Raw genomic sequence first — 417,350 nt, 5'->3', positions numbered from 1 at the left:
AACAAAGATGCTGCACAACTGGCTCTGAAGATGGAAGAACAGGCCACAAACCAAGGAACGCAGGTGGGCTCTTGAAGCTGGAAAAGACAAGAAAACAAAATTCTCCTGGAGAGCCCCTAGAAAAATCAGCCTTTCCCACACCTTGTCTCTAGCCCAGTGACAGCCATCGCAGACTTCCAACCTCCAGAATGATGTCATAATAAACTTGTGTTGTAGTTTGTGGTGATTTGTTACTGCAGCAACAGGGAACTGATACACATATTAAGGAGCCAGAATCTTTGCTACCGGAGTGTTCCCGAAGATGGTTCAGAGTTTCCTAAATGTCACTGAACACTAATAATAAACTAGACACTGTGTTGAACACTAAAGGCTGGATGGTGAACCTAACAGCTCCCACCCACAAGGAGCTCACCACGGATCGCGCAGGGCCTACCACCCAGTGGGTAGAGTATTCATGGGTGGGTGGGTGGGTGGATATTTAGATGAATGGATTGCCTATAGGGCCCTGCAGGCTTTACTCTTTTTGCTGGCCCATTCTTCTGTCTCCTCATTCTTTTGTTTTAAAGATTTTATTTGAGAGAGAGAGAGCAAGAGAGCGGGCATGAAATGGCAGAAGGGCAGAGGGAGGAGAAGCAGACACCCCTCTGAGCAGGGAGTTTCAGCACAGGGCTCGATCCCAGGACCCTGGAATCATGACCTGAGCCAAGGCAGACGCTTAACCCACTGAGCCACCCAGACACCCCTCCTTCTCATTTTTTTTTGAAGATTTATTCATGAGTGACCCAGAAAGAGAGGCAGAGCCATAAGCAGAGGGAGAAACAGGCTCCCCTGATGTGGAACTCGATCTCAGGCCCCCAAGATCATGCCCTGAGCAGAAGCCAGATGCTTAACCACTGAGCCACCCAGGTGCCCCCTCTTTCTCATTCTTGCCCTTTTGCTCTTCCTTGAATCCACCAAACTTGCTCCTGTCTCAGGGCCTTTGTACTTGCTGTTATCTTAGAATGCTCTTCAACTTGACGTTTGTTTGATGGCTCCTTTATTTCTTCTGCTCAATGACCTTGTCAGAGAGGCCCTCCTCAACCACACTATATAAACTTACATACCCTACATGTCCACATCACTTTCTAGATCCTTTATCTGGCTGTACATTTCTCCCATATAATTTGTCACTTCCATGTAAGGTGGTTCACCCAGCTGAGGGAGGAAAAGAGTCCTAAAATCCAGTCCAACCTCTGTTCCCAAAGCTTTACTGCTTAGGAGGGGCCTGAGTCTGGCTGGAGGAAGAAGCTTCTTTTTTTTTTTCCTTTTCTAATTCACACAAAGTTGTTGCCTATTTCCCTGGCCCTGTGACTTTTTCTAACTTGCAGAGACATCAGACTATTTACTAATAGCCCTGTTTTTCTTATTCTAGTAGAATAGAAGCTCCAGAAGAGCAAAATCGTTGTCTATTTTTTCACTACTGCTTCCTTAATGCTTAAAACAGTATTGGGCACATAGCAGGTATTTCTCAATATGTTTTTTCTTCTGGTTGGATGGACAAAACCATGGGGAGTGAGAGAAACTCACAGAGTACCAATGTGATTGTGAGTGTCAAGATGTAACTAAGGTTTATATTTGGGGACAGGGTGAAGATGGCAAAGAAAGAAAAAAACAGCACACAGTTTTGGAACTCTGAGAGTTTAACATTTAAAAAAAATTTTTTTTTAAGATTTTATGAGAGAGAGAGAGAGAGAGAGAGAGAGAGGGGCAGAGACACAGGCCGAAGGAGAAGCAGGCTCCATGCAGGGAGCCCGACGTGGGACTCGATCCCGAGTCTCCAGGATCACGCCCTGGGCTGAAGGCGGCGCTAAACTGCTGAGCCACCCCGGCTGCTAAACTGCTGAGCCACCTGGGCTGCCCCATTTTTTGTTTTTAATTTGACTTCTGATTTTACAGGTGCATGGCTTTTGGTCAAAGCTAATTAAATAGAAGTAGAACCAGACTATCATTTTTAGAATGGGAATTCAGGGCCTGTTCTGGTACCTCACTTCACAATGATGGGCAGGAAACCGAGTTCAAGAAAGAGAAGTTACATTTCATCTACTTAAGAGTCAACTCCTAGAACAAAAACGTTATAAAACTTTTCAACTTGATGAAGACCAACTTAAGGGTAAGGGAAATCAGTGTTAGAGAACAGAAAACTAGTTCTTTCTTATCCCCCCTTTGTGTTAAATATTGTTCAAAGAGTCACAAAACTCTGCAGCTTGCCATCAAAGAATCCTGGGGACTGGGGGTGGGTGGGTTAGAAAGCCAGTGGTCACAAATATGCTCATTGTAAGGGTAAGAAAACTCAGACTCAGGGGCTGTGATTTGCCCCAGGCCACACAAGAGTCCAAACTAGAGCCCTGAAACCTTGAAGCGGAGTTCATTGTTCTGCTAGGAAAGAGTATAAAGGGGGTGGGATCTTTCTAAAATTTTGGCTCACGACTTTACAGGTATGGATTTAAACCCTAAAAGGGTGTCCAGGTTTTACCTCAGAGATATTTAAGCAAATTCATTTATATAGCTCCTCCAGCCTAACTGCAGAAAGGCTATCTTGGCAGTCTTGGGTCAACAGCAATTAAACTTCAACCTGGAACTGGAAAGAACAAACACCAAATGCAAATACCACCTTTCAAGTTCTTGGTAAATATTTTCCTTCTCTCTCTACCAAGTCTGTTTTGGTGGTGGTGGTGGTGCGTGTGCGTCTGTGTGTTGAAAACAAGGACAGCGGGGATCCCTGGGTGGCCCAGCGGTTTAGCGCCTGCCTTCATCCCAGGGCCTGACCCTGGAGACCCGGGATCGAATCCCACGTCGGGCTCCCGGTGCATGGAGCCTGCTTCTCCCTCTGCCTGTGTCTCTGCCTCTCTCTCTCTGTGTCTATCATGAATAAATAAAATCTTAAAAAAAAAAGAAAAGAAAACAAGGACATAGCATCAGCTTGACTTGTCCTAGGCCCCTGGCTCACTGTCGGGCTCGTGTTGACACCCTTACCCCTAGCTGGCCCCAGCTGCCCCTGCACCTGTCGGGTCTGCATTACCCTTACCCCCGTGTGTTCCGGGCCCCTGAAGAGTCGTGGCATCAGAACACCTGCTGCGTAAGTGGGGGCGACGCGGGGTTTGCCAAACGCGCCCCACCTCTCGAAGACAGCGTCCGGAGCAGCACTACCGGCCCATTCCTTAAGCTACTCCCTCCCTGCGCTCGGCTTTCGTGATCAAGCGCAGCTCAAACCTTACCGGGACGGGCGTCACGGTCACACCTGAGCCCTTCCTCGGGGGCCGGGAGAGCGCCCCGACAGCCGGGAACGGCGGCTGCTCCCTCCCAGCCCGCGACGGGGCTTCCCGTCAACCCGGGAGCTCGAGTCCCTTTCAGGGAAACTACGGGGGACGAAGGGCAGCCCGGCTGGCTCAGCGGTTTAGCGTCGCCTTCGGCCCAGGATGTGACCCTGGAGACTCCGGATCGAGTCCCATGTCAGGCTCCTTGTAGGGAGCCTGCTTCTCCCTCTGCCTGTGCCTCTGCTCTTTCTGTATCTCTCATGAATAAATAAATAAAATCTTTAAACAAACAAAAAAGAAACAGGTGACGAAGCGCCCGCAGCACCGGTGGAGACGGGAAAGCCCAGGGTCCGGGAGGAGCTCCCGCGCTGCGGCCGCGGGCTTTCCGGCGCCGGAAGTGCCCCGCGTCGCCATGGCGACCGACGCCGACGCCGCTCGCGGCGCGGTCGGCGGCGTTCCGTTCCCGTGGCAACCCCGGCGTCCCCGCGCCGGAACCCGGGCTTCGCGCGCGCCGCGCCGACCGAGCCGAGGGCCTCGCTTCCGCCGGGCATCCGTGAGGCGCCCTGAGGCGGGTGCGCCGACGCCGACGCGGTCGGAGGGAGCGGAGCGCGCGGGCTGAGGGAGCGGCCAGGCTCGTTCCCGGGCGTGGCTTCCCCGCCCCCCAGGTGCGCGGCCCCGCCCCCGCCCCGCCCCCGCCGCCGCCTCCAGGTGGGGGCCGCCGTGGCTGCAGCACCCGCGGGGAAGCGGCCTCCGAGGCTCGGGTGGGGCCTGGTGGAGCCTCCTGGAGCGCAGTTTCGGAGTCTGAGAACTCAGAGCTCCTCCCCCCCGCCCTCGGGGCTATGGTTTTGGAAGCAGAGATTAGAAAGCGAAATTAAGCTCTTTCTGGTGTTTGGACTGTGGATGTTCAGGCTCCTCAGGTGGGAATGAGTGACATTCTGCAGGGTGAGATGAGCGGCTTTCGATTCCGATTTTCTTTTCTTTTTTTTTTTTTAAGATTTTATTTATTTATTGAGAGACACAGAAGCAGAGACACAGGCGGAGGGAGAAGCAGGCCCCTGCAGGGAGCCCGACGTGGGACTCGATCCCGATCCCGGGTCTCCAGGGTCACGCCCTGGGCTGCAGGCGGCGCTAACCGCTGAGCCACCGGGGCTGCCCTCGATTCCCATTTGATCTAGGCAACAGGGAGAGCCATGAGAATTGAATTTCACAGATAATTATAAATCAGATTTTTGTCATGAGGTTTCAGCCGTTTCCCCCATCAACTAAGGACAATACCCAAACGGACGCGTGTGGGTCCTTGACTGGGCCTCCCTATTAAATTAGCGGGCTAGCCCTAGGGGCAAGGAGAGTTAACCAGTGCATTGGCCATACTCATTTAATGCTTAAAACTGGTTGCTTTGCTTGGCTCCATCTGGCAAAAACAGTATCTGACTTGAGTAGGAGAACCTAGTTTTGATGATTCAGGAGCTGTAAATATACTGGCTTTAGGGAGGTAAAAAAAAAAAAAAATCAGGGATTTTGGAGGTACTATGGAGTGGGAATTAGGGGAAAGATTTAATTCAGAGGTTTAATTTGGCAAATGCCATTAATTTCTGCTTTACAGGTATCTCTATACATTAGTGTGTATATTGGATTTGTGGATTTCAGATGCGTTATGTATCTGGGCAGTTTCAGTATAGCATCCAACAGGGAAAATAGAGTAGACTTCTGAGTCTTTTTTTTTTTTTTTTTTTTTTTTTTTACCCCCAAAGCCAACCTGACTTGTGATTCTTGGTAGGAAGAAGATGCAGGCTAGCCCCATCCATATTCCAACTGTCAGCAATGACACGGACTGGGACTTCTGCTTCCACCTGTAAGTACTACAGAACCTTGACGTCACACTCACTGGCCTGGAACACTGGGACCTCCCACTTAAGGCAAACCTGGGGTGCTGAGCTTTGCGTGCATATTATATAGAAGAGAAGATTGAGCTTCTGTGATGTGGTTTTTTTTTTTTAAGATTTTATTTATTTATTCATGAAAGACACAGAAAGAGAGGTAGAGACACAGGCAGAGGGAGAAGCAGGCTCCGTGCAGGGAGCCCGATGTGGGTGGGACTCGATCCTGGGACTCCAGGATCACGCCCTGAGCTGAAGGCAGACACTCAACCGTTGAGCCACACAGGCGTCCCTGTGGTGTGTTTTATTTTTTTATTTTATTTATTTATTTTTATTATTATTTATTTGTGGTGTGTTTTAATAACAATTCTGCTATATGATCCATTTGTACTTGTGCAACCTATGTAAGAAGGAAAATAATTGGTTTTTCCTAACTGAAGGGAAATTTCATTTTTTATAGATAGGCTAGTTATCACAAGATAAAGTCAAAGAGAATTAAATATAACAGTGAGCAAATTAAAATTGTCTTATGAAATAGACGATAAGTAAATGAAAACTTTTACATCATAATAGCTCATACTTAGTGAGCAAATATTATGTGCTAGGCACTGTTCTAAGTACTTATTTACATGTATTAAGTCATCTCATTGCCCCAAGGTCTCTGTACCGGGTATACTATTAAACTGTTATAATTTTATAGCTAAGGAGTGTGAGTCCAAAAAAGGTTAGGTAATTGGCCCCAAATTATACAGCTGTGATTGAGATTTGGCAGCTGGATTGCAGAGTCAGTTCTCTAGCCATTTTTCTATACTAGGGGTTCCCAACTTTGGCACTATTGACATTTTAGGTTGGATAACTCTTTGTTGTGGAAGCCTGACCTATGCTTTGTGGGTTGTTTAGAAGCATTCCTGGTCTCTACCCAGTAGATGCCAGTAGCACTGTCCCTGTAATGACAAACCACAGTGTCTCCAGACATTGCCAAATATCCCCTTGGGGCAATGTCACCCTTGGTTGAGAACCGTTGCTTTATACCAGTGCTGCCAAATAGAAATATAACACAAGTCACAAATGCCAGCCACATGTGTAATTCAAAGTTTTTCAGTAGTCATGTTAAAAAATAAAAAGGAAATAAGTAAACTGAATTTTAATACTGTATCTTTATGTAGAAGTGTTTCATAAAGTAACTCATGAAATATTTATATTTTTTCTTCATACTAAGTCTTTGAAATTCAGTGTGTATTTTATACTTACAGTACATCTCAATTCAGATTAGCCACGTTTCATGTGCTTAATAGCCACTATGTGACTAGTGTTTATTAACATCTTAGTAATTTTGTACCACTTCATAAAATATCCTGAGGTTAAGGACTATATAAGTATAAAAATTGAAGTTAAGATGTAGAGTTTACAGTAAAGTATCCTGGAAGTAATCAGATAATTCATATTTATTATTACTAGTCTGAATTCATATCTATGATGGCAACATATAGAATAAGTCATAAACCTGGCAAGACAGACCTTTCATTCAACCTGCATATTCTTTTTATTCTGTTATTTTATCTTTCAAGATATCTGACTGGTCAGTATTCTCCAGTCCTCTTTCTTATTGAAGATGTTAGATGCAAAGCTAGGTTAGGGCTTTGCATTCTCAAGTCATTTGTCAAAGCCTCAACATTTCTCCTTCCTTTAAGGTGCTTTCTGTTGAAGCTTGCTACCTTGGTGTCAGCTTAATTTTATTGAAGACTGAACTTAAAATATTTAGGACTTCTAATTTTTAAGATCCATAATTGGCAATCTCTTTGGCAATCTCGATAGATTGAACTTAAGCTCCAGGTCTGTGCAATGTGCAGCCTAAGCAAAATCTTCTATTGAGGGACTAAATTTTCTGTTCGTTTATTGACTTATGATCTTTTGCCACAGATTCCCTCCATCTTCAGTATTTTTCAGGTATACTAAAGGCCATGTTTTCTTGTTTCATTCATTTGTGCATCATTTAACAAGCCATTATTTGTCTTTACTGTAAGCCAAGTATCAGGGTTTCAGAAACAAATGAGATTCAGCCCTGTGCCTGGTGTATATTTGCTAGAAGGCAAAGACAACTCGGAAACAAAACAGACAAATTTTGAAAATGAGACTATAGTGTGTTTCACACCACAGTAGAAGTTTGGAGGAAATTTTTGCAAGCCGTTTAAAGGCTGTCTCTACTTGCTACTCTAGTGCGAGACTCCAGCAGAGGTGACATCTGAATTGGGTTTTGAAGGAGGAGCATGGAATTCACCCAAGCAGAGAGGAGGCAAGCTTAGCACCTACCTTCTGATCACCTTGCATCAGCCATGTTCTCTGGCTTTTCCACTGGGTTGGCAATGTGGAAACAAAAGCTCACTTTTTTTTGTTTGTGGGCAGAAAGTGATTTTGCCAGGGCCTGGGCCAGAAGAAATGTTGCTCTCCTGTCCATGTGGCCTGGTTCATTCGTGTGCCTCTGGGTGGATTATTTAGAACAGGAAATCTGGATGGATATTAACACGGTGTTTTTCAAACCTAGTGTAAAAGATTATACTTGACATCTTTCTTTTCTTTTCTTTTCTTTTCTTTTCTTTTCTTTTCTTTTCTTTTCTTTTCTTTCTTTTCTTTTCTTTTCTTTTCTTTCTTTTCTTTTTTCTTTTCTTTTCTTTTCTTTTTTCTTTTTTTCTTTTCTTTCTCTCTCTCTCTACAGTAAACATTACTTATCTAATCAGTGGAAAAAGAAGATAAATTTTATTCTTAAAACTATGTAGTCGTTGAACTTTTAAAAGCTATTGTATATAAATAAAAATAAAAGCTATTGTATATACAAAGGTGACTCCTTTGGGGGACTTGTTTATAATTAAACATTCTATTGTTGCTATTAAGATTTCAGAATTCTGTTTTTTCTGGATCACTTTGATTTTTCTAGTGATGTTAAGATGTGGTTATTCTTTTTTGTGTAAGATTAACTCCTTTGACTTTTATCTTTACCATTTCCAATTACTCATTCATAATTATGTTCAGCATTGATGACAGATTACATTTTGCATGTGAGAGAGGAGCAGGCAGGAGGGAAAAAGGGAGGGTGGGAAGGAGAGAAGTGAGGAGAGAGAGGGCAGATTTTCAACCCATTCAGCTCTTTTCAACACATTTATTTGTAATACAACTGAGAAGGTCATTTTGCTTCTGCATCTGCTCTTGACTGTGTAGGGTTCCCTCCCTTCTCCTTGGTGGGGCCGCATCCTCTTTAGTTAGTTGGCCACTATCTTTAAGAAATATGAATGAGGGGGATGCCTGGGTGGCTCAGTGGTTGAGCATCTGCCTTTGGCTCAGGGCATGATCCTGGGGTTCTGGGCTCGAATCCCACATAGGGCTCCCTGCAGGAAGCCTGCTTCTCCCTCTGCCTGCTTCTCTGCCTCTCTCTCTGTTGCTCTCATGAATAAATAACTAAATAATCTTTTTTTTAATAACTAAATAATCTTTAAAAACATTTTAAAAAAAGAAACATGAAAGAGAAACAGTGAAGTCTAGATTCAAACTGTTATTCCCTTCCCATTATTTCATTATATCTTTCCTGGTTTGAATCAGAATTTTAGAATATAAAAGATCTTTGAAATCTTCCAATTCAACACCTTCATTTTGTTGTTGAAGAAACCAAGTCATGGAGCTAATAAAATAATAATATCTTATATTAAAATAGTACTTACTAAATAGCAGGTAATGGTAATCACCATGCTAAGATTGATAAGTATTATCTGATTTAATCTAGTCAACTCATCTGATTGACCTCATTTTATAAAGAAGCGAATTAATAACTTGCTTAGGATCACATGGTTAGTAAGTAGCAGAGCTAGGACTCTGGTACAGGTGGGTAGTTTACCAAATCTCTTTCATTTGAATCACCACATTGCTGTCTTGATTCTGGGCTTCAAGGGTGACATGAGCTTATCCCCCAGACTTTATTCCTTCAAGTTTATATTAAAGTGCATATTCCTACCCCCCATTAGAAGCACTCTGTCCTTCAATTTTAGCTGGTTTGAGATATGCATAGGTCACATCTGAATCCATGCCCCTCTCTGGTATTTACAGGTCACAGCAAGCTAAGATCCCAGCATACCAGAAAAGGGATGAGTTGTATTACTCTAGTGGGTCTGGAGAGAGTGAAGAAGACATCAAAGCCAAGGAGGAAAAGGCCGTAGGCTACATGGCTCTTCCTAAAGAGAAATTGGCCCATTCCCAGAAGAAGATAACTCAGCTTATTAAGAAAAAAATGGTAAAACAAAAAGCTCACTAGGTTTTAGTTTCCCTGTAAAAATATGTCCTTGATTACAGAAGCTCTGCCTTCATGGGATACTGAAGCACTGGAGGCAGAGGAAGTTCTATTTTTTTTACAAGTGGAAGAAAACAAAGCAGACCATGGTCGGGTAGCAACCTTGCCTTGAGGTTCCAAACCTGGGTCACTGTGCATTCTTCCATGGAGTATTTGCACTCCTAGCTTTAAATGGAAAGTGAACATTTCATTCTTTGTGTTGATGTTTGATTACCTTTAATTAAAAACCTGTTTGTTTGTTTTTTTTATTTCTCCTGAAAGGTTTCAGAATGATATCTCTTGGGTAACAAGAGGCCAGGATAAGAGGCAGGAGACTGAGAACAAAGGTAGCCAGGCTGAGGTCCTGGCTCAGATGCCAGTTCAGTGGACTCATGAGCAGACTAAAGCACCAGAAACGGGAGGTAGCAGCAGAGGTCAGAGTCTAGGTGTGCATTTTTCAGAGTGAGGCAAATACTTGATAACTAGTCAGAGCAAGTGTTATTAATAGAATATGCAAAATCCAGGAACCCGAGACAAGATGATAGTGACCTCTGTTATTAGAATGCAGGCACCGGCATGCTCACAGAGCATGATTTATCAACTAAGGAATTCATCCACTGACTTCCTGGCCACCCCTGGCCACGGGAAACATGGGCTTAAAATCATGTGTGGAGAAAAGGTCTGTAGATGGCTTTAGGAAAGGCCGAGAGATACCTCACAGGCAGGTGATAGAAGCTGATACGCCTAGTTGAATATATCTACAAATTTACCTCTGTAAATCATCCAGAGGACTTGCAAAACAGGACAGTCATCTCGGCCTGTACCCATTAGCATTTTACAGACCCAGGCTAGAACCTTCGCTTTTAGAAACAGACAAGTACCATCTGTTATAGAGTACAAGTGTGAGTTTTTAAGGCATGACAACTCCTTGGCCAGTTTGGATAATGACAAAGATTTAGACTTAGGAGTTAAATCTAGCCTAGCCTAGTGCTCACAGACCTGAAGGGCAGGAGGATTGGAAATAGCAGGAGACTTCTAGAGTCCATATTGGTTTCCTCAGTTTCACCAGAGCAGGAAGCTTGAGGATGGGTAAATACAGGATGCCTAGAGCCAGGACAGAACTTAAGCCTTTGTACTCCCATTCCAGGGATTTTTCATGGTAGTATGTTTCTTCTTCAAGTGAAACTTCGTAAATTCGGTGGTTAGCCCATGGAGAACACTCAACACTTCTGACAGAATGGGCATTTGCAAAGCATTGAGGGAATGCCCTGTAACACTCTGCATGTGTGCCTATGAGCTGGGAGCAGGTGAGGTGGCAGGTTAGGAAGGAGACAGGGGAGCAGTCTTCCAACGCTGTATCTGTTTACGACCCCGTAGGGTCACACTTAGATAGCACTTAACACATTTGGACCCCTTTGATGATGACTCATTTTCCTACCAATCACTCCCTGAGGTGAATGGTATGGGTTTCCAAAGAGAAAAGGAAGCCAGATCTCAGGGTGATCTTACCCAAAGCACTGCAGTCCATAAACATTAGAACCAGAGCCCAAACTCCAAGCTTTTGAGGCTTTGAAGTGCTAGTTTAACCTTACTAGAAAGTCAGTGCTTGATTTTTATCAATTTGTGCAGCCAATTGATATGTCTTGTCAAGTCAATGAAATCTATAACTTGAAGACACAATTCTGTGATCTCTTAGAGAACTCTGCCTATGAGCCCTAGGGCAGCAGGGAGCTCTTCCCCACCCCGTCCTTATCCTAGCCAATAGAGAGATGATTCATTCAGCACGTATGGAATGAGTACATCCTCTGTGCACTGGGAAAACAGTAGTGAACATGAGGAATGAACTTCTGTTCTCAAGGAACTTCTATGTGGGGAGACATAATAGACAAACAAAATATAACAGTGCAGTATCAGAGAGAGGTAAGTGCCAGGAAGAAAAAAATAAAATAGGGAATGGGATAGTAAGTAATGGGGTGCAAGACTATTTTCGATAAGATGCCAAGAAAGACCTCGCTGAAGTGAACAAAATGATGAAACAAGAGAGTGAATGACGTGTTCGAGTGTCCCAAGATGGGACATAGTAGGTACAAAGGCCGAGTCGAATTAGTTTGCACTGTTCAGGAATATCTGGTCTGTTTTAAAACCCATGTTTATATTAATAATAAAAACAAGCTATTTGGTCACCATTGGAGGATGCAAGTGACTGCACTCATTATTTTGAAAGCTAGCAAATAGAAAGAAAATAAGTCGTGTATCTTGTCCTCCTGTTACAAACTGTACTACTGGGTAACCAAAAAGTAGATGAGGGGAGAGTTTTCTTTATGCCAGAATTATGCCAGCTAACACACGAAGGAACAATGATAGAAGAGGCTATCAGCATTTTATAAACTTTTATGAATGAATCTATGTAGTTATGTCAATAATCAGAAAAAGAGACAGACATTAGGTGTGTTCTGGTGGAAGAGCATATGCAAACCCATGAAGCAGTTTGGCTTAAAAAAAAAAAAAAAAAAAGGGATCCCTGGGTGGTGCAGCGGTTTGGCACCTGCCTTTGGCCCAGGGTGCGATCCTGGAGACCCGGGATCGAATCCCACATTGGGTTCCCGGTGCATGGAGCCTGCTTCTCCCTCTGCCTATGTCTCTGCCTCTCTCTCTCTGTGTGTGTGTGACTATCATAAATAAATAAAAGTTTAAAAAAAAAAAAGAACAGAACTAAAGTTAGCCCAATTTCTAAATCCAGCTCCCAATGTAAAAGCAGAACAGAGAATGGAGGGACATGTTGAATGACACCATAAGAATGCAATAAACAAAATGTACATGTTTGGGAAACACTGGAATCCAAAAGACCCAATTTCTTCAACAAATAATTTGCAATAAAAGGAACTAGATAGACATGGGAACAGAACCTATAAGTGAAAAGAGACTCAGGAGACTGATCTCAGTGTATGGACAGGAAGACTGTAAAGAAAAAATTAGATTTATGGGGCACCTGGGTGGCCCAGTCGGTTAAGCAGCTTCCTTTGGCTCAGGTCATGATCCCCAAGCCCTGAATCAGTCTCCCTGCTCAATGGGGAGTCTGCCTCTCCTGCTCCTCCTTGCTTGTGCTCTCTCTCCATCTCTGTCAAATAAATAAATAAAATCTTTAAAAATATTAGATTTATGAGGTAATTATTAGATTTATGAGACTAGATGTTTAACATTACAGAATTATTGTTAATGTTTTGGTGAGAGTGTTTTTCTGATTATATATCTAATTCCAGATCTTTAGGAGATACTTATGAAATATGAAATGATTTAATACCTGATTTTCTTCAAAATAATAGGTTGGGTGGATGAGGAGGATAGATAGAAAACAAGATTGACCATGAGCAGATACCTCATGAAAAGAAGTGAGCCCTTCTCAGTGCTATTTTTGTATATTGCTAAAGTTTTTCACGATACAAGGTTAAAAGAAGTCACTCTGGTTATGATGTTGAGAGTAGACTGGGGGAAGGGAGGCAACAGTGGAAGCAGTTAGGAGTGGCTGTTGTGGTCAGCCAGGTGAAAGATGAGGGTGGTTTGAACCAGGTACTCAGGGCAGAAGTGAGAAGAGCTTAGTTCAAGGACTTACGAAGAAAGGACAGCCAACAGATCTTGCTGGGTTGGTAGTGGGACGGGAAGAGAAGGGAAGAAAAGAGAAAAAGACGGCGGGAGAATTCAGTCCTACATTCCCGTGAGAAGAGTATGGGCTGGATGGAGCTTTCCTCCTTTCCAAAAAGCCTAATGCTTCTTTGCTTTCTGCAGAATACCCAAGCAAATAAGGAGCTGATTCGCTGTGTCATCCTTTCTCGGATTATTTTTGGGGAAGAACACTGGAAGTGTGCACAGGCTTTGGCCAGCCTAGCCTATGGCTACCTGACACTGAGAGGTACCTGGTCCCTCACTGGGTCTGTGTGGGCCAGCCCATGCGAGCCAATCTAAGCCAACCCATAAGCATGGCAGTGGTGGGGGTGGGGATGCCTGAGGGCGGGCCCTTCCTGCCCCCAACTCATACCTCACCCTCATCACCAAGAGGTGGGAAACTCCATGGATGAGACAGGCAGTGTGGCAGGCATCTTAGAAATCAAGATAATGATGATGGTTGATTCATTGAGTACTTAGCATGTGCTAAGCTTGTCTCATTTAGTCCCCATAATATCCCTTGGAGAGAGATACTATTGTTATCCATAGTTTACAGATGAGGGCACTAAGGCACAGTGGGCAAATGACAATATCACAAGTTCCAGCTACAGGTCCACAGGGGAAGGACAGGCAGGGTTGTACATTCAGCCTCAGGGTGAGTGTCCCAGTAATAGGACCTGAATTCTGTGGGCAGAATTCAAGTTCCTAGAAGGTCTAGCTGAGGAAACGACAGAGCCCTCATTCTAGAGAAACGCTGCTTCTGGAAGGTACTCTGTACAGAAGAACAAGATAGAGCTGCATTTCCTAAAACTGAAATCCTGGGGCACTTCGGTGGCTCACTGGTGAAGTGTCTGCCTTTGGCTCAGGTCTGATCCCAGGGTCCCGGGGTCGAGTCTCGCATCGGGCTCCCTACTCAGTGAGGAGTCTGCTTCCCCCTCTGCCCCTGCATCCCTGCCCCCAACCCCGATCCTGCTCTCTCTCTCTCTCTCTCTCTCTCTGAAATAAAATAAAATCAGAAAAAAAAACCACCCAAAACTGAAACTCAAAATGTAAGATCCATGAGGGCAGGAACTGTGCAGTAGAGGCTCAGTAAATATTTGTTCAGAATGATTGAGACACATGTCCCTGGAACCAAGGACATGGTCAGCCCAGGGCTTTGTGCCTCGTCACCAGCCGTGTCCTGCACGGACTGCCTGCACTTCTACCAGGGGTCTCTGTACAAACTCACATGTGCTTTGTTCAAATACCTCTGTCTTTGTCAAATACCTCTTCTGAAACAGAAGCTCCCTGAGAGCAGGGACTAGGTCTTCCTAGAACCTAATACAGTCTCTGGTATACAGTCTGGATCAGCAGATGTTATCGCTTCATAGAACTGAGCCAAGTTCCCTGTGGACCTGAGTCTTCAGGTGGGGCTTGGCTTAGGTAACAAGTAAGTGGTTTAAGGGCTTGAGAAGTTAGTTTGAGGGCTACAGGGGAAGGGAACCAAAATACCTGGATCATAAGGAGCCTAGCTATCAGAAATCAGAGCTTTTGAAAAGGTTAACAATTTATTATTAGCCTCCATAATTAATTCTGTTAAGCTCAGAACACGTGTTTCTTCTTAGGGCTTTTTGGGCCCCCTTGAGCTCATGTTTTCAATGAAACTTCAGATCCATTTGGCTGTGGATGCGGCAAGCCCGTGAGTGGTCGACATCGGGGATAAGCAGTGGGTCACAGTGAGGCCACAGTGAGGTCACAGTGAGGCTCTTGCCGGCCTTAAGAACACATCTGTTGTGTTCTGAGAGAAGGCTGCGAGGGCTAAGGAGAGGAGGGGGTCCTCACTTCTGGCAGAACAAGCAACCACTTGTCTGTGAGATTTAAGGGACAGCAGGAAAGCCTTCAGCAAAAGGAAATCTTCTGGTGGACCCACATGATTCTTCATTTGCAATTTCTCTCTTTCATTCAGGCTCATCTCCTCCTAAACTTGGTGCCCTCACGATAAGAATCAAATTCAGCTTTGTGCCATTTTAAGGCTTGAGAGCTCCTGTGAGAAGTCTGGTGGCAGTGTGCTAGGCCCTAGCGACATATGAATGCATACTGCTGGTCCCTGCCCTTGGGAGACAGGAACACAGCTCTGGGGACACAAATGAGGCAGATCAGGGGTTCTGCCACTGGTTGGGGAAGGCTGCAGAGAGAAGGTGACATTTGTCTTGTCTTCGAAGGAGAACAGGTTTACCACGTAGATTTCAAGGGGAGCAGTAGAGAACAGAATTGGCCCTCCATGTGTGTTGATCTGAGGAGTGGGAGGTGAGAGGGGGTTTTATTCTCTTTGAAACTCCTTACACAGAACACTGTGGTTTCTCTCTGGACCCAAGAGGTTAGGGTAGAACAGAAGACACCTGGGGACAGACAGGTCTTGCCTGGTAATGGGACTGGAAGGTTAATTTGGGCCCAGGTATCAGGGAATTTAGGGATTTATTAAAAGATTTTGAGTGAGGTGGTGACATAATCAAGCTTATGTTGTGAAATGAAAGACCCTGGGGGGGTAAATTGGACCAATAGAAAAAGTAGGGTGCAGAGCAGTTAGGCCATGATGCAGCCCAGACAAGAGTCACTGTAGGTAGTGGCCATGGCAGTTGGAATGTAGAAGAAACAACATGCAGAAATGGTGACATTTAGTGGGCAGTTACTTACATATGGGATGGGGAGTTGAGGGAAGAGCTGAGTTGAATAGTGCATGACCTGGTTTTCAGGGGCACTGAAATAGGGAGCTAAAGAGGAAGACCCGGCTGATGGGGGAAGGGAGGAGAAGCTCCTGAGTTTGGTTTCAAACAGGCTGGATCATACCCAGTGTCAGGTAGCCATGGAACGTCATGGTGAAATGTTGAGTAGACAACTGAAGAGTAGAGCCAGCGCTCGGGAAGGATGTCAGTTTGGGAGGGATTAACACACAGGGGTAGGATGAGGCCCTAAGAGTGGATGAGCTTAATCAGAAAAAGCATAAAGAGAGGGAAAGAGGGCAGAGGAGAGAAGACGGGAGGAGAGCATCAGGAAGGCTGTGGAAGCAGAGCCAGCAAAGGAAGTAGCAGGATCAGGAGGGGCCAGGTCAGGGAAACCAAGGGGAGAGAAAGGGTTTCAGAAAGAAGTGCAGTGTGATTCCAGCGGTTTCAGGACCCACAGAGATAGGAGGATGTGAAGGCCAAAGAGACCCATGGATTTGGCAGTTGGCTAATCACAGGCCCTGGGTTTGGCAAGGGCCTGTGATTAGTACACCCACATTCAGCGAGGCTATCTATGAGATTTTTGCTGAACTTGAGCCTTGCAGTGATGGCAGCTTGAACTGGAGCGGAGGGCACCACCAGTATTTAGGGGGACATCTGCCTGAACCTGGGCCGGGTCCGAGGCTGCCTCCTGGTGTTGGGAGAGATTATCAGGTGGGTCTGTGGGAAGAAGTTGGTCCTCATCTTCTGAAATCAGCTTGTTCCATGAACAGTCACACATGGACTCTGGGTTTTACTTTTCCAATTAGATTCCAAGTTGAGTCAAGATAGGTGAACAGGTCATAACACAGAAGATGGTGAGAATACCATCCTTTTTTCTCTGATTCTCAGTTCTTCCTGTCACGTGAATGGAGAACCACATTTGGGGTGGCATGGTGGAGGGGAAAACAAGTTTTCCTTTTATAGGAAGATGTGTTTGTTTTTTCTAGATGGGAAAAACAACATCCTGATTAGGTAAGGTGCTACACAATAGAACAGCATCCAGTCTGGAAACCAGACTTTCTGAAACCTAACCTAGAGTTTTTCCAGAATAGACTATGCTGATGACATTTTCTTGAGAATAACCTCTTATTTCAGTTATAGGACTTGCCCAGTCCCTTCACTGTAACTTCTTTTAAAGTCTGTGGTCCATGGAATAAAACAACCAAAGCTTTGAAAAATCACAGACCATCAAGAGGGATGAAGTGCTTGCCAAGCTCCACTTAGTTCTGATGTTATTAATCCTCAATTGCTTCAAAATGGGCAGAATTCATGAGCCAGCCTTCTGTGTAGGCAGAATGTATGCATCTGTGCGTGTTCATGCCTCGCTGCATGTGTGTGTGTTTTCTAGCCATCAAACCTCCTTGCCTCATTTCCCTGTGAGCCTCTTCCAGCACCAGGGGGTGGAGGTCAAGCCAAAAGGCTGATTTCTCTCAATAAACAGTCTTCCAGTGAGTATTTACTGCAGGACTTATATATTTGAAATACCATAAAGAGAACTTTGGGAAACACAAGGTCCAGGAGGCAGAGTCTTAGCCTTCAAAGAAGTCACAACCTCGTGTGAAAGGTGAGCTGCTCGCAGACGTAGTTGTGACAGAAGGCACCATAAGGCGAATGCCATGTAATTGATTTAAATACAGGGCTTAAAAAAAATACAGGGCTTCAGGGGAAGTTGGGTGGGATCATTTCTGGCTGAGATGGTGAGTACTAGACTCAGGGGGGTATGCCATTCGAGAAGGCCCTTAAAGAATGAGCAGGGTTTGGGTAGACAGAAGGGGCGGGCATTTCTGGTGAAGAACAAGACTTGGAAGGAATAAGATCATAACATGTATCTGGAAAGCAGGGGGCAGGCTGTCTATACATGGACAGGACTTTTGGGATGAATCTGGAAAGGAGGGTACGTTGGCAGACCATGGTGTGTTTTATATACAGGCTAAGGAGTTTGTGATTTATGTGGTAGGAGAGGAAAATGGAGATTTTCCAGCAGGTAGATGAATACATCAAAGTGTGCTTTTGGAAAGGCTAAGCTAACAATGATAACCGGAAGGGAAGCTATCGGGTAATCTAGATGTAACGCTGTGCTGGTGACAAGTGGAATGAGTGAGAAGGTAAGGATTTAGGAGTCTCTGAAGGACAGATACATTCATCTTTTACCTTTCTGGGACTTTTTCTAAAGTACACATTTATAAGATAACATGGATAAGATCATTCTTTGCAGCATTATTTATACCCAGTGTCCCCATCAGGCCCTCAGAGGATGAATACTCACAGCAGATTATATGCAGCTTTTAAAAAGGCATGAGGAAGCACCTTCTACTACCAGGGAAAAAGCTCCTGGATGCATCTTCACCCAAAAGAGAATGTACAATACAGTATGGTGTTTAAGATGCCTCATTTGTGTGAGAACAAAGGCGAGAGAGAATCTGTGCTTCTATTTACATAAAGAAACACTGAAGGATACACAAGACAGAGGCAGAAATAGGTTACCTAATGGGGGCTTGCATTGAAAGAGGACAAGAGTGGGAGTGAGACCCCTTAACTGTCATATAATTTAAACTTTTTAAAAAAAGATTTTATTTATTCATGAAAGACACAGAGAGGCAGAGACACAGGCAGAGGGAGAAACAGGCTACCCCTGTGGAGCCTGATGTAGGACTCGATTTCCGAACCCTGGGATCACACCCTGAGCCAAAGGCAGATGCTCAACCACTGAGCCACCCAGGTGCCCCTAATTTTAACTTTCTAACCATGGAACTATATTACCTATTCACCAATAACCTTAAAAAAATGAAAGAAATACTGTGAAGGAAGAATTGGCAGGACCTGATGTCTAATTTGGGATTGAGGAGAAATGAGGTACAATGATGATCATGAAGGTCAGGCCCCTGCAGACTCCACTTACAGAAAGACATCAGTCAGGAAAGGGGAGAGGAATGGCAGATCCAGGTCCCGGTGATTTTGAATTGCAGTAGAGAAATCCACTAGCACATTTTGACTTGGTGCGGGAAATTCGGGACTAGAACTTGGGAGGGCAGGTGGAGAATTGTAAGCTTGGAGGAAAATTTAAGAGCAGAACTCAAGAGGAGAAATGGAAAATTATAAGCATGGAGGCCAAGGTGGAAGGAAGTGCTAGGGATTGTTAAAACTTCTAAGGCAGAAAGAAAGAGAGAGAGAGAGAGAAAGAGAGAAAGAGAAAGAAAGAAAGAAAGAAAGAAAGAAAGAAAGAAAGAAAGAAAGAAAGAAAGAAAGAAAGAAAGAGAAAGAAAGAAAGAAAGAAAGAAAGAAAGAAAGAAAGAAAGAAAGAAAGAAAGAAAGAAAGAGAGAGAAAGAAAGGGAGGGGAGGGGAGGAAGAAGAAAAGGAAGAAAAAAAAGAAGAAGAAAAGGAAGAAACTGGAAGACCTTTGAAGAAGGAAACAAAGGGTCTTTGGAAAGAGTTAGCAAAGAAGCAACGAGAGAAGGTTTATAAAGGAGAACTGAGTTGGTGCAGTGTCGTAGGGGCCAAGAGGAGAAGCCAAGCAACTAAGAGCATCTGACTGAGAAACCGTGACTGGATTTATTTAGGAGGAGGTCTTTGGGAGAAGGGTTTCTGCAGAGTGGTTTGAGCAGAAGCCAGATCCCAGGCACGAAGGAAGGAGGGGAAGGCGCCCGCAGGCCAGACTACCATGTGGTACCTACTACATATTGAAAGGAATGAGGGAAAGCAGGGTAGCTAGAGAAGGCAGAAAAGTCCTGTGAGGATGATTTTAGAAGAGAAGGAGACAGTTTTGGCAGTGGGGAAGGAGCCCTTTAGAGAGAACGTTTGGAGGTTTTAAGAAATAGAGCAATTGATGGAATGGGGTTCAGGAGTCAATAACAGGAGAGAACAGGAAGCCTTTGCAAAGCAGGTGAAAGGGCTGCTGGTTGTCAAACTAGAGGAAGGGACTGCAAATGGGACTAGAGCCAGCAGACCTAGTGGTAGGCCCAACGAACCCAGCGATTCCACGGCTGAGCAAGGGCAGGCCCAGAACTACAGGGTGCTTTGTCACCTAGCGGTGAACTGGTGTCCCAGAGGTCAAGAAGGAGAATATAGTGACATGGACAAGCAGTTTCCTGATATTTTGCTTGCTGTTAATGAAACAGTAAATTTTTAAAGGATTTTATTTATTCCCAAGAGACACAGAAAGAGGCAGAGACATAGGCAGAGGGAGAAGCGGGCTCCATGCAAGGATCCCAAAGTGGGACTCCCCCCCGGAACCCCGGGATCACACCCTGAGCCGAAGGCAGATGCTCAACCGCTGAGCCACCCAGGCGTCCCGATGAAGCATAAATTAATCAGCCTGTTATTACTGGGAACTTTCTACGTATCCTGGTCTCTAAGTGTTGCAAAATACAGAAAAAAGAAGCATAAGTCATGAACCCTACCTTCTCTGTCTAGTTGGTTAAAAGAAAAAAAAACTGGTACAGGGATAACAGAGAATGAGAAAAACCAGGTGATCTGACCTGCAGGAAACCTAATGCCTGCCTGCATGAGGTTGCATTTGAGAACGCAGCCTTTTACAGAGGTTCTGTAAGCAGCTCTATGACAAATGTCGAAAGAAAGGGCAAATATAATAAACTGCTTAAGAGAACAGACTCTGGTGGTAGTAGGAGCAGTAGTGATAATGATGATGGCTAACATTTATTCAAACTTGCTTCTACCCTGTGTGCCAGGTGCTCTTTTTCATGAATTAACTAACTTAATCCTTACAACAGATTCCTACAGGGTGGAACGTATTTTCATTACCATTTTACAGGTGAGTAAACGGCGGCACAGATAGAGGAAGTAACTTGTTCAAGGCCACAGGGATGGTAGGGAGTGGCTGAGGCAAGATGGGTGTCTGGGAAGCCTGGCTCCAGGCCCTGCTCTTAATCACTGTCCACACGAACTTAAGTATAGTTAATGATCAAGGTGACAGCAGCAACTCCAGAGCCCCGGTGTCTCTGAGCTGATCCTCTCTGGCCTGAGTCAGAGTAACAGATGTCAGTGGTGGAATCACATCCCTGACAAAAGCAAAATGATTCGATGTTTGGTGGACAATGCCAGGGCCCATATTTCAGCTCATCAGTAGCTCCCTGTAATTTCTCAATCTCAGGCTCCAGGAGAGGGCCTGATTTTTACGTCTATGATTGCTGCCCTGTCGATGCAAGGGGAAGCATGGTGTCTGTGGCTTGGGAGAAGAGCAAGTAAAGGAAAATGACTGGTTTTCTCAGAATGGCCACTGGAACTGGGGAAGTGGGACTTGGAGTTAGGGAACCAGATCACGGGTCTGTGAGCTGCCTCCAGGGGGAGTTGACTTGAGACTCCTATCTGTACACATCTGAGGTATTATTTTGACACGAAAGAGTGTGCTTGAGATTCACAAAATGCACATCTATTTCAAATGATTACTGATCCTGATTCATAATCGTACTTTCTGACATCCTGAATTTTTGTCAGGAAATGCCATAAAAATATCACAAAGTGAAGGGTTTTTTAAAACATAAAAAGAGCTCTCCCGGCAACGCCTGGGTGGCTCAGCTGTTGAATATCTGCCTTCAGTTCAGGGTATGATTCCGAGGTCCTGGGAGGGCTCCCTGTGAGGAGCCTGCTTCTCCCTCTGTCTATGTCACCACCCCTCTCTCTGTCTTTCATGAATAAATAAATAAAATCTTAAAAAAAAAAAAAAGAACTTTCTCATACTTGAAGAGGTTGGAAAACATTATCTAGAGCAGTGATCTCTAAACACTTGAGAATTAGCACCCTTATCACTTCAAAAAATGTGAGCAAACTCCATATATGTGTATTTATTATAAATTACATATAATGGTATTAACATATTATGTAATATAAATACTCATAAAATAGAAACAAAAATTTTAAAAATAGAGCAATTGTCTTTTTTTGCCCTATGCCATTATGGCATCTTGCATACTGTAGGGCTATAGGCACCCCACTTTGGAGACCAGAGTGGATTCTGGGAACCATAAGGAAATGACTTTTTTCCTTTAGGGCTGATTTTAAAGTTTAATGAACCATTTTCAGTTGAGATCCTAGTTCCGTTTGCTCAGGCCCAATGGTCACCAGCTCAGCTTTTTCACCAGAAGGACCGCAATGTGGGGCATGATAAAGTGGAGATGAAAAACCACATAATTAATTAGCTCTTGAGCTTAGAGGAAGAATATTCCTCTGGGGGTTTCACAATCAGCACTGGGCATTTGGGGGATGAGTGGCAGGGCAGACAGGCAAAGTCTCAGAACAACTTTCTCGTTTGTCCTCCATTCAGGAGCCCAGAAGCAGCGTTGAGCTGATTCTGGGGTGGTTTTAGGTGGCTCAGCCAGTTTCACTGTTCTCCTTCCAACAGACCAAAGGAAGCATCTAGATTGAGTTCCCACACTTATTGACACACTCCCAAGGGCCCACCTGGTTGTAGGAAACAGCCTATTTGATAAAAAGACTTTCTCAGTTCCTGTTTTATTTTCTTGGTCTAGTGTCCTTGGCAGACTTTTCTGTTTCTATTCTCTTCCTCAAAACCTATGAAGACTCCCCAGTACCTAACAGATCAAATCCTCCCTCCTCACCTTCGCATCCAAGACTCCATTTATTTTATTTCATGTTGTTTTAAAATATTTTATTCATAGAGAGAGCGAGCATTGGGGGAGGGGCAGAGGGAGAAGCAGACTCTGCTGAGCCTCACGTGGGGCTCCATCCCAGGACCCCGAGATCACGACCTGAGCTGAAGGCAGATGGTTAACCCACTGAGCCACCCACGCGCCCCCCAAGACTTAATTTAACTTCTCTAATTAGCACCTTTTGTGTCTACATTTAAACCTCCCCTGCAGTCGCGCTGGCATCCTTACTGCCTCGACACTCCTATATACTGCCACTGCATCCCACCACCAGTGTGTGCACACACACATTCACATGCATATACATGCACACACACGTTTATTGCTTATTTTGTCTTTATGGCCTCAGGTTGTTTACCCCAAGTGGAAACCCTTCCTCATTCTTCTCTATCAAACTACCTACTCTTCAAAAATGAGTCCTACCACTTGTATAAAGATTTTGCTAGGGGATCCCTGGGTGGCGCAGCGGTTTGGCGCCTGCCTTTGGCCCAGGGCGCGATCCTGGAGACCTGGGATCGAATACCACGTCGGGCTCCCGGTGCATGGAGCCTGCTTCTCCCTCTGCCTGTGTCTCTGCCTCTCTCTCTCTCTCTCTCTGTGACTATCATAAATAAATAAATTAAAAAAAAAAAAGATTTTGCTAAATGCTTCACCAAGTGTGGTCCTCAGACAGCCTGCATCAAGTCATCACCTAGGATGGTGGTTATAGATGTGAATCCTCTGTTCTTACCTCAGAACCTGTGAACCACAACTCCTGGGAGCAGGGCCCAGGAATCTGCATTTTAATAGGTTGTTTATGATGCACAGTGCAATCTGAGGGCTCTGTTACCTGCTAACTTGAGACACATCCCTCTTTTGCCATAGACTCCTGTTTTTCTCTTGAGTTGAGACCTGTAGGACAGGCATCTCTGAGTATTCCACAAAGACTTCCTGGCTTCTAGGTCACTTGTAGGCCTCTCCCAGAGAAGCTCTGTTCTGCTCTCTCCCTGCTCCCTGCCCTTGTGGCAGCTTGCTAAGGAGGTCCTGCACATCTGGAATGTATGAGGGCTGCAGTCCTCAAGTCTTCAAGTCATCTTTATGGTCATTGACTATACCTGTACTGTGAAACCAGGCTCCAAGGACCAAAGGTGGAACAGACTGAGGACTGGAGGTGTGACAAGAGAATTAGGGGCACGGCTGGCCTACCTGAGGGGTAAATATGTTTACCCACCTGCAGAGGGGAGAGCTGACCAGAACACCAGCCATGACTGTTTCTAGGAGAGTGGAGGAATCCTAGGGTAACGAGCTCTCTGACGACCTTTCTGCTTTCTCCGGGGCTTCTCTTGTCCATCAGGGATCACTAGACATGAACTAGGTTGAAAGATGAAGAATGAGCTCTAGAAATTGAATGTTGCCAAGTCTACCTCTGTTAATTAACTGTACAGATAGCAGTTCAAGTGGGTACCCAGCAACTCCAGACTTTCGTTAGAAAACAAGGGGAAACACCACGAGTTCTGTCTGGCTGGAGTTTGGCATTCCCTTTGTCATCTTAGTGAAGGGGCCTCATGGTATTTAGGAATCAGATTTTGTGTGTATGTGTGTGTGTGTATGTGTGTGTGTGTGAGACCAATTAGTTTAACTAGCCTCATCTTGGATTGAAAAAAATCCCCAGATGGAAGTAATTGTATGCATAAGCCCTTGTATTTTTAGAATGCTTTTCCAGAGAGCTCAAAGAGAGCTCAAAGCATAGCACTCTGTGGCATAGCCTTGTTTGTTCCTGGACAGTCTCCAGGTATTTGGTAAAAGGGCAGCTTCTATGATTATTGTCATTTTACATTTGGAGGATGGAGAAGCTGTGTGGGTTGAAAAGATCACGTGGCATTAGTGCCAGAATTGGGAGCAGGATACTCAGCTTCCCCTCCTGTCTCTGTCAGTGATTTCCAAACAGAGGCCCACGGATTAATGCAGTTACGGCTGCATAAGAAGCGCTTGTGGAATTAATTAAAAATGTAGATTCTTGGACTCCATTTCTCTAGAGATTCCAACTCAGTAGATCCGGGGTGGGACCCAGGCATCTCTATTCTCTACAGGCATTCCAGATCATTCTGATGCACAGCCAGCTCGGGGAAACAAATACTATAGACCATTTGACAACCACACTACCCACCTCTTTCCTTCCAGAGATGTCTTTGACTGAAACATGCCTTTTTTCTAATGTTTTTCGTCCTGCCACCCACCCTCAAATTTCCCCCAGGCCTTCCAGCTCAGGCCAAGAAACATGCTGAGTCCGCCAAGAACACGCTGCTGACCTGGAAGGGAAGCACAGCCTCAAACAAGGAGAAAAAGGAAATCCTGGAAGCTCTGGTCATGCTGTACTACACCCTGGGGGTAGCCTGGCTCCTGCAGAACCAATATCCTTCCTTTCCTAGCTGGGTCTGAAGATTGGGGCCAGGGGCCACAGGTTCCAGAGGGGTTGTCTCACTCGGGAGCCAGGGAGATTGGCCCAGGCTTCCCTCTACAGGCCTCTCATCTCCATCTAGAAAGGTAGGAATGTTCTTCCTGTGTCTATTCATATGATATCTGAGCTGAGCCACGGGAGGGATCTCACTGGTGACACATCTCTTAACCAGTTGAAAACCTCAGCATCTGTCCTGCCCTTCATCGAGCACCAAAGAAGATCCGTGTTAGCAGTGAGGACCCAGGTGACAGCAGTGGGAGTGATGTTAAGAGGACGAATGGGTGGGAATTTGAAGCAATGTTTGTTGAATGAGGCTGCATCATCTCCTGGGGATCTTTTAAGAATTACTGCTATTTGGGTCCCACCCTAGAGATTTTGATTTAGTAAGGGGGGGGCAGGGTCATCTGTTTATTGAGATTTTTTTTAAGTCCCCCAGGTGATTGTAATATGCAGCCAGAAACCTCTGATTTAATGGACTCTTAATCATTATTGTTTTTCTGAAATACTATTGAGAATACTACCCATGAAGCTAGAGGCCAAGCAAAATAGACAAAAGAATTCGTTCTCTCTCTCTCACCAGGAGGAAACTGTTACTCTGCAGGAAGCTTGTGATTTTGACAGGCTTTTGGTACCATCTCTGCTTGAAAACTGTTAAGGGCGTTTCACATTCATGAATGATCATACACTACAGTTGGAACACTACAGAGATTAGCACGGCCCCCGCACAAGGATGACACGCACATTTGTAAAGCATTGCGTATTAAAAAAATTAATCATGAGTCATCTTTGAGACCATGTGCCCCCAGTCTCTCCTCTTTACATATCCCCCTCTACTTTTTTGGTCTTCATACTCAGCTAGCAAAAACTGATCTCCGGCCTTCCACTGTCACCCCTTAGAAGGAGCTATTGAAAATGTGGGAAATAGAAGGATGTTTGGGACTTAAGGGGATTTTCTTTCCTGCTGTTTGCTTCTTGCCAAAAACCTGCTTTGCTTGAACTTTCTAAATGGTCCAGAAAGTCCCTTTCAGCAGACTTAGTTCCTCTCTTTTACCATTCATAGGAACCAACTTGGGAAAACCGCATGGCTGTTGTCATGCAGTGGACGCCTCCACAGGAAATGTAGCCTAGGGTACAGTTTCTATTCACGCCTCCACATCTCACCACCCACCCCAGCCCTGGATTCAGGCTACTGACATGGGAAACCCAGGGCTCTGTTTGTTTCCGAAAGAATTCTTGACAACATACACATGGAAAATAAAGAACGTAGTAAAGTGCCTATTTTCAAATTCTGCTTCGTTTTCCCAAAGGGCCCTTTTATTTGCTTATCAAATGCTGTCCCTGGGCAATGGGGGAGTTTGTGTGCCTGGCCTTGTCCTTGACTGTTTCACTGGCAGAGAGGCTTATTTCAACCTGCAGAAGGCGGAGAGAAACATGAAGGAGCTGAAAGAATTATATAAGGGAGGTGTTCGCAAATTACAAGTCTCAGAGAAAGATCTGACAATTGCTTTGGGCAGGTAAGAAGATCTGGGCTATGGGAAGGTTAGGCTTTTGTGAATAAGGCCTGGAATTGATTGTTCCGTGTGCTCTCCATATAAGGGAAGAAAAATACTGAGGGCAAAAAAACCCCAGAGCCTCAAATGACAGTAAAAGAGGCTTGTGTTTCCCAAATGCACACCTCATGGTCTGACCTTTGTGTGTGGTACCCATTTAATCCTTAACCACCATTGAGGTGGCCGGTGCAGTCATGATCTCATTAGACAGAGGGCAGGGAAAACAAAATGAGATTAAACAAACCGTCCGTGGTGACAAGCTTTTAGTGTTGGATCCGTGGTCTGAACTCACGCACTCCTCACCCTTAGACTACCTCTCAGACTTAATCTCAAATTATGTCCTTTTCTGAATTGCCAACCCACTTTTGTCATTAAGTAGGATATCTTAAAAGACGAGGAAAGAACACTTCATGAAGACCGTTTATTGGAGACCCATTAAAGCTATGTGTAGCGCATGCATTTTTAAGGAAAGTTCTGTTCCATATGGAAACCAAGTACATGGGATTTGTTCAAGCCAGAACAAGACTCAGCTGTTTCACAGTTGAGTTAGATATCCTCCAAGAGAATCATGATAGTTACATACAAAAGTGGGCCCATCAGATTATTAGAAGAAAAAATAAATAAAAGGTTTACTATTACCTAGATTTTTAAAACTATCTTTGCATCCTTGAAGGCAATCTGTTTCCAAAACTGTAAGCACTTGGCATGGTAGGGATGGTGACTGAATGGTAAGTGAAGTACATGAGTCATGTCTGCTCTAACCATGAGTCTAGAAATCAAATGGGAAATGGTGGGATGGTGTTGGAATGCCCAGAGCTAAATTAAACTATGGATATAAGTTCAGAGGGCCATAAATTAGAATCTAGTGAACGTCTGCTGCTGTCACATGGGTCAGTGGCTAAGGTTTTTGTGCCTTATGTGAAAGATAGCCTTCCTCCTTTTTCAGAATAAATTCTAGTGCATATTTCATTCATTCATTTGTTGTGCAATATTTACTTAGTATATATATTGTATGTGCACTGTTCTAAGTGTTAGAACATTTACTAAGTATAGCTATATCCAAGACACTAGTCTAAGTGCTTTACATAACTTACTTTACTCAATCCTCTACTATAAGCCTCTGAGGTAGGAAGATATTTTTATTTTCATTTCACAGATAAGAAAATTAAGACACAGAGTAACTCAAGGTGACAGAATTAATAAGTAGAGGAGCCAGCACTGTAGACGAGTCATCTGAACCCATAGCTCACCTTCTGTACCACATCAAGTTATATTTTATATTGAACAAATATCTAGTAAGCGCAAATCCCTTCTTTTGTTTTAAAGGTGGGAGCAATAAAGTATGATTATTTAGGCCAGACAACTTGGCTAATATCTCCCAACAAGCTCTTGATGAGAGGCATTTTCTTTTTAAAGATTTTATTCCTTTGACAAAGAAAGAGTGCAAAGCAGGAGGGCAGGAGAGGGAGAAGCAGGCTCCCCATTGAGCAGGGAGCCTGATGCAGGACAGAATGTAGACCTTGATGTGGGGCTTGATAAGGGACTCAATCCCAGGACCTTGAGATCATGACCTGAGTTGAAAGCAGACACTTAACCAACTGAGCCACCCAGGTGCCCCATGATGAGAGGCATTTTCATTCTGTAACTTATGATCAAAGGAAATAATGGTCTGATGATCAAATTTTTTTGGTAAAGAGTTATCAGATAACAGGCCAGTACTCTTTTGATTATTAATCCTAACCTTCAGGGAAGGATAAGCCTTTCAGCTTAAAATAAATTATAATTTGCAGAATGCCTTATATAAAATAATTTTATACACACACTTTTTTTTTCAATTTGGGAATACAAAGATGGAAGCAAGGGGTGAGGGGAAGTAATGTTGATTGTGTATCTACCATATATTAAGTGATTTCATGTATAAATTTAATCTAATCTTCACAACAACCAATTTAGGTATTCTTAACCTTGTTTTATTTAGAAGGAAATACCAGCCACTGGATTTTGACTATAAAGCCAGTATCTGTGAAAACCAGCTTTAACTATCATGTTCTCCAGGTGTCTTTCTGTCCCTGGAGGGATAAACTGAATGAAATGTTATTTTATTCTCATTTTTAAAAACTGTATTTTGTTTTGGAAGATTTGAAAATACAGATATGAAGAAGAAAATAAAAGTTTTATTTCACCACCCAAACATAACTGCTATATGGGCATTATAGTTAGATATTAGTGATAGATGATAGATAGATAGATAGATAGATAGATAGATAGATAGATAGATAGAAAGAAAGAAAAAAGAAAAGAAAGGTAGGTCAGGGTCAATTTTAAGTATAGTCATACCACTTTTTTTTTTTTAACTTAGCACACTTTTAATTTTTCCCCGTATTATTTAGCCCAAAAAGGAAGCATGATTTTTAAAGTCTGAAATATTATATGATGTGTTACAATTTATTTAACCACTGCCTTTTGGAGGGGATATTTACATTGTTTTCTCTGTCCTCTCTCATTTTTAACTGAGGAAGAATAAATTAAACTAAAACAAGACAAAGCAATAAATTTGCATTGGTCTGAAAGAGAGGGAGCCAGAAGTAATAAAATTTTATTTTGATTCTAGAAAGTCTGTGTTTATGGGTAAATCATCCCACCTTGTGAATTGCTGGAAGCCATTTTTTTTCCTTTTGCTTTTTTATAAAATTAGACTATAGCATGCAATATTAATGTAAGTGAATGGTAGTCAGTGGAATCTGGTAGGTAAAATGCAGGTTGATAGGAGCTTGTTCATACCAAGAATGGATTGTTAGCTAGCCACTCATGATGGGCCTATGAAGGCCAAAGTGTTTTGTTCTTAGGATCAGTTCCTTTTATGTCTGCACAAGTAAGGGGCCTGACTGCATCTTTATCCCTGTTTTTATAGAGCTTCCTTGGCCATCCACAGATTGAACCTCGCTCTGGCATACTTTGAAAAGGCAATTGACAATGTTATTGCTGCTAAGGGTGATAGGACATTGGATCTGGTTAGTCTATATGAGGAAATCGCTCAGATCGAGCAGCTGAGGAGGAACCATGATCAGGCCATCCAGTATTTGGAGCAGGTTGGTGAGTTGGAGGAAGCCCCAGCCTAGAGGCCTTGTTTGGCCCCAGGTCCTATTCCCAGGGCCAGGGCAGTTTGAGCTTCTCAGAAGAACAAGGTGGGGTGGGATGGATTTCCTGCCAGATCCAGACAAAAGCCCTTCCTCAACCTTAAACAACATGGGCAGAGAACACTGACTCATGGTAAATGTATCTGCTCTTTGACCTGATCTGAAACCAAATTCCCCCTCCTGGGCCTCCCTCATCTCTGTGGGTGTTAGGAAGAGGTCACCAAGTGAGTCTACTCCAGGGGAAAAAAACATAGGGACAACCAAACTTAAGTCTTTAGCGAACACAAAGGGCTTTCTTAAGTGAAAAAAATTGTGACATTTTGGTATAACACTGGTATTTGTCCTCTAGGCTAGTGTAGCTGGTCGTAACAACAAGTCAAAACTTAAACTGACAAGAGAGTGTTTCACTTAGAGGTAACTAATTAGACAAATGCCCAGGGGAAAACAAAACAAAACTGGAAGTCTATTATATTGAGTTGAGTCTATTATAATGAAAACCAGTGTAGGATATTTTTACCTATCATATACCTGAAATTTCCCTTGAAACTGCTTGTTAAATTCACCTTTTCTCTCCTTGAATGAGAACCTTGCTTGTGGCTTCAGGTATCTCCCAAAGCCAAAAGTAGATCAAAATATCTGATTTTCTATATCATAGAAAATGCACAATGCAATTCAACGGTATATGTGAAGATAGTCTGCTACTGTAGTAAAGGCATTGCAGGTAATCTCACAATCCAAAGTTATTAGTATTCATACAATGGAGAAATGTTAGGGAATGCTGCTCTGTAAGCAGGGAGTCTACTGCTTACAGAGAAAGCTGTCTGGTTTTTGTGTACAAGACTTTCTGTAAGCAGTGGTCCGATCAGAATAGATAAAACAATGTATAATCACTGTTTCCCAACAACAGAAATAATAGTTAACATTTATGGAATGTTTTTACTATGTGCCCTTGAGGATGTGTTCATTTAATCCATAAAATAACCCTATGCCGTGGAGGCATTATTATTATTTTATTTTATTTGAGAGTGAGGAAACTGAAGCATAAAGAACATAAAAGCTAATCCAGCTGAAATTGTGCAGCTAACACGTAGGAGAGCAGAGGTTTGAACTTAGAAAATTTGAGCTCCCAGAGCCGTCTTAGCTCTGAACTATGTCTTAGCTCCATAGTGTTATCTTAATAATCTTTGGAGCTCCTTGAAATACCTCATGATGTTTGACCTGTGAACTGTGAAGCGTGGGTGGTTTTTTTTCTTGTTGGTGGGTGTGGACCAGATGTTTTGTCTCTTCTTTCTCCTTCCATTTTAGTACAAGTGATAATAATAATAAAATCTCCACTTCTCTCATGCTTACGACATTCCAGGTGGTATTCTAAACACATATGTTAATTCATTTAATCTTTACAGTAACTGTTTGCAACAGTAGTTTCTGAAATTTCCATTTTATATTTGAAGAAGTTAGTGATTGCCTTGTGTCATAAGTGGCTGAGCTGGATAGGAACCCAGGTGATATGGCTTTATGATCCATGCTCAGCTCCCCTGGACTTCCTTTGATGGCAGATCTTTGAGAGGCTGAGCTAAAGTTGTAACTGTAATTTTGCTATGAAACCAAAGAAAAATAATAATAGCTAATATTTATTGAGGACTTACCATGTGATGGTACTATGCCCAGTGCTTTGCATGTACCATTTCATTAAATCTTTTCCAAACCCTGATTGATGGAAGCTATATATATTCTACATGTGAAGGTGAAGTTACTTGCTCAAGACTCATAGCTAGGGAGTAGCTGGGACTCAAACTCATCTCTCTTTTAACTCCATGATTAGATATATACAGCTCTCAGCTAGCAATTTCATGAGAGCTCTTAGAAAATCCTCAGTGAAACACTATCATTTGGGTACTTATTTGATTATCATTTTCTCTATTCCAGGCCTATTCTATCTGTGTTTCTTTGTTCACTGAAGTCAGCCCCCAAACTGCAGAGGCAAGCGCGTTACTAGCCAAGGCTCATGCCATGTCTGGAGAGGCGCAACACAGGGGTAGGTGGAGGGGGTAGCTTGCAGTTATCATCATTTCCCATGGGAGGGAAGCACACTGGCAATGGTCTATCTATCAATATGGACAGATTATAGTCAGCTATTCATGACTGTGGTGGAAAAATTGGACTGGACACCATTTTGTACAAAATCATTTAAATATTAATTTAGGCACAATAATATCTCCGCAAAGTAGTTGAAACATCAAAACCAATAAAGTCATCTGATTTCTATTTCCTTTATTCCCGTAGAATCTCAGCAGAATTCACCTGCATAAAAAGTAGAGAGATCAAAAAAAAAAAAAAAAAAAGTAGAGAGATCATACACACTATGAAGGTGACCTGTGATTGTATCGGTTGATGAGGATATCCAGTGATAAAAGACAAAACCATTGGCTCCTCCTCACTTCCTCCTCCATTCTCAATCTCTTTGACTATTTTCCTCTGGCTGACAAGAGAGAATGTTTGTAGCAGCTAGAATTTTCATGACCTATATTCAAATGTGAGGTACTGGGGGTTCTGGAGGAAAGCCAAGAAATGAATTCACCCATCAGCAGTAGTCCTTTCTCAAGCGAGGTCACCCTTTGGAAAGTGAGTAGCTTTGAGAGAGACACAAAAGAACTGGTGAGGAAGGACAGCGTGCCCTGTTCAGCTGGCTGGATCAGATTAATGGATGCTAATGGATTCAGTGGCCCATCAAGAGGAAGTGGGGATTTGTAAAGAATATGATTTAAACATTTTAAAATGTTGATTTTTTTCTGCTTATAAAAGGAATCCATTTAGGTGCCCATTATTTTCCAGTCATATATGAAAGAGAGGAAGAGGAAGAGAGAAAGAATTGTAGGGAAAGTATGGCATCCTATTGTTTTCTATTGTTGCATTTCCCCATGTCATTAAACAATTTTGTTCAGTTTTCAGAAGTTATTTTAATATTTTAATTATTGTTTTCTTGAGCATATTCATCAAAGATTTCCTGATTCTGTGTTTTCTAGCTAATCATCTTCTTTAAAAAAAATTTCTTGTGTATACTAACAGGATTTGTATTTGAGTTTTTAAAAATAGTCATCATGGTTAAAACACATTTAGTCTATTTGTGAATATGTAAAAGTTTTGTTCAAGTGAGAAAGTTTTATGCTTCTAGATTTGGGAGATTCTAAGGCCATCTTATTCTTTTCTTATATTCTAATTTTTAACTTTAAAGAAGATTTAGATCTTTACCTTCTATCATTCACTAAATTCCAAATGGATCACATTTTAACATCAAAACTGAAAATATAAACTATTCAGAAGGAAATATAGCACTGGAAACAAAACTCCTAACATTAAAAATTGGAGGAAGAACTTTCTGAGCATGAAGATAAATAGAAAAAGAGGTTGATAGAGTTAATTATAAGAATATCTAAAACTTGTGTCTGTCACAAACTACCACAAATAAAATGAAACATAATCCAGGATGACCAGATAACTCGAATAGGCCCTTATTTATTAAAAAAAAAAAAGAATGTGTAGTTAACTTTTTGAGAAAAATATTGACATCCATATGATTTCAATGGGTAATTCTACTTCACACTTAAAGAATTAACACCCACCCTACATAATCTTTTCCAGAAAATTGAAGAGGAGGGAACATTTCCCAAATCATTTTATAAGCCTAGCATTACCCTGATACCAAAACTGGACAAAGACATTACAAGAAAAAAACAAAACAAAACAAAACACAACTCTAAAATAAGACCTTTCATGCACATAAAGGCAAAAAATCCCCAAGAAAATATATAGTAATGTATACAAAAGAATAGTGTACCAAGATCAAGGGGAGCTTTTTTCTTGAGAATGTCAGGCTGGTTCAGTATTTAAGCCTGAATGAATGTACTCTACCGTATTAACAATCCAAGGATGAAAAGCACATAACCTTAACTGATGCAGAAGAAGCATGTGACAAAATCCAACATCCTTTAATAATGGAAGGGGAACTTCCTCAATCTAATAAAAGGCATGTGCAAAAACAGTATAGCTAACATCATACTTAATGGTGAAAGAGTGTGAGTTTTTGCCCTTAAGATCGGGAACAAGGTAAGGATGTTAATTCTCACTTCTTTTATTCAGCAATACTGGAAGTCCTAGCCAGTGCAATAGGCAAGAAAAAGACACAGAGCCTGATTGATTTTCTTTTCAGGTTATCTTGATGTCCCACATGGAGCTTGAATTCATGACCCCAACATCAAGAGTCACATGCTCTACTGACTGAGCCACACAGGCTCCTACAGGACATTTTAGCTTAAAAGAAATAAAATACTGTATTTGCAACAATACAGCTGTCTCTGTTGAAAATTTTAAGGAACCTAAAAAACTCCTAGAACTAGTCACTGAGTTTAAGCTTTGCAAAATCACAGAATATAAGGTCGACATGCAAACTCCATCATATTTCTATATATTAGCAATGCACAACTGGAAACTGAAATTTATAGAAATACTGCTTTCCTCCACCTCCTCCCAAATGAAACACTTAGGTATAAATCTAACAAAATGTGTACAGTATCTGTGTGCTGAAAACTACAAAACCCCAATCACAGAAAGGAGAGGTGACTCAAATAAATGGAGACATAATATATTCATAGATTGGAAGACATACAGTAAAGTCACTTCTACAGAAATTGATATCTTGATTTAACACAAATTAACAAAGTCTCAGCAATTGTTAATGTAGACAAGCTGACTCTAAAACTTATATATAAATGCAAAGAAATTAGAACAGCTGAAACTATTTTGAAAAATAATACAATTAGAGCAATCATACTACCTGATTTAAGATTCATTATAAAGCAGCAGTAATCAAGAGAGTTTGCTACTGATGCAGGAACAGAGATCAGAGTCTGGAACGCAATAGACCTGTATGAGTAAGGCCAATTAATTTTTGATAAAGATCCTAAGATAGTTCAATGTGGAAAGAACAGTCTTTTCAACAATGGAATTGGAATAGTTGGAACCATGTATTCACATGTCAAAAGGAAAAAGAAAAAAAACTCACTTTCATAAACATACACAAACATTAATTCAAAATGGATCATTGTCCTAAATGTAAGAGCTAAAATTTACATCTACTTTACAATAGAAAAATAAGACTGAGCATTACCTAAAGCAAATAGCCAATAATGACATGGAAAAGTTTCAATCATAGTAATAATGCAGAAATATAAAACAGCAAAGATCAAGTTTCTATCAAATTGTCATCATTTCAAAAAATGATATTTATGATCGACACAAACTCTCCGAAGTATAATTTGGCAGAATATTACACATCTTAAACTATACATACCTTTAAAGTCAAGTTTTCACCCATCCCATGTCCAAATTTTTTAAAAATGAAAATCTCTAGCACTTGCCAGATTGTGAGAAAACAGGTCTGCTCATTCATAGATGGTGGGAGTGATAGTATAAATTGATATGAAATTTTGAAAACAACTTGATACTACCTAGTAAAATCAAAAGGAAACAGGCATAAGGAGGTTCACTGTGGCACTATTTATAATTATAAAAAAATTAGAAAACAACCTACATGTTTATTTTTTATTTTATTTTATTTTTTTAACCTACATGTTTATCAATTAGTGAAAGGAATATTTAGTATATTAGATGGAATTTGTAGTCTTTGAAAGGGTAAGACTTTATAAATAAAGTAGTTAAAAACAACAGTATTAAAAAATAACAGTATTAAAAAAATAAAAAATAACAGTATTAAGGAGAAAATACCTTGAATTTTTAGGACATAATACTATTGTTTATAATTACACACATTTATATATATAAAAACATGAAAAATGAACTGCAGAGTAAGTAAAATTGCATCAAAATGTACATCACAATGTAAACAAAGGTAGAGACTTCCAGCCCTGCCTTTGTTAAGAGGTCTGTGCATCCTCTCAGCACACACACATGCACAAATTGAATAAAATGTCCAAAAACAACCATTTGAAGGCACTGGAAATAAGCAGACAACAAATTGAAAGCATCCCTCGGAGAACTGCTAGAGCTTTGGTAAAAGAGAGTCTTCTTGACCTTTTTGCCTGAGGCAGCTCCTACCCACCTCAGTCCATCTGAGAATAGCAGTTTTATCAGAAGGGGGCTGGCTGAGAGAACCAGCAACTTTGTGACAGAGGCATGGGACTCAATTCGGAGAGCAAGGGGCAAACCCCCCTCCCCCTGCCCCCCCCCCCCCCCCGATTCATCAGGTAAAGGTGGCCAAGTCAGAAGACATGAAAGGAAAGAAAACCTGCATATGTGGTAGCCTGAAGTTGCTGTCCTGGTTTGTATGAGTTTGGGGCCACTGAGAACTGTACAGGAAGAACCTGGAAATGAGAGAGCCAAGAGAAGGGCAGGTAAGCTCTCCCAACACCCCTAGCCCACTGGAAAACCACATACATGTACAGGGAAGATACGGAAAATCATAAGCAAAGGAGGCTTGAAATGCAGCAGAGCTTTGAATGCACGCCTCAGTCTACATACAGATCAATCAAGAGAAGATGGAAGACATACACTGTAAAGGTTTTGAGCACAGTCTCTTTCCAAGTCAGATAGTTGGGTCAACATTAGGTTCTGCAGGCACAGGGAAACCCCACGAATCCAGACCAAAATTAAAAAAAAAAAAACAAAAAAAAAAAAACCTTAAAACACAAGCAAAGACTTTAGGTCTCTAGCATGTAGGAGCTCAGAAGTTACCACTCTATCCTAACAACAAGTAAAAAAGCTGAACAAACTGGAAAATCAATTGCTCTTAGATCTGTCAGAGAAGTGAGATCACAGGGCAAACTGATGCCTCTGAAATTAGGGAGACAGGGAACCACAATTTGCCTGAGCAGATACCTATCTCTACAGGAACCGGTACCGGGGTAGGAATGCCTGACCTGTAGCTGATAAATTTCTAGAAGCTCAGTGTGGACAAAACTGGGAATTAAAAATTAAAAATTCCAAGTACCATGGTTGGGGGGGCGGGGGGGTTCTACACTTTTGTTAGATTTACCTCCAGGAGCTTGGCCAGGTTCTCAAAGTGAATATTGGAGAAAAATGCCCCCTTGCTTCCTGAAGGGAGAGGAGAGAAGTAACCAATTAAAGTACGTCAGAGCTTTTTGCTAAACAAGGCCTATCCTCCAGAGAAACAATTTTACCAGAGCCCAAACTATTATTTTTTTGTTTTGTTTTGTTTTGTTTTGTTTTGTTTTGTTTTGTTTTGTTTTGTTTTCAGAGCCTAACCAGCCTGGGGGAAGGAAATATCCAACTTCAGCCCACTCTAGCCATCCTGTGCCACCTAAGGGAGAAGGGGAGAAGGGGACAGAGAAAGAGAAGCACTCATGAAGTTCATGGTTCAGTGGCACAGGCTCACTGAAAGACTGCTAATCATGGAACTACAGGATGCTTTCTCCACCCAAATTCCACATCTTACCACCAATTACTAGAGGCCTATTTAGAACAGTTAGTTTTACCCAGTACATCATGTCCACCTATCAAGAACAATTAAAAGGCATAGTAAAAGGCAAAGATAAAACAAAAACCCCAAAACAAAACAAAACAAAACTAAAAAACTACACAGTTTAAAGAGTCACAACGAGCATCAGAACCAGACTCAGATATATGAATCATCAGACTGGGAATTTAAAACAACTATGTGATGTCCAAGGGCAAGAGATAGACATCCCAGCTCAAGATGAGCAAGAGCGACTTCACTTTTCCACTACCTTTTTTTTTTTTTTTTTAAATTCTATTTGAGTCTTCAATAGATTGAATGATGCCCACTCACACCGGTGAGGGCAGATCATCTTTACTCCATCTACTGATTTAGATGCTAACTTCTCTTGGAGACACCCTCACAGATGCACTCCAGAAATAATGTTTTATCAGCTGTTTGGGCATCCCTTTGCATGGTCAAGTTGACACAAACATGACAAGTCCACTCCTCGTCAGCTTGATCTTACATGCATCTCCTCAAACCTACTTAATCTCCAAATAAAGACATAATTATGCCTAATATGGTATAACTACCATGAGTACAACTGAAAATGTACTAATCCCTTTCCCAGAAGAGATAAAGTCCTTCAATGATGTTTACTCTTCTGATATTCCATAACTTGAAAACTATGATGTAAAATTAACAATAAATACTGATATAACATCAGTACATCTTCTGTTCCATGAAAAGGGAATAAAAGAAGAAAAATAAGATATTTGCTTAATATGTGCATATGTGCACACAAGCATATTCATAGCACAATGAGGAAATACGCATGACAGTTACAGTTCTCATTTGTGTAACTCATCTCGTGGTTGTAACTGGTATAGCTATCTTTTCCTAGTACCATTCTGTATTCCCTTTGCCTTCAACAAGCACGTCACCTGGTACTGGTTCTTTACCTACTGGGTTGACTGAAACCTTCATTCCTGAGGGTTCTGGGCCATTACTAACCCTGCCTGGATTGGGATGTTAATAGTGTTCCAGTGACCTTAATCACAGAGCATAGTAATACTATGAGATGCTGTCTAAGAACTACTGGATGGAATCTCCTATTCCAGAAAGGTGCTTTCCTCCACTGAGGAGTAGTGGTTCAGTTTCCCTTAGTATTCAGGCTGAGTCACCCTAGGTAGCATAGGAACTCCTTTCCTTGATTTGGGGCATGAGGAGCCCAAAGAGGCCAGATGGCAGTCTTCACTTTCAGATATTACTTATATTTCCACCCCTTGATTTCTAGACCTGGGAATCCTGGCTATTGGAGAAATAGCACCATATGTTGGATGCTGATCTAGAGTACATACAGCCTTCTGGAGAACTCAAGCCTTGGAAAGTATTGCCCGCCAGCTGGCACTTTAACTATCTTCAAAAGACCATTCCACCATTCAATCAAGCCAGCTGCTTCAGTATGGTAGGGAACATGGTAAGACCAGTGAATTCCACCAGTGTGGGCCTATTCCTGCACTTCTTTTGCTATGAAGTGAGTTCCTTGAGCCAAAGCAATGGTGTGTGGAATACCATAATGGTGGATGAGGCATTCTGTAAGTTTATGGATGGTAGTTTTGTCAGAAGCATTGCATGAAGGGAAGGCAGATTTATCCAGAGTAGAAATCTATTCCACTTAAGGACAAAATGCTGCTCTTGGGCAGCCCCGGTGGCTCAGCGGTTTAGCGCCGCCTTCAGCCCAAGGCCTGATCCTGGAGACCCCGGATCAAGTCCCACATCGGGCTCCCTGAATGGAGCCTGCTTCTCCCTCTGCCTGTGTTTCTGCCTCTCTCTCTCTCTGTCTCTCATGAATAAATAAATAAAATCCTTAAAAAAATAAATAAAAATAAAAACAAAATGCTGCTCTTCCCATAAAGTAAATAATTCAATGTGATCAGCTTGCTACCAGGTAGCTGGCTAATCACCCCAGGTAATGGTACCATGTCAGGGGCTCAGTGTTGCTATCGGCTGCTGGCTGACCGGGTACTCAGCCGTGGCTTTGGCAAGTAAAAGTCCTGTTGTGCTCACTCCTGGCATCAAAATCTGTATCAGTCAGGGTTTTCCAGAGAGTTAATAACCAACAGAAGTGAGGGGGCACTGGTATAAGTCTCAGAGTTCAAAGACCCAAGAACCAAGAACTTCAATATTTGAGGGGAGAAGATGGATTTCCAGCTCAAGAAGAGAGAAATTCCATACTTCCTTTCCTTTTTTTTTTTTTTTGTTTTTGTTTTTGTTTTTGTTTTTGGTGAACTTGGTGAAGACATATCTTCTTTACTCAGTATGCTGATTCAATTGTTCATTTCTTCCAGAAACACCTTTGCAGACACACCCAGAAATTGTTTTATCACCTATCTGGGCATCCCTTAGCTCAGTCTAGTTGACCCTTAAAATTAACCATCACAAATGCTTTCTGTAGGCCAGGTTATGTGGGAAATGTCTGTACCTTCCACTGAATTTTTCTGAGTGATTGCTTTAAAAAATAAAGTCTATTTTAAAGAAACCAAACACCTGAGCAAAGACATTAACATTCAAACACCATAGAGGAGACAGATTCTGTAGTTTAAGTCTAGGCAATGCACTAAAACAAAACAAAAACCCACAAAAATATATCAGAATCTATAATTGCTACTATATAATATCTAAAATGTACAGTTTTCTTTTTTAAATGTACAGTTTTCAACAAAAGAGAAACATACAAATAAAATACTCAGAGTAGTTAATAGATATTGCCTCTAAGTGGGCTAGATGTTGGATTCAGCAGACTTCAAAGCAGCTATCATAAATATGTTCAAAGAATTAAAGGAAACTGACCAAAGAGTTAAAAGAAAATACAATTAAAATTGCCTAGCAAATAGGAAGTCTCCATAGAGAAAATAAACTATTTAAGAAAAAAAACAACCAAATGGAATTTGTAGAGTTGTAATATACAGTAACTGAACGAAAATTCATCAAGTGGTCTCAACATCAGATTTGAGATGACAGAGGAGAGAATGAGATAGCTCAAAGGTAGGGCACTAGAAATGATCCAGACCAAAGAACAAAAGAGAAAGGTATTGAAGGAAAATGAACAAAGCGTAAGAGATCTGTGGGACAACAGCTGGTGTACCAACATACCTGCAACAGGAGCTCCAGAAGGGTAGAAGGCAGAATGAAGCAGCAAATTATCTAAAGAAATAATGGCCCCAAACTTCCCATGTTTATTATCTACAGATCCAAAACTCTCAATGCCAAATAAGATAAGCACAAGGAGAACCACAACTAGGCACAAATTACTGAATGACAAAAAGAGAATCTTGAAAGCAGCAATGGAAAAACAATTATGTAGAGGGGAACAATATGATTAATGGCTGGTTTTTTATCAGAACAATGGAGTCTAGAAGTAGTGGAAAAACATATTCAAAATGTTGGAATAAAATTCAACTAAGAATTTTTTTTATTTTTTTAAATTTATCTTATTATTATTTTTTTCAACTAAGAATTTATATTCAGGAAAACTATCCTTTGAAAATGAGGGTGAGGGGCACCTAACTGGCTCAGTCAGAAGAGCATGTTACTCTTGATCTCGGAGTTGTGAGTTTGAGCCCTATGTAAGGTGTAGAGATTGCCTAAATGAGGAATACTTTTTAAAAAAGAAAAGAAAATGAAGGTGAGATAGACATTCCCTGACAGACAAGATTTGTTGGTAGTAGTCCTGACCTAAAATAAATACTAAAGAAAGCCCTTAGGCTGAAAGAAAATGGGAGCACACAGACACTCATCCACAGAAAAGATTGAAGAGAATTGGAACTGAGGATAGGTATAATGGACTATATACACAAATATGCATCAACTTGTAAATGGATCAACAATATGTATCTACTCAGAAGGAAGAATGAAGTACTAATTTCATGCACATAGATGAGCCTCAAAAACAGCATGATGCATGAAAGAATCACAAAAGACTACTATGTTGTATGAATCCAATTATATGAAATTTCTAGAAGAGGCAAAAGACATAGAGATCAAACGAAGGTCAGTTATTACCTGAGACAGGGTGAGAGCAGGCACTGATTGCCACCAGCCATGGAGAAACATTTTGGGGTTGGTGGATATCTTCTAAAACTGGATTTTGATCGTGATTACATAACTGTAAATTTACTAAAACTTCATCAGACTGTGTAATTGCATGGTTGAATGTGTGGTATGCCAATTATACCTAATACAGTGGTAAAAAATGTTAACAGTGCCTGTTTCTGAGTAGTGTGAATGGAGACAATTTTCATTTTCTTTTTGCTTCTATTGCATTTTCTAGACTGATTACCTAAACATCTATTATGGTTGGAATAAAAGACAACATTAAAAGTAAATTTTTAAACAATAACAACTATATTTAAAATACTTTTGAAGCAAAAACTCTCCCTCGACACACATAGACACCCCCCACACACACACACACACCTAGCAGGAATCCCAGTAAACAATACTCTATCAGAGTGTAATTTAGCTAAGTATATACTCTTTTATCGCACTTGGGAATTTAATATGGTAGTTATTTTGGGTCTTAGGATAAGGGTGTTCAGATGTGACTTTCTTTTCCTACAGAAAAATCCATCAACAGAATAACATTACATCAGCTGATGCCATGCCACCAAATTATACTCAGACTTTTTGAGGGTCCTTATGAGACCTGCAATAGAACAGGCAATGAATTTAAGTATGAAATGTCTTAATTGAGCCAAAGCTGATATTAGCTACTTGTAAAGGCTAGCAGCCTGCCTTAAATGTTCCCCTTTTTTTTGCAGATGCTGTTGAGATATATTTTATAAAGAGTATCAGTGCATATCAAGCAACACTGGGCCCAGCAGATTATGAAACACTGACAACTATTGAAGAATTTTGCAAATGGCTTGTCCAAAATGGCGAAAAACAGGTAAATATGAAAAAGTAAATCAACAAGAGGCAGTGTGATCTTTGGCAAGATCCTTAGCCTTCATAGTGTTCATTTATATATGTAAATATATATATATAATTTATATTATGACTGTTCAGACATGGCTTTATTTTCCTACAGAAAAATCCATACCTTTCATCAACTGATGAAACTGATACCATCAAATTATATCTCAGACTTTTTGAGATTCCTTATGAGACCTGCAATGAGAACAGGCAATGAATATATATATATATATATATTCATTATTATACATTAACTATCATTAATTATATATATATGAATAACTATAATTATTGAACTTAAGCTTGGAATTTTACTCTTCACAGAACCACATTACTTAGGTGACACACCACAACTGCCTGACCTGGTGGGTTGCGTCAGTGTGATGTAGAACATCTCCTCCATAGAATAATGGAATAAAACTGACATGCTCCTTCAGAATTGCCAGAATGATTTTAAAACACTTTTCTTTAATTCATTCCCTAGGAGGCTTACAGACTGCTAAAGGCTTCACTGAAGTCTCAAGTCATCAGTTATGGTGACTGCAGTGAAAAAGTGGCCGAAACTTTTTACAACATGGGCAGGATCTGCTTCGCCAAAGGAGAGCTCAGAAAGGCCATTCAGCTGTTACAGAAGGTGAATGCTGGCAGCCTTTTACATGTTCTCCTGGGCCTGTAAGCACAATGTGAAGAGTAATACGTGTGGTGTGGGGGGATTATTTTCCCTTTCTTTCCCTCCTCTCCCCTTCCGCTCCCCTCTCCTCCCGTCCCCTTTCCTCCTGTCCTCTCTCCTCCCCTCCCCTCCCTTTTGCTTCCCTCTCCTTCTTTCCTTCCTTCGCTTTTTCCTTACTTTACTATTCCTTTTGATTTTTTAAGTAAAGCAAAAATTCCATTTCTTAGATGTGCTGAGGGAGAACATGATACAGAGACTTTTGTTGTGTCCATGCTGGGCCAGCCTCTTAAAAGAGTAACAACATCACAATGTTGGAATCTAGGTATGGCAGTGGCAGAGTATGAAAGCACCCAACGTTGGGCGGTCAAGAACACCTTGTGTAAACCATTCTTGCCCAAATACTGATACCTTCCCAGGGGGCTCAGACAACCCTGGACGTTCACATCCTGTAGTAGGATCTGGCAAGAGGTGAGACCAAACCACGGTTCAGCTAGTCAGTATTCTGACAGACCAAGGCTAAAGACAAGGTCAGATCGGTAGGGATGTCTCTACATAAAATCTAAGTTTATTCAATGTCAGAGAAAAAGTTGGTGAAGCTCAACCAATACTCATGTGAGCAGAGGGAGGAGTCGAAAGCAATCCACATGTGTACATCGGCAAACAACAGGTTTGGAGAGATTTTATCTCATTTCAGGTTAACTAAATGTAATCAGGAAATAAGTATGAAGATAGTAAATAATGGGAGAAAGGGGGCCTTATTTTGAAGATTCTGAGAAAAAGAAAACCTTATGAAATAAGTTACAGGGATCAGAAGACTGTCTTCAAGGGAAGCATGAACATAGGGATGGGAGCAGAAAAACCTATAAGGACAGAAAACTTTACAGTGAAAGAATGACTATCTGAGTCCAAAAGATGAGATGAGATTCAAGAGTGAAATAATGGATTTCAGAGAAACAACAAATCCAATAGAATTCAAAGCTACGTGGAAAATAGGGAAGACTGTCTTAATGTGTCACAGTGATGGTGAGCACATCTCCCAAATCTAAAATCGCAACAGAGTCAATAAAAATCAAAACAAAAATGAAACAGACTAACAAAATCAGATTCCTGAGCCTCACCTCAGACCATTACATCACAAGTTCTAAGAGGTGTGTTTAGAATCTGTGCTTTTAATACTTCTAGAGATATAATATCCTGTCAGTTTAAAGAATCAAAGATTGATAATGCAGATTTGAAAAGCTGTCCTGCAATGCAGAGAGAAGGGAAAGAGGGAGGCAAAGTAGAGATTTACCTGAAGAATTGTGTGTATTCCTGAAAAAGAACTAGAATACTTGGAATAGAAACAGTAATCAAAGAAGTCATTGAGAGCAACTTTTCTGAAATGAAAAACAACAACAACAACAAAACCAACCCAGCATACATATTGTACACAAGATGAAAAGCGAGCCCAATCTAGATTTTACCTGGCCATGGATGTCTGATGGCACAGCTACATCTTCCATTTGGAATAGTGATTCAACTTGGGGATTTAGGATTCTGTAAGGTAGGTAGGGGCTGCAGCTTTGCTATCAGCTTTTATCCTTAGGGCTTTAGACACATCAATGTCCCAGCCCAGAAAGGAGGTGGGAACTAGAAGGGCATGCTGACAGTCAGGCTGTCGTTTTGAGGTTGGAACACCTTCCTCATGCTGGGTATCCATCAGTGGGATGCTGGAAGTTTCTGAATTAGCCTAAGTTAATAGATGCTGTTCTGGGGATTGGAAACTACTCCCGGAGCTAAAAAGAAGGCAAGAAATCTCACCAAAAGTTGATGCTGTGAGGAAACTCCTTTGGCAGATAGAATAGAGCATAAAGGGGGTGACACTTTTGGCTAACTTTTTTCTTGGGCAGTTCACGTTTCATGTTAAAAGGAATCAAAGTTAAATGTAGTAGGGTGGAGGTGAGAAAAGACAAACCTTAAAAATTATAATCTTGTGATGGAATAATTTTTATTTGCATACCATAAACTATACATATTTTGAAGTGTACAGTTTGATCAGTTTTGACATCTTGACCCATGAAACTATTACCACAATCAAGATCATGAATATATCAGTCACCCCCAAAAGTTTCCCCATGTCCCTTTGTAATTATTCAGTTCCACCCCTCCCCCAAAGCCACCCCAGGCAATAACTGGTTTGCTTTGTCACTGTAGACACATTAGCATTTTCTACGATTTTATATAAGTAGAATCCTATAGTTAAATCATTCTTTCACCATAATTATTTTGAGACTTATCCATATTATTGTGTGTATCCATGGTTTACTCTTACTGCTGAGTACTACACTATGTGGACAACATGATTTTTTTTTATCCATTCACCTGATGATGAACATTTGACTGTTTCCAGTTTGAATTTATTATGGATAAAACTATGAATATTCATGTACAAATGTTTGTATGGAGATACACTTTCTTCTCTTGGCTCGGTCCTTAGGAGTACAATGGCTAAGTAATATGATGGGTGTATGTTTACCTTTACACAAAACTGCCAAAATTTTGGAAAATAGTTGCATCATGTATTCCTCCCAGCAGGGTCTGAGAATTCAGTTTCTCCACATCTTTGTCAGGAGTTTACGTGGCCAGTGCTTTTAATTGTAGCCACCCTAATAAGTATGGAGTGGTGTCTCATTGTGTTTTCTAAGATATTTTTTAAGGTATTTATTTATTTATTTGAGAGAGAGAGAGCGAGCAAGAGCACAAGTCAGGAGAGAGACAGAGGAAGAGAGAGAATCCCAAGCAGACTCTGTGCTGAGTACAGAGCCCACACAGAACTCAGTCTCATGATCCATGAGATCAAGACCTGAGCCAAAATCACAAGTTGGATATTTAACCTACTGTGCCACTCAGACGCCCCTCATTGTGGTTTTGTGTTTATCTTGTGTATCTTTCCTTGTATTTATTTCTAATTTTATCTTCTTGGGTGAAGTGTTGATCCAAATCTGCTCATTTTTCATTAGTTCTTTGCTTTCTTATGATTGACTTTTAAAAGTTCTTCATATACCCTAACCATGCTGTGTCCAATGCCTGTGGACTTGTATATGACTCTTTTAATATTGTAAAGATGCTGATATACAATTTTTGTGTGTTTATATGAACACATGTTCCTAGTTCAAGTCCTAAATGATGATATAAAGCGAAAAAAAATTAGAGTTCTTCATATATTCTAGGTACAAGTTCTTTATCAGATATGATTTGGAAATATTTTCTCTCAGTCTGCAGTTTGTCTTTTCATTTGCTTAACAAATGTCTTTTGAAGAGCATAAATTTAAAAATTTAATGAAGTTCAGTTTATCATTTTGTTCTTTTATGGGTTATGCTTTTGATGTTTTATGTAGGAAATCTTTGCCTAAAAAAGTCACAAAGATTTTTCTTCTTTGTTTTCTTTTGGATTTTTTTATAGTTTTAGGTTTAATATTTAGGTCTATGATCCACTTGAGTCAGTTTTCCTCTATGGTACTAGGACTGGATCTCAGTGAAATTAATTAATTAATTTTGCATATGGATATCCGGTTCTAGCATTATTTTTATTGAAAAGACATTCTTTTCTCTACTTTATTATCTTTGTACCTTTGTCAAAAATCAGTTTGTGGGGCACCTGGGTGGCTCAGTGGTTGAGCGTCTGCCTTTGGCTCAGGTCATGATCTGGGAGTCGTGGGATAGAGTCCCAGGAGGGAGCCTGCTTTTCCCCTCTGCCTATGTCTCTGATTCTCTATGTCTCTCATGAATAAAAAATAAAATAAAATAATATAAAGTCTTAAAAAAATCTGTGTGTGTGTATGTATATGTGGATTTATTTATGGACTCTTTTCTATCCCACTGATTGTTTTTTCTTTTTAAAGTAGGCTCTACATCCAACATAGGGCTTGAACTCATGACCCTGAGTTCAAGAGATGCATGCTCTACCAAATGAGGAAGCCAGGCACCCCCTGTTTTTCTATCTTGATGCCAATACCTTGCTGTCTTGATTATTGTAGCTTTAAAACAGGTCCTGAAATTAGGTAGTGTTAGTTTTCCAACTTTGTCCTTCTTTTTTAGTGTTATTCTGAGTATTCTAGGTTCTTTGCATTTCCATAGGAATTTTAGAATCGCCATGTCAGTTTCTCCAAAAACACAGGTTGGGATTTGGATTGAATTCCACTGAATGTATAGATCAGCTTGGGAAGAATTAACATCTTAACGGTCTTGAGCTTTTTACTCATAAACACATGGTGTTCTTCTATTTATAGATCATCTAATTTCTCCCAATATTTTTTATAGTTTTCAATGTACAGATCTTCTGCATCTTTTCTTAGTTTTATTCATACTGACTTCATATTTTTGATGCTATTTTAAATGTATCATATACGGATTTCAATTTCTGATTATTGATGCTAGTATAGAAATAAAAGGGATTTATTAATATAATAATTTTGTGTCCATAACTTTGCTAAACTCACTTGTTCTAGTAGCTGTTCATAGATTCATCAGATTTTCTACATAGATGATCTTGTCATCTGCAAATAAAGTTTTACTTCTTTCATTCTGATTTGGATGCCTTTTATTTCTTGTCACATTGGCTAGAACATCTAGTACAATGTTGTATAGAATTAGTGAGAACAGGCAACCTTGTCTAATTCCTGTTTTCAGGGGGAAATAATTTAGTCTTTCATCAATTAAGTTTGATGTTATCTGTAGATTTTTTAAAAAATATTTTATTTATTTATTCATAGAGACACAGGCAGAGGGAGAAGCAGGCTCCATGCAGGGAGCCCAACGTGGGACTCGATCCCGGGTCTCCAGGATCACACCCCGGGCTGCAGGTGGCGCTAAACCTCTGCACCACCGGGGCTGCCAAGCTGTAGATTTTTTAATAGATGCTTTCTTAGGTTGAGGAGATTCCCTTTTACTCCTGGTTTGCTAAGGAGTTATTGTTGCTTTTAAATCAGGAATAGTTGTTGGATTTTATAAAATTGGGTTTTGGTATTATAAAAATTATTTTTCTGTACCTACTGCTATAATCCATGATTTTTAAGATTTTATTTATTTATTCATGAGAGACACAGAGAAAGGCAGAGACATAGGCAGAGGAAGAAGTAGGCTCCCTGCAGGGAGCCCGATGTGGGACTTGATCCTGGGACCCCGGGATCATGACCTGAGTCAAAGGCAGATGCTCAACCACTGAGCCACCCAGACACTTCAATCCATGATTTTTTGGGTCTATAATTCCTATCCCTGTGCTTTCAAGTTCATTGATTTTTTTTTTTTCTCCAATGTCAATCTCTTAACCCCATCTAGTGTATTCTTCCTTCAGATATTTTCATCTCCAGAAATTTGATTTGGGTCTTTAAAAAAAAATGTTTTTCATGTCCTCAATTTTTTAAGCACATGAAATAAAGTTACAGTAATGGTCTTAATATGCTTTTCTGCTAATTCTAGTATCAAACCAGTTTGGGGTTGGTTTTTATTGATTTATCTCATATGGATCATACTTTTCTTATATGGATCATACTTTTCTTCTTTACATGCCTGGCAACCTTTGGATGCTAGACATTGTATATTTTGTGTTATTGGGTGTTGGATATTTTTGTATTCCTATAAGTATTTTGAACTTTGTTCTGGATGTCAGTTATGGTTTGGTCCTTTTAGGTCTTGCCTTTTAAGACTCAGTAGATGAGACTAGAGCAGCATTTAGTCAAGGGCTAATTATCCGTGATTACTGAGGCAAAAAGCCTTCTGAGTACACCACCCAATGGTCCCCCCAAAATGAGGCTTTCTAGATTAGCTGGTTGGAACAGGCACTGTACCTAGCCCTGTGTAAGTGCCCAGTCCTGTTCCTGCCAGCCCCTTCAGTTGATGCTTTCCCCAGCTTTGGGCAGTTTTCTCACACAGATGTGCTAATTAGTACTCTGCTGAATAATTAAAGGAGACCCACTGCAGATATTTCTGGATCTTTTTCTGTGCAGCTGTCTCCTCTCTTTTACTCTGCTCTGAGAATCTCCTGGGACTCTCAGCTCTTTTTCCTCAATTCAGGGAGTCTGCTGAGCTTCAAGTTGTTCCTTTCCCTACATCATGGCCTGGAAATGCTCCTAAAGCAATAATCTGGGGGCAGTCATAGGATTTATATCACTTGTTGCCCTCTCTCAGGGACACTGCTCTTTGTTGGCTGATGTTCAGCGTCTTAAAGATTGTTACATATGTGTTTTCCTTCCTTCCTTCCTTCCTTCCTTCCTTCCTTCCTTCCTTCCTTCCTTCCTTCCTTTCCTCCTCCTCCTCCTCCTCCTCCTCCTCCTCCTCCTCCTCCTCCTCCTCCTCCTTCTTCTTCTTCTTCTTCTTCTTCTTCTTCTTCTTCTTCCTTCTTCTTTCTTTTTCTTCTTCTTTCTTCTTCTTTCTTTCTTTCTTTCTTCTTCTTCTTCTTCTTCTTCTTCTTCTTCTTCTTCTTCTTCTTCTTCTTCTTCTTCTTCTTCTTCTTCTTCTTCTTCTTCACTGTTTCAAGTGCAAGGGTAAATCTGATCCCTATTATTCCACCTTGATTGGAAAGAGAGGTCAGGAATACAATTTTAAATGGAAAACTACCTAAGAGTAAAGTGATACAGCATATTTAGGATCCGTACACCAATTTCATTTATGTCCATCCATTTGGTCATAGCTATTTGGAAAATCCTCATGGCAGCCACTCCTGCAGCTATGTTTTGTCCCTGTTACTTGGGTGATCCATAGCCATATACAGCAGTGGTAGGTGCAATGAAATGGAATGATACACATAGACCCATGGGGGGTGTCCAGAGCCTTCAATTCAAGCTCCTTTGGGCACCTGGGTGGCTCAGTGGTTGAGCATCTGCTTTTGGCTCAGGTCATGATCCTGGGGTCCTGGGATCAAGTCCCACATTGGGCTCCCCACAGGAAGTCTGCTCCTCCCTCTGCCTGTGTCTGCCTCTCTCTGTGTCTCTCATGAATAAATAAAATCCTTAAAAAAAATTCAGGCTCCTTTTCCTTCTTGGTTGGGAACCAGGAGGAGATTCAGAAATTTGAAATGTAAACTCATGATATCTCAATTCCACTAGTGTTCTCCTGAGTTTGGTTTATAATGATGGGGCTTGCTATCTGATTCTCTTTAACTTATGTTTTTCAACTTACCTACAGTGTCTGATGATTCAAATCTTTTTATATGGAAGTGAGCACAGTAAAAGCAGAGACACAAAAGACCTCCTTACCTTGTTGCAGAGGTGAGTTCTGGCTCTGGTCATCAACCAGGTCATCTGTGTGGGTATGTGGATAGCATGGCCTTGCCCAGATTCTTTCAGCTAGGGGTGATCACCTCTGTTATTCTTGCTATTAAGGCAGAATGCCAACCTCTGCTATGGTTTTGGCCAAATCCTGTGGTGGTAACTAATTGATTTCTAGTAGTGTCTCAGAAACCAATGTTCTGAGGGTCTTCTGCAATAATATTTACTATTTATCATATCTCTTTCAATGCTGAACATTGGAACCAAATCCTACAAGAGAGTTTCTCAGCTGACAGCCTGTGACAGATCCAATATGGATTTCTATAAAGTAAATGGATACATTAAACTTGTTTTTTTCTTGCTGCATATATACAATCTTGGTCCTTCAATATAAGGCAAGATTTTGGGGTGGGGGACAGGATTTAATCTCCAACGTTAGTAATAAAAGAGTGTTTTGCACAGACTTGCCCCTTATTTATCTTTGGCATATCGTTGCTTTTTGTTCATCTCAGAATCATGTTGACCTTGAAATATTCTCTTCTAAGAAAGAAGAGAATTAAAATTTGTTGGGTGTATACTAAGCGCCTATGACTGAGCTAGGTCCTAGCTGTGAAGTATTTAATCCTCAAAAATCTCCAATACAATAGCTCTCATTTGATGGAAGGGAGTCCAATGTTCTGCAAAGGAACTTGCCTAAATATACTTCATCTTGGAGTAAGTGGTGGCTCAAGCAAGTATGACTCTAAAGGCCATGTGCTTTTCTCCTTAAAGCCTCTAATAAGCCTCTAATTCTCCTGCTTCATCAGTATCCAGAAGGAGGTTCTCTAGCCTCTCTAGTAATGCCCATGTGAGGATGGTGTATAGGGAACTTTGCCCCCTACCTGCTAATGTGCATGAAAGTATATTTTCCTGGTCAAGAACTATATATAGGGACCCCTGGGTGGCTTAGCAGTTTAGCACCTGCCTTCAATCCAGGGTGTGATCCTGGAGTCCTAGGATCAAATCCCACATCAGGCTTCCTGCATAGAGCCTGCTTCTCCCTCTGTGTCTCTGTCTCTCTCTCTCTCTCTCTCCCTCTGTCTCTCATAATTAATAAATAAAATGTTTTTAAAAAGAGGGGGAAGGGACAGAGGGAGAGGGAGAGAGAGAATCCCAAGTGGGATCCACACCCAGCACAGAGCCTGAGTTGGGGCTTGATCTCACTCCCCTGAGATCATGACCTAAGCTGAAATCAAGGGTCAGGTGCTTAACCTATTGAGCCACCCAGGTGCCCCCATAACAATATTAATAATATTGTGTAATTGTATAATAATACTGTACTGTAAAATACATATACTATTTCTAACCCACAAATAATCCTATTAGGGAGGTGTTTTTATCTCCCATGTGCAAGTGATAAAACAATCAGAAAGCTTGAATATTTTGTTTTAAATCACCTAGCTGGTAAGTATAGTGAGACTTAAACCCACATCTATCATATTTCAAAAATGCACTTCTTTTTTACTATGGAATGGGGATTCTCACTTTGATGAATTTGAGAATACATATGGAGACACCCGCTTAGCAGGGGAGCCTCTGGAGGTGCATTTTACATATGGAGGCACTGAGGGCTGATATTTTTTTTTTTTTTTTTGAGGGCTGATATTTACAGAGGTGGAGCTGGAATTTGAAACTAGGTCTTTCTAACTCCAGATGTGGTCTTTGTAGGCAGTGTAGCCCACACTCTGAAGGCAGACTATCTGAATTTAAAACTCAGGTTCCAATCTCAGTTCCCTGACGTAGGCGAACCTTTCTTGGCCTTTATTTGTTTAAGAAAATAACAGTACCTTGCTCAAAAGGTAGGTTTTCTGAGAATAAGATTATATATAATACAGCATGCCTAGATCAAGTCCTGGCAGGTCTTGAATGCTCGGTGAATGTTGGAATAATCATAATGATGATAATGTTAATCTTTCTGAGATGCTGGAGGTAATAGGTCTGAATGTTTAAATGAGAAGCTTTTGTGTAGCATGCAACTATTATTATTTTATTTTACAAATAATGAGTAAAGAGCATACCTGACTGGATTCATCCCTGTTAGCTTAACCTGCCTTTGTCACTTACTAAGTATGTGGCCTTGGGAAAATCATTTAACCATCTTGAACTTTGGTTTCTCCATCATTAAAATAGATAATAGTATACCACATAAAGTTGTTGTGGGTTTTAAATAAAATAATGTCTAGGACATGCATAGGATCAAGCCTGGAAGACTGTGTGCTCGCTCAGTCAGTGTTTGCAACACAGCCTTCACTCCCCCTTCTCCCTCAAACCTGGAGCTAAAGTTCTACTCAGCTTGTATTTAAAAAGAGAAATTAGGGAGCAGCTGGAGTGAATGTACTTCCTTGGTAGCCTGTGGTTTTCCTTCCCCGTCTTTCACCGTTCCTTGTTTCTTGTCCATGGTTTGAAAAGAATCAGAGGAAGAGCAGAAATTAGGAGGGGCTGGTATAACCTAATTCAGACCCCAGGTAGTATGAATTTCTTTAGGCACGTGGAGACTAATTCTCTCTGTAAATGACAATGAGCCCAGGACCTGCCAAGAAAATCGAGATAAAGAGGAACAGTCTTTTGGAGGACTCTGCTGCAGGAGAAGTTGAGTCAGTAGAGGTTTTTCTTCCACCAAAACAAGCCCATATCTCATTCCTCAAGAAGTGCTGAGCAAAGCCATAGGAGTAGCTGCCAAAGCCCAGATGTAAAAAAAAAAAAAAATTAAAAAACCAGTACAAGAATTGTTCTCTTTGCTTGAGCATCTCACTGGAATGATCAATCCCAGATGTCCTGGAACTCGGCGAGTTTTCCAATGAGCTCTTGTGCTTTTTACCCCACCTCCTATGGAAACCCAGTGACAACATCACTGGACATTCATTGCCAGGAGCCCCAATTCTTGGCTTTTAAAGCCTCTGCAAAGAAGTGAAAGCAGAAATGGCCCCTTGATTTCAAGGAGTTGATTGTAAGGTTAGATGACAGTTGCAATTCTCAAGTCAGATTTTAGTGTATTGAAAAGGCACAGAAAATCTCAGATTTTGGAGTAAACTTGTACCTAAATCACAAATGTACTTCAGTTTTAATTACTTACATATCAGGCTCCTTCTAAGTAATAAATACTAATATTTTTAAGATAGAGTCCTTTCAGAAAAGCAAACACACATGACTAGATGACTAGTGTAGTAAAGCATTAATAGAAATGTGAACAAAGAGGACAAGTAATAAATTGGGAGACTAGAAATATGGGTGGAAACTGTGTATACACTGGGGGCAGGTCGCTGAGTCTTCAAAGAAAAGTAAGATATCAGCAGGAAGCAGAGAAGCCAGAGGAGGGCATTTCAAGTAGCATGAACAAAAAGCACAGTGGCATGGAGAGAGTTGATATTTCTGAGGAAACACAAGGTACATGAGTAAGAACATGCTGGACATGAGTTTGGAAAGATAAATTAGGGTGAGATTATGGGCTATTTTATGTGCCATGCTAAGGAGTTTAGAACTTAGTAGACAGAAGTATTTTAACAAGATACAACATGATAGATTATTGGCTTTACGACATTAACTCTGACAGCAGTGAGAGGATAGATGGGACGTAGGGTGATTTTAGAAGCAGGGAGATCAGTTAGGAGGCAGATACAACAGTCCAAGGTGGACGTGTTGGGAGCCCTAATTATCTAAAGCCATAATAGGAGGAAAGTGGAGAGGATGGATTGAGAAACAATTTGTGATCTATTCTAATAAGACCTTAGAGCCAATTAGATGTGAGATGTAATAGAGGCAGGAGTCATAGGAGACTTTGAAGTTTCTAGCTTGGACATTTGGGTGAATGGTAGTGCTACTAAATGAAATAGTGTTGACAAGTGGAGATCATCCTGGAGGATGTCTAGAGGGTATGAGGAAGATGATGATTTCTATTTTGGATGTATTAAGTTTGAGGTACCCACAATGCATCCACTAGACAATGTCTAGTAGGCTCAATAGTTCAGGAGCTCAAGGACATAGATTCTGAAGTGAGGGGAATGGATCAAAAACCCGTGAAATATGTATATATGAAATGAAAGGCTTAGGAGAAAACATTTGTACTTATTTTAGAGATAATATATGCAATATTATTTGGAATAAAAACAGGGCTCAAATTTAAGCTTTCTCATTTGCTGTGAGACTTCTTATGTCTTCCTTCCTTCATCTAAAAAAGTGTGAAGGGGCACCTGACTGGCTCAGTTAGTAGAGTATATGACTCTTGATTTAGTGGTTGTGAGCTTGAGTTCCATGTTGGATGTGGAAACTTAAAAATTTTTAAAAATAATCTTAAAAATGTGAATAATAAGAATTCTGTTTTCATTGCTTTACTTAGTATATGGCACTCGTAAGCTTCTGTAACTGTTAATTGTTGTAATTACTATTATTGTGTTATTTGGGAGTCATGCAGACATTTGTCTTCCTTGTAGATTTTATTTTTAAAAATTTATTTATTTACTTATAGAGCATGGGCAAGAGGGGGGACAAGCAGAGAGAGGGACCAGCAGACTCCGTGCTGAGCTGGGAGCCCAATGCAGGGCTCCATCTTATGAACCTGAGATCATGACCTGAGCTGAAATCAAGAGTCAGAGGCTTAACTGACTGAGCCACTCAGGCAACCCTTAGACTTTTTTAAATAATATCAAAACAGTAGAAAAAAACTCAAATGTCCACCGGTAGGAGCACCAGTACACGTTTATGGTCAATATAACGAGTCCATGTTTATAATCGTGTATATGGTCATTCGAAAGCATGAAGTAGAGCTTTGGAGAGTTATAGAGATATATTGCAGATATATTATTAGTGGTAAAACATGAAAAGTACATATTAGTGAGTATCATATATAGTATAACCCATAAATATATATAAATATGTAGTTTGTAAAGGTAACAGTAACTATCTCTGGGACATAAGATTGTGGAGGGCTTTCAACTTCTATGTTATATATTTGTGCTGTTGACTTTTTTACATAACAAATATGTATTATATCTGTAATAATAAAAAAGATACATTTTTAAAGAGTATGGCATGTGTGTCAAATATTAAGAGACAGTGTAATGTAGTGTTAAGAGAATGTACTATAGTCAGATACCAGCTCTTATTTATTAGCTATCTGACCTCGAACAAGTCACTTTACTCCTCAGTTTCCTTATCTGTAAAAAATCTATAAAATGTGACTAAATTAATGGAAGTAAAACTGCTCAGAAAGAGGCCTGATAGAGGCCTATGTGCTACTTAGAGGTGGTGCTGATGATGACGCTGATGATGATAGGAGGAAGAGGACTACTAAGAAGCCAATATGCTGGCAAATAGAGAATCGCCACTGACATTCGAGCAAGCTGTATTGGTAGAGCAGATTTTTGAGATTACCCCAATAATCCAGCACCTAATTAAACACCTCCCCAAATCAGGAACTCCCTCATCACCTGTCGAAGTGGCCCTTTCCTATACTGAACAGTTCTAATTGTTAGAAGAGTATAAGAGTCAAGGTCATGGACATTAGAGTCAGACTGACTTGTGCTGGAATCCAGGCTCTGCCATTTTCTGTGTGTCACGAGGCAAGTTATCCTAAGCCTCGATTTCCTCCAGTGAGGACCAGACTAGTATTTATAATATGGAAACATAATGAAGAACAAATGAGCCTTTTACATAATGCCCTTAGCACAGTGTCTGGCTTATGGTCAATAAACACTAGCTCAATAAATAAATATTCAATAAATACTAGCTAGTTTTACAACTCGAACTAGTCATCTAGACATATTGGAAGTATGAGTATGGTGCATCAACTTCATTTTTGTTATTTTTAAACATTTCTAGGACAGCCGCTTGCCAAAGAGCTATTTCGGTTATTTCTTTTGATGGGTCTTCAGATATAGAAGCCAGCAGGAGCAGCAAGGAAAACCATCCTTTTCTCTTCCCAAGAGGGGGGAGAAGGAATGCCCATTGATTAGTGGTCTGCTGTCCCCTCGGTCATGTGAAGACAGAACAGCCTCTTCTGGGCTGAGGGGGTGCTGGGGGGTGGGGGTGGGGCGAAAGCCAAGGGACGTAGGATTGGGAGCAATTCTGGCCAGAGAGGAGTGCGTCAAGGGAGAGGGTAGATGAGGTGCGCGGTCAGCCAGGCCAGGCTTGGGCAGGACCTCAGTGATGAAATTATGCTCTGCTGGCTGGTTTTCCGGATGCGGCCCTCCTGTTCTTTTCCTATCACTTATCAGTGAATATTCCAACGCTGCTTCTACAGAACCAGAGGGGAGAATATTCAGGCAAACCTCGGTGTATGAGTCATGAGAAGCAACTCTGCTCTTGTGTCCTGGTGCCAGGTCAGGGGTTCTACAATCTACAGCCTCTGTCATGTCCACAGAAATGGATTGATAGGAGGATACAGTGTGGAACAGGGCAAGGAGAGCAGACAGTTTTCATCTCGTGGGCCCACTCTATTAGTGGTTTCCTAGAGTGATGCTTGCTTGACATTCCAGGGCATCAAGGGCTTCGTGGAGCTGATTTATTCGTATTGTCGTGGAGTCTGGGTGGGGGGAAGGCTGAGCCACTGCCACAGATCTGCTACTTGGGCATAGCGACACGAGCAGTGTACTTTGAGCGGAGGCACCTCATGTGTGAGGCCCCGCTCTGCCATGAAATAGCTACATGACCCTTGGTCGCCTATACATTGTTTCCTCATCTTCACTCATTTCTTCAACAATTATCTCTGTGAGCACCTACTAAATGCTGGGTGCGGTTCAAGAAGTGGGCGCTAATAAAGTTAAACTCGGTCATGACTCTTAAGACAACAATCAAGTAGGAGAGGCAACTAAGAAGAAATGATGAAAAGATGAATGAGTCCTGTAGTAGAAATCTCAGTGCAGTGCAGGTGGGAAGGAGAGACAGTCTAAGAAAGCTGGAAAAAGACTTCACTGAGAGGGTTACATCTGAGTTGTTTTTTGAAGGGCGAGTAACAGTTCATCCAGGTGGAGAAGAGAAACCATTCCAGGAAGAAGGAACTGTCTATGCAAAGGCCCTGAGGTATGACAGAGGACATCGTATCAAAGCAATGGTAAGTTCTTTATGGCTGCCATACACAGTAGCATTTTCTGGAGGGTATTGTAAGTGTTGCTGATTGCAAGGGATGTTGCACTGCCTACATGGAGGAGGGAGAAAGGCTCTGGGCAGATTGGTTTAGAGAAAAATAAAGTAGGATAAATAAAGTGACACACGTTCATTTCCTGGGCTTCTCAGAACTTTCAATATACTAAACTCCCCCATTGGCATGTTGAAAACAAATTAATTTTTTTAAAAAAGACTATTCCTATACACCTGAATTCTTTTTGAAATGGTCAGTGATTTAAATTTTGGCAAATAAGAGTCTTTAGAACCACAGTAGAAAAACTAAGAAAGATTTGGTTTTATTTTAAAGCAAGGGGTACTGCAGCGCCTGCTTGAACTGAGGGTACGAGAATGCTTTTATAGTTTGGTAAAGAATCTGGGCCCCACTTCAGGACATAATAAAGTCTGTGAACACGACTATCTCACCAATGAACTATTTTATCTGATCACAGAAACATGACTTCAATACATCCCTGTGAACTAATTTTTCTTTATGATTCATGGCGGCCGGGAGCTAGCTCTGGAGACAGACAAATCTGGGTTCAGACTCCATTACCACCACTTTCTAGCTGCATGTTACCCTGTGTCCTCATCGACAGAATGGAGAGGAGAATAGTACCTGTCCCTTAGTGTTGCTGTGAAAATAAAATGTCTGGAAAGTCGTCAGCAGGGTGCCCAGCCCCGTAGCAATCATGTGACAAATAGCAGCTATTTTTATTTTTACTGAAGCGGGGGCTTTGAGTTTCTTACTTTCTAGTTACAACATGGGTGCTTGAAGCAAAAGGAGGTTGGTAACTATTGTTGCTGAAAAGCTACCACCAGGCTGGTGTGGAAAACATTTTGCCGTTAACATCTCAAAAGTGAGCCGGAGCTTATCAGCGCTTGGAAACAGACAGTGTGACACAATGCCTTAAGCCCAAAGAAGATGATGTACAGGCTGTGGCTGGAAATCAGTGTCCTTTCAGTGACCTGGAGATTTCAGGCAAGGGGAATCCTGCCACCTTGTGGCGGGAGGAGAGTAGGCCCCGGGCAGATTTCTACTCCCTAGCAGAGGTCCTTCAGATTTTTGCCCACCTCTGATTTTATGAGACCCTGGGCAATTGACTTAATTTGTGCCTATTTCTTCTTCAGATTTCAAACCACATTATCTCTTGGTTTACTGAGAAGGAGGTTAAAGTGCCAGATAGCTTTCTGTATTTTATGCAGTCAGTAGTAGACAGAGAATGAATTAGTCTTTAGATGGAACTTGCATATAAAAAAAAGTCTTGTAAAATTTTGGGTCTCATGTTTCTGTGGAACAAATACTTTTTTTCAGGCAAATAGGGGCTATGAAAACCACACTTTGCAGGCTTGAGGTCTAAATAGGAGATGACTGAAGAACACTTAATAGAAACCAGGTTTCTGGACCAGATTTCTTTTGGACCAGATTACTTCTAACTCCAGCCCAACTTCTCCAGTATTAGAAAATCAGAGTATGGGAATCTTAATGGCTGGAAATGGGGAAGATAGATCCTCTTTGTAGCACTTAACAGGGCCTCCAGGCTCTAAAATCTGTGTGTTCATGAGATCACCTGAAAACTATGAACAATGTAAGAGACCCTAAATTTTTCAGCTGTGATTAAAAGCAGTTTTTTTCAGCTGTGATTACAGGCAATCCAGGTATCTAAGACATCCTTGGCTGCCACCTGAATCAAAGGAATTGCTCCCTGCTCTTCAGGGAGAAAAACTAAGACTCTAGAATCATTTTAGAGGCCTATTAGAAGAGTCAGCATTTTTGGGGTGTGGGCACATGGTCAAACAGTTGCCCTCAGACTGAGTTCAGCCAGCTAGCTTAACAAACCAGTGATTTGGAGCTGGCCGAGAAGGCAAGAACGAAGACAAATGCACAAATGGTTTTCTGCTTTCCTTTAGGTCTTCCATTACCAGTAAATTGAAAACCTCCACACAAGATAGCCAACAATAAAGCCGACCTGTTGATAACAAAAATTTTGGATCACAAGACATATTTATCAACTTTGATAGCCATGGGAGATCAAAAGCAGAACTAAGGACTGTAGGAGGGGGGAAAAAAGTCTACTTATCAGCATTACAGGTAAAATACTCAAGGCTCCTTAGAAAGTAGGAATCCTGATCTATAACTTAGGGTGAGGAGGGGGGTTAGAAATCTTTAGACAAACGCTTTTAGTTTCTTAGTGGCTGGGACTCCAATACCTTGCTTAATTCCCTTTTATAACTCAAATTTCATTTCTTTTTCAGTTCTGGCTTTTAAAAGACTCTGCAATATCTAAGTAGTTTATTGGTGAATATTTTAATATAATATTTGGAAGTACTTTTAGTCATAACCTGTTTCAGGTCACTAAAACTGCCTTGTGAAGAAACACTTGATCTGAAAACATTTGCCCTGGTCTCATGCCATGTTGAGTCAGAAAGGACTTTTTGATTCTTACTATAAATGAAGGAGCTAGGGACAAGATAGATTGATTTGTTCAAGGTCAGCCTGGTGATTATGAAGCTGATTTTCTGAATCACAGATGATTACTTCCCATCTCACTATGCTGCCCCCAGCCTCAAAGTGGATTAGAGAGACTTGTTATGGCAGGAATGTTCACCAAGGTTGTTTTAAAAAGAAATCCTGAAAAAATAAAAATAAAAATAAAAATAAAATAAATAAATAAAAAATAAAAAGAAATCCTGACCTTCCCCCTCCTGCAACCCCAAACAAATGTGTATCTAGGAAAAAATGTTGGCAATCTCAAATCATGTCCCTTACTGTCTTCATGTACCCAGGGAGAAAAGAGAAATTAGATTCCTGTGAATTTATAATATAAACTTTTCTTTTCCCTCTTCATCGATTCTCAATTACATCAGCAGAATTAATGGAGTTCCAAGACTGTCTTTGGGCATCCAAGTGCCTTCTAACAACAGCTCTACTTTGTGCTTGTAAGAACCACATTTTGGTTCTTCATTCAAAAAAATTATTTCAGTCCTTTGTTCAGTCTGTACAACTTAATGAGCAACCAGTACCCAAGCAAGGTGTAGTGGGGAGTAGTGTGCTGCTGTGGCCTAAGTACCTATATACGGATTAACCCCCGGCTTGTCTGTAGACCAGTAGTCTTCCTCCTGCAGGTGTCTTCCCCCTTAGCTAATTCCCAGAATATGTTCAGTCTGGGACTCAGGGCCAGGGTCCCAGGATGCAGCCCTGGCTGAAAGCAGCTATATCCCACTGACCTTTTCTGCAGGCTTGTGAACTGGTTGCCCAGTCTGTCATTGCTAATTTGCCCTCTCTGGAGATGGGGCTGCTCTTCTTACCCAGAATATTCTGAACTGACTAAACGAGCCTCAGAAGCATTGCTTCCATTTTCACATATCCAGATGAAAATGGATTTTCAACAACGACTGTGATAAATAAAAAAAACAAAAGTACTGGACAGGACACTAAAATGTTTTAAATTTCCTATTTTGGGAGACCCCAAAAGTCCAAAAGTCTTAAAATCTCTAGACTGACAAACGTGTATCAATGAAGAAAAGCATGAGTGTAACATTAAAATAAAATGTTATGGTGTAATTCCGTTTTTGCATTTGAAATAGGTTTTAAATATTTAAATATTTCTTGTGTTTACCATCAATGCAAAGTTGCTAATAGTCCATTTTGTGAGATTTTGATGTTAAAATGTTTAATGAAATGGTTGTGATAATGAATGGTGGCTAGTTTTAATATCTTCATAGCTGACAAAATAACAAGTTGTTACTTTTGTTGGTTCTAAAAGTTTTAAAAGTTTGGTATCTTGTGAAATTCTCAAGTTTTAAGAAACCACCTTGGAAATAGCCAACTCAGTAAAACCGAATATAAAGTTGCATTCTCTCTTGGAAAACTGTGGATGAGAACTAAATTCATTCAATGGAAACCAGCAATCTGGATAATCCACCCCAATCAAACACTTGATGTTTCTAACAGATCGGAGTCAATAAGGTCATTCACAACTTTCAGATTCTTTTTAAAGTAACTAACAGGCACTGAAAGTTTTGAGGTGGATAAGGGTTAGCTATTTTCCTACAATCTCTGTACCAAATTAGAAAAAAAAAAAAAAAAAAAAAACAATCAAGCCCAGATCAAACAGTCCCACAGATTTTATTTTATTTTACTTTATTTTTTTAAAGATTCTATCCATTTGTTCATGAGATACAGAGAGAGAGAGAGGCAGAGACACAGGCAGAGGGAGAAGCAGGCTCCATGCCGGGACGCGGGACTCGATCCCGGGACTCCAGGATCACACCCTGGGCCGAAGGCAGGGGCTAACCCGCTGAGCCACCCAGGGATCCCCCACATAGATTTTAATAAACATTTTTCAGCAAGCATAGTTTATGCAACCTGTTCCTTTAGGTCAGTGAAGTCCTATTTCTCTGTTTTGGTAGCTCACACACCAGTAACCACGAAAGGTCTACTTAAGGCAAATTCCACAATATTCCAGAGGTGAGATTGTCCTAATCCAGTCAGCAACAAGCAACCAGAAGTCCTTGGACAAAATGGCAGGAAGCAAGACCATTTAGGGGTCAAGCCTAGGCACCACGCCTAACTGTACAGGCTACAAGCCTCACTAGATTCTCATGTCCTTCCCATGCAGGCATAGGGAACTACTCTGACGTAATTTAATCATCTCACACAATCTGAATACCTCTAGTTTTGCCCATGAGAGCCACTGTTATTATCTATCATATTGATCAACAAGCTATTAATTTCAAAAGTAAAACCTACTTTAAACATTTAATCTACTAATTATCAGAATCTCCGGTGGTATCTGAGAAGGGATAACACAAATGCCTGGAACAGCTGCCCAAGGCACCTCTGATTAGGGCACCAGCTGTCCACTCCTGGAGCGGGAAATCTATGTTAGAGCTGCCAGCTGCTCTGGGTGCATGTTAACCCGACTTGTGTGTGAAAACAGTACCTATGATAGAATTAGGAAAAGAAAAACTACTATAGAATTTCCTCAATTTCTCAGGACTCAGTAGATTTTGCTTCAGGTGCGGACAAGGGGAAGTCAGTGTGAAGACAGGGAAAGTAAGAAGGGAGTATGTTGTTCTGAAAAATCCCCCAGTCTAAACTGTTAAGAATGCCACATGATGCCCTTTTAGCAATTGTTAACAAATTCGTACCAGGACTACTTGATACACCACAGAAACTCTGTGGCTTCTTATTAAAGTGATTATGGGGCAGCCCTGGTGGCTCAGTGGTTTAGGGCCGCCTTCAGCCCAGGGCGTGACCCTGGAGACCTGGGATCAAGTTCCATGTCGGGCTCCCTGCATGGAGCCTGCTTCTCCCTCTGCCTGTGTCTCTGCCTCTCTCTCTCTCTCTCTCTCTGTGTGTCTCTCATAAATAAATAAAATCTGAAAAAAAAAGTGATTGTGTTACAAGACTTTTTATTACAAAAGTAGAATTTTAAAAATCATCTTATTTTTTATTTTGAATCATTTCATCAATTCCAGGTGGAGGCATACCATCATCAAACACGGAAAAACATTAAAAACAGAGAAATTAACTACCTATTCCTGTAGTGAGCATGATTTAATAAGAAAATGAGATAAACTTCAAAAACAGTAAAACTAAAGGTCTAAAAAATAAGATTCTATTTTTCTGTGTGTGACACGTGAATTTGTAGTCTCCATGCCTCCTGGTCGGCCTGAGAAAGCACTCCCCCTAGCGGACTTTCATAGGAATTTAAGCAAAGTTAAACTAGTAAATTCCTAGGTCAAAGAGAACACACTAAATAGGAAATTCTGTTAAATCAGTACCGTGTAGTGTGATGTAGAAACAATTACACTCGTTAGCTTATGAAGCATAAATAGCTAACGATATGTGCAGCTAAAATGATTGTCTTAAGTGTGCAAAAGTCAGTCTCTCCCTATTAAACCAATATATATTTTAAATTCTTCACAGGTCCAACTTTTAAAAAATACCTTAGATTGAAATCAATTCAGAGCTCAATAATTGAAATTAAATAGTGACTAATAAGATGCTAAAAGATAGCCTGAATGGAGGTTCTCTCATCTAACAAATATTTATTGAACATGTTATATATTAGGCACTGTTCTAGGTATAGGACATTCCAGTGAACAAAAGCCAAAAAGAACTGCCCTATTTTAAAGGAAAATTATAGTCCTTGAAATTCTGATTAAATATTCTCATAATTATGTTTTAGGTTTCTTCTGTTCTTGATGTTTATCTAAAAAAGTATTTGTACAACATTTAGTAGATTCATTCATTTCCTTCTTAAACGTGTCCTACACTTGACCAAACTCCAACTCTTTTTGTGCCAGCTGGCATCCTGAGGTTACCTGGGGGACTTAGTAGTTATCAGGTAGTGACTCTGGGCTAGACACCCAGCCTGCCCATGGACTCGGGAGCAGTGCCCACAGCTGTTCTGGGGGAGCGTTTTCCTGAAGTGCTTTGTTTGAACTACTCTCCAAACTCCTCTAATGCCATGTGGCCTGTTTTAAGGCAGGATTCCAAATACACCCTTCTGATGAATGTTTCTGATGAATATTAATATTACTCAACTGTTCTTTACCACAAATACCAGGGTTTGGGGGGGGGGGGTGGTCACAGGTCACAAAGACAAAGACTAGCATTGGTAGGTAGGGGCCAGGGAGGCCCAATGAATCCTGCAATGGATGAGTTTTTTCCCCCATGAAAAACTGTCTCACCCACAAAGGCCAACAGTGCCTACCCAATGAGCTGTTACCACACAGCTCATTGGAACTTTATTTTAGTTATATATTTTTTCTACTAGAAAACAAGCCAGATAATCTTAGTATTGCATTTTATTAGATATCTACACACCATAAGAATTGACTGAAAATTACCCAAGAAAGTGCAAAACCACTTAATTGCTGCTTTTCTACATCTTGTTTGGATGAGAAACTCTTATGGGTGAATAGCAGGTATCTAATATGTACTTACTACAGTACTTACTGCACTGAACAGTGGCAGAGAACAAGAAGAAATTCTGTAACTCTGGTCTGCTTTATATCTTGTTTATAGCTTTCTTTAAAATACATACTTTAAAAATAAATCATTTTAAAAAATAAAAATAAATCATTTAATTACTCAGACTTGTTGGCAAAGCCTAAACTTCAGAACATTTGGAAAGAAATCACATGTAAAAGCAATAATTTCCGTGCAATTAAATGCATTAAAACAAAAAAAAAGTATCCTTCAAAACAGTGGTTCTCAAACTTTAGCATGCATCAGAATTTCCTGGGGGGAATTTTTCTATGCTACAGACTGTTGGCTCACTTCCAGAGTCTCTAACAAGATTCCAGGTAATGCCAATGCTGTTGGTTTAGGTGCCACACTTTGAAGACCCACTGCGTTAAGATATATTCTTTGCAATTCAAACTAATAAGCAATACTTACACACCGCTGCCTTTTCTAATAGTAAATAAATAAAAGAACATTTCAGGTATGGATTCATCAAATGTAAAGTTTTTAGACTCTTGAAATGTCTGACTTAAATAGATTATTCATCTTGACTCATAATGATTCCCATGAGTTCAAAAGACGGAACCACAGCACAGTCCAGTAGTGGGTAATGTGTGACTCCATGGAAACATTTACTTACAAAATACACAGCAACTATTAGGATACATGGACCTTGTTCCCATCTCCTCCAGCTTCTTCTCTTTAGAAAAATCCAATATCATGGAGATACTAAACCCAGAATGAGAATGTGACCTATTTCAGGTAGAGATCACAGTGAATGCCATACTTAAGACTCTGATTCAGAAACTTCTTCATCAGGGCAGCAGTAATATTCCACAAAACATATCTGTCCATCCTCATTCCTAATCATATACTGTAATGAGAGAAACCCTCGGTTATCTGTTCGGATAGATACCTTACACGACAGGACTAAGGCCTTTGTAGAGGGTTTCAGTAAAGAAATCTTGTATCTGTAGAGGAGTAAATAAAAAGCAGTTGTTATTTGGACATGCTTGAAGCAGTGCTCATAACTCCAAGTAAAGGACAAAAATTAGCCGAGAACTACCAAGTAACAAATATAAAAATAAAATAAAATATTTGTCCAATTTGCTAATATTTTTCATTTTTACAATTTCATCCACTATCACAACTCCAAATCCCCAGGTAAACCCAGCACTCTACTACTTATTTAGATAGTATACCTTTAGCAAGATTCAAAGTTTTACATTTATTTAATAGATATGCGATATTCACCATCATCACCAATATATTAAGAACTGACCTGTTGACCTGGGTTTGGTTACACTGAAATGATTCCATCAAATCAGAATCTTTGGGATAATCAAGATGGGAGCTTCCTGCATTTCCAAAAGTAGATAACCTACAGTAAAAAAAAATGAGCGATTCATTTATCCATTGGTCCAACAATAAGTCCCATTAGGATCTCAGTAAAGAAGACACTTCCTTAAGAAGCTCATTCTGGTGAATGAAACAGATACGTAAACAAATGCTGACAATACACTATACCAATTACAGTAATAAAGATTCCTGCAGGGTGCAGTGGGAGGTCAGAAGATCTAGCACCTAATAAACAGCTTTGGAAAAATGAATCACCTAAGGAATCCAGGGTTGTCTGCCTCAATTTCATTACCTTAATTCTATTCTGATACCTTTCCCCATCCTTAAATCAGAAATAATACAAAAGGAGAGAGCTGAGGAGTGATGGAAGACCCTGAGCTAACTCATCGGCAAGCCTGGAGTCCTATTCCCCATCCTTACCGCCACACCCAGGAATCCTGGCTTTTCTGTATCTTAGACCTCTCTTCAGGCTGTTTCATGGTTTTCCTTGCTTGGCAGTATTAGCAGGTTGTGTGTAGACAATTTCTAAATGTAAAGGTTTAATCTGCAAGAATGTATTGATTATTTGCTGTGGGGTTAACACATTGGTAAGTACTGTGAGCACAGTGGCTGCTGGTCTTCCTCAGGCGCCACCTTTTCTCTCCTCTAATGTAACCTTTCTCTGAGCCATCTCATCCATGCCCAGCCATGACGAGGACTCCCAAATCTAAATTTCCAGTCTAAGGACGCCTGGGTGGCTTAGCGGTTGAGCATCTGCTTTTGGCTCAGGGCGTGATCCCTGGGATCCTGCTTCTCCCTCTGCCTATGTCTGCCTCTCTCTCTCTCTGTGTCTCTTGTGAATAAATAAAATCTTTAAAAAAATAAATAAATTTCCAGTCTAGACCTATCCCCTGAACTCTGTATGTTAAACTACTCCCTAGTGTTACAGACACCTCAAATTTAACAAATCCAGAGAAAAATTTCAACTCCCAGTTCCACATGACCCAATCACTTTTCATACTGGAGATGAAAGATACCATGATCCATCTAGTTACCTGTGTCAGCACAGGCATCACTCAGGTGAGGATCCTCTAAAATATGCTGTTTAAGTGCCCAGAATTTTAATTCATATCACTGTTTAAGTAGGGTTTCACTGATTTACCATTTTGGTTAACAATGTAACCAACCTTGATTCAAATTTGTAACTGCCGAATGTCATAAGGGCCCACAGCTTCTAGAGTAGATGTAAAAAGAACATTTCTTTCATATTTTTTCCTCCTTTACACTTTAATATTCTGATGTATTTCAAAACAGAAGAACTATTTAAATCCTCTCTCCAAATGGATTCTAATCCTGAAAATTTCATAATTTGTTGGTTCAAAATACCAGGAACAGCTTGATAGTTTTTGACATTGTATTTCTGCTGAAAATTGCCCTCCCTTAGGAGCTTACCTTGATCAATACCCCCTAAGTACTCAAGTACTGTTCCCTAGGCGTCTCTGTTAATTATTTTGGTACTTAGTGGCATGCAATTCTGCTCCTTTTATGCTGTGTCATATATATCTTCTCCCCATCATGATTTTAAGCTGTTCCTCTCTTAGGGGCTTTAAAACGTAGACATGCACACAGGAGGTGACTAATAGATACTCAGTGAATGAACCATGTACAGAAAACATCTGCTTCCTTCTGTATCCTGTACTAACTTGAAAGAGATACAAACACCTTTCCCAAATGTTTAAGACCAAATTTTCCTTGTGATGTAACTTGATCTATACCAGTAAGTAGTACAATGAAAAGACCTCTAGTTTATGAAGTAGGAGACTAGGCTACTTACCTACAAACCAAAACTATGAAGCTTTAAATACTGAGTTCATCTTCCTGGACCTTAGGTTTCCTGATTTATAAAACTATGAAGAGTAAAAGCTCTCTAAAGATCTGAAAATTCTATGAGCTGGGATGATAAAAATTCTGCATCCTGAGCAAATGTGTAAGCAGAGAAAGAGCAGACTACAATATTAACTATCATTGCCCTCTGTGTTCAAGTACCTGAAATAAGGCTTGTTGGGAGACATGGTGATCTGTAGGACCTCACTCGTCATATCCAATTCAGAAAATGCTTCACGGAGCCCCTCTGACTGCAGAATAATTTTATTAATGACATTGGTGCTGCAGAAATCAAAATCCAGAGTCTCCTCCGGCTCCTGAGTATTGATTTTGCAGACTGTCACCACTCCTCCTTCTTCTAGAAAGAGCATCAAAGGGTAGCCATAACCTTGGTAACACATCCGAAGTGCAGTTAAAGTCCCTGCAAGGTAATAAATCATATGTTGGGCTTAGCTTTATAATGTATGCTCAGCTTCTTAAGATTATTACAACTCTTGAAGATTATTCTATTCTGCCCAATTTCTAGCATATATCTATATCTATCTCCTTATAAGAAGGGATCATATTTTCCCTGACGACATATGTAGGCAATTCAAATAATAACAGAACTAGGAACCAGAACAAAATTTAACTCTTTGAAATCATTTTCCAGTTTGCCAAAAACACCTCAGAAATAGCTTATTGATTTTATATACCTACAATTTTCAGGATGAAGAATCTACATGGACCAATATTGCAAGTAACAGAATTACTGCAGAATAAACTATGCTCTTTCTCAACGGTACAATGTGCACGACAGTAGACTGCTTTGATAATGTCAGTGTATCTACTGTGTAAGGACCCTTCCAACCTTTTCTATTGGGAGATACTATTTACATTTCCTCAAACTTTAAGATCAAATTGAGAGAAAAAGAGAAGGTGGTTAATGGTAGTGTGGGTTTTAACACTACAAATCACTAGCGGAGGAGGAGGAATAGGATGGGACATTCTAGCTCCTTCCTCTTACTAGATGGAGAGCTACAGTGAAGAAGAATAGGGGAAGGCAGGTGCTTTTATGAAAAACCAGCTAGGGAATGCTGCATTAGAAAAATGTATACTTAACAATAACGGAATTGTCAGTACAAAATTAAAATATATTTTCTAAAGAACCACAACTGAATTTTCCCTAGCTAATCTCCATATTCCTTTCCTGTGAAATAAAATCGTTCTTCTGGGGATTCCTTGTAGTTTTATATCCATAGCAACCGAATTCACTATTCCTAAAAAAAATAAAACATGTAAATATTTTAAAATTAAACATTTCAGGAAATAGACAATTTATAAATAGGACTTAAAGAAATAAAAGCAAACACTTTTTTAACACAGTAAACTAGGTGTGAGAATTAGTTTGTTTTTCTCTGCCACTAAACTGTATAATTCTGAACAAGTTAGGGGAAAACACCATTTAATACATATTTTACAATGTTAAAGATAATACACATTCAAAGTCTTCTCTTGGTCAGTTCAAATTTAAAACCCCTAAAACGGGGGGTCCTGGCTGGTTCAGTGGTTGAGAGTCTGCCTTTGACTCAGGGCGTGATCCCGGGATCCTGGGATAGAATCCCACATCCGGCTCCCTACAGGGAGCCCGCGTTTCCCTTCCCTCTGCCTATGTCTCTGCCTCTCATGAATAAATAAAAAAAATCTAAAAAAAGAAATAAAACCCCTAAAACTTTGTAAATTAAAAAAATTATAAACACTTTTGTAAATATGAAAAAAACATAGCATACTTCCTATTAATGTGAGAAGTTGAAATCCATGATCATGACCAATGATAAATTTGCAATTTCTAAGATATTGTTTATTACTTCTAATAACTTCTCCTGTATTTTTCTGACCATTTGTATAATGCTTTTGTGTCATTATAATGATAATAGAATGGTTCACCTGGCATAGGACTTGATCCAAAAATAGATAAACAGTCTAAAAGGATAGTTAAATTTATTCGAAAAGTAACAGACTCTTCTTGAACTATAAACTCTTGAAATATTCCAGCCTGTGAAAAAACGTAAACATAAAAATGTATACATATTAATGAAAACTCACATAAAAGTTTCTAGATTTCACTTTATATGTTTTAAAAATAACAATGTTACGCTAACCCCATGAAAATAATTTCTGATTACCGATCAAAACATCTTAAGACTTTTTTCAACTATTATTAGTTAGAATACTACTACTCGGTAGTTAAGGTGTAACTGATTTCAGCACCATGCAAAACTTCAGGAAAGGTCCTTCATCTAGGTTCTTGGATCTAAACTATTGTCCCACGTGACTTCCCCTTGTCTCATTTCTGTGGCCATCAGTAGGGCTCAAGTCCTTCGGAAAACAGCCAAACAATCTGATAATGCATCAGTGATACCGATTTTCAATTTCTTTTGAGGACAAGAACCACGTCTTATCTATCCCTCTATATCTGAGGTTACACTATGCACTTAAGTGTTAAAAAAAATGTTGGATTAAATTTGAAATCCTATGTGAACCATACATATATCACTTTGTAAGGAGGGATTATAACCAATAAAAGGGAAAAGGGAAGTAGTTGCCAAAACCATATACTCTGGAAACAAATGTTTGGGTTCTCATCCCAACGCGGCCACCTGCCATCTGTAGGACTGTTGGCAAATCACTTAAAAGACGCCTATTTCGGGGCAGCCTGGGTGGCTCAGCGGTTTAGCGCCGCCTTCAGTCCAGGGTGTTATCCTCGAGACCTGGGATGAGTCTCATGTCAGGCTCCCTGCATGGAGCCTGCTTCTCCCTCTGCCTGTATCTCTGCCTCTCTCTCTCTCTCACCCTGTGTGTCTCATGAATAAATAAAATCTTAAAAAAAAAAAGTTATAAGAAACAGGCAAAAATTAATTAAAAAAAAAAAAAGACGCTTATTTCGGGGATCCCTGGGTGGCTCAGCAGTTTGGCGCCTGCCTTCAGCCCAGGGTGTGATCCTGGAGACCCGGGATCGAGTCCCGCATCGGGCTCCCGGTGCATGGAGCCTGCTTCTCCCTCTACCTCTGTCTCTGCCTCTCTCTCTCTCTCTCTATCATGAATAAGTAAATAAATAAATCTTAAAAAAAAAAAAAAAAAGACGCCTATTTCGGGGATCCCTGGGTGGCTCAGCAGTTTGGCGCCTGCCTTCAGCCCAGGGCGTGACCCTGGAGACCCCGGATCGAGTCCCACGTCCGGCTCCCTGCATGGAGCTTGCCTCTCTCTGTGTCTCTTACGAATAAAAAAAAAAAAAAAAAAGAAGAAGAAATGAGAGAGACGCCTATTTCCATACCTGAATAAAAGCATTTGCTTGCACACACTTTGCATTTTCCACCGTAACCTTGATTCCGTTTTTAGTGGCGAAACACGTCGCATGATCTCGGAAATGAATAGCCTTCAGGATAGTGGAGAGATGCCTGACGTTGTCAAGGCTGGCCACCAGGCTGTAGTCGCCGTCCTCTTGGGTCTGTGGGGTTAGGAGGGGCATCGCCCTCGGCTCCTGCGGCCCCAGGGGATGCTCCCGGTGGCCACACGCGCCGCTGCGGGTCGGCGAAGCCCTGAGGACCGCAAGACTCGGGTCAGGGCAGGGCAGGCAAGGCGGGCGGAGGCGGCCCGGGCACCCAACTCCGCCGGGCAAGGGCTGAACCCCACATCTGCCACTTCGGCTCTCTGTGACTCTGGGGGGGGAACGACTCCTCCAAGCTACGATTTCCCCGCCTCTAGCAAGGGGCCAGCACCACAGGGCAAGTTGTGAGCACCGCAGTTCCCGGGGGACCAGTTTCCGCGCCAAACCGGGCCTCCCCGCCCCCCAACTCTGCCGCTAACGGAACAGGGATGGAGCGCGGGCCCCAGGCAACCCCGTTCCCCAGCCTGCACACACGCGGCATCTCTTTACCAGTCCCGGGATCCCGGGACGCGGAAACCTCACCTTTGTGGCGGGATCCGGGCGCCAGGGAGCCCTCCGCAGCCGGGCCCCCCGGCAGGCCCGCCCCCCGCGCCTCCCGGGCAGCCGGGGAGGAAACGCTCGGCTCCCGCCGCTCTTTTCAGACCCGACGGCCACCTCGGCCACCGTCACCACAGAGCTGGAGGCGGCCTAGAGCGCCGCGCCTGTCCTACCGGAGACCGGAAGAGCCTACCACCGCGCCGGGGGGACTGCGGGGCCCGGCGCAAAGCACCATAGAGATCGGAAAGGGGAGCGAGCGGCCGCGCCGGAAGGAAAGCCGAGACCGAAGGCGACCGGGCAAGATGGCGGCGGCCAAGAGGAAGCGGCGTGGAGGCCTGGCGGTTCAGGCCAAGAGACCGAGAAAGAACCAAGAAGATTCCAAGCAGCCAGCTAAGCTGGGCGACGTGGCAGAAGAGGCGGAGGAAGAGGAGAGAGGCCGTATCCCAGGCCCCGTGTGCAAGGTAGAGAGGGATAACCTCCGGGTTGCACCAGCGCCTGCGGCTCTGGCGCCTTCCCTGGGGCCGCCAACCTCGTGAGAGCTTTGCAGATTTCGGAGTTGCCTGTCTGTTGCCAGAGCTCGGCCTCGGCTCTCTTTCCCGGTCAGACGGACCACGGTGCTTACAGCTGGTTCTCGTGCACGTGGCCGCCCTCGCGGAGGCCAAGGCCAAGGAAGCGGGCGGGCCTCGGAGCTCTTGCGGGGTTCGCAGGGAAGCGGCCTTTGGGGTGTTCCGTCCCGTGGTGTGTCGTCTCCTTCATTTTTTTCTTCTTCTTGGGGGTGTTACTACCTTTCCTTTTAAAGTTATTTCTCGCTATCGGGTATAAATCTTCCAGTATCTAGTCAGCTACTGTCAGTCGGGGATCCTGAAGCTTGTTAAGCGTCCTTTAAAGAGTTGCGGTGTATCTATCCATCTATCTAATCTTTATCTATCTATCTATCTATCTATCTATCTATCTATCTATCTATCTAGTCTAAGCTTGTTTAGCGGTCCTTTAAAGAGTTGCTGTCCATCTATCTATTCACCCACCCATCATCCATCTATCTAATCTATCTATCTTGCTCTTCCGCCATAGTCAGCTACTGTCAGTCGGGGATCCTGAAGCTTGTTAAGCGGTCCTTTGAAGACTTGCTGTCCTAGGGACAATGATTTTGACTGGTCTGATCAGGTTTTTAACTCTTAAGGGATGTTGGAAGCTAGACTAGATAGAATGAACTCTCCTTGTATTCACACTTCTGTCACATGTCAAGCGCTGTACGCAGTCAGGCCTCCTCTGGCTTTGGGATTGCTAAACCAGAATGTGACTTCCGATAGTGTTGGGAGTTTCGAAGGAAACTAAGAATTCATGTAAGTTTATGGTTTGTATTCAGAAGAAGGCGAACACAAGTTGTTGGGCCTTCCTTCCTTTCCTTACCCTAGATTGGATACTGTGGAGGCAGAAATGGTCTTTGATTTATTTCTGTTTTGGTTCTCTTTCAACTTTCCTGGCCCTTAGCCTAGTTAGTACTCTGGCAGGTAGTAGGTGATAAATGACAGTGTATGGTGGAAAGCACTAGGAAAGGAGTTAGCTCTGAGGAATGAAAGGCGAGTTTAAATTCTAGCCCTGACATTAATTAACGTCCATATTTTGAGCTCCTTTGTCATCTGCAAACTGAGAGGAAGAAAATGTGATTTAATTTTTGTGACGAATAAGCTGGACTTCTAGAAGATTTTCAAATTAAAATTGAAAGTGCTGCTACTCTTCCCTTAACCTGGAAGGAAATATGATAGTATATGTGACATGAGTCATAAAATGAGAAATTCTGTGGAAGTACAGAAGATAGAGGTTACTCTCTTACCCTAAGACAAGTCAGGTAAGGGATCATGAGATTTAGCCCTGGCGCTGGATCTCAAAGTAAGCGCACAATTTCAGAATTCAGTTTTCAAAAATGAGAGGGAACAATACAGTGGCAAAGAAGAAAAAATGATCAAAAGCATTGAAGCGGAGGAAAAATGCAGAAAATCTGAAAAAACGAGCCAGTTAGCTCAAAGGTAGGGTTGATTTAGGGCAATTAGTGAGGGAAAAATAGAGATGTATTTTAGGATCTAGTGTTAAAGCTATGTTCTTTGGAGTTTGTTTAGAAGATCCTGGGAGGCTAAGGATATGATTGAAACAGTGCTTTAAAAAAAATTAAGCTGGTGCTAGTTGGCCAAACTTAATTGGAGAAACTCCTGTCTGGGAAGGCTAGCCATTTAGGAGATTTGACATGATAAGGATCTGAATTCAGGCACTGTGAACGGGAATGGAGTAAGAGTTCTTTTGAGAAAGAAATTGACAGCATTTGGTAGTGCTTATGATACAGGAGAATAGAGCAAATAGATGATTCAAAACCTGGGGGATGGAAATGATGGTTGCATCGTTAGAAAAATAAACAGGAAATTTGCTATGTTTAAGGTTTAGTATTCTAGAGTTGAATTTGAGGTAGTATTAAGTCAAATACTTGGGTTATTAAAAGTGGTGAGAGTTCTTTACATTTCTGTACATTTGACAGTTGAAGCTATGGAATGATTATGAGAACTCACTTCTGGAGAGAAGAAGAAACCAAGAGAAGAAGGCTAGGAAATATCTTTATTTTTATTTTTATTTTTTAAAGATTTTTTTATTTATTCAGAGAGAGAGAGAGAGGCAGAGACACAGGCAGAGGGAGAAGTAGGCTCCATGCAGGAAGCCTGACATGGGACTCGATCCCGGGTCTCCAGGATCACACCCCAGGCTGCAGGTGGCACTAATCCGCTGCGCCACAGGGGCTGCCCAGGAAATATCTTTATAGCATCAGGGGAGGTTTTGGAGAGATGGAAGAAGGAAAACCAAAAGTGAAGAAAGACAAGGAAAGCATTTCTGGGAGGCAGTCATGGTCAGTGAATACCACTGAGAGATTGTTAGGATTGTTTGGCCTGCTACCTGGAAGCTTTTTATGATTATTAATTTGTCTCTACTTACCTTATATACAAGGAGTTAACTTTTCCATTGGCTGTGTTATTTTATTAGAACCAAGGGCTATTTTAGCTTGCTTTTTTAGATAGGGGATCTAAATTTCATCTATAAGATAAAATTATAGATATAACTTCATCTATAAGACTTTATTTCAATAAAGTTTGCTTTTTTGCATCATCACATGATGCCATGATGGTTTGCCATGTTGTTATCTGTCATATACAATAGACAAAATGAAAATGGCAAAGCATTGAAATAAGGGTTTCACACTATTCTTGCCTCCTTGTTGTTTTGTTTTGTTGTGTTTTGTTTTATTTATCCATGAAAGACACAGAGGGAGAAGCAGGCTTTGTGAGGGGAGCCTGATGTGGACTCACTGTATCCCAGAACCCCAGGATCATGACCTGAGCTGAAGGCAGGTGCTCAACACTGAGCCACCCAGGCATCCCACTCCATGTCTTTTTTATTGCTTGCTTGTTTTCTGTTTTCCCATATGAGAACAGTGCCTGACTCCTGATAGGAATCTAGTAAATATTAAATTAATATTAAAGTTTTCTTGTGAAAGGAATTTTGACTGAGGAGTTTGTTTGAAATCAGGAGTGGAGGGTAGTCCGGGTGGCTCAGAGGTTTAGCGTCGCCTTCAGCCCAGGGCCTGATCCTGGAGACCTGGGCTCCAGTCCCACGTCGGGCTCCCTGCATGGAGTCTGCTTCTCCCTCTGCCTGTGTCTCTGCCTTTGTCTCTCTCTCTGTTTCTCTCATGAATAAATAAAATCTTAAAAAAAAAAAAAATGGAAAGATTGTATATATAAACATCTCAGTTCCCTGAATTATACACCTGAGAGAGAGGCAGAATTAAGGATATAGTCTTGATACATTAGAGGATGATGGAGTATTTAAAAACTAGATACTTTTAAACTATCTTTAAAAAACCAAGGTAGGTTCAGTATGAGCTTTAAAAATTTTAACATTTTCTTTTTCTTTAGGGCAAGTGGAAAAATAAGGAACGGATTCTCATCTTTTCTTCCAGAGGAATAAATTTCAGAACAAGACATTTAATGCAAGATTTGAGAATGTTGATGCCTCATTCTAAAGCAGGTGCTTTTATATCATACACTTTAAAAGTTCTTATTTATAAACTTGTCTATATATTCTCACTTTAAATTGTTGTTTAACCTTGTCATTTATTCAGCCTTATCAGGTAAAGAACTCTGTTGCCTCAGAACAGTGATAAGGTTTTTCCAATTCACATTTTGTTAGAAATTCTTTGCAAAATTCATTAAACATTCCCTTCACTTTCTCAGGTATCCTATTATTATCAAAACATTTCTTGAAGGTCCAGGAATGCCTTCATTGTAGTGCTCTCAGATGTGATAAGCTGGTTTGTCCTTCCAAGTAATTGGTGACTGCTATGTATTGCTATCTGCTTTTTTTTTTTTTTTTTTTTTTTTTTTTAAGGTTGGCTCCATACTCCGAGTGGAGCCCAAGCCCAGTGCAGGGCTTGAACTCACACACAATGCTGAGATGGACAGTCATACTCTTAATCACTGAACCATCCAGGTCCCCCACTATCTGCATTAAAAAAACAAAAACCTGTTCTTATTTAAAAGTTAATGGACCATAGTGGGATTTGAAGCACCTTTAAGGTGGGGCTCAGCCTACTTCTAAATACCAAAATATTCTTTTTAGTGATGGTGTATCTTTCAGGCAAATGAAGTTTTAAGTTAGAACTGCGGCAGTACCATCATAGAGCTGTTTTTGTGCCTTTGTTGAGGGGAGCTTTTGGCTTTAATTCTAGATAATAATTTTGTTTCTTAGACCACTGTTTCTCAAAGTCTGCTGTTACATCTTCATATCTCTAAGAGATTTAATTTTTTTTTTGTGATCTAAAACCATTTTTTAATCCATTTTCCTGACAACTGTGATTCAAAATTAAAATAAATCTTCTTCAGTTCAAATTTTAGTTTTCTTCAGTAAGTGTTCCTTAAACTGCAATCCTAGAACATAGTGTTCTGTTTGTAAGAGTGTTTCCATATTTGAAAGGGACTTATAGAACATGTAAAGTTGACAGGAGACCACTGCTTAGAACATAGTTTATGATTCTTGAGGACTGTTTTCTTTTTTTTTTAATTAAGATTTTATTTATTCATGAAAGAGAGACAGAGAGGCAGAGACACAGGCAGAGGGAGAAGCAGGCTCCATGCAGGGAGCCCGTTGTGGGACTGTTTTCTATTCAGTCATTTTTATTTAAAAAAAGTAACAAGATTTTTAAAGAGGTCATGTGTTTTTAGGCCTAATAATTTTGAAAATTAATAAAATCTCTTAAACTGAAGATTGTAAAAACAGTACTTTTTTAGAAAGCATGTGTGATTTGTTTGAAGTAGCTTTGAAATCTCTTACTTACTTTCTTTTTTTTCTTTTTAGATACAAAAATGGATCGTAAAGACAAATTGTTTGTCATTAATGAGGTAATTTTAGATAGTAGTTCAAGTAAAATATAGGAACACTGTTTAGGAATAAAAATATTTTGGGACGCTAAAGATGTTCATTATACAATAAGTTATTCAATGACTTTTAAATTGTTTTGTAAAAGATAGCTCAGACATTTTATTAACTCTTCAATGATTTGCTTATAAATTTTTATATACTCACTATCTCTCACAGTTTAGTGATTCAGTATAAATTATTTCTTGGTCATTCTTATATTTGTCTTACCTCACCAAACATTGACATTTCTAAAGGACAAAGTTTCTCTTTTATTTTTTTTTTCTCATCAGGTACAATACAGTGCTAAATTTATAGTGGGTACTTATTTTAAAAACTACCAACACGTACAAAATAAATTAAAAGTCCATTAAATATTTTTAAAACTACACATTTTAGAAATGTTTTTGCCAGTATTGAAAGTGGTGATACACGTGGTATTTGCTCTTAATTTTTAAAGTATTGTTGAGGATACTTAACTTTTATTTCTTACTATTTTTTAAGATTTTATTTATTTGAGATAGAGCACAGCAGGGGAGGGGCAGAGGGAGAGGGAAAAGCAGGCTCCTGCTGAGCAGGGAACCCAATATGTGGGGCTCCACCCCAGGACCTGATCATGACCTGAACCGAAGGCAGACACTCAACCAACTATGCCATCCAGGTGCCCCTAAACTTATATTTTAAAGCCAACTTTTAAAAATTTAGAGGAATTGTATTTTTAGATCATTTTCTTTCACTATTAGAAAGGCTTCTTTTATTCATTTAGCTTGAATTTTTGAGCCCGTGCTATATATGGCCTTACTTCAAGGCTGTGAAAACTGTTTTAACAGAACAATGCCCCTGTCGTCCAGTCAGGCTTATATTCTAATGGGGGATTTAGTCCGCAAACAAGTATGATTTCAAGTGAAGATAAGTGAAAAACACAGGGTCTGAGTTTCCAGCAACTGAGGCTAAACTAGAAAACAACCAATAAGTGTTGGTTGTTCTAAATCCAATAAGAAACAAAAGCAGTGGACCTAAGAGTTTTTTAAAGTTGTTAGGTTTAAAGTCACAAGTAGTTGAGAGTTGATGAATGCTATATTACTTTAGGAATATTACAGTAATATAAACTGTCAAGATGTAGAAGTTTAATTCAACTTAAATAGGTTTTCTAACTTTTGCCTTTCATCCCTTAGTGATTTCACAGAAGTGAAATCAAGAAATGATAGTATAGATTAGGAAGAAAAATCTTAAATTTCTTAAGCTTAAAAATCAGAACACTAAAGAGTTAGAAATAAAAATAACCATTATAATGGATGTAGTTGATTCTTGAAGGACTGTGTGTCCTAAGATTGGTGAGGCTAAATGTAGTGTGCTTTATCCCTAAGGCATCCTTTTTTACTCTTTGTAGGTTGTACATGGGAGTATGGTGGGAGATAGGGTTCCCAGTGAACAGAAGAAAAGCCAGAGTGTCTAGTTTGCCTTAGAATACCTAAGAGGGATTTTAAATGTTTCCTTTTGTGAATTTACCTAGATTTAGGCCTTTGTAGCCTATTAACTTGCTTAAGTATTTTTGGGGGAATCTAGATATTAATGCTTTGGTTCTCATTTTTATTATCTATTTCATGTTTCTATACTTTGTTTAGGTTTGTGAAATGAAAAACTGCAATAAATGTATCTATTTTGAAGCTAAGAAAAAGCAGGATCTCTATATGTGGTAAGAGAATGTATTGAGACTTAGGTAGAACTGTTCTTGTAAATGGACTTATTTGTATCTCTTAGGTTGCAGACTGCTTTCAGTCTTCTATGTTAAAAGATTGGGCCAGGGGATGAAGCAAAGTCATTTGATTTCACAGAAGTTGAAACCTTTAAAGAAAATTTAATATATGGATGTTATAAGCATGGCATAATGTCTTTTAAACTGTGAAGTAGTTTACTATATTCTAAATTCTATTTAGTTGAACAATTTCATGTTTCTCAGGCTTTCAAATTCACCTCATGGACCATCTGCTAAATTCCTTGTTCAAAACAGTAAGTTGACTCAATTTAATTTTTTTTTTTTTTTTTAGTTTAAAAATTTTTTATGACAAAATTGAAAATCATGCTTTTGGGATAATTGTGCCAAAGTTATAGCTACTTTTGTTATATTTTTTTCTAGTTCATACCCTAGCTGAGCTAAAGATGACTGGAAACTGTTTGAAAGGTTCTCGGCCCCTTTTGTCATTTGACCCAGTAAGTTTCTCATTTAGTGTGTGAGGTCTAATTTTCTTACTCTGCATAGTTGTTTAGTGGACATGCTTGTGTAGTTCAGTTAGTTAAAATTTAAAAATACAATTTTAAGACACTGTTGTCAAATAATATGTTCACTTTATTTTTGTAGGCTTTTGATGAATTACCACATTATGCTTTGTTAAAAGAACTCTTAATTCAGGTAAATATCTTTTCTAGAAAGTATTTTTAATAACAGGAGTATCTCTGGACTTTTTGTTAATTAGCTATCTGAAACATACATGATATGTGGTAGAATAAGAAATTAACATATCTTTTTTTTTTTTTAACTAGATCTTTAGTACACCACGGTATCATCCCAAAAGCCAACCATTTGTGGACCATGTGTTTACTTTCACCATTTTGGATAATAGGATATGGTTTCGGAACTTTCAGGTTAGCTTTAATTAATTTTTAATTACACTTTGAAATGAAGTAGATTATATAGAATTTGTAGAAAATGCAAATAATTATTTCCTTTGTTTTGTTTGTTTATTTATTTATTTATTTATTTATTTATTAAAGATTTTATTTATTTATTCATGAGACCCCCAGAGAGAGAGGCAGACACACCGGCAGAGGGAGAAGCAGGCTCCCTGCGAGGAGCCCGATGTGGGACTCAATCCCGGGACTCCAGGATCGTGCTCTGGGCCAAAGGCAGGCGCTAAACCGCTGAGCCACCCAGGGATCCCCCTATTTATTTCCTTTGTTTTAAATAGCTTTTTGCCCTCATAGACTTATAGCAATTAACAACTGTCTCATACTTTAACTACTTCTCTACTTACTTATTTCTAGGCTATGTTGGTATGGAGTAAGGGTTTTCTAAAAAGCAACTATGTTGGGGATCCCTAGGTGGCTCAGTGGTTTAGTGCCTGCCTTTGGCCCAGGGCGCGATCCTGGAGTCCCGGGATCAAGTCCCGCGTCAGGCTTCCGGCATGGAGCCTGCTTCTCCCTCTGCCTGTGTCTCTGCCTCTCTCTCTATGTCTGTCATGAATAAAAAAAAAAAAAAATCTTAAAAAGAAAAAGCAACTATATATGTTTAGCTAAATAAAAGTTTCTCCAAAGAGGTGGGAATCTGGGAGTGGACATTGTTAGGACTTAGAAAAACATGATCCCTATAGAATGCATTTACTGAGAATTCTAAGATGAGTCATACGGTGACTCATTTAGGAGGAGAGGTGATTCTGGAAATTTGAAGCAGGAGTTCGGCAGGATAATAAATCAGAAAGGTAGAGAAGTGGAAAGAACAGCAAGACAGTTTCAGACAACATATGAAGTAATCTGGGCTCATTCCTGCACGTGGTAGTATGTTGGACACCCTGCAACGTGAGTTGAACATATCCCCTTAGCCTCTGAGGGCAGGCATACATGAACCAACATTGCTAGTATTTTGAATTCAGAAATTGCCTTTAATTCACGAATAAATTGGGCCAGGTATCCTTTTATATACCTTTTAACATGATGTGAATTAGATGTATAAACACAATTTAGGGGTTGACTTAAATTTTAAAAAGGTTCTCCACAGGTTACTTTAATACATTTTGTTACTGTGGTCGCAGTTTTAAAAATGAATTTAACCACAGTTTTTCAAGAATATGTGCACTGTAAGAAGCAAGATAAGGACCAAACTGGAATTACTCAATTTGAAAAGAAACACTGAGAAAAACAGTAATTTTCCCGTGACAATTATCTATAACTAGTAATTTATTTCAGAAAATAGTGAGAATTTCGCACTTGGCAGGTTTCACTTTCACCTTAATTTAATTGGTTCTCACTTCTTTGGGGCATAGTTGTGATGAGGTTATAACCAGTGTATCTTTGAGGAACAATATATCCAAACCAAAATGAAATGTTTCCTTTTTATTAAAGATCATAGAAGAAGATGCTGCTCTTGTAGAAATAGGACCTCGTTTTGTCTTAAATCTCATAAAGATTTTCCAGGGAAGTTTTGGAGGACCAACTTTATATGAAAATCCTAACTACCAGTCACCAAACATGGTAAGCTATTTTTGCTGTTTGGTGGTCCCTCAATGCCCAGAACTCTGGCCAGAATGATTCTGTCAAGCGATTTCTGTTAAGTATGAAACTAAATTTGTTGTTGTTGTTGTTGTTGTTTTCTGCACACATTTTTGCAAATTACTACTTTTTTTAATGACAAGAATGAAGGGGGAAAAAATGTGTAAGTGAATGTTCTCACCATATATTTGGAATGCATCTGATATTTTTTTTTGTTTTTAGCATCGGCGTATCATAAGATCCATCACAGCTGCAAAATACAAAGAGAAACAACAAGTGAAAGATGCACAGAAAATGAAAAAGAAAGAACCAAAGACTATTCTTCCACACGATCCCACTGCTGATGTTTTTGTTATACCAGCTGATGAAAAGCCGATAGAAATACAGTGGGTAAAACCAGAGCCAAAAGTGGATTTGAAGGCAAGAAAGAAAAGGATTTACAAAAGGCAAAGAAAAATGAAACAGAAGATGAACAGTGGCAGTGCAAAATGAATCAGTGGATAACTAACTTTTCAGTAATTTTATATTTATTTTGTATTCAGTGTGTAAATACGGTTTTATTATCCAGGACTACCTTACATCTCATTAGTGTGGCATTTAAGACAGAAAAACCAAATTAAACTTCGTGGCTTCAGTGGTGTGTATGTTTTTCTAAATATTACCAGAACTCATCAATTAATTTATTTTTCTTTTCAAAGCTAGTTTGATATTACTTAAAATTCAGCATACTTCAGGTTTAGCCTTGATTTCTTGGATTTAAATTTTGGGTTTAGCAAAGCTGAAATTGAAACAGATTTACTGGGTCATTTGCTACTTGTAAAACAACGAATTTTAGGCACTTTGAGAGCATAATTTCGGACGGTAACCTGCAGATAGACTGGTAGAAAGAAAAAACATCTTACTGAGATCGGAGTCCCTGAGTCACCAATGCAAGAGGCCTTGGAAAAGGTAATCCCTGATCCTTTTTTCTCACCTCAAGAAAGAGCACAATAAAAATTCTTAGGTTTAGAGAATCAAAGGATTTAATATATGTGTTGAAAGTATTTTGTAGATTACAAATTTAATTTAGAAGCAGTGGGTATAAATTGCTTGAGTTAATAATTAAGAGGAAGGAAAATGGAACAGTAGTTAGAGGGTACTGGAACATTTGAGTTTCTCTCCTGATGAAAGAACTGTTTGAGGCAGAAAGCAGGAAGCTTATATCCTGGAGGTTAGTTAGTAAGAGGGAAAGACAAGATTCTGGGTGTTAGCGGCCATGGACAGGTAGCTGCTGAAGAGGCAGACTGATTTACATACACATATCCATAACAGGATTGGATCATGTGTGTATTGTTCTGTGACCCACTTATTTCATATTAATCATTTCCCCATGTCTTTATTATAGAACATGACTAATTGCATAGTATTCCACTCTATGCCGTAACTATACAATCTATCCCCTATTGTGGGATATTTCAGTTATTAACTTATGGGTGCTTATAGCAAACATTTCTTGACGTAAATTATTTTATATCACCCTTGTGGTTTCGTATAAGTGGAACTCAAGTCAAAAGATACGAATGTTAAGACATTTTGTATTTCACCAGAGGTCAGAGTTCATATACTTAAAACAACAGTGAAATAATGACACTTGACAACAGTGAAATAATCATTGTCAGTTTGGTAAGTTAAAAAAGAATACCTTTTTGGGGAAGATAATAGTTTTTCTTTTGTTACTAATCTTGTTTTTGTAGTTCTCTTTTACTAATTTGTAAGAGCTCTTCTATGGCTGAGTTATTCTATACATCTTTCCCGGTTCCTCACTTGTATTTTAATTTTGTTCTTTAAATCTGTAGACAGAACAATTGATTTTCTATTATATTTCATTTTTTCTTAATTTTTTTCAAAGAAAGGCCTTGATTGTACAATGAGGCCACTTTATTTTGAAATAGTCTAAATTAGGCTACTTATCTTGCAATTCATATTAAGCAGGTAGGTCAGTTCAGAGGTTCACTTTTTTTTTTAAGAGGTTCACTTAAAATACTTGTGTCTGGTAATGAAGACCAAATCTGGTTAAGTGCAGGGGGAGAAAAAGCTGATTTATTTCAGCAATTGAATATAGCCCGGGATGAAAAGCTGTAATTCAGGATTTGAATTTAAATACTCACATCTCAAGAAGTTAATTATAGGTTATAAAATAAACTGGCTCAACAAGTTGTGAGTTTGAGTGAAGACCCAAACTTTTAACATATTCTGAGGTGTGTGTTGTAGAGTTTTCATGGATTTTTTTTTTTACAATTTTGATTATCAGTTTCTACATATTTTCCTGTCCCAAATTACTTCCCTTTTACAGTCATTTATAGGAGTACCTCATTTGAATGAGAATTCGTCTTTATAGTCCATGTTCATTTAGAAGCCAACTCGTTTAACAAAGGTAATTCTTTAAACAAATTTATATCCAGTGTAATTGTCTTTACGTTGCTGTACAATGTTACAGGCAAAAAGAGTTCCCTCTTCTCTCAGGAGGAAAAAGGCAGGTGACTCACAAGTCCTAAACAAAACCAGATGTAGTTGGGGGAAAAAAGTTATTTTCTTAGCCACGTTTTATTCCTACCGCAAAGCCATTCTCAAATGGGGAGAGTTTCTATTTTGCCCTGTATTCAAACTCAACTATCCATTGCCGATTTACAAACTAAGGTGGTGTGTGGTATCTTCCTTCTTTGAAAAGGAGGCAGGTGTATGAATTTTGAGTATGAGTTGGTTGAATAGTGGTGTGGAAAAACTTGATGAGGTTTAGGGTTGGTTGGTCTTGATTGATAGGGCAGAGTATTAGGGAAACGAGGGACCACCTTGTACAATAGATGTTAGCAATAGAGCCAAACCTCTTTATGCATGGTTGACGAAACCGACACCTAACAACTGATGTATGTAAACATTCCACATTACAATGAAATACATTGGTGTACATATTTCACCAACATATTTAAATGATAATTAGAATACTATTTTGATACCTTATCAAATTGTTTGGAACAGTTGTAGGGATCTCCCATCCTGTAATACTCTTATCAGTTAGATCAAGGAAAAAATGGTTAAATACTAGGAAATGTAGGATTAGAAACCAGAAAGTTAGGATTAGAGAGGAATGGATGGATGGGGTTAGCACAATTTTACCCATATTGGAGGTAAAACATTTGGTATGTTTTAAAAAATGTGTTGATGCTGTCTCCCACTGTTCCAATTTAGGCCATCATATTTACCGTTATTTCTCTGCATATTGGTCAGATTGAGCAGTATTAGAGATCTCGATGAGTGGCGGCTGGAGAGAACTGAAGAGTTACACCCGGTATTGGGTCCACCTGAATCCTGCCATTGAGCAGTTGGGGAGGCCTGAATGAACCACTCGACTACTTGGAGTCCGAGTTGCCTCCTCTAAAAACGGGGCTCCACTGAGAAATTATCTTCAGAAAACAAGGTGTTTTCCAGAATCTCCCATCAGACTCCCCATCAGCCTCGGGCAGGCTGCCCACTTGGCGCTCCTTACACAGACGGCCCACTGTGCCGCTCACTATGACGCCCGCCGCGGCCCCGCCCCCCGCCCGTCCGGGCCCCGCCCCCCGCCCGTCCGGGCCCCGCCCCCGCCCGTCCGGGCCCCGCCCCCACCTATCCAGGCCCCGCCTCCCGCCCGGCCGGGCCCCGCCTCCCACCTGTCCGGGCCCCGCCTCCGCCTCGCGCAGCCTTCCGGGAGCCGGGCCCGCCCCCAGCCCATGCGGAGCCGCGGCCGCCGGCGCCGCCCCCTCCGCGCGCCCGCCTGCCGCAGCCCGCGCCGCCTGTGGCCGTCGCGCGCCTCCGCCGCCCCGCGCCGCTGCCGCCGCCGCCGCCGCCGCCGCGCTCGCTGGCTGGCCCGGTGCGGGCGCTGGGCTCCCGCTGCCGAGGAGGCCCAGCAGCGCCGCCGCCGCCGCCGCCGCCCCTTCGGCCCGGGCCCGGGCCCCCGCCCCGCCCCGGGCCCCGGCCCCGGCCCCGGCCCCGGCCCCGGCCCCGGCGCCCTGCCCGGCCCGGCGATGAAGTGTCACTACGAAGCGCTGGGGGTGCGGCGCGACGCCAGCGAGGAGGAGCTCAAGAAGGCCTATCGGAAGCTGGCCCTGAAATGGCACCCGGGTAACTACGAGCCGGGCCCCCGCCACCCCTCGCAGCCCTCGCAGCCCTCGCAGCCCGAATAACTGCGGGGCCCTGGGCGGCCCCGACCTCCCGCGGGCTCGGGCTCGGGCTCGGGCCAGGTGCCGCTGCGCAGAGCCCTTGCCGCCGCCCGCCGCCCGCCGCATCCTCGGCCCGGCTGCCCCGGAGCCCCCGCGCCCGCGGCCCCTCCCGGCCCCTCCCGGCCGCCCCGCGCCCGCAGCCCGCAGCGCCTTCTAGCGCCTTCCCCGCTCCTCCCGGGGGCCGGGGCCCCGAGCGCCTGGTCCCGGCCGCCTAGCTGCCCGTAGCTGCCCGTAGCTGCCCGTAGCTGCCCGTAGCTTCATCGCCGAATCCCGGCTGCCCAGGCGTGAAGCCTGGCCGCTTACTGAAATCCAGGCTGTCTGTTAAGTAGCTGTGCCCCCCCCCGCCCCGACTCCTTTCCCGGTAAGCCGTTGAAATTCAGACCCGGACTCCCCTTCGGGTGTCCTGCAGACCGAGACTTTTAAGGCGGTGGCTTCCCTCGCGAAGCTTGCCCGTGTACTTAGAAGTACGCTTCCTTTGGATGTTTTATTTGGTGGTAGGTCAGGCTCCTGGGAGGTTTCGGACTGGGAAACTAAGGGCTGTCGTTGAACCTCAGCTTTTTGAGGCTTCTGAGAGGTTTACGTATTAGCGCTAGAACCTCCAGTATATACAAGGCACCAGAGGAAGATTCTGAAGTGCTTAGAGATCCCAAGAGTCTTGCTGGGAAAACATGCTGTACCTAAGCCGTGAAATCTTAAATACAAGTGCAAACAAAACAGCACAACACACACAATTGGTAGTTGGATTCGTAGAACAACTAACAAATGCCCCAGGCATTCTGGGGACGAAGTTTTTTCACTGTGTCCTGAGAGGCAGTGAGGCTTCCCCTTGGCAGAGGAGCCTAGATTTATGCTGGATCCTAGAGGAATGGAACTGGGAAAGGTAAGCTTAAAAGTAGAGGCAACAGCATCATGGTGGACCAGAGATGGTCCAGGGGCAGTTTGAGGACAGTATTTATTGGAAATCTGAAAATATGTGTTGAGAGAAGAGCTGAAGGAGGGGCTTGGGACCCAAATGGTCAAAGGGTAATGTCTGGGGTTGAACAAGAAATAAAGGTATGGATTTGTTACTTAGAGTAATGATCACCAACGGAGGAACTTAAATATATATTGGAAAGGAAGAAAGTAAGCAAGCTAAACATTCATCACAGCAGGAAGTCAAAATTAATTAAATCCAAAATGAATAATTCTAAAGAGTATTGAACCATATTCTTAGAGTAATAAGGGTGTTCATCAGAAATTGAGTAGGAATTAGAAGGAAGTTAGAAATTCCTTGCCTTTTCTGGCTGGAAAAATGTGATTGATGCTTGTGACCAAATGCATATATAATTTTGATGATAATACTAAGATTTTTTTTTTTTTAGTGTAGTTTTAAGATCAGATTGTAAAGGGTCTTGAATGTTAGGCTAAGGACTGTCGAATTTGTTTTTCTAATAATGGCTGGTTTTATTAAGCTGTCTTGAGGTGGTACTGTGAGGGCCCGTGAGTGGACTGCAGAGGGACAGAGACAGAAGTCAGGTAGGTTCCACTATGGAAGGGTCCACACCAGGCTGGGGGTCAGTGGGAAGGAAGGGCCAGGCCAGGTTGAAAAGATGCTGTAAAGGAAAAATTACCAGATTTGGTGATTAATTGGAAATCAGTGCAAGGAAGGGAGGAAGAAGTATGCAAACATTATTAAAACATCACTAACTGTTTTGAAACCTAACTGGTTAGAAATGAAATGTGCATGTCTTCTCTGAATGCCATCATAAAACATAACATCCTAAATATCTTTTGGTGTGAAGATGCCTGTACACTTAAAGGATACATCCTCTCCAGGCAACACAGGATTATGATGGCTTGTTAATTTGTTACGTCCGTCAGTCAGCGAATGTTTAATTCATGCTGTGTGCAGGGTTCTGTGTTAGATGTTTCTGAGGTTAACATATGGGGTTTGCTCCAAAAAGAATTTGTACTTCAAAACAAAGGCTGCTCATTTTTCATTGTTAAAGGTATTTGTTTTTTTGTTGAGCCACCGAACATAATCTTCAGTAGGGTCAACATTACTTCCAGTGAGATCACTCCTTGTGAAGGGAAGGTTTTTATTTGATGCCACGAGCACTTTGATGTGTGAATGAGACAGGGACAGTCCCTTCCCTGCTGGCACAAAGTCATCAGAGAGTCACAGGAAAACAGGCAGTTGCAGTCTGATGAGATCAGGATGGTATGAAGGCAATAGAAGATGCTTATGAGCACATATGCCTGACCTGGACTGGGTTTGTGTGTAGGTGGGAGAGATGTGCATCCCCAGAGAAGTGACCTCTAAGGCAAGACTAAAGGCAGAAAGCAGTTAATACAGGTGGAGGGAGGCAAGACAAAGCATAGCAGAGTGCAGGAAGGGGAAGTGGTGAGCATGGCCCGAGAAGCAGCAGCCAGGTCATGGAGGTTGGGGTAAACTGGATTAGGTACATTGGATTTTAACCTAAGGGCATTGGGAAGCCACTGAAAAGTCGGAAGCAGGAGACAAAGATATTTATTTTTCAGGTATCTCTGGCTATTGTGGAGAGAGTGGATTGGAGCGACCAAGACTGGGGGTAGGGAGACCAGGAGGTCAGAGTACATTGAGGTCACCCATGGTGATCATAGTATCTGCAGATGGAAACTGAGCCAAGTGCTAGAATTCTCAGTGAGTTAAGGGAGATTGGTTGAGTGATGTGTGGACAGTGAGAAGGGGAAGAAGGTGGCCAGTGGTTTGAATCTGGAAGGAATGTAGTTTGCCCTCGGAGGTGAGTGAAGGGCCAGCAGTCAGGAGGAAGCCAGCTCCAGCACCAGACCTGCCGTATGAGGGCTGTGGCTTAAGGAGCCCCAGGAGGAAGCCCTGCAGGGAAGTGGTATTCTCAGGAAGCCTGGCTTCCCTCAAGACAGAACTTAAAAGGCTCAATCCATGGAATTTTCCAAAAGGCACCTTAAAAAAGTTTGGGAGGGAATAGAAGAGTATGCATAGTGGATCCAGAGAAAAGCACAAAGAATAGTGTGAAAATGCTTTTTAAATTTGGATGACTGGATTTGCAATACCTGTGGCCTTTACATGTGGCTAATAATAAATGTGGGCTTTTTGTTTCTTTATTATTGCTTTTTAACTTATTGCATTTATGCTTTTCAATCTCACTTTAACATTATAGTCAACCAGTTCAGGTATGTTTAAGTGAAATAAAGAGCCATATGACAGGCTGGGAAAAAGTTATTTAAGAAGATGCTTCAGTAAGAAGTTAGGTCTTATTTTCAGCTGATACATTGATGGACTTTCTGCGTTTGAAAGCTTGAGCTTTCTCCAAACTTCTTTGGGGGAGGAAGGAAGGGAGTGGGAAGAAACAGGACAACAGAGTACAGTACTGATTAAAAGGTGAAGAAGAACCACCCACATACCTCCCCCAGTCACCTTTTTTGTTTTATGTGGGAAGATTTATTTGCTGGCATTTTCTGCCATTCTGCTTTAATTGGGACTGTGCTTTTTTATTTATGACAAAAAGTTTATGAATGATTTGGTGAAGATGTAGAAATCATGAGTATTTTTGAATCATGAAAGATGTAGAAATCATGACTTTCACCTTAAAGCATGTCTGGACTGTTGAGCTGCATGTGACAGGACGATGGCTACAGTAACTAAACCAAATAGTTTTGTTTTTCTCACCTTAGCAAGAAATCCAGAGAGGGCCCATCTTGGTAGCTCCAGCTCTTGATGATGAAACGGTCAGAGACATGCTCCATTGTCCTGACTCTAAGGCTTGAGTGTTTGCACCGAGTATAAACAGTTAAGCTTCAAAGCTAGAAGTTTCTTGCTCTCTCATGTCGAGGTGCAGACAGAGACCGGCAGGTGAGCTGCGGTGGAGCAGTTCTCCTCCGCGAGGTCTGTGGACTCTGCTTAGCTCCTTTCAGATGGGCCCTCACTTACTGTCCAGGGTGGTCATTGGCGGTCCCAGGGAGCAGAAGGGAGGAGGAAAGGGTAGAGCAGGGGCAGCGTGTGTGCTGGTTGCCTTTTAAGGAAGTCCCTAAAAGCTGTCGTATAACACTTTTATGGTGGTAGTGATTGGAATGTAGTCACAGTCATGCCACGCTTCAAAGGAGACTGAGAAATGGAGTTTTTTATCATGGGACCCCATACCTGCCACAAAATCAGGGTTCACTGTTACTGGAAGAAGGGAATAAAGGAGCAGTCTTTGCCTCAATCCTCATAATCACCTGTAGGCCTTAGACTGACTTTGGACTGTGTTAAGGGTGTAAGGTGAGTGCTACCAAAGCCCATCCCTTTCATATGGAAAATAAAATCTTTCCTGGAAAGTTTTACTTGGTTGCCATGTGTTTATATTTCATTGGCTAAAACTGGGTCACCTAATCTCCCCATCCTTCAGAACATCTGGGGAGGTGAATTTTTTAACTAGGTACATTACCACTGTGAACAAAACCACGGTTTTGTTAGGAAGGAGAGACTAGGTACTGGATAGGCAGCTCTAGTAGTAGTATCTTTCATAGAGTGGTAATCAAAACTTAAAATAATGACAATAGACCACTGACTGTCCTGCATTACCTAAAACCTGATTGCAGCAGGGCCACAACGAGATAGAATTTAGTGGTATTAGTTGGACAGAACAGAAAACCTAATTATAATCACTTAAATTAAGGTGTTTTTCTCTCTCTCTTATCACAAGAAGGCTTGGAGGTAGCTGCCTCCTTGCATTGTTTCAGTGATTCGTTAATATTTCTGTGAACCTCTTGGCTTTTCCTTCAAGGTCTCAAGATGGCTGCTGAGGCACCAAACATCATGTCCACATGCAAGACAAGAAGAAAGAGGAAGGGAGGAAAATATACTAATAGACTTCTGCTGTCATCCCACTGGTCAGAACTGTGTCATATGGCCAATTCCTAGCAGCAAGGGAGGCTGGAAAGCAAGTCCTTGAGCTTAGTCAGCCTCCACAGTAGAGGCTGCAGTAGAAAAGGGGAGAGGCGTTGGATGGTCTAACCTTTAGTGCCTGCCACAGAATGGATTCAGAGCTATATCTTAGTTTTTTAAAAAAACCCATTATGTAGTTACCAGTTGGCTTGTCAGTATGAAAAACACAAGAAACTTTGTCAGCCGTAAATTCACAATGAGGTCATGTGCTGCTGTTGCTAGAAGTTAACATTATGAGCTATAGTGATTAAAAGTAGAATGTGAAGAGAAGGGAGTGATGAATGGCTCTTTGACCATTGGCGCCTGTCTTTCCTGCGCTTGAAGTAGAGGACTGTGGTTGCGGTGGCAGATGGGAGTGTGTAGTGCGGGAGAAGGGGGACCTGCAGGTGGCCGTCGGCTGGCTTCACGTGCGCTGCGCCGTGGGAGGGGGTTCAGACTTGCGCTGTAGTACTTGCCACTTACACCCGGGCTGCGGGGAGGGAGATTGTTTTTCATTCAAGTTAGAATTACCGTGATTCTAAAAGAACATTGAGAGCTTTTGATGTTAAAGCATCTTAGCAAAGAGAGCTGGCCCTGAGAGGGTATTGTCAGTGACAGTGGTTGAGCAGAAACCACCTGAAGGGCTGGACGCCGGGTACCTAAGACGGGGAGGCAGGATGCCCTTGGGTCTCGTTCTAAGGCTGCAAGATTATTCATGGGGAATAGGTTTCTGTCCTGTTTTACCTCCGGCCTCTTCGGGGCAAGTATTAAGTTGCAGCTTCTACGATTTTGGTATGGTCCAGAGTAGATTCAAAATATTTTAGTTTCTGAGTGTATTACCTATTGCTCCATAACAAATTACCAAAAGCTTTGGGCTTTAAACACCGCAAAACACATGGACTGAGTGTCTGAGGATCAGATCTGGGAGCGGCTTAGCTGGGTGGTTCGGCTCAGGGTTTCCCATGAGTGGTATCCTCATTGGGAAAGTCCACGTCTCAGTCTCCCCCGCGTGGTCCAGGCGGGCCTTATTTGCTTGCTGGCCGCGGGCCAGAGGCCTGTTCTCCCCGCGTCTTCATGCCGAGGCAGCTGGCTCCTCCCAGGGCGATCCGAGACAGCGAGGGCCCACGGTGGAAACTGCCATCTTTTACAAACTAATCTCAGAAGTAACTTACTGTGGCATCCTCATTTCTGCTGCCTGCTGTTGGTCCCACAGAGCAACCCTGGTGACCTGTGAGGGGGCTGCGCAGGGTGTGGCTCTTAGGAGATGGATGTGGGTCCTTGGGGGCCACCTTGGGAGCTGCCTACCTGCCTGAGACAGAGAGACTTTCTGAATTCAGAGTTAAGGAAGCACAGCCAAGGGAAGAATAATCGGTATATATTTTTAAAGCTTTATGAGATTTATTTTGCTCTATGGTGATAAAGAAAAAACAGAAAGACCGTGCAAACAGTAAACATAATTTAGCCCTAATAATAAGTCCTTCCATAACTGATTTGACGTGTGTATATATATATATACTATATATATATAATTTATATACATAAACTATTTATATGTAAAAAAAACTATATATATATAGCTTTTTCTAAAAATAAAATGTATGTTACCTCAGGGTTTCCCCTTTGTGGATATCCAGATTGAGTGCTCAGGTGATGCACCAAGGCTCAGTGGAAAGCCTGCAGTTTCTACTCCAGTAGATAGTTCTCACATACCCTGATTATCAGCTCTCACCCAGATCTCTCTGCTTTTCCCTCATTGTTTTTCTTTGTTTTGTACACTCCTCACCTACTTATGGCATTTGTGATGGGAGAAGTCCCTTTAAAAGATTCTGTCCTGGGGATCCCTGGGTGGCTCAGCAGTTTAGCCTTTGGCCCAGGGCGCGATCCTGGAGTCCCGGGATCGAATCCCACGTCGGGCTCCCTGCATGGAGCCTGCTTCTTCCTCTGCCTGTGTCTCTGCATCTTTCTCTCTCTGTGTGTGTCTATCATGAATAAATAAATAAAAATCTTTAAAACAATAAAATAAAAGATTCTGTCCTTTACTTGTTTGCTGACTGAATATCTGTGACTTTATTTTTAACAGATAAAAATCTGGATAATGCCGCAGAAGCCGCTGAACAATTTAAATTAATCCAAGCAGCATATGACGTGTTGAGTGACCCTCAGGAGAGAGCGTGGTGAGCATCATGCTGTCCCTCCTATCTTAACATGTTCTGTTGGGAGGAATTATCAATAGGAGATTCGAAAAATGTATATTTGTCAAATGTTTTGGTGTGTTCTGAGTCATCTCTCATCTTCATTATATAAAATGCAGTATTAGGGTCAGAAGGAACCTTAGATGTAATTACTCCAATTACTTTATAGGTGGTGGAACAAAGCTTGACAACATTAAATAGATTTAACTTTGATACTTGTGAAGTAACTTCTCCTTAAATGGGATGTCTCTGGTGTATAACCAGTTTACTGGTGTTACACAAGAATGTTGACTTGTTCTTAAAACACATAAGAGTCATAAGAGTGTTTCAGAGCAACAATTGCAGTATTTCCCCCAAGAACTGCTTTATATGAAGAAACAGAGTTAAGCTTCTACATCTGTGGCAGATACTTTTACTTAGGATGACCTGATAAGTTAATACCATTCCAGACAAAAATTTCTCTGTTTAAAGTTTGCATTTTCAGATTTTTTGATGAACTTTTTGCTATGAAAGAATAAGTTTTAAGCCCTTACATAACTTATGTGCAGGAGCCTGCTGTTACAAAGAGCAGGGGGGTATTCAGTGCTGCTCTGTGAGTCTTGTGTGTTAAATAATACAGCTGACTTTAAAATTTGCCTTATACGATAATCAGAGAGAGAATTCTACTTTTTTTTTTTTTTTCCTCCTGAAAACTTCAGAGATCTGGCCTTAGAAATGCTTTTGTCTTTCTTTAGGAACTTCTTTCTTTTCTTTCTTGCTTCTTTGCTGACTTCCTTGGTTCTGTCCTCTTCTCCAGATCTCAGGTGGCCATTCTATGCTAAGGACTCTCTTATCATTTATCTGAAGCCCCTGCTATTAATTAACTCTCCCGTTACCTGCAGGCCAGACTGCACAATTACCAGGAACATGGTCCTTCTAATGTAGGAGACCTGGTCTGGAATTCTAGCTTTGCTGCTTATTGGGTTTGTGATTATGGACAAGGTATTTAGTATTGCTGAGCTTCGATTTCCTGTTACATCTTTGGGGACAGAGTTATTATATGGAGTAATTGTGTATGTGTGAAACTCCTGGGCTGTTTACATAAACCTAAGAAGAGTCTTGTTCTGGTCTGTGTTGGTAAATCTGATCACAAATACATAATCAGTCTGTGGAGCAGATTATGTCCAGTGCCTGACCTATTTAGTAATATTTCTTATCTGTAGAAATGCAGCTACTTTTTGGGGGGAGTCATGGAAATTCTCTGGCTAATTAAATTCCATTGTTTATATTACTGTATGAACAATGTACTTGTTATCGTATTATACAGTACTTGCCTACAGCATATTAGAAGTTGCAGTCAGAATTTTAATCAGTTCTGTGAAAGATTATTAAATCTTTTCATGTTGATATTTAAAAAAAAATTTGAGTGTGGATTGGACACATTAAAATGTATAATAATAATATTTTGGCTGTTTCAGAGTAAAGCAGCCAGTGAATTCTTATTTATTCAGTGTTCACTGATAATACTAATTTGCTTTGTTTAGGTATGATAATCATAGAGAAGCTCTACTTAAAGGTGGGCTTGATGGGGAATATCAAGACGACAGCTTAGATTTGCTTCACTATTTCACTGTGACCTGTTACTCTGGTTATGGAGATGATGAAAAGGTAAGATAAATGAACTCACTCTTAATTTCCTATTAAGCACAAGACTTTCAACACAAAGAGAGTTCTTAAAACTATTTTATAATAGAAAAGTGAAATGGTGTTCATTTTGAAAACTGAAAAAACATTTGCCTTCATACTTAAATTATCAGTATATGGAAACCTCCAGTTGAAACCTAAATGTTCTTGCAGTGACAGAGCTTGAGCCTGTAATTCTTTAACATTAAAATTTTTCATGTTACATTTTAAAATCGTGTTCTGTGATTAGACTACAAAACTATTAAAAATTTGTGTTCCTGCTACTGTTTTTTAGGGCTTTTATACAGTCTATCGTAATGTTTTTGAAATGATTGCGAAGGAAGAACTAGAATCTGTGTTAGAAGAGGAGATGGAAGATTTCCCCACTTTTGGAGACTCCCAGAGCGACTATGATACGGTAAAGGAAAATTGCATTGCCAGTTTATTTTATTTTATCTTATTTTATGTATTTAAAGATTTTATTTATTTATTTATTTATTTATTTATTTATTTATTTTTATTTTTTTACTAGTTGAAGATGACAGATATTTATTGCCTGTGAAAATTTTATTGCATTTCTGGACAATTATGTAGTGAAATTACTTCAAAATGGGCCATTCAAGTTTATTAGCATTTTAAGAACTTCCCTTAAATGGGACAAAACAGTTTAAAGTGATTGCTATTGCTTTGCCCTTATCTTTCCTGCTGAGAGCAGCATATTTTGCTCACATACTTATATCTTTCTCTTGGTTGTACTTGGGTTTCTCAAAGGTTCCAAGCATGCCCCAGGAGGTCTATGTCATGCTTGGTGCTTTGGATGGCTGGATGTGTTCCCCCTTCTTCTCTAGATTCTGGTGTCACTCTGGAGTTACTCTATGTTCTTTTAGAAAGAAGAGTCTTTGCATTATTTTAAATCCAGTTTTTTTTTTTTTTTTTAAGATTTATTTATTTATTTATTCATTCATTCATTCATTCATTCATGAGAGACAGAGAGAGGGAGGCAGAGGGAAAAGCAGGCTCCATGCAGGGAGCCTGCTGCGGGACTCGATCCTGGGTCTCCAGGATCACGCCCCGGTCTGAAGCCAGGTACTAAACCTTTGAGCCACCCAAGAATCTTGTTGAATCCAGTTTTGACACGTGGCAGCGTCTACATTTATAATGGTGGCTTTGTAGCCTCAGTATCTATGTTGTTTAATTTGTTCTCTAGATGTGTGATGAAAGCCTTATCAAGACATTTTTCACGGTCAACTGTAAGTTTTTTTCAGGTTGCACATATGAGCTTATATGAGAATGTGTCATGCTGGGGCAAAATAGAAAGCAAACTCTAACTTGAAATGTTAGGTGTCTACAGTGCAGAAAATAACTCAATGTCCACAGGCAAAGAAGCTTCAGTAACAGGGTGGAACCAGACATTGCCAAAAACGAGAAAATCTGAATTCCTCCACAATAATGCCCCATGATTCAGGAAAGCTATTTTTTTTTTTTAATTTATTTATTCATGATAGTCACACGGAGAGAGAGAGAGGCAGAGACACAGGCAGAGGGAGAAGCAGGCTCCAAGCACCGGGAGCCCAATGTGGGATTCGATCCCGGGTCTCCAGGATCGCGCCCTGGGCCAAAGGCAGGCGCCAAACTGCTGCGCCACCCAGGGATCCCTCAGGAAAGCTATTTAATAGTACCAATCCATTTCTCCACTTATAATAATAAACTAGGTGACATTGCTTGTATGGGCATCATTAAAGCTTTTCCCCCAGACCTCTGATCACTCTCTTGATGAGATTATTTTCTATTATTTTAGCAGAGATTTTATTTATTTATTCATGAGAGGCACACACACACTCACACACAGAGGCAGAGACACAGGCAGAGGGAGAAGCAGGCTCCATGCACCGGGAGCCTGATGTGGGATTCGATCCCGGGTCTCCAGGATCAGGCCCTGGGCTGAAGACGGCGCTAAACCGCTGAGCCACCTGGGCTGCCCGAATTGCCAGTTTATAACTAGCGTTTATCAGTGTGTTTTTTCCCCATTTCTTTATTTAAGAAGAATGGATACTGGTCCTATGCCGTAAGCTTCTTCCTCTGTCTCCCTTCCTGGAGGGGCTTTCAGCTCCCTCACAGTGTTCTCCTTTACTTTTTGCTGTTTATTGAATGTGGTCCCATCCCATTAATCGCCTTATTCAGTTTGTTCTAGAGAGTGCTTTATTCTATAAAGCCCTGAAAGGACTGTTTCCTCCATTGATTAGTAGTGATGTTACGTATATGAAAAAAGATGTTTTGCGTCAGTGATAACTTGCTGCCTCACTGAAGAAAAAAAATTCTTAAACCTCAGCATTTTACTTGTTTTCTTTGTCTCTAGGTAGTCCATCCTTTCTATGCCTATTGGCAGAGTTTCTGCACTCAGAAGAGCTTTGCTTGGAAGGAAGAATATGATACACGACAAGCTTCAAACCGCTGGGAGAAACGAGCCATGGAAAAAGAAAACAAAAAGATTCGCGACAAAGCAAGGAAGGAGAAGAATGAGCTTGTCCGTCAGCTGGTCGCGTTCATCCGGAAAAGAGACAGGAGAGTGCAGGCGCATCGGAAGCTCGTGGAGGAACAGAACGCTGAGAAGGCGAGGAAGGCAGAGGAGATGAGGCGGCAGCAGAAGCTGAAGCAGGCAAAGTATGGGATGCGTGGCCGGGCCCCTTGCTCAGTAGAGGTATGGGGCCAGGCCTGATGGGGCACTTCCATGGGGGGCCATGTCATCATCCTGGCTTCATTAGCCTCCAGGAAAATGTTTTTCTTTTGCACTGCATGTTTTTCTTCAGAGGCCCTTTATACTTGAGACCCGTTACCAGACTCTCGTGAGATGTAATAGTAATGACTGTCAGTTGATCTCTTCCTCTGCACAAGGCCCTGTTCTAAGCGCTTTGTACACAGCAATTCTGCAAAGCAAGGCCTGGCTTTTCTCCTCATCTTTTTGAGGAGGCGAGGCAGACGGGTCCAAGATCACATAGCAAGGCAATCACAGCGGCAGGCACTGAACCTGAGACGTCAGTGCAGTGCCCTCGCTTGGCCCCACCTTGTAGCCCTGCGTCTTTGTACGCTCCAGATTCTTAATTCGTTTCTGTATCTTTAAAGCTCTGTTACTTGGAGATAGTGTAAAAGCATTGTGTCCAGAGCATCGTAGCATTCTTTTAAAGATTATTCACTTCTTATATAAATTCTTCCTGCCCCATCCCTCATTTTTGGAAAATTAGCACTTTACTTGGCACTTCGGATTTAAAACCACCTCAAGGCTTTTAATAACTTGCAAAGAGTTAGAGTTTCCCAAACCCATCGTCTAATAGAGTAGTTAAAACCAACCACACAACAGATGAGTGACTTTGCCTTCATTTGAACGAAGTACAGATTTTAAAACTTTGTAGACACTGACAGTGTAGGGGGAAGGAGCCCTCTCTCTCCAGGAGGGTGGGTTTTAAGCCTGCAGGGTAAGTGGGACAAATGTGGAGACCTGCTTCTCTGAGTAAGCGAGGCTGTGCTGTGCATCTAGGCTGGCAGAGCAGTACAGAGAGCAGAGCTGGATGACCGTGGCCGACCTGGAGAAGGAGCTCAAGGAGATGGAGGCGCGCTATGAGAAGGAGTTTGGAGATGGATCAGATGAAGAGGAGATGGAGGAATCTGAACTCAAAGATGGGCACGAAGGTAACTTCATTCATTAGGAAATGTGGGAAAATAAATGTTTGTGTGTGCAGGGGCTGGTCAAGAGGCCCAGGTGTAAGAAGGGGGGTGGGGGAGTGGCTGCAGACTCAGCTACTGCCAGAACCAGTGTTGCCAAGGTTTTTGTGTTCGTGTGCTTTTTTTTTTTTTTTTTAAGATCTTATTTATTCATGAGAGACAGAGAGAGAGAGTGAGAGAGAGACAGAGACACAGGCAGAGGGAGAAGCAGGCTCCATACAGGGAGCCCGATGTGGGACTCGATCCTGGGTTTCCAGGATCATACCCTGGGCTGAAGGTGGTGCTAAACCGCTGAGCCACCTGGGCTGCCCCTCGTGTGCTTTTTAAGCAGACCCAGAAATCTGGATTTTTATATGACCTCTTCTGATTTTTAAATGTGGCAATTAAAATGGAAAACTGTATTGTATAGGCCACGCAAAGGTAGTCCATTGAAGCTGTCTAATTTCCTAGACTACCAGAGTTTATTTGATTAATAAACTCTTCTGGCCATACAAACAGTTTGTGTGCTTCTGGCTGCATGAATAATTTCGCAGATGGGCATATTGACAGGTGTGACTGCTGATTACTTAGGAAACCGCAATAAAGCTCGGTAGGTCAAGTTTTAATAGCAACTCTTTCCAGAAAAACTGATAACTGTACAGGAGTCTACATGGTGTATACAAATTCTTCCTCTCATTTCTCACTTTGTTTAGGGGCTCCTCTTGGTGTGCTGTAAAGTGTCCTTTCTGCACCTCTTGTTAGAGCACAGGCATGAGACCACCTGAAAAGGCGAGGATTAGGCATTGTTGAGAATACCTGACTTTTCACGGTGTCCCTAGTTATTCCGTGAGGAATAACGTGGAAAGATCTAAGCACAGATCTGGGTCAGTTTGACCGTATCTACAGATGTGTTGTTTTAGACTAGCAGCTAAGTGATAAAACGATGGACTTTTATTTACTCCAAATGATGATGAAATGAAACTTTTTGTTAATGACTTAGACATAGTATGTGTGAAAATCTTTTGAAAATTACAATGCATTCTATAAATGTGAGGTGGCATAATTAAAGTTTTATGTAAAATTTATGAAGTGCTTTCACATGCAAGAGTTTGCTTGATCCTCACACAATACCCCTTAAATGAAAGTTTTGCTCATAGAATGATCTCTGTTTTACTGAAGAGAAAAATAAGATTTTGAGAAGCTGGCCTGTAGGCCTAACATATGACCGTTTTTAGATCCAGATTTTGACTTCAAATACAACATTCTTTATTAACTCTTTGATTAATCATTTATATAGTATATTGAAAGGGTACAGGTAATTGCACAATAACACCATTTATTAAACAATACTAGGTAGGATAAGTTTTAATCACCTATGGATTCAATGAGAACGTCCTTCAGAATCGTATTAATATCCCTTATTTATAAAGAACAAAAGCGTAGACCATAGGAGAGAGACCCTGGGATCTTTATTGATCTCCTTGCATGATCCCATATATTGGTCTCAATGGCAATCAATTTACTTGTTTATTTCTTAGATAGATTATGGGATTTTGTAGAGACTTTTAGTTCAACATTTTAGTTGCTTAGATTTTGCGGACTATATTGATAGTAACTATTTTTTTGTAATAAAGCCCCAAGCTTTTTAAAAAAACAACGGTGTAAAGACATGTTAAAGTTTACATATAAAATGTTGTTTTATGACCAGCCTGTCAAATAAGGATGAGTGTTATAAGCTAAATTTATTTAAGCATTTAAGAGTGGATTACAGTTACAAATGTGTTCACATCAAATCTTGCTTAAGAGGTAAACTGAAAAACCTTTGTTGAAGAAACTGCTTTGTAGTAGAGCTATGAAAGTGGCATTTGATTTTCTGAATTTAGCTCACACTGAGAACTTTGAGAGACTTTGAGTCTTCTCAGTAGACTTAAGAGAAGAATTGGAAAGAAAAGTGGTTGATTTGGAAGCCTCCCCTTATAATCCAGGGCTGCTTTTAAAAGGTCAGTTCAAATCCTAGTAATGTTATTGTTTTTGTGTAAGGAAATACAATTTCTAATTTGTGTGTAATGTTAGATCATTACTAAAGACAGTAATTTGTTAACATGATTAAGATTTGGATTCTATTCAAACAAGATAGTTAGTGTTGGCCTCCCTCTCATAGGTAAAGACAGTGATGAAGCTGAGGATGCTGAGCTGTACGATGACCTTTACTGCCCAGCATGTGACAAATCTTTCAAGACTGAAAAGGCGTAAGTTTAAGATCTTTGAACTCCCCTTTTCTTCTGAGGTGAAATAGAACACTAAAAGCCCTAAAAGGAAAGTTCTCTTAGCAATTGGTCACCAACCCTCCTACCTGTCCTTTTGGGGAATTTCTGTCCAGCAGAGGAGGAAGAAGGATTTGTACTGGTGGTTAAGCATGTTGTTCTGATTGTCATTCATGCCAGTATTCCTATGTGATGGCTACTTTTTAAAACATGGGTGCATCTCTAGAAAGAAATGTTGCTTGTTGCAACAAAGAAGGCACGGTCACACAGACAAGGGGCTAGACCAAAGCTGGTCTCTGTTGGTGGCAAACTCACTTCCAGCCATCACACGCCCGTGCAGGCCAATGCTGCCACCCTACGAGCTTTAAACGTGTCCTGCCTAAATTATACTCACTGAAGCAGAAGGACTTCCCCCTTTGGAAACAATGAAGAATAGAGAAGTATTTAAAAGGATACTATTATAAAGAGAGGGAAAAGATTAGGGCAGAAAATGAAAGTAGAGTCAGCCAGGGACAAAGAAATGAAACACAGTGAAGGAGAAAGGAGATGGAAGGATGACAGTGGGGGTGTGAGAGTCGTAAATGGTATTGACGTAAACCCCCAAAGGGAAAAATTGTGGAGTGGTGAGAGAAGTGACAAGAGCAGAAGAGTTAGAAACAAGCAAGAAAACAAAAGCAACTGTGAAGGAGATGTGAAATTTTATTTTTTATTGGAAATAACGTCAGACCTGCAGAGAAGTTGCAAGGGTAGAAGTTGCAAGTGCCCGATTCACCTGTTGCTAATGTTTTGCCCCAGTTGTGCGCACCCCATTTCTCTCTCCCCCACCTGTCTGCTCCACATACACAGTTTTTCTCTGAATATTTTGAGAGTAGGTTACATACATAATACTCCTCTACCTCTAAGTACTTCAATATATATTCCTTACGAGTAAGAATAAGAATACTCTGTTAGCTGATCACAGTACAGCTGGGAGCTTCAGGAACTTTATAACATTGATGTGGTCCTTTCATCTCCTTACTGCCCGTATTCCACTTCTGTTGGTGTCCTGTACGGTGTCTCTTCCACTCTGATCAGGGTCCAGTCTAAGATCTTACATTGCATTCATTTATTTAGTCTTGTTTAATCTGGACCAGTTCCCTTGTCTATGCTGTTGTCACTTCAGAATATGGGCCCTTTTAACATATTTTTTTTTTACCAGAGTATTTATCATCTTCCGTTTGTCCATCTCCTCCTCATGATTAGATTCAAGTTCTGTATCCAGCTGGAACAGTGCATCAGCATATAGTGCTGCCCTCAGAGCTTTATTTCTGGAATCCTACAATGTGTGTCTGCCCTTCCAGCCAGGGCACTGTCTAACTCTTCTACTGTAGAGTTGATACTTTTTCCCTTGCAACTGATTTTAGCGTGTTTAATCTGTGGAGAGACACTTTAAAGTTAGGCAGATATCTTGCTCCTCATCAAATATCCTAGATTTGGCGTTCATTTATGATTTCAGCTGGTACCACTTGTCATCATAATGGTTCCAAAAGGGAGCTTTTCTGGTCCCAGTGCTCCTTGTACATTATTAATCCTCATCAGGCCTTCTACTGTAATAAAAGAGTCTGCCTTTCCTCCATCTATCCGTCTGTTATCAGTATGAATTTGTGAAGTTTTTCAGCATTTTATAATTTATTACTGTGCTTCTCATGCTCAGACTTTTCCAGATATGATTAGTGTGGGTTCCTGACTCCTACATCCTTTTAACATATCCCAGTCATTTTTTGAGCACTTACTTTCTGGCACAAGACATTCCATTTTCTCTAAGAAACCATGGTACAAAGAATTTTAGTGGAAAGGAAGAGTACCAACTGAAACTAGAAAACCAGAATCTGAACAGTTGAGATAAAGTTAATGTACTGACATAAGTTTCCTACTTTCTTATTCATCTAATAACTCTGATACTTAAGTGTTGTCAACCCTGTTTTGTGGAATGTTACTTCGTGGCCCATAGATGCACTGGAAGAGACATGGCTCATCGATATTTAGGCAGAAGGTGGAGATGTATCTGAACTCACTTTGAGGATAGTGGGAATGAGAAAGGAAAGACAGTTATTAAAGGTGAAAGGCAGTTACTGAAAGAAGCAAAAGGAGGTAAACTACTCTGATACTTGAGGCCCTCACATCATAACCCAAGTGGTCTTCTCTCCAAGCTGGAATGTTGTCTTGTAACTTCTCCGGATCTTTCAAAGCCCCAGTATAACCTGGAACGTGTACACACTTGGCTAATACTCAGTGGTTAAGAGGAAACAGTGGGGAAGATCTGAATTTTAAGAATTGGAAAACAAAAATAATAGAGAATTTGACCCAAAAAATTGGAAGAGGATATGTAGATAAAAGGACAGAAGGTAGGGAGAATGCTGAGAGACAGGGAGGGAAGAGCACAGTCTCGGGCTGGCCCTGACAGGGTTCCTCTGCTGCTCTTTATAAGATCGCCAACATTTTGCTTCCTTACTGGGAAAAATGAATTTTTATGTGGTTGCACTTAATACAGGCCACATATTTGGGCATATATGACTCCTGTTGCAGTTACTAACATCAGATTGTTCTTTCAGTATGAGGAATCATGAAAAATCAAAGAAGCATCGGGAAATGGTTGCTTTGTTAAAACAACAGTTGGAGGAGGAGGAAGAAAATTTTTCAGGACCTCAAACTGATGAAAATCCATTGAATGCCAATTCTGAGGAAGAAATAGAAGATGCACCAAAACAAAAGTACTTCTAAAAATGCTTCTAGAACGTACTTAACACGTTAGAGATGAGATTGCATTTAAATGCTATTTTAGCTGAAAGAAGTTGCTCTGTTATGCTAATATTTTCCACATATTTTTTTTCTACTCAAGGGAACTTACAGTTTTGAAAGGGGTAAAAGTATGATGTCAAATATAATTTTTACAGAATACATTATGACTGTATTAAAAGAACTTGTATACCTAGGTAATTGATATGCTAATTGCCATCAATGGAACCACTGTTCTAATTTTTTAATGATGTGAATATTTTCTTTTTAATACCTTATGTTATTAAATACTTTTAAATTTTTACTTATCAATAGTGTTTTAATTTTTTTTTTCACTTTGTCACAGTTAAATATTTGACATTTTGATTTCTATTTATTCTTAGGCTTTCTAAAAAGCAGAAGAAAAAGAAACAGAAACCAGCACAGGTGTGTTAAAAAAGTTTTATTAACACTAAATATCAAATATAAAGTGGGACTGCTTTTGTCTTTTCAGTATAGCTTGTATTAAGGAGAGGGGTTTTCACTCTATAATTTTATATTGATTATAAAAGAGATTGAAGGGAGTTAAAAACATTTTCTTTTTTCAACACTTTTCCCCTATTAATATGTATGTTGCTGATTTACTTAATTACTGTTGTTGGTATGTCTTAAAATTTTACAAGTGTAATTAGTTCCCTGATACTATGTAGCTGAGTGATAATATTAAAATATCTGGACACATAGGATGACTGGGTATTTAAATCAGGACAACAGTTAAAATCAGAAATATGTGAAAATTTGAGGGTTGATTATTGTATATCTGAGTTTCTTTTGGCAACAACATAAATGAAATTTGCAAAAGGAAAAGTTAATTAGAAATGTGTAGTGATTGTGAAACTTAAAAACAATGTTTCTTAATATTACTCAGAAATGTAAGTAGTATATTTCAAACCTGGTGTCTAAATCCTGTCTCTCTTAAGACTATTTTTAAATAAAAAATTATTATGTTGTTATATATGCATAACAGTCCTGTAGATGTATAAAAACACAATGAGTTTGTTCATTTTTACTAAGGGTATTTGGTGGTTCTTAAAGGAATGGAGTTGATTTCTGTTCTATTTTAACATAATCTACTTATATTAGCTTACATTAGTATTAAATATTATAGTTCTTTTTGAGAAAATTTAGTTAACAATAATTTTTAAGAAAATTTTTTTAAAATTTAGGTAACACATGAATAATTTTTCATAAAACTTTAGATTTGGCTTATCTATTCAAGTGGTTAAATATTTGAAAATTTTTTATCTGTTTCATATTCCAAAAATGATAAATGACACAGGAATTTGTCACTGTTAAAATCTGTGACTCGGAACTTTTGCTTCAATTATAAAACCACATAGCAAGTTATATGTTCCTTTATAAAATGACTCATCCTGTCTTCCACTCGAAGACTCTATAGTCATTAGCTTAGAACATTTCCTCTCTTTTGTGTGTGCCAGGACCGCTAGAATAAAGACAAGATAAGACAGATTTATACCTCACCCAAGCCTGTCTTGTCTTGAGTCGGAAAGGGTAGGTCCTGTAGATTACAGTAATGAACACCTGTATTTGTGTTTTCTTACTAATGAAAATGCTTTGTTTGCTACATCATTTTTCCCCCTCCAAAGCTGTATTCCTTTATATTAATAACTCTTGTTGATAATTTCTGCTTCTATCAGGAAGAAAGCCCCAGTTCAGACCTCGTTTTATGTAGCACTTTTCCTGATGTTTTCTCGGTTCTTTTTGAAGGGAAGGTAGTGTGGAGACATGAACTGGTAGATTGAAGAGCAGGAGGCAGCAAATACAGAGAATCAGGGAACTTCAGACTGGGAGAGGTTCTGTATGGTCAGAAAAAGAAATCTGAATAAGCCACCAGGATGAATGTAATTGAATTATATTCAGTTTCCAGAAAACTGAAATTGAATGTAAACAAATGACCCTGGCTGACAGAAAGGAGGAATCCAAGTAACTTTTGAGCACAGCACTCTGAATATCCTCCATGGGGCACATTCTAAAGACAAAATTACCTGCAAGAAAATAAATCTTGAACTTAGTAGATATTTTGGTGCTAATATTTTTGCTAGAAATGTGTAACAGTCTAGTCATAAAGAAACAATTAGACAAAGCCAAACTGTGGGACAGAACAGCCAGCAGATTATCAATATCATGAAAGGGAAAGTAGGGCTGTGGTTCTAGAATAAAGGAAATTCAAGGGACATGACCACTACATACAATATATGGTCCTTGGTTGTCGCCCCTGTTAGGGCTCGCAGGGAGAGGACATTACTGGATTATGAATATGGATTATGAAACCGATCATATCAGTGTTAAATTCTTGAGTATGAAGAGGGTATTGTAGGTATATAGGAGCATGTTTTTGTTCTTAGGAGACACATGGGAAGTGTCATGATATCCACCTACAGCTTACTTTCATCCTTCAGGGTGTGGGGCAGGGTGTGTGTGCGCGCCTGTACACAGAGGAGGGAGGAAGGGGAGGGAAAGCAAATGTGGCAAACCAACAACACTGTTCATTTAGTGAAGGTATGTTTGCGAAGCTTTGTCTTTTTTATAATGCTTATGTGCTGTTTTTTTTCTCTAACTATAAAAGAAATAGGTGCTCATTGCAGATCATTTGGAAAATACAGAGAACTAGAGATATCACCCCTAATTTGGCCTACAGATACTACTTACTACTGAATTGTAATCAGACATTATACATATAATTTTCTATTTAAGCTAATATGTTGTAAATACTGTTCCACAAAATTGAATCAGTACCTTTGCAGATATGATTTTTAAGAGCTTCATAATTCCTTTCATACAGCCAACCATTCACTTAATGAACATATGGATTGTTTCCAATTTTTCCCTTATATAATCTTTCTGCAATGAACATTCATGTTTTTAAATTTTTATCACTTTTTCTTTTCACTTCTTAAAGATATACTCCTCCAGGGTGTACGGAACATTATAATTGTTTAGGATGATTATTTCGTATCATAAAAACCTGAAATTACTGTATTTATTTTGTAATGCATATGTGTTTTGTTACCTAGAATTATGATGATAATTTTAATGAAAATGGAACTGAAGAAGGAGTAAAGGTTGAATCAGAAGATACCAATTTAAATCAAGACTGTGCCAAAGAACTAGAAGGTAGTCCCCAAGCAAATAGCAGTGTCACAGAGACTGTCCAACTCTGTGATGATCCAAAAAGTGAAGCTAAGAAGTAAGTCAATTTGATGGTGTTTTCTAATTAATGTTGGTAGTAAGACTATCTTTTCATATATTGGGGTGCGTGGGTGGCTCAGTAGGTTAAGTGTCTGCCTTTGGCTCAGGTCATGATCCCAGGATCAGGCCCTGCATCAAGCTCCCTGCTCAGTGGGGAGCCTGCCTTTCCTTCTGCCACTCCCCCTGCTTGTGCGCTCACTCTCTATCTCTCTCACTCTCAAATAGATACATCTTAAAAAAAAAGGATATCTTTTCATATATCAAATAACACCTTTCCCATGATTGATGAAGCCAATCAGGTAGGTATATCAGTGACTTATACATTTATCCAGACAGACATCCCACCCACACACAGATGAAGGATGTTAGAGGACGCTAAAGGAATGTGCTCATGGACATTTCAGCAATGCGGCCCAAATCAGAAAGTCACTTTGATCTAGTTTTTTATCATATTGAGGTCCTTGTTTTATGCTAGATCAGTAATCCTTGATACACACATGAGAACGAGTCTCCCGATGAGGCTGCACCCCACTCGCCTGGAGCATCATGAAGCATGTGTCCATGCTCATGGTGGTCCTCCTGTGTGGGGCCCCGCAGTGCAGGTCATCAGGATCTGTCTGCACAGTCTGAGGCCTTCCTGCTGGCAGGAGCCCCGCAGTGTTGGTGCCGCACCAGGTCACGGTAGCTGGCCAGAGGAAGGTCTTTCTTGGGAGAGAGCATTCCTGGTCCTCCTCTTCCTGCCTTATTGTACTTTCTTGTCTCAAGCCTCCTCTGTTCCTCTGGAGCAGAGAAGAATTTCTTACTCCTTGAGCAGAGACCTGAACAGTAAGTAGCCTCAGGTCCCTGCCTAGGACAATGAGAAAGAGTTCAAATGACAGAGTAAAGTAGGAGCCTGAGTCTTCAGTGCTTACCATTGGGGACCAGCGAAGGGGTGGGGCAGTGCACCTGGGGATGTAGGCATTGAGGTGGTGGCGGCAGTGAGGGGAACAGACCTCAGGGAGGTAGGCCTGCAGCTCCAGGAGAAGGAAGACAAGGAACCACACAATACCCTGAAGTCTTGTAGCTTGTGTTTCAACTGTTTTAAGTAAATTCCTTGGTTTTGGTGTCAAATTTGACATCCACTGTGGTCTTTAAAGTTGCTCTTTAAAGCTGTTCATTTGAGATGGAGAATTTATAAGATTGGCCATTAAAATTAATGAATTAGCCTTTAAAGTGCATGTCACTGTTTCAAGTCTTCTTAGGAGTAAAATAATAATTAAAAGGGACATGTCATTATTGGATTGTAAGACTTGTATAATTTATTTTCCAGTGCTCCTAAACCCAAAGGAAAGAAAGCCAAAGATACGAAAAAATCTGTCAAAGTACCTGCTGAACCACAGACAGTGGTAGGTCAAAATCATATTGACATGTTTTCAGTGGACATTGTTTAAGCAATATAATCTAACTCTTAATTCTAAAGATGTAAGTATGTGAGGAGCCCTTCTGCACCTGCTGTGCAGGTGTGGATCCTTCCAGAGTTATTCTTGACGAGTGTAGGACTTACTATATCTGTGTTACTGTCATTGTTTGTCTTTAAAGTAAAAGGCACATTGGACCACCAGACTGTGACAGGACAGTTATGTTCTGTTTTCCATTACTTTGGGATCTAAAACCTTGGTCTAGTGCATACGGTACACACTGTTGAATGTCTCTGGACTCTTAAAGCTGATGGTGTTGGTTGCTGGGACCTAACTTTTAAGAACAGCTACCTCTTTGGAGCCTGTTTTAGTGGCTGTCATTTTGTTAAAAGGTCTTTATTTTGAATTATTTGATAAGTAATCTGAACATCAAAACATAAATGACTGCCCTCAGGTAATAACATTTACTTTTATTTATGATTTTTTTTCCCTCTTCAGAGTGATGTTCTTATCAGCTGTACAACCTGCCATAGTGAATTTCCATCCCGGAATAAACTTTTCGACCATCTGAAAGCCACAGGTCATGCAAGAGCACCTTCATCATGTTCTTTAGGCAGCATAACAAGTAGTCGAAGCAAGAAAGAGAAACGTAAAAACAGATAGAAATTCTGCCAACACTTTTTCTTTTTGATTGTCTCTAGATTTTGAAACCAAAAACTGAACTGAAATCATCTAAAGAGTTAAAATTTCGGTGATCTGCAATTTATTGCATTGTGGAAGATTATTTTTTATCTTGTAAAAACATTTTTTTTGTTTAATATATATTTTTTAAACATTTCATTAGTGATTGAATTCTACTTTGCCATCTGAATTGACTTGAATGTCTCAAAACAGGTAAATGCTGTAAAAGTACGCATTCTTGATTTCTGTTGGCTCACGTGGACAGAAATGTACAGGGAGAATTAAATTATTTTAACACATACAAATGTTCCTTTCTGTTTTATTTTGTGGATTTCACATAGTATTTTTATACAATTCAGTGCTTTTGTATTTTCTTATGTTTCATGATCTATCAAAGACTCAAATTGTTTTAAAATCATCATAGATTTTTTTTCTCCCCTGATATGATGACTCCAGTTCTAATTTTAAAATTATTTCTAAATAACCTATTGTTGATTACTGTATTTTTTTCCTCAAGGACAGTGATAGGTAGAAACTAATTGAACATACATGATTGTTTCAAGACTAGTATCTTTTCAAGGTATAGCCATATTGATTTAATTTGAGATTTTATAGGTAATTCTCAATAAGATACATCTTTTGGTGTTTTGCTCTGATTTAAATTTTGGAGGTGGAAGCAAATCAATGTATATGGTGCTTCCTTCTTTGGCACAATGTCAGCCGTAAAGCGTGATGGATCAAGGTGGCAGGTGGTTCAGATTTTATAGTGACTCCTTGACAGAGGATTCTTTTCTTCATTATTTTCAGAAGTTTTTAATTTTGTTTTTTTTTTATCATTTAATGGAAAACAACTTTTTTAGTAAAAGTTTTTTCATAGGGCTGATATTTATGCCATCTGTTGTATAACAAAGATGAATATTAACTCAAAAAATGGAGAATGGTTGTGAGTATGGGTCAAGTATATGGATCAGTGATGAGTCAGTTTTTAGGATGAGGATGGATTAAATAGGCAGTTCTTACAATTGGCCTTGAGAGTAACTTTGAAGTTACTAGCTTAAAATACATACTTTGTATTCAGTGAAGCTGCTTATATCCTTGAATCTTCAAGTGTTTTTTTTTTTCTTCATTTAGAAATACAAGATTTTTTTGTAAAGATTTTATTTATTTATTTGAGAGAGCACACGAGTAGGGGGCAAAGGAAGAGAAAGAAGCCGACTCCCCATTGAGCAGGGAGTCCCATGTGGGGCTCCACCCCAGGACCTCAGGATCATGACCTGAGCTGAAGGCAGATGCTTAACCAACTGAGCCACCCATGCACCCCATAATGGATTTTTTTTTTTAAGATTTTACTTATCTGAGAGAGCACAAGTAGGGGGAGGAGCAGAGAGTGATGGACATGCAGACTCCCCACTGAGCAGGGAGCCCAGTGTGGGGTTTGACCCCAGGACCCTGAGATCATGACCTGAGCTAAAGTCCAATGGTAACTAACTGAGCCCCCAGGTAGACTTCCCTTATCTTCTTCTTTTCTCTCTAATACCTATCACTAATTCCTCCTAATTGTCGACCATCCTCCCTTTCTTGTCCCTTTCTTATCCCTTCAGGGGAAATAGCAGCCAGGTCTTTGGGCTCTTTCTCCCAGCCATGATCTGAAAACTTGCCACCCTCCTCTAATTAGAACTAGGTGAGGTGGCTGTAATAAGAATAGGAATATTGATGAACAAGAGGGCATATTGATCACATACTATTATACAGTAGAAATACGAAGTCATCTTGAAAGACAGATTGTCCTGCGAATGGCCATCAGACGTTCCTTGCTTTTCCTTTTACCCACCAAGCAGCTATTTAGGAGGATTGACTGGAGTTACTTGTCACTTTTATTCTGATTGACAAAATTCAACCATGTTTTGAGGGGATCTTCATCAGTTGTGATCGAAAGTTAAATCTCATTTGTAGTCCTGTGTGTGTAATGCAGACAAATCATTTAACTTCTCTGAATTTTATTCTCCTTATCTCTAACACAGTTCTTAGCAGAGTATTGTCTCCATTTATCATACAGGATTATCAAGAAGACCAGATAAAATAGTGTTTTCTATTGTCATTCTTCTTATTTTTTAAATTTTATTTATTTATTTAAATTTTATTTATTTATAATCTCTACACCCAATGTGGGACTCGAACTCACAACCCTGAGATCAAGAGCCGTGTGCTCCTCTCACTGAGCCAGCCAGACACCCCAGTTTAAATAGTATTCTGAAAGTGCTTTTAAAATACAAAAGCTTGGGGATCCCTGGGTGGCTCAGCAGTTTAGTACCTGCCTTTGGCCCAGGGCATGATCCTGGAGTCCTGAGATCAAGTCCTGTGTCGGGCTCCCTGCATGAAGTCTGCTTCTCCCTCTGCCTGTGTGTCTGCTCCTCTCTCTTCTCTTCTCTCTCTGTCTCTGTCTCTCATGAATAAATAAATAAAATCTTTAAAAAGAATACAAAAGCTTTATACAGAATTTTGAATTTAAACGAAGAGTTAAATTTTCAGTTAAGATATTTGCAGACAGGGATGCCTGGGTGGCTCAGCAGTTGAGCGTCTGCCTTTGGCTCCAGGCCTGATCCCAGATTTCCAGAATCGAGTCCCGCATCGGGCTCCCTGCATGGAGTCTGCAGCTTCTCCCTCTGCTTGTGTCTCTGCCTTTCTTTCTGTGTCTCCCATGAATGAATAAATAAATAAAATCTTTAAAAAAAAAAAAGATATTTGCAGACAGGAGTGCACATGTTGAATTAAACGTGTATTAAGTTTTATAGGAATATCCTTCCTAATCTACTTCTGAAGAGGAAAACAGAAACATGTATTATGCTGAAGGTAAAATGTTATTTTTGGTGAATCACAGACATTCAATTTCATTTGTCTGAAGCAAAACAGAATAGTCTAAAATACATGAACACATATTTTACATTGATCTCATTTAAGGGTCAGTGGTGACCACCATCTGAACTGAGTAAGCAGAGGTGTGGGAGATGCATGGAATGCGGGTTCTGTGAGGAGACACTTAGGGGAAATCATGTTTGCTGTTTTCTCCATAATTCATTCAGTGGTGCCAGAGCTGGGGGTTCGCTGGAAAACCTAGTGAGACTTCGGTTTCAAAACAGGAGCAGTTTGCTTAGTGGAAGTACACTATAGGAAAACAGGACTGCATCAAATTATAAGCTTTGGTGGAACAACAGACACTGTAAGTAAACAGCCTCAGACTTAGACAAATTGTTTGCAATATATAGAACAGCCAGGATTAGCATCCAGAACACGTGAAAAAAAATCCCTCCTACATATCAATGAGCACATGACGCCATACATTAATACAATAGAAAACACAAAAGTTCTCAAACTTTTTGGTCTCAAGATGCCTTCACGCACTTAAAAGTGGAGAACTCCGGAGGGTATTAGTGTGTATAGTTTATATCTTGATATTCGCTCTCTTAGAAATTAAACAGATTTTTAAAATATTTATTAAAAATAATACATGTTGAATATGAAAAATAACTTTTGAATGAAAGTTTAATGAGAAGAGAAGCATTGTTTCACATTTTAAAAAGTATTTTATTTATTAGCAAGAGAGCACAAGTTAGGGCAGGGGCAGAGGAAGATGCAGGCTCCCCACTGAGCAGAGAGCCTGATGCAGGACTCAGTCCCAGCACCCTGGGATCATGACCTGAGCCAAAGGCAGACACTTAACCAGCTGAGCCACGCAGGCACCCCCATTGTTTCACATTTTTGAAACTTTCTTTGTCTAGCTTAATGAAATTGAAGATTCTTCTATTGGTTTCTGTAATTAGTCTGTTCCTCTGTGTTTGGTTAAAGTATATGAGGAAAATGGAGCCTTGTGGGCCCCTCTGGCTCTCCCAGACCACACTTAGAATGGCTACATTAGAAAAATGGGTAAATATATGAACAGAAAAAGCTGGAATAGTTAAACAATGTGAAAAGTTAAACAATGTGAATAGTTAAACAATAGTTAACATTGATCATTGTTACCGAGAACCAAGGAAAAACAACTTCATAATTGTTCTATGCTTTCAGATTGGCAGAAGGGAAAAAGTCTCACAAGATCAAGATTGAATGTTGATGAGGATGAACAACAAATGAGAACAAATTCATTTCTTTTGGAGTAAAATTGATTCAATTTGATGATGTCTGTGAAAGTTGAAGATAGGTTTAGCCTATGACCGGAGGCTCAGTGGCCTTAGGTATATAACTAGTCTCTTTTCCTGGTGCCCACGGAGCAGCATCTTGGGCTTCACCTGGCAACTCGCTCCTGAGGTAGAGCTCAGGTCCCACCCCGGACTTGCCCCATGAGTCTGTGGTTGATTTCTTAGGTGATTCATATGTTCTTTAAGGCTTGAAAAGCAGTACTCTCCAGAACCCATGCACTTGTACAATAATAAGTACAAGGCTTATTATTATTACGTGGATGCTCACAGCTGAATTATTTGTATCTAGGAAAAGTGGGAGATAGCCTAAATGTCCATGAACAAGAAAACAGATCAATTATGGCCAATTTTAAGATGACAATTGAATAGTTAAAATGAGTGAGCTTGATCTATAGTACCAGTGGATAGCCACTGGGGAAGAAAATAATGAGTGAAAATACGCTGTTGGCACGAATTTTATTGTTCTTGCTTCCCGAAAGTATACTTTTGTTCTAGTCTGCCAGCTGACCAGTTGGGAGATACTTTCTGAAAGCCTTGGAAGCCACGCTCTTGTGTTGCTGGCGAGACCACCAGGGGACAATTTGTCGTATTTCTGTTCTGGAGTTTAATCTTCTCTCGGAAAGGAGCAACAGTTTTTCAAAAAGTGATTTTGTGTTTGTTTCAAACTTGTTTTAATGAACTATGAAATGCTGTTTGTAAAAGATCCCCTAGGACACTGAAAGGAAGACAAGCATCACCTGGAATCCCACACATACCAACATTTTGACATAGACTCCCACGACCACTTCTAGGCAGATAAAGATACTTAAAAACTGAATTTGTCCTCCAGATACTGTTTTATGACTTCATTTCCACTTATGCATGTGCTCTATGTCTACTACTACATATTATTTATTTATTTAAAGTTTTTATTTATTCATGAGAGACGCAGAGAGAGGCAGAGACACAGGCAGACGGAGAAGCAGGCTCCATGCAGGGAGCCCATTGTGGGACTCGACTCCGTGATGCCCTGAGCCACAGACAGACACTCAACTACTGAGCCTCCCAGGCGCCCCTGATCACAGTTAAAAAAAAAAAAAAAGTGCTACATTCATCTGCGTTCTCCCCAAACATGAATCATGTTTTGAAAAGGTAGCATGGGGGGCACCTGGGTGGTTCTGTCGGTTAAGTGTCTGCCTTCGGCTCAGATTATGATCCTGGGGTCTTGGGATTGAGCCCTACTTTGGAGCGGGTGGGGGGTGACTGGTGGGGGGCGGGTCTCTGCTCAGCAGGGAGCCTGCTTCTGCCTCTCCCTTTCCCTCTGCCACTCCACCTGCTTTCTCTCTCTCTCTCTCTCTCTCTCTCTCTCTCTCTCTCTCTCTCTCTCAGAACAGTGAGTAGATCCTCAGAGATGGTGACGGGTTGAGAATCAAGGCAGGTGTGCAAGGAGCCTTCTGAGGCACCTCAAAACCAAAAGGTAGGGATAGCTATTTCCTCCACTGCAGGTCGGAGCGGAGAGCATAGGTATTCAAGTTAGAGCCACCTGGGCTCAAATCTCGGCTCCAGAGTTTACAAGGTTTGTTAACCATGGCCCATTATGTCAAGACTTTGAGCCTGTTAACTTCGGAGTAAACAGACCTGATAACTGCTATGTCTTAGTCTAGTGGTTGCAATCATGAGCTCTCGTCTACAAACCCCACGTGCATGGCACACAGGTGCCTGCTGCACCCCGCTTCCCCTTCCCGTCCCCTTCCCTCTGCAGTGCAAAGAGCATGGATTGGATTCCAATCGATCTTCACCCAGACCAGGGTGTTTTCCTCTCTGGATCTTGATTTCATTGCTATTTTATGAGGAGTCAGAACCATGACCTTGATTCACGAATTATCTGGTCCTGGGGCCGCTGCAAGAGGCAGTTGCCACCATGCCCAGTCCCAGGACTCCGCGTCCACCTCCTCAGTGCACCCCCGAAGGGGCTGAGCATGACAAAAACAGAAAACTGGGGCCCTCTCCTCCTACTGGAAGCTCTTGCTTTGGAAATGACACCAACTCCCTGGGACCCTCAGTTGAGACTAGACATATGTAAAAGCCAAGAAATGTCTATTTTACTTGAACACGTGTTGCTAGGCTGCCTTGTGTCGTCCTGTAACTCCGTGAACCGGTCTGTATTGGGTGGAGGACCGTGTGCTTCAGAGAGCCTGGGCTTTGCAAATAAAGGAACCTGGGTTCGAATCCCAGCACTGCCTTTCATGAGCTGTGTGACCCTGAGCGTACTCTTTAACCTCACTGCGCTCTAGTTTCCCCATCTGTAAAATGAGGGTAATGTTATGGTATTAATTTCCTCTTCCGCTGTCATAAATGACCACAAACTTGATGACTTCAAATAATACACAATTATCTCACGGTTCTCGAAGCCAGAAGCCTGCAGTGGGTCTCACTGGGTTGGAGCCAAGGTGTCAGCAAGGCTGGCTCCTTCTGGAGGCTGGAGGGATGTGTCTGTCTGCTGGCCTTTTCCAGCTTCTGGAGGCCTCCTGTGCTCTGGCCCCCAGAGCTCTGGCTCTGGCCCTCCGCAGGTGTGGCCCCACCATTGCCCAGTCGCAATGGCTAGTGGTCGCTCCTCCTCTGACTCTGACCTGCTTCCACTTACAAAGACCCTTGTAATTACAGGCCCAGCTGGATCACCCAGCAGAATTTCCCATCTCAAGATCCTCCATCACCCCTGCAAAGTCCCTTTTCCCAAATAAGGAGACGTATTCATGGTTCCGGTTCCGAGGATGAGGAGGTAGGTGTCTTTGGGGCCGCCCCAGGGCCGGGCTGCAGAGCCCCAGGGGGTAAGGACCCCGAAGCAGGAGCACCAGGCGCCCTGTGAGGACCAGTCCTGGGCTGCAACTGGACTGTAGGCCCCTCGAGGGCAGGCAGGGGCTCCGTCCTCCTTTTCCTCTTCTGTCCTCCCTCCTGGCCGAGCGCGGGAGCCACAGGACCCGTTTGGGAAACTTCCCAACCGAATGGCACCTGCCGGGGCTCTCCTCTCCACTCCTCTCCTCCCCTCCCCTCCCCTCCCCTCCCCTCCCCTCTCCCCTCCCCTCTCCCCTCTCCTCTCCTCTCCCCTCTTCTCTACCCTCTCCCCTCTCCCCTCTCCTCTCCCCTCTCCTTTCTCCTCTCCCCTCTCCTTTCTCCTCTCCTCTCTTTCCTCTCCTTTCCTTTCCTTTCCCTTTTCCTTTTTTTTTTTTTCAGAAATCTGAAATTTACCTGCTTCTTAATATTTTTCTCAGACCCTCCTATTCTTTGTAGGAGACAGGCTGGAAGCAGCATGATAGCAGGGCCATTGGGGTGATGCGCTAATCCCCCAGTCCTGCTGAGCAGAGCTGCCCGGCCTTTTTCTGCCCCATCCTTGTCCTAGGAGAATGGATGGTTATTTGATGTTGGTTTGGCAGAGGAACTGGGCGTGGGCGGCTTGGCCCCTTGCTCTTCTTCTCTGGGCTGGGCCCGTGTGGCTGTGGAGTGGAGTGTTCTAGTCTGATCCAGGCCCACAGTGAGGGGGGCAAGGAAGCAAAGCAGCAAAGGCTCTGCTCCCCCGGGGTGGCCAGCAGGGAGGGTGGGTGGGGTGGTGCCGAGCCCCGTGGAGGCCGTGCTGCTGTGATGGGGTGGTCTCTGGCTCACTCTGGGGTTTAGTGGTAGGAAGCCAATGTTGCCACAACCCTTCGAATGTTGGATAATAAACCTGGTGTTTTGATGCTCATTTGCTTTGGTCCATTTCCTCTCAGTTGGAAAAAAAAGAATACTACATAGTGGGTTCCTTCTGAGGCTCAGAAGTCCAAGGATGCCTTTTGCACTTAAATTCAGCACACCCTAGAGTTTTGGGGACCTGGGGGAGGAGAGCAAACGGGGACCCACACACCATATGTCGAAATGTTTCAAAGTTATAAATCAAGCTAACATACTATTAAGTTAAATATGCTTTATCCTCCTACCCTGGTAATTATAACTTTATAATGGCCCAAAAGGTCAGGTTCAAATTTTGAGTTCTCAGATTCCTTGCATTATCTACCAGAGAGCTGGGCCGTGGGGAGACCTGACTCCCCAACTGCTCATCCCGGTCTTCCCACCCTCAGCTCCATCCTGCTTTGTGTAGATAGCCCAGCACTCATTTCCAAGTTCCACCTAAACTCCTGCAACCAGCTCCCCTGGTGGGTTGTGGGGCAGGGGGTTGGGGGGCTGGGAGGGAAGACCCAAGTAGTCCCTGCATGTGGGCTGTTTGGAGCTATCTGGGCAAGGGATTTTGAAGTTCTGGGGAACTAGATTATGGCCTAGATTTCAGAGCCTTGTGGATACCTTGGACTACAAGGTAGAATGGGACCCCTCTAAAGCTGAGAGCCCAGAGCAGGAGCCCCCCTGCCCCTAACAATACTCTGGAGCAGTGTTGTTTCAGTGACTCCTTCTCCACAAAGTTTCCCCAGTATCTCCTCAACCTGAGTGAGTTTTTCTTCCTCTGAACTCCTCTGCCATTTGACACTTACAGTCTTCCTCCAGGACAAAACAATGGAACTTCAGGAAGGGTTCCCTCTATTCACCACTGCAGAGGAGTCTGCTCCTGAAGTCACTCTGCGCTGGAAGCCCAGGGCAAGCAGAAATGCTCAGCGACGGCTGCTGTCGATTCTGATCCCCTAGCTCATTTCCAAATGGAAACTTCAGCCTGTTAGACCAGCTCTTATTTTCCTTAAAATTTAATTAATATTAGGTTTAATTTGTTGTCATTGTCGGTATTAGCACAACCTCACCCCCTGAGAGGATGAAGTAATGCCCTCTCCCTGTTATCACCCTTTGCTGGGGATGGGGGCTGATAATAACATTGGACATTTTAAAAGAGCCTTTTTTGGATTTTTTTTTTCATCATTTTAAGTCCTTTATTTTGTTTGTTTGTTTGTTTTGGCTACAATCAGATTCTTTTTTGTTTGTTTTTGTATTTTTAAAAATCTATTTTGGAATTTTAAGGGTTGATTTGTTACTCCTATGGAAGCCTTAACATCTAAAGTTTCATGGTTATTTTTTTAAATGTATGGTAAACTTACTAAGCAAAGTCTCCCCATCTCTTAATCATTTATCACTCACTTGTGCCTGACACTTTCCTCACATGCCATCAGCGTCATCACACGATGGAAAACAATGTGATCTAAGAGCAGATTGGCTGGTTAGAATGTGGAGAAGCCATAATCAGTATGGATTTATTGAGGCTTGCTCTGAGGCTTGCAAGCGATCAAGAGAAGCCTAAGGCCTTTACTGACCCCTTCAAGGGAAGAAAGTCTTCCATAGTCCATATTCCCAGGTCTTTCCAATTTCCCACATCGTTAGCACCACTCTGGCATCCTGATAGCCACTTAGAAACCTGACTGTTCTCTAGGAGACCTTAGACTGGGCAAGTCTGCAACAACAACGCCCCAAAATTGCAAAGCCCAGACCCTTCAAAAATTGACTTCAGCTCTGTTTCCAGGAAAAACGATACCGCAGCCCTCTTGATGTACCTGCTGCTTCTTTAAAATTCCAGGCAGCAGTGAAATGCTAGAGCAGATATGGATCTTTGAGTTTATCTATCTAGCTCAACCTCCTCATTTTACAGATGAGAGCACTTGGTTTGGGGAAAAGGCCATCCCCTACTTTGGTAACAGTGCTCAGTGGACAGTGACCAGTGCTGGTATTTACATCTACTTATATACATATTGGCGCCTTTCCTTGTTCCAAGAGGCACTGCAGACCAAAGGTGTGGTACTGAGGAACCCACACACAAAGAGAAGACATGAGTTCTCTGTGCTGCAGTGAAGATTCTTTTCTCATCCAGATACAGAGAAGTCAAGCCTGTTTTCTTTAAAGCAACTGAATCCCTGTGTCACTGCACTCCTTTATGTAATCCAAGTCTCTATATTAATCCTGTGCTCTGTGCTTGCTGGAGAAAATGTTCCCTATACATGAGTATCTTCTTTGCAAAATGTTTAAACTCATTAAATTAACCATTTTAATCATTTCCAAGTGTACAAGTCAGTAGTATTAAGCACATTCACAATGTTGAACGACCACCACCATTTATCCATTTTTCACCCCTGCCCCCGAAACTCTGGACCTGCTAACCAGTAATTTCCCATTCCCTCCTCCCCCAGCCCTTAGTAACCTCTATTCTACTTTCTCTCTCTATGAATGTGCCTGGCCTGGGTTCCTCATACAAGCAGAACCGTACAATATTTGTCCTTTTGGGGTTGGTTTATTTCACTTAGCAGAATGTTTTCCGGGTTCATCTGGGTGGTAGCATGTGACGGGATTTCCTTCCTTTTTAAGACTGAATACTATTCCATTGTATGCATAGGCCACATTTTGGTTATCCATTCATCCATAAAACACTTGAGTTGTTTCCACCTTTTGGCTATTCTGAGCTATGCTGCTATAAACACAATTATACAAATATCTGTTTGAATCCTTACTTTCAATTCTTTTGGAGATACACCCAGAAGTAGAATTGCTGGATCCTATGATAATTGTGTTTTGCTTTTGGGGGAGCTACCACACTGCTTCCACAACAGAAAACATTCCCACCAGCAATGTACTAGTTTTCCAATTTCTACTTTTCCTCCCCAATACTCGTTATTGTCTATGTATGTGTATTTTGAATAATAGCCACCCTAACAGGTGTAAGTGGTATCTCACTGTGGTTTTGATTTGCATTTCCCTAATGAGTGGTGATGTTGAATATTTTTTTTACATGCTTGTTGGCCATTTGTATATCATTTTTGGAGAAATCGCCAGACAACTCCTTTGCCCGTTTTTGAGTTGGGATGTTTTGTTGCTGTTAAGTTGTTAGTCTTTATGTATTCTTGATACCTTATCAGGTATATGATTTGCAAACATATTACCCCATGTGAGCTATTTTTTCACTCTCTCAATAGTGCTCTCAATGCACAAAAGCTTTTTTTTTTTTGCACAAAGGCTTTTCATTCAGAATAAGCCCAATTTACCTGTTTTTTCTCTTGTTGCCTTATTCAAGAAACCATTGCCAAATCTAATGTCATAAAGACTTTTGTGTTTTCTCCTAGACTTTTACAGTTTTAGCTCAATATTTAAGTCTTCAATCCATTTTAGTTAATTTTTGTATATGTTTTAAGGAAAGGGCCCAGCTTCATTCTTTTGCATATGGGTATCCAGTTTTCCCAGCACCATTTATTGAAAAAGTATCCTTTTTCCATTGAATGGTCTTGGCACCCTTGTCAAAAATTAATTGACCATTTATGAGAGAGTTTATTTCTGGGCTCTTTATTTTATTCTATTGGTCTAAAAATGTTTCTTCACACCAATACCACACTGTTTTGATTACCGCAGCTTCATAATAAGTTTTGAAAACAGGAAATTTGAATCCTTCAGCTTTGTTCTTCTTTTTCAAATATGTCCTTTTAAAATTGTACATCTCGACAGCATGCATTTCTAAAAGACATTTTCAAGAGTGGAAAAATCTGAATCTTCAAAACTTTAATACATAAACTAAAGCATTTTCTGCCCTTTATCTAATGCACTGAAAGGATTGAGTGAAACACATCTTGCTTCCTTGTACTCAAACCCACCACTTCACCCCGCAATCCTTCTGGATGGGTTAGGCAAGTAAGGGAGGAGTTGATTCTGGGTGTACAAAAAGAGGTGTACATCTAGGGGAAGGCATTGCTCTTGTGAAGGAAAAAGCTCCCGCTAAAAAGTAGATGGATGGTAGAATAGAATATTGCTAAAAAGAAGGAAGGGGGTGTTACTGGAGGGGTCTAGGTTGACCCCAGGGATGTTACCAAGGATAAAGAGGGCCCTCTAGCCCAGGTTGGTGGAGCTGGCTCAGGACCCCTGGGGGAGCATTGATGAAGTCCCTGTGCCAGGTGCTGGTGGGTGGCAGGGCCAAATGGAACTAGCTGGAAGAGTGTTTTTTGATGACACCTCTGCTAAAGTTCACTTACTATATTGATGTACCCCTGGTACCATCACAGGAAGAAAAAAAAATCCTAAAAATATTTTATTTCTGGCATAATTTCATTCTCTCCTCCTACCTTTTGCTTTTTAAAATTTTCCTTCGAGTGGCAATCAATGATGCCTGCAAATTGAGGCTTTTAGCTAGAGCAGAGAAAGAGTTAGATAACAAGAACAAGCAATGGTTTAATTCTTGCACGGATTAGGATGAGGATGACTATCAGGGTGGGCAACATGATGAAGAAGGGAACAGGGCAATTAGCCCAAGAAGGCCCAACTTGTACCAAGGACCATTGATGAAACATTCCCATTCCCATGACAGCCGGGGGGGGGGGGGTGGGTGCAATTAGAGGAGGTGGGAAGGCTGTGAGCAGCGGGGCCAGGGGGGGCAGTACAAAGGGATGGCAGGGAGGCAAGCCAGAGTTGAGAGATGAGTTAGGTCTGGCTGGGGTGAGTGGGGAATTTCTGGCACCAGGAACGTAGAACAAGCAGGCAACTGGATCCAGCAGTTCCCTCTGACACCAGGAGAGCCTGTGCTCCAGGGACGAGGAAGAGAGTGCAGTAGAGACCTAGGGGAAATGTTCAAGAGGTTGCTGATAGCACCAGTCTCTAAGCCATGCGGGGTTGCCCTGGAGGCATCTCTGGGAATCCTCAGCATCTAGATAGTAAAGAGCCTGACATCATGGATCATGGATGAAATCACTCAGATGAAGAACACAGATAGGAGAAAAAAGAGTTTAAGGTAAAAATCCCTGGGGTATAACAGCCTCTGGCAGCAAACTAAACAAAACCCAATGCACAAGAATGCAAAGACTCAAGAGGTGGTAAGCTGATGGCAGAGCATGCAGCCATTAAAAAAAAATAGAAGGAGACAAATCCTAGAAAAAGTAATGTGACCAACAGCTTTAACTGCCACAGAAATGCCAAGAAAGGTGAGGACCAATGGCATTTTGTTGAATTTAGCAGTTAAGAGGTTGTATTAGTCAGGGTTTCCAGAGAAACAGAACCAGTAGGATTGGGGTCCCTTCCTGGCTCCCAACATGTAACTCTTGGTCTTGAGGTTGTGAGTTTGAGCCTTACATTAAGTGTAGAGATTACTTAAAAATAAAATCTTAAAAAAAAAGAACCAATAGGCTCTAGTTAGCTATTTAGCCAAACATCTATCTATATAGATGTATGTATATATTGATATATGCTGATATATATATGTATCTATGTAAATAGACTTTCTATATGTATATATATCTACATAGATAGATATATCACTATATCTAGAAAGATTTTTGGACACCAGGGTGGCTCAATTATTTAAGTGTCTGCCTTCAGCTCAGGTCACTTTTCCAGCATCCTGGGATTGAGCCCTGCATCTGGCTCCCAGCTAAGCGGGGTGTCTGCTTCTCCCTCTTCCTCTGCCTGCTGCTCCCCCTGTTCATACTGTCTTTTTCTGTCTAATCAATTGAGGTTTATTATAAGACATTGGATCATATGATTAGGGAAGTTGGGAAGTTCCGGTCTGTCATCTGCAGGCTGGAGACCCAGAGAAGCCAGCTGTAGTTCGAAGGCCCGAGAACCCAGGAGAGGAGCATAAGGTGCACATTCCTGCCTAGGTCTGAAGGCCTGAGAACCAGGGATGCCGGACAGGAGGAAATTGATGTCTCAGCTCTAATGATCAGACAGACAGAGACGGCACAGCCAGTCTTCCTCCACCTTATGGTTCTATTCAGGCCCTTAGCAAATGGCATGATGCCCATCCAGGCTAGGGAGGTCCATCTGTTTTCCTCAGTCCACCAGTCCAAACACTAATCTCTTTCAGAATCACCCTGACAGCCATACCCAGAAATAAAGTTTAACAAGAGTCTGGAAAATCTCACGGCCAGTCAAGTAGCCACATAAGAATAACATTCCATCACCGCGGTTACTGGTGACTATTTATTTATTTATGAGAAAGTAAGAGAGCAAGCGAGTGGGGGTGGGCAGAGGGAGAAGGAAAATCTCAAGCAGACTCCATGCTGACCATGTGGGGGCTCACCCTCATGACCCTGAGATCATGACCTGAGCTGAAACCAATAGTCATAGGCTTAACCACCTGAGCCACCCAGGCAACCCTAGTTACTAGGGACTTTGAAAAGAACAGGTTTCCTGGAACCAGCTTAGGGGCACTGAGGAAGACGGAGTGAGAAAAGGTTGGAGCAGCACTCCACAGTTTCTTCAGAGCAACATCACTTTGAGGAAGAGGATTTTTTTAAAAGAAATATATATATATATATATATTTTTTTTTAATAGGAAAGAGGAGCACATTTATGGGTTGAGGAGAAGAAAGAAGAAGAATGTAGAAGGGAAAAATCCAGCAGAGAATGAACAATTTGTGCAGTAAGATCCTAGAGAACGTGGAGTGATTGTGGGGGAGGGAATAAGGGTTTCTGTGAAACAACAGCCTGCCCCTGAACGTGGCCAAGGGCTGGCGAAGGATGAGGAAGCAGTAGCTAGGGAGGCCTGCGGGTGTGGAGAGGGTGCACTGAAGGTGGACGGCAAGCAGGTGAGCACAAGCCCTGGGAGGGGGGGATCCATGTGAGCACAGCAGGGGTGTGAACTGGATCCCCAAGGAGGGTGCTAAGAATTGGGACACCTTGGAGAAGACAGGACAGGTATCTGGGAGCCCTTTCAATTCCTCATATGGTCTTCTCACAATTCATCCAAGGGTGGCTTCCTTACTTCCTAAAATAATCCCAGGGGTGCATGGCTGGCTCAGTCCGAAGAGACGGGACTCTTGATTTCAGGATTGTGACTTGGAGCCCCATGTTGGGTGTAGAGATCACTTAAATAAATAACACTTAAAATAAATAAATAGGTAAATAAAGAAATAAATAAAATAATCCAAGGTACTTTGTTACCTGACGTCCTACCCTTACAAAATACATTTCCAAATACAAGTTTTTATATGTTATATATGTTTCCAATGATATATTCCACGTTCAAGAATATATATTACATGTATTTATAAATATATAGGTTTCTGAATACACACACACGCAAGCCTGTATCATTATTTATTTCGGGTGGGCTACTTGCTGCCTTAAACTGCAGGAGACATTGTAGCATCTATAGATAAAAGGCGAGAAACACCAAGCAGCAGCACGAAGAGTTGATTCTTGCACTTTCTGTGAGGTGCAGTGTGTCAGGCAGGCATGTGAGGATGGAGAGGATGAGGTCACCCTGCCAGAAGTTTCTAGTCTGGTTAGGGAAATGAGTTGTACACGTGAGAACATTAGCCCAAGGTGGTGATCACCAAGCATTCAGTGCCAAAAGGAATGAAAGTTCTGTGTCAAAAGGAAAGAGATACCAAGCAAAGAGTCAACATTAACTGAGCAGCTACCAGCGTATTTTATTTTATCCTAGTAAAGGTTCCATGAGGTTATATTGTTCTCTGGACACGGGAAGCTTCAGCAGGAGAAGTGAATTTGCTGGAAATGAATCAGGTGGAGAGAGTGTGCAGGCTCACTCCATTGCATCGTGTTGTTGTTGTTGGGACTTATTCAAAGTTCGTGTTTGCACTAGCAGCTGTCTGCGACGACCCTCCCCACCCAGTTCTTAATTTGATGGTGACCTTGAGAGCTCTTTGAGTGGCTGCTCTTCATCACAGACGCTAGCCCGACACTTGCAGTTCTGCAGACGTTCCCTGCGTCTGGACTGGTATCATGATGGCTTTGTTTCTGTCTGCACTCTTACTAAATTAGGTGGGCTTTTTGCTTTTGTTAAGATCCTTTTGGGGCATTGTCTTCTACTGTGCCCATCTTTAATGGGGCAAAGCTTATGACCCATTTTTACTGCTTGTGACCAGTTGGAAGTGAGCCTTCAGCTTTAATGACCCCAGAGCAATCGGTTGATGCAGCACCCAGCAGCCTTCAACCTTTGCTCCTGATGATGACGAAGATGCTCTGGCATTGGCATTCTGATGACAAAATGGCAAATGTTTTGATGTTTTTCTATTATTCTTCCATTGTTCTTTACAAGAAATGTAAGATTTAAGCGAGATTTAAAAGGTGGAAGAATGAAGTCCTCCATAGTTTAGAGATTACCTTGGAATTAGCGGAAAGTCAAAAACTACAATGATACAGAAAATAGAGTTTCATAACACAAATAAGAGCATAGTTTGTTACTGTTTTTCTCTTTATAAGTGTTATTTTACATCGCTTTATAATCATTATTAATGGCATAACCAAAGCTTGATATGATGGGGTCTTTTTTTTTTAATTACTCCCTCCTGAGTGGATTGGTACTGCAAGAATTTTTAAACAGCTGCCAACATTTTACTGTTATATTCTAATCACATGATTGACTGTCAATATGTTCCTTGTGTGGAAAAAAGTTTACTTGAGCTGAGTGTTCGTTATCTTCACTTTGGACCATTTTAACAAGAAAGGAAATAAAAAAGAGCTTGGCAAGAATGTGGGCTCCTTGCCTTATGTAAGCTGGCTTACCTCCCACCTCCTGTGGGTAGAGCAGAAAATGGAAGGGGGGAAATGGGGGTGCGAAGCTCCTGCCCACGGCTCCAAATGGAAAGCAGTAGGAATCCATCATGTTTATAAACTCGTGAAAGAAATGAATGACCATCCAGGCTCAAAGGCCATAGTTTTTGCCCTTTCTGCTCCATGCTTTTTCTGATGGCTTCTGCACCTTAAATCCCCAAATTCTCTTCAAGAAAGAGGAGCAGTTTCTCCTGATCAATAGGCGCTCAGAGCCATGCAACCATCAGTCAGGAAATGAGGCCCAGGACCTGGCTACCCAGTGGAGTTCCATTGCTGGCTTTTACTCTAGAGTGACCCCTGAAGGTGTGAGGGTAACAGTACGCCGGTAGGCATACACCTCCTGTAGGATTCAGGAAGCCACAGGAATATGCTCTACGAATTTATCTGAACAACGAAATCCCATTAGCCTATTTCTCCTAGGAGAGGGTGTTCTGGCATTGGCAAGAACTTGAGCTGGAGCATGGAAACATTTCGTTTTGCTTTTGTTTTTGTTCAGCTTAAAATTTGTGTTTTATTGTTTCCTCTTCATATTTTGTTAAATTCCTAAATGGTTATCATAAACTTTCTTTTCTTGTTTTTTAAAGAATTTATTTATTTATTTGAGAGAGAGAGAAAGAGCACACAAGCTGGGGAAGAGGTAGAGGAAGAGGGAGAAGGAGACTCCCTGCTGAGCAGTGAGACTGACACAGGATCATGACCAGAGCCAAAGACAGATGCTTAACCAACTGAGCCACTCAGGCACCTCAATAAACTTTATTTTCAACATTCTTTCCTTTTGCTTTATTTTTAAAGAAAAGGAACATTGAAAATGGGAAGACTTTGAAGAAGAACAAAGAAGTAACTCTTGGCTTCTCTGTCCAATCTCCCTGACCCTGTGATTTCCACAAAGAAGAGAGGAAGAATGTTCCAGGTAGAGTGAACTATAGGATCAAAGAACTGACGTGCTTGGCATGAAAAGAACAGCAAGAGTAAAGCTCAAGGGATGCCTGGGTGGCTCAGTGGTTGAGTGTCTGCCTTTAGCTAAGGGTGTGATCCTGTAGTCTCCGGATCAAGTCCCACATTGGGCTCCCTGCATGGAGCCTGCTTTTCCCTCTGCCTATATCTCTGCCTCTCTGTGTGTCTCTCATGAATAAATAAATAAAGTCTTAAAAAAAAGAGTAAAGGTCAAAAAAGTGGTTTGGGGACTAATTGTGAAGGCCCTTGAATGTCATAATAGTTGGAAGTTTGAATTTTGTTCCATGGACAAAGGGAATCCTCAGAGGCGACAGGAGATGAAAGGTGTGACCATATTTACTGTTTAGGTAAGTGACTCTGGTATCAGTGTTGAGAATGGATTGGGAAGGAGCCCAGAATACCAGTTAGGAGGTAGTTTAAATAGTTTAGAAGAGATGCTGATGACCCTATTAAGACAGTTTTGGGGGATGCCTGGCTGGCTCAGTGGTTGAGTGTCTGCCTTTGGCTTAGTGATCCCAGTTCAGGGACTGAGTCTCACATCAGGCTCCCTGAATGGAGCCTGCTTCTTCCGCTGCCTGTCTCTGCCTCTCTTTGTGTCTCTCATGAATAAATAAATAAAATCTTAAAAAAAAATTAAGGCCGTTTTGGTATAAATGGACTTACTGGAAAAACTATGTTGGAGAATGTATTCATGAGACTTAGTCATATGAAGAGCAAAAAGATAACTTAGAGGAAAATGATGCCCTAAATTGTGAGACTGAGATAAAAAAGTATCATTAATCCAGAAGGGGTTCATTGGAGGAGAGATATTCAGTGTGTTTTATGTCAACTATGCTGAATTTTGAGTGTTCTTGTGACATCCAAATGAAGGTGTCCAGACAGCTAGACTTTTGGGGTTGGGGCTCAGAAAGAAGGTTGAGACTAAAGGTGAATATTTGGAAGACATCAGTATAGTCAGGACAGGTGAAATTCCTGAAGCAAATGAAGTTATTTAGAGGAGGGAGTATAGCCTGGAAGAAGAGATGGCCCAAGACAGAGCCTTATAGTTGAGGAGCTGCCGGGAAAGAGCCTGAGAAGGAGCCATCTGAGACAGAAGGACCACATTGCAGAAGCCAAGGAAATCATATTCAAGAGGGAGCAGTTGTTTAGAAAAAACGTCCAGGGGCATGTGGGTGGCTCAGTTAAGCGTCTGCCTTTAGCTCAGGTCATGGTCCCAGGGTTCTGGGATTGAGCCCCAAGTCAGGATCCCTGCTCAGTGAGGAATCTGCTTCTCCCTCTCTCTCTGCCATTCTCCCTGCTTGTGCTCTCCCTCTCTCAAATAAATATATACATTTAAAAGAAAGAGAGAAAGAAAGCACATTCAAAGGAAACATTAAGTGTTGGCCATAAGGAAGTCACTGATAGCCTTTTGAGAAGGCAGTTTCCAAGGAATGAAAGGCAAGAGTGAGATCCTAGTTGTTGAGACATGGACAGGAGCCAAAGAAGTAAAAGCACAAAATCTGCTCTTTGGAGATTCTGTAGTAGAGGGAAGAAGAGAAACGTAGCTTGAAGGGAAGAATTTCTATTTGCATAGTTCAAGTGCTCTTATGATCATTAGCTTACTTGATTCCCAACACAACTCAGGAGGTCGGAAGAGCATGTATCAATCAGTCTGGGACCAAAACGAGTTTTAAAAATCTGTTAGGAGGCTCATCCAAGGTCATCTAGAGCAAATAAGTGGTGGAAAGCTGAGTTTAGAACTCAGATCATTTGGCTCTCAATTCAGTGATCTTTCCACTTATCAAAACAGAGCATTTCTCAAGTGTTTGCTCTGTTTGGAAATTGGATACTGGAAAGCATTGAGCTCTTTGTTAAAAGGGTTTTGATCTTATCCAGGGCACAATGCAGAGCAACTCAAAGGTCTTATGCAAGGGAATGACATGTGTAAGCATGGAAGCATTGAGCTCCTTATTAAAGGGGTTTTGATCTTATCCAGGGTGCCATGTGGAGCAACTGGAAGGTTTTGTGCAAGGGAATGGCATGTGTAAGTCAATGCCCACGGGAGACAAATTTGGCAGTGAGGTGTAGGATGTGTTAGTGGAACAGACACCTCAGGGGGTAGGCCACTAGAACATGGCATCGAACTGGACACAGCTCAAATAAACATCTAACTGCATGCTGAGAAAGTTGTTTTTCCCTTTTAATTCTGTGGCTCCTGTTCTGTTTGTGTTAAGAAGAGGGTATGTTTGCTGGTAGTTTTTGACACCCTTCATATACTCTCTAATCTCCCTTTTGAACAAAGAAGGAACAAGCCTCAGACTGGGAACATGTGCCAGCAATTGTGTCTTGCTAGAACTGAATCACATTGCTCTGTGTTTGTTCTGTTTGAACGATTACTTTCCAGTAGAACAAGAAGTACTGCTTTCCCATTTATTATTATTATAGAAAGGTTACTATCAAATAAATCTAAATAAAACAAGTTAAGGAAAAAAATATTAAGTCAGTTCTAAGACAAGTGGTACACACATATGGGAAAAAACCACTAGGAATGTGCATTTTAATGACTAAAGGTTGGAAAATTCTGATCTTGGAGACTATTGCGATAGGAGTAATGAGGATTTAGTTCAGGGTAGGGTGATGAAAGTAGAATTTGAGAAGTAGGCTCTGATAGACATTTTAAGGGAGTTAAAAAAGTAGAGGACAAGGGGCACCTGGGTGGTTCGGTCAGTTCAGCGCTGCCTTTAGCTCAGATCAGGGTCCCCGGGTCTTGGGATTGAGCCTTGCATAAGTACCCTGCTCAGTGGGGAGTCTGCTTCTCCCTTGGCTCTTTCCCCTGCTTGCACTCTCTCTCACTCTCTTGCTTACTCTCTCTCTGAAATAAATAAATAAAATCTTAAAAAAAAAAAAAAAAAGAAGAGGACAGTTACCTACCTGGGGTATTTTCTGCATCATTTCTTAGGATGCTTATAGCTACAGTAATAGATAATAAGCTTAAATCAAAAAGGCTGTGCAATACACAGAACTTATTATCTTATCAAAAGCTCCAAGATGAGAATCTAGGATTGGTTAAGTCAGAGGCTCATTGACATTACTAAGGACTCAATTTCCTTCTACCTTCCAGCCCCAGCAAAGAAGCTTTGTCTACACGGCCCCAAAATGGCCAGCATGATTTGAGCATGGCCCATGATGATCGGTATAAGAAGACATGTCTTCTGGCGATAAAGAATGAAGGACAAAGAAACCTTCACCTGAAGGCACCTCCATGAAAATATTTTCCTTCAGGATTCGTTGTCCCAAAATATGTCACATGTCATGCACAAACCAATGGCTGACGGGGAATTAAATCACCATAAGTAACCTAGAATAATTAGGATTTATTCTCTGAGCTAGGAATAAAGGTCTTTTTCTGAAGGATGGGTTTCTTAAGATAATGGGGGTCTGGGAACCCATCTGACTGGTGGGCAGTCGACCGTGTCCTCTACAACTCATACCAATTATATAATCGAATTCCTTAAATTAACCCTTGAACATAAGTTGAAGCGTATGGTATGAAGCTTATGTTTTTTTATTTTTAAACAATTTATTTAGCTCTTCTGTCCCTGTGTTGGATTAAGGCAGACCGAAATACTTCCACTGCAAACTTAACATCTGGTTTAGTGATGCACATCGAGGGCGCGATGCGGAACGTCTGAGGAGACAAAGGAAAATACAACAACGGGTCATCGTAGAATCAAATACAACTTTGAGAAAGTGCACTAAGCCAAGAATCTAAAACCTTATTTTTCTGACATGTCTTTCACGTCCCCCCTGGGTTGGTCTCCTCCCTCCCCGATGCTGTACGCAGGCCGCGCACCCCCATCTCCTAACCATTCTGGTAGCACCTGGCTCTGCCCGCCTTCCTTTCCGGGCCCGCGCACCTCCTGGTCCTCCCCCTACCTTCACGGAGGTCTCCCTCCCGCACCCCTCTGGGCGCCCAGGGCAGCCTCCGCGTTCGCCAGGCACCTACCACCCTCTAGCTTCTCAGTTTCCAGAACCCTCCTCTGCCCTCTGCACCCAGTCCCCCCGCGGCCGCGCTGCGACCCTCCTCTGCCAGGAGCAGCCCGAGGCCGATGCCCACCGCGCCTGCCCTTTGCGCCAAATCGTCCGTCTCCTCCACCCCGCATTGGCCTGGGGGCTCGGCCCCACCGGGCCCTCCTCCCTTTCCCGCCCGCCGGCAGCGCCCGGATGATGGTGGCACGACGCGCGCCCCCGGCCCTCCGCCCCGCGCGCGCCCCCGGCCCTCCCCTCCTCCCCGCGCGCGTCCCCGGCCCTCCCCGGCCCTCCCCGCGCGCGTCCCCGACCCTCCCCGCGCGCGCCCCCGACCCTCCCCTCCCCGCGCGCGCCCCCGACCCTCCCCTCCCCGCGCGCGCCCCCGGCCCTCCTCCCCGCGCGCCCCCGACCCTCCCCCGCGCGCCCCCGACCCTCCCCCCCGCGCGCCCCCGGCCCTCCTCCCGCGCTTCCCGCGCCCCCACGTCCGTGCGCGCAGGTCCCGGGCCGGTCCCCGCCGAGGCTGCCCCCCCACCGCGGCCCGCGGGACGAGCTGGGGGCCCCGGGTGGGGGCTCGCCCACGCCCGCGTTTCCGGCTCTCGGTCTTCTGCGGGGCCTCGGCCCGCGTCCGTCCGGGGCGGGGTGGGGGGGCCTCAGCCCGCCGCCGCGGCTCCCAGCCTCTCCCCGGGTCAGGACGGCCTCGCCTCCCGCTGCTCAGGAGCCGTCCGCCAAGATCTTTCGAGAAACTCGTGCGCTCGCGCGCCCGGCCCCACGTGCCCGCCTGGAGGTGAGCGGCGCGCGGAGCCCTGGGCCCTGGAGCCCGCGTGGCGCCCCCTCCGGCTGCTCCGCGCCCCGCCCCTCCAACGCTCTGGGCCCCTTTGCCCCGACGGACTCCGGCGCCGTGGGTGCCCGTCCCGCAGCCGCCCCAGCCGCTCCGCGCCGCGCCCGCGGGCTTATTTCCACGCTCCCCTCGGGGCAGGGGCGCCCTGGGGCGCTTGAGCCCCCCCCCGTCGCCGGTGTCCCCGGGCCTTGCTGACCCTCCCCGCGGCGCCCCCCGGCCCTCGCACCCCCTCCGCCCGGAAACGCCCGGTGCGCGTCGGGCTGTCGCTGCGGTCCCCGCGGAGACCCCCTTCCCGGGAGGCGCCCCCGCGGCCCCCGACGGCGCACGGGACCTGGCCCGGCTCTTCCCTCGGGGCCACCTCGGGCTGCAGCAGCGGGCGTCGACCCGCCTCCGACGGGGCCTGCCGTCGCCCCGGAACCAAGGAGGACGGCGGCCGGGGCCTCCCCTCGGCCCTCCCGCCCCGCCCCGCCCCGCCCCGCGCGCCTGCCGCCCCGGCGTCCGCGCCCCTGCACGCGGCTGGGTTGGGCCCGCGCCGTCCGCACCCCTTCCCGGGCGCCCACGTTCCCTGCCCCCAGGCCCGAGGCCTCAGCTTTATCCTGGCCGCGCGGGGGACGGACCCAGAAACCAGGTCCTGGTGCCTCGGCCGACCAGCTGTGATCGGTGCCTTTTGTCCTTCGTCTGGAAGATTAGCATAATAATAGTCCTCTCCGACGGGGGGCGCCCCTGCCGAGGGTCCCCACCGCGCCCGGCGAGCATTAAGGTCCCGCCAGAACCCTGCCCGCCGCCAGCCTCTGCTTCGGCCGCGAGGGTGCTTGGAGCTCTTTGCACCCCGCCGCGCTCCTGCACGAGCTTTGAGCGTTTATCTCGCTGTGTAAGGCTCAGCCCGGCCAGGAGGCTCTTTCCTCCTCCTGGGATAGTCCTTCTTTACAGCCCTCCGTGAGCTCCTGCATTGCATTGTCATTGCTGTTGATGTGTCTTTCTTGCCTGCCAGCTCGGAGACCAGCTCGGAGACGGGAGGAGGGTCGGGGTCTTATTTATCACTGTGACTTTATTTTTCATACATATATTTAAAGATTTTATTTATTTATTAGAGAGGCCAGGCTCCGTGCAAGGAGCCCCCCCCCGATGCGGGACTCGATCCCGGCACCCCAGGAGCACGCCCAGGGCCGAAGGCAGGCAGTAACCCGCTGAGCCACCCAGGGATCCCCCTCACTGTGACTTTAGCATCCAGCATAGCAACTGTTGCTTAGTGCTGACGGGCTTCCCAGATAACTAAGAAATAACTAAGCAAGTAAACAAGTGTTCGGGTGTTTGTAAGTTAAGGGATTTTTTTTTTTTTTTAAGATTTTGTATATTTACTCATGAGACACGGGGGGGGGGGGGGCAGAGACACAGGCAGAGGGAGAAGCAGGCTCCATGCAGGGAGCCCGACGTGGGACTCGATCCCGGGTCTCCAGGGTCAGGCCCTGGGCTGCAGGCGGCGCTAACCCACGAGCCCCCCGGGGCTGCCCAGTTACAGGATTTTTAGTCATTAATTCATATAGAAAAATAACTGTGACGGGGACTAGAAAGAACTCGCAGCGAATGTCCCAGCAGAAGTGTTCATCTGGTTTTGTTGGAGGCGGTTTGGGTTAGCCTGTCGCTTAACAGGGAAGAGTTACAGATACAAGTGGTGTCCCCTTGAACAGAAGTAGAGAGGGTCGGGGTCAAGAGGACAGGGAGAGGATCTACATCTGAATAGGAGAGACACTTCAGTCCCTGAATCTTCAGAAAAGGAAGAAGTGGAGTGGGGACACCGGAGTTCACACAGAGATCTCACCTGAGAGCTTCCGCGCTCCCTGACAGGTAGGAGGCGAGTGTTGGCGCCACTGGAGTGTGGGGCAGGGATGGAGCAGGGAAAGCGGAAGAATGACATCGGGAAAGAGAGATGACAAAGGGGAGGAGCAGAAGACACCCGAAATCTCAGCTATCCCCGCTTCAGGGTGAGGGTCCTGCTGATGTGAGAGGTTTGGGCGAGGGCTTTAGGAGCAGCGCCCGCCCAACAGGGCAGGGCCACGCCAGGGCCACCCCAGGGCCACCCCAGGGCCACCCCTGCCTGGGGCTTGTCTGTGGCTTTCCCAGGAAGGAGCAGGGGAAGCTGGACTCTGCGTCTCCCAGCCTGAGGGTGAAGGGCACTGGGAGCGGCTGATTCTGAGTTCCCACCGGGGACCCAGCCAGGGTGGGCTCCCGCCTGTCCTGCAGGGTCACCAGGACCCGCCAGCACTCTTGGGTCGCTCCTGGCCGCAGTGGCCTCTATGTCCCAGCAGGTTTAGAGTCCCCAAAGTCAGAGCCTGAGGTTGAGTTAATTCATACGTGCGGCAAACTAGTCATTGCGAGACTGTGATGACTCTGCCGTGACCCGCACCGCGAGTCCCGTGGTTGTGGTTTGTACGTCCCTCCTGGTGCCTTGTTAGACGGTCCCCGAGAGCGGCGGGAACTCAACCACTCGAACACGGCGCCCTCTAGTGGCCCGCGGGCCTCACTGCACCCTCCTCTAGAAACCTGAGCATCAGGCCTGGAGGAAGAGACCAGAAGGGACAACAGGGAGACGCCCACCTAAAGGGATAGGAAAGGGCCGGCCTTTCTCTTACCTGAGCAAAAATGCCACCTTTGCCAATTAGAAGCCCCATGCGTTTGCAGTTGTCGTGGATTTCATTGACTTCTTCCCGGGGAAGAGGCTGGCGGCTCATCTGCAAATACATTTAATACATATTTCCTATTCAGGCTTGACTTGTTAAGGATGTTATTTCCAAGAGAGGGGGGGGGGGGCAACTCAAACAACCAACACTCTTCCCTCTCTCCCTCTCAATCTCTCTCTCCTCACTGTAATTGAGTATAGCTATTAGAAAAATAAAGCTGTGAATTACTGGATGGAATTTTTTGGGGGGAGGTGGTGTTATTAAAAATACTTGTTTTTTATCCCAGTTCATCCCAAATTCCAAAAGAAAAAATGAAGTGGAATGCAGATAGCCGGTGAATCTTGGCTCTGCTAAGGGCAATCCTGGGACTTGGTTCTTCCCTCGCCAAATGTGGAGCTGGCTTTATTGGTGTGGTAATTCTCAACTGTTCACTTTGTTTTGCTCACGTAGAGGGCTCATATCAAAGTCCAGGAAATGGCTCTTAAGTTACACAATGGCTCTTAAGTTACACTGCATGGCCTGGGCAGCTGGGGTGGCGCCGGCTGAACTCATCTCCCTGACTTGTGGAATCTGCTCTTTCTCCCCCAAGACTTAATCCTCCAAGGTTGGGAAAAGTAAGCACTTTGGGGGGCCAGAGGCTGTTTCAATTATCAGGCATCTGAAGTTGGTCTCTCCCTGGGGTCCAGAGGTGTCAGTACCCCTTTGGTGGCCCTGGGCTGGGGGCTGGCGCCTATTCTGTGCGTCTCCTGTCGTCTGAGCCTGAGTACCAACGCCTCCCTCTGACTTAGTCACTTCACGTCTGACTGTGTGTCTGCATGACCTGGAAGCCTTTTCAAACTACAGACATTTGGGGCTCAGGCTCAGTGTATGGAATGAGAAGACTTGGGGCAGGCCAAGGCATCTGGATTTGTGAAATGCCTGGCAGATGCTTGCGTGGGAATTACTGGTGTGAACTTGTCTTGAGTACTCATCGCTGTCACCACCATGAGTTTCTCTTTTGTGGCATGGCTGTGGTGAGCATCAGTGTGGGTCTGGCTCTCTGGTTTCACATGCATAAGGCATGATCCGGGCTCCTGTCATCCTTATGAGGTGCAGGAGGGCTCCCTCCAGGGGGTCCCAGCTTTGTTCTTCTCAGGGCTTCTACCCACCTTCCCTCTAGGCTTCAATATCCATCCCTTGCACCCCCTAGTCTGCACTCCACCTCATGCCCCTTCATTCCTGCTTAGGTCTCAATGTCCCAGCACAGCGTAAGACTGGGCCTCCCAGAGATGTTTGCATTTTTGTCTGTCCTAAAGCCTTGAGATAAAGAAAATAATATTCAGACTTTCAGACTGCCAGGTAATGAGGACCTGGGATAGGGGACAAGACCAGGATCTTCTCACTGATCCTAAGATGTCATCACACATTCCTGCTTGCCTCTGAGGTTCTCATCTAGTAAAAAGGGAAGACTAAAATATGACAAAATAGTGGAGGTAGCTGTGAGAACCATAAAGTGGTCAAATGTAGTGTGGGAATAGTGAGAGGTCAGAGGGCACTCAGCACCCCCTGGAAGGGTTTCTCTAGGGGAGGTTGGGTTGGTGGGGCCTTGCTGGATAGTTAGGGTCTGGACAGGTGGACTTTGGCCTCACTTTGGACTGGGCCAGCACCCTCCCTGCTCCCTTGTCCATTTGATCATCCCCTGTCCTCAACTGCTGTGACTAACTGAACATTTTGTATGCGTTCCACAGAGAAAAGCAGTGCCGGAAACTCTGAGACACAGCCCCAGGACAGCTGCCCAGGCTCTGTGCTCAAGCCTATGTCCCAGCTGCTAGATAATCAAGTAGGCATGTTTGTAACCGAACCTCTTGGTGGGTGTGTAATGTTGCTTCATGTTTACCTTTTTTTTTTTTTTGTAAATCTGCATTTAAATAATTATAAAAGTAACCCACCCATGGTTATTGAGAAAAAAGCCTTAAACTGAAATAGAGGTGCATAAAGGGAAATGGGAAAGTTTCTTCTCCTCCAATCTTAAGCCTAGGATTACCTCCCATTAATAATTTCATGTGAACCAGACACTTTTTCTATGTGTGCAAATACGTCTATATGCATATTTAAAAAATAAATCATACTTTATAATGTTCTCCAATTTGCTTTTAACAATTTACAATATATCATGGACATGTTTCTATGTCATTGTATTTGTACCTCGTCTTCTTCAAGGTTACCCAGCATTTCATTGTTTGTTGATAATTTGTTTAATCATCTATTGCTGGATGTTTATGTTGTTTCTAATTTTTTTATGACTCTAAACAATGTCACAAACATTCCTGCTCATCTATATCTTTCAAACTTCTATGAGTATTTGTTTAGGACATATGTCTAGAAGTGGAATTGCTAGGTCAAAGTGCATACATTTAAAATGTTGAAAGATACAGACAAATTGCTGTCTAAAGGGCTGTACCAATTTATGTCCTCACCAACAGCAAAGGGGAATTTCAATTTTGGGTTATGGTGGACAGTGTTATAGTAAAGTTCTGAGGTGTTGTAATTATTTGAACATGGTCTGAAGGGTTGCAGGGACCTGAACTCAGTCAACAAACACTTTTGAAGTACTTACCATCTGCCTGATTCCTGGCCTCAAAAGTGTATAACTTATTTAGGAAAGTAAGCTATTTGTGCATGAAAACTGAACCAACAAATACAGAGTTTGAAAGATCTTTTCGAAGGAGCTTTTTAGGCAGTGGGTGCTGGAGGGATTCTCTGAGTCCTGGAGCCCTTGTCCAAGGGAAAAACAAAGGTAAGCTTTAGGAAGGAGGCGTGGTGAATAGTTGGATCTGGAAAAAGGCTAGGATTGCCTCAGGTAGATATAGACAGGAGAGTACCGCGGTCCACGGTTGGGGAAAAGTTTGAGTGGCATTGGAGGTAGGGAAGTGAACCACATTGAGTGGACATTAGATGGAACTAAGGAATGGATGAGCTGGGGTGAAAATCTGGGTGGTGTGCCTTCAGAGCCCATGCTTAACACTCCCCAATGGCAGAGCTCAATCAATAGACACTATTTGATAGCCTGTTTTATTTTTCCTATAATACAATTTGCACATCTTTCCCCTCAAACATATAATTATGCCACCGTGGGATGGATGTACCATAATTTAGCTTGTACTGTACCAATGGCCATGTGGGAGGATGCTGGTGTTTTACCATGACAGATGAAGTCCTGATGAACATTCGTGTGTCTCTGAGCACGGAGAAGCTGGACCAGTGGGAAAGAGAGGAACCCCTCCCTTCTCTGTGGAGTCTGGACTTGGGAGTGTAGATATCCTTGGGGGGAGCTCCTGGGCTGGGGACTAGGATGGAATCTTCTGAGCCTTATAACAGCCCTTGCCTTGGCCACAAGCTGAAGAGAAGTATGCTGTGGCCTGTGAGCCAGAGGGCCTAGTCTCATGTTACTCTTATTTTGCTATTGTCTCCCCTTAGCTTTTTTTTCCCCCCCTTAGCTTTAAAATCTTAAACATTCCAGTTTTGTATTGGCTCTGCTGTGTGGCATCAATGGAAGAGTCTTATACCCATGGTCTGGTCTGAGTCCTAAAATTATTGAGCATCAACTTTCCAAAAGTAGGATGCTGTAAGAAGCCACTTAGGAGAAAGCTGGGCAAGAGCTAAGGGGAAGGAGTTAGTTTGACTCTTCGCTCTGGTGCCAAGATTCTCCCCCTATGACTCCCCTCAGCAGGTCTGGGCTTTGCTTTTACAGAGGGGAGGGACATGGGTTGCAGAGGCAAAGAAAGGATCAGCAGGATTTGGCACTAGAAATAAGAGATAGAAGGTTATTTTCTCATCTGGACACTGGGTAACTGGGAGAACAGTGGAGGGTGAGAAACAGAAACAGTGAACTTAAAGGAATAACTGGTTTGGGGGAAAATGCTAAGTCCAATTGTTGTCATATTGAGTGTGAGTCACGGTGGGAAATGTCATCCGAAAGTCACACCCTGCCTAGTTACTTGGGAGACTGAAAAATATTCACAAACAGACAAACACAAAATCCTGTAGATCCTAACGTCCTCATCCCAAACCATGATCACAACTCTCTCCTGGCCTTCTTCCTTACTTCCCCAAGCTCTCTGGGCCACCTGCCGCTCCCCAAATAACTTCCTCCCTTCCCCATATGTCTAATTCTAAATATTTAGTCATCACCAATGTTCTTTGCCTAGAGCGGCAGGAAAAGTATCAGCTCCCTGTTCCAAACGCCCTCCCTCCCTCCTCTAAAACTCTTGATGACCTGCTGGCGTTTTGCACTCCCCGTGTACCTCGGATGGGCTTTGCTGAGCCTCGCTGGCCTTGTGTGCTCTCTCCCTGAGAATGTATGAAGTGACCTTGTGGCTCATGCTTTCCACTTTAACTCTTGCTGTCCCCAGGAAGTCACAGAGAGCACGGCATATCCGAACCTACCTTATCTTTCACCATTTCTATTCCTATCATGAGGCCTTTGCCTCGCACATCTCCGACAATCTCAAATTCATCCCGCAGCTCCGCAAACTTCTGTAGCATGTAGGTGCCAACTTCTTGACTGTTTTCCTGTAGATTTTCTTCTTTAATCACCTGTTTAGAGAAAGTCTCAAATGGCCTTGCATTAAAAAAAAAAAAAAGTTCTAATATTGACTGAGAAACACAGAGGTAAATGTGTATGGCCTTTTTTTACAGAAACTTGACCAGACAAATGGAAACCAAAGTCTGATGTGATTATGCCCTGCACTACAAGAAGATTTGCTGTAAGGAGAAAAAGAGTCTTGGTATAGGGGATACTTTCTCCAGACCCTCCTGATCTTCAGGGATGGTTAAAAATTTAGGAAAGAATGAAAGGCATGTCTCAATGCAGCCTGTAACACAGATGCCATAATCCTGAGGTTCATTATTGCCAAGGCTTTGCTGAAAAGTAGGATACAGCGGTGAAGAAGACAAATGTCCTGAACAAAGACCTGTCGTAGATTATGGCCCTACTGGGACCTTACTGACCTAAGTTTAGCAGCCCCCAGCCAGACACAGACTGTCGTTGGCCGAGTGTCCCACCACAGGGCCTCGACCTAACGAGCTGAGCGAAGCCCTGTGTGGGCCCAGGGCCAGGGCCCTGAGGATACAAAAAAATTTTCACCTACTTCCACTCATGGTAGAGACTTGTGATTCTTGACTGACTACGCACAATATACTACATTTATATTTAGCTGATAATAATTGCATGACTTCATGACTTAAGACCTATTCATTCTCCTAAGTCCTCTCTATGTGGTTGAGGTGACATAATGGCAATGTCAACAAAATGAAGTAAATGACACATTCCTACCTGTGCTTTTCATATTGCTATTTTATCATATTTATCATACTTTTTAAGTAACAAGGGAAGCTTTTACTTATTTTTATTTAAAGATACTTAACATTTTTTGAGTAGGTGAATCACGTGCCTCATCCAAAAATCAGAATATATGAAAGTGTGTACAGTAGAAGGATCCTCGCTGATCCTCGTCCCCCAGCTGCCGAGTTTTCCTCCCCACAGATGACCACAGTGAGTTGTTTCTTGGGCATTCTTCTAGGGATACCCTATATTACTTACTTAAGCAAATGCTATTATGCACATTAGCAAGGACATTTCACAGAGGACACACCAGGAAAATTCAGCAAGTGGGGCTGAGCAACAGCTGAATTCCCTCATTGGTCCCACTGAACTCAGATTCTCTTTATGACTGTGCAACAAAAGGAAGGAAGACTGTCAAGGACAGGGTGAAAATTAACCTGAATTCAAGACAACAGTTGGTGACTATCCATCACATACCACTCAAATAAAAAAGAAATTTCAGTGCTACCAGCTAGCGGCTTCTTCTTATATTTCCCTTGCATATGAACTTTATTATATATTATTCTATTATATAAAATATATATTTATTATACATAATACTTCAAGCACCCAGAGTAGATCTTAAAATGGGTGAAGGGGCACAATAATGACTGGAAATCTGACTTAAATTTGTGGACTGGTATTACCTCTTCACTTTAATAATGTAATTGACAGAGGCTGGATAACATGTGTGTGGTTTTGAAGTAATTTTGTGAAATGAGGGATGTTAACGTGGCTGCCAGAACATACCTCAAGAACCGCTGACCCAATGGCACAGGCTATGGGGTTCCCTCCAAAGGTGTTGAAGTGAAGAACGGATTTAGCCAGAGAGTTGGCAATCTCTAGGGAGAGAAAATAAAAGGTGGATAAAGAGTGAGACATTCCTGTCATCTCCTCTCACACCATTCCAATTATATTTACTTTTGTCTTGTATTAATAATATATTTCATGGCATCATAGCCAATCCATTCTTCATTCACCAGGCAGTGGATTTTTTTTTTAAAGATTTTATTTATTTATTCATGAGAGACACAGAGAAAGAGAGAGGGAGGCAGAGACACAGGCAGAGGGAGAAGCAGGCTCCATGCAGGGAGCCCGACGTGGGATTCAATCCCGAGTCTCTAGGATCAGGCCCTGGGCTGAAGGTGGCACTAAACCGCTGAGCCACCCAGGTTGTCCGATAGTGGATGTTAGGGATGGAATTACATGTGTGTCTCCCCACCCTGTGACCCTCCTTTAGATGTCGAAGCCCTATTCCTGAATGTGAACAGATTTGGAGATGAGACCTTTAGGGGAGTAATTAGGGTTAAATGAAGTCTCAAGGATGGGGCCCTTATAGGACTGGTATCATCCTAAGAAGAAAAAGAGACATCAGAGCTCTCTCTTTCTGTCTGGGGAAAAGGACATAGAAGGACACCAAGAAGTTGGCCATCTGCAAGAGATATCTCACAAGAAACTAATTTTGCTGGCACCTTGACCAGGTTTGAGACTTCGAGGTTCGAGAACTATGAAAAAAATAAATATTTGCTGCTTAAGCCTCCCAGCGTGTGGTGTCTTGTTATGGTAGCCCTAGCTGACTCATCTATTCAGCCAGTGGATATGGAAAAATTACTTACTCAATGAGAAGTATAATAACACAATCTTCCAATTTTGTGAATTGAAAAGTACCTTAACATTTGATTTACGGGAATTTACATGGACCTTCATTAGTTAACCTTTTTTTCTGTATTATACTCTTGGGACTAAGAAGGAGATACTTAAAAAAAGATTGCATGAAGGATTTAGTAACATAATTTCTGGATTTTTTTCAGGGTGAGCATATATTTGGTTCATAATATTTCACTTTCTGCATCCACATTTTAGTACCTGTAACAGGTAGAAGCTTAGCATGTCTGACTCCAAATTGCTTCATTTTCTCTTGTTGCTGTGACCTATAGCTTGGAAACATCTGCTTTGCCCTGTATGTAGGCATGTTAATCTTTGAAGGAATTTTGCTTACAGCAGAGATTTGCAAAGACTTGTTTTTTTTTTTTTAACCCGAAACCTGCATCACTTAAGGAGATAAGGAAGTACAGACAGAAATGCTCATGCTATGTTTAAGATTTATTGGAAGGACATGACCAGATTCCCATAGGCAAAGAGCGACCATGACCAAAGACAAAGAAGCTATGAGACCTTTCTCAGGGGTCCATAGACATTGGTCACCTTTGCAGCCAACTCCCTTGTGCTTCTCCCTTTTGCTAACAAACAAGGAGTTTGGACTTCCTGCCCAGGAGAGATGATTCTTTAGGACAATTGTCCCGCATCTCCTTGGTTTGTTGGCTTTCCTTGCCCCAACATCTCGCCTCTCAAATTATTGACCTGTCATGAGGCAAGCAGAAGGAGCTTGGACTCTGTATTACTTTATTCATTCAATAAAAATACTGAACTATCAGAACACTTAATTATCCTTTAGTACCTCGGAAGTGTGCTTACTATTGGTGGGAAGAGCAAAATAATTTAAAGACTTTTAACGATAAATGGTTCATAAAAATAATTTTCCATAAAACCTCACTAAAATTTAAAATAGGGTTTGGTCTTATGTTCATTTTGTAGAATATTCTGGCTAAGTGAGATATATTTATTCAGTTGTTTTGTTGATGAGATGGAAGCAGAAAACTGTCACTCTGAGCCTTGAGTTTATAACATATTAGAACAGTAAGACCAAATAAGAGTCTCCTTCAGAATAGGATTCCCTGGAAATTTCACACTTAGCTTCAGGTTGGTTAAAAAGGATCTCTTGTGTGGGTTTTGTTTTTGTGGCACGATTTCCTATACCTTGTTGGAGTGTGAGAACCCTGCATTTCATTGTGGGGGTGGGAGAATTAGTCTCCCTACAGCAAGAGCAGAAAGGGCTGGCTTTCTTCCATCTCTTCTACCATATGGCAGACTGTTTCTTTTCATTATTGCTTAGGAAATGCATGTATAGTTCCCAGCACTGTCTTCAACCCACACAAGTTCCCAAACATCTGTTTTCTACCATCACTGATGCGGGAGGCCCAGAAACAAATGCAACCTGCCCGTAGGCCCTACCTGGAGTTGTCACAACTGCTGCCATGGGAAAGCCATTCCCAATCCCTTTAGCCATGGTGACAATGTCTGGGAGGATGCCATGGGTTTGGAAGCCCCAGAAGTGAGAGCCTAGCCTTCCAAATCCTGTCTGCACCTGATGGAACACAAATCCAAAATCATTGGAAACCTTTCAAGAAATGCTGGCTTTTCTGACTCTGATCACTTCTTTTCCTCTTCAATATCATCATTGCCAGCCATCATCATCACCATCTTTATATGACCATGGACATGGCCCTTAATCTGTGTCTGAGCTTTTAGTTACCAGAAAGCATGTGCTACTAACTTTATGGGATTTGGGGTATATTTCTGAAGTCCTCTGAACCTGTTAACTCTGTTAAGTAGAAACAGTACTAGTGGTACATCACAGGACTGCTATGAAAGTCATGTAAATAGTGCATGTGTAAAGGAACATTCTGGTTAGCAATGCTTAATAGGATCTCCAGTGTGTAAGGCAGCAGGGAAGAAACCACCTCTGCCCTGCTGGATGAAGCAGGAGTTATAGTGAGTGGATTGGGGCTGGTATGGTTGCCACGTGGTCCACATAGGCTCGTCATTCTCTTCCCTGTGATCTCCTTTCTTTCCTGAGAATCTTGGACTTTCAGGTTCGAGAACTATGAAGATGACCCAGTTAAACCAGTTAAATTAGGATTGGACCAAGTTAACTTTGGTTTATTTGTGCATGCTTTTTTCCCTCTTTCTAGAAGACCCTCTCCCTGATTCTTTATCTCATTAACTCCTCTTGTCCTTCAAAGCATAGCCTCATCATCACTTGTTCTAAGATTTTCCTGAGCCCTCGTAGAGCTCCCCCTCAAGGCACCTAGGCATGCTGTCATCTGAACTTCTCACCTTGGACTACTGTCACCACTGTATGTATCTGATGACAGGGGCTGTATCTTATTCCTCTCTTTCTCCACAACACCTGGCAGAGTGCCTGATAAAAGTCAGTACTTAGTACGTAGAATGAATACAGAAGTAGCAGAAGTGCCTAACTGAATAAAGCCACATAGACATTCCCTGCAAATTTCTGCCAGAGCCTTTCTGGTAAAGTTCCCTTGAAATAATAACAATGGGACATACCTTATAGAATTGTTATTACATGCACCTTACAGATCTAGCAGTTCTTATCTTCACTTGGTCATTAGGACAATCCTTCTTAAGATCACCCTATGTTAGGTAGTTTCTAATTATGTCCTTGAAAGTGATAAAACCAGGGTACCTGGGTGGCTCAGTCGGTTGGCAAGCTGACTCCTGGTTTTGGCTGGAGTCGTGATCTCAGGGTCCTGGGATTGAGCCCTGAATGGGGCTCTGTGCTCAGCAGGGAGTTGGCTTGAGGATTTTCTCTCCCTATTCCTCTCCTCCTCCCCTTCTGCACTCACTTGCTCTTTCTTTAAAGTAAACAAATAATTCTTAGACCAAAACTGTGAGAAAACCACCTATCTTAGAAAATTCTGAAGGTCAAAAAAAAAAATTCTGAAGGTCATATATTTTTAAAATTTAATCTATTTGCCCTCTCATTAGTCTGTGGCAGCTTCACTGTGTGCTGATTCCAAAGGTTAAAGTTGATTCTTTAACAAATTGTAAACCAACAGAATTTTCTTTTTTCTTTCCTTTTCTTTTTTTTCTTTTCTTTTCTTTTCTCTTCCTTTCTTTTCTTAATAACAGTTAACTTTGATTGGCTTGCAGTCCCTAAACTTGTAGCGACAGGTTGGGGAAGGGAGGCTGGGCTGGCCCTTGCTTACACGTGCAGCACTCTGAGGACTAGCCAGGCCAGCTGGGGATAACAGAGACCTGGCTGCACATGAGGAGATCGCAAAAAACATTTTTGCAGAGGAGACAGCCTAAAGTCCACTATAGGGAATGTTTAGCTGAGGAAAAATATTCAGGCAAAGACAGCAGGACTGAAACAGGTATGAAACATCTTCACAGGCTCCCCACCTCTTCCTGGTGGGTCTAACTCTTGTTAGTAGAATCATGACCGGTCACCCCAAAATGAGCCGGGAGCACGTCTCTGGTCCTGGAAACCATCCTCTGGTCCTTTGACCTCTATTGCTATTCTCAGTAGACAAAAGACTACTGTCTTTGATATGCTCTAATATGAGGTGTGGTTATGATTAAATTGATGCCTTTAAAAAAGACACAGAGCCAATGAATTTCATTCCCTTTAGAGTATCCCTTTGGAGGTACCATATACTTATTCCACCAATGCTGCCTTAGTTCAAGCTTTTTAAAAAAATTTTAAAAAATTTTTATTTATTTATGATAGTCACACACACAGAGAGAGGCAGAGACATAGGCAGAGGGAGAAGCAGGCTCCATGCACCAGGAGCCCGACGTGGGATTCGATCCCGGGTCCCCAGGATCATGCCCTGGGCCAAAGGCAGGTGCCAAACCGCTGAGCCACCCAGGGATCCCAGTTCAAGCTATTTTAGAATTTTTTTGGAACTAGTTTTTAAATATCTGCAATGGTGGCCCTCTTCTTTCTTAGTGTCCACATTTTTTTTCCTTATTTTGTAAGGGAGGAGGGACAAAGGGAAAGGGAGAGAGAATCTTAAGGAGGCTCCACACCCAGTGCAAAGCCTGAGCTGGGACTCGATCTCATGATGCTGAGATGGTGACCTGAGCTGAAATCAAGAGTCAGACGTTTAACCAATGGAGCCATCTAGGCGCCCCATGCATTTTTTTTTCTTTTTAATATCTTTTCCAAACAAGTTTTTTTTATTAAGATAAGATGAATGCTGCCAGCCTCGTTAATACTATTTTGGCAAAATTAGGATGAAAACTTGGTTACGAGATGAAATTTGCTATGTGGTTTTTGAACTGCCTCTGACACGATCTCCATACTTAAAAAGCTATCTTGGGTGATGACAGCATCATCTGTGCCTGCTAGCCATTCATTTGATAGACTCCAACTTGGATGTTTAGGTTCTTTTGGTTATTAAATGGACCAACTAATCCACCAACCAACCAGTCAACTAGCAAAGGCTTCATTAATTCATACCCACATCTTGGAATTTCCACAGATGAGGTTTTTGTCTTGGATTGCAGAGGAGGCTTTGAAGGGGTTTCTCCCTATGCCTTTCTTGTTCTCCCTCTCTACATCACCCTGTTCCACAGCCACTCACCTCATCTGCGATGCACAGGCCTCCTCGTTCTCGCACCAGCTCAAAGGCTTCCTTTAAAAACCCCTTTGGGTACTGAACAACTCCATTCACCCCCTGCAAAAGACCAAACCAGGGAGTCCTATAATAACAGCATAGCCCTTTGAAACTATTAAAAAATGAAAGAAGATAGATCATTATCATCATTAGCATTAGTAATACCAGCAATTTTTTAAATGGTCTTTAGAACTGTTCCAACTATGGGTGAATAGAGGGGCCATTACTCTTGTGCCATGACTTTTGGGAAAAAGACACAAAACTTTTTTCTCTTCTGAGATTAGAAACAAAGTAGATTAAGGGGATTTGGTAACATTAGAGAAAGGCTCCCCCTGATAGTGTGGGTATTAAGCAACTAAAGATTGCTGGGGCTTCCTTTTCTTCAGAATTTTAGGAATTCAATAGTTTCATCTATCTGTTCAGCCCAAGAATACAGGAGATAGTTTTTGAAGGTCAGTAGAAAATTGAGGGCACTCTTTTTTTTTTAAGGAGCCAAGAGAATGAATTGAATTTGGAGAGGGACGCAGCAATGGTCACTTAAATATTTTGGAATTCTCTAGAATATATGAATTAAAATGCTCTGATAATTTGAAAGTCAGCCCAATTAAGGTCTAAGGTCAGTATACCCACTTGAATTGGTTCTGCAAAAAATCCAGCAATTGATTTGGCCACAGAACTGTTCAGAGTATCTTTGAACTGTTCAATATACTGGTCTTTTGCTTGGCAGCAGTCTGCAAAAACAAGAAACACAAACAAACGAAACAGCATTTGAAGATGTGAGAATGGCATTCAGAAGAATGGGAAACCATAGAAAAAAGGAAATAGGATGAGTAGATTGACTAGAATCCTGAGAATACAGTAAACAGAATGTGAGGATATAGAATTCTGAAGAGGGGACATTCTTTCAGAACAACTTGTACTTTGGTTTGAGCAGAAAGACGAGGATAGCCATAAAGACATAAACAAACCACTTCAGTCATTTCCATCTGGGGAAGAAATGCCCCGAAGTATCACTGAGTCTGGAATACAGAGCTGTTTCACCTAAGGTTACTTGTCCTCTCAACTGGGTAGATCTAATTCAAAAATAATTGGAGTGTGGATTTAACCTATTTGGAAATAACTCTATTTACCTTTTATTGCCACTTAATCTGATGTACAGTTTTAAAGCTACAGAGTGTCTCAGTCTTTAGAGTTAATAAATATGTTTATAGAACAATTGGAGTCTGGTCTAAAGAAGAATGTACTAGAGCCAGATAATGTTCATACATGGGAGCAAGAGAGAGGAAGCCTTCTCTGGAATACCAAGAGTCTCAGATCAACTACATCTACACTGGTTGAACCTTCAGAATTTTCATCCACACCCCTGATTCTAAACAGCACCACACAGTTTCTGAACTTAAACCCATATCCATGGATAGCAGAAGGGGTGCTGAGGGACATGTGGATGTGACGGAAGCCCTGGCCCCAGGGACACTGAAAGCCATCTGGGAGGAGAGCCGCCACCTCCCATCCTAGTACTTGCTTAGATGCATGGATGTAGTCTTAGTTCTTGAAGTCTAGAGATAAGGGACAGAAAACTTCTGTCATCGTCATCAAAACTGAAGCATAAATTATATTTTATACTTCAGATCTTCATTTAAAAATGGGAAAAATACTGCCTGGCCTTAAACAGACTTTAACGTACACGTGACATTGGGGAAGTTTGCTTGAGAGGTACTTGATGTCTTTGCTTACTTGGAGTTAGAGGTTGGAAGTGTGAAGAAGTAATGAAAAGGATATCAACCCCAGAAAGCACATTTTTAGTATCGCTTAAGTTGTTTGATGAGCAGGATATACTAGCCAAATAAATTTCTGCCTCTGGAGCCTGGATTTTTAAATTTTTATTAAGAAAAGAAGAGAAACATCCAAAGATGACTCTAAAGGGTGGATCATATGTTCAAAAAATATAATTTGGAAATTTAGCAAGCTTATCTGTAACTAGAGAAATCAAGGGTGGAGCATAATCAACCCTAATGGCTTAAATTTGGACAAAACAGAGAGAGAAGGTTTTGCTTAAGCCTGTGATAGACCTTTCATGATTTGTCTCCCACTGACCACAAATTCAGTGATGAGAGGGGTCACCTGCTGTAATCAGCTTCTTATTTCATTTCACATTTTGCATTTCCTTCCTGAGCTCATTGCTGTAACTCCAGGTCAGGCTGCTTCTGGAGAGAGACAGTGGTGCAGTGGCGTCACCATGACAACACCAAGGGTTTAAAGAATGGATGTTCTCCTGGATACCATGCAAGCAACAGAGTAGAGATGGAAGAGTTTTTATTTTAGCCAGAGGTACAGAAGCAGTTAAATAGAGTCAAAGGCCAAGAAAGAACAATTCTTAAGGAGAAAAGAAACTCATTTCACAAAAGGTGAAGGAAGAAGAATGACATGATTGGTCCATGGCCTGGTACATTGTGGGACAGTGGGCATTAGATGGTGAATGTCATCACAGGTTACATCTAAAATTCAGGGTCTGAAAAGAACACTTGGAAAGACAAAATCCTCACCAAAGGACAGAGGAAGGAAATGAAATCTACCACGGCAATAGCTACATCAGGCTCACAACATGGACCTCTGCTTATGCCCATGGGGACCGTGATGACATAATCTGGAGGTGAAAGAACTTCTACCAAGATTGGCATCTGTATGCGCCCAGCGAACGAACCCTAAGAGGAATTGAGAACTAGAATCTTCTATACTCAAAGTACTTACACGTTGGCTTACACTTGCAAACATATGAATCTGCTTTTTTACGATAAAGACCAGACACTTCTCGGTTCCCAAAAGCCCTGGAGGAGGCCGCCGTCCCTTTTTATATTATATCAGCCTTGTCTCTTGATGATATGAGTTAAGAAAACAGCTGACCTCAGATATGCCAAGGACAACAGTTCAGAGAAGCCAAAATGTGTTTCTGTCACTATCATCTAGCCTCCAGATGCCCCTAGAGAGATGACCATGGGGTTCTAGTATTTTTAACCTGGCCCAGAACCAAGAAGCCCTCAAAGAGGGAAGAGGCAGAGAGGATGGAAAGGGGGGGGGACACAGAGTGGGGATGGAGGGAAATGGCCATCTCTTGAGAGCTTCTGCCTGCTAAGCTCTGTGCTCGTGGTTTTGTGGTCAGATTGAAGTCTATGAGGTGCATGAAACCGATATTAATTCTTGATGCCATCTAGGTAGGACACACAGGTATGGCTCTAGGGGTACACTTAGCATTGCTATTATCTGCTTTCCTGTACAGAAAGCTCTCTTCTCTTGATCTATGATGCCTGGAAATAGGGGACAGGGGGCAGGTACTGCTATCTCTATCTTACAAATGAGAAAACTGAAGCAAAGATGGAGCATTTGCTCATAGCTGAACCAACCGGGGCTGGGAGCAGCATCTAGGTCTCCTCACTTCGAGGGTCTTCTCAATCCTGGCCAGCAGCAGAATGGGGAATTATTTTCACCCTGGGTTCACCTGCTGGGATGTCAGTGTAAACAAGGATGGCCATAGGCCAGGGGCACTGGTTTGGAGTCCGAAGGCTTGGGGTTAAGTCCTAGCTCTCCAGCTTCCCAGGTGTGGACCTTGGTTTCCTCATTTTAAAAATGGAGAGTTGTAGGGGATCCCTGGGTGGCTCAGTGGTTTAGCTCCTGCCTTCGGCCCAGGGCAAGATCCTGGAGTCCCGGGATCAAGTCCCACATGGGGCTCTCTGCATGGAGCCTGCTTCTCCCTCTGCCTGTGTCTCTGCCTCTCTCTCTGTGTCTCTCATGGATAAATAAATAAAATATTAAAAAAAATAAAATGGAGAGTTGTATATATAGCTTTAAATTTCCTTACAGTTTTAAGTTCTGTGACCAAGACATCTTCTTTCAGGGCTCATTCTTTTATCCTCCTACCTCCATTTTGCCATTATCCCATCTGAATTTTAAGGAGCCTGTGAATTTTCTTCCTTTCAAAGCTGATTTTGAAGACTTCCATTTGTATTCTTTTTCTCAGCCCTGTGAGTCAGACTATTCCATCAGATATCTTCGGCAGAAGCATTTAGCTCTTTCTTTCCGCACTACTTAGGAGCAGCTTATTCAGAGGTGCTGAACTGTGCCAAGAAGCATGAGGTGAGACCTGCTGATTAGCAAAGAAGATTCTGCTTCCACGCCTCCTCTCTTGGTAAGAATAGGTAAAGAATGCAAATAAAAATGCAGTAAGTGAGTGGAAGCTTTCCTTTGGAGAATGCCTTTAAAACTTTTGCAAGAGATGTCAGCAGCCTTGGGGGATGGCCTTAAGTTTTGACAGCTCTCATTTTGGCTGGCATTCAGAGTCCCTGGGGGAGCTTCTTGACTGGAGTTTTGAGATTGCTAAAAGTATTCATTTCCTCTCCCTTTCACCACTGGGAATTGGTAAACAACCCCACCAACTTTGTTTTCTTTTAAAATTGATAGCAGAGCTATTGCTAATAGAGCTAACAGAGCTCCTTTAATTAAGTGCCAAGTGCTAATCTGTTTAATTTAGCCCTGTTAGCATGAGATGCTCTTCCTCACGGTCAGGTAACACAGTGGTAGGTAGCAGGCATGAGAAACGTTGATTTGACGGGCGGGGGGCGGGGGGGGGGTAGGGTGTTAGGAGGGGTTGGAGTGGGGAAGTGGCTTTCTGGTTTTGTTTCTTTTGGCTCTTCCCTTTTCCTTTTTTTCCCCAGATCCGTTCACTCAGGAATGGTTCAGCCTTTCTCTAGTTTGCTTACCCCTCCCGACCTTCCACCACACACCTCCCTCCCTGCCCAGTTGAACCTGGTGCACAGCTGCATTTCCTAATTGTTTGCACTGGAGAATCTCGACAGTGGCTTCCTCCCCAAGGGCCACGGAAAACATCTGGGCACATTGTCTGTAAATGACAAAAGAAGGATTTTGGCAAAATGTGAAGACTAGGTAGCCAATTTGAGGAGCATGTGATACTGATCAGCGTAAGAGGGCTTCTTAATTTGGTATTGAGACTCCTCTCCTACCTAGGATAAAACCCTAATATTTTGGTTTGAAAAGATAATTTTTTTTTCTTAGAAATCAGTTATGTGGGCACTTCACAAAGGAAACTGATTTCGTGTCAGCCTGGAAACAACTTGCTCAAGAGTTAGGTACGAGCATCTGAAAGAGTAGGAATAATCATATCCGATTCTTTTGCTGAGATGGGCATAGCAGGTGAGAACAGAAGGTGAGTACAAAGATGGTTCTATAGGAATCTTATGCTTTCAAGGCTCTGAGAACTAATTTCAATGCATTTATTTGTAATTTACTTGATTTTATTTAAAAGCAAAACAGAGTTTAAAAGTCTCTATCATTAAATGTTACTCAGACACTGGAGGCCTTTCTGATAAACATTTCCTCCAAGTGGGCTTTGGTTCAACTAAGTCAAATTCAGCCCCTGATTAATGGTAGGCTTTATATTCATTTCTGATCCTAATACCTGGACAATCTGGTCAATCATACCATATACCCAGCAGCCTTTAGAGAAATAAGACAAAAAATCTCAAAACTCACTGATTGGCAGCCCAACCCACTGGAGAGCTCCGTTTTGAAGGGCCCTACATTTGTCAAGCCAAGTGTGGAAGAACTGCCCCCATGGTAGCCTCCTCTGCAGAGAAGCAACAGTGAGAAGATGGGGTTAGGTTCATTTTTCTTTGGTTTCTGGCCTGTGGAATGCCAAGTAGGACAAAAGAGAAGATCCATGAAGGCTAGGGAGATAAAATAGAACACTATTAAAATGCAACTCTAGTGAGTTCTAAGAAATCTTCTAAGGCCATGCTAGGAGGATTTACTTCTTTGTCTTTTCTTCTGGGGGCATAGACTTGAAACTGGGAAAGGAAGCTTTGGAGGACATCTGGGCAATAACTCTAATCTTCATCACTGCCCTACTCAGTTACTTTTCAATAGCGAGACTCATTTTTAGCAACATGCCAGTAATTATATATTCAGTGAGTATTAGTCTTCAAAACAGTGACCTCGGGAAGCCACATCTTTGTTCCTGTAATGTGGCTGTTGCATAAATGCCACATAAGCCACTTTATTTGGCATATGAGAAACATAGGTTTTGTTTCTCTTTGAACCTGAAACTACCGTATTTAGTATAAATCATCCTAATCACCAGTTTTGGCTTCAACTGGGTTTTGACAATTCCCCAAATCAAAATCACCCTTACATGAGGATTTATGACTATTAAGACTATTCAAAAGGATGGTCATTTATCTTGAAGGAGGAGACACAAACGTGTTGAAACATAGTAACACATGACTGCTTTGAATAGATCAACATTTATCTTTATTTGGGTAAAACATCAATCACATTTTTTATTACCGTATTTCTTTGATAATAAACATTTCCTTATGCCTATAGTTACTACATGTATGTTTTATATGGGATGTGCAGTATCGGATGAGCTGTGGTAATCAAATATTTTGAATTGAGACACAAATTATGGCCAGATAGGTGACAGAATGGGACTCTCTTCATTCTATCTACTTTTACTAAGTCACTCTTTGACATAAACCTTATTATAAGAACCTATTTCTATGTGCTATATAAAATTACCCAAAGGAGGCAACTGCAAGCAAAATGCTTAGTTTTCTATTATTTTTAATCCTAATATAGCTACCAAGTGTTTGTAATTAATCTATTAAATTATCAATTTTCAAAAGTCACCTGAAGAAGCAGAAACATGCATCCTCTGAAGTTAAAGAAAATAAAAGGTAAAAACCTAGTGCAGCTGACACTAGGAAGTAGAGGGCTCTTTAGCATAAGCAGAGATGAAAATGGGCCCTCTGTCATATCATAGAACATCTATGGGTATCAACCAGTCATTCACCACTTGGCATACCTTCAAAGTTAAAAAAACTGTCATATGACCATCTGTTTAATTTTATAGAATGATCTATGACATAACTAGTAGTACTCCAAGCTGTTTGTACCCAAGTCAGGGAACCCTGCCTTGTATCAGGCCAATTTAGATGGAGTTATTCAGTCATAAAATTCATTCGACTGATTCTGCTCTAAAACCTAAAATTAGGACATCTGGGTGGCTCAGGGGTTGAGTGTCTGCCTTTGGCTCAGGTCATGACTACTGGGTCCTGGGATAGAGGCCTGCATCAGGCTCCTCACAGGGAGCCTGCTTTTCCCTCTGCCTGTGTCTCTGCCTCTCTCTGTGTGTCTCTCATGAATAAACAAATACAATCTTTTAAAAACAACAACATAAAATTAGAATGATACTCCTGGGAAAGCCCCCTTCCCCTTTGGGCTATGTTTTAAAAATGCACAGTTAGTGTTGGAGCAAGTCAGTGTTATTAAAATTGGTTATTCCAAGGTGTGATTACCTGAAAGAAATAATGTCTGTACTTTTTGAGTGTGCTCTGGCCATCAGCATGGCTAGGTCATTGGCTTCGGAGCCACTGTTCACCAAGAAAATGACCTGGAGGGAAACAGAAGACACATGGCCTCATAGATGAGTTTATTTCCTTTTGACCTGATTAATTCAAAATTGCTAAAGACTGTATATCCCAACCTCTAATAATCAAGGAGAGTTACCTTCAGACAAGCAGTCCGATCATTGAATTACTACATTAATTCTACTGCTTTTCACTCAACAGCTGCTAACAGCTAAACATAAAAAAAATGGCTAAGAATTATCCCAATTATGAAACATCCCAGGCTTTCACTGGCTCTATTCAATGCTCTGCAAAATGCCAAGATGAGGAGACTCGCTGAAGGGTATGGAGTGATTGGTTAGTGGGTGAGTGGATCTGAAGACTGGTTGCTTAGCTCCTGAACCTCAACCAGTCAACCAGATTCTGAAGGCTTGGACAAGGCCATCTCCAAGATCCTGCAGCCCGAGAGGATGCCCCAGCCTGTCTGTTCAGTGTGTATGAATAGAGGATCTAGATAATACAGTAAAATAATAATAAAAGCTAAAACCAGGTACTGGGCACTGTTCTAGGTACTACATATATTAACTCATTGAATCTGGAAATGCAAATCTTGGCCAGCATTTTAACATCTCTGTTCAGTTTAAAAAAACTTTCAGTCATTTCAGATGCAGAAAACATCTCAATTTAGCAAGACTAAGTGCATCTTAGATTGAATGAACTGAATGGGATATTAATTTTATTAAAAAATGGCTCCATTCCATAAGAGGAAACATGCAGATAACTTTGTAGAGGGGCCCTGCAGTGAAGAGATGAAAACTTCTCGAAGAACATAGAGGAAAGTACATAGAGGAGGGCTGGGGCTTTGGCTAAGTGACTTTTACAGACAGGTGGCAGCGAGGATAACCTCCAAGGAGAGGCAGAGGCTTGGAGATGATGAGTGAACATTGGCTGGCTTCACCAGCAATTCGTAAATTCCTATCTTCTCTTTGATTCCTTTCAGATTTGGCTATCAGCTCACCATTTCAGATGTTCAATGCATGACCCAATTTCCCTGTTCATATTCCTGCTTCCTTGGGCAGCTCTCCTGGGATCATGAGACTCCTGTTCTTTCGAGAACGTCATACCTTTAGAGGCTCAGGAAGAAGTGCTGAAAGCTTCTCTGCAAATTCATGGATTGGAGGGTGGAAGAAAAGGGTACTTGTATGCCATAGGCGCCCAAGCTGCTTTTGTGCCACTGCATTTACCTTCCTGGATAAACAGGAGAGCAGAGTTCCCCATGCTGCCAGTGGGTATGTTCCTCCCAACACACACACACTGGCCATTGAACCCAGACATATAGCTATTTCTCAAATGGTTTCAAGAGACTGATTTCATCCACACATGAGAAAGAACTCTAACCAGTAGAGCTCTCTGGCAATGGGATGGGTGGCCTTTAAAGATAATGGGTTCTTCACCAAGGGAGGTGTTCAAATGGAGACCAAATGATTATCTCTTAGGGAATTTTGGAAGAAAAAAAAATCCTACTTTAGGACATAGAATCTCTTCTACTTAGGTTTTCGTGTCAAATACCCTTTGAGCAGTTTGGAAACTAGAGATGACCACATGTCACCCTGGGTGTCTTTTCATTTATTCTTTAAGGAATCTATTGTGTACATGTATACAGGAGCAACACTTCTTCCTTCAAAGGAGATTCCAGCATCTGACTCCTAATAGTGGTCAGTGTTGGTGAACATTTTGTAGCTATGAAACCATATTCTTTGAAGGATCAGAAGGTTCATGTTGAAGGACAGTAAGAACTAACTGTAGACAGATACGTAGGACCTGACTAAGAATGTCTTAGAAAGATAGGACAGGATGTTTGAACTAGATCTCTAAAGGACAGCAATGGCTAAAGTTAAACACCAGTTCTGTTTGTTATTAATAGCTGTTCAAAAAAAAAAAATCAGTTCAGTGGTTAAATAAATAATAATTAAATAATTTTGAGAAATACCAGATCAAACAGATTTCTTTACTGCAGGACTTAACAGTACTTTTGTTAGTCAAGTAAGCATTGTTTCTCTCCAGGAGGGAGCTATAGTTTAAAGTGCTTTTAAAACTTATTTTTTCATGGGACACTTTACCAACTAACCTCTCCTGCAATCAGGGTTCCATGATTCACTTCAGAAAATTGCAAAATATTAGTAAACTCTTAAGCAGAAGAGATAATTGATAAAAGTATTGTTTAACAAAATAAAACATGTAAGTCACATGAGGGTAGAATGGAGGGGGGCAGACCGGTAATGGTGAGGCCAGCCTGGAGGGCCAGGTGGCCTTCCAGGTGTGGGAAGAGAAGGGCTCCTAGGAGGCCGGGGTTAATGGGATTTCGTGGGGGCCCAGTAGGAGAGGCATTTCAGAGGAGGGAAAACTAGACCTCAGTATCAGGTTGGCAAAGGCAAGTGAGAGGCAGGGATGTGACAGAGATGACTTCACCATTCTTGCCTGTAACATCAGGGAAACTCTAGAATTAGTTGAGAAATGTAGCCAGTGGCTACCCAGCTCCTGGCAGAGGACCTTCACAGAGTGGGAGGCACATGTGTGCTTTGAATAAATGAATATGTAAATAGAAACAGTATAGTGGAGAGTGTGATGGGTTTGGCCTTGGTAATGCTAGATTTCAGCTGATGGTGGAATATCATGGGGTGGGGGTGTCCTGGAGGCTGTGGGAAATGTGGGGCATCCCAATGCCCACTTTGGATTTATTAGAGTTGCAATAGTAGCTTGGCGAGGGGTCAAGGTGGAAGAAACAGAGCCGGGGAAGGCTGCTGTAAGTGTCACTAACTGACCAGGAAGGGGGAAAAGAGGTGGGGCCCGTTCTATGGGGGAAGTAATAAGGCACGAAGGAGCTAGAGAGAAGAGCAGAAGGCTGAGGAACAGGGCTGGGACACCCAGAGGCAGGAGGTCAGAGGGCAAGCTGTAGAGTCAGAGGGAGATCCGGAGAAGCACAAAGGTCTGGAAAGCTAGTGAGCGGCCCACTAACAGGGACAATGTCCAACATCGTTAATAAGAATATTGAAAAAAATTTTCTCTACTTTGTTCTTCCTTTCTTTCATGTGTGCTTACCGTGTGTTTTACACTGCATCGGAAGTTTATTTTACATGCTCGTTAGGACCTCACGTGGGACTAGTACCTCCCGAGGCAGGAAGGAGGAGGCTGTGGGAGGAATAGGTGAGGCTAGACCCTGCAGTCGCTCCTACCACTGGACAGCTGCTGGAGGGGAAGACCCTTTGCTCCGGCTTTAACAGAAGGACCTGAATTTACTCAATTTATTTTGGCTTGCTGCTTTATTTTGGTCTCACTTTATGTGAGTTTTGTTGGCCAAATGATTAAAGGCAAGAAGGAATAGGCATTAAAATGAGAGAATGGCATCAAAAGCAAAAGGACCACAGAAGAAACTGCCCAGGGCATTTATGTGGATGACCAAGGCTCCAGAGAATCTCAGGATTAGTAGATCCAAACATTTCTAATGCAAATTTTTAGCTATGATTACATCTCTCTCTCTCACCATCTTTTCTTTCCTCATCCATTGGTCAGGGGTGAGGAAGATCCTTAGGCTAGAAGTGATTTCTCATTTCATCATCCCACACACCCCCCACAGCCGCCCCCCAAGGTCTCTGAGAACTCCTGCCTTTCCCTTCTTTCTGCCTTTTCCCCTTATTTCTGCCTTTTCCTCAGTGCATTGCTTCTCTCTGGAAAGCTGTTACTAGTAAAGACAAGCACACACATACACAGCAACAGTCCAATCACATGGTATACGCCACACGGCATGAGAATGAATAAAAATCTTGCATTGTCAAGAAAACAGAAAGCACACTGTTAAGATTTTTGTTGTTGTTGTTACCCAGAAACTAGCAGGGAGCTATAGCAGGGAACAGCCATAGACTGGGATTTGCCTCAGGAGAGAGAATTTTTAACCAGAGTTCTGAATCACTAACATCATCGTTTAGCCTGTTTTCCACATATCCTTCTGGAGTGAAAACACTGGAATTTTAAGGATACTCACGGGTGACAGTGACCCACACTGACAGTGACAATCCCAGAAAAGAAATCCAGGTATCTGTTTCCCTCATAATCAAATAGCCATTCCTTGTGACCCTGGTGGAGCAACAAGGGCTTTGGAAAATACGCCGTCAGTATGGGAGAAAGATGTTGCTTGTGGATCTCCAGGACACGTTCATAGGTGAGAGACTGTAGATAAGGAAGATGCAAGGGTTAAGATCTCTCTTTTCCTCACCTCCACATTTCTTACAAGATCAACAGCAGGTTCAAAGGCAGGGTCTTTCCTCTCTACTGACCCAGCAGCGTAAGGCTGCTGTCCTGTGCCCGCAAGTGGGTGTATTTGTCCCGTGTCCTCATTGCCCCAGGTCCTTCCTTCCTCTCACATAGGGGAAATTATTAATGTGGCCCTTCCAACCCTTTCTAGATCAAATATGATGAAGGAAGCTGAAATGGTCTACGTCTCAGTGGAAAGCCTTGTCTTTGAATTTATTTAAGCTGTAGGAAAAATAAAAAGACTTTAGAAATAAATGTCTGCAGTAATGTCTTTTCTTTCTTTTCTTTTTTTTTTTTAGAATGAAAAGAAAATGAAATGCTGGTGGTGTTCATGTCTTTCATTGTCAAAACTTTCTCCTATACTTCTCTTCTTTGTGGGTCCCTCCTGATTATTGACTCTATAATTTCTAACCTCTGAGTATTACATAGGATAAAGGGGTTGTAAAGGAAGGGAGGGATGAAGGGAGGAAGGGAAGAAGAGAGAGAGAGGAGACCAATATTTCTTAGTCTAAGAGCAAAGTTATTATTTTTTATTTTGGAGGGAAGGACTCCTGCAGGTCAGATCACACGTTGCTGTATGAGATAGCCTGAACAACATTTTTTTTATTTATTTATTTATTTATTTATTTATTTATTTATTTATTTATTTTCTAAAGATTTTATTTATTTATGAGAGAGAGAGAGAGAGAGGGAGAGAGAGAGAGGCAGAGACACAGGCGAGGGAGAAGCAGGCTCCATGCGGGGAGCCCGACATGGGACTTGATCCTGGGTCTCCAGCATCAGGCCCTGGACTGAAGGCGGCGCTAAACCGCTGAGCCACCTGGGCTGCCCCTGAACAACATTTTAGAAAGCAGGTGTGTGCCACCACATTTGTGATATGTGTATTTGTGCGTGTATCTATATTTATATCCCTGTGATACAGCGCTAGTCTCTTTCTTGTACTCTTGGTCTGTCTCTGCTCTGTCTCTCACTCACACATGCACAGTTCATGCAACAGCATTGAGTGGGTGGAGTAAGAGGGTTCAGATGCTCCCAGTGACTTAAAGGATAGAGTATCTAGGATGCTATGGTCAGGGGCAGGCAGGGCCATCTGTGGGTCTTTCTTGGGGAAACCATTAATTTAGCCCTTTCAAGAAGAACCACCTTCTTGGGTTTTCCTAAAGTTCTGACTCTTACCTGGTATTTTTCAGGTGTGAAGTCACATGGAGGCATTCTGGGTTTTGTATGAAGACCAAGCTTGGTCACAGATGTCCAGAAAGCACCTACTAGAGGTGAAGTGAGTTAGGGTCCTCAATTATACAGTAAAAAAGCCCATTTATAGAAATCACCTATAGTAATTTGAATCAGGATCCTTAGGCAATTTGGTTGATTTCTTAGTTTAAAAATATGATGTTCAAATCATTTGATCATCATTTGATGTTCAAATCAATCTTTAGTTTGGTTTTAAAAACTGAGGTATCTCAATACAACATTTTCTGGAGGAAAAAAAGAGTTTCTTTCAAATCTAGTCAACAAAAGCATGGGGGATTTTGGGGGGAAGTCTTTGTTTTTCCTCCTGTGGTCCCTCCCGAGCTTCCCTGCACACTGCCTCGTGGGCTACATTTCTCTCTACAGTCCACTAAACTTCTGCCACTGTGGTACATTGTGTTGCTGGAATAGATCTTAGAGGCATTTTCTAAGCTTTGAGCTGCATAGTTCCCAAATCCTGGTGCCAGTCCCATTCCTGATACCTGATACAGGTTGGCTTTCAGTAAACAATGAAGGAATGGCTGTTGACTATCCTTAGAGAGAATGAGGAGAGGTAGGTGCTAGGCAATGTACTACAATAGCAAATACATGCAAATAGACCTGGAAGACAAAACTTTCCTTCAAAACACAGCATAAGGACCATGACAACATAGAACCAGACCAAACCACGGCAAAGCAGAGGAATCATTTATATTTGGAGCTAGAAGGGGGCCTCAGATTTTTTTTGTTGTTAAAATGATCATTTTATAGATAAGGAAATCAGCCCCAAGTGGTGAATTACTTTGCTTAAGCTCACCAAGCTAGTTAGCTGCAGAACCAGAATGAAATTTCAAGTGTCTAGCTCCCAGCCTGCTTCTCTTTCTCTCAATCTCTCTCTCTCTCTCTTTATATTATATTTAAATTCAATTTGCCATCATATAGTATAACACCCAGGGCTCATCTCATCATATGCCCTCTTTAATGCCCATCACCCAGTTACCCCATCCCCCCCCCCCAATCCCCTTCTGCAATCCTTTGTTTGTTTCCAGGATACTTCTCCTTTTCTCATTCACTGGCCACCTTCACCTCTCCTTTCCAGCACAGGCTTTGACCTATCTATAGCAGTGGGATAGGATAATGGATTTATAGAATATCACAGCTGGAAGAGATGTTTAGAGACCTTGTAAGTACTCTTAGAAAAGAATACTGTTGCTTTTGAAGATTCAAGGTCAGTATCAAGATCATTTTACAGGTGGAGAGAGCTGAGAAAATCATGCCTCTTATTCAGCATGAAGGTTTGAATCCATAGATGAAATGTTGGTGTTTTGTGTGGTTATGAAGTCACAGTCCTGAGTAACACAATGAACAATTATGCCTCTAAATGAAGCTGGAAAGTAACAACTCTGAATATGTTTTCTTTCAAAGAGATCTCATTCACTTTTCTGCTCTAAATAATCACTAATGTCATTAATTTGCTTTTACTTTAAAAACAAGTGACTTTAGGCTATCCATGCATAGAAATGAGAAAAAAAAAACAGCTTAAGTTTTCTGAGAATTTCACCTTTTGAAAAGCTTTCCATTGTGTCTCTCTGCATTAGATACTCTTTTGAAATGGAAAAAAAAAATATTCTGAGTGTTTCTAAGAATTCAAATTCCCTTCACTCCTTCAGTCCCTTCTTCCTGCCTACACAATTGAAGCTGCCCATTGAAAAGGTTGTAAATTCTCTTGACTCCAAAGTTATAGGGATTCTGAAAGTAGGCCAGGGGGCGGGCAGAGTTTTGGAGAAGGATTTGATAAAGAAGAGCCCAAATTTCAAACAGTCAAGGTAGGTTTATTCAGTCCTTCGTTCACCAAACTGATAGGAATGTGATGGTGGAGTGAGGGCTCCAAATGAAATACATGAAAGCCTATCTGAAGGAAGGAAGGAAGGAGAGAAGGAAAGAAGGAAGGAGAGAAGGAAGGAAGAGGGAAGGAAGGAAAGAGGGAGGGAAAGAGAGAAGGAGGAAAAGTGGGAAGGGGGAAGGAGGGAAAGAAAGAGGGAAGAAGGGTAGGAAGAAGAGAAGGAAGAAATAGCACAAAGAAAGAGGGAAGGAAGGAAGCAACCAAGGAGGAAAAAGATAAGTCAATAGAGAAGTGAATCTAAATAATACCTCACAAGTTATCGCCTTTCATAGCTCTCCTCTCACCAAACAACCCAAACTCAAAACTAATAGTAATGATAATAACTGATGGACATAAAGAAACAAAAAGCCTTTAGGTTTCATTATCTGCTAGAAAAAAATGTAAAATCTAAATATCTGGATAATTGTCTGCATTCTTTATTCCTAATTAGCCTCTGTTTTGAGGACATCACAAGAGTCGGGGGTTAATAAACTTTTGGGTTCTTGGAGATTGTGGGTGCGTGTGTACATGCATGTCTGCGTGTTCACGCCTGTGGGCTGTACACGTGGGGGGGAAAGACAGCCCCAAGAGAAGTAGGGGAAGGGACGACTGTGATCTGGGTTCATAAAATGAAATGCCAGGTCTATTTCTGTATAGGCATTTTTTAAATTTCTTTTTTGTTGTTTTAACTGATCTGATGTCACCCTTTCAGGCCTGATGCTAAATACAGATGGTAGCTAATGATTTTCATTCAATTCACTAATTTCCTTTCCAGGTCACCTGGACATCCCAAGACATTTAAAGGTGGAATTCTCTTTGGAGAATTGCTGTTGTATAATAAATGCAAATTATAAGTGGGTAGTTGGGTTTAATTTTCCAGCTACCTAATTCTCACAGAGTTCCACAACAGTGTCACCCTAACTTGGTTTTCTCTCTCCAAAAATCATAGTATCAAAAAGTGAAAATCTGTTGTGGCAAGATAAGGGAGGGAAATCAATTTTTGTGGGCATATGAAAATTCCGGGGAGGGGGATATTCTCTCTGTAATGATAAAGAATTTTCTAACATTCCTAGCCTGTTTCCAATAGAGAGAGGGTATTTAACAAGGTATTCCTCACTCTTTCAAATTAAAAAAGGCATACATTATTTAATACACAATGAACATAGTTATAGAACATTAAGATGATTTATCAAAATGCTAACTATGCCTTATTTGCATAGTGTAATCGTAGCTTAAAAAAAGAAAACTTGCCACTTGAGACATCTCATTTACTTAGGGTAGCCAAGGAATTAAAAAAGAAAGATCTTATTCACCTAAGAGCCAAGGGAGGGAGAGATTACATATCGGGCATTTGCAGTTTTGAGAAACTTCAGTAGGGTTGAGGGTTAGAGATGCCGCCTACCATGGAGGTGTGTTGAGACTAAGTTGTAGTCTGGATAATTGAGGGACTGTGGTTGGCTGGGGAGAAATGTTATGTCATCTGCTTCCAGACTCAAGAGGGGATCCTTTTCCCTTCATAAACTCTTCCACCGTTTGCAGGAAGTTTCCACAGATGGTCACAGGTGTCCAGAAAGCACCTACGTCCTACCCAAGAGGACGTTTGGCATTGATCTATAGTGCTTCAGTCCCTCTGAACCGTGTGTGCTCAGTGACAGGATAATCACATCAGGTGCCTGCCTCCCACCAGTGAAGCTAAGGGATGGGCACAAGACCTCTGAAGGGTGAACAAGGTGTCCCCTCTTTAGGATCTGACATCTTTTTTTTTTATTTTAATAAATTTATTTTTTATTGGTGTTCAATTTACCAACATACAGAATAACACCCAGTGCTCATCCCGTCTTGAGCAGATAACCTGCCTGGAAAGAATGACTGCAGGACCCCCTCAGAGCCATGACTTGCTTATGAGGCTGTTCCTGCTAGGAGTTATTTCTATCCCTGCCGGACCTTCCTGATGTCTCTTCATGCCCACCCCTGCCCACCTCCTCACCTGCCTGCTGATTCTTTCAGTTCCCCCTCTCCATATGTTTCCCATCAATGCCTTTTGCTTGTGTGAGGCAGGGCAGTTGCATGTTGCAGGACAGTTATTCACAAGCAAGAGCTCTGCCCTATTCTGAAGCTGATGGGTCCATCCGTCCTCTTGGGCCTTTTGGGAACAGGCCTTCTCTTCCTGGCCCTTTGCAAGGGTTAAGTCAGTTCTGCAGATGGCAGCAAGGACTGCCTAGAGCAGAGCAGGTGGGAGACTCCCTTTAGGGCTCATTTTAATGTTTTTCTTAGAAAAGGCTTCGCAAGAATCTTGGGAGGTTTCTCAGCTGGAAATGGCATCATTTGCCATTCATCTGCCCTCCTGCGCACCCCTCTTGTGATAAAGTAGGCAGACATATGGAAATAGTACTTTTGAGCACATACCCCATCTCCCTAGAAATGAAATACATTTAACAACTATAATTAGCAAGGAAGAGATATTTTCTCTATTCTTTTACACCCAAACAAATTGCTTCTGTAACTCTGTGCACATATTTGCCCAAAGTGATTGTGCATATCAAGCACAGGCAGAGTTGAATACTTTACCTACCCAAATACCATACAGTCTATATGCAGGCACTATACTAGGATGGCAGCATATTTATCTTCACCTACCTGTCAACACTTAATACCTGGTGTCCTCCCCATCTCACGCAGACCCTGCCTCTTTCCTCCCCCATTCTACTTTTCTATCTTCTTATCCCAATTTGGTTTTATTCGTGGCACGTATCTCTACTGGATGTTTTCTTGTATTTATTGGTTTGTCTGTTTGTGCTCTGTCTCCTCCACTAGGATACAACACAAAACCATGGCTTCTTGCTCCCCGTGGCTTGGTCTACATATGGGTGCATAGTAGGCACTCGAGCACTCTTGACTGAATGTATATTTTGCACACAGCAGGTTCTTAAGAAGGCTGTAGTCAGTGAATGTGTGTTTGGATGAACAAACACAAGCAGGAATATGTCAGGTACAATAGGTCAGAAAGCGGAAATCAAGCCCCACAGGTTCTTGAAAGGCCAGGTAGAGCATGGCATTCATGTCTACATGGCCTAAGGTTGCCAGGGTCCTTTTTTCTGTAGTTTCCTTGGGGCAGCTCTTAAGGCATCCCCAGTAATAGTTCAAGACATTTCTAGGCAGTAAGCTTCACCTGCTACCACCAGCCTGTTGTGGCCAAGATTACGTATCCGAGAAACCACCAAGGAGCTGACACCGATGCAAACGCACGAGGATTTATTTACCGGCTCAAGCTTGGGCCCAAGTATACTCCACACAGCAGTGCAGGGGCTTAGACCCCAAGGGGGTTACAGCTGGGTTTTTATGGGCTGGTCTAGGGGATTTTCAAAAAGGGTGGAGGAATTTTTTTCATTCCGATATGGGGGAAAGGGTGGGAGAGTTTCTTAAGATCTGTTTTCCTTCCAACACAGGATTTTCTGTCTCTGTCAAGGGCATTCTGAGCTCTGTTTTCTTTCTGATATGGGATTCTCTGTCAAGGACATTCTGCAGTTTTTCCTGTAAAGTTCAGCTCTTATTCCCAGGGGCCTGAGATGGCTGTACTTGTGCTAATGCTAAACTTGAGGTGGAATGGCTTTAATTTTCTCGGCCTCCACAAGCCCAGCTCCACAATTGTCAGGGGTCAGTCCAGGAAAGGGAAGGGGGGCCAGAAAGGGCATTCTCTCTTGGTTTGCCCGCAGTTGGTACTTGCAGCATAATATCCTCCTTATCGAACCCAAGACTCTGGGTGTGATTCCAGCTCCTTCTCAGAAAATGATGGGGTTAAATGATGTTCTGGCAAAAGACTCATGACTGAGGGAAAAGAGAAACCCAAACAGGGTTGGAAGAAGAGTAGATTAGGAAGGGTCTGGTGGAATCATTCTGACTTGGAGTTAGACAGACCTGGCTTTAGGTCCCAAGTTGTCACTTCTGTGTTTCTGTCTTTGACCAGCTTTCTTAATTATTTTTATTCTTCTGTCTCCCCATCTGTGAAATGGGTTAATAATACTAACAGGTCTGGTTGAAGATGAAAGGAAATAATCATCTAAAGCATGAGGTGTATTAAGTTTCAAAGAATAGCAAACAGGGGGATAAAAAACAAACAGGAGAGGAAGGAAAGGCAGAGAAAAGGGAAAGATGAGAAAATGAAGATCACATTGATCCTAATGGGGGACAGAAGATGATTTCCTGTACCCGATTAGGGCTTGTGAGCATATGGAAACCTGCAGACAGCTGCTTATGCTAGCGTTCGGCAGAGGGGAATTGGGGGTGAGGTGAAGATATTCAGGGAAAATCACAAGCACGGATCATAGAATACATAAAGCCACCAATGGCTGGTGACCCCAGGTCTTCTCACACCTTCTGTTCCCACAGGAGAGACAGTCTGTGTGGAAGAAGAAGGTTCAGAGTCTAGTCCTTGCTCTTGGGTGTCTCTGGGGAAATGGCTGCACTCCTCTGAGTCTGTTTCCTTGTCATTGCTTGAGATGATGGTACTACCTCCTGGGGGCAAGGTGGAAATTCATGAGGGGCTTTATGTCTTCTGAACTCATCATCCTTGAGTATCTATTTATTGCAGCTAGCAATTTTGACTTGCTTTCTTTCTGTTTATTCTTTATATTACAGCTAAGATACCACATTGTTTTCACTTTGAAATTGTGCATACTTGGGTTTTATTATCCATGAATTTCATTCCAGGGCAAGAAGAGGGCACTGCAAAATACTGGGCACTGACAGGGGGCATGGATCTGCTGGGGTGAGGACTACTCTGTCAGATGGCCTGTCTCCAAACCCCCATCCAGGCCTTATCCCAGAATCCCAGGCAACAGACTCTGAGCTCAGCTCTGCCCTGCCCCCCCGGGGACCCCCAGCTGACCCACGTGCTCTTGGTTTCCACTCACGGCTCAAGGAAGGGCACATCTTGGGGGTCCTGGGAGAGGAGGTCTGTTGGTGCAAAGCTCTCAGCAAGTGTCTCCAGGCTGGAGTCATCCCTCTCAGTTCGAGAGCGAGTACCCGTGGAAGCAGGTCGGAGGAAGGGCTCCAACTGCTCACTGGCCAGCTGGACTTTGAGTCTATGGACTCAAAGGATCGAAGGGGAGGAGCTTCTGGGGAGTGGGGGGAGTTATGGAGTGGTTATTGGCTTCACTTTGGACAAGCCCCAGAGCTTCCAGGGCAGTGCCAGTCAGTGCCTCGGGGGATAGGAAAGAAAAGGTGGCAGAGAGAAAAGAGAAAGAAGGCAGGCAAACAAAGTCAAGGCCTTCTGGACCAGTTTTGTTAATTTTCTGGTCCGGTAGGGTTTTCATCAGAATGGGTGTTTCTCTGTGAGGGTGGTGGTGGCTGCTGAGGGGAAGGCTCAAGATATGGTTGAAGTGGTCAGAGATTGAGAAATGAGGCCTATGAATAGGAAAGAGAAAAGGAGGATATGCGTGAAGTGAATGGAGAGACATTGGTGTTGTTGGTATTGAGGGTCTTTAAGGAAGAGAAGAAGAACTATGGGATGGGGGTACTCTGGGGAAGGAGTAGGGACACGAAATAGCTAAGAGGGCTCTGGACAGCTGTGCATCCGAGCAGGGCAAGAAGTTGAGACCTGAGGAGTCAAGGTGCTTTATTTTTATTATATTTTAATTTCTAAAATTCCCATTTGTCACTCCTGCCTACCCCACTCCTAATCTCCATAGGCAACCATTTCATGTATTTAATATGTATCTTTTGGTTGGTATGTATTCTTGTAAAATGTGTGTTGTTTGGAGTGGATGCATTTTTAAGTTATATAAATGTGTCCTTTCTTTTTTGCTCCGAGCCATGGTTTTGAGACCCATTCAGATTGCTGTAAGTACATCTCTTCCAGGCTTCCAGCTGCTGCGGCCTGGGAGTCAGTGTGCCTGAGCATGGCAGTGCCTAAGGGGGTCAGTGACAAGGGCATTTGGAGCTTGGTAGGGAGGAGTTGCTGGGTCTCAAACCCATCCCTATGCGTGGAGGGCACAGAGAGATGGGAGGAAGGCAGGCTGCTCTGGATTGCCAGGTGGCAGCTTTCATAAGCAGAGGAACGTCCAAGGCTTGTCTTGGGCAGCCACAGGACAAGTAGATCTCTACATCTACCCACTAGAATCGCAAAACTTTCAGACGCCTTATCTAGGTATAACTGGATTCTTTCTTAGAGTTTCCATCTCTCAGGTATACTATCCAGATGGTTTCAACAATACTCTCTCAAGGCAGCGTCTTTGGAACAGCTCTCAGTGTGGGAAAGATGAGCAGAACATATATTTCAAGGACAAAGGAGGGGGTGAGGACCTTCTAATAGCCTGGGTCCAGCTCTCAGGGCCACAAGTGGTCTAGTCCTCTCCATGACCCCCTGCAACAGTGGTGGGGGACAAGTGACACCACATAAGTGTGTTGTGCCCAAGATTGTGAATCCGAGAAACCACCAAGGAGCCGACACTGATACAAACACACGAGGGTTTATTTACAAGCTCGAGCTTGGGTCCAAGTATACCCGACACAGCGGAGCAGGGACTTGGACTCCGAGGTGGGTTTCAGCTTAGTTTTAAGAACTGGTCTCGGGGACCTCCAGAAGGGGTGGAGCAATTCCTCTAGTTCTGTTTACATTTTGATATGGGGCCTTCTAGGACGTTAAGCTGCAAGCTGTTTTCTTCCTGTAACTGAAGTAAGGTAAAGTTCAGCTCTTATTCACAGGGGCCTGGGATGGCTGTACTTGTGCTAACGCTGAACTTAAAGTGGAATGGCCTTAATTTTCTCGGCCTCCACAAGTGCACATTTTGCATCACCCTGCAGGGAGGACAACTGGCTTGGTCTTACCCTCCACCAACACCTAGGAAACAACCTTTACCTCAAGTGCCCAGAGGAAGTGAGGGTCCCAGAGAAGCACAGAGAGTGTTTAAAATTCAATGTAAATTGTCCCCTTTTGTGTGGGCTCCCAGCTCCCAGGCCATTCTGCCCTGGGGGCTCTCGGGAGTGACTAGGAGACGGCCAACTGCCACGGAAATGAGCCTGTCCCTGGGGCACCCAATCTGTCATGCCATTGGAACTGAGGTGAGAAAATGTTGAGCTCCTGAAGTTGGGTGTATGTTCTTCAGCTCCACTGGGCTCTGATCAGTTTCGTACTCGTGAACACTGTAGGCTGCAAGCTTAAGATTTAAGACTCAAAGTTTTTTAGGGTTGTAAGCTTAGAGATTGTTATGGTGAGAGGCACCCAACAACATCAGAGGCTGCCTTGGGTGGGAAAGCCAAACACCGCGTTCCCACTAACTTCAAATTGAGAAGTTTACCTTCTTTATTTAAAAGGGAAAATAGGCGCCCCTGGGCGACTCAGCCAGTTAAGCGTCTGACTCTTGGTTTCAGCTCAGGTCATCATTTTAGGGTCTTGAGATCGAGCCCCACCTCTGGCTCCCTGCTCAGTAGGGAGTCTGTGGGAGATTCTCTCTCTTTCTCTCCCTCTTCCTCTGCCCCTCCCCTGACTCATCCATGAATGTGTGTGTGCGCATTCTCTCTCTCAAATAAATAAATCTTTAAAAACATAATTAAAGGGAAAACATTTATTCTGGTTACCTTAATATGGGATACGTTCTTTTGTGGAAACAGACTCAAATTTAGAAAAGCATAAGGATGAAAGTAAAAACTGCAACAGATCAGACAGTTATATATTAGCAGAGATTCTTCCAAAAAATCCTTTATTACATGTGTACACCTGTGTATACATACACCATTTCATAATCTGCATAGTCAATAATACAGCTTTTTAGGCAAAAAATACAGATCTGAGTCACGATTCCCACTTCTTTCACAATATTCCACTAATCTGTTTTATTTAATTGTGGAAAATTCTTTGGCCATTAATGGTCTGGTGTTTCTTTTCCTGCTGTTATTTCAATTACACATATATTACACTTTTCGAAATTGTTGGACAGGTCTCGGAGGTTCTGTGATGTGCCCTTCCTGACTCTTCTTTTCTCGCTGCATTTTAATCCAGCAAGTTTCTATTACTTATCTTTGAGTTCATGAATTCTTTCCTCAGCCAGGTCCAGTCTGCCCATGAGCCCATCAGAGATATTCTTCATTTCTGTTACAATGCTTTTGATTCCGAACATTTCCTTTTGATTCTTTCTTAGAGCTTCCTTCTCTCTGCTTACATGATCCATTTGATATTATGTAATGTCTGCGTTTTCCATAAGAGCCCTTAACATATTAATCATAGTTACTTTAAATTGTCTAATAATTCCAAAATTTGTGCTATATCTGAGTCTGGCTCTAATGTTTTGTCTCTACAGGCTATTTTTTTTTTCCCTATCAGTTTAGCATCATTTGCATCATTTGCATGCTGCACTGGGTAAGAGGACCTCTGGTGAATAAGTCTTTAGTGTGAGGTTTTATGCTAATCTGGTTAGAAGTTGGGATGTGTTTCGTGTTTGCTGTAGCTGTAGGTGCCAGAAGATTCACATACTTGCAGAGTCCTTGATTTTTGTATTCCCTGTTGTCTTGGGCTTCCCTTAAGAGCTCCTTAAATGGAGTTAAGATCTGGCAGTTTTTTGTAATTCATTGTTATGAGCCCTAAAATCTTATGATTAGATCTGTCATTAGTGGGCCTATGTCTCTGGACTGTGTCCTTCATACGCGTTTCTCCAGTAGCATATATATATATCTCCTACTGTCTGCTCTCCTCCCTGGCCTTAGTTTTCCCAATCTATTTCCTTGAAACCTTGACTTTCTTCTTTTTTTCTCTCTCTCTTGGGTGAGGTAGGAAGCAGAGAAGGGGCTGGAGTGGGAGAAATGCCCTTCACATAGCAGACATAGAGCTCTGATCAAGTCATTTCCCCCAGAGAATAGATCCTTGTTAATGTGAAGCCTCTGAACATATTTCACAATGATTATTCTTCCCCTTTCCCAGCCAGAGCAATGAAACTTTGACAGCGTAGTGATATTCCTGCTGTAGGTATGACTCATAACACTTTGGGGTCCTCCTATGACTCTGGCAACCAGGGAGCTTCTCATTCTCATGCTAGTCCACACTCAGTCTCCAGCTATTTGTCCAAATTACTGTTTAAGTGTTTCTACCAGTTATGACCTCGGTGGCTCCTGCTCCAGGTAAAGAAAGTCTAGGCGTGACTTGCAGAATTTGCCCGTGTCCCTAGATTTCACTGTGACAAGTCATTCTGCAACTTCACTTCCCCGATGGGCTCAAGAAAAGTGATTCATTTTCCATTTGTCTAGCTTCCTATAAGGATGGCAGTGACAACTTGTAAGCTCTTTACATGTTGAAGAAGTTGGAAGTTTCCATATATCTCACTTAGGAAGTCCCTATTGACAGACAACTGTATTTACTGCATCATCCTAGGGCATAGAATTTTGTGCTCTAAACCAACTGTATTTTCCCCCTTTTGATAAATGCTTGAAGAGGGGTTTCTAGGTCAGAATTTATGTACATTTAAAATGCACTCCACTAAGAAGCCGTCAACGAATATTGCAAAAGACTGTTTTCTAAGATGGTGGGTCTTTTGACCACTGTGTAAGTACAGTGATATCCACTGAATCTGAAAGCTGGCTGAGGGACAAGCTTAAATTGCCTCAGATAGATCTTCATCCTCCGTCTTAGGAGTCACCTGAATTTGCAATCCAAGATCTGACCCTAGATTTGCAGGCAAAATTACTATTAAACAGATGTTATTTCTGAGTTATTAGGACTTAAAGAGACATCTGCTTTGGGTCTTTTTCTTCTCTTTCTTTCACACAGATTAGGTATAATTTTCTCCATTATATACATGACTGGAAAAGATGAGAAAGGATCCCAGTTCACATGACTGGTAAATAGAAGGGGCAGGATGTCAATTAAGAGGCTTGCCGTCTCTATTTCTCAGATAATGAATTACTTTGAAGCTTGAGAATATATTTTATCAGTTTGGATAATATTGGAGACTCTCCACGAAAAAGATAATTGATAATTATGGAAACAATGGGGAAACCATGGGGAAGTAATGGGGAAAATTATTAACTTGACAAATTCTGTTGTCAAGTTAATAATTATAGGTTTTTTTTTGTGTGTGTGGGTACATAGGTTTGCTAATGACTTATCAGTTAAGTCTGAGTGAACTTTGCTCTTTGATCCTAGTACTTCTGCTAATGACAGAGCAAGGTCCATAAGAATTACTGAGGATAAATAACAACTTTTCCAAAGTGATCCTTTCTCTTTCCTAACTTGCTTAGGAATCCTGGAGTTGAACGAAACGGAAAATTTTGGAAGGATTTCAGATAAAACCCAAGTTACTAAAAAACTCGTATTTCAGGTATCCCACAGTGAATAGATTATGAAGGAGGACAGAGAGGATGTTCAGAATGAAGTAAAGAAATGGCAGATGTGTTAAAGGAAATAACTGCTTGCAGATGTGCTCAGATACCATAACCCTTAGAGTTTCATGCAGCACTGGTTTTCTTGAAAAAAGGTGCAGAGTCAACGTCCTTTACTTTATTTATTAGGATGAACTCTTTGGATTAGGCTCATTTGGAATTATTAGACTTAATATTTTTAAAAAGTCAGTCTGGAGAGCTGGACACACAATGATTATCTCAGGCTCCTGGACTAGAGTGTGATGCCCAGGGAGACAGAGAGCACATCCATAATGCTTCCTGTATCCTGGTACAGTGCCTGGTACACAACACTCATCAAGTGCTGTTTAGTAATGGGTATGGTCCAAAGACTGATAGATAATTGAGGAAGATTTGTGTTGAAAGGAAGGTCTTGGGGCTCCCGGGTGACCCAGTCAGTGAACAACCAACTTTTGATTTATTTTGGCTCAGGTCATGATCTCAGGGTCCTCAGGTGGAACCCAGACTTGGGCTCCATGCTCAGCAGGGAGTTTGTTTCTCTCTGTCTCCTTCTGCTTCTCTCTAAATTAATTCTCTGTAATGACTTATATATTAGCCAAATAAAAGGGGAAAGCCACATTTTCATATCAGTAGATGTAGAAAAAAATTGTTATCAGTAGATGTAGAGCTTTTAACACCAATTCAAAATATGAAATTAGTAGCAAATTAGGGATAGAAAGGAATTTCCTTAATATATGTAAAAGTATCTGTAAAATATACACAGGAAACCCTATAATTAATGGTGAACTTTTGGTAAAATTCTCTTTAAAGTCAGGAAAAAGAATGTTCACTTCCTTCAACATTGTACTGGAAATCCAACTCTAAGAAATAGATCAAGAAGCTATAAGAAGTATAAGGACTGGAAAAGAAGAAACAAGGGATCCCTGGGTGGCTCAGCGGCTTGGCACCTGCCTTTGTCCCAGGTGCAATCCTGGAGTCCCAGGATCGAGTCCCACCTCGGGCTCCTGGTATGGAGCCTGCTTCTCCCTCCTCCTGTGTCTCTGCCTCTCTCTCTATGTCTATCATGAATAAATAAATAAATCTTAAAAAAAAAGGAAAAGAAGAAACAAAGTTGTTACATTCTGATGATATCATTGTAAAAATGAAAAATCCAAGAAAACCTACAAATTACAAGTTCAATGAGGCTTCAGGATTGAGAATCAGTATTTAAAGTTAATGATTTCTATATATAAGCAACAACTTCTCAGAATAAAATAATAAAAAAATACTGCTTAGAATAGCAACAAAAATTTTACGGTGCCTAGGAATGAAACTCCAAAAACACAAGCAGATATTTATGAAGGATAGCATAAAGCTTTACTAAAGATCATAGTGAATAAAGTGGTAAACAATGTTCACGATCAGGACACAGTATTACAACACAGCTCTAACGTCTTCCAGAATTAACGCATAAATTCAATTAACGTAATATAATTCCCAGCATGAGTTTTTTTTTTTTTTTTGAAAGTTGATAGGTCTATCTCAAAATTCACATGATAAATAAGTGGCAAGAATGGCCTGAGTAATTCTGAAGAACAGGTGGAAGTATAGGAATTAATTTACCAGATAACAAGACTGGATAAAGCTGGGGTAATAGAACAGGGACCATCGGGGCAAGGATAGATCAACCAACTGCTGGGCTGGAATAGATGTCCAATGTTGGACTCAGACTTATGTAGAAAGTTGGCAGATGACAAAGATGACATAAAAGATAAGCAGGTAGGGGATCCCTGGGTGGCTCAGCGGTTTAGCACCTGCCTTCGGCTCAGGGCTTGATCCTGGAGACCCGGGATCAAATCCCACATCAGGCTCCCTGAATGGAGCCTGCTTTTCCCTCTGCCTGTGTCTCTGCCTCTCTCTCTGTCTCTGTCTCTCATAAATAAATAAATAAATAAATAAATAAATAAATAAATAAAATCTTTTAAAAAAAGATAAGCAGGTAAAGGATGAGTTATTCAGATGCAGGACAAATTAATTAGGACAATGAAAGTTAAAACAGCCATAATGTATCATTTAATGATCATCAAATTATCACATATCTGACAATCTCAAGTAATGATTAAGGAAGGAATCATCTCCTACACAGCTGACAGGGATATTTATGGGTACAACTGTTTCGGAGAATAGTCATGTTCCATATAACCCAACAGTTACACCCCTAGACATATATCCTAGAGAAAATATGGCAAATTCTTAAAAAGTGAAGATTGCATAAAATGTTTCTTGCAGAGTCATTGGTAATAGTGGAAATGGAAAGTTGATTAACATAGGGATTAACAAATAAATTGTATATATGTATGCAACTATACACAGATACATCCATTAAGGTGAAGCTATTTGGATTTCAAAAACCCAATGCTGAATGAAAAAAAAATGGAGGTACATAATGATATATGTTATTATCTATGTAAAATTCATAGGCACTCAGGATAATGATATATATATTTTTATGGGTACATACATATGAGGTAAATGCATTTTTAACATGGCCAGAAAGGATACACAACTAGTTGCCACTGGAAAGGGAGGTTGAGAATTTGGTTATTGAGAGATGTATACTACTACATCTGTGATGTTTCCCTTTTTTTTTTTAAGGTCAGGAACAGAATAAAATGTTAATATTTGTGAAATTTGGGTGTGGGCAAATGAGTCTTTGTTATATCACCCTCAATAATTTTCAAGTGTGTATGAACTATCTTATATAATAAATACAATACACTATGTAGGAGATCAAATCACAGCTGAAATTTTTTTTTTTAAGATTTTATTTATTTATTCATGAGAGACACAGAAAGAGAAAGGCAGAGACACAGGCAGAGGGAGAAGCAGGCTCCTTGCAGGGAGTCCCATGTGGGACTGGGTGCCTGGACTCCAGGACTCCGGGACCATGCCCTGAGCCAAAGGCAGACGCTCAACTGCTGAGCCACCCAGGTGTCCCACACAACTGAAGTTTTAAGTGAAGAAATAGGATAATTCTAGGCAGGAAGAAGGGAACATAAGAAAATGTGGATTTTTTTGGCTCTGAGATTTGTGGTTTAAGCTTCACGCTTCACTTGGGAAAGTCGGTTGTCTATCAGATTTGGGAACTCTCCTTTTGATTGTTTTTGGTTGATCCCAGAAGGCCCAAGGAACTTCTGGATGCTTCCAAGCATGTTTGCATTTTTTAGCCTGGAGTCTGGCACATGGATAAAGACTGGGGGGCTTGAGGGCTGTGGAAAGGAAGATAGAGTACTGACCTGAGTTTGAAGCAAGATGTCAGTTTTGATTTAGATTCAGCAAAAAATTAATTAATTAATTAATTAAAATAAAATACAGAGAAGGTGTTGAAAGACAATCACAAAAGAGCATGCCTGAAATAAATGCCTTTGAAGAGTATTCTCAAATATTTCAGCATGTGACTATGTATTTTGTTTCCAGAAGGGCTTTGCATGACATTTTCCCCTTCATTTATTCATTCATTTATTTATTTTTGGAGAGAGAGGAGGGGCAGAGGGAAGAGGAATCTCCAGCCGACTCTCTGGAGCCCTAGGCAGCAGGGCTGGATCTGAGGACCCTGAGATCTTGACCTGAGCTGAATTCAGGAGTTGAGACCCTTCACCGACTGAGCCACCCAGGGGCCTCTTCTATTTCTTTAAAAAAAAAAAAAAAAAAAAAGTCCTAATAAAGTATGTGGAAGCAAAGGAAAACTTCCCAAAGTTGTATTTTCATAAAATACATGTTTCACATGTATATAAAAAGACCCTACAAAGCCATTGCTCAGGAAGTAATTTATTGCTTCACTTTAAGCATTGTTACCATTGCAAAAGCAGTTGCTCTGAAGAAAGATAAGAAAAACACCATAAGTTTACATAGTACAGTAACAATAGTAATATCGATCATGTTAAGTAGAACTACTGGCCAGTGTCGTTTAAGCTCACTTTGTAATTTTTAATAATTTATGGAGTGAATGTGTGTCACTTTAAAGTAGCTGTGACATTTACAAATTCTTTCAAGCACATTCATAAATACAGTAATAAAAATTCCTGAGCCCCCTTCTCTTATTTCAGTGTTCACCAACCTACATCTATGTGGTGTTTTATTTGATGTCTTTAGCCTTTAAAAAAATTTTTTTTATCACGTTCATAAAAATATCTGTGTTTCAAGTCTGGTTGTCAGCCTAAGTTTTCATGTGAACCTGATCATAATAAAAGAAAAATGCTTGACACTTGTTTGCGGGCAGCAGAAGTTGAGGGGTGAGGTGGGGAAGGTGGGGGAGGTTGTAGATAAAAGAATTCCATTTTAGGTGTTGAGATCTCCAAAGTAGAATATGCTTTTCCAACACCGAGAATGGGTTCAGTCTCCCCTGTGTGGTCTGGAGGGACTCTTAGAGGTAAATGTAGCAGGAATCTGCTTCCCTGGCCAGTGGGGTCCCTTTTGGGGCCTCATCAATACCCCTATTTCCTATACTCCTGCCCAGTCCCACCCTGCCCCCAACCTGCAACATTTCAAGATTCCTATTAAATGGAAACTATATCAGTCCCTAAAAAAGAGGGAAGATTTCGAATGTATCAAACCTGATTAGTAAGTTGTAGGAAGTCTGGTGAGGTTAAGGTTTCAGATGTGATTCTGGCAAGAAGTGGCAAAAATAATTTTTCTTTCAGGAACGTGCATACGATAATTCTGGAAAGTTGGCTCCGTTGTTCTCCAGCTTGTCACTAATTATATGAATGCTGTGTCTGGTGACTGGCACTCCAAATTTTTTAGTTTACAAGTAAGAGTGTGCCCAAGAGTTTAAGGCAAGTGGCACCCACATAAGCATGGGAGAGTCGGTGGTTCTTTGATGGAAGCCATTTGGAGTGTGACACTCAGATAAGAAATTCCTTATTGCTCCTGTGAGACCTGATAGGAAAGAATTAGGGGGCAGAGAAGAATCTGTAAAGCAGACCCCCCAACTATTTCCTAATTCTTTTTTTTTTTTTATTTCCTAATTCTTAACACAAGCATGGACAGTTGGTGAAGGTTTCTAGATCTAGATCCATTAAAAAGCAAAGGTGATCATTTTACACATAATCCAAAGGATTCTGTTAGAAACAATGTTAGCAATGTGGATGAATCATGCCATTCAAAAGAACTGCATTTTCAAAAATGGTTTGGTCTTTCCTTTATTTTACAATAGTTAAGCAAGCTCCTCTGGTTTGGTCTCCATGTTGCTCCTTCCATCTTTATTTTTAGCAGCTTCTCATGTGAAAGTGACAGGCGGGGGTGGGGGGGTGGGGGGGCTGGAGGGGAAGAAAGGAAAGTATGTTTCGCAATCATATGGAAGGAGGAAGATAAAGGAGGATAATTGTTTTGGTCCAATTTACCCCAACGATTTCCAGATTATAGATCCCTTAGCAGCAAAAATGCCTCAAGAAAATTGTTTCAGACACGCACATGTTATTCTGCTTATTTACATGTCAAATAAAAGTAAAGGAAGGGTAGGCAAGGGAAATAAACATTTATTGAGCCAGGCACCGAACTGGGTATTGTCAATAACATGAACAGAAATATAATGACCATATTATACTGGAATGTCCAAGATTTTGTTTGGCAAGCATTGTTTTTGGCGTGCAGTAAAAATGAGGACGTTATAACAATAGCAGTTAGCAGATTTCCCATACTACTGACGAAAATATAACGGTCCGTGTTGTCCCCTCAAAATAAAAGGAGGCCAATGAATAAATCCATGGAAAAATGGAATACAATGTGCAATAACCAAAGATTTACAGAATTAGAAATGCAAGATAAATCAGACAACTACAGTCCTCTAAAATTCTTTAAGGCTAAAAAGAAAAAAAGTACAATAAGTACATGTAGAAATGTGTTTTTAAATTGAAACAAGACTATTTCTGATATATGGCTGGCTTTTCCCATACTGTAATATATTTGATGGCTAAAATCAAATAAGGAAAATATCTATTTCTAGGGGTGTTGGAGAAATCAAATAGTGAGAAATATTATCATGGCTTTGAGTGAACAACTTGAGGTGACTCATCATTAGGAAAAAAATCTACACTCTATGGTTTTGTTGGTTTTTTCATCTGGTGATTTACTAAGTATTCTTTCTGGCTTTTATTCTTCAGCCAGTTTTTATAAAATATAAAACTGGTTATTGAGAAAACCTAGCATAAACCTACAAAGTGGTGAATTAGAAGGTGTATTTTCATGTAAAAACAAAACAAAACAAAACAAAACCAATCCCCAGCAACTTATTATCTAATTTCCCACTTCATGTTGAAGAATTTTGCTTGTTATTTTCTAGGGAAAGAGAAAAAGCAGAGGTAGTGAAAGCTCTGAAAATGTGGAACCTTTTGCTACTACATAGTCTTTGCTTCAATATGGCTTTACAGAAGACACAGATCACACAACAGGCTGGTTCTAGATTGCTTTGGTTTCCACATGAGACTCTTATAAATTTGTTTAAAATGAATGAGCACAAAAGCAAGCCTCATGATGCAACCAACACTCAAGAAGTTATCAAGAAGTCACATGAAGCAAAGCTGAGAGTTGACTTTCAAACAATGGTTGGATTGTACTCTAAACACTCAACACCCCAGATCAGCTGTACAATGGCATATGACACTACTTCTAGACAAAGGTTAAGAAAAAAAGTAATACATTCGCAGCCTCAACAGAAATAAATGATTACATTTTTTTCACTTTTGTTTTACAGACATAGACACAATCATATTGAAATACACAAAAATAGATTATAAGCCATTATATAATTATTTTCATTTATATCACATGATGAATCTCACAATACAAGGATAATATATTTCAATGCATCAAACAGTTTTGAACCACATAAAGCAATATAATATAAAATAACATAACAGTTATTTTCAAGTTAGGAATGTCACATGGCCAGTATACATTAAATATGCCATTGAAAAACAGTCAAAGCATGAGACGTGATACCTTTCATTTCTAAACAATAAGCAGCTTCGGAGGAAGGACAGTAGGACAAGAAGGGGAGGTAGTTACTTTTGAAAATTCGAAACACCTTATTAGAGATTTTATAAAACAAATTATTTTTCAGAGCTATCTTTGCCCTACAGATTTTTGATTTCAGATAACATAATAACAAGATTTTTTTTTCTCCAGGATTTGTGAAATTTGCATGGAAAAACTCTGTATTTTGAAGTTTATCCAGCTGAAGCATAATTTAAACATAACTAGTAAAGGCTATTTTTGATATTACCACTTCACTAGCCAAAGATTTTATGGTGGTTGTTTTTTTATTTAATCGGGAGCAGATAAAAAGTTGATAGAAGTTAATAGAATACGATTGGCTAAGGGTCTCTCTATCTATTGACCACAGTCACATAAACGGGATATGTTTTCTATTTTACACGTCTCGGTGCCTTTTGACTTGAGATTAGAGCATAAATCAAAGGAATGGAGGCGGATAAGACAATGACGGGCATATGGTGTTGTGAATTATATACATCTCTTAGCCATAAGCTCAGAACACTGAATAGTTTACAGATTCACTTTGTCCAATATAATTTGGGTTTAGCAGGCTACTGTTGGCATTTTGTGGAATGCTGAGATGCCCAAACCTCTGGAAATGTCCTATTTTCTACATCTTTTTTTTTTTTTTTCTCCCTGTTCATTGAAAGGGATACCATGATGATCTCAGACCTCAAATCACCTTATGGAAATACACAAGCCTAGGGAGAGAATTCCTATATGATTGGTTAGTAATATATCTGGTATTCATGGAGTAACCCCAGGCCATAATTATAAATGGAACTTCTGGTTAGAACATAGGTTCTCAGGCAATCATTTTGTATTGTTACATTTCTCCTTAAGACTTCCAGAACTGAGTCATCGACTTAGCTTGGGTTTGTTAACGGCCTTTGAATTAATTAATTAATTAATTCAGCTGGAATTTCTAAGTATGCAAATCTCTAAATGAGGTGACTAATGACTCTCAACCTTCACCGTGATATCTGTGTGACTGATTTAACATGTGACTTAGTCCTTTGCAGGGCCAAGGCCATTGTTATGAAGACCTTAGTTTCCTATGGTTGCTAGTGTACAAAATTAACTCTCAGGAAAAATACAGGCCCTAGAGCAGAAGAAAAAAAAGCCTCTAAGTATGGATAGTTAAGAAGAAAAAAAGCCAGGATGTTAAAGCAAGTCAATCTGATATAGACCAATAGATGTCCATGTTTCTCTTAAACGTTTTAACCCCGTGCAGTATCAGGGTGACGGCATGTCATATACTTTCCTGCATTGCACCTGGGCCTTTGAAACCTTGGATCTTACTTGATCATGAGAATCAAGGACAGTTAGAGCTGGAGGGGGCTTACAAACATTTTAGGCCAACCTACTTATTTAACAGGTCAGAAAATTGGTGGCTAGAGTTTAAAGGACTTGCGTAAAGTTGCATAGTCTGTTGAGTGGCAGCCATGTGACCTAGACCTGCAAATTGGGTGCTCAGCCCACTACTCCAGCAACAATACTATTGTACTTGAGCCGAAAGGGCAGAACAAGAAATTTGTTCATTGAAGTACACATGAGGCTTTCATCAATGGCAAATCTATGTTAGCATCACTGGGGGGTGGTAATCCGGAGCCATTTACATGTTTCTGTATGTGTGCAAGGTTCCACTCTGCATGCATTGTCCTTTTCTGGCCCAGGTATGCAATTCAAAGGCATTCAAAAGCATATGGGTATGTTTTTAAAGTGAAGAGTCTCGAATCACAGGGTGGCAGGCATATCCCCGAATCCTAGCCAGAGTCAATTTCTTATCAGACAAAATAAGTTACATCATTCACATCAGCTTTATGGTAATTCAGTTAAGCAATAAATTAAAAAATCCACTGAACAGTTGCTGGTTGGACCTTAGACCATTTTGTCATTCCCTTTCTGGTTTCTCCATTCATTTACATAAAACAAGTAAAATTTACTTTCTAATTGATACACTTTTCTTGAAAAAACAAAACTTTTTTTTTATAAAAGTAAAGAAAGGCACTTTGTAAAATATGTACAAATCTGTTTCTTTCTTGTCTACACTAAGGAGATAGAGAAGTTACTAAAGGCAGGGCCAAGTCTTTCTGCAAGTGACTGCAACAGTGGAGAATTTCAAGAAAGAGCCGGATTTCCTCCACAGCCAAACTGCATCCTGGAGCTCATGAACTCATTGGATTTTCCGATTCAGTTGGGCTCTACAGGACAAGAGGTCAAACTCCTCGATCTAATATAGGTGGTAAGAAATTGACCCACTTTGGACCAAACCAGCGAAAGCAAGTTTTTGGTACATACCCGCCTACCAGGATTGGTCTTAGGCACTTAGGAGAATGGACATTCTGTTAAATGTCAGGGACGCAGCTGATAATAACTTGTGCTCACACTGAGGTTCCTTAAACCCGTTCATTAAAACTGACCAGAGAACATCTTGCAGGTTGGGTTATAAGCTTCCATAAATCACCCATTGGCTAGCCCATCTCCATGTGCTTTGTAACTTGAATATTCAGGTGTTTGTTTATAAAAACATGACTTTTTATAATTCAGAGCCAATGGTGCAATAATGGTTTATAATGCATCAAAAAGAAGGAAAAAACCAGAAGCTGCAGCCAGATATAAGAAAAGAGATTTTGGGCTGTTGGACTTAGCAAAAAGTAATCATGGCTTGATTCAGTAAAAGATTGTTTTTCTAAAAATTAGAGTCTCCTTCAATATGTGTTTTTTAAGAAAATCTCATGCCTCTTCTCCTGACACATACTTGCATGTTATCTTAGACTCTGATCCCATACATATGTAATTTATGACATGCATGGGCAATATGTTAAGAACGACTGGAACTGATGATTTAAAAGAGAAATCAAAAAAGCACATCACTGGAGAGTAGTTGCCTGTCTATGATGAAGGGCAATTAATTTTTAGCTCACTTACAATCAAAGCACTGGGAAAATGATCTTTGCTGGAAAATAGTGAGTCATGGAATCAAGGAGCCAGAGTTTGAAAGGATATTAGAGATGACATTTCCTCCCGAGAAAACTGAGGCCCAGGAAAGGCAATTGTTCTAAGGCAGCATAGCTAGGACTAGAGCCTGGGTCTCTTGACCCCCGGTCTTCATCCTTCCACTGCACTAGCTGCCTCCTTGATAGCAAATAGGCCAGAAGATGAAAAACAAAACAAAACAAAACACAACCCTGCTGTTTAATTCAAATAAAAAGTGTTAATTAACCATAGAATGTAACTTGGGCTTACTTAAAGAGTGGCTAACTGGGGTATCTTTGGCATTTAGTCCAAGGTGAGATTTTAACCATAATATCTTTTATCACGCATTCCAAGTCATATATCAAAACAGATTATTTTTGAATTTTTGAATGATCAGAGTGATTGATATACATTTTGGAGAAGAATGAGCTATTTGGGGAAAAGTTTGATCTGCACTGGCCTTGAAAGGCAGAGACTTTCATTCCAGGTGGAATATATTCCTGGGCCCTCTTGGAGTTGTGTGTACTTTTGCAAGTCATTCTCAATCATTCTGTAAATTTAAATCCCAAGTGGATTTTTTTTTTTTTTAAAGTATGCCTTCTCCTTACATAGGGTGTCATCGAGTGTAAGTTTGACCTGACTTGTATTTCCAAGAGAGAATTGTTTCCAGGCACTAACACACTGTTAGTGGAAATGGTTACAAGGGGCAGGGCTTCTCAAACTTCACCGTACACATGAATTCTCTGAGGATCTTAGTAAAATGCAGATTCTTATTCTGTGGGTCTGGCAGGGGAGCCAAGATTCTGCATTGCTAGCAGTGCCAGGGGATGCTGACAGAGCTGGTCCTCAGGGCACACCTCAGGCTAGCAAGGACCTAGGGCATGAATGAACTTGGACAACTTTCCAAATTTTCCCTTCGTTCCTTATGCTAGTCTATACTGGGAGAAGGGAACTCAGATCTATTTACCTTTGCAATTCTGGAAGCCCCAGCAATGTGTTCAGCTTCAAACATTAGGCCACCTTGGAGCCTAGTTCCTGTCTGCATGGGCTTGCTGGGGTGGAATATTTAACTCACAGATGTGAGTTCAAATTCACTGTGTTTAGCTAGGGGGTCAACACAGAGAATGGATTTGCCATCAGATGAGATGAAAAACAGAGGGAGGCGGTTTTATGAGTCATGAATGCTCTCTTCAAAATGCAGATCCAGGCTTTTGGATGCTCTCGGGAAGGCTGCCCTTGGAACGGACTTGGAGATTCTTACTACCATACCCTGGCCTTTGTAGCTCTTGTCACCACTCCACAGATGCCTGCTTCCTTAGAACTTTCATGTGAACACTTCTGGTGTGAGTGGTGTCTCTGCTTTCGCCAAGATTTCGCAAATGGACCTACATCAGAGAGATACTAAGTCCTGGCTTTGCTTACATTTTCTTTGCTGCCCAAGATTTCTCAGAACAACTAAACCAAACCAAACGTTCTCTCTGAAACAGTATGTGAGAGGTCATCACTCACCTTTTCGTGGTGGTTTTACGAATATTCACCCAGGGAAGAGGAGAAGCCCCAGAGTAGCCCTAAATTATAGAAGTAATTTCTGGTCTGTGGAAAGCCCTAAAACTTCAGGCTGGAGACTGTTTACAGTGTCACAGAGATGAAAAGAATCAGATCACTTCATATTCCTCAATGGGCTTTGGGTTGCTATGGCATTTTACTCCACAAACAGGGACTGCATATACTATGATGTACTGCAAATACTCATTATAACCTCATAGCAGAAGATACCGTACCCGCTAAATACGTAAACAGCTGTACTGGGAAGATAGAAAATAGTCTTTTATTTTACCTAAGTGATAGAAAAATAGTCTTCAAAAATACATTGTGAAACTTACGGGCTTATATTAAAGTAGAATTCGTATGTACAGTAAGGCAGTATTTCCATTACCATCCTGCTGTGATTATCTTTTAAAATTAAAGTTGGTCTTTGGGGATTTTTTTTTAACCTAACTGAAGACTAGGGTGTATAATAAATTATCTCTTATGCTGAAATGAAACAGGAAAAGATTTTATAAGAATTTACCACATGGAGCTCATTTACCTATCATGTAAGAAAATTTCACTCTCCAAAATGGTTTTCTCTGGAGGCTTTAGAATAAATTACAATTTAGGGGGAAAAAAATCCATGCTTAATAAATTCAAACCATTTTAAGAAAAAAAAAACTGGAGGCGTCATTTTGGCTTGCATATTGGCAATGTATCACTAAGGTGATAGGAACCCATGTAAACAATGTGTCGGGTATTCTGGAATGTATTCTTTCTTTAAGTGGGTTGTATTTGGCTAATCTGAATAAAATAAAAGAGGAATGTAAAGGTTAAGCAAAGGTTTTGCAAAGGTTTGTTGGTTTTCAAAAGCGGTTTTCATGGCCTTTTTCTCACATCTCTCATCTTCCTGTGGTAAGCAATGGTGAGTATTTCATTTCCTTCTGTCGCATACCAAACCATGAAAGCCCCTTCCAGAGGATATACTTGTTGGCACTGTCCCTCAAGAATGCTAAACAATGTGCTTTTATTTCATTGAACACAGAATTTTATAACTAATAGCAAAAAAAAAAAAAGTCAATCTACAAATCACAGGAAACAAAACAATTTGTTCTGGAATCAGCTGTTGGAGAAAGAGGCAGCTGGTTGAAAATGGAGCATGAGGAGTGAACTACAGGCTGTATAGTGTCATTCTAACCACATTCTCGAGCATTCTCTAGTAGAGTGCATTTCCTGTACTCTGTAGTGTTACCTGAAAAAAAAAAATCACATTTTAACCAATCATTCTGTACTCAAGGTATCACTGAAAGGAGTGCATAAAACACGTGGGATCCAGGTAATCCAACCCAGCCCGCTGGAGTCCACAGCCACTTGGTGCCGAGGTGAAGGAGGCCAGGTCTTCTTCAGCTTGATTCTGTTGATGGGACGGCGCAGCCTCCTTGGCTGGTTCTTCAAACGAAGCCAGGTTTTGAGCTCGCGGCTCCTGCACTAACACCAGGATGTTGTTATCCATCACCCTGGACACCTTAGCATACTCCTTACTGGCTTCGGGAGTGCTGGGCTTCTCTGCCTGGCCGCTGTTCTCTTTCTGTTTTGGGAGCAACGACAATGCTCCATCTTTGTTGACCTTGTGAATCTCCACGTAATCCAAGGGCCTAACAGAGATCAAAGGGGTTTTCTCCTGGGGCAACAGCCATGGTGTGTCTTGGTCAGTCTTGGAATGGAAGCTTTCCACTTCCCTCTGCTCAGCTGCCTTTTCCTCCCCTCCAGTCTCAGTGGTTTTTGAAGATCTCAAAGCACGTGTGTCTGTTTTGTCCAGCAGAGTGGCTGATGCACCTGCCGTGCCCATGTTCAGCTTACACACATCAGCAATGTTGTGGTAAGAAGACCTGGGGCTGTGCTGGCTGGGGGGCTGTGGCAAAGGCCATGTTGAAGATTTGAACCCGCCGGCAGCGAAGTAGGGGATTTTGCCTTCCGAGCTTGTGCTCCGGGAGCCCCAAGTGTAGGTCACATTTGTTTGAGGGTTCTCTGGCTTCTCAACGCTCTTGGGAGTGTTAAATGCGGAGGGATCTGCCCGAGCTTCCTCACACTTTTTAGACAGAAGGGAAGGGCTGTCGCAGCTGCCCCGGCCAGAGTCGCTGTCTGGATCCAAGGGGGTGGGCTTCCTCTCTTGCCCTGGATGTTCTTTTGGATGCGCTGGCATCAGCTGCTGGTCCTCACTGTCATCCACTTCTAAAAACTCCACCAGCAAGTCCTCACAGTCAGAAGTGGGAGGGAAGTCTTGGCACCCCAGTGCGCTCAGTAGTTCTTCAGATTTACCCTTCTAGTAAAACAGACACAAGGAGAGAGGGCCGTCAGCTTCCTAACATTCCCTGTCGGCATCATGGCCAAGCCCGTGGTCCTGCCTATGGGCAAATGGGATGTGCTAGTGGCCTAGCAAAATTTCCTGAATGTCAAAGTTTGTGGACCAGGCTGTCTATGATCACCTCCTGTACGGCTACTCATCTCATATTTTTCTTTCAGTCAAATCATGATTTTGACTTCGTGTCTCTCTAAGCAATAATGATTATGAGTTTAATGGGCAAGTATATGCACATATAATCAACACGTACCTATTAGCTAAGATGTTTGTGAGACACCAAAACCACGGTGCTCATGCCACCATTTGGTGCTTTGTGACCCGCTGGCCATGAGACCTGGGCACTAGCCTCCTAACCAACTCCACCGCCTTCTGGAGTCTGGCAGTGGTAAGCAGAGTCTTGCCTCTTCCTTCTCTCTCAACTCCTCCTCTTTTTACTTCTTCCTCTTCTCTTCTTTCTACCCCTCCCTCCTCCTCCTCCCCTACTCTTTCCTTTCCTTCTGCTCCACTTCCGGTCCCTTCTTTGCCCCCACCTTATCCCTGTCCCAGTTTCTTCCCTCTCCTCCTCTCTGTTCTCCTTCTTAAGTCCTCCTGCCTCCTGCCTCCTGTTTTTCACTCTTCTTTCTGATCCCTTGACTTAGGTCAGGTACTGGTACCCAAATCTTGACTCTATCGCTCATTAAAGGGTTCCGACTTTGGACAAGCAGCTCTATGGTCCTCAGTTTCCCCACCTGTAAAATGGGAATAACAGGGTTCTTTTGAAGATGAGAGGTAATGTGATTACCTACAAGCTTTGGGATGCCTGGGTGGCTCAGTGGTTGAGTACCTGCCTTTGGCTCAGGGCGTGATACCAGAACTTGGGATCGAGTTCCAACATCAGACTCTCTGCAGAGAGCCTGCTTCTTCCTCTGCCTGTGTCTCTGACTCCTACTCTGTATCTCTCTCATGAATAAACAAATAAATAAATCTTTAAAAAATAAGAAGATACAAACTCTGTGTGTGTATGTGACACAAACAGTAGTTATTTATTTATTTTTTAAATATTTTATTTATTTATTCATGATATATATATATATATATATATATATATATATATAGAGAGAGAGAGAGAGAGAGAGAGAGAGAGAGAGGCAGAGACATAGGCAAAGGGAGAAGCAGGCTCCATGCAGGGAGCCCGACGTGGGACTCGATTCCAGGTCTACAGGAGCAGGCCCTGGGCTGAAGGCGGCGCTAAACCGCTGGGCTACTGGGGCTGCCCCAGTAGTTATTTTATTATTAAGTCCCTGTGGCTACAAGGTCAAATTTTGAGCTAGACAGTAGTTAACTAACTTAGTTGAGATGTTCATGCTGGTTCTATGAAGGTCAGTACTAGAGACTAGATAGTGGGATAAGAGCACTGGACCAGGAGCCTAAATTCTGGGGCCCTAAATCCTGCTCTGATATTTTTGATCAAACTGAATGTAGTCAAGCCAATTCACTTTTCATATGCTTGTGTTGTTAGCCTCACAGTGTGTGGGTCAAGTGATGTGATGTGCCAGTCACTGCTTTTAGATACATCAGTGTGAAGCTCAAGTCAAATCGAAACTATATATTTCAATCTGGACAGAAATTTAAAATGTTCTAACCCTTCTTTATTCAAAACACTTGAATTTAAATCCCTCTTGAATCAGCCTAAGTGGGCCCTGGCAAACACTAGCACCACTGTACTGATCCAGTCTTTACTGAGTGCTCAAAGTGAGCGACAACTAAAATAGGACGTTGCAATTATGTAAAGAACATTCGAGTAAAAACTTGAACCGAAGTATGACAAAGGAGGTGGTGGTGGGTCCCTGTTTTGTATCAATTAAAATATTGACCCTCTTTCTAAATTCATTATTTGCAGAAAATGTTTATTTCTGTGCTAATGAACAGACCTGATAAATCTAGTCAAATCTTACTATGTTTTCATGTTTTCTTGGCTTTCTCTCCTTGCCCTCTGATGTTTAGTTTCTGAAGGTAAGTATCCTCGTGCCTCCACCTGTCTTTCTGTAAACACGCATGCTGAAGAAAAGGGACGAGCTGGGCAGGGCCTGAGTCAGCCAGGCTGGACTGATGGGAATTATGTGCGCATGTGTAAAGGTAATTATTACAAAGAAGTGAGTCACACTGCATTCTCCACTTCTGCCACTTACCTCCAGCAGATGAGTATCAAATCCTTTTATTTTTGGCCCAGGAACTGGTGGAAGGATGCAGGTCACCATGCTATAAAATAATTTGTGAGAAAGAATAGATGACTCACCTCGCTTTGTTTTTTTTTTTTTTTGTTTGTTTTTTTCCACCTCGCTTTGTAAGTTTTGAAAGATTAATATTCTCTCCAAACACCTGCTACCTGGACTTTGGTAGATAGATTTCTCGGGTTCTGTGAGACTAACAATCAATGGTGAAGACAATTAATAATTTTAGGGGCCTACATCCTAATTAGTTCTGGCTCATAGAGGAGGCTGATACTGAAATGAATGGATTATTTGGACTACTTGCTTTTCTTGATTTGAGTTGCTCTTACGAGAGTTTTACTATTGCACAACCGGGAGCCTCAGTTTGATGGAAAGAGCACCAGCTTCAAAGGAGTCCATTCTGCGACTTTTGCTAGTACTGATAAAAGATTTTCTACGGGGTGAACACATTGTAGCTATGGCTAAAGTGAAGTGCTTGACTTATCTGTAGGTTTCCGTCATTTTCGTATTATCTTTTTTGCTGCAATCCCTGACAACCATGATTGGGAGGAGGGGTGATAGACAGGGAAGTACCTATGGCCTTTCAAAGCCACTGCTACGACCATAATCAGACAGATGACAGCAGAAAGAACGGCCACAAAGATCCACACGATGGTATCTTTCATGGTGACATCTAAAAAGCAAACAGTCGGAAAGCTTTGATCACATCAAAGCATCATTAAGAACAAACAAGACTAATAAGCAAAAGTTATGAACAAAGGGTTTCCCCCCTTCCCTACACTTCTTTTGATTTGAATAGCAATCCAAAGAGAGTAGCATACGTGATGAGTTTAATTTTTATTATTAAATTTTAATATGTTGTGTATATTTGACAATACTGTACAAATTTCAAAACCCTTTTATATATTATTTCATTTGATCCTTTAAGAGGAAATTCAAGGTCACAAGGTCCATTGCAGTAATAATAATAAAGGCCTTCATGCGTGAAGTCTTGCTAAAGCCATCAATGGCTTTTAAGGTCGTCTTTACATATACTGCCTTGTATATAAAAATTAGGATACAGAGACTCAAAGAGTGATTTCCCCATGAACATGTAAACTATAAAGTTGCAGTTGGGATTTGAGCTCAGAACATCTGCCTTTAGACCTTGTGCTTTTATTTATTTATTTATTTATTTATTTATTTATTTATTTAAAAAAGATTTTAAAAATTTATTCGAGAGAGAGAGAGAAAGAGAGAGAGAGAGAGAGAGAGTCAGAGACACAGGCAGAGAAGCAGGCTCCCTGCTGGTGCGGGACTCAATTCCAGGACCCCGGGATCATGCCCTGAGCCAAAGGCAGACACTCAACCACTGAGCCACCCAGGCCTCCCTTGCTTTTATTTATTTAATAAGATCCAGGGCTGAACTAGATGCCCATGTGGATTTCATGACCCACAGTTCAGTGCTCTTTCAATGCCAAGCGCCAACGCACACCCCCGTACTTTGGCCAGGTGAGTTGTCAGAGAGCTAGGCTTTGCCATGTGGTTCTGGGTAAGACCTCTAACCTCAATGAGCTTCACTTTCCTCACTTTTGATTCCTAATGCTAACCCTATTCTCTCTGAATACCTGAGTGGGTTGAAAGGGCCACATAAGGGAAAGACTTTATAAACTCTAACATACTTTAGAAATGCAAGAGGAACCATTCTCTCGTGGAGCGCCAGCCGCCATGTTTAATGGCACTTAGACTGGAGAGCCTCTGATGCACACTGTACCTTCACACAAGAACCAAGATGTAACCGACATCATGGACTGAAAACTGGTTCATGCCTTTCAGATGGCAGACCAAATTACAGATTTTGGCACAACTAGATGATAACCTTGAGCAAATTAGAGGGATTAGGGCAGAATGAATGACAAGCCCTCTGAGGCATGCCAAGCCCATGTTGGCAGCCTTATCTTGGAAACTGGCCCTCGCGGACAGTGATCCACTGTGCTACACTTCCAAGTGTCTTTGATTTGGATGGAGAGATGATAAAGTCACCTCTATTTATTCTTTGGGCCAACACTTCAGGTGGTTTCTCTGTTAGTAGTTACTATATCCAAACTTACTAAATTCATTTTGTTTTAAAAATATTTTGGAATATATACAAAAGGGGGCCAAGACACTCACCATTAGGTATCTGAATGGAGCTCTCTGGGCTCCACTCACTCCAGAATCCATGGTCTGGCTTGCAGCGAACCTGGACAAGGTATTTCTGTCCTGGATATAAGCTGAGAATCTTAAACTGAGTCTGCTGCCCAGCAAAATGAGTCTAGGAACAAACAAGGAAAATAGATGTCACTCTGACTTGTGTTATGTTTTTTCATAGACCTTTCCCCTAGATAATAAGCTATTGGAGGACTGAAGCCAGCAGAATCGATTTTGTAGATCAATCTCTGTTCTCTCCATTCCACCCTCTTAGCCTATCTTTTCCTCCTTGCATTGCTCACACAAAAATTAATGGGTTTTCTATCTCTCCATTGGGAACTCCATCAACATCGAGTCAAATATTCTAGTAGTCCTTATCCTCTACCCCCTTCTAAATTCTACTTTATGGAAGAAAACCAAGTGAATACAATTGAAAAATGGTTATTTTGTCAACCCTAATGATTTTATAGATTCAAGGATTACCAATTGGTATAAAGCCCCTAGGTGAAAGAGAACTGGGTCTTCAAGTTTGTTTAAACAATAGCGTACAAACAAAATAAAACTTTACAATTGAGAGATCAGGTTGTCACCTCTCTGATCTCAGAATCAGTCTTAGCAACATTTCTGGTGGGCTAACCAGAGGATTTCCATCTCCTGGCATGATGCAACATGAGGCCCATAATATCACCTCTGAAGTACTCTTGTCAAAAACTGTTCAAATTGAATCTGATCAAATTTTTAGATCTAATTATCTGGTTACATAAAATACAGGGGCAGAAAAATTAGCCAAATGACCTCACAGAGAACTCATCAGACAAAAGCAGAAGGTGGGACATTCTATGGGACAAGTGGCCCAGTCTCCTGCGCATGTTGAGACCAAAGCAATATAACAACTGGTCTTGGAGTGGACTCTGGTTTGATCAAACTAGCTGTTAAGGGTATTTTTCTTGAAGCAGCTGGGGGAGTTGAAATATGGACTGGCCTTTAAATGTTATTAAGGAATTTTAATTAATTTTCTATGTGTGATCCTATTTTGGCTATCTTTGGAAATGTTCCCTTTTTAAAAAAATGCATTTTTATCATTGCTAATGGGCTTGAGAGTATCTTTTTTTAAAATTGAAGCATAATTAACATACAAGTGTTATATTAGTTTCAGGTGTACAATTGGTGATTCAACAATTCTATGTATAACTCAGTGCTCATCACAATAAGTGTAATCTTAATCTCTATTTCACCCATGTCCATCCCACCACCCTCTGGTAACCACCATCTTGTTCTCTGTATTGAAGAGTCTTTTTGTTTGTCTCTTTGTTCTTTGTTCATTTGTTTTGTTCCTTAAATTCCACATATGAGTGAAACCAAATGTTCCCTTCTTTTTTCTTTTTTTAAATTTTAAGTAGGTTCCACACCCAGTAGAGGGCTAGAACTCACAACCCTGAGATTAAGAGTCACACACTCCACTGACCGAGCCAGCCAGGCACCCCTCAAATGTTCCCTTTTAAAAAGAGACATATACTAAAATATTTCAGAGTGGACTATTATAATGTCTATAATTTAATGTATTATCTCTTCTTTACATTGAAGTATTTGAAAGCGAATAAAATAGCATTGACCATGGGCTGATTATGCTGAGATTTTTTTTCTTCCTACTTAGTGCCATGTAAGTACATTCACAAGTGTCTCAACCTAAGATATCCTGAGGGAGGAGGGTTGGAGACCTGGTGGAAGAAACTGATCAGGGCAAGAAGTTAGCCCTGTCAGAGTATGAGGATGAGCCTCCATCAATCCCAGTGGAAGGGAGGAGTCCCTTCCACTTCTGGGTGGGTCCCATCGGCATCAAGAGGGCAACACGGTCACCCAGTAATGAGGAGGAACGACTTGTTCTCAGCTGTGAGGGCTTCATCTGTGCCAAGGACTTGACCCTTTCCGAAAGCTTCTAGTTGACTCACCTCCCACTCAGTTGCTTTCTTGGGTTTTAACCGAATTTCATACTGGAGTGTGAGCCAACCAGATCTAACATCAACCAGGGTGGGTGGGTACCATTTCATCCACAGATAAGGCTTTTTGTCTTCTGGTTGTTTTAATTCCAAAGTTAGGTTCACAGGAGGGTCTGGTTCAACTGTAGATAGGAAAGAAACTCCATATTTAGTGCAAGTGGTATCTGAACACAGAACTATATGTGTTCTTAGAGGCAAGCTCTCTCTACTGTTTCACTCTGCCATGGTTAGGAGACTGTATTTGACATCAGGTGTGAGTCAGCATAAGTGGGGTTAGGTTGAAGCAAACAAGATGCAAAATTTAAGAAGGCACAAATGGCCAACAAGCACAGGAAAGGTGCTCAAAAATCATTGGGAAATGCAAGTCAAAACCACAATGAGATACCATTTCCTACCCACTAAGATGGCTAGAATTCAAAAATGAAGAATAGCAAGTGTCGGTGAGAGCACTGGAGACACCGGAACCCTCATTCATTGCTGATGGGAAAATTAAGTGGTACAGCCACTGTAGAAAAAGTCTGGAAGTTACTTAGAAAGTTAAATACAGTATTACCATGTCACCCATCAATTTCGCTCCTATGTAGATACCCAAAGGAATTGAAAGTAGTGCTCAACAAAAACTTGTCCCTGAGTGTTCATAGTACACCATTCACAGTAGCCAATAGGTGTAAACAACCCCAAAGTCCATTAACTGATGAATGAATAAATAATATTCATATCATGGAACACTATTCAGCCATAAGAGGGAAGGATGTACTAACACACACTAGATTCCCATAGATGAATCTTGAAAGCATTATGCTAAGTGAAAGAAGCCAGATATAAAAGGCCACATAGTCTATAATTCTATATAGAATTAGACAGAGATTAGAAAGCCGACTAATGGTTGTTCTAGGGCTGGGAAAAAGCAGGGAATCCAGAGTAACTGGTTAATGGGTATGAAGTTTCCATTTGGAGTGATGAAAATGTTCTGGAACTGGATAGTGATGGTGGTTGCATAACAGTGTGAATGAACTAATACCACTGGATTGCACATTGTAAGATGGGTAAAATGGTGAATTTTCTGTCATGTGTATTATGCCACACACACACACACACACACACACACACACACACACACACACAATAAGGGGACATTAATTCTCAGGTTCCTTTAAGTGCAGGTCTGTGAGGGCCTTCTGCAGAGTGCCTTGGGTACCAGCTTGTCTGCTTGTCTTACCCTAATTTCAGTCCTGCTGGCCAGTAATATTTTCTCTATTCATCTATTACCTCTTCAAATCAGTCCCCATGCCAGGCGGGAAGTGAACATAATTGTAGTGTATTTGGCATTATAACCTATGGTTGCCTTAAAAAGCGAACTTTAGGAAATTTGCCCCTAATCCTAATGCTTACATGTTACTAAATAAATCCCTAAGAAAGATCATTTTATATGTACTTCCTAAACAAACGTCACCTATTTACTGAGAAATGCCTCAAAAACTATTAGTACAAAACTGCCAGCAAAATGGTTAGAATGAATCCTTTAAAGCAAAGTTTCTCAACCTCAGCATCCTGTATTTTGGGCCAGACACTTCTTTATTGGTGGGGTGGGGCGCTGTCCTGAGTACTGGGGGGTGCCTAGCAGCATTCTCGCCTGCACCCATTAAATGGCAGTAATCCCCCGGCCCTCCTCCCCAGCTGCTGATAATCAGAGATGTTTCCTGTCATTGCTAAATGTCCTGGGGGAGGCAACATAGGCCCTCGATGAGAATCACTGCTTTCTGGCTCAGAGGTTTAGCGCCTGCCTTCGGCCTAGGGCATCATCCTGGAGACCTGGGGTCGAGTCCCACGTCGGGCTCCCGGCATGGAGCCTGCTTCTCCCTTGGCCTGTGTCTCTGCCTCTCTCTCTTTCTCTCTCATGAATAAATAAATAAATAAAAATCTTAAAAAAAAAAAAAGAATCACTGCTTTCAAGCACCTTCAACATTGCTAAATGTAATTCAATGGCAATAGCAACAAGGACATAATCTATTTCAGAGATTATCTGCCAACGCTGTCATTCCGAACTGCAGGTTGTCACTGGCTGAGGCTCGGGGTGAGAGCCACGGACCCCGTGGGAGGCGGCCCCAGGGGTCCCCGCTCCGCCCCACAGACCCTCCCGCCCACGGATCCCGCCCGAGACGCCCCGAGGGAACGGCCGGGCGCTGCAGAGAGAAGGGTCTGTGCCTCTAACAAGGTAGGAAGGCGGAGAAAGAAAATAAAAAATAAATAAAATAAAACAGAATCCGGTGGGGGAGGGGCCGGGAGGAGCGGGGCTGGGGGGGCGGCGGGAGAGCCCCGACCCCCGGAGACACGGGGACTTTACAATCCGCCCCGGATCCTTCCCGACGCAAAGGCGCCCAGCAGGGAGCTCGGGCAGGACCGCAGGGTGGGGGGCCTCCAGGTTCCCGGGGTCACTAACAGGAGGGGCGCGGGGCGGGGCGGGGGGAGCGCGCCGCACCCCGTGGGCGGAGCTCCGTAAAGGGCGGGAGCGCGCGGCGGGGTCTGGGAGCAGCTCAGGCGGCGGCTCCGGGGGAAGGGGCTGCGCCCTGCTGCCTTCGGGGCTCCCGGGAGCGCGATTCCAGGGGCGCAGGCCCGGATCCCAGGGCCCCGGGGGAAACGACCCTGCACTTCCCAAGGACAGGCGGGGAGGGCCCAGGACGGCGAGGACCCACCTGCTGGGGCGACCCCGGGGGAGGCGGGGAGGGCCCAGGACGGGGAGGACCCTCCTGCTCGGGACGCCCCCAGGGGAGGCGGGGAGGGCCCAAGACGCGAGGACCCTCCTGCTGGGGCACCCCTGGGGGAGGCGGGGAGGGCCCAGGACGGGGAGGACCCGCCTGCTGGGGCGCCCCGGGGGAGGTGGGGAGGGCCCAGGACGGGGAGGACCCGCCTGCTGGGGCGACCCCGGGGGAGGCGGGGAGGGCCCAGGACGGCGAGGACCTACCTGCTGGGGCGGCCCCGGGGGAGGCGGGGAGGGCCCAGGATGGTGAGGACCCTCCCGCTTGGAGTGCCCTGGGGGAGGCGGGGAGGGCCCAGGACGGGGAGGACCCTCCCGCTTGGAGTGCCCTGGGGGAGGCGGGGAGGGCCCAGGACCGGGAGGACCCTCCTGCTCGGGACGCCCCCAGGGGAGGTGGGGAGGGCCCAAGACGCGAGGACCCTCCTGCTGGGGCACCCCTGGGGGAGGCGGGGAGGGCCCAGGACGGGGAGGACCCGCCTGCTGGGGCGCCCCCGGGGGAGGCGGGGAGGGCCCAGGACGGGGAGGACCCTCCTGCTCGGGACGCCCCCAGGGGAGGCGGGGAGGGCCCAAGACGCGAGGACCCTCCTGCTGGGGCACCCGTGGGGGAGGCGGGGAGGGCCCAGGACGGGGAGGACCCGCCTGCTGGGGCGCCCCGGGGGAGGTGGGGAGGGCCCAGGACGGGGAGGACCCGCCTGCTGGGGCGACCCCGGGGGAGGCGGGGAGGGCCCAGGACGGCGAGGACCTACCTGCTGGGGCGGCCCCGGGGGAGGCGGGGAGGGCCCAGGATGGTGAGGACCCTCCCGCTTGGAGTGCCCTGGGGGAGGCGGGGAGGGCCCAGGACCGGGAGGACCCTCCTGCTCGGGACGCCCCCAGGGGAGGCGGGGAGGGCCCAAGACGCGAGGACCCTCCTGCTGGGGCACCCCTGGGGGAGGCGGGGAGGGCCCAGGACGGGGAGGACCCGCCTGCTGGGGCGCCCCGGGGGAGGTGGGGAGGGCCCAGGACGGGGAGGACCCGCCTGCTGGGGCGACCCCGGGGGAGGCGGGGAGGGCCCAGGACGGCGAGGACCTACCTGCTGGGGCGGCCCCGGGGGAGGCGGGGAGGGCCCAGGATGGTGAGGACCCTCCCGCTTGGAGTGCCCTGGGGGAGGCGGGGAGGGCCCAGGACGGGGAGGACCCTCCCGCTTGGAGTGCCCTGGGGGAGGCGGGGAGGGCCCAGGACCGGGAGGACCCTCCTGCTCGGGACGCCCCCAGGGGAGGTGGGGAGGGCCCAAGACGCGAGGACCCTCCTGCTGGGGCACCCCTGGGGGAGGCGGGGAGGGCCCAGGACGGGGAGGACCCGCCTGCTGGGGCGCCCCCGGGGGAGGCGGGGAGGGCCCAGGACGGGGAGGACCCTCCTGCTCGGGACGCCCCCAGGGGAGGCGGGGAGGGCCCAAGACGCGAGGACCCTCCTGCTGGGGCACCCGTGGGGGAGGCGGGGAGGGCCCAGGACGGGGAGGACCCGCCTGCTGGGGCGCCCCGGGGGAGGTGGGGAGGGCCCAGGACGGGGAGGACCCGCCTGCTGGGGCGACCCCGGGGGAGGCGGGGAGGGCCCAGGACGGCGAGGACCTACCTGCTGGGGCGGCCCCGGGGGAGGCGGGGAGGGCCCAGGATGGTGAGGACCCTCCCGCTTGGAGTGCCCTGGGGGAGGCGGGGAGGGCCCAGGACCGGGAGGACCCTCCTGCTCGGGACGCCCCCAGGGGAGGTGGGGAGGGCCCAAGACGCGAGGACCCTCCTGCTGGGGCACCCCTGGGGGAGGCGGGGAGGGCCCAGGACGGGGAGGACCCGCCTGCTGGGGCGCCCCCGGGGGAGGCGGGGAGGGCCCAGGACGGGGAGGACCCGCCTGCTGGGGTGCCCCCGGGGGAGGCGGGGAGGGCCCAGGACGGGGAGGACCCACCTGCTGGGGCGCCCCCGGGGGAGGCGGGGAGGGGCCAGGACCGGGAGGACCCTCCCGCTTGGGGTGCCCTGGGGGAGGCGGGGAGGGCCCAGGACGGGGAGGACCCGCCTGCTGGGGCGACCCCGGGGGAGGCGGGGAGGGCCCAGGACGGGGAGGACCCGCCTGCTGGGGCGCCCCCGGGGGAGGCGGGGAGGGCCCAGGACGGGGAGGACCCGCCTGCTGGGGCGCCCCCGGGGGAGGCGGGGAGGGCCCAGGACGGGGAGGACCCTCCCGCTTGGGGTGCCCTGGGGGAGGCGGGGAGGGCCCAGGACGGGGAGGACCCTCCCGCTTGGGGTGCCCTGGGGGAGGCGGGGAGGGCCCAGGACGGGGAGGACCCTCCCGCTTGGGGTGCCCTGGGGGAGGCGGGGAGGGCCCAGGACGGGGAGGACCCTCCCGCTTGGGGTGCCCTGGGGGAGGCGGGGAGGGCCCAGGATGGGGAGGACCCACCTGCTGGTGTGACCCCGGGGGAGGCGGGGAGGACCCAGGACCGGGAGGACCCTCCTGCTCGGGACGCCCCCAGGGGAGGTGGGGAGGGCCCAAGACGCGAGGACCCTCCTGCTGGGGCACCCCTGGGGGAGGCGGGGAGGGCCCAGGACGGGGAGGATCTGCCTGCTGGGGCACCCCTGGGGGAGGCGGGGAGGGCCCAGGACGGGGAGGACCCTCCTGCTCGGGACGCCCCCGGGGGAGGTGGGGAGGGCCCAGGACGAGGAGGACCCACCTGCTGGGGTGACCCCGGGGGAGGCGGGGAGGGCCCAGGAAGGGGAGGACCCTCCTGCTCGAGACGCCCCCAGGGGAGGTGGGGAGGGCCCAAGACGCAAGGACCCTCCTGCTGGGGCGCCCCCGGGGGGAAGCGGGAAGAGCACAGGATAGGGAGGACCCTCCTGCTGGGCCCCCCAAGCTGTGCAGATCAGCGCCCCCGCCCCCCGAACATCCAGGCCAGTGCAGACTGGGAGACTGCAGGTGCTTACTGGAGGAGCGGACTCCAGGGCTGGAGAGCTGGCCGCCGCCAGTGTTCCTCCTGGTGCCACCCTGTGCCTGGGACAGGGCAGGGCCACCAGGGAGCAGGGGCCTCACAGGATAAACAGCTCCCACTGAGCTGTGCACCTGGCAGGGGCGGGGCAGCTCCCCCAGGTGGACACACCTGAGAATCAGCACAGCAGCCCCTCCCCCAGAAGACCAGCTGGAAGGACGGGAAGAGCAGGTTCTTGACCCAGAAGCACTGGAAAGCTCCAGGGAAGTCAAGGGATTTACAGTATTTAGAACCAGATACCCCTCCTACCCCATTTTTCCAGTACAAATAGTTTTTATCAGACTGAACATTTCTGATATTTTTTTCTTTTCCCATCTTAACTACAATATTTTACCACCTCTTCATTTTTAAGATTCTTCCTTTTTGACTTTCATATTTCTATAATTACAGGTCCTAGATATATTTTCCACTTCTTGATTCCCTTGAACATAATTTTGGGAGATATACAAGATATGTTTTTGTTTTGTATTTTTGGTTTTCTCTGCCTCATTTTGTTCTACAATGGAGGAAGTTAATACCTTCTAAAACATGACCAGCATGCACCCAGAACCAAGTAGTATACCATGCTGGCTCATTCTGTGAGATTCCTCATTCCCATTCTGCCCCCTTCTTTTATCTCATTTATGTTTTGGTGGTCAATGTTGGGGCCCTCTACAAGTATTTCTGGTTTATATAAATTTGGGACTGAGCATCTTCTAATATACAGAACTTAATATACTCAGAAACAAGAGGATCACTTTGTCACCACCACCAGCTCCCAGTCCCCCCCCCCTTTTTTCTTCTCTTTTTTCTCTTCTTTTTTTTCTTTTTTCTCTTCTTCTTTGGGATTCTTGGCCTTTTATTTTTTACTACTTTGTTTTAAAATTAGTTTTTCATTTTAGTGGTCCTTTTGTTTTATTTCACTCTGATCTTTGTTTTCAATTTCTGGTCTCTGACCTCATCAGAATCATCTAGGGTGAAATTTACTTAGGCCGTGGTTGATATTCTTGACACAGTCTGCTCATGCAGCCACTCTGCACCGAGAAAAATGACTAGAAGGAAGAACTCACCACAAAAGAATCAGAAACAGTATTCTCTACCACAGAGTTACAGAATATGGATTACAATTTGATGTCAGAAAGCCAATTCCAAAGCACAATTATAAAGCTACTGGTGGCTCTGGAAAAAAGCATAAAGGATTCAAGAGACTTCATGACAGCAGAATTTAGATCTAATCAGGCCGAAATTAAAAATCAATTAAATGAGATGCAATCCAAACTGGAGGTCCTAACAACAAGGATTAATGAGGTGGAAGAAAGAGTGAGTGACAGAAGACAAGTAGATGACAAGGAAGGAAGCTGAGGAAAAAAGAGAAAAACAATGAAAAGACCACGAGGAAAGGTTAAGGGAAATAACCTTAATAATAATAAATGACAGCCTCAGAAGGAAGAATTTACATATAATTGGAGTTCCAGAGAGCGCCAAGAGGGCCAGAGGGCCAGAAAGTGTATTTGAACAAACCATAGCTGAGAACTTCCACTTTGGGGAGGGAAACAGGCATTCAGATCCAGGAGATAGAGAGATCCTCCCCAAATCAATACAAACTTTTCAGCACCTTGACATTTAATAGCGAAATTTACAAATTCCAAAGATAAAGAGAAAATCCTTAAAGTAGCAAGAGACAAGCGATCCCTAACTTATATGGGAAGAAGTATTAGGTTAACAGCAGACCTCTCCACAGAGACCTGGCAGGCCAGAAAGGGCTGGCAGGATATATTCATGGTCCTAAATGAGAAGAACATGCAGCCAAGAATATTTTATCCAGCAAGGCTCTCATTCAGAATAGAAGGAGAGATAAAGAGCTTCCAAGATAGGTGGAAACTGAAAGAATATGTGACGACCAAACCAGCTCTGCAAGAAATATTAAGGGGGACTCTGTAAAAGAAAGAGGAAGCCCAAAGAAATAATCCACAAAAACAGGGACTGAATAGGTATTATGATGACACTAAATCCATAATTTATATGAAGTAAAATTTATTCTATTTCTACTTGCCAGTGGGGTTGCCTTTCTGAGTTTCTTAACCTAAGATCAAATTCAGTTCCCACCCCTATGCTCGTTCCAGTTATTTGCTGCAAGAGAAAATATTCAAGTGTGTATTGGTTGGTGCTGGAAGCTCTTCTAGTTTTTAAGAATAAACCACTGATATAGCATGCTATTGAGATAATATGCAAGTGAACACTTGAGAATCTTAATCTTATTTTCCTTATTGAGTGGTGTTAGGTAAATCTGGAAGAGTTGGGTAACCATGAACCTAATTAGCTAGTTCCCAGATTATTACCCAAGATGAGGGCTGAGCCCAGGCCTGGCCAAGCCATCTCTTGTCCTATGATTCCCTTTGTCACCCCTGCTAACCATCCAGGCCACTACGGTAATGCCAAATTGCCTTGCAGCTGACTGTTGATCATGCAAAGCCAGAAGCAGCATTCAGGTTGCCTTGGTTTTACTTTCCTAATGACTACTCCAAACATTGTGCCTGTGATCTTGGCCATCAGCCTGCTGTTCAAGTAGTAGTATTTACTTCCCAAATTATTTATTTTTAAAATAATAGCTCCAGTTGCTAAGAAGCACATGTATATTGAGAACTGAATCTGGGGCAAATCAGTTGGGGCAATTCCTGTGGGTGTAGAAGCAAATGGACACCTTCTAAGAGCTGCTATTCCATGGAGCAGCTCTGTCTTCCATCAGGAGAGAGAAAGGAGGGGAGAAGGGGACTCTGGTTGTAGGAGGAGGCCTGGAGGGAAGGAGTGATAAGAGGCCCATAAATAGGACAGTCTTGGATCGAAGAGAATGAGAAGGGTCAAGGGAAAGCACAGAAACACAAGGATCTCAAGTGCCAGTCCTACTGCTATGAATGACTTGATAAGAACTGGTTTGAAAAACTCAGTTGAGAAAGATATCGAACATTTTCTTATCTTTCTTTTTGGGGATGCATCCAAAAGCCAAGAAGACTCACACTGAGGTTGACTATTGGTAAATCCATACTGGAGTAACAAATCCCTTTCTTTCCTCGTCGCCCTTCTTCTTACCTATGTAAGTCACGTCGACATAACGTGGATCCGAGGAACTGCTTCCCATCTGGTTTGTGGCATTTATTGTGATGATGTACATTGTCCATATGGATGTGTGCTTCTTGTTGAAGTAACAGGAGTTGGGGCCACTGGTTATGTAGTCTGGGCATTCATGTGTGAGTGTCTCTCTGCAATGAGTAACAGATTAGCAGTGAATAAGAAAGTAGTAAAAAGAGTTTAGTCTTTTCCTGAATAGATCAATGACACTGGTTTTGGAGATTAGACCTTCCACATGCAAGAACCAGAGCTGAGGAACAGCTCCCCACACTTCTGTGTCCTGCCTGTGTCAGCTGGGGGTGAGACAGAGAAGAAGGGTGCTGGAGATGGTGGAAGGGTTACTTTAGGTCCTCAATGACTCTGCTTCTCATCAAAACTTCTCTTCAACAGGTTTTTGTGGGCTTTGTCATATATGCCCCCTGCCAATAAACATTTAAGCTCTCAATGGCCATGGCATTGCCGACCCAGAGACTTGCCACTGGTCATCTCAGGAACTGTGACTCTCCCCTGTATACACACACCAGGGGCCATGCACAACGCAGCATTTATTGCACATATGTGTTGAATTATGTTTCATTAAAAAAAAGATGAAAGAGGGTAAAAATTGCCATCAGCATATTTCCGATTCCACTAAGTCAGCAACAGAGTAACATGACTAAGGAAGGAGATATTTCAGGACCAGGTGGCTCATTAGGCTGCTTACATTTAGACTTCAGGGTCTCCAAGCAAGACACACCATGAAGTGTGAAGGCTTATTTTATTTTGGTTGCCAGTCTGAGTTCCTGAAATCTATTTACATGATACTCCTTTGGGTCCCAGAAGGGATGACAGCTTTGTGTACAACAATGTGCAATCCTTGGGATGCGGGCCAGCTGTCACAACCAGCAACTGTTTTCTTCACTGGGGAAGGATACAGCCCTCCTGGGCTTTCCAGGATGATTTCATTGTGAGTAAAACAAAATTCTCACACAGAGGTGACCTTGTTTAGCCCTCACAGCAACCTTAGCTCCAAATATGCCCTCTGGAAGATCAGAGATCGTGGATTGGCAAATGCTAAGGAAAAATCCTTACCTTCCTTCGCTTATAGGGCTCTTTACTTTCTTGGTCATGAAACAAGTTTGAAAACCTAACTTACCGTGGTTGTTAAGGATTGCATGATACTCCTCTGATATTGCAAAAGTAAAAATTATTAAAAAATTATAAATGGCACAAGGTTTACAGATAGGCATCTAAAATTAACTAGCATTAAGGAAAGATTCATATGTGACCTTGGGCCACAACCTGAGCTTGGGACAGACACTGGGGGTAATGTAGTATTGTATTGCTGGGGTGGCGGCTGAGCTCATGCTCATGGAGAGAGCTCCTCCAGGACATTACCAGGAAAATGTAGACATGGGCAGTGAAGTTCTTTTCTCCGGTGGCAGGGGCCTTACTCGCGCCAATCCAGGGAAGGGTGGTAATTCTAACTTTGGGCCTGGAGACTGAGAGCAGTCGTGTGGGGCTTGATAGGAGAGAAGAGAACTTTTTACCCTTCCTTGTGGTAAGTCAATGTGTAATTAGTGGGAAGTCCTCCATCATCTCCAGGCTTCCACCAGCAGGTGAATGTCTCCTTCTCAGGAGAACGACATTTAAGGATCTCAGGTTTTCCAGGAGGTGATTGTCCTAGAAAGAAGCCAGAAGCCACTTAAGATTACAGTGCATTCAACCACTGGACCATCCTGCTAGTGACAGAAGCAGACTGATGAGACCAGGTGAGCGATGAGGCATGGGGTGCAGGGGCCTGGGGGTGGGGTGCTCTGAAATGCCAGGGTCAGCATCCGGCAACATTCCTCTGGGGGCTGCCTGATGTTGGCGGGACTGAAAGAGAGAATTGTGTGTGTGTGTGTGTGTGTGTCCCCTGTGGGGTGGAGATGGCAACCAGCTAGGATGGGTGACTATAAAATTGCAACAGAGCACATAGGTCAAGAGTGAGGAGGACGCATGTGGACTGAAGAGCATGTGGCCCTTCTGCAATCCCAGGGTCCATGCAGCTGACAGCTTCCCATGGTGTAAGGGTGACCGTGAAAAGAATTCTGTCCCGGGCACAAGCATCCCACCGACACTTGGCTGACACGGGGCTCTCTGGTGCTTCTCCATCTGCTCACGCCATTGCCACACAATTAACTCAATCTGGAAACTTCTGTTCTTGCCCATCATCACCTACGCTCCGCCTTCAGCTGCTCTCCTCCCCTCCCTCATCTTCTCCTTTCCTTCCTGTTTCCCTCTGCATTTCCTTGTTTCCATTTGACTTTGACCTCTGACCCAGGCTCACCGTCTAACTCCTCATTCTCCTGCCCCCATTCCCAAGTCTTGTTTTTCAGTCCCTTTCGTCTTATAGTCCCCCCTTTCCCCCTCAGGTCTTTCTGTGGTGAGGCAGCAAAGGTCCTCTTGTAGTCCCGTGGCTCTTTTTGGGGTCGGAGGCATGGTACGAGGTGAGGGAGTGGGGGGCTGCTCTCCTGGTCACCAGCTGCCACGATGACCCAAGCGCCGTATCTCATCGCAGTTGGAAGCTAGAAGGGCTGAATGAGGTGACGTGGGAAATACAAGGTCAGGAGGATGGCGCTGAATTTTCAGTTGCTTAATCCCCAAAGCCCTTGGTGAGCTGGCCCCCTCTCCTCCTCCTCGTCTGTCAGGGCCAAAGAGGAGAAGAGTGGCCCTGGGAGGCTGCCTTGGGCTGCTGGGCCGGGAGCCCCTGGAGCCCGGCGACCTTCCTGTTGTCCCGCCAGATGCCCGAGTGCCCAGCTCGGAGAGTCAGCGCAGAGAGGAGAGGTTTCCAGAGGTGCGGGCCTCGGGAACTCAAGTGCTGGGGGGTTCCCTCTGCCTTCTCCTACACTCCTCTCACCCCACCCCCACCCCGATGCTGGCTCCTAGGTCAGAACTTCTCTGCGAGCACCAGATCAGAGGGAGCAAGTTTGGAGGGGAACACGCAGGGGAAGAGGGGCACCAGCCAGAACTGGCCAGGAAGAAGGAGTCCATGGAACGATATGACCCAGCGCCCGGGCTGGGCCCGAGGACCCCGGGGCCGGTGGTGTCAGAGGCGGCTCAGCCACCCTCTAGCTCCCGCCCCCAGGCCCACTGAAAACTCTCTAAAGAATCACAGGAAACCTTAAAACTCCATGCCAGCCAGCCCGGGGTGGGGTTGGCCAGTATTCGTAACATTCCTCTTTCTCCAGGGAAAATTTCTTGAGGACACTCTCACCAGATTGAAGTGATTTGTTTGTTGTGCTTTGTTGGGGCCGGGACGAGCGTGTGGGGCAAAATGCAAAGTTTATTAAAAACACCCCCCAACCCTAGGGCACAATGGTGAGCACACTCAGAAGCCAGTTAAGGCAACTGTTGATTATGTGAGTACGTCAGGTTTCCCTATGGATTACACTGGAGCTCTTCTCTCTCTCTCTCTCTCTCTCTCTCTCTCTCTCTCTCTCTCTGGAAGCTTTTCTCTTTCACATGCCACTGGTTATTCACAGCACCTCTAGGAACCTCAAGAGAGGAGGGCGCAGTTGTGAAATTACAATTAGTCATATGTTCCCTTCAGTCACTTTAGCGGAGACAGTGAAAATTAATGCACTGTCTCCCTCTCCTTATAAAATGCACACAGGGGGACAACCACGTAGGTCCACACAGGCGCACACGTATGTCCACATAGAGCCGGGCTCACGAATGCACACACGCACAGCCCCCCTCCCCGTAGATGCAGCTGCATACACATAGAAGTACACGCGAGCACACACGTGGGAATACACACATACGTGGTGGTGCACACACAGATGTGCACTCACACTGGTGTACGCAGAGGAGCCTTTGCAATCAGATACACACAAGGAAGCAAATACACGCAGAAGTACACACAAAAGTTCTCCCACTCCAAAGTACACAGAGGTGGGCACTCAGAAATAATCACACACCAGCATGCACACTCCAGCCCTGAACTTCGTTTCTCCCATTAGCACAGATGCTAGAGTTAGCTATACACTTCCCACCACACAACAGCAATCCGCTTTAACTCTTTACAGTGTTTCCAAGATTTTCCGCACACGTTCTTTCATGGGAGGTGCAGGGAGCATCGTTGTGCTCCCTTTGAAAATGTGGAAAGCCAGAGAGATTAGGTGATTGGCTCAAGGTCACGCATAGCAGGAAGCCAACAGAAGGGGGACCAAGCCTCCGGTCTGGTCATTCAGACAGCTGCTTCCCTGCACTCCCGGGGTGAGGCTAGAAGGCAGAGCTCAGGGATACACTTTTGCATTCACTGCACTCATTCTTTTGCACTCACTTTTGCATTAATTTCAATGCCCAAAATATTGCAAATAATAGCAGCGAATGACATTTTCATGTCCTGTAACTGCAGCACAAGAGGACTATGTGGACTCGTCACCGTCTCGAGAAACACCCCAGGGTATTAAAGAGAGCAGGACAGTCTCTTTACTTACCATTCAGGAGACTGGTGGTGAGAAAAAGTAGCAAAATGAAAACAGTTCTGGATGCCACACTTTCCTTCATTTTGGCTCCTTTCTCTCTCTACGGGAAATGTATCAGACGTTCACTGGAAGAGAAGGCACCAGGCGACTTTTGTGAAGTGACTGTCTGGCCAGGCACATGCACCACTGTCTTCTGGGTGTTTGCAACTGATCCTTGCTCCTTGCTTAATGTGAATGACAAAAGAGGAGGAAAGGAATGTAGGAAAATGTAACTTGGTTGGATGGCTTGGCTCAGAAGCATCCATGCACACATGCGAGGAGAAAGTCTGCCACCAGAGGTCATCAGATGACAACGTTCAAGGGCAGCCACGGGGCAGCCGCTCTGGCTCCCCGCTCCCATGCAGACCTCAAAGAGAAATGGTTCTCTTTCCACCCTGCGCTCGCCTAACAATATATCACCCATTTCATGTGACACAGATTGCATGCCCTACCAGAGATCCCTTCTGGGAGGACTTTGATCCGTTAGCCAGAAATAAGCCAGGCTGAAAAGTCAACACACTGGGTAAGTACCCTCAGGAGACTTCAATCTGGCCTCACTGATGTCAAGTCGTGGAGGTGGGGGGGTTTGGGGCGGTTGGGTGGAGCTTCCTCTCCAAGGATAGGCTGAGGAAGAAGTTTGCTGGGCTGTGGGCATACCTGCGAACCACACAGGGAACTCCAGCAAGCACGCTTTTGCTTTCTCCTCTTTCAAGAAATGACAAACCCCAGTAATAATTCAAGTTCCTTGGTTTGGGAGAATTAAGTCAATTTGAAACCTGCAGGGCTTGAGAGTTTAGGGCAATTTATTATTAATACTATTATTTTTACCCTTGGAACAAATTTCAAAGTCTCTAAATGTTCTTCTAAGAAAAAAAAATTTTTTTGAAGACATTTGAAAAAGGTTCACTAGTCTTGTTGGATTCCAAAGAGCTCTCAGAAAACAACAAATTTGATGAACTAAGTGTAACTTCTTGGAAACATATGGCATACATTTTGTTTCAAATCTCAGGATTTTTATAAATCAAGGGAAGAACATGGAGCGCTAAGGCAGCCCATTTTGAGACATTTGAAACGGCTGGGTGTTGTCTGACGAGCCCTGAGAACACCAACCTTCACCAGTCCCTCCGGGCCAGAGGTGGTTCCCCGTGTGCTAGCTGGACACCACCTCATGGACAGCTTCCAGAAGGCTCTCTCCCCCTGCCACCACTTCCTCTGACACATACTTGCAAATGGAAATCTTAGTGACAACAGAGATTTGGGGCACCTTGGCACCATCAAGTGCTCTCTCTCTCTCTCTCTCTCTGAAAGATTTTATTTATTTATTCATGAGAGACACAGGCAGAGGGAGAAGCAGGCTCTGTGCAGGGAGCCCAATGTGGGACTCGATCCTGGGACTCCAGGATCACTCCAGGGCCGAAGGCAGATGCTCAACCGCTGAGCCACCCAGGCGTCCCCATCAAGTGCTCTCTTATATTGGGGCTTTTGGTTTAGTAACGGCTACTGTGAGGAAGCCAGTATGCTGTTCTTTGGGGACATTCTAGTTGCTCTTCCAGGATTCCTTCCAAATGCCTCCCTCTCCCCAGGCTGCACATTCTAAACCACCTGCCCCATCCAACCCCTTGGGTCATTCAATTTAAACCGAGTTGCTAAAGGCTCCCAGTGGGTATAACCATGCCCACCCTGTCTGGAGCACTAGCTGTGGGCCAGACACGGTGCTAAGTGTTCTCATCACTTGCATGTCATTTTTTTTATTATGCAAAATAATAGAATAATTGTATAACATGCACTCAGACAGGTAATGAATCCTTAGTACTGAGATGAGAGTAGGGACGGAAATAAATTTAGGTAATTTTGACATAAAATACCAGATTCACATTTGATCTTCAGCATATAAAGCAGAAGGAATTCCGCACACCGTCTTTGCTATAACAACGTTGGGAAGGAGGAGTTAAGATGCTGGATCATGGGACCCTGAGCTTGTCTCATTCCTGGAACATGATAGGTAGTCATCGAATCATTCTGAACACGCACAAAATCACTCAGATATCACAGAACAAAAACTGCAAGTACACACGTAGAAAATCGACCTCCTTTTGGGATGTAGGAGATGTGGATGTTGTCATGGGGAGATATAGCTGTGGTGATGAGGGCAAGAGGGAGGCTACTTCCAGAAGCTTTTGCAAAGTATTATGAGTAGCAGACAGGAAAATCTGAACTTTTAGATGTTTGCTTCCATGGGCATGTGCCTGGGTTAAAGATGCTCAGGTGGTAAATAGGGAGAAATCCCAGGATAACTAATGTCATCACTTGCATTTCAGTTAGCCGTCAAGGCAGCCCCTGAGTGGCACAGACTGTTACCCCCCGGCCCCCTCCTCCCCCCGTTAACAGGTGCTCCTACTGAAGCCCAGAGAGGGTCAGCAAAGTCCCATGCCAACGGGAGAGAGAAATACAGTGAATCCAAGAGCATCTGAGGATCATCTTGACTTGCAGAGGGTCTGTGATGGATGGTGCAAGGATTCCTCCTTCCGTGGCGGGGGCGGGGGAGGGGAGACAACAGCAACTACCTGGAGTGAGCAGGTGCCGAGTCGGGAGAGCCAGGGAGGGTTAAGGGTTACCCCAGCTGCCGGTCCCACGTGTGTTGGGGATCTCAGACACTTGGCTCTCGCAAATCCGGCTGCATTCGGTCTATACAGCCCTGGGAGGCTTCTCTGTCTTGGCAATCTGATGATCTCCTCCTGGCTTGGGGATGGGATTTAGCCCACTGGCTGAGAAAGTTCTAGAATAACCTTTTTATTGAGACTTCTCTGCTTTTTTGGGCATTGCCTCACAATGCTCGAGATCAACATGCTGTAAATCATAATTTTTAGGCAAGGTCAGATGCTGCCCGGGCAGCTCTACAGACCAGGGCTGCATGTGTTTTGTAAAAGAAATGGCTAGATGGGGAAAGCAGGGTGGGGGTGGGTAGGAGCAGACATTGCCATTGCTCATATTTCCTGCTCTGCTGGCCCAGGCTCAAAGAAACTCTCTTAAATAAAGTTTTCCTACAAGAATGCTTTTAGGAAGTATTTTATGGACTAAAAAACAAACGAAAACAAAAATCCATTTCCCCTGGGATCTCCTCAGCTATCCTAAAATCTGCTAATAGCCACCATGTACTCTCTGGGGCCTTGAAATCCTCGTGCCAGGGAATTAGACCTCGTGGTGGTGTTACTGTGTTTCAACAACGATTTCTCAACTCCTCTTGCATCTTATTCCCCAGCAGGTCAAACACAGTAGGGTAAGTAAACCTTCACAGAGAAAGGTAATCACAACTGCTAACTCCTAAGGGAGCTACACTGAAGCTTAATGTTGGTCACGTATTGTGGTTTTTCCCAGAACTAGGCTTATCTCCTGCTTGTCCACTGACCAGTTTTTATGGCTGGTGGATGCGAGGCTAGGGATAAATTTGTTTTTTGTTTCTCTGAGCCTCCCCTTGGCTTCCCAGCCCCCACTGCAAGTGAGATCTTGATCAAGGGCCTCCTTATTGACCCCAGTTGGGGCTGGAACAACCAAAGAGAGTCCACAGCCTGCTTTTAGTGATGGTTATGGGGGCAAATTGCTCCAGATATTTGGACTCCAATTAGGAAAAAGTCAGCCCCATACCTCAGTTCAAGGACACTTATCTTGCTTCAGTCCCCACTAGCTCACTGGACGTGATTATGGTTTAAAAACGCAAGATTCAGGACTGAAGAGCAGGTCTGTATGAAGTCAGCAGGCCCCATACCTTGTCCATGACAAGCTACCTTGCTTCTGAATCCTCAAAGACCCTCCCCCCAACTTTGTTCCTCCCATTATCTTATTCAAACAAATCTTCCCACAATACTATGGCCCACTGTGGTATGATCTCCACAAAATCCTCCTTCCCCATTTTGCTCTGCATCAATGCTGATCCTGTCTAGGCTCTCTTTTCCAAAAGCTTCCCTTCATCACCCTCTTCCATTAAGCCAAGTCTTTTCTACATAGACCAAGAGTTTAAAAAGGGAAATTTATGCCTCATAGCTTGCTTTTCTAAGAAATAAGAGCTATTCTCCTTGGATAGAAAATTAGGGTCACAGTCCCATGGTGGGTGCTGATTCTACTATCCATAGTGGAAAGGGCAAACCATAGGAGGGGAGGCAGTGTGGCTCCTGAGAGTTAAAAATCACAGATCTGAGCTCCTAACATACCATTCCCCACTGTCTACCCACTAGTAGACCCACTGTGTACCCACCATCTGCATATTCTGGCCTACCCAAGCCCTGAACCAATCCTGAATGGCATGGGTCTCGGCTCTACCATTCTGTGGGACTTGCTCCCCAAACCTAAGTGAATGCAGTCCCCATCCTGACCTGACTCATCTGCCACTATTGCTCCAATATTCTAATCATATTTTTGACCCAGAAATGGATCCTTAGAGTCCCTTGACTCTAGAAAGGGACCTAGCATGCTAGACAGTGGCTCTGAGGACCTACCTAGCTATAGCAAGCTCAACTTCTGATGGATAAGTAGGGCCCAAGTCAACATTTGGATTTTTTTATAGATCATCACACATAAGGCATGCACAAACTGTAGGTATTCTGTTTAATGAATTATTGCAAAGTGAATATGCTTGTGTTATGACCAACACAAAGAACACTAACAGCACCCCCAAAGTCGCTCTGGTGTCTCCTCCCAATCTCTACCCCCCCAATAGAAACCGTTCTTCTGACTTCTAACACCACAGATGACTTTTGCAAACTTTTGTACTTTATAGAAATGGAATCATACAACATGCATTTTGTGAGTGTGGCTGACTTCCTTAATTCCACGCTGCTGTATGACTCATCTTTTTACATATAGTTTTACAAAATTCATTTTCACTTCATCTCATTTATCTCCATTCATTTCATATTGAATGAAAGGCCATAATTTATTCATTCTACTCTTGATGGGCATTTGAGTCATTTCCAGGTTTTGGCAAACTATGGGTTTTGTTAAGACTAACAAAGGCTCAGATGGCAGGACAAATACTGGGTGATCCTTCTTATACATGGAATCTAAAAAAATGTCTATCGCCTACCTATGTCTATAAAGCTAAACTTATAGATACAGAGAATAGATTGGTAGTAGCCAGAGGTGGAGGGATTGAGGGGGTGGGGAAATGGGCAAACTGTGTTTTTTTTTTTGTTGTTTGTTTGTTTCAACAAAGTAAGAGACATAAGAAATAAAAAAATTAAAATTTGATGAAGCTCCTGGTTTTAAGTTTTAAGTTTTTTTTTTTAAAGGATACTTTTTTTATTTTTTATTTATTTATGATAGTCAGAGAGAGAGAGAGAGAGAGAGGCAGAGACACAGGCAGAGGGAGAAGCAGGCTCCATGCACCGGGAGCCCGATGTGGGATTCGATCCCGGGACTCCAGGATCGCGCCCCGGGCCAAAGGCAGGCGCCAAACTATTGCGCCACCCAGGGATCCCCTAGTTTTAAGTTTTTTTTTTTACCAAAAAAAGAATGAAATAGAAAAAGCCAGGGACGGCTGGGTGGCTCAGTGGTTGAGCGTCTGCCTTTGGCTCAGGTTGTGATCCTGGGGTCCTGGGATCGAGTCCCACGTGGCTCCCTGCATGGAGCCTGCTCCTCCCTCTGCCTGTGTCTCTGCCTCTCTCTGTGTCTCTCATGAATAAACAAAATCTTAAAAAAAAGAAATAGAAAAAGCCTATAATTTTGCAGCATATAAATTTGATGAAACAATAAAAAGAGTAATAAATAAGAACCAATTACTTGATGAGTTTTGTTGCATAAAATGTGTTTCAGGTAAGTTATTCTGAATGGAGATAAAGACCTATTATAATTATTTATTGGACTTAAATATTTCCATTTTACAATAAGAAAAAAAAATTAGAACAGAAAATAGCATCCATTTGTTGTATTTTTCTGAGCTTACCAGATACCTAGTGAAGAGTATTTTCAGTTAAAAATGGTAAGAGTATTTGCACAATTAAAAATGTTGAATAGAATCAGTTGGAGGTTTCAACACTTCTGGGGGCACCTGGTGGCTCAGTGGTTGAGCATCTGCCTCCAGCTCAGGTCATGATCCCGGGGTCCTGGGATCGAGCCCCACATCAGGTTCCTTGCCTATGTCTCTGCCTCCCTGTATCTCTCATGAATAAATAAATAAAGTCTTATAAAAATTTAAACACTTCTGAAGGTATTTAACATATGAAGAAACTTTGAATTAAGAGTACAGGACATTAAAAAACAAAAACAAGACTCAGATGATAGGGAGGCTCTGAACTCCTCAAATTCTCTTGCACCCCTCTCCGCCTTGGGTTTCCTACCATCAGTGGTTAGGAGTGCCCCATCTCCTGACTGTGAATGCAAGTCAAATTTCAAATGTCTCTCTTGTCCTAAAAATGTAAAAAGTCTTATTTCTTGCGAACAAATTTTATGTGTATTAATCCATTGTTTTAAGTATTAGGAACTGTATTTGTATCCTTTGGGGTCTTCCTGGTTGGGGCCCTTTGGCCACTGGGGCTCTTTACCTGCTGTGCCACTCTGGTTAGATAGCCTGAGGCTAAAATAACAGCGAGGGAACTCCACAGGTACCTTGATTTCCAGAAGCCTGGCTTGCCCTCCCAATTTAGAATGCCAACATTTAGTCTGGCAAACGGGAGCCATAATCTGCTCAGGGTGGGGAGAGCAGCCAAAGGTTGAGATTAAGGCTCAAGATTAAGACCATGATAACAACTCTGCCCAAAGTCAGTGGCCAGTGATTGCCTGGAGAATGAGTAAGTGAATCAGTGAAGCCATAAAGGTGAAAACGCCCCCAAAGAATCAAGGATATAGGATGAAACTGCATACAAGGGAGCTGGTCCTAGGTTAGTGTTATCCAACAATAAACGAGGAGCCCGCTTAGTTTTCTGTCTTTGAGAAGGGAGGCAACAGGCTTTAAGGAGAACATGGTGGCCGCTCTTTGCTCTTGGATGCAGACACACAAAGCTGGGGATGTGGTGCTCCGGGAACCCTGGGAGTGGGAGATGAAGGCCCCAGCTCTCCCCGATGACCTGTTTCTGTGTCCGGAGCCTGGACAACATATTTACACATTTGCTTGTGAACCTTCACTGCGGGACCCTTGCTCAGGTGACCATCCATTATTATTATTATTTTTTTTATCATGCAACTATCAAGTTTACATCTTACTGCTTCTCAATTTTCCATCTTATTCCCTAGTGTGAGATGTCCTTTGGTGGGAAACGTCTGGCACTTTCCACAAGGGAACTTTATTTATTTATTTATTTATTTATTTATTTATTTATTTACTCATTCATTCACTTATTCAATTTGCCAACATACAATGGAACACCCGATGCTCATCACATCATGTGCCCCCCTTTAATGCCTGTCATCCAGTTATCCCATCCCCACAACCACCACCCCTTCAGTAACCCTCAGTTTGTTTCCCAGAGTTAAGAGTCTCTCATGGTTTGTCTTCTTCTCTAATTTTTCCCCACTCAGTTTCCACTCCTTCCCTTATGGTCCCTTGCACTATTTCTTACATTCCACACATGAATGAAACCATATAATTGTCTTTATCCAATTGACTTATTTCACTCAGTGTAACACCCTCCAGTTCCATCCCCATCAGTGTAAATAATAGATATTCATCCTTTTTGATGGCTGAGTAATACTCCATTGTATATACAGACCACATCTTTACCCATTCATTTGTCGAAGGGCATCGTGGCTCCTTCCACAGTTTGGCTCTTTATAGATCTTGGATACTAGCCCTTTATCTGATATGTCATTTGCAAATATCTCCCCCCATTCTGTAGGTTGCCTTACAGTTTTGTTGACTGTTTTCTTTGCTCTGCAAAAGCTTTTTATCTTGATGAAGTCCCAATAGTTCATTTTTGCTTTTGTTTGCCTTGCCTCTTGAGACATGTCTTGCAAGAAGTTGTTGTGGCTGAGGTAGAAAAGGTTGCTGCCTGTGTTCTCTTTTGATGGATTCTTGTCCCACATGTAGGTCTTCCATCCACTTTGAGTTTATCCTTGTGTATGGTGTAAGAGAATGGTCTAGTTTCATTCTTCTGCATATGCTGTCCAATCTTCCCAACACCATTTATTGAAGCGAATGTCTTTTTTCCATTGGGTATTCTTTCCTGCTTCATCAAAGACGAGTTGACTATAGAGCGGAGGGTCCATTTTTTGGTTTTCTATTCTGTTCCATTGATCTGTGTGTCTGTTTTTGTGATAGTACCATGCTCTTTTGATGATCACAGCTTTGAAACAGAGCTTGAAGTCAGGCATTGTGATGTCCCCAGCTTTGGTTTTCTTTCTCAACATTCCTCTGGCTATGCAGGGTCTTTTCTGGTTCCATACAAATCTTAGTATTATTTGTTCCAACTCTGTGAAAAATGTCCATGGCATTTTCATAAGGATGGCACTGAATGTGTAGATTGCTCTGGGTAGCACAGACATTTTCACAAAACTTATTCTTCCAATCCAGAGCACGGAATGTATTTCCATCTCTTTGTGTCTTCCTCAATTTCTTTCATAAGTGTTCTGTAGTTTTTAAAGTACAGATCCTTTACCTCTTTGGTTAGGTTTATTCCTAGGTATTGTATAGGTTTTGGTGCAATTGTAAATGGGATCAATTCCTTAATTTCTCTTTCTTCAGTCTCACTGTTAGTGTATAGAAATGCCACTGATTTCTGTGCATTGATTTTGTGTCCTGCCACATTGTTGAACTGCAGTATGTGTTCTAGCAGTTTTGGGGTGGGGTCTTTTGGGTTTTCCACATACAGTATCACGTCATCTGCAGAGTGAGAGTTTGACCTCTGCCCATTTGAATGCCTTTTATTTCTTTTTTGTTGTCAGATTGCTAAGGCTAGGACTTCTAGTACTATGTTGAACAACAGTGGTGAGAATGGGCATCCCTGTCATGTTCCTGATCTTAAGGGAAAAGTTCTCAAGTATTCCCCACTGAGAATGATATATTCAGTCGCTTTTCATAGATGGTTTTTTTTTTAAAGATTTTATTTATTTATTCGTGAGAGACACACAGAGAGAGGCAGAGACACAGGCAGAGGGAGAAGCAGACTCCATGCAGGGAGCCTGACGTGGGACTTGATCCCAGGTCTCCAGGATCACACCTTGGGCTGAAGTCAGCACTAAATTGCTGATACACCTGGGCTGCCCTGTAGATGGCTTTTATGATACTGAGGTATGTTCCCTCTATCCATTAACTTTGAAAAGTTTTAATTAAGAGAGGATGCTATATTTTGCCAAATGCCTTTTCTGCATTAACTGAGAGGATCATATGTTTCTTTCCTTTTATTAATGTCATCTATCACATTGACTGATTTGCAAATGTTGAACTACTCTTGCATCTCAGGAGTAAATCCTACTTGGTCGTGGTGAATAATCTCTTTAATGTACTGTTGGATCCTATCGGCTAGTATCTTGGTGAGTATTTTGACATCCATGTTCATCAGGGATATTGGTCTGTAATTCTCCTTTTGGATGGGATCTTTGTCTGGTTTTGGGATCAAGGTAACGCTGGCCTCATAGAACAAGTATGGAAGTTTTCCTTCCATTTCTATCTTTTGATAGAATAGGTATTATTCAGCTTCAGTAGAACAGGTATTATTTCTTCTTTAAATGTTTGGTGGAATTCCCCTGGGAAGCCATCTGGCCCTGGACTCCTGTTTCTTGGAAGGTTTTTGGTGGCTGCTTCAATTTCCTTGCTGGTTACTGGTCTGTTCAGGTTTTCAATTTCTTCCTGTTTCAGTTTTGGTAGTTTATAAGTTTCCAAGAATGCATTTCTTCCAGATTGCCTAATTTGTTGGCATCTAGTTGAGCATAATATGTTCTTATAATTGTTTCTATTTCTTCAGAGTTGGTTGTGATCTCCTCTCTTTCATTCATGATTTTACTAATTTGAGTCTTTTCTTTTTAATAAGTGTGGGTAGGGGTTTACCTATTTTATTAATTCTTTTATTTTTTTTAAATTTATTTATTCATGAGAGACAGAGAGAGAGAGAGAGGCAGAGACACAGGCAGAGGGAGAAGCAGCCCCATGCAGGGAGCCTGACGTGGGACTCGATCCCGGGTCTCCAGGATCACACCCTGGGCTGAAGTCAGCACTAAACTGCTGAGCCACCCAGGCTGCCCATAAGCTCCTAGTTTAAATGGTCTGTTCTACTATTCTACTTTCTATTTCATTGATTTCTGCTCTAATCTTTACATTTTTCTTCTCCTGCTTGGTTTAGACTTTATTTGCTGTTCTTTCTCCAACGCCTTTGGGTATAAGTTAGCTTGTGTATTTGAGATTATTCTAATTTTTTGAGAAAGACTTGTATTGAAATATATTTCCTTTTTTAGGACAGCCTTTGTTGTATTCCAAAGGTTTTGAAAAGTTGTGCTTTCATTTTTGTTTCATAGTTTGCATAAATCTTTTTAATTCTTCTCTAATTTCCAGGTTGAGCCATTTATTCTTTAGGAAGATGCTCTTTAACCTCCAAGTACTTGAGTTTCTTCCAAATTTCCTCTTGTGATGGAGTTCAGGTTTCAAAGCACTGTGGCCTGAAAATATGCAGGGTATAACCCCAATCTTTTGGTGTCAGTTGAGACTTGATTTATGACCCAGTATGTGGTCTATCTGAAGAAAATTCCATGTACAGTGGAGAAGAATGTATATTCTGTTACATTAGAACAGGATGCTCTCTATATATCTGTGAAGTCCATCTGGTCCAGTGTGTCATTCAAAGCCCATGGGATCCCTGGATGGCTCAGTGGTTTAGCGCCTGCCTTTGGCCCAGGGTGTGATCCTGGAGACCTGGTATCAAGTCCCACATCAGGCTCCACGCATGGATCCTGCTTCTCCCTCTGCCTGTGTCTTTGCCTCTCTCTGTGGGTCTCTTATGAATAAATAAATAAAATCTTTAAAAACAAAAAAACAAAGCCCTTGTTTCTTTGTTGATCTTCTGCTTCTATGATCTTTCCATTGCTGTGAGTGGGGTGTTGAATTCTCCTACAGTTAATGTATTATTATCTGCATGTTTCTTTACTTTGGTTATTAACTGGTTGATATAACTGGCTACTCTCAAATTAGAAGCATATATATTTATAATTGTTAGATGTTCTTGTTGGATAGGCGCTTTAAATATGCTATTGTGTTCCTCTTCATCTCTTATTACAGTCTTTGGTTTAAAATCTAATTCTTCTGATATGAGGATCACTACTCCCACTTTATTTTGAGGTCCATTTGTATAGTAAATGGTTCTCCATCACCTCATTTTCAGTCTGAAGGTGTCTTTAGGTCTAAAACGAGTCTCTTATAGATAGCATATGGATGGGTCTTGCTTCTTTTTTATCCAATCTGATACCCTGTGTCTTTTGACTGGAGCATTTAATCCATTCACGTTTGTAGTAACTATTGAAAATGTGAATTTAGTGCCACTGTATTATCTGTACTAGCTCTGTTTCTGCAGATTGTCTCTGTCTCTTTGGGCTCCTTCTTTGCTTACAGTATGCCCCTTAATATTTCTTGCAGGAGTGGCTTGGTGGTCACATATTCTTTCAGTTTCTGTTTGTCCTAGAACTCTTTACCTCTCCTTCCATTCTTAATGACAGCTTTGCTTGATCAAGTATTCTTGGCTGCATGTTCTTCTCATTTAGTACCCCGAATATATCATGCCAGCACTTTCTAGCCTGCCAGGTCTCTGTGGAGAGGTCTGCTGTCATTCTAATATTTCTCCCTCTTTGTTAGGAATGTCTTGTCTCGGGCTGCTTTCAGGATTTTCTCTTTTTCTCTGGAATTTGCAAGCTTCACTATTATATGTCAGTGTGTTGATCTATTTTTACTGATTTTGGGAGGGGTCCTCTCTACTTCTTGGATATGAATGCCTGTTTCCTTCCTCAGATTAGGGAAGTTCTTAGCTATGATTTGCTTAAATATACCTTCTGGCTCTCTCTCTCCTTGCGCCCTCAGGAATTCCAATAAGGATGTTATTTTTTTTTTCAAACCATCATTATTTCTTGGAGCCTTTCCTTATGAGCTCTTTGTTGTCTTTTTGTCTCTTTTTCTCACTTCCTTTCTTACCATCAACTTGTCTTCTATGTCACTTATTCTTTCTTCTGCCTCATTTACTCTAGTTGTTAGAACATCTAGTTTAGACTGCACCTCAGAGTATTTCTGATTTTGGCCTGATTACATCTCATTTCTGCAGTAAGAGATTCTAGAGTCTTTCATGCTTTTTTCAAGCCCAACTAGTAACTCTAATGATTGTTATCCTGAACTCCACCTATGACATTTTACTTAAGTCCATATCCATTAGATCTGTTGCAGAGAGTATTATCTCTGGTTCTTTCTTTTGTTGTGAATTCCTTCTTTATAGTCATTTTGTTCCATGAAGAATGGCTGTATGAATGAGCAGGGTCAAAAATGTCAACCATGACCCAAGCAAAATACACACTTATGAAAAATGGTCACTTTTCTATTTGTAGAGTTCCAGCCATTCTTTCCTTATGTCTCAGGTTGAATTCATAGGTGTTCAGGATGGTTTGATAGTTATCTAGCAAAATTAAGGGGACCAGATGAAAAGAAGACCCTTACTCTTCCACAATCTTGCCTCTTCTTTCCAGGAACTACTTTTATACAAAATGACCATCCTATGAGAGTACAGCATTGTAGTCAGAACACCATGGCTGTGTGAAAGTTATGAGAAACAGTACAGAGACTGATATAAACTGTCCACCTCTGATAGCAGACACCCTCCCTCCCTCCTCTCCCATGACCCCCAGAGGTGCCACTGAGGGGGAACTTGGTGGAGCCCCAAGATGCAAAAGGTTGGCAGAGGCAGCATTTGTCCAAATTGGAGCTGACTCTGGATTGGTACCACATATGGGACTTCAATAGAAAGATCTCCTGGCTCCGGACCCAGATGGGGTAAACTTATATGCTGTCATGTATGCAGCTTTGCACTGGAGTCACTTTTAATAAAACAGAGTCTGAATCCATCTCTGTGGCTCGAGGCATTGTGCATGGGCCGACACAGCTTCCCAGCAGCATCTCCAACTTGGGGGAGACTGGTTTTCACATGACCTGCCTGGCTTGAAGGCCAGAATAACATGTGGGTGAGCTGCAGTCCTCCCTGGCAAGGGCACACTTTAGGCAGAGGGTGCAAAACAGATGTTGGCCTATTTTCAGAGTAACTAGTTTCTCATGAGATCATCAATCAACTAATAACATTTTTAAAAACACCATAAGTTGTAGATTATGTCTTACATAGCTGTTTCACAGAAATCTTTTTAATAAAAATTTTACTTATTTGAGAGAGAGAGAGAGAGAGAGAGAGAGAGAATCCTCAATCAGACTCTCTGCTGAGTGTGGAGCCCAATACGAGGCTTGATTCCAGGACCCTGAGATCATGACCTGTGCAGAAACCAAGAGTTGGAGGCTTAACTAACTGAGCCACCCAGACACCCCAGAAATGATTGGTTTTCAACCCAGAATTTGCATTAGGACAATGTAGGGAACTTCTTAAAAGTACCCATTCCTGTGACCTTGTCACTAGAGATTCTGATTAACTGGTTGAGGATTGGGCCTAGCCATACACAGGCATTTTTAAAAGGCCCTCTGGAACATTCCAGTGTGAAGTGAAAGTGGGAAAGCATTAACTGGCACAAGGTCATCTAACACATGCAACACCTCTGCTAAGAGGCTCCATTTGAAAGGAGAGGAAACTGAGGCTCAGAGGGGTAATGGGCTATGTCCACTATCACTCAGTGTAGAAGACAGAGCAAAAACGAGAATCCAGTCTGTAGACTCTGAGTTCTGCCTCAAATTAGTAACAACATCAAAGATCAAATGACAAACAAACCTTTTATCTAGATGGTTATAGTTTACAAAGCACTTTGCACTTTCTCATCATCATATTTTATTTTTACAATAATCCTGTGCAGGGACGCCTGGGTGGCTCAGCAGTTGAGCATCTGTCTTCAGCTCAAGGTGTCATGCCAGGGTCCTGGGATCGAGTTCTTCATTGGGTTCCTCACAGGGAGCCTGCTTCTCTCTCTGCCCATGTCTCTGCCTCTCTCTCTGTGTTTCTCATGAATAAAGAAATAAAATCTAAAAAAAAAAAAAAAAATCCTGTGCAGTGGGCAGGTGACTATCGTTACTACTCATTGCTACTGCTACTACATCATTGTTCCCATTTCAAATATGAGAAAACTGAAGCTCAAAGGGGTAAGTAGTTTAAACCAACAACCCTATCTTAAAAGCCTCCAGTGTGCTCAAAATGTGTGGTGATAAAACTGGCAAACCCTCATACAGGACACACTACATTCCTCTCCCTCATAACAAGCCTGAGGTGCTGAGGTGCAAGGACTGTTAATAATATATCCATTTTACAGATGAGGACACTGGGGGCCAGAGAGGCTCCATGAGTTGACCAAGGTCGCATAGCCTGTAAAATGGATATAGTTGGTCAGCAGTTAGGCTCTGAGATCTGTATTGTTAACCACGTGCCATGGCCACCAGAGGTCCCTGGGGCTGTGGGTTCCGAGCCCTTCAAGGGGGCCCATTACCTGATAAAGGTCTCCCTCCTTCCCCTACACACAGGTGGCTCTGGTGCTGGCTGCCATGGGGATGCAGGGATGGTCTGTCAATAGGAGTGGATGTTCCTGGATCACTGCTTCTAGAGTGTTCTAAGCAGCATTGCCCATACCAGATATAATGGGTCAAACAAAGGTTTTGGAGGGCAGGGCCTAGAAAATGACATTTTTTAAAATTAAAAAAAAAATTACTGAAATATAATTAGCATATAACATTATATAAGTTTAAGGTGTATATCATGCTGATTTGACACATTTCTGTATCACCGTATGCCCACCACACTGCCATCACGTCACGTTGATGGGAACAATTAAGACCTGGTCTCTTAGCAGCTTTGAAGTTTGTAGCACAGCACTGTCAGCTACAGTCACTACGCTCCGCATTAGATCTCTAGGACGTGTTTATCTACTGGTTGCAAGTTTGTACTAGAAGGGGCATTTTTAAATGTTTTGTTGCTTTAAAAAATATTTTCTCATTTGAGAAGAGTTGACACACAATGTTATATAAGTTTCAGGTGTACAGCGCAGTGATTCAGCATCTCCAGATGTTTCGCTCTGCCCAGCACAAGGGTAGCTACCGTCTGTCACTGTGGGATGCTATTATAATACCCATCACTATACTCCCTATGTTGTGCCTTTTACAGAAGGGGCACTTGCAACAAGCACTCGGGTGGTTCTTCTGCAAGCTGATGTTTGAAAGACCTAGCTCTAGCAGAAAGAGGTGGAGAAGGAAGATAGTGATGGTGAAGGGAGAATTGGCCGCTTCTCTACCCTCTCGGCCTAGAAAGGGCATTCTCCTGGGGAAAGACCTGGGCTGGGGAGGGCTCAGGGAATTTCCTGTGAGGAGGGCTCTGGAGCTGTGACTTCAAGGGGACTCTCTGCAGGGGTGCGTGGTGCGTGCACCCAGCTACCACAGAGGGCAACTGTTAAGTTTTCAGGAATGCTGTAAGCCAGGTGGCTCCAGGCTGGTAGCCTGAACTCAGCCATAGGGAGCCTACGTATTTGTACTACGGGAATTGGCAAATGGCACAATTCAGGTTTTTCTTATTTCTTCTTTTTTCCTTGGGGCAGGGGGCAATTGTTAAACATTTCCAGCACACCCCCACTGTGGATCCAGCCCTCTGGACTCAGTGCTCACACATGGAAAAGGAGGACATGGGAGTCAAACTTTGAGGCCAGCTTCATGCAAGTTCACACACACAGCACCCTCTGACCGGGAGATGCCCTGTGAGCCCAGACTCCTTCCCTTCCTCCATTTCCATTCACGGAGATGGGGCCCCTTCTTCCTCTTCTACTTCCTGCTCCTGTGCTGACTTCCCCTGGTCCTCCTGGGCCCCTGCTTGGGCCTTGCCCATTGCTGGCTCTGCATGTTAATGCTTCAAGGGGTTTTTGTTCAACTGCATCAGAGATGCGGGGGAAGGGGGAGGCAAACTGTTAATTAATCAGTTTTCTAAACCAAAATAAAAATAAAACAAACACAAAAGCCTAACCATAACTTAGAGAAATGAAGAAACAAACAACACCCTCAGCCCACCTCGGCTTTCCTAAGTGTGCCTCCTACATAGCCTGGGACTTCTGCAATAAGATGTTGTAATGTATGTCTACTCACATAGCCTAGAGAATGCCCTGACCTACCTGGCTACCTCTACCCACAGATTTCGACGGCTGGGGCCTTTGGAGCCCTACCTGTGGGTACTGGGAAAAATGTCCATCCAGTGGGAGAGCCCAAGGAGGCCTCGCATGGGTCTTGCCCTGTGCCCTGGTTCTGTAATTTGCCTTGTCAATTGTGAAGACTAATTCTTCTGTGACCAGGGCCAGCAGATTCTGGTCCTCACAGCTCAGCCTATTGCCTGCCCTCTTCCCTCTAGTGCAACCTCTCTCCTCCTCCCTCTCCACTTCCCTGCTCTTCGTGGGGGTTTGACTGGTTTGCAGGTCCTGGCTCCTTCTGGTCTGACCCTTCTCTTTCCTAGTGAGTCAGAGAGCAGGAAAACAGATATGCTCTTCTCCTTTCGCATATCAGCCAGGTTTAATCTCTGCACATCAGCAAAGGTTTCACACCTCACTTGCTCACTGTTCAGTAATTCTATTAGCTCTGTCTGTCATATCTGACTCCCTACCTTGTTGAGCAAGATATGCTCAGCCTTGTCTCAGACACACGTGTGTGCAGACATCCAAATAATAGCCCAAATCAACCCCTCTCCTCCCATCCCCAGAACAATGTAAACAACCACCACCACATGACCCCTGCATATTCCCAATCAGAAAGAATCCATTGGCATTTAAAGAGAAGATCACGGTTATGCCCCTTTCTCTCCAGCAGAAAATCCTTTGGTGGAATGGGGGTGGCCACAGCCAAGTGAGGGAAAAGAGGGCCGGGGCTTAGCCAACAAATCAGCATGAGTTACACCAGGGCAGAGGGTGGCTGGGTTGGGTATAAGTAATAAGTAATCTTTCTTTCTTCTTTCTTTCTTTCTTTCTTTCTTTCTTTCTTTCTTTCTTTCTTTCTTTCTTTCTTTCTTTCTTTCTTTCTTTCTTTCTTTCTTTCTTTCTTTCTTCTTTCTTTCTTTTCTTTTCTTTTCTTTCTTTCTTTCTTTCTTTCCTTCCTTCCTTCCTTCCTTCCTTCCTTCCTTCTTTCTTTCTTTCTTTTTTCTTTCCTTCCTTCCTTCCTTCCTTCCTTCCTTCCTTCCTTCCTTCCTTCTTTCTTTCTTTCTTTCTTTCTTTCTTTCTTTCTTTCTTTCTTCTTTCTTTCTTTCTTTCTTTCTTCTTTCTTTCTTTCTTCTTTCTTTCTTTCTTCTTTCTTTCTTTCTTTTTCTTCTTCTTCTTCTTCTTCTTCTTCTTCTTCTTCTTCTTCTTCTTCTTCTTCTTCTTTTTTTTTTAGGCTTACAGGGATAGCTGGATCTGCTTAAGCGTTCATTCATTCATCAAGTACTGATCTCCCTCACCTCTTCTGGGCCATCGCTCAAATGTCACGTACCAACAAAGCCAACATTGACCACCATCCTTAAATTGCAACCCATTTCCAGCACTGTTCCACATTCTTCATCTCCTGGTCTTACTTTACTGTTTTCCACAGCACTTACCATCATCGACCTATGACATTTTTTCCTTAGCTATGTGTTGATTGTGTGTTTGCCTCCACTAAAGTATAAACTCCAAGAAAGAAGATATTTATGCAGGGCAGTGCCTAGGACAGTCTATATCGTAACAATCTGAGAATGTCCAGTTTTATGTATATCTGAAAAACATACAGGTATCATGTACTTGTATGCACAGTAATACTTCAATGAGTACTGAAGACAGTAATACTTATCTTACTGAAATGATGTCTGTCCCTTTCAGACATTTTTATTATGTCTCCTCTAAAAGCATACCTTATCAGCCACCAGTTTGGGGTGCTGGACTCACTTCATTTCTTTTCCCTTCACAGTATTTAAGAATAGGGATTTTGGAGCCAGATTATCTGGGTTGGAATCCTGTTTCTGCTACTTACTACATGTGTGATCATAGGCAACTTACTTAACTTCTCTGTGCCTTAGTTTTCTCATCTGTAAAATGGGGATAATACTAGGACCAACTTCACAGAGCTGTGATGAAGATCAGATAAGTTAGTACTGCCAATGAATTTTAAAAAGTTCCCAGCCTATAATGAAGACTACGTAAATGTTTGCTAAATCCCTCTATTTCCCCATGGCTGATTGCCTCTCCCTGGGGATGGTCTCTAACCCAAGAACTTTCCACCACAGAAAGAGGTAGGTAGAGTGGCTTCTTCTCTGTGAGAAGTGTTGCATTTATAACTTCAGTGGAGATGGTGGGGTTCTCCGCAGACTGGGTTATAATCCTTAAATATTTGCTCTCTCACAGTCACAGGACTACGTATCATCATCCTGTGGGAGGAAAACACATCTTATCTCAACAACTTTGGACCTGGCCATGTGAAAAGCTTTGGTCAATAGAATGTGAATGGTTGTGGTTGTTTTTGCCATGTCCAAACAGAAAACTGATATACAATTGCATGGTTTGGGTTAGGCCTTCTTGTTCTTGTTCTCCACATGCCCTCAGGATGCCCCAGATAGTGGTTGTTCCCATAGTCTGGATTCTAGAACAAGAAGACAGGTGGAGCCTAGATGAGCCCAGCAGAGTCCAGCCAATCCTAGCAGAGCCACTGCCAACCTGTAGCTGATCTGCCTTCCTTTTGTAAAATAAGCAAAAAGTAAATGTTGTAAGCCACTGGGATAGCACTGTTTGTTACCACTGCGAAAATGACTAATACAGGGCAGGAGAAAAAGAGGGGAACATATTTTGCAAGACTGTTCAAACAAGATTTTTTTTCAGAGGGGTCTTTGTGTATGTTATATGTGTCAATGTTCTGTTCACTCAAACACAATACAACTTTAGTTTTCCATAAAAATCACTATTATATTGATAAAAACTTTGTCTATTATGTATAGTTTGATTTCTAGAAACCTGGGCTTGAGAAGTAAGAAAAGAAGTTAAAATTAAAATAAAAAATAAATTATTGGTCTAGTGGCATTGCCCCCCTGGATCCCTGCTTATTTGTCTCAGGGGGAAATGCACATTAGGAGTTCCAGAATTTTGGATGTGAAGGAACAAAAAAACATGAAAGGATTCTGATTCCTTCTCTCACTTTTCTATAGGGAGCAACTAAGGCCTGGAAAGATGGGCAAGTGCCTGATGGGAGAGTCTTTAAAGCATCGAGAGTGGGCTGTGTGCACATCTGATAAAGTTAACATGTCTAAGAAGAAATCCTCAAGGATGTGTCAAAAGCATTTTTCCTCATTTTCTGCTTTCTCCTACCATCTCAGAATCCTGGGAGACCATTCACAGGAGTGGTAAAAACTTCTGTTGTCCATTAGAAATTTGGTTCTCCTTTTCCTTCTGGGCACATAAAGTTCACCTGATTGACTCCCTTGTAATCAGATGGGATCAGGTGACTGAGCTGTGGCATCTGAAAGTGAGCAAAAATGCTATACTTCTAATCTGGTTCTGGTATTTAAACTTCTCATACATTTTCATTTTCTTGTTCATTCATTCATTCTCTCTCTCTTCCTTTACTGGCCAGAAGAAGATTAAATTAGGGGCTTGATGGTCCTAAGAGTCAAGCATAGCCAGTAGATGCAGGAAGGATCCTGCATGACGTATCATGAACTATGACTTGAGTGACAGCCAAACCCTTGGTTCTCAAGCTTCCAAGATAGAGAGAGGCTAGGTATTATAATGGCTAGAATTACTCAGCCTGACTAATACAGGGAGAGTCAGTGCAGCTTAGTTTAGATGGTGACTACTATATTTAGCCAAGTAGGAGATCCACGAATGAGTGGAAAATCTCTGGCATGTGGCCTACTGCCATTGTTCCATCTTGAATACCATCATCAAACTCTCAGAGTAACCTGTCTTACTTCCTCTACATTTTCAGCCCCCACACACTGTCACATTTATGTATGTTCATGATGTTCAACAGCACTTATTGGATGACTGATTGACTGAACAGTTTATAAGGCCATATGTCATACATTATTTTGATTCACCGATCCACTGAAAAAGCACTTGACCTTGAGCTCTGAAACATGTCTTCCCATTAATCAATAGGTCCTTCCTACTACTGAAGGATATGAGACCTTATTGATTTTTCCAATAAAGCTGTTCATGTATATTAGTTTGAGCTCAAGGACAGATGGGTAACAAAGCTAAGATGTGGTTGTTGAATAAGTGAGCTCTGAATATTGATGCATTTCTTTATCCCAAAGTAAGACGATGCACTTAGAAAAATATGCTAAAACATGCCTAACAACTTCAAAAGCAAATGCTATCATCAATTGTAAAAGGATTTCTCCGTATATTTCTTAGTAAGTCTACCAGACCATCAGCACAGCAACAGACAGTAGGTCTAACTCTTCGTTGGTTGCTGGGCCTCCTGTACCAATGTGTTTGCTCACAGTGCAGTAACTGGCCTGTGCAAATGTCTGCACACTTGGCCACCATGACTGTGGCTGGGCAGGACCCAGTAAGTCATTGCTGGCTCATTGCCTTACAATAATAACATCACCTCTTTGCACAACATATAGTGTGTTTTCCAGACAACCCTGAGACCACCAAAGGAAAAAAAAAGATTAGGAAGTCAATATTCAAAAGCTTAGTCAATTTCTCCCTAGCTTTGTAAACACTCTCTTTGAAAGACTATCCATAATGATTTTCATCCTTGACCTGGCAGTCATCCTATTGTTGCATTCTCATGCTTTTCAACTCAGCTTTAGAGACTGAAATTATTTTTAATATTACCACAAGAACAATATGATTTCAAAGGGAGATTTGCTGCTTTGCTGATACTCAAAGTGCTGTTAATTGCCAGTTTATTTACAAGACAAAATATAAATGGCTCGGGATGCTTTCCATGGGTTCGCCTAAGCAGAGGGGCTGATACATGCCAGGATTTTCTGAAATTCGTTTCTGAATGTCCTTGATTGCCTAAAAGGCCCCATTATAATCCCAGCCTTTTCTCTAAAGCTCTGTGCATGTGTCAGATGCTTGGAGCCCAAGTGGGCACATTGAGTCAGTATGAGAGGAACAGCAGATAACGTTCACTTTAATATCCTACGCAGTCCGGAAGAGGGGTTTCCTGCTTAACAGAAGTCTTCTGAGCACACAGGAGCACTTACATGCCTACTGAATGGAAGATGAGTAAACCAGGTGCGGCAGCCTCCAACAGGCAGCCTCCGTTCTCACTCTCACCCATCTGGAGGCCACACGCAGCCCTACATCACTTCATGTAGTCACAAGAGCAAGGATTTTGTAGGTAGAAAGGTAGCACACTTCGCAACAGTCACTTGTCAAAATTCCTTATTAGGCATCTCCGTCTTCCTCTCCAAAGTTCCTCTCTCTGTCAGTGCTGCATCTTACCCCTTTCATCTTCCTTCCATACCTCCCTAAAGTCCTCTCTATACTCCCAAGCAATTCTACTCTCAATTTCTGCTGTCCTATCTCACCGACTAAAAATGCCAGGCTGGTTTTTAGAGAAATTATACCTGTCCAGTGGTTCCTCTAAGACCCATGAGGGTCTTTGCCTTCCCAGCATGTGGCTTATTAAAGTCTTCACCCCCAGAAACAGCTCCCTCTCCATATAGGAATATAGCTGCTAGTTCAATGCGATTTCTTCATACTGTTTCAGAAGCAATGAGGATTGTCGCATGGCCACCTAACCAAAAGCTCGCCCGCGGCCTTATGCTCAGTTTCATCTTTCCTTCCTCCAGGCAGGGACTTCCTTGGATCTCCTCAAAATGGGGGACGTACCCAGGCCATAATAATAAATCCTGATTTATCTTTCTCTCTCCCTCTATCTACCAAGGTTAGAAGCTCATTGATGTCACGAACTGTGTTAATTTTTTTCTTCTATATTCCTCATACTTAATGCAAAGCTCAATGCATAAAAGGTGCTCAACAAATGGTTTCGAATAAATGGAATTTATTGAGTGTAAGTTATAGTTAGAGGGAAGTTGAGAAGGATTTTATTCTTTAAAGTGCTGTTAATTATTGGGATGTGTGGTTGAGAGAGGTAATACCTCTTCCATCTTGGGTGGTTTAAAAATTGATAATAATAGCAACGTATGTTTTCATGGGAGTTTTGATTTTCAAAGTATTTTCATGTAAAATATTTTATTTTATTCTTTTCTCACCAATGTGAGATTTCAGGATTGTATCACTGATTTTGCAAACACTTCAGGCTGCTCAAGGGTAGAAGTGGGATTGGCACTTTGTCTTCTGAGTGTAAATTGGTACAGTCTCTTTGGTAATATATATTGAAAGCCTTATGAGTGTAGATACACTTCAAATTGAAAAACAGACATCTAGGAATTTGTTCCAAGTGAATAGAGATGAGCAAAAACAATACCATACCAAAAAAAAAAAAAAAATCCCCCCAGTACTATTTATAAAAAGAGAACATTGAAAGAAATCTAAATATCAACCAGTAGAGGATTTTTTAACTAGATCATGGTATAATCATACAATCAAATATTATCTATTCTTTAAAGGAATGTAATAAAAAATTTAATGATATAAAAACCTGTGTAAAGGAAAAAGACTGCGAATGAAAAGTAAATGTCTTTGACCTCAATTCCAGTATCTGTATCTCTCTATATTTTATGTGCACAGAAGAAAGGCTAGAAATATATATACACCAATATAATCAGCAATAGCTAGCTCTAGGAGGATGACTCTAAAATTAAAAAAAATGATTACTTGGTTATAAAAGAAAATGTTACTAAAATACTTAAATAAAAAATTATCACTTTAGTAGTCAAGGGGGAAAAGTCCCAATAAAAATTTTAACACCACAAAAAGAGTCTGCTAGTAAAAACATGCCCTTTCATGGTATAAATACACGGAAAAGGTCCCCATTTTGGGAATACAGAAACTGCTTATCTGTGTTGTGTCAAAATTTCCAGCAGCTGTTGACAGCCAACTTCCATGTTAACCAGTGTGTGCGGCTGAGCATACACCCTCCCCCTGGCTCCCCCTCACCCTCCCAGGCAGTAAAGGGTGATTGTAATAGTTCTTGATGTCCTACAGCCTGCTCCCTTGTTTTTAAGAATTTCCTCTACTTCTCTGAATTCCATTACTGCATCCACCTGAGAGTTCTTTAAAATACTCAGGGGTAACGAGCCATTATTTGCCATTAAGCTTCTGACAAGTGGGTGAAAGGCAATTTCATGGAAAAACTCTTGTCAGAGCCTCAGAGAAGGGTGGGGTCATCTTACGCAAGAGGAGTTTAAGAAGTTCAGTGGGGGTTCTCGCTCAGAAGCTGGCCACTTGCTTTACCCTAGCCCCTTAGCTTCTGTTCATCCTTGGTATAGAAAGCAGAAGTAGCTGGAAGTTCAAAGGGTGATGGGGAGGTGGGGTAGCCAATGGACTCAAGGGTAAAGGCCCATCTCGTTGCCTGTTGGCCGGAAATCAGAACATTTCTTTCACATCTTGAAACCACTACCAATCCCAAAGTCCCCCTCTCTTCCCTCACTTTGCTCCATCTTGTACAAGCACATCCTGTCTCTACCGATTTAATCACCTTTTCTCAGTCATGTACAATATGTTCTTTCAAACTTGCTTCTTCCTTCAAAACATGTGAGCTACTTATGCAAGATAATTACTTGTCTCTCTTACTGGCTTATATTCACTCTTTCCTCTTCTTTCTCCTTTATTCAGCTTCCCTCAGAAGAAGCCCTTTCTGTACAAAAAGCTACTTGTCCAATCAAAGACATAATGGCCAAGGTGCTTGAGTTAGGCTGAGTCTGGTGGTGGAACAATAAATGCTCCCAGTGCAGTTTCAGTAAGTGAGAATGGGGAGGAGGAAGGAAAACCAAGATTCAGCCCTTTTTAATGCATTTGTGGAAAAAGGCAAAGCTTCCGTAGCTTAGAGGCTGGAACATTCACCCATCCATATATCCATCCACCCAACCACTCATCAACCCATCTTTCCACAAATATCCATTGAGTGTCTATACTGCAGCAGGCATGGGCAGAGCCCTGAGAAGACAGGGTTGTGCTAACACAACTGCCTTAGTACTAACAGTCTGGTAGTGAAGAGAGAAGCCAGTAAAACACTCAATGTCAATGATACAAGTATTACGAGGGAGTTCTGTAGGTGCCACATGAGCCAATGGCGGGCAGACGTGAACTGGTGGAGAAGGAGGAGAAGAAAGCCCCTCTTTCCTGTCCCCAGCCCTGGGTATCACTGGGCATGGCAGATACTGCTGGTTGTGTTTTCCCCTTTGCTTCTGTTCACAGAGCTCGGTTTTGTCAGCTAGCAGCTGTCTAGTCCCAGAGGATGAGGAGGTATCATTGGTCTAAGAGAATCTTGTAATCTCATTTCCCATTTATCTTAGTTTAGGAGTGGTTTTCCTACTCAGTTCTGGCCACAGAGCCAGAGCAGAAGTCTTATGGGACCTACTGGAAAAGATTTTCCTCCCAAGTAAAAAGAGCAAGGAGGAAAAGCTTCCTGCAATGGTAAGATTCTGGGTTTGTGGGGGTATTGTGACACCTGGGATGGGTTTTCTCAGAAATTCTCAGTGAAGGTTACATGCTCACTTTAATCCACTTTTAACCGACATCTGGTCTTGGGGGTGGATTTCACCAAAGTCTGCATGGACAATTCAGCAGTAGTGATGATAGGGGTAAGTTTTCAGCTCTGTGGCTTAGAGGTAGAGCTAGGTGGACATTGAGAAGTATCTGGATGTTGCTGTAAAGGGAAGCAATAAAGTAATGTGTTGTTGGTAGAGGGTATTGCTTTATTGGGCACATTTGAAGTAATCATTTGATTTTGTCACTATCCTCACTGTTGCTGTATCTATTTCGTTATCTTTTTGAGTTTGCTTTCTAGTTCTCTGGACTATGGCTAATTTACTACAAGAGCTCACCAGAAGCAAAAGTCCAATAATTACTCTGCATGTCTGTTCATTTATGTACATACTATGTCAAAGAAAAATATAGAATATGATCTGCCATTTAGCCATGTATGGAAATGGCTCCCCTACAGTGAGAAATTCTTTCAAATCTGAGAATAAGTCATAAATATCTGGCCCAAACTACTGAAAGTCCAATAAATGGACTAATCTGATCCAGTTTCCTGGATCTTTTTCTAGCAAGCAAAAGCCACTGGCATGTTTCCCACTGCAGACTTAGAATTTTGGGAACCGGGAAAATAGGATTTGCCTGTGTCTTATGCACAGGAAAAGAGATTCATGAAGTCTGGTGCAGAGGCTGCCATGAACACCACTCCCTTTTGCCATTTTCTGAATATCAGCAGTTGTGTAAAGAGGTCTTCTAAGAAAAGTCACATCAGTGTCCTTGTTCTAGCCATGAGTCCACTTTGCCCTCTTGCTTGGGAGCTTGCAAGGGTCACTGGTAATGAAGAGTCCATGAGGCTGCTCAGGGCTCTGTTGTTGGCTTGGGGTTGGATATAAACTGGAGTCATTATCCGAGGCAAGGTCACACCCTTTGGGGCTGATACTTGTGGGGGTTTTAGACAGATACAAAATAACCCTCATCACCTGAGAGAGGTGACACCAGGCACAGACAGTGTGGGAGGGTAGTTTCCAGAACTGGTTCTGCCATTTACTAATTGATCAACTGCGGCACATCTCTTTCTCTGAGTATGAATTTCTTCTAATAGAAAGTGTTGAGAGGGTCATCTGGCCTGCTTTCCTCAGCCAATTATTGTGAGGATGAACTGAGCTGGATTAATATGTGAAGTGTCCCATATGATGGCAAATGCTATGTAGACGTGAACCGCCATGATCAGTAAGGGAGGACAATTGCTGCTTGGATGCACAGTGTCCCCCAGACTCTATAGAGGTCCAATTCCAGAAGGAGAAGTTACTCCTTTCCCTCTGTATGCCTTTTATTTTGAAGCCCCAGCTCTAAGTGGATTCTTGGATACTGATGGGATGCTTTATGCTACTGGGGTGGTGATTTCCCTCTGGCTAGGAGCCAAGTGACTTCTGTGTGTGAGTGATGTGCTGAGCCCTCTCAGCTCAGGATTTGGGATAGAGTCTTTTGCTTCAAAAGGAGCCCACAGAACTTAGGGGCCATACAATGGAGGGAATGGGGCCCAAAGCTGACCCCAGCCACTCCTTTATTTGCAGGTGTCAACAGAGAGAGCTTTGTGATGGAGTGGATACATGTTTGGTCAGGGTTGGGCCCTTGGCAAAGCATACAAAGTTTACCTTTGGTCCCCTTTCACTTTCCCTTTGGAGTTTTGTTCCTTCTACTCTTCTCTATCCCTCCCTACATCACTGGTGATTTTAGGCTTCCTCTCCAGAATCCCCTCTCCAGAATTCCCCTTCAGGCTAGAGGAGTGCTGCCTAATGGAACTTTCTATGAAGATGAAAATGTTCTCCATCTGCTCTGTCCAGTATGGTAGCCACCAGCCACATGTGAACATTTGAAATGTGGCCAGTGTGACTGAGGAACTGGATTTTAAAAGTTATTTATTTTCAGTGAATTTACATGTAAATTGCCACATGGGGCTAATGGTTAGTGTATTGGACAGTGCGAGTCTGGAGTTCGAGACCTCCATCATTTCCATCTCTCTGCAGCAATCAAATGAACTTGTCCTGTGTCCGAATTCCAAGTCCCTCATCTCAAAGAAGTACCAATAAGCTAATCTGATGAACAGATTCTTATCCGTAAATTAAGGTCTTACCCCTCTAGGTCAGTGCATAGATTTTGAGCTATGCCATACTTCAGTCAAAGCAGAGGCTCAGATAATAGGAATCTGAAGGACTCCAGCAGGCAAATATGGCGGGTGAAAACATTATAGGCATAGAGCTTTAGACCCACTTCAAAGCAAACTCTGTGGATGTCCCCCTCCCCCTACCCCCAGAAGCATGCTCTGGGCTGCTTCTAAGCTTCTCTTGGCTTCTTGCAATCTGGAAAAAGTTAAAGTCAGAGTTTTGCAGATGAGAGCTTGGGAAAAGCCTGGAGGTGGGAGAGTTGGAATGGGCAGGGCCCAGAGATGCCAAGCTCTTAGAAAAGAACCTGGCATGCCAGTCAGGGTGGTACTCTGTGCCACCCTCGGGAGGAGGTGCCAGGGAGAGATTGTTAGAGAAATCTCATTGAGACAAGACTGAAGGGTTAACAGTTATGTCAAAGAGACCAGACACCAGGTTAAAGGTCACAAAATGGACTGTGGCATTTTTGGTGGCGTCTTGGTCAGGAATTGTGATTCTAGGCTTAATTTTGATTTTCTCTTTTAGGGAGATTTTTCTCCCTTCTCCCCCCAATTCCTTTATGAACATTGCTTTCTGGTTGTTCTTTTCACCCTGAAACTGAGCTGCATTTGTTTCTTTTGGATGACCATGTAAGTGTTCTTGAATTCTTGCCCTTGTTTTCACAGATACTCATGGGCATCAGAGGCAGCCTTTCAAACCAAACACTAGGTTGAGTAAAGGGTGGAGGATGATGGAAGGTGGGTGCATGGAAGAGTATCAACCACAGGAAAAAGAGGCAGGAAGAGCAGATACCAATCCCAGCACTTTGGAATTTACTCTGAGGGCCTTGGATCACCAACTGTTAGCATAGGTAGATCTGCTCCTACAACCTCACCTGCTCTGCACTCTCCGAGGAATGGAAAAAAAAGTTCCAGTCAAACCACTGACAAGAATGGGTGCCTATTTACTTAAAAATATCAAACTTTATGAAGTAATTAGAGACCAAGTCCCAAATCCTTAGTACAATGTGGTCCAGAAGATTAAAAAAAAAAAAAAAAACAGCAGCCAAATATCCCCTTGGTGTTTTTGCAACACAGTTCAGACTACACAGCCTGACTACAGTGCTTTTCTGGACCTCTTTGTCCTCACGAATGGAAGGAATGCCCACAGTGTTCAGTGCTACCCTGCTCTTCTTGGCATTCCATTCAAACAAATGCTCTGAGGCACTTGGCATCAAGGGCCAGAAACCCAGAGGTGCTGGTTGTCTGGCTAGGATGATTCACCAGATGCAATGTTACCAAATACACCTGGGTGGAGTATATTATACCACAGGGGCCTGTTGTGCCAGAGCATTTTGACAACTTATGGCAGTCCTTCTGCAAGTCCTTGCTAACTTTACTCTGAATATGATACATTTCAGTCCATTTGCATGAAAACCAGAAGTTCTTGCTGGGCTGAAGTAACTTAGAGCGGTGGTTGTCCATGGGGATGATTGTGCTTCCACCCCAACCCAGGGGATGTTTGGGAATGTCTGGAAACATTATTTTATTATCACTACTAGAGGGAAATTTTGCTTTCCTGGGACCTGAGGCAAGGTCCGGGGACATTGCTGATTGTTATAAGCAGGGTGAGGTGCTGTCGTACTGGCATTAGTGGGTAGAGATTAGGGATGCTGCTAAGATCTCAGGGATGAGCAGAACAGCCTCAGTGACAAAGAATTATCTGGCCCAGAATGTCAACAGGGCTCAAGCTGAGGACCTCTGGGCCACAGGGAAAGCTCAGGCTTGTTTCTTAATGCTGAAGTGCCCTATGATCCTCCAATGGCTATCATCTTTTCAATTTTGGAAGACCAGTACATATCCTGGGTGGCCGCAGGAAATCCTAGGACAATATTGGCCACAATTTTCTTCTACCAATGACCCAGTCAGTTCATATCTTCAAGAGTCCTTAACTTCTTCTGAAAGACAGAGTGCAGGGTTACACAGTCATGTGGGTCTCAGTGGGTCTAGATCCCATTATACTGTAGTATATACAGAGGCAAGCCATACGATTTGGTTTCTCCATCCGTAAGGAGGAGTCTTAATACTTCATATGACTGATTTGTCAACTGGGCCTGGTATCCTAGGAAGATGGAATAGGGGCTTGGTATTTGAGTTGGGATGAAGGGGATAAATGTAAGTTAAGTATTTCTACCCAATTCCAACACCAAAATGACAATAGGGCAATGCCAAAATGGCAATAGGATACTGGAAGTGAGGAGAGCCAACCATTAGTTTGTTGGCCAGCAGATTGTGCCCGGGACTCAGTGGGCCCTGGGGCCAGGAAATGATTTTCCTTGCCAATGGTAGATAGAGAAGATCCAGAGCCTGCCACATAGGAGTCTTTCCATGAAGTCTGTGGGCTAGGAGGGAGGACACAAAGAGCAGTCATGATATTAGAGGGCTGCAGGTGCACAGAAAGCTACAGCAAGAATTTATGTAGCGATTCTTGGGGAACTAGAACAAACACTTCCTGATTTTGAAAGTAACACAGCCATTGTTGAAAATCTCTCAAGTACAGAAAAACATAAGAAGAAAATAAAAATCCCTCATAATTGCACTAGTAAGAAACATCAACTATTAATAGTTTTGGTATTTCCTTTTAGAAAAACGGAAGGTTTTCCTGAGCAGGACAGGCTGGGGAGATTGAAAAGGTCTTTGAGAACAGCAGAAGGAGACAATGCAGACACTGAGCAGTTTGGAATGATCTTCTCTGTGAGCCAAGATAGGTGAGACCCCGCTCTTGCCTGGTTGAAGTGGACAACAGGACAGATGAGCATGTGACAGAGGGACATGTGATCAAGTTCCCCTTACCTTTGGGGTTCATGTGGAAAGCTTCCTTAGTGTTCACCTCCATGAATAGAAGGGTTCTTTAACTGAAAGAGAAGATGACTCATCTTAGTTGAGGGATGACAAAGAGGAGAGTTCATTTCTGATTCACTTTGCAGCACCAGTGTGACTGCAATCACTGTCCTTCAGTGAGGATAGGCATATACAATAGCCCCAGTTTTTTGGAATTAGTTTTTTTGGCAACTTGATTGAGGTAATTTCAAACTTAAAGACAAGTTGCAAAAATCATAAAAAAGAAAATTCCATAAACCCTTCTTTTTAAAAAAAAAATATTTTATTTATTCATGAGAGACACACAGAGAGAGGCAGAGACACAGGCAGAGGGAGAAGCAGGCTCCATGCAGGGAGCCCGACGTGGGACTCGATCCTGAGACCCTGGGATCACACCCTGAGCATGGAAGCAGATGCTCAACTGCTCAGCCATCCAGATGCCCTAACCCCATAAACCCTTCCCTCAGATACCCTAATAGTTAATATTTTACCATCTTTAATTTATTATTCTTTCTTCTCCACAGTTATTTTTTCTGAATCACTTGAGAATAAGTTGTAGTCATGATGCCTCTTAACCCCTAGATATTTCAGTGTGTTTTCCTAAAAATAAAGGCATTCCTTTACCTTAACATGGTGGAATGATTAAAATCAGAAAATTAACTTTGATACAGAAAATTAACTTTGATTAACTACTATCTAATCTGTAGATTTTACTCAAATTTTGCCAGTCATCCTAATTGGGATTAGATTTGATGAAATTTGGTCCTAACAGACTTTAGTGAAGCTTATTGACAAATCCCTTCATAGCCATGACTGAATTCGGGCATTGGGCCACTCTCACCTGAAGGTCAAGTTGGATGCTGTCTCATGAGTTCACATGAGCAGAATTTGGTAGAAGAATGGTTTTCCAAGTGTGAATAACTTGGTGATGATAAGCTTGTTCACTGGGCTGCTGGGTACGGGCTTGTGTCAGTTGGGCTGTGCCCATCAGAAATCATGGTTCCCATCTTGGTCCTCCCAATACATATGGCCCTGGATTTTGTATGGGACATTTTAAACTCTGGGATCTGACCGGCCTGAGTCTGTGACGGACAAGGTGACAAGTGTCAGTAGTATGGCTATGAGTTAGAACAAAGATGATTTCAGGACTTGAATACAAAATTGGCCCATATATGTCTACTTTTTAAAATTTGATATATGGACAGTAATTCCTAATTTAGTGGCCAATTTTGTCATGCACATTCCGTGCTAGAACAATCTAGTTTAGAGTAGCAGACCAAACAATGCCTTTAAGTAAGTTCTATGTTTTCAAAATTCAGAATCCTTAGGAATTCTGTGCTCGAGAAATCAAGTGCTGAATACTCTGTGCTGACTCAACTGATGGAGGAGAAAGTGACAAGCGGGCCACTGAGGATCTCTTTCACCCCCCCGCCCCCCCACAATATCTCAACATTACTGCTACTGGCAAAATGAATGGAAGGCCCAGACATCTTTGCAATAAAAGCCTATGATGTGTTGAGGACTGTTTGAACATGAAGCAGCCAGTCCCAAGGTACTTGATAATGAGGTGTCTGGTAAATCCAGAGCCTGTAACACAAATGTCTGAGGCAGCTTTTTCAAAAGCCACCAATTTCTCTCCATGTGGTACAGTGATGCTATTTTTTTTTCATTTTTTAAGATGCTGAACATTCTAGAATGCATTTTAGATTCTGCGAATAATTTCAGGACTTAAAGCCCTGTCTCTGATAATGTCCTAGATCTGTTCAGAAGAATCTAGTCTCTTTTCTTGCTCTTGCAGGAAACCCCAAGGGGTCAGCCAAGGCTATGGAAAGGTGCGAAGGGAGTAGAGCCCAGGACAAGGCCTCCACTGGGGGGTAGAGAGTCTGGAATGCCAAGCTGGAGCAGTGATGGCTCTGGGGCAAGAGGCCATAAATGAGATCATGCCCCCGCCACTCATTTCTGCAGTTTGACAAACATTTACTGAACAATAGGCCTTGGGCTCACTTCATCTGTCCATCTGTTTATTCACTCAGCATTTATTAAGCGCCTGGCACATACTTTAGCCCTGTCATTCTCTGTCCCAACTTCTGCACCTGCTCTCTGTCCTGCTCTCTGCCTTCTAGGGGTGACTCCTCTTGCCCTTCAACATCAGCTTCAGCTTGGGCTCCACCCACAGAAGGCACAGGTTGGGAGTAGAGCACCTCAGGGTAATATATCCCTCCCTCCCTGCCTTGCTTGTGGCTTGGTGCTGGCAGTGGTTGTGTGTCTACTACCACAGCTCCATTGGTGCAGGCCTTCTTCCATAGCTCCAGCTCTCACTGGGTCCCAACAAAATCCCTCCCTCCCCATTTCCCTTTATGGAGAAAGGGTGGTGATAAATTCTGTTGTTAGCTCTCAACCTTGCCCCCAGGTATGTCAATGGTCTCTTTATTATATTCTCTTAAAAATCTTAGCTTGAGTGTATCATCTTCCTATCTGACCCTGACCAATGCAGCTCTTTAATACATGCTGAATTGTTTTCAGATTGCTCTGGACGTGCTGGAGAGATGTAAAGATGTAAAGACATAGTTTCTAACACTAAGCTGCACCAATGCAGGGTGGGGAGGCAGAGATTAACAGAAGCTCCTGGGGGAAAATCATCTCTGAGATGTAGTCTTTTATACACTCTAGTATTATGTGTCAATCAAAGAGCAACCTAATCTCTGGCCACATCATTAGAAGTATGGTGTCCAGGACAAGAGAGGTGATATTGCACCTTCATTCTGCCTCCATTAGCTCCCATCTACAGTTCTAGGCACAGTTCTGGGCTTCCCACTTTAAGTGGAGACATATTAGCTGTAAATGTTTCAAAGTCTGCCATATAGAGCAGAGGCCAAAACTTTTCCTTTAAGGGCCAAATAATAAATATCTTTGACCTTGTAAGCCATAAGTTCTCTGTTGCAACTAGTCTGCTATTGTGCAAAAGCAGCCGCAGACAACAGATAAATTAATAGGCTTGGTTGTGTTCCAACAAACTTTATTTACAAAAATAAACGAGGAGCTGCATTTGGCCTGCAGGTCTTACTTAGCTGACTTCTGATATACAGGGAAAAATTTTTTTTCTGGGTGTGTCCAGAAGGCAGAAGTTGGATCAATACATAGAAATCATAGATTTTACAGGCAACTGATGAATTATTGAATTACCTGAAACTAACGATGTACTACTACATGTTGGCTAGTTTAAATAAAAAAGGAAAAAAAAAGAGATCATGGAAAAGTAGATTTGTGCTAATTTTAAGGCAAACCTTTCTAATGGTGACTATAATTCTCAAGTAGAATGAGATGTTTCATGAGGTAGTGAGTGGGTTGCTCATTGTGAGAGTTTAAAAGAAAGGCAAAGTGTTGTAATTTTCTGCAAAGCATAAAAAGTCAGTCAGATGATGTGGGGAGGTGACAGTGCCTCACATTTATATATACTTAGCATAGTACTACCTACATAGTAGGCCTTCTAGATTTTGTGTCCCTAGAGGGAAGAGACTCTGTCACTCTTATCCTTGCATCTTGCCCACTCCTGAATCCTAGTATAGTGTTTTTTTTTTAATTTTTTTTTATGATAGTCATACAGAGAGAAAGAGAGAGAGGCAGAGGGAGAAGCAGGCTCCATGCACCAGGAGCCTGACGTGGGACTCGATCCTGGGTCTCCAGGATCGCGCCCTGGGCCAAAGGCAGGCGCCAAACCGCTGCGCCACCCAGGGATCCACTAGTATAGTGTTTTAAACATGGTAGGTGTGACAGATTCATGTTTTGTCAACTTGGCTCTGTAAGCAAAATCTTGCTGACAGATTAATGAAACTAATTTGTCTTTAGTACAGTCTTCACTACTAGTCATATTAAATTAACTCAGTTATCTCTAATAAGCCTTAACATTTGAGGATTTTCACTGAAAAGAATAGATGTAGCAGTCAACATTTATTGAGTTCTGAAAATATGCCAGCTATTGCTCTAAGAACTTTAATAGGAATTCTCTTATTTAATGACCCCCCCAAACCTATGGGGGAGGTACCATTATCATCTCTATTTTATTGATGAAGAAACAGAAATTCAGAGAGGTCTCAAAGCTGGGATGTGGCATTGCCAAAACAGGAATCTTTTTGATGCCTAAGCTGTGGCCCAACCACAACTCCATTCTGCTTCTCATTCATTCATTCATTTATTCATTCATTCATCCATTCTCTGTTCATTATTTAACAAACATTGGTTGGTTGCCTGCTATTTGTTTTTGTTCTAAAGATAGAGCTGTGAATATAAACAGATCAAGTCCATGCTCTGAAGGAACTTACATTCTTGCTGGGATTATAGCAGGAGTAGATGTACTATTAAATGAAAAGATATTAAATGTTAATTCATCAGAAGACAGATTAACAAGATAATCAGTAAATCTTGTCCACACCAGAACTTCAGGGATAATCCTCAATTGGCAAATTTACCAAAGCCTTTCTTGTTTACTGACATTACTTCAAATTTAGTCTTAAGTCTTGATAAATGGTCAGAGATTAGGAAGGAAGGTTTAAGCATTCTGGCAAATGATGCAGATCATGTATGGTAACATGTACATACATGTGTGATATGTGTATGAAGCCCCTGAAGGGAAAGCAACCCAATAACCCAATAAAGCATTCAAGAGTCATTGTTCATGGGCAGGTTGAATCTGACCACCATTAAAATGGGGGACCAGAGGCAACAGATGGAAGGGAGTGGAAAGAGCTAGTTCAGTTAATACAAAAATAGGCAGAAGACACGAATAGATATTTTTCCAAAGAAGATATACAGATGACCAACAGACCCATGAAAAGATGCTCATCATGACTCACCATCACGGAAATGCAAATCAAAACTACAATGAGATATCACCTTATATCTATCAGAATGGCTAAAATCAACAACACAAGAAATAGCAGGTGTCGGCGAGGATGTGGAAGAAAAAGGAACCTTCTTGCACTGTTGGTGGGAATGCAAACTGGTGCAGCCACTCTGGAGAGCAGTATGGAGATTCCGCATAAAGTTAAAAATAGAACTACCTTATAATTCAGCAATTAATTGGATTTCTAGGTACTTACCTAAAGAATACAAAAATACTAATTTGAGAGGATACATGCACCCCAATGTTTACAGCAGCATTATCAACAATAGCCAAATTATGGAAAGAGCCCAATTGTTGGCAGATGAATGGGAAAAGAAGACGTGATGTATATATACAATAGATATTATTCAGCCATAAAAAAGAATGAATTTTGCCATTTGCAAACAATGTTGATGCAGCTAGAGGGTATTACGTGAAGCAAAGTAAGTCAGTCAGAGAAAGACAAATGTCATATGATTTCACTCATATGTGGAATTTAAGAAGCAAAACAAATGAACACAGTGGGTGAGAAAAGAGAGAGGAAGACCAAGAAACAGACTCTTAACTGTAGAGAACACACTGATGGTCACCAGAGGGGAGGTGAGTGGGGGGAATGGATGAAATAAGGTGATGGGGATTAAGGAGTGCACTTGTGATGAGCACCAGGTGATGGATGAGTCACTATATTATACACATGGAATAATATTACACTGTATGTCAACTAACTGGAATTTAAATAAAAAAGGTGGAAAGCAAAATAAAGAAAAATACCTTTTTTTTCTCTTCTCTAAAACACAGAAATGTGAAGAGCCTAAGTCTACCTTTGAGCCCCAAATATAAAAAATCAATATTTATAACAAATGCCACAAACCGGAGCATGCCTGACCTATATGTAAGGCAGAGGCAGACACACCAGTTTGGGTCAAGGGAGAGGGCCTTGTTTGGGGATAGAGCTGCCAGGATGCCTGGGAGTTCTGGAAACCAAGGGAAATTCCAAAACTTTGATTGAGATTGAGATTGAAGGATAGGGAGAAAGAGTGCTAAGGGTCAAACAGAGTAAAGCCAAGTAACTTCTCAGGTCCAAATGACTGGCAAGTCCTGACTGGGAATGGGAGACAGAGCCCAAAGGTCAGGGGCTAGGTAAACACAAGATCAGAGAAGGAAATTACAGAGTCTGGGACTTTGTGTCTTTTTGGGTGCCAACACCCAGGGGCAGGCATGGATGACCTAGTTACAGGCACAGGATAGGAATCAACAAGTAGTAGTAATACTTTTGCAGTTCCAGGATTCCTTTGCTGAGTAGACTGGAAAGTGATTTTCAGATTAGTGAGTTTTTATAGCATCGGCATAGTCTTTTCAGGACAATGGCTAAAAAACAGATAACAATAATAGTTAACATTTACTGATCGCCGATTGCTTTTGAAGACTTTCATGCATTGTCTCATATAATCTTCACAAGCCCATCTTGAGCACCAAGCTCCTTACTGGAGCCTTAATTAAAAATGGTTAAAAACAGAAGCGACATTTGGAAGGAAACTGTAAAATGTCATCATCGTAAAGGAGTACTAGTCATTCATTGATTCATTTACTCATATGTTTCTTCAGCCATTAGTCACTGAGTACCTAATATGTGTTGGGTATTATTTAGGGTCCACACATGGATGATTTTATTGATTTCATCATTCAACAGAAAGGCAGTAGAAGGAGTAAAGAATTGTGAGTTGGAAAGTCAGGCTTCCATTTCCAGCTCTGCCTCTCACTGGGATTGTGGTCTTTGGACATGTCACTTTTCTTCTCTGTTTAACATCCTAGTGGAAAACAAGAAGCCAGGACCACATGATGCTTGAGATCTTTTAGAATTTAACATTGAAGTATTCAGTAGTTTTATAGTACATTGCAATTTATTTTTTATCTTTTATTTTTTTTACATTGCAATTTATAATGAATATTAACTTATGTTCTATCATTATACTCTCACCCACCCACATCCACTCCCATATACTCCCATTTACCTGATGTGGTAAATATTATTATTATTTACCTGATGTGGTAAATAATAATAATATTTATTATAAAGCTTTAAAGGTGGAAATTTGTCAGGGCTTGAACCAAGTTCCTTTCCTTTTTCCACTGGAAACCTCTGCCTTCCGTGTATGAGTTCATGCTTAATTTTCCAAATAATTATAAGAGAGCTGGGTGCAAATATCAGAGGAAAAGGAGGAAAAATAGAAGATAAGGAGAAGTTGAGAGTAGAAAGGAAGATGTGCCAACTCTCAGGGGCTTTGTGCATTGTCTCTGAAATCATTCAGGGCTCCTGTGATCACTGAGAAAACATCCAAAGGCACCAAAAGAGAACTCCTCTAACTGGAGAAAATGGCATGGAAGCAGATTCGAGTTCACTGAGAGAGTAGTGAAGTGCCTCACGGGACAGTCCACTTGCTCATTACTGGGAAGAACCACAGTGAATGGGTCATGTTAGAAGGCAGAAGGCCTGGACTCAAGAGGATGAATAACTGTTTAATGGTTATTGTGTCCCAAGCAAGAAGTGTACTATTTGGTAAGAGACAAGCTCCCTAAGCAGAGACCAGATGAAACCCTAGAAGGGCTGGGGACCTGGGTCAGGGCTGCAAGATCAGTAAGGGGACTGATTTCAACTCGGACATGCTATGATTCTTAGAGACTGTAGGCTTACAATTTAAGCTGTAACCCATAATCCCTAAACTCCCGAATTGAGATACTCCTGAAGTCATCTGGTAAGAATACTTAAGGCCCTTTTCCAGCTGCTGGTATTCAGGCCAAATTCCTCAATTCATTTCTTTCCAAGAAGTTCCTTGGATGGATCCTTGGCGGGATATTCACCCTGACTCCCCCAGTCTTGGCATTTCTAACCTCTCCTTCTTGACAAATATCCAGGATGGGAACTTCTTTGGGGGCCAGAGCTGAAAACAAATTTGGTCCAACATCCTGAAACTCTTGTCCCACCAGCCAGTAGATTAACAGGGAAACTCTTGCATTTGTCCACTGCCCTCGTGTTTCAAAGTGTTTTCCACCTGCTAGCTTTACCAGAAACATGTAGGTCAACTGGTTTTCTTGGGGGGTAATAACTTTAACGAGACAGGATAGAGAAGTGCCTCATAACAGTGAAGTACTGTGAAAGGTTAGAAGTTTTATGGTTGTTACAACCTGCTCAAGGTTATAGTTTAGCAGAACCATATCTAAAGCAGGTGTCTTCAAATCCTTCTGGGAGTGAGTGCAAAGTAAATAAAGGGTGTCAATGATAACTTAAAAACAACCAAAGTCCAGGTCTTCTTGATTGACTAGCAGGGAAGGGTCGAGTTTAGAGCCGGATTTTACAACATCCAGTTGGGATCACTGAAAAGAAAAGTAGTTGTTCCAGTCCAGTGAATAGCCATGGTGTAAATCTGCACAATTTGGCCAACAATCATTTTGACTGGGGCGACCCTAGGTTAGAGGCAGGGATGAGGTGGCCCTGAACAGTGGACCCGAACAAAACGGCTTCCTGCTTATTTTAGCTCAGAGACTACAAGTGTTAAGTCCACTTTCCCAAAGAAGTTTATAGCATCTGCAAGTTAGGGTTACACTCCTAATTAAAGGGACAACAAAAAACAACTTGCAGCTGATGAAAAGACATTATCCAGAATTCTCAAGGAATTGATTTAAAAAATAATCCCCAGTTGATTGCAATATTTAGAATATTTTAAAAATGTTACCTCTGTCTTGATCTCTAAATCCTCAGGAGGGGGCTTACGAAAAGGATCTTTATGCACGTGAAGCCATTAATACTGCAAGTGGGGAAAGAACATACTTTTTTAATTAAAGTAGCAGATTGTTATGATTGTGGTAATACGAATTGAGAACACCTTTTTACCTGGATATATAAGAGAATAAATATTTCCCGGTTTTAGTATCCAAGGTTTAGGATTATTTAGGATTAGTAGCTAAAATTGTTTCTATTTTATACTGTATAATCAGGGAGATTGTTTAAAGAGGAATGTTAGGAGGAAAATCTGTATTAGCTTTCCTATGACTTCAGCCAGTTGAGGACCATCAAAATGCTATTTGTTTCTGGCCCTTGAAGAGTTTTCTGCTTCAATCTTGGAGCAACACAGCTAATGACCTTCATGGAATAGCAAATAACTAGCGTGGGTCAATGCTGACATTTCTGTTTTTCAATCTAGTTGTTTGTTTGACTATCAGATGTTGCCTTTTTTAGGAGTAGCTGAACTTGGTGGAATGATAATTTGTGCTTCTGTTTACTTTTCTGCTCCCAAGACTAATTTAAAAGTGCTGACGTTGGAGGAGTGGTGATGGTAATGGGGACATCCGAAACCATTTATTTGAGACCTGAAATGTCAACATGGGCACGAGAGACTAATTCTCTATCTGATGGAAATGAGTCAACATATCATCTTTAGTTCAAGGGTGCCATGTGCAGTTTCTTTTAGTCCCATAAACTAGGGGGCCTGGATCCCCGGACTGAGGAGGACATAGCACCTAGCTCAATGATTTGCTTTACTTTGAGGTTCCTTAAACCCTACATTTGTTCCAATAGCTTCACCCCAGGCTTCTGTTTTTTGGTCATGGGTTTTGGTGACATTTTCCAAAGTAGCCTTATTGCATCAATCATTCGTTATGAAAATAAATTTGTGTGTACTATCATGGTGATGTCCCACATACAGCATATTGGCTAGGATGTAGGCAAGATTATCTAATTACGGTACACACAACATTTAGAACCATACTGAAGGGCAGATAAATGTGACTTATGCCATCTTCTAGCCATGTGACCTTGAGGAAGATATAAAGTCCCTCACATCTCAATTTCTTCATCTATGAGGTAGGACTACTATTAGCTACCTCTTTAGATTGTTGTGAAGATTCGATGCACAGTAACCAGAAAATAGCAAGTGATTCATACATGCTAATGATATTAATGGTTAACACTGAGAGCACATTCGTTATGTGCTTGGAATTATGGAAACCCTCAAAGCATCTCCAGGAAATAAGAATTATTATTATCTTCACTTTGCTGATGAGAACAAGATAGGTTAAGTACTCACCCAACAACCAGAAGTAGGGAATGGCCATGCCAGAGTTCTAGAACCCTCAGTCTGGTCACTACTCTCCATGTAAGGAGCATGGACAGCAAGGGTTTCATGACCTCAGGGAAGAACTGCCTGAATATGGATCCCAGGGCACCATCTAAGACCTGAGGAACCTCTTTGCTCCCTGCCCCTCCTCTTTTCCATGTCTCCTCATTCATACCTGAGCCAGAAGTAGGAAAGAGGCAGACACGCCCGACAGCTGAGTACATTGAGCAGACCCCTGGCAGACCAGCTATGGCGCTTGGCCTCACATTCGGGTGTGAATTTGTTGGCTGAACACACAAAGGCAGGTGCTACATTCTGTGTTCACACCATTAACAAGATTTCATACAGTCTAAGGCTATTTTATGAAAAGGGAGGGATGAACTCTTTTAAATACAGATCCACTCTATTAAGAGAATTAAAAAATGCAAATAAAAATATCATGATATTACTAGGCTATTATCATTAGGTCACCCTGCCAGCATCCACTGTCCACAAACTTAAATAGCAATCAGTTTTGCTATTAAAACTAAACTCCCTGAAATCCAAGATATTAAGATCAGGCACTGTTTTATGAGCTCATACATACAGCTAAAAAGGTACTCAATGTAGATCACAGAGATCATGGCAATTTGTTCTTTTAATTAAAATACCTAGTGTGTTGTCCATCAATTGATGAATGGATACACAAAATGTAGTATATCCTTATCATGGAATATTATTCGGCAATATAAAAGGAATGAAGTATTTGCCTGCCACCGGCTACAACATGGGCAAAGCTCAAGAACATTATCATAGGGGAAAGAAGCCAGTCACAAATGACTTAATACAGTATGATTCCATTTCTGCGAATTGTCCAGAAAAGGGAAATCTACAGAGGCACAAAGTAGATTCATGGTTGTTGGGGCTTGGGTGGGGGTGGAGGGTGGAGAAAGGAGAATGGGAATTGACTACTAACGTGTAGTAAGTTTTCCTTGGTGGTGATGAAATGCTTTCAAATCAAAATTTGAAAGTGGTCACAGAACTCAGTAAATATACTAGAAACCACCGAAATGTATACTTTAAACAGGTGAACTTCATGGTATGTAAATTAGATCACAATAATGTTGTCAAAAGAAATGTTAGTGTGTTATTTCCCCTACTTACTTGTCAAAAATGATAATATTCTTTCACGGTCAGCAGCCCTCGTCATTAGCAATACTTTTTTTGGGTAAACATTGATGAACATGAAAGCATTTATTTCCCCTCTCACCCTCCACAAAGCCCTAATAATTAATCTTGTCCTTACTTGTAACCTGTCTGTCAAGTATGTGACTGCTGCGAAGTCAGAATTCCAGAGATAGCCGACCCTCCATTTATTAAGTATAATTTTTAGGCCAAACCTTCAAATCTGCCTCCATCTCTGATCTCTACCCTGTGTTCTCTTTCTTTTCCTTCCAAAACCTCACCACTGATGGCTCAGTGTTTCAAACCAGAGCTGATCCATACAAGGCCTCTGTGGCTCCAAATTGCAAAGGGAACCAGAGCCATCGTTAATGGATACAAAACAAGAAAGACAAAAACTGATGGAAAAGAGAAAGATGGTGGCACATTCTCTCCTTTCTGGATGATGGTGGTGGAAATGAGGCAGCCTTAATTCCAAGAGTGGGCATTGAAATAAGAAATAGACCAGAACAGGGATACCAACTGAGAGAACTCAGATTATGGTTGGCGTTTAGGTATTGAGGAGAAAGTTTTCATGTTGGAGTCCTGGACTTGTTCCGCATGTTGTAAAAGCAACTAAATCAATGGCAAAATTGTGTCCTTTGGATGGAGATCCCAATCCAGTTTCTAGATACTGAGAGCCTTGTTTTCCACTCAGCTTTTCTGCATGCCTACCTGAGCTGCCTGGAGATGAGTCACTCTGACAGAGCCCTGCCTCTGTTCTATGCCTTTGGTTCAACAAGGCCAGGGAGGATTTATGCATAGGTCAAGTGATCAATCATGGCGAATGGGGAGCTGGGGCTTAGTGGGTTTTAAGATGAGTTGGGGCTTAACTGGTTTTAAGTTGGGACTTAACTGGTTTTAACTGGTTTTAAGGAGGCCCTGAAATCTGGAAAGATACCAGTACCCTGGCTAGATCCAGTTCATCATTCAGAGATCACATCATGTAAGTCTTGATCTCTTTACCCAAGATTAATGTTTTCTTCCCTCTTTGACACTGATTTCCTCTTTTTTCTTGTTTCTTACTCTTCCTTCACCTTCCATCCTCTGCCCATGGCAGAATGGTTTATCTCCTTTCCACTTGCTCAGAAGGCAAATAATATGCCAAGCAGCGGGGTGAGAGTAGGCATGGGGTTTCAATTCTGCAAACACATTTTCATTGTCCTCCCACCTCCTTGAGGACCTGATCCTCACTCAGAGAGAGGAGAGAGAGAGAGAGAGAGAGAGAGAGAGAGAGAGAGAAGAGAAGAGAAAAGGGGAGAGGAGTGGAGAGGAGAGGATAGGAGAGGAGAGGAGAGGAGAGGAGAGCCTGTAGCACCAGGAAATCTGACCAGAATCCAAGAAGCCCAGTGACTTACTCTGGACATCTGCAACCAGACAAAGTTTGGATGCTTGCTTCAGAGTCCAGAAGGTGAAGGCAGAGCTTGCTAGATTTACTAAGAGTCCCTGGTAGGATTTGTTTGTGGATCTGAACATCCTTAAGGACCAGCCTGTGCCATTCTGATGAGCACCCACCTGTTCGATGATTACTCTTTAGCAAGCTGACTTTGCAGGCAGATTAATATTTGCCTTGTGATATACAAGGTTCCAAGAACCCCCCACCCTATCAAACAAAACAAAACAAAACAACCAACAATTGGAAAACTTGCTTGTGGTGGTGGTTGGATTTGTGTGATTTGGCTTATTTGGTTTATAGCTCATGTGCAACAGAATTAAAATGGCTACATTAGAAGCAGCTGTGGTTTCAGCAAAGCAGAGTGAATGAGCCAGAAGATGGGGAAGAACTGAGAGGGGTGATGGCCAATGTGGCAAGGTGCGCTGCTGGGGGTGAGCCATGAATCCTGAGCAACCCTTCTCACCGTAAGCCTGAGTCTACTCAGCCACCCTCCATCCGAAGCACTTGGCTTCCCTGGGATTCTATGGATGTCACACAGGATGGGTCATGTGCTTGCAATGGAGCTGGCACTGGCCACGGAACTTGGGCTGTTTTCTCAAAGCTTCTTGTCAAAAATCACTTTCCATACAGAAGTGGAATTTTGGCTCTAAAATTGTGTAAAGCCAGAAGCCTAGCCACAACAGAAAGTGCAGATGGAAACCTTTCACAATGTCATCTGTTTGGATGATATTATGAGGTGAACTGTATCCCCTTTCCCAAAAGAGATGGTAAAGTCCCCCTGTACCTCAGAATGTGACCTCATTTAGAAATAAGGTCACTGGAGATATATTAGGTAAGATGAGGTCATCCTGATAACAATGAGCCCTTAACCAATGATATGACTTGTGTTCTTATAAGAAGTAAAGAAGAGCCATGCATACTCCTGTAATGGCAGAGACTGAGCCAGGAATGGTGCAGCTTGCAAGCCAAGGAATGCTATGGATTGTGGATACCACCAGAAGCTCCCAAGAGGCAAGGAAGGATTCTTCTCAGATCTAGAGTCTGAGAGGCAACACGGCCCTATTGAAACCTTGATTACAGACTTTTAGCTTCCAGAAGTGTGAGAAAATAAATGTTGTTTTAAGCTATCCCATTGTGACACTGTGTTATGGAAACCCCAAGACACTAATACAGATGCTTTGTACCTGAATAGGTTGGTGTGTTTACACAGACATCTTTCTGTGACCAACTCATACTTCCTCTATGAACCAATTTAAAACTTGATAGTATTTTTAATTAGTTAAAATAGAATGTATAGGATTTGGTGAGGATATAGCATATTCCTATTCTAGTGCAGCATCTATTTTTTTTTTTTTTTTTTGGGAGAAAGTTGCTAATGTCCTATAAGAAGCCAGTGATGGCGTTCTGAGTTCACTGCTATGAGAGCTTGTTAATTTTTATTAAAGGAGAACTCTAACCACTGGAAGATGCTTTAAGAATGATTAAAGAGATCTGGATACTGGACAAATGCAAAACCCACATGGGCAAATGGGGGCCAAAAACATACTTATGGTTTTGGTACTTCCCCAGCAGAAGTGGAAGGCAGATGGAAGAGAGGTAGTCATAGAACCTCATCCTTCAATCTTCATTCTGGGTTTGATGTAACCTTTGGTATGTGTCCTCAGCAGAGCCACTAAAACCTCTCATGGCTTCCATTTTCTTCAGGGGAAATTAGTTTCAGTTTACCAACCTATCCATGTAACATGGAGGACGGAAAAGTTAAATTAACTCAACTTCCACATCCTATGTCTTTAGAAAAAACTTTGTGCAGCCTCTAAAGCTTTTAATCCCTTGGCTCTATGTCCATAGTAGTCAAGACCATGAACATCTGCATACTCCAGGCTCCTGACTCCTTTTTTAAAGAATATATAGACTCCATATTCAGAAAGGTTGCCAACCCAAAAAGCATCTCCTGAGACCTGGAGAGATTACAAGATACATTGTTTTATTTTACTAATTTTTAAAAATGCAAATCCCAGGCATCAGGTTACTTTATTCCTACCCATTTCAGTACATATATCTAGCAATTATGACCATATTCTTACATAACCATAGTGTTATATCTAACATAATTAATAATAATTATTTAGTATCATCTAATATGGATCTGGTTGTATTTTTGCAATTCAAAATAAGGAAGAGATTAATGGAATTAGTCTGTAAATTCTTGAGTTAGAAGGAACCTCAGATAAGCAACTGCTATTAAGACCCATTCAAGACAGAAGTGTACATGTCCTGTTTTTATATATCAAGGAATGTTGGTACATAATAAGTGACTTTGGTGACCACTTGGTTCAACTTTTCACCTGACAGATGGGAACACTGAAGCCCTGAAAAGTCATGTAACATGCATAGTTATATGGCAAGTTAGAGACCAAGTAGAACTGTACCCATTCCTCTGATCCCCCTCCCATAGCAGACTGTCTTGCTACGAATGGAGATGCTACAGGATTTCTTAGTAGGCAAATATTTTATTTAATTCTGAAGTTACTGCCTTGGGTTCACTAAACTTCCAGTTAACTGCATTTTAATCTTGTTTCTTCTGTGGCAATAGAGTCCAATTAGCCTGAATTTTCTTTCTTTCTTTCTTTTTTTTAAGATTTATTTATTTATTTGAGAGAGAGAGAGAGAGAGAGAGAGAGAGGGAGGGAGGGAGAGAGGGAGAGAAAGGAAGCATGTGAGATATTGTGGAGAGGCAGAAGGAGAGGGAGAGAAAGTATCTCAAGCAGACTCCATACTGAGTGTAGGGCCCCATGCGGGGCTAGATCTCACAACTCTGAGAAATCAAGATGCTTACCCAACTGAGCCACCCACGTGCCCCCTGAATTTTCTGTCTACTAATCTGGCATGCCTTTGGGGACCATCACTTAATTGTATGTTAGGCTTTTTCTATGAGATTGAGCAGCCCTGAGTCTGATCCCTTGCTCACAAAGCTTGCTTTCTCTCCTTACAGGCTGTGCACCAGCAGCTGAGGGTCTCTGAACTGCCAAAGCACAAAGTTGATAGAAGCACAAAAAGGCCTTGCTCCAATGAGCTCACACTCTCATTTTTGCCAAATAGTTATGAGAACATGCCATCAAAATAGATTGTGCTCAGACACAGGCCTTAAGAGTCTATCAGACTATCTTTTTGAAAAACAAACCACAAAACTCTTCACATTTGAGGATGGAAAAGATACCAGGAAGCTGAGACAGAGATGAAATTGGATGAGCTCTGGAAACGTTCTGATGAGTACTTTCTCCTTGGATTATCACACAAAGATCTGGTGCCATGGAGAGTTTATTGCTTTCAAATGCTTCTGGAGAACAAGGTGGTGAATAAGTTAGAAAATCCTCAGGGTCCAAAGTTGTATCTGAATAAATTAAAACACCAAGTTACAAAGTTGAAGATTAAACTGACAACCAAAAATCAGTGGATAAATCAATTATTTTGACTACAGGATGCCAAAATGCCAGTCTGACTGCTGTTTACACAGAAGTCAGCAACTACCCTTCTGGTTGCCTTCTGGCAATAAATTCCAGCACGACCTCAATTAACTGAGATTTAATTCAATTAACTGAAAAAAAAAGTGCTTTCTGTCACACTCTGCTTTTTGATGAAAAGAAAAGTGGTAAGACAGCAGCAAGCCAGTATTAGGGGTTTATTAATACAGACTCCTAAAATCTGTTGCACATTGGAATTACCAGAAAACCTTAAAACATACTGATTCCTAGCTTCCTTGTCACCAAACATTCTGATTTAATGGAGGGACCACCTGAACATTAGAATTCTAATGTGCGATGAAGTTGAAGAACCATTGTCTAAGGTACTTCTTTGAGGCTGGGGTGACATATCCTAGTCACCTGAACTACATATTTAACCTTGGGTCAAGGAACATTTTGTTTTCCTTTGAATCTATTGATCCAAAGAAGAACAATCCATTTAAGCCTACACAAAGAAAAAATATATAATTTAATATGGCTTAGAGTTTTGTGTTTTTTTTCCTTAGAGTTCTATTCTGCTGCTTTTGAAATTTAGAATTAGGGGGATCCCTGGGTGGCTCAGTGGTTTAGCACCTGCCTTTGGCCCAGGGCGCGATCCTGGAGTCCTGGGATCGAGTCCCGTGTCGGGCTCCCTGCATGGAGCCTGCTTCTCCCTCTCTCTGTGTCTAACGTGAATAAATAAATAAAATCTTTAAAAAAATAAATAAAAAATAAAAAAATAAAATTTCAAATTAGGAAACAAATACTTATTTACTATCTGGTCAGAAAAATAAACTAATTCTATCCTGGTGAAATCAGCTAAGGAAAAGCAAAAGGCAGGAGAAGAAACACAAAAGGAGGCCCAGAGGCCCAGAGGGCAAATCAAAGCTCAGAGTTGCTTGCTGTAGGGCCCCTGGCCTTCCTCAGCTCCTGCATGCGGGGTTTCTGGCTGTCTTGTCCCACAAGCCTCTCAGCAGAGTTCTCGAGTGGACTGGCTTCTGCTGAAAAAGGAGGAGAATAAAAGCAACAACAGGAGACATAGAGCCATGCTTCTGCTGATCTGTTCCATTTTATTGGTTCATTTCTGTTCCTTCTGTGCTTGCTCTGCCTTGATTAGGTTGAGGCCTTGAGCCCTGACCCTCCTTCCTTGTCCTGTATCACCTTTCCTACTCGACTCCAGGAACCCCCATCGCAGGCTTCTGCATCTGGGCCTGTCCTCGCTGGAACCTGCCTTCTGCTTGAGAGAGACTCTGTGCTCTGTCTGCTTTCCAGATGGCCTTGTGGCTTCTCTAGCCAGAACCTAATTCCTGGGTTTTCTCATCATCTTTGTCAGACCACAGTGCCTGCCAAACCAGTGCCTGTTCTGAGGGAGCCTGCCCTGGATGGCCATATTTTGTACTGGATGCTGCTCCCTACCAGCCTTCTCCATGTCCCTGTGGTCTGATCAGGGCCCCAGGGCAGCTAGCACGGAGTTCAATATGTCAGGGGCCTAGGGGGGTGTCTGGGGTGAAAAGCTCTGCCTGAAGAGAGGAGAGCAGTGATCATCAGACTCCTCATCTTGGGAATTTGAACTGGGAAATGTTAACAACAAAAAGAAAGCAGCAGGGAGAGTAGAAGTTGAGAAGCTATAAAGTAGAAAGACAGCAGAGTAGCCATGATTCTAGAGTAAACTGAAACCACCAGCAACTGGTAAAACAGTGAAGGAGAAGAACTCAGAGGTAGAGAAATAATAGACAGTTAACAGAGGAAGACACCTTCTGAGAATCCGATGAAAGCCATGTGGCACCCTTTCCCAAATGTTGCATCCCAAAAGAGAAATAAATAAATATGACAACTATATGTCATAAATATATGACATGTATGTATATATAGTAAATATTTTTGAGAGTTTACGGATTTCTTGAGGTCCTTGAACCTCCTTAGGATTCACAGAAGCCAGTTTAAGAGCCTGCAGGGTACAAGGCCAAGAAGTCAGTTGGTTGTGGGAATAGAGGCAAGTGGATCAGCAGGAAGATCTCCAGAGCAGAGTTTCTCAATCTTGGCACTATTGACATTTTGGGTTGGATATTTGTTGCTGTGGGGCTGTCCTGTGCTTTGCAGGATGTTTCCTGACCTCTACTTGCTAGATGCCAGTACTAACTGCCTAGTGGTGACAGTAAGGAATGTTTCCAGATATTGCCAAACACCCCTGGGGGACAGAACTGCCTCCGGTTGAAAGCCACTGCCCTGGAAGTTCACCGATTCATGAGAAAGGCAACATTAGAGTGAAGACCTATGAATACCAACTGGAGAGATCATTGGAACTCAAATTGGATCTAGTTTCCCGTCCTTGAGAGACCCAGTTCTTATTAGACTCCTGTCTCTGTTTCTGACTGGCTCACCCTGTACCTTGCTGGCTTCCACTGCAATGGCCAATCCACAGAAGCCCATTCTTCACCGTGGTTCTCAAGCTTCAGTGTACATCAGAATCACCTAGAAGGCTTGTTAGAACACAGATTGCTAAATGGGTACCCTACAGTTTCTGATTCATAGGTTTGGGATAGGCCTTGAGAGTTTACATTTCTATTAATTTCTCAGGGGATGGTGATGCTGCTGGTCCAAGGTCAACGCTTTGAAAACTACTGCCTTACAGGAAAAAAAAAAAAAAAAAAAAAAAAAAAAACCACGTGCTTAAAACTCTTCCTTGGGCTCTGATAGAGCCATTTGGGAGGAAGGAGACAGATTGAAAAGAAAAAGTGACATCATATCAATGGCTGTGAGTCAGTGTTGTTCAGTACCTGGGAGTCCTGACCCAAGGTACCATCTGCAAGCATTTACTGACAATGTGAACTTGCTCTGAGGTGCGCTTAACACTTTTTAAAAAATCCTCACCGGGACTTCGCGCTAACAAGAGCTATTACTGTCCTTGTTTTATTCATAAAGAAAATGAGGCTGGCAGGTTAGTAGAAATTGGTCTAAAGACACACGAATTTTAAGGGACTGAGCTATAATTTGAACCTAGACCTGTTAAATAAAAAGTCTGAACTTCTGCCACTTTGTGAGACTTTTGAAAAGCTGCATTAACTTTCTTTTCTTAATGTTAAATCTGTATGGGATCTCAAAGTATAGATAAGAGGAGCTGAAAGAAGATAAGAAAGTGCATGGGACCAGTCCCATCCATTCAGCCTCCTGTTTGCACCAAAAGGCGCCTTTGGAGCTCCAGCACCAGCATAGTTCTAGGACTCTTAGAAATCCAGTAAGAAAACCATTGTCTCCCACACTTTTGTCCTCCCACTGGTTCATGTATTTTAAAACAACCTCCTTCCCCAAGGATGCAGTTATCTGATTCATCTACATGTTTACATGCATATCATGAAAGGTGATTCTCTGACTTCAAAGAAGTGTACACTCTTCAATAACAAGACAAGAGAAGAGACACAGAAATGATGACTGAATTGTAACAGGTCCTTTAATGGAAAGACACATTCCTTTTTAGTGGGAGCCAACCAGTAGGAAATATTATGAAATATTAAAGTGTTAAAATATTAAAACGTTTAATCCCATTTTACAAGTGAAAATATTTGCACACACATATATACACGCATTTACAGAGCTCTCCTTGGCTATGCGCTCCACCCCAACATCATCCTGTACCTCGTTCATTATAATGCTCGCTATATTGTATATTCAATTTTCTCTTTAGTGCTCCCTGTCCTCGCCATCCCCGGAGAGCTCCCACCTGTGTGACTGGGCACTGTTTAGCGCTTTGTGGTTACTCAGTAACAATTCATGGCCTGTACTTGAACTTAGGAAGTAGGCAATTCTCTAATATTTAGTGTTAATGCTGGATGTGCTTATGTGCAAGTGATTTTTGGAGGCTTATACCAACCTATGGGAATCTATTCAGAAATGAACATGCTGGGGAAAAAAATCTAGAAAAATAGACATCTTTCATAGAGATTAGCATATGCGGTTTCAGGAACAGGGCTGCTAGAAGACTAGATTGAACCGGGCATCACAGAATTTAAGATTTCTGAAATACATTTTTCAGGGGAGTTTACACATGGCTGTACCAAGTATACCTGGGGTTTTAGTGGAAATCATCGAGGAATCTGGGACAGGTGGCTGAAGTTACATTGGATCCTTAGAAAATAAGGAGAGACAGATGCTGGTATTAGCTAATGACATGTCTTAGAGCCAAGATAAGGGAGAAGGTTGTAGAATTATCTAGTACATTTAATAGTGAGAATATTTGGGTAATTAAAGAAACAGTCTAGATTTCCAGTATGGGCAGAGCCATTCCTGAAAGCACCAATTATTTGCCCCACACTCTTTTTTTAATTAATTAATTAATTAATCAATTAATTAATTTTGCTCCACACTTTTCAAAGAAATTTAAGAGGCAATTACCTGAAAGCCTTCTGTACATTTTTTAAAATTAAATTAAATTATTTTTTTTTGGAGTTCAATTTACCAACATATAGCATATCACCCAGTGCTCATCCCGTCAAATGCCTTCTGTACATTCTGAATGCTAAGCAAGAAACAGCTGTAAAATTTGGCTCCAGAGTAAGTTCTAAATTCTTTGGAGCATGATGTCTGTTTACTTGTGCAAATTAGGAATACACAGGGAGCTTAAAGCAATGGTGTGTTATGGTAGTGGAGTTGGCAGAATGTTAAATCACAAAGTCAGTTTAAGGTAGTGTTTACAAACCAAACTGTTCGGTTTTGAATCGATGCCACCACTTACCCACTGCGTAGCATCAAGTGAATTACTTAACTTCTCTGTGCATCTATAAGCCGGAGTGATGGGAGTTCCCACCCCGTAGGGCCATTACGAGCATTGTCATATTGTCATGCAATTCAGGTGAAGTGCTTCGAAGATTGCCTGGGACATAATTTCACTCAATAAATACCAACTATCATAATTAGGTGCATTTTAGCAGAGCTTCTGTAAATGATTAGTTTAATCTCACAAGGCTAAAGACAACAGAATAAAAAAGACAACATATGTAATGATTATTCGAATTGCTGATTTATCAGGGGTTGGTAGCTTTTTCTGTAAAGGGCCAGAAAGTAAATATTTCCAGCTTTGCTGAAAAACATAGTGCCTCTGTTGCAATTATAAAGACCTGTTGTTATAGTATGAAGATAGCCATAGACACTGTGAAAAAAAAATAGGTATGGCTGTGCTGTAAAAACACTTTATTTATAAAAACAGAACTAAAATTTTCTTTATAAATACAGATGGCAGGTGGGATTTGCCAACCTCTGACTAAGATAATTGTATATTGCTTCTGTCCAGGCAGAGCTATGTTTTAGAAACAAGAGGTAAATATTCTGTTTTCTGCCTGAAATTCTTTTCCTCCCCTTTTTTGCAGGATTGGCTCCACCTCTAACACACACATTCGTATACACTTCATTTGTCTTCTTTATAGCACATATCACAAGTTCTAATATCTGGTATATTTGTTTGTCTATTTACATGTTTTTACTCTACTAAGAGCCAAATGTAAACTCAAGGAGGGTAGCACCCTTAATTCCCAGTACCTACAACAAGTGATAGATCCACAGCAGTAGGTCAATAGATATTTGTTAAATGAATAAGTGGAAGAATTACTGACCACAAGGACTAAAACATTCTGATAGGTTAGATACACATAAATAAAGCTCTACTCTCAGTAAAACACACTTATATGTCCACTTCTTTCTAAGTCTATAAATAGGGCTTTCTCTCCAAAATCCATGGGCCCAATCATGCTGTTTTTTCCAGCTTATCAATTTACTCATGGCTGTCCATTGAAATAGGTGTTCTGGAGAGCTTTTGAGTTCTTGCATTCATTATGAATCCACTTTTATTTAAAATATCCATTTCATGTTCTCTTTTGTCTTTATATGATGTCACAGATTTTGGAAAGGTTTGGGAAACCAACAAACCCAACAGTGCCTGAATCAAGATGGTTCCATTTTCTCCACTATTCTATTAGACATAGTAGAGGTTTAGCATAGTACCAGGCACATAGTAGGTGCTTAAATTATATTTGTAAATCAACAAATGAAGGAGTCTTCACTGAGTTATTTTAGAACATTCTACAGTAAGAGTATGAACAGAAGGGGCTATTCTAAAATCACTGGTCAAATGAAAAATATACTATGTGTGTTGTGTGGGCACCAGCAAGGGTGAATGGGAGGAAGATAAAATCAAATTTTGAGGTAATTTGCCTTTGATTTTTGCAGCATTTTATAAAAGATGGAGTTCCACGAATAAAAAAAAAAAGAGCAATGGGAACACTGTGTCTCTCAAATCATCATATGCATATTATTTACCAGCATGGTGTGGCAAGTAATGACTATATTAGGAGAACAGTGCTCATCCCTTTTGCATTCATGATAAAATATCAGCCCTGGCAAATCACCCAGGAATGATTATCATAGGCTGTGGAAGTCTGGTTCACACATCAGCCTGCTCCAGCAGGTACTGAAAATTGATTTCCTAAACGTTATGCTGTTAACAGAGCACAGACTCTTTCTGACTGCACAGAAATGCCTCCTTTTTTTTTTTTTCCCCTAACACCTATTGCTGGAGCATTCAGTTGCCCTGTGGGTGATTTTTAGAAAAACAAAATAAAGACAAGAAGAGAAATGTTGTTCAGGGTCTGCAACTCCATTTGATGGAATCATGGCAAGAAAAGTGGACAGCACCTAGTTTATGTCAACTACACAGTAAATGACTGCCTTCCTTCCTGTTAAAGGAACAAGTAGGTCTCTACTTGACAAAGTTCTTAGAACTTTCGGGTTGGATGAATCTTTGAGGATTTCCCATTTTTACAGGATTGCACCCTGTAGGAATCTTTCTGTGGTACGCTCTATATTAGAAGGTTTTTTGAACTCTGCTTGAGCATTTCTATCACTTCCTCTATGCATCTATTATTCTACTTGGCACACACCATTATTGTCACATTAGTGCAACTCAGAGAGAATGTGCTTCCCTTGCCCACTAAAGGCATCTTGAAGATAGAGATCTTACTTCACCTCTGTATCTCCAAAACATCGCGGAGTGCCTGGCTCATGGTACGTTCATAACAAATGTTTGCTGACGAATGAAACAATAAACAAAAGCTTAATATCACATGAAACAAAATTAATTTCTCTTTACTTAGAAGCATCTTTATAAAATCTGTAAAACATTTAAGAAATAGCCTACATTTCTATTGATCAATTAATGTCTAAGACAATTGGAGTTAGGATAAGGAGAATAAACAGGTAAGCACCACTCCTCACGGATACTTGACATGTATTTTTTTTTAAAACATTTTATTTATTTACTGGAAAGCAAATGAAAGAGAGAGAGCACAGAGGGAGAGGGAGAAGCAGACTCCTTGCTGAGCAGGGAACCTGACACGGGGCTCGATTCCAGGACCCGAACCTGGGATCATGACCTGAGCTGAAGGTGGTCCCTTAACTGACTGAGTCACCCAGGTGCTCCAATACTTGACATATTTTTTTAAATTTATTTATTTATTTATTTATTTATTTATTTAACATATTTTTTAAAAAATTATTTTATTGTATAAGAACACTTCACATGACATCTACCATCTTAAAAATTCTAAGTGTACAGTATGTTAGTTGACTACAGGTACAATGCTGTAGAGCAGACCTTTAGAAGCTATTAATTTAACTAAAACTTTACACCCATTGATTATTAAGTCCCCAGTTCTCCCCTTCTCAGGCCCTGGCAACTGTTATTCCATTTCTTGATTCTGTGAATTTGACTATTTTAGATAAACAGAATCGTGTAGCATTTGTCTTTCTGTGACTGCCTTATTTCATTAGCATAATGTCTTCAAAGTTTATCAATGTCACATATTACAGAATTTTCTTTTTTTAAAAGGCTGAATAGAAAAAAAATAAAAAAATAAAAGGCTTAATAGTATTCCATTATACGTATATACTATATTTTTTATCCATTCATCTGTTAATGGACATTTAGTTTGTTTGCGTATCTTAGTTATTGTGAACCGTGCTGCAATAATATGGAAGTGCTAATATGTCTTCGAGATCCTGATGTCCATTCTTTTGGATATATACTCAGAAGTGGATTGCTGAATCGTATGATAATTCCATTCTTAGTTTTTTGAGAAATCTCTATAATGTTTTTCATAACAGCTGCACATTTTGCCTTCCCACCAACAGCATGCGAGGGTCCCATGTCATCCTACATAACTTTTATTTTTTTGGTAGTTTTTTGTTTGTTTGTTTTTGTGTTTTGTTAATAGCCATGCTGACAGGTGTGACATGCCATATCCCTGTGGGTTTTTTTTTTTTTGAGAGATTTTATTTATTTATTCATGAGACACACACACACACACACACACACACACACACACACACAGAGGCAGAGACACAGACAGAGGGAGAAGCAGTCTCCTTGCAGGAAGCCCAATGCAGGACTTGATCCTTGAACCCTGGATCATGCCCCAAGCCCAAGGCCAACGCTCAATCGCTGAGCCACCCAGGTGTCCCTCCCTGACTGATTTTGATTTACACTTCCCTGACTACTAGTAATGATGAGCATTTTTTCCCATATCTTTTGGCAATCTATATGTCTTCATTTGGAGAAATGTCTATTGAAATCCTTAGCCCATTTTAAAATTTGGGTTATTAGTTTTTTTTGTTTGTTTTGGAAGGTTTTTTTTTTTAAATCAAGTTGTAGGAGTTCTGTCCAAATTTTGCATATTAACTTCTTATTAGATATATGGTTTCAAATATTTTCTCCTGTTTAATAGGTTGCTTTGTCATTCTGTTTATTGATTCCTTTGCTGTGCAGAAGAGTTTAGTTTGATGCAGCATCACTTGTTTATTTTTATTTTTGTTACATGTGCTTTTGGTGTCCTATCCATGAAATCTGACAATACCAATGTCATGAAGCTTTTCATTTGTGTTCTTCTAGTTTTACAGTTTCAGGTTTTACATTTAATACTTTAAACTATTTTGAGTTGATTTTTATATTTGTTGTAAGATAAGGGTCCAATTTCATTTTTTCCCATGTGGATCCCAGTTGTGCAAGGGCCATTTGTTGAAGAGATTATTTTTTCCGATTGAATATTCTTAGAATCCTTCTTGAAGATTGGTTGACCATATATACTTGGATTTATTTCTGGTTTTTCTATTCAGTTCTATTGGTCATTATGTCTTTTTATGTCAGTATCATACTGTTTTGATTATTGGGAGTTTTGTAATGTATCATGAAATCAGGAAGTGTGATATCTTCAGCTTTGTTTTTCTTCTTCAAGATTGATTTCACTATTCATGGTCTTTTGTGGTTCCACAGGAATTGTAGAACTGTTTGTTCTATTTCTCTAAAATTGTTATTGCAGTTTTGACAGGGATTGCATCAAATCTGTAGATTGCCTTTGGCAGTACGGACATTTTAAACAATATTAAATCTTCTAATACATGAAAATGGGATATGTTTCCATTTGTTTGTGAGTTCTTTGATTTTTTCACATCAATGTTTTGTAGTTTCTAATATACATGTCTCTCACCTTCTTGGTTATTTATTCCTAAGTATTTTATTTTTGGGGGTGCTATTGTAAATGGGATTGTTTTCCTAATTTCCTTCTTAGATAGTTTGTTGTCTGTGTATAGAAATGTAATTGATTTTTGTATGTTTATTTTGTATCTTGCAACTGTACTGAACTCATTTATTAGTTCTAACAGTAACTTTATGGAGTCTTTAGGGTTTCCTATATGTAAGATCATGTCATTTGCAAACAGGGACATTTTTACTTCTTTCTTTCCAGTTTGGATGGCTTTTATTACTTTTCCTCGCCTAACTGTTCTGCCTAGGACTTCTAGTACTATGTTGAATAGAAGTGGTGAGAGTAGGCATCCTTGTGTTTCTCCTGATCTTGGAGTAAAAGCTTTCTTTTTTTCTTTTCTTTCTTTCTTTTTTTTTTTTTTTTTTTTTTACCTTTGAATATGATGTTAGCTATGGGTTTTTCACATACAGCTTTAATTATGTTGAGATATTTCCTTCTATTCCTAGTTTGTTGAGAGTTTTTATCACGAGAGGATGCTGAATTTTGTCAAATGCTTTTCCTGCATGTACTGAGATAATCATGTAATTTTAATCCTTTATTCTGTTAATGTAATGTATCACATTAACTAATTTGCATATATTGAGTCACCTTTGCACTCCAGCAATAAGTCCCACTTGGTCACAGTGTATGATTTCTCAGTGTGTTATGGGTTTTGGTTTGTTAGTATTTTGTTGAAGATTTTTACATCTGCATTCATTAGGGATATTGGTCTGTAATATTTTTTTCTTGTGGTGTTTTTGGGTGGCTTTGGTATCAGGGTAATGCTAGCCTCCTAACATGAGCTTGGAAGTTTTCTTTTTAATTTTTTAGAAGAGTGTGAGAAGAATTAGCATTCATTCTTTAAATGTTTGGTAGAACTCACCAGTGAAGTCAGCAATCCTGGACTTTTCTTTGTTGGGTAGTTTTTGTATACTGATTCAATATCTATGCTAGTTATATGTGTATTTAGTCTTCTTATTTCTTCATAATATAGCCTTCGTATATTGTATGGTTTTAGAAATTTATCAGTTTCTTCTAGATTATTAAGTACTTTGGTATATAATTATTCATAATAGTCTCTTATGATCCTTTATATTTCTGTGGTATCACTTGTAATGTCTCCTTACTTTATTTATTTGAGTCTCTCTTTTTTTCTTAATTAGTCTGTATGTGGGTTTGTCAATTTTGTTTATCTTTTCCAAAAACCAATTCTGTTTCATTTTTTATTATTTTCCTATTTTCTATTTCATTTATTTCTATTCTAAGAAATTGTTATTTCTTTCCTTCTGTGAACTGTTTTATTACATCAAAGATTAAGTTTCTCTCATATAGGCCTTTATATTCCTAAGGTAAAACCACTTTAACAGAGGTCCTTCTTAAGCACCACTGTATTCATACATGGGTGGCAACATTATTTCCTGATTGAGGGTTGGGGAACACCCCAATGTCTCCCCCATGTGTGTGCCATCATGATAAGTTCTCTTAAGAATATGAAGCCAGGCACACATGTCTAATCCACATGGGGCACTGCACATACTGTTAATGGTTTAGGAATGTGAAATTTAATTCCTATCTCTGTAGGAAAGGATGGAGACCCCAGATATATAGGCTTGGAGTGATGAAAGGCAACCTCGGAGCTTCTCTGAGAGCAGTGCTTCTGACAGAGCAACTATTTACTTAACCAGGCAATCAAATCAGCCCTTATTTAGCATGACTTATTTCACTCTTTTGGAAAGGAGTTGGAGATAAAGAAGAGGGAAGTAGAGACATCCAATTGGCCTGGGAACAGGAAAGAGCTTCCAATCACCTTCCTCCTCTCCCCAACACTACTCCTATCTCTAAAGTTCTGGAGACCCAGAAGGGGAATGGATGTTGGGGAGAAGAGTAGGATAGTGTTGGCAGCTCCCCCTTCCAACACTACCCCATTTGCCAAGCCATTAAAAATGAGTCCCTCTGTCACACTATATATTACTGATTCTTCATATAGTTTTCTGTTTCACAGCTTCCTATACTAACCTAGATAGAAAGCACAGCCACAACTAGGAAAGATTTACAATTGTTCCTGCTTCCAGGAGATCCACTTTACAGCTGCCAGTTCCTGCATTGCTCCCTTTATCTGAGATTTATTCCTTGTTCTAGTGGCACTGCTTCCAACTGTGCCTGAGTGACATTATTGCTTCATTTCTTTCTTCATTTCTGGAAGCATGAAATATTTTCTCAGATTCATGGGAGTCTGTTATCATTCCCATTTCAGGAATTATTAAACCACAATTTTAAAAAGTAGATTTTTTCTTGTGTTGAAATGAAATGAAGAAGACAGTTCAATCATTTTTCAAAGTAGATGCTGACAATCAGAATCTATGTCTTGGGAGATAGTGTTTAACTGAGGCTGAATGGTAATGGGACTCATGATAGCTAAAGCTGTGATTGTATGATTATTCAGGGTTAGTTGGGAAAAATACTTTTATAAAAATCAGGGCTGGGGTGCCTGGATGGCTCAGTTGGTTAAATAGTTGACTTGATTTTGGTTCAGGTCATGATCTCAGGGTCCTGGGACTGATCCTTGTGTTGGGCTCCACATCTAGTGGGGAGTCTGCTTAAGAATTCTCTCACTTCCTCTGTCCCTCCCCATCCCCTTAAAATAAGTAACTAAATCTAAAAAAAATTAAGAGCCAGAAATAAAAGATAAATTTCAACTCAGAAGAGACAAACAAAACAATTTAGAAGAATCAGAATATAGAAGTCATTCAAAGCACTACTGACTTCCTGAAAAAAAAAAAAAAGGTCTTGTTTTATACCTGGATAAACACATTTTAACTCTAAAAAAAGAACAGAGATGGGAATAAAAAGCACAACATAAGGGATATAGTCAATGATATTATAATAGTAATGTATAGGGACATTTGGTAGTTACACTTGTGGTGAGCATAGCATAATGTATAAACTTGTTAAATCACTATGTTGTATATCTGAAAGTAATGTAACATTGTGTGTCAACTATACTAGAAAAAATATAACAGACAATAAAGTGTGGCAAAAAACAAAAACAAAAACCAAAGATTAAATACATATGGCACTTCTTATGGAGCCAACTGAATAGAAAGATTACCACTAGTGGAACATGTGAATGAATTTAATTACTATGGTAGAATGGGAAGAAAATCGCTTCTTAAAACTTCATGAGAGGAAGGAAAGGAAGATGGTGGTGTAGTAGGAGGATGGTAGGCTCATTTTGAACATGAACACAGCTAGATAACTATCGAATCATTCTAAATGCCGCAGAAATTGACCTGAAGACTGAAAAAACAAACTCCTTAACTAAAGGGAGAGAAGGGATGCCTGGGTGGCTTAGCTGTTAAGTATTGCCTTTGGCTCAGGTCGTGATCCTGGGATCCGGGATTGAATGTTGCATTGGGCTCCTTGCAGGGAGCTTGCTCTCCCTCTGCCTATATCTCTGCTCTTCTCTGTATGTGTTTCTTATGAATAAATAAATAAAATCTTAAAAAAATAAAAGGGAGAGAAGAGGCCATATCAAAGAAGGTAGGAAGTGCAAAGATGTGGTTTAGGGTGGAAACATATCATGGCTGCTGTGGAGGGGAGTGAGCCAATGCCATGGAAAAGAGAGAGAGATATATATATATATAGAGAGAAAGATAGACAGAGAGAAGAACACAGGAGAATGCACAAGGTGAATGTTTTCCCAAAGCCATTGGTTTGGAAAACATAAGCAGCTGAATTATGTGAGTTCTTGCAACCAGTAGGGCTTAAAGCCTAGAGTTTTAAAAGACAGCAGGCTTGGCTGTGATAGAGCCCAGAGGGCACCACACTCTGCTCCTGGAGAGAAGTCAGGCAAACAATTGGGAAGGACAGTGTGGAAACAGAGATCTGGGAAATGCCTGGAGCACACAGTGGGGATACTGCTTTTCTCAGAGTATGACCCTGACAGGCAGCATTGGTGGAGATGCCTCTCAGAACAAATAGCTGCCTGGCACCATTTCCCTCCTCAGCCACTCATCATAAACACAGAGCCACCTGTGGGAAGCAGAGGAGCACCAACACTGGCTGCTTAACCTGTTTACACCAAGCTCCACCCCCCTGTAGTCCAGTGATACTGCTCTTCTGAGTCATGCTTGCTTCAGTTCCCCTGCACCAGGCCCCTGCCCCCAGAAGACCAGCAGAGACCTCTACGCACACCACATTTCTCAACTATAGAGTTCTGCAGAGCCTCAGTTCTGGTGGAGTTGTTGTCAGGTCTCATTTCATAAGCAGAGCACACCTAGATAAAACTCATTACATTTAGGCCAGGGATAAAACACTGCCCACAGAAGGCAAGGAGAACCTCTTCAGATTAGTGGCCCAAAGGGTAGAGCAGTTAAAACACAACAGCAGAGCACACACAGCACACACTGTAGACACTCCTTGAAACACCAGGTCCTGGACACCACATGACCTCTTCTTCATAAAGCCATTACTCTCATGAGCAGGAGACATGGCTTTTCTAACACAGAGAAGAAGGCAGGGACTTAGACAAAAGGCCAACACAGAGGAATTTATCTCAAATGAAAGAAGAAGATAAGGCCATGACCAGATATCTAAGTGAAACTGATATAGATAACATGCCTGATAAAGAATTTAAAGTAAGAATCATAAGGATACTCACTCAGCTTGGGAAAAGAATAGAAGACATCAATGAGACCCTTACCACAGAGATAAGGTGTTAAAAAATAATCAGTCAGAGATGAAGAGGACAATAATTGAGATTGGAAATAGGTCTGACTCAATGAACAGCAGGTTGGAAAAAAAAATGTATTGGTGACCTAAAAGACAAAATAATGGAAAATAGTGAAGCTAAACAAAAGAGTGAAAGAATTATGGAACACAAGAATAAACTTAGGGAACTCAGTGACTTCATCAAACATAATAACATTTGCTTTATAGGAGTCCCAGAAGAAGAGAGAGAAAAGGGGGCAAAAATTTACTTGAAGAAATAATAGCTGAAAACTTCCCTAATCTGGGGAAGGAAACAGACATCCAGATCCAGGGGGCACAGAGAATTTCCATCAAAGTCAACAAAAGCAGGCAAATACAAAGACATATTGTAATTAAATTTGCAAAATATAGTGACAAAGAAAATTTCTTAAAAGAAGCAAGACAAAGGAGTTCTTAACTCACAAGGGAAGACCCACAAGGCTAGCTGGAGAATTCTCAACAGAAACTTGGCAAATCAGACAAAAGTGGCATGATATATTCAAAATGCTAAATGGGAAAAATCTGCAGCCAAGAATATTCTATCCAGCAAGGCTTTCATTCAGAATAGAAGGAGAGATAAAGGGTTTCTCAGACAAACAAAAACTAAAGGAGTTTGTGGCCACTAAACCAACCCTGCAAGAAATATTAAAGGGGATTCTTTGAATGCAAGTGAGAGACCAAAAGTAACAAAGACAAGAAAGGATAACAGAAAATCCCCAGAAACAATTCTAAAACAAGTAACAAAAGGCAATAAATATGTATCTATCAATAATTACTTTGAATGTAAACATATTAAATGCTCTCATGAAAAGACACAGAATGTCAGAATGGACCAAAAAGTAAGACCCATCTATATGTTCTTACAAGAGACTCATTTTAGATCTAAAGACATGTGCAGATTGAAAGTGAGAGTGTGGAGACACATCATGTGAATGTATGTCAAAAGAAAGCTGGAGTAGCAATACTTATATTGGACAAACTAGACTTTAAAACAAAGACTGTAAAAAGAGACAGAGAAGGGCATTATATAATCCTAAAAGGAACAATCCAAGAAGAAGATATAACAATTGCAAATATTTATGCACCCAACATGGGAGCACCCAAATATATAAAACAATTTAGTAGGGGACTTCAATGCCCCATTATATCAATGGACAGATCACCTAAACAGAAAATAAACAAATAAACAATGGCTTTGAATGACACACTGAATCAGATGGACTTAACAAATATATTCAGAATATTCCATCCTAAAACAGCAGCATACATATTCTTTTCAGGTGCACATGATCTCTAAAGTGAATTACATATTACATCACAAAACAGGCTTAACAAACACAAAAAGACTGAAATTATACCATGGGTCTTTTCTGACCACAATGCTATGAAGCTAGAAGTTAATGACAAGAAAAAATTGGAAAGGCCATAAATACATTGGAGTTAAACAATATGCTATTAAACAATGAATGAGTCAGTCAGGAAATCAGAGAAGAAATAAAAAAATACATGGGAACAAATGAAAATGAAAGAAACAGTCCAAAACCTTTGGGATGCAGCAAAAGCAATCCTAAGAGGGAAGTATATAGCAATATAGTTCTACCTCAAGAAGCAAGAAAAATCTCAAACAACCTAACCTTATAGCTAAAGGAGCTAGAAAAATCTTCTTTATTCTCCATCATTTCATCTTCTATGTCATTAATTCTCTCTTCTGTCTCATTTATCCTACAGTTAGAACCTCCATTTTTAAATTACATCTCATTAATAGCCTTTTGATTTTGTCTTGATTAGATTTTAGTTCTTTTATTTCTCCAGAAAGGGATTCTCTGGGGTCTTCTATGTTTTTTTCAAGTCCAACTAGTATCCTTACAATCATTATTCTGAACTCTAGTTCTAACGTCTTACTTATATTCATACTGATTATGTCCCTGGCAGTTAGTACTGCCTCCTGTTCTCTTTTTTGTAGTGAGCTTTTCCATCTTGTCATTCTTACAAAAATTCTATTTGTATAATTGTAGCAATTCTTTTCTTAGATCTTCAGTTGAGTTCACAGATATTCAGAATGATTTGATAGCTATCTAGCTGAATTCCTGGGACCAGACAAAACTAAGGTCTCCTACTCCTCCGCCATCTTGGAAAGTGTCCAGGAGCTAGAAAAAGAAAAACAAACGAAGCCTAATGCCAGCAGAAGGGAGGCAATAATAAAGATTAGAGCAGAAATAGATGATACAGAAACTACAAAAACAATAGAATAGATCAATAAAAGCAGGAGCTATTTCTTTGAAAAAAAATAGTAAAATTGATAAACATCTAGCCAGACTTATCAAAAAGAAAAGAGAAAGGACCCAAATAAATGAAATAACAAATGAGAAAGGAGAAGTAACAACACCACAGAAATAAAAACAATTATAAGATAATATTTTGAAAACAATATGCTAACAAATTAAACAACCTGGAAGAAATGGATAAATTCAAGAAAACATATAAATTACCAAAACTGAAACATAAGAATTAGAAAACTTGAACAAATAAACCAGCAAAGAAACGGAATCAGTAATCAAAAAACTCCCAACAAACACAAGTCTGCAGCCAGGTGGTTTCATAGGCAAGTTCTACCAAACATTTAAAGAGTTGATATCTATTCTTCTCAACCTATTCCAATAAAATATAAAAGAAAGGAAAACTTCCAAATTCATTCTATTAGACCAACATAACACATACCAAAACAAGATAAAGACTCCAATAAAAAAGAGAAATTCAGGCCAATATCCCTGATGAACATGGATGCAAAAGTTCTCAATGAAATACTGGCAAACACCAATACATTACAAGAATTATTCACCATGATCAAGTGGGATTTACTTCTGGGTTGCAAGGATGGTTCAATATTCACAAATCAATCAATGTGATATACCACATTAATAAAAGAAAGGATAAGAACCATATGATCATTTCAATAGATGCAGGGAAAGCACTTGACAAAGTACAACATCCATTTATGATAAAAAACTCTGAACAAAATTGATTCAGAGGGACATGCTTCAATATAATAAAGTCAATATATGAAAACCCACAGCTAATATCATCCTTAATGGGGGAAAACTGAGAGCTTTTCCTCTATGGTCAGGAACAAGACAGAAATACCACTTTCACCACTGTTACTACCATGGAACTAGAAGCCCTGGCCACAGCAATCAGACAACAAAAAGAAATAAAGGGCATCCAAGTTGGCGAGAAAGAATGAAAACTCTCACTATTTGCAGATGACATGATAATCTATATAGAAAACTGAAAAGACTCTACCCAAAAACTGCTAGGGCTGATACATGAATTCAGTAAAGCTGCAGGATACAAAATCAATGTACAAAAACCTGTTGTGTTTCTATACACCGATAATGAAGCAGCAGAAAGAAAAATTAAGGAATAAATTCCATTTACAACTGCACCACAAACAATAATGCCTAGGAATAAATCTAACCAGAAAGGTGTAAGACCTATACTCTGAAACTATAAAACACTGATGAAAGAAATTGAAGATGACACAAAGAAATGGAAAGGCATTCTATGCTCATGGATTGGAAGAACAAGTACTGTTAAAATATCTATATTATCCAAAACAAACTAGACATTTAATGCAATCCCTATCAAAATGCCAACAGCATCTTTCATACTGAACTGGAACAAATAATCCTAAAATTTGTGTAGAACCACAAAGACCCCAAAAGACAAAATAATTTTGAAAAAGCAAAGCAAAGCAAAGCTGGACGTATCACAATTCCAGACTTCAAGCTATCTTACAAATGTGGTCATCAAGACGATATGGTACTGACACAAAAATAAACACATTGATCAACAGAACAATAGAAAACATAGAAATGAACCTACAACTATATAGTCCATTCTTCAACAAAGCAGGAAAGAATCTGCAATGGGAAAAAGGCAATCTCTTCAACAAATGAAGCTGGGAAAACTGACAGCAACCTGCAAAAGAATGAAAGTGGATCACTTGCTTACACCAAACACAAAAATAAATTCAAACTGGGTTCAAGACCTAAATGTGAGCTCTGAAACCATAAAAATCCTGAAGGAGAATACAGGCAGTAACCTCTTTGACATGGGCTGCAGCAACTTCTTTCTAGATATGTTTCCTGAGGCAATGGAAACAAAAGCAAAAATAAACTACAGGGATTTTATTAAAATAAAAAGCTTCTGTACAGCAAAGGAAATCATCAACAAAACTAAAAACCAACCTACAGAATGGGAGAAGATATTTGTAAATAACATATCTGACAAATGGTTAGTATATAAAATATATAAAAAACTTCTAAAACTCAACACCAAAAAATGAATACTCCAATTAAAAATGGGGAGAAGATATGAATAGACATTTTCCCAAAAAAGATACACAGATGGCTAATAGACACACGAAAAGATGCTCAATGTTACTCCTCATCAGGGAAATGCAAATTAAAACTACAATGAGATATCACCTCACCCCCGTCAAATAGGCTAAAATCAACACAAGAAGCAAAAGGTGTTGGTGGGGATGTGGAGAAAGGGGAATCTTTTGCAATGTTGGTGGGAATGCAAACTGGTGCAGCCACTCTGGAAAATAGTATGGAGGCTCCTCAAAAGGATGCACCCTGATGTTTATAGCAGCATTATCCACGGTAGCTGAACTATGGAAACAGCCCAAGTGTCCATGTACTGATGACGGAATAAAGATGTTGTAGTATATATACACAATGCAATATTATTCAGCCATAAAAAAATGAAATTTTGCCATTTGCAATGCCAGGGATGGAACTAGAGGGCATCATGCTAAGTGAAATAAGTCAGTCAGAGAAAGACAAATACCATATGATTTCACTCATATGTTGAATTTAAGACAAGCAAAGGAGGAAAGGAGAGAGGAAAGAGAGAGAGAGAGAAAAAAAAAAGAGAGAGAGAGAGAAACCAAGAATCAAATTCATAATTATAGAGAACAAATTGATGGCTACCAGAGAGGAGGCAGGTGAGGCCACGGGTGAAATAGGTGATAGGGATTAAGGAGTGCATTTTACTGTATGAGCACAGGGTGATGTATGTAAGTGTTGAATTACTATATTGTACACTTGAAACTAACATAACACTGTATGTTAACTAACAGGAATTAAAATAAAAAAAACATGACACTAAAAGAATATAACAGGAGAAAAATATATAAAATACATTTATGTTTACAATACAGATAAGTAAACAACAGAGAGTCAATCGTAGGTTTAATTTTTCCACTCAGTTTTAGAGGAATAAATTTGGAAAGGTGTTTTGACTAAATCCTCTAAGTATATGATACTAACTTAAGTTGGAAAATTTTATAACCCACTCTCTTAAATATTTCAAACTACTTTTTCCTTAATAGCAATTATTTTGACCTTAGTTACTTAGAAAATTGTTTTAAGTTCAACTTCACTTTGCATAGTCAATTAGATGTTGACCAACTATCCTATACATACTTACAATATTCCAATCATTCAGTTTAGGTTGAATTTCCAGAGTATAGGTTTTGCTGTTGTTGTTTTTGTTTAGAATTAGTGAAACATTTTGTGATGCCAGTAAATGGAGTAGAAGGTTTGGCTCTAGCCCCTCTTGAGGGGAAAAAAAAAAAAAAAGAAAGGCTCAGTGTTATGTGAGATAGTCATTGCTTACTGCAAAATACCATGTGAAATGAGGAGGGGCATTTGTGGGCCCCTCCTCATTTCAGTGGGCTTTGATGCGAGACAGATCTGGAGCGGAAGTCCAGCTTCAGTGCTGATTGGTCATGTCCGTTTGGACAAACTTTAATTTTTAGGAAGTTTGGGTTTTCATTTTTTAAAGATTTTATTTATTTATTCACAAGAGACACACACGGAGAGAGACAGAGACACAGGCAGATGGAGAAGCAGGCTTCCCTCGCAGAACCTGATGCAGGACTCGATCTCAGGATCCCAGGATCACCACCTGAACGGAAGGCAGATGCGCAACCACCGAGCCACCCAGGTACCCCTGGGGTTTTCCTCTGTAAAAGACTAGTAATGTTTATCTGGTGGGATTGTTATGGGGATTGAATAAGACACTGTGTGTAAGCACAGAGCACATGGTATGTGTCCAATAAATACAAAAAAGAGAAGTCTCTTTCCTTCTCTTAGAGAAGATATTAGAAGCCATTTAGTTCAAACTTTGATTTTAAAAGAGAAAATTCTTTAGATTAACACTATAGAAGAATTTGATATTGCCAACAAGGGAATCCCTAGTTTCACATTTAAAATACCGGTATTTGTACTTAAGCAGGGAAAAGAAATAAATATTAGGTAGCATGCATGTTTGGGGATTTAAGAAGTACACACATATGTAGAATTTTAAAGATGCAAGGAATACGGGTGAAAAATAAACATACATACAGAGTTTCTTTAATTTTTCAAGACTGGTAAGCCTTCAAAAGTTTTAAAAGACTGCCAGAAGATGAACTTGAGAAGGACAGCCCAGGCTCTAAAATACAGTGCCTCGGACTCCAAAGCACCAAGTAAGTGAAGTTGGTGATATTTATCTACTACGATGTAACTAAAATTCTTGGAATTCAAAATGTTGTGCTGCTTAGTAACTTTCCTTTTAGTATAATCATCTTCCAGCTTAGTTTACATCTGACTGACCTTAAAAGACCTGAGATTTCATTAAAAGGTAAAGTTATCATCAGAATACCTATTGACAGTTTTGCTTGTGGTTTTGATAATATCTCTGTTTGTTCCTCTTGGCTTAGCTGAATACGGTATGCGAGATCTGAGGGCTGACTGGTTGACCTAGTTTGCAAGACCTCACAAAGCCATATAGCTGTAACAAACTAAAACCTATGATGATAATCCTAAAAATTCTGTTTTTTGCATTGGATAGGATAACAGGCCACTAAGTGTCTTATCCAGTTTCTCATAGGGGTTCATGTCATTGTGGGTGCACTTCAATAGTTAGGGGTCTCATGGAAGAGCTTTATCAATCCTGATTTTAAATTTTTTCCAGCTATATGTTTGCTCAAAGTAATTTTTAGTGTGCACTTCCGATAATTTCCATTGTTTACATTTCCTGTTACTGCATTTATTTGTTTGTTTGTTTACTTATTTAAAGATTTTATTTATTAATGAGAGACACACACACACACACACAGAGGCAGAGACATAGGGAGAGGGAGAGGCAGGCTCCATGCAGGGAGCCTGACGTGGGACTCGATCCCGGGTCTCCAAGATCAGGCCCTGAGCTGAAGCAGGCGCTAAACCGTTGAGCCACCTGGGCTGCCCCCCTATTACTGCTTTTTTTAAAAAAAATATTTTATTTATTTATTCATGAGAAACAGAGAGAGAGAGAGAGAGAGAGGCAGAGACACAGGCAGAGGGAGAAGCAGGCTCCATGCAGGGAGCCCGACGTGGGACTCGATCCTGGGTCTCCAGGATCACGCCCTGGGCTGAAGGCAGATGCTCAACCGCTGAGCCACCCAGGTGTCCCCCTATTACTGCTTTTAAGTAAGAACTTCCCCTAAGTTCTTAATAATTTTGAAAATTCTAGTTGGAGATTTGGGGCATTGGATAAATCAAAATCAAGAGTGGTTTTCTACACACCCAAAGTCACTTAGGAAGACAGCGACCCAGGCAAAACCACAACATCACTACTTCAGTCTGTCATAGAGATAATTTCTTCCTCTTCATTCTTTCTCACCAGGGAGTGAGGATTGTCCTATGGTTTTCCATTAGAAATACAATTTTCTAACTGAAGACTGAGATACAAACTGGCCCCAAACAGATCTCCTGCTGGTTTTTGTTCTTTTTGTTGTTGAAATGTAGTTACAAGCTCTGCTTTTGGAAAATAGGAGACTTCTGTCCAGACTTAACCACAGTTTGCAGCCTTGATATAGAAATTTCCTTTTAAAACAACAACAAATGGAATCGGGCTGTCAGACTAATGATGCATGATTACTCTAAACTGGATTAAAGCCACTTAATTTATCACACAGTGTATTGCCATGGCAGTGTTCAATTTAATATCCACCATCTGCATTTTCTGGAAATATAGCTGCATCCCCAATAGCGTCTCATGAAATTACAGCCTGCAAAAGGGAAGACAGATGATGAATATTGAAGAAAAAGGATTTTGACTATAATTGTGTATAAAAATGATAAAAATCACTATCCTGGGAGGTAAGGAGAGAAAAAAGTCTTATTTCATATTCCTTGGAGGGGACAGGACAGTGTAGGATCTGTCTCCCACTTCCCCCACCGCCCTACACACAAAGGAGTCAATGACAAAGCAACTGAAATTTTAATTGGTTTTCTGGAGTAAAATCCATCATACACTTTTTAAAGGTAGATGAATCCTTTCTGGGAACTAGCTACTGATGTATTGCACCTAGTAGGCATGGAATATATATTTGGTAGATGAATGAAGGAATGAATGAACTAATTTGACAAGTACAAAAACCAGCACTGATCACAATTATAAGATTTCACCGCTCAGGCAGTATCTCTGAAGCTGTGATAAATCATATGGCCATTTGTCAGCATTTCTAGCTCTGTTTTCTTTGTGAGCACATAAGAAGACCACACTTGCTTTCTCCATGAAATGTAGGCATGGCTACGTGAGCCATGAAATGAAAGTAGAAGTGACTTACGTTCCTTCTGGGTTGTGTATCTAAGAGCTGGCATGGGATCTTCCATGCTGCTCTTCCCCTATAGCGGTGGTTTTGGAATCATGAGTGATATGGAGAAGCTACAAGATGGAAGCAGCAGCCTGGATTGTTAAATCATCAATTGACTCTGGAAAATTGCCTGGATCCACAGCAGACTTTCAGCATGAAATAAGCCCTTGTGTTGTAAGCTGATATATGACAGATGGTATATTCCAAAGATGATCAAGATGGCCCATAATATCACCCATCCAGCATGCTCTTCTTTGGTGTAAGTTTACTATTCCCTCATCAGGAAGTAGATTCTATTTCTCCTCCCCTTTGATGTGAGTGTCTGAAGTGATGCTTCATGATTATGGAAATTGAGTCAGAAAAGGTCAGAAAGCTGCTCTTGCCACTTTGACTCTTTTGGAACACTGGCTCATTGCATGATGCCTCTCTGAATCCCATAACCACAGACCCCAAGCCACATAGAGAGTTCACACACAAGAGGCTCTTATTACGGGTCCCACTGAGTCTGAGTTATCCCGGCCAGGCACCAAACATGTGAATGAAGAAGCTTCTAGATGATTTCAGCCCCCCAAGCCATTTGAGTGTTCCCAGAGGAAACCCCAGATATTATGCAGCAGACACAAAACATCACCGTGATATTATGTCAGATTTTCTGATATGCAGAATGTGTGAGCATAATAAAATGATTGTTATTTTACCACTAGGTTGGGACAGTTTGTCATAAAGCAACTGGTAACTGGAACATACTGATGGAATTTGTTTGTTGCCACACTGTAATTTAGCCCATTTTAATATGAAGGTGGGTTTTTTTTTTTGAAAGTCAAAAAACATAAATAACAAAGTAAGATAAAAAACAGTATTTTCAGTTTTTGGTAGTAGTGCCCTTTATGATGCCACCATAATGGGGAAGTTTTACAGCCTTAATCTGTATGATCCATCCTCCTTAACTATGAACCACATTCCCAATACCTCATTCATGTATGCAAGGTTTAATCAACAATTTACTGGTGCATGGCAATTTTTATTGTTTCATCAAGGTGAGATTTATCCTGTAAATAACTGTATCCTTCTGTACCTCTAGAAAACAGATGGTACATTGGAAAATATTGGAAAATATTTACACATGATAAAATGCTATGCAGAAAACTAGGAAGCTCAAATTCTGGAATGATCAGTAGGTACTTCAGGACCAGCTGGCATCTAAGCCATTGCTATGCTAGATGAAAGCTTCGGAGAGTGCCACATAAGTTGGGATACTTCTTAGGAAATGTTCCTCTTCCCTTTCAAACTATCAGCACCAAAAAGTTTAACAAAACCACGAGAACAAGTTAGGAGTTTACACCACATTATATTTAGAAGCACAGATGCCGGGAATGGAAAAGCATAGAATAAAATTGCCAACACTGCACATAACAATAGTACTGATTAGCTTAATCTGAAGGTTCTATAGCTCCAGGGACAAATGGACGCCATGAATCCACACTAATGCCATGCTGTCTGAGTACGGTCTATTTTACAGCTTCTTAATTAAACATTTTAGGCCAATTTTCATTATTTATAATGTGTTGGGAGAGATGTATCCCAGAGAAAATATAAAATTTATACTGTTATAGTTTGCAGAGGAGACAAAATAAATATTCTAACAAGGGAGAAAACCAATCCAGAACAAGGAACCAACTAAATATTGAAGACAATGATGTATATTATGATTTCCTGCCATTCCTATCTCACTCACAGCAATAAGACTGACAGAAAATGGGGAGAAGTATATAAAAGCCCACACAGTAGGGTGAAGTGCACATTTGCCAAGTTATCAGACAATCGAACAGAGGCGAGCTAGGGTATTGGAAAAAGGCATAGAAACTTGCTACTGGCAAGACCTGGAACTCAATCGCAGCTCTTCTGTTAACTTGCCATTTGACTTTAAGCTAATAACCTTCCTAAGTCTCAGTTTTCTTATCCTTAATATGGGGAAAATAATAGCCAAGCCATCATGCAGGATTATTTTGAGGAGGGGTAATCATGTGTATAAAATACTGGTATATTGTGAACACTTAATAAAGGGTGATTGTCATATCTTCGTAAGAAAGATAATTAGCAAAATCCAACAAAAGCCACATGCCTTAACCTTTGGAGTTTGTTGCTTCTTCGTAATTTGCCTAGAGAACTGTGATTTAAATTTAGATAAAGGCTTCAGATTGTCCTCTAGTTTCACGCTTCATTTTGCTCCTGAGGCCAAATCACTGGAGATTTCATCTCTCAAATAACCAGTCTCAAATCTGCTTGCTCAGGTCTGTGGGCCAGCAACTCAGAACCCCATGTATGAAGCTTTATTCTACACAGAAGCCATATGCACAACTAACCAGTAAGCCCTGGTTTCCTTCTGGGCTTTTGTCAACACTGAAATGATCATTTTTATATAACATGCAAGTGAAGGAAGTGATTTGCAAGCCAATTATTCACACACACAGCCAGTATTGCATTCTAAGAATTTTTTTCATTTGCTCAGAGTGGGTTGCTCCTTTTGTGATTGTCTTTCTCCCTCCTATTTCTCCCTCATGTCTCTGCTTGCTGCCCCCCATCCTTCTACTCCATCACACACACACACTATTATTTCTGCAAGGCTACAGGAAGCCAGCAGCCCTGAAGACGATGACTGCTCATTTGGTTAAGATTGAAGCAGTAGCCAAATCCCAGGTGTCATCCCAGGCTGCTTCACTTTTACACAGAAGCCCACCGATGAGATTCCTTGCCTCCACAGAGAGCCCTGCTAACAGATTTCAAAATCAATCACACAGGATTGACAAATCCCTTAACTGGTATTGATAATAATTTTCTCAGATGCCAGAAGGATTTGTTGAAACCTTCAAATAACTGCAGTTCACCAAAACCAGATTCTAAAGTTGAGGATTAAATAAAATACATGCCAATATATTTACTGTGCCGAGTGGAAGGAACAGTTTCCAGGAAGAAGACTCATAGAATTAGCAATCACTTAAGCTGGAAAACCTCTTTGAAGTAAAGGCGTCCAATTTCTTGGTTTGCATTTGAGGAAGCAAAGGTTCTGAGAGCTACAATTGGAAGCGCAAATATTTAAGGTGTAGAAACCCTTGGAGGCTAGGAAAATAATGTCAAAGCTATTTTAGTGCCTAAATACTTCATGAGACACTTTAAACTTTATGGTTACTTAGTCTTATACTGTTCTTCTTATATTTTACTTATTTACTTACATTCTTATTTATTCTTTGCCATGATCACAAGGGATTCAAGGTTGTATCCTTCAGATATGAACAAAATATTACTATCAGCAGGGACGCTTGTGTTTTGAGCTGTTTTCTCAACAGGAGTGATGGGTTTACACTCTCTTGTTGGAGCTGTGCTGCAGTCAATTCCACTCATTTGTGAAGCTGAGGTGAAGTGTGTGGCCAAGAAAGACAGTGAAACTAATTTGTGAATACCTACAAAAAGAACACCTCATTAATTTCAGAATATAACCAAATGAGCTAACTGGTTTTACTTCTCTGATCACATAAATCATAGCTAAAGAAAACCACCCCATCATCAACTGTTCCTAGCACAGAAGAACAATGAACAAAGGTATAAATTATAGTATGGGTAGGACCAAATATTTGTTTAAACTTTTGCTTAAATGGAGGCCATTAGTATTTAATGACCCCTGGGATGTGGATGCTGTTTCTGAGCTGATGAAAAGGGTAACTGTCATCCACATTCTTAAGATGTAGGAACTGAGGCTTGAAAAAAATTAAAGGTCTTGCTGGAGATCCCGAAGCTAAGGAGGGCCGCGCCCAGGATTGATTCTACTCTACCCCAGTAATTTTAGGTTCTGCCCTTTTGATTAAAGGCACAAAATGGAGTTCAAACAAAAGATATGTATGATTTCACAAACAAGCTCTGTCCAACTGTGAACACTAGTGTACAAAAAATACCTACACACTGCTTGCGTGGGCAGAACAATACAAGCTTCCTCTCCCTTCTTATTGAAAACCTTTTGCTTTTATTTTACTTCAAATCATCCAGGGGCTTTTTATTAGCTGCTGCCAGTAATATGGTCTATAATTATGTTTACTCCTATGTTACAGAAAAACAGAGCAACTTTATCTCTCCAGATGCTTAAGCCAAAAAGCTGTGGAATCATCCTTGACTCTTCTCTCTTACCACTCCACATCCAACCCACTGGCAAATCCTCTTAACTCTACTTTAAATGAGATTTAAAAATAAAACCTCTCATTTCTTCACTGCCACCACTTTGGTTGAAGCGATGACCATTTGCCTGGATGACTGCATTGGCCTTCTGGTTGGTCTCCCTGCCTCTCTCTTTGCCCCTTGCAGCCCATTTCCAGCATCAGCCAGTATAATTCTTTTAAAACATAGTAAGATCCAACATATGGATCCAAACATACGGATCCAAGGATCCACAGTAAGATCCTTACTTACATAGTAAGCCAAGATGGCTTCCCATCTTGCTCAAGTAACAGTCCTACTCATTATAATGACCTACATGAATTTTCAAGATCTGGCCTCCAGACCTCTCTCTGAAATCACCACTCCCCTCACTTGTGCTCCTCCAGTCTCTCTGGTCTCTTTAATGCTCTTGGAACATATCACACATGTTCCTACTTCAGAGCTTTGCACTTGCCACTTCTGCTGTCCACAATACTCTTTCCTCAAATATCCTCCATGGATTGCTCTCTCAACTCCTTCGGGTCTTTGCTCAAAATTACCACGTCAGTGGGTTCTTTGCCAGTTCTTTCCTTTGACCCAGCCAAGAAGGGCAACTGTCCCAGATCTCCCTCTTTAGAGGGGACTGCTCTCATTTATCCCTTTCCAGAGGGGCAAAGAGTATGCAGGGCTAACGTGAGGTGTCTACTGAGAGCCCACTCTCTCTCCCCACTCCTAGAGAACATTCTGAGCAACCAAAGTTCCCTGCCCCAGTGGTCCAACCCCACTTCTAGGACCATGCTGCCAGTGAGCACATTCCTAGGCCCGAGAGGAGGACTGAGAGGCAGCTGTTTATGGGGTGAGAGGCAGCTGTTTATGAGGTGCATTCATGGAACTTGGAGTTGTGGGCTGGAGCATTCACACACATGTATTTGAAAGTTCTCATGGTATAGGACCGTGTTGAGGGAGAAGGGAAAAGGTGGGAGTGGGGAGGGACACTGGCTAGAGATAAAACATTTCACATTCTAGGATAGAGCTCTGAGGGTTTGAAAACTCCAAATCTGAGCATTGCCTTCCAAGATATAACGAAGGTATGTGGTCAAGGTGGGACATTAATCTATGATTGATTTCATAGTTTATCAAGATTTAAACATATAGCAGGCAGTCCTGTACTTGTACCTTTCCCCCAAGCCTTGCAAAAACTAGAGGTGTGTCTACCCTTCCATGACTGCTCTATTTGCAATTGCTTCTTTTCCCGTGGACACTCCATAATACTCTTCCTTTCTTTTTATTTATCTCTTTAGCACTTGTCACCATCTGACATTTGCTTAGTTTATCTCCTACACAGAGAACATAAATTCCATTGATGGTGCTGTTTATTGCTATGTCCCCAGCACTAAGAATAGCCCCTAGCAAATGGAAGATAACTTAATAAACATCTGCTGAGTGGATGAATGGTCAATGGCTATCCTCTAATGAGCACCTACCATTTTGCATGTGTTATGCCACTTAACTTTAACCTAGCCCTGTGGGCCTACTTGAAAAAAATCCCATTACTATTTCCATTTTTCAGTGTAGTCTCAGAGGGTTGGCATAAAAGAAATGATATCTAAGGTGGTTTGGACTCAGCTTTCCTCAAAATGTCAAAAACATTAATTATTTGATCCTTCTATAAATAGAACTTTATATACTTGGGCTGAGAGCAATGTCTAGGATCCGAAACAGGCACTTTTCCCCCATGTATGGGGGCAGAACTCTCACTGGTAGTCCAAATTTTTATCAGCACAATATTTTCTTGACTTCTTATGCAAGGCATGGATTTTTGGAAGAACTCATGGATGCTCCAGGAAGGCTGAGGTACAGATGCTATCATATCAAGTCTGCTTAACCGCTTCCTGGTTGATGAGATATCTCATCAGGGAGAGGACTTGTCCTCTTCCCTTAACAGAGCATAGCTTGGTGGTTCTTAGGGATTGCTTATACCACATTCAATGTAAGGTCAGAATATAGATCAGAAAGTTGGACACAGGATCACAGCATGTCCACACTGGACAGGACCCTGGGCCTCATTCATCCAACCACCTTGTTTTATTCATGAGAATCTGGGGTTCCAAAACCCTTGGACTTCTCCTTTAAGCACACATAGCCTCATCTCTTGAAAATGACTGGAAAGCCTAAAGAAGGGGAGTAAAGAACCAAAGAAGTGAAATCCTGATGATTTTATCCTCTTTTTCTTCCCCCAGAGATTATAATTCCTTTTCTTAGAAGTCATCTGTTTTCTTGTTTTAACACTGTTTTGGGTAAGTTTTGGCAGTTTTTAAAGGGAACCTTGAACCTTTTGTGTGTTTTTTCTATCTAATATCTCCTTTCCAGCTGAGGAGCCTACTGATTAATTTTCCATTAAACATTAATTAAAAATGTATTACTTTCTCACTATGTTCTTGCTATGATATGAGGCTTCCTCTGCAAGCCATATATTTGCTAGCTTTACACTTTGGGTATTCAGACAACCTGTGAATTGTGCCAAAAATGATGATCCTTTCATCAGAATTAAGGCAGGCTTCTGTAAGGCAGTGATGTTAGTATTGGCATCAAAGTCTTCGCACTCTCTAATCCTCACAATAGCAGAGGAAGATGAGCCCTTTTATCCCTGTCGTCTTTGGTCCACAGTGAGTAGATCACCAGCATAACTCAGTGAAAGGAAGGAAAGAAGACCAGGGAATGGAGAAATATCTAGAAATAATTGATGGTTCACCAGGTAGCTTCTGATTTGCTTACTCCTTATGAAAACCATGTTCTTACTAAATGCAAATGAATTACTAGCGTAATACAGGCTTTTTGTTTTGTGTTTGTTTCATTCTTTCATTATCAAAACCTCCTCCTGCTCACTTCACATGATTCTAGTAACACTAAACAGGTGAACATCTGGTCTGTGGTAGCCAATCCGAGTATTTCATCCCTCTGGACTCACTGAGAAGTCCAAGGGTGAACATATGACTGAAGCAGGGACAAGTGAGGTCTTTTCACAGAGACAGAAACAGATGCTAGGAGAGACTCTCTTTCCTTTTGAGACTGTGAGTTGCAAGTAGGCTATGAGTCTGGAAATGCCAGGGTCCGGCCTTCTGTACACGTAGAGGATGAAGCCAACGCAGATGAAAACAGAGATAAGACAAACAAAGGAAAGGAGAGATGATGCATGCTTCTTTTTTTTTTTTTTTTGATGCATGCTTCTTAAATACGGATGCAATTATGTCTAAAGATCAAAATATAGTTTTTTCAGAATTTTGCGCTGTTATTTATTTTTTTATGTATTTATTTTTGTTCAGTTAGTTTGAGTTGGGTTCCATCCCTTGCAACCAAAAACTCTTGGTGACCGTAAATATCACAAAAAGCAACACTGTGCTAGTCTTAGTAATTCTCATGAGGTAGTATCACGTGTGACAAGACTTCAAGAGCAATATGAGTAGTGGTCCTCAGGAACTTGTATCCCATGGTAGGGTCTGGAATATAGCTCTAGTAACCTACCTATAGGCCTCTGTTTGTGATAGTTCGAGCTCAAAGTCACCACTGTGGCAAGTAACTGATATGATACCCTTTAGCCCTCTCTTAGTTTCCGGAAAACCTTCATGGCTCACTCTTTGCCTCTGAGGGCACTCCAGTCAAGAAACGAAAATGAGCAAAAAAGCATTATTCCCTCAGTTTAGACCTCCTGTCCTCATCCAAGAGAAAAACTTCAGACCTGCATCTGCTTATTCTCAACCCAGAAAACACTAGTGTTACCAGAGGGCTGTCCACCCTTCTGATACAAACAAATAGTGTCAGTAGCAGAGAAAGCCCTTGGATTTTAAGAGAATACTTGGCTGTATGCTAAGTGAGCAAACAAATCAGGCCTGCCCAAGGAACAGGTCTCTAGAACTCCAGTTGATCCAAAGAATGCGGCAGATTTCTTGAGGCAGTTATTCACATACAAACCCAAGCATTTCCTTTCATTGTAAGCATGAAGTCAGTGATGTTAGCAAGGAGTTTTGGGCATTTTCTGTTTTGCCTGTGAAAGCCATGTTAACAGGCAACTTTTATACTCTTTTGACTGATGTTATTTACTGCAATCCAAACCATCAATGCTCACTGACGATATAACTGGCTTTTGTGGCTGAGGGTGCGTTTGTCAGAAGGAATTCTTTCCCTCTGTCTTTTCCTAAATCCTGTGACTTAAGTCATACGTAGGATGACTTTTCTTGAATAAGGCACTTCACAGATGAAATGTAAAAGTAGCTTAACTTCACAGTCTAATGTGACAGGACCTCTGCAGAGAACAAATGAGTGTGCTTTAAGGCTCTTGGATATGGTGTGGAGCCAAAGAAAATGGGTATCATCTAGGATAAAGGATCAATTCTCTCCTGGGCTAGATGTTACTTTACAATAGGGATAGGTAGCTCCTGCCATAGGCCAAACCAGCCCACCAATAAGTTAAGAATGTTTTTTTACGTTTTAAAAGATTTTATTTATTTATTTATTTATTTATTTATTTATTTATTTATTATTTATTTATTTATTTATTTATTTATTTATTTAAGAGAGCCTGTAAACTCACAGTTAGGGTGGGGGTGGGGGAGGAGCAGGGTGGAAGACGGAGAGGGACAAGCAGATTTCGTGCTGAGTACAGAGCCCACGTGGGACTGGATCTCACAATCCTGAGATTATGACCTGAGCTGAAATCAAGAGTGGGCTGCCCAACCAACTGAGCTACAAGGTGCCCCTATTTTTTTTTTTTTTTTACATTTTAAAATAATTGAAAAAATCCAAGTTGAAATAATATTTTGTGACATGTGATAAGTGAAATTCATATTTCCATCTTCATTAAAAAGTTTTATTGACATACAGCCACACCTATTCCATTACATACTGTCTGTGGCTGCTTTAATGCTACAGTACCTAAGTCCAGTAGTTGCAACAAAGACCATATGGCCTGCAAAGCCAAAAATATTTAGTGATCCAGTACCTTACAAAAATAGTTTGCTTACCCCTATCTGACAAAGGACTTTTTTCCAAGGCTATGGATTATATTGCTTTCCCTTGTCAGCCATCAGAGAAGCATAATGATGTAATGAGAGTCACCAATTCTCATCCCAGCTTCATGCCTAGCTCCCTGGAAAGTTACTTTACTCCCATAGGGCCTTGCTCCCCAATTCTGGTCTCCTATTATAGAGCTGATTAAACTCAAAATGATTTGATCCCACAGAGACCTGATGCTGGTTGCAAAGGGATGGACTAGATGGTATGAATGCTCCTTCATCAAGACCAGAGATTACTGCTAGGGAAGTGACCTCTGCAGGATCATCATTCTACAAATGAATATGGTATTATTCTTCAGAGGCATTCTGATCCTTAAAGTCACAACTCTATCCATATGACTATTTTCAAATCCGTGGCCATAATTACAGAAGTAAAGTACAGTAGAAAATTGAAGCAACTGGCTGAATGTATCCAGCTCACCAAATGCTTTGTCCTGAAAATATCTGATTGTAGCATAAGTTATAGAAGATACATTAATTCTGTCTAATTGCCAAGGCTCCCTGCTTCATCAGGCAAGCTTCTTTTCATTTTCTGAGGGGAGTAGTGCTAATTTGGGATTATCTGCATTAATGCCTCCACTGTCCTTTTGACATGGCTGATGAATATCTGGCCAGAGACTACACACAGGTAGATCCATGTTGGAAACCTAAACTTCACAGAGGATAATTTTGCAAGCAATAGTGTCTTTTCCTTGAGAGCCTTGCAACACTGGTGACTAGTTCTACTCCAGAAGTCTTGTGAGAAAGGAAAGCTTGAAGTTTTCCAGGTGATACTTTCTAAAACCAATTTTTCAAGGCTTTAAAAACCTTGAGCTGTTGTGATGGACCTAAAGAGTATGATGCCAACTGAACTAATTCAGACAGAGAAAGAAAAATACCATATGATTTCATTTTTATGTGGAATCTAAAAAACAACAACCAATGAACAAACAAACAAGCAGAAGAAAACCCATAAATACAGAGAACAATCTGGTGGTTGCCAGGGGGATGGGCAAAATGAGTGATGGGAAGTGGGAAATACAGGCATTCAGTTATGGAATAAGTAAGTCATGGGGATGAAAGGTACAGCACAGGGAATATAGTTAATGGTACTGTAATAACATTGTATGGTCACAGACTATAACCACACTTACGGTGAGCATAGCATAAATTATAGTCTTGTCCAATCACTATGTTTTACACCTAGAACTAATGTAACATTGTGCTAATTATACTTCAATTAAAAAAAAAATAAAACAACAAAGCCTTGAGCTTCTTCTATGGATGTTATACAGAGTCACAACAAATGGCTATCATTTATCCAGTGAGTCTAATGCATTAAGACAAATGCTGGACATTTAATTCTAACATTTGTCTCAAGACCTTTTTTTGGTTAAATAAACTTTTATTTATTTATTTAAATTTTTAATTTAAATTCCAGTTAGGTAAATGTAAAGTGTAATATTAGTTTCAGGTCTACAATATAGTGATTCAACCCTTACACACAACACCTGTTGCTCATCACAAGTATCCTCCTTAATTCCCACTTAAACACCCCCCCACTTACCCTCTGGTAACCACCAGTTTGTTCTTTATAGTTATGAGTCTATTTGTTGGTTTGCCTCTTTCCCTCTCTCTCTCTCTTTTTCCCTATGCTCATTTGTTTTTCTTAAATTCCACATATGAGTAAAATCATATGGTATTTGTCTTTCTCTGACTTATTTCGCTTAGCACAATACTAAGTCCATCCATGTCATTGCAAATGGCAAGATTTCATTATTCTTTATGGTTGTGTCAAGACCTCCAGCCTTTTATCCTTCCCAGTAAAAAAAAAAAAAAAAAAAAAAAAGGCTTATTAGTGATTATGGTAAAAGAAGTCCTGTGGCAGGAAGTAAAATATATCTATCTTAGCATCAGTATTTTGTAGACTTCAATCTTCTTTAGTTTTCTGATAGATGACACAGAGTTTAAATTCAAAATTAGCTCCAAAAACAAACCACAGAGCTCAAGCCACCTAAATTCATTGGACCCGACCTTGTCTCTAACCAAATAAGCTTGTTGGCCCCCAGGGTGCATTTTTCATGTTCTTCTTCCATGTTTTGAGGAAGTACATTTCTAGGATTTTTTAGGAAGGATTTTTCTATTCAAAGTAAGCAGGAATACAAAAGTAGCACAAAAATGAATTTCACTGGTTTCTGATCTTATGAAACTGTGAGAATAAGTATATAATTACATACACAACCTGTTGAGATTGTTGCTCGAGACTGCAGTTTCAGAATACAAGACTTCTCAAATTAGAGTCAGAACTGAGAGATCTGAATGAGATGAGCTGGTTCAGTGGTTTCATATCTCAGATGAAGAAAGGGAGCCCAGCAGAGGGGTGACCTGTCCACGGTGAGTACTGGTTGTAGGCCTGGATTCAGATTCTATCTCTCCATATGCTTAGGCTCTGCATCGACCAGGCGGTTTCCTCTACCTATCACCATTTTGACAGCTTCTAACTGAGATGATTAACTGCTTTTATTTTTCACTGTGGTTTTTAAACTCAAGTAAAATTAGCATATAGTGTAATATTAGTTTCACATATACAATATAATGATTTAACAATTCTATACATTTCTCAGTACTCATCAAGATAAGTATACTCTTAATCCCTTTATCTTTTCACCCATCCCCCCCACTTGTATTTTTAAGAGTTGCCGAGTGGGAAGAGGGTACACTGGTATATTCTAGTGGACACCTGGAGTGAACATGCCTATACTTTCTAGCAGTGAGTCTCTTTGGATCAGAATTTCCTCTACAATTGGGAGTTCGCTGTTCTTATTTGTACCCCTCAGGCAGCAAAGGGTCTGAGCCTCTAGCAAGCCTGCTAGAATGATGTGGGATTTGTTGTGCCTGAACACTGGGATTCAATGTTTTCCGATGAACACTATATCCTGAGGAAGAGCCTGGATACAAGATAATGACCAAGTAAACTGGCATTTAGGCCATTTGAACATGAATATGCCCTGAGGGAGTGAGGGTTGTGCCTCAGTTTAGTTCTGTTCAAGTCCGGCACCCTCAGAGTCAAATTTGTAAGGCAGAGTCTGACATGTCACCTGGGGAGGTATCTGACTACATGAAGCCTATGTATTCCTGAAATCTTGCATGTAAACTGAATCATAGATTCCACAGTAATACCTAAGAAGGTTTATGTTAATTTCCTAATGTTCTTCAAGTGCCAAAATTTCTTAACTTTTCAAACTTCAAGTTTCTCTGACTCTAGTATTCCTGAAAAGTTCATTCATTCATTTATGCCTGTGTCAAATATTTATCAGTTGCTTACTATATAAAAGCATCGTACTAGGGACATGGTGATGAATAGACAGACTTGGTCACTGCTCAGATACAGCTCAAGTAAATATAGACACTGCGTTATCACTTGTCAGGAGGCTCTGACAATTCATATGCTGCAGATATCTGGCCAGAGTTCTGCTTATTGAAGTTGAAGCTTGAGATGAAGCTAGATGGATTTTGAGCCAAGACAAGAGACAAGTGACAGCTGTTTTATTAAAAAAATAAAAACTGCTGATAAATACAACAGACAATCTTAAGTTTCAAGGAGAAAGTAAATGTGGTATTATGACAACCTATGAAGCCAAGGACAGTTTACTGATTGGGTGGTCAGGGAAGGGCTCTCTGAGTATGAACTATGTAAGCTGGTCATCAGAAATGGAGAAGAAAAAAAATAAAAAAAATAAATGGAGAAGAGTCAACTACTTGATAGCCAGAGAAAAAGCATTCTAGGCAGAGGAAACAGCAGGTGCAACAAGCCCCAAACTGTGAGAGCACTGGGTTACTTGAGGTACTCAAGAGGCCCGCATGGTTAGAGTGTATGGCAAAAGTAGTCTTATAGAAGATTGTGGAAGCAGATAGGGACTGAATGCATCAGGGTCTAGAAGTCTGATTCCAGTCAAAGTATATTAAGAAGTTATAAACATTTTATATATGATGTAGCTTTTTCCCTGGATCATTTTGGCAACTGTGTGGGAAATGGGAGTGGAAAGACAGGGTGGAAAGAATGATGAAAACAGTGGAGTCAGGGGTCCGGAGGAGGTTACTAGAGGACTAAGTCCAGCTCAGAGATGACGGCCTTAAGATCAGCAGGGAGCAGCAGAACTGGTGAAGAGAGATGGGATTTGAGATAAATCTTTGAGATAAAGATAATAAGACTTGCGAATAGAATGGATATAGGGGGTGGAAAAGTGTAATCAAGGATAATTTGTAAATTTCGGTTTGAGTCTGGGTTGAGGATGTTTCACTTACTAGGGAAAGAGATATAAAGAGTTCACTTTGTACATCTATGTTTGAAATGTCAGTTAATGGATAACTTATGAAACTTTCACAAACCCTGCATTTCCTGACTTAGTTCTTACCTAAGCAGTTCTGCTCAGTGTGATGGCTTAGAGACTCAGAGACTTTAATCACAGTCTTTTAATGGGGCAATACGCTACTCAGAATGACTTCCTCCACGTATTTCTCTCTTCCTCCAACCACCACCTCGCCGCCTACTCAAATCACATTTACTAGAGGAACAAGAAACTCACAAGAACTCAAAAAAAGGTAAAAACATCAGCACTGCACACCTGTATCCCATGCAGCTGCATACTACTGACCCTCTGATTAACCTATGTGAAAGTATGATGGGAAATGGCTAAGACAAATGAAGACAATGCAGCTACATAAATACTTTAGCAGAGCCAAATCCTGCCAGTGAACATGGAATAGAATCACATTCTGGGAGAGAGAAACCTGGAACTAGTTAATGGTCAGTCTCCTTGGACAAGCTCCATTAGGACATTCTTCTCAACATGACCATTTGCTTGATAGTAATGACTTCCATCCACACTTTCTGATGTGCAACTTGAATACATGTAGGTCCATGGTGGGAAATAATACTGTTTAGCATTCATGTGTTGCAAATAATAACCGAGAGCTTTGATCATTAAGATGAAACAAGATATACACAAGATTTGTCATGAATTGATAATTTTGAAGTAAGATGATGGGAGCATAAGATTTTATTATACTCTTTTCTCTAATTTTAGGCACATTTAAAATGTTCCAGAATAAAAATTTAACCCAAAGGGAGCAAATACATGTAACACACATTTAGTAAATAATAATAAGAAAAAAAGATATGCTTTGGGACACTTTAGGATGGAATCCTCCACAATCATTCCTTTTTTATTTGTCTTATGATAGGCTTTTACAACAAATATGAATTTTTGTCTATGGTTTCATGGTCATGTTCCATGGCGAGTTATTCTAAATAGCCTGGCATGTGCTATAGTTTTCTTGAATCTTTTCAATATTGGGATAAATTTTCAGCCATAACCAGTTCTGTTTTGGGTAGCATGGCCTGTAAATGTAACACCTCAGTTTTATAATAACAATGTCGAGAAAGGACATTCTAGGGGCAAATAATTCATGATAATAACTGAGGAATATCCTACTTTCTCAAGTGTAATCTTGATTTTTCTCAACTTTCTTTCTCTCCCATGCTCAGTTAAATTTGGTAGTCCACAGAGTTAACCAGGTAAGTTAATAGACTTGGATGGATGCATCTTTGGGTTGATTTTGACAAGTTTTGGGGATGTCATTGCAGATGTTCAGAGCATTATCAGAGCATGTTCAGAGCATTCAATATTCTTCTGTCAGCCTTGAAGATAAATATGAGACAAAACTCCAATACTTTATAAGCATAAAAAATGGGAGTAAAATTATCTTAAAGATTTTCAAAAGAGGTGTTCAAGAAGGACATGTTGTGAGGCACAAATATAATGGCTGTGTTGTAGAACTCTTGCAGCCCCTGCAGTAAAAGTAGCAATCTCTTCATCAGCCGATTGTGTTTGTTTTCCCCTGTGGATTATGTTGTTTTTATGGTACTATTTCTGAGTAGTAATCACTGATATCTCAGTATCATCTGGCAGTTTGTGGCTAAGTTTGGCTCCATTACACACTCTTAAACATATGACAAGAAATAGTAGTTTCTGACTTCTGTGTGTGCTAAAGTCTTGGGAATCCACATAGCCTGACATTTGAGGATGTCTTCATGATGGTAAATTCAAAGTTATAAAATCCTTTTCCTTATTCTTAAGAGTAAGAAGTTCCACCTTACCTCTAGCCGAGATGGAGTAGCTTGTTTCACACTAATATGCTGCTAAGAACAACTATATACTTATATACTACACATATATATGCAATATAAGTAAATTATAAATAAATATAAATAATATATGATATAAATAAAAATAAATACAATATGAATATATTACACAAAACTCTTTCAAGGCATCAGAAGGATCCAAGATCCCAGGGTAAGGGAGTGCACTGAGGCAATTCTTACATTGGCCTCTGCTCTTTTACACTTATGGCATTTGTCAATTTTGGGGGCAGGGAACAGATGTGGACTAGTATAAAATGTCCTGGATTTGAGGCAGTCTCATCAGGCAAAGAGAAGCCAAGGTGACTGAGTCTTGAAAGGCAATTACCTAGGAATGAGGGGACCACAGAGAAGTGAGTCCAAACTAAAACAGAGAAAATACATAGCCAGGAGTTCTGAACTCAAAGAGATACTAACAGAAGTTCTAGAGACAGTAAGAACATGATCACAGATAGAAGCATGGTAATGTAGGAATGAACAAAGATCACCAGAGAAAGCAAATATTGAGTAAATCTAAATAAGTATTGACTATTTAAAACAATAATTATCTTATGATTTTATCAACAGATGTAGAATCAAAACACATAACAATAATACAAAAGGCTGAAGGCATTGTAAATGACACTAAGTTTTTGTAAGCTACTTGTATCATCTAGGAAGGTATTAAAATACTAACAAAGTAGACTGTAACTATGTGCAAGATGCATGCTATAACCCTTGAGTAGCCACTAAAACAACTGTAACAGAGGCCTACTTAACAAGGTAATAAAAAGAACAAATGGAATGATTTAAAAATGGTCACTGATCAAAATTTTAAAAGAGGCAAGAAGGGATTAATAAAGGAATAAAAATAGATGGGCAGAAGGAAAATAAATATTCAGATAGCAGATTTAAATTCAAATAATTCAGTAATAACATTAAATGTAAGTGAGTAAATTATAAGATAGGGCACAGAAAAGTTGAAAATAAAGGTATGGAGAAAGATACATCATCAGAACACTAATCAAAAGAAAGTTGGCACAGCTATACCTAATAACAAATGAAGCAGAATTTAATGCAAGAAGTATTATTAAATAAAAGGAGGGACACTTCATAATGATAAAAGAAGGGAAAACTGGAGGGAAACAAAAATCTACACTCATGTAATTATATATCCCCAGTGTATATAAGGCAAAAATTTCCAGAACTAAAAGGAAAAAATAGATAAATACATAATCATAGGGGATGTTAATATACCATTCTCAAATCAAATTGACCATGCAAATGAAAGTTAGTAAGGATATATATAGAAAGATGGTTTGTAGAACATGATCAGAAACTTAATTGACATTTATAGAACACTACAGCCAACAACTGTAGAATGCATGTTCTTTACAAACGCACATGGAAATATTCATTATTTTAGACCAAATACTAGGCCATGAATTTCAGCAAATTTCAAAGGGTTAAAGTCCCAGTGTATGCTTTCTGACCACAGTAGAATTAAATTAGGAATTAATATCAGAGAGCTAACTAGAAAATCTCACAAATGTTTGTAAATTAAGCAATATATATATATATTGCTTAATATATATTAAGCAATATATATTAAGTAATATATATTGCTTAATATATATATATTTTTAAAAGGTTTTATTTATTGAGAGACAGAGAATGAGCGAGAAAGAGCACTGGCAGGATTGGGGCAGAGGGTAAAGCAGACTCCCCACTGACCAGGGAGCCTGATACGGGGCTCTATCTTGAGACCCCAGGATCATGACCTGAGCTGAAGGCAGACATGTAACTGACAGCAGCCCCCAGGCACCCCTAAGCAATATATTTTTAATAAGCCTATAGATTTACGAGGAAATCACAATGGAAATTAGAAAATATCTTGAAGTGAAATATAATGTAAGTGTTTCATTCCAAGAGAAGCAATGAAAAGATTATCCTTCCTAAAAGAAAAATATGGTAGGATTAAGGTGTCCTGAGAATATTGAAGATCTTGTTTTATTTACAGTGTGACTATGGACTTCAAGCTTACGAGGTCGTCCTCTATTCATGCCCTAATAGGCTATCAGTGAATCAAGTTCCCACACCTCAAAAAAAAAAAAAAAAAAAAAAAAGGTTCCCACACCTCAAATCCTGAAAGCTCTGGATATCAGCAAAGCCAGAACAAATTCTTCTCAAGTGTGCAACTGAAAATCTTCAACAAATGATGACTAAGGAACCAATTCTGGTGGGTAGTGGTAAATCAGTAATTGATTAGAGTTCTCCTAATCACGTTGATTTCCTGCTGTTGTATTGTGGTTAATCAGTTTCATATGACTTTGATTAATGCTGAGTTTTATGAAGACTTTCCTTCTAACAAGAGCAACTAGGGGGATCCCTGGGTGGCGCAGAGGTTTGGCGCCTGCCTTTGGCCCAGGGCGCGATCCTGGAGACCCGGGATCGAATCCCACATCGGGCTCCCGGTGCATGGAGCCTGCTTCTCCCTCTGCCTGTGTCTCCACCTCTCTCTCTCTCTCTCTCTCTGTAACTATCATAAATAAATAAAAAAAAATTAAAAAAAAAAGAGCAACTAGGCATTGAATGACTCAAAAGAGGACATGGACGCTTGTCACATATAGACTGATAGTGTTTTGGAGTCTCTATCTGACCATTTTACTCTATTTAATCTGTGTGTGTATGTGTGTGTGTGTGTGTGTGTGCAGCTTGTGGAAAGACCTTGTTTTATTAGATATTCAAGGCTTTATTACTTTATCAGTAAGGCAAAACTACATTTCATGCATATAAATGTCTTCGTGTGGTAGCTGGGTCAATATAAAATATGAATTTCTGTAGACTAGCTTTTGGTTCTTGCAAATGGTTCAGGAAATCTCAAGAAAATGCCTTTGGAACAGGGGGTGTCCTAATGATGTAAATTAATATTGAAAAGATGGATTCATGATAGTGTAAAATGGGTAATCACTTTGGCAGTACATCTTGTTTGCAATCTTGTTTGTAACAGAACATTGCAATCTTGCAAGGCTATGTTGTCACCGCAACAATTTTTAGCAATGATCCTTATGAGGAAATACTGTGGATGATCTCTAATTAATTAGTGATTTATCAACACCCACCAAAACTGGCTTCCACCTTGTTTCTTACCCTAGACTTTCTGAATTATCACATACCTCTTAGACATCACTTAATATTAACTGAATAACCAAAATCATCAGGTGCTATGGAATGCTTTTTATTTCTATACATGATGATCTCTTAAGGTGATCATTTTGCTTTCTTAGTCTGCTTTTTGCATTTTTAAAGATTTATTTTTTAAGTAGGCTCCATGCTCAGCGTAGAGCCCAACACAGGATTTAAACTCGTCACCCTGAGATCAAGACCTGAGCTTAGATCAGAGCCACCCAGGTGCACTGATTTTAATATTTTTAAATGCAAGCAGCCTGAGACACCTCTCTGAGTTTATCTATAGCATGAGTTCCTGTGTGCTGCCTGCTGTTTTGGTACAAGGCTTGGTCTCTGTGACTGGGAGAGTATTTCTTTTAGATGTTGCCACTTAATTTCCTAGGACATGGCATTACACATTGTCACTAAGGAAGGCTATTTCACAGAGGTTTATAAAATTGTAAGCTTTGGCTCAGTCAAGAGGCTCTGTTGAGAACACATAACTGGGATCCCATAATGTATCGTTTAAGGAATCACCCAGATTGACATGATAGGACAGACGGTATGTGCCACAATATAGTCAGCAGTGTTTGTGCTGTGGATTTAGATCGCAAAATTTGAATGTGAGGAGCATAACTGATCATGCCGATGAGTATATACTTCAAACTTCATTAGAAGTTCATCACATCATTAAGTGAAAAGGGACCACAGTGAGGCTTAGATTTAGGCAGGTGACAGTCAGGAGCAGAGGGCAGGTCTTCCCGTTCTTTCATTGTAGCATTGGCTTGTTTGTTTCAAAATGGAAATAAAAGCCTCTTTTCCTATAAAAGCTGGCTTCAAAATTTACTATGCCTTAAAGCAGCTATTGGAAACACAGGGTTAGCATCAGAAGCGAGGTCGGAGCCTAATTTAATTGGTCTATTAATTAGATAAATGTACATATTCAACTATGTGCCAGACACCATTACAGCCACATAGAATAACGTAATAAGCAAACAGACATCGCCCCTGCTCTTGAAGGGTCTACAATTTAGTAGAAGACAGGAGTTGCTTACTAGTACTGAGAGTGGATTTAATTTCCTCTTCTTCAGTTTGTTTTCTGTTTACTTGTTTGTTCTTTTCTTACATTGGCTCTTCAAAAGAATCTCATTTTTATCCCCAGATTAAGTTAAATGATGATGGAACTAATTCTTTAACTGGTATTACCACCCCTCTGGAGAAACTCTGCCGTAATGACTGTAGCAGACAACTCTAAGATCCCAAACAAACAAGAAAGCCACACAGGGAATAAAAAAATAAACAAATAATAATGATAGCAATCCCCGCCTACATAACAACTTGAATGTTGCAGTATCTGTCCTCAGAGGGGCATTCCAAATTCACTCCAGAGAAATTTATGAATACTTCCACCCATAGCCATGGGATAGAGAGGGATGCTCTTCAGGGTGCTGAGTCTTAACAATGGATGATGCCGTGGCCTGCAGAGGGAGACACCCCAAATGAGAGCTGATTGCTTCCAGAGCAGTGGTGCTATTTTTTCTCTCTGTAGGTGAGGAACATCACCCAATTAACTCTTGTGTAAACAGGGGTGATGTTCAGACTCCTTGGCAACAGGTACATCCCGGGCACTGACCCCTCAGAACAGATGCACTCGGCTGTTGTGGATAGGAAGAGGGTGACCCTTTTATCACTGGATAATGGGATCTGTGATAATGTGGGGAGAGCCCAGGAAGAAAGGGCTCGGGCAGCTGGAGCAGCAGTGGGGAAGCCCAGGGGTAACACAGTAGGTAGGTATCTGTCTACCAGAACAGGAAGTATTTCAACACATTTAAAGTATGGCTGTAAAGGTGCATGAATGTCAGCTGGGGTTGTAGGACACAAGAGGTCAGGGTTTGGGAACTGCTTGAGATCAAACCCTTAAAATGGCTTCCTTGGGGATCACCATGGTTTCTAAATAAGCCCTCAGTTCCACTCACTCTAGGGATAGATTTTAAAGAAATGTTACTTTTTGAAAAAGTATAGAATTATGTGTATGTGTGTGTGTGTGTGTGTGTGCGCGCGCGCATGGGTGATGCAAATAATCTCACCTATATGTGTGTTTTAAAATACCAGGGCTTTTTAAATCTAAGCAAAAAATAAATAAATAAAAATAAATAAATAAATAAATAAATCTGAGCAAAACTATACTATGCATTCAATAAATTATGTCAATATTGAAAGCTAACTTTTTTTTTTAAATGTGAACCACAGCAACCAGGTTGTTTAACCTGAGGGGCTGGGCAGCTCTGAGGAACAAGCTCCTAAAATAGCCAAACCGATGGGGAGGTACTAGCACTAGCTGGTTTCAGAAAGCAGGTGCATGTCCCTTCAGACTCAAGGCGCTTTACCCCAGAGGCACGATGCTCACCCGCGCGTGTTCAGTCTCTACTAAGAGGCAGTCAGGACAGCTCCCTGGGGAGCTGCAGCGCTGCATGTTGCCCCCTCCCCTGCACTACCCCCCCCTTGCACACCTCCCCACCTGCTTCCTGCCCTGGGCTGTCTAGACTGCATCCATGGTTCGCTTGCTTTCAGACTTTTGGATGAATGAGGCCCACAGGAGACAGAGGGAGACAAGGGGTGCAGTTGGGGCATTTATCCCCCTGCTGCCTCACTGAGAAGTCACCCTGGGCTGAATGACGGCCACTGCTTCCCTCCAGGTGGAGCTTTCGGCAGGTGCAGGTAGGACTGTTCCTGCCCCTCGGCCCTGTGGCTACAGGTGGTCCTGCAGGGGCCAGCCCGGGTACCGGTTCCTGTCTTGAATACTCACACCTCTGGGAGGAGGTTCGTTAGCAAGCCCTTCTCAGATTGTCCTGTTCGCTGTGGGGCCCCTGTGCTAGCTAAGGCGTCTCCAATCTCCTGCCAGGTCCTGGAGCAGCATGAGGCCCCTCTGTTCACTCTGTAGGGGTCCTGCTTCTCTTCCACGGAGCCACAGTGGACACCTGGTGTCTGCTTTGCTGCTGGATGGACTTTCTCTTCTGGGGAAACAGACAGCATTACATTTGCTCCAGGAAAGTGTTAATATTTTTATTTAAGCAAAAATGAGTTGTGGTTTGGTGAAAAAAAAATGGAATCAATTCATTTTCGCTTCAACTTTGTGGATAAGAAGGAAGTTTCCGATACTTATGTTGTGGAGTTATTTTTTTTCTTAAAAATTTTTTTTTGGTTTCTGTGGGTTTTGTTATTGTGATTGTTCTTTTTTTTTAAAATGATTTATTTATTTACTTATTTGTGTGTTTGAGAGAGAGGATGAGCAAGAACGAGGTGGGGGTACAGAGAGGGAGGGAGGGGAGAGAGAGAATCTCAAGCAGACTCCGGGTGAGCACTGGGAGCCCAACACAGAGTTTGTTCCCATGACCCTGAGATCATGACTTGGGTGGAAACCAAAAGTCAGATGCTTAACCAATTGAGCCACCCAGGCTCCCCAGCCCTGAAAAGACTTATCTAGAAGGCAAAGCATGTCTTATTCCCACCCTTTGACTCCACACTCTTCACCCCTCTTGTCCTTTTTCAAACCTTCTCCTGCAACCCCATCTCATCTCTGGTGTAATTTATTATGGTCTTGTTCTCTAGGGACATCTGTGCAGATGTTGGCTGATGAAATTCAATACCTTTCAGACGTGGGTTCATGTTTATGAGAGCCTCTTATAATCTAGAAAGCCTTCATTGTGACGTTAGGCGGCAGGCAGAGAAAATCGAGTTATTATTCTGGGCGAGGATCCACTTATCACCCGCTTTTTCCTCTTCCTCAGCCCTGATCCTGTTCGCTAGGGAGCAATTGTTCTAGTGAAGGAGCAGGCAAAGCAGGTCTGTTGGACCCTACAGAGCTCAATTTTAAGGAATTTGGAAGAATCATTTAGGAGCTGCCAACATTGGCCTGAAGTCTGTGGCCCTTTATTTAAGGAAAAACATTAGGAAATAAAATGCAGAATGTTGCCGTCCTCCAAGGCCTCTGGCAAGAGTGACCTTCTTGTTCAGAAGTTAAAGTCTTCCCGGTTTCCCTTTTATTTTTGCCAACTGAACCTTTTGCCTCTTACCTCTTCAAAAAGACATGTAACATTCAATTGAAAGACACTACAACTGACACTTCAGTGAACAAAGTGGGAAGGAAAGAAGAGGTTGTTAACATGCACTTCTTTTAAGGGTAGTTTTTTGCTGTTCTTCATTTTCTACATTGCTCCATACCACTCTGGCTAATTAATTTTTTATGCAGAAAATTTGAAAACCCCACAATTAACTTGTGCATTCCTTTGGATGGGTAACTGTTTCCCACGTTTTTCTCTTGCAAGCAATGGTGCTATGAACCTTCTTTAGCCTGGTGCCAGGCACTGATATAGAGACTTTGCCATTTTGCCCCATCCACCATTCCTCCCTTTCTTTCACCTAGTTTTCCAGTGAACCCCATTTCTCTCTGCCCCACATCCAAACCACTCTGTCTGGGCTCCATGTCTTGGCTCCTATTGTCTGGCCAAATCCTTGTTTCTGACCTGTTTTGGGACCTGCGACCTTGGCTTTCCTCTTGGGAACTTTCCCAGGATGGGATTCTTGTCTCTGCCCTCCAGCTTCAGACTGGAAATTATGGATAAGAGCCCCACCCTGAGCATCACACAGCCTGTGGGACTTGTCCTACCTGGACTAAGCTTCTTCCTGACTACTGCAAGCCTCAGAGGCAAGCATGTGTCTGATTTAGTGAATGGCATATGCTTAGCTCAGGTGCAGGGTCTGGCATATGGTGTAATCTTAATGGTGATTTTAAAGTTATTTTGTGACTTAGCAAAGGATGTTCATCATGTTTGGGTATCGACTGCCCTGTAGACATCCTGATTAGAGATAGATTGATCAATAGATAGGCAGATGGACGGATGGATAGAGAGATGGCAGGTCTGTGATAGGTCCCGTACCTAATGACTTATGTAGAGTGTACACGTGGATGCGTCAACCTGAGAGAGAATCTAGTAAGCAAGGCAGAAAAGGCCTTTTGTAGACTTTGCCTTCAGAGTTTTTAAGAGTAAGTTTTCCAAGCATTAGCAAGTGATGCCACTTTATGTGATTTTCTTCCAATGTGAAGACAAATAGGACATGATTTTTTTAGTAAGACTTTAAGAACTGCTATTTTCTTCATCTGATCAGAGAGAAGCAACATCCTTCCACACTCACTTTATTTTTCCTTTCAAGATTTTATTTTTGAGTAATCTCTGTACCCAGCATGGGTTTCCAACTTACAACCCTGATATCAAGAGTTGCATGTTCAACTGACTCAGCTAGCCAGGCACCCCCCACTTTCTTCTTCTTCAATTATTAGATGATTATGGCACACAAAGTAAGAGAATACCGAGAAGCAAAAGCAGGAAAAGGATTTAAATATATATTAAATATTTAACATTTTAATATTTAAATATGATAATAAAATATAAACGTATTTTAAATATGTTATATGTTATGTATTATATATGATATAATATTAACATATGCACATGTATATATTAGAAATACACATACGTACACATCACGGCCCCCATATATACGTGCCTGATTGTTTTTGGAAACCACAACTTAATCTTTCTGTGGACTGTCTCTTATTATCATTTTAATTCTCTCCCAATTTTCTTGACTCATCCATCTATTTGCTTATAACTTCTCCCAATTACAATTTTCTTCATGGCTTTCTCCAAAACCAAGGACTAATTTCACTACATATCAACAGGCTTCAAAAAACCATCAATAATTCCAAATTTAATCTTTTTTACCTTCCTTTTTTATTTTTTTAAAATCGAGAAATAATACAGAGGCCATAAAATTCACCCTTTTAAAGTGCACAATTCAGTGGCATTTTGGTACATTTTTAAGGTTGAATGAACATCCATCATCACAATCAATTTGAGATTATTTTTATCACCACCAGAAGAAACTCTGTAACATTACCTGTCATTTCCTAACCTCCTTCCCCCAGCCCCTGGCAACCACTGATCTACCTTTTGTCTCTGTGGATTTCCCTATTCTGGACACTTTACATACATGGAATCATCAAATACATGGCCTTTGTGATTGGATCCTATCACTTTGTATAATGTTTCTGAGGTTCATCTGTGTCATAGCATATATCAATCACTACACTTCAGTCCCTTCTATGAAATAATATTCCATTGTACAGATTATCAAATTTTGTTTACCCATACACCTGTTGATGGACACCTGGGCTGGTTCTTTCTTTTAGAGAGTATGAATGGTGTCGCTATGAACATTCATGTACACACATTTGTTTGTCTGTTCTCAATTTGGGGAGATACATACTTCGCATTGGAATTGCTGGATCATAGAGTCACTTTATGTTTAAAGTTTTGAGGAACTGCCAAACTGTTTTCTGAAGCGGCTGCACCATTGTAATGTGTCCATCAGCAGAGTACGAGGGTTTTAATTTTTTCACACTCTCACTAACACTTGTTATTGCTTGTTCTTTAAATTATAGCCATTCTTATGTGTGTGTGACATGGTATCTCATTGTGGTTTTGATTTGTCTCCCTCTAGTGAGTAAGGACGGAGAGCATCTTCTCATATGCTTAACTGGCCATTTGGATATCTTTTATGGAGAAATGCCTATTCAGATCCTTTGCCTTTTTTTAATTAGGTTATTTGTTTTTATCCTGTTCCAAGTTCAACCTTTTTAAATACCAATTTTTGTGACTCAGTTGCATCACGAAAGATGATGTTAAGGTTCATTTCTAAGGGAGACAGAACGTTAAGACTGCTAACTCTGGGAAACGAACTAGGGGTGGTAGAAGGGGAGGAGGGCGGGGGGTGGGAGTGAATGGGTGACGGGCACTGGGTGTTATTCTGTATGTTAGTAAATTGAACACCAATAAAAATAAATAAATAAATAAAGAAAGAAAGAAAGAAAGAAAGAAAGAAAGAAAAAAAAAAAAAGGTTCATTTCTACACCGAGATCCTCTTCGTCTTCCTACTTCCTACACCTGTAGTTTATTTATGGGGTCTGAAGATAGTTATATATCCTATGAAGGAACTAGCTTGCAACCAGAATACACCTTGTTAAAATCTGGCTGCATACGGTTTAGCACTGCCTGCAGCCTAGGGTGCGATCCTGGAGACCCTGGATCGAGTCCCACGTCAGGCTCTCTGCATGGAGCCTGCTTCTCCCTCTGCCTCTCTCTCTCTGTTGTGTCTCTATGAATGAATAAATAATCTTTAAAAAAAATCTGGCTGCATAGACAAAATGCAAAATGTTCACTGCATGTTCCATAGGAAACATCATGTTGAAGAGGTAGGTTAGTTACTGATGTTAGTTGTAATACAGTCTGGCCCTACATTAATGTCATGGAGCAGATGAATTCTAGCAGTTTCTCTATGAAATGGGCATGACCAAGTCCCACTATCCCACTGAAGTATATTATAAAATGCAAGTGAAGTTTGCTAAAAAAGATTTTTGTCTATGTCTAGTATATTCATAGAATATACTAAAACCACATTTTAGCAATGCACCAGAGCTTTTTTAGGAATGTATTATTTAAAGAAACAAGCTATATTTATGAAAAAATTACAAAACACTGTTAATAATATTAACATAATGGTAAGGTAAAAATTAAACAATAAAAATGCAAATATTACCCAGTCCTGGAAATTTCTGCCTGTGTGAAAATATACCTCACTTTTCTTAAAGTGCTGAGATAGTGGTTCTTAGGGTGTGCGACTAAAGTTTCCATCAGTAACAAACCTTCTCCTAACAATGATGTCATGGTTACTTTGGGGACCTTCCCAATGACTTTTTAACCTTCCCTAATTTAAATTTTTTTGCTGGTTTTCATCATCAAGATGAAGGTCCCACAGTTTTTCACACCATATGTACTCTATTCTTCACAGCTCACCAATCCTGACCATTCCTAATCCCAGTCAGCCTACCTCATGTTATCCAGGCTGGTCTGCAAATCTCTTCTCGGCCCTTGGGAATGATGTTTCTTCACCTTTGTACCTATATTGCTGACACAGTATCTAGCAAATGGGGAGGGATCTGCAAATGTTTGCTGAGACAGTGAAAGGATATATTTGGCCTGCTAATTCTTGCTTCCTGTCTTGGTTTATCTGTTCATTCAGCCTTTAAACATTCATGTCTGTTAAAGTTTTGCCCATCCTTTGCCCTATTTTCTCTATGTAGCTTCCTTTATGCTATCACCTTTTACTGATTGCTAGTTACAGGCCAGGTAAGACAGATGGTATGGGCCCTGCCCCCATGAAGCTTCCAGTCCTGCACAGTGGGGCAATAATATGCAAGTGAGCAGATAAAGAGCTACCTACCCTTGTAAGTGCTTATGGAGTGCCTGCATTAGCCTGAGTGGGTCACAGAGTAATTTTATTTTATTTTATTTTATTTTATTTTATTTTATTTATTTTATTTTTCACAGAGTAATTTTATACAACACTTACCTATGCTTCTCATTTTGACGTTTACTACATAGGTTCTGTACAGTTAGCGAATTTCTCTCTGAAGTTAAGTATCTCCTACCTCCTCAATTCAAGAATGGAAGTGGCCTATAGCAGGTATTTAAAAATCTATCATTGGTTAGTATGTCCTTGGACAAAAGTAATGAGCAACCATTTAGTTAAGTCCTAAAATGCCCAATTCTCAAGTTTTCATAGGAATAAAACTGTGTCCTATTATTTTTACTGGGGTATGTAGTTGAGTGTCCAAAACCAGCCAATAACAGCTACATAGGGATTCCACTGGCCATTCTATTTATTCAACCAAAAGTGATGTTCTTAGGGGCTAAAGTCAATCAACATCATGCTTACTAATCCTGGCATTGTTGTACATTAATTAGTCAGGCATTAGACTCTAGTTAGTCTAATAGCAGGATGAGCCATACATTTCCATTGTGAAGTAATAATGGGAGAAGAATGATTTGACATCCTTAATTTCAGTAACATTGTGGGAGGAAAGTGCTGTGCACTTACAGTAATTTTGAATTATTTATTTATTTTTTAACATTTTATTTATTTATTCATGAGAGACACACACAGAGAGGCAGAGATATAGGCAGAGGGAGAGCCTGATGTGGGACTTGATCCCAGGACCTTGGGACCCATGCCAAAGGCAGACGCTCAGCCACTGAGTCACCCAGGTGCCCCAATTTTGAATTATTTAATGTAACTGTTAAGTTCAGAAACATCTTTGGGCAGATGCCTAGGAAGAAGAGATCCCCCTCAGACTATGTTATTCTTCTAAAGGAGTCCCTCCCCTGCCTTAGCACGTTTAATAACACTAATTTGCAGCATCCAATTCTCTATCATCAGAACTCATTCACAGATGAAGCACAATTCTTTGTAAAGTAAGAAATAAAGTGGAAGCTAAAATTTTCCAACCCAGTGAATTCTTTCTATATGATTAAGGAGAATAGATCCTAAAGCCTTCTTACAGGCTCTGTGCGTGCAAATAGAAGGTAGAAGTTATCCACACACATTTAAATGTTTCTCCACCTTCTTTCTTGAGATCTTTCATGGAGACCGCTGACAGTTTTAAGGTCTTCAGCTGCTGTTAGGTAAAGTTGACAAGTTATTGCATTTGGCTGAGAGGGGACTTGGAACATGCTGCACTACATCTGACCCATGTTCCACCATTAACCACTGAAATTTTGAAGATGTATTTTCTGCCTGGGAGAACCTAGCCTGCAGCCCGTGTTCTCAAACCAAGGGGTTTTGTGGGCATTCTTTGCAGATCAGTGTGTAAAGCCTTTCAGACAAATAAAACTTCCATGAGGAAAATTTTGCTGAATTCAACCACCATCTACATCTATGCTAGGTCAAGTAAAGAACAGCTTATAGGGCAGCCCGGGTGGCTCAGAGGTTTGGCGTCGCCTTCAGCTCAGGGCCTGGGGTCCCGGGATCGAGTCCCATGTCGGGCTCCCTGCATGGAGCCTGCTTCTCCCTCTGCCTGTGTCTCTGCCTCTCTCTCTCTCTCTCTGTGTGTGTCTCTCATGAATAAATAAATAAAATCTTAAAAAAAAGAGAACAGCTTATAATTGTTGACCTAGAGAAACCAGGGCACTGTCTAAGCCTGACTCTTAGTCCCACAGTTAGTTGGCCAAATAGTGCCTCTTCAGGTTAAGTGATACTGCTGCCAGAAATAATTTTCCCTCTGTAAATTAAGTTATGTAATGTTCTGTGTAATGGACAGATCTCCATGCAGATAGATTTTATGACCAGTGTCATAAGAAGTACAAGAAAGAGGAAGAAATAGTAACAAGGCAATCAGGAGAAATAATTTCCACCTCACACTTGATGCAAGCTACTGTTTCGTCCCTACTTAAAATTTCAGGATAAGCATGAACGTACCAGTTGGAAGAGTCCTAGGAGATGGGCATGATCAGTGGATGATTAGAGCATATTACCCAAGCACTGAATCATGCCCCAGAGCACACTAATGAAGCTTAATAGTTCTTAGTAATTTTTAATAATGTTGGTTTTATAAACAACCCAAGGAGAAAGGAACCAATTTAAATTCCTGTTCTTGGCACCATACGGTTTCCGAAGAGACCATCCAGAGTTGTCTGTGGTTTCATTGTATTTATTGGGAACATGAAAAATAAGCTCATCCCATTATATGCAGTTGATCATTTAGAGTTAGGACGCTGCCTTATTTCACATAGAACCAAAGTGGTGTAACACCCAGGACTGGAAAATGTGTTTTCTCAACAGGAGGAGACTTTTGCTGTTTCCCCAGTGATCTATTTCATTTGGACAAATAAGAAGACAGACTCTTAAGAGCCACATTATGTCCTGAGAGGGACATTCAAGATCTTTCTCCCTTCTTTTCATTAGCTTCCAGCTTAGCAAAGTAATTAGAACCTGGGAAATTCAAAAGACCAAAGTTGGGATGAAGGGCTCCCAGACCCCCAACAAGCCGTCTCAGGCAATTACCATGATGAGAAACTAAGCCTTCTTGTGTTTTTTTCTCCTTTTCCCCCTGGTCGTACAGGTGCTTTTACAATAAGAAAAAAATTTAGGGTAGAGATAATTCAGTTGTCAACCAGATGTAACCATGTACTGTTAACACTGGGAAAGATGAGTAATCTGGATGAGGCTTTGGTTTTTATGTCTCTTGGGGAAAAAGGCAGAGCACAGTCCAAGGAAGCAGTCCAGGGAAATCCTAGGAACTCGGCTACCCTTCCATTCTCTTTGGGCTTCACTATCCAAAAATATCACCAGGCTCTATTTTTCCATTGCTTCATGGGACTAGCTGTCATTCACTCCACTTACAGAATTAATTACTCCTGAACATGTATGCTTTTTTACTGAAGGCAGTGCCATGCTGTTTAAATTCTTTTACGGACTTAAGAAACCCCGATGATTTCTCCTTCTGTGACCATCATCATTAAGCTACTGTTTTACGGAGTAAAACAGTATTTACTGAGAGCTCACCATGTGCCAGACAGAGTTCTGAAGTTCTGGTGTGGTAACTGACTCACAACAACAGTAGAAGTCAGGTGTTATTTCCACCTTACAGCCACAAAAGTGAAGGCATATCTCAGTTTGATAACTCATTCCAGAACATGAAAGTTAATGAAGGCAGAGGCAGGACCTGAACCCATGTGGGCTTGGCCTCCACAGCCCATGCTCTGATCCACAATGTATACCTGCCATTTGTGATCCAATGGCTCCCCAGACAGTAAGTTTAAAATACTTTGCAACCTTATTAGCTTCCCTGTTTCTTAGGTTTTCTGTGCATGAAATAGTTGATGTAGGAAATTAAAAGTTTGTGGAATACAGAAACCATACACCCACTTTATTATCCATCCACTTAAAAAATCATTTTAATAGTTAGCAACAACTAGTGCAATCTCCTGCCCAAGAAGGCATTTGCTCTTCAACCTCTCTGACTGGTGTCCCTTCTGCCCCTTCCCCCACCACATGCCCCTGACACTGAGCCAACACATCAAACACCAGGCAAAGCATCAACCTGCACAATGATGCTTCACTCTAGACAACTCTAAGTGCTGGAAAGACTTGGTCATCCATAATATCCTTTCCCTAGTCCTACTTTTACCATTTGGAGTGAAGAAGAATACTTCTCCCTCTTCCATATGATAGTCCTTTAAAGAATAGACAGCCATCATCTTCCTCTGGGAAACAACATCCCATGTCTCACATTTCTCTGGTATCATCAATCTATTTCCCTGTCACCACCCACTGGACAAACTATAAGTTGTCAATGTTCCTTGTCAAAGGTACATCACAGAATTGAATACAGGATTCTTGATGTGTCCTGGCCTTAATTCTTGGGTTCTCCAGTAAAGCTGGCAGGCTCATGGTATGCCTTCCACATTCAGAAAGTGTGGCCTGATCCCAGGTCCTGAGTCTGTCTCCTAAGGATCCTGTTACACTTGCTTAATTTAATTTAATCTAATTTAATTTAATTTAACTTAATTTAATCAAGGCCAGGGTCTCTAAGATACCCCTTAGGGTCCATGTGATTTCCTCTTTACTTCACATGTGGAGAGAGGCCATAGAGTTTGAATAAAATTCTGATACTTCATTGTGGTCAGCTATAGACACACATGTGGGCATGTGATCATTTTCTTTTGGATAGAGAGCCCAGAACTGAGTGGAATGTTGAAACCTCAGGGATGTAGATGGATATGTTTCTGGGAAAAACAAAATAGGCATGGTACTTGAAACATTCCACCATTTCCTTTTGCCAACTCACACAGTCAAAATATGTAAATATATATATATATATTTTTTATATATAAAAATATGTTTCCTATCTGCAAGAACATAACCAAGAAGACCTGAATTTATTCTTAGAGAAAAAGTCATTTTGGAGTGGATCAGTCTAGATATCAAATTACCATCCCAATCTATGGTGTGAATTCTCTCCCATCAGAAGACTGGCCTTTTTCTTGTGCCTTTACCTGTAAGACCTTTTTGCTCTTTTAGGCCCCTGGAAAGATGTAAAAGAATTCCTGATAATGGTTGGCTGATTAAAATGATATCCCTCAGAAGAGTATTTGCCTTTTATTGAGGCACTTTGAAACTTTTAAGCTTTTAAAAAAGTGAGAACTTGATGGACTAGGATGCATTAGACATGGGCATGGCGACCATTGCAGCACACGGGTGCTCATCCAATGGTGTTTACCTAGAAGGTCAACCTTGCCTGCACCTTACCTCCTTCCCTTTCTCACAGGGCATGCATGGTTCTACTTGACCAAATCAGGGACACACTAAGGCTGCAGAGGAGATAGTATAAGTGGAGTTCTAAGCACTTTGCATAAATTTATTCAACCTTCCAAATAATAACATAAGTATCTATGAGGCATCTAAGAGGTAGGTCATCTGATTTACCCTAATGCCATATGTATCACAAATGCTAAGCCAATGTGGGGTTACCATTAGTTTGAATGATGAGATTTTGGCATGTTTTAGGTCAAGGTCCACTTCTGTATTACAGCAATAAAGGAAAATTTTATTTTGCATAAAAAATTTGGGGAACTGTTTGAAGAACATTAGAGAAACATCTACTAAGGGCATTCTGAAGCATCCTAGGCTTTTAGACTTCCCTGGGCAGGAAGCAAGGCGTTAGTCTTACTCTCTAGACGTAGGCTACCCATCGGTTACAGAAGCCTCAACCATACACTGAGAAAGAACAAAATGAATTTCCACCTCCCTTCCAACCTAAATTCCAAAATGTGTTAATTTCATGGTGGGTGTACCCCGGCAATCAGCCAAATTCCCCTGACAGTTTACCATCATTTAGAGTTATTTTGCACAATGAATGATGTTCTCTCTAAATAGGCTCCAAGTCAGGCCAGACTACCCCAGTTCCTTCTAAGGTAATGTGATTTTTATTCCCTCCAAACCCCTGTTTGGTTGAGACATTGACTAGGAAAGTCCACTTCTCTAGGAAGACCTTTCCCAAGTGAACTCCCTGAGGTTTCAGGCTTGGGTCCCTTCTAGCTGAAATTACAGACCTGATGTTTGTCTGTCTTTCTGTCCTGTACCCTGATGAGGAATCCAATGGAGGCGAAGTCCTCATGGAAACATGCTTTCAGAAAATGCCCGAGCCTTGCATCAAGACCTAATCTCAGCTCACTATGGATTTGTTTAGTTGTTAATAATTAACTGTGGGACTCCTAGCAGGAGCAGTGACACTGGTGGAATTTATACATGCACACTGCTGGGATCGAGGCCTATCAAGGAATGAGAGCAGCTGTCTCCCCTCTGCCCACGTGTCCGTTACTCTAAGAGCAGCCCTGTCGGTTCCTTGTGAGAGGCTGGGTGGAGGCGGAGGGGGGCTGGGGTTATATTTGGCTGCACCTGTTTCTGCTCAGAATCCTGGGAGCAGGAGAGAGTTTTCCCAAGCATATTGGCACCTTATATTTCTTTTTATCTTTTTCTTTTTTTTTTTTTTTGGTACCTTATATTTCTACTGGGCGGTGCTGGCATAATGAGGACAAGTAACTTCGCCAGGCGGCTCACCCACAGCACGACCCTGCGATGCTGCCCAACCTCCAGACTAGAACGTGACCTGGACTGGCCCTGGAGAGACCTGGGAGACGTAGAAGGTGTGTCTTCTCCACTCGAGGGAGGCATTCCTCTCTACACCCCAGTAGCCTCCATGTGGGATTAGTGAGCCGCCGCTTGCATCAGCGTGCGCTGGGCTGCGTAACAAAGGGCCACGAGCTGAGTGGCTCAGACAACAGACGGTTGTCGTCCCCGTTCTGGAGGCTAGCTTTCACCTGACGGGAACGTTCACGCGATGGGGATTTGACATGATAGTGGCTGTAAGACAAAGCCATTATAGTCACAGGCAGCACAAAAATGATGCGACCAATGACCGAGTTTCCCGCGAGCCCTTTCTCCGGCTGGCCTTCCCCTCCGACAGGGAGCCCAGGGTGGACAGGTGTGGAGAGGGTGTCGTTTCCGGCCAATCTTATTGTAACAGCCTCTGATGCATTCTGTGTGTCTGTCTGGTTCCTTCTAAACTGCTCTCCACATTTCAGCCAGGCCTTCCTGCTCGAAGTATGAATCTGATTGCACACCTCCCTGCTCCACGGCCTCCCATGCACAGACCTCAGGGTCCCTCCTGAGCTGGCTCCGCCTTCTCCCTGGGCCTCCAGCCACTGAAATCCCGATGACCTCCCTGCTTGCTCCGTGCCTTTGCCTCTGCGTTGGCTCCTGTCAGGAACATGCTACCAGTGCCCTCCTCCTCTCAACCTTCCCTTCAAGACTCGTTTCAGGTGTCAAGTCCTTAGGACTTCTTCCCAGATCAGCCCAGATGGGCTCCCAGCTTCCTCATGCAGACCCACTACCCGGGCGTCTTTCAGAACCACAGACTACAGACTTTATCACACTTGTTATGAAACTTCGTGGGGAAAAGACTATATTTCAGGTATCTTTGCGTTCCAAGTCAACCCTGTTATATAACTCAGCATTTGCTGAGAGAATACATGAGTAAGTGAGTGACCTATAATTTTGTTATAGACAGTAAGGGCATGGCTGTGGGCTCTGTCATAAATGTCTGCCCTTTAATGGCCCCGGAAATTCAGGGCTCCTTGGGAAAGAGCCAGTGCCTGCCTCTGCCTGCCACTCTCAGCTCTATGACCTCCTCTCTCCCCTACATCCCAATTTCCTGGGGACTCTGGGTCCCATGCTTGGGTTTTACCTTTGTTATGGGTGGATATTTAAATGTGCTCCCATGTCTGTGGCTAACAAATGGGATAAGTGGCAAGGAAGGGCATGGACCAAGAAAGAAGGAGTTAAGTCTAAAGAGTGTTCAGGAAAGCCAGGGAGGAAGAGCATGAATGGGAGGAGAGAGGCGGAGGATTGTGTGGCAGTGGTGCGTGTTCCCAGGACAGAGCAACTGAGGCTTGCCACTTTGCCTCTACTGCCAAATGGTGGACTGTGCCCTAAATTTCCACAAGCAGGTCCTACGCCTGAAGACAAAAGCCAATGAGTAAGAAATGAAGCTGAAAATTCCGTGTCGTAAAGCACCAAAATAACAGACACCCCAAGAAAATAGATTTTGGTGAGGCACAGACACCATCTTCCTCATAGAACTTTTTGGATATGGAAAGTTTTGTCGTAGTCTGTGGGGATCCACATGTGCCAGCAATGCCCCAGACACCGCCAGGTTCAGCAGAAGTGGCCAGATGTGGATGCATCAGGAGAGACCAACTGTCCCCAAGGCAGACACCATGCTGTGATTTGAGCTTGACTCTCCTCTGTTTGTGCTTCTGATTACATGGAGATGTTTGGACTACTTTTTCTACCCCTCTGGGGACCTACAGAATCAACACTGGGCCACCTACCTCACAGACATGTCCTCCTTCTTCAAGGATTGCCATTTGGTGCTTCAAGGTGGGAAGGCAGCTATTCCTCACTCCACCTAATGTTTCTACCTCTGCCTTCCATCTAATTAAATGTCTACAGTAACCCTGACTCCTCTAGTGAAGTAACAGTGGGGATGAGGAGTCAATGCATGTCTCCATGAGCCCCATTGTTCAGGATAGCCTTTGGGTCAAGAATCCGCTACATTCTTTTTCTTACAGAAGAAATTCTCAAGAGCCCTCCACTGGTTGTGGGAACTACATAGGGCACATGAGTATTTACATGGGTAGGATAGGAACAGACCCCAAGCCAGACACCCTCATAGTCTTCCTACTCATTACACGGAAAGTCATGTGGATATCAAGGAACACCAATACCACACCCTAGGAGAAGACCAGATTTTAAGCAATGACCCTGCAAAAACACACCAGGTCTGAGTGATGTGCTATTTTGTCCAGGGAGCACCACTGAGCTACTAATTTGTAACTGGCAGATTTCTATGTGCTTTGCAATTTTTGACCTGACTTACCAGCTCCCCTGCAGAACAGCCCCTTCTCCCCAGCTGCACTCCCCTCACTGGGCTTCAACCATTCCCACTCATGGACTGAGACTTTTGTGGCACAGAATTTCCCCCTGTACGCTAGCATCTTTTCTGAGTGGAAGGCATGGCCCATCTTCCTCTCGTAGCTGTTTCTTATCACCTGAATCACCCCGCTTGTTCTTCCAGTTATACAGAAGTTGTTTGGGCTAATTATCCGGCCATGTGATTGGGTTGAAAAACGAGTACATGGAGAGCTGAATTCCAATCCTATGGCAAGAAAGCTTTTTTAACCTCTTATGTTAGGTTGGCCCATATCTCCCTTGGTTTTTCCGCCTCCCTACAGTCGGGCCTGCTTGTGTCTGTAGAACATCTCACAAGACAGGTGAAGATGGTGGCAACAGACATGTATTCCCAGGGAAGAAGGTAAAAGTCCTAGGCTACCCTTGCCCCCTCGCCCCCCACCTGTGGCACAGAGGGGCTCAGCCAAGCAGGCAGCTGGGACCCGCCAGAGATGACAGGCCAGCCTCAGAAGCTTCAGATCTTCTGGTGATTGGGCAAACTTGCCCTTTAGAAAAGATTCTGGAGGTTTAGAGGCCTTGTCAACTATTCATTGGCTATCTGCCATGTGTTGGACTCTCAGGATGAGGCTGGCATGGTTCTTACCCTTATGAAGTATCTATAAAACTTCATGACTATACAAGCAGGGAAGGCCTGGCAGGAGTCAGCGAGGAGTTGGCCTCTCTCACTGAACACTGGTCTCAAGAACCTTGTCTTGGGCTGGTTCAGGCCTCTGCACTAAAGTTTGTTATTCCCCTTCTCTAAACCTTTTGCTTCTTTCACATCTTGTGGCCTTTGCTCCTTCCTCTTCATCTACTCTTCATTGCTTGCCTTTTTTAAAAAAAATTTTTTTTTATTTGAGAGATACAGCCTGTGCACACAAGAGTGAAAGAGCATGGGGTGGGAGAGGCAGAAGGAGGGGATGAGGGGGGAAGAGGAGAAGCAGGCTCCCTGCTGAGCAGGGATCTCAAAGCAGGGCTAGATCCCAGGACCCTGAGATCATGACCTAAGCCGAAGGCAGATGCTTAACCAAGTGAACCACCCAGGTGCCCCTTGCTTCTGCCTTTTAACTCACTGAAAAGTCTGCTTGAATGGATGAACAAGCTGTGGCACATCCATACAGGGGGATATTACTAAGCGCTAAAAAGAAATGACCTATCAAGGCATGAAGAGTGGAGAAAACTTAAATGCATATTTGCTAAGTAAAAGAATGTTGTCCGAATTCTATAGAACTCACATTCTATGTGATTCTGGTCACATGACATCGTGGAATAGGCAAAATATAGACTGTAAAAGGATCGGTGGCTGCCGAGGGTATGGGAGAAAGCCAGATTGGGAGAGACGGGATTTTAGGGCAGTGAAGCTATTCATATAACACTGTAACGGCGGACACCTGACATTACACACTGGTCAAACAGAGCGGTACAACACAAAAGAGTGAACCCTGATGTAAACTACAGACTTTAACCAATACTAATATATCCATATTGGTTCATCATTGTGAGAAATGTACCAGGCTAATGCAAGATGTTAATAATAAAAGGATTTGCATGTAGGGGAGACTGGGTGACACTGGAACCCTCTGTATTTTCTTCATGATTTTTCTGTAAACTTAAGACTGCTCTAAAAAACTGACAGCTGTTAAAACAACAACAACGACAACGACAACAACACCTCAGCCCAAAACAGTTATGGTTGATGAAGGCGGCATGCATGGGCTCCAGTGGCTCTGCACAGTTCAGTCTCTCTACCTTCCTGCTGGATCTGGAGATGTTCCCAATTCCACATCAAGCAATGCATCCTTCACTCCAGCATCTTCTGGTCCCTGAACCATGCCCCGTCCCCAACTTCTCCCCCCAATTTGTCCTTTCCCATTCCCCTAGGACAGACTGGTCTGTCATGTGATCACGCCAGTATATTATCATGTTGGCCTCTCCATCTTTGTGCCCATGCCAGGTCCACACTTTCCTCTTGGAATACTTGGGGTTCACAGTGGGCCTTCACGTTGGTCTTTATGTTAACATGTAGTGTCCTTGCCCATTTCTTATCAAAACACAGCCCTTTCCCTAAGACCTTTGAACAGCCATTGATATGCTACTTATACTCTCCGCCCGCTGCCCGTTCCTGGTCCCAGAAGTGAAAGATGGGAAAAAAGGATCAAAACCGACAAAGAAATGGACAGTCACCAAGGCTCACCTGGGGCGTTTCTGCTGTCTGTCACCCCGCTCACACTCCTGGCTGGAGCCTGCCACATCTTTGTTACGAGTCTTAGAGACAAGTGGCCTGAGATGACAACCTCTCCTACATTTCCTCCACTGACAAGGAGAACGTTGGGACTCTAACCACTCATCCTTTTACAACCTGGGAAAAGGTACAACCCACTGTTAATAATTTATCTACATATTAAAGTACAGAGGATTGCAATCATTGTTCAGTTATGAAGTTAGGGCAGACAAGACAACCCATTGCTGAAAAACATGAAGGGACACTTTGTTTCAGTTCGTTCCAAGGGTCAGAGTGTGGGGTCAGGGGTCAGCTGGCTCACGTACGTCTATTGGGTTTGGCTGGGGGTAGGGGTGGGGAAGACCTTTGTCTGTAACAGGTTCTAAGCAAGAAGTAAAGTTGATTTTGAAGGAAAAATACTAATCTCAAGTTTCCAGAAAGACCAGCCCATCAACTCTTGTGAAATACAGGTGCTGAAAAAGACCAAGAGAATGGTGCATTCTGATACCGTATTCAGCAGTCCTATACTGAGCCTGCACGCCCCAGAAAGGCAAACCGAGAAGTCTGAACTCAATCCTGTAGGCAGGGAGGAGCCACTAAGCTTTTTGGAAGGTGCCAAGAGTGTGGCAGGATAAAAAGAAGGGAAGAGAGGAAACTAAAGGCAGAGGGAGAGGGAGAAGCAGACTCCCCCCTGAGCAGGAAGCCTGATGAGGGGCTCCATCCCAGGACCCTGGGACCATGACCTGAGCCCAAGGCAGTCTCTTAACTGACTGAGTCACCTAGGCGCCCTTAACTGAAACTCTTGAAGGAATTCTCCAAAGCCTGACTCCCCTGAGTCAGATGCACCTCCTTGCGCCTTTGCTCCTCACACCGTATCACTAGGGCCCCACCAGGAGAAGCCGGGGGGCAGTCCCTCACAGCAGAAGCTAGTTGGGGGCCAACAGTCCTGAGCATAGAATCCTCATTGGCTGTGAGGTCCTGCTCTAGACTCAACTCCCCAGGTTCTGCAGCAGTACTGTTTGTCTTCCACCCTGTAGCTCTAGAACCCAGGCACAACATAGTAGGTGCTCAGTAAATTCTAGGTGAATAAATGGGTGTATAAAATTTGAGCCATAGCTCAGGATAACCTCTTTCAAGCTGACTGTGCCAACCGTTTTCTTCTGGAGCCCCTCCTCCTCCGGATGCATCAAGAATTATGATTCCCCGGAAGGCTGGGTGTGGAAGTGGTGGTATGAGAGGCATGGTTTTCTTTTCTGCTGCCTCCACAGCATGAGAAGATGCCCAGGGCATAGTAAACTGCCACACCTTTGGAAGAATGTCTCCAAGTTTGCTGAAGAAGATATGGCAGGGCTGTGGGACACATTTAGCAATTCCCTGGATCCTTGAGGGAAAAACAGGAAAGGAGAGAAGTCAATGGAGTTTTGCTTATCCACGTAGAGAGGCTCAGTGTGTCTGACTGCTCACGGCCCTGGCCACCAAAGGAAGCCACTGCAATGGCAGGCAGGAGAACAGAAGTCCTCTGGTTCCTTCCAGGAGGTTGGCAATGACTGTCCTCGTGGGGGTTTCTTACGAAATCACATTCTGAAGTGTGAAAGGGGTCTGGTCGTGGCCTGAAGGTAAGGAGTCTTGCATGGGCAAGGGGGTTAGAAGGAGAGAGGATGAAGGGCAGAGGGTAGGCTGGCACCTCTGTGAGCAAAGGCATGACAGACCTCAGCTAGCAGGCCTCGCCTCCTCGAGAGAAGTGCTTCTGTAGAAAGGAATGTTCCTCACTCCCCGGGCTGAGGCATGAGGACTGTTGTGCTGGTGGGAGCACGGAGCTCTCGCCTGGGAGCCTGGGCAGCAGCCCGAAGCCACTGGCAAAGACACCCCAGTGGGTCTGCAGATGGACTAAGTGGAGGCCAATTAAGACTTCTCTGAGGGAATGGGTCCCAGGGGAATGGATGGTCCTTGGGCACCAGTCTCCCCTGGCCTCAACTTTTTTCTTATCCAAGGTAAATCACTTTGCCAAGAACTTTAGTCAAAAGGAGAAATAAGTCACTCATGGGAAAGGAAGAGGGTGAGGCCAGCTCTCCCTGTGTGCTTTGCTCCAGGACCTGAAGCAGACTCAGCGAAAGTGTTTAAAGCTATAATGGTTTTTTGCTTTTCTCTTTTCTGTCTTTGAACACCACTTAGTCAGAGGGCCAACTCCGCCCGCCCCCTCTGGCTGCTCCCCCAGTGTCTGGGCTATTGAAGATGGGGTTAGAGCCCAGGTGAAGGATTAAACTCTCCTGGAGTTGGCATCCCTGCCTCTCCCCTGTTCAGCTGAGCTCTCCTCTATCCCTCCCCACCCGACTGCCAGTCCTCTCATCACAGCCATTGAGTCTTGAGGCTGGAGAGAGGACCTACCGGTGTAAACGTGGAGGGCAGCTGGAGGTAAACCAGTGCACGCACCTCACATCATCCCTGAGAGAGCACTCGGGCTAGGCTGAGACTCACCCCCTGCAGGGAGCCTCTATCGCCAGGGGGTGCTGCTCTCAGCACACATCCTTGCTCAATTTTGGATGGGAGCAAAACTACCAGAAGCCAAGGTTCAGGGTCCCCTCCCTCCCTTTTAAAGATTTTATTTATATTCATGAGAGACACACAGAGAGAGGCAGAGACATAGGCAGAGGGAGAAGTAGGCTCCCTGTGAGGACCCATGTGAGACTCGATCCCAGGACTCCAGGATCACGCCCTGAGCCAAAGCTCAACCACTGAGCTACCCAGGCATCCCAGTTCAGGGTCCCCTTTACCACTTAAGTTGGCCAACATGAATCTGCATCAGCCCCTGGGGATGATCCTTGGACATGCAACAGCATGAGAACGAGACTGGCAGGCAGAGGAGCCACACCTGTCCTGGAGAGAAGGCAAAGCAGCCTCTAGGCCCTGCCCTGACTGTGGGGGAGCCGCCAGGGGTGTGGCACCGGAGGTGCACACGGGACCATTTCTCTAGCCAGCCCTTCAATTCCTCTTACAACATCTTTTGGCCTCCCTTCAGCTCCCCCAGTGACAGAGAAGACCCACTTCAGAAATTTGTCAATGATGCTGACAACTCCCGTACTCCTCCTGTAGACATCCCAGGGCCCCTCTGAGAGCAGGAGGGTTGAGAAAACCTTGTCCCAGAGAGGGATTCTCTTTTCCTGCTCACCTGGTGCTGGTCCCAGGCCCTAGCAGAGTATTACTCAATAAAGTTGTCTTATACCTGCCAAAGTACCCAAACAGAAACTTTTTTTTTTTTTCATGCCCTGACTCCACGGAGCCCTTAGGGAAGCTGCAAAGCTGATAACCTCCCGTGGGCTTTCCTGGCAACAGACGAAGGACGGGTTTCTGTGGATGCTCACAGAAGTCTCTCTATTGCACAGAACAGACAATGGCATTTTCATCTTCTCTTTGCCTCATTCCTTTCTCAAAGACAAGCACGGGAATTCCAGACTCTAATTTCCCTACCCCTATTGAGTAACTAGCCATTTAATCTTAATTTATTTATTTTTAAATATTTATTTATTGAGAGGGAGAGCGTGGTGGAGAGAGGCCCAGGTAGAGGGAGAGAGTCTTAAGCAGACACTGAGCTGAGTGTGGAGCCCGATGTGGGGCTCGATCCCACGACCCTGAGATCACGACCTGAGCCAAAACCAAGAGTTGGCTGCTTAACCGACTACACCACCCAGGAGCCCCAATTTATTTTATTCTTTGTTGTTGGTGGTTAAGTGGGGGGCAACAGTTCTCTAAACAGGAAAGTACATTGGCTGTTGAAAGAAATATGTTTTTGGTTTTCTGCTTTGTTTTTATTACTAAATTCCACCACTTGGGTCTTTGTTCTCTTTTCCTTCCCCACCGCTTCTTTGCCACTAAAAAGTATGTAGTACCTACCTGGGTTAGGTCATAAAATCAGTCACTTAGACTGTGGTTACTGCAGCTCTTGACAGTGCAGAGCCGCTCAGGGAGTGTCAGACACTCTCTACAGGTAACCTGTTAGTCCAATGATCTGCTTAAGCCAAGAAACCTGAAACTTTCCCCACAGCCAGCAGATCGGTTCCCCCTTGAACTCTTTGATCCTAAATAAAAACCACCACCATAAGAACAACAGCAAAGTTCACACGAGCTAATTATGTGTCCTCTGCCTGTGACTTTGGCTGTCCCCGACAGACTGGATTTCTGGGTCTCCAGAGCTGGCCACAGAGAAAGCAGAGTCCTTTGGCAGGAAGCTCCAGTGTCAGAGGGAACAGGGCTTCTTTTCCTCCAAAAGCACGAAAACCAAGAGAAAATGCTAGAAATGTGGCCATAAGCCTTCTAACCTCACCAAAAGGGTGATACAGTTTGCAAGACAATTGGGCTTTTCTTTTTTTAATAAATTTATTTTTTATTGGTGTTCAATTTGTCAACATACAGAATAACACCCAGTGCTCATCCTGTCAAGTGCAATTGGGCTTTTCTTAAATGTAAAGAAATGCTGTAGGAGAAATGCAGGATCAGCCAAGAGACTGGAATTCAGGGTGGATCCCCTTACTCTGTATCTTCCCTCCTCCCCAGCCAGCCAGGCTGTGTGATTTGTGGACATTTTCAGTTTAAGATCCCCTAGATGTGAAATGCTTAAATCTATGAGGCAGATTAACATATGTGGCTGAAAGTGTTATTTTCTGAAAAGAAGAGTTGTTTGATCTACTCTGCAGTACTATATGATTAGTAGTAAAAATTTCCACCAATTTCCTGTGATCCAGGTAATGACAGGTTTTTAGGGCGAGGTGCCTGCGTGGCTCAGTCAGTTAAGCATCTGCCTTGGGCTCAGGTCATCATGCTGGGGTCCTGGGATTGAGCCCCACACCTGGCTCCCTGCTCAGCGGGGAATCTGCTTCTCTCTCCCTCTGCCCCTCCCTTGGCTTGTGCTCTTTCTCTCTCTGTCAGATAAATAAAATCCTTTTTAAAAAAAGATTTTAAAGGCATCATTCTTATAGCTAGAAGTTTACCTTAAAGGGAGTGAAACTTAGGAAACTTTTAAATATCTTCTAAAAGACTTTCTGCAAAACTTGAAAATTGAAAACAAACAAAAAAACAAGTCTTCCAAAATATATTCTCCCTCTGTACATTCTGTCCTTCATCATTCTTTAAATAAAACCTGGTTATTACATGAGCAATGCAGTAACCACAAAACTTATCTTGATATTACAAAATAAGGTGACTGTAGATCTGTAAACGAGATGGAAAACTAGTATTTTGCATACTTCTCATTGCAGACTGCTCATTCCCACTACATTTTATAGCTTTCTCAATCCCCATAAATTTCAAATTTGTATTCCAAGGGAGCAAAATTTCCAAAAATATTATGTCTATTGTCACAACTAAATAGAAACCCACACTGAATGGCGAGAAGAAAAACAAAGGCTTTGATAAAGCCCCCTGCCCCTAAAAAAAGTAGAGACAGAGAGCAGTGGTTCTAGCCCAGACCCAACCCGAAGTGTGGTTGTGAGTTTTAGAAAATGCAGTTTCTTTCCTGCCAGCATGGTCCTCTAAGCCCTGGGTGGTTCTGATGACTGGCAGGAAGGAGGGCTGCCCTGGAGGAGGGGTGGCACTTGGAAACTGGCTACTTATTGAGGGGACAGAGGATGGATAACCCAGCAGAAATGAGTAAGGGACAGGCAGGGCCAGGTAGGGAGAGATAGGTAAGGGGCCACGGAATCAGGCTCACAAAAATCTCAAAAATGTGGAGATGAAAGGAAACCAGAAATAAACAAACCAGACCATCCTGTCCCTAAGTGTCAGAGGTGGGGTCTTGTTATAAGAGCTATTCTGGGCCAATAGAAAATGAACCAGACCCTAAAAGGGAAATGGGCCTTTAAAGGTGTTACCACTAGTCCTTACTCAACGTGATATCAATAGAGATGTTAAAAGGATTTAGGTTCCCTGGTTGGCTTTCAATAAAAGACAAACCCTACAAGCCCCCAGTGGCAACCCTGTGGAGATCCCTCTTACTCCTGAGGGCTTTCTCTGTATCCTTGCTTAATGAACTTGTATCACTTTACTCACTCTTCTTCATCCACGAGATTCATTCTTCGACTCCGTGAGATAAGAATCTAGCTCTCCCACTTCAGAAAGACCAGTACAAAACTTACTAGCTTAGGGCTATTTCTCCCAGATCCTCACTTTTGTCTTTTGGAAATTGGGGATAAAAATACTTCACAGGCTATTGGGAGAAATAATAGATTAACGCACCTGTCCCATGGGAGGCAATCGGTAAATGGCAACTCTCACAGATGGTCAGTGACCCTGGACACAAGAGCAATTCAATTCTGTCTTGGCCTTGGCCACAGGCTACCCCAGGATCTTCCCTCTGAAAGCCCTACTTGCTCTAGGGTAAGAGAAAGTTGTTAGTCATTCCCAGAATATAAACATCCTCAAGGCAGTGATTCCATCTAGTTTGTTGATGACAATGGCTTTGTCCAGCAGCCAGGTGGAGACTGCTCAAAAATATACTGTTTGTAGAAGGTAGCTTAATCTCACTCTACAAGGAAATGGAGATACTCTTATGGACACATTCTCTAAGAATAAAGCTCTTTTTAACCAAGCTGATCTGGCAGCTATGGATTGCATATGGGACTGAGGGAAAAATCCAGACTTTCTGGCAGTGCTATGAGGTGTCAGGACACTAGGGCTACAATTCTAAGAGTGATACCTTATCTTTGTATGGTGCTCTCCAGCTTAGAGAGACTCTCAGCACGTCTAGCCTAACTGGTTCCTCCTCTGTGAGACATCAGGCCAAATAGTACCAGCCCCATTTTATAATGAGAAGTAGACAATCCAAAGAGTCAACAGATTCTCCCGAGATCACACAGGTGAACAGAATCAGAGTTAGAACTCACACTCAGACCTTTTATCCTTCATGCTCAGGACTCAGTTCACAAGGCCATGGTTTGTTGGTTTGTTTCCCCTCAAATTTTTGTTTTATGGAGCTAGCAAATTCCACGGCTCAATATCTGGGGATGGATGCTATCTCTACCAACCAGTATAACTTTGAGCAAGTCCCTTACGCTATCTGAAACCCAGTTTCTTCTTTCAGTGGGGATAATGATGGTAGCCTTCAAAAATTATGAAAGGTGGAAGCAATAATGCACCTGAAGTTATTAGTATGGCATCAAGCACGTAGCAAATCCTAAAAAGACAATCATTAGTTTTAATACTGTTGTTATTTATCTGTCCAGGCTTTGATTCTTTTCATGAAACTGGGAAGGCAGCCATGAAGTAGAAAAAAGAGGCTTGGATATGGCAGATGTCAGAAGACCTGTGCCCAAGCCATGACCTGGTTGTTTCTCTGCCATGTGGCCAAGGCCACACCACGTTACCGTTTTGCCTTACTCTCTTCATCTCTGAAGAATGAGACTGATAATATATACTTCCTGGAGTTTCTATGAGATTAGAATGAAAAAAATTTCTTTTGAAGTACCCTGCAAAGGCAAGGTGATGTGTAGGAGTGAGCAGAAATCTATCTACTAGACATCTCTACTTCTTGTCCCATGTTTTGATAATGAAGGGTGTTGCTGAAGAATCTTCTATCTCATGAGAGTGGCTAAAAACTTGGATCCATCTTCTATGGCTCAGGGAAGCTGCATTAAACAGAGGTATAAGTTCAATTGCTCACTCTCCTGGTGCCATCTTAAGAATCCATAATGAGAATGACAGAAGCATACCAAACCCTGCTTTGGAGCAAGGGGATAAGATAAAAAGGAAGAAGTGATCATTTAGCTGGACAAGAAAAATAAAGGTGGAATTTTCACCAGAGTTGGCACAGGTCAGTTTTTTAAGGGCATCTCAACAGTGAAAGGGAAAAACAGCTGACACTGATCTTTGCTTGCCTAAGTTAAAGGCTTGGAGAATGACTAATGAGTACTGCAAATGAATCTCTGTGGCAAGAGATAAGGCCTGTGTTGGCTTGGAACACAGACAAGCCCTGGGGAGTGGGTTATTTGATTTAGTGCCTACCAAGATGCCTCGGAAATGTTAGCAGTTCTAAGACACTCTAAGTCAATGGTTAGTGAAACCATTGACTTGAAAACATGGCCCGTGTCTTGCAAAACCATGACCTTGTAAAAATATGCAGTTGATCCTCGAGTGAGATTTCTTATATAAGAAAAGCCAAAGCAGAAAAAAGGTTCAGGGGTGCCTGGATGGTTCAGTCGATTGAAGCCCCTGTTGGGCTCCATGCTCAGTAGAGAATCTGCTTGAAGATTCTCTCCCTCTGCCCCTCTCCCCTTTCTTTTCTAAAATAAAATAAATCTTAAAAAGAAAAAGAAAAATGGGACTCCTGAGTGGCTCAGCGGTTGTGTGTCTGCCTTTGGCTCAGGGCGTGATCCTGAAGTCCCATGAGTCCTGCACTGGGCTCCCGGCGGGGAGCCTGCTTCTCCCTCTGCCTATGTCTCTGCCTCTCTCTGTGTCTCTCATGAATAAATAAATACAATCTTAAAAAAAAAAAAGAAAAAAAGAAAAAGAAAAAGGTTGACTCTTCATTTCCAAGTTGAGGACTTTGAATCTTGTTTTGGGCCTTCCAGCAGGGTCTAGCCAAACCATCACCATTGCCTCTCAACATCAACAGGAAAACAAACCAATTCTCCTTTGAATATAGCAGTTATCTCTGCTTTATATAGTCTCCCTAAGGCAACAAAAGCTGGATCCAGTCTTACAAATGCTTCTGAGAAATTTATCATTTGACTCAGGCAGGAGCTGATTTACGGGGGGAAGTCTTATTTTAGTCACCCATGCACATTTATCTTGCTACTTCTATGTTATGACTAGGAGCATCACATCATCTGAAATTTTCCCTGTTGTCAGATGCTTTGACCTCTAGTGGTCTCATCAGATCTAAGATGTACATAGTCTCCTTTTGCTCTGACCCGAGACTGGGAAAGTGTTAGTATGACAACTCAATTTAACACATGCTTCTTAAATATTAGCTACGTGTGAGGAGGGGAAATCTTAGACCAGGAACAATGCATTCTAGGGTAATAAAACAAAAGATAAAATCTCTCCAAAGAAAGTTATCCAAATTTCCTATGCCCTCTCCCTTAAGTACTTTTCACTGTAATTAAAACCAAACAAGATATCCACACAGAAAATAAAGGACTCTATTCAAAGGGCTATTACCAAACAAGGAGGCTGTGGGAAGATCCTGGGCCCCTGTTTTTTCATCTGTAATATGATCACAGAAATATACCTCTCATGTTCTACCTTGTAAACATGGCCAGAGGATTAATGAAATGCTGTTAAATGTATTGGGCATGTGCAAATACACACATAGATACATTAATCTATATGCCAACATGTAGATATATATGAATATGTAACATGTAGATACATAGTATCTATGAGCTCAACAAATATTAACATTTCAGAGACATAAAAATGAATGTAAAGATGACAATGACTTCCAAAAAGTGGACGGAGTATCCTTTTCCATTTGGAATGGGTGAGTATGATAAAATGGAATATGAAGGTCTGTGTGCAGGCCAGGGCTTGCAAATTATTTCACAACACTTTAGAGAAGGAGGAATCTTTGGAAGCCATTGTAGCCCAGCCTCAGACGTCATGCTCTTATTCCACCTTGGCACCACCCTCCAATAGTTCTTCAATCTCTGCTCAACCACCTCTGGGGAAATGGAGCTCACTATTTTGCATAGTAGTTGCAGGGTATCACAGAGCAGACAGTCCCTGACATACTGATAGTTTGACTTATGATTTTTAGCTTTAAGGTGCTACAAAAGCAATATGCATTTAGTAGAAACCATACTTTTAGAATTTTGATCTTTTCCCAAATATAGCGATATGCGAGAAAAGCCTTTCTCATGATTCTGAACAGGGGCAAAGAGCCGCAGTCCCAGACTGCCACGCCATCACGAGGGTGAACAACAAGTACACTTACAACCATTCTGTCCCCATACAACCATGCTGTTTCTCACTTTCAGTATAGTATTCAATGAATTCCGTGAGCTGGTCAACACTTTATTATAAACTATGCTTTGGGTTAGAGGATTTGGACCAACTGGAGGCTCATGGAAGTGTTCTGAGCACGTTTAAGGTAGACTAGCCTAAGCAGTCATGTTTGGTAGGTTAGGTGTCCTAAATGCATTTGCAATTTACAGTATTTTCAACGTACAATGGGTGTACCAGGCCATGACCCCACTGGAAGTCGAGGAAGTTCCATGCTAGTTAATTGAAAGTTCTTACTTAACGTTGTCAGATGCGTCCTGTGGTAACAACTACTGTACTGGTTCTGTGTTTCGGAGTAACCCTGCCTCCTCCCACACAATGAATCTTTGATGCTGAACTTCCAGCAAGTATTGACTCCTAATAAGGTATCGAAGAGCTATAGATATTCAAAACACAGTAGGTGACTTTTAAAACCACATATTTGAATCATGTTGTAGGAGTATATTTAACATTCAGGCTTCCAAGGAAAATGGTATCTTATTCCTTTGGTAATTGCAAAGTAAGAAGACAGCCCTAAGGTCTCTTTGGATGTTATTAATGTCATTGCATAGAGAAATACTAGTCAGGCCTGCCCATCCTGCTTTAACTTCAACTTACATTCCAATTTCTTTACCATTTTCTCCATGAATATTCAAACAAAACCAAACCACCAATACTAATCAGGCACAAAATCTGTCTTGCAGATTTGCAGGCTTTAGCTTTCTTTTTTTTTAAGATTTTATTTATTCATCATAGACAGAGAGAGAGAGAGAGAGAAAGAGAGAGAGAGAGAGGCAGAGACACAGGCAGAGGGAGAAGCAGGCTCCATGCTGGAGCCCGACGCAGGACTCGATCCCAGTACTTCAGGATCACGCCCTGGGCCAAAGGCAGGCGCCAAACCACTGAGCCACCCAGGGATCCCCGGCTTTAACTTTCAATGCCTTGAGTAGTGAATACGATTGCAATATTTGTAGCATCTCAGAGTAACATCCTTTTGGTACTTCAGAAGGATGCTTTTAACAGGATATGGCTTTTAACAGGATATAGCTGCCCAGTCCCAGATGTTTGGTCTCAAAGAGCCAGGAAAGTGCAGAATAAAAGGTATTTGGAAGTGTGACTAGGAAATATCTTTCATTCCTTGATCCCAAGACCTGTGCTATAGACATTTATCCTTTCAGTTTCAAACCTGACCAGTTATCAGATCTATTCTGGAAGGTATTCACTTAACTTGCCAACACTCATATCAGTAGAACACACAAATGCATAAAGATCTCCATCTAGATCTGGGGTGGGGGGTACGTGGTGTAGTTAAGACTAGAGACTCTGAAGCCAGATTGCTTGGGATCACCTAACTTGTTGTGTGACCTTGGACAAGTTACTTAACTCTTTATACTTTACTTGGATGGAGATAATAATAAGAAAACTCCATGACTGCTTCCGATAGGCAATTTAAGTATTTGCATTCAGTGATCTTCAGTGTGGTGGTCATTTGTGTTTGAAGGGATGAGTGTAATCCCACAGGGAAAACCATGCCTATGAATCAAGAGACCCGACTTCAAGTCTTCCACTGATTGTGACTACCATGAATCACAAAAGACTCCACATAGCCCACATAGTATTCAGCTCTTTACCGTCTGGCCCGACCTACGTTTCTCAGCCACACTTGCTGTCCTTTCCTACTTCTTCCTTGTGTGTTTTGCCCATCAGACTCCTTGTAGCTGCCCCAGATTTCAGGAACTTGTGACTAGCTGTAAGTTTGTGTGTGCTATTTCCTCTAAAGAATCTCCTCATTCTTTTCCTGCTTGTTCAATAACTGCCCTAACCCCATCTGTGACCCTATCACAGCTCTCTCCTCCACCAGACCTGTGTGTTTCTCAAGAGTAGAGATGTCACCTTTTCATATTGGTGCCTCACATAGTATCCAGCACATAACGGGCAAGCAATAGCAGTTGGAAAATGATTCAGAGATTAAATGAATACATTTTAGGTAATTCTCTTAAGAACGATGATCATAATACGACTTGTTTCTACTTAAGAAAAATATATTAGGGCATCTGTTAGAAAGTAAACTAATAATACAAGATATATTAACAAGAGACATGACATGAATGCCATATAGCTTTAGGTCATTCCTATACTCCTGTGAAAGCCAGTAATTCTTTTATGTCTCTGAAAATGTCAGTGGAAATTCCTCTGTTAATACAATCAAATAGAGGATGTTGTATAATGACCCTATTCCTGGCCTCATTCTTAAATATGTTATCAATCTCTAATGGCTTCTCGGTGTCAGCTGTAACCTTGGTAGATTTTGTTCCCATGGGGCACTGGGGAGAGAAGATGATCTGAGCCAACATCTTTCATCTGGTTTTGGAAGGAGCAACAATTACCAGGCCACCTTGTTGACACGTTGCCTCAAATGCTTCCTTGTTGGAGAATAATCTTTTTAGAAAAGACTGAGCTGTCTTTTCTACATGCAGTAGAAAACTGAATGGAGTCTCATGCAATAGAAGTTAGGCTCCTGATTTGCTTAAAAAGATTCATAAATAAATAAATAAATAAATAAATAAATAAAACAAAAAAAATAAAAAATCCTTTAGTTATCAAATATGTGGTTATGCCAAAGGTGATGCCAGTGGCTGCATGAGATGCTGTGCTCAGTGAGATATTCTGCTGAGTGTATAACTAGCATGACCCACTGGACATAAAAAAGAAATGATGAACCAAGATCTCTTAAGTTCCTACCATGGCCAGAATCATTCTATTTTTTTTTAAGACTTTATTATTTTTTTAAGAGAAAGCACATGAGTGAGGGGTAGAGGGGAGAAGCAGAGAGAGAGGAAGAAGCAGACTCCTTGCGGAGCAAAGAACTCGATGTGGGGCTCAATCATAGGACTCCGGGATCATGACCTGAGCAGAAGGCAGATGTTTAACTGACCCTGCTACCCAGGCACCCTCAGAATCATTCCATTGTATCAGAAATCACCACAAGGAGGCAGACAGCATTGTGTCATGCCAAAACTTCGGATTCAACATGTTCTGGCCATTTGTGATCTGAAGTATTGTCTACCACCTATGGCATAAAAGGGAGCAGAAATCTACCAAGTGATGGTTCAGGGGCTATCAGTACAGATCTGATGGGGCTCTGCACTAGTCTAACACAGCTTTGCTAAGAACTTGTCAAATATCTGTGTAAAGAGACCAATAATTCATACTGGAGCAGGCAAAGTATTAGTGGGGCCACTTCACTTCTGAAATAATGGTTTCCTAACAACAAAGCTCCTTTTTTTCCATCTAATGGACAAACTTGGGAATTTTGAGTCTTTATCCAAAGCTATGCTAAATATTTTGGGCTGGTAGTTGATTTTTTTTTTTTTTCTCCTTGAACCTTTACCTTCAGTATCCTTGGTGTTGCAAGTCAAGATTGAGAAAGTCAAGACTGATTTTTTCTTTTTCTTTCTTTTCTCCTCCTCCTCCTCCTCCTCCTCCTCCTCCTCCTCCTTCTTCTTTTGAGAGTCATGAAGAGAACAACCCAGCTCTTATTTTTTTTTTTTTATTTTTTATTTTTATTTTTTTTTTTTCAGTATTTTTTTTTCTTTTTTTTTTTTTTATTGGTGTTCAATTTACTAACATACAGAATAATACCCAGTGCCCGTCACCCATTCACTCCCACCCCCCGCCCTCCTCCCCTTCTACCACCCCTAGTTCGTTTCCCAGAGTTAGCAGTCTTTACGTTCTGTCTCCCTTTCTGATATTTCCCACACATTTCTTCTCCCTTCCCTTATATTCCCTTTCACTATTATTTATATTCCCCAAATGAATGAGAACATATAATGTTTGTCCTTCTCCGACTGACTTACTTCACTCAGCATAATACCCTCCAGTTCCATCCACGTTGAAGCAAATGGTGGGTATTTGTCATTTCTAATAGCTGAGTAATATTCCATTGTATACATAAACCACATCTTCTTTATCCATTCATCTTTCGTTGGACACCGAGGCTCCTTCCACAGTTTGGCTATAGTGGCCATTGCTGCTAGAAACATCGGGGTGCAGGTGTCCCGGCGTTTCATTGCATTTGTATCTTTGGGGTAAATCCCCAACAGTGCAATTGCTGGGTCGTAGGGCAGGTATATTTTTAACTGTTTGAGGAACCTCCACACAGTTTTCCAGAGTGGCTGCACCAGTTCACATTCCCACCAACAGTGTAAGAGGGTTCCCTTTTCTCCGCATCCTCTCCAACATTTGTTGTTTCCTGCCTTGTTAATTTTCCCCATTCTCACTGGTGTGAGGTGGTATCTCATTGTAGTTTTGATTTGTATTTCCCTGATGGCAAGTGATGCAGAGCATTTTCTCATATGCATGTTGGCCATGTCTATGTCTTCCTCTGTGAGATTTCTGTTCATGTCTTTTGCCCATTTCATGATTGGATTGTTTGTTTCTTTGGTGTTGAGTTTAATAAGTTCTTTATAGATCTTGGAAACTAGCCCTTTATCTGATATGTCATTTGCAAATATCTTCTCCCATTCTGTAGGTTGTCTTTGAGTTTTGTTGACTGTATCCTTTGCTGTGCAAAAGCTTCTTATCTTGATGAAGTCCCAATAGTTCATTTTTGCTTTTGTTTCTTTTGCCTTTGTGGATGTATCTTGCAAGAAGTTACTATGGCCGAGTTCAAAAAGGGTGTTGCCTGTGTTCTTCTCTAGGATTTTGATGGAATCTTGTCTCACATTTAGATCTTTCATCCATTTTGAGTTTATCTTTGTGTATGGTGCAAGAGAGTGGTCTAGTTTCATTCTTCTGCATGTGGATGTCCAATTTTCCCAGCACCATTTATTGAAGAGACTGTCTTTCTTCCAATGGATAGTCTTTCCTCCTTTATCGAATATTAGTTGCCCATAAAGTTCAGGGTCCACTTCTGGATTCTCTATTCTGTTCCACTGATCTATGTGTCTGTTTTTGTGCCAGTACCACACTGTCTTGATGACCACAGCTTTGTAGTACAACCTGAAATCTGGCATTGTGATGCCCCCAGATATGGTTTTCTTTTTTAAAATTCCCCTGGCTATTCGGGGTCTTTTCTGATTCCACACAAATCTTAAAATAATTTGTTCTAACTCTCTGAAGAAAGTCCATGGTATTTTGATAGGGATTGCATTAAACGTGTATATTGCCCTGGGTAACATTGACATTTTCACAATATTAATTCTGCCAATCCATGAGCATGGAATATTTTTCCATCTCTTTGTGTCTTCCTCAATTTCTTTCAGAAGTGTTCTATAGTTTTGAGGGTATAGATCCTTTACATCTTTGGTGAGGTTTATTCCTAGGTATCTTATGCTTTTGGGTGCAATTGTAAATGGGATTGACTCCTTAATTTCTCTTTCTTCAGTCTCATTGTTAGTGTATAGAAATGCCACTGACTTCTGGGCATTGATTTTGTATCCTGCCACGCTACCGAATTGCTGTATAAGTTCTAGCAATCTTGGGGTGGAGACTTTTGGGTTTTCTATGTAGAGTATCATGTCATCGGCGAAGAGAGAGAGTTTGACTTCTTCTTTGCCAATTTGAATGCCTTTAATGTCTTTTTGTTGTCTGATTGCTGAGGCTAGGACTTCCAGTACTATGTTGAATAGCAGTGGTGAGAGTGGACATCCCTGTCTTGTTCCTGATCTTAGGGGAAAGGCTCCCAGTGCTTCCCCATTGAGAATGATATTTGCTGTGGGCTTTTCATAGATGGCTTTTAAGATGTCGAGGAATGTTCCCTCTATCCCTACACTCTGAAGAGTTTTAATCAGGAATGGATGCTGTATTTTGTCAAATGCTTTCTCTGCATCCAATGAGAGGATCATATGGTTCTTGGTTTTTCTCTTGCTGATATGATGAATCACATTGATTGTTTTACGGGTGTTGAACCAGCCTTGTGTCCCAGGGATAAATCCTACTTGGTCATGGTGAATAATTTTCTTAATGTACTGTTGGATCCTATTGGCCAGTATCTTGTTGAGAATTTTTGCATCCATGTTCATCAGGGATATTGGTCTGTAATTCTCCTTTTTGGCGGGGTCTTTGTCTGGCTTTGGAATTAAGGTGATGCTGGCTTCATAGAACGAATTTGGAAGTACTCCATCTCTTTCTATCTTTCCAAACAGCTTTAGGAGAATAGGTATGATTTCTTCTTTAAACGTTTGATAAAATTCTCCTGGGAAGCCATCTGGCCCTGGACTCTTGTGTCTTGGGAGGTTTTTGATGACTGCTTCAATTTCCTCCCTGGTTATTGGCCTGTTCAGGTTTTCTATTTCTTCCTGTTCCAGTTTTGGTAGTTTGTGGCTTTCCAGGAATGCGTCCATTTCTTCTAGATTGCCTAATTTATTGGCGTATAGCTGTTCATAATATGTTTTTAAAATCGTTTGTATTTCCTTGGTGTTGGTAGTGATCTCTCCTTTCTCATTCATGATTTTATTAATTTGAGTCTTCTCTCTCTTCTTTTTAATAAGGCTGGCTAATGGTTTATCTATCTTATTAATTCTTTCAAAGAACCAACTCCTGGTTCTGTTGATCTGTTCCACAGTTCTTCTGGTCTCGATTTCGTTGAGTTCTGCTCGAATCTTTATTAACTCCCTTCTTCTCTTGGGTGTAGGATCTATTTGCTGTTTTTTCTCTAGCTCCTTTATGTGTAAGGTTAGCTTTTGTATTTGAGTTCTTTCCAGTTTTTGAATGGATGCTTGTATTGCGATGTATTTCCCCCTTAGGACTGCTTTTGCTGCATCCCAAAGATTTTGAACAGTTGTATCTTCATTCTCATTAGTTTCCATGAATCTTTTTAATTCTTCCTTAATTTCCTGGTTGACCCTTTTATCTTTTAGCAGGATGGTCCTTAACCTCCATGTGTTTGAGGTCCTTCCAAACTTCTTGTTGTGATTTAGTTCTAATTTCAAGGCATTATGGTCCGAGAATATGCAGGGGACAATCCCAATCTTTTGGTATCGGTTCAGACCCGATTTGTGACCCAATATGTGGTCTATTCTGGAGAAAGTTCCATGTGCACTTGAGAAGAATGTGTATTCAGTTGAGTTTGGATGTAAAGTTCTGTAGATATCTGTGAAATCCATCTGGTCCAGTGTATCATTTAAAGCTCTCGTTTCTTTGGAGATGTTTTGCTTAGAAGACCTATCGAGTATAGAAAGAGCTAGATTGAAGTCACCAAGTATAAGTGTATTATTATCTAAGTATTTCTTCACTTTGCTTAATAATTGATTTATATATTTGGCAGCTCCCACATTCGGAGCATATATATTGAGGATTGTTAAGTCCTCTTGTTGAATAGATCCTTTAAGTATGATATAGTGTCCCTCTTCATCTCTCACTACAGTCTTTGGGGTAAATTTTAGTTTATCTGATATAAGGATGGCTACCCCTGCTTTCTTTTGAGGACCATTCGAATGGTAAATGGTTCTCCAACCTTTTATTTTCAGGCTGTAGGTGTCCTTCTGTCTAAAATGAGTCTCTTGTAGACAGCAAATAGATGGGTCCTGCTTTTTTATCCAGTCTGAAACCCTGCGCCTTTTGATGGGGTCATTAAGCCCGTTCACATTCAGAGTTACTATTGAGAGATATGAGTTTAGTGTCATCATGATATCTATTCAGTCTTTGTTTTTGTGGACTGTTCCACTGAACTCTTCTTAAAGGGGAATTTTAAGAGGCCCCCTTAAAATTTCTTGCAGAGCTGGTTTGGAGGTCACATATTCTTTTAGTTGCTGCCTGTCTTGGAAGCTCTTTATCTCTCCTTCCATTTTGAATGAGAGCCTTGCTGGATAAAGTATTCTTGGCTGCATGTTCTTCTCATTTAGGACCCTGAATATATCCTGCCAGCCCTTTCTGGCCTGCCAGGTCTCTGTGGAGAGGTCTGCTGTTACCCTAATACTCCTCCCCATAAAAGTCAGGGATTTCTTGTCTCTTGCTGCTTTAAGGATCTTCTCCTTATCTTTGGAATTTGCAAGCTTCACAATTAAATGTCGAGGTGTTGAACGGTTTTTATTGATTTTAGGGGGGGATCTCTCTATTTCCTGGATCTGAATGCCTGTTTCCCTTCCCAGATTAGGAAAGTTTTCAGCTAGAATTTGTTCAAATACATATTCTGGCCCTCTGTCCCTTTCGGCGCCCTCGGGAACCCCAATTAAACGTAGGTTTTTCTTCCTCAGGCTGTCGTTTATTTCCCTTAATCTATCTTCATGGTCTTTTAATTGTTTGTCTCTTTTTTCCTCAGTTTCCCTCTTTGCTATCAACTTGTCTTCTATGTCACTCACTCGTTCTTCCACCTCGTTAACCCTCGTCGTTAGGACTTCTAGTTTGGATTGCATCTCATTCAATTGATTTTTAATTTCTGCCTGATTAGCTCTAAATTCTGCAGTCATGAAGTCTCTTGAGTCCTTTATACTTTTTTCTAGAGCCACCAGTAGCTGTATAATAGTGCTTCTGAATTGGCTTTCTGACATTGAATTGTAATCCAGATTTTGTAACTCTGTGGGAGAGAGGACTGTTTCTGATTCTTTCTTTTGAGGTGAGGTTTTCCTTCTAGTCATTTTGCTCAGTGCAGAGTGGCCAAAAGCAAGTTGTATTGGGAAAAAGAGAAAAAGAGAGGAGAGAAAGAAGGAAAGAAAAGAGAAAGAGAAAAAAAAAGAAAAAAAAAGGGAAGAAAAAGAAAAAAAAAATGAAAAAAAAAAAAAAGAAAAAGAGAAAGAAAAAGAAAGGAGAAAAAAAGGGGGTGGGGGAAGGAAACAAATCAAAAAGCAAAACAAAACAAAAACAAAAACAAAAACAAACAAACAAAAAAAGAACCACCGGGGAGTATCTTCTGATTCTGTGTTCTTTAAGTCCCTTGGCTTCTCCTGGAAGTTGTCCGTCTAGCTGGTGTTCTGGGGGAGGGGCCTGTTGTGCTGATTTTCAGGTGTTAGCAGTTGGGGGAGCTGCTGTGCCCCTGCCTGGTGCAGGGCTCGGTGGGGGTTGTTTACCCCGTGAGGCCGCAGGAGGAACAGCCCCAGTGGCGGGGCAGCTCTGGAAACCTGGATTCAGCTCCGGCAGGAACTCCGTCTGCAGGGCCTGGAGGCTCCGGGGCGGGGCTGCTGATGTGCTCAGCTGGGGCAGGAGCGTCCTCGCTGTCCTGGGCCCTCCCGGCCTCTGCCTGTCCCGGGGGAGGCGGGATCCTGGGCTGTGTCCCGGCTCCCTGTGCTCCGGAGCCTGCGCTGGTGGATTCGCGCTCCCGGGCCGCGCAGCCCCCTCCGCGGAGCCGCCGCCCGAGCCCCTCCGAGCTGCTCCTGGAACCGCGCAGCCCCCTCCGCACGGAGCCTCTTCCTCTGCCCGAGCCCCTCCGAGCTGCTCCCGGGGCCGCGCAGCCCCCTCCGCGGAGCCGCCGCCCGAGCTCCCCGAGCTGCTCCGGGTCCCGCCGGGTCCCGCCGTGCGCGCTGCAGCCCTTAGGGAGCTCGGCGCACTCTCCTGGGCGCGCAGTTGCTCTGTTACTGTCCCCGGGAGCCCGAGGGCATCCCCGCCCTCCTGGGTCCTGCTCCAACTCCCCGCGAGCCCCTTTCCGCCCGGGAAGGTCGGTGCAGCTCCTGCTCCTCCGGGACGGGGCTCTCCTGTCCTGGGGACACTCGCCCCGGCCTCAGCCCGGCTCCTCGCGGGGCCCCTCCCCCTTGGAGGCCTTTGTTCCTTTATTTCTTTTTCCCCGTCTTCCTACCTTGATAGAAGCGCGAACTCTTCTCACTGTAGCATTCCAGCTGGTCTCTCTTTAAATCTCAGGCCGAATTCATAGATTTTCAGGATAATTTGAAGGTTTTCTAGGTGGTTTGGTGGAGACAGGTGATTTGGAGACCCTGCTCTTCCGCCATCTTGCTCCTCCCCCTCCCAGCTCTTATTTTTATTGGTGGTGATAAGAAAAATCAAGGGCAAGGACATATGTGTTTCTTAGAAACACTGTTTTATGGGACAATGTTTTCATGGCATTTTAGGGAATATATTTCAAAGGCTAATTGTATGAAATTTTTCTCTCAAAAGAAGATTGTAATTTAATTTTGTAGTATCACTTCTGGATTAGAAAAGTATCCTGAGATGAGAGTGTATAACATGTACTTACGTATGATGATGAAATAGTTTAATACCTATGTTTTGAATCTATGGCTAGGATAGGCCTATTTCCTTGAGAGAGCAGGGTTTGCGATTTTCACTGTACACAGCAGAGGGTTCCTACAGGATGCCCTGAGAGCCAAGCTGAGGCCTCAATCTTAGTTCCTACACTATTTAGTGTTATTCTTCAAAGACTCTCACCTCACCAATCTTATTACCCCCAGAGAGCAATGCAATATAATTCCAGAGCCAAAAACTTTTGTAAGAGACATAAAGAATATGCTCCTAAGAGAAAAAATATATATATATTTGTATGAGAGCCAAAAGAATTTTAAACAATATGAGTGACTTCCAAATTCCAAAGACTGGACTCACTTGCCAAATTCAAAGACAGCCCTGCACCTGACAATGATAGAGGGAGGAGGAAGACCTTGAGTTCCTCAATGCAAGAGATCATGTCTTATATAACTCTATTTATCTACTTTCTAATATAGTTCCTGGTACATCTGTACTGAGGTACAGGACCTCAGTAAACATTACTTGTCTTTAATTCAGATGCCACTCAGAGATGATAATGCCATATCGTTCAGGACATACACATAATAATCCTTTTAAGAAAATGACAAAAATATGATTAATTAGATTTCTGCTACCTTTCTCCCCCAAGATGATATCTCCCCCAAGATATCATCTGTAAAGGAGTTTTCTTGTTGAGATAGCACTTCAAAATGCTAAAGCTAAAGAATGGTAGAGAGTTCATTATGTAAAACAGAGAAACATGCAAGTTGTTCACACAACCAAGTGTAAGGGATTTAGCCAAGATTCATAGGGGAAATGTGCAGAATAATAAAATCTTAAAACTTAAAAGGACTTAAGAAGACTATAGGAGGAAGAAAGGAAGAGTCCCAGAAGAAAGGCTTCTCAGAGATGACAAATTTTTGTGGTTCCTGTTTTGAGTGTAGGAGAATAGGAGGTAGGGGAAGAGAGGATGTTCTCTCCATACACAAAGCTACATCAGCAGCATTCCTGTTAGATGCTGATATTGAACTAGGACATGTCATTCTGCTCACCAGCTGTGAACCAAAAACTTATAGCCTGGTACATACTGAGCAGGTCCCAGAACACACTGCACATGCTATGTGTTCACAAATATTGGGTCTAAGTGGATTGGGCTTCATTCCTGGATGCGTGAGCATGAAAAATAAACAGCACAGACAGGGGATAAAGTACAAACATGAAAACAGAAACATCCTCTCAAAGACAATTTCAGAAAATCATTTCTCATTCTTAATTGTTGTGTAAAAAATATACTGTGAAAGTGGACAGGTAGCTGTTTTGAGATAAAAGGCTGAGTAAGATAAGGAGGATTGCAGAGAAACCAAAAAATGAACAGTATTAATAATCATACTAATATGTCCACTGAAGGCAATAAGAAGTAAAATAGACACTGTAGGACACAGAATTAGACACTCCTTAAAATATAAAAGCTCTACATGGTACTCCCTAAAAGGGGGCAATGAGATGAGACCGTTAGATACATAAAGTAGGGCACTTAATCAAATTAGGGCTAATTTATAATCATGAAGAAGAGACCAGTGATCACAGTGAGATAGTGCTACACATCCACCAGGATGGCTAAATGAGAGAGTGACAACACCAATGTCACCAGGGATGCAGAGCAACTGAAACTCATAAATTGCTGGTGGGAATATAAAATGGCAACAACCACTCTGGAAAATTTGTTAGTTTCTTAACAGTTAAATATATTCCCAGTCTTTGACCTCAAAATTCCACCCCTACAGAAGTATAAAAAAAAAAAAAAGGAAAACTATGTCCACAACAAATCTATCAAGAATGTTAATAGCTGCTTTAGTCATGATAGCCCCAAACTGAAAATAGCCCAGGTATCATCCATAAATAGGAAAATCACTCAACAAATCATAGGGTATCCATATAATAGAATACTACTCAGCAACACATGAAATGAGTCACTAATACGACATGGCCAATAACTATGTGCACAGAAACCAAATAGCCATATAACTATCCAAGAATGTATTGTAAATATGAGTACATTACTGAATAGATAAAATAATTCACAAAAGTAAAATAATATAAAATATGTAACTGACAGTAACCTGAATTAAAGAAATGTTAAATTATTCTTACAAATACGGAGAAAATGGTTGAAAGGAAGTAAAATGAAGTAAGTGTCTCATCTTTAATAGGGTTATTCAAGCATATCATTTCCTTCTAAACTTGATTATAAAAGTAAATGATCATGTCTATGACTTTGGTAAGTATAAAATAAGAGGTACACATGTTTTGGAAAACTTTAGGTGCAATCACTTTTAGAAATAAAAAGAGGATGACTATTTTCTAGATTATTGGAAAAAATAAAAGCAAAACAAAACCATAGTCCATGTGGCAATAGATTTAAAAAAAAGGTGCACAAAAAATTGCAAAAAATTAGATTAAATGAATATAATGTTGACTGTTATCATTGGTGTATATTTCCAAACGAGACAAAATGACTTCTGTTGTCAAATAGATTATAGAGACTTAGGGTCCAACTCAGTTCCACTAGTTTCTTTATTGCATATCTCAGGTCATTAAGTTATGAATATGAATTAATAATCCCTGGGAGAGATTTCATTTGTAGCATTTCCCATACTTGTTTTATTATGTCTCATAGAACATACTTTTAAAAAGTGTTAAAATAATAAGCAATCTTAAAGTTGTTACTAAGACAGGATGTTCACTATTATCGTTGCTATTTAATAGAAGTTATAATCAATGCTAGAAGACATCAAATAAAAATTGGATGGAAGGTGGAAAATTACTATTTATAGGCACCATGACTGCAAACTCTTATAACAACTAAAAATTATTTTTTTAAAAAAAGATTTTATTTATTTATTTGACAGAGAGAGAGCACAAGCAGAGGGAGAGATAGGCAGACGGAGAGGGAGAAGCAGGTTTCCTGTCAAGTGGAGAGCCTGATGCGAGACCTGATCCCAGGACCTTGGGATCATGACCTGAGCCGAAGGCAGATGCTTAACCAACTGAGCTACCTTGGCCCCCCTAAAAATTCTTAAAATTAATTATGAGTTAAATAGGTAGAAAGACAATATATGCATATTAGTATTTTCCATAGTCCAGCAATATCAGAGAAAAGATATGGGAAAAAGATCCATTCATAATGAAAAACAAAAATCATAACCCTAACAAATAACCCTAACAAAAAAATGTGCAGGATCTATTTGAGTAGAACTATAACATTTTAATAAGAAATGTAAAAGAAAATTCAAGTACATGGGTAGATGTTCAATGCTTCTTGATGGGCTGACTCTATTAAAAAGATGGTCAGTTCTTTTGTAACTGATCTATAGACTTAATGCATTGGGAGTTATAGACTTAACGAAGGGAGACTGTGTGTGAGTGCACATGAATATGCTTTTCTAACTTTTCAAAATCATTTTACAGTTTACCCAGAACACACTGACAAGAGTAGATAAAGTAATTTTGAAAGTGAAAAGTGAGGAGAGGATACATGCCCTACCAGTTTAAATGTTTCATAAAACTCCAAACCAGTATGGTGCTGACCCCAAAAACTGGTGTATATATGACAGTAAAACTAAATAAATTATTCCTCAGTAGACAATATGATATGCATAAGAACTGAATATATAATCAAAACATTGTTTATCTTAATGAAAAGGGATGAGTGATTTAGCACATTCCTTGCCCCTCATCATTCTGCTCTGAACTACTGCAAACCACAGCCTCCCCAGTGGTCTCCTGCTCACATCTACTCCTCCTCCACCATCGTTCCACTCCCCCCTGGCACATACACACTCCATGTTGTATGCACAGGGGACATTTAGCATGTAGGTGAATGTCCTGAATACGAACCTTTGCACATACTGTTTTTCTCTGCCCTAATGGGCATCACCCTGTCTCTTCATTCTCAGCTAGAAAGTTGCTTCCTTCCAGAAACCTTCTCTTAACCCAATGTCCAGATTAGGTGCCTCACACCACCTCGTACTTCCCACAGAGCTTATAATGTGTCATATTATACTGGCTTGGCTTTTGTGTGTCTTCCGCATTAAACTACAAGCTCTGAGGAGGCAAAGCCATCCCTGTCTGATTCTCTGTTTTACTCCCAGTATGTAGCTTCCTGCCTGATAGGTAACACTAAGTATTGTTAAATAAACAGCTACAAAGTAAAACAGTGGTACCCTTCAAGCCATAAAAATCTATTAAGTGTGTTTACCAAAAATACTTCACACAGAATTAAAAGACAAAATTGGGTAAAAATATGCATAATAAATATTATAGAAAATAAATATCCTTAAAATATAGAGTTCATTTTTTAAAAATTAAGACAATACTGAGAAACACAAATAGAAACCTTTTTTTTTTTAGTAAGATTTCATTTATTTATTCATGAGAGACACAGAGAGAGGCAGAGACATAGGCAGAGGGAGAAGCAGGCTCCATGCAGGGAGCCCGATGTGGGACTCGATACCTGGACTCCAGGATCACACCCTGAGCCAAAGGTCAGACACTCAACTGCTGAGCCACCCAGGTATTCCCATAAATAGAAATCTTGATGATGGATATAGAAGGTAATTCAGAAAAGAAGACATGTGAAGGGTGGTAAATGTATGAAAAAATAATTACACCTGGTAATCAAAGAAATGAAAATTAATATTATTTTACACTTACCAAATTGGCAAAATTAATGCATTCCTATGAAGGAATGTTAGGACAGCTTCAAAAACATGTTTTCAGAAAGTAGTGACACACATATAATTGACTATCATGTAACATTAAGTTTTAAAAAGAACTTTTGAAAAATGTATATATAATATATTGCTCATTTCTCTTAGAAATGAGAGAGGAAAAAATTTTACCATATGTAAACAGTTATTTATTTTTTTCCTAGGGGGTGGGATATGGGTAATATCAATTTTCTTTATTCCATTCTGTAGTGCCAGAAAGAAGCAATTAAAAATTTAGGCCTCACCTACTCTACAATATGCTGAAGAGTGAACATGTGTATTCTTATGCAAAATTATCTCCTTAAAGGACCAAATAAAGTCAAACTTCCTTTGATTGATCTAAAAAACAGTTCTTCTCCTGGGGCAAAAAAAAAGTCAAGGAGTAGGCAAATCAAAAACCAAACACTCAAAGACCAGTAAGTTACATACGACGCACAGTTCAGAACTGATCAGACTTGGATGATAAACCAACTAGTTGGCTTATTGCTAGATGTAATTCATGGAGATGGAAATACCATGTAGACGTGAAGGAAAATCAGGGCTCATGAGTTCCTCAACAGAGGGTAGTTAAATCTCTTTTTCATCCTCCAAAGTATGTGCTTGACATCCCAAAGTACCAAAACTCATGGAGGGTGTCAATCATACCGTGTGGTACAATATTCATTTCCAAGCATTTCCCTAAGGAACGTCTTAACTGTGTGATGATACAGAGGCTTGGGCTACCGTCCAGGCTAGAATTTAAAAATCGTACTTAAGTGCATAGGCATTGACTCTTGCTTCTGACAATATTCTCCACAGAGTAGCTGAGTGTTTTTTTTTTCTCCCTAGATTCCTAGATTGTTTCGTTTTGATTTTTTTCAAAAAGAAGATGAAACCTTAACTTTAAACTTAATTTCTTCCCTAATTGGATGGTTTGGTATTTCCTTTTAAAAATACCAACAGGATCATGCTACCCCTCTTCTTCAAATACCGTAAAGGCTTCTTGAGATCGTGTGTGGCCTGGCCTCTCTCTCATTCTCCAGCTTTTCTTTATATTTTGTTTCTCTGAGTCTCCTCTATTACCCTACATTTGGCACGCTCTCTTCTACCTTGCAGACTTGGCAAGTGCTGTTCCTTTTGCTGATGAAACTCTTCTTTCCCATTTTGATGTTAGGTCAACCATCACTTTCTCACAGTTACTGTTTCAGTAAACAATGTACCTCCCTTTTGTTGTCCTTACCATACTTAACAAATATACTTGAATATTTTTGGCATCTGTTTCCTCATTATACTACAAGCTTTACAAGGGAAGAGACCATTCTGCTATTACTTTCCCAGCACTTAGTGTCTAAGTGGTTTGATATGTTTGTTTCATGACTTTTGCAGGATTACTCCCAAGGATGATCATGATAAATCTGACTTTGAAATTTCGCACAGGACTTCTTTTACTTTTTCTCATGTGGGGCTTCATCTCACGACCCTGAGATCATGACCTGAGCTGAAATCAAGAGTCAGAAGCTTAGCCAACTGAGCCACTCAGGTACCCCTGCATAGGACTTTTAATGACAAGATAGTCCTTCTATAACTGATCTCACTAATCATGTTTACTTTTCCCCTTGGGGCAGGAGGACAGAGAAGAGAATTTAATGCAAACATAGATCTTCCCAGATTAGTAGCATAGCCCTTTCTGGGTAGCAGAGCTCATTCCAGAGTTATTTAGCCCATTGTACTAGATTACGTCCCAAATTTTCTCACCTCACAGAAATGTGATTTGTGTAAACTCTGCATGGTTGGTTTCTATCACAAACTCTTACCAGAGGTCTTTGCTTAAATTTCTATAGGATCATTCCTAGGCAAAGCAGGGTGTTAGTTTTGTTTTCACTCTTTCAACCCTCCAGAAAGCTTAATTGTGGTCACAACTACACAACTAAGATTTAAAGGGATTATAGAATGCATTAGTAGCCAGTTCAGAGTGTTTTGCAAGAGTCACTATTTCCTTTTCATGCAATCCATTTTGCTTTTCCAAAAATCATCTGGGCTTTCTCGATTTCTTTCCCACTTTCACTTTTTTTTTTTTTTTTTTACTTTGTTGACTGCTTCTGCAGTCAAAAGGTACAACTGGAAGGCTTTAGGAAGAGATGATGTGACCAGCCTGGGACACACTGTCCTAGTCTAGTTACTACACTACAAGGACCCAAACAGCCTGGAAAGATTCAGTGATGGAGGCATATCATGATCACAGAGATGAGGGAGAAGGGATTATTTAAGGACAAATCATGAAGATCAGAGCTATTCAGTCTGCAAAAATAAAAGCTATCATAGGATATGGTGAATATCAAGAGACATAGGGATAGGGTAGACTTATTCCCCCTACTGTAATTATGTAAAATCTCATTGCATTAGAAAGGAAGGGGGAAGGGACTTACTACATTATCCATTAGATAGTTAACAAGAGACTTGTTAAGTCATGTTTGTTATAGACTACAAATACTGATAGAATAAACAAAGATTTCAAAAAATTCACATGATATGACAACAAATTCATGATGTAATATTGTCTAAATATTAATAGATCAAACAAAAATTTAGATAAAGTCATTATGATATGACAACAGTTTCAAAATGTATTATATAACAGTAACTAAAATATTAATAGTTTAAATGGAATTTAGTATAAATTAAATCTGCATAGTGACAGCAGATTGACACTGCAGTATTAAGAGAGTCCAGAACAGGGGTCAGCGAAATACAGCCCATGGGCCAAATCTGACCCCTTGGCTATTTTTGATAATGAAGTTTTGTTGGAAAATGGCCATACTCATTCATTTATGCACTGGCTGTGGGGCTGCTTTTGTCTGACAAGGGCAGAGCTGAATAGTTGTGACAAAGGCTGTGTAGCTTGCAAGTCCTAAAATATTTTACTATTTGGCTCTTTACAAAAGAAGTTTGCTGAATCCATGCTAAGACATATTAGGAATATGCTAATATTATTCATATTTGAGGTCCACATTAAGCAGGACGAAATACGTTCTTCTAGATGAACACTTCTTGGTTGGTGCAGGACTTTGGCTAGGGCAGCAATTCTGATAATCACACGAAAAGCCTGGAAAAAAAAAAAAAGCCTATTTACCTGTCATTTGTTCTTATCTCTGGAGGTTTGGTAATCAAATTAAGGATTCTTCCTGAATTCTAGGGAGATGATGAGAAAATAGGCTTCTGATTGTATGTAACTCTTTTTGATGTTTTTCAATTCGGGGCTCCCCATCAACAAAGTATCATGAAATTATTGGGAAATGAAACTCAGAAGTATGAAATGATGTCATAAGGTCAGTTGGAACTAAGGTTTGGGCTTCTGATTTTCAGATCAAAATACTGCACTTTCCTATACACTAAGTATATTAGCAGTGTTTTACCCACAAAGAAACCAAATTCATAGTCTTTGGAAATAGTGACATTTTTTTTTTTCCCATGAAGTTCCCTGGTATGAAATCAATTTGCATACATGTATTATGACATGACTTTGGTAATCACAACAGTTGCACTGTCTAAGTGGTTATATAAGAGAACAACTTAGAAAAGCTGTGCCATTGTTGGGTGTTTTTGTTTCCACTTTGCCTAATGAAATACATTTTCGGGGACAAATTTTCACCTCTGGGCAAATGCCTTGATCCTTCTTCTGACAGCAGTGCCCAGAACATAGAGACCATTGTTAAAGGTGGAGTTTGTAGTTGCATGTAGTTCCCATGTGACATACGGATATCAGCTGGAGGGCAGGGAGTTGCTATTTGGGGGATGACACTATTAAAATCCTTTCATATTTTCTAAAATATCAAATCCCTTAGAGAATTTAAATTTTCTCTCAAAATTGAGGAGAAAAAAAGCCCCAGCAGTTAATGAACAAGATCTCAGCTTTGAGACATGATGGTTGAGCTCTTCAGGTACAGAGCTCTGACTCAGTCACCAAGTCCAAGTACGAGCTTTATTAAGGTCATTTCATTTTTAACTGTCATCAGCAATAATCAGTGTCAGTCATCCTTTCTCTCCCACTGTTTGCCCTCTGCCAGGCAAATTCACCCACAAAAAGGAAGTCTCTATAGCAGCCGCCTACCTGCACAGAAGAAAAATTCCTGGAGAAGCTTAATGGTTTGCCTCTGAATACTGTCCTAGCTGCTTGGATAATCAGAGCTACCTATCACATTGTATGATAATCATGTCCTATTTGAAATTCATTGCTTCCAAAGGAGTATCAATGAAAAGGTACCAGTCAATGACCATTTTTGTAAAGTAGGTCTCCATGGAATACATTTGACACGTATTTCCCAAGTTCTTACTCAGTTTTCTAAGAACTTTGATGAGAATCCATAGGCACTGTTCATGTTCCACTTGAAGATTTCTCTAAGCTCCCATATGTGATTTTAATTTTAAAAGAAATTGACAACCTCTGAAGTTATTACACTTTAGTTGTGCCTTAGAATTCAAAGTCTTCCCTGGACATTGTTGATTTTCATCTTAACAGTACAGAATATTTCCACCTTGGCAGTACAGGATATTTGAAGCCCTGTCACTGCTGTTCCAATACCTATGTTAGTCTTTTGTAGACTTTTGCTATTGGACTCTACCTACACAGTTTGCTCACAAGTGGAAGTTTCCTTTTTATAGTATTAGTCACAATTACATTTAAGGAATTAGAAATATATGGAAAGAACAACAATATGAGAATTGAGAATAACAAGGGTCCAAAACTAATTGTCCCTTCTGGTGCAGTCGCCAGAACTAGTGCCACATAGCCACCAAGTCTGAGACCCCCTCTGCGTGGCCAAAGGAAAGCAGGCATTTTTGCTTTTGTGATTGTTTGGCTTTCTACAAAACTCCTATCATTTCATCTGTCACAAATGGAAACAGACATGCTTTGTTAGGTTGGTTTTCAAGCCTAAGTGCCTGGGGCTCAGTTCCTGTAGAGTCCAGCCCCTGGCCATTCAGGCCTTTGTCCAGTCCAAGACCAGTCTGACGGGCTCTCTAGCATGAGTGGGAAGCTGTGTCTTCCCCAGCAATGTGATTTTTGCAGCACATTTCCAACCTTCCCCATTGTATTTGCAATGGTGCCATATATTTCTGAGCTTTTCCATTCACCTTGGCTTTACTAGAGGAAGAACAGGTGCTTCTTTGCTTTCCTCATTTCTCAGAATTGCACATGGTCCAACCAGCTCTGATTTGCCTGCTGGCATCAAATGTAGGCCAACTGGAGAAAGTATATTTAGCTAATCTCTTAGCTTCATCTCTCTTGAGGAGTCTTCCTCAATACTTATCAGATTTGGGTTCCAAAGGCCCATGCACTCCAATTGAGTGTCTGGCTATAAGAATGGTTTTGAAAGGACACCATTTGTGGTTGGGTGTACAAATAACCAAATCAACAAGCTTTTATCATTCCTGAGCCTTCCTTCTATGTGTGACACTCTGCTCTAACCATCCAAACATATGGAGCCACAGGAGAAGGTCATGGGCTCATTTTGAGGGCCAAGCATAGATGAGGTGTTTCTCATCCATTACCGTACTCCATCCTCAAAACAGTCGTGGAACGCAGGCCCTATCATCTCCGTTTTTGCAAAGAAGACCGAGGCTTGAGAGAGGCTTGGCAAACTTTCTATGGATCCTTCCTAGTGGCACAACTTTAAAGCTGGTTCAGCAGAAAGAAGGAATATGCTGCTTTTGTATTCAGGTGAATTCTTTTATAAGGGCTGCCGACTAGAAGTGCCATGTTGGTCTGCTGATGAAGTGCAAGAAGGAAGGGAAATGGTTGAACTGAATGGCACATATGGGATTTTGGAGTGATTACTGGATCATTAATCATGCTAAGCTCAGACTCAACATTGTGTCCAATGCCCTTGGAATTTTGCCTCATTGACCTTACATTTGTTGATCTCCCCACTAAGTCATGAATTATTTGACGAAGGTGAAACTAACGACTCCCATGAACAGAGTGTTTCCTTAGTGCTGAGGGTTTTACATATACTTACCTTATCTTATTCTCCCAGCAACTGTGGAACAGATGTTTTAGTGTCCTGGTTATAGAGATGAGAAAGCCAGGCACAGAGGGGTGACTCTCACCCTGATACTTGAAAACTCTATCAAGATTATTTGTAAAATCACCATTGTAAGAACATGCCTACCAATACCCATACATGGGCATCTCATGTAATTTCATCTCCTCTATACTTGTCAGATGAAACCTTCTCCAAAAATACTGCTATTCATCCTCTACTAGCTGCTCTGAATAATACCCTTGAGTTCAGACAGAAAGCTCCAGAACCAGTAAAGAATCAGTGCTAGTAGGATTGGGAGTTCAGCAATAGAATGCAGGCTCTGGCTTCAAGGAGTCACAGCATCTCAGCTGTGAAGTGACTAAAAAAAGGACATCTAGCCCATACGCATATACATAGTATGTTTTCATTAAAGCATGGCATATTTTTAATAATTATCCAGTAAGAGTGATTGCCTATGGGGACAACGCGGGGCTGTGAGATAGAAGAGAGAAGTATTTTTCAATGAACATTCTTTTGTACCTTGAATTTTAAAACTGTGTACAAAAATAAATATAGTTTTAAAAGTCACAGATCTGAGCTCAGTATTATAGCTTCAATGATGGTCTTTGGAATATAAAATCAGAAAAGTTGGCTAAGAGAAAACTAAAACTCTTCTAGTGAAACCCTGAATGAGATAGAGTCATCCTTATCATCAAACAGCTGCCATCACATTGCTCTGATGTTTGAATGACTTGATTTAAGGATATATTCACATTTAGTACATATTCGCTCTCTCACTTTTTGCTGAATATTTAATCAAACCTGTCCAATAAAGGAGGAAATTACCTTATTCGTTTGAAGATGAATGTTTTTTAAGTTAAGCTATCTATAGGGTACTGAGCTATCTGGAAGATATCCAGAGATTGTTTCAAATGGCTTTCAAACTTTTTAAAATTAGTTGACATCTCACTACAATCTTCCTAACTTAAAAAAGATGGGAGCCTAATGCAACTGTAACTATAGTTCTCTTCTTCCTTTGTAGTTTTGAATTTGGAAGTTAATACGACCATAGGAAATATCTGACATATATTGTGTAACATTTTAAAATTATACTTTTATTGGAAACCAAACAGTGGAATGAACAGATTTATGACTTCAATACATAAATTCTACACTTCCAATGAATGCATGTCAGTTTCTATAGAAAATTACCCTACAGCAATTGGAGCGGAAAAAGAAAAAGCCTTCTATTTAACTGAAATATATAATAAGTTAAAACTAACAGCATAGATGAATTTTTACAATTATTGCCTCTATAGTTATTGCTGAAGAATTCATTAAAGGAGAGAAAGAAATTTTAATGCATTTCTTTGTATAAACCTCAATTCTGTTAAATTCATTGCTGATACTACCAACAGGAAAGGAGGAAGGTCCGCTACTTTCACACTGAGTACTGGAAAACCAAGTAACTTGAGAGAATTTTCTGGAAGTAGATAAGCAGTAGAAGGCAGAGAAAACAGTGTGGTCTACTGTGTTCCCCAGGTTTATTTCACTTCTAATAATGAAACTCTGGAGAGAATCTTCAATATTTTTAAAGCAAAACTGGGTGAACAGATGAGTTCATGACCATCCTGTTGTCGTTAGCTTCTAAAGGCCAGCCTCAGATGATCCTGAGGAGCAACCAGAATTTGTTGTACAGCTTACTGACAAACTGTGAGTTCCTTCTTTTTTATTTTTTTGAGACGGGACAGGTAAGTGGGTGCAACCCAGGAGCTATGAGTGGTGGGCAGGAAAGGAGGTGAGAAGAAGAGGGCATTCCATGAGAGTCCTCCGGTGTTGGCAACTTTGTCCAGCCAGCTCCCTGGGTGGGTGGTTCTCCTCCCACCTCGGCTGAGTGGTTCAGACACGCAATCCTCCTGGAGAGGGGCTACATCATCCAGTCTCCACCCCTGGAGGCCCTGCCCTGCCGAATCACCTCCTAGTACCTTGGGGTTTTTCCAGGAGAAAGAAGTCTGATTCTGAAGGTAGAGGCTTCATTTATGTAAAAGAGAGTGAAGAGGAGATGGGGAAAGCACCACAGTGTTTTCCTCCGAGTGACTGAGAACTCGGAGCTCTGCAGTCAGACTTGGTGTAAAACTTGGACTGGGTGAACTTGGGTAGATGACTTAACCTCTTTTTTTTTTTTTTGCCTCAGTTTCTTCGTTTATAAAATGATAATAATAAGAGTACTCATTCAAAGGGTGACTGGGAGGATTAAATGTGAAAATCTTCAAACAATGTCTTACATGTAGTAGTGCTCATTAAATGCTTGCTACTATGATGTCACCATTTACATGGAGAAACTGACCAATGGCAAAAAGCTGTGTGTAAACGTCTGACGGCATGAAGGATTCAGTAAACACAGACAAGGTGTCAAAATACTCAGAAAAAAAAAAAAAGAGAGATAAACTTAGCAATGTGAATGTGATATTTCCTGCATTTACAGAAAGCACAGGAATCAAAAACAACAAAACCCATCACAACAGTCTTATGAGACAGGATGACATTTTTAGGGTCAGGAGGTAAAAAGCAGCAAACAAATTTCTCCCGGGATAGGAATTTGATTTTTTTTTCTGCTTAAATAAGGTAAGGTGAAAAACCCTTAATGTTTCCAAATAGCATTAGATGTTACTCTATTTTAACTCAAGACCAGTGGCCTGAGTAGGGATGGGGCAGGAGCAATGATCTCAGACGACTAGGTCTGCAATCACTTGCTGGCCCCAGCCACCTAGGACACATGCTGGTCCCACCTCCAAAATCGCTCCTGAATCCCACCCTTCTATGCTGCTGCTCCCATCTCAGCTGATCCATCCTCATCTTCTGCTGTACCTGCCACATTCTCCCTCTGCTTCCAGTCCACACTGCATTCCCCACACAGAAGCCTGAAAGATCTCTAAAATGCAATTAGAACATATTATTCCCTAATTTCCTTTTATTTTATTTTCCCCCTGCCCCCTATGATCATGGTTTTTTTTTTTTTTTTAAATTCCACATATGAGTGAAGTCATATGATAATTGTCTTTCTCTGATTGACTTATTTCACTTTGCATAGTACCCTCTGGAGACAAACCATCAGAGACTTTTAACTAGGAAACAAACTGAGGGTCGCTGGAGGGAAGGTGGGTGGGTGGGGATGGGGTAACTGGGTGATGGGTATTAGGGACAGCACATGATGTGATGAGCACTGGGTGTTATATGCAACTGATGAATCACTAAATTCTACCTCTGACTCTAGTAATACACAATACGTTAATAAATTGAATTTTTAAAAAAGAACACATTATACTCCTTAAAGTACTTAAAATCCTAACTCTACCCCATGACCTCCAGCCCCCTGGGCTGTTTTCCTGCCTGACGCTCTCTCCCTTCCTCGTTGAGATCCAGCCACACTGGTCTCCTTTCCGTTTCCTGAACATGTCAAAACCTTTCCAATCTCAGAGCTTCTAAGCTTGTTGTTCCTCTACCTGGCCTTCCTCCTTCCTGAACTCTGTGTTGCTTTAACACTGATGCATTAGCTCAAATGCCACTACTTCAGAGAGGACAACTCTTGTAATCCTACTAAAACAGCACACATCAGACTCCACTCCCTTTATCGCCCTTTATTGGTCCTCAAAGCACTAATCAACTTACTGGATTTTTACTTACTGGTTTCTTAATGTGGATATCTGTTGCCCCTCACTGGACTGTAAATTCCAGGACAGCAGGAACTTTATCACTTTCTCTGCAGGTCATGTAACAGCCTCAGGCTGTAGCAGACCCTCTGTATTATTTGAGTCTACTCTCTGCAACCTCCTTCACAATTTCTCATCTTCTAATTCTGCAAGCTTAACACCCCAGAAAAGTCCACTGCTATATCATCCCCTTTCTCCCCTGCCCTCCAAATCTAGTACAAACACTTGGTTGCTTTTTTGGCATTAATACAACCTTCTGAGAATGCCTGGAGTCTCACAGTTAACTAAGCCCTGGATAATTACTCTCAGATTGGTTCCACAACCATTTTCTGTGTCCTAGGTTCTTCTATATTTGGGTGACTTGTAATTGTCTCTTTCCAAACTAAAATTCATGACTCACCTAGCCTACGCTGGGGCTGGTAGCCTCGGCATCCCAAGCGATTTCTCGGGGCTGAGAGGGTTTTACACCACCTAGTTAGTTCCTGGCCAATTCACTTTGTGAAGTCTATCCAATGACAATCCCTGGAGAAGACTGTGTAATTATATTTTTTAATAAGGGTGTGAACAAGAATGGAGTTAATTGGCTTTAAAATGGCTGAGAGAGGAAAGCAAGTGTTGCTAAAGATCAACATAGCAATTGGGCAATTTAACGCACCAGTGGCAGAAAAGCTTAACCTCTATCTTTCAATCTCATAATTATCAAGCTTCTGGCAATCTGATCTCCAAACTGCACTTACAGAAATTTTAATCATGAGACTATGTAGGACATTCTGAGTTTGGAGTTAACATCACTTAATATGATGTAGAAACTATGTTTCCCAAAGTAGAATGACAACACAAATATGGTTTGGATGGTTCTTGGGGGTCATGTGACCTAAGGCAAGACAAAAGGAGAAATATTAAATATGTAATTAAGATTTGGATCTTAGTCGAGCAGTAAGATCAGCTTTTACTGATGAACATTATAATCACCCGGAGAACTGTAAATAAATACGGACGCCCAGGCTCCATTCCCAGAATCTTGATTCAGTGGGTCTATGAGTGGGGCCTGGGCATCTGTATTTTTAAAGCTCCTGAGATGATTGTCATGAGCAAATATTGTTGAGGACTACCACTTTAGAGTTTTGCTTTTTGCTATAACTGAAGATCTTAGAAATTGTTCTTAAATCAGTAATGGGCTTAGAGACAGAGAAAAAGAAAGTAACCATGTGGGAATGGTGCAAAATTAACTGATCTTCTTGTCCTAAAGAGGCTGTAGTGCCCAGACTCTAGCTTTTTTTCACTATCTTTCATAAAGTCCTCCCGGCCCCACCATTGCCAACAAATCCAGAAGTTCCCAAAACACATAAAGCATTCTTTAAAAATGCAGCTGTAAAAACTATTGGGCTTTCTTCTCTTTTTTTTCAGGTGTGTAACAAAAATCAATATCCTTTCAGTGAACAGGAGCTTCAGAGAGCAATTAGAACAGCCCAGAAGCTCTGGGGCTAAGGAGCCTTCATGTCTCAGAGGTAGGACTGGAGAAGCAAAATATGTATGGCCAAACTTTCACTGGAATAGGAGCTCCTAGATCACAGGGATGGGCCTCCAGGGACTGCTGGGGCTGCCTATGTCCTACTGACATTCAGCATCACGGTGCTGCCGCTCAGGCCAACTTGTCATCTTTCACCTACTGATCTGTAACACTGATTCATTCATTGAAGAAATAATATTGCTAGGACAGAGTATTCTTTTTTTTTTTTTTTTTATGATAGGCACACAGTGAGAGAGAGAGAGAGAGAGAGAGGCAGAGACATAGGCAGAGGGAGAAGCAGGCCCCATGCACCGGGAGCCTGACGTGGGATTCGATCCCGGGTCTCCAGGATCGCGCCCTGGGCCAAAGGCAGGCGCTAAACCGCTGCACCACCCAGGGATCCCAGGACAGAGTATTCTAACATCAACAGGAGACTGGGCTGGCTTGCTTTGGGAGCCAAACAAGATATGAGGAATTCAGTGGCTGAGAATTCTAATTTCACTTTTGGTGCCAGTTAGCCTCAAGGCCCAAGGCAAGTAATTAAACTCTATTTCCCAATTTGTCAAGTTGGAGAGGTGAGAGAAGGTTACAGATTATTGTAAAATGGCTACTGTGGGCATAAATGGGCCTGATAATAAAGCCCTTCGCTAAGATAACACAAAGCCTGGTGGCTGTGAGATACCAACTGCCCCACACTTAGCTAGGATTAACTATAGTACACTGCAAAAACACACAGAGGAAGGAAATAAGCAGTGCATTACAACTTTTAGCCACACCCAAGTGGATAGGATCACTATGAACAATTATCTGTGAATTAAAAAGACTCCATAGAAATATACATGGATAGGGGCGCCTGGGTGGCTCAGTCGGTTAAGCATCCAACTCTTAATCTCAGCTCAGGTTTTGATCTCAGGGTCATGAGTTGAAGCCCCATGTTGGGCGCTGTGCTAAGTGTAGAGCCCATTTAAAAAATAAATAAATAAATATACATGTATATCAAATTTCCTTAAAGACCACACATCTTGACTATCTTTAATCCCCTTTAAAATATTGCCCTTTAAATTTTATTTCCCATGATTATGATCTTAAAAAGCCTTGTGTTTTTTTTTTTTTTTTTTTTTTTTGCTCAGTGGTTTCCCACTCTGACTCAGAATATTCATTTTAGAATATTCTGGGGAATTAAAAAAAAACAACACAACAATAATACTGATACCCAGTCTCTCCTCCTAAGCTGATTAAATGAAAACTCTGGGGATGGGGCTGTGGCATCAGTATGCCTGTAAAAGCTTCCTTGGCGATGCCAAACCAAACCAACACCAAACCCTCCCTGCACATTCCCATTGTCGCACCACTTGTGCATGTTCCCTTTCTGGCAATGCCCTCTCTCCCCATGTCCATTTGTCTTTAACCTTGTTTTATGTCCTTCAATGTCCATCTCGTACCTTGCCTTTCTCAGGCACACTGCCCTCTGGAATCTCTAAACTCTATTTCATTCACCAAACACCTGAAGAATATTTTCTGACATTGCTCCTGGTATTTTACATTTACATCCATCTTCTCGATCATGTGCTCCTCCAGAGCAAAGACCTCTGTTTTGTTCTGTTATTTTCTCTACGGAGCTAGCACAGACTTCTTGGCCTGGAAGATGCCAAAAGACACGGTTGTTGTTGATGTAGATATTTTAAAATTCACTTGTGCTCTGCTTCTCACTGTCATTTCCCCCCAGATGTAGGTTAAAAGTAAAAATAAACAAACACTCCTTGTATATGTGAAAGAACATCTCATCTAGTGCTTTGCTCAAGCCCCAGAAAGGAAGCTCTTCCCCACAGATGGATGTCTCCCATCCTCAGGTCATCAGTGATAACCATGGCCAACATCTGTACAGCACGTTTCTTCATGAGCATTTTATGCGGCACGACCTCATCAACTCTGAACTTACTACAGGATTGCTGGGGGTTGGGGGTGGGCAGGCTGAGGGTAAAACACAAACCAGCAGACAAAGCAAAATCAGACAAAGTAGAATCCAGGCTTCAGTTATCTCAGAGGCTTCCTCTAACAACTTCGGAATCTGACTGCTCTCCCCTTGGGCCACATGAAATTGCAGGACCAAATCATACCTTTACTTTGGTGACAGGATATTCAAGAGCCACTTTAGCTAGCAGACAAAAGAAACCAAAATGGCCTTCTGTGATAATCTTGGAGCAGTCCTTCTGGAAACTGGGACTGTGTATTGTTTATGTAAGCAAAAGGACAGAGTGGGAGAAACATTATCAGTTAATGAGATGTCTTATTTGATGGGCGTTACACACAAACATGAAGCCCTAGCTGTCTCCTAATCTGATTTTACAAAGTGCCAGAATGACACACTATCCTGGAAAGTGACTTTAAGGTAAATCTAAATTTAGATTCAAAATGACCCATTGAGGGGCACCTGGGTGGCTCAGTGGTTGAGCTTCTGCCTTTGGCTCAGGTCATGATCCTGGGGTCCTGGGATCGAGTTCTGCATCAGGCTACCCACAGGGAGCCTGCTTCTCCCTCTGCCTGTGTCTCTGCCTCTTTCTTTGTGTCTTTCATGAATAAATAAACAAAATCTAAAAACAAAAAAAAAAACAAAAACCAAAGAAAAAAAAAAAACAGAAACAAAACCAACCAAAATGATCCTTTGGTCATAAGATGTTAGAAAACTTCTTGAGATTTGCCTGATGGGTAACACTTGAGAAGTCTGAGCCAAGAATAGAGAAAAAGTCATGTTAGGAAGAAGGGAGGGAAGTTTCCTATCATATATTTGTCAACTCATTAGTCTATACCAGTTTTGTTAAATGCAAATACAATGCGAGTCAGATATGCAATTTAATTTTCCCTATTAATCACATTTAAAAAATTAAAACAGATGAAATTAATTTTAATAGTTTATTTTAGCTAAACCAATGCATCCAATATATTACCATTCTAACATTTAATCCATATAAAAATTAATGAGGCGGGGTTTTTTCTTTTTTTTTTTTCTTTGGTTCTAGGTCTTTGAAATCTAGGGTATGTTTTACACTTAGAGTACATCTCAGTGTGGACTGATCATATTTCAAGTACCCAGTCGTCACACATGGCTAGTGCTACTGCGCTGCACAGTGCAAGTTGAGACACACACTGGAATTTGGGGCATGAGATAGAAATTGGCTGTCAGCATTTAGTCACCTAAATGTACTTTTGCTACTCTCCTTCTCTTAGCTCCTTGCTATCTTCTGAAAGAGATTATCTCCAAGGCCACATACTGTGTTAGCAAAAAAGCTTTAGGCTTTGGAGCCAAACAGACTATGGGATTTGAAGACCAGCTTTGTGACCTTGAGCTAGCTGCTTACCTTGTATGAATTTTGGTTTCTTTCCTATCAAAGGGAGACAAAAATAGCTAACTCTCCAGACTGTTGGGAAGGTGAAATAAGATAGGCAGTAAGTCCAAAGCACAGCCTAGAAGAGTATGGTAGGCAGTCAATCGAGAATTTCCCCTACATAAAACCCAAATTGATTTTCAAGGCACCATCTCATTATATTTGAGGCTCTACTGCTTCATTTATTTCATTTCCAGATCTTTCCCTGGAGGTTTTTCTGCTAAGGCAGCCCTTTCACCAGACCTTCATCAGGCTGGCTCCGTCTTTCCATGCAAGTTTATGTTCAAGGGTGACCTTTTTGTAGAAATCTCCTTGGCTGCCCTATTTCAAATTGCCTCCAAGCCCTGTTACTCTTGAGCCCCTAGCCTCTCTTTATTTTCTTCATAGCATTTCTCAGTATCTGAAATTATCTTATTTCTGCATTTGCTCACCTGCCTCCTATCTGTCACTCTCTGTAGCACACAGAAGCACCACAAAAAGCAGGGACCTTGTCTGCCTTTTCCAGAGCTCAGCAAGTATTTGTTGAGTCAATAAATGAATGAATAAATGCTTCACACAGGGAACTAACTGTAAATGGTGTCCTGATTCTCAAAGTAGTAGAGAGTGAACCTTTCAGAGTCGTTCAGAAATTAGTGGGCCAGAGCCAGCCTTGCCTGCCAAGGCCTGGTGTTGCCTAACTCGACTCTCCCAGCTGGATCTGGAAAGGGTTGGGAAGATCACAGGCCATTTCATTGTCGCCGCCTATTAATATGTATCACATGCGAAGTGTATGTTCATACCATTTAAATCATCTAGAAGATTCAGTTATTCCTGCTCTAAATGCTCTGAAGAAGAAGAACTGGGTTGGGACCCAGTTGGCATGATGCAACCTTCTGATGCCAGGGAGCTTGGCAGCACTAGGCAGTGTGAAAAGAGTGAGCATCAAAGTCTGGTAGACCTGGGCTTAGATCCTGGTTCTGCCTTTTAGCTGCTATGCAGCCTGGGCAAGTCACATAAATTTTTATAAGTTTCCATTTATCTGTAAAGCTTTAACTGATAATTCATACCCTGCAGTGTTGCTAGGAGAATTAATTGAGGTTATGTAGTCAAGTGCTTAGGCCATCTTGAAGGTTCAGTGAATAGTAGATATCAGTCCTGTCACCTTTGCATGCAACAATGCCCTGCGAGAATAAAGACAATTCTCTTTACAGAGACAGTTCCATCTTTGGAATAGCTACTTTGAGGGTATCCAATTTCCTCTTAGGATTCTGGTAATTTCTTTCCACATCTCAATGTAAGCTTCTTGTAGCTGAGGGGGCAGGAGCAAAGAAAGAGAAAGAGAGGGGTGCCTGAGTGGCTCAGTCAGTCAAGCATCTGCCTTTGGCTCAGTTCATGATCCCCCGGTCCTGGGATCGAGGCCTGAGTCGGGCTCCCTGCCCAGCAGGGTGTCTGCTTCTCCTTCTCCCTCTGCCTGCTGCTCTGCCTGCTTGTGCAGGTTTGCACTCTCCTCTCTCTCTCTCTCTCTCTCTCTCTCTCTCTCTCTGTGTATGTCAAATAAATAAATAAAATCTTTTTTTTTTTTTTTGTAAAAGAAAGAGACAGAAGGGGAGAGATATAGAGACACAGTATAAGCTGAATTGGCTATATCTGTGCCACACTTCGGACGATGACAGTGGAGACAATTCTCTTTACAGAGACAGTTTCTAGGGTATCTGCAGAGGGATGCAACCATGAGACCTCTTCAGTGTCCACACAGAGGTGTTTGTCACTACAAGCAGAGAGCTAGCTATATCGTGTTCAAGATTATGGGCCCAAAGAGAATTGTGAGGAAGAGTGGACAATCCATGTCAGTCTGGACACATTTTACTTGCTGGCAACACAGAGTGCTCTGCTTGACAAAAGTGAAGCAGTAAAGCCAGCTGTGTATTCTGAACCCACCCTTTGTCTTTAAGAATAATTAGACCAGAATTGACTTTACTCATTCTTTTGCTGACATAAGCCCCATGGAAGAGTAAGCTGCTCTAAAAAAGCATGCAACTATTTAACACTTACTTAACCTCCCATTAATATTAATAAGAGCAGCTTACTACTGACTATAAACCAGGCATTTCCATTTCTCATTTTCCGTTTTCCCAACATCTATACAAGAAAGGAGGCATTGTTCCCCATTTTACAAAAAGGGAAAGTGAGGCTTGCATTAGTTCAGTGATTTGTCCAAGTGTGGGAGCCAAGATTTGAAGCCCAGTCTGTTGGGTTCCAAAGCTCCATGTGTCCTCTCCTATATGCTGCTGGCATTGTCAATGGAAGACTCGGGTCCCCCAAGATGGGAGTTCCTAGTACTTTATTATTTTTTTTCTTTTTGGGTGGGTCGGGGAGAGGAGCAGAGGGAGAGGACGAGAATCTTGGGCAGGCTTCATGCTCAGCACAGAGCCTGACAAAATTCAGTCAGATGCTTAACCAACCGAGCCACTCAGGTGCCCTAAGAGGAGTCCTTAGTACTTTAAAAGTGCATAGGTCCAAAAGAACGCTATTACAACCCTTTCTATGCACAGGGGAGCAAACTGCACTTTGTTTCCTTTTTTTAAAAAAAGATTTATTTATTTAATCATGAGAGAGAGAGGCAGAGACACAGGCAGAGGGAGAAGCAGGCTCCATGCAGGGAGCCTGACGTGGGACTCGATCCCGGATCCTGAGATCAGGCCCTGAGCTGAAGGCAGATGCTCAACCGCTGAGCCACCCAGACATCCCAGCACTTTGTTTCTAAACAAAGCTTTGGCTCTACTGTCTGACATCCAGCTGGGTGACCTGAAGATTGAGACAGTGACTTTCTACAGGTGTCTCTTGAGTGCTGTTTATAAGACTACAGACTCCGGGGGCGAGGACCTCACCTTGGGAAAGTCATGAAAAGTTTGTGAGGAAGGTTCCCCAGGAGGCAAGGACAGGTGAAGTCTCTGGGGAACAGTACCCCAGGAGCTCACTCATGACACGAGTGCTTTCTCCTTCAGCAGCATGACTGACTCCAGACCCCACCTGAAGGCTACAGGTTACTTCCATAGCCAACGCAGCTGCCAGCAGAGGTTAGGCTGGGTGATCTTGATACAAAAGGTCCTCAAAACGAAGGAAAGGAATATTTATCTGGGATTCAGGCCCAATCTTCAGGGAGTGCCTTCAAACCCTGAGGGACTGCTTGCAAACTTTATGTACATTCCATAAGAACATCCCCCCCCCCCCCTTGGGAGAAGATTCACAGCTAATTCTCAAAAGGACTCACGATTCCCAATTTTTAAGAACCACGAAAATTAAAAATTTCATCTTCTTCCTTAGGCTCTTCAGCACTTTTACTCCATCTCCATCTACACGCGCATATAAAGCACACAGGGTATACACGCCTATAATGTTTAATGGGACATATACAAGTGTGACCAATTTCCCTGCATGTTGCAAGAAAGCCGGAGCCCGGAGAGGAGGCCAGCCCTGCCCGCCAGTTTGCAGCGCCCGAGGCTCCGCGGGAAAAGCAGCGCTCCGCAGGGCGAGCAACAGGAGAGCCGGGAGGCTTCGCCAGCCAACTTGTGAACCAACACACGCGAACCTCCCCGGGTTAATAATAGTATCCGGCAAACCTTTTCAAGCCCAAGCACAGAGCACCCCAGATCGCTTCTTACCAGGGCACCGCGCGCTGCTTCCCGGGGACACAGGGAGAGGCGGCCCCGCGGGCCCCTCCCGCGCGCCCCGAGGCCGCCTCCCCGGTCCTGCGGTCCCGCTCGGCTCCGCGGCCGCTGCCGCTGCCGCCGCCGCTGCCCCCGGGGCTGGAAGGCCTCGCTCCCCGCCCCGCTGGGGGGGGGGGCGCGCCCCGCCTTCGGGCCCGCACCCGCGACGCCTGAACTTTGCCCGCGGAGTGTGCGCCGCGAGCCCGCGGGCATCGCCTCACCTGCCCGAGCCCCTGCCCGCTGCTGCTATCATCATCATCATCATCATCATCATTATTAATTATTAACTTTCCCTTTTCGGTCTGATGTAAAGAATTGCCATTGCGAGGATCCCCCGGTCGCGCCGACACTGCGTCTCCGGGGCGCATCTCAAGATGCCTTTTAAAAAAGAAAAAAAAAGGGGGGGGAAGCCCCACGCGTGCGGCCGGGAGGGGAGGGGAGGGGGCGCCTTCTCAGCGTCGCCCCGAGGGGACGCCCGGCTCTCGCGCCTGCACCGGCACCTGCGCCTGCACCTGCGCCGCCGCCTCGCGCCGCGTCCGGGAGCCCCCCGCGGCCGCAGCCCCGGCCTCGACCCCGCGAGCCCCCGCGCCGCGCGCGCGCTGCCCCGGCCGCTCTCCCGCCTCCAGCCCGCGGGCCGCCGCGGCTACTCACTTGGGCCCGGGAGCCACGTCGGCCGGTCGGTCCGTGGGCGCTGCCGCGCTGGGACGCGGGGATCCGCCGAGCGCGCTGGGCCGCGCCGCCGACAGCGGGTACGGTCCGGAGGGACGGAGCGGCTCCTGCGAGACGGCGGGGGCGGGGCGGGGCGGGGAGGGGAGGGGCGGGGCGGGGCGGGGAAGCCCGGGCGCCGGGCGGCGCGGGACCTCGGGTCCCCGGCCGTGGCTGCGTGGGAAGCGGCTCAACTCGGTGCACTTGTTCACTCTTTCTTCATTGGAGGAGGAGCCAGTGTTGCAACCTTCATGTTCCTTGCTGGAGGCAAAACAGTGATTTTCTGCAGCAGGCGAATGTCCAGAGCCTGCCAGTTTTGCGAGGTGAGGGAGGTGCTTGGGGCGGGGGGGAGCAGGCATCAGCCAGGGCGCAGAGAGGAAATGACCGATTATTCCAGATGGGGGGTGGGGGTGCGAGACGAGGGCCGCACGCCTCCCACTGAGGCTGCACCGGCCTATACCACGGGCTAAACAGTAATAAGCGGAACACATCGAATGACCTCGAAGATGGCATTCCTCCTCGCAGTCGAGATGTGTCCCATTTCTTTCCGCCTTTCTGGATAACAGGCCCCTGGCAACATTTGATGGGGCGGGGGGGGGGGGGCTGGGATGGGGGGAGGTGAATCTCGCCTTCCCCGACTAGAAGGAGGGGTCAGAGTGAAAAAGGGAAAAGAAAATAAACAGTCAGTGACCTAAGCAGGGTTTCACTTTCTTTTCGATCCCCCAAACCCCAAATGTCCAGGGGGCCGTGTTTATTTTACGCAGCACACGGAGTATATATACCAAGATACAGGGGTGTAGGGCCACATTTTTGTTATTTTTTTCCCCGCACATGTAAGAATTTATTTTTTTTTTCTAACAGGGTTTTTTTTAATTTTTTTTAAAATTTGGTAATAACAAAACTGTGCGCAACCGCTACCTTTTTCTCTTGCCAGAAAGTCCTGAAACAGATAGCAACTGCCCTGAATCAAATAGTTATCCCTCAATTAGTAAGTTGCTGCTGTGTGTTTGATGCCATTGATTAATACTGCAGCCGATGGTTTCAGAACCCCGGAGGAGTATCAAGGAGATATTCTAAAGGGAGCCTCTCAAGTTTCAAAACCAGAAGTTACTGGAACTCTGGGCTTTCCTCCTTTGAGGCCACTTTTGCTACCATCCCGGAATTACTGGCGAGTGATATTCATTGGCGGCCACTTGCCAGGATGCAGGAAGATGTTAGAAATCCCAGGATGCTCTGGTGATCCTTCTGGACTAGAGACCCCCAGGTAGGTCAACCTGACCATTCCTGTTGAGCAGCAGGGCCCTAGGCTCCATCTGGTTCTCCGCGTCTAGAGGGAGATGCGTCTTTCACGCACAGCGGTCACCTGCTTCTGGTGATCAGCCAGGTACATTTGCCTTGGCTCTGGCGGCCACAAAAGTATGCAAAACTCCTATTTATTTCCCCGAACCACTGGGTGACATGAGATCTTCAATGACAGAAGATTTCTGTATGACCTTTGCAAGGATTACTCAGTTTTCTTGGAGCTGTTCTAGGCAGGCAACGTGAATCGCTGGTGAGAAAAATAGCACTCTGGGTAAGTGCAGACTGGCAGCTCTTGGAAGGTAGGGACCCCGCTGTCCCACCTCGTGGGTGGTGTCAGCTGCAGGCAGCTCAGCTCACCTGTGCTCCCGGCTTCCAGCAGGTGACAGATGGGTTGTTGAGTGACTAATGCATCATCTCACTTGGGAGAGAAGGGCAAGGCTGGCTTTCTGCTCTGTGGTGCGGTGCGCAGGTACTGTCCCTAAGCCACCAGCGTTCACTGTTAGGGAATCACCTGGCTTCAGCCTTCCTCAGATGATGCAGGAAGCCCGTCCTCAGCCTGGGTCTCTACTCCCTGCGCCCCCGCTGGTCGCCCCGGCCTCCTCCTCGTCTCTGCACTAACACGCTCAGGCCTTGTCTTGTCTCCATCTGAGATGACACAGATGTGGACCTGCTCTGCGTTTCCTCCAAGCTGCTCCTTCCTCAGGCTGAGTCCTGGGCCCTACCCCTCCAATGCCTCCAACACCCTGCTCCGTAGCTGAAGGCTTTGGGCCTGGGTTTGAGTCCCTGCCATTCACCTGGCTTCAGTTGCCTCCCTGTAACTAGGATGCAGTACTGTATGCCTCAAAAGTAATAATAATGGTGGTTATTAATCACCAGGAAAAGAAATAATAATAATATTAATGGTGATAGCATATGTAAAACGCCTGGCAAATAACAGAAAGCCTAGAAATATTAAGTTCTTTTTTTCCCCCCTTTCCTCTTTTTTACCACCTTCTTAGAATATTTAATCTCTTCTCCCTGTGGGCTTTTTCATCTAAGCCTACAACATGCTCATATCTTCCTTGATGCTGGTAACCCTTTAGGGGCTTTACCAAGTTCTGATAACTTTTATTAATCTAGTTCACGCCAGTCTGCAGCTGTCAAACTTAGTGGGAAAGAATGAGCTACAGTCCTCAGCTTCCCTGACTCATCACACCTTCCATGCCTTCCACCAGTGGTTCGCTACCTTGGCCGCACACCACCGCAATCTTCTGAGGAGTGTTTCAGAGCCACTGGGTCTGGGTGTCACTCGAAGAGCTTCTAATGCAGGAGGTTTAGGGTGAGGCCTTGATTCTCTGTTTCTCTAGAGATACACAGGCAAGGTAGAAAAGGACTGCCAGATCCGCGTGTGCACCCCGGCTTCCAACACAGCATGCTACTCATCCCCTGCTCTCTGAGGGGTGTCATCTGGGCCTCTCTGCAGTGCCCTGCCCCCCTCCCTCCCTTCATACTCCTGAAGCTGTCTTCCTTGGTTCTTAGCCCCTACCTCCCCACACCCTTGTTGGCCATGACCTCTCTGTCTTGCCTTTTGCCACGCTTCTCTTCTTTCTCCTCCTTCCTGGATGGGAACAGTTTTGCCTTTGGTTCTTCATCTTTCTTCTTCAAGGACTATATTCCTTTCTTAAAAATAAAAAAAATTTAAAAGAAGAAAGAAAAAGAAAAATGCTAAAAATAACCGTAGTAAAAAAAAGCACTTTCACTGTTTTTTTTTTTTTTTAATTTGTATTTGTTTATTTGAGAGAGAATGAGCATGAAGCAGACTCCCCACTGAGCAGGGAGCCCCATGCAGGGCTTGATCCCAGGCCTCTGGGATCATGACCTGAGCTGAAGGCAGACACTTAACCGACGGAGCCACCTAGGCACCCCATCAGAGCACTGTTAAAAAAAAAACAAAACTATATATCTAAAAAGTCAGATATATCCTTCCCAAATCACACACCCTCCTCCTTTTCTCTGATTTCATCTCTGGAGGTGACCACCATGAAGAGATTGGTGCATAGCTATCACATATATCCTCATGTCTCCATAGGCACATGCAAATTTTTTTAAACTAAAAATGTAATAATTTCTGTGACCTGTCTTTTTAAAGTGTAGTGCAATTACATATTCTAGATTACTAGCTATAAACAACTCATTCTTTTTAATGGCTGCGTAGTTTGTAATTTATTCTACTATTCTTCCATTGTTAGATATTTGGTAACTTCAACTTTTTATTGTAAAAAGTGTTGCCATGATTATCTGTGCACGTACCTTAGGATAGACCGTTAGAAATGGCATTGTTGGGTCAGTGGGAATGAGAACGAAACTTTTGATAGATCACTGCCAAATTGCTCTCCAAAAATGTTATGGAAGAAAGTCTTAGAAGTCCGAGAAGTGAGTCCTAAGGTAGGTAAATATTCCCAAAGTATTTAGCAATACACACTCCTACTAACATACAGTCCTGCCTAGGACGTTCTCTCACATTCTTGCCCCCACTGGGTTTATCAATCTGATTTTTGCCAGTCTGGTAAGTGAAATATGGTGTCTTGTTGTTCTAATTCACAGTCTCCTGACCTCTTAGGAGGTTGAGTCCATATGTTTATTATTTGAATTTTTTTCTTATGCTGTAGTTGTTCAATCCTGTGCCTATTTTTCTTCTGGTGTTTTAAATATAATCTTTGAGGTCTCTGTAACTATTATACATTATATTAACACCTAGTGAAAACTATTGTAAACATTTCTCTGCCCTATTTCTCTTGATTTTGTTTAGAGACTATGTCACTGCACCTAAGTTTTGTGTTTTCATCTAGTCAAATCTGTCCACTATATTCTGCTAAGGCTCTGGGTTTTCGGTATTGCTTCTCTGCTTCTAACATTGCTAATTTTTAAAAAAGAGATCTTTAATTATCCTAGGAATTATTTTTAAATATATAGATATTAAATTTATTGCATTTATAAATATTATAAATACCACCATATATTAATATAATATTCAATTATATATTTAAATAAAATAGAAGCAACACATTAACACATTACATATTCTTATATTGAATATAATATGTGAATTATACACATTAAGTATATTTTCATTTATAAATATTATAAATATTAATTTTCTTCTGAATGCATTATCAATGATTCCATCACTCTTTATTGAAAAATCTATGATTTCTCCAATGATTTCTAATGTCAATATAATACATTACATTTACATATATATTTCTATGTATTCTTGGCACTACTCTGTCTTGTTTGACATACCGATTTGCATGCCAATAATGAATGATTTTGATAGCTATTGTAAAAATAGCATATTATATTCCTATTAGTGCAAATACTTTATCACAGTCTTTCCTCTTAAAATGTTCTTGATAAATATGATATATATATCTGTATCTATAGATAGTGGGAAAGATATCTATCTATAGATAGATAGATATAGATATATTTGAATTTACCATCTTAACTAACAGGGAGCTAAATGAGGGGCTGCTGGATCCTAGGACCCTGGAATCATGATCTGAGCCAAAGGCAGATGCTTAACCAACTGACCCACCCAGGTGCCCAATATATTTCTTTTTTCTTTCTTTTTTTTAAGGATTTTATTTATTTATTCATGAGAGACACATAGAGAGAGGCAGAGACATAGGCAGAGGGAGAAGCAGGCTCCCCACAGGGAGCCCAATGTGGGACTCATTCCCCGGACACAGGATCATGCCCTGAGCCGAAGGCAGACACTCAACCACTGAGCCACTCAGGCTATCCCTATTTATTTTTTCATAAAGTTTTAGAATCAATTTGTTCAAATTAAAAAAAAATTCTTTGGCATGACATTGCATTTATTTATTAATTTGAAAAAAATGTATAGCATTTGAAATATTAGTTCTTCCACCCAGGAATTATGTCTCTGTGCTTATTTAGATCTTTTAAAACTATTCCTCAAATTTTTCTTGAATCTTACTATGTCATTTCACTTTTATTGTACAATAATTTACTTAATCATACCGTCTTATGAACATTTCAGTTGTTCCCAAACTTATACTGTTATAAATAATACTACAGGGGACATGTCTGTGGAAAGCAACTTTGCCTATGGGGGACTTATTTCCTTCGCCTAAGATCCCAGTGAGACATAATTAAGCCAAAGAGTATGCACATTTTTATGGTCCTTGAGATATAAAAGCTTATCCTGATGGCTTCAACTGTTAATATTCCTTCTGTCACAACTACACTCAATAAAGCACAAATATCTTTTTATCCCTTTCCACTGTTAATATTCCAGGTCATGCCTTCATCATTTCTCATTTCTTTTCTTCCATAGCTTCCCTGCTGGATGGCCTCCCTCTCACCAGCCTCGTCCGTGTGAAACTCAAATGTTTCCCTGCTGAATCTGATTAGATTAGATTGAAGTTAAAGGTCTTTGCTCCTGCTGATCTTACTGGTTTTGGGAGTAGTAGTTCAATAAATCTTTACAGTGTGTTTGAATCCCATCTTCCCTTCTTGGCATTAATATAATTAATATTCAATTATAATATATCTAAATAAAATATAAGTAAGCAACAATTAACATATTATTATATTAAATATGTGAATTATGCACATTAAGTATAATATTTTTCATTTATAAATATTATAAATATTAATTTTCTCACCTACTCAAAACTGTATCCCTTCCTGATCTTCATATTCAAAGTTACTTTCTTCTGAAACCTTTCTCTGATCACTCCAATTCAGAAGGTGGTTGCTTGCTTCTATCTGCTTGCTTCTATCAAGTGGGTTTGTAATACACTCCTCTGTTCTACCTCTGAGCATCATTGTGAGGCTGATATGAGCTGACATGTGTACATGCATTTGGTAAATTATAAACCATGTGTAAATAAAAGGCACTACTATTATTAGACAATGTTTCCTTCCTTCCAAGGAAACCCTTACTAGTTGATAAGCATTCAGGCTAAGTACAATGAGTGTTTATGAACATGGGAATGGAAATTTTTTTCTCCATGTGGAAGATGCTAAGAGAGCTGGTCTGTTGACTGATGAAAATCTGTATCTCCTAACCTCAAGGAGGGAAACTGAGAATGCTGAATAGAATGCGATGGCTGTTAAGAGTCTGAAAGAGGTGCAAGGGTGTCTTTAGGCTATTACATATGCATCTTGCCACCCAAAGTGTGGTCCTTAGACCAGCTGCATTGGCATCATCACCTGGGAGCTTATTAGGAATGCAGGATCTCAGGCTCAACCCTCACCTTCTGAATCTGACTTTGTATTTTGATAAGATCTGCTGCTTCAGGGCTAGATAGAGTTCATAAAGCCCAAGTGACAGTAAAGTGAGTGTTCTCTGGAAGTGCCTAATTGGTACCGGGGGAAAAATTGACTGGCTTATATGCTTTCTCCATCTCTATCTTACATGTGTTTTGGGGAAGGGATGGAGGGAGATGTAGGGACAGCCAGATGTTACAAATTCCACTTCCCAGATTGTAAAACTGAGAAATCATATGATTGGGAACATGCTGCCAGATACATTTCCGATTATGTTTCTGATACATGGTGAATATTTGTTTTATTGTATTTTAAGTTGTAGTAAGAGCACTTAACGTGAGATCTACCCTCTTAACAAAATTTTAAGTGTACTATCCAATATTGCTAACTATAGACCCAATGTTACACAGCAGCTCTCCTGGAACTTATTCACTTTGCAGAACTGAAACTTCACACCCTTTTAACAATGACAGCGCATTTTCTCCTCCCTCCAGCTCCTGGAAACTACCATTCTAGTCTTCTAGTCTCTGGTTTTATGAGTTTGACTTTTTTTTTTTAAGATTTATTTATGAGAGAGAGAGAGAGAGAGCATGCACACACACCTGCATACATGTGTGAGGTGGGGGGGGAGCAGAGAGAGAGGTAGAGAATCACAAGCAGATTCCCCACAGATCCCAGACCCCAAATGCAGGGCTGGCTCCCAGAACCCTGAGATCATGGTCTGATGCAAAATCAAGAGTCAGATGCTTAACTTACTGAACCACCCAGGCATCCCTATGAGTTTACTATTTTAGATACCAAATATAAATAGAATCATGCAGTATTTGTCTTTCTGTGACTGGGTTATGTCCCTTAGCATCATGTCCTCTAGGTTCATCCATGTTCTTGCATATTGCAGGATTTCCTTTTTTAAAGGCTATATAATATCCCACTGTATGTACATACTACATTACATTTTCTTTATGCATTCATCTGTCCATGAATATTAGGTTGTTCCCGTATCTTGGCTATTGTGACTACAATACTGCATAGATACCTCTTCAAGACCCTCATATCAATTTTTGAGACAGATACCCAAAGTGGGATTGCTGGGATCATATGTTAGTTCTATCTTGAATTTTTTGAGGAACCTTCATACTATTTTCTGTAAGCAGCTACACTATTTTGCATTCCTACCAACAGCACACAAACATTCTCTGTGTAGTCCCTTGGGATCCTTTTTACTTCCCTTGTGTCAGGTAATATTTCCCCCTTTCATTTATAATATTAACTCATTTAATTCTTCTCTCTCTTTTTTCATAGTCCAGCTAAAGGTTTGTCTGTTTTATTTAAAAAAAACAAACAAACTTGATTTTGTTGATTTTTTCTATTTGTTTTTCTGTTCTTTATCTCATCATTTTTTTTCTTTATTCTCCATTATTTATTCCTTATGTTAACTCTGGGCTTAGTTTTCTTCTTCTTTTTCTAGTTCCTTGAGATTTAAGGTTGGTTTTCTTTCTTTCTTTCTTTCTTTCTTTCTTTCTTTCTTTCTTTCTTTTTTTTTATCTTCTTTAATGCAGGTTTATCACCATAAACTTCCCTTCTAGCTCTCCTTTTGCTGCATCTCATAAATTTTTGTATGTTATACTTTTATTTTCATTTGTCTTAAAGTCCTTTTCTGGTCTCTCTTTTGATATCATCTTTGACCCAATCGTTGTTCAAGAGTGTGTTACTTAATTTCCACTTATTTGTGAATTTCTAGTTTTCCTCCTATTATTGATTCTTAGATACATCTCATTGTGTTTTTGAAAAGATATTTGGTATGATTTTGGTATTCTTAAAATTGAAATTAAGACTAGTTTTGTGACCTAACATATGCTCTTTCCTGAAGAATCCCATGTGTGCTTGAAGAGAATGTGTATTTTACTGCTATTGAATGGAATGTTCTATATATTTCTGTTAGGTTCATTTGGGCTATATAGTGTTGTCTAGTTCTCTATTTCCTTAGTACTATTCTGTCTGGATATTCTCTCCATAATTGAAAGTGGGTTATTATGTCTTTTACTAATATTGTGTTACCATCTATGTCTCCCTTCAGATCTGTCAACATTCGCTTTATATATTTAGGTGCTCTGTTGTCATGTGATTATATATTCAAAATTGTTATATCTTCTTGATGAATTTATCCTTTTATCATTACATAATGTCCTTCTTTGCCTCTAGGGACAATTTTTTACTTGTAGTCTATTTTGTCTGATATAAGCATGGCCATCTCTGTGCTTTTTTTTTTTTTTACCATTTGTATGGAATATCTTTATCAATCTTTATCATCCCTTCACTTTTAATCTGTTTGTCCTCAACTGTAAAGTAAATCTGTTGTAGATAGCATATAGTTGGTTCTTTCTTTTTTTTTAAAAAAAAGATTGATTGAAGAGTTTATCCATTTATGTTAAAGTAATTATTGATATGAAAGGATTTACTATTGACATTTTCCTAATTATTTTTGTCTGTCTTGTAGCTCTTTTGTGCCTCATTTTCTCTCTTGGTTTCTTTCCTTTGAATTTTGTTGATTTTTTTTTGTAGTAATACTCTTTTAACTTCTGTCTCTTTGATTATCTTTTATAGATTTTTTTGTGGTTACCATGAGGCTTACCAAAACATTTTATGTTTATGAGTCTGTTTTAAACAGATAACATTACTTCTATAGTACATAAAACTCTACAGTTTGACCTCCCCCTATATGCTTTATTGTGACTATTTATATCTTTTTATAGTGTGTATCCATTATCAAATATTTGTAATTATCATTATTCTTAATACTATTCTCTAGCCTTTTGTATTAAAATAAAAAATGATTTATGTACCACCATTACAGTATTACAGTATTGTGTATTTGTCCGCATATTTGTTTTTACTAATGAGTTTTATACTTTCATATGCTTTCTTATTGCTGTTTGGTGTCCTTTCATTTAAACTTGAGGAACTCATTTTAGCTCTGTGCAAACTGCTAACAATTTAATTTAATTTAATTTAATTTAATTTAATTTAGTTTTTGAGGTGAACATAAATCAACTATTCTGAAGTGTACAATAGTGTCATTTTTTATATTCACAATGGTGTGCAACCATTACCTATGTCTACTTCCCAAAAGTTTTATCACCTCCAAAGGAGAACCCATATACAACCATTAAGCACACGTCCCCCTCCTCCCAGTCCTTGGGAGCCAATCTGCTGTTTCTATAGATTTACTTATTCCTTTTGTTTCATATTAATGGAATCACACAATATGTGACATTTTAGCTTTTTTCACATAGCACACCTTTTTTTTTTAGGGTTATCCATGTATCATTGTTTCATTCCTTTTTATGGCTGAATAACATGCAACATTTTGTTTATCCATTCATCTGCTGATGGCCATTTGAGTGGAGTTCAACTTTTGGCTATTGTGAGTAAATTGCTTGACTTTTCCCCCCACTTTCCTCTGCAAAGTAGGAATAATAATTCCTTACTCTCAGGGTCATTGTGAAGACTGGAACTAATACAGATCATATGTCCGGCTCACTAAATAAAAGCTCTTGGAACCATTTTTGTGTGTGTGGGATTGGAGAGAAAGAGCTATTAAAATAGACCTTTGGTTGATTTGCAGACAAGATGAACATTCCTATTTTTTTAAACATTCTTAAGGACCTACCAGTTCTGCTCATCTTACCCCATCTTCCTGTCCATATTTGGGTTACAAATCTCATTTTCAGGTCTCCTTACAACTGAAATTATTCATCTTTTTGTTATTATCTTTACCTATCTGCTTTCTTTTTTCCTCCTAGTTTTCAGTTTTTTCATTCATTCATTCATCCATCCATCAACCATTACGAGTTTCAGTTTTAGATGCTGGATTATGACAGGAAAAAAATTAGATTCAGTCTGAGATGTCTTCCATGGTATTATATTCTGGAGTTGGGGAGAGGAGAGACTAAAAACAAACCGTATGTCAGGGAGTGGTATATGCTGAGAAGTAAAACAAAGCAGAGAAGTGGGGTAGAAAATCGAGCAGAGTTCTAAATGAGGACTCTGAGGTGTCTTTCTGAAAGAAGTCTCCTTTTGGGAGGGAAGAGGAAAGTCACTGGGGCATTGAGCAACATGGCATGAGCTGACTTTCATGTTGAGTAGATCACCCTGCCTGCTGCCATGCTATTGACAATTGATAATGCTATTGACAGTTGTCATCTCTTTCTCCTTCTTTGGTTCCTGTCTCTGAGATTTCGCTTCATGAGCCCTTCCTGAGAGTTCACTTTGTTGATGAAATCTTTCAGAATCAGCTTTATAAGCTAAGACCATCCCTTTCTCCTTATTCCACCTCTTACCTTTTTGAGGAAGAAGGAAAATGGCACACAAAGGAAGCTTTCACCACTGACTTTTCACCATCTCAGCAGCCTCAGGTGACAAGGATCTGTAGCTGGAGGCCACTGCTTCCTTCCTGGTTCCAGTGAAGACTTCCCTGATCTTTGTCTTCACTGGGGCTGAAGGTGTGAGAATTAGGGAGAATCTTACAAGTCTTTTCTAGAGCAAGACTACCTTTTTGTCTTTGCCAATGTGCATTTTCCTGACTAAATTCAGAAATAAGGAAGGTTATTTTTGGTAACAGAAATGAAAAATCAACGAATATCCAGTTCTTCTGAAGATTCGGATTTGGGAATTCTGTACCTAGTTCCCCCTCCCCTACCTTCTCCCATGGGCATTCCATCCACACTCAGGATAATGTGGCATGGTGAAGAGAGCATTGTACTAGGACTTAGAAGGTCTGAGTCTTAGTCTGGACTCATACCAGCTAACCATGGGTTTGTTAGTGGATGGGTGTGTTAAGATAAAAAAACAGATACTTGCCTTGAAAATTCCCTGAGTAGACAAAACCAGTTAAGTCATACAAATAAAACTTAATTTAGCTTATTTTTTTCAAGACTAACTTGATCTGGGTCATTTTTTGCTTGTGCCCCTAAAAATCATAAGCAAAACTTAAACTGCTTCTCAAGATTGATATGAGGTAGCCATTGACCAATAAAGGAAACTCTAATACTATAACCAATCACTGTAAAGAATAAAATCAATGCTTTCTCATGGTATAAGCCACTTTATAACAATATATATCCCTGAGCTTCTTACCATGTTTTGGTTTGAGTGCTCCTGGTTTGCAAATTGTCTTTTTGGTGTGTGCACAATTAATTTTACTAAGAGCTACTTCAGTGATTCATTCATTTTACTTCTGTTATCTCTGAACTTCTGACACGTAGTAGAACAGAATGAATGAATAATATGAGCTCCAGAGTCAAACTAGCAAGTTTGAGTGTGTGACACCACAACTTACTGACTATATGTAATTAGGCAAATTATTTAACTTCTATGTTTCATATTGTCCTCATCTATAAAAGGAATAATAACTGTACTTACCTAACAGAACTGCTTGAGTATTAAAATGAGGTAATTGAACTAAAGCACTTAGAACAGGATCGGGTGTGCTTTTATGTTTATGATTAGTATAATTGTTGGCAAGTCAATCATCCAAGTTATGTTCGAGTGCTTGTGATCGCATATGAAATGTCTTACGGATCTGATAATGTTTGGCAGAGGAAAATGAGGCAAGTGGGTTGGTTTTATTCAATCATACAAAGGATTGCCATATGAAAGAGATACTTCTGAGTTGCTTAGAAAGTTTTTTGGAGTTTAATTCAAAATAATGGGGAACTTTTAATATAATCAATGGGGCCTGAGAATTGGAATGACCATTTTGCAAAGCAGTGAGGTTTCCATCACTGAAAGAGTTTAAGCAAAGATGGGTTCTCTGTTTGTTTTGGCTTGGTTCTCTGAGTTAGCATACAAGGGATTCCCTTCTCTAAAATGTGACTGTAAAAAAAAAAAAGTATAAGTCTTTTCTCATCATAAAAACCCCCAAATTATTTCTCAATCCCCTTTATTCTCTTACTGTTCTTTTGATCCCTTCCCTTCCTTAAGGGAATAGGTAAGTGATTACCAAACAGGTATGACGGTATCAGTGGTGGTCAAGGCTGCTAGAGCCATTTTTTAGAATGAGAAAACAGATGCCAAAAGACAATTGCATTGTGCTGTAAGCAGCCAATGAAAAGGCCTGAATAAGCTAATGACTTGGGAATATGAAAGCACTCAAGGCGTCCCTGAAGCCTGGCAGTAAGATTTAATTAATAATGGGAAACCATGCAAGTCAATATAGAAAGCTTACTTTATTTTTTATTTTTAGAAAGCTTAATTAAAAAAAAATCCCCTATATGAATGTTGGTAGAAGTTCTGAAATGTTCACACACAACCCCTGACACCTCTGTCAGCTTCTCTCTCTGCTTGCTATTACCACATTTCCTGACTTTAAATAACATGGTATACTTTTGAATCAGGTTTCCAAGATACACAACCCTCAATCAGTATTATATGGTCAGAGAACAAAATGGTGAGGCTAAAAGTGTCTACTTATATATGCCTCTTATATCTCAGATCTCCTCCATGAATCTCCTGTCTTTTTCTGCTGTCAGAGCAGCTTTAAAGGAATATATAGATATGATAGGTGGCTTAAACAGCAATTTATCCCTCCTGGTTCTGGAAGCTGGATGTCTGAGATCAGGGTGTCAGCATGTGGGAGAGCTCTGGTCACAGCTCTCCTCCTCATTCATAAATGATGGCTACCTTCTTGCTGTATCCCTACATGGCAGAAAGAGCATTGATTCCCTTCCTTTCATTATAAGGTCACTAATCTCATCCTGTGGGATTCATTTTTATGACTTCATTTAAACCTACTTACCTCCCAAAAGCCCATCTCCAAATACCATCATATTGGAGATTAAGGCTTCGACATATGAATTTGGGATGATACAAACATTTATTCCATTGCACTGGTCTACTTACTCTTGCTTCTGGGTCTTTACACTTAATGCTTCCCTTCCCTAAAGCATCCTTTGTCTTCCATATCCACATATCTTTCTCCCCTACTGCATCAGGCTGTTCCTCAAATGGGGCTTATTTCCTATCAGTGAGGCCTTCCCAGATCTTCCCATTTAAAATTCTCTCCCCCATGGCCCTCTCTCACTTCTTTTCCTATTTGTGTTTTATCATAAAATGTATCATCTTTTATAATTTGAGTTACCCCAGAAGTAGACTTCATGCCAAGAATTCAAGTATAAGTGGTTTCTTAGGAGGTGCTCTAAAGTTACTCACTCAGGTGGAGAAGAAGCTGGGCTATTTTTACACCAACTTCCATTAGTCATTGGCTGTAGGCATCTTGGGGATGGAGTACTAATTTTTGCTTCTCCTAAAGGTGGGCAAATTAGCCTTCTTTGACTTTGGGAAGAGTCTCATGGCAAAGACATGCAGATCTTGACTCCTGGAATAGGAGAAAGCACACCAAAGTGATGATATGACATGATATGATATGATGATATATGATATGATATGATATGATATGATATATTCAGGATTATGGGTAGGGCACTGATAATATCTGCTATACAATGTGACATACAATATAGTTTATAGAGATATATCATATGTATCACAAATTATATATAACACGTGTGTGTGTGTGTGTGCGTGTGTGTGTGTATTCCCAATTCCAGAATGTAAGCTCTATGGGGTCAAGAATTCTTGTCTATTTAGTTCTCTGCTGAACTTAGAACAATACCTGGCAACCTGGCGCGTGTTAGTGTTGAATAAATACTTGTTGAATGAATTCATGATCTAGATCAGATATTTTAAATTGTGCATTGTGACCCACTTAGCAGGTCATGAAATTAATTTAATGACCACCAGCAATAAAGAGAGAGAAAAGAAGTGTACTGCAGGTGGTAAGGGTAAATACTGTTTTATAAAATGTTGCACTTCAATACAGTGATTTAATGTACATATTATAATTATTAAATTAAAATAAGATATATAAATTAAATTTATATTAGGTCCTGTAATACAGTTTGCTTTTCACTCAGGGTTGTCATTTTTGACAATTGCTGATCTATTTTTCACTTGGAATTGCAAGGATACAGAGAAGATTAGCATGGCCCCTGTGCAAGGATGACATGCAAATTCATGAAGGGTTCCATACTTCTAGAATGCATTTAACCTTAAATGACTATCAGCTAAAATAGACTGCCATATATATATATATATATATATATATATATATATATATATATATATCATGATAACCACAAACTAAACACCTATAATAGAGACACAAAAAACACAGCAATAAACAAACATAACACTAAAGAAAACCATCAAACCACAAGGGAAGGAACCAAGAGAAGAAGGAAGGAGCAGAGAACTACAAAAACAACCAAAAAACACTTAATACAATGGCAATAAATATATACCTATCAATAATTACTTTAAATGTAAATGAACTAAATGCTGCAATCAAAAGACATAGGGTGATTGAATGGATAGAAGAACCCCAGGCCCATCTCTGTGCTGCCTATAACAGACTCACTTCAGATCTAGAAATACACATAGACTGAGATTAAAGGGGTAGAAAAGAATATTCCATGTAAGTGGAAACATAAAGAAAGCTGATGTAGCAATAGCAATATCATATCAAATAATATCAGACTTTAAAACAAAGACTGTAACAAGACAAAGAAGAGTATTACATAATGATAAAGGGCTCAATCCAAGAAGCGGTTGTAACATTCATACATAATAATGCACCCAAATTAGGAGCACTGAAATGTATAAAGCAAATATTAACAGACATAAAAAGAGAAGTTGATAGTAACACAATTAGTAGTGGGGGACTTAAACCCCCCCACTTACACCAATGGATCAATTATTCAGACAGAGAATTAATAAGGAAACATTGCCCTTAAATGACACATTAGACTAGATGAACTTAATATACATAGGACTTTCATCCAAAAACTGAAAAACACACATTCTTTTCAAGTATATATGAAACATTTTCCAGGATAGATCACATGTCTGACCACAAAACAAGTCTTAATAAATGCAAAAATATTAAAATCAGATCAAGCATCTTATCTGGCCACAAAGCAATCAATTACAAGATGAAAATTGGAAAAAACACAAAAGTGGAGCATAAACGACATGCTTCTAAACACACAATGAAGCAGTCAAAGGGGAAATCAATGAAGAAATCGAAGAAGGAAACAAAAAAATACCTTGAGACAAATGAAAATGGAAACATAATTTTCCAAAATCTATGGGATGTAGGAAAAACAATTAAAGAAAAAAGTTTATAGTGATACAGATCCACCTCAAGAAACAAGAAAAATCTCAAATAATAAACTTTATACCTAAACAAACAAACAAAAACCAAAAACAAACAAACAAAACCCAAAGTTAATAGAAGGAAGAAAATAATAGAGATCATAGCACAAATAAATGAAATAGACTTAAGAAATAGAAAATATCAATGAAACTAAAAGTGGTTCTTTTAAAAAATAAAAAGAAGATGATGAACCTCTTTCCAGACTCATCAAGGAGAGAAAGCAAAAGATCCCAAATAAATAAAATTTAAAAATGAAAGATATGTTACAACTGATACCACAGGAAAAAATCATAAGAAAGTACTATGAACAATTATACACCAAGAAATTGCAAATCAAGTAGAAGTGGATAAATTCCTAGAAACACAAAACTTACTAAGATTGAATGACAAGGAAACAGGAAATCTGAAAAGATTGATTCCAAGCAATGAAACTGAATTGACACTTTAAAAGTTTCTCAAAAACCCAAAGTCCAGGACCAGAGAGTATTATAGATAAATTCTGCCAAACATTTAAAGAAGAGTTAGTATCTGTCCTTTTCAAATTATTTCAAAAAATTGAAGAGGAAAGAGCACTTCTAAACTCATTTCATGAGACCAGCTTTATCCTGATATCAAAACCAGACAAAGACACCACAAAAAAAGAAAACTACAGGCCAATATCTCTGGTGAATATAAATGCAAAAATGTTCAACAAAATATTAGCAAGCTGAATTTCAGCAATATGTTAAAAGTATCACACACAATCATCAAGTGGGATTTATTCCAGGGATGCAAGAGTGATTCAATATCTGCAAATTAATCAACATGATACACCACATAAACAAAATGAAGAATAAAAATCATATGATTATCTTAATAAAAACAGAAAAAGCATTTGACAAAATTTAGCATCCATTTATGATAAAAACTCTCAACAAAGTGGATATAGAAGGAATGTATCTCAATATAATAAAGATCACATATGACACACTCACAGCTAATATCATCCTCAATGGTGAAAAGCTGAAAGCTTTTCCTCTAAGATCAGGAACAAGTGGAGGATGCCCACTCTTACCACTTTTATTCAACATGGTATGGACATCTTAGTCACAACAATTAGGCAAGAAAAAGAAATAAAAAGCATCAGGATTGGAAAAGAAGAAGTAAAACTATCAGTATTTGATAGATGTGAATGACGAATCCCTAAATCCTATGCCTGAAATGAATCACTCTATGTTATCTAACTGGAACTTAAATAAAATTTGGAAGAAAAAGAAGAATAAAATACCTACTAATAAATTTAACCAAGGAGGTGAAAGACCTGTACTCTGAAAACTGTGACACTGATGAAAGAAATTGAAGACAAGTTCTTCAATTAATAAATGGAAATAAGTGGGGGATCCCTGGGTGGCGCAGCGGTTTAGCGCCTGCCTTTGGCCCAGGGCGCGATCCTGGAGACCCGGAATCGAATCCCACGTCGGGCTCCCGGTGCATGGAGCCTGCTTCTCCCTCTGCCTTGTCTCTGCCTCTCTCTCTCTCTCTCTGTGTGTGACTATCATGAAAAATAAATAAATAAATAAATAAATAAATAAATAAATAAATAGATAAATAAACAAAGTGGAAATAAGTAAATAAATGAAAAGATATACTATGCTAATGGATTGAAAGAATTAATATTGTTAAAATGTCCGTGTTACTTAAAGCCATCTTTAGATCCAATGCGATCCCCATCAAAATACCAAAGGTGTTTCTCACAGAACTAGAACAAGGAGTGCCAAAATTTGTATGAACCACCAAAGACTTTGAATAGCCAAAGCAATCTTGAGGGAGAACAAGAATGCTGGAGATTTCATGCTCCCTGATCCAAGTATATTACAAAGCTGTAGTAATCAAAACAGTATGCTACTGGCATTAAAACAGACATATAGATCAATGGAATAGAATAGATTCTAGAAATAAGACCACTCATATATAGTCAATTAATATATGACAAAGATGGCAAAAATATACACTGGAGAAGGCAGTCTCTTCCATAAATGATGTTGGGAAAACTGGACAGCTACATGCAAAAGAATGAAACTGGACCACTTTTTTACACTACATAGAAAAATAAATTTGAAATGGATTAAAGATTTGAATGTAAGACATGAAACCATAAAATTCCTGGAAGATAACATAGGTAGTTATCTATGACACTAATCTAAGCATTATTACTAATATTTTTTGGCCCAGTCTTTTCAGTTAAGGGCAACAAGAACTAAAATAAAGAAATGGACTTACATCAAACTAAAAAGCTTTTGCACAGTGAAGAAAACCACCAACAAAATGAAAGCATACTGAATGGGAGAAGATGTTTGCAAATCACACATCCAACAGAGGTTAAGATGCAAAATATATATAAAACTTATACAACTAAATATAGGAAAACAAACAACCTGGCTATAAAATGGGCAGAGGACTTGAATAAATATTTTTCCAAAGACTACATACAGACAGCGATAGGCCAGTGAAAAGATGCTCAATATCACTGATCATCAGGGAAATGCAAATCAAAACCACAATGAAATACTATCTTCTACCCATCAGATTGGCTATTATCCAAAAGATAAATAATAAATGTTGGAGAGGATGTGGAGAAAAGGGACCCCTCGTACACTGTTGATAGGAGCAGAACTTGGACTTGGTGCAGCTACTATGGAAAACAGTATGGAGTTTCCTCAAAAAATTAAAAATTGAACTACCATTCAATCCAGTAATTCCACTTCTGCATATTTATCCAAAGAAAACAAAAACACCAACTCAGAGAAATATATTCACTTCTATGTGAATTGCAGCATTATTTACATAGTCAAGATATGGAAGCAACCCCAAGCATCCACTGATAGATGAATGGATAAAGAAGATGTAGTGTATAGATATCATTGAATATTACTCAGCCATAAAAAAGAATGAAATCTTGCCATTTGTGACAACAGGGATGGACCTAAAGAATATTGTGCTAAGTGAAATAAGTCAGAGAAAGAAAAATACCATATGGTTTTACTTATATGTGGATTCTAAAAAAAAAAAAAAAAAAGACAAAACAAATAGACTCATAGACATAGGAAACAAACTATTGGTTACCAGAGAGGAGGAGGGGACCGGCAAAATAGGGGAAGGTGCCTTGCCTATTTTGGGGAAGTACTAACTCCTACTTATGAAGTGAGTAAGTCATGAGGCTGTAATGTGCAGCACGTAGAATGGAGTCCCTGATATTGTAACAACTTTGTATGGCTGCAGGTGGTAACTACACTCATTGTGGGGATCATTTCGTAACATACAAAAATACCAAATCACTATGAGGTACCCGTGATCCTAGTGGGAGACTGTTTGCAAGTCTACTTCAACAAGTAAACACTTCCAACCCACTAGGAAAAGCTAAAATGGAAGGCAGACAATAGCAAGTGTTGATGAGGATGTGGAGAGACTGGAACCTTCAACACTGCCAGTGAGAATGTAAAATGATGTGACTAAAACCAGTCTGGCAGTTTCTTTCTTTTTTTTTTTTTAAATTTATTTATGATAGTCACAGAGAGAGAGAGAGAGAGAGAGAGAGAGAGGCAGAGACACAGGCAGAAAGAAGCAGGCTCCATGCACCGGGAGCCCGATGTGGGATTCGATCCCGGGACTCCAGGACCACGCCCTGGGCCAAAGGCAGGTGCCAAACCGCTGCACCACCCAGGGATCCCAGTCTGGCAGTTTCTTAAGATGCCAACTGGAGTTACCAGAGGACCCAGCAGTTCCACTCCTGGGTACATACCGAAGACAGAAGAAAACATGTGTCCACACACAAAATTTTACGTGAATGTTGATAGAGACACCATTTATAATAGCCAAAAAGTGGAGATAACCCAAATGTCCATCAGCAGATGAATGGATAAACAAAATGCGATACAGCCACACAATGGAATTATTTGGCTTCAAGGAAGGAAGTATTGATACATGCTGTAATACAGATGAACTTTGAAACCATTATACTAAGTGAAAGGGGCCAAACAAAAAAGGACATATGATTCTATTTATATGAAATGTCCAGGACAGGCAAATCCATAGAGGCAGAAAGTAAATTAATGGTTGCCAGGGACCAAGGGGATGGGGGGCGGAATGTGATCTACTGCTAAATGGTACAGTTTCTTCCTGGGTTGGTGAAAATGTTCTGAAATTAGATAGTGGTGATGTTTGCACAACCCTGTGCATATACTAGAAAGCACTGAACTGTACATTTTTTAAAAGGGTAAATTTTATGGCAAGTGAATTGTATTTCAGTAAAGCTGATATAACAAGAAAAAACTACCCACCCCCCCTCAATTTTAGAAACTAAGGAATCCAGGGCCAGAGAAGTGAGGGCTTCTCCAAGGTCCCAAAACTGGGCCCAGGCCAAGCAGACCCATGACATCACAGCACCGCTGGGAGTCCGGGTACTGTTAGACATTGGCAATTTAGTTCACGGCACAGAAGCCTCCGGCCAGGTCTCCCACTGAGCCAAAGAAAACCTGATCCTTTGTAAACATCTAAAAGGCCAGGTTGTAAGTATCTGGAGTTCTGTGGGTGACCGAGAGACAGGCCGGGCCACCAAAGGGCCTCTGTGACAGCACCTCCCTGCCGGCGGACCTGCTCTGTGGGCATCAGGATGGGCTCACTTTGCCTTTGCCCTGTGCGACTCAGCGTGAGACGCCTCCCCGGCCTCGGCCTGGCCTGGCCTCCTGCTTACCTTCAACGCAGTCATGCGAACATGTTGACACTAGGGGTCCTGCTCAAAGAGATCTTTTCAAACATTATCTTTATTATCATTTAATTCATTTTATTATTATTATTTTGTGGCTTGGAAGCAAGAATTTTCTCTGAGCCTGTCCCTCTCTTCCTGCTTCTCATTCACTCTCTCATTCTCCTGTTGTTCCTGCGTGGAAAGAAATTAGTCCTGGCTTCAGAGCTTCGGGGCTGTGTGTTGAGAGAACAGCGATTCCAATTACTGTCCTCCGGAAGGTGTTTGCAGATCTCCCTCGGTAACTTGCAGTTCTCTGCTAGGCTCACGGAAGGGCTGCAGGTAACCTGGCTGTGCTCGGCGCACGGCTGTAGGCCTTAGCCTCGAGTCACAGAGTGAACAAAGGAGACCAAACACCATTAGTTTGCTGGGGATTTTGTGAAACACATTCCCAGTGGCCACCATAGGCACAGGGGACCTCCATTCAGGTGCATCTCAGGGTGGGGTGAGGCTCTGGGTGGGGCCTGTTTAAACAAAACAAAACTCCACCAGTGTGCAATGTCCATGAGTAGGGAGAGAGAGCATGAGAACGAGGCAGGGGAACAGGGAGAGGGAGAGAACAGAAGGGACCAGAAGGGGAGGGAGGAGCAGGGGAGGGCAGGAAGGGGAGGAGAGGAGAGGAGAAAAGAAGGAACAAGTGTAGTTTTTGGTCCTACTGACCTGCTGGCCTGCGACCTTGCTCTTTTGCAACTGGCCTTTTTCAGGCTGGGAACTCAGATTCCCTCTGCCACAGGCATGAACTCCTGGCCCCTGCTCTCTCTCTCTTTTTTTAATCTTAAAAATTTTTAATTTTTATTTATTTTTATTATTTTTATTATTTTTAATTGGGGCTCAATTTGCCAACATATAGCATATCACCAAGTGCTCATCCCGTCAAGTCCCCTGCTCATTTTTATTACAGCCATCCATCCATCCAGAGTGGGCTCTCGCCTGTCCTGAGGCATGTCCTTGGGGTGGGGTACGGGGTTGGTGGGAGCCGAGAAAGGAAGATCTGGTCGCCCCACTCTGAATAAATCATCAGCCAGCTGGCTGTTAGCTAGAAAGTGGGGGAAGACACAAAATCTAGGAAATGATCATTTGATCTGCTGTTCCTCCTTTCTCTCACTTACTCTCTCCCTCTCTCTTTTTCTTTTCAAGGCAAAGTATACTCTTTCTGTCCAACATACGGTGCATCAAACAAGCTGCCTCGTTTGGGCAGTGAGACAGGCCTCCACTAGGGCTGAGAGGGCCTGAGCCGCACAGCTGGGACGCCTGGCAGGCTGGACGCCGGCCCCCCCGCTCCTGCCAGGGCAGCCCGGGCCAGCGGCCTCTCCCAGCCCTTCCAGGCCGCCTCCCACACCTGTGGGCTCCTTCGCTGGCTGGAACCCTGAAGCCACCTCTTGCTCCCCATGGGAGGAACAGGGCGAGCAGAGGCTACTCTCACAATTAGAGACAAGAGATGAGCTGGGCAGGTGGCGGGGTCACATCTCCTTGTCCCCTTCACTCTGTCTCCTGTGGGCTAATAATTCCAGGGTAGGACGGACAATTCACAGAAATCCTGTGCGCCAGGGCTCTCTCTGTGGGCAGGCTGCGGCTGCCAAGGCAAACAGCACGCTCCACTCCAGGGAAAGGCAAACACCACGACTCGTTGTTCACATGAGGAAGCAGGCCTTTGCGCTGTCCGTGGGCATTCATGGTGCCCGTCTTCCATGGCACTTGGGGCAAGTGACTTGTTTTTCTGCAGTTGTGCTCCTTGCCTTCTGTCATTCAGCTTTAAACAGGAAGTTGGTCAGTGATCTCAGGCCAAGTGGAAATCATTCCTTTGCTTGAGTCAGTTGGCTTATTGTCTCCCTGAATTTAAAAGGCCACAGGACCTTGAACGTCATGGGATTTTATACTCTTAACTGAAAGTGACGTCGGCTCCTCCTATAAACACCTTTCTTACAACCGTTTTCATCGGCTACGCAAATCTTCCAGGAAATAATACTTTTGGTTGTGTTAAACCTCTATCCCTGGGACACCTGGGTGGCTCCGCGGTTAAGCGCCTGCCTTCAGCCCAGGACGTGATCCTGGAGACCCGGGATCGAGTCCCACGTCAGGCTCCCTGCATGGAGCCTGCTTCTCCCTCTGCCTGTGTCTCTGCCCCTCTCTCTCTGTCTCTCACGAATAAATAAAATCTTAAAAAAAAAATAAACCTCTATCACTGCTATTGCAGTTTGAGCCAATCACATGGTGCGGGTTCTATGCCCGCGACAATGTCACTTCATTTATACATAAAACGGAGACCATCCAGGGCAGCATTAGTGATGAAATTGAATGCAGCTCATATACCTTTTTTCAAAAATAGGGAGGATTTGAAAATTTTTTATTATTGTAATTTTTTACTAAAGTATAACACACCATGTTATATTAGTTTCAGGTGTCCAACATATTGATCTATACATTATCCAGTGCTCGCCACAGTAAGTGTAGTCAGCACCTGTCACCATACTATGTTAGCACAATATTTTCGACTGTATCCTCTATGTTGTGCTTCTTAATCTCCAGGATTTATTTTATAACTGGAAGTTTGTACCTTGGTATCCTTTTTATCTATTTAGATGCATTCTTCACACACACCCCTCTGGCAACCATCACTTTGTTTGTTCTCTGTAATTAAGAGTCTGTTGGCTTTGTTGTTTCAGGTTCACATACAAGTGAAATCATAGAGTATTTGTTGTTCTCTGTCTGATTTATTTGACTTAGCATAATACTCTCTAGGTCCATCCCTGTTGGCACAAATGGCAAGTTTTTCTTTTTTTAGTCATCTTCCATTGAGTATATCCCCATCTTTTATGGTCATTCAGTTTCTGATGGATGCTTGTGCGGTTTCCATATCTTGGCTACTGTAAATAATGCTGCACTACACGTAGGGGTGCCTATATCTTTTGAACTAGTGTTTTTTTTTTTTTTCCTTTGGGTAAATGCCCAGTAGTGGAATTCTTGGATCATATGGTATTTAAAAACTGGAGATTTTACCACAAAATATATATTTGCAGCTTTTCTTGAAAGAATATCATCTATCTCCAGAGAGCTCCCATTGCACCTGTGGACAGTCCACTCACCTTGAGCAGTGACTTCCCTCTACGTGGCGCCCACTCCCTGCAGCCCACCTCCATCTCCCCGGTTCCCTGTTGTCTCCCTGACCCTGAAGCTGGATGCATGTCAGTTGTTATTTATCATTTCACTTGCATTGTTGTTTTTCTTAGACAAGTATTTCGCTTTGTCTAGGTTGCTACTAAAAGTGAGAAAATAAAAGTTAAACTCATAGAGCCCCATGCTTCCAGAGGAACACATGGAAAGATTCTAACATTTAAAGGGAAGGATGGTTTTTACATCCAGACTCATTAAACTTGTTCATGTTGCCCACTGTCTGCTGTGTGGATTTGCAATTGTGACATGGTGTATCTTCATTTCCAACACTCCACATGTTTATCTTCGGTGTCATCTCTATCCTCTATCACATGCCTTTTCTGACACCTCAAAGAGATGACTCAAGAGTGTAAGAGACCAACTGATCAAAGGTAGGAAGTAAGATTCACCATGGTCATTAGCAAAGGCAAAAATAAAATTTAGAAATAATAGAAGATGTGTGTTTTTCCCTTTTTGCTGGCTGGTTAGAGAAACAAGATTTCTCTATTTTGAAAAATCACTATTAGGTCTCATCAGAGACATACTTTCCCTTTTCATCACACATGGGTATAATTTGCATTAATTTTCTTCAGGATCCACACGTAAGACTCTGCAAAGGTAGTCAAAATGGTAACTTCATTTCCATAAAATACTCTTCATTTCCATAAAAGCTTTGAATTAGAGATTTTAGGGAAGCGCTTTGAGGCAGAAGACAGGTTCCAGAACAAAGCCTCAAGGTGCCAAATTCAGAAACCAGCTTCATTTCTGTTGGTAAAAAGCCAACAGAAGATGGGAGATTGGAATGCAGATAGAGTGATATTGAAAAAGGTGGATCTTTAATTAAATGTTTCCAGTTCCAGACCACCACCTGCAGTGAATCCCAGGGATCCACAGTCTCTTCTTACCACCTGCCCTGGTAAATAGCAGCCTAGTGAGCAAAACACATCAACATTAGGTAACTGCTTTCCTATGCCAGAAAGGTGTGACTCATCCAGAATGAGACATGGAAAAAATGCAGTTTTTAAGAGAGATAAGCTGTGAGAAAATGAACAATGTGGGCGGAGGTGGGGTGGGGGTTGGGAAAGGAGGGAGCTTAGGACCTCAAGAATGGAATTAATCTATTTAGGATTTCAAGGGAAAGTTATTTTGCAAGAATTTATATTCAAGTTGGCATGTGAGAGATATAGAGTCCAGGGAAAGCTTGAGAGGTGAATAGCTAAAAGGGGTATACTTCCCAGATTTTAGGGAGAGAAAGAAATCTTCACACACAATTATTTGACATTTTCCTTATTTTATCATTCATTCTGTGCATGTATGTACGCATGTAAACACAAATACATCTCTCTCTCCCTCTCTCTGGACCTATAGCTGAATCATCTAATTTCACTGTGCCTTATTTCTCACTGTGTGTGTGTGCATTTATTTTAATTTTTTCTTTTTGGAACTATTCAATACAAAGTTGCAGATAACACAAGACTACACCCCCAAATGCTTTAGCATGCAGCATCTAAGAACACAGACATTCTTTTGTACAACCACAAAAGTGTAAAGTGTGGCATTGAGACAACAATCTTATCTAATATACAGTCCATACCCAAATTTTCCAAAATTGTCCTCAAATGTCCTGTATAGCTTCTATTTTTCCCAGACTAGGATTCATGTATGGATCATGTTTTGCATTTGATCATCATTTGTCTTTGATCTTTATTCTAGAGCAATCATCCTGTGTTCCATGACGCTGACATTTCTAATGAGTCCATACTAGCAGTCTTGTGTCTTCCTGTATTTTTTAACTTAAATGTGTATGTATGTGTGTGTGCGTGCATGCACACATATGTGTCTGTTTTGCTTGCACTAGCAGATCTCATTGTTTAAGAGCATGAGCTCTGCAACCAGATGGCCTTGCTGGGAATCATAGATTCACATACCAGGCTCTCATACAAGTTACGTAACCTCTGTGTGCCTCGGTCACCTCTAAACAATGGGCATAATATGGGTATAATTGTTACATGAATATTTAGAATATTCACATACCAGGCACATACTAGTGGCTAGCTATTGTTTTTATCAGAGAACATATTCTATTTTAATCTTACAGTAGGTAGGAGAATTTCGTGTGATTTTGGATATGTCTCAGTTACAAATGACTTGAAAATAATTTATTCTCATTTTAGGATAATGATGATTATAGTAGCATATACTAACCTCTTTTTAAGATAAAACTATAGAGTCTCTAATTACTATAGCTAATGGTCCAGATTTAAGATAATGCCAACATTATACGGTCAATTATAACACTGACTAATACATAGAGGTTAATTGTGTGGTTTGGGTTGTAAAAATATCTTGGCTGGCCATCCAGCTTGGCTACTTGCAACCTATTTAAGCAAATCACTTATCTCTCTGAACTGTCATTTCTTCAGCTGGTAAGTGGGGATGATTACAAATATCTGAGAGACATGTTTCTAAAACTCCAGGTTCCTTTCCTGGCATCCAGCAAACCTTTTAAAATGCTTGCTTTCAAAGTAGTTGTGTGAAGTCATCCCTGGGACGAAAAAATCCATTCACGAGCTTGTTTTCCATAGATGTTACTAACGCTAAATAAAATTACTAAAAATTACTGAATATTGGTGATTTTATGAAAATCTTAGCACAAATCTATTTAATATTAGCTAGACCATCCTATCTCCCTTACGCGTTTCTAAAGGATCTGGACACTCTTTAGGTGATGTATGGAAATCTGTGCCCCTGCAGGGTAAAAGCATTTGAAGATTTGCATTCATTTGTGAGCATTGTTTTGTTTCATTCTGTCGCTATTAAAAGTTGGTAAGCATTTCAGAGAGAAGGAAGACACCATTTGGAAAGAACATGTGCTGTGGAGAGACAGCCTGACACTGTTCCTTATTAGGTAGTTGGTAGTGGGAAAACAACCCAACACTTTCATGCTCTAACTTCTTTTTTGATATAAATTTATTTTTTATTGGTGTTCAATTTGCCAACATATAGAATAACACCCAGTGATCATCCCGTCAAGTGCCCCCCTCAGTGCCCATCACCCAGTTCCCCCAACCCCCGGCCTACTTCCCCTTCCACTACCCCTAGTTCGTTTCCCAGAGTTAGGAGTCTTTCATGTTCTGTGTCCTTTTCTGATATTTCCAACTTCCTTTTTTGTGAGAAAACATGTAAAAAACAGTGCCTAAAACCTAGGGACCATATTCTATTAATGCCTCCCTACTTGACCTATCTTCCTCCCTCCCTTCCTCCATCCTTCCTGTCTTTCTTCCTTCTCTCCCTTCTTTTCTTCTTCTCTTTCATCATTCACATCTTCCCTTTCTTTCCCTTCCTCTTCTCCCTTCTTGGGGACAGTAGCCAATGCTAAGTACATAAGTTAAGACCAGGTCCAGGGAAATAATTTTAGAGGGTTTTTAAGAAAGATCCCATCCATTCCCTCTGATGGCTTGAAAAATACTGCATCTGTACCCTACATGTATCTCTAACCTTGGGGCAAGGGCTTCATGTGTACCTATGCCAAGAAAGGATCTACTTTTCTTTCTTTTTCTTTTTTCTTTTCTTGTCTATTTTTTAAAAATATTTTATTTATTTATTTATTTATTTATTTATTTATTTATTTGAGAGAAACAGAGAGCTGGAACAGAGCATGAGGGAGGGGGAGAGGGCAGAGGGAGAGGGAGAAGCAGGCTCCCGGCTGGGGCAGGGCTAGATCCCAGGAGTGGGGTGGGAGGGTGATGGGGGATCATGACCTGAGTAGAAGACAACCGCTTAACCCACTGAGCCACCCAGGCGCCCCATGGAAGTATTTACCTTTCTGCATGGCAATGTTAGGGTCTCCTGAAAACTGCATCTCTCACACAAGCCAGCTGGAGATTGACATTCTTTTTCTTTCTTCCTTTCTTTTTGGTTTTAACAGCGTCTTATTTTAACAAATTCGTGGGTAGTTGCAAAAATTGCGCAGAGAGGTTAGGTGTACCCTTGCTCCAATGTACCCCACTGGTTATGATTTACATAACTAGAGTGCCACACAGGAGCTTGACATCCTCTATTAGAAAATATCACCTTTTGTTCTCAGTGAGACAGAGACATAGGATGCCAGCCTGTTTGGAAATGGGAAAAGAATGACTTAAATATTGCAGTTTTCAACAGAAAACAGGCCAGGATGCCCGAGTGGGTGAGAGACTGCACAGAGAAGAGACAAGACTGCCACCTCCTCTGCAAACCTCACAGAAATGACTCCACTGTCAGGATTTCCTGGAGGGCCACCTTTGCACATATGTTTGAGAAGGTGAGTGGACGTTTTTTGCAGTGTGGTATGTGGAGAGCCAAAAGGGAAGGCTTTCAGCCCTGTAGTCGCAGGGAATTTTCACCCTCTTAAAAGCACTGAGAACCCCTCTAAAAGCTTATATTTTGTATGAAGATATTTACCATCTTAGACATTAAAAATAAAAAAATAGGGCAGCCCCAGTGGCGCAGCGGTTTAGCGCCGCCTGCAGCCCAGAGTGTGATCTTGGAGACCTGGGATCGAGTCCCACGTCAGCCTCCCTGCATGGTGCCTGCTTCTCCCTCTGCCTGTGTCTCTGCCTCTCTCTCTCTAGCTGTGTCTCTATGAATAACTAAATAAAATCTTAAAAATAAAATAAAATAAAATAAAAAATTAAAAAAAATATTAAAATGTGATGCATCAATTCCTCTAGAAATAAAAATACATTCCATGTGAATAGATACACTGTGTGTTTTTTTTAAAAAAGATTTTACTTATTTAATTCATGAGAGATGCAGAGAGAGGCAGAGACATAGGCAGAGGGAGAAGCAAGCTCCCTGCGGGGACCCCGATACGGGACTGGATCCCAGGACCCCAGGATCATGATCTGAGCCAAAGGCAGACGCTCAACCACTGAGCCACCTAGGGACCCCAAAACTCTGTGTTTTTTATTTTAAAAAATATATTCCCTAAGCAAAACCATTGTGTGAGAAGTGACATTATCTTATATTTTTGTAAGTTTCTTTTACATCTCAGATTCATAGAAAATAGCTGGAGTTTATATCCACCTCTGCATCTACTCTGTTTTGATATGTTACTTTGAAGTACATGAAACAAAGCTGGCTTTATATATATATATAGTTGAAAGAGATATTTTAGTATTTTTAATATTTTTAATATTTTATTTTTATTGATATATATTTGTTTATTTATTCATGAGAGACACAGAGAGAGAGGCAGAGACTCATGCAGAGGGAGAAGCAGGGCACCATGTGGGGAGCCTGATGCAGGACTGGATCCTAGGACCCTGGGAGCATGACCTGAGCCGAAGGCAGGCTCTCAACCACTGAGCCACCCAGGGGCTCCAATATTTTAAATATTTCAAATAGTCTACTCGGATAGTATGGATATAATTCTTTGACACTGCACTGAAACTCAACTAGTAGTAGTTCCTTCAAAGTCAGTTGTCATGTGATATCTAACCTAAAACCATACCAGTGAACTCTTGGGAATCTGTTGCATTAGGATGCACAGTTTTACATTGCACCTTGAGTGAGTCTTGCATGCATGCATGACCCTATAATATCCTGCCTTGGTCACATCAAAAATATTGGTTCACTGGGTTATCAACATCTTCCAAATGGTGACACATTTCGTTATACAATATGAAAAAAAATCACATTTTCTAGCACCATTAAGTCTTCAAGTATTAGGGAGCTGTCAAGCTCACAGTGATGAATTTTCTAAATTTCTAATTTTCCCTGGAAAGCTCAAATTTTGTCATTGGCAAGAAATGCTGTTAGTTGGGTTTTTTTGACATGACAGGTTTACTTTGTTCAGTTCTAAGACAATGTCTATCAAATGCTTGAGTCTGAACAGCCATAGTTTGTCACTCCTTCTTTCAAGTAAAGCTGATGTTCTCCAAAAAAACAAAAAAAACAAAACAAAAATCACCAAACTCCAGCTGGTTTAGCTTGCTGGTCAAACAACCACATGAGTGCTGTTTTACAATTATAAAATAAAATAAAATAAAATTAAATTAAATTAAAATAAAATAATTTTATAATATATTTAAATATAAATATATTTTTATAATATAAAATAAAATTCTTCTCACATCATTATGCTTGGGTAAGAGGAAAAGTGTTTGCATTAACTTCCCACTCCATCACACAGTATAAAAGATTTGTACTCATGATTTGTGATTTCATAGAATTTATAAAATTTTCTGCTTCATTAAGGATGTTTTTAAGTAAAACTGGCAGTTTGACTTTTTGCTGTGAATGTGTGTCTGTAAGGACACGGTGACTGCTAACCTAGCGTGGGCCCTGTGTTGATTTATACTAAGGTGTCATCGGTGTTATCCATTATGGCTTGCATCAAGTGCAAATATCAAAACAATGAAAAAGTAAATAAGTGTTGCTATTATTCTAAAAGTAGTTTTGAGGGTGCCTGGGTGGCTCAGTGGTTGAATGTCTGCCTTTGGCTCAGGTCATGATACTGGGGTCCTGGGATCAAGTCCTGCATCAGGCTCCCTATGAGGAGCCTGCTTCTCCCTCTGCCTGTGTCTCTGCCTCTCTCTCTGGGTCTCTCATGAATAAATAAAATATTTTTAAAAAAGGAGCCTAGGAACCTGGGTACTTACATGCTAGTTGGGTGATCCTGACTGAAATATGAGCATGACTGACCTCACAGAGACGAGGCACTTCCTAATTTACACCAAATATTATATTTTGATAGAAGGAATTTTGGAGGAAGGAATATAAGCCTACATTTCACCTAGTTTCCTTTGCAAAGTCACTATCTATTCATTTGCATTTTAACAGGGTCATGAGTGACTCAGGAATTCTCTTTAGATTCACCAAGCAGACTTATGGTTCTTTCTGGAAGCCTCTCTGTGTATTGATGATCTTTACCATTTGTGGTTTGGAGTTGGGGGTTGAGAGTGAAGCAGGTGACCAAGTGCACATGCAGATGCAAGGCACGATCTGTTTTCTGGCAGGAGAGACCACCAGAATGAAGGCCCACATTATGATTATGATCCTCTAAGGGAAGTGTGATCCCCTGGTAGTTACTGAGAACATCTGGATAGCCCGTCCTGCTTGTCTCCAAGCTAAGCACATCTTAAGAGACACCCACAACTTAATTCCTTTGATTAGAGTAATCTACTCTAATCAGATGTGTTATTTTCTCACCCTCTGCAGTAAACTTGAGTTAAATAGAATGTAGCTGGATGTTAAATGGACAGTAATTTGCCAGACACTTCAAAATTATAGGGTATCCCACATAGATCTGTGAGAGGTGAAGGAAGATACCTTGAGCGGATTGAGTTCATGTGTTTGACCCTAGAAAGGGAACACTGATCTAGGATATTTAATCAGTAAGGACTCCTGGAGATTTCCTGTGTAACCCACTCCACGGATGAGATGGTGAGGGGTGGGCAGAAGCAGAGGAAAAGCAGAGTTTAAAGGAGGAGAGGATATTTGAGCATTTTGGAGGATTTTTTTTAAACCTTTCTTCTTCCAAAAGGAAAAGAAAAGTCACTGAATATGCTTATAAGCCTTAGAAATGAAGTGGGAATAGAAAAGGTTAGTTATTCTGCAGTACTCAGCTAGTGTCCTTTAGTTTGAAAGTGGCTGGACTTTTGTTCTCTGTGTCTTAGAAAGCACCCTGGGACACATGGACCCTAAAATCAGAAAAAAAAAAAACCCAATATATTCAATGCCTAAGTCCTTCTCCCTGCTATATGTCCCAGAGATCATCTAAATAAAAAGGTATTTGTGATTAGATAAACTTCAAAGAGGTCCCATTTTTCATTTGGAGAAAAGTTTCACATCATCAGAAGTCTGTTCCAGCAAATGGAATGGGATTTAAGAGAAAAGGTGTTATGGGGTTGTGGGTGAAGGAAGGGGGTCCTCAGACCCCACCTGAAGGCCTTCAATCAGAATTCTATGCTTCTTATAAATCCTTTCTGGTCCCATTTGCATTAGAACATTGATTTCTGAGATGCTTGACAGAAAATGAAACTGCCTGCCCCAGTGCTTTACTGATCTGCAGATGTCGTGAGCACCTGCAGGGCACCTGGAGTTGGCTCTGGCTCAGGAGATGTGCTACTTCGGTGTGCTAAAACTGATCGGGGGGCAGGGGGGTAGGGGGACACCTGGGGAGCTCAGTCTGTTGAGCATCTGACTCTTGATTTTGGCTCAGGTCATGATCTCAGGGTCAGGGGCATGAGATCAAACCCCATGATGGACTCTATGCTTAGAGGGGAGTCTACTTGAGTTTCTCTCCCTCCCTCTGGCCCTCTTCCCACTCATACTCTCTCTCTCATCCTTTAAAATCAATCAATCAATCAATCAATCAATCAATCAATCTTAAAAAAAAAACCACCCAAAAATGAACTGATCGAAGGGTAGGACTGGACCAGAAAAGACAGTTTTTGATTTTTTAATCTAAAAGAAAAGTCTGTCTGTGACAATTTAGCGACACACAGTCTTCTAAGGAATCGTTTGGGAAGAATATGCCTGTGTATCAATCAAGGAAAGTAAATTTCCAGCTCACTGGCACTCCAGGTCTTTTCTGCTTTGGAACTGTCTGCGTCGGTGAGCCTGGCCATGTTCTCCGAGTAGGAAGTACCACTTCTGCTCATAGGCAATTGCAATCTCCCTGATATTCACTCTCTACCCAGAAGGAGCAGTTCAAGTAAGCATGAACCTGATATGGTTTTCTTGCCAAAACCTGCCATGCTTGAGTATCTCCTAATATTTCATATCGCTATGAATGCTCTCTTTGGAATTAAATCCAAATTTACTTGGAACCTGCCATATGCAAAGCACTGTGTATGCTCAAGCAGCAGAAGTGTCCAAGTAAAAAGAGCTCTGGCCCTTCAAGCTTGGCATGTCCAATTTAGAGGAGGAGGACAAACATGTACATAGACGATTTTAATATAAAACAAATTCTGCTAAGTGCTACAACAGAAGGGGAGACACAGTGTCTCACAAATTGTACAAACACGTGCATGAGGTACCATACACACTGAGGCACATATACTCTGAGCACATTATATACATTTCTAAAGCAAGCCCTATAATTGGTGTTATATGTCTTCAGAACTTTTATTACGTTTAACTGAAGAAGAGGGAGGAGCATAGCTCTAGTGAAAGCCTGCTTCTTGTGCGGGGAGGGGGACGGGTAGATTAAAGCATAGTCAGGAGATTTCTTTATTATTTAATGACCCTACAGAAATGCTATTTAAAAACCTCAGATAAATTTTATCAGACAATCTTACATTATTTAGAAATATTGTCCCCCAAATCCAGATCTGAACTCTCCTTGCCTGCACCGAGGAGATAAATAATACGATATAAATGGGATTCATGAGTGTGAAACATGGAATGATGGTGAAGTACCAGTAGACTCTCCTGAGGTTAGCCTGACGGTGGGAGCAAGGTGAGCGGGGGAGATATTTGGGACAGTTTTTCAGATCACGTGGGCAGTGCCAGGGGAGCGGCTCTAAACTGAGACGTTCTTAAGAGCAACGATGTCAACAAAGACTCACAGAAGGCCTCCCATCACAGTGTATTATATGTTGGAAATACAAAAGCAACAAGGCACCGATGATATTCACCTTCCAGAACCTCCCAATATGTTGGGAAAAAAGATTGAAATGTGTCAAAGGAAAGATGAATGATAATAGATATGAAAAACCTAAGGGTAGCTAGCAGGGCTTCCCAGAGGCAGGATGCGTGGGAGGTGTGGCGGGTGAGTGGCTGGGAGAAGCCTTCTAGGAGGAGGTGGCATTGGGGTTGAGCCTCCAGGGCCGGGCAGAGAGGATGCCCGTATTCCAGGCAGAGAAATACTTGACATACCCGTGACCACACCATGTTTTGCATCCAACTTGAGCAAGTGCGGTGAGGTTCTCACCCCCCTGTAGTCCCGCAGACCTGGGAATCCGTGGACCTGAGGATGTGATGCCCTGCTCCCGCGCTTATGGAATTGCAGTATTGCACGCTCCTTGAGCAAAATAGGATTCCTTTTTTGCTAATAGAGTAGGAAGCAACCCACAATGCTAGGTAATCAGGGGAAAAGCCATTCTATCACCCAAATTGCTTAATTATAAAAGCTAATTACTCAATCATAAAAAAAACCCACCCCTGGGTACGTAGCCCATTTCCCTTCATGGTTCTTTGAATCTGAATGTTTAATTCTGTGTGTTTAGAAGCGATGGCTGTGGTTCCACTTAAAACAGGGATGGTTGCTTGCTACTACCTCTTGCAACCAGATGCATCTACGTGTTTTCCTTCCTACTCCTCAGTAAATGAAGCTACAAGCATTAATAATTAGATTGCAGTGGTCTAGAAATAAATTATGGTTACAAATACTTTATATTTTATTATGTCATCGTGTTTCAAACACCTCTACCTAAAACTCATGGGCTATGAATAAAAATATGAAGCAGGTGGATGCTGACACTGATTCATTTCACTGTAGAACTATTCTTAAAAGTTTGATGTTAGAGTCTGTTTTTCAAGGATAAGTATCTATATTCCACTCCTCATACTCTTTGCTTCTAATAAAAGGCCTTTTTTTTTTTTGTATAATAGTTTTTTCTTGCCCAAGGATAATAGTTCTGGGAAAATATGTCTAGATTAGTTATCATGAACTAGAACTCATTGAGAAGAATGTGTCTTTTTTTTTTTTTCACTATTTGTTCGAGTTAGAACAGGCTCAGTAAACGGGTATGACACGAGTTGATTTACGATATACCATACAATATCCTGCAGTATTACAAGTAGTGGATTTAGCCTTCATGGATGTACAGGGTCTCCTCAAAGGGACCTCACATGTCCTCTGAAGGAGAACCCACAGTTGGAAATCAGGGATGTCACCTGCTAGCAACTTAAGGGAGATCTGTGTTTCAGGCCAATTGCCATCATGATGATTCACCACCTGAATAATGGTTACTAAAAGGAACACATTACAAATGGTGACAAATAATGCAATATAGTAAGAACCAAACTATTCTCTCCCACTCTCAAAGCTCTGGATTATGTGACAAACAGGTAATCCCACACTCATCATGTAATTCTCTTAGAATTAACAGGGAAAGGCTGGAGTGTACACCACACTAGCTGTTTAATTGGCTGGCGTGGTGGAAAGTGAAAATTCAGGGTGTGTTTTCAAAAATTATTCAGAATTTCAAGAGGGCAGGAGAAGAGCATTAGACCAAGAAGCATGCAGCCTTCTAAAACACAGGGTTCTCTGTGACTGCCTTGGCTTTATCTGCAAAAGGAGGTGGTTCTTAATTAACCAATGTCTATGCAGTCTTCTAAAGTCAACATTTTATCATTCTCATTACAGCTTATTTGACCCAGTGCTCTACAGTTATGAGGTTAAGAGATGATTTTTCCTAAAGCCATTTCTCCCACCCATTCCCTACTGATGGTTCTTTCATGGCTACTACTGTCCTCCTACTTTCTCAGTCATCTTGTTTTATCTGTCTCCCTCTACTCTTTTGTTCAGTAAACCACCAGGTCTTGTCCCTCATAATGTTTTTTTTTTTAAATTTCATTTAAAAAATGAAATGAAATGAAATGAAATGAAATGAAATGAAATGAAATGTAGACACACAGAGAGAGGCATAGGCATAGGCCAAGGGAGAAGCAAGCTACCTGTGGGGAGACTAGACTGATGCAGGACTCCATCCCAGGACCCTGGGATCATGCCTTGAGCCAAAGTCAGACACTCAGCCACTGAGCCACCCAGGTGTCCCCCTTATAATGTTTTATACCTATTTATTCCTGACCATTCTCATGACCAGGACCACATTCCAAGTCTTAGCTTATTACAACAACTTTTTTAAAGGTTAGCCTGACCATCTGCGTTGATTATTAATTCTGTGTCATAAATCATCCTCAAGCTTATCTTGGCAGTTTTTCTGCCTCAGAGATTCAGGAATAGGTTAACTGGGGAATCTGGCTTAGGATCTCACTCATAAAATTGCAGTCAGGATATCCCCAGGGTGCAGTAATTTGAAGGCTTGATGAGCTGGAGGATGTGCTCCCATAGTGGCTCATGCATATGGAAGGCAGGTTGATGCTTAGCTGTTGGTAGGAGGTTCTCATTTTCCTCCCTAGATGGGCCTTTCCAATGGGCAACTTGAGTGTCCACATGACACAGGGGCTGACTTCCCTGAAGTGAAGGACCCAAGAGAGCCTATCAGGCAGAAATTATAATTTGATAATCTCGCCTTGGAAGTCACCCACTATTCTTTTTGCTATATTCTATTTGTTAGAAGTGAGTCACTTAGGGGCACCTGGATGGCTCAGTTGATTGAACAGTTGACTCTTGGTTTTTGGCTCAGGTAATGATCTCATGAGTCGTGGGATGGAGCCCTGCATTAAGCTCTGTGCTTAATGGGGAGTCTGCTTGAGATTCTCTCCCTCTGCCCCTCCCCTGCACTCACACGCCTATGCACACACACTCTCTCTCTCAAATAAATAAATAAATAAATAAATAAATAAATAAATAAATAAATATTTTTTTAAAAAGAAGTGAATCACTTTATTCAGTCCACATTCAAGGAGGGGAGAGTTAGGCCTGGCTTCGTGAAGAATGGAGTGTCAAAGTTTTACAGACTGGGGTGCCTGAGTGGTTCAGTTGGTTAATTTGCCTTTGGCTTAGGTCATGATCCCAGTGTCCTGGAATTGAATCCCCTGTAGGGCTCCCTGCTCAGTGGGAAGCTTACTTGTTCCCCTCTGTCTGGGACTCCCCCTACTTGTGCTCACACTCTCTCTCTTGCTCTGTAAAATACATAAACAAAATCTTTAAAAAAAATTTTAACAGACATATTGTAAAACCTTTACATCATCTTTTTCTCTACATGCTGTAAGCCACGTTTTACGTTCCTTCCAAATCCAACTTCCTAAACTAAGACTTTCATTGATTCCATTTATTTAGTTGATACATTTCGGATCAGAAAAATGTAAGTGACTTTCATGTGCTAAAGGATGAGTAAAAACATCCCTTATTGTTCTACTCAGCAAACCTGTGATCCATCATATTGCTGGACTTTGTCACCTTCTCCAGCCAGGCCTGCCCAGTTACCAATCCTAAACATACCTGGATCAGTGTCAGGTGTGGACATCATGCTTTTGAGGGGGCTCACTGTTCCTTCCAGTTTAAATAGTCTCTGCTTCAGCATGTTCAAGATCAGAGTAAAACCCATTCAGCCATTCTTTCACATTTTCTGTGGCAAGTCTTCCAGAATCAAGAACACAGTGCTTCTCCTTTTGCTTTTAGTTTTCAGCCAATTAGTGGCAATTTATTGGACACCAATCTTTGAGGATCCAGACAGTTGTGCAGAGAGGTGGAGATATAAAAATGAACTTGTTTTAAAGTTTGAAGTATTCCTATCTAATGTTCATAGCTGTTTCTTTTTAACTTCCCTTATGGCAGATTTTTTAGCAGCCTTCTTCACTGGGTCTCGTCCAGTGTGAGGTATATGCTGGGTATTCAATAAATGTTCACTGATTGAAGAAGTAAATCAAGATTAGAAAAGCAATAAAGCTAATTCTCTCCACCAAAATAAATGGCATTTTACTTTTGTTCCTTTAAAAAATGATAGCTATGCTGAAGCACTTGGGAGAACTATTTTGTCTTAAGCTGGGGTTTTAAGACTTTGAACATTAAACTGCTTACAGCAGCAAAAAGGTAATAACTTCAAACTCATAACTGGTTCTCTGTTAACCTTCTTTGGCTCATCAGCTCATCTTATATCTGCTTGTAATATTGTCACTCTGACTTGATCTGTGTTTGAGATTCAAAGGAGCTCTTAATGAATTCAGAACTGTCATATGGTGTAGTCAATATTATAAGGAAAAAAAGCCCTTTGTGAAAGTTTTGTGAGACCCTACCACAACCCTCTACATGAACATTCTTGCAATTGACTGTCAAATGCCCCAATGCCTCTTGTTTTGATTTTCTATAGATACTTAACATGATTAAGGAACAACTTAATTGTAGTGAAACATTTCAGCTGGGAGAGCTCTGCTTTTACAAAAGGCAGTTCTAAAAGCTTGGGAGTTAATCATGAGTCTGACTCCAAGAAAACCTTCATCCACAGGGGTGTGAATGCTCCTCCCAAGAGAGAAAACAAGGTGCTGAACAAAACTGCCTGATGAAAATCTGATGAAATAGAAGGGATTTTCTGTTGGATAGCCTTGAGTTTTGTCTTTTTAAAACCCATGCTTACTGTAAGCATCAATAAAAGGGGGAAGTTGACTTTACTTGACCTATAGGAAAAAATCTGATCAACTAGAATCAGGACTGGATCCTCTAGGCAGCTGTGGAGGAATCTTGTTGGACACACTGTATTAGCAGGCTGAATTAACTACTTATGAGTCTTTATCACTAAAAGAAATAAATTTAGAGATCAGACTTGTAAGTACTTCTGAAATTAAGACTTCTCCACCAGAGCCAAAGACAACAACTGTGTCTCCTGATTTCCTCACTGGGGAGTGTTGTATGGCTATATGGTCCATGCTAATGTTCATCTTGTTAAACAAAATCAGCCATCAACTAAGAAACGACTTGATATTCTCTTAATGTTTTACCTACACAAAGGCAGTGTGGGGTTGAATTATATATGGTTTCCAAATGCAACCTTTCAAGCTTAAGCTGCTTTGGAGTTGGGTATGGAGTACATTTCTTAATTGTGTATTAGCTAAATGTTAGAAAAATTAGAAAGTTGGCCTTAAAATATTTAAAAAATACAACAAAGAATAGATTCTCATTAAATAGGGAAGGTTACAATAGAGTCCTTTCTGAGGTAGAGGGAAGTACTCAAAACTTCTTTAGAACATGACTTGATGATCATATGTTTTCACTTTTACGACCAGCCTTTCTGCATTTGTAAGAAAATGTCAGTTCTATGGACTTTCTGTTTCTCTAAAAACTGATTGCCACCTTCCAGTTGTGTTCTGAGATGTCTAACAGTTTCTATGCCCAGATAACCAAGCCTAGGTAATGCTACAATAATATGATGAGCACGCTTACAGGCATTATATAACTAATCTTGTAGCACTGGGAGAGCAGGACATCCTGGGATGCTCTGTCATTCACAGCTAGAGAACCAGGAGCTCAGCCTCTCTGGAGAGCATTGCCCATGGTGCCTCCACAGGGCTGGGTCCCTCTGACTTCTAACCTCAGGCTCCAGTTATAATTCCTTCCTTCCCACACAGTGATTTGGCTAGAGGCAATATGCCCTGGGGACACAAACCAGGTTCTCAAAACTTTTTCTGGGGAGATCCAACTAATGGATGAAAGGAAAGTCACCTGCGGGACAACTTCTCATGAGGACTCATGGTCAAAATTTTTTTAATTGACAATAGCATAGAAAGATTCTATGGGAAATTTGGGATATGGTGTAGTTATTACTTCATTCCTCTCTTACCCACACTCACTTCTTGAGAATCCTCACTGAGCAATACATCACTATTTATGCAAGTGTTCATGTCATTGCAAGTATCCCAGGGATTCCACTGACTCTAATAATAATTAGATACTTATTAACCCTAATAATCTTGAAGAGAAGAGTAAAAGAATATATCAAATGAGCTTACTAGGACCTGCCCGTCAAGGGGTCTACTACTATCTGGGTCACCAGCTAACCCTGTGACATTGCGTCTTATTTAATCTGTGGTTCATTTTCCTCCTTTTAAAATTAGGAACCAGACTAGATAGCCTCAAAAGTCCCTTCTCTATAATCTTGTGAATTTATAAATTCACACAAAGATTTTTTTTTTACTTTTATAGCCTTTATTTTTCATGATTATAAAAGAAATTTTTAATGAGGAAACTTCCTAATACTAAATTTGAATTCACTTGTTTCTACCATAAACGATCCTGCAAGCCAAACCATAGTTTCCTGATCATGATGGACTCTATGCTTAGAGGGGAGTCTACTTGAGTTTCTCTCCCTCCCTCTGGCCCTCTTCCCACTCATACTCTCTCTCTCATCCTTTAAAATCAATCAATCAATCAATCAATCAATCAATCAATCTTAAAAAAAAAACCACCCAAAAATGAACTGATCGAAGGGTAGGACTGGACCAGAAAAGACAGTTTTTGATTTTTTAATCTAAAAGAAAAGTCTGTCTGTGACAATTTAGCGACACACAGTCTTCTAAGGAATCGTTTGGGAAGAATATGCCTGTGTATCAATCAAGGAAAGTAAATTTCCAGCTCACTGGCACTCCAGGTCTTTTCTGCTTTGGAACTGTCTGCGTCGGTGAGCCTGGCCATGTTCTCCGAGTAGGAAGTACCACTTCTGCTCATAGGCAATTGCAATCTCCCTGATATTCACTCTCTACCCAGAAGGAGCAGTTCAAGTAAGCATGAACCTGATATGGTTTTCTTGCCAAAACCTGCCATGCTTGAGTATCTCCTAATATTTCATATCGCTATGAATGCTCTCTTTGGAATTAAATCCAAATTTACTTGGAACCTGCCATATGCAAAGCACTGTGTATGCTCAAGCAGCAGAAGTGTCCAAGTAAAAAGAGCTCTGGCCCTTCAAGCTTGGCATGTCCAATTTAGAGGAGGAGGACAAACATGTACATAGACGATTTTAATATAAAACAAATTCTGCTAAGTGCTACAACAGAAGGGGAGACACAGTGTCTCACAAATTGTACAAACACGTGCATGAGGTACCATACACACTGAGGCACATATACTCTGAGCACATTATATACATTTCTAAAGCAAGCCCTATAATTGGTGTTATATGTCTTCAGAACTTTTATTACGTTTAACTGAAGAAGAGGGAGGAGCATAGCTCTAGTGAAAGCCTGCTTCTTGTGCGGGGAGGGGGACGGGTAGATTAAAGCATAGTCAGGAGATTTCTTTATTATTTAATGACCCTACAGAAATGCTATTTAAAAACCTCAGATAAATTTTATCAGACAATCTTACATTATTTAGAAATATTGTCCCCCAAATCCAGATCTGAACTCTCCTTGCCTGCACCGAGGAGATAAATAATACGATATAAATGGGATTCATGAGTGTGAAACATGGAATGATGGTGAAGTACCAGTAGACTCTCCTGAGGTTAGCCTGACGGTGGGAGCAAGGTGAGCGGGGGAGATATTTGGGACAGTTTTTCAGATCACGTGGGCAGTGCCAGGGGAGCGGCTCTAAACTGAGACGTTCTTAAGAGCAACGATGTCAACAAAGACTCACAGAAGGCCTCCCATCACAGTGTATTATATGTTGGAAATACAAAAGCAACAAGGCACCGATGATATTCACCTTCCAGAACCTCCCAATATGTTGGGAAAAAAGATTGAAATGTGTCAAAGGAAAGATGAATGATAATAGATATGAAAAACCTAAGGGTAGCTAGCAGGGCTTCCCAGAGGCAGGATGCGTGGGAGGTGTGGCGGGTGAGTGGCTGGGAGAAGCCTTCTAGGAGGAGGTGGCATTGGGGTTGAGCCTCCAGGGCCGGGCAGAGAGGATGCCCGTATTCCAGGCAGAGAAATACTTGACATACCCGTGACCACACCATGTTTTGCATCCAACTTGAGCAAGTGCGGTGAGGTTCTCACCCCCCTGTAGTCCCGCAGACCTGGGAATCCGTGGACCTGAGGATGTGATGCCCTGCTCCCGCGCTTATGGAATTGCAGTATTGCACGCTCCTTGAGCAAAATAGGATTCCTTTTTTGCTAATAGAGTAGGAAGCAACCCACAATGCTAGGTAATCAGGGGAAAAGCCATTCTATCACCCAAATTGCTTAATTATAAAAGCTAATTACTCAATCATAAAAAAAACCCACCCCTGGGTACGTAGCCCATTTCCCTTCATGGTTCTTTGAATCTGAATGTTTAATTCTGTGTGTTTAGAAGCGATGGCTGTGGTTCCACTTAAAACAGGGATGGTTGCTTGCTACTACCTCTTGCAACCAGATGCATCTACGTGTTTTCCTTCCTACTCCTCAGTAAATGAAGCTACAAGCATTAATAATTAGATTGCAGTGGTCTAGAAATAAATTATGGTTACAAATACTTTATATTTTATTATGTCATCGTGTTTCAAACACCTCTACCTAAAACTCATGGGCTATGAATAAAAATATGAAGCAGGTGGATGCTGACACTGATTCATTTCACTGTAGAACTATTCTTAAAAGTTTGATGTTAGAGTCTGTTTTTCAAGGATAAGTATCTATATTCCACTCCTCATACTCTTTGCTTCTAATAAAAGGCCTTTTTTTTTTTTGTATAATAGTTTTTTCTTGCCCAAGGATAATAGTTCTGGGAAAATATGTCTAGATTAGTTATCATGAACTAGAACTCATTGAGAAGAATGTGTCTTTTTTTTTTTTTCACTATTTGTTCGAGTTAGAACAGGCTCAGTAAACGGGTATGACACGAGTTGATTTACGATATACCATACAATATCCTGCAGTATTACAAGTAGTGGATTTAGCCTTCATGGATGTACAGGGTCTCCTCAAAGGGACCTCACATGTCCTCTGAAGGAGAACCCACAGTTGGAAATCAGGAATGTCACCTGCTAGCAACTTAAGGGAGATCTGTGTTTCAGGCCAATTGCCATCATGATGATTCACCACCTGAATAATGGTTACTAAAAGGAACACATTACAAATGGTGACAAATAATGCAATATAGTAAGAACCAAACCATTCTCTCCCACTCTCAAAGCTCTGGATTATGTGACAAACAGGTAATCCCACACTCATCATGTAATTCTCTTAGAATTAACAGGGAAAGGCTGGAGTGTACACCACACTAGCTGTTTAATTGGCTGGCGTGGTGGAAAGTGAAAATTCAGGGTGTGTTTTCAAAAATTATTCAGAATTTCAAGAGGGCAGGAGAAGAGCATTAGACCAAGAAGCATGCAGCCTTCTAAAACACAGGGTTCTCTGTGACTGCCTTGGCTTTATCTGCAAAAGGAGGTGGTTCTTAATTAACCAATGTCTATGCAGTCTTCTAAAGTCAACATTTTATCATTCTCATTACAGCTTATTTGACCCAGTGCTCTACAGTTATGAGGTTAAGAGATGATTTTTCCTAAAGCCATTTCTCCCACCCATTCCCTACTGATGGTTCTTTCATGGCTACTACTGTCCTCCTACTTTCTCAGTCATCTTGTTTTATCTGTCTCCCTCTACTCTTTTGTTCAGTAAACCACCAGGTCTTGTCCCTCATAATGTTTTTTTTTTTAAATTTCATTTAAAAAATGAAATGAAATGAAATGAAATGAAATGAAATGAAATGAAATGTAGACACACAGAGAGAGGCATAGGCATAGGCCAAGGGAGAAGCAAGCTACCTGTGGGGAGACTAGACTGATGCAGGACTCCATCCCAGGACCCTGGGATCATGCCTTGAGCCAAAGTCAGACACTCAGCCACTGAGCCACCCAGGTGTCCCCCTTATAATGTTTTATACCTATTTATTCCTGACCATTCTCATGACCAGGACCACATTCCAAGTCTTAGCTTATTACAACAACTTTTTTAAAGGTTAGCCTGACCATCTGCGTTGATTATTAATTCTGTGTCATAAATCATCCTCAAGCTTATCTTGGCAGTTTTTCTGCCTCAGAGATTCAGGAATAGGTTAACTGGGGAATCTGGCTTAGGATCTCACTCATAAAATTGCAGTCAGGATATCCCCAGGGTGCAGTAATTTGAAGGCTTGATGAGCTGGAGGATGTGCTCCCATAGTGGCTCATGCATATGGAAGGCAGGTTGATGCTTAGCTGTTGGTAGGAGGTTCTCATTTTCCTCCCTAGATGGGCCTTTCCAATGGGCAACTTGAGTGTCCACATGACACAGGGGCTGACTTCCCTGAAGTGAAGGACCCAAGAGAGCCTATCAGGCAGAAATTATAATTTGATAATCTCGCCTTGGAAGTCACCCACTATTCTTTTTGCTATATTCTATTTGTTAGAAGTGAGTCACTTAGGGGCACCTGGATGGCTCAGTTGATTGAACAGTTGACTCTTGGTTTTTGGCTCAGGTAATGATCTCATGAGTCGTGGGATGGAGCCCTGCATTAAGCTCTGTGCTTAATGGGGAGTCTGCTTGAGATTCTCTCCCTCTGCCCCTCCCCTGCACTCACACGCCTATGCACACACACTCTCTCTCTCAAATAAATAAATAAATAAATAAATAAATAAATAAATAAATAAATATTTTTTTAAAAAGAAGTGAATCACTTTATTCAGTCCACATTCAAGGAGGGGAGAGTTAGGCCTGGCTTCGTGAAGAATGGAGTGTCAAAGTTTTACAGACTGGGGTGCCTGAGTGGTTCAGTTGGTTAATTTGCCTTTGGCTTAGGTCATGATCCCAGTGTCCTGGAATTGAATCCCCTGTAGGGCTCCCTGCTCAGTGGGAAGCTTACTTGTTCCCCTCTGTCTGGGACTCCCCCTACTTGTGCTCACACTCTCTCTCTTGCTCTGTAAAATACATAAACAAAATCTTTAAAAAAAATTTTAACAGACATATTGTAAAACCTTTACATCATCTTTTTCTCTACATGCTGTAAGCCACGTTTTACGTTCCTTCCAAATCCAACTTCCTAAACTAAGACTTTCATTGATTCCATTTATTTAGTTGATACATTTCGGATCAGAAAAATGTAAGTGACTTTCATGTGCTAAAGGATGAGTAAAAACATCCCTTATTGTTCTACTCAGCAAACCTGTGATCCATCATATTGCTGGACTTTGTCACCTTCTCCAGCCAGGCCTGCCCAGTTACCAATCCTAAACATACCTGGATCAGTGTCAGGTGTGGACATCATGCTTTTGAGGGGGCTCACTGTTCCTTCCAGTTTAAATAGTCTCTGCTTCAGCATGTTCAAGATCAGAGTAAAACCCATTCAGCCATTCTTTCACATTTTCTGTGGCAAGTCTTCCAGAATCAAGAACACAGTGCTTCTCCTTTTGCTTTTAGTTTTCAGCCAATTAGTGGCAATTTATTGGACACCAATCTTTGAGGATCCAGACAGTTGTGCAGAGAGGTGGAGATATAAAAATGAACTTGTTTTAAAGTTTGAAGTATTCCTATCTAATGTTCATAGCTGTTTCTTTTTAACTTCCCTTATGGCAGATTTTTTAGCAGCCTTCTTCACTGGGTCTCGTCCAGTGTGAGGTATATGCTGGGTATTCAATAAATGTTCACTGATTGAAGAAGTAAATCAAGATTAGAAAAGCAATAAAGCTAATTCTCTCCACCAAAATAAATGGCATTTTACTTTTGTTCCTTTAAAAAATGATAGCTATGCTGAAGCACTTGGGAGAACTATTTTGTCTTAAGCTGGGGTTTTAAGACTTTGAACATTAAACTGCTTACAGCAGCAAAAAGGTAATAACTTCAAACTCATAACTGGTTCTCTGTTAACCTTCTTTGGCTCATCAGCTCATCTTATATCTGCTTGTAATATTGTCACTCTGACTTGATCTGTGTTTGAGATTCAAAGGAGCTCTTAATGAATTCAGAACTGTCATATGGTGTAGTCAATATTATAAGGAAAAAAAGCCCTTTGTGAAAGTTTTGTGAGACCCTACCACAACCCTCTACATGAACATTCTTGCAATTGACTGTCAAATGCCCCAATGCCTCTTGTTTTGATTTTCTATAGATACTTAACATGATTAAGGAACAACTTAATTGTAGTGAAACATTTCAGCTGGGAGAGCTCTGCTTTTACAAAAGGCAGTTCTAAAAGCTTGGGAGTTAATCATGAGTCTGACTCCAAGAAAACCTTCATCCACAGGGGTGTGAATGCTCCTCCCAAGAGAGAAAACAAGGTGCTGAACAAAACTGCCTGATGAAAATCTGATGAAATAGAAGGGATTTTCTGTTGGATAGCCTTGAGTTTTGTCTTTTTAAAACCCATGCTTACTGTAAGCATCAATAAAAGGGGGAAGTTGACTTTACTTGACCTATAGGAAAAAATCTGATCAACTAGAATCAGGACTGGATCCTCTAGGCAGCTGTGGAGGAATCTTGTTGGACACACTGTATTAGCAGGCTGAATTAACTACTTATGAGTCTTTATCACTAAAAGAAATAAATTTAGAGATCAGACTTGTAAGTACTTCTGAAATTAAGACTTCTCCACCAGAGCCAAAGACAACAACTGTGTCTCCTGATTTCCTCACTGGGGAGTGTTGTATGGCTATATGGTCCATGCTAATGTTCATCTTGTTAAACAAAATCAGCCATCAACTAAGAAACGACTTGATATTCTCTTAATGTTTTACCTACACAAAGGCAGTGTGGGGTTGAATTATATATGGTTTCCAAATGCAACCTTTCAAGCTTAAGCTGCTTTGGAGTTGGGTATGGAGTACATTTCTTAATTGTGTATTAGCTAAATGTTAGAAAAATTAGAAAGTTGGCCTTAAAATATTTAAAAAATACAACAAAGAATAGATTCTCATTAAATAGGGAAGGTTACAATAGAGTCCTTTCTGAGGTAGAGGGAAGTACTCAAAACTTCTTTAGAACATGACTTGATGATCATATGTTTTCACTTTTACGACCAGCCTTTCTGCATTTGTAAGAAAATGTCAGTTCTATGGACTTTCTGTTTCTCTAAAAACTGATTGCCACCTTCCAGTTGTGTTCTGAGATGTCTAACAGTTTCTATGCCCAGATAACCAAGCCTAGGTAATGCTACAATAATATGATGAGCACGCTTACAGGCATTATATAACTAATCTTGTAGCACTGGGAGAGCAGGACATCCTGGGATGCTCTGTCATTCACAGCTAGAGAACCAGGAGCTCAGCCTCTCTGGAGAGCATTGCCCATGGTGCCTCCACAGGGCTGGGTCCCTCTGACTTCTAACCTCAGGCTCCAGTTATAATTCCTTCCTTCCCACACAGTGATTTGGCTAGAGGCAATATGCCCTGGGGACACAAACCAGGTTCTCAAAACTTTTTCTGGGGAGATCCAACTAATGGATGAAAGGAAAGTCACCTGCGGGACAACTTCTCATGAGGACTCATGGTCAAAATTTTTTTAATTGACAATAGCATAGAAAGATTCTATGGGAAATTTGGGATATGGTGTAGTTATTACTTCATTCCTCTCTTACCCACACTCACTTCTTGAGAATCCTCACTGAGCAATACATCACTATTTATGCAAGTGTTCATGTCATTGCAAGTATCCCAGGGATTCCACTGACTCTAATAATAATTAGATACTTATTAACCCTAATAATCTTGAAGAGAAGAGTAAAAGAATATATCAAATGAGCTTACTAGGACCTGCCCGTCAAGGGGTCTACTACTATCTGGGTCACCAGCTAACCCTGTGACATTGCGTCTTATTTAATCTGTGGTTCATTTTCCTCCTTTTAAAATTAGGAACCAGACTAGATAGCCTCAAAAGTCCCTTCTCTATAATCTTGTGAATTTATAAATTCACACAAAGATTTTTTTTTTACTTTTATAGCCTTTATTTTTCATGATTATAAAAGAAATTTTTAATGAGGAAACTTCCTAATACTAAATTTGAATTCACTTGTTTCTACCATAAAGCATTCTGACCGTCACTTTTCAAAAAGACTACAATGAAAAGAAAACTCCAGGAGACCATTGCCCATGGAATACACAAGGATTAAATAAGGGAATTCACATGAAGTTTTAGCACTTAGTAGGTTCTCAATAAGTGGAAAAACATTCTTATTGTTGGTATCATAATCATTAATTCATTCAATAAATATTAGTGCATATATAAGCTAATGGAGCTCGATAAAATGTCAAATAAGACAGACAAATTTATTATCTTTGGTATAACGATTTGGTATATGGAACCATAGCAATTCCCAAGCTGACCCAGGGGGTTTTAGAACCTGAAGAACATATGTTCATGACCCCATGTACCCTCTTCCCTTTGGCCTCACCCTGGAGTGGGCCAGGGAATAGCCCCATAGATGGAATGAGTCTGAGGTACTGCTTCAAGGGAAAGAACCCTCCTGGACTCTGATTTGCTGAAGAGTCATAAGGACAATTTCTCATGTTTTTGTTCAACAAAGTCCACTCCAGGCTTATGTTAAGAAGACACTTGACGGGATGAGCACTGGGTGTTATTCTGTATGTTGGTAAATTGAACACCAATAAAAAATTAATTTATTAAAAAAAAAAGAAGTCTTTGGTCTTTTCCTTCTCTTTTCAGAGTATAAGGGCACTAGGCTTGCCTAAGGTTATGTGACTATCTTTTCCTCAAATCATTTACTGGTACTTTTTATCCCTTCTAAGAGCTAAGAAATAATAACAAAGTGTAGCAATATTGCCAGTAAGTTCCATGGATGCATGCTAGTTAATCATTCTCTACTTTCTGGATGCAAGTTATACATAAAATAAAGTCATCTTCCCACACCCACATTTAGAAAAACTTTAATTTGATTACGTCAATGACAGACAACTTGACAGTAAGAAATCATTAGTGACAAAGTTGACTAGGTAAACCCGGTTTTACTGTTTGTTTGTTTTTTTTAAAGATTTTTAATTTATTTATTCATGAGAAACAGAGAGAGAGAGGAGAGGCAGAGACGTAGGCAGAAGGAGAACCAGGCTCCTCACAGAGAGCCTGATGTGGGGCTCCATCCCAGGACCCTGGGATCATGACCTGAGGCGAAGACAGATGCTCAACTGCTAAGCCACCCAGGTGTCCTGGTTCTATTGTTTTTGTTCAGTTCTCATTGAAGCTTTTGGAAGTTCAAAAGGACACATTTACCTATTTCCTAGTGAGATTCTCTAAAAAAAAATCTTCCTAGCTTTCAAATATGTTGACCAACACTTAATAAAACACTAGTTTTCCAACTTCCTTTCCCTTAACATATGCACATGTTTGGCCACATATGATGAAATTCAGTTCCTAGGAGCAACCTAATCCAATTAAGGGATTTAAGATTTTGTGATACTCAGATCCACAGATTGGCTCCAAATCATATATGACTCTGGGATACTTTTCTACTCTTCTTTTTTACCCCTACTCCTTCTAGTCACACACTAGGGAGGAATGGGAAGCTGGCAAGTGGGAGGGAGAAAATTTTTTCTTCTTTGCTGCAAATAATGCCAATGCATGGTAAGAAAGGTAGCATCTGGGATGCCATTAAATGCTTCAGTTAACAGGAAGAAAAAAGAAGTTTTTCTAGTGTCATATAGAGACAACCAGAGGGATTTAAAATACCTTTATGAAAGAGTAGACAATGAGTTAAGCTATAACCATTTTAGAAAGAATATAAAATTCATACTTTTACTATTAGCCTGTTTTGGCTACCATCAAAATATGTGCACTTCTCTCTCAGAGCTGCATGACACACCATGGTGGGATCAAACCACCCTCAGGACCTTTGCTCTCCTTTCACCAACCTCTGCTTATCTCTCAAAGTCAACTTTAATTAATTCTGCTACTTGCTGGGCTCACTTATCCCTCCTATAAATGGCTCTCATGAATTTAAAAAGGTATAAAGGGGAATTATTACTTTCTTAGTGGAATGATAGAAAAAAGAATTGAAAGACAAAAACAAAGGTCCTTGAATTTGGGCCAACTTTTACTTCTCTGCCTGCTTCACTACCTATTTTGTCATTGATCATTGTTTATTGAACATACAGTTTTCCATGAGCTGTGGGGGCACAAAAAGGAATCAAGGAAAGAAAAACATGTAATTAATTTAATGTAATATATTCTTTCAATCCAGTATTTATTTATTTATTTATTTATTTATTTATTTATTTATTTATTTATTTTAGAGAGAGAGAGAGTGTGTGCATGGGTCAGATGGGGAACAGAGGGAGAAGGAGAGAATATCAAGCTGACTCTCCATTGAGTATGGAGCCTGATGGAGGGCTCCATCTCACAACCCTGAGAACATGACCTGAGTTGAAACCAAGAGTCAGACGCTTAACTGACTGAGCTGCCAGGCACACCTCAAGCATTTATTTTTAAACTTAAATTGAGTTCTGATGACAAGCTGTGTTCAGTGTTAGATTCTGGTAGTGCCAAAGATTAAAGATGCAGTCTTGACTATCTACCATAAAAAATATTTAAAAAGTACAAATAAAGTGCCTTGGAATCTTAGAAGGGAAAAAGTATAAAGCATCAGAGAAGTTTTTAAGGCAGACTGAGTGCTGATAAGGGAAATAAAATTATAAAGATGTTAATGCAAAAATTATGCCCAAGGCCATAGACATTGAAAATAAAAGCAAGAGATATCATTTTAATTTTGGTTATATTTGTTCTTCAGTTGAAGATAAAATTATTTAAAATATTTATTAATAGTAAAGCAGCTCTGGATAATGGTTCTTGGATGTGCCTCAAACTAAATAAAGGACAGAACAAGTAGACGTGTGAAGGCTACACAAGTACTTGTATCTCAATAAATCTCTATGAAATGAGACAAGTATTGAAAGAAATTTTCATCATGAAAATTTGGGGCTTGGTGGTAGGAGGAAATCACTGGATTGCCTACAAGTAAGCCAAATATGCATCCCTCTTTTTAAAAACAATTAGGTTTAAGTAATTTAAACATTTTAAACAATTAAACCTTCTGTAAAATTTTTGGGTATCAAGTAAACTCAAGGCATGCATTTCAAAGAATCTTTGTGGGAAGAGGTTTTTGAAATTACTTCTCAGGTTCCCCATCCCACTCTGCCCTGCATGAAAGAGCCAGTTTTACTGGGTCCTACCATGAGCCTACCTATTTAATACTAGAGAAATAATTCTAGCACTATGTATTTCAAGAAGGGAAAAAAATCCAATTAAAAGAGATAATTACTTTCTGGCACAAATGTAGTTTTGTTTCTGACTGTCCAAAGATTAATGACAGCAGTCCATCATGCCTGGTCTTTTTCCCCAGTAGCTTGCACACTGGGCCTCTGTAAATCTCTTTTCTTATCCAAATAGGAAACTGTGAGATTCAGCAGACCTCATGGCTCTTGCCTCTCGCTGTCTGGACAATAGATCTGTTGGCATTAGCAATGGGAAAAGCTAATTAAGTCTTTCTCCAACTCTTAGGCCAGAATGGAATTACTCTTTTAGATTACAGCGTTGTTAAGTTCTTTATTACATCTTTGAACTAGAGAAGTGATCTTTCATCTGCTAATTTTGCCCTAAATCCACAACCTGAGATCTCTCTCTTTCTCAAGAGGAGGGGATAGACATTTCGAAGCCTGCACATGAGCCTTATGGATCTTAGTCTCTGTTCTCCCTTTATTTTCCTTGATGAAAGAGAAGTTGTTCAAATGACCATAAGAAATTAAGAGCAGCCTGGACTGGAAAACAAACAAACAAACAAACAAAAACAATGGACAAATTGATGTCTGAGCTTCTGAAATTGCACTTTGACTTTGAAAAATTAATGTAAAAATATTCCATCAAAATTGGTTCTTGTCTTATAGGCTTAATGTGGTTGGAACTTAAAAGCACATGGAACATTCCTATCATGCACCCAGGATCATTTGGCCTTGAAGGCATCTATGTATTAATATTTGGAAGCATCTTGATTCACCCATAAATGTACACTGATATGGGTATTGAAATGGATTTAAAATGGGAAGTACTCTTATCAAAATCTGATCTTTTAAAAAAATTAGACTTAGATATCGACCCCACTCTCTCTCTATTGTGATAATGTTTTTTTTCACTAAAGAGGTGAATCTGAGAGTTTTCTAGAAAACTCTTATAGGAGCTTACCACCTTAGTAGTAAGGTAGTGTTCTGGTATAGCTCACTTAAAACGGAGTGCTATTTATGAAATCTGGATTTTTAGAAAACACAAGTAGAGAAGATTTTACTTTACAAAAGACTCCACTATACTATCCTACTAAACATCAGTTTTCTCTTAGGTGTTAAAAATATTATTCGGACTTTCAGAATAAATCTATAGTTTAAAACTTGATTCACCAGAAACCAACTAAATAGGATGTTAAACTATTTGGTTTTTTTTTCCTTGATAGTCTATTTCTATGACAAAGAGGAAAATCACAAGAACAAAACACTGATTTCAGGAATTTGTTTACTTACACATTTATTTACATTTACATATTTATTTACATCTTTACAAAACACAGTGATTTACACCCAATCTCCCTCCTTCCCCAATTCTCCTTCTTCTCTTCCTCTTTGAGCTTATAAATGTTTACTGAACACCACCTGTGTCCCCACCTTGTGGTACCTGCCAGCAATGCAATGGTAAGCAAGGTAAGCCAGGTCCCAGGCCCAGAAGTTGGGATTGGAGGTTGCATTCTGCTGGAAGTATAAACAAGAAAGCAGAACATTCCAGTAAGCCCAGGGATCACAAAGGAGGGCACTGTATGGAGATTGAGGTCAGGGCAGGGATATCTAAGCTGAGATCTCAGGGATCAATAGCAGGTGCCAGGCAGGGAGGGTAGAAGGGTCTTCCAGCTAGAGGGTACAGTGCAGAGGAAAGCCTGAATGTAAGGGAAGGAATATAATCTTTGAGGAATTACAAAAACCTAGATACAATTGAAAGGCCAGTCTGGAGGAGTGGCAGGGAAAGGCCAAAGATAAAGACTGAAAGACTAACTGATCAGAAGGTTTTAACAGTTACCAAGCTAGTGATGATATGATTTGAACTGCCATGGTGGCAGTGGGGTTAGAGCATAGGAGTTGGTTTCCAGAGACATTTGAAAGGTAGAATGAGCTTTGAAGAATAAATGAGTGTGTGTGCATGTGTGTGTATGAACATGTGTGTGTGTGTATGCAGGTGCATGTGTGGTGGGCTGTGGAGAAAGAGGGAGAGGGAGAGGTAAAGACCCAATAGAATTTCTGGTTTTGACAACTATGACAGTATGACAATGCCTGAGATCCACAAAGCAAGAGGAGGAGCAGGTCTAGTAGAGATTGTGATTTCAATTTAGTGAAAAATCAAGAGTCAAAATGACTGGTACATGGTTCTGAACATGAAAACGGAGACCATAGTTGGAGACACAGAATGGGGGGTTGGTCATTGACACCAAAAAGATTATTAAAGCTATGAGAGGGAGTGAATCTACAAGAAGCATGTGAGGATAAAGTGAGAATTTAGCAGTCCATTCTGCTCATCAGTGGGCAATAACCATGCATGCAACAAGCTATCAATGTTCCTCTCTTGGACTTCTTTTCATCTGCAGAAATTTCTGATTCTGACTCCCCCTGGGACCTTCCATAGTGTGTTGTATGGGCAGGTGCATTGGAGAACCATCCAGACCGCTGGACACAGAGGGGGACACAGAGTCCTGGCTCCATAGTGGCGGGCTCAAGCCACACAGAAAGAGTGTTCACCCATTTCTCCACGGAGATCAGGTTCCACAGACTTGCAGGCAGTTGTGGAAAGAGTCCAACTATTTGGATACAAGTTTCTTTAAAAGCTGCCATTTTTCCCTGAGCATAATCACATCAGTTATGTTCGTCCACATAACATGTTTCAAACTGGGGAGTAAAGGTAGGATTATATTCCCCTCCAAACCATCTAGAACTGTGCATTGGTTTTCTATGGAATTTCTTCTCACAGTTGGCCATCCTTTCGTGCATAGAGTGCCAGACTTTTCAATTTAAACTAGACATCAGTTTGCTCAAGAAACAAAGCTAACGGCAGATGTGTTTGTGTTTGGTGGCGAGTCTCTGCATTTAAGCAGGTGTGGGAAGGAACAGCATTTGCTAACTATAAAACCAAGAAAATTCATACAGAATAGTAAATAGAATTATCCACTTTTTTAAAAAATAAATTTATTTTTTATTGGTGTTCAACTTACCAACATACAGAATAACACCCAGTGCTTTTATTTCTCTGCAACCTAATGCTTTTTGAGAATGCCCACAACTATTGAAAGGAAAATATTAACCAGAATAACAGGCAGCCATCATACATTCAATAACACTTCCAGGCAAATTTCAGGGGACATTTAGGATCATTCCCTTAGGACTTGTGTCCAAACCAGAGTTCGGAAATTCATTTTGGGGAAAATGGCTTTGAAATAATTGAGCACCATAATGTGGCAAAGCTGCATAATTCAGTTCATAATAACTGTTTAGAAAGACACACAGTTTAATAAATGGAAAATAAAAGCACGTGGGTGAAATACTTTGAGGATAAACTAAAGGCAAAGAGAAAAAAACAGAAAAATTGGTTATGCCGGAAAATGATCAGGAAACTATGGTTTGGCTTGCAGGATCGTGAACATCAACACTTAAACTACATTGTCTGTTAAACTCCTGTCTAGGAATAAAGAAGTATGTGTGTACGCTGAAACATCCTGAGGATTAATGAGTGTGTGTTTAAAGTCTCACAAAGAGCCCAGATGAAAGACACTGTACATAAACAAAGCATTTGTGTTGTTTAATCTAACCATGGCTAAATGCACAGTAATAACCACAAGAAAGCATCTGTCTCCATGAAGGAACTTGAACTTCAAAGAAAGAGGGACAAGTGCTTAGCATAACTGACACATCCCCAATTTTCCTGTTCCAGATTCCCTTGGAGGCTATGATTTTTTTTTCTTTTAAAACTCCCTGGAGGGCAGTGCCGGTGGCGCAGCGGTTTAGCGCTGCCTGTGGCCCGGGGTGTGATCCTGGAGACCCAGGATCGAGTCCCACATCGGGCTTCCTGCATGGAGCCTGCTTCTCCCTCTGCCTGTGTCTCTGCCTCTCTCTTCGCTCTCTCTGAATGAATGAATAAATAAATCTTAAAAAAAAAAAAAAACCCAAAAACTCCCTGGATTTGCAACAATCAAGGAACATTGTCTCCTTATCAAGCTGATTTGTTCTGAAGTTACAGAACAGGAATTTAACCTCTTCTTGCTTCTCTGTGATGCAATAGCACACTCCTTTGGAGCTGTGGAGGCAGTGCGCTGTAGCGCCCAGACCCTTCTCAGGCATATCCAAGACACTCTGACTATCATGTGGGGATAATTAGCAGTGAAATACAAAAAAGTTAAGGTGTCTTGGTGTAGACTAGAGCATAGGCCTTTTCATTTGTAATTTGGCCAACTGTAAGACCAGAAGTGCGGGATCCCAGATGGAACTGCTGCCAACCGGCAACACGGGCACAGAGTGATAACCTTGACCTCTGTGGGGACAGTGATGTCCTTCAAGAGCAGGTATTTGTGCTGGCTGATGGTCTCAGTTCATGTGCCAAAGGAGAAGGGACTCCTCCTAAGAGGAGTTTATCCAGGGAAGAGGAGAAACTAAAGAGAATATACTCCCCAAAAAGAACATGCCGCCAAAAGATGCAGGTTGAAAACACTCAGGCAGGAGAGAAGCAGAGAGCTACAGTAGCACATGAACACTGCTGTCAACTGATAAGGGCAACAGCCAGCCTCTTCCAGAACAAACTATAGAAAAACAGAACTTACCACAGAAATTACTGAGGCAGCACCTGGAGGCATGAAGTTGAGGAACCTTGGGGGACTTTAAGTCCTCTGAAGCAGAAATCGGATGTCCCGGCAAGATGCATGGGGGGTGTAGAGGAGGCTTGAGAGGAGCCAGAGGACAGGGTCTTCTCCTCAACACAGGGGACAAGAGGCATCACTAAATTCTTAGAGAACAGAAGAGTAAAGTGACATAAAACTCTCTTAATCCTTTATAAACCATCATTTTAAGTGTAGATCCCAATAGAGAGTGTGATTTAGGCATTCTCACAAATCTGATAAGATCCTGTTTAAATGCAAGGACATATGAACCGGTGGTGCCTCCCCAATTATTCAAAGGAGATTATGGAGGCAGGGACGGTGGGGAGGGAAATAATCCAGGTAAGAAACACTCTAATGAAATCCTGCGTTAATAAAGTATACGTATGCCTGAAAGAGCTAAATGTTTCAGGAAGGTTCCTCTTCTCTTTTCTCATCGGTAAAATAACTGTGGAAAGTAGCCCCCACTTCATGAGTATTCATGAGACCAGATGAAAAATGCACTTAAAGCCTAGCAAACAGAGAGTGCTCAATAAATGCTTGTTACGATTACTCACCATCACCCCTCACACATATGCATGTTTGTGTACGCCCCTATCCATAGACACCCAAACAAAGCCATGATCCAGTTTTTAAAAAAATAGAGTCTTGGAAAAGAAAATGCAGATCAGAATGAAAGCAGTGTATGATTGGTTTTGGAAGAGGAAGGGATCATTTTTCTTCTCCCAACAAACAACAGATTGCCTTACCTTATCCAATGATCCATAAAGATAAATACAAAGATAACAAACTGGCTGTTTGTTTTTTTTTTTCTTTCCATTTTGAAGAGAAAGTTTCTGCCTTTGAAAGGTGTCTGATTAATTTGTGTGTGTTGGGGGGGGGAGCATTTTCATTTCCTTAATGTGTATTTTTCATTTACGCTGATTTGATCTCCTGCTAAACTACATAAAAAGGCTAGTAACCCTTCCCGTAAGAGCTTTCAACCCTAACACTCAGATCCCGGTTATGTCAGCAGTGATAAAATATTTTCCAGAGCATGTTACTCACATCACACATGACTCTTAGTGTAGCAGGAAAGCTTGGTAGCGATTCGAGTTGGGAGTTGGTTCGGAAATGTTTTGCTTTCACCCGGCTGTCCGCTGGCTTTTTACCTAGGCTACACCTGCCGGCAAAATCTTTTCTCTGCCCCTGGGTTTCCTAACCCTGTATCTTCTCCGACTCTCTGGCAAGGACATGGGCAGGTTGCATCCAAGATTTAGAAACAGTTACAGTCCCCATGCTCCCCTCTAAAGTGGCTGGGGGAAGGGGGAAAGTGGGGGGGACAGCTTTGTGCTAAGGAACAGCTTCCCATTTTCATTCCCTTTACCAGCAAGGCCTTATCAGTGGTCACCCAGGGCACAGAGTTAACGGTGTCAGGACTACTTCTGACAGCACAGCATGTCTACCCAGCCGATTTTGTCTTTTACAAAATACCTGTTGGCCACGCAGAATTTGAAAAGGCTGCCGGCAGCCACTGCCAGGTGTGAATCAAAACGACAGTGGCAAGTTCCTATTCGCAGACCAGGGTTTGACATGGGTCCCAGGGAAACGCTGAAGGCCTTGGAAGGTGCCAGGCAGTTTCGTGTGTGGGTAACTGCGTAGCCGATAATCCAAGCGTTCAACTTGTATTGGACCCAACAGAGGGTGTCTGAGTTCATAGTCTTTGCTTGATTTTTTTCAGCTGGGTTAGAAAATTGGCCAGCGTACTTAAATTAAAAGCACAGCAGGCTGTAAAAAGAAGTTTGTTGGCACCCTACAGAATCAGTGTCAGCAAGAGCAATAATTTATTCAGCCTACGATCGACCTGTTTGTTGTTTCTCACTGTGTCACATAGTTTTCTGAATTGCTTTCAAGATTTGTACAGATTTTACAATGTTTAATTAAAAGAGCATTATATTCCTAGGGTGTGCATAGTCATAGGTGCCGGGGCATAAGAAGGGTTCCAAGTATTCCAGTGGAACAATAATACTTGGATTCTTTTTTTTTTTTTAAGATTTATTTATTTATTTACTCATGAGAGACACAGAGAGAGAGGCAGAGACACAGGCAGAGGGAGAAGCAGGCTCTCTGTGAGGAGCCTGATGCAGGACTTGATCCCAGGAGCCGGGATCATGACCTGGGCCAAAGGCAGATGCTCAGCCGCTGAGCCACCCAGGTGCTCCGATGATTCTATTCTATAGAACCTTGTGGAAGCAAAATTAAATGGAGGTACATACAAGAATGGGCTGGGTTTGATTTTTAAGGAGAAACCATTTACAAGTTCTGCTGTTAAAGATGTTCTATGGAGACATTGTCATAACAAAACGATGATGACGAATATTTATTGATTTCTCACTAAGGTTCAGAATAAATGCTAGGCACATCATGCATTAAGTCGTTTAAACCTTGCAACATGTCCATGATGGAGGTGCTTTGATGATCCTCATTTTATATATTAGGAAATAGGCTGGCAAGAGGCAGAGAAGGAAAACAAAGTTCAGTCTGCCCAACTTAGTGCCTATAGACTTACATGCTAGTTATACTGCCTCTACACCCCAGAGAAACTTCTAGAGGGCTGTAGAGATGGCATGAGTAACCATTCTAATAGCCTGTGCTGAGTCCTGCTTCAGAACCACAGCCATTATTGCAGTAAAACCAGTATTTTTTCATTATTCAACTGAATCATCATCCCTTCAATGTTATGATTGAGGAACCATGATTTATTACCCCGACTTTATTTACAAGTGATGGGTAGACACACACAGTTGTCTTTATCAAAGAGGAAAAATAGTGAAGAAAATAGAGCAATGGACCGTGAGTCATGAGACCTGGATTTTGACTCACTGTTCCACTAATTAACTGTGTGCCTTTGGGCAAGTCACTCTACCCACCCACCCCCCCTCACCCTCCCATCCCTTTATCAACCTGTTTTGGTTACATTTGTCTGCAAGACAGGACAAGACTACCCAGGGTTGCATTCTTACTTTGCAAGAGAGATTACTTGACTATCTATTTTCGGACACTCTTTGTAGGAATTTGCGGATGTGGGAATTTAGCTAGCTTCCCCTGTGGTGTTTGCTCAATTCTGGCCATATTAGACTCAAATCCTCTGGGTCAGGATCTATGCCTGCTTACTTATTTTTTGGAAGGACACACAAGAACATCTTGTGTAACTTTATTAGTAACGCTATTTGATAATGACAGAAATAAATTACAGCGGTAGAGGGCAGGATGGGACGTATCAGGTGGGATTTGGAGGAGTCCTGAATGAAGGGAGATTTATGTAAATGTGGTCAGTGTTAGGAAAACGAACGAGGGGTGATGAGGAATCTGATAGGAAGCTGTTTGTCTCCTCTAGACCTGCTGTTAGTATGTCAAGGCAGAGCTGGTTTCGTGAACTAGTGGCTTCATGATAGGAGCTGTGGTTACAAGGGGACTGAAGTGTAGCATCCGATGGGGAGGAAATATCCTGACCTTCCTCTCCTCTTACCCATGAATTTCTTGCTCACATTGGCCAAATTCTATACATAGCTGAGGACAAGGGCACCTAGATTATACAGCCCTTAGGGGTCGGCCCCCCTAGAGCCCAGATCATGGGAGAGACAGGCAGGCAGCAATTCTAGAAGGCCAAAAAAAGAAAAAAAAAAAAGAAAAGAAAAAAAAAAAAGAAAGAAAGAAATGAGCATGCCTCTAATTCCTAATGCTGAGAGATCTTACTGTGAATGGATTTTCATTTTATTGAATCCTTTTTTGGCATATGTTGAAAAATAATCCTATGTTTTTTCTGTAATGCAGTGAATTACAAAATAATTAGTTCTTTTTTTCTAGGATAAATCCAACATGGTCTAAATATATTACCTGTTATGTTTACTGCTGGTTTTGCTGAGTTAATGTTTTGTAGAGCATTTTTCCATCTGTATTCATGAGTGAGGCTGGCCTTGTGATTTTCTTCATTGTACTTCTCTTGATTAAATTTGATAACAAGATGAGGTTGGCCTCTGAACATGATTTTGAGTGTTTTCTTCCTCTCTCTTTTTTTCTTGTCACGAGGAAGAACTTGTATGAGCTTGGAATTATCTGTCTTCTGAATGATAGGATTCTCTAGTAAAGCTATGTGGGTCTAGTAATTTTGTGTGATTGGGAGATTTTATCTACTGATTTAATTGCTTTAAAGGATATAGAAATGTATCTTTTCAAATAACTTTTAATAAGTTGTATGTTTTCACAGAATTTACCCTTTTCACTCAATGTTTTCAAATATATTGACAAAAAGTCATTCACTTTTTGTGTTTAGAATTTTATGTCATGTTTTAGTAAATGTCTGTATTCCTAATAATGCTTTTTTCCTTGAGCCCAATTTTGTCAAATAATTTAGTTAGGAATTACCTGGTCATTTTTTCCATCTTTTGACTTTAATATTTCTGCTTTAAAATGATGGGTATATCTCTTATGAATAGCATGTAACTGGATTTCTAAAACCATGAAATTTAATATATAAACAAAAACATGAGTATATTGCTCAATGTATTTTTATAAACCAGACTCAGTTTGTAACCAATACCCAGGTGAAGAAAGAAAACCTTACTGCTCCGCCAGATGCCCCATCTATATCCTTTCTAGTCTTGTCTTCCCCTTCCTCTCACCAGGGGCAACCACTATTCTTATCTCTAACCTCATGGACTAGTTTCTCGACTGTTTTTGTGCTTTATGTAAATGCATTATACTGTCTTTTGTGTCTACCTTCTTTTACTCAAGATGTTTGAGAGGTTCATCCATCTTGTTGTATATAATTGTAGGTCATTCATTCTTATCATTGTATAGGATTCCATTGCATAAAATACACCACCATTTATGTCTCCATTCTACTGTAGAATTAGTGTTTAAGAAGTTTCTTTGGGCTCTTACTAATATGTTGCTCAGGAAACTTTAGTCCATGACTTTCTGTGAAGTAGCATTTCCATTGGGTATATACCAAGGCTTTAATTCATGTTATTTATTCTAAATATTGATATATTTGTATTAATTCTTTCCATTGTATTATGTGCCTCTTATTTGTACCATTTTGATCCATTTCTTTTTTTCTTTCTTGCTTTTTCAATTATTTGAGGGTTTTTTTTTCCCATTTTCTCCCCTCTGCTTTTCGGGAAATTATATATTCTATACCCATTCTTCTTGTGGCCACTCTGGCTATCTTAACATATACACTTAATATAGTAAATTTTATCTCTGCTCTTCTCTTGAATAATAAAAGGACCAATTTTGTTCATATCCCCATTTAGTTTATAAGCTCTTCCTGTCCAGTATTTTCATTTTGGCCTATTAGTCATCTATCATACACTGGGAATTTTTATTGTTTGTATTATGTCAATATTTGCTTGGTATTATCTACATATTTACCAATATATTTACATATTGTTTCTTTTATTGCATCATAGATCTTCCATCTAGCATAGTTTCTTTGTACTTAAAATTCATTCCTTAAAATGTCCTTTTAAGAAGTCTTTTTGGGAGTGAACTCCCTAGGTTTACGATTGTTTAAAACTTTCCCCTCAGTTTTGAAAGTTTGCTGGTGTCTGGTTCTCATTCGACTAAGCATCTGCCTTCGGCTTGGGTCATGATCCTGGGGTCCTGGGAAGGATCCCCTTGTTGGGACCCTGTTCAGCGGGGAGTCTGTTTCTCCCTCTCCTTCTGCCCCTCCCCCTCTGCTCATGTTGTTTTTCTCTCAAATGGATTAAACAGCAGGTGAGACAGAACTGAGGAGATAACTGATAAATCTGAATATAAATAAATAATCCAAGATGCCATTCAGGAGCATCTGAAGGCGAGGTTAAAAGGCATACAAGTAGCATGAGAAAATGAAGACAGATTCAATCAGAGTTTCAGGAAGAGATAATAGAATCTTCAAAAAGCAATAGCCAAGGAAATAATTACAGAATGTTCAAGAATTATTGAAATACACCAATCTTAAGAACCTGGAAGCCACTTGGTTTTCAAGCAGGATAAATACACATAAATCTAGTCTAAGATGCATCATAGTGAAGTCGCACAATACCAGAGGAAAAGAGATCTTAAAAGTAGCCAGAGATAATTAACAGCTCACTCTCAACAAGCAGCAATGTCAGCTTGCTCTTAGCAGCAATACTAAAAGCCAGAAGGGCATAAAAACATTTATGTATTCTTTTTTTTTAAGGCTTTACTTATTTATTTAACTTTGAGTTATATATTTAATTTCTAGTTCTTTTCAACTCATTTTGAGTCTTACTGTTTATAGTTTCTTGTCTCTTGTTTATATTTTCACATTATTATTTTGTTTCTTTAAATATAATGATGTAATTTTGCATTTTATTTTTATTTATTTAGTTTTTTGTTTTGTGTTTTATATTACACATTTATGAAGTTTTGGAGGGCTGTTTAATTTAGATGTTAATCATTGTGTTTTTTTGTGTGTGTGCATGTTTTACGAATTTTGACTGTGGGCTGTTCATGTTCTTTGGATTTTTTTTCTGTGGTACTTCTTTGAGTCCTGGTATAAATTGAGTTCCTCACAATGTTATTTGTATTTGCTCCTTTAAGTCATTTGGCAGTTGTATTTCATCAGCCAGGTTAGGCTAGATTAGGTGAAATAGCAAAATTGCCCTAAATCTCAGTTTCTTGACATACCCTAGGTTGATTTTTTGTTTATTAGAAGTCTGTTGTAAATTGAGGGAACTATTGAGGGTTTGTTATCTCCATCCAAGTGAGTTTCCAATACCTTGCAGATGTTTTATCTGGAACACACATCCATGTTGGTAAACACTGTTGGGGAACACAGAGTTAGACCATTTTTTATCAGGTCTGCTTTTCTTCTGTCCAGAAGTAATTTGTGTCTCATCTACTTATAGTCCATTAGTCAGAACTAGTCATGTGATCCTGCCCACTTGCAAGGAAGCTGAGGAAGCCCTTGGGGTTTCAGTGAGCACCGTTGACTCTGCCACAACTAAATCCTGCAACACTTGATTTAAATTCTCCACTTGAAACTTTTACATCAAAAAAGGTAAATCCCAAACAAAATCTGTGTGACCGTCCTCTTGGAAAAACGAATTCTTACAGGTGATTTTTCCTTCATTTTGTATCCAGATTGAGATAAGGGTTTTCTCATGTTGTCCTCTTTGGCATGTAAACATCTATTACTTGTTTAATCTAACACTCAGAAAGCACTACCCTTTTTAGTTCCAGGTTTATGTGGAGCTCTTTTATTAGATTCCCTAGAGACACCCTATCTCTTGCATCATGTACCATGTGCAGCAACCAAGTCCAACGGAAGCCCCAAATCTTTATGGTGTGGAAGCTAACCTCAGGGAAAAGTTGATTTTCCCTTTTCCATTTACCTGCTAAGAGTCCTGCTTACAATTTTTTTGTGAGATCAGCATGTTGCTTATGTTTTTGACAGCTCAGCAATGCATTTCAAATGATGCTTTAAATTTTTCCTCAAAAAAAATTTAAATAAATAAAATTTTCCTCAGCATTTTAATGGTTTCCATCAAAAGCATCATTCAGGGTATCTAATCTGCCATATTATCGGAAGCAGGAGTCCAGGAGTGATAGAATTTTAAATTATTTATTATATTCTTAGTCATATATTATTTAATTTTGTACCTATAATATCTCCCTAGTTAAAGCCAGGAGGAATTAGATATATTTAATTTGAAATAAAACTTAATGAGTAACATAAAAGTGACTGAATATCTGCAACTGCACTTCAAGATGACTTTTAATAGTTCTATAAGTTATATTCGTTTTTGCCAATTAGTGTAAGGCTATAAAATCATCTTTAATATTTCAAAAATAAACATTAGAGAAAATATAAGTAAATTTGATTTGAATTTTCATATAGTAATAGAAAATAATTTCTGTATCTTTAATGGTTATTTACAAAAAACGGTGATTGAAAATCCTTTTTTCTGATCTTGTTATTTAAAATGAAACAGATGTCTAAGAATAGGGCAGTTGATTTTTTTGTAAACCAAGAT

At 41.5% G+C, this 417,350-nt stretch overlaps 6 protein-coding genes, 2 long non-coding RNA genes and 2 other non-coding genes across 56 annotated transcripts; 7 read left to right on the top strand and 3 right to left on the bottom strand.

Annotated features, from left to right (window-relative positions):
* The first annotated feature begins 1,996 nt into the window (after positions 1–1,996).
* Positions 1,997–64,800, top strand: TTC23L (tetratricopeptide repeat domain 23 like). 6 transcript variants are annotated; one of them, XM_072824953.1, is made up of 14 exons: positions 1,997–2,149; positions 2,546–2,664; positions 5,071–5,145; positions 9,263–9,446; positions 13,266–13,389; positions 24,738–24,894; positions 26,330–26,455; positions 29,403–29,580; positions 31,555–31,663; positions 41,923–42,050; positions 42,561–42,710; positions 49,908–49,990; positions 56,968–57,074; positions 59,036–64,800. In XM_072824953.1, exons 1-13 carry the CDS (start codon positions 2,132–2,134, stop codon positions 57,047–57,049), a joined length of 1,533 nt encoding a protein of 510 aa, XP_072681054.1. In that variant the 5' UTR covers positions 1,997–2,131; the 3' UTR covers positions 57,050–57,074; positions 59,036–64,800. The 6 variants fall into 6 exon arrangements, 5 of the variants coding, with proteins under 5 accessions (XP_072681054.1, XP_072681056.1, XP_072681058.1 ...); XR_012030286.1 differs by lacking the exon at positions 49,908–49,990; XM_072824955.1 differs by lacking the exons at positions 1,997–2,149; positions 2,546–2,664 and adding an exon at positions 3,809–3,958.
* Positions 23,715–84,556, bottom strand: RAD1 (RAD1 checkpoint DNA exonuclease). 13 transcript variants are annotated; one of them, XM_072824959.1, is made up of 9 exons: positions 84,243–84,556; positions 83,352–83,533; positions 82,685–82,832; positions 81,185–81,253; positions 70,639–70,903; positions 69,252–69,360; positions 67,488–67,746; positions 65,386–65,484; positions 63,926–65,074 (listed from the first exon to the last, which is right to left on the bottom strand). In XM_072824959.1, the coding sequence occupies exons 4-9, from the start codon at positions 81,226–81,228 to the stop codon at positions 64,891–64,893; spliced, it is 960 nt and encodes a 319-aa protein (XP_072681060.1). In that variant the 5' UTR covers positions 81,229–81,253; positions 82,685–82,832; positions 83,352–83,533; positions 84,243–84,556; the 3' UTR covers positions 63,926–64,890. The 13 variants fall into 13 exon arrangements, 9 of the variants coding, with proteins under 9 accessions (XP_072681065.1, XP_072681063.1, XP_072681064.1 ...); XR_012030289.1 differs by lacking the exons at positions 82,685–82,832; positions 83,352–83,533; positions 84,243–84,556 and adding exons at positions 23,715–23,854; positions 42,204–42,271 and having other exon boundaries at positions 65,020–65,074; XR_012030292.1 differs by lacking the exons at positions 82,685–82,832; positions 83,352–83,533; positions 84,243–84,556 and adding exons at positions 31,726–35,132; positions 42,204–42,271 and having other exon boundaries at positions 65,020–65,074.
* Positions 25,035–26,215, top strand: LOC140632673 (uncharacterized). The gene is made up of 2 exons (XR_012030301.1): positions 25,035–25,185; positions 25,522–26,215. It is a non-coding gene; the product is annotated as an uncharacterized lncRNA (long non-coding RNA).
* On the top strand, positions 25,602–25,706 carry LOC140632789 (U6 spliceosomal RNA). The gene has a single exon (XR_012030477.1). It is a non-coding gene; the product is annotated as a U6 spliceosomal RNA (small nuclear RNA).
* BRIX1 (biogenesis of ribosomes BRX1) lies at positions 71,523–81,637 on the top strand. The gene is made up of 10 exons (XM_072824958.1): positions 71,523–71,750; positions 75,243–75,354; positions 76,681–76,724; positions 78,366–78,436; positions 78,701–78,750; positions 78,878–78,951; positions 79,100–79,150; positions 79,282–79,383; positions 80,857–80,985; positions 81,226–81,637. The coding sequence occupies exons 1-10, from the start codon at positions 71,592–71,594 to the stop codon at positions 81,493–81,495; spliced, it is 1,062 nt and encodes a 353-aa protein (XP_072681059.1). The 5' UTR covers positions 71,523–71,591; the 3' UTR covers positions 81,496–81,637.
* On the top strand, positions 71,764–74,157 carry LOC140632674 (uncharacterized). The gene is made up of 2 exons (XR_012030302.1): positions 71,764–72,027; positions 72,536–74,157. It is a non-coding gene; the product is annotated as an uncharacterized lncRNA (long non-coding RNA).
* Positions 84,557–84,983: 427 nt separating the features above from the next.
* DNAJC21 (DnaJ heat shock protein family (Hsp40) member C21) lies at positions 84,984–129,080 on the top strand. 20 transcript variants are annotated; one of them, XR_012030261.1, is made up of 20 exons: positions 85,685–86,118; positions 90,002–90,107; positions 92,222–92,315; positions 93,857–93,980; positions 94,291–94,413; positions 96,352–96,656; positions 97,528–97,679; positions 99,853–99,940; positions 102,547–102,705; positions 103,114–103,156; positions 105,805–105,977; positions 107,289–107,364; positions 107,875–108,270; positions 111,138–111,274; positions 112,120–112,286; positions 113,619–113,706; positions 114,894–115,008; positions 122,494–122,746; positions 125,529–125,646; positions 128,791–129,080. XR_012030261.1 is itself a non-coding variant. In XM_072824929.1 (13 exons), exons 1-13 carry the CDS (start codon positions 86,086–86,088, stop codon positions 108,037–108,039), a joined length of 1,641 nt encoding a protein of 546 aa, XP_072681030.1. In that variant the 5' UTR covers positions 85,685–86,085; the 3' UTR covers positions 108,040–108,362. The 20 variants fall into 20 exon arrangements, 2 of the variants coding, with proteins under 2 accessions (XP_072681031.1, XP_072681030.1); XR_012030264.1 differs by having other exon boundaries at positions 112,120–113,381; positions 122,494–122,580; XR_012030260.1 differs by having other exon boundaries at positions 112,120–113,381.
* A 136-nt stretch (positions 129,081–129,216) lies between these two features.
* Positions 129,217–164,755, bottom strand: AGXT2 (alanine--glyoxylate aminotransferase 2). Of its 2 annotated transcripts, none has more exons than XM_072824931.1 (14): positions 164,588–164,755; positions 157,745–157,833; positions 156,300–156,484; positions 153,385–153,508; positions 152,210–152,304; positions 150,384–150,477; positions 149,640–149,733; positions 145,473–145,573; positions 144,810–144,902; positions 141,649–141,781; positions 139,327–139,418; positions 137,640–137,789; positions 133,167–133,265; positions 129,217–129,357 (listed from the first exon to the last, which is right to left on the bottom strand). In XM_072824931.1, exons 1-14 carry the CDS (start codon positions 164,673–164,675, stop codon positions 129,250–129,252), a joined length of 1,545 nt encoding a protein of 514 aa, XP_072681032.1. In that variant the 5' UTR covers positions 164,676–164,755; the 3' UTR covers positions 129,217–129,249. The 2 variants fall into 2 exon arrangements, with proteins under 2 accessions (XP_072681032.1, XP_072681033.1); XM_072824932.1 differs by having other exon boundaries at positions 157,745–157,830.
* Positions 164,756–175,517: 10,762 nt separating this feature from the next.
* Positions 175,518–354,146, bottom strand: PRLR (prolactin receptor). Of its 10 annotated transcripts, none has more exons than XM_072824921.1 (10): positions 354,028–354,107; positions 233,332–233,393; positions 203,628–203,740; positions 200,691–200,823; positions 199,123–199,292; positions 190,253–190,422; positions 188,286–188,427; positions 186,708–186,807; positions 186,093–186,162; positions 175,518–183,885 (listed from the first exon to the last, which is right to left on the bottom strand). In XM_072824921.1, exons 3-10 carry the CDS (start codon positions 203,695–203,697, stop codon positions 182,863–182,865), a joined length of 1,878 nt encoding a protein of 625 aa, XP_072681022.1. In that variant the 5' UTR covers positions 203,698–203,740; positions 233,332–233,393; positions 354,028–354,107; the 3' UTR covers positions 175,518–182,862. The 10 variants fall into 10 exon arrangements, with proteins under 10 accessions (XP_072681022.1, XP_072681021.1, XP_072681024.1 ...); XM_072824920.1 differs by having other exon boundaries at positions 203,628–203,839; positions 354,028–354,106; XM_072824923.1 differs by lacking the exon at positions 354,028–354,107 and adding an exon at positions 310,193–310,290.
* A 14,506-nt stretch (positions 354,147–368,652) lies between these two features.
* LOC140632768 (U6 spliceosomal RNA) lies at positions 368,653–368,756 on the top strand. Its single transcript, XR_012030460.1, has one exon. It is a non-coding gene; the product is annotated as a U6 spliceosomal RNA (small nuclear RNA).
* Positions 368,757–417,350: the final 48,594 nt, after the last annotated feature.

This window comes from Canis lupus, chromosome 4 (assembly GCF_048164855.1).
Source record: "Canis lupus baileyi chromosome 4, mCanLup2.hap1, whole genome shotgun sequence".
NCBI classification, from domain to species: Eukaryota; Metazoa; Chordata; class Mammalia; order Carnivora; family Canidae; genus Canis; species Canis lupus.
The sequence above is the reverse complement of the archived record's forward strand: the minus strand, read 5'-3'. Positions and strand labels throughout refer to the sequence as shown.

Coding starts and splice junctions, on each gene's coding strand:
- RAD1 (XM_072824959.1), bottom strand. CDS start 81,228: ATGCTAAAAACAAAAAAAAATATCAGATGCATTCCAAATATATG. Junction 70,904..81,184: donor AGATGCATTCCAAATATATG/GTGAGAACATTC, acceptor TGCGGTCCTCAG/GGCTTCGCCGACCCGCAGCG. Junction 69,361..70,638: donor AAGCAAATGCTTTTATTCAG/GTATGGAAATAG, acceptor GTTTTTTCACAG/GCTGGAATATTTCAAGAGTT.
- DNAJC21 (XM_072824929.1), top strand. CDS start 86,086: ATGCTGGATCCTAGAGGAATGGAACTGGGAAAG. Junction 93,981..94,290: donor GTTATGGAGATGATGAAAAG/GTAAGATAAATG, acceptor ACTGTTTTTTAG/GGCTTTTATACAGTCTATCG. Junction 96,657..97,527: donor CAGAAGCTGAAGCAGGCAAA/GTATGGGATGCG, acceptor CTGTGCATCTAG/GCTGGCAGAGCAGTACAGAG.
- AGXT2 (XM_072824931.1), bottom strand. CDS start 164,675: ATGACTCCAGCCTGGAGACACTTGCTGAGAGCTTTGCACCAACAGACC. Junction 157,834..164,587: donor GATGTGCCCTTCCTTGAGCC/GTGAGTGGAAAC, acceptor CTTCACCTCTAG/TAGGTGCTTTCTGGACATCT. Junction 145,574..149,639: donor GAAATGCAGCTGTGCACCAG/GTTCAACTGGGC, acceptor TTGTTTTTGCAG/ACTGCTGCCAAGCAAAAGAC.
- PRLR (XM_072824919.1), bottom strand. CDS start 201,698: ATGAGATACGGCGCTTGGGTCATCGTGGCAGCTGGTGACCAGGAGAGC. Junction 190,423..199,122: donor TGTCGACGTGACTTACATAG/GTAAGAAGAAGG, acceptor TCCTATCTACAG/TTGAACCAGACCCTCCTGTG. Junction 186,808..188,285: donor CTCCATTCAGATACCTAATG/GTGAGTGTCTTG, acceptor TTTGCTTTTTAG/ATGTCACCATGAAAGATACC.
- BRIX1 (XM_072824958.1), top strand. CDS start 71,592: ATGGCGGCGGCCAAGAGGAAGCGGCGTGGAGGCCTGGCGGTTCAGGCC. Junction 71,751..75,242: donor TCCCAGGCCCCGTGTGCAAG/GTAGAGAGGGAT, acceptor CTTTTTCTTTAG/GGCAAGTGGAAAAATAAGGA. Junction 79,151..79,281: donor TAAAAGAACTCTTAATTCAG/GTAAATATCTTT, acceptor TTTTTTAACTAG/ATCTTTAGTACACCACGGTA.
- TTC23L (XM_072824953.1), top strand. Junction 42,051..42,560: donor TCCAAAATGGCGAAAAACAG/GTAAATATGAAA, acceptor TTCATTCCCTAG/GAGGCTTACAGACTGCTAAA. Junction 42,711..49,907: donor CCATTCAGCTGTTACAGAAG/GTGAATGCTGGC, acceptor ACTTACCTACAG/TGTCTGATGATTCAAATCTT.